Consider the following 576,716-nt stretch of genomic DNA (forward strand, 5'->3'; position numbering starts at 1 on the left):
TGCTGTCGTTGCGCAGGCACTGCAGCATGTAGTCGCTCATGTGTGCCAGGCTGCCCAGAGGTAAGGACAAGCTGTCCTCTGTGGGAGGCGTATCGTCATCGTCCTGTGTTTCCCCCCAGCCACGCACCAGTGATGGGCCCGAGCTGCTTTGGGTGCCACCCCGCTGTGAACATGCTTCATCCTCATCCTCCTCCACCTCCTCCTCCAGTAGTGGGCCCTGTCTGGCCACATTTGTACCTGGCCTCTGCTGTTGCACAAAACCTCCCTCTGAGTCACTTCGAAGAGACTGGCCTGAAAGTGCTAAAAATGACCCCTCTTCCTCCTCGGCCACCTCCTCTTCCATCATCGCCCTAAGTGTTTTCTCAAGGAGACATAGAAGTGGTATAGTAATGCTGATAACGGCGTCATCGCCACTGGCCATGTTGGTGGAGTACTCGAAACAGCGCAACAGGGCACACAGGTCTCGCATGGAGGCCCAGTCATTGGTGGTGAAGTGGGGCTGATCCGCAGTGCGACTGACCCGTGCGTGCTGCAGCTGAAACTCCACTATGGCCTGCTGCTGCTCGCACAGTCTGTCCAGCATGTGCAAGGTGGAGTTCCACCTGGTGGGCACGTCGCATATGAGGCGGTGAGCGGGAAGGCCGAAGTTACGCTGTAGCGCAGACAGGCGAGCAGCTGCAGGGTGTGAACGCCGGAAGCGCGAACAGACGGCCCGCACTTTATGCAGCAGCTCTGACATGTCGGGGTAGTTGAGCCAGGCAAGGAATGTGCGTCAAACCGGCTAGTCCCAGAGCTGCAACGAGATTTCGCCCATTATCGCACACCACTAGGCCGGGCTTGAGGCTCACCGGCAGCAACCACTCGTCGGTCTGTTGTTCTATACCCCGCCACAACTCCTGTGCGGTGTGGGGCCTGTCCCCCAAACACATGAGTTTCAGAACGGCCTGCTGACGTTTACCCCGGGCTGTGCTGCAGTTGGTGGTGAAGGTGTGTGGCTGACTGGATGAGCAGGTGGAAGAAGAGGAGGAGGAAGCTGAGTAGGAGGAGGAGGAGGCAGGAGGCAAAGAATGTTGCCCTGCGATCCTTGGCGGCGGAAGGACGTGCGCCAAACAGCTCTCCGCCTGGGGCCCAGCCGCCACTACATTTACCCAGTGTGCAGTTAGGGAGATATAGCGTCCCTGGCCGTGCTTACTGGTCCACGTATCTGTGGTTAGGTGGACCTTGCCACAGATGGCGTTGCGCAGTGCACACTTGATTTTATCGGACACTTGGTTGTGCAGGGAAGGAACGGCTCTCTTGGAGAAGTAGTGCCGGCTGGGAACAACATACTGTGGGACAGCAAGCGACATGAGCTGTTTGAAGCTGTGTGTGTCCACCAGCCTAAATGACAGCATTTCATAGGCCAGTAGTTTAGAAATGCTGGCATTCAGGGCCAGGGATAGAGGGTGGCTAGGTGGGAATTTACGCTTTCTCTCAAATGTTTGTGAGATGGAGAGCTGAACGCTGCCGTGTGACATGGTTGAGATGCTTGGTGACGCAGGTGGTGGTGTTGGTGGTACATCCCATGTTTGCTGGGCGGCAGGTGCCAACGTTCCTCCAGAGGCGGAGGAAGAGGCCGAGGCGGCGGCAGCAGCAGAAGAGGCAAAGGCGGCAGCAGCAGAAGAGGTAGCAGGGGGAGCCTGAGTGACTTCCTTGTTTTTAAGGTGTTTACTCCACTGCAGTTCATGCTTTGCATGCAGGTGCCTGGTCATGCAGGTTGTGCTAAGGTTCAGAACGTTAATGCCTCGCTTCAGGCTCTGATGGCACAGCGTGCAAACCACTCGGGTCTTGTCGTCAGCACATTGTTTGAAGAAGTGCCATGCCAGGGAACTCCTTGAAGCTGCCTTTGGGGTGCTCGGTCCCAGATGGCGGCGGTCAGTAGCAGGCGGAGTCTCTTGGCGGCGGGTGTTCTGATTTTGCCCACTGCTCCCTCTTTTGCTACGCTGTTGGCTCGGTCTCACCACTGCCTCTTCCTCTGAAAGTCAGTGGCACGACCTTCATTCCATGTGGGGTCTAGGACCTCATCGTCCCCTGCATCGTCTTCCACCCAGTCTTGATCCCTGACCTCCTGTTCAGTCTGCACACTGCAGAAAGACGCAGTAGTTGGCACCTGTGTTTCGTCATCATCAGAGACGTGCTGAGGTGGTATTCCCATGTCCTCATCATCAGGAAACATAAGTGGTTGTGTGTTAGTGCATTCTATCTCTTCCACCCCTGGGGAAGGGCTAGGTGGATGCCCTTGGGAAACCCTGGCAGCAGAGTCTTCAAACAGCATAAGAGACTGCTGCATAACTTGAGGCTCAGACAGTTTCCCTGATATGCATGGGGGTGATGTGACAGACTGATGGGCTTAGTTTTCAGGCGCCATCTGTGCGCTTTCTGCAGAAGACTGGGTGGGAGATAATGTGAACGTGCTGGATCCACTGTCGGCCACCTAATTGACTAATGCCTGTACCTGCTCAGGCCTTACCATCCTTAGAACGGCATTGGGCCCCACCAAATATCGCTGTAAATTCTGCTGGCTACTGGGACCTGAGGTAGTTGGTTCACTAGGACGTGTGGCTGTGGCAGAACGGCCACGTCCTCTCCCAGCACCAGAGGGTCCACTAACACCACCACGACCATGTCCACGTCCGCGTCCCTTATTAGATGTTTTCCTCATTGTTCCCGTTCACCACAATTTTGAGAATGGCAAATTTGGGAATAGTTTTTGAACCCAGAACAAAAACTGTGCTTTTACGGTCACTACAAATAACTTGACCAGCTAAAACAGTACAGATTTGGTTGAATAGAAATGTGAGGCCTATTTTTTTTTGCGCTGTGTGACAGGTATACGTTTAATCAGAGAATTAGACTTGTATCTGCATGGTAGCGTGTGTGTTAAGTTTTTCTGAATGACACTATCAGCACCTTGAATCTAAGATATCCTTTTTGGGATAGATTTCAAGTAGGCCTGATATAGCATAAACTACTTATTTTGAGAATGGCAAATTTGGGAATAGTTTTTCAACCCAGAACAAAAACTGTGCTTTTACGGTCACTACAAATAACTTGACCAGCTAAAACAGTACAGATTTGGTTGAATAGAAATGTCAGGTCTATTTTTTAGGCGCTGGGTGACAGGCTCAACTTGCCCCTGATGTAGTATATGGCCAAAAAATAACCACACTTTTGATGGTTAAATGCACTTGGGTGACACAGGCTCAGCCTGCACCTGATGTAGTATATGGCCAAAAATTAACCACACTGTTGATGGTTAAATGCACTTGGGTGACACAGGCTCAGCCTGCACCTGATGTAGTATATGGCCAAAAATTAACCACACTGTTGATGGTTAAATGCACTTGGGTGACACAGGCTCAGCCTGCACCTGATGTAGTATATTGGCAAAAATTAACCACACTGTTGATGGTTAAATGCACTTGGGTGACACAGGCTCAGCCTGCACCTGATGTAGTATATGGCCAAAAAATAACCAGACTGTTGATGGTTAAATGCACTTCGGTGACACAGGCTCAGCCTGCAGCCGTTGTAGGATATAGCAAAAAATAACCACACTATTATTGATGGTTAAAAGCACTTGGTGGTAGCTTGTGCTGGCGCACCACAAGCCACAAAATGGCCGCCGATCACCCCAGAAAAAAGTGATATAAAAACGCTCTGGGCAGACTAAAAAAAGTGAGCAAGTCGATATTAGCACTTCAATGATCCACAGCTGGAGATCGATCACAGAATGAAGTCTTTTGGAGGAGTTAATCTGCCTAATCTCGCCCTAACGTCGCAGCAGCAACCTCTCCCTATGCTTGAATCAGCAGAGTGACGTGCAGCGCTACGTGACCCAAGCTTATGTAGAGGCTGGGTCACATGCTGCACTGGCCAATCACAGCCATTCCAATAGTAGGCAAGGCTGTGATGGCCTCTTGGGGCAAGTAGTATGACGCTTGTTGATTGGCTGCTTTGCAGCCTTTCAAAAAGCGCCAAGAAGGTGCCCAACACCAAACCCGAACCCAGACTTTTATGAAAATGTTCGGGTTCGGGTCTGTGTCACGGACACCCCAAAATTCGGTACGAACCCGAACTATACAGTTCGGGTTCGCTCATCCCTACTTCTGACCCTTTGCAATGGTTCTTAACCCCATGGCTTAACATCTTAGTGCCTGCTAAAACCAACTCCTCAATACTTCAACCAGAAGCTGAAGTTATTACAACTCAGGAAACCTCAAGTTCCCCGGAAGGAAGGTCTGAAGAGTCACAGCAACTTCGTAGATCTGAAAGGAGTACCAGAGGACAACCACCAGTCCGTTATGGAGATTTCCTGCTCCAGCAGCCAAGAAGTTAATATCCAGCCATGTTAATTCAGAAAAAGGACTAATACTCTGTCGTGTTTCATTTGCCTTAAAGGACTTTTTAAGGGACTGTTTGTCTGTTTTGCAACGTTCAAGTCCGCACCTGGAGATAGACTTTCACGTACCTGAGCCTCCGTGCTATTCCATTTTTATATTTATTGTGCCCAGGGAACGGACTCATACCCTGTGAGCCTCCTGAGATATTTATTTTTGTTTTCCTCATCATTATGAACTATTTAAGTTGCCGGTATATTAGCAGTATTCAGAGAAAATAATGTGTTACCCCATTTGATACATTTCGTTGTTGCCTGAGATATGTTTGCCTAACCTGTTTTATTCATAGGTACAAGAAGTACAGGAATGTGAGTTATGGCATTATTTCCCTATGCATGCATGCTTCTCTTTTTTTATAGGATGATACATCGGGTCAAGAATATGTCGAGGTCCACTAACATTTTACCATGGGGGTATGCAGCGTCCTACTACGTGTGTGTGGGCACTGCTTAAAAGCACTTTTTACATTATTAAAAGCACTAGGTTGTAATGTATGATTTTGTATGTATGTATCTGCAAAATCCCTGTTAACAGGCCTATTAGGTGCAATTAATACATCCCACCACTAGATGGGGATAAAGTTCAGGTCCTATATATACCCAGGTCAGGCCTAGTGAGACAGGACAAAAAGGACAAATTCAAATTCATCCAAAGGATAAAAGCCGTAAACCAGGCATAAAGGACCTTTGTGATATTTAGGTGAAGGATACCCTAGCCTCCGGCAACCTCATCAAAAGTTTCACTGACATTGAAGTAACCCACTGCTCAAAAACCACGAAACCTAAACAGCCTAAAACTGTGGATTTGCAGAATTAACTCTGTACCATCTAAAGACTGAATATTTGTACTGCTGCAACCAAGAGACATCCAAAGTAAAAGTTGTGAGTTGCATCTTACCACTGTCTACCTCATTATTACTACCTATGGTTGTACCACCATTAACGGTACTGGCGTCACAACAAAAACCATCAAGGGACTCAGCGCAACAAGCACCCCTAACATCAAGGGCACCTCAACCACCATCTTGGCTGATGCTTCCTACCACAGAGCGTGCCCCGGAAGATTTTGTGCTGTCCACCTCAACACTGTGCTGCCAGCCCAGGGAGGCTATCTGCTAACCGTGAGTAAACTGATGAACTGTGTGTTATATCATTTGGCCCCTCATCGGTCCACCGTGCACCTCACATGTTGCCCCTGCGACTGGCTGGCTGCATGGGGGATAGGTGTGGGATGGGGGATAGGTGTGGGATGGGGGATAGGGCAGGGGCAGAGGATAGGTCTGGGGCGGGGGAAGGGGTGTGGGGCGGTGTTGCACTTGCCACAAGACGCAGTCCACTTGTCTTCTGGCCTCAAACAGCTGGTCAGGCATGAACTGTTCCATCACGGGGAGTAACGATCTCAAATAGTGATGCACCAGACTCATTTGCGACGTCAACACCGCCCCCTCCTGCAGACGTCTCAAATTATCCTCCAAAGCGGCAACTCTATTTGTGAATCCCATCAAGGACTCGTAAACGAGTCTTGTGAGATCCTCGTAGTCCGCCTGACGGTTCCTACTGGTCCTCTGGTGACGCATGACGGTCTCAAAAAGTGGGGCTAATGTCGCCATCGTTGCGTCGCCAGAGGGCAAAGGTAGGGGAACATTGAGGTCCTGACCAGTTGCTTGAGCTGGACGTGAGGGACCCGCGGTGGCTGGCTCCTCAGGGACCACTTCCGGAGGAACGTCAGGCGCTCAAGTACTGCTTGCTGTTCTGTAAAGCAAAGAAAAGAAAAACACAATTACCAATTGTACTTTGGTAGAGAACCTCTGGAATAGAGTTGAGCAAAGCGACTTGGGATGCTACATAGGAAGTTGTATTACAAAAAAATGTCATACAATACTGTACATAGATAGAGACCATACATTCTATTGGTGTACAGAGAAGTGTCTATGTACAGTATGATTTTTCTTTGGGAAAGCAACTTCAGATGTATAATCTGAAGCACCCTTCGCTCATCTCTACTCCATAAAATACTATGTGGATGTCCAAGACAGAGTGCCAAATGACAGTCTGCCTGGGCCATACACATACATTGTAGAACATAATTCATAGTCTGTATAAACATAATATCTTACCTTCGCAGCTCTAGGGTTATTCGTAGGAATCCCAAGGCGGCGTAGCGATATGGCCGCTTGCGGGTTGCTCCAGAACCGGGTTGCTCGGGCACTGAACTTCTTCGTTGAAGTCCTTTTTGTAGAGGTCCCTGATTGACCGCCACCGAACAATAATTGTCTCGCCTGGGACAAAATTTAAAAAAAGCAGAAAAATTGATTAGTCTTCCGAATACATAATTTTTTTACATCAAAATTTATTTACTTATTAATTGCACCTGCCACAACAACCATAAAACAAAAAAAAAGGTGTTAAACTATCGGTGGCAGTGACCCACATCAAATAGATGGTAAACCAATTTTGAGCAATAAAACATACGTGTATGCCATCTACAAATGAAATACTGTATACTTACGGCACTCATCTCATTGACTGTCTCCGAGGTCGTCCCAATTTGGTACAAGGGCTGCACATATCTTGAGCCAGAGGAGCCGTGTTGCATGATGGTCTGCGTGGCGGTGGTCGGTGTGGTCCCACAATGGTGGTCATTCCTCCACCATCTGGATGAGGAAGTCATTGTCAATAAAAAAAACGTTGACGTCCTCCTCATCCGTTCTGGTGGAGACTTGGGAACCCTAAAAAAAAAAAGAAGAAAATAACCATGTTATAACTATAAAAATTAAAAACACTTTGATAATACTTGCATGACCCTAACCGCCACGTGCTCCACGACGCCCTCTGGCAGAGGCTTGACTACCTCTCTGAGAGGCAACGGGATAAGATGGCTGTAAAAAACAAAAAAAATAATTAAGTTAATAACATACAATAACATATCTCATTGAGAAAAAAAAACAAAAAACTACCGTTTGCTGTCCTCCACCCCCGACTTCCTCGTCTCTTGGACTTTCATGGCCGGGAGGCATCTCCTCCAGAGATGATGAATGAGAACAAAATAATTAAATAAATTTAAATAATTACAGAAAATTACAGTTGGGAATGCTACCCAACTTGACATACCGTGTCATGTCGGCGACGTCACCTAGAATGAGAGCTCCCGGCCTCACTTGAAGATGTGACTATAGAAAAAAAATAAGTAAATTAATATTTGATCTTTACTGAAGACCACAGACCCACAAAAATATTACTTGTCATTTTTGCACAAAAAAATAAGGTGGACGGCCTAAAGAAAATCTGTATGGCAAGCTGGCTGGAAGGCAGGCGCGCTGGCAGGCGGGCGGGCTTGCAGGCGGGTGGGTGACCGTCTGTTGGGCTGTCTGGCCTGTTTTTAGTAATTTGTTTTCTAAAAAATGTATAAAAGAAGTGGTAGTCATAATCTTGTATGCAAGATTACTACTCCTTGCATCCACTTTGTACTTATACTACCTGCAGTTCCTATGCAAAAGTACATAGGGACTGCAGGTAGTATAAGTACATAGTGGATGCTAGGAGTAGCAGTACCTAGGACTACTACTCCTAGCATCCAATATGTAATTATACCACCTGCAGTCCCTGCGAAAAAGTACATAGGGACTGCAGGTGGTATAAATACATAGTGGATGCTAGAAGTAGGAGTACCTAGGACTACTACTCCTAGCATCCACAATGTACTTATACCACCTGCAGTGCCTATGCAAAAGTACACAGGGACTGCAGGTGGTATAAGTACATAACGGATGCCAGGAGTAGCAGTACCTAGGACTACTACTCCTAAAATCCACTATATACTAATAACATACAGCTCCTATGTATAAGTACATAGGAGCTGCTTATACTTTATTTTTCTATTGTTGAATAAAAAATAAATAAAAATTATACTCACCTTTAATGACGTTCTTCCTTCTCCCTCGCAGGCTGGAGCAAAAAGACAAACAGGAAGCTGCGCCACCAGCTCCTCCTATATCCCGGCGCAGGCTGGAAATCCGGATCCGTCAATGCGGCAATTTACGGAACACTTTGGAATGGATCAGGCATTAATACATTTCAATGAAAATTAATGCCGGATACGGCATTCCGGAAAGTGTTCCGGAATTTTGAACGGAGAAAAAACTGCAGCATGCTGCAGTATTTTCTCCGTCCAGAAAATGTTCAGTGACTGAACTGAAGACATCCTGGGGCATACTGAACGGATTACTCTCCATTCAGAATGCATTAGGATAAAACTTTTTTTCCGGTATTGAGCCCCTATGACGTAACTCAATACCGGAAAACGTTGACGCAAGTGTGAAAGTACCCTTATTTAATAAAATGTATCTGTATAGCGCTCATCATTTAAATTATCTGTCCTGCTCACTGAGACCATCCTTCAAATGCCACCAGCTGTAGCAGAACTAGTAACTAGAAATGACTGGGCCACACAGAAAATTATTGAATGGGGCCCCCCTTCCCCAGTAACTTCTTCGCAACCCCTCCTTTCATGCAACCTCCACTCCTGTGGCTAGTAAAGATCGCTCTCTGAAACTATGCCCGGCAGCCACTCTGTCTGTTTCCTACATGGTACACACCGTCCCTGTATATAATGTCATTATATAATACTGTTGATGGGGCCCTGACAAAAAAATATTTTGGTCCTCCTCCTGGGTGGGCTCCTTCTGAGTCTTCCCCTATAGCTACGCCCCAGTGTACAAGACAGGAAAGACTCCTGAGAAAGAACACATCCAATAAGCTGACAACTTAAAATAAATCTAGCAGAACAACTGGAACAATGGATGTGGAGATCTCTGGATCCATGTGAGGCACAGAGCTGGTTCTAGCTTGGTTAGAAAGAGGTTTTCATGTACTAGATTATCTATGATTTTCATTTTTTACATAATTGAGGGATAACTCCTCCAAGTAGTAAACCAAGAAACAAGGACAAATTTCAGTGCAACAAAGACAATTCTGAGTAGTGCTGGACTGTGGATTGTCTTTAAATCATAAGGTATTTTTTCTAATAAGAAATATATTTTGGACACCATGCCATTACTAAAAGAACACGCAGCGGATTCTTCCACCAACAGACCATTGAGATATTACCTGTGTGGAATTCAGATAATCCCCCCAGGATTAAATACTAAAAGGTTGTACTTATCAGTCAAATGCTTTAAAGACAATGACAACAAGACATGGAATACATTTAAATTAGAAAAGTTCAGACTGGGATAAGACTGACATTTGGTAAGCAGCTGCCTCAACAATTACTATGCATCAAGAGAAAAGATCAAAAAGCTTACATAATACATAGGTCTAGTCACCAGACTTAGCTCACTTAACAAGCAGGCCAAAAGATTTCCTGTAGTAGATAAAGTGGAGCGAAGCAGCCATATTCCATGGCAACACCCACTTATTATGCCAGTGCAAGCAAAGCACTGTAGTATATGCAGACCCCATACATATTAGAAGTGTTGAGTGAACCCTAACTGTAAAGTTCGGGTCCGTACGGAACTTTGCAAGTTCGGGTACCGGGGCCTGAACTTTGCCGGAAAAGTTCGGGTTCGGTATTCGGCATTTAATAAAGCTTTTAAAAGGCTGAAGGGCAGCCAATCAACAAGCTTTTAAGTTGTAGGCACTTAGAAGCCATCACAGCCATGCCTACTAATGGCATGGCTGTGATTGGCCAGTGCAGCATGTGTCCCAGCCTCTATACAAGCTGGATCACGTGTAGCACTGTCCATCACTCTGAGTACTGCAAGGACAGGAAGCAGGCAGCTGGAACGAGGGAGAGTGTTAGGAATCTGGCTATTTGTTTTGTGGGTGACCTATAATGATTTTTTGTGGGTGCTATACATCAGCTTTGCACCCCTGACACAGAAATATAATAATAAGACTGTCTGTTAATTCTGTGGGTGACCTATAGTGATTTTTTTGTGGGTGCAATACACCATTTTTGTACACCCGACACAAAAATATAATAGTTGATCCGTCTGTTAATTCGATGGGTGACATACTCATTTTTGGTGTGAGGTACACCTGCACTGCTTATAGGACAGGAAAATTAATATAGTTAATCTGTCTGTTAGTTCAGTGGGTGACCTCAAAGAATGAGGAAAGCATCAAATAAGCAACATGTCCCTGGTCGTGGTGCTGCTGGTGGAGCTCCTGTTGCAGGGAGAGGACGTGGTCGATCTGTGCCAGCTATACGCCCAACATTCCTGAGGTGCACGTAGGTGACAGTACGTTTAGCGTCATTTTGTAGGCCCGAATATCGGTGTACGAATGGTGAAGCTAGAACAAGTAGAGGAGGTAGTAGATTGGATGGCTGACAGTGCCTCCAGTTCCTTCACATTGTCTCCAACCCGGTCCCCTGCTGAAACCGCAGAGTTGGCACCTGCAGCTCATGGGCATCTGTCTTTCCCCTCACCCCCTTGCAAATCAGCCAAGCAGTCTGAGCCCAAAGTCATGCAGCAGTCTCTTATGCTTTTTGATGACTGTGCTGGCGGAGTTTCCGTGGGCCATCCACCTAGCCCTGCCACAGAAGTTGAAGAGATTGAGTGCACTGATGCCCAACCACTTATGTTTCAGGATGTGAACATGGGAGGACCACCGCAGCAGGTCTCTGATGATGACGACAAAACACAGGTGCCAACTGCTATGGCTTTCTGCCGTGTGCCATCCGGCAAGGAAGGCAGCGGTGGGTGGAAGATGATGAGTTCCTAGACCCCACATAGAATCAAGGTCATATGAGTGACGTGTGCAGGAAGAGGTGGTGGTCACACAGCACCAGCCGCACAGCAAAAGAGGGAGCAGGGTGCAAAAGCAGAGTGGTAGTCCCCTAGCCAGTATACCTGCTACTGCCCACCACACCCAGGGACTGAGCACAACAAGCTAGCTCCAAGGAGTTCCCTGGCGTGGCAGTTCTTCAGACAATGTGCTGACGACAAGACGCGAGTGGTTTTCACGCTGTGCAATAAGAACCTGAAGCGAGGCATAAATGTTCTAAACCTGAGCTCCACCTGCATGACCAGGCATCTAAATGCAAAGCACAAGCTGCAGTTGAGTATACACCTGAAAAACCACAAAATATCTCAGGCTCCTCCTGCCCCCTCTTCTGCTGCGGTCTCGGCCTCTTCCTCCCCCTCTGGAGGGACAGAGGCACCTGCCACTCCGCAAACAGAGGATGTGTGAAAATCGCAGCATGCTCTATATTCTGCGTTTTTCACGCAACGCAGGCCCCATAGAAGTGAATGGGGTTGCGTGAAAATCGCAAGCATCCACAAGCAAGTGCGGATGGGGTGCGATTTTCACGCATGGTTGCTAGGTGACAGTCTATTCACTGTATTATTTTCCCTTATAACATGGTTATAAGGGAAAATAATAGCATTCTGAATACAGTAGTAAAATAGCGCTGGAGGGGTTAAAAAAAATAAACAAATTAACTCACCTTCTCCTCTTGATCGCGAAGTTCCCGGTCTCTTCTTTACTTCTTTAATGATGACTTCTGGGCTAAAGGACCTTTGGTGACGTCAGATCACATGCTCCAAACACATGGTCCATCACCGTGGTGATGTACCATGTGATTGGAGCATGTGATCTGACGTCAGCAAAGGTCCTTTAGCCCACAACTCATCATACCGGGAACTTCGCGAACAAGAGGAGAAGGTGAGTTAATTTTTTTTAACCCCTCCAGCGCTATTTTACTAAGCATTCTGTATTCAGAATGCTATTATTTTCCCTTATAACCATGTTATAAGGGAAAATAATACAATCTACACTACAACTAACCCAAACCTGATCTTCCTGGAAGAAGTTCGGGTCTGGGTACCACAGTCGGTTTTTTATCACGCGCGTGCAGAACACATTGCACCCGCGCGATAAAAACTGAACATCGGAACGCAATCGCAGTCAAAACTGACTGCAATTGCATTCCTACTCGCGCGGGTTTGCCGCAACACACCGGGACACATCCGGACCTAATCCGGACATGCTCGTGTGAACCCAGCCTTACTCCTCCATCGCCTCCTCATCCGGTCAGCGTAACACCTGCACCACCAACTTCATCACAGCCAGGGGAAAACGACAGCAGGCATGGAACAACAGACCGATGAGTGGTTAGTGCAGCTGAGCCTCAAGCCTGGCCTGGTTGTGTGCGATAACGGGCAAAATCTCGCAGCAGCTCTGGGGCTAGCCGGTTTGACACACAGCCCTTGCCTGGCGCATGTGCTGAATTTGGTGGTGCAGAGGTTCCTGATTACCCCGATATGTCAGAGCTGCTGCAGAAAGTGTGGGCCGTCTGTGCAAGCTTTCGGCGTTCTCACCCTGCTGCTGCTCGCCTGTGTTAGCTGCAGCGTAACTTCACCGCGTCATATGTGACATACCCACAAGGTGGATCTCCACCTTGCACATGATGGACTGTACAAGCAGCAGCAGGCGATAGTAGAGTTTTAGCTGCAGCACACACGGATGAGTCGCTCTGTGAAACAGCACCAATTCACCACCGAGTGGGCCTCCATGCAGGACGTGAGTGCTGTTTCGAGTACTCTGCCAACATGGCCAGTGCCGATGACGCAGTCCTCAGCATTACCATCCCACTTCCGGTCTCCTTGAAAAATACTTCGGGCAATGATGGAAGAGGATGTGGCACAGGAGGAAGAGGAGGGATCATTTCCACGGTTATCAGGCCAGTCATTCACAAGTGACTCAGACGGTGCGTTCCTGCACCAACAGAGGCCAGGTACACAACTGTCCAGCCAGGGCACAGTTCTGCAGGATGAGGAGGAGGATGATGATGATGAGGAACCGTTTTCACAGCAGTGTGGCACCCAAAGCAGCTTATGGGCATCAATTGAGCGTGGCTGGGGGGATACAGAGGACACAGACGATACACCTCCCACAGAGGACAGCTTGTCGTTGCCTCTGGGCAGCCTGGCACACATGAGCGACTACATGCTGCAGTGCCTGCCCACATTCTAACTTGTGCTGATTACTGGGTGGCCACCTTGCTGGATCCCCACTACAAGGACAACGTGATGTCTTTAATCCCATCACTTGAGCGTGATCGGAAGATGCGCGAGTACAAGTACACGCTGGTAAACGCGCTGCTGATGGCATTGACACCTGACAGCGGGGGCTCAGTGAAAGCACAAGGCAGAGGAGGAGGAAGAAGTCACCAACACAGCTGGGGCACCGCCAGAACCTCAGAAGGGATGGTTAGCATGGCGGAAAGCTTTGTCAGCACGCCACAACAACCAGCACCACCAGCTGATACGAAGCGTCTTAGCAGGAGGCAGCATGTCAGCAACATGGTGGGGCAGTATGTGTGCACACGCCTACACGAACTGACTGATGGGTCTGCCCCCTGCAACTTCTGGGTCTCCAAATTGGGCACATGGTCTGAGCTTGCCCTTTACGCCTTGGAGGTGCTGGCCTGCCCTGCAGCAAGTGTGTTGTCCGAACGTGTGTTTAGCACGGCGGGGGGGGGGATTTCGGGTAATCACAGACAAGCGCAGCCTGACAAGTTCACGTTCATTAAAATGAACCAAGCATGGATCCCACACGACTTGTCTGTACCTTGTGCTGAGTAGACAAGTATACCGGCCGCACCCAGCCATTGTTATTCCACCGCACTCTCTCTTTGCATTCTCTTTTCTATTTCCCAATGTTTTGGGGTCTTCCCAAATAAAAAATAAATAAATAAGTAAACAAATTAAAAGGATTTTTTTTTAAAACAACAAAAACAGTGTTGGCTACCTCCTCCTCCTCAGCTTCCACCTACACCTCCACGTCCACCGCCTACTCAACCTCCTACTACACTTTGACCTCCTATTTCAAAATTATTTTATTTTTTTCTATTCAATTATTTTCTATTCTATGTTATTTTAAGTTATTAATTTCCCTATCCATATTTGTTATCAGGGCAACTGTCCTGCTCTTACGCCCATTTTGCTTCCTTTTGCAGCCCTCTAGCCCTTACTACGACTATTTTATAGCCACTTTAGTGCACCAAAGTTCAGGTCCCCATTGACTTCAATGGGGTTCAGGATCGAGTTCAGGTCCCCATTGACCCGAAGTTCGGCCGAACGTCCACTCATCCCTGCATATTAGCTATTATACCCTGAACTTCAGGAATAGTAAGCTACTAAGCTGATGATTAACAGCACCCAGATGTTCTGCCTCATCTGTTTGGAAATCAACATTGGCCCCTTCTGCAATATGTGCACATAAAAGGTCATGATCTTGGAGCTTCACATACTATAGCACTACCTAATCACACTGCATGGGATCTTACAAGGTATGGAAACTTTTACCAGCAGATTATTAGCAGCCGACTAATAAACAATGCAGTCCTTTCACATTAAAAGCTTGTAATCAAGGCTCAGTCTTTACTCAGAAGGAACACATAACCTCAGTGTTGACCTCCCTTGCATATCACTCCTTTGTACATCCATGAGGAAATTTTAAATAATAAAGAAGCGAGTGCTCATCATTTAGTTATAAAATACCAAGGCTGTGAAACAATCAAAATCAGAAAGATTAAAGATGTGCACAGCGAGGATCCTGGCCATTATGGAATCGCTAAAACAAATTTGAATGGATAGGTAAGCACTCAACCACCATAGAGCAGGCACAATATTTAATATAAGATATGGGATATAGGTACAATAAAAATGGAGTAAAATACACTCTGAAATGACTAAAATAGTGTAAAACTAAATTTAAAACTAAGGGACACTGTATAGAAATAAGGTACAGGTTAAAGAGAACCTGTCACCAGGATTTTGTGTATAGAGCTGGGGACATGGGTTGCTAGATGGCCACTAGCACATCTGCAATACCCAGTCCCCATAGCTCTCTGCGCTTTTATTGTGTTAAAAAACAGTTTTGATCCATATGCAAATGACCTGATATGAGTCCTGTATCCGGAGATGAGTCAAGCGGAAAGGAGCCCAGCACCGCCCCGCGTCCTCCGAATCTCCTCCTTGCTGGCTGACGTCACAGAGCTGGAGCGCCGAAATCTCGCGATGCGTGAGCTAGTGCATGCGCAGTGTCGGCATCATGTTCATTCCCTGTACTGGCATCAGCACAGGGAACGAACTACGCATGCGCTAGCTCACGCATCGCGAGATTTCGGCGCTCCAGCTCTGTGACGTCAGCCAGCAAGGAGGAGATTCGGAGGACGCGGGGCGGTGCTGGACTCCTTTCCGCTGGACTCATCTCAGGACACATATCAGGTCATTTGCATATGGATCAAAACAGTTTTTTTTAACACAATAAAAGCGCAGAGAGCTATGGGGACTGGGTATTGCAGATGTGCTAGTGGCCATCTAGCAGCCCATGTCCCCAGCTCTATGCACAAAATCCAGATGACAGGTTCCCTTTAAATACACGTTCCAGCAGATAATGTCCTTTTCATGTACCTATATCCCATATCTTATATTAAATATTGTGCCTGCTCTATGGTGGTTGAGTGCTTACCTATCCATTCAAATTTGTTTTAGAGTTTTTGTATTGAATAGGGTGATTCAATTTTAGGTTTAAGCACCTATCCATAGCTATAGGGGGGTGAGCCACTTTATCGACTCCCTTTTAAAATCATTATGGAATCACATCAGATACAACAGAGTCCTTTAGGAGTTATTATTAAAGGGGTTTTCAGGGAGTTTAAAGTTGATGGAATATCCTCAGGATAGAACATCGATCTCTGATTGATGGGGGTCCAACTCCCAGAACTGTGCATCGCCTATATTGACCTTATGAACAATGAATGTGATATCACAAGCGTAGCAAGAGTCCGTAGCACTCACCAGAACACTGTGGCCTCTTCAAACCACTGATCATGCTGGTGCGGGAGTTGGAACCTCACCGATCAGATATTGATGACCTATGCTGAGGACAGGTCATCGATATTAAAGGATTTTCTGAGATTCAGATACTGATGACCTATCCTCTGGATAGGTTAATATCAGATTGGCAGGGATCCCAGATATCGGACCCAATCAGCAGTTTGAGGAGGTGCCATGCAGCTAGCTACTTGCACCAGAACTCCACAGCCTCTTTGCAGCTTACCAAGTACAGCAACATGCTTTTGATAGCAGCTGTGCTTCGTCAGCTGTGGGGAGGCTTCACTAGAACGGGACAGAGCTGTGCTTGGGTCACATGACCAATGAACGTGATGTCAACAGCTGATCGGCAAGGGTGCCAGGAGTCTGACCCACCCATCTGATATTGATGACCTATCCTGAGGATAGATGATAAATATCAAAGTCTTGGACAATCTCTTTAAACTCTTGTAAAATCTCTTTATAGGTTGCTCAGATCAGGGTTGTTGTTAGAAAGTAAAGGAACCCATGTCTATGAACACACTAAGTAAACCAATTTTATATTTTTCCACCTTGAATGGAAATATGCTACACTCTGTCTGGTGATAAGGGATCAGAAAATGAACTACTTTCAGATATGAGCTAAAGATCACCAGCTTGGACCAAAGACAACCATTCTTAATTAGAGAAGGTTAAGTGTTTGACCTACTGTAAATGCTAAATGAAGACACAAGACCAGTAGAACATTTCTCAGTTACAAGGCAACACCAGTAATACATGACACTTTTACACACAATTTAAAAAGAAAGAAAGAAAATTAACTTTAAAATTGACTGCAAATGCAAATCTGTATTGTGAGAAAAAGTGATTGACAAAACCCCTAGGCAGGATGTAATCAGGGCGGCTGAAGACTTTACTATGAAGTAAAGAAATGTAATCGCTTGACAAGACCTCATGGATTTACACTATTTCCCACTGATAAAAGATTGAGGTTCCTCTTTGATTTACATATCTTTGAGTGAGGGCTAGTTAAACAACTATATCATGCTTGCTTGATTTTTTCTGCTACCTTAGCGCAAATTCTGAATGATAAAAAGCAAAAGGTGATTTATAAGTTATGGAAGTAATGAACTATTTTTAACAAAAATCCGCAAGTTAGCATTCTCTTCATCAAATCTGCTGTCACATTACATCAATCAGACCTTTAGAAAATGAATGCTTAGCAGATTACTCTGATCAGTATAAGAACAGTTACATAATATATACTGTAAAGTCACAGCTGCAACAAATGAGGATAGAATGAGCAAAGAGAAATGGATCTGTAAATGGGACATATCTCAACGTTCCAGCGTCAAGTACCCCCTACTCCATCTACATCAAAGTAACCACAGGGTGAAGATGGCATACTGGGCTTAGCTTATGAACAGCGCAGCATGAAGATATTGCGAATACTACCTAGAGACAAGGTATGTCCCCTTTGGAGTAGACAAACCACTGATTGAGATCATATGGTCTAGTTACATTATTTTAATAATGATCTGAAAAAAATATCTGAGCACCAACTTTAAGGACTATTGCAACTACTGATCTAGTATAGGCTCTATCCACCCTACCTAGAGAAGTGATCCATGGGGACTAACATCGCTGTGCCCACTATCCTCCTGCCATCACTGCATGCATTATTTCTGAATTGTAACATCACTATTTAGTTTCCGTGGTGTATATGGTGACATTTTGTATGCATTATTCCTTTCCTGCAATATCACCATGAGCATTAACTGGGCGACATCACTTTGTGCGTCACACTACTGAGATCATACTGTGTGCATTACTGTCATAGCATTCCAAGCTTTCAAACAATACCAGAATCACAGCATTATATCCACTACATTGGATATAACTGTTAGAACTCGGGATGGCAGTGAATGCACTTGAAAGTGAAAGTAAAAACAGGTTTCACTGATTTCACTCCCGACTCGATTTCATACCAGCTTTCAAACAAGGCCAGGCCCATATCTTTAGCTGCTACCAATCCCGAGCAGCTAAAGCAGCCCTCCCCTTTTCTTAAAGGGGTTCTACACTTCTACAGAAACTAGCCGCCTGGTTCCTACTTGTATATTAGACCTCAAGTATTTTTTTCATTATTTGGAGCAACAGAAGCTGCAGAACAGAGACTGCTTTAAATAACCAATTGAAAAAAATTTCTTTTTTGCCAGAAATGAGTAAAATGCAATGATAAAACAAAATTATTAAATTGCCCCTGTAGCCTTTAAGGTGAACTGTTATACATAACAGAAAAAGCACTGGGATAAAAACTAGTAATTCACATTCCAGGCAATGGATATAACACAAACTGACTTGCTCCAAATAATACACATAAAGCATTATAGCTTTTATGCAAAGAGGCTAAAACAACAGGAAATAAAGCATAGAATACAATCTCTCCATACAGTCTCTAATCAGTTGATAAAAGCATCAGATAATCCCCTTTTTTAGACAGTGTCCACATTTTAATTCAAAGCTTAATATTTGGAAATAACAGAGAACAAATAAATACGTCTACAATTTTTAATGAAAATTACAGGCTCTGTGCTGATGCTCGACACAAAAGACAATTTAGTTCCTCACATATAAAATAACAAGTCTCAGTAGCTATAGGTGACAGCTAATTTCCGCTAGCCTCGCTGTGCCCCGAAGCTACTAATGGATGCCCGTTTTCAAGTACTATTGGAAAATATTAAACAAAAACAAAAAGAAAGCTGTCATTTTCTTGCGTAATTGCAATCCAAACTGAGTGCGAGGCTAAAGTACTTCACATAAATTACATAAATATATCAGTGTTTTATTTAAATAGATCTGGTTATTCGTACAAAACTGTACAACTATTGCAACAAAGAAATAAAATGATTTATAAAAGGTATAGTGCAGCCGGAGCTATCCCTCATCACATTAGAGAATACATCTGCGTTCACATCCCCATCTATGGGCTCATGCACACAGCCATTGCCGTTTTTCAAAGTCCGCAAATGGCGGATCCGCAAAGCAAGGATACCGGCCATGTGCGTTCCGCATTTTGCGGAGAGGAACGTCCTGCCCTCTGTAGAGCAGTCCTCGTCTGTAAAAAGGACAAGAATAGGACATGTTCTATTTTTTTGCGGGTGTCGCGGAATGGATATGGACAGCACACTGTGTACTGTCCGCATCTTTTGCAGCCTCATTGAAGTGAATGGGTCTGCATCCGACCTGCAAAAAAAATGCGTATCAGATGTGCACGAAAACTACGGCTGTGTGCATCAGCCCTCAGACTGGATGTCCATTTTTTCAGAAAGTGGAAGGACCCTGAAACGCGTCATTTTTTTCTCCTTTTACATCTTAGACTTTGTCAGGAGCCCCTGTAGCGGATTCCTTCACATTCGGTGGAAAAACAGCACTGCAAGCTGATCCATTTTTTCCAGCAAAGTGAGAGACATCTCAGCGGAATCGGACGAACCCCATTATAAGGTCTTATGCACACGACCATATTTTTGGTCTATGGGTCTGCAAAAAAAAAAGCATCTGTGTGCAGTCCGCATTCGTGCGGCTGGGCCGCAAATTATGGAACCTGCCCTATTCTTATCCTTTCGGGGACAAGAATAGGCTTTTTTTTTTTACACGAAAATTGCGGGATGCCCACGGACCACATCTGTATTTTGCAGACAGCAAATGGATACAGTTGTGTGCAGGAGGCCTAAGTCAGTGTGGTTTGTCAGGTGCGCTTATAGATGTAAACCACATTTCTAAGGCAACCCTGGTGCATGATGTTTCAGAAATAAACATTCTTAAAGTTCAGAGGTACGCTTAGTCAAAAATACAGTCAAACCATTATTTTAGTTTATTCCAAGAGGTAAAAAATATTTGTATGTATTAAGAACAATCCACATTCAGTTCCAATTCATGTCATTAAAGTCTTAATCCAGCCACACAAATAATTCTTTACTCAACACAATTTCTCGCTAGACCCCCATATACATGCATTCCAGACCTGGTCGAGTATGAATATATATATAATCTATTTATTATTTTTTTTCAATAGGGAGAGGAAATTCACACCTCTAGCAGCACCCTGTCTACAATAGGAATAAAGGGATGGGACAAGTTGAAATTCCCTCTTTCCCATGTCATTTTTTATAGAAGTCAAAAGGCACGCATATACTGTACTTAAAGGGGTTGTTCACTCCTTTACGAGTGATGGCCTATCCTTAAAGGGACACTGACAGGCCAAATCAGCATATATAGTTAGATATATGACATTACAGGTCTTATACAGTCTTTTAAAAGCATATAAGTATCCCCCCTGTCCACCTTATAAAGAGCGAAATATAAAGTTTTATAACCTGCTTGTCCGGTCACCAATCTGCCCAAGGGGTGGCGTTTCATGTGAAAATGCGCCCAGCCAGCCTTCCCAACTGCCGTTCTGAAGCCCCGCCCAGCTCATCAATATTCACTTCGCTGGGCGGCGGCTAAAACTCTCCCCAGTCCCGATCCTGCGCATGGGCAATTCAATTGTCCGGGGATCGTTCATGCCCAATCTTCTGCACCTGCGCCCCGCCGTGGTTAGATCGCGCCTGTGTACACACACAGCCTGCCTGCGTCTTCGAGGCAGCCGCAGCCATGCACTGTTCAGAGCAGCGCTTCAGAGCGCTGCTCACTCACATCGTCAAATGGGTTATAGACAATTGAATTGCCCATGCGCAGGATCGGGACTGGGGAGAGTTCTAGCCGCCGCCCAGCGAAGTGAATATTGATGAGCTGGGCGGGGCTTCAGAACGGCAGTTGGGAAGGCTGGCTGGGCGCATTTTCACATGAAACGCCGCCCCTTGGGCAGATTGGTGACCGGACAAGCAGGTTATAAAACTTTATATTTCGCTCTTTACAAGGTGGACAGGGGGGATACTTATATGCTTTTAAAAGACTGTATAAGACCTGTAATGTCATATATCTAACTATATATGCTGATTTGGCCTGTCGGTGTCCCTTTAAGAAAGGCCATCAATATCTAATCTGCAGGGATCTAACATCCCAGACCGTGGCAAATCAGCTGTTTTGCAGTAGTTAGGGCAGCGGAAATCGGCACCACAACTACACAGCTCCGTCCATTTAGCAATGGAAGCATATGGTAACGCTGCCCCATTCGCTTCCATGGGAGCAGTGCTGCACACACAATTGACGGAGCTGTAGTTACTATATACTGTATGTATCCACTGCAAAACAGCTGATTGGCGAGGATGCGGGGTATCAGATACTTGTCTTGTAGGACTAGCTCATGTGAATGTAATAATACCTTTCATTTAGCTTTTTAATTTATGTGTAAATGAGAAGGTAAGTGTACCGAGGGTGGGCCCAAGCCACTCGGTGCACCCTTGCCTTTCCTGCCAGACACTCCCTGTCTTTGACTGGCAGATTCCTGCATAGCTATCTTGCCTGGCCCTGTCAATCAAGGAGAAGTAGGGGTTGGCAGAGGAAGGAGGAACAAGTGTGCACTGAGTGACTTGGGCCCTCCCTCAGTGCACTTAACTGCTGATCTGCATATAGATTATAAGTACTTTTTCTTCAGAACAATACAACAGATCACTAAGTGAAAGGCATCATTACATTAAGCTGAGGTAGCTCTACAAGACATTGTGCCTGGTTTAAATACTTTAATAAAAAGATATGAAATAAAAATGTTATTTACACATACCATGAAACCTCTAACCAGGGCCTAAGCAATATAGATTATGACATATAATGTCTACTTCCTGGTGAAAACTAACCACCATCTAAACATGGACAATCAGCCAGTAAAGTATGCAGTACTTTTATATAAAAGAATCCAGAAATCCAGAGCAGCACATGATAAAAAATGTTTGGGTCAGAACCAATGATTAAATAAATGCATGATATCATTTCTGTCCATTCATCAGCTTTTATTTGTCTTGCAGAAGAGCAGAAAGCTCTGCAATATGTTGGTTCCAGCAGGATTTCTCTTCTGAATCTTTTCCGACTAATTGTTCCACGGACCTTTTTAAATTGTCCTTTGTCTCCCGGCATTGGGAAAGAATCTGCAGTGGTTTATCACAACGTGGCTGGTTCTTGTGGTTGCAGCATAAAATATTGTTAGGGGTTTGCTCCTTGTGAAGAACATCCTTTTGTCCTTCAGCTTTCAGATGAGTGAAAAGATTAGACAGAGTCTGATTGCAGGTTTCCAACTGGAGATCCAGCTGGTGGTTTCTAATAGGGGTGCACCGAAATTTCGGCAGCCGAAAATATCGGCCGAAAATGCACCTAATCCACTTCGGCCGATATTGTTACATATCGGCCGAAAATATGGGGTGTGGGATTTGTCACCCACCATCTGCGGGCGGGCGCCGGGCGGGCGGTTTACTTTGTCACTGCATCTTTATTTTACCTTACAATCGTGAGGCTCCAGTAACTAACAACTCTGCAGGCAGAGCGGAGGCCGGCGTAACGTCACTTACTCACGTGACGCGCCTGCTCCGCCTCCTTCATTCATAAAGTGGGCGGAGCAGGTGCGTCACGTGAGTAAGTGACGTTACGCCGCCCTCTGCTCTGCCTGCGGAGTTGTTAGTTACTGGAGCCTCACGATTGTAAGGTAAAATAAAGATGCTGTGAGCAGCAGGGCCGGGGCTGTTATGGGTAGGGGGATCGGTCTATGGAACTGCTATGGGGAGGGGGGATCTGTGCACTGCTATGGGGAGGGGGGATCTGTGCACTGCTATGGGGAGGGGGGATCTGTGCACTGTTATGGGGAAAGGGATCTGTGCACTGTTATGGGGAAAGGGATCTGTGCACTGTTATGGGGAAAGGGATCTGTGCACTGTTATGGGGAAAGGGATCTGTGCACTGTTATGCCCATAACAGTGCACAGATCCCCCTCTCCATAACAGCGCCACCCACAGATCCCCCTCTCCATAACAGCGCCACCCACAGATCCCTCTCTCCATAACGGCGCCACCCACAGATCCCCCTCTCCATAACGGCGCCACCCACAGATCCCCCTCTCCATAACGGCGCCACCCACAGATCCCCCTCTCCATAACGGCGCCACCCACAGATCCCCCTCTCCATAACGGCGCCACCCACAGATCCCCCTCTCCATAACAGAGCCACCCACAGATGAATTTCATTCATGAAAAAGAATTATTAATAAAATCATTAAAAAAAAAGTATTTTAAAAGTATTTGGGCAAAAAGGCAGTTTCGGTTTCGGTTTTCGGTCAAGGGCATCCTGAATTTTCGGTTTCGGTTTCGGACCAGAATTTTCATTTCGGTGCACCCCTAGTTTCTAAGCCTCTCCTCGTCCAGCTTCTGCTGCAGATGCCCATTCTCTTGATTTAGTGCAGCCAGCTAGATAAGAAAAGGGAAAAAAATTAACATGAGTGTAAATTTTATTTATTTATTAGATTTTATATAAAAACTGGTTCGGACAGATTTGGTTGAAAAATAAAAACAAGGCTCATCTACAACTGCTAAATAATATATAACTGGACAGCTTACATTTTTATAATTCTATATCATAAAGAAAAAAATATTTTCTTCTCTTGTACTGTCCCATGGAGGGTCATTTGATTTCAGCTGGAATCACACGTGCAGTTTTTTTAAGGCAAGCACAGGAGTGGATACAAACGCATCCACTCCTATCTTTGGTAAAAAAAAAAAACTGCATCAAAAGCCGCACGTGTGATTTCAGCCTTTGGGTATGGTTGCACAACTTCAGTTTTCGTTCACATTTCCGTGTCCGTTTGACGTCCATGAAAAGAAATCAGTCTGTGCTTCAACCATGAAGGATTAGTGTTTGGTCTGGGTGTCCGTTTTTTGCCCTCCGTGTGTCAACCATATTCCATGGACACTGCTCAGCTGAAAATGTATTTCCAAAGCATGTCCTACTGGAGGTCAGTGAAAAACAGACCAAAGCATTGCATGTCTCCATGATTTTTTTCACTGATCCACAGTCAGTAAAAAAAACACTGATATGTGAACAGACACAGTAAAATCAATGAGTATGTGTGCTGTCAATGGAAAATGTCAACAGCACACGTCAGTGAAAAACGGATATCTGAACGAGACCTCAAAGACAAAAAAATCTGCACAAAAGATGCATGAAAGCAAGGAAAGGAATCCATATTGCTGTTCACATGGCCACAGAATTTTCCCTGCGGATCTGAAATCTGTTTCAAGAGGTGACATGTCCCTTCTTGACATATAATCCGTGTGGAAAACGTAGCAGGGTAAGTGAATGGAGATTAGCTAATTTGTAGCCCGATGCACGGCGTGATAAAGTACATGTCATGGATTTAGTATCCAAATATATGTCGTTTTTTATTTTTTTGTAGCCCGATGCACGACGTGATAAAGTACGTGTCATGGATTTAGTATCCAAATATATGTCGATTTTTATTTTTTACCTAACTGCAGAGGTCTGTTTTAGCATGATAATGCAGCTGCCACACTGCAAATATTGTTGAGTAATGGTTTGCGGAACATGAAAAAAGAGAGAAGAGGCAACATGCGGGCACAAACAGATCCCAGACGGAGTGGTCAGCAGAACAGGCAACCAGCCACAAAAAAGGGAAAACATTGTGGCACTCATCAATCCTTAAAAATATTCCTCCATTCCATCAATTTAAAATACACTGCTCAAAAAAATAAAGGGAACACTTAAACAACACAATGTAACTCCAAGTCAATCACACTTCTGTGAAATCAAACTGTCCACTTAGGAAGCAACACTGAGTGACAATCAATTTCACATGCTGTTGTGCAAATGGGATAGACAACAGGTGGAAATTATAGGCAATTAGCAAGACACCCCCAATAAAGGAGTGGTTCTGCAGGTGGTGACCACAGGACCACTTCTCAGTTCCTATGCTTCCTGGCTGATGTTTTGGTCACTTTTGAATGCTGGCGGTGCTTTCACTCTAGTGGTAGCATGAGACGGAGTCTACAACCCACACAAGTGGCTCAGGTAGTGCAGCTTATCCAGGATGGCACATCAATGCGAGCTGTGGCAAGAAGGTTTGCTGTGTCTGTCAGCGTAGTGTCCAGAGCATGGAGGTGCTACCAGGAGACAGGCCAGTACATCAGGAGACGTGGAGGAGGCCGTAGGAGGGCAACAAACCAGCAGCAGGACCGCTACATCCGCCTTTGTGCAAGGAGGAACAGGAGGAGCACTGCCAGAGCACTGCAAAATGACCTCCAGCAGGCCACAAATGTGCATGTGTCTGCTCAAACGGTCAGAAACAGACTCCATGAGGGTGATATGAGGGCCCGACGTCCACAGGTGGGGGTTGTGCTTACAGCCCAACACCGTGCAGGACGTTTGGCATTTGCCAGAGAACACCAAGATTGGCAACGGCCACTGGCGCCCTGTGCTCTTCACAGATGAAAGCAGGTTCACACTGAGCACATGTGACAGACGTGACAGAGTCTGGAGATGCCAAGGAGAACGTTCTGCTGCCTGCAACATCCTCCAGCATGACCGGTTTGGCATTGGGTCAGTAATGGTGTGGGGTGGTATTTCTTTGGAGGGCCGCACAGCCCTCCATGTGCTCGCCAGAGGTAGCCTGACTGCCATTAGGTACAGAGATGAGATCCTCAGATCCCTTGTGAGACCATATGCTGGTGCGGTTGGCCCTGGGTTCCTCCTAATGCAAGACAATGCTAGACCTCATGTGGCTGGAGTGTGTCAGCAGTTCCTGCAAGACAAAGGCATTGATGCTATGGACTTGCCCGCCTGTTCCCCAGACCTGAATCCAATTGAGCACATCTGGGACATCATGTCTCGCTCTATCCACCAACGTCACGTTGCACCACAGACTGTCCAGGAGTTGGCAGATGCTTTAGTCCAGGTCTGGGAGGAGATCCCTCAGGAGACCGTCCGCCACCTCATCAGGAGCATGCACAGGCGTTGTAGGGAGGTCATACAGGCACGTGGAGGCCACACACACTACTGAGCCTCATTTTGACTTGTTTTAAGGACATTACATCAAAGTTGGATCAGCCTGTAGTGTGTTTTTCCACTTTAATTTTGAGGGTGACTCCAAATCCAGACCTCCATCGGTTGAAAAATTTGATTTCCATTTTTTTATTTTTGTGTGATTTTGTTGTCAGCACATTCAACTATGTAAAGAACAAAGTATTTCAGAAGAATATTTAATTAATTCAGATCTAGGAGGTGTTATTATTGTGTTCCCTTTATTTTTTTGAGCAGTGTATATAGTGTGGTAGATACTGCTCAGCAACATGGGCAACAGATGTTTCATGGTAGAATTACTCCTTCCTGGCCCTAACAGATCCAGAAACAGAATACATTTACCCGAAGCGCCAGCCGGCAAGACAAAGCACATTGGGGGTCATTTATTAAAACTGGTGTTTTAGACGTCGGTCTTAATACCTCTTTGCGCTGGCTGTGCCTGCACCTTAGTTATGCAGAGACGAGGGCCTCTACATAACTTCTGTTTATCCACCACCTGTCTAAATCTACGCCAGCTCCCTAGCTGCCGTAGATTTTGACCATTTGTAGGCATAGAAAATGCAAAATGAGACTGGCCGCCCCCTTCCCCACCACGTCCCTTTTTTAGTGGAAAAGGAGAGGTTCCGCTTGGGCGCGAAATCACCGGAGGAGACGGTCTTAATAGATGGATTCTTCTTATTTAATAGAAACAACGCGTTTCGGGGATTAAAATTTCCCCTTCATCAGGTTTCACAATGATACCTGATGAAGGGGAAATTTTAATCCCCGAAACGCGTTGTTTCTATTAAATAAGAAGAATCCATCTATTAAGACCGTCTCCACCGGTGATTTCGCGCCGAAGCAGAACCTCTCCTTTTCCACTACAATTATCTTTTGGGGGACTGGACATCCTATCCAAAAGAACACACAGTCTGCGGCTGCAGTCCCGGTACAAAGGTCTTATCTATACGAAGTCTACAATAGAGTTGTGCCTATATTAGCGCAACCCTACAAGGTGAGCCTTGATATTTCTCACTACATTATTCTAATATTTGAACATACTACCCTATTGTTCGCCCCCCCCATATTATTATTATTTTTTTTCTGTTTTCCCTCATCCTTGGAGGGTAATACACATTTGTCCACGCAATAAAACGTCCCTTTTTTAGACCTGGTGTGAGCAGGGAAAGTCGGAGATTCAGGCGCAATTAACCTTTGCACCGCAATCTGCACAAGATATATGCCAAAAATTGGCACATATCTGATAATAAATTACCCCCATAGAGGTTAAAAATGGTTGGTAAGGGATAAGTACATGCAGCTCAGGCCTGGAAGAAGTGCAAAACTATGTTGATGAAAGGTATCCACCACGACATACACTCACCTAAAGAATTATTAGGAACACTATACTAATACGGTGTTGGACCCCCTTTTGCCTTCAGAACTGCCTTAATTCTACGTGGCATTGATTCAACAAGGTGCTGATAGCATTCTTTAGAAATGTTGGCCCATATTGATAGGATAGCATCTTGCAGTTGATGGAGATTTGAGGGGGCCATTTTAGTACAGTGAACTCATTGTCATGTTCAAGAAACCAATTTGAAATGATTCGAGCTTTGTAACTTGGTGCATTATCCTGCTGGAAGTAGCCATCAGAGGATGGATACATGTTCTCATTCTGTTTACACCAAATTCGGACTCTACCATTTGAATGTCTCAACAGAAATCGAGACTCATCAGACCAGGCAACATTTTTCCAGTCTTCAACAGTCCAATTTTGGTGAGCTCGTGCAAACTGTACCCTCTTTTTCCTATTTGTAGTGGAGATGAGTGGTACCCGGTGGGGTCTTCTGCTGTTGTAGCCCATCCGCATCAAGGTTGTGCGTGTTGTGGCTTCACAAATGCTTTGCTGCATACCTCGGTTGTAACGAGTGGTTATTTCAGTCAACGTTGCTCTTCTATCAGCTTGAATCAGTCGGCCCATTCTCCTCTGACCAGTCGGCCCATTCTCCTTTTTGCCCACAGGACTGCCGCATACTGGATGTTTTTCCCTTTTCACACCATTCTTTGTAAACCCTAGAAATGGTTGTGCGTGAAAATCCCAGTAACTGAGCAGATTGTGAAATACTCAGACCGGCCCGTCTGTGTCACGGGGTTCCGAAGGTGCACTCGGTCCCCCATTGCCCGCAGAACTGTTGCTTAGCTTTTGGAGTGAGGTTCTGTGTTTGACCTCATTCCCAGGGCCGCTTTACTAGCTGGGTGGCTCCCTGCTCCTAGTCTGCCTTGAGCGCCGAGCTGATCACTCGGTGCTCGACTGGTTGGTCTGTCGGTCATGTGACGCTGGCCACGTCACATGACCCTCACTCCCCACTATAAATACAGGCAGCCTGCTGGCTACAGGTTGCCTGTTAATTTCTAGGTTCCTGGCTATTTGTTGGACTACTATTTACCTGATCCTGTTCCATGACGATCCTCTGCCTGCTCCTCCTGTACTGTGCATACATCCTGGTATTGTGACCTCGGCTCCCACCTGACCACTCTCTTAGGACTCCTCTTGTACTTCGCTACTCTCCTGGTATTTGACCCCGGCTTCTCCTGACCATTCTTTGCTTAATCCGTTGTACTGCGTAGCTCTCTTGGTTCTGACCCGGTCCGTTCATGTTCCGTATTTTGTCTTGTCTGTCTTCCCTGCACATATCCTAAGTTAGGGACTGCCGTCCAGTTGTCCCCTGTCATCAGGACTCGTGAGGCAAGTAGGCAGGGCCAGGGGTGAGGGTGGAGCGCAGTGGTCACTACCCTTCCCCCTGTGTGTGTGTGGACGTGACCGTTACAGATTAACAGGCCTAATAACCACTGTATCATGAATCCTCTTACTACCCTGACTGACCATGTCTCTAACTTGACACAGAGGGTGCAGGAGCTAGGAGAGAAACTCCGTTCTTGTGAGTTAGGGCAAGGTTCTTCCACTCCTCTGTCCTCCAGTCCATATTTTGAACCCCAGATCAAGCTCCCAGAACCCTTTTCTGGAGACCGGAAGAGGTTTCTCTCCTTTAAGGAGAATTGCAAACTCTACTTCCATTTGCGCCCCGTGTCCTCCGGTCCCGAGAGCCAACGCGTGGGGATTATCATTTCTCTACTACAGGGTGATCCCCAGGACTGGGCATTTTCGTTACCCCCTGGGGCCAGTTGTCTAACTTCTGTGGAGGGGTTTTTTCAGGCCCTGGGTACCCTCTATGACGAACCAGACAGGGCCCTGGTAGCCGAGACAGCTCTTAGGGCACTGGTTCAGGGCCATCTCCCTGCGGAGGAGTATTGCACCCAATTCAGACGGTGGTGTGTCCCCTCAGGATGGAATGAACCAGCCCTGAAGAGTCAGTTTAGGTCTGGTCTGTCTGATAATTTAAAAGATCTATTGGTCAATTACCAAATTCCTGAGACCTTAGAGGAGATGATGACCCTAGTTGTCCGACTTGACAGACGAGTTAGAGAGAGATGACAAGAATGACAGTTCTGTTCTCAGATGGTGGTCCAGCCAGAGGCCTTTTCCAGGGACAACACTGAGGTCTCCACCGAGGAACCCATGCAGGTTGGCATGACCCGCGGAAATCTTTGTCGCAGACGCGGAGAGTGCTTGTACTGTGGAGATCCTGGCCATTGGATCAACAAGTGTCCTAAGAGGGACCTCTCTGACAAGTCTTCTAAGGCAAGACAACCTAAAGACCAGGTACACCCTGATTTTTCTAAAGGTAAGCTTTTGGTACCCATAACAATTTCTCTGGGGGTTAATAAGTGGCCGGGTAAGGCCTTTATTGACTCCGGTTCAGCGGCCAGCTTTATTGACTTTGAGTTTGCTTGTAAATTGGGTATTCCAATGTTTGCTTTACCTACACCTATCCATGTCATGGCTATTGATGCTACTCCCCTGATTGGTGGTACGGTGAGGTCATGTACCTCTGAAATTTCTCTGTCCGTGGGTGTGTGCCACTCTGAGAGATGTTCTCTTCTAGTCCTGGAGAACCTACCGGTTGAGGTGGTACTAGGGTTGCCTTGGCTCCGTTTACATAACCCCACAATTGATTGGTCCAAAGGAGAGTTGGTGAAATGGGGACCTAAGTGTGACTCATGCTTGTCCGTGGTCCAGGCTGGGGTTTCAGTAAGGTCTAATACATTACCCTCTGTTATTAAGGAATATTCTGATGTGTTCTCGTCCCTTACTCCAGAGGTTCTACCCCCCCATAGACCTTATAATTGCGCCATAGAGCTAATTGAGGGTGCAGAATTTCCTAAAGGTCGAATTTATAATCTTTCAGGGCCCGAACGCAAGGCTATGGAAGATTAAATTAAGGAGAGCCTTGCTAAAGGGCATATTAGACCTTCAGTCTCTCCTATGGGAGCAGGGTTTTTCTTTGTTAAAAAGAAGGATGGTGGTCTTAGGCCTTGTATTGATTACCGGAGATTAAATAAAATCACTGTCCAAAATAGATACTCTCTCCCATTGATTCCGGATTTATTTAACCAGGTTTTGGGGGCAACCTGGTTTTCCAAGATTGACCTGAAAGGGGCATACAATCTAATCCGAATCAAGGAGGGAGACGAATGGAAGACAGCGTTCAATACTCCGATAGGACACTTTGAATATCAGGTGATGCCTTTTGGACTCAGCAATGCCCCAGCTGTGTTCCAAAACTTAATGAACGATATTCTTAGGGAGTTCTTAGGTAAATTTATTATTGTCTATCTTGACGACATTTTGATATTCTCTCCTGATTTCGAATCTCATGTGTCCCATGTCAAACAAGTATTAGAGGTGTTGAGGGAGAACCAGCTATCCGCTAAGCAAGAGAAATGTGTCTTTGGTGTACAGGAGATACTGTTTCTAGGGCATGTTTTGACTCCTCACGCCTTTAAGATGGATCCTTGTAAGGTTTTAGCAATTAAGGAATGGGTAAGGCCTTCATCCGTAAAAGGCTTTACAACGGTTTCTGGGTTTCGCTAATTACTACCGTAAATTTATCATGAATTTTTCTGTAATTGCTAAGCCATTGACCGACCTTAATAAGAAAGGGGCGGATTTGGAGAATTGGTCTACCAAGGCCATTTCTTCATTTGAAACATTAAAAAAGGCATTTAGTAGCGCTCCCATTCTGATCCAGCCTGATCAGGAGAGACCCTTTATTGTGGAGGTGGATGCGTCCGAGGACGGCGCAGGAGCAGTCCTTTCACAAGGTCCTGCTAGCCTCACTAACCTGAGACCGTGTGCCTTCTTCTCTAGGAAATTCTCTCCCACGGAGAGAAACTACGACATAGGGAATAGGGAGCTGTTGGCCATTAAATGGGCATTTGAGGAGTGGAGACATTTTTTGGAGGGGGCAAGGCATCGAGTAACTGTTGTCACTGACCATAAAAACCTAATGTTTCTCGAGTCCGCTAAGAGGTTGAATCCCCGACAAGCCCGATGGGCTCTGTTTTTTACCCGTTTTGATTTCTCCATTACGTTCAGGCCGGGAAGTAAAAATGTGAAGGCAGATGCATTATCTCGGAGCTTCCATGCTTTTCAACCCACTGAGACGCCGCCTGAATCCATCCAACCAGCAAACATCTTCTTAGCGGCTCTAACCCAGGATATCTCGGCTCGCATTAAGGCTGAACAACATCTGGCACCGGCATCCACCCCAACAGATAAGTTGTTTGTTCCCGTACAATTTCGTCTGCAGCTGTTGGGTGAGTGTCACGATTCTGCCTTTTGTGGACATCCAGGTATTGAGGGCACTAAGGATCTGGTTTCTAGATCTTATTGGTGGCCCACTCTGACCAGGGATGTCAAGTCCTACGTGTCAGCCTGTGAGGTTTGTGCCAGGTCTAAGACACCTAGGACTCGCCCTGCTGGTAACCTACGACCCCTACCCATTCCCAGTAGACCCTGGTCCCATATCTCGATGGACTTTATAACTGACCTACCGCTGGCGGAGGGTAAGACTGTGGTTTGGGTAGTGGTCGATAGGTTTAGCAAGATGGTTCATTTCATTCCCCTGTCTAAACTTCAGAATGCTAAAACCCTGGCGTCTATTTTTGTGAGAGAGATTGTTCGTTTACATGGCATCCCGGAAAATATTGTTTCGGACAGGGGTGTGCAGTTTGTGTCCAAATTCTGGAGGGCCTTCTGTCAAAGATGTAAAATTTCGTTGTCTTTTTCTTCCGCCTACCATCCTGAGAGTAATGAGCAGACTGAACGCCTTAATCAGTCTGTGGAACAATTCCTGAGGTTGTATGTTGCTGATGACCAGCAATTATGGGTCAAATTCCTTCCGTTGGCTGAATTTGCTCTGAATAACCGTGTCAATTCTTCTGCTGGGGTCTCTCCTTTCTTTTGTAACCATGGTTTTCATCCCCGTTTTCATTCTGGGTCGTCCGTCTCCTCCTCTAACCCTGAAGCTGATAAACTCTCCTCCGAACTGTGCACAGTTTGGGCCCGGGTTCAATCGAACCTAGAAAAGGCTCAAAGTTCTCAAAAACTCAAGGCCGATAGGAGACGTTCAAGGGGGGTGAACTTTCAGGTTGGGGATAAAGTATGGTTGTCCTCCAAGAATCTATCTCTCAAGGTAGCTTCTAGAAAATTTGCTCCTCGTTTTATTGGACCATATAGGATCACGGAGGTGATTAACCCGGTATCATTTAGGTTGGAGCTGCCCGAGTCATTCCACATTCATAATGTGTTTCATAAATCTCTACTTAAAAAATATTTTGAACCGGTAGTACCATCGAAAGCCTCGCCTCCGCCGGTTCTTTTTAATGATGCTGTCGAGTATGTCGTGTCTAAAATAGTGGATGTCAGGAAGGTGCGTAACTCCTTGCAGTATGAGATTCACTGGAAGTGGTATGGACCTGAAGAGAGATCTTGGGTACCTGCCAGGGAGGTTCATGCTCCTAGACTTGTTCGTAAATTTCATTTAGAACACCCTGAAAAGCCATCACCTGAAGTCTTGGGTCCGGTGGCCCCTCGTAAAAGGGGGGGTACTGTCACGGGGTTCCGAAGGTGCACTCGGTCCCCCATCTTCGCAGAACTGTTGCTTAGCTTTTGGAGTGAGGTTCTGTGTTTGACCTCATTCCCAGGGCGGCTTTACTAGCTGGGTGGCTCCCTGCTCCTAGTCTGCCTTGAGCGCCGAGCTGATCACTCGGTGCTCGACTGGTTGGTCTGTCGGTCATGTGACGCTGGCCACGTCACATGACCCTCACTCCCCACTATAAATACAGGCAGCCTGCTGGCTACAGGTTGCCTGTTAATTTCTAGGTTCCTGGCTATTTGTTGGACTACTGAATATTTACCTGATCCTGTTCCCTGACGATCCTCTGCCTGCTCCTCCTGTACTGCGCATACATCCTGGTATTGTGACCTCGGCTCCCACCTGACTACTCTCTTAGGACTCCTCTTGTACTTCGCTACTCTCCTGGTATTTGACCCCGGCTTCTCCTGACCATTCTTTGCTTAATCCGTTGTACTGTGTAGCTCTCTTGGTTCTGACCCGGTCCGTTCATGTTCCGTATTTTGTCTTGTCGGTCTTCCCTGCACATATCCTAAGTTAGGGACTGCCGTCCAGTTGTCCCCTGTCATCAGGACTTGTGAGGCAAGTAGGCAGGGACAGGGGTGAGGGTGGAGCGCAGTGGTCACTACCCTTCCCCCTGTGTGTGTGTGGACGTGACCGTTACAGTCTGGCACCAACAACCATGCCACGCTCAAAATTGCTTAAATCACCTTTCTTTCCCATTCTGACATTCAGTTTGGAGTTCAGGAGATTGTCTTGACCAGGACCACACCCCTAAATGCACTGAAGCAACTGCCATGTGATTGGTTGACTAGATAATTGCATTAATGAGAAATAGAACAGGTGTTCCTAATAATTCTTTAGGTGAGTGTATATTTTAACTTGATGGAACACGTTGATAGAATATTTTTAAACGGTATCTGTCAGCATGAAACTGGCTGACCTGTTACATGTGCACTTGGCAGCTGAAGGCATCTGTGTTGGTCCCATGTTCAGAGGTGCCCGCATTGCTGAGAAGAATGATGTTTAAATACATGCAAATGAGCCTTTAGGAGCAATGGGGGTGTTGTCATTACACCTAGAGGCTCTGCTCTCCTGCGCCCTCTGCACTCTGATTGACAGTGCTAGGAGTTATAACGGTTACACGATGTTCTTTAAGGATCAGTTAGTGCCACAGCTGCTTTCTTCTATGTGAACAAGAAAAAGAGCTCAAGGTGTTGACCTGACCACTAAATTCTCCACATCCCAATCTGATAAAACAGCTGAGCAACCCCAACAGCTGAGCAACCCCAAACAACCCCAATCTATCAAGGTCCCAACTCACAACATTACTTAACCCCTCCAGAACCCTGCCATTTTTCACCTTAAGGACCAGGCAATTTTTTGCATGTGTAATTTTATGAGGTAATAACTTTGGAACGCTTCAACTTATCCAAGCCATTCAGAGACTGTTTTCTTGTGACACATTGTACTTCATGATAGTGGTAAATTCCAGTCAATATTTTTCATTTAAAAAAAATCTTTTTTTATTTTTTTATTTCCAAAACCCACTTTCTAAGGACCAGTTCAGGTCTGAAGTCACTTTGTGAAGCTTACATAATAGAAACCACCCAAAAATTACCCCATTTTAGAAACTACACCCCTCAAGGTATTCATAACAGATTTTACAAACTTTGTTAACCCTTTAGGTGTTCCACAAGAATTAATGGAAAATGGAGATTACATTTCAGATTTTTTTTGGGCAGATTTTCCATGTTAATCCATTTTTTTCAGTAAAAAAGCAAGGGTTAACAGCCAAACAAAACTCAATATGTATTACCCTGATTCCGCAGTTTACAGAAACATCCCATATGTGGTTGTAAGCTGCTGTATGGGCACACGGCAGGGCGCAGAAGGAAAGGAACGCCATATGGTTTTTGGAGGGCAGATTTCACTAGGATAATTTTAAGTTGCAATGTCACATTTGAAGACCCCCTGGTGCACCCCTAGAGTAGAAACTCCCAAAAAAATGACCCCATTTTGGAAACTACAGGATAAGGAGGCAGTTTTGTTGGTACTATTTTAGGGTGCATATGATTTTTGGTTGCTCTATATTACACTTTTTGTAAAATGCAAGATAAAAAAAAAATTGCTGTTTTGGCACTGTTTTTATTTTTTGGTATTTACAACGTTCATCTGACAGGTTAGATCAGTGTTTCCCAACCAGTGTGCCTCCAGCTGTTGCAAAACTACAACTCCCAGCATGCCCGGACAGCCTTTGGCTGTGCGGGCAAGCTGGGAGTTGTAGTTTTGCAACAGCTGGAGGCACACTGGTTGGGAAACACTGGGCTAGATCATGTGCTATTTTTATAGAGCAGGTTGTTACGGACGCGACAATACCAAATATGACTTATTTTGGTTATTTGTTTACATTTTACATAATAAAGCATTTTTGAAAAAAAAGTGGTTTTTTTTGTGTCTCCAGATTCTGAAAGCCATAGTTCATTTTTATTTTTTGGGGTCTCATTTTTTGCGGGATGAGATGACTGTTTGATGGGTACTTTTTTGGGGTGCATATGACTTTTTGCTCGCTTGCTATTACACTTTTTATGATGTAAGGTGACAAAAAAATTGCTTTTTTGACAGTTTTTATTTTAAAAAATTACCGTGTTCACCTGTGGGGTTAGGTCATGTGATATTTTTATAGAGCAGGTCGTTATGGATGTGGCAATACCTAATATGTATACTTTTCTCATTTATTTAAGTTTTACACAATAATATTTTTGAAACAAAAAAATAATAATCATGTGTCTCCATAGTCTTAGAGCCATATTTTTTTTTATTTTTTTTTGGGCGATTGTCTTGGGTAGGGTATTTAATTTTTACACAATAATATCATTTTTGGCACTATTATGGGGTGCATATGACTTTTTGATCGCTTGCTATTACACTTTTTGTGATGTAAGGTGACACAAAAAGGGCTTTTTTGACACAGTTTTTATTATTATTATTTTTTTTACCGTGTTCACCTGTCGGGTTAGGTCATGTGATATTTTTATAGAGCAGGTCGTTAAGGACGTGGCAATACCTAATATGTATATTTTTTTTTTTTACATTTAACACAATAACAGCATTTTGGAAACCCAAAAAATCATGTTTTAGCATTTCCATAGTGTGAGAGCAATGGTTTTTATTTTTCATGCGATTGTCTTAGGTAGGGGCTAATTTTTTGCGGGATGAGGGACGGATAGATTGGTACTATTTTGGGGGGCATACGGCTTTTTGATCGCTGCGTGTTGCACTTTTAGTGCTATAAGTTGAGAAAAAAATGTTTTTTTTTAGAACAGTTTTTATTTTATTTTTTTGACAGTGTGCACCTGAGGGGTTAGTTCATGTGATATTTTTATAGAGCCGGTAGTTACAGATGCGGCGATACAAAATATGTCTGTTTTTCTATATTTTTTCCAATTTTATGTGTTTTATTTTGGGAAAGGGGCGTTTTTATTTTTACTTGAAACTTAATTTTTTTTATTATGGAAAACTCTGCAATGCATTACAATACATTGTATGCTGACAGCCTGCCTGTGAGACCAAGCCTAAGGGCTGGATCTCACAGACTCTGTAGAAGGCAAGCCCCGATGCCTATGGAAGGCATCGGGTTGCCATCTCTGCCATCGGGTCCCTGTCACTGCAGCGAGGGGGCCCGATGGGAAAGCGGAGGGCATGTGTACCCTTCTCAAACCCTGTGCATGCTGCGGTAAGCTTAATACGCCGGCATCAGTGTTTTCACTGATGCCGGCGTATGCAGCAGGGGTCCGGCTGTCAGTGACTGCACTCGCCCGATCAGCCTGCTGTACATGTACATCACTGGTCCTTAAGTCACGTCCAGCTGTGACGTATATGTACGGCAAGGGTCATTAAGGGGTTAAAGCAGTGTTCCTCAACTCCATCATACTTTGAGAATATCCCACAGAATGAATACCTGTGGTAATTCCTGATGCATTGACACCAATTATATCACCTGCTCAATACCAAGGAAATCCTGAAAACATGACCAGCAGGTGGGCCCTGAGGACTGGAGGTGAGGAACACTGACTTAAAGGGAACCTGTCACCTGGATTTTGGGTATAGAGCTGAGGACATGGGTTGCTAGATGGCCGCTAGCACATCCGCAATACCCAGTCCCCATAGCTCTGTGTGCTTTTATTGTGTAAGAAAAACGATTTGATACATATGCAAATTAACCTGAGATAAGTCCTGTATGCGAGATGAGTCAGAGACAGGACTCATCTCAGGTTAATTTGCATATGTATCAAATCGTTTTTTTGACACAATAAAAGCACACAGAGCTATGGGGACTGGGTATTGCGGAAGTGCTAGCGGCCATCTAGCAGCCCATGTCCTCAGCTCTATACACAAAATCCCGGTGACGGGTTCCCTTTAACTGATCTACAGGAAACCTTCAAAGGTCTTGTGAAGTTCGTACCTTGATGGGTGAGAGCTGCTTTGGCGGCACGGGAAGGGGACCTACTCAATATCAGAATGGTGTTTTTTGTTTTTTTTATTTCAGATTGGCATATATTTTATATATTATGCCCTGAATTGCTGTGCAGTGACCCGCATCTAGCATGTTTTTACTCAAATAAAGCTACTACCAATACAACAAATGGTGAGTGCCGCTTTTCCTTCATCTCTTCATGTTCGTGATCAACACTTTTTATAGCAGAGCACCACCATAGTATTACAGGAGTAGCCATGGCAAGTGTGAATCCAGTCATACATCATCAGGAACCGCATGGTGCAGTGCCGACTGTGTTTCTCTCTCTTTTATATATACCCGTATATACTCGAGTATAAGACGAGTTTTTTTGGACATATTTTTGTGCTCAAAAAGCCCCCTCATCTTATACTCGAGTCTAGGTCTGTATTATGGCAACTTACATTGCCATAATACAGACCATGACATGTTGGGGGCCGGAGAAGCTGTTACTTACCTTTACAGCTGCTCCGGTCAGCTCCCAGCACGTCCGCGCGGCACCTCTGTTAAGCTCCCAGTGTAAATCTTGCGAGACACGCGGGCCGCGAGATTTACACTGGGAGCAGACCGCGAGATTTACACCGGCAGTAAGTACCGGCCCCTGCACAGCCTCCCCTCCCCCTGGACAGCCTCCCCTCCCCCTGGACAGCCCCCCCTCCCCCTGGACATCCCCCCCTCCCTGGCCAAGTATGAAGTAGGGAGGGGGGGAACAAAAAATAAAAAATAAACAAGTCACCCTCTTGCAGATGTGTGTATATAATGTAGAGTGTGTGCATTATATACACATATATATGCACACACTCTGCATTTAGGTGGTATCTATTTTTATTTTTGAAAATTTACCAGTAGCTGCTGCATTTCCCACCCTAGTCTTATACTCGAGTCAATAATTTTTCCCATTTTTTGGGGGTAAAATTAGGGGCCTCGGCTTATATTCGGGTCGGCTTATACTCGAGTATATACGGTAAATGCCCACCGCCGGCCTACTTCGTTAGAACCAGACTAGAATTGCTTTATGCAAAAATGTCAAAGATAATTAACCATTCCAACAATTGTACAGCGATTATCACTACATTGCTCATAAAGAGACAGGCTCCACCTGTACTCTGTGCATAAATGTCATTCCAATTTAAAAATGGGATACAGAATTTGTAATATAGAGAAAATACATAGAATAGAGAGTTATTTTATAGTTTTTGATAAAGCTCGTACACATAAATGAACTTCAAACGTTGGTGTGTGATGTGAGGTTACAGTTTGAACATGGTTGTAATAATCCTAGGGAGAGGTAAAGACTAGTCATTAGCTGTAACTCAAATGCTGTATTTTGCAATTTGGGCGTTAATTAAAAGATCGTTCCCCGGCTTTAAAATGATAAAATGCGAGCAATTGAATCTGAGGCTCGAAATAATGGACAATAATGTGTAGTCCATAAAGCTTTCTAGGTATTTGACATGATTAGTGTGCTGGGTTTTTATGCTTTTCTTTCCCTTTTAAGAAACTTTAAAATCGAAATAATTGGAATCAAGTTTTGTGTCACTTATCTTTATCTGGAATTAATATAAAATCTATTCATCTTTGCAAGGCAATTTCCACTTTCATTTGTCACTTTCCAAGAGCCATTCTGGGCAAGATGAAGCACTAAGTGTAAATTCACAAATCAATCGTTCAGACGTTATACAGGAGTCCCATGAAGCGCAGGGTAATGAAGGCAAGTGTGAATCAGAGGATTCGTTTTATATAAAATGACAGTATAAACGTAAAATGTATGTAAAATGTAAAAAAAAAAAAAAAAAAAAAAAAAAAAAAAAAGCATTTTGTAGATTTAACCAAGTCTCAAATTTACCTAGGAAGATAATGGGTCCTAAACGTCCACAGAAGAAATCGGCTTTCTTTGAAATCATAGCTACTACACACATTTTCTTAGGAAAACACTATAGGTACTGTAAAACTGATACACCGTGTAATATTTAAAGAGATTGTCCGGTTTCCGATATTGATGACCTATCCTCAGCGAGCAGAGGGAGTGTAACTGCTCCTTCTCATTGAAGGGAATGGGTATGGAAAAGCTGCAATTACACCTGCTCATCTGTGTAATGTAGACGGGAAGCAGGTAAAAAGTGAAGAGAACGCAGCGCTTGTATGAGCTCTGCTTTCTCTTCAAACAGATGATTGGCAGGTGTGCCGGGAGTCAGCTCTCCATTTATTTTCAAGGAGAAAAGCTGCAATACCATGAACTGAAAGACAGAATCCTTGAATTCTGCACTGCCCCACAGACTATGCATAACACAGTGTACCCGTTTTGCCTGGAGAGTTCCTTTAAAAATAAGAGAACATTTCAAGAATATGAGGGTCATACTGTACATGAAAGTGCAAACAAGGTCAGTGGTTTTGGCTGTGGCATCCAGTACAGTAGTTTCTCAAGACAGACCAAAAAAAAAAACCCCAGAAGGAATGAACTCATGAATATGGTTATAAGAGGTACTACCAAAACCCATGCTATTCTAGCAACAGTTAAAAGGAATCTGTCAGCTCCAAAACACCCCCAAACTAGAGTTAATGGTGTATAGCAGGGGTGCACAACCTTTCCTGGTTGGGGACCACATTGCCAGACTGAACCAATGACGAGGGCCGAAATTAAAATTTAAAGGTGTATTAAAAACTGAAATATTGTACTTATGGAATATTGAATACACATTATATACCATTAATGTCTAGTTACACTTCCAGGACTCCCATCTAATGGGAGAAATACATGAAAAATACATGTGAGCAGCCACAAGACATAGGAATACATGTCTGTTACCAGATGGTTGGAGGCCGCACAGAATGGTATCAAGGGCCGCAGGTTGTGCACCCCTGGTGTATAGTGTAGGTGATGTTGAGTTCGGTTATGTAATCTTTATCCTCCTTTCGTTCCGACACTGTGTTCCAACAACTCAGCAGTGAAATGCATTGAGAGGACTCCTGTTTCAGTCCTCTCTATTAGGCCGTTGTGTGCATCCGTGGCCGTTGTGCCGTTTTCCGTTTTTTTTCGCGGACCCATTGACTTTCAATGGGTCCGTGGAAAAATCGGAAAATGCACCGTTTTGCAGCCGCATCCGTGATCCGTGGTTCCTGTCCGTCAAAAAAAATGACCTGTTCTATTTTTTTGACGGACAACGGTTCACGGACCCATTCAAGTCAATGGGTCCGTGAAAGAACACGGATGCACACAAGATTGGCATCCGCGTCCGTGATCCGTGGCCGTAGGTTACTTTCATACAGACGGATCCGAAGATCCGTCTGCATAAAAGCTTTTTCAGAGATGAGTTTTCACTTCGTGAAAACTCATATCCGACAGTATATTCTAACACAGAGGCGTTCCCATAGTGATGGGGACGCTTCTAGTTAGAATATACTACGAACTGTGTACATGACTGCCCCCTGCTGCCTGGCAGCACCCGATCTCTTACAGGGGGCTGTGATCCGCACAATTAACCCCTCAGGTACTGCACCTGAGGGGTTAATTGTGCATATCATAGCCCCCTATAAGAGATCAGGGGCTGCCAGGCAGCAGGGGGCAGACCCCCCCTCCCTCCCCAGTTTGAATATCATTGGTGGCCAGTGTGCGGGCCCCCCCCTCCCTCTATTGTAATATCATTGTTGGCCAGTGTGCGGCCTCCCCCGGCCCCCCCCTTCCTCCCTCTATTGTAATATCATTGGTGGCCAGCGTGCGGCCTCCGTCGCCCCCCCCCCTCCCTTTATTGTAATATCATTGGTGGCCAGCGTGCGCCCCCCCCCTCCCTCTATTGTAAAATCATTGGTGGCCAGTGTGCGGCCCCCCCCGGACCACCCTCTATTGTATTAATATAATTGGTGTCCAGTGTGCAGCCTCCCCCCCACCCCCCCCGATCATTGGTGGCAGCGGAGAGTTCCGATCGGAGTCCGAGGTTAATCGCTGGGGCTCCGATTGGTAACCATGGCAACCAGGACGCTACTGCAGGCCTGGTTGCCATGGTTACTTAGCAATATTACAATATTAGAAGCATCATACTTACCTGCTGCGCTGTCTGTGACCGGCCGGGAGCTCCTCCTACTGGTAAGTGACAGATCATTAAGCAATGCGCCGCACAGACCTGTCACTTACCAGTAGGAGGAGCTCCCGGCCGGTCACAGACAGCGCAGCAGGTAAGTATGATGCTTCTAATATTGTAATATTGCTAAGTAACCATGGCAACCAGGCCTGCAGTAGCGTCCTGGTTGCCATGGTTACCGATCGGAGCCCCAGCGATTAAACTGGGACTCCGATCGGAACTCTCCGCTGCCACCAATGATCGGGCAGGGGGGGAAGGGAGAGGGGAGGCCACACACTGGCCACCAATGATATTACAATAGAGGGGGGGGTAGCGCACGCTGGCCACCAATGATATTACAATAAAGGGAGGGAGGGGGGGCCGACGGAGGCCGCACACTGGCCACCAATGATATTACAATAAAGGGAGGGAGGGCCGGGGGGGGCGCACACTGGCCACCAAAGATATTCAAACTGGGGAGGGAGGGGGGTCTGCCCCCTGCTGCCTGGCAGCCCCTGATCTCTTACAGGGGGCTATGATACGCACAATTAACCCCTTCAGGTGCGGCACCTGAAGGGTTAATTGTGCTGATCACAGCCCCCTGTAAAAGATCGGGTGCTGCCAGGCAGCAGTCATGTACACAGTTCGTAGTATATTCTAACTAGAAACGTCCCCATCACTATGGGAACGCCTCTGTGTTAGAATATACTGTCGGATCTGAGTTTCACGATGTAACTCAAATCCGATGGTATATTCTAACATAGAGGCGTTCCCATGGTGATGGGGACGCTTCAAGTTAAAATATACCATCGGATTGGAGAAAACTCTGATCCTATGGTATATTAACTCCTGACTTTACATTGAAAGTCAATGGGGGACGGATCCGTTTGCAATTGCACCATATTGTGTCAACGTCAAACGGATCCGTCCACATTGACTTGCATTGTAAGTCAGGACGGATCTGTTTGGCTCTGCACGGCCAGGTGGACACCAAAACAACTTTTTTTTCATGTCCGTGGATCCTCCAAAAATCAAGGAAGACCCACGGATGAAAAAACGGTCACGGATCACGGAAAAACGGAACCCGTTTTTGCGGACCGCAAAAAAAAAAACGGTCGTGTGCATGAGGCCTTATGTGTAAGAGCTCAGGAGTCCTCTTAATGCCTTTTACTGCTGGTTTGTTGGAGCACAGCATCAGAACGATAGTGAGTATGAAGATATAAATTCCATAACCAGACTCAGTGTCACTTACACTATACGCCGATTACTCGGGGGGTGTTTCAGAGCTGACAGATTCCCTTTAAGCTAAGCATCTGCAACCGTTCAGAAATGAGTCATGAACACCAACATGTTCAATGTACTGATAATAGATAAACCTGCCCTGCTTGATTCCCTGGTCCAAGCAGAAAGTGCTGCTACTTAATGTACAGTACAGACCAAAAGTTTGGACACACCTTCTCATTCAAAGAGTTTTCTTTATTTTCATGACTATGAAGGCATCAAAACTATGAATTAACACATGTGGAATTATATACATAACAAACAAGTGTGAAACAACTGAAAATATGTCATGTTCTAGGTTCTTCAAAGTAGCCACCTTTTGCTTTGATTACTGCTTTGCACACTCTTGGCATTCAAGAGGTAGTCACCTGGAATGGTTTTCAATTTACAGGTGTTCCCTGTCAGGTTTAATAAGTGGGATTTCTTGCCTTATAAATGGGGTTGGGACCATCAGTTGCGTTGAGGAGAAGTCAGGTGGATACACAGCTGATAGTCCTACTGAATAGACTGTTAGAATTTGTATTATGGCAAGAAAAAAGCAGCTAAGTAAAGAAAAACGAGTGGCCATCATTACTTTAAAGGGAACCTGTCATGTGGATATTTGATTATAATCTAATTATATACAATCATTAACTACTAAAAAGTGCCTTAGATGTATTCACTTACTGGTGTGACAGATGGTTACCTCATAATATACACACAAAGATGCCGCATGCTAATGAGCTGAATCGAGTCCGGCGTGATGTCATTGAGTCCAGCGTATATTTAATTCAGAGCTATAGCCACTCCCCTGCCCATCTGCTGCTGGTTCATATGGAAACAAACTGTCATTCAGCAGCAGGTGGGCGGGGAGAGTCAGGAGCTGATGAATATTCATGACTCATCATTATCAGCTGGAGCTTTTCAATACAAGATGTTGGCAGATTGACTGGGTCAATTAAAGAAAGTGACCCAGCATTGTGCTAAGAGAATCAATCACTTATTTATGTTGCCCTTAGTTAGGACACCATAAAACTGGTGACAGGTTCCCTTTAAGAAATTAAGGTCAGTCAGTCAGCCGAAAAATTGGGAAAACTTTGAAAGTAAGGGCTATTTGACCATGAAGGAGAGTGATGGGGTGCTGCGCCAGATGACCTGACCTCCACAGTCACCGGACCTGAACCCAATCGAGATGGTTTGGGGTGAGCTGGACCGCAGAGTGAAGGCAAAAGGGCCAACAAGTGCTAAGCATCTCTGGGAACTCCTTCAAGACTGTTGGAAGACCATTTCAGGGGACTCCCTCTTGAAGCTCATCAAGAGAATGCCAAGAGTGTGCAAAGCAGTAATCAAAGCAAAAGGTGGCTACTTTGAAGAACCTAGAATATGACATATTTTCAGTTGTTTCACACTTGTTTGTTATGTATATAATTCCACATGTGTTAATTCATAGTTTTGATGCCTTCATAGTCATGAAAATAAAGAAAACTCTTTGAATGAGAAGGTGTGTCCAAACTTTTGGTTCTGTACTGTATGTCACAAGCATTGAGCTGACAGGAGCGTGCCTTTGATGGTATCATAGTCTAAAAGTCCTTTTACATGGACCAATGTTTCAGGCAATTATCGGGAATGAACCAAAAGTTCCTGATCGTGAGTGGAGATGAGGGCTGCAATCACCTGTGCTGCATGGGGATGAGAGATTGCTACAGCAAACGCTCGTCCCCATAGAAAATCATTGCTTCTGGGAGTCAGATCACTGTTTACACCACACAATCTGCTGCACAGAAACAAAGATGTTAGGTGCTGGATGAAAGAAACCATCACCAGATGAATGAGTGCTTTCTCGTTCATTGGGGGATTGCTACCACCTTTTACACAGGCCAATTATCAGGAACGGGCATTTATACAAACGCTCAACCCCTATAATTGGCCTTATTATCAGGTTATGTAAAAGGATCTTTAAATATATCAACACCTGGTTTTACATTTAGTTTTGCATTATTACTCAGTGCCATCTTTTTTTTATTTTATAGAATTTAACACCATTTAAAAGGGAAGTAATCACACTTTTACAAGCCTGGATTTTACACGGTCTGCTTCATTTATGAGGTCATGGGACAGGGCCTGGAGCTTGGGGTAAGCTTAGAAATAATTTTGGCTAAAGTCAAGACTGAAGTACATTTTAATAGTAAAGCTCTGAGTAGCATAATGACAGCAACAATTTGCTTTGAAAAAGCCTTAAATGGGGTTGTTCAGCAGGAAAACACGGTTGTCCACATCTGAAAAGAGCTCCAATCTATGGCTTGCGTCTGGTACTGCAGCTCTGCTCCACTGAAGTGAAAGAGGATGAGCGGTAATACCACGCACAACATGTACACAGGTGTAGTACTGTTTCCAGAAGAAAGCAAACGTTTTTCAAATCCTGGACAACCCATTTAAAGGAGTTGTCAGGGTTCACAATACTGATGACCTATCCTTAGGATAGGTGATCAATATCCGTTTTGTTGGGGCCCAACTCCCGCCACTCCCACGATCAGCTATTTGAATGGGCCATGCAGAGTAATAACAGCTTTTCGTCCCATTCACTTGAATGGGAGTGGAAGCTGTGATTATACTGTACAATGTACACGGCGTGCAGGTACACATTGAAGAGGATGCAGCGCTCGCACAAGTTCTGCAGTTCCTTCAGATGACTGGCAGAGGTGCTAGGAGTTAGACCACCACTGACCCGATATTAATTACTTATCCCGAGTATAGGTCATGAATATCATGACACCTGAAGAATCCTTTAAAGGGGTTGTCCAAGATCTATAATGCCCCCCCCACCATATTCCCGGGCCCCTCACAGAGGTTGTACTCCCCTCGCTCCCCGGCACCCGCAACGCTATACCCCCTCTCTCCCCGGATGTGGGGGGCATATGCGGTGGGGGGCATTATAGATCTTAGACAACTCCTTTAATAAAGAAGGTACAATGCAGGAAGGGAAATAACTTTACTGCTGGGATCTTTCTCAAGACAAACTTTGATGACTTCCAGGTCTAATCTGGGGAACCTGTGACAAATATGATATCAAAAAGGTACTGTACATATAAACAGGTGCTCATTTCCCCTGCAGTGGCACCATAGGGAAAATGGAGCATTACAGGATTTGCATCTGACCATGCGCGTAACATCCAAACTCTCCGTTGTGAGGGACGTTCTTTGTACTCACTCTACTCTCTGACTAGTATATGGAGGATAGGAGACCTCACCCCCTAAACAACTAAAATACGTCCTAATAGTGTAAATGCCTTTTCTAACCCAGGCCCCTTTAATATCCTGTATTTTTTGATGGATCAGTGTATTTACATGTATTCAGGTTGACACAACCTCAGAGACGTTCTCCATTTGCGCTATGTTCTCTTCTTTTACGGTTGTAATTACAAACCCAGTAATTGAAGCCGAGTGAATGTAGCTGAAATAATGCACCCATTACACCTTGGATCCACATATTTTGTGGCCATCAGTAATAAAGCTTAATGCCGTTGTTTAATGCAGCAATTACTGCCTCATTAGGCCACTGAAATTGACATTGTAAAGCTATCATTTCAGTTATTTAAAAAAAACAAAAAAATAATACGGAACCCCTCTACCCCCCATAAACTAAATCCTTGATGCAAAGCGTAAAAAAAACAAAACAAAAGAAAAACATCTGAGCTATTGCTCATGTCTTCACATGGAAGAATGACAGGTGTTTCTTAATGACTGCTTCCAAGCCGCGGGTCCTCCTGATGTAAAAGCTCCTTGTTGCTTACATTAAGTTCATAATGATCACATCAACTGTTTTATGGTTAAAAACAATAATGTTCACTATTAAGTACTGCAAAGCGAGGCCTGCAAGCAGCTGGGGTAATTATAGCGCGGCATCAATGAGACAGTAAACATTAGCGACCTTCCTCCAGCTAGGATTGAACATGCCGATTATGCAGGGACAATTTAGTTTGCAGTGGCATGGCCATTTTCTGACTATTAGCAGGAAATGAAATGAGATATTTCATTATTATTTAGTATGAAAATTCGGTGGAGAAGTTGCTGAAAATTACCGCTGAATTTATACTTGAGTTACTACACTCATTATTTCAAACATCTTGGTCTGAATCAATATCAGTAATGATTCATTCTTTTGATTAAGAAGTGACTCCATCTGTAGATGTCAGATAATTACCAAGATGACCCATAATGAGAACATTTCACAACTCTCTGACTTAACTTTCTTATTCCCTCAACAGCATAATGACTTCCTGAAAGAGCTTTTTATAGTGTGCCTATGCTCCTGGGGTTTCTTTTCATGATCAGCCACTATCAATGTAACTTGCTCATTTTTCCCCCCCAATCTTTAGTTAAAAAATATACATCTTATGCGGGAAAACCACATAAACAGTGCATTGCAATGGACAGATTGAGGTTCTGAGTGTTACCTTCTATCGGTTTTAGGTAGAAACAAAGTGATACAGTAAATGAAAAAAAAAAAGGGGGTCTTTGAAAGCAGACGGCATGCAGCATTAAATTATGACACAGAGTGTGCTTTGTTATTCAGTTAAGGGCTCAAAGGGGAATTAATTTCTGTTTTATTATATCAAATATTGAAATAAGAAATGTAGGAAATTCTTTTGATCCATCCACCAGGGGATACGGAATGTAAAAAGTTTGCAAAAAGAAATCTAGACTTTCAGCGACAGGTTAGCATAAAGCGTGAAATTTATTGAGGGAGCAGTACACAGACGAGGCTTTGTCGCTGTCACATGCTACTGTCTCCTGATATTTGTGCACTCTCTCAGGTGAGTAATGACAGTGGACACGGCTGTAGGTTTTCTTGACTATACTTTACAGTTAAAGACCTCTCTCTGAAAGTAGTTCAGAATCCCGATCATTTACTACGGAGCTAGACAACTTGCTGATTTCTAGCTCTTTGTAACTGCAAACTCTCTTGTCATTGCAAGCAGGTTCTCAGACTACTATATAAGAAATGAAAACAGCCATAACAAATGCCTGACACTGACAGTGAAGATTCAGAAAGCTGAACGGGTAAAAAAACAAAACAAATGAATAGCCCACTGAATACAAAAAGTAATAAAATATTATACCGTAGAACTGCCTAGAATAATCTAAAAAAGTGGAATATTTTGCCTTATTTGTTCCTTAAAGGAGTTGTCCCAGTAAAAATATTCTACAGGTTTAAAACTGGATCTGAATACTTTTGTAATTGCATGTTATTAAATACTAGCTGAAGGACCCGGCTTCGCTCGGGTATATTTAATCTATTTCATTTAATGCTTGTGTGTGTCATTAAAAGATATCAACACTATCCACTATAACAGTGACATCTACAGCAACCCGCCGCCAAAACAGTGACCGCCACAGTCCCCCACCCCTTAACACTTACCCCCCCACAGTGCCCCGTCCCTTAAAATTGGACCTCCACAGCAGCCCACCCCCTTAACTTTGACCTTTACAGCAGCCTTCCCCTTTAACAGTGAGTTTCACAGCACACCACCCCTTTGACAGTGACCTTTACAGCAATCTGCCCCTTAACACCAACCTCCATAGTGGACCATCCCCTTAACTGTGACCTCCACAGCAGCCTGCCCCTAGGGTGGCCAGAGGACTAGTTTTAGGCTGGACAGTCCGGCTTTTAGACTCCCTGTCCTCTGTCTGACGCAGGGCCTGGAGTGTTAGCTGCAGGGAGAAAGTCACCCTCCCTCCCACCCCTGCAGCTGACAGAAGTTGATTTTTAACTTCATTTTTTCAATCCCTGTTGGCTGAGGAGTGGACGTGGCCTAACCAGATCGGGGCGTGACTTAATGGGACCTAGAAGCTGATTTTTACCTTCATTTTTTCAATCCCTATCGACTGAGGAGTGGGAGGGGGCGTGGCCTAACTGGCTTAACGGTTTTAAATTTGTATTTTGAGGGTGGACACATTGTGGCACGGGGTGTGTCTGGGCCCCTTCCTGCAAGAGTGACGCCCCAAAAGGCACCTTACTAGCTCATTTGCATAACAAATAAACTGGATTTTCAGAGGATAAAAACATCTATTGCTGGAACAAAGGCACATCTTGAAATAAGGTACTAAGTGCTATTAGGCCATGGCTTTACTTCAATAGCAATTATCCTGGTGACAGATTTTCTTTAAAGCTCTCCTACAGCAGTGAAGAAAAATGGCTGGGTTGTTATGGAAACCTGGAGTAAAACTGTGTGTATGTGAAGAGTAAGGGCCTACGAGCTTCTATTGGCTGATAAGGGTCATGTGACCAAGCTTCTATTGTCTATTGCATTTTTTGGGAATATCTCAGGAATGGTACGTCCTAGAGAGCAGAGACCTGTTCTAAAACCTTCCCGGACACCTGATGTACCTCTGTGCCAAATTTCGTGATAGTAAATGCGACTGTGCGAATTCCTTTAGCGGACATACATACATACACACACACACACACACATACACTCAGCTTTATATATTAGATTTAGTACAGCTACAAAATTATTCAATGAAATCAATCTGTATAGCGCCACCTGCTGTTTGCTCTTTTTTTTTTTATATCTGTGTCCTCACTGACATGAAGCTCATGCTCAGTTCCATCCTTCAACTGCCACCAGCCACAGTAGAAGGAACACCCCCTGAGCTACCAGCTTGAAATAAATCTTGCAGATCAATTGGAGCAATGAATGTCGAGATCTCTGGATCCATGTGTGGTACAGGGCTGGTTTTAGGTTTGTTAGAAAGATACTGTCATGAACTATATCAGGGATCAGCAACATGCCGCACTCCAAGTGTCCTGAAACTACAACTCCCAGAATGCTACATTCACTTTGATAGGAGTTATAAGAATAGCCAAGCATGTTTGCACGCTGGGAGTTGTAGTTTCACAACTGGGGTGCTGGAGGTTGCTGATCGCTGAACTAGATAATGTCAGATTTAGATTTTTTACATTAATCATGGGATAACCCATATAAAAGGGGTTCTCTGCTTGAGAAAATTCAACAATAAATACACTGGCCACAGGGCGTCCCACTGCTGTGGTCTGAAGAATTCATGGGCAATCTGTAGAGTAACCTGCCAGTACATTTTCAATCTCCATGGAGCACCACAACATGCGAAATGACAAAACATTAGTAATCCCCCCAAAAAAACAAAACTGATAAGTAGGTAAAAATAAATTAAAAATTAATCTCCATTTATGCAGTATTTGCATGTAAACATTGCAGGTGCAGCTCAGATCATACTTGGCTACACCTCTCCCTCCTGCCACTGTATTAATCTGGTGCTTTATTTGAATAGTCCTTTACTATTAGCTAGGCACCATACAATGGACATGTGAGAGAGAGGGAGGCCATTTTATCAACTGAGCTCTGTAGGAGAAGTTCCCACTGAATAAAGACTTGACTGCTTAATAAAAAGTCAGGGGCACTCTCAATATGGCGGTGGTGGGAAGAATAAGTAATTTCTGCTGTGGTCTAGAGGTTGTGCATTATAACACCTAACCATTTACATTTTCACAATACTGAGCTCAAGTGTTTTGACCACACCTGCGCAGCTATCATACACAGGGCTTTGATACGGTGCCCATGGCGGTACCTTCTCTTCATTTAAAAGAGCAAATTTGAATAGAAAACAAATCTGCTTAAAATGTAATATTATTAATGACATAATATTATTGATTGAGTTTGCACATTTTAACACTATGATAAAAGGTGATAATTTTATGCTTTGATTTTCTTCCTTTCTGCAGCCTCTTGCATCCTTGGGGATATAACACATTTAGTACCATGGGTACATGGTTTGTTCCGTTGCAGTTCTAGGTTTTTGAGCAGGAAAATGATATATGTAGCTCACCTTCTGGCTTAAAAAATGAATGGACGTTATATTGTTCTTTAACCGAACTTGCATGTCTTCGGTGGCTTCTAGATTCTTCTCCAGTAGGTTTGTGTGCTCCAACCTAATATAAAATAGGAATACAAGGCTTATTTACATCAGGCACCACGACTTTACTTTTCTATGTATACTCTTAGATACAGCGTCTTTCACAAAGACCTAAAGTATGGAATAAAGGGGTTGTACACAATTAGAAAAAAAAAAAATAATGATATGATATAAAAAATATTTTTTTCCCTCCAGAAGCAGTGCCACGCTTGTCCATGGACTGTGTCTGGTATCCCAACACCGTCAAGGTTTTCGCCACTGCTGCAGCATGCAGCACTATTCTTGTCGTCAAAATGACAAAGATCTCAAAAGAACCCTTTATAAGTCGACGCGGCATCAAGTCATAACACCAGTTTGAACAGAGTCTAACTAAACACATTTATTTATTTTATTATCACAAACGTTCAACAAAAATGGCATCTTTGCAGATTTCGCTTCATCTCTGCAATAAAAATATTGTCGTAATCATATTGGGTCTACGTGTTAACACAGAGACCTGGGAAAGCAAACAAACACAGACTTTATAGGAAAAGTGAAGTTTTCTAAAAACAAAAATAAATTTAAGCAGCAAAGTAACTGGGAAGAGCATCCAATGAAATATTATGTATATTATTCACAAATAGGTTGACGTACAGTCATTACTGGGTATCAAAGAGCAGTCAGGGAGGCAGATCGCACACAGACATGCAGATCTGACAGCCTGTCCTTGTGATAGACGGAGACTGCTTCAAAGTTCCTTGTAACTTGCCTGTGGAGTCTGTCAAGAGAGACGCTGGAACAGAATAACTATAAGGAAGATTCAAGGGTAGCGCTAATGGCAGGATGTGTAGTACTTAACACATCCTTGTTTGTAATAGTATGAACAAGGGCAAACATATTTGTGATTAAATATGCATTAGGTACGAAGGGCTGTGATGAATGCTGCAGACTTCTGCATATGAGTGTGTCTAACCTACTATCAATGCATCCCATTATGTTCTTCACTACTTCTACAGAGAGAAAATGACTTCCATGGAATTACTGTAAGTAAAGGCTTGAGTCACTAAAACCTGAGTGATCTGTAGTTTTCTAATTCCAGGGACTCAATACATTAATACTGAAGTCAGTTCTTGTTCTAAACATAATGCATTGAACGGAGAGATGCTTATGCCATCTGCCAGATACTATATCAAAGGGCTCTTTACACAGGCCGAGAATCGCACAGATTATCGCTAAAGAGCGTTCAAAGTAATGCTCGTTAGCGATGTTCAGGCAGTGTAAATGCATTGCCGATTACCCGATGAACGAGCTTTTCGGTAATCCAATCATTTGTGCACACGCAAACATGATTGTTTACTGGCAGCAGATTGTGCCATGTAAGCACGATCTCCTGCCGGAAAACGAGTCCTTATGGGAAAGAGCGATGGCATTAGGTAAATGCAGCGGTCTCCTCCATTAGTGATCAGCAGATTGTCTGGATTGTCGGTATTGAGATCCGTCATAGGGTCTGAATACCGGAAAAAAATGCTTCTGTTTTGTCCCCATTGTCAATGAACAGAACAGAGTGCTCCAAAATGCATCCCGTTCCATTTGGTTGCATTCTCATACCGGAGAGCAAACCGCAGCGTGCTGCGGTTTTCTTTCCGTCATGGGATGCGGAGCAAAAGGGATCGGTTTTCTTTGACAAAATAGAAAACGGATCCGTCCCCCATTGACTTTCAATGGAATTCATAGGGTTGTCACGATACCAAAATTTTGATTCGAATACCATAATAAAAGTATTGCGATACTCAATACCACGCAAAAAAAATTTAACACAAAAAAAGCCATGTGCATTCCGCATTTTATGAAATGTCCGGCCCATAATTGAACAGACTGAACCTATTTTTTGGGGGGACAAGGTGACAAAAAAATGGCGAATCATGTGGTTTTTATTCATTTTTTTCTGTTACGGCGTTCAGATTTTTTTATATTTTAATAGTTTGGACTTTTTCGGATGTGGCAATATGTAATATGTTTATTTATTGTTTATAGATTTTATATGTAAAATTGGGAAAGGGGGTTATTTAAACTTAATATTTAGCAGTTTTTTTTAAAACTTTTTATTTAATAACTATTAGCCCCCTTAGGGGCTAGAACCTGAGATCTTTTAATCCCTTGTCCTATTCAGCCTAATAGAGCTCTATTAGGGTGAATATGACTTCACATTCTCCCTGCTGCTTTGGGCTTTGTGCACACAGCAACAGGGAGCTTACCATGGCAGCCAGAGCTTCAGTAACGTCCTGGCTGCCATGGTAACCGATCGGAGCCCCAGGATTCATGGCAACCGATCGGAGCCCCAGGATTACACTACTGGGGCTCTAATCGGAACTGCCACTGCACCACTAATGAGGAGGAAGGGGACCCTGTGGCCACTGCCACCAATGACTTTAATACTAGGGGGGTTGGGGGGGCACTGCGACACCAATTAAGATAACTAACGTTTAATACAAATACAGGAGGTGGGTGCCGGCGGTGGAATCACATAGCTGGCACCCGACCTCTATGACAAGGCGCTGCAATCCGCGGCCTTTAACCCATCAGGTGTGGTGCTTTATTCATGAGGAAAGCACTCTCCCCGCCTCTACCACCTATGAGTGAAGGCCAACATGTATCTATATGTATACATGGCAGCTGTCACATGTGAGAGGGGCAGGGAGCACTCCTATCAGTGAATTCATAATTTTGAGTTCACTGCTTTCTTAGACTCCACCTATTAGTCAAATGGCACAGATTTACTAATGTGTCTGTGCCAAAAATGTCTTAAAAAGAGGCACAAACTGACATATCTAGGTTTCTACACTTTTTTCCAACATGCTCGACAAGGGGTGGGGCTTAGTGGAAAGAGGTGGGACTTCACAATAAAGGGGGCTGGGCCTGTGATGCGCCATTTCACGACAAAATTGTGGCATAAAAATCTCTCTCACAGTAAGCCAACCGTTACTACAGAGTCAGAGAAAAGTGTCGATCCCTGCATCAGATTTATTATAAAGCCTGAATGCCTGTGATAAGTCAACCTGTCTGAGTTTAAGCCATTTTCAGGATTAGTAAATCTGGGCCAATAAGTTTTGTGCATTTTGAAGTAATACTAGAGCAGACCAGTCAAAGTAATATGCTCCTCCTAAATAAGCTAGCATATGCAGGCGGCAGATCTGCTTTATGTAAATAATTCTGAAGCATCTTCTCTTAGAATTCTGCATTGTGTCCATCCTCTGTTATTACGCCAGAAAATGTATGAATAAACTGACAACTGGGCTTCAGCATTCCACCTGTCCATAGGGGATTTTGGGTATAGAGCTGAGGACATGGGTTTCTAGATGGCCGCTAGCACATCCACAATACCCAGTCCCCATAGCTCTGTGTGCTTTTATTGTGAAAAAAAAAATATTTGATACATATGCAAATTAACCTGAGATGAGTCCTGTCCCTGAGATGAGACCCAAAATCCAGGTTACAGGTTCCCTTAGGATTTGTTATGACAACAACCTATCTCCTATCCACAAAATAGGGGATAAGTGACTGACTGGCAGGGTTCCAACCATTGGGGTCCCGCCAGTCACTGGAATGGATGCCCATGTTCCCATGCTTTTCCAGAGCTCCATTCAACTCTTTGGAGCTGAGCACTTGTAATTAACTATCTCTGGTAGTCCCATAGAACAGCAGACAAAAGCCATTCAAACAGGGGACATGGGCCCCTGTTCTAGTGATTACCAGGGGCCCCAGAGGTCAAACCCCAGATGATCAGACACTTACAGCCTAACCTATAAAGGGGTTGACCCAAAAAGACAATTAGGATAGTCAATAAGTCTCTGATTGATAGAAGTTAAACCGCTGGGACACCCTACTGATCATGAGAACGGAGTCCCAAAGTCCCACTTCCTCTGTCTGAATGGAGTGACAGTCGGGTCTGTGCACTGCTGGTCCATTCAAGCTCTATGAGACTGCCAAAGCTCTGTACTCGGCTATCTTTGGCAGTCTCACAGAATGTGAATGGAGCAGCATTGGGCATGATTGATTGCTGCTCCATTCAAAGGAGAACAGTGCATGGCTTCTTTGTTCTTGTGGTCCCAGCGGTTGAACCCCCACCGGACAGACACTTATGACTTATCTCATGAATAGGTGATACTTTTTTTAAATTCTGGGATGACCTCTAGAGTTTCTCATTATAGTAGTCATCACTCCAGCTTCCATACCCCCAAAGAGGTGACCTGATCTTGGGGGACATATTTGCAGAAGGACACTGTAAACTTGCCAGGGTTCAATGTGTGCGTCTGTATGGATCTGCACAAGAACAGTCCCGGAGATCCAGTTATAGCCTGTTTAACTCTTTCAGCCTTTTTATGCGTTACTAATATGATACAATACAATTGCTGTTCCCTGTTGTAAGTCAAAAAATGAAGCTGTAAAAAAATGACAAATACATTTCTTCTTAGAAGAAACTGACATGAAACCCTGCGCATCGGTGAACATCTGCTGCAATTTGATGTTTAAGAGCTGAATATTAGCTGCATCATGGTTGAGGAGATGCATCGGTAAATAACTCTCCTTGCTGGAGATGTAATTATGGGTTTCTAAAAGCTGATCCTTTTTGAATGCATTTTTTCTTCATTGTGACTGGCACTAATCAATAGCACGAACAGGTTTTTTTTTCAGCTACAGGAAATGACATATGACAATGGCTTGTTCTCGTGCACGCTTTATAAAAATCCCTTTGTTCAGAAATATATATTGATGTATTACACAGAGCCGTTTCTCTTCCCGGTGAAACAAAGGCTGCCTTCTCAATCTAATGTCTGCCTGAATTTCTGCGCCAAATGAGGGAATCTCTGCGGGTCGTTCCCGTAAGGGGCACTGTAAACGCTGATCCTTATAGGGCCATCCAATCTATTACTAATATGCAAAGCAAAGCAACACGGGCTGATCGAGGGCTTATCTTGGCCCAACATACCGCAGCTGTACCTTCATGGTGGGCTTTTCCTATATATATATATATATATATATATAAAAGTTCACTACACTCGAGTGATCTCTTCCTCAGTATCCATAACACTCGGAGACAGTGGAGTTTAGGAGATGTGAACCCCCTATATAACAGTGAGTGCTGCTGTCAACTAATATTGTATATGGCGTTTTAATGCTATTATAATGATCAGAGAGGAACATCCATTAAATTCGCATTAAAGAAATAACTATTCAATGACATTTTTTGCAGCATTTACAAAAAAATCCAAATAATTTATCATGTTTGAAAGTGTGAACTGGACTATAAAAGATACTGATTTCTCTGTGCTCGCTATTCACATGCTGATACTTAATGTGTGTAAGCTGGATGCTGAATTAAATATCAATGTTAATATTGATGATACTGCATACCTTGTAACTGTGCTTTCTCATCAAGTACAGTACATGCTAGTTGACCGCCATCATTGTACACCAGAATACTGGCAGGTATTAGGGCCATCCAGGTATTTGATAACAGGGCAGATATGTTGCATACGTTTCTGCAACTGTCCAATATAGTACATTTGAATGGGGCTTGGCAAAATCCATACCATGCAATACAATACATCTCTGATTTGCTGGTTTAGAGTATCCCTCTGCTGCAGCAGCATCACATAAGCTCCACAGGACACTTAGATGCTGCTGCTCCAGCAGGGGACAGACGTTGACCAAAGCCATCAATGGAAAAGCAGGGGGAAATAGTCCGGAAAGAGGGAGAAAGGGATAGTACAGACAAAAAACAACAGCAGGTGCACTACCACAGGGTGAATTGTACATTCCTGAATTGTGGGTGCCTGTCTCTCTGAGTACTATACTGCACTGTAATATATATATAAATATATTTTTATATATATATATATATAAAAAATATAAAAAATCCAGGGCAGCACACCTAGCAAACATTGAAATAAAGGGGGAGCCAGCGATACTCCACTTGACCAAAGTGTTCAATCAATAAAAAAAGAAACACACCGCAGCACTTCCAATAAGTGAAAAATTGTAGGATCCTTTATTCACCCGTGCGACGTTTCGGTCCACTTGCTGGGACCATTTTCAAGCCTGAAAAATGGTCCCAGCAAGTGGACCGAAACGTCGCACGGGTGAATAAAGGATCCCACAATTTTTCACCTATTGGAAGTGCTGTGGTGTGTTTCTTAGATATATATATATATATATATATATATATATATATATATCAACAGATTACCATTGTAAATTGGCAGCGAACACATGATTGGCTATCCCGGGGCTGTCTCCACTTCTTCGCAGGTGCTAAACATGTCAAGCACAGGTACGGGAGATATTGCGGCCTGTATTTGTGCAAGTGTTTAAGGCATTTAGCTACTGTTCAGAATCTCTTCTTATTGCATCTTGCTCATAACTCAATGTGCCTTTCACAATCTCATTTTACATTGCCTAATTTCCATAATAAGATGGCACTTAACCTGACGGAAGACCCGAATCAGTGGAGCGTCAAAAGTAGTGGAGTACCCCTCCATCGATGTGTCACTTAATGTGTTTCTTGCTGATGTTTTCAGAAAAACACTGCTATCTATAAGCGTTACATGGATCAGGCAACATAAACCCTGTGAAATATCCCCTTTAAGGTCATGGTTCTTTGAATACCCAAAGCTGCATTTTCCTAAAGGACATGCTGGCAAAGCTCATGCAGTCCTGAACGTCCTCCTCAATGTTAGCATTCTGGGATAGGTGACTGCCAAGGTAGGGGATGTGGTCAACAACTTCTGTTTCTCCAGCAATGGTGATTACAGGGGGCTCAGTTACCTGACCAGGAACATCTTCGTACAGGATCTTGGTTTTCCAGATAAGGACAGTCCTAAGGTCTTGTAAAGAGAATCAAAGTGGCTTGAAATTTTTATGCAGAGTTGGCACAAATGTCATCTGCATACTGAAGGTCAGTGACTATTGACATTGTCACTTTTGTCCTAACCTTAAAGTGTTGTAGGTTGAATAACCTCTCAAACCAGAATGTAATAACACCACAAGGAGAGCGGTTGGACATCACTAAGGGTATGACCACATGGCACAGTTGTATGGAAATTGCAACGCAGCCGTGCTGCATTCAAGTACCGAGAGGCTATAAGAGCCACAGCAGGCACTAATTAAACTAATTATGATTGTTGTATTTAGTCTGTATTGTTAATGGTCATGTGGTATCGGAACCTCGACGCACGTTTCGTGTTCACGCTTTGTCAGGAGGATCAAGGGACTGCCCTTCATTTCAGGCTCACTTGTAGTCCATGTCGTACTTGCACTTTCATAGGAAGCCTATAATTGATTTAGTGGCAACCCCACTGAGGGTAGACCTTTGTAACACATTATTTCTGTGAACTATCAGGTGCCACTACATAGTCTTGGCTGTTCGTGTGTTACTTTTTAACCTTGTATCTTGTGCTGGTCTGCCCTCTTGTTGTATCTTGTCTCCAAATTAGTAGGGGTGTCTTGGATTTTAATGTAATTATGTATTAAAAGATTGATTTTATAGGTACATTGTTGTAGCTCGGACGCCTCTTTCTTTTTTGGTTCAATTAGCATGCTGAGCAGAGCCATATTATGGCTCCCTACTTGTGTTGCCCCACCTGTTGTTAATTTGGACTTGCCTTCAACTTGGGGATACTTTCAGTTTTTTTTCTCCCTAGGGCCACTTAAAGGTCCAGGGCTATTTCCGTCAGGCCCATAGAAGTGAATGGGAGCGGTAGCCGGTCATGCGTGGTGTGCCCCCATTCACTTCTATGGGGAAAGCGCTTGGTGGTGGCCGGACCGGAAGTGCTCCAGCCACCACTTTGCGGGGCTCCATTCCCGATAAGACAATGGGGGCATATCTTTGTCTGTGATGAGACAACCCTTTTAAAGTTCCCAGTCTGCCCCTGCTCCCAATTGAGAGAGGTCAAAGGCCCTTGCCAGATCAATGAAGGCAGGCTCGGACTGGCCCACAAGGGTACAGGGGAATCCCCCGGTGGGCCCCTGAGCAAGGTGGGCCCCTAGTCTCCCACCCCCTGCACGAGTGGCTCATAACATAGTAGACTTACTGCACTATATATATATATATATATATTCAATTTTCCGCACCTCAACCAGCCTATGTTCATATAAAAAACTTGTTAGATTATTTATTATATTTGAATGTATCCATATGGTGGGCCCCCAAAATAAATTTTACCGGTGGGCCCTAGGTACCCCAGTCCGACACTGAATGAAGGGCACATACAGATTTTGATGTTACTCACAGATTTATCTTGGATTTGCCTTGCTACAAATAACAAGTTCGTTGTACCATAATATTGTCTGAAGCCACAATGAGACTCAGCAATGGATCTCTTCAGCAAGTGGGAGCAGACAATTTAAAAGGACACATTTGAGGATTTAACTTGTCGGGAGAGCAGGGCAATGGCCCACAGTTAGTACACTGCAATTTGTCACCCTTGTTAAAGATAGAGATAATGCTGCCATTTCTGAGGTTTGGTGGGATCGTTCAAGATATTGCTGATGATCTCATGAAGCTTGTATGCAGTACCTCATCCAGTCTTGAATATCTGGGCCAAAGGCCACAAGCCTTATTTTTCTTTGTTTATTTGATAACTTGAAGTGTCTCTTCTAGGCTTGGTAGTAGGCTACCATACACTGAACTTAACACAGTATGCAGTATTCTCCCTCGCGATTGGTTGTTTTGAGTAGCAAGAATGTTATCTTGTATATCTGTCGATATGTGGGCGATTTCGAGCTCTGTATCAAATAACGGATGCTCGGATTGCAGTGAAGTTATATTGAGAAATTCATCAGAACAGAATTTAAAAACAACAAGCGGAAATTGACTTTCATGTCAGTTGAGCAATGGCCTCATATGAGGGCCAAGATCTCTTTGTTAAAAGCAGGTCTTTGGAGCAATGTGACTTTTGATGTGTCTAAATAAAACGGAAAATCTGTTAACCTTCAATATGTAGAAGTAGTCGCAGTGCTGGCTGTTTAGGCAGATGTCATTTTCTACAGCATGTTGTCAGGGAAGGTGACTGAGACTGGCTATATTGTGATATATTATGTACTGTATGAATGTGTTAGACCAAGATAAACAGTTATATTATTTTTCACCCACATATTGTAGACTGCTGCTTATACCTAATGCAACAGTCAGATCTGTGGAGCATAGTGTCAGGCTGATTTAATTTCTATGAGACCCGGCAGACTGAATGATTAGTGACAACAAATATGAATAATTGCTGCATGATTCTTCCTGCAGCCTGCCTTATTACCGTAACTGTAAGGGGAGAAAGGGCAAATACAATGCGGTATGTGACGTGGCCCAGAAGCCTTTATCTGACTCTACCAGAGACTTTCCGACCTTTGCACACACAGCACTGGTTATAATTGCTAGCTCTCCCCTTTGCCTCTGTCTCTGTACCCTATGCAACTGTGGTACACAAAGAGACAACATTTATGTCTTGTTTTATCTCTAGCGGCAAATATTTCTGAATAAATAAATATTAACAAGACATCTTATCAGCAGTGACATTAATCCCTTAATGTCTCACACCAGCAAATAATCGCTAAGTGCCATCTGCAAGTCTCCACCATCTTGTCACAGTCATGTTAGGAAGGATATCAAAAGCAGCCTTTATGATATAATTCTGAAGAGGAAAGCAGGAAATTATAATGAAAAGTTTGATAAGTCAAAGTTTGTGCAGTCAATTTCTGAAATTCTGTTGTTGGTACTGGTTATTGTTGAGCGAATCAAAGTATCCAATGTGGACTTCGATCCGAATTTCAAAAAAAATTGATTTGTCATAAAGCCGAATTTCCTCGCGCTTCGTGTTAATTAATAAATTTTTCCTAAAATGGTGGCTTAAAATTCAAATTATACTCGTCTCATCCACTTGCTCACGGAGAGGCCATCCGTCCCGATCTTGATTGAAGAAAACCCACCAAAGGACCTGCGGTGAGTACGATGACCTCACCGTGCACGCCCGGCGTGCTCATGTGGTGACGTTATCACCCCGCAGGTCCTTTGGCGGGTTTTCTTCAATCAAGATGGATGGCTTCTCTGTGAGCAATTGAATGAGGTGAGTATTATAATTTTTTTTAACCCCTGAACGGCTCAATGTGAGTCACAGATGCTGCGATCAGCATTGAACACGGCATCTGAGGGGTTAAATGACGGCATTGCACCCGCTCCATACAATGGAAAGCGATTTGTGACAAAGTAATTCATAACGAATCAAATTTCTTGTCGAACTTAGGCGAAGGCAGAATTTTTCAAAACTTCGCTCATCTCTAGTACTGGTGTCAATGCAAATCAATGGAAAATCCATAATACTGCCCTAAAAACTTAAAACATTTTTTCAAGATAACCCCCAGACCAGTGGAGGTCTACATGATGATGTGGATAACTATTTAAATGCAATTTAATTGCACGTCAAATACAGTTCAATGGTTTTATTCTAGTTCCTCAATATGGAGCAAGTTCAGAGGCACAGACCACATATTTGCACAAAAGGAACGTGCTCTGCTTACTAATTAAAGAGAACCTGTCACCCCCAAAATGCAGTGCAATCTGCAGGCAGCATGTTACAGAGCAGGAGAAGATGAGCAGATTTATATATCTTGTTTTCTGGGAAAAGATTCAGTAAAACTTGTCATTTATACATTTACATCTCTGCCTTTTCTTACGACCAGTACCATGAACAGTTCACAGTACACAGGGGAGGTACTATCAGTGACTGACAGCTATCTCTGTATACACACTTACACAGATAATACTATCACTGATAACACCTCCCCCGTGTACAGCTATCAGTGACTGATGCCTACTTCTGTATACACACTTAAACAGAGAATACTATCACTGATAACACCTCCCCCGTGTACAGCTATCAGTGACTGATGCCTACTTCTGTATACACACTTACACAGAGAATACTATCAATCACTGATAACACCTCCCCGTGTACAGCTATCAGTGACTGACAGCTATCTCTGCATATACACTTACACAGAGATTGATATCAATCACTGATAACACCTCCCCCGTGTACAACTATCAGTGACTGACAGCTATCCCTGTATACACACTTACACAGGGAATGATATTAATCACTGTTATCAACTGCCCTGAGAGCTGTTAAAAGAGGTGGTCTTCGGGTATGCCTATGGCTACACAGCGATTTTGGGAGCAACACTGCTGGATTTTTTGTAATACTGGGGTCGGGATTGCAGCAAACATGTGTGTTGCGCTGCGACCCTATACTACTGTGAGCGCTGCTGCCTTCTCAAACAGCTGATCGGCAGGGGTCCTGGGTGTCGGACCCCTACCAATCAGATACTGATGACCTGGATAGGTTATCACTATAAAAGTCTCAGAAAACCCCTTTAAGTTAGAAAAAAGCAGAGATACTTACAAGTTTTACTGAATCTTTCCCTACAAAACTATATATCAATCTGCTCAGCCCCTCCTGCTCTATACCATGATGCCTGTTGATTGCACTGCATTTTAAAGTGAAAGGTTCTCTTTAAATATATTAATTCATATTTTCCAGTGATGCCAGTGTCCGCATCGCTATAGACATAAAACTACCTAGGAGCCGTTCTTACATGTTTGCAGAAGCTTGTCTATTCAGCAGGTGCCCTCCAAACGCTGCAATCCTTCATGTTTCAACAAACACAGTGTCTGCCCAAAATGTGCCTATAGACAACTTCCTTGAAAAATGCAGCCCTCTTATTGCAATCTGGATTCACCGTCCCTGTGTGTCATGGTTTTGTTGTTCCTAGTAACATTATTAAACTATCAGTCATAGAAACAGACAATGATAGATATATCAGAAGTACTCCACAGAGAGACAGCGTACAGTACACTGGCTACCGCTAAATTACAACTCCCTTACTATTTCCTTTGGGTTTCATCAAGGTGCCAAAAAACATAAGTTTAATAAACAAATGCATTTTACATGAGAACAGGACTTAAATATACAGTATCTACATATCTTATTCTTCTTTGTTAACTTATCACATCTAAATAGAAACCATACGTAAAACAAGACTGATCCAGAGCCTTTCTATTATAACAATGGAGTTTCAGCAGCAGTAAAATCCTCATATAAAACTGCATGTTAATACATGCAGATTTACGTAAAAGTTTTCCCCTTGTTCTACTGATTAACCCTCACAGACATGCCATTATTCACCTTTCTGACCCGGCCTAATATTGCAAATCTGACATCACTGAACATGCCGCAGATTTGTGCGTAGAAAATCCGCACAAAAAAAAGCAGATCTCATACTTCATTGAATAGCGTAAAATCCTTCACCAGAAAAACGTCGCAACAACTGACATGATGTAGATTTTAGTGCCGGTGACTAGTGTTGAGCGAACTTCTGTTTTAAGTTCGGCGTCTAAAGTTCGGCTTCCGGTTAACGGAGAATCCCGATATGGATTCCAAATTCCGTTGTGGTCCGTGGTAGCGGAATCAATAATCGGCCATTATTGATTCCGCTACCACGGACCACAACGGAATTCGGAATCCATATCGGGATTCTCCGCTAACCGGAAGTCGAACTTTAGACGCCGAACTTAAAACAGAAGTTCGCTCAACACTACCGGTGACGTCACCGGGCTTGCTGTTGGGCGGAGCCAGGGTATGTCACCGCATCTCAAGAAAATTCCCTTGCCCTGCGCAATTCAGCGAAAGACAAGGAGGGGCATCGGACTGTAAAAAGCTCTAATGCTCCACTCATTCATGGTAAATGAGTGCAGATCGGGTTGTTTCCGGGTTCAGCTCTGAAGCCAGACAACCCCTTTAAGACAGATAGTGATACCTCACAAAATAGTTACTAATTCATATTCATCATATGCCTACTTTAGGTTGGCATCATTTTGTAAATGTATTTTTATTTTTTTAAGACGTAAGAACATTTAGAATTTTAGAAACTAAGCGAAATTTGCAATTTTTCCACAAATATGCCATTTCAGTGCTGTTTTTTACTTTATGGATTGTGCACATTGTATGCCAGGGTGAAAAGTAAGCCCTCTTACTATGATGCGGTTTCCTTTGCGGCCCAATGTGGTGATTTATACCGCTTGTGCTGACAACTGTAGAGGTTCGGCGGTGAAATAATAAATTGAACCCTGGAGAAGTGACCCCATTTTGGAAAATTCGGCTGCTCAGAGCAGGGTGAGTATTTTGACGCCAAATACATTTTGCAGAAATAAGTCAACAGCGGACCGTGCAAAAAGAAAGTTTTAAGTTTTCCTTGAGATATGACATTACAGTGCCCAATATGTTGAGCCCACCTTGTGCCATCTAAGACTCACACCGCACCCTTTAAATTGTTAGGAGGGTTCTACTAGGTACAGAAATGCTATAAATGTGGACGTAAACTGGTATTTGGGTACACTGCAGGGTTCAGAAGGGGAATACCACCATTTGGCTTTTGCAGATTATAATGGATTGGTTTACAGGCACCATGTTGCTTTTGAACAGCCTCCGGGGTACCAGTACAGCCATTTTCTGAGAAGTACCGTATATGATTTTTTTTATTTTACTCGACTGAGCTGTGTGAGGGCTTATTTTTTGCTTGATGAGTCACCATTATCGTTGGTTCTATTTTTCAGTAGATACAAGTTTTTGAGGACTTTTTATTTAGCTTTTTGGGAAGCAGGAGAAAGAAAAGGGGGCAATGCTGCTATTGCTTTGTGGGTTTTGTTACTGCATCGTACACCAGGAGAAATGAAATATTAACTTTATTCTGCTGGTCAGTACAATTACGGAGATCCCAATTTTATAGAGTTTTATTTTAAAGTATTACTATGTTTACACATAGCATTTTTGTGTTGTCATTTTCTGAGAGCCATATTTTTTTAGGCTGATTGTCTTCTCTGGAGGCTTGTTTTTTGCAGGATGAAGTGATGTTTTCATTGGTACCATTTTGGGGTACGTAAAGCTTTCTTGATTGCTTGATATTATGCTTTTTGTGAGACTAGGTCACCAAAAAATAGATGTTCTGGCATCGTTTTAATCATGTGATATTTTTACAATACCGAATTTGCATATTTTTTATTTGCTTTAAGTTGTCATTTTTGTAAGGGAAAACTTGAAACTTTTTTCTTTCTGTGTCCACTCGATCAGAACGAAGTACATGTATGTGCTCTTACCAGAAACAGTGTAGCTCCTATTCACTGCTATGGGAGTTATGGAAACAGCGGGGCACAGCCCACTCTGGCCGCTTCTTACTGACGTTATCCCATCTCAGCCATGGGGAAAAAACATTTTAAAGGCATCTGTCAGCAGATTTGTACCTATGACACTGGCTGACCTGTTACATGTGCGCTTGGCAGCTGATTGCATCTCTGTTGGCCCCATGTTCATATGTGCCCACATTGCTGAGAAAAATGTTTTAATATATGCAAATGAGCCTCTAGGAGCAACGGGGGCGTTGCTGTTACACCTAGAGGCTAAGCTCTCTCTGCAACTGCCACACCCACTCCACTTTGATTGACAGGGCCAGACGTGATGACTTTTACACTGTCTGGCAGGCAACAAAGGCAGCAAATATATTAGATCAATGTTCCTGTATCCAGCAATATTTTTGGAGTGCGCTTTCTTCACCTGTGTAATGAATCACCGGTACACATCCAATGTGGTAGCAGTCATCTCACTCTCAATTTGGACCGCCAACTCATTAGAGAAAAGAAAATACCTCTGATGCATATCCATACACATACTTAATCCTATTTACATGGTGATCATAAAACCGCGTATGACCATCCATAGGAGGTATACATTTTCTGGTATTTTTGTCCTTATACATTTATATGGTCGGGTGAACTTGTGCTGTTTTACATGCAATATTAGGGCTGCAAGTAGATAAAAAGCGTTTTAATGTGATTTTGCAGGATTTCACCACGGGAGGTTTTTTATTTATTTAATTTTTTTAGTTGAGAAGCATAAGTGCGTAAGGAAACAAATGCCAGATCCAGAAAATGTACGCTTCATTTGGATGGTCACATGCGGTTTTACAATCACAGTAAATAGGATTACGTTTGTGTCTGGATAGCGGTGTGGGTGGGGAAGTGGGTGTGGTTAGCTATGTTAATGAGTTTCACTCCAGATTTAGCATTGAGACTTTTTAAAAAGAGTCGCAACCTCACTTCAGGAGGAGGGTGGAGTAGAAAAACTGGAGTAGCTTTTCTAGACAAAAGTGTTAGGTCCAAGGATAAGACAAATGTATCAAGTAACATGAGACCTTTGATAAATGTGGCATAAAGTACTCCAACACAGACTTCAAATTTTCCCCTGATGACAAATTCTCCTCAAGGATTTGATTTGTGATCCTTCCATTTACAAATATTATGGGGGTCATTTGTTATACTGAAATACGCCTATATAAGGTGTTTTTCAGGCGCAGATGTCGGTGCAACTGTTAGTTGCGCTGCAATCTGCAACATTTCCCTGCTCATGCCAATTCTAAAAATGTGGGCTTGGCATGGGGGAGGGGGAAGGAAAGGGCCCGTCTCACTCATCATTTTCTATGCCTGGTTTAGGCATATAAAATAGTCTAAATGTAAGCCAGCTCCTGGTGCTGGATACGCTGAAGTTATTGAGAGGTCGGCGCCTCTTCATAACTTCGGCGGTTGCACCGCCAGCTATGGGTCTTAATAAATGATCCCCCAAATTTTTAGGGCTGAGGACGAGTCTTATTCCAGATAGATTATAAAAAATACCCGCTTAGGTCTACAGTATACATGAGTTCTGGAACCTAAATAACCTCATGTTTGAGAATCTAAACCTTTTCATTGTAATGTGATAAGAGAAAGGTAGAGCGAGGGGGTCTGTGTGTGCTGCTCCCTCCCCATCTTGCTACTCTTGGGGGTAAGAGGGTAGCATTCAAAGAGAACAATTATTCTAAAAGGGGTTAAAAAAATAAATAAAAGAAAAATGAAAATCCTGAAATTCGCAAGTCCTCAGAACAGGAGATGAAATTTTCTATTGATGTATATTCCATCTCCCCGTGCTTAACTCAGCCGTGCTGTAATCAGAGCTGCAACATGTCTGCAGCATTTCCTATTGCTACCTGCTGTGCTCTGCCTCACAGCTCTTACCAAAATGTATTTCAGAATCCTTAAAGAACAGCACTGGATAAACATGGCTGCCATCCACACATTCCGTGTTGAGCTGAAGCAAATTTGTCACATAAGGCAGCGTCCGTTTCCGCTTCAAGAAGCAAACCTGCCATTTCGTCTTATCACTGGGCATCTAGGTATGTGCTTATTTCTTCTGAGAACACGCTGTGCCGCTATAGCACACTCAGTTGTGACTCCAGTATATTAATGAAATTGTAATGGAAAAAGGAAATTGCATACAACTGGTAATATCGCCCCGACATATACATCATTTTTGTTATGTTTTGTCACAGAATCTTACATTTTTTCCCCTATCTTAACTTCCACAAACACAAATGACGGATTTCTCTCCATATTCTCAGCAATGACATTTGCCGTAAATTTAATTTATAATAGTGTACCAAGTATCCAGTGCCGCACTGTCATTGAGATTATTGAAATGATAGTTGTGCGAGATGATCTATCAGTCCAAACTGCAGGACTTGGACCAATCTCGTCTATATTAAAATTACCTGCGCTGTGAGAAAGCCATAACTCTTCCTCCTTCTCTTACAAGTTTGCCTTCTGTTTTGAGTTTGGTGAATAATTGCATTCTGCTGATCAAAAACAAATTCTAATGTACTCCGCACACGGTCATTGATCACTGGAAGCGTTAATATCCAATAAAAAATATGTGCACGCTTCCAACTAACACTGACATCTTTATAATAAAATCCCGTGCTCTCGGCCACTGCGTTTTTATGCTAAGATCACAATTTACTAAAGTGCAATGTGAAAACCCTGCAATTAGATTCTATTACATTTCCAGGCCTCAGTTCCTCACTTTTGAAATGATTTATGTGCAGACTGCAACTTTAATGTAATTTTCGTAGAGATGAGTAACTGGAGCGGTGGAATACTGTGCTCTTCCCTAAGAAAAGCAGAATGCTTAATTCTATAATATTATCTATAGACTGTGCATTAAATGAGGTGCCGGACTGGATTTTCTTGGCTATTAGATGCTCTTCATGTCCAATCAAATGCAGGGTTTTATGACCTGTGGGCTCCTCATCTTGCATTCTTAAAGAAGCACTCCGTTTGTTTTTGTTTTGCTTTTTATTTTGCCCCGAGCTTTAGCAGCGTTTATAACTTCGGCATGCCTGACCCGGCGCAAATGCTATCTGTCAGCGGCCAGTTAAAAGCTGCTACATGCAGCAGTATTTTTCTGTCTGAAACCCGGCATTTATGCTCGGTAAGCGGCGGGATCACTGGGAGATCCTATTATAGTCAATAGGGATCAGGTGAACTCAGGTGATCTGTAGAACCCAGCAATGCCGGATCCGGTGAACTCCAGCTGGCAGGTGCAGATTGGGAATTAAAGGGGTTGTCCCACCTCAGACAATGGGGGCATATCGCTAGAATATGCCCCCACTGTCTGATAAATGCGGGTCCCACCCACAATAAGAACGGAACGGGGAAATGAACGGAGGGCGCACTGCGCATGCGCAGCCGCCCTCCATTTATTTCTATGGGGCTGCCGAAAATAGCCGAGCACTGGCTCGGCTATTTCCGTCTGCCCCATAGAAATTAATGGGAGCAGGGGCCGCGCGTGCGCTCCCATTCACTTCTATGGGAGCAGCGCTTGGTGGTGAACGGATCCCGGGAAATCCGGGGTCCTCCAGCCACAGCTTTCCCCTCTCTGTTCTCGTTGTAGGTGCGGGTCCCATCCTAGCGATATGCCCCCGTTGTCTGAGATGGGAATACCCCTTTAAGAGTGGCCCTGGAAGAAAAAACTAAAAGTGGCCCCATGTTGTATGCGGGTGCAAATTGACAGAACGTGGGACAACAGAAGTAGGCAGGGCCAACAATATGTAGTGCAGAACAAAATACCGCCCAATAGAACCAAATACCACAGTGCAGAACAAAATACTGTCTCTGCGAAACCAAATACCACAGTGCAACACAAGATACTGCTGCCCTGCGCCACAGTATTTAACTGTACATCGTCCTGAAGAAATAATACAGTTGAATTCAGGAGGGCACCTGTGGCTGCCAGTCAGGCAGATGATGCTACTACATTAATTAATACTGACAGGATCAGGTTTTGAAGTACCTGGCTGGTGGTAAACAGGGAGGCTTGGGTGGCCCACTGGACATTTGCCCACCGGTATATTTCCCTGTAGGGTCTATGGCCAATCTGCCAATGCCAGCAGGTTGTTCTCTGATGGAAACGTTCACCAGAGACGTGAACTTGGGCTAACTGGCCGCCTTTGCCTTTTGACCTTGACTTCGATGAGCCGATTCATTCCGCATTTTTAGTGTGGACTCAAAGTAAGGCCCTTTTCAGACAAGTAAGTTACACGCATTGGGCTCGCAGCATTTGTCAGTGAGAGACCCGTCCTGACCTCCCAGCACTGATGGGGTCGCACAGCATTATATTGATTTATGTAACCCTCACAGTTCTGGAATGTATTGTATAGCCCTGACATAGTGCTGTCAGTGTTATCCAATACATCCCAGAACTGTAAGGTTTATATAGCATCATAAATCAATATAATTCTATGCAACCCCATCAGTGCTGGGAGGTCAGGACGGGTGCTTTCGCTGACACACGCTGCGAGTCCAACGCGTTGAATTTGCTCAAGTGAAAGGGGCCTAAGGATTACTACTCATTCAATTGAAGCCGACATTGAGGCTCTAGTAGGATTGTTTAGAGAGCCTGGGTTGTGGTTCACTTTAAAGATGTTGTGAGTGAATTGGCCAGACAGAGTGGGGGATCACATGGGGCAATGGAGGCTGGGAATAAAGCTTATAATTCTATAAAATAGTGGCTGGTAAGCTCAATCATTACTACCCTAGGTCTTATGTAGTACTAAAAAACAGAGTGCTTCTTTAACGGAACATTTTAAGCTACTTTATCTAGCTGCTGATGTTTTTCTACTTTACATATATTACTAACTCACCACCGGTGTTCCAGCAGTCTAATTTGTTTCACCATAACTCAGTTGCATCCATATATTTTGAACCTTTTCTTTATAGGAACCTGGTCATGTGACCTCAAGTACGACACCTTGCTCTAATGTGTAAACAGGAACTCAGTCTCTCCCCTGTGGCTGACTTCCTGTGAACTACAGGATGACATCATCACATCCCCCCTGGCAGCTCTCAGGCCCCTCTTCACCGTCCATCTTCCTCTGCATACCCCTGTATTCTGTAGAAGTCTACTCTATGTAAAGCACCAGGAGTGTATGCAGCTCCCAAGAGCTATGAAAAGGCAGCTTTACATTGGTCACTACTTTTTAATTTTTAGGGTGGAGAATCTCCTTACTAACAATACTTATAAAACATTCTGCCTCTCTACAGTCCCCTCTTAAGACAATATTAGCAGCTTCCTTAATCCAGTCCTGCTTGGACTTTCATTATGGCCCAACACAGGCATAATTAGCCCCTTAGTGACCAGCCAGAAAGGGGCTATCCAATAGTATAAATACCCCCACAATGCGTGGCCCCCTCCAGACACGATACTTACCTGGTCCCCGACACCCACGTCCCTCCAGATCCCTGCATGGCCACCGCTGCATCTCCCTGTCGCACAGATCAAAGCATCCGGCGATGGAGGGAGCAGCCAATAGCAGGCATGAAAGGTGAGCGGCCCCTCCTAGCTTCACGCAGCAGCAGCCATGCAGGGATGAAGAGGGATGCAGGGTGCTATACATTATGTGTGTGTGTTTGGGGTGTATTTCGACTATTGGATAACCCCTTTAATGACCAGGAAGTTGTTTCATCGTTGCCTTCTAAGAGCTATAACTTTTTGTCCATCTATGTAGCCGTATGAGGACTTGTTTTTTTTGTGGGACAAGTTGTAGTTTTTAACCCCTTTAGGATCCGCACCGTACATGTACGGCGCTGTATTAACCTCTTGTATGCCGTGGTCAAAACTGACCATGGCATGCAAAGGGTTTGCGGAGGGTACGAGTGCCCTAAGCATCTCCATCGGGTCCCCGCGCTGCAGTGGCGGGGACCCGATGGCAGAGAAGGCAAACCCGATGCCTTCCATAGCCATCGGGGCTTGCCTTCTACGGAAGCCTGTGAGATACAGGATGTAGTATAATACATTGCAGAGGGGATCAGACCCCAGAAGTTGAAGTCCGAGAGCGGGACAAAAAAAAAAAAAAAGGGTTTTTCATAATAAAATAACGTTTCAAGTAAAAAAATAAATAAATAAAATAATTACCCTAAATAAAACACATTAAATTGTAAATAAATAGAAAAAAAAGAAAACCATACATATTGGGTATTGCCGCGTCCGTAACGACCGACTCTATAAAAATATCACATGATCCACCCCCTCACCTGAACGCCGTAGAAAAAATAAAATAAAAACTCTGCTAAAACAATTTTTTTTTTGTCACCTTACATCATAAAAAGTGCAACACCAAGTTATCAAAAAGGTGTATGCCCCCCAAAATAGTACCAATCAAACTGCCAGCTCATCCCGCAAAAAATTAGCCCCTACATAAAGCAATCGGGCCAAAAAAATAAAACTATGGATCTCAGAATATGGAGACAATAAAACGTGATTTTTTTGGTATCAAAAATGCTTTTATTGTATTAAAAGTGAAAAAAATTAAAAGTATACATATTATTATACGTATTGCCACGTCCGTAACAACCTGTTGTATAAAAATATCACATGACCTAACCCCTCAGATGAACACCGTAAAAAAAATTTTTACGGTGTAAGAAAAGGCATTTTTTGTCACCTTACATCACAAAAAGGGTAATACTAAGCGAACAAAAAGTCATACGCACCCCAAAATTGAACCAATCAAACCATCATCTCATACCAAAAAAAATGAGACCCTACCTAAGACAATCGCCCAAAAAATAAAAAAAACTATGTCTCTCAGAATATGGAGACACTAAAACAATTAAAAAAAATAAAAATGATTGTGTAAAACTAAAATGAATAAAAAAAAGTATACATATTGAGTATTGCCGCGTCCGTAACAACCTGCTGTATGAAAATATCACATGATCTAACTCCTCAGATGAACACCGTAAAAAAAAAAAAAAAGGTGTAAAGAAAGCTATTTTTTGTCACCTTACATCACAAAAAGTGTAATACCAAGCAATCAAAAAGTTACATGCACCCTAAAGTACCAGTCATTCTCAAACCGAAAAAAAATGAGCCCCTACATAAGACAGTCGCCCAAAAAAAACTAAAAAAAACTATGGCTTTCAGAATATGGAGACACAAAAAAATCATTTGTTTCAAAAATGCATTATTATGTTAAACTGAAACTAACAACCAAAAAACAGTTGTCATATTTGGTATTATTGTGTCCATAACAACCTGCTCTATAAGAATAGCACATGATCTAACCTGTCAGATGAACACTGTAAAAAAACTAAAAATAAAAACGGTGCCAAAATAGCTATTTTTTGTTACCTTACCTCACAAAAAGTGTAATATAGAGCAACCAAAAATCATATGTACCCTAAAATAGTACCTACAAAACTGACACCTTATCCAGTAGTTTCCAAAATGGTGTTACTTTTTGGGAGTTTCTACTCTATGGGTGCATCAGGGGGTCTTCAAATGTGACATGACAACTTAAAATTATCCCAGTGAAATCTGCCCTCCAAAAAAAATATGGCACTCCTTTCCTTCTGCGCCCTGCCGTGTGCCCGTACAGAAGTTTATGATCACAAATGGGGTGTTTCTATAAACTACAGAATCAGGGCAATAAATATTGAGTTTTGTTTGGCTTTTCACCCTTGCTTTGTTACTGGAAAAAATTTATTAATATGGAAAATCTGCCAAAAAAGTGAAATTCTGAAATTTCACCTACAGGGTTAAAAAAGTTTATAAAATCAGTTTTGAATACCTTGAGGGGTGTAGTTTCTAAAATGGGGCCATTTATGGGTGGATTCTATTATGCAAGCCTCACAAAGTGACTTCAAACCTGAACGGGTCCTTAAAAATTAGGTTTTGGAAATTTTCTTAAAAATTTTAAGATTTGCTTCTAAATTTCTAAGCCTTCTAACGTCCCAAAAATAAATAAAATGTAATTTACAAATTGATCCAAACATGAAGTAGACATATGGGAAATGTAAAGTAATAACTATTTTAGGAGGTATCACTATCTGTTTTAACCCCTTCAGGACACAGCCTTATTTCACCTTAAGGACCAGGCCATTTTTTGCAAATCTGACCAGTGTCACTTTATGTGGTGATAACTTTATAACGCTTTTACTTAGCCAGGCCATTCTGAGATTTTTTTCTTCCGGCACATATTGTACTTCATGACACTGGTAAAATGGAGTAAAAAAAAATATCATTGTTATTTATAAAAAAAATACCAAATTTACCCAAATTTTGGAAAAATTAGCAAATTTCTAACTTTCAATTTCTCTACTTCTACAATACATAGTAATAACTCCAAAAATAGTTATTAATTTACATACCCCATATGTCTACTTCATGTTTGGATCATTTTGGGAATGATATTTTATTTTTTGGGGATGTTACAAGGCTTAGAAGTTTAGAAGCAAATCTTGAAAATTTTCAGAAATTTTCAAAAACCCAATTTTTAGGGACCAGTTCAGGTCTGAAGTCACTTTGCGAGGCTTACATAATAGAAACCACCCAAAAATGACCCCATTCTATAAACTACACCCCTCAAGGTATTCAAAACTGATTTTACAAACTTTGTTAACCCTTTAGGTATTCCACAAGAATTAATGGAAAATAGAGATACAATTTTAAATTTCACTTTTTTGGCAGATTTTCCATTTTAATAATTTTTTTCCAGTTACAAAGCAAGGGTTAACAGCCAAACAAAACTCTACATTTATGGCCCTGATTCTGTAGTTTACAGAAACACCCCATATGTGGTTGTAAACTACTGTACAGGCACACGGCAGAGCGCAGAAGGAAAGGAATGCCATACGGTTTTTGGAAGGCAGATTTTGCTGGACTGTTTTTTTTTTACATCATGTCCCATTTGAAGCCCCCCTGATGCAACCCTAGAGAAGAAACTCCATAAAAGTGACCCAATCTAAGAAACTACACCCCTCAAGGTATTCAAAACAGATTTTACAAGCGTCGTTAACCCTTTAGGTGTTCCACAAGAGTTATTGGCAAATGGAGATGAAATTTCAGAATTTAAATTTTTTGGCAAATTTTCCATTTTAATCCATTTTTCCCAGTAACAAAGCAAGGGTTAACAGCCAAACAAAACTCTACATTTATAGACTGTACAGGCACACGGCAGGGCGCAGAAGGAAAGGAATGCCATACGGTTTTTGGAAGGCAGATTTTGCTGGACTGTTTTTTTTGACACCATGTCCCATTTGAAGCCCCCCTGATGCACCCCTAGAGTAGAAACTCCAAAAAAGTGACCCCATTTTATAAACTACAAAATAGAGTGGCAGTATTGTTGGTACTAGTTTAGGGTACATATGATTTTTGGTTGCTCTATATTACACTTTTTGTGAGGCAAGGTAACAAGAAATAGCTGTTTTGGCAGCGTTTTTATTTTTTGTTATTTACAACATTCATCTGACAGGTTAGATCATGTGATATTTTTATAGACCAGGTTGTCATGGATGCGGCAATACCTAATATGTATACTTTTTTTTTATTTATGTAAGTTTTTGAAACAAAAAAAATCATGTTTTAGTGTTTCCATGGTCTAAGAGCCATAATTTTTTCAGTTTTTGGGCGATTACCTTGGGTAGGGTATAATTTTTGCCGGATGAGATGACGGTTTTATTGGCACTATTTTGGGGTGCATGTGACTTTTTGATCGCTTGCTATTACACTTTTTGTGATGTAAGGGGCCAAAAAATGGTTTTTATTTTTTACGGTGTTCATCTGAGGGGTTAGGTCATGTGATATTTTTATAGAGCCGGTCGATATGGACGCGGCGATACCTAATATGTATACTTTGTTTTTATTTATGTAAGTTTTACACAATAACAGCTTTTTTAAAACAAAAAAAATGATGTTTTAGTGTCTCCATATTCTGAGCCATAGTTTTTTAAATTTTTGGGCAATTGTCTCAGGTAGTCCGGTGTTCATTTGAGGGGTTAGGTCATGTGATATGTTTATAGAGCCGGTCGATACGGACGCGGCGATACCTAATATGTATACTCCCCCCCCCCCCAACCTATTTTTTACCAATTCTTTTTCCCTTTATTTTTTGTCCCACTTTGGGACTTGAACTTTTGGGGGTCTAATCCTTTACAATGCATTCCAATACTTCTGTATTGGAATGCATTGGCAGTATGAGTAATACTGTGTGTATTACTCATACAGCTTCCGGCCTGTGAGATCCAGGGGGCTTGATCTCACAGGCTTGTCACTGGAAGGCAGTGAGATGCCTTCCTTAGGCATCGCGCTGCCTTCCATGCCATCGGGTCCCCCCTACAGCCGCATGGGGACCCGATGGCACCGCCAATCGCCCCCGCAAACTGCAGGTAAAGCCGCAAACCGCAGGTCTGAATTGACCTGCGGTTTGCGGCGATCGACAACACGGGGGGTCAAGGGACCCCCCCGCGCATTTAGCCAAGGTGCCTGCACAACTTGTTCCAATCACCGCCCACCGGGCGGCGGCGATCGGAAATACACAGGACATACCCGTACGCCCTGTGTCCTTAAGTACCGGTACGCCCTGTATCCTGAAGAGGTTAAAAGCAGAGAAATAGAAATTTAGAAAATTGCAAATGTTTAAAAATTTTGGGTAAATTTGCTATTTTTATATAAATAAAAATGAAATATTTTTACTCACATTTACCACTGTCATGAAGTACAATATGTGACGAGAAAACAATCTCAGAATGGCTTGGATAGGTAAAAGCGTTTTAAAATGATCACCACATAAAGTGACATGTCAGATTTGCAAAAAATGGCCTGGTCCTTAAAGAGGACATTTCATTGGTTTGTAGCAAGTGAGATAAATATCTGTACCTGCGGGCTACCCCCGCTGTGCTGCCACCCTGTCTGTTTTTTTTTTAAATAGCGCAGGTACAGATATTCATCTCACTTACTACAAACCAATGAAAGGTCCTCTTTAAGGTGAAAAATGGCAGGGTCCTGAAGGGGTTAATGGTGCCATTTTAGTGTACACATAACTTACCTGATTAACTTTTATTAACTCTTGTGTTTACTACTTTTGCAAAATAAAACCCCTTTAAAAAAAAAAAAAAAAAAAAGTTGAAATGTTTTTGCATCGTCGTATCCCAAGACCCATAACTTTTTTTATTTTTCTTAATACAGAGCTGTTTAAGGGCTTAAACTTTGTGGGATGACTAGTAGTTTTCATTGGCATCCTTTTGGGGTACATAACACTTTTTGATCGGTTTTTAACCTCTTGCGGACACAGGGCTTACAGGTACGCACTGATGTCTGAGTCCTTAAGGACACAGGGCGTACCTGTATGCCCTGTGTATTTCCGATCACCGCCGCGCGGTGATCGGAACAGAGTACCTGCTGAAATCAATCAGCAGGCACCCTGTGACAATCCCGAGGGGGGGTCCTGTGACCCCCCCCCCCCGTATCGGCGATCGCTGCAAACCGCAGGTCAATTCAGACCTGCGGTTTTCAGCGTTTACTGGTCATTCCAGCGGGGATTGTGGAAGCCATCGGGTCCCGGTGCTGCTGTAATGGGGATCCGATGGCTTGGAAGGCAGCGCGATGCCTTCCTTAGGCATCGTGGCTGCCTTCCGGTGGAGAGCCTGTGAGATCCAGCCCCCTGGAGTCTGCTTTTACAGCGCCTACCAGTAGCCATTTGGTTCCAGGAGAAGTATATAGTGGGCTCAGCATGCATGTTGGTACTTGCATCCCTGGATCCGATGAAAGCTGTCACGGCACCGGACGGGGTTAAAAGCAGAGTGTGCCTGGCGTGCATGCTGTACCTGCGCTCCCTGGACTTTGTGTGGCTATCATGGCCCATAACTGGTAGGTACTAGTGTTAGGGACCACTCATAGACCTTGACGTGGTGAGTGGCTTATTACGCTTTGGCCAAAATGTACACCAATGCCTCATCCAACATCCAGCATAGAGGCAGGGCAGAGTGCTGGTTGCCGAGTGCTATTGCATTTGTGTTTTTGCGTTTGTATGTGTATTTCGCCATAGCGATGTGCATCTGCATACAGGGTTGTGCTGACTGAACCCCCCACATTATATGATTATTGTGAAGTATGGGTCATTATGGATGCAGTGATACCAAATATGAGGAGCTTTTATTTTTGCTGTTTTTTTTTCATTGAAAAGTGTTTTTTCAATGGAAAAAAGGTGTATTTTTTAAGGGTACTTTCACACTTGCGTTGTTTGATTACGGCAGGCAGCTCCGTTGAACTGTATGTAAATGCATGTCATTTTTTCTGACTGATCAGGCATTTTTCAGACTTATCAGGATTCTGATCGGTCTGAAAAATGCCTGATCAGTCCGAAAAATGCATTGTAATACCGGCTCTGTTTTTCCGGTGTCATCCGGCAAAAAAAATCCGGTATTGTTTTTTTTAACAATTTTAAAGGTCTGCGCATGCACAGATCGGAATACCGGATCCATCAATGCGGCAATTTGAATGCCGGATCCGGCACTAATACATTCCTATGGAAAAAAAAACGGATTTAGGCAAGTGTTCAGTTTTTTGGGCCGGAAATAAAACCGCAGCATGCTGCGGTATTATCTCCGTCCTGAACAGTCAAAAAGACTGAACTGAAGACATCCTGATGCATCCTGAACGCACTGCTCTTCATTCAGAATGCATGGGGATAAAACTGATTGAGCCCCTAGGACGGAACTCTATGCCGGAAAAGAAAAACGCTAGTGTGAAAGTACCCTTAGTTGGATTTTTTTATTTTATACCTTTTTTGAACTTTTTTTTAACCATTTAATAGTCCCACAAGGGCACTATAATAGGCGATATTTTGATCACTTCTAAAATATATTGCACTTCTTTAGTAGATTTTGAATAAAAGGAAAGTGAATGGCTGAGTGGCTGCCTGCCTCATGTACAGTATATTACCAGAAGTAACAATAGAATGTATCTGCATTTCTGACTGTATTCTCTGTTATTAGCAATGCTCCGGGATGTTTTTACAATGAAATACAGCAAGGATCAGACTATCAAATGAAATAAAAGCATGCAGGATACTTACTCTAGTGTTTCCAGCTGTTTTTTAAGTTCTGAAAGTAGCGCTCGCTGTTCAACACCATTTTCCTTTACAAACCAAAAAACATGAAATGGCTTTAAGCACTAAGGCGTACAGATTTGACAAGGCTTTCCCTTTTTATTACCCTAATTTTAGATTGAAAATATTACCATGCCTGTATTCGCTGATTTCTGAACAACAAATCATTTCTTCCAATAATAAAAATATATATATATATATATATATATATATATACACAGGTGAAACTCTAAAAATTCGAATATCGTGCAAAGGTTTTTTTATTTCAGTAATGCAACTTAAAATTAGAATATTGTGAAAAGGTTCAATATTCTAGGCTCCACGTGTCACACTCTAATCTGCTAATTAATCCATACCCCGCTGAGCAAAGGGTACCTGACATTGTGACTTTGGGGTTTCATAAGCTGTAAGCCATAATCATCCAAATTATACCAAATAAAGGCTTGAAATATCTCGCTTTGCATGTAATGAGTCTCATATGTTAGTTTCACCTTTTACGTTGCATTACTGAAATAAATGAACTTTGCACAATATTCAAATTTTTCGGGTTTCACCTGTGTGTGTATATATATATATATATATATACACTGCTCAAAAAAATAAAGGGAACACAAAAATAACACATCCTAGATCTGAATCAATTAAATATTCTTCTGAAATACTTTGTTCTTTACATAGTTGAATGTGCTGACAACAAAATCACACAAAAATTAAAAAATGGAAATCAAATTTTTCAACCCATGGAGGTCTGGATTTGGAGTCACCCTCAAAATTAAAGTGGAAAAACACACTACAGGCTGATCCAACTTTGATGTAATGTCCTTAAAACAAGTCAAAATGAGGCTCAGTAGTGTGTGTGGCCTCCACGTGCCTGTATGACCTCCCTACAACGCCTGTGCATGCTCCTGATGAGGTGGCGGACGGTCTCCTGAGGGATCTCCTCCCAGACCTGGACTAAAGCATCTGCCAACTCCTGGACAGTCTGTGGTGCAACGTGATGTTGGTGGATAGAGCAAGACATCATGTCCCAGATGTGCTCAATTGGATTCAGGTCTGGTGAACGGGCGGGCCAGTCCATAGCATCAATGCCTTCGTCTTGCAGGAACTGCTGACACACTCCAGCCACATGAGGTCTAGCATTGTCTTGCATTAGGAGGAACCCAGGGCCAACCGCACCAGCATCTGGTCTCACAAGGGGTCTAAGGATCTCATCTTGGTACCTAATGGCAGTCAGGCTACCTCTGGCAAGCACATGGAGGGCTGTGCGGCCCTCCAAAGAAATGCCACCACACACCATTACTGACCCAATGTCAAACCGGTCATGCTGGAGGATGTTGCAGGCAGCAGAACGTTCTCCACGGCGTCTCAAGACTCTGTCACGTCTGTCACATGTGCTCAGTATGAACCTGCTTTCATCTGTGAAGAGCACAGGGCGCCAGTGGCGAATTTGCCAATATTGGTGTTCTCTGGCAAATGCCAAACGTCCTGCACGGTGTTGGGCTGTAAGCACAACCCCCACCTGTGGACGTCGGGCCCTCATATCACCCTCATGGAGTCTGTTTCTGACCGTTTGAGCAGACACATGCATATTTGTGGCCTGCTGGAGGTCATTTTGCAGGGCTCTGGCAGTGATCCTCCTGTTCCTCCTTGCACAAAGGCGGAGGTAGCGGTCCTGCTGCTGGGTTGTTGCCCTCCTACGGCCTCCTCCACGTCTCCTGATGTACTGGCCTGTCTCCTGGTAGCGCCTCCATGCTCTGGACACTACGCTGACAGACACAGCAAACCTTCTTGCCACAGCTCGCATTGATGTGCCATCCTGGATAAGCTGCACTACCTGAGCCACTTGTGTGGGTTGTAGACTCCGTCTCATGCTACCACTAGAGTGAAAGCACCGCCAGCATTCAAAAGTGACCAAAACATCAGCCAGGAAGCATAGGAACTGAGAAATGGTCTGTGGTCACCACCTGCAGAACCACTCCTTTATTGGGGGTGTCTTGCTAATTGCCTATAATTTCCACCTGTTGTCTATCCCATTTGCACAACAGCATGTGAAATTGATTGTCACTAAGTGTTGCTTCCTAAGTGGACAGTTTGATTTCACAGAAGTGTGATTGACTTGGAGTTACATTGTGTTGTTTAAGTGTTCCCTTTATTTTTTTGAGCAGTGTATATATATATCATTATTATTTTACACAGGACAAAGAGGATAATGCTATGGAGCATTTTTGGTTACAAAGACAAATTGTAAGTGTAAAAAGAATCTCATTTTTCATTTCTAGTTAATGCAACGACACCACTCATGGGAAATAAACTGGTGAGGTGCTTATATTTTTGGAAGTTTGGGTTTTAAATGATAGTTTAAAGGGTATGAAAGCAATATGTGCACAATACATGTGCTGATAGACAAGGAAGGATGGTCTTACCTTTAATTGTTCATTCTCAGCTGTCATCTCCTCCATTTCTGATTTCAGTCTGGTAACCACTGCAGACAACATCTCTTCTCTTTTTTGGAAGATGCTGCAGAAAAAAATCTGCACGTTATTCTTACATATTATCTACATTTTGCACTTTAGTAAATTCTTGCATTTCCCGGAAAATAATTCTGCTGCATCTTTTCTGTCCGTCTATGACGTGACAACTGGGTGTTACCATTTAGCTTTCAGTGGGGAGAGTCCTTACATAATCTGAACCCAAGCGATTGACAAGGGGAACGTGTAAGTTTTGTAGTAAAATGTCAGGTTTGTTCTGTCAAAATTCTGCACCAAAATCGTCTTTTTTTTTTTTTTTACTTAAAGATGACTTGCCACCTTTTCTCACATGTCTGTTTTAGTAAATACTCGTATTCTCCAAAAAACTAATCTGGAGCATCTTTTCTAACTCTGCATTGTGCTGCTACTCTGTTATTCCTCCCAGAAACTTATGAATACATTGCCAACTGGGTATTACCATTTCCATTTGTACGATGGTCTGCCCCTATAGTCTGACACTGAAATAGAAAAAAGAGGAAGCATCCCATAATTTGAAGAAAAATGATGCTTTAGGCTTCATTCACACGTCCGTGTGTGTTTTGCGGATCCACGGATCCGCAAAACACGGACATCGGCGATGTGCGTTCTGCATTTTGCGGACCGCACATCGCCAGCACTTAATAGAAAATGCCTAATCTTGTCCGCAATTGCGGACAAGAATAGGACATGTTCTATTTTTTTCGGGAACGGAATTGCGGACTCGCACTTCCGGATCCGGGCAGCACATTGTGCTGCCTCATAGAAATGAATGGGTCTGCAATTCCGTTCCGCAAAATGCGGAACGAAATTGCGGACGTGTGAATGCACCCTTAATCCAAGAAAAGAGTGCAGAGTGCACCTGTCTTTGCTATTATTATATTGTTTATCACATCCACAAAATTGCTATCTTGTGTAGGATGTCTATTGTGGTACTTGTGGTTCGCTGCGGGCATCCTCCACCGTATGCATTTTTGCTGGAGATTGCCATTAGCAACAGGCCACAAGTGCAGGATTTGCTCTCCTGTATATATATGCACAACTGCATGTGGGTTTGAGCACTTCCTGCCTCTCTAACACCATGCCATTCTTTTCAGTTTGTATATATAGAATCCTGGAGGTGTATAAACTCCAATATAAATGTGCCTGCTTTCCATCTACAGGCCACATTTAGGTGCACCTGTGAGGCCTGGGCCATATCAGCCAGTCTTGAGTGGGACTCGCAGACTCCTCCCTCCTCCCATTGTTAGCATGATTACATGCTGGAGGTAACTGGTGAGGTGTCTGTGAGTCGGACCTCAGCTCCTGTAATTTGCCCACTGGCTCCTGGTATTGCCCATACGGCTCAGGTAGGTGAGTGTTAGGACCCGAGCTACTTGAGAAACCTTGGTGCGGTGCCCGGGCTTAGACATGTCCTCCTAGTAGGACATGTTGACTAATCTCTCAATTTTATCATCAGTTTGAGGGCTTAGTAAGACCGCAGAGTGCACCTGTCTTTGCTATTATTATATTGATTATCACATCCACATAATTGCTATCTTATGTAGGATGTCTATTGTGGTACTTGTGGTCCGCCGCAGGCATCCTCCTCGGTATGTATTTTTGCTGGGGATCGCCATTAGAAACAGGCCACAAGTGCAGGATTTGCTCCCCTATATATATATGCACAACTGCATGTGGTTTTGAGCACTTCCTGCCTGTTTAACACCACACCATTTCTTTCATTTAATCCAAGAAAAGCAGTGCAAGCAACCCAAAAATGCAACGTTTCGGCTATACCATAGCCTTCCTCAAGCATGCTTTTTCTATTTTGGATTCAAGTAAGGAGGTTTTTTTTTTTAGAGACGACTCTGGAGGCGCGCATCCAAATATATCTGGGCACTTTATCTGGGCACTTTTAGTGGGTGCTGTATCAATTTCCTTATATAGTCTGACATTGGCAACACTGATTGGAGTGTGTGCGGTGACACCCACCCACCTGGTAAATCCCAATAGGCAATTTATTTATACATTTTTTGTGGGAATATCAGAGTAATGGAACAACACATAGGGGGAGATTTATCAAACTACTCAGGGCTCCAGATGGCGACCAAAACGGTCGCCAATGCGCCTCAAAATTTGCAGATGGCTACAAGACTTTTTAGTCTTGTCGCCATTTGCGACTGTACCGCTGCGATCCTGCGCAGCCTAAGTTCCCTTCACTAGCACACCGCACAGTGGAGAAGGAAGGAGTCCCTCCCTCTCCACTGTGACGCGGCCGCCACTACCACCAATGGGGATATAGCAGGGAGGAGGAGGGGAGGAGCTGTCGCTACTGCGCCACCAATGGGGATATAGCAGGGGAGGAGGAGGGGAGGAGCTGAGGCCACTGCGCCGCCAATGAATGTAAAACATAAGTGTCGGCAGCGGTATCACAGACCCGGCCTCAATAACAGGGCAGGCGATCCGCGGCCATTAACCCCTCAGGTGCCCCAGATCGCATGCCCTGTTATTGAGGCCGGGTGCCCGGTCTGTGATACCGCTGCCGACAATTGTATAAATGAGTCAAAGAGGACCTTTCATGGGTCCAAAGAATCTGAACTTATCAGCAGGCTGCATAGAGCGGCGCCCAGGGATCTAAGTGCACTTACTATTATTCCTGGGCGCCGCTCCGTTCGTCCTCTGTGGCCCCCGGTATTTTCAGCATTCAGAGGAAGGAGGAGGAGACGCCAGTGTGTCTCCGTCTCCATAACAGCAGCGCTGTCCAATCACAGCACAGAACTCAGAGCCAGGGAGAAAAAAAACCTCCCTGGCTCTGAGCTCTGCGCTGTGATTGGACAGCGCTGCTGTCAGGGAGAAGGAGAGACACTGGCGTCTCCTCCTCCTTCCTCTGAATGCTGAAAATACCAGGGGCCACAGCGGACGAATGGAGCGGCGCCCAGGAATAATAGTAAGTGCACTTAGATCCCTGGGCGCCGCTCTATGCAGCCTGCTGATAAGTACATATTCTTTGGACCCATGAAAGGTCCGCTTTAAACATTCATTGGTGGTGCAGTGCGCTCTCCCAAAGCCTCTCCCCCCCTTCCCCATTATCACTGGCCACAAGTGTCGTCGTCCCCCCATTGTTATATGGTTGCCACAGGGTCCCCATCCCCTTCATTGGTGGCAGTGGCAGATTACACTGCTGGGTCTCAGACCGTTACCATGGCAGCCAGGACGCTACTGAAGCCCTGGCTGCCATGTTCAGCTCCCTGCTGCTGTGTGCACTATGCCCAGGGCAGCAGGGAGATGTGAGCTCCTATTCACCCTGATAGAGCTCTATCAGGGTGAATAGGACAAGGGAAGAAAAGATCCAGGTTCTAGTCCCTAAGGGAAGAAATGGTTATTAAATAAAAAGTAAAAAAAAACACCAAAATACTAAAAGTTTAAATGGCCCCCTTCCCAGTTTTACATATAAAATTTACAAACAATAAACAACATATTACATATCGCCACGTCCCAAAAAGTGTGAGCTATTAAAATATTAAAAAATATTTCCGCTCGGTGAAGGCAATAACAGAAAAAAAAAACTCTAAACCACGCAATTCGCCATTTTTAGTCACCTTGTTCCCCAGAAAATGTCCCTGGATGTGAGAGGCATGTGGTGCTGTTTTCTCCTATATGTAGTGCACCTGCGTCTCATCTTCTCAAAGTCCTTTTTTTTAAAAAATTATATGCATTTTAAATTTGGCGACTAAAAAATGTAATTTGGCTCCTAAATTTTTTAGTTTAGGAGCCAATGGCTCCTGGTCATTTTTTTTTGTCTGGAGCACTGCTACTGTAAAGTAGAACTGGCTTAGTTTCCGAAATCAGATTCCACCTTTTATTATCCAAAGGAGCTGTGAAAAATGAAAGGTGGAATCTGATTGGTTGCTATGGGCAACTAAGCCAATTCTACTTTACACCAGTTTGATAAATCTTCCCCATAGTTCTTAAAAAGGGTGCTGCAGAATTTTTACAATATGGGGAACAGTAATGGTCAGTTTGCAGTGTTCGCCAGCGAACACATGCGGGCTGCCATCTTTAGTAAGGTAGACTCACCCGTCCGGCGATGCACAGGTAAGCCCTTACCTGTGCCGGGAGCCGGTCTGAAATCAAACGCAGTCACTGGGAGCAGGCAGTTTCCGAGAACAGCCCGATGAAGACCCCCGGCGGCTGTTCTCGGAACTGCCTGCTCCCGGTGACTGCATTTGATTTCAGACCGGCTCCCGGCACAGGTAAGGGCTTACCTGTGCATCGCCGGACGGGTGAGTCTACATACCTTACTAAAGATGGCAACCAGCATGTGTTCGCTGGCGAACACTGCCAACTGACCGTCACTGATGGGGAATACAATTACTTACCAAAACAGTCATGTTAGGGGTGGTGACAGGTTTTCTTTAAAGGGGCTGACCCATTCACAAAATGTATCTGGTGGATAGGTGATACATGCTTGATTACTGGGGGTCCAACTGCTGGGATCTGCACTGATTACAAGAACCCTGAGTGGCCTGTATACATACAGAATTAGTGTGTACGCATCGCCAGTGCTCCATACATTCTTATGCTACTGCTGGAGAAGTCAAGCGCTGTACTCTGCATTCCTATAGACAGTGAACTGAGTGTGCACTACCGCTCTATTCACATAGGGGGCTTGAGGCCCCCCTTTTTGTGATCAGTGGGGGTCCCTGCAGTTGGAACCTCATGGATCATCCATTTATCACCTATCCAGCCTTTGAACCACCATTTGGGCCCTGCATATTAAATCCGCAGTACCGCTATGTGCTATGATAGCTCTAATTGTCCACGAGTGCAACAGAATCCATCTTAAAATAATACATTTGGGGTTGTATTAAAACTATGGGAAAAATGGGTACAGGCTAAAACACATTAAAATAATAATAATAATAATAATAATAAAAAATATATATTTTATATAAATGATTACATATATTATCTGAATTATGGGGGTCATTCATTACCATGAAATACGCCTATATTAGGCGTATTTCAGAAGCAGATTGCGGCACAACAGTCAGTGCAGGGGATTTCATACAAGTCTTGATACATCTCCCCCTTTGTACTTAAAATGCTGGAAGCAACAAAAAAATTTAAATTATAGATGTAGCAACAAACTGTGATCTGGTCTGAAGCATGAAATGCAGTGGTCAATAAAGGGTAGAAATATCAGACCACAGGAGAAGTTGTACCCTGTCTGAACAGTGACTGAAGGAGGCGGGCAGCGTGGCACATAGATTGTATATGTCGTCTTCTTTGTATTATTTGTATTTTCTACTTACATCTGAAGCTCCCTATAAATCATGCACAAGGCCAAAGGATTTGTATATTAGAAACACAAAAGCTGGAAGCACTTCTCAGAATGAATAATTTATGACCCTTGTTCCTCCAGTCCTTGGAGCAGTCGTATTATAACAATGGCATCTGTTTCTTTGTGTAAACTTCGGTCGCAGCTTTACATTTCTTCCAAAACAGCGAAAGTTATGTAATAAACTTCCATGCCCTGCGCTTGCATTGTGTGCCCTGCCAGGTCCCAAAACCGATGTGACAGAGGGAGTTTAGCCATAATGAACTTTAATAAAAGCACTTAAGCGCAGGCAAAGCGCCTCCATAAAACCTGATGACATCATAATCTTTCCTGTTGTAAACTGCAGCGGTCCCCTTCTGAAATCCGAAATATGAAACATTTATAGGAGTGGATGAAGTAGGACCTGTAAAATTCATCTTCTGAGTATTAACAGCTTATTCATTATTTGTTTCATGTTTTCCTAACATCCTGTTTCAATAGCCTATTACTTATATATTGTTCTTCAGCCAAACGGACGCGCCCATTCCTGCCAGCTGAGATAGCTTGATTTATAATCATACTATCCCTAAAATCCATATGTCTGGACGCATCCTGTGAAAGCAGTTACGGGATGTTCGCTTCTATACATCACAATGGGCTGAAGCCAGGAGAAAAGTAAATTAAATGTATAGTGTCCTGGTTGTATTCTATAAGGTTAGACGTGCACATGCAGCCATTCATTTACGTGGCACACTTTAACCACGCCACCCCCGACACAAATAGGCTTCAGCTTTACATTATTTGGGCCTCTTACAGATGATTATTTGCACTGAAGAAAAATCCTTAAAGGGGTTTTCCAGGAATTAAATATTGAAGACCTATCCAATTGAAGAACAGAGTTTCGCGGACGCGTGCTGTACGTGTTCCCCACACATCCTCATTCATTTTAATGTGTGTATTCACACATCAGTGTTTTAGCACGGTCCGTTGGTACGTTTTTTTTTTTTGCACGGAAGCATGCTCTATTTTATCCATGATCACAGATACATCACGCCCATTACAGTCTACGGGTCCGTGAAAGCCCTAAGGATGGATCATTAGGAAGAGATACTTTGAAAATTATTTTTCAGCTGTGTGCAGGGTCAGTGAAACACTGATGGCACATTGACCACATACGGGTCCTTCACGGATGCATCATTGACCACGGACACGGACATCTACCTATATAGCACCTCCTGCTTTTTGCTCTTTTTCTAATTTCGCTGTCCTGCTCACTGAGATAGAAGCACATGCTCAGGTCCATCCTTGAACTGCAGTAGAAAGGACATGCCCCGTGAGAAAGAGCACGTCCCCTAAGCTACCATCTTGAAAGAAATCTAGCAGAACAACTGGAGCAATGAATGGGGAGATCACTGAATTCATGTGAGGTATAGGGCCGGTTCTAAGGCTACTTTCACACTGGCGTTTTGGTTTCCGTTTGTGAGATCCATTAAGGGAATTTCATTTTGTACATTATTCATGGGATAACCTCTTATAATCCGCTCATGAATTTGGCTTAGAAAAACTGCATAAAAAATCTGAACATGTGGAAGCACGGATTTGTCGGGTCCGACTCCTGGGACCCCTTACTATAAACTGTTTGAAGGGGCCACAACACTTGAACAAGTGCTGCAGCCTCTTCACTGTATACAAAGCAGAACGGATGCGGACCCAAAATTGCGGAACGGATGCGGACCTATTTGCGGACGTGTGAATGGAGCCTAAGTCATCAATATTTAACTCCTGGAAAACCTTGTTAATGGGATTGTCCCATCAAGACCATGTCTTTCCAAATGCTCTGTTGGGGCATATGAACATCATGAAGGGGGCTCCTCACTAAAAAAACATTTCCCGAACTCAGGTTCGGTTCCAAGTTACCACTTGGAACCAAACCCGAGTTCGGGAAATGGTTTTTTACAGTACAAATTAATTTATGAAATTATTGAGCGAAGTCTCGCGAGACTTAGCAAAGCAATAACTTTGGCTCATCAGAGCCAATACATTCTAATACTGTACGGAGCTCCTGCTCCGTACAGTATTATAACAAAGTTTTATGCGAATCGACTTTGGCTGTTTCATCCGAAGTCGATTCGCTCATCCCTACTCCTCACCTCTTCTGTGGGCCAGAGTGGAGAGCTATTAAAGAGGTTGTCCGAGTTATTTTTTTGTTCTTTGAATGTTTCTGGCAAATGAAAGGACTTTACAATTGATTTACTTTATCTCCAGTTGCTGGTTTCTCAGATTTCACTGAGGGTCACATGACCTGTGATGTCATCCTCTCTCCCTGCTCTGATAATGTTTCGTGCACAAAGCCTGAGAGAGCAGATATGAGTCTGTACATGAGACATCACAGTGCTGGCCACGGTCCCCCCCCTCCCCCCGGCTCTGCCGCCGCTGCTGCTTTCTGACCTGTGTCTCCCTCCCAATGGATACTCCAGGAAAGATTAACCTCTTCAGGAGCACAGACTCAGAGCTGAAGGCTTTACTGAGTAGCTGCAGGCAGTAAGGAGACAATTGCTGGGCACAGGAACTGACAGACTAGAGGAGTTCTGCACAAGAACAGGTAGGGAGAAGATCCTGTGTGTATCAGCAGTGTCATTGTACAGCTGGCACTTGTAGTCCTACACATACAACATGCTGCTGAGTATCCCAGCAGGCAGACATGTCACTCAGAGCAGACTTATTCACTCCTTTGCAGAGGAGAGGCAGAGATTATTGCAGGTAAACAAAGGGCCAGAAGAGAACCAGGGAAATTAGGAAATATATATATTTTTTTAACCACACCAGGACCGCCGTACGCAGGATTGCGTCTTTGCGGCGGCCCTGTTATTCTGAGACGCGAGATTTCCTGTGAACGCGCGCACACAGGTGCCTGCGTTCACAGGAACCGGAGGTAAACTAGCTGATCTACAGCCTGCCAGTGGCGATCGTTCGCTGGCAGGCTGTAGATGCGATTTTTTTAACCCCTAAAAGGTATATTAGACGCTGTTTTGATAACAGCATCTAATATACCTGTACCTGGTCCTCTGGTGGTCCCTTTTGCTTGGATCGACCACCAGAGGACACAGGCAGCTCAGTAATAAGTAGCACCAAACACCACTACACTACACCCCCCCTGTCACTTATTAACCCCTTATTAACCCCTGATCACCCCCTGTCATTGATCACCCCCCTGTAAGGCTCCATTCAGACGTCCGTATGTGTTTTGCGGATCCGATCCATGGATCCGCAAAACACATACGGACGTCTGAATGGAGCCTTAAAGGGGGGTGATCAATGACAGGGGGGTGATCAGGGAGTCTATATGGGGTGATCACCCCCCTGTCATTGATCACCCCCCTGTAAGGCTCCATTCAGACGTCCGTATGTGTTTTGCAGATCCTAACCATGCATTCGTGGATCCGCAAAACACATACGGACCTCTGAATGGAGCCTTACAGGGGGGTGATCAATGACAGGGTGGTGATCACCCCATATAGACTCCCTGATCACCCCCCTGTAAGGCTCCATTCAGACATTTTTTTGGCACAAGTTAGGTTAGTCTCATATTCCACTAACTTGTGACAAAAAATAAAATCTCACATGAACTCACCATACCCCTCACGGAATCCAAATGCGTAAAAATTGTTAGACATTTATATTCCAGACTTCTTCTCACGCTTTAGGGCCCCTAAAATGCCAGGGCAGTATAAATACCCCTCATGTGACCCTCATTTTGGAAAGAAGACACCTCAAGGTATTTTGTGAGGGGCATGGCGAGTTCATGTAAAATTTTATTTTTTGTCACAAGTTAGTGGAAAGGGAGACTTTGTGAGAAAAAACAAAAAAAAATCTATTTCAGCTAACTTGTGCCAAAAAAATAATAATTCTATGAACTCGCCATGCCCCTCACGAAATACCTTGGGGTGTCTTCTTTCCAAAATGGGGTCACATGTGGGGTATTTATACTGCCCTGGCATTTTAGGGGCCCTAAAGCGTGAGAAGAAGTCTGGAATCCAAATGCCCTCCTAAAAGATACTCATTGGAATTTGGGCCCCTTTGCGCACTTAGGCTGCAAAAAAGTGTCACACATGTGGTATCGCTGTACTCAGGAGAAGTTGGGCAATGTGTTTTGGGGTGTCTTTTTACATATACCCATGCTGGGTGAGAGAAATATCTCTCTATAATGACAACTTTGTATAAAAAAAATGGGAAAAGTTGACTTTTAGAGAGATATTTCTCTGATCAGCTGTATTGGGCTGCCATCGTGCTGGGAGCTAGTGGTGTAAAGAGCAGAAGGCCCCATAGACTGTGCAATTTCCGGTCCAGCGTTCTGAAGCTCATTTTCCATTCACTTGAATGCACGCTGAGCTGGTCATTACACAGTGTATGGAGCCATCTGCCCCCAGCTCCGTACACTACACAGACTCCAGCGCCGCGGCAGCCAAAAACCGCTGGTCATGGTCGTGCCAGAACTCCCCCCGATCTGATACTGATGAACTATCTGGATGAGATTTATGGTCTGTATCACATCCTTACCCAGAAAAACCCTAGATATGATTCAGGAACTCTTTAATGTAATGGTACTTTTTTTGTTACCTATTTGAAAGGGACTCTGGGGGAGGGGTGGTAGGCAGTGAGGGCTTGGGTCTGTTATTTTTAAAATAAAATGTTAATAAAAACACACAATAAAAAAAAAAGTGATCAATAATTATCTATAAGCAGGCATCCTGATGTAGCCAGTGCCCGGTTTACCAGCTTTAGACACACGTAAACACGTATCCTGATACACAGCATGGTGTACCCTGAACCGGTGAACTAGGGTTCACGATTACAAAAGGCAAGACAAAGTAAACACGGCATGGATGAAAAAAGAAGAAGAAAAACACAACCATCAAATATTGCACTTTCTGTGTTATCAGAAGGCAGAGGAAGCTAACTATTCTCAGTTTTTATTCTTCTTGGTATAAAGCAATGCACTGGGTACGGGGTAAAATTCCATGACAGAACGACTCTAGAGACATCTTTGATCATTCGTTGTGATGCATAAAATATGTCACAGCTGTACCATAAAAGATATCAGCCATCAGGCATGGCTGTCATTTGCCCTAGCTGGTTTATAGGAGGGATGGGGAAAAAGTCATTTTTTCTGTTTTGTACTTCTGTAGAATTACTACCAAGGATAAACACAAGCTATTTAGACTATGCACATATTATCAGACTCCTGCTTCATCTCAAACGAAGCCTCATCATAAAATACACATGCTAAGGAGGACGGCTCTGGCTGATATTTCCTTACAACATACACCATTTCATATGTTCTTATAAGCCGTGAATATGTTAAGGGCTGCTGGAAAGCTAGGCTCGAAGAAAAAGGATTACACATTTCCCCAGAGACCGGTCCCTTTCATTTGATTTTCTGTGATGCACGCATCTTATTTTTATTCAAAATCTCATCCCATGTAACAAAAGGCTCAGTTATGACTACAAAAGCAAAGTGGCAACTAGAAATTCATGACATTTGTATCAAAAAGACAAAAATATGGGTTCCCCTATACCGTGTGTACATTACATACACAGAATATTTGGGATCTGAATAGGAAAGGGATTTGCCTGCAGTCATTTATTAAACATGTGCTATTGCTGGATTGTATAAACTGGGATTTGCTGTGTGTTATTATCCTGTTCATAGCGTCCTTTACTAAACTGAAAACCGACTATATAAATGTAAAGCTGAACAATTAGATTGAGGCACAATATCCTCAAATGCAGTATCACTAATGCTCACCTTCACATATGGAACCTATTCAGAGACATTAGGGAATCCCTAACATAATGTAATCATCAGAATCTCTGCCAAACATCCATAGAAATGTAAAAGAGACAAAATGGTCTGCGCTTCCAGTCTACAGTGCAGTCATGCATCTTTATTGGCAGAGGATGGAAAATATACAGATTTTCAGATGATAGCTGATCAGCGGGGAGAATAGGTCATCAGATAGTGATGACCTATCCAGAGGTATAATAGTATCAGAAAACCCCTTTAATTGTATATGTTTATAGGGTATCAAAGGTCCCTTTTTCGGAGACAGAGACCTAGATCCCTTGCTTCACTTGTATAGCGATAGATACAGTTACCTTGGACTCAGCTGGGAGCTGTATAAGTCAGTGAGCACCCTCTGAAGATTTGGATAACCAGAATTTTAGCACTTTACTGTATCGGAAAATGTAGAGAAGCAGAGGAAGAAGTTCAGGCCTTGAGCCACCAAATGCCATTATTGCAATGGCATGGTCTCCCCCTGTGTTAGAAATGCCATGAACAGGAGAGTATATTGCGATTGTTACTGGGTAGGCCTGGTTGCCTTGCATCGCTGGGGTCCTGGGTTCGAATCAGACCAAGAACATCTGCGTGGAGTCTGTATGTTTGCGTGGGTTTCCTCCCTCACTCCAAAAACATACTAGTAGGTTAATTGGCTACCTATGAAAACAAAATCATGGATTTTGGGAATTGAGCGCCCAGATGGAAGCCACTGACTCCGTCCCTGGGGTGCAATTACAAATGTTTATTGGAGTTCTTGCCCCGAAAAATCAATGTTATCACAGCCAGAATACACTAATACTGTATAAAACAAATAAAATGCACAATCATTACACAAATTTAGGAGAGAATTTATCAAGCCATGTACACCACTTTTCTGGCCTCAAAAAGTAGCAAGTCGAAGCTTTATGACTTTTTAGGGGTTACTTGCGCAAAAATTTTTAAGACTTTTTAAGCACTGCACCTTCCAGCGCCACCTACAGATGTGGAGTAAGAATAATAGTAAATCACTTTTGTGACACATTTATGAAGCGCGACTATTTTAAAAGTCGCAACTCCACACTAGGAATAGGTTTACTGAAAGCACAACCATATTGTGCGTTCACCAAATGTATTATTACTGTGCGTCATTTTCATAAATTTGGTCCAGGTACGCATAGCAGCTTCAATCTAAAAACTAACCTCAAATACACCTACAATTATACATTTTCCCGTTAGAGATCCTCGTTATGGGAGAAAGAGGGTTGGCAATGCTTTTAGCTTTAATGTAGAAAACTCTAAGTTGTGATGCACAGGTATGTAGGCATGTACAAGTTTTCAGCCTTGAGAAAACTGTGAGAAGTTGAAGCATATGGAATAACTTTTAATGATGATAATAAGCTCCACGTACATAAGGAAGTTGGTTGGTAAGCAATGGTTTGACATGTGCTGTACACCAGCACAGGGAGCATCTTGTTATTTAATGTTATGTATTATGCCCAGCATAGCTGTGTATGGATGACACAGCCAGGGTTAATACTCCTTGTTCAGTCCTCTGCAGGTAGTTGGGTGGGGATCCAAGATTCCCCGCAGCTCAGTTAGTCAGTCTTAAGGGAGAGTTCAGAAAAGAGGAACCTGTTCCCTCATATGTAGGGATGAACTAACTTCAAGTTTTGAAGTTCGAGTTCGGACAACTGCATAACGGAAACCGGAAAGATCCGTTGTGATGGCCATAGACCTCTATTATGATGGAATGCATAACGGAATGCTTCTAAAGACATTCCGCTATGAAATTGCATATGGTTCGTTGTAACGGAATCCATAATGCAATTCAGCATATACCCACACTTCAAAACTTAAAGTTCGCTCATCCTTAGGCTCCTTTCACACCTGCGTTCAGGTGTCCGCTTGTGAGCTCCGTTTGAAGGAGCTCACGAGCGGTCCTGAACGCAGCCGTCTGGCCGCAATGCATTCTCAATGGAGGCGGATCCACTGAGAATGCATCCGCCTGCCAGCGCTCAGCCTCCGCTCCGCTCAGTGAGCGGACACCTGAACGCTGCAAGCAGCGTTCGGGTGTCCGCCTGGCCGTGCGGAGGCGAGCGGATCCGTCCAGACTTACAATGTAAGTCAATGGGGACAGATCCGCTTGAAGATGACACCATATGGCTCAATCTTCAAGCGGATCCGTTCCCCATTGACTTACAATGTAAAGTCTGAACGGATCCGCTCAGGCTACTTTCATACTTAGAAAATTTTCTAAGTTTTAATGCAGACGCATCCGTTCTGAACGGATACGAACGTCTGCATTAAAGGAGCGGATCCGTCTGATGAAACATCAGACGGATCCGCTCCGAACGCTAGTGTGAAAGTAGCCTTACTCATATACCTCCTCTCCTTAGGCCCAGAAAGTTCCAGAGACTAACAGATCTCTTTGTGAATTACTGCAAGATCAACAGAAAGCGGAAGAAAGAGGAGAACTTTGAATCTGCATGGCCAAGCATAGGAGTCAGAAAGGCAACATGCTATTACATCCATTCACACTTTGCTGCTGTGGGGGACATCATTAAGACACTCTTCACACTTGAACATGTTATGGCCAGACGTGCCTACAAAAACCTGTATCCTGCAGGGTACACTACAGCCATTATTTCAAGAGTACTATTAAAGGGAACCTGTCATCTGGATTTTGGGTATAGAGCTGAGGACGTGGGCTGCTAGATGGCCGCTAGCACATCCGGAATACCCAGTCCCCATAGCTCTGTGTGCTTTTATTGTGTATAAAAACCGATTTTATACATATGCAAATTAACCTGAGACGAGTCAGAGCTTTAAAATATGACTCTTCTCTGGTCACACAAGTAAGATATGACTCTTTTATGTTAATTTGCATATGTATCAAATCGGGTTTTTTACACAATAAAAGCACAGAGAGCTATGGGTACTGGGTATTGTGGATGTGCTAGCGGCCATCTAGCAACCCATGTCCTCAGCTCAATACCCAAAATCCCGGTGACAGGTTCCCTTTAAGCACCATAGATTCTACCAAGAGAGACTTCAGCAAGACTGTGTACAAAGAGGGCTATAACTCCCATCCTAAATCCATACATGGCTATCTGGGAAAGAACTGCACTGTGTACAGTTAGAAATGTGACTACTACAGTTGGATGTACCACAACTCCCATTATACACTACAGTGAAGAGAGATGTTTGTTCTTCTAACACTGGCCTGGTTTTCTGATTTCTATGCCATACGCTTGCCATTGCAATGTACACACCCTGCCTTGCACCCATCCAAACACTTAACATCAAGGGCACCCCAGCTGCCATCAGGCAGGAGATCCAGAATCAGGGTGTGCCCGAGGAAATAATGGGTGTGCCCTCCTTTCACTGCATGGCCCAAGGTAGCAATGGTGTGAGGACAGCCGCTGTGATTGACTGTGATCACCAGAGCCACTACCACTCCCATCCTCTGCTCCAGCACCCCCCAGATCGTTCGTTGCACATGCACCTAGATTGTGGAGATTTAAGAAGGGTGGATTCCATGTCACATCTGTTTTCAAAGTAGATTATTTTAATGCAACTAAAGGAACCTTTTCTAAGCCATGGAAAGGATCATCCACAAACGGGCATCCAAAAAAAAAAAAACAATTGACAAATACTCTATACTTTCTGATAGATTTCATCAATGGTACAACTCTTCAACAGTTGAAGGGGTTATCCAGGAAATAATGATAATGATGACCTCTTCTAATAGCTGATCGGTGGGGGTCTCGGGTGTCGAACGCCCACCAATCTGATACTGATGACCTATCCTGAGGATAAGTCATCAATGTTATTTACTCTGGATAGATCATCAGCATCTTATCGGTGAGGGTCCGACACTCAGGACCTCTGCCGATCAGCTGTTTGAGAAGGCAGCGGTGCTGGCAGTAGTGCAACGGCCTTCTCGTTTCCCACAGGCCCAGTGACGTCACGACTAGTATCACTGGCTTGGGGGCAGCTAAGCCCCATTGAAGTGAACGGGGCTAAAGGATAGATCATCAGTAAGAAAAAGCTCCAAAACCCCTTTAAGTCACAATTGTGTACATGCTCCCTTGTCCCTCAGCACATTTTACAGATTAAGGAGTTTAAGCATGACTTAAAGGGAATCTGTCAGCAGAAACTGACTGACCTGCTACATGTACACTTGGTAGCTGAAGTCATCTGTGTTGGTCCCGCATAGCTGAGAAAAATAATGTTTAAATATATGCAAATGAGCCTCTAGGAGCAACAAGGGTGTTGCTATTACTCCTAGAGGCTCAGCTCTCTCTGCAACTGCCATGCGCCTTCCATTTTAATTGACAGGGCTAGCCAGTGAAAACATCATAACACCTGGCCCTGTTAATTAGAGAGGGTGTGGCAGTTGCAGAGAAAGCTAAGCCTGTAGGAGTAATGGCAACGTTGACACTCACTGTCCTCAGCATCCAGTTCATTATATTTCTAAAGGGGTTCTCCAGGCATTATACAACCATTTTGTGGACCTGTGGAAGTAAGACTGTTTGGGTAATACTTACCTGTCCACACCGCCACCGATCTTGCTGCAAGCCCTTCCAATCAGCCCTGACTGGATGTGTGCACTTTTTTCCTGTTCAGCTGCATAGTAGTAAATGCAGTAAACCAGAAAACAAGTGCACACATCCGGTTGGGATCCAAGCAGAAGAATTCACAGCCTGTGCCAGTGCAGCAGTGTACAGGTAAGTATTAACCAAATCTTACCTCCACAGGTCTGTAGAATTCTTGTATTTTTCATAATACAAGGAGAACCCCTTTAAGAATCAAATTTTGATCTACAAGAAGCACAGCCTGGAAGACTGGGCAAGGAGGATTCCAAGGAAAATTTTCCTAGTGATCTACAGTAGAACAGGAATTCCCGAAAGTAGTAAGTAGTAAAGAACTTGCTGTGGTGTGAACAAGTAAAATCAAGCAGTACTTCGATTGTTACTTCTATAATTCATTTCACTTTCCAAGGATGATCGAATCTTCTTGCCAGTTCTTCCATTTCCCCCCTTTCTTTTTGTGCAGCTGCCGCAATAACTGTTTTCTGTTGGAACGTTTTCTCCTATTAACTCGACATACATGGGTCATTACATTATTTGTTAATTTACTACGCAGCGGTGCTTTGAAAGGGAAAGAGTAAACAGCCGCTTACCCGACACAAAGAATCGATTAGTGGCCGCCATCTGGATCAGCTCTTGAGAAACTGGCTGCCATATGTTTCGACCAACACGACAAAACAAACTGTTTTATATTGTCACCACCTCCAGCTCTGTTTTATGTATTGTACTAGCTTTAATAGACTTATGAAATGGATTAGAGGCTGTTTCACTTGTGCCCTACTGCTAGATCGAAGGGAAAAGGAAAGGGAGAAAAAAAAAAAAAAAAGAACCTACAGAAAGGTTTTTAAAACCGTAAACGTCAATCGGAACAGAACGCTCCTGACAGCGGCAAATAAAAGAGGAGCCGTAATTGTTCCAGGTCCTTATTACTGTGTTTATAATCTGTAAAGGCTTTAATTAAAGTCATTCTTATCACAAGTACGAAGGCTGCAATAACCAAGAAAATAATAGGAAATTAATTTACCATGTATGAGATTAACAGCATCTACAATCGGACTCCTCTACTGTACAATTCCATCAATAATGCATACACAAATACATACATATAGCTTGCTGCTGGAAAAATAACATATCAGGTTCAAATGAAATTTAGGAATGTTAATCTCTTCTGCAGCTGCTATTTTTGTTTTATGGTATTTTTACAGCTGTTTTTAATTTCTTTTAAGAAACACTAAACCTTTAGGAGAATTCCCCTGCGAGCCGCCACAGTACAGATAATTGGTTTCATTGCAATTCAGATTATGAACATCATTTTTCAGTTGTTACTTTCAAACTCTATACACAGCTAAATCTGTAAGCCATTTTCTACATTTCAGCTACCTCAAAAAGGCAAAATTACAGGAGCGACACAGTCACATTATTCAATTGTCTCTAAAAGTATTTACCTATATGTGATGCTTAGGAAGAACTTCGAAACTGTGCCTAAGTACAAAAACAGCTATTATTTTGCATAAAGATATATGTGGTGCGGTGCCTAGGCTTAACAATGGCTTCTGCGCCGAGTCTCAAATGTCATGAAACAGAAAAATAAATGCAGAACAACTTAAATGGTTCAATACATTTGCTCAAAATAGCAGAATGTGTTACGTTAAAATGTATGCTACAGCTTCGGTTATAATCACCCTGCCCGCCCTTGTTGGCTTTTATGCTTCTGATTATTTTCTATTTCAAGTTAGGGGGGAAAAAAACACTTTATAAGAATCTGTTAAGTGCTCAAGGTTAGCAAACATCTCATGATTTACTGTGCAAATTAGTGGCGATAAATTATACAGCATATTTATTCCTTATATTTCTAGAACAACAGGAAAAGGATGATGTGCAGAGAATTGTTCTTTGGAAGTTATCATGTTTATGGAGGCAAAGCTGAGAAGACGTTAGTTACATTTCAAGTCAAAGGCATAATAGGAAGCTCCTGGGCCTCAATGCAAAGTCTTTAGTGCTGCATTCATATTGCATTTTTGGTGGGAAAAACACCAACTCCAGTTGTTAGCTGAATATCTAATGGAATTTTAAAATTACACTTTTAGGGGCTTTTTTTTCTTTTCTTTCAATTGAGGTATGTTATTTGTATTAATTAAAAAATCTAAGTTCGCCATTACAGTATACAGTAGGTCAGTGCAGAATGTGTCAAATTTATTAAGCAGCACCTCTTAATAACTTTCGCGCATTTCCAGGCAGTCCAGGCATCAGACTTTCGGGAGCAAATGATAGTAATTCCGCCGAGCCGTTTGGTTAATAACACTGCCCAGTGCCTCCCCTCTCGTTTGGTTAACAGCTTCTGAGATGCCAGAGGTGGCAGCAATGATGCAAGAGAAGCCAGGAACTGGGCAGAATGAATTTTGTCCCTGTTCCCCACCTTACACATTTGATAAAACTGTGCTCATTTCAATAAGAATCCCTAAAGATGTTCAGATATTAAAGTTTAAAGACCCAAATAACTAGCTTCAGACATGACCCAAGCCAGCACCAATGTCTCCATACAGCACAATATCTTCTTTCATGTCACTGTTTTATGAATAATAACTCAAGATGTACTGTATAAGAACTTCTCCATCAAGGACCATTATAGACCATTATAGAGTATGAGACAGCCTCTAATCCACAAGTGAAACAGCCTCTAATCCTTTCAAATTAGGTCATCAATACGAGAATGGCAATCAGCTGTTAGAGGAAGCCACATGTTATGCAAGCGGGTGTGGACCCACTGCTCCACTGAATGGCTGTACCCTGGAAGGGCGTGACTAAGTAACTACCTGGTCTTCACTAGAGCCTCTAATGGCGAGTATAGGCTTGGGTGGTTAGGGTAGTTACCATGTGTCACTCCCAGAGTTACTAAACACTGAGGGAAAAGACGTGGTCAGGAAGTCTAACATCAGGGCAGGCAACGATCAACCAAAGTTCATAAACGAAGTCCAAGGTCAGAGGCAGGCGGCAAACAAGCAAAATCCGTTAAATCAAGAAGCAGGGTCCAGTACACAGAAAAGCAGAAATTTCCAAACACCTTCACACAAGGAAGCTAGTGACCAAGATTGCTCAGGCACCTTCCTGGAGCAGGAAGCTCCTTTAAATATTTTCTGCAATCCAGCCATAGGCTGGAGAGATAGAGGGTGTGTACATCCTGCCTCGCAAGGGAGTTGAGACAAGCAGGAAGTAAGCTCTGGCTTGGAGCGCAAATAGAACAGTTAAGCTACCTGCTGCCCTCATTTGGCAGCAGGAGGAAAGAGGGAGCCCAGCACCAGTGCGTAGGGGCAGCAGTGCCGGCACGCACCACTGGGCTAAAAGCACGGTTCTCACCACAGATCTGGTAAATGCAACGGTCTTCTCGCAGCTTACAAAGCACAGCACCGTACATTGTATAGCGGCTGTGCTTGGTATCGCAGCTCAGCCCCATTCACCTGAATGGAGCTGAGATGCACCTAGGCCATGTGACCAATGAACGTGACATCACATGGCCTAGGAAGAAATCTAAGCTCCCATGGAGTGCCGAGACATTTTCTTACGGCTGATTGGGGAGGAGGGGTGGGGATAGTTGGACCAGATACTGATGACCTATCCTGAGGATAGGCCATCAATATCGAAATCCCAGGGAACCCTGTTAAAGAAAGAGTTTGTCTGTGTTAGCCTACTTTCACATCTGTGCTGTGTATTTCCTTTCTTCGCTCCATTATAGGAGCAGAAAGAGCTTTCGTGGTAAACAGGCGTCAGCATGGGCACCCTAACTGGTCTGTGGCTAGCTTTACGTACTGCACACCTTTCTGTTATAGTCGGCATTTGTCTTCCAAATTTGTGCTACAGCAGCTCTTTTGTGGGATCAAACCAGACAAGACCGCCTTTGCTTCCCCATCCACTGCAGTGATCTTTGACTGCCCATCACCCTGTCACCAGTCCATCCACCTGTCATCTTGTAGATTCTACCACCCAGTCCTCTATCCATCATGATTTCAACTTGCCCATTTTTTCCAATACATCAACTTTAAGACCTGATAGGTGCCGCCTAATATATCCCAGACCTTGTCAGAAGCCAGCGCCAAAAGATAATCCATGTTATTTAATTGATTTGTTATTAATGTTATGGTTGACTGGCATATATATACTGCTGATATCACTCCAGCTGTTGTGAAACTACAATTCCCAGCATGCTCCATTCATGTCTAGGAGGGTTCTGAGAAGGTAAGAGGAAGTATGCATGCTGGGAGTTGTAGTTTTACAACAGCTGGAGTGCCACTGGTTGCCTACCCCTGGAATATACAGTATATAAAGACTATATGGTCTGAAAAATACAACAGAACAATCCCGAAGGGGCTTCTTCATGGTTTAATTGACAGAGGTCTAGTTACTAAAATATTGATGGGGATATTAATGTCTCTATGTACAGCAGATGAAGATGGAAAATCATAATACATGTTTAAGACATAAGTCACACAGAGCCAAGAACTAGTCATGTCAGAGTCATAAGGAACTGACACACACTGCATGTAAAGCCTTAGCATGTCAGAAAATGGGATGTCAACATATATCAAAAGGAAAATGAACAGTTGGCTGCTAGCAGGGTAAAACAAGTGATTAATTCATAAAAGAGAAGGACCCCTACAGAACATGACATGGCCATCCTCATTAGGGTGTCAGGCAGATCACCCCTTTAAACGTGTTCCCCTACCGGTCCTAATCTTGACCTTTTTTTTCAAAATGATGATTTAAAAAAAAAAAAAGAAGAAGAAAAACATGGCAATGTGTGATCCAGCATTGGCTCCGCTTTCTCGCTCTCCCTGGCTGTCACGAGAAGTGCTGGAGGCAAATGTTGATCCTAATGACAAATTCAGTTCTGCTCCAGCAGGATATTCAACCCTAAATCCCTGACATTACTGATACAGCAGGAGCCTGCGCCTTACACTCCTGGAGGTGCAATCCAATAATGGCTACCAATGACAAGGTTCCTGGCCGAATCAGAAATTAAATATTGAGGGGCCAATGTATTTCAGGAAACATGTGTAATAGCAAAATCTTCAGGTGTAAGTAAATTTGTGGTTTATTAGGATTGTATTACATGCGTCTCAATTTTTCATTAACCTGTGCTTTTTTATTTTTTTTGTTCAGTCTAATACTGAAATACAAGAAACGGAATGCACATCTCTAATTGCATTACTAGTACCTGCTTTATGAAAGATGAGGATCATGTATGCGCCCATATAATATTACACACTGCAAAAAGATTGCTATTAAATGAAATCATATTAAAGTAGCATTATGTTACCCACCTCCCAAAAGACAGCAAAGAGCGTAGAAATGAAAGGCGTTCTTATTAATGAAGTACACTCTAAAGCTCATCCAATTCCTGGACATGCTTACAATGTCTGGGGTCTCTTTCTTGCACAACACCTTTAATTACATGAATAAATTCCATATCTCTTTATGTATGTATTTTATTTCCCAGAAATAGCAACCTTTCTGCCCATGGACGGTTTCCAGTATTGCAGCTCCTTGTCTAACCTCCTAGGCCAGAGATTGCAACCCAAAACCCATATATTTACCGCAAAGGGCCAACACGGCAATCTCAGCAGAATACTACAATCCAATATAGTATATCTTCCATGTATTTTTATCAGTTAGCTACGATAGCCTGCCTACATTCAATTGTGCTACGCTGTTTCCGTAGTTTTCATGCACTGTAATGGGAGCTACTGAGCTGTGCTGTTTCCCGGCGGAGACTGTCTCTCATCTCGCCTTAGTAACGGTGAGATGAGATATCCCTTTTAATAGGGCAGGCGAGGAGCCGAAAGGAAAGAAAAGTAGCAGGCTTGGACAATTTGATGAGCAAAGCCTGCCTAGCCTGGGCACTGGAACAGAGAGTTGTAGTCCCTGCTGGAGCTGGAGCGCCGGAGGTTGCGGATCACTGCTTTAGGGTAAGCTGGCTCATGCAAGCTTACATGTACTTTACCATATGTACCTCATTCAGGAGATAGGGGGAGCTTTATCCAAACTGGTGTAAAGGCAACTGGTTTAGCAACCAATCAGATTCTTCAGAGCTCCTTTGGAAAATGAAAGGTGGAATCTGATTGGTTGCTATGGGCAACTAAGCCAGTTTTCCTTTACACCAGATTTGAGAAATCTCCCCCATTGCCTCTTTGCAGTTCCTAATTTAAAGAACATATTTCCCAGAATGCATATCATTATAATCAACTGGATGCACTGAGCCTCAATGAAGTGCTGGGACATTTTAGCTCTGAAGCCTGTAGAATCATGAATGTAGATGAGAAAGGCCTACATACAATCTGGATAGGACTGACGCTCTGCCAGCAGATGGCTGAACTGGATTCTTTAACTAATTGTCCCCTAGAGTAGTAGGGGGCAATTGCACAAACCTTAATCTGGCCACACACATGATATAGCTGTAAACCAAACAAGCATGTTTACTACAATAACAATAGATTAATAAGTATTAGATTAATAAGTATTAAGTATTAATAAGTAGCTGCTAGAAACTTCTAGATATTGGTGTGATGTATTGTTGAGGCAGACTTGATTGCTCAGGCCTGTGATTGGCTGCAGCAGTCAGGGGACTAAGCCACTTCCTGGTGCTGCGGGAATCAGGAATCACCTGGAACAAGGAAGTAGTGCAGGAGCGGCAGGATGGTGGACAGGTGAGTGTGTTTTTTTTGTTATGGGGCAGACATTGGGACCACAGGAGTTGTCAGCTCCTAGGCTTTACATCGCCTATATGGTGTATAATGAACTGTGCCCCAATAAAAGCATATTATACAGGCAGTTGTCATCTCAGACACTTTTAGCATATTACTAGGATACTGCATCAATGTCAGATAGGTACCTGCTTCTATCTCCACAACGGAGTCCTTGAAGTGAAGGAGAGCACATTAAGCATGCACGGTATGCTCTCTATTCATCGCTATGGGAGTTCCCCAGAGGTGGGACCCACACCTATCTGGCATTGATGGCATATCTTAGCGATACCCCATCAATGTCTGAAGTGAGACAACCCCTTTTAAAGAAACATTAAAGGAATCCTAAAACAAATCCTTTTGATGTGCAGGTGGAAACTGAAAATGAATACGTACTCTCTTTCCTCTGTCAAGTGTGCCAAAAGTTGGTTTTGCTCACAAATTTTCTCCCCTAGGTTTTCATTGGCAAACCTGTCCAAAAGTAAGAAGAAGAATTCAGCATGCTAAAAATATATCTATTAGGAATTTAACTGCCTTGGAATATAAAGCAGCATAGCGATTATTACAACCATAAAGTATAAATATCAGTAACAGTAAATCACATGTGAAAAAAAAAGACTTCAGCTAAGACAGCATTTGTGTTATGGCGCCAATGTGCTGGTGACACAATCCAACGAACATAAAGAATTCTGCCTACAAAGCTACTGCATGTACATGCAAATGGTGCAGATGTCAACCTGTGCTCCCAGCACTGACTGTTACAGTACATACAGTGCACCAGTGTCAGGGGCGGATTGGCTATAAACCCTACAGGGAAACTTCCCGGTGGGGCCGAAGCCCATGGGGCCACCTAAGCCCTACTTTTGGCCAGCAAGGGCCAGTTTTTAGAGACGTATTTTGTGCTGCTGGGGCAGTAGATTAAGATGCACGGTGGTATTTGGCTCTGCTGGGTTGTTATAAAGTGTCGCAATATGGTATTGCTGGCCCTGCCTTCTGTCAATTTGGACCCGACTACAAAATGAGGGCACTTTTAGTTTTTTTCCAGGGCCAAGTTCCCAGTCCGCCCCTGACCAGTGTAACCAAAAGACTGCTGGCCAGCATGGTGCAACACAGATAACACCTTATAGGAGCCTTATCTGTGTGCAAATACAGTGCAAGGCTGAATTAGTTGTAGCGGCCATGGTTTTCTGCAATTTTGGAAAACCACAGCACAGATGCAAAGTGTAAAACTCGCCTAAGCGTGTGTCCATCAGTATTTTGCATGTATGACCTCCCTCTTATAACATTGCATTCTGCTGGATATCAACATGTTAACCTGACCTTGCTACTTTCACACTAGCGTTTTTGCTGGATCCGGCAGGGTTCATCAAAAACGCTTCCGTTACTGATAATACAACCATCTGCATCCGTTCAGAACGGATCCGGTTGTATTAGTTTTAACATACCCAAAACGGATCAGTCATGAACTCCATTGAAAGTCAATGGGGGATGGATCCATTTTCTATTGACTTGCATTGTGGGTCATGACGGATCCGTTTTGCTCTGCATCCCATGCTGTGGTTTGCTCTCCAGGACGAGAACAGAACGGAGTGCATTTTGGAGCATTCTGTTCTGTTCAGTTACGTTTTGTCCCCATAAACAATGCATGGGGACAAAACAAAATTGTTTTTTTCCCCAGTATTGAGACCCTATGACGGATCTCAATACCGGAAAATATTAACGCTAGTGTGAAAGTAGCCTAAGTCAGCTCATTTTCACTGATACGCGTTATACCAGTTAACACCAGCTACATCACAGCTGGTATTAATTTGGCTATACTATAGCTATACCACTGGCGGTTTAATTGAAATAGGACTTACAGGTACTTCTTTCAGTATCTAAGTGCTGAAACCTTCTAATATAGAATAGTCCCTATGTCCATAGTTTGCTTGAAAGAACAGACCCTATGTTGAGTCTATTGAAGCGTATGCAGCATAAATTCCTGGCATGGATGTAAGTGTGCCACAGCAGCACTCGCCCCAGGAACTAGACCAACACAGACTGACCGTTTCAAAAATGTAGGCACATAACCAAAAGGCTCTTCTATTATATATAGAATCTGAATAGGAAATATTTTTTCCCCTTATTAAAGGGGTTGTCCGGGATTTACTTAAATTCTCTCCATCAGCTAACTTCTGGAAATGCAGGAACAAAAAAAAAAAAGTAAAAAATGGCCGACGCTGCCAAGGAAATTGTATAATAAATGCTTTTTCTTTATTATAAAAAGGATATCACATGAAGGCAATGCGTTTCGATGTGGACATCACATCTTCATCTTTTTTTTTTTTTTAATACAACTTTCTGGGCAGCACAGGCCATTTAGTTTTTTTGGTCCTGTTTTTTAACATCAGGGATTGTCCTTCATCACCCGCATTGTGCTCAGCTGCACTCAAGGACTACCACTATGCCCAAACACCATGGTGCCACACGGACTCCCTCTACCTTCAGGTGCTTTATCTGGTCGTGTGCTATTTTGGAACTGTATTTTTTATTTATAGACTTTATTTATAGCCAATTTGTGGAAGGAAGAGACGTTCCTCAATACTTACCCTTCCATTACGCTGCCGATTCTGCAATCTCCACTGTGATCATGTGACAAGACTAACTGCGGGCTATTCCAAAGTCCTGACCAGGACCTCTGTGAAAGAGGCATATCCAGTCAGGACATGAGCTGAGTAGCCCTCAGCCGGAGTTCGAGGAATCAATAGTGCGACAAAAGAGTAAGTACTGATGAAGAACTCTTCCTTTCACAGATTAGTTGACATAGAGAACTTAGGTAACCTATTGACGACCCTTTTACAGTGTACTGAAATCTATCCACATAAACATCCAAAGTGCAATGGAACGGTAAAAGGGAATCGAGGAAATCTTCAAACAGTTAAGCAGCAGTTACAGCTGAGGCAATTTCTGATAATATTCGAAACGTGTCCTTTATGTATGCAGAGCTAAATTTACTTACAATCTACCCTGAGGCAAGAACTGCAGTGAAGTGAAAGTTACTGAGGGTTATGGAGCAACACAATTTCAATCCCTTCAAATAAAAAAGCTGCTGATGTCAGCCCACATAGAAACTATGTGATCAACAATCCAAACTTTGCACAGTGAGTGAGAACTTCCATGGAACATGTATGGGCGACATAAGACGACATATCATCCACATACTATGACCCGCTCATAGAAAGGAGGAAAGACATTGTTTTCATGGATATATGAGGGTTTTTTTTTGTCAGAGAGGAGTGTTCTCCTCCAAATGGTATTAATCGCAAAGTGAATAGCAGAATCAATATCATACCTTTGGCTTCAATGACCAAACACAAAACATCTGCAATATTTAGATGAGCTTTTGCTTACTCCCCATGAATCCACCTTTTCAGACCCATCATAGAGGCGATATTATTTCAAAATGACTGAAGAAGGGGCACGATGGGCAGTAGACAAAGGATGCTCCTAATTTCCAGAAACTTCAGCAGTCAATTGTGTTTGCTATAGGAATTTTAGCACCCACTTCTTTCTTCATGCACCTGATCTACAGCAAAGCTTGCATCAAAGACCTGTCCCCTCACCTCTGTGTTCAAAATGTATACACCCTATGTATGGAGTAAGGCAGAAGCTAATACCGGGAACATGGAGATTTTATTATAGTAAAATCCTGGGAAGATGTCAGAATAAGGTCTTGTAATATATTCCAAACTTGCCTAGACCGATGTGAAGGAACAGCAATAAAGTACCGTACTAGAGTGATAGGTGCACTTTTTAAATAATTAGACATTTAAGTCTGCAGACACAGAGTCAGACCTCATGTACATGGCTATACTACAGATTCGCACAACCTCTGAGTTGCACGGAGGGGTAACACAGCTTCCATCGGCTCATTTGTCAGTGTACAGTATTTGTTCCCTTTTCTGGTAGATTTTACTCTAAAATTGTATCTCATCTGCTCTGGGACACATTTATTAAAGGGAACCTGTCACCGGGATTTTGTGTATAGAGATGAGGACATGGGTTGCTAGATGGCGGCTAGCACATCCGCAATACCCGGTCCCCATAGCTCTGTGTGCTTTTATTGTGTAAAAAAAAACTATTTGATACATATGCAAATTAACCTGAGATGAGTCCTGTATGTGAGATGAGTCAGGGACAGGACTCATCTCAGGTTAATTTGCATATGTATCAAATCTTTTTTTTTTACACAATAAAAGCACACAGAGCTATGGGGACTGGGTATTGCGGATGTGCTAGCGCCCATCTAGCAACCCAGGTCCTCAGCTCGATACCCAAAATCCCGGTGACAGGTTCCCTTTAACCACTTGCACCACCCATATCAAAATTTAACCCCTTAAGCCCTCAGCCCTATTTCACCTTAAGGACTTGGCCATTTTTTGCAAATCTGACCAGTGTCACTTTAAGTGCTGATAACTTTAAAACGTTTTGACTTATCCAGGCCGTTCTGAGATAGTTTTTTCGTCACATATTGTACTTCATGACACTGCTAAAATTGGGTCAAAAAGTAAATTTTTTTGCATAAAAAAAGACCATATTTACCCAAAATTTTGAAAAATTAGCAAATTTCAAAGTTTCAGTTTCTCTACTTCTGTAATACATAGTAATACCCCCAAAAATTGTGATGACTTTACATTTCCCATATGTCTACTTCATGTTTGTAGCATTTTGGGAATGATATTTTATTTTTTGGGGATGTTACAAGGCTTAGAAGTTTAGAAGCAAATCTTGAAATTTTTCAGAAATTTACAAAAACCCAATTTTTAGGGACCACTACAGGTCTGAAGTCACTTTGCGAGGCTTACATAATAGAAACCGCCCAAAAATGACCCCATTCTATAAACTACACCCCTCAAGGTATTCAAAACTGATTTTACAAACTTCATTAACCCTTTAGGTGTTGCACAAGAGTTATTGGCAAATGGGGATGAAATTAGAGAATTTAATTTTTTTGCCTAATTTTCCATTTTAACCCATTTTTTCCACTAACAAAGCAAGGGTTAACAGCCAAACAAGACTGTATCTTTATTGCCCTGACTCTGCCGTTTACAGAAACACCCCATATGTGGCCGTAAACTACTGTACGGGCACACAGTAGGGCGTAGAGGGAAAGGTGCGCCGTATGGTTTTTGGAAGCCAGATTTTGCTGGACTGGTTTTTTGACACCATGTCCCATTTGAAGCCCCCCTGATGCACCCCTAGAGTAGAAACTCCATAAAAGTGACCCCATCTAAGAAACTACACCCCTCAAGGTATTTAAAAGTGATTTTACTAACTTTGTTAACCCTTTAGGTGTTGCACAAGATTTAATGGAAAATAGAGATACAATTTCAAAATTTCACTTTTTTGGCAGATTTTCCATTTTAATAATTTTTTTCCAGTTACAAAGCAAGGGTTAACAGCCAAACAAAACTCATAATTTATGGCCCTGATTCTGTAGTTTACAGAAACACCCCACATGTGGTCATAAACCGCTGTACGGGCACACGGCAGGGCGCAGAAGGAAAGGAATGCCATACGGTTTTTGGAAGGCAGATTTTGCTGGACTGGTTTTTTGACACCATGTCCCATTTGAAGCCCCCATGATGCACCCCTAGAGTAGAAACTCCAAAAAAGTGACCCCATTTTGGAAACTACGGGATAGGGTGGCAGTTTTGTTGGTACTCATTTAGGGTACATATGATTTTTGGTTGCTCTATATTACACTTTTTTGTGCGGCAAGGTAACAAGAAATAGATTTTTTAGCACGTTTTTTTTTTTTTGTTATTTACAACATTCATCTGACAGGTTAGATCATGTGGTAATTTTATAGAGCAGGTTGTCACGGAGATGGCGATACCTAATATGTATACAATTTTTTTTTATATATGTAAGTTTTACACAATGATTTCATTTTTAAAACAAAAAAAATGTTTTAGTGTCTCCATAGTCTAAGAGCCATAGTTTTTTCAGTTTTTGGGCGATTATCTTAAGTAGGGTCTCATTTTTTGCGGGATGAGATGACTGTTTGATTATCACTATTTTGGGGTGCATATGACTTTTTGATCGCTTGCTATTACACTTTTTGTGACGTAAGATGACAAAAAATGCCTTTTTTTACATCGTTTTTTATTTATTTATTTTTTTACGGTGGTCACCTGAGGGGTTAGGTCATGTGATATTTTTATAGAGCCGGTCGATACGGACGCGTCGATACCTAATATGTATACTTTATTTTTTTTTATTTAAGTTTTACACAATGATTTCATTTTTGAAACAAAAAAAATCATGTTTTAGTGTTTCCATAGTCTAAGAGCCATAGTTTTTTCAGTTTTTGGGCGATTATCTTGGGTAGGGTATGATTTTTGCGGGATGAGATGACGGTTTGATTGGTACTATTTTGGCGTATATGCGACTTTTTTGATCACTTTTATTACCTTTTTTGGGAAGTAAGGTGGGCAAAATTTCAATTTTCTCAGTTTTTATTTTTATGGCGTTCACCGTGCAGGGAAAGTAACATGACCGTTTTATAGATCAGGTCGTTACGGACGCGGCGATACCTAATATGTGTATTTTTTTATTTTTTTATTCAGTGATAAATGTGTTTTTTTTAATCTTAACTTTTTTCACTTTTTTTTACATTTTTTTGGCCCAGACCCACTTGGTTCTTGAAGATCCAGTGGGTCCGATGTCTGTATAATACAGTACAGTACAATATATATTGTACTGTACTGTATTTTACTTACACTTTTTCTGAACAGATCTCTGCCTTTAGCACAGATCTGCTCAGCACCATGGACAGCAGGATGCCTGAGACGGCGTCCTGTTGCCATGGGAACCTTCCCCGTCTGCTCAGTACTGGTCAGAACTTCGCAGACGGGGAAGGGTAAGGACGGGGCTGTCGGGGGGCTCTCTCCCTCTCCCATCGGGGGGCTGCAAAGGCACAGCAGCCCCCTGATGGGAGAGGGAGGGAGCTCCCTGAGCTGTTAACCTTTTCCATACAGCGGTCCGTACGGACCGCTGTATGGAAAGGGTTAAACGGCTGACATCGCATCAACGATGTCAGCCGTTTATACCAGGGTGTCAGCAATGTGCTGGCACCCTGGTATACCCACTAGACGCCAACGATTATTCAAGGGGAGGCGGGCGGTGGATCGAGATCCAGCCTGCCGCACCGCCCGCCTCCCGCACCGCCTGCGACACCCCCCCTGCACCACCCGCCCACATAATATCATTCAGGGGTGCAGGGGGGGTTAATAAAACTTTATTTGGGGCATTTTAAAGTTTGATCCCCGCGGTCTCCGACAGAATCGGCTAAAAGCGGAGCAAACCGCAGGTCTGAATTAACCTGCGGTTTTCTGCGATCGTCAATACGGGGGGGTCAAATGACCCTCCCCTGCGTTGTTACGGGATGCCGGCTGAATGATTTCAGCCGGCATCCCGTTCCGATTAACCCCCGCCACGCCGGAATCGTAAATTAAAGCCATGACGTATCGGTACGTCATGGGTCCTTAAGGATTCGGGACCCATGCTGTACTGATACATCCTAAGTCCTTAAGGGGTTAAAAATGGAATGAAGAGTGAGCAAGTCTTGCTGCTTGGGGAGGATTTAAGAACATTTAGGAACAGCAATCTGTTACAATTTTGCAACATTTAGCCCAGTAGGTAGGGTTGGGCTATATACTGTTATCTACAATATACTGCAGTATTGAAAAAAATGGCGACATCGCAGTTTCTTAATTAACGCTGTATTTTAGAGATGTAATTTGGGCAGTCACACTTGACAGTGCGGACAGTGCGGACCTCCTATAAATTGGGCGCCATGTAGGCGCGTACTGATATGTTATGTGCACCGACGTACAACACGTCCCGTTCGCGGCGTCCAGCGCATAATACATGTCAGTAGGTGTCTCAGCGCATGTTGCACAAGCGGACACGGGAGATCAGGTTAAGAGCAGGGATGCTAGTGAGTGACAGGCCTGTTCCCCTCTCACTTCCCAGCTTTCAAGGGACAGTGGGGCCACAAGGAGATATTACTTTAATATATGGGGGCAACAAAGAGACATTATACTGTGTAAGCCCCAAACAGTATAATGTCTCCTTGTTGCCCCCTTACAGTTTAACCCCTTCTACCGCGGGCCAGTTTTCGCCCTCCTGCCCAGGCCATGTTTTGCAAATCTGACGTGTCACTTTATGTGGTAATAACTCTGCAACACTTTTACTTATCCAAGCCATTCTGAGAATGTTTTCTCGTGACACATTGTACTTCATGACAGTGGTAAATTTGAGTCAATATATTTTTCCTTTATTTGTAAAAAAAAAATCCCAAATTTACCAAAAATTTTGAAAAATTCACAATTTTATAAATTTGGATTTCTCTACATTTAAGACATAGTATGTCTATGGCATCATTTTGTAAATGTCATTTTATTTTTTTTGGACGTTAGAAGGCTTAGAAGTTTAGAAGATAATTTTTAAAATTTTCAAGAAAATTTCAGAAACCATTTTTTTATGCACCAGTTCAGATATAAAGTGATTTTGAGGGGCTCACATAATGGAAACGACCCATAAATGACCCAATTTTTGAAGCTAAACCCCTCAAATTATTCAAAACTGAGGTTCCAAATTTTGTTCACCCTTTTGGTGTTCCACAAGAATTAAAAGAAAATGTAGGCGAAATTAAAATTTCATTTTAATTTATTTGCTGATTTTTCATGTAAATCAAATTTTTCTTGCAACACAGCAAGGGTTAACCGCAAAATAAACCTAAACATACATTACTCTGATTCTGTAGCTTACAGAAAAAACCCATAGGTGGTGGTAAAATGCTCTATGGGCACATGGCAGTGGTCAGAAGGAAAGGAGTGCCATATCGATTTTGGAGACAGATTTTGCTACAATGGTTTTTAGGCACGATTTTGTATTTGAAGAGACCCTACGTACCCCTACAGTGGAAACCCTCAAAAGTGACCCCATTTTGGAAACTACACCCCTCAAAGAATTTATTAAGGGGTGTACTGAGCACTTTGACCCCATAAGCGTTTTACGGAATTCGGAAACACTTGGCTGTGAAAATGAAAAGTTTCATTTCTTCCAATAAAATGCTGCTTCAGCCCCAAATGTTTCATTTTCACAAGGAGCAACAGGAGAGCAGCAGCCCATACCCCATTTTCTCCTGAATACGGCAACACCCCATATGTGGTGGTAAACTGCTGTGGGGGCACGTGGCAGGTTTCAGAACAAAAGGAGCGCCACAAGGCTTTTGCAATGCAGATTTTGATAGATTGGTTTACGGGCGCCAAGTGATTGTCTAATGTCAGGGTTAATTTTTTGCGGGATGAGGTGAGGTTTTAATTTAAACCGTTTTGGGGTACATGTGACTTTTGATCACTCGATATTACGCAATTTGTAAGGCGAGGTGACAAAAAAAATGGCTGTTCTGGCACAGTTTTTATTTATTTATTTTTACAGCATTCACCTGACCGGGTAGGTAATGTGATATTTTTATAGGGCAGGTTGTTTTGGATGCGACAATACCTAATATGCCTATAATTTTTATTTTTGTTAAGTTTTACACAGTAAAAAGCATTTTTGACAAGAAAAATATCTTTTTTTTTTGTTGCCATTTTCTTAGAGCCATATATTCCTCCCTGAGGACCAGACAGGACGGCGGAAGTGGACGCAATCTGTCACCAAATTTGCTGCATGTTTTGACTGTTTGGCAGGACAGTAGCTCAGTGGTTAGCACTGGTACCTTGCAGCACTAGAGTCCTGGGTTCGAATGCGACCAAGGACAACATCTGCATGGAGTTTGTATGTTTTCCCCATGTTTGCGTAGGTTTCCTCCCACACTCCAAAAAGACATACTGATAGGGAACTTAGAATGTGAGCGTCATTAGGGACAGCTGTAAAGCGCTGCAGAATATAGTAGCACAATATAAAAAATGCGTAAAATAAAAAGTCTAAATGGGTATATATTGTGATATATATAGCGATAAATTTCTTAATATCGTTATCCTTTGAACATTTTTGATATTGCCTAGTAGCTGGGTAGAGTACCAAATCGAAGAAATATCTCTACATGTATTTATTTCTGGGATTATTATGGTCTTTAACAGATATGCTCATGTAGTTGCTTACTTCATGTACATCTTCTACATGCTTTTTCTTTTTCCAATTTAGACTGGTTTCTTTACATCCTGTATGTAGCACTTCCTGTTGCCGTGTCCAACCAAACCCATGATGCACTTCTCCTTTTTCTGCCACAGCTCCTAACAACGCCCAGCTAGTTTATAGCTTCTCCCACCCAACTGATTACATAGAAACTTATCACTTACCCTGTTGTTCCTTTGACACGCCCATCACAGGAAATAAGAAAGAGCTGCATGAACATGGTCATGTGACCACAGACCAAAACGGAAGAAAAAAATAAAAAAGTAAAAACTACAGCTACCATCATAAATGATTATTTTAAAGGATATTGATGCAAACCGGAAAACCCGTTTAAAGATGCAACAAATTTATCAACATCGTGCAACATTTTGATAAATTTGTTGCAAATAAATGGCAAGATTATTGCCCCCTGCTGATCAGATATTGATGACCTATCCTGAGGATAGATCAACATATACAGTCTGCAAAACCCGTTTAAGTTTGTCTTCATTCAGTTCAATAGAAAAACATGCAAGCCCAAAAAAAAATGGCATGCATTTTTTTATTTTTTCATTTGGTTCAATTTTCATCAAACAAAAACTACCACATTTTTGTCTGTCTTTTCAATTGTTAACTAATGTGCTAACCCTATCTGTGAAGCTGGCCATACGGACAAAAGCGAGGGAGGTCAGGTCACCCGCTACCTGGGTGCTCAAAAATGTGCATGAGTCCAGGTATAATTTGACAGAATCAGTGACAACATCTATAAAGAATCCTAAAAACTGTACGAATAGACAAGTGCTAATAAAGACACTCACTAGTCAGCCAACTTCAGCTTTTTATATGGTATGTATATCAGGAATGGAGATGAGAACAAGACTTAACCCAGTCTTTGTGTTCCACTTTCCAATACCTCGTGCGCAGCCTGAATCATATGTCCAGAAGTATATTCAGCTATCAGTGGTTAATTATAAAGGGTTTTGTGTAATGTGAGACGATTTTCCTGCTAAACGATACCCCATTAAAGACTCAATAAAATAACAGTATCGAGTTCAATCGCTCACAAAAAATACCCACTCATTATATCTGCCGCTCGCTGTATGTTTTTACTTAATGCTTTTGCCTCTGTGGACATATGAACTTCTCCCTTTTTTCAGATAAAAAACATATTTTCTCAATGACTTGCACATGGAATCGGAATAATATGAAAAAATTAACAAAGAAATGGCCAAATGTCTTTAAAAGCCTTTGATTATTTGATGTTTTCCACTTAGGCATTAAAAAAAAAGATAATAATGCCCGTCTGAAAGAAACGGCGGAGCAAGGCCGCCACCCCTAACAGTATATCACATAATGCCATCATGAGATACTCTTGTCATCTTGACGTATGGGATGAACTGCAAACAGCTGTCCTGTGTGTTTTGAGAGGCAGGAAAAACCTGCAGCTGATTAGACTTCCTGTCATAGCTCTGACTGCTCCAGCTCTAATTTGACTCCGAACTGAAATATCAACAAAGAAGAATGAGAAAATTAAAAATTCAGCCCGTTTTGACACTGTTTTCTTGACAACAGTTTGACGTTAATAGACAATTGAGGGCGGATAAAATGAAAAGAAAAGAGCTGTCTCAAACCAAAAGAAAAAAAAAAAAAAAGAAAAGAAAAAATTCTCTTCAGTGCGAAAAAGGATGATGGAACTGCAAGACAGGGCTCATCTTCATGAAATTAGGAGTCCTCGAATGGCAGCCATCAATGAAGAAAACAGAACCTGTGGTAATACCTTACTTATCCTAACGTGAAAAATCTGAATTTCCCTTCACATTTCAAGAAATCTGAGGACTAAAAAAAAAAAAAAAAAGAGCCAAGGAACACAGAAGCCTGGTAAATATTTTACTTTCTTCTGCTCTGTTCACACTATTTGATGATTTTTGTCCATGATGGTCCCATGATAGCTGTGATGGACCTGTTTGAAACAGATCCCAATCCCTACAGATTTTGTTCACTTAATATGCGGTCCATTAGGTTTCCTTTAGGTTTGAGGGCAATCTGTATCAATTTATGATGAGGATATCCAATGCATAGGGTGAAATCTACAGTAAGTCCGACCAGTGTGGCTGTCCCCTAATAGTTTATTCCAGAGAGCTGCATGGTGGCTAAATGATTAGAAAAGATGCCTTACAACACTATTACCCTCTGAATCTGACAAGAGGCAGAAAAACATACAATTGCAGTAGGTGAATTCACTACAGTACGAGCACAATAGAAACATTGTCATAATCCCAAATCTGTTACTGGTATATATAGCATAACAATGTCTGAGCAGTGGACATAACAGAAAGTAATGTTTTTATATTTTAATATTCCAACCACCTACAAATAACGCTTTTTGGGTATCTAAATCATTAAATATAGGTAGGGCATATTATTTATTTATATAGGTCCAGGTCGTGTACTGTATATTAAGTATATGTCACGAACCAGCGGGTATGAATCTAGATCTTCACAGTACCCCTGATGGTCGGGATAGACTTTCTCGAGGGGAACACCAGGTCGTTACTTCTTGAGCAGGAAAGGCACACGAGGCAGCTGGTCCAGGCAGACCAGGAGCTACCTGAGAATAGTACCAGAGGCACAGGCGTTGTCATCAGGCTGAGTCGTAACCAGGAGCAACAGTGCAGGATTGAAGGATGAGGCAGAGGCGAAGTCAGACAGGCAATAGGTCAGGGCAGGTGGCACAGGTACAGGTCAGGCAATCCAGATCGGCAACAGGAGAGTCAAGACAAGCAGGCAGGGAATCAAATAGGTAGCAGAGTCCAGGAATACAAGTAGGAGTCAGAAAGACAGGAACACAAGCAGAAAGCAGATATCAGAAACCTTAGCAGGACACAAGGAACTTGACACTGAGGCATCTGGGAAGGGGGCTGAGCCACCTTTATATGTGTAGGAGGGCTAGGATTGGTCAGCGAGTTCACATGACCTAACCCATAAAGCACAGGAAGTGACGCGTGCTGGTCCTTAAGGAAGTGCTGCAGGAAACAAGCAGCAATCATGCTGTGGCCAGGGCTGAAAGGAAACTGTGGAGCGGATCCCAGAACAACAGTACCTATACAGGACTGTACCTGCACTGGCAGCAGATCACTGCGGCGGTAAGCAGGGGAACAGCAGCGTACAGCAGCCGCTGTTACAGTATAACTCCAATCAAAGTCAAACTATCACACTACATACTGTCCTAAGACTCCCATTATAAAAACAAAAAGCTAATACACCTTTTTTGTTTTTTTACTGTATACTGTTGCGTGGAATAGCATAGCCTACTACTCCATTCCTTCCCTATTGCCAAGGTATAATGGCTTGAGGGATGCCTACAGGATACTCTTGTGGCATTCAGCAGATGTCTGGAGTTCTACGGATACACTTAGTGCGTGCACTGGGAGCTTTTTCCAGCATACATGCTAAGTGTACATGACTAATTTGATGTGAACAAAAATAGTCTCAAAGTAATACGGTAATCAGAAAGGGTACATGATGCTAAATTTGTCATGGTTAATTTTGTAAAAATGCTTTCAACTTACAAAGAACTTTAAAGGGAATCTGTCACCACATACCTGTAAAAACCATCAGCCTCTGTAGATGGGGGCTTGTCAGGAGGTTCCAATGCTCTTGGTACTTTTTTCCTATGTGCCTTTATTTTTATGCAAATTATACCCTAGGAGGGTGGCATTACACCTGAAGCTCTGTTTACTTTCTTTACTGGCTGCACCCCCACCACTTTGGCTGACAGGACCAGGCAGAATAGAGATTATTGTGACCGGCCCGGAAGTCTTATGGCTACGCAGTACTGGGCTGGAGGTCGCAGGGCAAACTGAAGTGGTATTAAGTAGCTGCAAAACTTTAGGGCCAGGCTTGATTACCTCTATGCTGCCTTGTCCTTGGTGGTGTGTCTGGCAAAGAAAATGAGCTGAGCCTCAGGTGCAACGGCAACACCCTCCTTGCACGTAGTGGTTAATTTGCATAAAATTACAAAACTTATTTATCAAAATTGAGGGCACGTATGAAGATGGGATCAAGAGCATTAGAACCTCCTGACAATTGCACACCTACAGAGGCTGATGGTTTTATTTTGTGATGATAGATTTCCTTTAATTACAGGTTGGAGTAACCAGAGATAAGGTTATGAAGTACATTAAAAATAATTAACATTGTGTCTGTTACTCAAAACAAGGTTTATTACAAGTTCACTTTTCTTTCAGTATACTGCTAGGTAGAGCTTATAGATGTTCTATTTGGGTGTTGTACTGTATGTAGAACAAAAAAATCCTGGGCACAGTCTTGAAAATGGATGTGATTTTATTGGTTGTTCTGGATAACAATGACCGTTTTGTATAAAGAAAATGTTTTACTACATGCGACATGATATATACCAATATTACTATTTACTACCTAATACCAAACTAAGCCTTTATAAAAAAGAAAATATCCAAGTTAAAACTAAACAAAACTAAACTTTTCCATGACAAAATGGTTTTCAATGTAAAACTTAAAAAATAAAAACTTCTCCACACATATCACCACATCTGTAATGACCTATACTATATAATGATCACATACTTTAATCACATAAAAAAAGAAAAAGCACTAAAATAAATGCAATGTGTCCCAAAATGGAACCAATGAAAACTACAAATCGTCCTTGAAAAATCAGGGCCTCACACAGTTATGTATATAAAAAAAAGGAATATTTTAGTAAATGATAATTAAAAAAAAAATTAAAAAATGTTTTTTATTTTTTAAAAGTGTCTTTATTGAGCAAACACAGTAAAACTTTAAAAAAAAGTATATATATATATATTTTTTTTTTTCATTCATCAAAAAGAGTTAATAAAAGTTAATCAATTAGTTATGTGTTCACCAAAATGGCGCCATTAAAAACTACTTGACCTGCAAAACAAGCTAATCGGCCACTTAGGGGTTAAGATCAACACTTGTACATCAAAACTCAACATCAAGCATGCTACAAATTAAATGGTAAAGAATCCCTTTAAGCGCCTTAATTTTTGTAAACTTTAGCAGTTTCATTTTGTTCCCTATATGTTAAACTTCCTCTCAACAAGTGTCATGAAACAGAGGCAATCAGCTCTATTAACCATAGACTATAATAATTCTGTTCAGTAAAATATAACCCATCAATGGTTACGAGCACCATATGTCTGTGCAGCACTAATAAGCACAAAATTATCTACAAATTTAAGAGATCCTGCTTCTCACTTAGAAAATTATATATAATTTTGCAGTTACAGTGGCAACCCGTAATGCTAGAAATCAAGTGATGAGAGAGATGTAATTGCACATCTGCCAATCAGCAGCAGAAGATACCAGGGTTTAATTAATTGTGCACGTCACGAAAAGCAACAGTGATTCTTTAAAGCGAGACTGGTTCTTCTAAAGTCTTGCAAATAATGAATCACAGTCATGTGTTGCAAAACCAATATGTAAAAGGAAAACTATTCTGATGACAGTGGGCCAAGATTGACGTATTGCTGCTAATGGTTGCATTTTATTTATCTGTTTCATCAACGAAAGTGATGAGTTGTGAAAATGGCCTCAACTGAGATGCAAATAGCGATTAAAAATCCAGAGAGGCAAAAGCAGGAGATTAAATCAATTCAAATAGTCACTGATGATACATGAAGTTAATATGATTTTACAAGAAAGTGGTTATTTTTTGTGGAAAAATAATACATACAGTGTTAGCTAGTGACAGTATGAATGGTTGCTGTGCCCTACCACAATGATAGGGACAGCAAGATCGCTGTTCACACCATGTTTCAGAAGGACTTGTTTGGTTAGGGAAAATAAATTATCCAAATGTATCCTGTGATGTACCTCTAGGCTTCTACTGGCCAAACGCACACCAACTAGAGTCCTTGTCCTTTTGGCATATAGTAAGTCAAGTTACAGTACGACAAGTTATCGTCTGCACGGTACTTTTTAACAGTACTAAAGAGTATAGTTGATCAGGATATTTAATGTACAAAAAAAAAGATAGGGCTTCGTGAGGACATATGCAGTAAAATGGTTACTTCAAAAAGTTGCAAAGAAAGCACCATGTCAGATTTTCTGTGCTTTTTACAAGGTCACCAGAAACTGTTTGTCCCATAAGTTTAAAAAATCTTTTTTATGTCATAGTAGTTCATTCATTTTTCTACTATTCACAAGGTCACAAGCCTAAAGGTAATAAAACCTGTTTTTCTTTAGTCAAATATTAATAAAATAAAAAAAAGTTTATTCCCAAGGAATACTGCCTAAATGCCCAGTTGCTATATGAATAGTAAGAGTTGCACAGCATCACAGTGACTACTAAATGACAAATCCAGTACATTAAACAGTATTTTTTAATTAAAAGAGCAGACCAGTCTCCAAAGAAAATTACAAATATATATCATTTGTGTACTGTAAAAACTATAGTATGTTATTTATCAAGTATTTTAAATGGACTTGTAATGTATTACACAATACCCTACTGAGGCAGAAGACACTCAAGAGTGAGGACCAGAGAAGAAGAATATGGACTCATAAATTGGCATTTTTCTCTTGTAGATTGGCCGTCTCTCCTGGTTCGTATCATACATTACCAACCCACTCGCACACTACTTCCTTTTCTGACTCATTCTGTTGGAGTCCCACTGTTGGGACTGGGTTGCAATAATTCTCCTCTAACAATACATGTATGTAAAGTTATTTATACAGTCCTGATCAAAAGTTTAAGACCACTTGAAAAATGGCAGAAAATCATATTTAGCATGGCTGGATCTTAACAAGGTCCAAGTAGAGCTTCAACATGCAACAATAAGAAATGGGAGTGAGACAAAACATTTTTTGAGCATAAAATTTAATGAAAACAACGAATAAACCGAAACAGGCTGTTTTTCAACTGATCAAAAGTTTAGGAACACACCTCCAAAAAAAAACGAAACCCCCCCCAAAACAGAAATCCAACTTCCAAACATGAACTCAGTGATGAGTAGCTCCGCCGTTATTGTTTATCACTTCCAAAATTCGTTTCGGCATGCTTGATGCAAGCGTTTCCATGAGGTGAGTGGGAACATTTCTCCAAGTGGTGAAGACGGCCACACGAAGGCCATCTACTGTCTGGAACTGTTGTCCATTTTTGTAAACTTCCCTTGCCATCCATTCCCAAAGGTTCTCAATTGGATTTAGATCAGGGGAACACGCAGAATGGGCCAAAAGAGTGATGTTATTCTCCTGGAAGAAGTCCCTTGTCCTGCGGGCATTGTGTACTGCAGCGGTGTCCTGTTGAAAAACGCAGTCGTTATCACACAGACGAGGGCTCTCAGTCATGAGGAATGCTCTCTGCAACATCTGGACATAGCCAGCGGCCGTTTGACGCCCCTGCACTTCCTGAAGCTCCATTGTTCCACTGAAGGAAAAAGCACCCCAGACCATTATGGCACCCCCTCCACTGTGGCGCGTAGAAAACATCTCAGGTGGGATCTGCTTGTCATGCCAGTAACGTTGGAAACCATCAGGACCATCAAGGTTAAATTTTTTCTCATCAGAGAATAAAACTTTCTTCCACCTTTGAATGTCCCATGTTTGGTGCTCTCTTGCAAAGTCCAAACGAGCAGTTCTGTGGTGTTCAAGGAGACGAGGTCTTTGAAGACGTTTTTTGTTTTTGAAGCTCTTCGGTCTCAGATGCCGTCTGATGGTTATGGGGCTGCAGCCAGCACCAGTAAGGGCCTTAATTTGGGTCGAGGATCGTCCAGTGTCTTGACGGACAGCAAATTGGATACTACGGCTCAGTGCTGATGACTTTTTTTTTGAGTCTTCCACTTAACTTTTTTGTTCCATAACCCTCAGGATCATTTAAGAAATTCTAAATGACTGTCTTACTGCGTCCCACCTCAGCAGCGATGGTGCGCTGTGAGAGACCCTGCTTATGCAGTTCAACAACACGACCACGTTCAAAAACGTGTGACTACCTGACAGAAAATGACAATGAATCCACATCTTTGCACAGATTTGGCCTTTTAAAAGGCATGTGGTCCTAAAATTTGGATCAGCTGAAAAACAGCCTGTTTCAGTTTAATCGTTATTTTCAATTAATTGAATGCTCAAAAAATGTTTTGTCTCACTCTCATTTCTTCTTGTTGCATGTTGAAGCTCTACTTGGAACCTTGTTAAGATCCAACAATGTAAAATAAGATTTTTTGCCATTTTGCAAGTGGTCTTAAACTTTTGATCATGACTGTATATATACATATGCTTTGCCTTAGGACAGCTCATAAAATGCAACTAGTTTCAAAGTCACTTTTACACTTCCTAAAATGTGTACAATTTGTAAAAAAAATTATTTCAGTGCAAGAATTCATGATTGCTCCCCCAAAGTCATTCCAGCCCCAACCAGAACCTTCAATCACAGCTATTGGTTCTACATTCTACTTCAGCTCACAAGTATACTTTCCCTGGATATCCTTTAAATCGGACCTATCCTTCAGACAAAATTTTAACCATCTCCCTCAGCTTCCAGTTTATGAAGCTACTCTTTCTACAACATTGAGTCAAAAACATTGCTCATACATTCCAATTACTCCAACATCCTATTCTGTAGGCTCCTCTAACATTCTTGCACCCTTCCAATTCATCTTCAACTCCTGCTCCCTGGTTAATCTATATCTATCTATCCCCTTGTTCCTCTACTGCCTTTTTATTTCTGCCAAGTCTTTCACTGGCAAAAACTGCCAAGTAAATTTATTACAAAATAAAAACAAAGACAACTAAAGTTGCACACAACTAGTCCCTTCCTATGAATCTCTTCCTTGTGTTCCCCACGTGTAATCTCCACTGCTCACAAGATGCTCTTTTCAAATCTCTTCTACTCCTTACATCATCTCAAAAATGTATCCTGTGCATCCTTCATACATGAAACTCACCTTATAAAAAACTAAATGCTGATCATGTTATTAATCTTCATATTTGCATCTTCTATTGTGTCATCTTGTTTCACGATGTGGGAAATATTCTTCAGACGTTTGCTGGAGTCTTGAAAACAGCTAAACCAAGTCTAAACATCACAGCTCTTAAGCTGGTCATACACGTTAGTCTTTTGTCGGCCAAATCTGCTGAGAACGGCAGGTTTGGCCAACACACTAATGTGTGTGGGGAGCTCCTGGCCCTCCCCTGACAGATGATGTCAGGAGAGAAATTCATTTTGCCCGATCCTTTTATTCTTTCGGGACATAATCTGCCGCCAGAAGTGTCTGGCAGAGGCTTTCTCCGCTTTCCTTATAAAATACACGTACATACATGTTTGGCTCAGCCAAAAGTGTATGTGCATGGGGAAGTCAGGAAGTAGTCACTAGAGATAGCTGTCAGCCAAGCAATCTGTATGGGCAGCTTTAACACTGTAAAGGACTCCGTTCATGGATAAAATGGTAAAATGTATCAAGAAATGGGTCACATTACATTATGACAATGATCAGATAATTTTCTGTCCAGAACGAAACTATACTGTAACCACCTGCATAATTCCATTAGTACCTATAAATTAAAGAGGACATGTCACCTCTCCTGATATGCCTCTTTTAATAGCTTTTTGCATTCCCCATGTAACAACAATTCTGGAGCACCTATCCTTATGGCTCTATGTTGTGCCATTCCTTTATTATTTCTACTAGAAGTTCTGAATGAATTGCTAGCAGTCTGCAGTAAGGGTACAGAGAGGGGGTAACCAGTTGGGGGGGGGGGGGGTGTATCTGCACAGTCTGAAAATGACAGCACTGATTGGATAGAGTGAGTCTATGCAAGTATACCCCCCCAACTGGTTACCTCCCCTCTGTACCCTTACTGCAGACTGCTAGGAATTTATTAATAACTTCTAGCAGGAATAATAAAAAAAAATGGCACAACATAGAGCCATAAGAATAGATGCTCCAGAATTGTTATTACATGGAGAATGCATAAACTATTAAAACAGGAGTGGAGAAAGGTCCTCTTTAAAATTTATTTGGGGCAGATTTACTTAGCCAAATGTGGGACAATTCTGTTGTAACAGCACCAATCTACCTGAACAGTCGAGAAAAATTTAGCAACATTTATGTAAATTTCTAAATGCAAGTATCATTCTATGCCACAGAGTATGAGTGCAAATACTGTACGTGACAGACTTGAGGTGGTGTAAGGAAAGGAAAAGAAGAGTGTAACAGTACGGCCACACACTCAGACTTCTTGATGCAGTTTTGGAATTTAAAACCAGGAGTGAATTTGAAAAAGATGAAAAATAATATCTGTTCTTAATATTTTCTCTCCTTTTATGTTTCCCTCCTGATTTTAGCTTCCAAAACTGCATCAAGAAACCTGAACACGTACCCTAAAATACCAAGAGTTGCATAATTTTGATAAATTTAACACAATTTGCACCATTTTTGTTGTTTGTTCATGCATCATATACATACATACATATGCTGTATATACAAACACATATAGAATTTGTTAACTTCATGTGCTTTTATGAGATAAATGGGAGAATATATAAAAAAAAAAAAAAACTGTCAGCTCCGATAGATTTGAAAAAGGTTTGCAGCACATTTGGTTTCTATATTATAAGTAAATTAACAATTCCTTCTCATGGAGTAAAGGAAAACTCGTGGCTTTGCCAAGTAACTTTCAAAGCTCATGGAAATAAAAAAAAGTGAATTAATGTAATGATAAATTCAGTAGACTAATTAATAAAATAAGACAATCTGTTCTTATATCACTATTAACTAGATAAATGCCAGGAAATACTTAATGTTAAAAGCATGATTTTTAATATATTAGACATATAGCATTCTAATAGGAGAGAAAAACTGAAAAACAAGATTTTCAGCCATTATCACCAGTGTATCAAAAAGCATATTAATTGCACAGCCATTAATACTTACTGATCAAAAATATCCTTACTGCCCACAGCAACCAATGAGAGCTCAGCTCTAATTCTCATAGAGTGGTATTCCCATTAATAGGACAATAGGTACGGGACCCACCTCTGGGACCTGCTCCTATCTCAAAAATGGAGGCCCACTGTAAGCAGAGAGTGTGCTGTGCATGCTCAGCTTTCTCCATTTAATTCTATAAAGCTTCTAAAATGATCTTAAGTCCCAAAGCAGTGAACAGAAAAGTGGCCGTGCATTTTCAGCATCCCCTCCATTCACTGCTATGGGAGTTCGAAAAATAGCCGAGCAGTCAACAGAGAACACCTCAGGCATGTGCTATGTGATCTCCATTCATAGCAAGGCCCCATTCTTAAGAAAATAGCAAATCTCAGCTTTCCCACTTTAAGCCATTTAAAAATAAAATAAAGCTTTACTGTGATTGATTGCTATGGAAAGGCCAGGGCATCTGACCGTTGTGATGTCAGACTCCATGATTAATAATTCTATTGATCTGTGCCAAATTTACCAAACCATTTCACCAGGTTTGAATAAAGCAGAGAAGAGACTTATCAATACTGGGACACTATGCGAGCATTGCGTCAGTCTCTCCTTCAGTACAGCATACTTTGTTGATGAATCTGGCATGATCTAACAATGCCGGGTCAAAATGTTGACAAACGAGTCACGACTCTTAGCCCCGCCAATTTTTCCTGTCATGGTTGTATTTGTTGAAAGACGTGTTTTTAGGGCCTCCTAAATCTGGCATTCAGATTAAAGAGGACCTTTCACCGGTTCAGAGATTACACTATTAATACTTGGCACTGTAGGGAATGTCATATCGCAATTTTTTTCCCCCCAGATCCGTTGCTCCAATTGCACCCACTGTGCCCCTGTTCTGTTTTGGCGTCCTGTATGTTAATCAATAGCATCGGTACAGGGAGAAAGAGATGGCCGTGTGGAGCTGTCCAATCAAAGCAAACTGCGTCAGAGCCATTGAGAAAAAAAGCTCACCTTCTCCTTGGCTATGACACGGTCCACTGCGATTTGACAGCTAACAGCCAGGGAGAAGGTGATGCCCCTTGAGATATGCGGCAGTCTCATCCTCCTCCAGCGCCGCAAATGGAGCAGCAGATCTGAAAAAAATATATATATTGCAATATGAAATCTCCTAAACCCTACAGTGTCAGGTAGTAATATTGTAATCTCAGTAAAAGGTCCTCTTTAAACTTCATATCTGTCAATGTATTACACCAGAAAACTCTTACCACTTAAAAAGAGGAGAGGCCTGTAATTTTCATCATATGTATACCTCAACTATAAGAGACATAATGAGAAAAAAAAATCCAGAAAATCACATTGTCTGATATTTAAAGAATTTATTTGCAAATTATGGCGGAAAATAGGTATTTGGTTAATAACAAAAGTTCATCTCAATACTTTGTTATATACCCTTTGTTGGCAATGACAGAGGTCAAACGTCATCTGTAAGTCTTTACAAGGTTTTGACACACTGTTGCTGGTATTTTGGCCCATTCCTCCATGCAGATCTCCTCTAGAGCAGTGATGTTTTGGGGCTGTCGCTGGGCAACACGGACTCCCTCCAAAGGTTTTCTATGGGGTTGAGATCTGGAGATTGGCTAGGCCACACCAGGACCTTGAAATGCTTCTTACGAAGCCACTCTTTCGTTGCCCGGGCAGTGTGTTTGGGATCATTGTCATGCTGAAAGACATAGCCACGTTTCATCTTAAATGCCCTTTCTGATGGAAGGAGGTTTTCACTCAAAATCTCACGATACATGGCCCCATTCATTCTTTCCTTTACACGTATCAATCAACCTGGTCCCTTTGCAGAAACAGCCCCAAAGCATGATGTTTCCACCCCCATGCTTCACAATAGGTATCGTGTTCTTTGGATGCAACTCAGCATTCTTTCTCCTCCAAACACGATGAGTTGAGTTTTTACCAAAAAGTTCTACTTTGGTTTAATCTGACCATATGAAATTCTCCCAACCCTCTTCTGGATCATCCAATTGCTCTCTAGAAAACTTCAGACGAGCCCGGACATGTACTGGCTTAAGCAGGGGGACACGTCTGGCACTGCAGGATTTGAGTCCCTGGCGGCGTAGTGTGTTACTGATGGTAGCCTTTGTTACTCTCTGCAGGTCATTCACTAGGTCCCCCCGTGTGGTTCTGGGATTTTTGCTCACTGTTCTTGTAATCATTTTGACACCAGGGAGTAAGATTTTGCATGGAGCCCCAGATTGAGGGAGATCAGTGGTCTTGTATGTCTTCCATTTTCTAATAATTGCTCCCACAGTTGATTTCTTCACACCAAGCTTCTTGCCTATTGCAGATTCAGTCTTCCCAGCCTGGTGCAAGTCTACAATTTTGTTTCTGGTGTCCTTCGACAGCTCTTTGGTCTTGGCCATAGTTGAGTTTGGAGTGCGACTGTTTGAGGTTGTAGACAGGTGTCTTTTATACTGATAACAAGTTCAAACAGGTGCCATTGATACAGGTAACGAGTGGAGGACAGAGTAGCCTCTTAAAGAAGAAGTTACAGGTTTGTGAGAGCCAGAAATCTTGCTTGTTATTTGGTCACCTACAAACTTATTTTACCAATGAATTTACAAATTAATTCATTAGAAATCCTACAATGCGATTTCCTGTATTCTTTCCCCCCCCCTTCTGTATCTCATAGTTGAAGTGTACCTATGATGAAAATTACAGGCCTCTCTCACCTTTTTAAGTGGGAGAACTTGCACAATTGGTGGCTGACTAAATACTTTTTTGCCCCACTGTATTTATCTAAAAATTGTACTACAGGGAGTGCAGAATTATTAGGCAAGTTGTATTTTTGAGGATTATTTTTATTATTGAACAACAACCATGTTCTCAATGAACCCAAAAAACTCATTAATATCAAAGCTGAATATTTTTGGAAGTAGTTTTTAGTTTGTTTTTAGTTTTAGCTATTTTAGGGGGATATCTGTGTGTGCAGGTGACTATTACTGTGCATAATTATTAGGCAACTTAACAAAAAACAAATATATACCCATTTCAATTATTTATTTTTACCAGTGAAACCAATATAACATCTCAACATTCACAAATATACATTTCTGACATTCAAAAACAAAAAACAAAAACTAATCAGTGACCAATATAGCCACCTTTCTTTGCAAGGACACTCAAAAGCCTGCCATCCATGGATTCTGTCAGTGTTTTGATCTGTTCACCATCAACATTGCGTGCAGCAGCAACCACAGCCTCCCAGACACTGTTCAGAGAGGTGTACTGTTTTCCCTCCTTGTAAATCTCACATTTGATGATGGACCACAGGTTCTCAATGGGGTTCAGATCAGGTGAACAAGGAGGCCATGTCATTAGATTTTCTTCTTTTATACCCTTTCTTGCCAGCCACGCTGTGGAGTACTTGGACGCGTGTGATGGAGCATTGTCCTGCATGAAAATCATGTTTTTCTTGAAGGATGCAGACTTCTTCCTGTACCACTGCTTGAAGAAGGTGTCTTCCAGAAACTGGCAGTAGGACTGGGAGTTGAGCTTGACTCCATCCTCAACCCGAAAAGGCCCCACAAGCTCATCTTTGATTATACCAGCCCAAACCAGTACTCCACCTCCACCTTGCTGGCGTCTGAGTCGGACTGGAGCTCTCTACCCTTTACCAATCCAGCCACGGGCCCATCCATCTGGCCCATCAAGACTCACTCTCATTTCATCAGTCCATAAAACCTTAGAAAAATCAGTCTTGAGATATTTCTTGGCCCAGTCTTGACGTTTCAGCTTGTGTGTCTTGTTCAGTGGTGGTCGTCTTTCAGCCTTTCTTACCTTGGCCATGTCTCTGAGTATTGCACACCTTGTGCTTTTGGGCACTCCAGTGATGTTGCAGCTCTGAAATATGGCCAAACTGGTGGCAAGTGGCATCTTGGCAGCTGCACGCTTGACTTTTCTCAGTTCATGGGCAGTTATTTTGCGCCTTGGTTTTTCCACACGCTTCTTGCGACCCTGTTGACTATTTTGAATGAAACGCTTGATTGTTCGATGATCACGCTTCAGAAGCTTTTCAATTTTAAGAGTGCTGCATCCCTCTGCAAGATATCTCACTATTTTTGACTTTTCTGAGCCTGTCAAGTCCTTCTTTTGACCCATTTTGCCAAAGGAAAGGAAGTTGCCTAATAATTATGCACACCTAATATAGGGTGTTGATGTCATTAGACCACACCCCTTCTCATTACAGAGATGCACATCACCTAATATGCTTAATTGGTAGTTGGCTTTCGAGCCTATACAGCTTGGAGTAAGACAACATGCATGAAGAGGATGATGTGGTCAAAATACTCATTTGCCTAATAATTCTGCACGCAGTGTAAAGTCACACAATGTTGTGCAACATGTTGTTAAATTTGTTTTCGTTATACTAAAATGTGTCTTTCCTATAACACCAGTGATACATGTGCAGCATCTGTCTAGGGAGTGAACTGCTTACTTTCTAATTAAAGTGAACTCCAACTCCCGGAATATACTATATTTAATGCACCAACCTACAGTATTGCAATCTCCTACTGTATGGTGGGCGACTCAATGGTGTCTTGAAGCCTGAGTTCAAATTCATCCTGTGCATGCTCCTGATGAGGTGGCGGACGGTCTCCTGAGGGATCTCTTTCCAGACCTGGACTAAAGCATCTGCCAACTCCTGGACAGTCTGTGGTGCAACGTGACGTTGGTGGATAGAGCGAGACATGATGTCCCAGATGCGCTCAATTGAATTCAGGTCTGGGGAACGGGCGGGCCAGTCCATAGCATCAATGCCTTCGTCTTGCAGTAACTGCTGACACACTCCAGCCACATGAGGTCTAGCATTGTCTTGCATTAGGAGGAACCCAGGGCCAACCGCACCAGCATATGGTATCACAAGGGGTCTGAGGATCTCATCTCGGTACCTAATGGCAGTCAGGCTACCTCTGGCGAGCACATGGAGTGCTGTGCGGCCCTCCAAAGAAATGCCACCCCACACCATTACTGACCCAATGCCAAACCGGTCATGCTGGAGGATGTTGCAGGCAGCAGAACGTTCTCCACGGCGTCTCCAGACTATGTCACGTCTGTCACATGTGCTCAGTGTGAACCTGCTTTCATCTGTGAAGAGCACAGGGCACCAGTGGCGAATTTGCCAATCTTGGTGTTCTCTGGCAAATGCCAAACGTCCTGCACGGTGTTGGGCTGTAAGCACAACCCCCACCTGTGGACGTCGGGCCCTCATATCACCCTCATGGAGTCTGTTTCTGACCGTTTGAGCAGACATGCACATTTGTGGCCTGCCGGAGGTCATTTTGCAGGGCTCTGGCAGTGCTCCTCCTGTTCCTCCTTGCACAAAGGCGGAGGTAGCGGTCCTGCTGCTGGGTTGTTGCCCTCCTACGGCCTCCTCCACGTCTCCTGATGTACTGGCCTGTCTCCTGGTAGCGCCTCCATGCTCTGGACACTACGCTGACAGACACAGCAAACCTTCTTGCCACAGCTCGCATTGATGTGCCATCCTGGATAAGCTGCACTACCTGAGCCACTTGTGTGGGTTGTAGACTCCGTCTCAGGCTACCACTAGAGTGAAAGCACCGCCAGCATTCAAAAGTGACCAAAACATCAGCCAGGAAGCATAGGAACTGAGAAGTGATCTGTGGTCACCACCTGCAGAACCACTCCTTTATTGGGGGTGTCTTGCTAATTGCCTATAATTTCAACCTGTTGTCTATCCCATTTGCACAACAGCATGTGAAATTGATTGTCACTCAGTGTTGCTTCCTAAGTGGACAGTTTGATTTCACAGAAGTGTGATTGACTTGGAGTTACATTGTGTTGTTTAAGTGTTCCCTTTATTTTTTTGAGCAGTGTATTTTGTGTTGTGCAAACTGCGGATCTGTAAAATATAGATACCGACCGCGTGCATCCCGCAATTTCCACAGGCCCCCCCTCTCAAAATGCCTATTCTTGTCCTTTTTACGGACATGTACTATTTTTTTGTGGGACAGACAGGCAGACATACATATACACACAGTGTGCTGCCTGCTTTTTATAATGGCCCCACTGAAATGAATGGATCCGAATCAAAACCGCAAAAAAATGCGGATCAGATGCAGGAAAAAATATTGTCATGTGTATGAGGCCTAACAGTGAATAACCTTTGTTTGCTGAACACTATGCCATTAGGAAGTCTCCTCCATACAGGCCAGAAGATTTCTTATCAAAAAGTCCTCATGTCCAATAAATCTTATGCAAATTATTTATAAAATGAGGCAAAAACCTCCCACAAAAACACAAAAAAAAGTAGCATTTCTTTAAACGTGGACGTAGTAAAGCCAGCTGCTTTCTTGTTCTGAGGCTGGCAAGTTTGAACAATAAGAATTTGTTTGTGCGGTAAAGGAGTGCAGCAAACATTTCAGTGGTTAATTAATTACGCGAGGCTCTTTTGTACATCTGATTGACCCTGCAGTCACAAGGCTCTGGAAACATTTAACGCGTGTCACTGCACTAAAGTAAAAATGCCGTCCCTCTGTAGGTTGATAATCAAAGCTTTGGGGGGATTGGAAAAGAGCGGTTTTTGATTATAATGTGGCTAAGTTTCAAGACGGGACTTTTACCTGGTGCAGCCCTCTAATTTTATAAATAGGCCCACGCACTTCGCTGGCTTCTGCTGCTTGCATTCAAATAAAAAAAATAAAAAAAGACAGCTTAAAACATGTTCACAATTTTACCCATGCTGAATTAATGGCACTTCAGATTTAACTTTGAAACGTCTCCCACCTCTTCAGGGAGCCATCGCCTTGCAGTCTCTAGTTTCCCAGTGGGTGGGGGGGAAGCCTCCCAATTAAGGAGGCATTTCAAAACTGCTGACAAAACGCAATATTGAGATATGTATAAATATTTCATATGATGCCTGAAAGTTTTCTAGAGCTGTCTGGCAGTCTCTCTTTAAAATGGAAAAGAAAGTCCCGATGCCAAACACATAATATAATAAAAACACAGACTAAACTTGGATTCATATACATAGGATATGTGACATGTGTGGTATTTAAAGGTTTTCCCTTTTGCCGTTTCGTTGAACATTTGATACCAAGCTAAATAATACATTAAAAAAAAAAAAAAAATCAGAGCTTAAGAAAATAAAATCGAATAACCGTGTTTCGATGATTTAAAACTAAACATTACATTTATATACACCATGGTGAGCTCTTACACAAGTCTAATGTCGTGCAATGTAGCATAAAATATGAGACCTGCTGAACAAACTAATCTGCATGAGAAGGCAAACTGTACAGCAGCAATACTGCCAAGTGCAAGACAATGATAAAAGTTTGATCTGGCCTAAAAGTTTCTTAGAGACTTTAACATGGGCCAAGATCAGTACAATTATCTGGGACTAATGTTCATACAGATGCTTGTTCCTAATCACTGTCCGTGGTGAAGGTGCTGCTGATCAATCAACAAACGGGTGACCATTGACTTGAGTTAGCACATCTTTCATGCAACATCTGAAATCATTGTTTACAGGCAGCGCGTCACTCTTTGGTGATGATCGATCACAGTAGCAATTGTTCATCCCCTTACAGAGGGGATGGCTGCCGCACAAACAGTTCATTTCCAAACATTGCCCTAAATATTGGTCTGTGTAAAAGGGCCCTTATTTGGGACAACAGGTGGCAGCCAAAGTGCATTACTAATGTAGCTATGAGATCAATTTTACACAAGCCAATACTGAAGGCAAAAAAAAACCACTGTTCATTCCGAATCATTGCCAGATCGTTCAGCTGCCTTCACAGGTAGCAATCATCCTCTTTGTATGGGGATGAATTATCACTTCTGAGATCGATCACCCTCACAGAGATTCACTGTTTGTCAGCAGCACATTCCTGTTTGCACAGGATGATGTGCAGCCCACAAAGGTATGCTCTTTTGTTGGGTGATAGATAACACCTTTACCCTGGGCAATTTGATCCTGATAACTGACCCAATACTTGAACCTGGGTAAAATGAACCTTACTAACAGAGTGGTAGAAATTAAGAGGACGTATCATCAAGACAATCCCTTTTCTAATAAAAACCATCCAAGTGATAAACTGATTGTTTCAAGGACTGGCTCCTAGAATCTCTTGTATTCACTGGCAAAGTTTTTTCTGGACGTTTATTTTTCATGCAGTTGCTGGAAAATGTGGTATTATACAGTTTCTGAATTATTTAAATGAAAGGGCAACCATGTACTATATGGCTGGACCACATCTTCAAAAGTGGGAGTTGCTCTTTATTAGGAGCTCTCTGTCCTGGCTTATAGAAGGGGAAGCAAACGGGGTTCTGACAGCCATATGCCTTAAAGGGAATATGTTACCAAGTTCATGTTGCCATCTTGTCTGAGGGCAGCATAAAGTAATGGCAGAGATTATGACTCCAATATTGGGTCACCTTAACATGGCATGCAATATGTTTCCAGAAAAACAAGGATGAGCATTGAGTCCTCCTTTTCATGAGCTGCCGGATCCCTCTCACTGCTAACTTGCAGCTGTCTCTGTATACCTCATACTGTAGTCCAGGTTCAGGAGATGTGATCCTGCTATTTTTTTTAATGATCCGCTTGTCTGTTGCACTGATTTGTCCCCTGTTCGGTTGTAGCACCTAATATGCTAAATACTAACATCAGTACAGGGAGAAGAAGATCTCTGCTCGTCTCAGTGGGCGTCTCCTTCTCCCTGGTTGTGACACTGTCCAATTGCTGTGGACCGCTTTACAGCCAAGGAGAAGACAAGCTGTTCGCATGAGATTTGGTAAATCTCGTGAGAATAGGCAATGTAAGAGGGCATAGTACTTGCTGTACTCACTTATATAGCCTCTCACGAGATTTACCAAATCCCACTAGGTCTTGCCTGAGCAGCAGCTTCCCTGACAATATAACTCTCCTAGGAGGACCTAGGAGTGATGACAGATAGAAATATAGGATCTCTGCTTGGCCAGTTGACAGAAATGTTTGCTGGATGATAGCTAATATGGCTGGCAAGATGTAGATTCTTATAGTGTAATAAACTGAAAGCAATAGATAAAAATAGCAGATCATGCAGTTAAATGACTGTACAAATTTACTATACATGAAGATTCAGAATCACTATTAAGTTTTCATTTTGGGATGGAGGTATGCTTTAACTGTACATTTAATGTAGGACACATTTCTTTTGACTAGAGTCTCCTAATTGATAAATGTGGGATTTAGCTGTCAGCAAAGCTATTCCCCAGCACCATCCTATTGCATAATGAAATGATTAGGGAAATGTAGACAATGAAAAAAACTCTAAGTTGCTTGACTGTTGAATCATTTTTACTTCTCACTTGTACAAGGGTAAAATAAACTAAAAGCAAGTGTATTTCAAAAAGAAAAGATGTCGAATAAAACTGCAAATTAATTGCAATGCCCACCTTCACAACCAAACTGATCATTTCACCTGAATGCATCTAAAATGAAAAATGCAACTTTGGTAGTAGACTTTCTTAAAATGTTGTAGATGGAAATAAAAATGACACGGCTGTCTACAGAAGTAGCATATGCCAAACATTTTTAAAGTAATTGTCAGATGTATTTAATTCCGATTCAATTACATTTTAAAACATACATATACTCAGATATGTTATAACATTAACATAATATGTCTACTATTGTGTAGAGCTGTTATTTAATATTTGGTACCAAGATGTTGGCAGCAGATCCTTTATGGAAAAGTCTTATTTTTCCAGCACATCTCATGGATGCTCAATTGGACCAAAATGTAGTGAATCAGAAGGCCACATCAACAGGTTGAACTCATAACATACAGATGTAGCAGGGTTAACACACAAACTCTTAACTCATATTTCTTAACTCATCACATTATCTTGAAACAAAAGCCATTGAAAAGCAATTGAAGGTGTTTGCTTAATGCATTTACTTTAGAAAACACGTCTCATAAAGCATGTGTGTTAACTCTACTACATCTGTAGTAACATAGTTTATAAGGCTAAAAAAAAGACATCTGTCCACCCAGTTATCCTGCAAGTTGATCCAGAAGAAGGCAAAAAAAAACTAAAAAAACTGTGAGGTAGAAGCTAATTAACCCCACTCCCTGGATAACAACCCATTCTAGTAGCTATAGATTGTAAATTTATTACATTTCAGAAATACATCCAGGCCCCTCTAGAACTCTTTTCGTGAACTCAACATCACCACCTACTCAGGCAGAGAGTTCCATAGTATCACTGCTCTTACCGTAAAGAATCCTCTTCTATGTTTGTGTACAAACCATCTTTCCTCCAGACGCAGAGGATGTCCCCTCGTCACAGTCACAGTCCTGGGGATAAATAGATGTTGGGAGAGATCTCTGTACTGATGTCACTGACGTACCGAGACATACAGACGACCCCGTGACAGTGAGTGGCTGGAGATCTTTGAGACTGGCAACACGTGGCTTGGTTTGACATGTTTACCTTGTGGATCATTAGGCGTCTGTGTTGTTTCTAGTACTGGCCACACCCTTAACCTCCAGGTGTTGCTATTGTGGTCATTTAACTTTCCCTATTTATAGCTCTCTCCCCCAAAATGCTGTGCAGTTTATAGCTTCAGTTGGACCTGTGGAAAGCTGGTGTTTGGATCTCGGCTGAGTTCCTGGTGCTGTCATAGCTTCTTGTAAGTTAAATGTTACCTTTCCCTTTGTATTTTCTGTGTGTTGCATTTCCTTGTTGTTTTGTATTAGGCCTTAGGGAGACTCCCGTTCATCCTTTGTTTTGGAGGAACAGGATGTCTCATTCCTGTCATTAGTACCAGGGTCCTTTAGGGTTAGATAGGACTTTATGTATTCCTGTGTATGAACTCACCTACCTCTAGGGTAAGTTCATACTGGTAGTCAGTCAGGGCTTTGATTAGGTTTCTCACTAAGAGGTGTCCATCTTCCTTCCCTAGTTCTCAGGCCTCATTTCCTTTTCCCTTTCCCTCCTATGTTTGGCGTGACAACTGACCCGATATATTTATACATATCTCCCTCGAGTTGTCTTTTTTCTAAAGTGAATAACCCTAATTTTTATATTCTTTGAGGGTACTGTAGGCCACCCATTCCAGTTATTACTTTAGTTGCCCTCCTCTGAACCCCCTCCAGCTCTACTATATCTACCTTGTTGTCTGCCTTGTTCACAGGAGCCCAGAACTGTACACAGTACTCCATATGTGGTCTGACTAGTGATTTGTAAAGTGGCAGGACTATGTTCTCATCACAGGCATCTATGCCGCTTTTGATGCAATCCATTATCTTATTGGCCTTGGCAGCAGCTGCCTGACTCTGGTTTCTACAGCTTAGTTTGCTGTTCACTAAAATTCCTAGGTCCTTTTCCATGTCAGTGCTACCCAGTGTTTTACCATTTAGTATGTACTGGTGACTTGCATTATTCCTTTCCATGTGCATAACCTTACATTTGTCAGTGTTAAACATCATCTGCTACTTCTCTCCAATCTATCCAGATCCCTCTGAAGAAGTATAATGTTCTCTTCCGTGTTAATTACTTTACACAGTTTAGTGTCATCTACAAAAATTTATATTTTACTGTGCGAGCCATCATTAATAAATATATTGAAAAGAATAGGGCCCAATACTGACCCCTGTGGTACCGCACTAGTGACAGTGACCCAATCTGAGTGTGTACCATTAATATCCACCCTTTGTTTCTATCACTGAGTCAGTTACTTACCCACATACAGACATTTTTCCCCCAGTCCAAGAATTCTTATTTTATATACTAACCTTTTATGTTATACAGTGTCAAATGCTTTGGAAAAGTCCAGATATACGACATCCATTGATTCGCCGTGGTCAAGTCTAGAACTTACCTCCTCATAGAAACTGATTAACTTAGTTTGACATGACTGATCCCTCATGAAGCCATGCTGATATGGCGTTATTTGCTTATTTTCATTGAGGTATTCCAAGATAGCTACTCTTAGAAAACTTTTAAACAGTTTATCCACAACAGATGTTAAACTTACTGACCTATAGTTTCCGGGCTCTGCTATTGGAACCCTTTTTGAATATTGGCACCACATTTGCTATGCACCAATCCTGTGGAACACGCCCTGTCAGTATAGAGTCCTTAAAACTCAGAAAAATGGGTCTGGCTATGACATTACTTAATTCTCTTAGGATACGGTGGGGTGTATTCCATCTGATCCCGGCGATTTGTCTATTAAAATCTTTTTAAGTCACCTCTGTACTTCTTACTGGGTCAGACAGGGCACTTTTAATGGGGAATTTACTTTTACATTCTGCATTTCCTCTGACAGTTTATTTTCTTCAGTGAATACAATGGAGAAAAAATATTTAATAGCTTTGCTTTCTCCTCATCGCTCTCTGCAACTCCTCCCTCATCACTCTGTAAAGGGCCGACACCTTCAGATTTATACTTTTTACCAACTCAAATCACAAATAATATTTTCAGTGTGGCAGGGCAAATTATCCTGCTGAATTAGGCCACTGCCATTAGGGAATAACATTGTCATGAAGTGGCAATGGTCTGTAAGAATGTACAGGTAGGTGGTATGTGTCACCCACATGAATGCCAATGTACACTACAGGTAGGTGGTAAGTAACACCTACATGAATGCCATGCTCCAAGGTTTCAGAGCAGAACATTGGCCAAAGAAGTGCATTGCCTCTGTTGGATTGCCTTCTATTCATAGTGCATCCTAGTGATACTGTCTCTTTGCCAGGTAAGTGTTAAACATACACCTGACCCATACAGCGGTCTGGCACCTCTCTATGAGTAATTTTTCATTAATTTGTGCTACAGTTAGCTCTTCTGTCGAAAGTCATATTGAGAATACCCTATCTACACCACGATCTGCTGTTTTGGAGAGGCTCTGACCCAGTTATCTAGCCATAACAATTTAACCTTTGTTAACTTTGCTCAGCACCACAACCAGGACTTAACTGTTCGCTTTCTTACTATATGTTTACTAAATAATTTTACCTAGCTAATTAGTGTTTAATGTGTTTAGTCTTGTTCCAGCTTTATTTTTGTCTCTTTGACACCCACATTGTATAGTCAAGTAGAGCAGGAAGTGTGTAAGAGAGTGATATGAAAGTTAAAATGAACGTGAGTCCTACCTCCTCTAAGGGCGTTGTCTAAGTGAACCCCTTGTTCTTAACAGTACCCCTGGTGGTGGGCAAAGGCTTTCCAGAGAGGAACACCAGGTCGGTACCTCTTGAGGAGGATTGTCAAACAAGGCAGCTGGTCCAGGCGGACCAGGAGGTACCTGAGCAAGGTACGAGAGGTACAGACGTTGTCAGCACGCCAAGTTGTAATCACCTTACCATCCCTTCCGGAGAGGAGCAACACGTGGTGACACCTCGACGGTGTCTGCGGGACCCAGCGTAGCCTTGGGACCACCCCAAACCCGGCCACTGCAAAAACACTAAGACGGTCCCCAAAGAGTCAGGAAAACTTCCCTCAAAAGTTTCTTCTTCTGTTGTGGAAGTTCTATTTATAAGGAAACAGCGGCTGTTATGGACACAGCTAAGTTTTCACCACAGTCTGAGTCAAACATTGAAGAGAGGTCTTATCAGAGCACAATGGCACCTCCGTAAGGGTTTCATGAAAAGGTATATAGAGAAATATTTGACCAAATAAGTGTGAGCTTTGTACCACATTCTAGCAGACACCACAAGGAGACATTTACCTCACACTGAACACATGGTTTGAACATTGTTTCCAGGAGACTCAGTCTGGGACTTGTATTTGTATTGCACCTGTGGCATCCTTGGAAAGAGCAAAATGGAGCAAGCTGAAAATTCTGAAGGTTGGTTTAGCACAGGGGTGCACAACCTGCGGCCCCCAGAGCCATGGTTTGCGGCCCCTGTACTGCTGAAGAGAAACACAGCTGATCATGCGATCAGATGTGTTTCTGCCTAGAGCGCTGCACAATTGCAGGGTTACAGCTTCTGCTCCCGCACTGTATCAGGAGCAGGACAGGTCCCCGGCTGTCAGAGACGGCGGGGGAGCTGAGAAGGCAGAAGCTGTGCATCAGCGCTTCTGCCTTCTCCTCACACAGGTAAGCGGCGCGCTTTGCAGTTTAGACCCGCCATGAGGCTGTTTTTCCCTGTAACTAGGGCTCCTTTGGATGCTTCAGTTAGAGTGGAAATGCTGCAAAAAAGTCAGTGTCCCCAAAGGTCTTTTATGGACCCATTGAGGACAAATTATGTGGCAAATATATATATTAAAAGTAAAAAAAATACTATAAAATATAATAGTAAATAAAATACAAATAAAAGGAAATAAAGTGCAAGATTAAAAAAAAAACAAGTCAGTGTCCCCCAGAGGTCTTTTAAAGACCTCTTGGGGGATATACAGTGCTTCAAAAATACATAAAAAAAAAATAAAAAAAAAATTGTAGCAAAAAGATGTAAAATAAAAAAAAAGGAATATGTGAAAAAAAAAAAAAAAAAAAAGCTGTGTCCCCCAAAGGTCATTTTGTAGCTGAAATATATATATAAAAAAAGAATAAATAGTAAAATACATAAAAGAAAAAAAATGCCCACACCCCATTCATGTGAAACTATACATATTGTATAATAAAACGATCCAACACATATAGGGAACTAATTATAATAATTTGCATATTTAAATAATGTAATTTATGTAATAAAAAGCTGCAAAAGTTATTTTGGTTGTCCAAAAAATAAAAAAGTGTTTGAACCACGTGTACTAAATCAAAAAGTGACTGGTCATTAAGGCCTTTTCAGGCCTGGTCATTAAAGGGTTAACAAATAAGTGCTTTCCCGGCTAGTAAGGCCTCGTACACATGACTGTACCTTTTATTTTGGTCCACAGGACACCAGCCATGTGTGTTCTGCATTTATCAGAACGGAGTAACGGATGCGGACAGCACATGGAGTGCTGTTCGCCACATAAAAAAATGCAGCTCGGATGCGGACTAAAACAATGGCCGTGCGCGTGAGCCCTCAGGGAAAGTGCTTACCGGTTATTTCAGGGCACCTACAGTATATCTGGGAGTGCAGAAGGTGGTAATAACCAGTGAGTGATGCCCTCTGCAGTGAAGTAAAGCACTCATTTGGGAATAGGAGGCAGGAAGGAAACGTTGCCACTTAAAGGGGTTGTCCGGGTTCAGAGCTGAACCCGGACATACCTCCATTTTCACCCAGGCAGCCCCCCTGACTTGAGCATCAGAGCAATTCAAAGGCTGATGGAAGCCCGGTGATGTCACCGGGACTGTTGGGCGGGTTTTAATGCTGCCCTAGCCAGTAAAACCGCTAGGGCAGCGCTAAAGCTCGCCCATCAGAGCCGGTGACGTCACCAAACTTTTGCCCGGCAGTGTGTGATTGTAAACAAAAGAGCCCTTGCCCTGTGCGATTTAGCTGTTCCGATGCTCAAGTCAGGGGGGCTGCCGGGGTGAAATTATGGGTATATCGGGGTTCAGCTCTGAACCCGGAAAACCCCTTTAAAGGAGTTTTCTAGTTAAAATTATTTTTAACCAGTTCCTGCAGCATGGCCCCTGACACAGAAGATTCCTACTTTCCTGCTCCATGCTGCTCTCGCTGTCTCAATCTTCCGGTCCCGGAGCACCTCTCCAGCAAATGACTGGCTTCAGCACTGAAACGCTGCTTGTGGCCACATCACCACTGAAGCCAGTCATTAGTTGGAGAGGTACAAGTGACTATGCCCACAGCCAGCCGGATGTAAACAGCGCCGGAAACAGAAGATGGAGACAGCAGGGGCGGCAGGGAGCAGGAAAGTATGAATCTTATGTTTCAGGCCCTTGCTGCAGGAACGTGTTAAAAATATTTTTTTACCAGGACATCTCTAAGCCCCTGTTACAATATTCAGGACAATTACTAGGAACAAGTGTTCATAGGAACGCTCATTCCTGATATCTGGCGGTATAACTGTGCCGCTGATCAACTGATAAATAAGGAATCACTCGTTTGTCGGCTGATTTGCATATTTTATCAGGATGAAAGATGTATAATTATCATCAGCACATCTACCGCTGTAATCAGGGATCGGCTACCGATAATCAATAGAAGTGAATGAGGGAGGAACGACTGTGGTAGTGATCATTCCCCAGTCACTGTGCATTAGCCTGTCTAATAGGCTGATGCAAACAAGCGCTGATTAACCTTTCTTTTGCAGCCCCTTGAAATATTGTGATGTGACAATGCGGCCCCTAGACCAAAAAAGGTTGTGCACCCCTGGTCTAGCAGGAAGAAACCCTTCCTCAACATTATTTTCTCTCTTCAGAAGTGAGGGAGTTTGTCCAGCTCGTCTTCTGTTCCACTTTGGTTAAACAGGATGACTTAGCTCTCAGGTGCAGGTCCCCAATAAAATAAAAGTGACCAGACCCTTAAAGGGGTATTGCAGCTTTTAGATAATGATGCCCTATCCTCTGGAGGAAAGTCATCAATATTCAAAAGAGGGTCCACTATTTTTTACACTAATTAAAGAAGAACAGGAAAACGAGGTCTCATTGTCACAGATAATAGGACAATCCTTTAATGACATTACAAATATCAGAAGAGACTTCTAATTTAAATCTAAAATGTCAGATTTAGCAGCAAAATCCCATGAATTTCCTATCCTGGAAAACAGTGATTTACCATTTGGTCCAGATTTTATTCATAAAGTAAAAGGCAGACACAGAGCACGCAAGTCCATTGCAGAATTGAAAAAAAAAAATCCTCATACTTTGGAGGCGATCCCTGTCGGCCGACCTGCTGCTGCTCAGCGCATGTAAATGCACCTTTAGTGTCACTCAGATGTCTTGGGACAGACCTGAGACACACTGGAATAGGACTGCCAACTATCCTCAAGAGAAGACTGTCCACTACAGAATGAGGGCCCTCAACCAAACTAAGCCCTTCCAAGATATCCCATTAAGAAGTTATCAATTCCTTCCCATTTTCCTATAGACTTATGGGAATTAATCTAAACTCCTCAGACTATGGCCTCTTCCACTATAAAAGTTACCATTTCTGAAAAATCAACAAAATGACAGACAAAAAGATAAAGGCTGGATAAGTCATATTTTCTCAATTCAAATATTGGGCCAGGGAGACCAGTCTTAAAAGGGAATCTGTCATCAAAGTTTCACCTTTTTAACCCTTCCCATAGCTTTCTAGCAGCCTTACAGTTAATAAAAACGTTACCTTTATGAGCAATCCTGGACTTATAAAACCGGCAACAAACAACTTAGTAGCATATGCAAATGAGGGCTCGCAAGTGCCCAGGGGCGGCGTTACCCTCGTAGGTGCCCAGCTAGCTCAGCCTTATTGTCGCTTCCCCCCGCCCATCCTTTCCCTCTGACCGCCCATCTACTTACTTCTTGTTTCGCCGAGATCCCGCGCCTGCACACTCAGTCCGTCGGCCGGCGCATGCACACTGCGATGCCCATTCCTTGTACGGCATTACAGTATTTAATGCGCATGCGCCAGCTTCGCGCCGTTAGCTGGCGCATGCGCATTAAATACTGTGATGCCGTACAAGGAATGGGCATCGCAGTGTGCATGCGCCGGCCGACGGACTGAGTGCGCAGGCGCGGGATCTCGGCGAAACAAGAAGTAAGTAGATGGGCGGTCAGAGGGAATGGATGGGCGGGCAGAGGGAAAGAATGGGCGGGGGGAAGAGACGATAAGGCTGAGCTAGCTGGGCACCTACGAGAGTAACGCCGCCCCTGGGCACTTGCGAGCCCTCATTTGCATATGCTACTAAGTTGTTTTTTGCCGGTTTTATAAGTCCAGGATTGCTCATAAAGGTACTGTTTTTATTAACTGTAATGCTGCTAGAAAACTATGGGAAGGGTTAAAAAGGTGAAATTTATGTTATTGCAGGTAAACAAACGGCCAGAAGAGAACCAGGGAAATTTTTTATTTTTTTTTTGCCTAAAACTTGCTTAGCTTAGTTATATATTGTTGCTCATCAGATTTACAGTGCTATATATATTTTTTTCATAACTCAGACAACCCCTTTAATATAGGTGTTAAAGGCCATGTACACCTTAGGGGACAATTTTTGTAATGATTGCATTTTACTCATTTGGGGCTAAAATGAATTTCTTCCATTGGTATATTGAGCTGTTCTGTCAAAAATGCTGGTCATCTAATAACCCTTATATCTAAATTACTAAGAGGACATAAACACTTATGTAAGCCACATGTCTATCAGTAAAATAAGGATTGAGCTTTAATTCGTGTTTAAAAGGTCAGAGAGCAGAGATAAGGAGCCCATCAGCTACCTGCCTGACAGAGCAGAAAGAAAATTCAGATCCTGCTAGTAGAGCAACTCAGCTCTGTATAGAGAAAAGGACTCCATATTTGTAATTAAGACCAACTTAAAAAAAAAAAATTCAGCTCATAATAAGTACAATGCACGAAGGTGTACATTATCTTTAAAGGGTTTTTCTGAGATTTTCATATTGCTGGCCTATCCTCACGTTCATCGATTACATGGCCTAGGTGCAGCTCAGTCCCATTCAAATAAATGGAGCTGAGCTGCAATACTAAGCACAGCTGCTTTACAATGGATGGTGCTGTGCTTGGCAAGTTGCAAGGAGGCCAGAGAACTCCCTGGAGCACTGAGGCTTCCTCAAACCGTTGAACAGCAGGGTGTGCATGAGTCATACCCCCACCAATCACATATTGATGGCCAATTCTGATGGTTATCACCAATCTTGTGGCCAGTGGATAGGTAATAAATGATGGTAGGTGGAATATGACTTCAATTAAAGATGTGAGGATATAATGACATATATATATATATATATATATATATATATATATATATATATATATACAGGGTGGGTCATTTATATGGATACACCTTAATAAAATGGGAATGGTTGTGATATTAACTTCCTGTTTGTGGCACATTAGTATATGTGGGGGGGGGAAACTTTTCAAGATGGGTGGTGACCATGGCGGCCATTTTGAAGTCGGCCATTTTGAATCCAACTTTTGTTTTTTCAATAGGAAGAGGGTCATGTGACACATCAAACTTATTGGGAATTTCACAAGAAAAACAATGGTGTGCTTGGTTTTAACGTAACTTTATTCTTTCGAGAGTTATTTACAAGTTTCTGACCACTTATAAAATGTGTTCAATGTGCTGCCCATTGTGTTGGATTGTCAATGCAACCCTGGTTGCCATGGTCACCACCCATCTAGAAAAGTTTCCCCCTCACATATACTAATGTGCCACAAACAGGAAGTTAATATCACCAACCATTCCCATTTTATTAAGGTGTATCCATATAAATGGCCCACCCTGTATATATATATATATATATAAAACACACACACACACCCCTTTACACTTATTACCATACTATAAAGAGTGGAATGAACAAGATCTAAATGTTGGCATTGACGATGATGCAGAATTGAAAGTTTGCTTTTATAAATAAAGTCATCAGTAAGGGAACACATTTGAACAATAAATAATACAATGCTTCTATGGTCTGAAGTGTCATGTTCTTTTCTAGATATGTATCCATAGAAAAAGGTCCCATCACTCAGTGCCACCACCATGGACAGGAATGCCGACCATAAATGCTCCTGCTAAACTTTTAACTAGCATTGTCACAGATTATGTCCCTAGCAACCATTAAAGGGAACCTATCACATGCTTTTTGCCCCCAAGAAGGGGTGTGGATTTGGTAAGGCAAAGTTCTGACTTCTGTGTTTTATGACAACTCTGGCTCAGACACCAGCTACAACTCTGACTCCCTCAATAAATGGCCAATAATGTAGTAATAACAAATGTATTGTGGTAAAATTGTAACCATATTAGAGAATATACATTCAATATACGTGGTGACGACTGTGATTACTATATATTACATATCAGGTTATGGAAGGGCTGTATGCCATTTGATGTTATCATTAATGTAACAACCTTTATGAATATGGGTTCCTCTTGTTTTATGTGATTTGCTGCCTTTTATAATATATTTTTTTTATGATATATTAAATACTGTGTGGTTACATTTATAGGCGTTATTATGCCTTCCTGCCAAAGTTATTTAACAATATTCTCTTTGTTACAGACACAGATATTGCTGTGAGATTAACATGCCGGTAGAGGACAAAGATTGTGCTGATCTCCGGGGAGGGTAATACCCGAGTCACATGGTCTGTCACAGGAGAGTGAGTCGAACCACTATCAGGCAAATATTGGCTAAACACAAATGGCACCTGTACAAGATCCAGTTGCTGTATCATCTCAATGAGGAAGATCCTGATTGCAATGTTGAATTTGTGGAATGGGTGCCAAGGCAATTGCAACGGGACCCACATTTCACAAAGACAATGCTGTTCAGTGATAAAGCAAACATCTACATGAACGGAGAGGTGCACAAACAAAATGTTCAATACTGGTCTGACACAAATCTGCACTGGACACATCTCTTCAAGATGGTTGGCGCACAAAAAGTCATGGGCTGGTGTATGGGGGGACAAAGAAAGTGGGCCCATTCTTCAACTGTACCCTTACTGCTGCCCGGCATCTGCCATTGTTACATCGAAAGGTGTTTCCAAAGATGGCACATTCCCAGTGTTCTTCCAAGAACAACACCTCAAATAACACCTCAAAGTTGGGATATTCTGGCAATTTGAAGACATCCTCAGTGGATAGGGGATAACTATCAGATCAAGGGGTCCTAACTCAGGGATCCACACCGATCACGAGAACAGGAGACCTGTACCCTGTAGGATCACCATAAAATTTTCAACCAGACAACCATTTTTATCTATAACCTTCCACATAATACTATTGCCACAGATGGGACCCGCGCTTTTCACGAGAATGGGCCCCTGTCTCATGGACTATGGTAAAGTAGAGGTGAGCAAGAAAGGATGGATTTCTCCACGAGTTCCAAAAAAACAATTGCGTTAGTGTGCCCAACTATTTTCTCAACTCCCATAGACAGAGAGGACTGCATGTGTCACAAGACGGGAGTCTCGTTCTCAAGATAGGTGTGGGTCATGTGATTCTGTCAGAACTGCATTGCTTACACATGGCTGCAAGATTTATGCTGGAGACATACAAAGGTAAGACATTTCATTTTAATCAACACAAATACATACACATAAAAAGTTAATTATTCACAGAAGAAACTGATATGGGCCTACTCGCAAGGAAATATACTCCACCTCTGTAATGCACTTTGCTTCAAACCAACATAACACAATAATGTGGTCTATTATATAATTTTTAAATTAACATTCCTTCCAATATTCGAAGAACTCACAGAAAGTTCTTAGAAAAGTTATAAGGTTTTTGCTTAGCCTCTCTGACAAAAAAAAAATGAAGCAACAAACAAAAAAAAAATTGTTAAAATAAACCAGACGCTGGAGTCATAAAAAAAGAGTACTGTAATACAACACCCTACCTAGAACTGTTTAACGGCTCTGAAAAAAAGATGCTTTAAACAATGCAGAAAATGATGTGCAGCGTTTATCAAATTTACTTACTTTTGGTCTTTGATCCACTGATTAACATTTGCAGCCACAAATTCACTTTCCTTATGGAGGCGACTGTTGTCAGTTTGTGTTGCTTCTAGAGCTTGGCGCAGGATTTCCAGCTGTGGAAGCAGACAGATCAAAGACTATGATGGACTCCCTAGAACAAGGGCTATCTGGAATACTAATAATAGTCTGTAATACTTGTAAAGAATCAAGTCATTTTTCTCCACTCCTTCAAATAATCATGGTTTCCTTGTACATGCTATTAATTGATTCAATATGCGAGATGGAATGTCTGAACCTTTCCCACGCTTTACATTTACCAGTTTACTATATTATGCATTACTCTACCTCCAGAGGTTGTTTAATTCAAATCAGCCTTATATTATAAAAAAAAAAATATATGAAAAGAGCCGCTACAACTTGTAATGTTTTAAGCCGTTGTTTTAGGTTAATGTGCATCATGATATGATTCCCATGAAGAAGCGATTTGCCATTGAGGTGTATCTTCAAAAACCGATTGCAAAATCAGAGGAGATTAGAGTTCATCGTTAAACAATGTGTATTTTCTTTTGGATCAGATATTAGAGGGATGATTACAAGAAAAACTATACAAAATGATTTGCTTTTGACTAGCAAATGCTTTTAAGCTCTATATTGTCCAGGTGTGTTGCAGCTAAAATTCACTGCTAGGAACCTGTGACAACACATCGCAGATGAGTGCTAAACCATCTCTTAACGAAGCACTCCTGCAAACTTTTTGATTCTCTGACCTATTATACAGTAAACTGTACTGAAGGTAATCTTCTTACCAGTGACTGCATTTGTGAGTGATAACCTCACTTCTGACACTCAGCTGTGTCATGTAACCAAAACTCTGACTCTCCAAATAAACACAGCATCTTATGTGTGGACAGGAAGCCAGTTTCTCTATGTATTCTTATGGGAGGCTCAATGTCAGTCTCATAGGAATGAATAGAGAAGTAACTGACTTCCAGTCCTGTGTCAATTGGAGAGGCAGAGTGTTGGTCAAATGACACAGCTAAGGATCAGAAGTGAGGTTATAACTCAGAAAGGCAGTCACTGGTAAGAAGATTACCTTCAGTACAATTGACATCATGTACTTTTCTAATGACCCAGAGGATAAATATTTTTGTGGGAGTGCCTCTTTAAGACTTCAAAGAGGTTAAGAATTAGAAAAAAAACAATAACAGCCCATAGAAAAAAACTGCAGTATTTCTAGAAAAGTGTAAAAAACACACCACACTGGCACTAATGTGCAATAAAACTCTGCTGCGGTTAAACTAGTCAGTACCATACCTGACTAATGGATAAAATACAAAAGGATAAATGTTGTATCCGTGCTATCCATGCAAACCAATTCCACAATGAGACCCCAGATCCAAGCACTACCGCATCTGTCCTCATGGTAGGTGACATTGTATATTAATTAAATAGATCAATGCAAACCTACCAGGGCTGTATTGCTGTCTATATCCTGGATGATTCTGTCGGTGGTGTCTGTACTGATGTTTGCTTGAAGTTCTGAAGTCCTTCGACTAGTTGTGGATGATGCTCCAGCCAGCAGCACATCTCCCTTCTAAAAGCTTGCACTACGTACAGAACATACTGTGATGGCACTCGAGCTAGAGCAGGAAACAAATACAACTCGTTTCGAAAAGTGTTCGCTTTGCTTCATTAGGGAGACGTGCTGCCGGCCCATGCTCCCAACATGATCCACAACTAATCCCAGGACTTCAAGCAAACATCAGTACAGACACCACCGACGGAATCATCCAGGATATAGACAGCAATACAGCCCTGGTAGGTTTGGATTGATCTATGTGATTGATATACGGTACAGTGTCATCTACCATGCGGGCAGAGTTGCTGAGGTGGTAATGCTGGGATCTGACATCTTATTGTGGAGTTAGTTTGCATAGATAGCGTGAATAAAACATATTTATACTTCTAGAAAAATGTAAGAGTTTTTGAATATCTTACAACCCATTCAACAAATCAATCACTTCATAAATAATTCTGAAATATATGGTACCTTATAATGGCCCCTGTGACTTATTTGTATTAATTTTAGACAGATGACTTAGAACCTCTTCCTCTGTAAAGACACATGCATCAAAAGATTCATTAGTCTTCTTTCCTAACTGAGGTCCTTTTCCTTTATAAAAACTGAACAGAAGTATTCATTGAGGCAGTCAGCTAGTTCTTTAACTTCTTCCATATACCTTCCTCCTTTTGTTTTTAATTTGGTAATTCCTTGTTTTAATGTAGAAAGGATAGGCACTCTTATAACTGGACCACAAGGTTAGCAAAGCGACACTAATTTATTAGTAGCAGTATATAGATATATACAAACAGTGGTCACCATACATAAGTAAAATTGTATATCCTAAACAGAGCTTAACCCTTAAAATAAGAATTTAAAATATAGACAATAAAAATATAAGATAAAATGTCAGATAAAATATCAGTCCACTGATATAGCTGATAGATGAAAAAGCTGGAAGGCCTGGTATTCCGGCCAAAAAAGGTGATATATAAATGTGGAACAAGGTCTATCCAGGCTGCATATAAACTAGCAGACTGACTGTACTCAGTTAGTTACAGCAGTGGCTGATACTGAGTGAATCTCCGCAAATAAAATACAGTTGATAGAATAAATACAATCCGAAAGTGCATAGGTGTAGATAACAAACGATAGATCAATACTATCAGTAGATTAGTGATAGAAAAACATTAACATATAATAGTGCGAATACGTGTAAATACCTGTGAAGTAAATACAATTACAATTACAATTGTCTTTTTTGGTGATCGGGGTACGACATCTGTTTGGTGCACCTTGCCATCTTGAGCCAGAGCTGAGCCGTCCTTTCTCTTATCCAATTCCTTGTTTTAGTTTCCTTTTTTCATTTATGTATCTGAAGAATGTCTTATTGCCTTTTTTCACTGACTGAGCTAATTTCTCTTCTGCCTGTGCTTTAGAAGCTCTTATAACTTGTTTGGCCTCTCTCTGTCTAATGTTATAAATTTGCCTGTCATCCTCGTTTTGTTTTTATAATTACTAAATGCTATCTTTTTGTTTTTAATGATTTTGGCCACTTCTGCTGAGTACCACAGTGGTCTCTTCCTTTTTTTGCTTTTACTGACAAGCCTATACTGACAAGAGCGTCAAGTGCGCGCACAAACAGGGCGGAGGGCAGCCAAGATGGCGCTAGAATAGAAGAAGAGGAAGGAAGACAGGAGGCGGTGAGTCGGAGCGCGGCCCGCCTTAGAAAATATGCCAGGGTAGCAGAAGCGGCAAATAACTGGGCACAGACCGATGGTGCTGGAGACAACTCCTCCTCTGAGCAAGAGGAGCACTCCACAGATGAAGAAGGGGAGAACAACAAGGACTGCCAAGTCCCTATGTCCCAAATAAAAGTTCAGGGTAAAACAATCCCTCACAAACACTCTGAAAAGGAACCTACCCCTTAAGGATATCATGAAAGCAGTAGCTGTACCCTAGAAGCCCTCAACCTCCAAGTTGGTAGCCAAAGAGAAGATATATCCCTGATCAGGCATGACATGCATAAAATCAATGAAAGAACCTCAGTGCTTGAAAAAATAGTGTCAGAGATGGAAGATGAAGCTAGGCCTCTTAAGATGGAGGCCAAAACGTCAGCAAGAGATGTGGCGGCATTGTTTGCCAAGACAGACGATCTGGAAAATAGATCACGCCGTAATAACATCAGAATAGTGGGGGTCCTGGAATCCCGGAAAAAACTGAGGGGACAAATGCCACAGAATATATTGAAAAATGGTTGCACCAGCTATTTCAGGACAAAGGACTGTCTCCACTATATGCTTTAGAAAGAGCTCATCGGGTGCCCACAAGACCACTGCCTCCTGGTAGACCACCGAGACCCATCCTGGCCAAAATATTGTACTTTAAAGGGAACCTGTCACCTGGATTTTGGGTATAGAGTTGGGGACATGGGTTGCTAGATGGCTGCTAGCACATCCGCAATACCCAGTCCCCATAGCTCTGTGTGCTTTTATTGTGTAAAAAAATCTATTTGATGCATATGCAAATTAACCTGAGATGAGTCCTGTATGTGAGATGAGTCAGGGACAGGACTCATCTCAGGTTAATTTGCATATGTATCAAATCGGTTTTTTTTTACACAATAAAAGCACACAGAGCTATGGGGACTGGGTATTGCGGATGTGCTAGCAGCCATCTAGCAACCCATGTCCCCAACTCTATACCCAAAATCCAGGTGACAGGTTCCCTTTATGGACAGGGATACCATTTTGAGAAAGTCACATGATAACGTGGACATGGTCATCAATGGAGCAAAAATTTCAATCTTTCCGGACTATTCCACAGAGGTCCAGAAGAAGAGGACAAGGTTCCTAGACATCAAGAGAAGAATTAGGAATCTACAAATTCCATACTCCATGTTATTCCCGGCCAAGTTGCGTGTGGTGGCGCTAGGATCTACCAAGTTCTTTGAGGATCCAGAAGAGGCGGTGCATTGGCTGGACTGCCATGAAAACCAACAGAGCACATGACAAAAATGCCTGAAAAGAAGATCTCTGGGATTCTTATTTTTTAATGTGTAGTGTGATGTCTTTATATCTGTTCTCTGGTTTTTAGGATTGTAATATGCACAGGGACATTGCACCAGAAGATGCTTCTACTGTTGGGACTTTGCGAACAACAACAAGTTATCAATTCCTCTGATGCATGAGAGTGAGTAGTGCACAGAAAGTGCAGCTCATGGAACGTTTTTAGTTTATATCTGGCTCCTAAGAGCGGTTAAGAGTTATAAGGTTAAATATGTTGTTTCAAAAGGTGGGCATTTGTGTTAAAGAGAGCCCTAGGAAAGAGTTAGTTCGGAATGATTTCTGTGGGAACAGATCTGTTACTCAGGGAGGGGGATTGGGGGGAGGGGGTACTTACTCTGGAATGACTATAGGGGCAGCATCTACCCTTAATGCTGGGTAAACATGTTAAGGTTCTCCCCATGACTATACAATATGGTTTAGATAAAAAAAATCGGGGAAGATCACTTTTATGTTTCATATCAAAAGTATGACGCACATGACTAGGATACTTAGTTGGAATGTGAGGGGCATGGCTGATACACGAAAGCGTCATGGCATCTTCAAATACCTATCACGCTTTCAGCCAGCTATTTGCTGTCTACAAGAAATGCACTTAACCAAAGAAACATTGCATTGGCTGAGAAAGTCTTGGGTGGGCTATGGTGCTCATGCGGTGCTATCCTCACATTCCAGGGGAGTAAGCATACTGGTACATAAAAATATCAGATTTGAATGCATTAAAGGGAACCTGTCACCGGGATTTTGTGCATAGAGCTGAGGACATGGGTTGCTAGATGGCCGCTAGCACATCCGCAATACCCAGTCCCCATAGCTCTGTGTGCTTTTATTGTGTAAAAAAAAACTATTTGATACATATGCAAATTAACCTGAGATGAGTCCTGTCCCTGACTCATCTCAGGTACAGGACTCAACTCAGGTTAATTTGCATATGTATCAAATCGATTTTTTTACACAATAAAAGCACACAGAGCTATAATGACTGGATATTGCAGATGTGCTAGTGGCTGTCTAGCAACCGATGTCCTCGGCTCTATGCACAAAATCCCGGTGACAGGTTCCCTTTAAAGAACATTTATATGAGGACGGAAGATTCGTTTGTGTACTTTGCACTATTGAGGGCATTTAAATGTTACTGGTAGCATTATATATTACTCCGCCATTTGCGTCGACCCTGCTGAGAGTGATCCTTGAGATTGTGGCAGAATACCGTGGAATTCCGTGGATGCTGGCAGGAGACTACAACTGCACACCGGATAGATAGATGTAGGGTGGAGGGAAATGGAAGATCCCAGGGAAGTTCGGCATTGTGTAATATCATGACAGAAGTGGGATTAATGGATATATGGAGACTGAGACACCGACAGAACGTAAATATTCTTGTAGCCCGTCCACATATGGCTCTTTATCCCGGATAGATTTATCATGGGTAAACGATGGAATGCTTCCGTTTGTTTATTCCTCTGATTACCTTCCCAGATAGCTATCGGATCATTCTGTACTAAAGGTGGAGCTGGACCTTAGGAGGGCTAAAGTGGGGCCGAAATTATGGAAGTGTAATGCAAATTGGTTACAAATTTTGGGAGACCTGACACATATAACTGAATTCCTTAAAGAATATTTTACTTTTAATACAGGTACGGCGTCCCCTCATGCTGTCTGGGATGCTATGAAAGTGAATTTGAGGGGGTTACTAATTAAATCTATTAGTGCACATAAAACTAGATCTAAAGTAGCGGATGACAGGGTCCACAAGGAAATTGAGGAGGCGGAGAGGGCATTTGGGATAGCACTCTCCCAGGACACCAGTAGGATTTTTAAAGAAGCACAACAGCTGAGATGTCACCTATTGGAGGTCTTGAGCAAGTACAGAGGATATACTAGGTGTATTACAGAGATTCTATTCCTTGGTGTATACCTCCAAGAATGTGAATTCTGAGGAGGAGGTATTACAATTCCTTAGGGGGGTGGAATTACCCACACTTTCGGAAGAGGTAAGGGACCAATTAGAGGCGCCCATTATTATCGATGAATTGGTCGATGCCTTGAAAGACGTGGCTAATGACAAAGCCCCGGGTACAGATGGCATTCCGGTGGAGACATATAAGAGATTTCAGGATATACTGTTACCAGAATTACTGAAGGTCTTTATTTATGGGAGGTGGGCTGTTTTCCAGCAGCTATGCAGGAGGCACTTATTGTAGTGATACCAAAACCAGGGAAGGATCCAAGATTACCCGACTCGTATAGGCCCATATCCCTACTCACGTCAGATGTTAAGTTGCTAGCAAAGTTCTGGCAAAAAGATTGTCGAAGGTTATACTGAGCATAATTCATCCAGACCAAACAGGCTTTATGCCCCAGAAATCTACAGCTATTAACATCTGCAGAGTATATACTAGCTTACAAATCCCAGCAGACAACAGCAGACAACTACATCCAACTGGCAAGGGGAACTAGGCAGGGGTGCCCACTATCCCCCCTTCTCTTTGCCATAGCAATTGAGCCCTTGGTGGCGGCAGTGCGTAAGTCTCCAGACATTAAAGGTTTCCAGTATGGACAGAAAAATAACAAAATTGCATCATACGCTGATGACACTCTCTTATTCCTGGGGGATACGACGTCTTCCCTCTCAGCAGCTATGTCACTGTTGAACAAGTTTGGTTGTCTGTCAGGCCTAACTATTAACTGGCAAAAATCAGCATTGATGCCTATAGATGATCAGACGATGTCTGAGATGGCCATAGCCTATAATATCCCCTGTGTAAATAATATTAAGTATCTAGGAATCCAGATTTCACCCAAGAAGAATTGAACCTATACCCCTGCTTGTACAGTTTAGAAAAAAATCCAAAGCATGAAGTAAGCTTTTTCTGTCCATAGTGGGCAGAGTAAATCTCCTGAAGATGGTAATGATGCCACAACTTTTATACGTGCTCCACAACGCCCTGATCTGGCTACCTCTGGAAAATTCCATAAAATTAACTCTATCTTTAGGGAACTTATATGGAGAGGAGGTCGGCCAAACTTGAAGCATTACAATAGTCTAAAACTATGGGGGGGGGGGTACCCAATCCATGGATTTACTACTTATCAGCTGTCACGAACCGGCAGACAGGTAGTGAATCCTCTGGACCAGAGAGGCGATGGCGCGGGTTGTACTAGAGGACCGGTTCTAAGCAGTTACTGGTCTTCACCAGAGCCCGCCGCAAAGCGGGATGGATTTGCCGCGGCGGTAACTACCAGGTCGTGTCCCCTAGTAACAACTCGACCTCTCTGGCAGCTGATAAGGCGTGGTACACAGGGAGAAGGCAAGAGCATAGTCGGACAAAGCAGCGGTCAGGGCAGGCGGCAAAGGTTCAAAGGCGAGTGGACGGTAGCAACAGGTACGGCAACAGGTAAGGCAAACAAACAACGTAGGGAATGCTTTCTCTGAGGCACAAGGCACAAAGATCCGGCAGAACGCTGTGGGAGGAGAAGGTATAAATGGGCAGTGCACAGGTGCAGCCTAATTAAGTCAGCACTGCCTCTCACAACCTTAACCCTTAATAGCCCCTTTGGACCAGGCACCAATCACTGGTGCACTGGTCCTTTGAATCTAAGAGTCCCGGCGAGCGCGCGCCCTAGAGAGCGAGGACGCACACGCCGAGACGCTGGAGTGCTGCCTGGGGGCATACGCTGTGAGCGCTCCGAGGCCAGCAGGGGACCCGGAGCGCTCAGCGTAACAGCAGCACAGTGTCAGCATTTTAAGGGATGGAAAGATTATTTACTGACAGACATGACTAGCCGGATTTTACAGCAGACAATGGGGAAGAAGGACTTAATGTGGATACTGGAAGGAGAGGGAAAACATATGTTGGCAGTTATTATCCCTCCGATAGGCCTTAGGCTACTTTCACACTTGCATTTTGGCTTTCCGTTTGTGAGATGCGTTGGGGGCTCTCACAAGCGGTCCAAAACGGATTAGTTTTGCCCTAATGCATTCTGAATGGAAAAGGATCCGCTCAAAATGCATCAGTTTGCCTCCGTTCAGTCTCCATTCCGCTTCGGAGATGGACACCAAAGCGCTGCCTTCAGATTCCCTGAACAAGGTTTTATCAATACCTACAGTTACACCATGCGTATGACACTATGAAGAAAAAAGATACCCTCATTGTTAAATTAGACACGGCCCAAAAACGAATCCTTATAGGAATTGAAAAGAGGTTTTATATCTATGCTCTATACATTGTTACTGGATAAGTTTTTGATCTTTCATCCGTTAACTCGAATGAAAAAGTGGGAGAAAGATGTGGGAGAGATAGAGCAGGGACAAAGGGAGGATATTTTAGAGGCGATACCGTTGACTTCATTGAGTGAACAGGTAAAGCTACCCCCAACTCTTCATCATTCATAGAGTACATAAAATGCCAATATTTCTAAAACACATTGGGGTCAGAACTGATGAGTGTTGCCCGAGGTGTTCTATGGAACCAGGGGATTTGATCCACATGATATGGAGGTGTCAATGTCTGGATAGGTTCTGGTTGGGTGTAATAGAGACCATACACCAAAACATGGCAGTTAGGGTAGACAGAGACCCCAAAATATGTATTCTGGGCTATGTTTCTGAAATAGGGACAGATGAGTATAGTAAGATCGCAGTAGGTAAATTGCTGTATGTAGCCAGGAAACTGATTGCATCACATTGGATACAGACTAGCCCCCGCCCTTAGTAGAATTTATGGGCAAAGTCAATAATATGCTGATCTTTGAGAAAGCTTTATTCCTGAAAAGAGGGTGCCCGCAAAAGTTTTATCAACTATGGAGTAAATGTCTGTCCAATAGTTACATTAGATTCTAGGAGAGGGAGAGAGTACAAAGGGTGTGGGGGGGGGGGGGGGGAGTTTGGGGTAGGGTGGTATTTCATGTATGTTATATGCTATATTATATACAAAATGACAATACGCAATGTATATCTTGTACAGGTTTATTTCTCTGTTTTAAGACATAACAATATATTTACTGTACACAGTTTTGTAATCTTGTCAAATAAAAAAGATTTGATTCAAAAAAAGAATACTCTTCCACCTCCTGAAATGCATGTATGTGCCATTTCTTGCATGACTGATGACATCATACATATTCACTAGGTACATCAAAGAAATTGCAGTCTAGGAAAAATGATGATGCTGGCAGTGGTCTTTGTCCCCTGCAGATACATTTCTATGAGAGGATTCAGGCAGTGGCTGAGCAAAAAGAGAATGTATCCCTGCGTAGTACGATACAAATTAAAAATATGACTTTGGCAGCAATATAACACCAGTTTCAAAAAATTATCTAGGAGTGGGACGGTGATATTCCTTATTGTTCTGCTTCTGTCCTAACCGATGAAAGGGGAAAACTCAGTAATCAATTTGTTTCCATGGATGGCGTGGAGAATATGCTGGTGGATGGGATAAAATGATTAGTCATTCTGAGAGTTTGACAAGCTGTTGATGGATCTTCAAAGTATCAAGGAACGGGATTATTGGATCATAATTTATTGATAAAACCCATGTTGTAGCCAGAGTTGTCCCTTCTAGGCAAGGGTTTTCAATGAAGATATCAATCTCCTTTTTAAATTTCAAAGCTCCAGCATTATCTCATTTAGTGAGTATGTTCAAAAGCAAATTATAATCTTTGTATCTAAAGGGACTTGGTGATGAATTCTCAGACTCCAAAGTTGAGTTTCCTTTTGACATACAATTATCGCATGCAAACTGAATGGCCGGACCCCAAATTGCTTTTGTATACACATACATCCTATTATGATGTTTCATTAGATTATAGCAAGGTGAAATGACTTAATATGTTTATCCAACTACAAATTCATCAAAGTTCAATATATTTTTAAATCATTTTTCTGCTGTAAAATTAGCTTTTTCACCACATTGCAATAAATCGCTGAAAGCACCTTTAAAGAAAACGAGATAAGAAAATGAGATCGATATTATTTGTGTTTGGACGCAATAAATTAATACACAAGGCTTATGGAAGATTCATGTGCGTGCTTTGTGGTGGTTCACATGCATCTTCCTGGTCCGGCTGTGTAGGGAACAATGGCACTCTGAGTTCTGAATCCAGAATGATGTGGCAAAAGTTGTAGGCACACTTGGGAAAAAATGCTGCAAACTAAAAATGCTTTCAAACAGGGGCAGACTGGGAAGTTAAAGTGGCCCTGGAAAAAATACTAAAAGTGGCCCCAAAAGTTGGGCCAAAATTAATGGAAATATGATTGAAATGGACTGATTCTGTTCTTTCTGTCTTTCTCATGATGTTACTAAAGAATGCTAACCTTAAGATAAGATGTTGCACATGCTTTTTATCTACTAAAATTCTGTTAGTATGGTCCGAAATTATTGACTAACATGAATAACTAATAAAATTACTAGTTTTGATTTCAATCCCCTTGGCGTGTGCCTTCTTTGTCTTCGTTACCTATAGGACTGTTTGTTTTGATAATAAAGTTGGGAAATTGCTTGAGACCATAGCAGGGTCTTGTGTGTTTCTCCCGAGCTCGTATATTCTTTTATTTAATCAGGAGCTTTACTGGGAGGGCCGAACGTGCAGATTACGCACACAGAAGGCAGGGCCAGCAATACAATATTGTGGCACATTATATCACTCCAACAGAGCAGAATGCCACAGTCTATCACAAAATACTCTGAGCAGCACAAAATAAATTCCCAAAAACTTCCAGTTGCCGACCGTGAGGAGGGCCCAGGCGGCCCCCTGGGCACCGGCCGACTGGAAAATTTCCCTGTAAGGTCTATGGCTAATCCGCCCCTGCTTCCACAAATCTAAGTGATAATAGTTAATTTATTCAGAAGCAGGACAACGACCCCGAATATACAGTAAAAGTCATTAAGATCTATCTTCAGCCTAAGGTGAACAAGGAGTCCTGGAAGTGAGGATATGGTCTCCACAAAGCGCTGATCTCAACACCATCGAGTCTGTCTGGGATTATATAAAGAGACAGAAGGATTTGAGAAAGCCTACATCCTCAGAAGAACTGTGGTTAGTTCTCTAAGATGTCTGTATCAACCTCTCTGCTGAATTCCTTCACAAACTGTGTGCAAGTGTACTTGGAAGAACTGATGCTGTTTTGAAGGGAAAGGGCAGTCACTTACAAAGAAAAAATTGTGCACTACAATAGAAAATGCAATTGACAATGTATGGCTAAACCCTCACACTGATATTAAAATTAGACTCCCAGTTACCTCCAGTGCGAAATCACACATACAATGGGAGGAGGGAGTTCCACCTATCACTGACTCATGTGATGCAGGTCGCACAGTTGCACCTGAATTTTACAATTAGATCAAAATCAAGGCACATTCAAACCTGAGGTTGCCACACCTCCAGGCATGCATGTACAGACTAAAATATTGCACTGATATAAGTATTCACACTCTTTTTTCAGACCACTAAGCTAAAGCACCTTTGGCAGCCACCAGTCTTCTTGTGTATGATGTCACAAGGTTTGCACACCTAGATTTGGAAATTTTCTGCCATTCTCCTCTGCAGATCTCTGTCAGGCTGAACGGGGACTGTCCGTGGACAGGCATTTTCAGGTCTCAAAAGAGATGTTTAATGGGGTCGAAGTCAGGGCTCTGGCTGGGCCACTCAAGAACATTGACAAAATTATCCCTAAGCCACTCTTATGTTGTCTTGGCTGTATGCTTGGGGTCATTGCCTTGTTGGAAAGGTGAACCCTCAAACCCAGTATGAGGTCTAAAGCACTCTGCATCAAGTTTTCATTAAGGATATCTCTGTACTTTGCTCCATTCAGCTTTCCATCAACCCTGACCCGTCTCCCTGTCCCAGCCACTGAAAACACTCTCACAACAAGATGCTACCACCACCATGCTTTACGGTAGTGATGGTATTGGGTTGGTGATGAGCATGTTATCTCCAGACATGATACTGAACTAGATCGCGCAGGGCAAGGGCTCTTTTGTTTACAATAACACACTGCCGGGCGGAAGCTTCCGCCCGGCAGTGTGTCCGGTGACGTCCCCAGCTCTGATGGGCATGCTTTAGCGCTGCCCTAGCTGTTTTACTGGCTAGTGCAGCGCTAAAGCCTGCCCATCAGTGCCGGTGACTACCCCTGGCTTCCTGGCAGCCCCATGGAAAGCCCGGTTCGTCACCGGAAGTCCTGAAAATGCCTTTGCCCTGTGCAATTTAGCGCAGAGCAAAGGAGAGCATTGGAGCATGAACTGCTCCGATGCTCAAGTCAGGGGAGCTGCCTGGGTAAAAATGGAAGTATGTCCGGGTTCAACCCCTTTAAGGTGGCCATACACATAGAAGTTGGTTGATGGTTAAACAGCAACTGAACAAACAAACATCTTGGGAATGATGGTTTGACAAACACGGCCAGACACATTTTAGTCCATGTTGGCCGTTACACTTGTACAAATTGGCAATGCATGCTGAAGGCAACCGGGCGAAGGACAAATGATCTTTCTAGGAACGTTCTTTCAAAGAAAGTTCTTTTGTTTACAAATTTATTTTTTTAAATTAAATCTCTTTTGTTTGACTGTTGGATGAAAATATTAAACACAGATGATAATGGTCTGTCACTGATTGGCTAAGTGATCATTCGTTGCTATATTTCACCCGACGAATGTTAGTTTTGGTTAAATTTGTCTGTTATGATAAACTTTAGACTTGTATGCAGAGTTTGCGCTACATTTTTTCCAGAAAAGCTGAGGAGGAGTACGAAAGTTGCAGGCTACGTATTATGTATTTAAAATGACTTCACTTGTTCACATCTGCGCTGGAGACTGCGTTTGGAGCCTCCGTCACAGATTTTGTTAAAAAGACTGGACAAAAAATCCTTACTTGCAGGATTTTTTTTGTCATAGTCATTGGAGTCTGTTCAGCTCCTCTTCCTGTCAGTTTAGCTGGGTTCACATGATATTTCGGTCATAAGTTTAACATACATGAAAAAAACTTATACTATAACGGACGCCTTAGACAGATGCCATACTGTGGCATCTGTCACCATAGAGTTCCATTGTACAAAAAATATTTTTTTTTTTTTCTGGACTGGGATGGGAAGACGTGGTACACTACGATTTCCCATGCTGCAAAAAAAAAAACTAAAAACATATACATTAGCATATATGTTTTTTTTTGTTTTTTTTTTACAATGGATCTCTATGGTGATGGATGCCACAGTATGGCATCTGTTAACATACAGTTTTTTTTGTATATGTTAAACATATGACAAAAATCCAACACTTACATTATTTTCAATGTTCTTCTCATCTAACGGAGCAGAAAAACTGAAATAAATAGTGGTGGTGTAAACAGGGCCTAAGCTGTGGGTATTAAGGAAACCATTACTGGTCTAAATAACATGAAGCAATTATGGAGAAGTGAAAAAGTCCAGTCCAATATGGCATATCTTCCCTGTACTTTATCACTTGGGTATAATAGCCTGCTGTGTATTTACTACACACTGCAGCACATACATCACACACCCTGCACTACATACATTACACATCGATACATTGCTGCCCTTTCACCTTGTGGTGCAGGTCCGAATGGATGTCCGGGCTCCCCTGCAGTTGTCCAACACTCTCCACATTCCTCTTCAGCTCCACGCCATGTTTGCCAGCGCAGCACTGCCCCTGCTCTCCTCATACTTTGGGACTCGGGAGCCGACCCTCCTCCTTTCAGCTCCCGCCGGCTTTCCCTGTTACGCCTTAGACTTTTTCCAGAGTAAAAGCGTCTATGCCGCTTGTACAGGTGTTATTGCAACCTCTGCTTGTATGTATGGCCACCATCAGAATTGAGGCCAAAAAGTTCAATCTTTTTATCATCAGACGGTCTCTTTTTAAACTATTTTTAGGTGATTTTTGCAAACTCCAGGTGGTTTTCATGTGTCATTTACTAAGGAAAGACTTGTTTCTGGCCACCCTGCAATTAAGCCCAGATTGGTGGAGTTCTGCAATGATGGTTGACCTACTGGAAGTTCCCCAATCTGCACATAGGATTTTTAGAACTCAGCCAGTGTGACCTCCCTTACAAAGGCCTTTCACCCACAACTGCTTAGTTTGATGGAAATGCCAGCTCTAGGAAGAGCCTGGTTGTTCCAAAAGTCTTCCATTTAAGAATTATAGAGCCCACTGTGCTCTTGGGAACTTTCGGTGCAGCAGAAATTTTGGGACCCTTCTACAGATCTGTGCCTCCACTAAATCCTGTCTCTGAGGTCTACGGGCAATTCTTTTTTCTTCGTGGCTTGGTTTTTGCTCTGATGTGCATTGTAAGGCTACTTTCACATTAGCGTTTTTTTGCTGATACGTCATGGATCTGCAAAAAACACTTCTGTTACAATAACACAACCGCATGCATCCGTTATGAACGGATCTGGTTGTAATATTTCTTCTATAGCTGACGGATCTGTCTTGAACACCACTGAAAATCAATGGGGGACGGATTTGTCATGTATTGTCAGAGAAAACTGATCCGTCCCCATTGACTTACATTGTGTGTCAGGACGGATACGTCTTGCTCCGCACCACATGGCGGACAGAAAAACGCTGCAGGCAGCGTTTTGGTGTCTGCCTCTAGAGCGGAATGGTGACTGAACGGAGGCAAACTGATGCATTCTGAGCGGATCCTTTTCCATTCAGAATGCAATAGGGCAAAACTGATCCATTTTGGACCGCTTCTGAGAGCCCATGACGGATCTCAGAAACGGAAAGCCAAAATGCTAGTGTGAAAGTAGCCTAAGCTGTAAGACCTTTTATAGATGGGGTGTGTCTATCCAAATCATGTTAAATCAACCAAATTGGTGGTAATCAATGTGTAAATAACATCTCAAGGATGATCAAGAAAAATGGGAGGCACCCAGAGCAAAATTTCTAGTGTCATAGCAAAGAGTCTGACTACTTAGGTTCATGCAAAATTTGTAAAAAAAAAATAATTTTTAAGTTTAGCACAAGACCGTAACGTACAGTGTGAAAAAAAAAATTAAAGGTTCTTAACTTTTACACACACACACCATATTTTCCGGACTGGACTATAAGACGCACCCCACCAAAAAATGGGGGGAAAGTGGCAGTGCATCTTATAGTCTGAATTCCATTATGGAAGAGGTCATTAGCATGCGGGAGGCAAGGGCAGCGCTGCGGTGGCTGTACTCACTTCCCATGGTCTGTTTCCGGGTCCCGGAAGAAGTGATACTGCGAGTCCTGGATAAGCGTCGGTAAGTTTTTTTATTTTATAAATATTTTACAAATTATTTTTTCAATGTCTGTTCTGAGGTCTGATGGGGGCTGGGAGTGCGATCTGAGGCTGAGTGGGGATGTGGGTCCAATCAGAGGCTGATAGGATTTGATTGGGTGTCTGATCTGGTGAGTCTAATGGGGGCTCATATCTGAGGCTGAGTGAGACTGGTGGGGTCTGATCTGAGGCTGATGGGGAACCATCTGAGGCGGATTGGGGCTGGGGCTCCGGGCGGAGTTCGATTGCGGGTCTGATCTGAATCTAATGAGGGGGTCTGATCTGAGGCCGATGGGAGGCTGATCTGACGTTAATGGAGGCTTGGAGCTCTGATGGAAAGTTGTTAAGGGGTCTGACCGAGCCTGGTGGAGCTTGGGGGTCTGATGAAGAATGGGGATTTGATTTGGGGATCTTCTCAGAGGTCTGATGGAAAAAATATTTTTTTCTTATTTTTTCTCCTCGAAATGCTCCTCTTATAGTCCGGTGCGTTATATATTTTTTTTAAAATATGGCATGTGTGTGCACATGTATATAAAATTTTATACATTAACTTGGCCATTGAGTCCCACTACTGATAAAGATCAGCTGGCACCAGGTTCTAGGTGGAGAAGCCCCAGCATAAAACATTTTAATGCATCAGAGTACCACAGATGTGCAGCATAGATGTGTATGTAAAGTTCTAATTACTAAACAAGTATTTCATAATTCAGTACGTTTAAGGGTACTTTCACACTTGCGCTGTTGGATTCCGTCGCCGGAACTGCTTGCCGGATCTGGCAATCTGTATGCAAATGGATACCATTTGTAGACTGATCTGGTTGCGGATGCGTCTCACAAATGCATTGCAATACCCGATCCGTCTCTCTGGTTGTCATCCAGAAAAACAGATCCGGTATTTATTTTTTTCAAATTTTTTATGCTGCAGTATTTTCTCCGTCCAAAAAACGTATAGTGACTGAACTGAAGACATCCTGATGCACACTGAATGGATTGCTCTCCATTCAGAATGCATTAGGATAAAACTGATCAGTTTTTTTCCCGGTATTGAGCCCCTAGGACGGAACTCAATACCGGAAAAGTTTAACGCAAGTGTGAAAATACCCTAATAAGAATATAACTAGCAAGGATATGTATTACCAGATCACATCATTGTCTCTTGTGAAAATGTTTGCATTGATGATGATTGTTACACATGTAATGTACTGTACTTCATTTTGAAATACACAGAAAATAGACCATTTAGATTATAGAAAACCATTACAAATAGCAAAGTTTTGTTTCTTTGAACTTACCTCCCTCTGTGCAGTAATGTATTTCTTTTCTGTGGTTTTCAGTTCATTTTGCAAGTTTGCCACCTGAAAGACAGAGAGATCAATTAGCACAGAAGGCAAGCGAATATTACAAGTATACAAACACATTAAAACACACATTGTGACATGCACATAAAGGCACCAGGGTACACAAACTAAAATGATCTGTACCCCACTGAGACATGAAGCACTTTTGCCATTTAATACAAAGAATAGGTATAGGAATAAGTCATATTTGCAGAATTGAGCAATAATTAATATGGTTGACCATGCAGAAAATGGTTTAATTTTAAAACGGGTTTGATGATAAAAGTTATATGTATTTTAGTTTCTCATCCAAAGATTTTTTCAACTTTGAATTTTTTGGGGTCTGTTTCAAATCATAATAGGAAATAAAACTTAAAATTATGCAATACAACATGGAGCTTTATTTTCTATTACAGTCGCTGCTTTTGGGGGCATGGATGACACTTCAAATGCTTTAATGGTTTTACGGTGTGGCCACGCGGGGTGTTTTTAAAGGGACATAACCATAACTTTTTAATATGTGAATGTTCTATGTATTTATTTTTTTAGACAAAAAACAAAAACAAAAAAACGACAGGTGAAGTATTCTTCTGGATAGTTTTTTTATTTTTTATAATTTCAAGCATTCTACTTCCTGTCCTGGCTTTTTAGCTCCCTCCTTTGTTTGGACGTTTATCATGGCAAACAGCCTCACTTGCCTTTCTCAGTCAGACCATTCACTCTGACCATAGAGGGAATTAGATAAGTGACTTAATTAGCACATCACACTGATAAGTAAAATGCTCTTCTGTGGACATCTTTTCTAGGTCTATCACGAGAACAATAGACTCTTATACTGTTATCTCTATTCTACTCAGCTACTATTTTACTAGCAAATAACATTTTCTTTACAGCAGTAGGAAACTAAGCCATGGGAACCCTTTCTACATAGGAGTTTTATCTCTGTGCTGAAGGACCACATTTTGCATTTAATTTTCAATCGTATAGTACTGCCCAAATGAAAAACAAAAAACAGCCAAAAATTCTTGAATTAATTTTTTTTGCATGAATATTGAGCTTTCTGATGGAAGTGTCCCTTCCATCCCCACCGCAGGTCAATTTACAATGTGGATTATTTTTTGCAGTGTGGGGGATGAGATTTTGTAAAAAATGGCCCCAGCTTTGCTGATACTGTAAAACACTGTGGATTTGCCGCAGACGCAGCCCATGGACTAGATTATTGTTGTTTTTGGCCAGTCCCTGTTGCTAATCGAGGACAATTCCTGTGATAATAACATGCCTCATATGTCCTCCTTCAGTCATCTGAAGCATAACAACCTCATGTCAATTGACCGCTTTGTCTGACCACTGCAGACTGATGTGAATTTGTCCATAGTGATGTAATAATGTTCTGCAGCAACAAATGGACATGCCTGAGACCTAGTGCATACACAGGCCCAGTGGGAAACCGCAGCATGGGACCGCCGCACGCTAGATCTAGATACAAAGTGTAATTAGCCCTTTCAATCAAGATCACGGAATTCCATAGATCTGGACTACAATGTATCCCTGCATACTATATAATATCATTCGGCATGTTTATATGTCCCGAGAAGTGCTAATTTATATTTTACTTTCCATTCACATTTTATTTGCCTACATTAAAAAATCAAAATCGAGACCACGGCGTAAATCTAAAGCACACAAAGAGATCCATCATTCATATCCACTGTGCAGAACTTGCCACTCAAAGCCCCTTTTCTTCAAATACGAGCCCAATTGTATAATTACTGATTTACCAAAATCTGGCCAAATTACAGACATGGCAGCATCTTTCTGCTCTGTCTATGAACCGCTCGGCTTTATGTCTTGCTGTTTATAACTCATACAAAATGCTGTGTATCATTACGGCCTCATTACTGTTGGCTGGAAGTACATTATAGCTTATATAAATATTATGTGCAGGCTGCAATTTGAGTAATCAGTCGCTGGTTGATTGACAGAAATCCACACTGTCATTTACACTGCTCTGTATGAGCTTCGCCGGAGCAGGCTTATAAGCTCTAATAAGTATATGCTATCTGCAAATGCTTTAGCAATCCTGAGATCTTTACAAATGTACAGAGAGTAGAATAGGGGAAGTATTTTTCATCTACCTAATAATCAGCTTTCATCTCTTGGCGCCTGGTAGAAGAGACTAAACTTGTGCTGTGCGCCTTGAACATAAAATATTTATTAACTGTAGCTTTTCTGATTTGTAGCGGAAAAGTATTTCAATATTACATCAAGGTGTTTCCAACGTATTTCTTTCTTTGGTTGTTGGGTGGTGATTACTAATGGCAGCCATTACAGTGTCGCTCCAGTTTCCACAGCCATATAAATCTGGAGAGATACATAACCCCTACTGATCTGCCAGTGGGCGCCTTTCAGTTACTGCACCTCTAATACTCTTACTCATGAACCAGAGAGACCAGGCTGATCAATGCTAAAGCATAGGCTAGTTGAAACTGGACTGCTTTGCCCAAAAATCTCCCAGGATGCATTGCAATTAGCTCTCGATAACCCCTTCCTCCCCTGCATAGAAAACAGTCCCTCACATATAGTATCAGAGATACATATAGTATGTAATGCTCCCACATCAGGGTTGACAACCACAATTTTTGATTTTTTCTGAACAACTTATCCCAAAATCATGGACGGGCAAAGAAAAAATTACGGACAAATTGGAAAACCCTAATGAAAGACTATCAGTAATACAGGCCTATAGCTCAATACACTGCACACTTTTTCACAGACGCAGAAAAAAGTGGTCTGTTTTTTCTGGATGGCTGGCAACCGTGCCCCATATCCATAACTTTTTTGTCTCCACTGTCTAGACAGAGATATAGACACAGTATATATTTCAATGGGTTTCGAAGTAGGAGCGGATGATTGAAAGGTGTCACTTCACTATGAGATTACTACACCAGCATGGAGGAGAGGTGGAAGGGAGCAGGAAAGCTACTGAGCATGTTAGACCACCACTGAATGCAGGGTGGACCAGAAGGATAAACAGCAGGGGGCGCTACCCAAGAGAAAAATGCAATGTACAGAAAAAAAACAATATTTGTATTGCATGTAAACTCCAATAATTCTTCATTTTAAATGCACCATTCACTGCATAGGAACGCTGTTCGGAGGATAACCCCTTTAATAAGACTAAAAAACAGTAAATAGTCTTCTCTCCATATGCAGGCCTGCTATTCTGTGAAACCAATGAAAGAAATTAAAGTGTATGAATCCAATAAAAAAAAAAGTTTTAGATTTGTACAGAGTCTGTTGAGAGAGATTCAAGCTTCACTCTGCTGCTAGCTGATATGTGAATTGCTGCTTCTGTTCTGAAGACTTCCTTTCTTGGACAGGTCTGCTCGTGGAGCTTCTAGTTCAGAGCTCAGGGGCATTTCCCATGGTGCAGCCTTCTCCACTCCTTTCTACTCTCAATACTGTATTCTGCGTCTTATCTCCATTTCCTCTGACACTGATGTAACTGTGTGGGCTGTGATTTCTGGGAGAAAGCTCAGAAGTGTGTGTGAATAACATTAATCTTCTCAGGAACATACAAAAACACCACAAGGGAGATTTATTAAGCTTCTATACCCATGTTGGGTGGCAAATGTTGATGCAAGTCCCGTTTGTGAAAAAATTACGCAATTTTTTCTGACACCCTCAGCACATTTCTAAAAAGAGGCAGGAGGAGGCAGGACCTTCATGCACCAGAAAAGTGGCTCACATTACACCATAAATAACAGAAAAGATAGCGGATGGTAGTATATCTTCTTATTGCCCTTTTACCACCTCACAAAAGTGTAGAGGACCTCTAAGCAATACCACGGGTCACCTATTCTGTTTGCTACCTTGGTGCATGGGGGATGTTCTGTGTCCAGAAGTCTTTTCTGGCAAGTAAACTCTTGTCCTGTCATTGTTTTCTAGGCAGCATCTCTAAGAAGTCACTTTATTGCACTTCAGTAGGTGATATTGCACTACATTTCCAGGTCTGGTCAAAATCAAAACTCACGTATGGTCATGGGCATGGCACTTGTGTGCCAAAAGGGATCACGGTCTCGACATAGTCAATCAGGACCAGAGTCACTGTAATTGTCATTAGCACCAGCTGAAGCATAATACCATCAATGTCTTCTAGATACCCTTTATTGAAGAGGTCTGTCTAGTGACAGATGCTTAAGTGTCAAGGTCTTAAGTGGAGCTTCTCTTGTGTGTGGAACCCATGCATGCCTATTATCCACATATGAAGTATTCTTGGGTACTGACTGCTCCCACAGACCAGTGGAGAAAACAGACCATCACCATTTTTTAAAGGGGCTGGGCATTTTTGTGAACCCCCCCCCCCCCCCCAACCCTTTCCATGAGGCCAGACCTGCAGAGGGAAGCACACTTAGCTGTTCCCTGCCACTGGGTTCCAGCTCCTTTACTCTCCTGCCCCTCTCCATGTGTTAAAATCCTGTTTGATGCGCGTAATGTGGCTATGGCAGCCAATGATTATCCACAGCAGTGACGTATCCCCCATGCATCACTGGACTCGTCTGCTGAAGCAACCAAGTGACCTGTGTTAAACAGGATGTTAACACATGGGGCTGAAGCAAGGCAGCGACATTTTGGCGAACAAACGAGCTGGAACCCAGCAGCAGGGAGCAATTAAGTATGCTTCCATCCACAGATCCGGCCATGTGATGGGGTCTGCCTGAAAGACCCCCGAAGGTGAACAACCCCTTTATAGATAGTTATGTTGTACTTATATGTCATAAAACATGAAATCAGTAGCACATTTATGGAGCTGCAGCCTATAGAAGCTATAGTAGTAATAACTGTATACAGTTTCGACAAAACAACTGTTCTATAATACAGAAGGAAAACTGCTCCCAATTCTCCTTTGAAGTCCCACTTGGTATAGCTTGGTAAAATCATGTCTAGGGCTTACTGCTATGAAACATGTCTATGCTCACTCACTCTTGAGGTTGCCCACCGCTAACAATTACGTAAAGACAGAATATCTATTGTCAGGTATTGTCACTTCACCTCCCTGGTAATCAACAGGCAACCAATGTCAACCTTCAGGTACTAAAAATACATGGAGAACAGTGCCTTGTCTGAAATAGATCAAAAAAGAGGGAAAAAAAATACGCCATCAACTTTTATTAAGGCTGTGACAAGTCATTCTCAATGAGCAGTTATTAAACAGCCTAGTGAATACATAGTGCAGGTGTTGCGTGACAGGAGACTAATTAAAGCTGTAGAACAAGCCTCTGTATAAGGGTTGCAAGGAAAAGAAATACTACAGATTGTTATTTAATTGCAAATCAAGTAGCCAAAAAATGAGGCGGCATTCTTCCATGTACAGGACCGTATTAGGAAGAGGTTTATATAGTGCCCTCTCCATGCGAAAAAGGAAGAAACGGCTAAAAGTCATAGTGGTATAGTACAGGAAAAGCAGAGGATGCCTGCTCTGCAAGACTATTCAAAAGATCTTTGAATCTCTGTTGCAAATGAATGAAAGGCTACAGTAGGTAAATCAGCCACTAAACTCAATGTTAAAGGTATAAAAAAAAAGTGAAAAAAGCTAAATGTTGTGATAAAACAATATTAAAACACAAAATAAAAAAATAATTGATACATTTCTGGCAGGACAGATCATGCTCTGCTAAGAACCAGGAGCTCTTCCTTGAGCGTCAAGTCAAATAGAGGAATCGGTATTGCTGCTTCCTAAATAGCACTCATCTCATATTAGGCTTAAAGGGTTTCTACCACTTAATTTTCACATAATTAGCTTTCAGACACTAGCGATCCGCTAGTGTCTGCTCTCCCAAACAATCCTAATATAACTGTTTATTGTCCTGCCGTTTCACAAAAAATCTAACTTATATAGATATGCTAATGAGCCTCTAGGTGCTATGGGGGCGTCATTAGCACCTAGAGGCTCGGTCTACCTTCACAAAATGCCGCCGCCCAGCCCGTCCCTCCAGCCCGCCCATCTCCTCCGGAATGCGATCAAGCGGACGAATTCTCGCGCATGCGCCGTGCGCGTCTGTATTCGGCGCATGCGCAGTGAATGTCTGACCGCTTCCCTGCTCAGACATCTCCACTGCGCCTGCGCCGATGACGTCATAGCGCTCCGAGGAACAGGCGCAGTGGAGATGTCTGTGCAGGGAAGCGGTCAGACATTCACTGCGCATGCGCCGAATACAGACGCGCACGGCGCATGCCCGAGAATTCGTCCGCTTGATCGCATTCCGGAGGAGATGGGCGGGCTGGAGGGACGCGCTGGGCGGCGGCAGTTTGTGAAGGTACGAAAAAAATTAATTGTCCAGCTTCACCTCGCAGTGCGTGTTTTATTAGGAAACGTGCTTAAAAACCAAACATCAGGCTCATTTCATCAACATGTTTCGGATCAACATATATTACAGATCCTTCCTCATGATACAGAGAATAAGACTGACAAATCTTATATACAGAGTAAAAGCAGTGATTCAGCTGTGGATTATTGATTGGCAATTAGACTGCTTTCACCCCACCCACAGCATATACCACTGAGACACAGGAACAGAACTGCATGATTTATTTTTTATTTTTTTCCTCTATCTTCTTCTCATGCAGTTCTGTTCCTGTGTCTCAGTGGTATATGCTGTGGGTGGGGTGAAAGCAGTCTAATTGCCAATCAATAATGCACAGCTGAATCACTGCTTTTACTCTGTATATAAGATTTGTCAGTCTTATTCTCTGTATCATGAGGAAGGATCTGTAATATATGTTGATCCGAAACATGTTGATGAAATGAGCCTGATGTTTGGTTTTTAAGCACGTTTCCTAATAAAACACGCACTGCGAGGTAAAGCTGGACAATCTATTTTTTTCGCTACTTTTCAGCCTTGGTTCCGGTTCTGTGTCCGTGCTCCTCGGTGGTGTATGGTGAGGTGAGCTCCAACTTGGTGTTTTTACATTTTGTGAAGGTAGACCAAGCCTCTAGGTGCTAATGACGCCCCCATAGCACCTAGAGGCTCATTAGCATATCGATATAAGTTCGATTTTTAGCGAAACGGCAGGACAATAAACAGTTATATTAGGATTGTTTGGGAGAGCAGACACTAGCGGATCGCTAGTGTCTGAAAGCTAATTATGTGAAAATGAAGTGGTAGAAACCCTTTAAGATTAAAGGGGTTGGCCCATCCTCAGGATAGGTCATCAATATTAGATTGGTTGGATCCTACTCCCGGCTCCTCGCTGATCAGCTTTTTGAAGAGACAGCAGTGCTCGTACGAGTGTTGCATTCTCTTCACTATTTACAGTACCTGCTTGCTGTCAACATTGCAGCAGCAAGTGGGTGTAATTACATCTCCTCCGTCCCCATTTACTTCAATGGGAAGAAGCAAAGTTATGTTTTATCGCCACTGAAGGAGAAGACACTGATTTGTTTTTACTTCCTGTATTATGTGTATAAATAAGACACTATGAGGGTCATTTATTATACTGAATATGCCTAGTTAGTTGTGCTGCTATCTGCGACTTAGCCCAGCTCACGGCAGGTCTAAAATTGGGGGCATGACGTGGGCAGGGATGGGCATGTTTCAGGCATAGAAAAAGGTCTAAATGTAAGACAGCTTGAAAGCCGTCTTACATTTAGAACTGGTGCTGGATGCGCCAAAGTTATGGAGAGGCATGGGCCTCTTCATAACTTCAGCGGATTCACCTCCAGCTTAGCGCCTTATTAAGACGAAGACTAAGACACTGGTCTTAATTAGTGTTGAGCGAACTTCTGTTTTAAGTTCGGCGTCTAAAGTTCGGCTTTCGGTCAGCGGAGAATCCCGATATGGATTCCGAATTCCGTTGTGGTCCGTGGTAGCGGAATCAATAATGGCAGATTATTGATTCCGCTACCACGGACCACAACGGAATTCGGAATCCATATCGGGATCCTCCGCTAACCGGAAGCCGAACTTTAGACGCCGAACTTAAAACAGAAGTTCGCTCAACACTAGTCTTAATAAATGTGCACCTATGTGTGCTCTCTCCATAGGTCTGATGAAGAAGATGAAATGCATTGGCTTTTTATGCCTTTAGTCTACTTTTAATAAATTATTTTCCTGCTAGTAGCGCCCCATAATCCCCTTTTTTCTACTTGGAGTCTTTGTTCTGGTCTCCGTTATCAGAAGATTCATTGGCCACTAAAGCGGGACCTCGGATTGTTTGGTGAGGTACCCTCCCAGTGATATGTCTTCTACCAAGTGTGGAGCTGGTGAGCTTGATTCATTGGGACTAGGGGTATTGTCACTTACTGATTGCACACAATGTTGTGCTCTTCACTAGTTTCTGTTTCTTCAGATCCACAGGGTATATTTTAGAAAGGGATACATTTTCATTAAACAACAATTGATAGGAGATTATACACTACCCACTGGCGGCTGACCCTTACCCAGCACAGTTGCATGTAAGGACACCTTTCATTGTCCTGATCAGTCAGGTACCCAGGGATTGGGAACACACACTGATGACCTACACTATGCTAGGTACAAGCCATTAACATAAAATTACAGAAAACCCTTTGAAGCTTCATTCATGTGAAATTATGAAAGTCAACTGTTATTGCGGGGAATTATCAAGATTGTGGAGTGTGAATTTGCTAAATTAGAATTGTAGAAAATAACTTATTCCAGTCATCACTTACTTCCAGAATACTAAGCTTCAGCTTCTCTCTAAGGTCCAAACTTTCCCTTTCAAGCAGAGTGAGCCTTTCTCGGTTCAGTTCAGCATAATTTGGTAATTTATCTGCAAGTGCCATATTGGTTTCTTCTTTGATAGAAACCTGTTAAAACAAGAGATAAGATCATGTTTGTATTTTTTTTTTTTTTAAGAAAACAATGCCATCAAATGTGCCTTTGTATTCTCAACCAGATCTACTACTGATGCAGCCTTAATGCTCACATGGTTCCTCATAAGTCTTTGGGGGAGAAATTTATCATGTTATGTACCCCAGAATTCTGGCTTCAAGGACTTGCAATATAGGGCTTTGAAACTTTTTGGGGTCACTTGTGCAACAATTTTGTAGTGTGAATATGGAGTCTCTGATCATTCAGAATTAACTGTGCTCGATTAAACTAACCTGAACTATATACCGTATTTTTCGCCGTATTTCCCCCCCCCCCCCCAAAGTGGGGGTCTTATGGAGTGAATACTAATGAGTGCTTCCATTATGGAAGCGCTCATTAGCACCGGAGGACCAGGAAGCGGTGAAGGCTCTGTACTCACCGCTTCCTGGTCCTCGGCTGTCGGCTGTGCAGTGGCTGCGCACAGCGTGAGGGCGCTCTGTGACCTCACGCTGTGCGCGCCAGTTCACAGCAGAGCCGACAGCAGGAGGAAGAAGAGCGCGGGCAGTGAGGAGCGGCGGTGGCCAGGAGCAGGGGACGTAAGTGGATTTTTTTTTTTTTTATCTGATCTGATTTTATCCCTATTGTCCTCCTCTAAAACCTAGGTGCGTCTTATAGGGCGAAAAATACGGTATATGTGTCTTAACTGTTTGTGTGAGGCCTTGACAATTTCTGTCTGATGAAATGAACAAAGAAACTGGTCTGGAGTATTTGTGGAATATCCTACTTATTTGACCTGAAAAAGATCTGTTTTGGAAATGTGTGTGCAAGAGAGTTAACTATTGTGTGCCAAAATTATCTTAGAATTCAGATTTATTGCAGATTTGGGAACTGGCCACTCTAAGGTCTGAAATAATAACAGATAAACAAGATATACACAGTGACCATCTTGCACTGCATAAGCTGTTTACATTCCAATAGGGGGTGAAGCTTTTTATTCAACTGGTAAAGTTGGGACTCTCTCCAAAATCAATTGGACTTCACCTACGAGGGAGACATTCCCTGCATAGGAAAATTGGTGTCTTCCCATTCGAGTCTCTGACTGCTTTCAATGAAACAGCCTCACCAGCTGATGTGTGTTGCTGTCATCAATTGGTGATGTACCTTCATTCTGGATGTAGTCAGGACTCAAGATGAAGTGTGGTTGTAATTAGTACAGTAATTATGTGTTGTGTTTTATCTAACCCTTATTCATTGTAAGTTTTCTTTTATTTGTATTTACCTAATTTGCTAAAAAAAAAGACATACATTTGCCTGATTATGATTATTACCTAAATAAATGCACTATTATTCTAAAGGGGTTATCCAAAAGTCTAAAAGATCCCCCCCCCCCCCAATGTCCGGGCCCCTCGTATACATTATACTTACCTGCTCCCTGGCAGCTAGGGAGGCTCGTCCCCGTCACGGCCTGCTATTGGCTGCACCACCCTGTCGCTGGATGTTTTGATCCGAGTAACGGGGAGATACAGCGGCGGCCGTGCAGGGATTCAAAGAGGTGTGGGTGTCGAGGAGAAGGTAAGTATAATGTATATAAGGGGCCTGGGCATTGGGGGGATGATTTAGACTTTGGATAACCCCTTTAAAGTGGTGAGAGTAGTCTCACTTTAAAGAGTATCTGAACCTGAAATGGTGCATTTGTAGAGCAATACAGTAGCATCTTGAATTTTTACACCACTCAATTTTCAACAAAGAAAATGAAGAAAAAAAAAACATGCAGCCATAAAATTTCTGAACGAGCTACAAGACAACAACTCAAAATAAGATTAATAAAGAACAATATGTAGACAATTAACAGTCAAAGGAGCAGCTGAAAGATGGTGAATATCATGTCTATGTTGTGGGTCGAACTTGTTCAGGGCTCTTTACAGAAAATAAGTTTCAGATTTAATATAAAACTGAAAAATTGCCTGGTGTACAAAATACAGCAGCTCCTACAGGGAGAGAACAATGCAATACATGCTGCACATTCATTGAGCAATACAGTGCATGCATTACAGGTAGATAGCAGCACATGACACGTACTGTAATACAGCAATACATGCAGTAAAGGTACAGAGCAATGCATGCAGTACTGGTGGGCAGACGCACAGGACAAAGAAATGAATGCAGCGGAGGTACGCTTTTCCGACCAATCGCTCCGTCCATTTCAAGGCCGGATTATAGGGGGCCGGCCTGTCCGCTTTTTAAATGTGAGGAACGGTAACGCGAGTTGTCATAGGTAGGCCTCAGTCCTGTATACGGACACCATATTATAGAGGCTGTAGAGGGAAGTGCATATATTGGGTATATATATGCTCTAGCCTAGTTATTATGCTCTCCCCCACTTTCTGTTTAGGGATTGTTTATGTGTGTGTGGTGCCATGGTGTATCTGGGGGGATGCTTTCATTTACACCTTGGGCAGGAATTCCTTTGATCTCTTTGTCTCTACAGATCCTGAGCTAGCCTCGGGGGGGCCAATTGGCAGTTATCTGTTACAGTCAGAGTACATGCATTGCGTCACACACGCAACATGATGTCATATCCCTGAGCCTTAGGTGGGGGAGGTGGGCTGCTATGGGATTATATTAGCCCAAGCCAGGACAAAGGCTCTCGGGGTCTCATCTCCACAAACAGAGGAAGGACACACATGGAAGAGTGGACCTGAGATGAGATGAGCAGTCCCTCCTGAAACAGAGACTATGAACATTGGCTGAGTGTTAATTAACCCCTGAATTTACCCCTACCTTGCCATAACCCTTTATTATTAACCCTTTCTCACTGCCACCAATCCATCTCCAATAACCCTTTCATCCCCTGCATTGCCCTGCAATCTATAACCCCTGCTATACTTCTGCCTTAACCCCTGCCCTGATTACAATATTCCCTACCCTGCATTAACCCCTGAAATACTCCTCTCCAACATTGATATCCATGGCCTGCATATTAACCCTTGCAGTGTAACCCTTTATACCCTGTAGAGACAGTATAGAGCCAGGTGGATGGGTGGTACGTTTAAGTGTTGAAGTCTAGATAGATTGTGGGGTGGGATATTAGATTGTGTTGCGTTAGCGTAGTCAGGTTTTATAGTGTTGTTAATCTATTGTGGTGCGTATCTTTATTTATGTGTATGTGTATATATATATATATATATATATATATATATATATATATATATACAACCATTTATTAAAATTATATAGATATAGTAGTATTAATAGACTGTAGACTTGTATTGTTTTAATAAATTCCCAGTTTATAGTCCTTTTGGTCGCCGCCGTAATAATCCATCGCACATAGTTCACAGAAAGGTAGAGCAACAGGTAGTCTGTATTTATAGTATAAATAGGTGGAGACATCAGTAGACGACTCACACCTATTTATGATTAATTATTGATACTAACCCAAAATATTAATAATTAATATTTCCTACAGAGGTCCTCCATTGGAGGATGTTGTAAGGAGGTGATGAGTTATGCAATATACTGTCTTGTATATGGAGGATGTATGTAAGGAGACTATGACCTACGGTATGTATCATACTGCCCTGTACATGGAATCCATATACAGGGCAATATAATACATAGTTCATTATCGCAGCCCAAATTGCTGTGTAGCCATTTTATATTTGTGGGCTGGTGACGTTTGTGTGCCAGGGCTGCTTTTAAGTCCCGGTCTGATTCTGTCCCATGTTAATGTATAAGTTGTTTTTGCAAAACTAAAACCTCAGTATTTCAGGTTAAATTGCCGTGTTGGCACTTTGCGATAAATAAGTGGGTTTTAGGTTGCAGTTTGGGCAATCGGTCTCTAAAAAGGTTTGCCATCACTGTCCTAGGACAACGACTGTGGCCCAGCAGCCAAAGTTAAAGCATACAGTGATCACAAGTAGATCTGCTGAACGTTTGTAGATCCTTTCAATAATAAACTGAAAAGGTAAGCAAAATAAATAGACAATGCATTAAAGGGGTTCTCCGGCCTTTTAATATTGATGACCTATCCTCAGGAAAAGAGAAGGGAGACTGCACGTGCGCGTTCCGATCTGATATTGATGACCTATCCTGAGGATAGGTCTTCATTATTAAGAGCCCGGACAACCCCTTTTAGGACAATCACTGCAGCAATATTTGAGAGAACAGATCATATTTCTGTATAGTTTCAGTCTAACGTACAGATGCACGATGCTTAATTCATTCCATATAAGGCTTCAGGATTGATATGATAGCGCAGGCAGCCATACATTACATATGTTTTACATTTAAGGCATATATGTGACTGATTGGAACAAACACCAATTTCATTTTTTTTCCCCGAGCACAAAGCGTAAAGAATTCAACAGTTTGTAATGAAAACATTGCCTCTGTGGTAAAAAAAATAAAAATAATAATAATCTTGGAGATCTATAGAAAGAAGGGATAGTTTTTTAAATGCTCTCAGAGAACAATTTTCTGCCAAGAAAATGAAAAAAACAAAACAAAAAAAAAACATGCAGCCATAAAATTTGTGAGCAGCTACAAGGAAACCAGTGATTTCCATTGTTTATTCCCTTCCATTAAAATGTACCCTCTATATGTTCAAAATCATAGATTTGTATGGATACTTCACACTTGGTACACATGCGCCTTACACAATGTGATGTTTAGGCTGGTTTTACATAGGACTGCAAGTTAACAGTCTGTAAACAGTACAGCCCCAAAGACATGACAGCTTTAAAGGGGTTATTCAAGACTAAACTTTTTTTTTTTTTTTTTTTAACAGATCTCTTCAAATTGACTGACATTGAGGTGGAGTTTATACTTACCTGGTCCCTGCCACTGTAATCGCTCCACAGCCACCTCCACTGTTCCCAGTTCTCTGGGAATCAACATCCTGTAGTTGGGCATTACATGACCACTCTAGCCAACCACTGGTCGCAATGGTGACCTGTCATCCAGGCAGTACGTCACTGGGCCACGTGCCACATATGGGACAGGTCACCTCTGTGGCCAGGGATTGCCTGCAGCGATCACATGACACTCAGCAACAGGATGGTAATTACCAGACACCTGGGACCTGCCGAGGTGGACGTGGAACAATACAGCTGGAATCCTGCGGCAGAGACCAGGTAAGTATGAACCCTAGCATGGGTCCAGAGGTCTATTAAAAAAGTTTAGTCTTGGATCACTTCTGTCAGTAAAGCGTATTTTTCTAAACTCAATAATCATGAAAACATTATTTTTTATATTTGGCTATTTTTGGCAGCATTGCAAAATTAAATATTAAATGTAAAATACTATGCTTTTTAGCCGTCAGCACAAAGTCTTAAAGACGCCCTTTCACCATTTCTTTTTGTGTTTAACCAAGTACCTTTACAAGTCTGGTACACTCCGTTGATGCTGCTATAACTTCAATCTGGTGCCTGCTGCATATAAGAAGTGACAGAGGGAGCAGACTCCCTCTGTCTCCCATCGGCACTGCGCAAGTGCGTTTGCAGAGTGCCGATGTGTGATGTGTGTATATGCAGGCTGGGACCTGGTGTAGGCCCCAATCCTGTCTTGAGTGTTCTCCAGCAGGCTGCACAGATCTTTCCCTTATACCTTTGGAGGCTCCAATCCTGGTTTTGGCTCACAATCACTGATGGGAATCACTGACCAAAACACTGATGTGTGAATGAGGCTTAAAGGGAGTCTTTCACCTAATCTGAGCGTTATAGACCACTCAGATCAGGTTATAGACTCTTTGACCCTCATTACAATAGCACCTTTCTTTTCTGTGTCCCTCGTCCAGATCATGAAAAAACCCGTTTTTTAAACGTATGCAAATGAGCTTCTCAAGGTGCCCAGGGGCGGCGTTACTGGGCGATGTGCCCAGAAAAACACACCTCTTTCAGCCCTCTGGTCCGCCCTTCTGTCCTCTTACCTCCTCCGCCTCCAGCCGGCGAAAGTCACAAGCGGCACCAGAGGACGGCGGGCCGGCTGTCTTTAGTTGGCCGATGCATGCGCAATATGAAAAGCTGGTCCAGAGCAGTGCGCAGGTGCGGGCCAGTTCCCAGCCTGACTTCTTCTCTTGCCGCTCGTGACGTCCGCCGGCTGGAGACAGAGGAGGAGGTAATAATAGGACAGAAGGGCGGGCCAGAGGGCTGAAAGAAGGTGTGTTTTTCTGGGCACATCGCCCAGTAACGCCGCCCCTGGGCACCTTCAAAAGCTCATTTGCATACATTTTTTTTTTTTTAATGATCTGGACGAGGGACACAGAAAAGAAAGGTACCATTGTAATGAGGGTCAGAGAGTCTATAACCTGATCTAAGCGATCTAAAACGCTCAGATTAGGTGAAAGACTCCCTTTAAGGATAGTGCATTGTATTTTAGAAGCAATCAAAACGGCTATCAGTCACAGCGAAGGGGCAGGGAAGGGGGCGTGGTTACCATGACTTGAAGCAAGGAGGCCGCTGCCCCCTTGATTTCAAGCATGTCTAGAGAAGCGCGCCGGCAGGGGATAAAGAAACGTTTTTAGAGCTTTTGCTGCATCTGCCTTCAGGAACAAAACAATCGTCAGAAACACACTGCTGGCTACTCTCAGGTACTGATGGCGGCTTCAGATGGTTTTTGGAGGTGACAGGTTGCCTTTAATAAGCAAGATGGTGGCCAAAAATGCAAACTACTGGGTACATTTTTAATTGTTCATAGGCTCTGCTTCCTAAAACATGTTGCTTTTACTTGTAAAGAAGAAAAAAGAAAAGAAAACTATATTAAAAAAGGTATTCCACTTCTGCAGTTTTGATGGATATGTGAGTGCAGAAATGTATGGTATTCTACAACTTCCACTTTTTTTTTTTTAAGTGGAAAGAATTTACTAGGGTCAGACTTATAGTGGAAACTTTTCATTTGTATACTAGTCGAAACAAAGTGAAACAAATTACTTATTTCTATACACAGCAAGTTATGTGCTTTGTGTATGGATGTTCATGATGTGAAATTCCAGCAGATACCCTGTGAAAGATCCACAGCGGACCCACCAGAAGTGGCCACACCCTTACACTTCCGGGAACAAAGAAGCCTAAGGCCGAATGCACACAGCCGTGTTCGGTCCGTGTTAACACGGTCTGGATACCTGCTGAGAGCAGGAGCGCACGGCGTCATTGGTTGCTATTACGCAGCGGCGGCATGAAGCACACGGCGTCATAGCAACCAATGACGCCGTGCGCTCCTGCTCTCAGCAGGAATCCAGACCGTGTTACCACGGACTGCTCACGGCCGTGTGTATTCGGCCTAAGAGAAAAAGTTAATTTCCAAGGGGCGAGTATAGGAACAACATATACAAGTCGGACTGACGGGAAGGCCCCTTTACACAACTAACTATGCAGGCAATTATTGGGAAAGAACAAATCTCCATCACTGCCTTATCATCCGAGGAGGTCAACATTTACATGCAGCAATCGCCTCTGCTGTACGGGGATCAGCAGTCACTGCTTCTTAGGCTTCTGGGAGTAAAGAAACCTAGAATACAAATTTACCCTCACATACTGTAGGTCAATGGTCAGCTGCTGTGAAACTACAACTCCTAGCATACACCCTTGCTTTGCTGCTTTTGTAATTCCCATATAAGTGAACTGAGCATTCTGGGAGCTGTAGTTTCAGAATAACTGGAGTGCCGGAGGTTGCTGACCCCAGATGTAGGTTATTGTAGACGTGCAGCAGATGTGCCGGGAGCCTTGCATTGTGAGTACTATCCCATACTACATAGTAGTTATAACTGGAAGAACACTATAATGATACAAAAGTAACGTTATCATTAGCGGCGGAAAACTAGTGAAAGAAACAGAGGCGCTGTTATAGGTATTTCGTGTTATGCCTTGAAAGTTAATTCAGCTACAACCCCCATCCTCTAGGTTGGGCTATCCAGTTAAGTTCTGCATTCTCTGAACACTTAGTGATGGATATTTGGACTATGTTTGTATAATGAATCAGTTCTCAGTGTATGTGAATCCATTAACTCCTCCTGCCGCACCAATGGAGAGTGTGATGTGGTTTCTTTGCGTGCTGGGTATTATGTTGCTGTTGTTTGAAATGAAAATAAACACAAAACTATCGAATTATATCGAAAACTAAGAATCTTTTTTAGGTGTTGCCAGCAAAAAAAAGCTTTAACCCTTTCAGGACCCTGCCATATTTCACCTTAAGGACCAGGCCGTTTTTTTGGAAATTTGACATGTGTCACTTTATGTGGTAATATCTTTGGAACGCTTTTACTTAACCAAGATATTATGAGATTGTTTTCTCATGACACATTGTACTTCATCATAGTGGTAAATTTCAGTCAATATTTTTCATTTTTATTTAAAAATAAAATCCTAAATTGACAAAAAAAATTGAAAAATTTTCAACTTTCCAAATTTATATATCTCCGCCTTTAAGACATATAGTGATACCTCATATAATAGTTACTACTTTACATTTCTCATATGTCTACTTTATGTTTTGATCATTTTGTGAAAGCCATTTTATTTTTTTGGGACATTAGAAGACTTAGAAGCAAATCTTGAAATTTTTGACAAAAGTTTCCAAAGCCCACTTTTTTAAGGACCAGTTCAGTTATGAAGTCACTGTTGAGCTTGCATAATAGAAAACACCCATAAATGGCACTATTTTAGAAACTACACCCCTCAAGGTATTCAAAACTGATTTCCCAAATGTTAACCCTTTAGGTGTTCCACAAGAATTAAAGGAAAATGTAGATGAAATTTCACTTTTTTGGCAGATTTTCCAATTTAATCCATTTTTTTCCCACTAACAAAGCAAGGGTTAACAGCCAAACAAAACTCAATATTTATAACCCCGATTCTGTAGCTTACAGAAACACCCCAGTTGTGATGGTAAACCGCTGTATGGGGACACGGCAGAGCGCAGAAGAAAAGGAGTGCCATATGGTTTTTGGAGGGCAGATTTCACTGAGATAATTTAAGTTGCCATATCACATTTGAAGGCCCCCTGATGCTCCCCTAGAGTAGAAGCACCAAAAAAGTGACCCCATTTTGGAAACTACAGGATAAGGTGGCATTTTTTTTTGTACTATTTTAGGGTACATATGATTTTTTTGTTGCTCTATATTACACTTTTTGTGAGGCAAGGTAACAAAAAGCTGTTTTGGCATCGGTTTTATTTTTTGTTTTTTACAATGTTCATCTGACAGGTTAGATCATGTGCTATTTTTATAGAGTAGGTTGTTACGGATGCAACAATACCAACTATGACAACTTTTTTTGGTTGGTTGTTTCAGTTTTACATAATAAAGGACTTTTGAAAAAAAAAAAAGATTTCTTATCTCCATATTCTGAAAGGCATTTTTTTTTTTTGGGGCAACTGTCTTATGTAGGGGCTAATTTTTTTCAGAATGAGAGGACTATTGGATTGGTACTATTTCAGGGTGCATATGACTTTTTGATCGCTTAGTATTACACTTTTTGTGATGTAAGCTGACAAAAAATTGCTTTTTTGACAGTTTTTATTTTTTTATTTTTTATTTCATCTGAGGAGTTAGGTCATGTGATATTTTTATACAGTAGGTTGATACGGACACGGAGATACCCAATATGTATACTGTACTTTTTTATTTAAGTTTTACCCAATAAAAGCTTTTTTGAAACAAAAAAATATCATGTTTTACTGTCTCCATATTCTGACTGATTGGATTTTGGGGTGTGTATGACTTTTTGATCGCTTGGTATTACACTTTTTGTGATGTAAGATGACAAAAAATTGCGTTATTGACAGTTTTTTATTTTTTTTTCAGTGTTCACCTGAGGGGTTAGGTCATTAGATATTTTAATTGACCTGGTTGTTACGGATGCGGATATACCCAATATCTCAACTTTTTTTTTTTTTTTTTTACTTTAAAACGCAATAAAAGCATTTTTGAAACAAAAATACGGTAATCATGTTTTAGTGACTCTATATTCTGAGAGCCATAGATTTTTTTATTCTTTGCCTGATTGTTTTATGTAGGGGCTAATTTTTTGAGGGATGAGGTGACGGTTAGATTGGTACTATTTTGGGGGGCATACCCTTTCGCTTGGTGTTGCACTTTTTGTGATGCAAGGTGACAAAAAAATAGTTGTTTTAGCACAGGCTACAGTGTTGAGGTGATGGGGGGATCATGTGATATTTTTATAGAGCCAGTCGTTATGGACGCGGCAATACCTAATATGTCTGTTTTTATTTTTTTTACAATTTCAGGTGTTTTATTTTGGGAAAGGGGCTTTTTTTTAATTATAAAAAGCATTTGTTTTTGAGGTGATAGTTAGATTGGCATTATTTTGGGGGCATTAACGCATTTTTGATCGCTTGGTGTTGCACTTTTAGTGATGCAAGTTGACAAATTATAATTTTTTTTTTAGCACAGTTTATATTTTATTTTTTTGACAGTGTCCACCTGAGGGGTTAGGGTATGTGATATTTTTAGAGAGCCGGTCGTTACAGATGTGGCGATACCAAATATGTCTGTTTTTCAATTTATTTATTTTTTACAATTTTATGCGTTTTATTTTGGGAAAGAGGCGTTTGTTTTTTTACTTGAAACTTTATTTTTTTATTATGGAAAAAACGTTTTTTTTTTTACTTTTTATTTTTGTCCCATTCTGGGACTTCAACTTCTGGGGGTCTGATCCCCTCTGCAATGCATTACAATACATTGTATTGTAAAGCGTTGACTGTCAGCTTTTATGCTGACAGCCTGCCTGTGAGACCCAGCCTAAGAGGCTGGATCTCATAGCCTTCCATAGAAGGCAAGCCCCAATGCCTATGGAAGACATCGGGCTGCCTTCTCTGCTATCAAGTCCCCGTCACTGCAGCGAGGGGACCCAATGGAGATGCGGAGGGCACCCGTACCCTCCGCAAACCCTCTGCATGCCGCAGTCAGCATTGAACGCAGCATACAATATGCCGGTATCTGTGTTTTCAACTATGCCGGTGTATGCAGCAGGGGCCCAGCTGTCAGTGACAGCACTATTCAACACCGTATGTCTCATACAGAGATAACGCAACTGTACATAAAAGCAAGCCTGAAACACTGCAAACAGTGTCTATAATAAATCCAGCCTGCAATATAGCACCTGCCGCAGTGCCACGAACAAAATCAGAAAACTGAAGGCATTAAATATTACGGCCCTGACTTATCATAGCCCCGTGACTTACACCAGGCACGCTGCCTGATGCTGCTCCTGATTTATGATGAAGCGTACGCTTCGTCATAAATTAGGCACAGCATCCTGCAGTCCATACGCCTGAACAGAGATCTATGTCAGTCCCTGACTGGCATAGATTTCAGTATTTTCCTATGCTAGAAAACTGCCATAGAAGACAATGTGGCAAGACCACCAGCTCCGCTCCCTTCCTGCCCTCTTTCTCGGAAAGTTGCGAGGCTGGCAGAGTAATGCCACACATATTTTTTTTTTTGCGCAAATGCTCTTGAAAAAGTTTCCAACGTGCAGTTTACGACTTTTCCATGCCACTAAAATTAGAGTACTTTAATGACAAATGTGGCCATATATTTTTTGGTTCTACCTCATCTGCTTTAGATACATATACTTTGGCTGCAACTGTTTGGATTGTTTCCTAAGGTCTGCTAAGTGTTCGCAGCATTACTTCAATGAGGCATTGTTTTTAGAAACCATTTTAGGTACATGCTTCTCCATTGAATTCTGGGGGCATAAAGATGTCTAAAAAAAAACTACATCAAAGCAATAATTTCCAAAACGTTAAGTATATATCATTAGGTTTTTGCTATACTTTGATACTGCCCATAGAAAATGCATTTTAGCGCACACAAGAAATAAATGTATCCTGCATATTTCTTTGTCTGCTAAAACCAGGTGCACACTCCTTTACTATATTGCACAAAAGAAAATGTTTTATGGATGTATTAGGAAGGAAATAAAAAGATTTACACACATTTAAGCATGTTTTTATTAGACAGGTATCAAAAGCCATGTACATTCAAATATCGTTCTTCAAGGGGTACTGGCACAACCAGGAAAATGCATCTACTTCCACTTGATTTAAAACACTCCAATTTATTTTTAGTGCACACATGGATATACTTTTTACCTATTTGTGGCACAAGGCCCAAAAATATGGATTTTTTTTTCAGCTTCCCCTTGAGAGAAGTGAAATTCATAGTGTGACGACTTGGGACCATTTCGGCAAATTCTTCCTCCTATTTATTATCAGTAAAAGAGGAGCTGATTTATGGATCTTGCTGTGCCTTAAGGCGCACGCTATAGGCATAGACAGAACTTAAAATCTGCAAATAATTTAACTATTAAAGAATGTGCGGAGCAGTATTTTATGGTACAAAGTATTTTAAAGGGTTTTCCAGAAATATGAAGTGTTAGTAAATGAACACAAAATGCAAAAATAATAAAATTATGTACAATATAAAGCACAGACATTTAGAATTTCCCACTGTCACCTCTAAATAACCAAAACTAAATAATAATAATAATAATAATAATAATAATAATAATAATGCTGGCTATTGTTGAATGATAAATTTGTTGCATACCTAGACACTAGTCTCCATACCAACTATTGGTTGGCTTAGTTTAAGAAAAACATTTACGCCATAATTGTTAAACAAATATTAGGCCATGTCCCTTTCAGGCAAAGCATTACCCCTTTTCTGGTAAAGTGCACCCCCCCTGGGAAGTAGGTGCAGAAGATTTCTCAAGAAATAGATGAGCCACATTGAGGAGCAGGTTTTGACCGTGTCTAAGTGCACTGACATCAATAAATATGGGCCAATGTATTGTTAAAGTGGGTCTTCTGCCTAATCGGAGGACAGCATAGGATAGGCCATAATCCATGCCAACATTTTAGAAAAGATACCTCAGCCTTGGTCTCCTGAACCCAGTAGAACATAAAAAACACAAAGGGATAAAAGTGTAATTAGAGAAAGGACTATGGCGCATACAGTATATTCACTACTGTCAAAACTACAACAGCTGCATGTCACAGTTTGAGAAGCACTGGTATGAAGGATCCTGGTGTGGACCCCCCTCCAATTAGAAACTGATGTCATATCCTGAGGAAAAACTTTCAGGAAAACCCCTTTAACTTTTGTGTAAACTGAGCCTTACAATCAAAACCAGGAACCCCCTGTGTAAATGGAGTAGTCTCTGTGCACTGTCTATCGGACTACCGATAATAGCACTCAGCTATCCCAGTCAGTCCAAAAATTTTAATGGTGTTGAACTTATGAATGTGCAATCGGGTTCCCAGTAATAAGACCCCTGTGAAGTTATCAAACACTATTCCATGATAATGTAATTATTTTTTTTTATTTTTTTTTAGGGGGGAGGGTTGTAAACCGATTTAGAGCACCCAATCCGATTCCAATGTCTGTGATGGCCCACCTATTTGATCTACATACAATACAAAATGTAAAAGTGAGATTGCTCAGTCTAACCAGTATGCATAGATGCTCATCATCACTACCCTCTTACAGCACGGTTCTATAGAACACCACTGAAACTAGAACTATAGTGCATTAAACTACTTATTAACTATAAAGAACATTATTTAACATAAACTTATATGATGTAATAATTATATTTCAAAATTCATTCAAAAAATGAAAGAATATAAATGGATCTGGAGGCAATTAACCAATCCCCCTTATGGTTGCATTTCATATTTTCCAGCAGGTACCAAATAAAAATTTCATGGAATACCTGGAAACCTTTTTTGTGTACGGCGTCCTCACCAGCTTTATTAGATGATGTTAAAAGTAACGCGCTCATGGGACCAACTCATTTTTTATTAGTCTTTATGAAATGCTATACTTCTTGGTAACATAAAAACAGAAAATGTGACACAGTGTAAAGTAACAGATGTTCTAAGTATCGCAAGACATCAAAAGATCCTTCTCGGTGTTGGGCATAATAATTATGGGTGTATGACCCAAAATTTTCCATAAAGATTAGATTTCATGAAGAAATCCTTTATTGACAAGAATATTAAATCTGCTATTTTTGTGAAATACAAACAAAAATATGAGGTGCTTGTGGAATCAATCACAACATAAATTGAAAATAAAAATTTGGCATCAACAGCCCAGTAGAGTTTTACCCATTATACATGTCCAAAATTAGGGTAGCACTGTCGGCGTAGAGATGAGCAGAGTGCCTGCAGTTTAGATGAGACTAAAGGGATGTAAATGAGCTCTTAAAGGGAACCTGTCATCAACTTTATGCTAACCTCACTGAGGGCAGCATAAATTAGCGACAAAATGCTGATTTCAGCGGGGTGTCACTCATGAGCTAAAAGTAAGTGGTTGCCGAGAACTAGCATCATAATCATTGCAGCCGAGGCCTTGAAAAGAGTCAAATCTACCTGAGAAGAGTCATGGTTATTCCTAATCTCCTGCTCTCTCACCCATCTGCTGATGATTGGCAGTTCTCTCCTAGAGAGAAAGGGAGAAAACTAGGTAGAGGACGTCAGTCATCAGCAGGTAGGCAGGAGAGCAGGAAGTCATGAATAACCAGGACTCTTCTCAGGTGGCTGTGACTTTTCCAGGCCCAATCTGCAATGATTGTGATGTTGGTTCTCTGCAACCACTTACTTTTAACTTATAAACGACAGACCACTGAAATCAACTCACCTGTTAGAGAGTTCGTATAGGCAGCATAAAGTTGATATTAAGCTCTGCCTCTTATGCCACAAGATGTAAGGCAGCTATACTTAGGGAGAGATAGTACCCCCCACAAATTCTGACTTCGGCCTCTCATCCAGTTAAGGCAGTACTCTCTGCTCTGCACTGATGAGGGGCAATCACTCAGAAACAGCTGTCTGCAGATGAGTTCCTGGCTTATTTAATATCCGACTCATGTCTTAATATCTAAAGGATTGAACATTGACTTATAGGATAGCTGGGCCAGAGAATAAATATTTCTGTGGGAGTACTTTTTTAATTCTGTGTTCACCCTATATCGGTGTTCTGTATTTTTCTTTAGTTTTATCTACATGAGAGGTGACAGGACTTCTTTGGTGACAGCCAAATGGTGAACATGATGTGAGCTATAGAATTTGGCTTTACTAAATTAAATAGGTTTACCACGATTTAGATACTGATGACCCATCTTCGGGATAGGTCATCAATATCAGATTGTGGGGATCTGACACCCAGCACCCTCACCGAAGTGGTTCAGGGAGGCGCTGTAAACTATACAGCATATAGAGCTGAAAGCAGAAAGTTCCGTACAATGTTTATTGGCCGTGTTGGGTACTGCTGCTCAGCCCCCATTTCAAGTGAATAGGATCTGAGCTTCAGTTTCACTAGAAGATAAACAGTTTACAGTGCCCTCTGCTTCCAGCACCAAACACTTAAGTTTTTGGCACCAATGGATGCACAAAACAGCTAATCAGTATGGGTGCTGGGTCAGACACCCACTGATCTGATAACTAATCTTGCGGAAAAGATGCGAAAAATGTACACATATGCTCCTAGTATCACAAATATGAAAAGGTTAACTGGATTACAAAAGAACATTAATAGGAAGTGAGATTGTCTCAGACACTAGGAATGACTGTTATAGGCCATAGGACTATTCACCTTCTGGAAATATATTGATCTTTGTGAAGCTTGACGCCACTACAGCAGGATCCTGCTGGTTTACTACTTGGATGTGCTGGTTTAGGAGGACAATGCTAACTTATTACCAAAAAAGCTGATATAATGCCTTGAAGGAAGCCTTAAGACAGTTGTCAAAAGAGAAAGGGGAGAAAGTGAATATTATTAATTTAAGAAGCAGACCAAACACAGATGTTTGAATATGCAATGTAGGAGCACGCAGCAATCTGTTAAGTTCAGATAACAGACCTTATATAGCTAACAAAAGTACAAAGACTGAAAGGGCGTTGTAAAATCACCATATGAGACCATGCACCACAAAATGAACATTTTGCATACCTACTAAACAGGTGATTAGCTTGTAAATGACATCTTATAATGAGAAATAATGATGGGATACACTAAACCAACATTATGGTAGTTCAGATTTCACCTTGAGATCGTGTGACCACTTGTCATACAAATGTGAAAAACCTTGCCATATATTCTCCAGATATGACGGAAGTGAAGGTTATAATTCATGGTTAGGTAGTGAACAGCAAAAAAGTTTGATTTGGATTCCAATCGATTCTATCCACCTAAAGTGCTCCAATTAGCCTAAAAATGTGTGTGTAACACTATGAGGTCTCATGGTATTCAGGTTTTTTTCTCATCCTCTCACCAAAATTTGCCAAAATCATATCATCAAAAACATCACATTTGAATCCAACAGATTTTTATTTCTTTTTTACAAAATTTGGATTAGTTCCAATTGTTAAGTGAACCTTTCAAGATTTGTTTCACCTCAGGTGCACCAAGCTTAAGAAAGCTTAAAGGGAACCATTAACTTTATGTTAACCTCACTGGGGGCAGCATAAAATAGTGACAGAAATGCTGATTTCAGTGGTGTGTCACTCATGAGCTAAAAGTAAGTGGTTGCTAAGAACCAGCATCTTAATCATTGCAGCCCAGGCCTTGAAAAGAGTCAAATCTACCTGAGAAGAGTCATGGTTATTAATAATCTCCTGCTCTCTCACCCATCTGCTGATGATTCTCCTAGAGAGAAAGGGATAAAACTAGGTAGAAGACTGTCAGTCATCAGCAGGAATTCATGAATAACCATGACTCTTCTCAGGTGGCCGGGACTCTTTTCCAGGCCTAGTCTGCAATGATTGTGATGTTGGTTCTCTGCAACAACTTACTTTTAACTTATAAATGAAATCAAGTCACCTGTCTCTACTTTATTCTGCTTTTAGAATGGACAGCATAAAGTTGATGACAGGTTCTCTTTAATTTGAGTATTTTTCCCAGAAACCCAGAGGGGCATTGCCTGGCCTACAATACTGCGCACACGTACTCTGCATACTAAAGGCTGTTTATAATGAGAAATAGTACCCCTTAGACAACACATATATATATATAGTCGAGAAACACATTACTATACAGGGCCCTCTCCCTCTCGTTTGCCCGAAACTAGAATGTGAATTCCAAACTAGTACAACCAATTCGCTCATCCTAGGTTCTCTGTTTTGGGCAATCCCTAAATGTTAGAAGAAATCATTGACAAGTAGCTCATAGTCGCTGGGACCTTCAGTGATCAGCTGTAATCTGGGGAATCCTGGCAGTAATTGTTTAATTTCCCTGCAGTGCCACCACAGGAAAAATTGAACATCACACAGTGCCCCCTCACATCAGTGGGCTGGCTGTGTAATGCAGAACAAGTGCTCAAGAGCAAGAAAGAAAACAGCTGCATGGGGAACTTGCAGTGAGGATTTTAGTAAAGTAGTACAAGTGGGTAAGTAGTCAAAAGCTTTATTAGATAACATGTTTCTTCACCAGAATGGGTCTGACGAAGTCACCACTCCAGTGACAAATCTCGTTGCATAATAAAGCTTTCGACTTACCCAATTGTACTACTTTACTAAGATTCACACACTAATCGCCCCTCCAGCTGTCTTCTTCCTTGCTCTGGAGGACCTGTCCTGTATTACAAAGACAGCCCATTGATACGAATGGGCACTGTTTGAGGTTTCATTTTAGGTGACCCGTTCCCGTTTTCCTTCCCGTTCCACACAAAAACGGCGCCCAACACCACACCAGTCCTGGAGCTGGCTACTGCTGCTATTTCTCACTGACATATTCTCCTCCAGAGTTGTGCCCGACTAGCACAACAGACTGTGCTGTTAACAAAAGGGATCCTCCTCTATTGGTGCACCCAGTTATCTTTTTGTAATCGCTCTCCCCTCTAGCTAGGAAATAAGGATCCTTGACAGAGGACCATTCCTCCCCCTTATTAACTCCGAATTTCTTAATAGGGTATATAAAAAAAAATTCTACAATGAAGAACTGAGGCAAGAAGGGACTAAGTGGTGGCCAGGAAACAGTGGAGCGGGCTGACGTCCTGCTGTTTCAGTGTCTCTCACTGCAGTGCATGAGAGCTATGGAAACAGCGTAGCACAGCAAAGGTATGCGGTTACTGAATTAGGGAAAAAAAGCATAGCCTGCTGTGCTATGCTGTTCCCGTATCTCCTATACACTACAATGGGAACTACTGGAGCAGCGGAGCACTGACTTGCTCTGCTGTTTCTCAGCCACATGGTGGTTGGGGTTTAGTCCCATCTCGCCTTATTAACGACAAGATGAGACAACCGCTTGAAAGGTCAGTTATAAAATTGGGGCTTGCCCAACACAGTATGGGCAATAGGTGATTAGGTTTATGGTGATTAGATCTAATGAAGGGCCAGGAAAGTAGTCCCTCAGATGAAAGTAGTCGCACAGATAACTATGGAGTAAGTAAAGCTTGGTTAGGCTACGTCCAAACTGTTGGTTTATTGTAAATGGTTATGACTCCTTTTCTTTAAAGATTCCATGATGTTACAGTATGGAAAACTGTTACAATGCATCTGTTAATATAATTAGTAAACCGTAAAACAACACAGCCAAGACTTTTAAAGGGGTTATCCAAGGCCTATAATGCCCCCCCCCCCCCCCCCATATGCCCGTGGGCCCCTGACACAGGTTATACTTACCTCGCTCTCCGGCATCCGCGCCGCTTCTGATGCTGGCATGGCCGCCGCTGCATCTCCCCGTCGAGCGGATCAAAACGACCGGCGCCAAGTGGGCTGCCAATAGCAGGCCGCAATGGGAACGAGCCTCCCTAGCGTCACCCATGATGCTAGGGAGACTCATTCCTGTTGCGGCCTGCTAATGGCTGCCCCCCCCACCCCGTATGTTTTCATCTGCGCAACGGGTAGATGCAGCGGAAGCCTCGCCGGCATCAGAAGTGGGCGGGTGCCGGGGAGCAAGGTAAGTACTATCTCTGTGACGGGCCCAGGCATATGGGGTGGAAGGGGGCATTATAGACCTTGAATAACCCCTTTAATGTGTAGCAAAAATAAATTTGTGCTATACAGAGGGTGAGAAAAGCCATATTAACTTTACCATGGTTTTGATTTTCAACTCCACAGTTATTTGTACCAATGAAAATATAGAAGTTGAATTTAGACAAGGCTTTATACTCTGTGTCTAGTGATGCTGTAATAAATTACCACCCTGAAAATCATAAACTAGTAACTTAAACAGTTTTAAAATATCTTTGCCAGTTATTTTGACGTCTTAGATAAAAAGTAATTCCAGAAAAACGTATAGTATAAGTATTCTAAAAAAGCGTAGCAGCCGGCATAAACATGTCACATTATATCAAAAACACAAACCAGCACAACTGATTATTAACGTATTTATCCTCTAATACAAACATGTGCAGGAATTCTGTCTGCAGTCGTCACACAGGAATCTACAGGGCACTGTCTCTGTTTATGAAATTGCTGTGTTAATAATTTTTAATACTTTGCTGTTGTCTTAGGCAAGGAATATGAAATACAATTTTTACTTTGTCTCCAATGCAGATAGCTAATGTGATTTTGGAGGGAAAAAAATTAAACAGAGAAAAGGCCAGTAATCAAAAATATGAATTATGCATTTGAGACTGCAGATACAATCAGTCCTGGAACAGTCTTCTTTTAACTCATACTTATATCTGATGTGCAGGGGAAGGAGGTCACATGGAGAAAAAATTGGTAACCAGATTGGATATGCTACTTTCCAGTGAATTAACCAAAGTACCTCTTCTGCACACTCAGACAATACGCAAAAGAATTCCATTATCTAAACATGCCAGGAATTAGTACCGATGCTGATCTCTGGTTGTGTGTATGTACACATACATATATTAAATAGTTACATATACACACACACACACACCATGAAAGTGTACATGAGTTAAAAAAAAAAAAAAAAAAGTTTGTATAAAGGCTGTGCTTCATAACTGTGTAGGAACAGTTATGTTTGGGCTTTCCTAAAGTCTGCTTCATCCATATTATTTCCTGCTTCAGCTGCACAGCTAGATGCATTTCTCTCAGAAGCAAGAGGTGTCTCTCTGCTGCCAGTACTGTATACAGTGACCTCACTTCTTACTATTTTTTTTTTTTCTAGCAGGCTCAGAAAGCTGATCAGGAGGGATAAATCGCACAGAAAGGCTGGAGGTCCCTGTGATGTTCAAAATCAGTGTAGAAGAGGTTGTGTCACGGAGGTACCGAGACATACAGACGTCCCAGCGACTGAGTGGCAGGAGAACTGTGAGACTAGTAACACGTGGCTTGATCTGACAGATTTTCCTTGTGGATCAATAGGTGTCTGTGTTGTTTCTGGTAATGGCCACACCCCTTGCCTCCAGGTGTTGCTTATGTGGTCATTTAACCTTTCTTATTTATAGTTGCTTCTCCCACCATGCTGTGCGGTTTATAGCTTCTGTGCCTGTGGATTGCTTGTGGTTGGATCTCGTTTGAGTTCCTGATGCTTCCATAGACTCTTTGAAGTTAGGTCTTTCCTTTCCCTTTTTGTATTTTGTTTGGGTTCTTGTGTGTTGCATTTCCCTATTGTTTGTATTAGGCCTGAAGTAGACTCCTGCTCGTCCTTCCTTTTGGAGGAACAGGTAGTCTCGTCCCTTCCATTAGTACCAGGGTCCTATAGGGTTAGATAGGACTCTAGGTATTCCTGCGCATGAACTCACCTACCTTTGGGGTCTGTTCATACTGGAAGTCAGTCAGGATATCGGTTAGGGTTTTCACTAGGGGGTGTCCATCTTCCTTCCCTAGTTCTCAGGCGTGATTCTCTGTTTCGCCTTCCCTCCTATGCTCAGTGTGGTGTTTTTCTCCCACACCGAAGCGTGACATTATAAACCGCCAAAACAGTCAATTTTGTTTGTTTGTGTGCAGCCATGGATCTTAATGCTGCACTGGCAGGTCAGCTGCAAGGGCTGTCTTTGGAGGTAGCTGACCTCCGCACGACCATCTTGCAGATGCAGAGATCACAGGCTGTTGGTCTCGGAGGTAGTGGTGGAGACCAGGCCTATCTGAAGCTTAAAGTTGCCCTCCCAGACAGATTTTCTGGGGGACGTGATGGGTCTTGGACTTTTTCTTATCTATGATGATCCGGCTTGGACCTCTCTAGCTGAAACCAAGTTGTGGGGCTTTTGTCAGGGTGATCGGTCCACTGAGATTTATTGCTCTGAATTTAGGAGGTGGGCTACGGATACAGAGTGGAATGATCCTGCCCTCTGTAGCCAGTTTTGTCAAGGGTTATCAGAGAGGCTGAAGGACGCTTTGGCCTTTCATGGAACCAGATCAATAGGCATGTTAATATCAAGATTGCTCCGCTGTCTACTGATGTGGAACTGATGTGGAACTGATGCACCAATCACTTGTGACTCACCCGATCACTATTGGGTTAAATAGAATTATACAGTAAATGATGGGCACTAGCTGCCTGGAATCACCTCAAGCTCGCAGTATTTATTTAAAAAACAACATGTATGTTAAAAGGCCATCACAAATACAAATACAAAAGATAAAAATAGATTAAATGAAAATAGTAAATAAAAATAGTAAGTGATCTCCAAATAGATTAGGCGGTGCTTATATAGTTCTGATGGTGACCGAATACCTATTGGAGAATTACCAACATAAAATTGTACAGTGTCATGGCGCATATATTCACATCGCATATATTATGGCGTTCGACTGGCTTATAATAGTTCATTAGGTGCAGTCTATTTTGTGCAATTTATTGTAATATTCGTACGGTCCTTGATATTCAAATTGACGACTGCTTACTGTCCATAATGCTGTAAATGATGTACAGAGTATTGAGATTGAATCGCAATCTTAATGCAGGATAATTGGATATATATCAAGCAGTGTCAAAGCATAACAGGTTGGTTATTGAAACTGTTCCGTTAGCTTTGCATAATTATCTGTCACTTTACTGTTTGTCACGTCCCAGAGTTTCAGACCCCACTGTTCTTGAATATACAGTTAAATGTCCTTGATGGACCACACTGTTGTGCAATGTAACTGTTACTCACAGTTTTATGCAGGAGCAGAGTCGAGTGGCGTCCCACGTGGTGTTCGGCACAAACTGATCTTACCTCCGTGTCTTCTGCTAGCAACAAATGTTACAATTGCGCTGCTTCCCTGTATGAACCAGGGGATCGATCAGCGTCTCACGTGCTTAATGGGTCCGGAGCTGAACAGCCAGCTGCATGCGTATGTTCTTGGTAGTTGATCCTTCAAATCCTGAACATTATTTACACATCATATATGTCCTTATGAGGGTACTTGCATTGGGGGTATTCGCGACCAGACACGTTTCAGAGCTTTGAACTTGCTCCTTCTATCACTCTTGCATAAAACAGTTAGTAACAGTTACATTGCACAACAGTGTGGTCCATCAAGGACATTCAACTGTATATTCAAGAACAGTGGGGTCTGAAACTATGGTACGTGACAAACAGTAAAGTGACAGATAATTATGTAAAGCTAACGGAACAGTCGCAATAACCAACCTGTTATGCTTTGACACTGCTTGATATATATCCAATTACCCTGCATTAAGATTGCGATTCAATCTCAATACTCTGTACATCATTTACAGCATTATGGACAGTAAGCAGTCGTCCATTTGAATATCAAGGACCGTACGAATATTACAATCAATTGCACAAAATAGATTGCACCTAATAAACTATTATAAGCCAGTCCAACACCATAATATATGCGATGTGAATATATGCGCTATGACACTGTACAATTTATGGTGGTAATTCTCCAATAGGTATTCGGTCCCCATCAGAGAACTACATAAGCACTGCCTAATCTATTTGGAGATCGCATACTATTTTTATTTACGATTTTCATTTTATCTATCTTTTGCATTTGTTTTTGTGATGGCCTTTTAACATGCATGTAGTTTTTTAAAATAAATACTGCGAGCTTGAGGTGATTCCAGAAAGTGAGTGCCCATCATTTACTGTATAATTCTATTTAACCTTTCATGAAACCCCAGTGTCTCTGGAGGCTGCTATGTCTCTGGCTACACGCATTGATAGACGCCTAAGAGAGAGATCTAAGGGCCCACACTCTCAGGAAGTACTATCACATGATGTATTGTCCTCCTCTGACACTTTGGGTGAAGCTACTCCTGGGTTTATGTCTGGGGACGAACCCATGCAATTAGGGGGAGCTACTCCTGGATCCGCTTTTAAGCATATTCGTAAAAGGAAGGGAGTGTGTTTTTTCTCCGGAGAGAAGGGACATTTTATGAGAGTATGTCCACACAACATTTAATTCCAATTTGATTCTTGGAGGGGTGAGAGGAGAGTCAAAAAATGTGCACTTGTCTTTGACTGGTAGTACCCGATTTCTTCTGACTGCTAAGGTGGCGCTAGAGTCAAAAACTGTAGGGAATGAGGTGTTTATCGACAGCGGGGCCGGGGTGAACTTGATGGATGCTCAGTTCGTCCAGATGCACGGGTTGTCACCGAGTGCAATAGAAAAAAACATTTCCATTTTTGCTATCGATTAAGCACAATGGATGAGCTAACTCTGTGAAATTTGGGTTCGCCCAAACTTCAGGTCAAAGTTCAGGGTCGGTACCCGAACACCAAACACGATTAAAGTCAATGGGGACCCGAACTTCACTTTATTATTTTCCTTTATATCATTAAAAAGTCCGGGTTCGGGTCCGGGTACACGAACTAGCAAAGGTCGGTATAAGAAATATGTAATAAGTGGTCGAAATTAAAACTTAACATTTAATTAAATTAAAACAATTAAATGTTAAGTTTTAATTTCGACCACTTATTACATATTTCTTCTGTCTGACTCAGGTGGTCATCCATTATTATCTAATTTGTCAAAGGTCGGTATAAACCTCGCTCAACCCTATTCAGCACCCCTAACTCTGAAGCGTTCATCTCAAGTGGTGCATTATATCAGATTAAGAGTGGGTGACTTTCATCAAGAATTTATCTTGTGTTTTGTGTTGGAGGGTCTCCCTGCTTCGGTGGTTCTGGGTTTACCGTGGTTAAGCAAGCACAATCCAACCATCGATTGGCAAGCTAGACAGATTCTGGATTGGGTTGATTATTGCATTGACAATTGTCTGAATACATATTTTTCTGTTTTAACTACTAAGACATTACCCTCTTTTATATCAGATTTTACTGATGTATTTTCTGAGAGTGGATGCCAAGATTTATCGCCGCATTGGGAATATGATTGTCCTATGAACCTTATTCCCGAAGCTAAGTTGCCAGAATCTAGATTGTATAACCTTCCTGGACCTGAAAGACTGGCCATGAGAGAGTATATTGCCGAGAGTTTGGCTAATGGACATATAAGACCTTCCAAGTGTCCAGTGGCAGCAGGGTTCTTTTTTGTTAAAAAAAAGGACGGAGGTCTTCGTCCATGTCTGGATTTCCGTGAACTCAATCGGATTTCTGTCCGTGATCCTTACCCTCTTCCTTTGATTCCCGATTTGTTTAACCAGATTGTTGGTGCCAAGGTGTTCTCCAAGTTGTACTTAAGGGGGCCATATAACCTGATTAGGATCAAGAAAGGGGATGAATGGAAGACTGCTTTTAATACTCCTGAGGTGCACTTTGAGAACCTGGTCAAGCCTTTTGGGTTGACCAATGCTTCTGCGGTTTTCCAGCATTTTGTGAATGACATTTTTTACCTTGTGGGGAGGTTTGTAGTTGTGTATTTGGATGACATTTTAATTTATTCTCGAGACGTGGAGATACATCAGGATCACGTTAGACAGGTGTTACAGATCGTAAGAGATATTAAATTGCACGCAAAATTAGAGAAGTGTGTTTTTGCTGTCCACGAGGTGTAGTTTTTGGGCTACCTGCTGTCATCTTCGGGTTTTCGAATGGATCCAAAGAAAGTCCTTGCTGTATTTCACTGGGATCGACCCGAAAATCTAAAGGCTCTTATGCGTTTTTTGGGGTTTATCAACTATAAACCGAAAATTTATTCAGAACTATTCAACAATAGTAAAACCCTTAACTGACATGACTAAGAAAAAGACAGATGTTTTAGTCTGGTCTGATTCGGCGTTGCGAGAGTTTTTTGCGATTAAGGACTGCTTCTCTTCTGCCCCTATATTGGTGCAGCCGGATGTATCACAACCGTTCATTGTAAAAGCAGATGCATCTGAGGTTGGGGTAGGAGCTGTTTTATCGCAGGGCCCGTCACCAGGTAAATGGTGTCCATGTGCCTTTTTCTCAAAAAAAAAACCTCTCTTCCGCAGAGAGAAATTATGATGTGGGTAACAGAGTTACTGGCCTTTAAATTGGCTTTTGAGGAATGGCATCATTGGTTGGAAGGGGCGAGCCATCTGATCACGGTGTTTACTGATCACAAAAACCTGGCTTACCTGGAGTCGGCTAAACTACTGAACCCAAGGCAGGCCAGATTGTCTTCGTTTTCACCAGATTCAATTTCACTGTCACCTATTGCCCTGGGGTTAAGAACATCAAAGCAGATGCCTTGTCACATAGTTTTCCTGGAGGTGGTGATTTAGAAAATCCGAATCCTATCCTGTCGGAAGGGGTGGTGATAGCTGCTCTTTACCCTGACCTTAAGGTGAAGGTGTTAGAGGCCCAGGGAGACGCACCGCATTCTTATCCCTCTGGGAAACTGTTTGTGCCATTGGAATTGCGTCACAAGTGTTTGAGGAACATCACTGTACGGTTCTTACGGGACACCCAGGGAGCAGATCCACTGCCAACCTCATCTCTCATAGATTCTGATGGCCAGAGTGGCGTAAGTGTGTTGAGGATTAGTGATGAGCGGCAGGGGTCATATTCGAATTTGTGATATTTCGTGAATATTTTGTAGAATATTCGTCATATATTCGCGAATTTGTATATTCGTTATATTCTTTTTTTTTTTACGTGAAAATCGCCACGGTAATGATCGCGTAATATGTAAATATTGCACGCTCAATACAGGCGTGGGTCAAAAATAAATATATAGCACTATAGAATATAATGCTATATATTCATTTTTTAGATATTTGTCATTTTTTTCCATGTGAAGTCATGATTCCTTCCTGCTTAAGTTGCTTGTGGGCCTATGAGTCATTGGCCCACAAGCAACTTAACCTCTTAAGGACACAGGGCGTACAGGTACGCCCTGATGTCCTGGTACTTAAGGACCCTGTGTATTTCCGATCACCGCAGCGCGGCAGGCGGTGATCCTAACACGGTGCCTGCTCAAATCATTGAGCAGGCACCTTGGTACAATGCCCAGGGGGTCCCCTTGTGTCGGCTATCGCATCAAACCGCAGGTCAATTCAGACCTGCGGTTTGCTGCGTTTCCGGGTTATTCGGGTCTCTGGTGACCCGATAACCCGGAATAGGACGGTGATCGGTGGTGTAATAATACACCACCAATCACCGTCCTGCGATCCTGAGAGGTGGCAGTCACGCCACCTCTCAGGATCGTTTCTGATTGGCCGGCTGGGCAGGTGGGCGGGCGCAGCGGCAATTTTGAATTGCCGGAGCTCCTCTCCCCGCTCATACAAGTCCGTGGATGGGGAGAGAAAGGAGTTCAGCTGTACTGCAAGTTATTTTTTTGCGCCATCAGGCACAAATCAGTGTTTTTGGAAGAGGTAGGGAGAGGTAGATTAGGCAGGGATAGTGAGGGAGAGTTATTTATTTTATTTTTTTTATTGCGGTCTAGCACCCGGATCGGGTGTCTGGGGTCCACAGCACTCAGCTATGTGACCCTAGACCCCCCCAGGGGTGCTGCAGCTTGCGCCCCTCCCCCGCCCACACACACATTTTTTTGGGGCGCAAGTGTCTTTTATTTTTTGCATGCGCTGACTGTGCCCGGCACTCTTAGCGTCCGGCCACTGTTAGCGCATCGCCCGCCCCACCGCTGATCAGCGCGTTTGAATCACTAGGGTACTGTCACCGACGTACCGAGACATACGGACGTCCCGGTGACAGTGAGTGGCAGGAGATCTGTGAGACGAGAAACACGTGATTTGATCTAACAGGTTTTCCTTGTGGATCAATAGGTGTGTGTTGTTTCTGGTTATGGCCACACCTCTTGACTCCAGGTGTTGCTTATGTGGTCATTTAACCTTCCTTATTTATAGTTGCTTCTCCCACCATGCTGTGCGGTTTATAGCTTTTGTGCCTATGGATTGCTTGTGGTTGGATCTCATTTGAGTTCCTGGTGCTTCCATAGCCTCTTTGAAGTTAGGTCTTTCGTTTCCCTTTTTGTATTTTGTTTGGGTTCTGTTCGTACTTCCTTTTGGAGAAACAGGTAGTCTCGTCCCTGCCATTAGTACCAGGGTCCTATAGGGCTAGATAGGACCCTAGGTATTCCTGCGTATGAACTCACCTACCTTTGGGGTCTGTTCATACTGGTAGTCAGTCAGGATTTTGGTTAGGGTTTTCACGAGGTGTTCATCTTCCTTCCCTAGTTCTCAGGCCTGATTCCCTGTTTCCCCCTTCCCTCCTATGCTCAGTGTGGTTTTCCCTCCCACACCGAAGCGTGACAGGTTGTTACATCAGGCTCACCGTCTCAGCTAGTTCTAAAATGCCCTCACTTCCTCTTAGTCATCTTCTGAGTCTGTTACCAGGGATGGATATTGCCTGACAACAGGCAGTGGACTGCAACTTAGGTGGAAGTGAGACCCCTAGTTGGCCATGACTTTACAGCCTTTTTTCCGATGAATGCAGTGATATTTTTAAAATGAAGTGATTTAGAAATGTAATTTTTACGTCATTCTCTACTAAATGAAATGGAATTGTGTGAAAGTACAGTGACTATATAAATTTACTGACAGGTGAAGTGAATAACATTGATAGTTTCTCAACAATATTCCCCTGTAAAGGGGTAGGCTATATTAGGCAGCAAGCAAACAGTCACCTCTTGAAGTTGATGTGCTGGAAGCAAGTGTAAGGATTTGAGCAACTTTAACAACAGACAATTTGTAATGGCTAGACCACTGGGTCAAAGTATCTCCAGAATAGCAGGTCTTTTCAGGATAGCATCCAGGGAATTGCAGGGTTAGTAAATAAAGTGCAATAATAAAGTGCAACTTCAACTTGCTTAGTTCAAAATCCATGTGGATATAGCAGGAAGTGCATAAAGAGTGTGACAACACAAAACAGCTGCGCCTTGGGGGAGCACCACCTCAGATAATTATGTTGTGCGGTTTCTCGATGATTCTTTTTATGAATTAATTGACAACTGGGTGTTACCAGTTGAGGGTGTGTCCCTACACAGTCTGGCACTATCCAATCAGTGCACACAGTATCTGAGTCTGTAAGGAAACACCCCTTTGACAAGCTAAATAGTAACAACCACTTATCAATGTGTTCATACATTTAAGGAACAAGAACACAGGGGGAGATTTATCAAACTGGTGTAAAGTAGAACTGTGAAAAATGAAACATGGAATCTGATTGGTTGCTATGGGCAACTAAGCCAGTTCTACTTTACACCAGTTTGATAAATCTCCCCCACAAAGTTTTAAGGAAAGATGCTCCAGAATTCTCTCTTTATTAATACTGAATACAAGTGGTTACTAAAATAAACATCACAGGAGAGCTGACGGGTCCGCCTTAAATTTTGAACAGATGAGTGTGCACTCCTTACTCTGTTATACCAGTACCTATTGATAAGCGCAATATTAGGAGAACCCTTCTTAAATGATACTTATAAGATGACTGCAAATAAATGTTGAAGTCAAGAAAAAATAAAAATTCTTTTTTTTTTTTTATCCACAAAAAGAAACTACCTAAAAAAAGGCATTTTCCCTTCAAGATCTGCCACAATTAAGGAAAGAAGAAGTTGGCAGAACAAACTGCCAGGACAAAGAACACTGCCTTACTTCTCTGTGATACTCTGACAGCACTCAGGTTTTAGTCTCAGTCTGTAAGATTACATTTTCCCTCATTTTGGAAGGATAAAAGAGCATCTAAGGCAAGACAATGCATTAACCTTTCTTATTTCATTTACTTTCAAACAGTCAACCTTCAGCTTCTGCCACATGTAACTTCCACAATTAAAAGTTACCATGTCATAAAGTTCCTGCATTTTAGAGGCGATACATGAAGCTTTCACCGGAGACATCTTGGCGTTCTGCTCTGAGCCTTCAGAAAGAATCATGTTTTTGTATGTAAGAAAAATAAAACTTTTTTTTTTCCTGTGGAACATACTACGGTATGTTAATTCAGCATTAATTATAGAACATGCCAAACTGTATTTCAGTCAAAGCTCCCTGTAAGTCTCCTGAGCTTTGTTAATGACAGTAATTATAGGTCATAAAAAGAGTCGTCTGAAATTAACATTTCTCTCATGTCTTGATGGGAAGATGTAAATGGCCACGCGATGCAGATGTTTTGATTAGTAAAATTTTCACTTCCTTTTTTGTTTCAATGCTTGTCAAATTTCACAGTGCTAAACCTCTGGGTGCTTTTTATCAGCTGCCAGAAAATCAAAGTGGAGGTGTATCCAAATACAAGGGGAAAAAAAATGTGAAAAAAAAGATCTTTTAAAGTTTTGTCTGCCTTGTATTTAGAAATGTCCTATTTTCCTCCTGACTGTTTCATTTCCCCCGACACATCATCCATTCTCTGGGCTTCTGACAGACAACACTTTTTGGATCACAGGACAAATTTACAGAGAAAATACACTTACATAAACTTTGAGGATAAACAGAGTGTTATGAGCGCACTATTGTACTCTGTTAACACTCTACTGTATACTGGGTTTCCTGCTTGAAAAGTAAAGACATCTGCAGGACCTGGAGACCTTTTTTGGTAGAGGCTAAGACTTTGGAGGCCACCAAGGCATGATGCCTACAGTTGCATGGCATTCGTTTCGACCGAAATACATAATAAGGAAATTGCAGCCAATGCATGCAGACGGTAATCACGGCATGATAAATCGGGCATGACTTACTAGGTACTTTAGACATGTTCGTTACACTACCTCATAGTTGTCACATAAGTACAGCAGTATTTTAGGGAGGGAGGGGGGGAATAATAAACTTTGCAAATTCACTAAGGTGTTTTCTCACTTCAGAAAATGGCAGAAGGCTGGTGTTTTTTCCTATAGTGTGCAAGCACGTCCACCTCTGCTGGACTGCAGGGTGGTCGTAACTCCTGGATACGAGACAACCCCTATAAATGGGTTGTGCCAATGTTCCGCAGCGCTGAACTTCACGATTTCTATAAGGGAAGTTATTTGCATCTTGACTGACAGTATGAGCAAGCAGCATGTCCCTGAGGCTGCTAGTGAAGCACTTTCATTAGCTACAGTATAGCACGGAGAGACACTGGTGCGAGCAGCTGCAAGGTGACTGGGATGGGAGCTGGTTCACATATTTGCCTATGCAGGCTCCCGCGATCCTGGCCACCACAGAACTATTACCTGCACTGTGCAAGTGCAGTAACCACTGCTCAAGTGCAGCAATGGCCAGTGATAATGAGCAGTGTAAAAAGGAGTAGAAGGAAGAAAAAGCATGGAAGGAGGCACTTTTGCTAAAACATCCTAATCGGTAGGTACTTTTGTTTTATAAATGCTAGGACCCATTTATGAGATGTGATATCCCTTCTCTTAGTCATTAACCCCTTCAGTACCGAGCTACTTTTCACCTTAAATCCCAGGCCGATTTTTCAAATCTGACATGTGTCACTATATGTGGTAATAACTTTGGAACGCTTTTACTTATCCAAGCCATTCTGAGATTGTTTTTTAGTGACAGATTGCACTTCTTGACAGTCATAAATTTGAGTAAATTAATTTCACCTTTATTTTATGAAAAAATCCCAAATTTACAAAAAATTATGAAAAAAAATGCAATTTTCAAAATTTTAATTTCTCTGCTTTTAAAACAGAAAGTGATACCTTATAAAATATTTATTACTTAACATTACACATATGTCTACTTTATTTTGGCTTCATTTTGTATATGTCATTTTATTTTTTTAGAACGTTAGAAGGCTTAGAAGCAAGTTTTCAAATTTTCGCCAAAATTTCCAAAACCATTTTTTTTAAGCTCCAATTCAGTTATAAAGAGTGTTTTTAGAGGGGCTTACATAATGGAAACCACCCATAAATTACCCCATTTTAGAAACTACACCCCTCAAATTATTCAAAACTGATGTTACAAATTTTGTTAACCCTTGAGGTTTTCCACATAATGTGGTGAAAATAACCTTGCCCTGGGTTTTGGAGGGGCCTGGTTGCCAGCCTTTTGCCTCAGGATTATGGCCCATATACTAAAACTTTGTTTTCTCTCATTGAAAAGGCTTGCTCGTGTCTTTTTACTATGTGGTTCGGGAAATGGGATCTACCGAACAAAACGCTTTTAACGAAAGTATGCACGAACGGATCCGTTCGTGTAATTTGTACATTATTTGAAGGAGAAGACACACCGGCCGCACAGCATAAATCTGTGGAACTGTTTTGGGCAGGAAAGCCATGCTTGCGGTCGGCCAAATGTGACTTCCATGGAATTTGGAAACCCCTGTTCGGATCTGGGTGAATTTTGGATATGTTGTTCGCCCAGATCAGAGCTATCCAGGGATGTATAATTTATGGGGATATGTGGGGCTTTGCGGTGTTTTCTCTGTTTTGGGGAAAAATTTGTGTTTTCTGCCTGTGAGTGATTAAGTTAGCCCATTGTGTTTGTTAATTGTATGACAGGCAGAGCCCATTGTGTTTGGTAATTGTATCACAGGCGGGGGTGGGTGGGGGGGGGGGGGTTGTGTACAATTGCTGGAAGTGTTTCCATACTGTAAATGGATGTGATTGGCTAATGTAAAAACTGTCTCAGTCTTCCACAAGGTCCCCAGGGGGAGTGTCACTTGCTGGAAAACCTGCATAAAAGACTGATATGTAGCCCCAATAAAGAGTTCCTGTTTTACCCTCAACATAGAGCCTTGTCTCATGTGTGTGAGGAAAAGGCTGCATCTACACTGGGGAATGCTATACGCTGTATACTCCCCTGGCTATAATCCCCCAAAAAAATATATATATATATATTTTTTTTACTTTATTTTGGGAAAAGGACACTTTTTTGGTAAAACGTTTTAACTTCTTTTTCCACTTTATTTCTTGTCCCACTCTGGGACCTCAACTTTTGGGGGTCTGACCCCCTTTATAATGCATTACAATACTTCCGCATTCTAATGCATTGGCTGCAAGTGTATTACACAGTGTAATAAACTTACAGCTTCCTGCCTGTGAGATCCAGGGGGCTGGATCTCACATGCTCTCACGGAAGGCAGCCACGATGCCTAAGGAAGGCATCGGGCTGCTTTCCCTGCCATCGACTCCCAGTCACAGCAGCGTGGGGACCTGATGGGCACCCGCACCCGGCAGTGGAAGGGTTAATGCCCTGGCATCTGTGTTTTTACAGATGCCAGCGCATACAGCAGGGGTCCAGCTATCAGTGACTACCGGATCCCTGCAGCTGATTGGGAGGGCGCAGCTCCAGCACCCACCCAATCAGAGCGTTGTAGCTGTAAGGTGCTGGGATTTCAGCGCTGTACATGTACGGCGCTGGTATCCTACGGGTTAAAAACTGTAGTAATAGGGGAAAAACAGCTTAAGTAAATAATTTTCTGTGTAATGTTTCTTAGTACAACATGTAGCAAAACTAAGCTCATACTGCTCACTAAAATGAGTTTCCCAGGACTACAGCATTGATGGTCTATGCTCAAGGTGCTCATACACATAACCGCAAAGTAGGCCAAACTGATGACTATCTTATGTGTATGGGGATGTGCCAATTTCAACATGCCTATTCCTTTGACTTCAACCAGCAGATAAGCCACAGCAAGAGATGCCTTGCCTCCAACCAATCTGATTAATGTCCTGTCTAAAGGGGTTTTCCGTAATATACAGTATTTAGTAATCACCTATCCTTAGGACAGGTCATCAATATGAGATCAGATCAGCTTGGGTTTGGGTTACCCCCACGGTTCAGCTGTTTTCACAAGCCCTGGCACTGAAATTAAACGGTTCACTTCACTGTGTAGAGCTAATGCCGCACTGCTCCCATTCACTTGAATACATTGCATGGTTCAAAAAATATTTAAAGTTTATAGAAAAATATATTCCAAGGCAAAAAACCATCTTTTCCAAATCACATTTTATGTAAAGTATTAAAAAAAATAAAGAAAGAATTTATTCCACGATCTAATGCCCGCCCCCAGTCTTCTCAGTGACAGCCCAACAGCCAGATTCATCAGACCGCAGGCTGTGGGGGCAGCAAGAAGTGTCGCAGCAAGCAAGGAGGACCTGCTTCCAGCTCCATAGTACATTTTAATGAATGTTAATGGTGGACAGCAGGGCAGGGGGCACTCAATCAGAGCAGCAGTGGCAGAGACTCACTGAGGCCAGCAACAGCCATTTTAGTCCGATTACAGCCACTCTGCAGCTTTGGCCCTAATCTGACTGAACTGGCTGCTGCTGGCCTCAGTCTCTCTGCCACTGCTGCTCTGCCTTTTTTTCCCACAGGTGCCACTGCCCAGCACACCAAGTGTGTTTGAGGATATGGGCGGTCATCTGAGCATGGGGCGGTCATCTGAGCATGGGGCGGTCCTCTGAGAAATATTAAAAGACAAAGATTACCAGAAGTCTCACTAAAGCCGTCTACACTACAGGTAGGAAAGGTGGTTTAAATATACTTTTAAATGTTTGAAAACTGCAGTAATACTATTGCGTGCACGCATATATTTGTGTAAATGTATAGCTTGTGGCTCCTGGCAGTCATACGTTTTTTTTGGGCTCTTTGTGTCTGTAAGGTTGGCCACCCCTGGCCTAGCCCAAGGTACAGAATAAGGCCCCATGCACAAGACCATATCTGTTTTGTGGTCTGCAAATTGCGGACTTGCAGAATATGCATGCTGCCAGTATGGTATCCCCATTTTTTGAGGACCTGACAATGGGTCTGTGGTCCGCATTTTGCGTGTGCTTTCCGTGTCCATATGTCTGTTCCACTAAACGCCCCAAAGAAATAGGGGGATAATTTATGAAACTGGTGTAAAGTAGAACTGGCTTAGTTGACCATAGTAACCAATCAGATTCCACCTTTCATTTTGGACAGCTCCTTTGGAAAATTAAAAGTGGAATCTGATTGGTTGCTATGGGCAACTAAGCCAGTTGTACTTTACACCAGTTTGATAAATGAACCCCTAGGTCCGCAAAACAAGGACCCATTGAAAACAATAGGTCCGCATATATAACACAGACGGGACACGGACTGCATCCGAATTTTTCAAATCAGCAATTTGCGGACCACAAAACGGACACGGTTGTGTGCTTGGGGCCTAATTCACTAAATTTCATCCCAGTCACTATCCATAATGTGTTCCTCCTCACCTCCACTCGGACAGCAGACTTGCCTAGCAGCAAAGGTTCTGCAAAATTTTACAAGTCTTACCAGTGCTGAACCCCGGAAATGGACAGAAATGGTTAAACTGAACCAAAAAAGTAACATTGATCTCTTTGCCAGTACTTACAACTGGTCATTAAGTCTGAGCATCACTCAATGGCAAATAAAACCACAAACCCTAGAAAATTAGACAAATTGCAGTGTTAATATCATCAGCCCCCCGGGGAATGAGCAGAAATTAAAAGCAAAACACTTGGAATAATAAAAGGCCTGCACCTTAAGTAATAATGAATCTAATACTTGACATTCATCTCCCTAGAAAATAATAATAAGATAAACTTTTGCAAGGGCATCCCGAGCAGCCAATCCGCTTTTATTAATAATTTCCTGCTCCTATATTGGAAGCTCACATTATCTGGTCACAGTCACAGTAGACCTGCACAGATATTTAATAAAGCTGCCATTGGTAATCCTCTCTGATTACCTATAAGCTTCCAGCAGTAATACACACTGTGCTACAGCTCCGTAGAAGGACATCACACTGTCACCTGGTATGATGTTTGACAGCTTTTTCTGCAATATCAAGCTAGCACAAAATTGCTTTTTCCAAATCCATCCCTAGTTAATAACTGAAGGCAATAATGGTATTCAGCATGCGTAATATACTGAGAAGGCGAAATGAGGCGACGGAGAGAAAATGATTAAAGACTCACTATTATGAGGAGGAGATCAAACGCTGAATTTTCAAACCGACAACAATGGTTCAATTACAACATCATGCGGCGAGCGCTGCAAGTCTGCGCTGCAATTCTGAGGGACGCATGCACGCACACACAAGACGCGGGGAGAATGAGGGATGCAGTCTCATTTCAATGGAAACAAAGCAATATTTCAGATATTTAGGTGACAACCGCATGCACAGTAATTCTCCATTGATGAGCTGTACAGCGTGTACATTATCATGCTCCTCCATGCGGACAACCCAGTACAAGAGGGTGCAAGAATTAATACATGGTTAATCGCTGTATGCAGAGAAGCTTGCTGCACACAGTACACAGCATTGCTTTCACCACTCCTGACATGCCTGTTTTAATAGCTTCATGCATTCTCCGTGTAATAACAGTTCTGGATCATCTATTCCTATGTCTGTATGTTGTGCCGTTCCTTTATTATTTCTAATAGAAGTTATGAATGAATTGCTAGCAGTCTGCAGTAAGGGTATAGAGGGGAGGTAACCAGTTGAGGGTGTTTACCTTCACGGTCTCACTCTATCCAATCAGTGCTGCCATTTTCAGACTGTGCAGGTACACACCCCCAACTGGTTACCACCCCTCTGTACCCTTACTGCAGACTGCTAGCAATACATTCATAACTTCTAGTAGAAATAATAAAGGAATCGCACAACATACAGACATAAGACTAGATGCTCGAGAACTGTTATTACATGGGGAATGCATGAAGCTATTAAAACAGGCATGTCAGGAGCGGTGAAAGATCCTCTTTAAACTGCTGTGGAAGTGGCTGCAGTTTAAAGGGATATCACTTATACAGTACGTAAGGTATTAAAGGGATATCACATACAGTATGTAAGGTATTAGAGGGATATCACTATACAGTATGTAAGGTATTAGAGGGATATCACTATACAGTATGTAAGGTATTAAAGGGATATCACTATACAGTATGTAAGGTATTAGAGGGATATCACTATACAGTATGTAAGGTATTAAAGGGATATCACTTATACAGTACGTAAGCTATTAAAGTGATATCACTTATACAATACATTATTAAAGGGATATCACATACAGTATGTAAGGTATAGCTGAAGTACAACAAAGCTGATCTAGTCTGTTTTACTGATCTACATTGACTTAACATCAATGCTGCGAATGGTCTTTATGTATGGGATCTGATCATGCCAGGACAATGGGAATCTCTCCACACAAACATATGACTCCTGGAGAATATTGTGGATTCCCAGTTTGTTTTCTGAATTATGAAATACAGAATGGGATCCTCTGGATCAACTTGCAGGATAACAGGCTGAACTGGATGGACAGATATCCTTTTTTCAGCCTTACAATCTACATGTATAATACTATGTTTTACTATGTTAAAAATGAACAGAAGATGTCAGGTTTTTTATTTTTTAAGAGCTTAATACCTATCCTATATTCAGTTTCAGTATAAACTTGAATTTCCACTAAAAAGAGACCTTTCCCTAGAACATTACAATGTTCCATTCCTTATGTAAATCTATAAATAAATTGAGTGTTACCATTCTCCTTTAGATCATATATGCTGGACATGGTGCTGACCACATAAGACTGTGTTGGGACACATCATTATGACAATGGGAATGTTAAGGGTAGTCTTTCACCTGGAATGCCTTGTAGGGATAGCTAAACTGAGTGTAATGATGCTTCTCACTAAGGCCTCATGCCCGTTGCCCGTATTGCGGCCCGCAATATATGGGCCCCGGCCGAGTGCACACCGCATCACAGATGCAGACCCATCCACTTGCTTTCATGAGGTTTCTCTCCATGCCTCTGCATCACAAAAAATAGAACTTGTTCTACAGGGTGGGCCATTTATATGGATACACCTTAATAAAATGGGAATGGTTGGTGATATTAACTTCCTGTTTGTGGCACATTAGTATATGTGAGGGGGGAAACTTTTCAAGATGGGTGGTGACCATGGCGGCCATTTTGAAGTCGGCCATTTTGAATCCAACTTTTGTTTTTTCAATAGGAAGAGGGTCATGTGACACATCAAACTTATTGGGAATTTCACAAGAAAAACAATGGTGTGCTTGGTTGTAACTTTATTATTTCATGAGTTATTTACAAGTTTCTGACCACTTATAAAATGTGTTCAATGTGCTGCCCATTGTGCTGGATTGTCAATGCAACCCTCTTCTCCCACTCTTCACACACTGATAGCAACACCGCAGGAGAAATGCTAGCACAGGCTTCCAGTATCCGTAGTTTCAGGTGCTGCACATCTCGTATCTTCACAGCATAGACGATTGCCTTCAGATGATACGAAATGTGCAGCACCTGAAACTACGGATACTGGAAGCCTATGCTAGCATTTCTCCTGCGGTGTTGCTATCAGTGTGTGAAGAGTGGGAGAAGAGGGTTGCATTGACAATCCAGCACAATGGGCAGCACATTGAACACATTTTATAAGTGGTCAGAAACTTGTAAATAACTCATGAAAGAATAAAGTTACGTTAAAACCAAGCACACCATTGTTTTCCGTGTGAAATTCCCAATAAGTTTGATGTGTCACATGACCCTCTTCCTATTGAAAAAACAAAAGTTGGATTCAAAATGGCCGACTTCAAAATGGCCGTCATGGTCACCACCCATCTTGAAAAGTTTCCCCCCTCACATATACTAATGTGCCACAAACAGGAAGTTAATATCACCAACCATTCCCATTTTATTAAGGTGTATCCATATAAATTGCCCACCCTGTATTTTTTTTCAGTACAGACGGATCACGGACCCATTCAAATTGAATGGGTCTGGATCCATCTGCCGCAGCCACACAACGGCCGTGTGCATGAGGCCTAAAGGTCTTTACACGGATCGATTATCTGGCAAATTATCATTTGTATAAACTCTGTCTCAATTTGCCTGTGTGAAAGGCAACAGCGATCACCGAATGAAATGCTTGTTCATCGGGTGATTGTGTCGTGCTGCTGGCACCTAAAATCATTGTTCCTGTGCAGCAGATGAAGGTGTGCACGCAACTATGTGTTGCTTCTGAACAATGATTTCCTATGGGGACAAGAGACGGATGTCTGGACCGCTTGTCCCCATACAGCAGAGGTAATCACCCGCCCTCATACCCACTGATAATCTGACAGTTATCGGGAGCGTCTGCTTCGTTCCCCATGATCTGCCAGATCATCTGCAGGTGTTAAAGCACGCTTAGTAATCCATCGATTCATTCTGTAGAAAAAGTACTTTTAATCCATATGCAAACGAGCAATTACCTGCAGCTAGGGTGAACGCAAGACACTCTGTGAACCCTTCATCTTCCTCTGCTGGCCCCTCCATCTCCTTCTTGAGGGACAGCACTAAACTGCTCATTTGCACATGGACAAAAAAATGGATTAGTAAAGCAAAGGATGGCTAAGGCCTTTTTCACACAAGCAATATGGATTGTGTCAGGATTTTTTGTTTTTGTTTAATCAGTTTATTAGAGAAATGCAGAATCAGTACAATACAACTGACATCTTAAAAGGTCAATATATAGATGATGTACATACAATATTCTGAAATAACAAAAAGTATGAAAAGTACAAACTGGGAGGATGGTTTGAGGGAAGGAAAGAAAGGAGGGGGGGGGGGGGGGGAGAGAGAGGTCCATTGAAAATATATAGTATTATGTCTCTTAAGAAAAAGAGGAATCATTGGGAGAAGTTTCTGAATGTCTTCCAAGATGTCCATACTGCTTGGAACCATTTTGTCCTTCTCGATTCCCATCCTGCAATCTGTTCCATTATATATATATATATATATATATTATCACACCATATCAGCCACTGCGAGTATGTCGGAGCATCCATAGATTTCCATTTGGTAGCTACCAAGATGCTGGCAGCGGCTAGCAGGAGAGAGAACAGTGTCCTCATTTGTCTGGTACATTTAACGTCTCCCAGGAGACCTAGTAGACAACATTTTGCAGAAGGTGTTATTTTAACCTTGCTTATGTTAGCGAGTGTTGCACATATCTGTCGCCAGTAGGCTATTATATCAGGGCATTGCCACCATATAGGTAGGAACATGCCTGTTGCATTTTGGCATCTCCAACACACAGGGTCACACTGGGAAGAGAATATAAAGATTTTGTGGTGTGTAATACCATCTAGTAATTATCTTATAAGAATTCTCCTGCAGCTTTACGCAGCGTGACACTTTTGGCACGAATGAGAGACGGTGTGCTATGTCTTTGGCTGAAAATTGGATGCCTAGGTCTTTCTCCCATTGCTGAACAAAATCATATGTCTTGGGTCTGATCTGGGAAACCAAGCTGGTGTATATCACAGTAATTTTCTTTTTCGGTATTGTGCTAGATAGAGCCATTGTTTCAAACTGCGTTTTAGAAGTATGGGGCAAGGGTTTCCCCTTTCCTACATGACATTTAAGATGCATTTTATGTAGAAAGATAAGTGGATGTAGTCTGGGGTGAGATTCCCAGTGGTCCCGAAGGGACCCTGTTGTTTCTAGTAGATCTACCAATGGCAATGATATCCGTGAGCTTCCCTCAGACAATGTAGAGCTAAAGGCTGGAGTAGAGTTCCATAAGACATCTCCCACCTGTAGCACTGGAGGCATTGCTGTTGAGGAAAGCAATATTTTGGACAGGTTGGTATGCCAAATCTTAATGGTATATTGTTTAGCGTGTTGGTGGGGAGAACAGATAAGCTCGCAGGGGTGGTTTCACATCTCCCGTCTCAGACTGTATGTCGAACCTATCCTCCGTGGACCTGAGCCATTCCAAACATCTCATCCCATGGAACGCCCTGTAATAAAGTGATCTGGGAGGCCCAGGTTGCCTAATCTGTTTGGCTGTATCAGTGTGGACTGAGGAAGACGTGGACGAGACTTACTCCAAAGGAATTTAGAAAAAGTAGTGTTTTAGCTGTGTAAAAAAAAAATCTTGGTAGGGGGATAGACAGAGTTTGCGTGTAATATAGTATTTTAGGTACTAAGATGGATTTAATTAGCGTGTGTCGCCCAAACCAGGACGTGAAAGGGATTTCCTAGGCATCTATAGTATTTTTGATGATCTGCGGGAGGGTTTGGAAGTTTTCTTTATATAGATTCAGAGAATCTGAGGTAAGGTTCACTCCTTCAAAAATGTTATGGACCTAGAGCAGGGGTACTCAACTGGCGGACCGCGGTCCAAATACGGACCGCGGCCGCCAGTTGTCCGGACACCGGCCATCCTTCAGAGCGCTCCTCCTCTCCTGCACACTGTGTGTCACTGTCCCGCCGCGATCCTGCGCAGCCTAAGTTCCCTTCAGTAGCACAGCACAGTGGAGAAGGAAGGAGTCCCTCCCTCTCCACTGTGACGCGGCCGCCACTACCACCAATGGGGAGATAGCAGGGGAGGAGGAGGAGGGGAGGAGCTGTCGCCACTGCGCCACCAATGAATGTAAAACATAAGTATGGGCAGCGGTATTACAGACCCAGCACGCAGGGCATGCGATACGCGGCAATTAACCCCTCAGGTGCCACAGATCGCATGCCCTGTTATTGAGGCCGGGTGCCGGGTCTGTTATACCGCTGCAGACAATTGTATGAAGGAGTTAAAGAGGACCTTTGGTGGGTCCAAAGAATATGAACTTAATAGCAGGCTGCATAGAGCGGCGCCCAGGGATCTAAGTGCACTTACTATTATTCCTGGGCGCCGCTCCGTTCGTCCTCTGTGGCCCCCGGTATTTTCAGCATTCAGAGGAAGGAGGAGGAGACGCCAGTGTCTCTCCTTCTCCCTGACAGCAGCGCTGTCCAATCACAGCGCGGAGCTCAGAGCCAGGGAGTTTTTTTTCTCCCTGGCTCTGAGCTCTGCGCTGTGATTGGACAGCGCTGCTGTCAGGGAGAAGGAGAGACACTGGCGTCTCCTCCTCCTTCCTCTGAATGCTGAAAATACCGGGGGCCACAGAGGACGAACGGAGCGGCGCCCAGGAATAATAGTAAGTGCACTTAAATCCCTGGGCGCCGCTCTATGCAGCCTGCTATTAAGTTCATATTCTTTGGACCCACGAAAGGTCCTCTTTTTAATTACATTCATTGGTGGCGCAGTGCTCCCCCCCCCCCAAAGCCCCCCCCCCCCCCCCATTATCACTGGCCACAAGTCGTCACCCCCCCCCCTTCATTGTTATATGGTGGGCACAGGGTCCCATCCCCTCCAGTGGTGGCAGTGGCAGATTACACTGCTGGGGCTCAGATCGTTACCATGGCAGCCAGGACGCTCCTGAAGCCCTGGCTGCCATGTTCAGCTCCCTGCTGCTGTGTGCACAGAGCACAGGGCAGCAGGGAGAGTGTGAGCTCCTATTCACCCTGATAGAGCTCTATCAGGGTGAATAGCACAAGGGATGAAAAGATCCAGGTTCTAGTCCCTAAGGGAAGAAATGGTTATTAAATAAAAAGTAAAAAAAAAACACCAAAATACTAAAAGTTTATATGGCCCCCTTCCCAGTTTTGCATATAAAATGTACAAACAATAAAGAATAAACCTATTACATATCGCCATGTCCCAAAAAGTGTGAGCTATTAAAATATTAAAAAATATTCCCACTCGGTGAAGGCCGTAACAGAAAAAAAACCTCTAAACCACGCAATTCGCCATTTTTAGTCACCTTGTCCCCCAGAAGATGTCCCTGGATGTGAGAGGTATGTGGTGCTGTTTTTTCCTATATGTAGTGCTGGCTCACTACTGGGACCTGCGTCTCATCTTCTCAAAGTCCTTTTTTTAAAAATTATATACATTTTAAATTTGGCGACTAATAAATGTAATTTGGCTCCTAAACTTTTTAGTTTAGGAGCCAATGGCTCCTGGTCAATTTTTTTTTGTCTGGAGCACTGCACATGTAGCGCTCCTCCTCTCCTGCACACTCTGGTACGTGCAGGAGGAGGAGCTTACCGGCGGACTTCTTCCTGCCCCAGGGGCGCAGTGAGAGACGGCTCCCTCCACATGCAGGCACTAGCGCTTTCTCCCTCAGTGCGCTCACAGGTCCCTCCTCCCCTGCAGCAGCGGCAGCAGGTAAGGGAGCTTCAAGCTCCAAAGGACACTTACCTGCTGCTGGAGAGGGAGGGACATCACCACTGCCACCAATGAAATAAATGTCCCATTTGGGAAGGAAGGGGGGCGTGGAGAGGGCTACAGAGAGGCGGGAACACGTCACTGACTGCAGGAAAGGACTCCAGTCAGTGTCGTGTTCCCATCTCTCCTGGGCCATCTTCTTTAAAATTAAAGGTAATCTGATTAAATAAAGTGATAAAGCCCCATCAAACCATGATAGTTTTGTTCCGCATCCAATTCCCATTATTGGGGCATTGGATGCGGACCCCTTAGTTTCAATGGAGCGGAAAAAGATGCAGACAGCACACAGTGTGCTGTCTGCATCTCTTGTGGCCCCATTGTAATTAAGGGGCCGCATCCAATCCCCCAATAATGGGAATTGGATGCGGAACAAAACTATCATATGTCTGTTCTGTGGCTTGGGTTGCCACCCGGCCAGTAGTTCACCAGCAAGGCTGGTATTTTAGTTCCCTTGCCGGTGCCAGAATTTTCCTGTAAGGACTGTTAGGCTCCTTTCACACTTGCAGCAGGACGGATCCGACAGGCTGTTCACCCTGTCAGATCCGTCCTGCCGCTATTTCGCCGGACTGCCACTCCCCATTGACTATAGCGGGAGTGGAGCTACGGCGCAGCATGGCAGTGCACGGCGTGAGGCCGCCAGACGAAAAAGTCGGACATGTAGTACTTTTAGTCTGGCGGCCTCTCACCGTGCTGCGCCGTAGCTCTGCCCTCATCCCCATTATAGTCGATGGGCACAGAGCAGCGACACGGCGAAGTAGTGGCAAGATGGATCTGACGGGGTGAGCAGCCTGTCGGATCCGTCCTGCTGCAAGTGTGAAAGTACCCTTACTAATGAGCGCTTCCATCATGGAACGCCCATTAGTACAGCCTTTACCTCCACCGCTACTTGTGCTAGTAAAAAAATTAATAAAATTACGGTACCTCCACCTCCATTTGCTGACACTGTGGAGAACACTCCCTGCTGACTAGAAGCTCAGGACAGGACCTACAAGACGTCATCACGTTGGAGCACCGGTCCTGAGCTTGCAGTCAGCAGTGAATGTTCACCTCAGCCAGGTGAATGCTAATTTTTTTATTTTTTTTTGCAAAAGCAGAGAAGGGGGGCACTAATGGGGGCATTACTCTTACTGGGGGCACTAATGGGGGCATTACTCTTACTGGGGGCACTAATGGGGACATTATTCTTACTGGGGGCATTATTCTTACTGGGGCACTAATGTGGCCATTACTAATTCTGGGACTTACCCGGGGCGCTCCACTATAACGTCAGAGCGCCCCACACGCATGGATCACATGATCGCATGGCATCTTTACTGTTGGCGTTCAGCTCGGATCTTCACCTGACTGCAGACCCAGGTATGTGGACCTTTAATAAAACTAGTTGAGTACCCCTGCTCTATTGTCTTCTCCCTCTCCTCAGTCTCCCGGGGGCCAATGAGATCTCTGAGGTTATATAATGAGTGCTAATATTCACTTAACCGCATAGCTATTTGTTCTGTAGACAGTACAGCCTGGGAGGAAGCACTTTTAATGGAGTGGATATATGAATGTATTTTGCATTTTTTGGTCATCATAAATTTTAAAGCCTTGTCCCAATGGGCGTAATATCTGTATTGAGCAGACAGGTAAACTTTAGCCGTGCGAAAGTTTAATATGTTTTTGAATTCTGATCTCAACTGATTGAGGCATTCCAGCACCTCATGGGAAGTATGCCTTTTATGGAGCAGCTCCAGTTCCTGTATCTGTCTCTGTAAGGTTATCACTGTGGGAACTTAGAGAAATAAGGTGGCCCCCCAGACCAACCCGGAGACATGGAAGCACTCTCGTTGTAAAGGAAGTATTCTTCCAGGTGCTTCTGTATTACTTTTACATGTTCTGGACTGCTTAGCAGAGTCTCATCCAGCCTCCAAGTAAAGTGAGGCCTAGGAAGGGATGCCACCTCAATTGTCACAAACACTGGGGCTTGATCAGATAGCAGTATGTTGTCTATTGAAGTCTGAGAGCATTTGGATAGCAAATGTGGAGGGACAAACAATTAGTCTAACCTCTGGTAGGATATATTGGCTACCAAATAGAACATGTAGTCTTTAGCTGTTGGATGTAGTGCTCTCCAGGCATCAACAAGGCCTGCATTGCTAGTTGCATCCAGGGCCGGCCTTAGGTGTTCAGGCGCCCTGTGCGAGCTAACCTTGTGGCGCCCCCCCCCCCCAAAAAACAAAACAAAAACACTGCTTGTTGCTGGCATCATGGCATAGGCTGGCTGACTATCCAACCAAGTAGTTACCAGCCCACACACCCCAAAGGCCGGTGTAATGTTATACTTCCCTACTTCGTGAGATTTCCCTACCCTCGTCACTTCCAGTCGCACCGGACATGACGTGAGGAGGTGTGCAGCGCCGCGCAGGCGCACAACGACAGGTTAGGGAAGTTTCACAGCAGAGTGCGCATGCGCCAGGAGCCTCACCAGCGGTTAGGGAAGGGAAAAATTACGTACGGGCCAGTGCTTTTTCCCTACCCTAACCGCTGGTGAGGCTCCCAGCGCATGCGCAGTGTCGGCCGGTGTCCAGCTGAGAACATCCATCCGATCACCGCACCTGTGCACTGGCCCATAATTTTTCCCTACCCTAACCGCCGGCGAGGCTCCCAGCGCATGCGCACTCTGCTGTGAAATTTCCCTAACCCATCGTTGTGCGCAGTGCGCCCCCCCAATATAATAAACATTGGTGGCGCAGTGCGCCCCCCCAATATAATAAACATTGGTGGCGCAGTGCGCCCCCCAATATAATAAACATTGGTGGCGCAGTGCGCCCCCCCAATATAATAAACATTGGTGGTGCAGTGCGCCCCCCCTCAATATAATAAACATTGGTGGCGCAGTGGGCAGTGCCAATGAGGGTTAAAAAATAATGAACTCACCTCCTCCAATTGATCGTCTTCTGTTCTTTCTTCATGACCTGTCAAAGGACCTGTGGTGACATCACTGTGCTCATCACATGATCCATCACCATGGTAATGGGTCATGTGATGAGCTCAGTGACGTCACCACAGGTCCTGAAGAAAACAGGAGACCGGCAGCTATGCGATCAACTGGAGGAGGTGAGTTAATTTTTTTAAATTATTTTTTAACCCTCACTGGCACTTCCCACTGTGCCACCAATGTTTCTTATACTGGGGTGTTGGGGGGGGGGAGGCGCACTGTGCCACCAACGTTTCTTATACAAATACAGGAGGCGGGTGCCGGAATCAAATAGCCGGCACCCGACCTCTGTGACAGGGAGCTGCGATCAGCGGCAGTTAACCCCTCAGGTACCGCACCTGAAGGGTTAACTCAACTGCAGCTGATCGCAGCTCCCTGTCACAGAGGTCGGGTGCCGGCTATTTGATTCCGGCACCCGCCTCCTGTATTTGTATTTCAGGTCAGTTTTTTTCATTGGTGGCGCAGTGGCCACAGCCCCTCCCCTCCTCCTCCTGTCTCTTCTTATTGGCAGCGGCGGGGGCAGCAGGCAGGTCAGACAGGGGAGAGGGAGATGGAGGGGGCGCCCCGAGGGAGAACACAAGTGCAGCCTCGCCTGCCGCAGATTACATTGCGAGCTGTCGGCTGCCCAGCGCCCCTGTTACTATGGCGCCCTGTGCGGCCGCACAGCCCGCACACCCCAAAGGCCGGCCCTGGTTGCATCTTAATCTTTCGCAGAGCTGTCTGGGATACAAAGAAGGACCTTACTGACGTGTCTAGTGTAGGGTTTAAAGCAACATTAATGTCCCCTCCTAGGATTACTACTCCCTTAGTGTATCCAACAGGGGTTTTAATATCCTGCGCTTTTGTAGGGAAATGGGCGACAGATTTTGATGTTCTTTAGCTTGGAAACTAGCGAGGCAGCATATCACATCTCTCGGTGGGTCTCCTTGCTTTGGGGTGGCCATAAAGCTCTCTGTCCATAGTTAAGTCCGCCTCAGAGTCGGGGCCTAAAAGCATGGTGAAAAGTTCCCCAACTGATCCGCCCAAGGCGTCCATCCCAATAGATTCAGGCAGGTCTTTTAACCTCAGATTATTTCAGCGGCCACGGTTATCCTGGTCCTCTACCAGATTATATAGCAGGTTGATATGAGCCTGCATTCTATCAAGACTGTGTGAGACCGCCGCGTTATAGTTTACTATAGTGTCCTGGTGGCCCTCTAGTGAACTATAGTGTCCGGGTGGCCATCAACTCTTTCTTTATCTTGCCTTAGATCTCGCTTGATTTCGAGCAGGTCCTTGCGCAGAGGTGCTATGGTTTCAGAAAGAAGAAGATCTTTCATAAATCCTCGAGAGACTGGTAGCTCATCTCTTGCTTGGTCTTCTTTCTGCTCACTCCAGAGGATAGATCATCAGTTAAATGAAAGTGCAGAACCCCTTTAATCTGCACACTGCTCTGAGGCAGGAAACGCTTCTGCTATCGGCGCCATCTTGGCTCTCTGTTTTCCAGCAGGTATGTTCTGTTTTTGGACAAATTTGTCCATATCTCCGTGGCTGGACCCAGTTTTCAGTGGCCCAGGGGTGTCTCTGGATCTATCCCATGTGGATTTGTAATGCTTTTTCTGCTCGTTCCCACTCAGCCCTGAGCAGAGCTCACAGCGCCATGTGCGTCTCACTCTGTTGCCAGGCTCCTCCATCCTAAACTGATGGTTTTGCAGGCAAGTTGAATCAGTATTTTCTAAGATTGTGTTCAGTGTGCATTTTTTCTGTCTGGATTGTATCCGGTTACATAGTTAATACGGTTGAAAAAAAGACATAAGTTCATCAAGTTCAACCAAGGGACAGGTGGTGACGTGAATCCCAATCCCGTTTTGCATGCGTTTTTCAGCCCCGTGAAGAAAAACTGAAGAACAATCTACATCTCCCAGCAACCATCAGTGAAAAATGCATTGTATCTCGATGCCATCCGTTTTTCACAGAAGCCCATTCACTTCAATAGAGCCAGGGCTACGTGAAAAACACACAATATAGAACACGCTGCGTTTTCTCCTGAACGCAGAGATGATGCATAAAAAAGGATGCTCATGTAATGAATGGGTCAGGATTCAGTCCGGATGCTATTCGCTCACTACACGCATCGCATTCAGATGGAAAGCTCTCTTGTGTGAAAGAGCCCTAAGAGGTACCATTATATTCAGCTGAGCTAGTTCTATAAAGCATTGTGCCTGGTTTACGGGTGAAGGATTCCCTTTTTTCATACATTTGTAGGAGGAATAAAAGAGGAATGTCACAATATAAAGCTCTGTGCTGTTATTTCATGAGGAATTCTAAATCATGAATTAATATATTTTTCTGCATTGAACACCATTGATTGTGCTTTATAATGCATTTCATAGCTAACAATTGAGAGTTAAAGGGGTTTTCCAAGACTTTTATACTGATCACGGGGGTCCTGCCAATCTACTGTTTCAGAAGGCAGCGGTACTCGCAGTTGCACCGCTCCTTCTCACTGCTTTCCCTAGGCCAATGATGACACGTTCATCTGTCACGTGGCCTAGGCGCAGCTCAACCCCATTGAAGTGAATAGGACTGAGCTATTATACCAAGCACAAGCGCTATACAATGTACGGTGCTGTGTTTGGTGAGCTGAGAGAAGGCCTTGGCGCTACTGCGAACGCCGGTGCATTCTCAAACAGCTGATCGGCAGGGGTCGTGGGTGTCCAACGCCCACTGATCAGATACTGACGACCTATCTAGATAATAAGTCATCAGCATAAAAGTCTCGGAACACCCCTTTGAGAAATAGAGATGATTTATTACTTATGAGTTGCTGTTGGATTTTGTTAGTTTCTGTACAAATATTGGCGTGTGTGGTTCTGATATAAGCCTCGGGGCTTTACCAGCAGACCCTGACCTAATAACCATACAAGTTCATTAAAAGATTATAATAATGGTACTGTATGGAGACCAAAATTAGCTTCAGCTTCATACAAAATAAGTAGCAGCAAATAGGACTTCATTATGTTTTCCAGATAACACAGGGTGGATAGTATCCCTAATGTGATCATTCCAAATTAGAGATCCTTTATATCACATAATAAACATTTTAATTTCATTTGTGAAAATGTCATAAAACTTTCATTAACTGTGAATTTTAAACACATTTCTATTTAATCACATAATAAACAAGTGTTTTGGCGTGCTGCTTCTGACAAGTCCAGATGCGAGTTCACTGTCAGTTGTGTATCTCTAAAAATGTAGAAGATAATTTCTGTATTACCGGGTTGTATTATCTAGTGACGTGCAGTATTTGTGGTCAAAAGGCAATCTGTACCAAAAAAACATACCATAATGTCCCAAAATCAAGACTTGATAGGACCTAAGGTGCCACAGGAGGTGTATAATTTATAAAAAGGTGCAGGCCTCGTCAAAAAAGACATGCCTCCTCTGTCAGTCCGTGTGCCAGAATAAAGGCTCATGCCCACAAACGTAAGGGCTCCGTGCCCGTATTGTGGCCTCCGTGCTGCCGTTGCGCACCCAGTAACTTGAATGGATCCACAATCTGCAAAATATAGCCAAAGAAAGACATGTCCTATCTTTTGCCGTATCTTGCGGATCGCGGACCCACTCAAATCGATGGATCCGCATTGGCAGCACGGAGTGCAAACAGTCGGTGCCCATGCATTGCAGACCGCTATTTGTGGTCTGCAGCACAGACATGGAGACTTAACGTTTGTAGGCATGAGCCCTAAGATTTTTGGCAACTTGGAGCTGCTGTAAATTTCAGTCGTTATTTACGCTAGTTTTGGAGAAAACAATGATGAATGAGCTGAGGCTTATGGCCCTGCCCTCGTCATGACCCCTTTTCATAAACGTGGCGAGGACGGGGTCAAATGGCAAATAAAGTCGCAATGGCATTGAAAAAGTTGCAAAACCAAGGTTTTGTGACTTTTTTTAAGCCAAAGAGTCACGTAGGGGAAATAATGAATTATCCCCTAGATGCGCCAAACTTTCATGCACACGACCGTACGTATTTTTTTCAGTCCGCATTTCACATTTTCACTGGCCCAATAGTAGAAATGCCTTTTCTTATCCGTGAACTGGACAAGAATAGGACATGTTCTATAATTTGAGGGATGGACATGCAGATGACAAGAAGCAATGAATGGGTCCGCGTCCGAACTGCAAGAAAATTTGGACTGAAGGCGGACCAAGAATACAGTCATGTGCACGAGGCCTAATCTGCCTTTAGTGATTAAAATTTCTTGTCCCTCTGAGCTTGGGAGTGCAGTGAGAGGTCCTATTCAGTACTGCCCACTGGACTCCTAAACCCAAAATCAGCTGACAAGTTATACCGAATCTTTTCCCACAAAACTAAAAGTTCAAACTCTTTTTGCTCTATAGCATGCTGCCTGCAGATCCAACTGAATATGTGAAGGGATTATCCAAGACAATCCTGTGGGGTCAGCACCTCTGGGATCACGTGCTGGACATTCGGCACGTGGTCCCAGCCTGGAATTAGAACTGGCAGCGTGTGTAAGTCTGAATATCTCGCTAGCGCTTTAGCAAGAGATTCAGACTCATGCATGCGCTGCAGGTTGGGGCCATGTGGCTGGTACCCTGGTGTTAGCTGCCAGATACATGCTTTTACCTCTTATTTCATGTTCTAATGATATTGTACTAAGATACTGTTGTGGCCACCAAGGCACATCTGCATTTAGAGTTGCTACCACCTGGGACGTTGCATGAAATGCGCCTCAGGAGCCACATATGGCTCCCAAGCCGCTGGGTATGAAAGACTGTTCGGGAAAGTTCTAATAAATAAGCATAGAAACAGAATAAAAGCATAATGGCAGGAGCTGAACAGGAGCCAGGTAAGGATAAGGGGCTGGGGAGGGGGTTAGAAAATCTCTTAAATAAACAACTGTCACATACTGAGAAGCAGTGGATGGGGAGGAATTCCAAGAGTTCCTCCACATTTCTTGCATCGATATTAAGATAAAATAATATACTTTCTGTGGTTTGTCAAGGGAAACGTTTACCTCGCTCCATAGGAAAACACACAAATCAATAAAGAAATGATTAATATGCTATAATGTAGCTTAATGTTGGCGTCTCCACCAGAACTCTTCAGATGCTCAGAACAGAGCCATAAAACATTTCTTCAAATAACAGTATTCACAATCTGGAAAATATCCTTCTGGGGGAGTTTATACATCTGATGGACGACATAAGCGCTAGCGCTTTCTGTATGCAAGAAATACCGTATCATTACGTACAGCGTCTAATAATCCACTTGCTACCCTCAGGTTTCAGAGGGCTGAGAGGGGCCTCGGCGCTATCTCCATGGGAAGATAAAGAACACCGAAATCCATGATTTACACAAAACCAGAGCACAACTCATCATGAAATCGCAATGTGTTCTTTGCAGTTTTACACAGGACAGCAGGTAATCCCCGAGTTTTGTACATGGTGCACAAACAGCAAATCCCCCAGGAAGGCTATGTACACACATTTTCGTCGGAGGCTCCATAATGGTTTCCGTCAGATTTGATGGCAGCAATGATGTCCTTTTACACTGACTGATTAGCAGGCCAATTATTGTGGGTGAGTATTTGTAGAAATGCTAGTTCCAGATACCTGCCCTGTATAAAGAGGTCTCTGGTCATCGGGTGATTGTATATTGCGGCCGGCACCAAACATCACTGTTTATGGGCAGCAGATCTTCCTGTGTAACAGGGGATCTGCTGCCCAGAAACAATGAACCACTGATAGCAATGGCTTATAGTGCAAGCCTGAGGAAGGCACTTTGCTGTGAGGTACAGAACCCAAATAATACTATTGCTAAGTTATAAAATATAATTTATTCTGAAGCAGTAATTAGGTTATTAGTTAACTATGAGCTAGTGTATCACTGAGATATAAGGTACAAAGTATTACAAGTAGCGATCTCTTGGCTTTCTGAGGAACTAATAGGCGGCATCCTCATGATCACGGTGCAAAACGCCTGATAACTTCGAGAACTCAAAAGCTGTTTTTAATTAGTTGACATATGATGGCCTTTCTCTCTTTCCATCATGTTTTCATCAAACCTGAATCACCATGGTACAGGCTGCAATTTCAAGGACTGTACTGTAATTCCACTATAATGTCAGTCAATCTGCTTCTGTCTATTCCATCTGCCTGTCCCTATAATATACTGTACCAACAAAACATAGCATGAATTGAATAAAGAAAATTGCTACCATACCTTAAGGGGACAGTAGGCAAGCGTGAAGAGTATTGGGAATGAGTGACATGAAGCTTCTGTTAAAGTGTTACAAGAAGGGAAAAAAACTGGGCCAAGAAGTAAAAGAAAGTATCTGCAAGATTCTAAGATAAAAACAATACTCATGGTCAACATACACTATAATGTAAAGCAAAAGTTCACCATGGAAATGTTTTATTAATGTTAGCAAGTGTTTTTTTGTTATTGCAGGCCTACCCAGGATATGGCCATCACTATATTATTGGTGGGGGTTCGACAACCTGCACTCCCACCAATCAGCTGTTTTAGGATAGCTCGGGTATTGGAGGTTGGCAGGATGGAGGTGGCTACAGCTATCTCTGTATACACACTTACAAAGAGAATGCTATCAATCACTTATAACACCTATCCCCAAGTAGAACTATCAGTGACTGACAACTATCTCTGTATACACACGTACGCAGAGAATGCTATTAATCACTGATAACACCTCCCCTGTGTATCACTGATAACACCTCCCCTGTGTACAACTAATAACACCTCCCCTGTGTACAACTATCAGTAACTGACAGCTATCTCTGTATACACACTTACATAGAGAATGCTATCAATTATTGATAACACCTTCCCTCTGTACAACTATCAGTGACTGACAGCTACCTCTGTATACACACTTACACAGAGAATACTATGAATCAATAATAACACTTCTCACATAGACAGCTATCAGTGACAAACAGCTATCTCTGCATACAAACTTACACAGAGAATACTATCACTCACTGATATCACCTCCCACAATGTACAACTATCAGTCACTGACAGCTATAACTGTATACACACTTACACAAAGAAAACTATCTATTGCTGATAAAACCTCCCCTGTGTACAACTATCAGTGATTGACAGATATCTATGTATACACACTTACACAGGAAATGCTATCAATCACTGTTAATACCACCCCCCTGTACAATTGAAGTTAGAAAATGCAGAGCTATAAATGAATAAGGTACAAGTTTTAATGAATCTTTCCCACAAAACTACACTGCTCAAAAAAATAAAGGGAACACTTAAACAACACAATGTAACTCCAAGTCAATCACACTTCTGTGAAATCAAACTGTCCAGTTAGGAAGCAACACTGAGTGACAATCAATTTCACATGCTGTTGTGCAAATGGGATAGACAACAGGTGGAAATTATAGGCAATTAGCAAGACACCCCCAATAAAGGAGTGGTTCTGCAGGTGGTGACCTGACCACTTCTCAGTTCCTATGCTTCTTGGCTGATGTTTTGGTCACTTTTGAATGCTGCCGGTGCTTTCACTTTAGTGGTAGCATGAGACGGAGTCTACAACCCACACAAGTGGCTCAGGTAGTACAACTTATCCAGGATGGCACATCAATGCGAGCTGTGGCAAGAAGGTTTGCTGTGTCTGTCAGCGTAGTGTCCAGAGCATGGAGGCGCTACCAGGAGACAGGCCAGTACATCAGGAGACGTGGAGGAGGCCGTAGGAGGGCAACAACCCAGCAGCAGGACCGCTACCTCCACCTTTGTGCAAGGAGGAACAGGAGGAGCACTGCCAGAGCCCTGCAAAATGACCTCCAGCAGGCCACAAATGTGCATGTGTCTGCTCAAATGGTCAGAAACAGACTCCATGAAGGTGATATGAGGGCCCGACGTCCACAGGTGGGGGTTGTGCTTACAGCCCAACACCGTGCAGGACGTTTGGCATTTGCCAGAAAACACCAAGATTGGCAAATTTGCCACTGGCGCCCTGTGCTCTTCACAGATGAAAGCAGGTTCACACTGAGCACATGTGACAGACGTGACAGAGTCTGGAGACGCCGTGGAGAACGTTCTGCTGCCTGCAACATCCTCCAGCATGACCGGTTTGGCATTGGGTCAGTAATGGTGTGGGGTGGCATTTCTTTGGAGGGCCGCACAGCCCTCCATGTGCTCGCCAGAGGTAGCCTGACTGCCATTAGGTACCGAGATGAGATCCTCAGACCCCTTGTGAGACCATATGCTGGTGCGGTTGGCCCTGGGTTCCTCCTAATGCAAGACAATGCTAGACCTCATGTGGCTGGAGTGTGTCAGCAGTTCCTGCAAGACGAAGGCATTGATGCTATGGACTGGCCCGCCCGTTCCCCAGACCTGAATCCAATTGAGCACATCTGGGACATCACGTCTCGCTCTATCCACCAACGTCACGTTGCACAACAGACTGTCCAGGAGTTGGCAGATGCTTTAGTCCAGGTCTGGGAGGAGATCCCTCAGGAGACCGTCCGCCACCTCATCAGGAGCATGCACATGCGTTGTAGGGAGGTCATACAGGCACGTGGAGGCCACACACACTACTGAGCCTCATTTTGACTTGTTTTAAGGACATTACATCAAAGTTGGATCAGTCTGTAGTGTGTTTTTCCACTTTAATTTTGAGGGTGACTCCAAATCCAGACCTCCATGGGTTAAAAAATTTGATTTCCATTTTTTTTTTTGTGTAATTTTGTTGTCAGCACATTCAACTATGTAAAGAACAAAGTATTTCAGAAGAATATTTAATTAATTCAGATCTAGGATGTGTTATTTTTGTGTTCCCTTTATTTTTTTGAGCAGTGTATATATCAATCTGTTCATTCATCCTGCTCTATAGCCCGCTGCCTGCATATTGCACTGCATTTTGTGGCGACAGGTCTTTGTAAGGATTCAATGCTTTTTATACAATAAAATGGTTCAAGGGGTAAAAACTTTTTATAGGCATTCTATGACTCTTATGATGTTATTCTGGAATTTCTTATCTCACGAAAAATCTTGTGGTGCCCAAAAAGTATGCAACAGAGGTATCTTAAATCAAGTGAAAATGTAAAAGTTTGTCCACGATTAGAAAAAATTGTCTGTGTCTGGTTGGTTGTGTCTAGGGTTGCAATTCAACCCTATCATCTTGAAAGGAGATGAACTGCAATACCAGACACAGGACATAGACTAGACGAGGGCTGCTACTGGGGGTGGGGATAAAATACCAGCCAGTGGGGTACCTCACTGTCACTAGTGGGGTACCTCAGGGGTCAGTATTGGGCCCTATTCTCTTCAATATATTTATTAATGATTTTGTAGAAGGCTTGCATAGTAAAGTATCAATTTTTGCAGATGACACTAAACTGTGTAAAGTAATTTACACTGAAGAGGACAGTGTACTACTACAGAGGGATCTGGATAGATTGGAGGCTTGGGCAGATAAGTGGCAGATGAGGTTTAACACTGACAAATGTAAAGTTATGCACATGGGAAGGAATAATGCAAGTCACCCGTACATACTAAATGGTAAAACACTCGGTAACACTGACATGGAAAAGGATCTAGGAATTTTAATAAACAGCAAACTAAGCTGCAAAAACCAGTGTCAGGCAGCTGCAGCCAAGGCCAATAAGATAATGGGTTGCATCAGAAGGGGCATAGATGCCTGTGATAAGAACATAGTCTTACCACTTTACAAATCGCTAGTCAGACCACACATGGAGTACTGTGTACAGTTCTGGGCTCCTGTAAACAAGGCAGACATAGCAGAGCTGGAGAAGGTCCAGAGGAGGGCAACTAAAGTAATAACTGGAATGGGGTAACTACAGTACCCTGAAAGATTATCAAAATTAGGGTTATTCACTTTAGAAAAAAGACGACTGAGGGGAGATCTAATTACTATGTATAAATATATCAGGGGTCAGTACAGAGATTTATCCCATCATCTATTTATCCCCAGGACTGTGACTGTGACGAGGGGACATCCTCTGCGTCTGGAGGAAAGAAGGTTTGTACACAAATATAGCAAAGGATTCTTTACGGTAAGAGCAGTGAGACTATGGAACTCTCTGCCTGAGGAGGTGGTGATGGTGAGTACAATAAAGGAATTCAAGAGGGGCTTGGATGTATTTCTGGAGTGTAATATTATTACAGGCTATAGCTACTAGAGAGGTGTCGTTGATCCAGGGAGCTATTCTGATTGGAGTCGGGAAGGAATTTTTTATTACCCTAAAGTGGGGAAAATTGGCTTCTACCTCACAGGGTTTTTTTTTTGCCTTCCTCTGGATCAACTTGCAGGATGACAGGCCGAACTGGATGGACAAATGTCTTTTTTAGGCCTTATGTACTATATGTACTAAATAGTTGACTAAGGCCTTTTTAACACGGCCGTATGGCTTTTTCAGTGTTTTGCAGTCCGTTTTTCACGGATCTGATGTTCCGTTTTTTTTTTTTGTTTACGCTGTGTTTACGTTTCTGTTCTGTTTTTCCGAATGGCATATACAGTAATTACATAGAAAAAAATTGGGCTGGACATAAAATTTTCAATAGATAGTTCCGCAAAAACGGAACGGATACGAAGGACATACGGATGCATTTCTGTATGTGTTCAGTTTTTTTTGCGGACCCATTTACTTGATTGGAGCCTGATTTGCGGGCAATAATAGGACATGTTCTATCTTTCAACGAAACGGAAAAACGAAAACGGAATGCATACGGAGTACATTCCGTTTTTTTTGCGGAACCATTGAAATTAATGGTTCCGTATACGGACCGTATAAGGAATGCAAAAGTACAGCCTCCGGAGTTCTTTGGATCAGACATTGTCAGGTGATACAGTGCCCAACCCCCCCATTAACTATAATGGAGTCCGATGGAGTTCTGGCAGCTACCTGGCAAATATACTGAGAATCGGGCGGATAAAAACTGCTGATGTTTTCACTGCCTGGCCTATGTCAATCTCAGTGCAGAGGGCACGGTAGTTGCAGAGAGAGCTGAGCCTCTATGTGTAATAGCAACGCTGCTCCCAGAGGCTCATTTGCATATATTAACATAATTTTTATCAGCAATGTGGGCACATAAGAACATGGGACCAACACAGATGTCTTCAGCTGCCAAGCACATATGTAACAGGTCAGCCAGTGTCATAGGTACAAAACTGCTGACAGATGCCCTTTAAGGTAAATTTCTTAATTGAACCAGAGAGTTGCTTTAATTTTAAGAGCATCACAAATTCCCCAGTTTTAACGCTAGGCTTCTTCCGGGTATTTATAGAAGACAAAGTAAGACACAGCTCCGCTCCTTACTTTTAGTAAAAGTAAAAATAAGATCTGTCAACAGTACCTACAGCATTCTTGTTCGCAATATCTAAGGCTACTTTCACACTAGTAGGCGAGTGTCGAAGATCATGCCCAGAAAGAGTATCCTCCAGCATGGGATGAGGGAGGACTTAGAGTGGTTGATGAGCCACCCGAACTGGGCAAGAGCTGAGAGGGTGATGCGCAGGCTTGACAGGTCTGAGTCTGGGGGTAAGGCACAGACAAGCTGTTTTGCCTGTTTAGCGCAGGCCTTAGCCACCCAGGAGGCGGCAAACGCAGAGCAGATGGCGGCACCCGCTGCCACGAAAACAGACTTGGCCAGGGAGTCGACCCGTTTGTCAGCGGGATCCGACAAGGAAGCCGCGTCAGCAAGGGGAAGGGTAGTAGCTTTCGCCAGGCGAGCAACCTGAGGGTCTACCTGAGGAGGAACCGTCCAGAGATTGACAGATTCCTCAGAAAAAGGATAAGGGACATCAGAGGCTTTGGTAAGATGAAGGCGCCGATCAGGGTGACGCCACTCCTTGGCCAGAAGTGCGTCAAGATCCTCGTGATTCGGGAAGACCACAGTGGACCGTCTAGAACGGCGGAAGGACACCGACTCCAGGGAGGAGGAAGAAGGGACGTCCTGCACATGGAGCGCGTCCCGGATGGCTTTGATGAGATCCTGTATGGCCGCAGACATCGCCGAGCACCGCTCTGATTCAGAATCAGAAGCGGAGGAGTCCCCAGGAGCGGCGGAAGCGGCTGAAGAAGAAATCTCGCCCGACTCAGACCTAACCGGGGAGTGATCCGGGGTAGCTGAGGAGGAGTGGGACCCAGCCGAGACCATACGAGGTCGCTTGCGGGACCACGTGCCAGAGCGAGAACGGACATCCCCAGCGGGAGGGTCCCTGCCAGAGGCGGCCGCAATCTGAGCAGGCAGACGGTCCAAGGACTGCGCCAGGGATTCAGGGGGGGGAGGGAAGGGAATACAGGATACTGAGCAAAGATCCTCCATACTCGCCTTCCGACGTCTTCAGACGCAGCAAGGACCACCCCCTCGGCGGACTCAACACGGAAGCCGTGGGTCCGCCGGAATTCCACTGCGGAAGTAAATCAAGCGGGGACTGGGTGGCTGCCGGGTACCTGAGTATGCGCCCGCAGGGGGGGCAACTAAAGTGGAACACGATGGAGCCACCCCTGCAGCAGGCCGAAACCTGCAGAGAAAAAAAATAAAAATAAAAAATAAAATTAGCAGGATGACCTGCGAAAAAAAGATAGCAGGTCATGTCTGCCTCCTACGGACACTAGAACTAGACTAATTTCTCTCGGCTCTGGCAGAGGGGTATAGCCCACCTGGGTGGAGCCAACACTTTTTTTTGTTTCTAGTGTCAGCCTCCTAGTGGCAGCTGGGCATATACCCATGGTGCTGTGTCCCCCAATGCCATGCACGAGAAAGATGCATTTTTACCATGTCTTGTATTGAAAAACTGCGCTAACAATGACATGATGGCTTTATTATGCAGCTCAATATGATTACTACGATACCAAACTTGTATAGTTTTTATTTTGTTTTATTACTTTTTATTTTTTTAAACGTTGAAAAATAAAATAATCTTCATTTTCTTTGCATCGCCATTTTCTGACAGCCATACGTTTTTTTTATATTTTTGTCCACAGAACTGTATGATGGCTTTTTTGTTTTTTTGTTTAAGAATGAACTGTAGTAATTATTGATACCTTTTATGTGGTATGTACCGTATGACTTTTTTGATTACTGTTAACTTTTTTGCAGGGGACAAGGTGACTAAAAAATGTAGTCTTTTGTTTCGTTTTTTTTCCCGTTATGGTAATCACCGCGCAGTTAAATATTCTAGATTTGCTGACTACATAAGCAAATGACTAGAAAAACACGAGTACAAAATAGCAATAAATAGCACTAAAATGCGTGCTATGGTACATTAAAAGAAAAAAAATTCCGTTTAAAAAATGTATTTGTTGATGCATTTTAAAATGCCAGAAAATCAGACCGTGAGCAGATGACCAGTGGTCATTATGCTCCTGACAGATCCCTTGCTCTATTCTTTCGTTTTACTCAATATTTTAACATTCACTCTGTCAGGTTAAAATAGAAGGGGCCCACATGACAACATATTTATAAAGTGGTGCAGAGGCTCATGCCATTTTATGACCCACGTATTTCAACAATGGCAACCCAAATCAGATACCTTGAGCAACAACTAAACATTTAGCATTTATTTTGAAGGCACAAATTACTTTCTACTTTCCAAGAGGGAAATCAGAAAAGCAAAATACGAAAAAAAAGAAGAAAAAAAAAGAGATAAATCAGGGAATAATTTCTACGTTATGTGATATTTTTTTTTCCCCCAAATAATATCCCAGGAGGGTATCCTGGACCTAAATACTAGGCAAGCTTTTTAGCTAGCTATGACAAGTATGTGCAGAAGGTACATCTTAAGAAATGACTGCAAGTCAGCTCTCATTTTTCATACAATTAGAAGTGTTGCTCTGTGTCTCATTACAATATTACGATTCTCTGAGGCCTGAAAACTTTTCTTATTAAGTAATGAAAACACTGCATGGTCTAAAATCACAAGAGGTCAGGAGTTAAAAGCAAATTGTCTTGACTTTGCAGAAAAAAAAGTTATAATTACGAGTCATTAAGGTCCCAGAATCAGCTCAAAAAGTAATGATGAAACACGCTTGCTACCTTGAACATCTTGTATTACTTAACCCCTTCAAGACCATGAGTTGTAACTCTAGAAGGGAACAATAAATCTTTGAAGCCACGGGAGAGAAATTTTATCTTAATGGTTTCAATCACAAGGAACATTCAAGCAAGCTCCCAAACTTTTATGCAACCTTTGTAGCTCCTAATTAGATAACAGATGGAGGATCTCCTAACCATCTATGCAGAAAAGTCCACTAGGTTCAAAAACAAAAAACAAGAAAGTGTTTTTCATTTTTGGAAACTTTGATAGAATGATTGCAAACATTTGCCTATGGAAAGTTACCTCCTCTTTGGTACTTCTGTGCTGAAGCTTCAACAATTCGGCTTTGGATTCTTGCTTTAACCCCGAAAGTGCTTCCTTCAGCCTTTTGACTTCAGCACTGAGAACGGAGTTCTCCTCTGTCTTCACATTTAGCTAGAAATAGGATAAAGCGCCATTAATTGTCCCATAAAACAAAAAAACCTTCTCTGTGCTACTGTCCTTCATACTGATTTCATGTAACCAATCGTTCTGTAATAAAAAAAATTATGTGCCTGTTCAAAAAAATAAGGTGACAGATTGGCTGTTTTTGTGCACCAGTTTCACAGAAAGGTCACGTGGATGTATCTAACTAGAATTGTTCCAGTTACAGGGTATTTCGGTAAGAACACATTATCCACTGGATTATTACCCCTACTCACTGACTGTTAGGTCAGATTTCTGGGAACCCCAATAATGACAGGAATGATGGATTCCCTGTCCCCTATCCACAGGACAGGTGATAACTATCAGATCGTGGGAGTTCTACCGCTGGAACAAAGGGTACGGGGCCCCTGTTCTTGTGATTGGTGGGGGTCCCAGCGGTAGGACCCCACCAATCTGATGGTTACCCCTTTAACCATTTGCTGTTTCTCTCAATTCTTTTGCTTTTAACTTCAGGGGATATTTCCCCTAATCCTCATCCACCTGCTTCAGCTGCTTCAGCTGCTTGCAAACCTTTACCCACCACACATACAAACCCTGTCAATCTCCCATCTCCTCATAGATAGTAAGCTCTTATGAGCAGGGGCCTCATTCCTCTTGTTTTAATTGTTGACTTGTTTCGTTGCTATATAATGTATGCTTTATACATCTTTGTACATGAACCCTTTGATTGTAAAGCGCTGCAGAATATATTGGCACTATATATTATTATTATTATTGTTCTACCGTCAAACAGGGCTCTTAAAGAGGGCCTGTCAAGTTCCTTACAGAAGTGCATACCTCTGCAGCTGCCTAAACTCGGACTCCTGCGCTGTTGTTCTTTCTCATCTAACCTCTCCTGTTGATCCACTAAGTCCACAGTGTCGTTGGCTTTGGTTCCTGATAGCAGTAAATTGTTTGGTGGGCGGTCAGCGATCAGTATCAAGAGCTGAGGTGATGCTCCATTGACACCAAGCGCTGGGGGATGCTCAGCTGACAATTCACTGCTATCAGGTACCAAAACTCATGTGAGAGGTTAGAAGGAAATAATAAACCACCACCAGAGATGCAGTTACAAAGGTAGCAGTGGACTTCATGGGCATACAGCCTTCTGAACATGGTCCTGCCATCAAACAGGGCTCTTAAAGAGGACATTCACCACTCCTGACATGCCTGTTTTAATAACTACACGCATTCTCCATGTAATAACAATTCTGGAACATCTATTCTTATAGCTCCATGTTATGCCATTCTTTTATTATTTCTACTAGAAGTTATTAATTACTTTCTAGCAGTCTGCAGTAAGGGTACCGAGGGGTGGTAACCAGTTGGAGGGGGTACCTGCACAGACTCACTCTATCCAATCAGTGCTGCAAATTTGACACTGTGCAGGTACACACCCCCAACTTGTTACCTCCCCTCTGTACCCTTACTGCAGACTGCTAGAAAGTCATTCATAACTTCTAGTAGAAATAATAAAGGAATGATACAACATAGCCATAAGAATAGATGCTCCAGAATGGTTATTACACGCGGAATGCATGTAACTATTAAAACAGGAATGTCAGGAGCGGTGACATGTCCTCTTTAAAGAGGACCTGTCCAGTTCCTCAAAGAAGTGCAACTTTAAACATCTCCCGATTGGCCACTATCAGTGCCCATTACCAGTGGATTGTCTGGTGGGTGGCCAGCTCTCAGTATCAAAGGCTGAGATGATGCTCCGTTGACACTGTGCTGGGGACCACTCAGCTGACAATTCACTGCTGTCAGGCACCAAAACTCATGGGAGAGGTTAGAAGGAAAGAAAACATATTGCCAATGTCACAGAAGATAGAGTTGAAAAGGTAAGCAGCCAGTTGAACTTCTGTGAGGATGATGTTATTATTATTATTATTATTATTATTGGCATACCTTTCTTAAAAAAATTAAATAAATTTGATTACAAGTAGAGATGAGCGAATTTCATATTTTGAAATTCATTCACACTTCATTTGTTGGTAAAAGGTGAATTGCGTTATGGATTCCATTACCACGGACCATAACGCAGTTCTATGACGGAATGCATAACAGAATGCCTTTAGAAGTGTATGGGCTGCAAAACGGATCAGTCCCGTTTCCGTTATGCAGGGGAGACATAAGCGGAAATTCGCTCATCTCTAATTACAAGCAAAGTCTGGGATTCTACAAAAATGTAATTAGTTATTTATTTTTTTATTCTGGGGGAGGTGGGCAGTGGTCGTCATAAAAAGGTCAAAAATCTGATTCATTGGATGGATAGATGCAAATTACATAAAAGCTGAAGATAGAATTGAGAAACCTTCAGAGAGAAATTCAAGAGGTCAGAGTCCAAATCAGCTTGCTCCTGTGAGAAGCAGATGTGCGACTGCCATTGTTACCTGTGCCTTTTCTATGTTGTCTCACGGTCAAGGCATGTGTAGACGACCATGAGATAGAAAAGAGTTGGACAAGACATGAAGGACTCCGGTGTAGAAGAGCTGCCCTCCCCATGCTTGTGTGTTGTAACACTTGTTTTAAATTGAAGCACATTCTCACAACACGTAACTTTCATTGTTCTCTACCCAAACATAAGACAAAAATGAAGCCCATTGTGCCAAAATTATGCCCGGCATTGTAACATCAAAACCTAGTCAGACGAAAGAGGACTCCAGCAGTGTTACCTGTTCGACTGTCTGTTTGTAATTTGCTTGTATTAAAGTTATTTCCAGTCTCAAATCACACAGGTTCTGCTCAGCAGACTCCAGATTTTTTGTGCTTTTTCTGCAGTGTCTCTTTGAATGTTCCAAATCTTCTTGCAGCTTTGCTATCGTTTCCTCATAAAATTCGGCCTTGAACATAAAAAATATGCAGTTTGATGAAGACCTTTTAAGAAAGCCTTTTTTATAGCATTTAGGAGATTATTTAAAGATCACCATGTGATTGCGGTGGAAAGCAAAAGCAACCGCTCGCTACTTTGAGCCCTTTTTTTTTTTTACAGCCCAGAGCTGCTTTTTAACTGTGATCGAGATCTTTAAACAATTCTCTTTAAGTTTTCCTATTCTGATGACGGGGGCACACATAAAGTAGCAGCCAATGCCTGACCTGCATGTGAAGATACAGTTGTAAGGAGTTCCTCGCCAAATGTGTGAATGCAATTTTTCTTCGTTCCTTTTATCAGAGAATCGAGCCTGTACAAATAATAAAAGACAGGGTTTTTGTAATCCTCCAGTCATCTAACCTCCCCACAGGGGCAAACAGAAGCAATGTGCAGTGCCATGGTGTCAGAAGCCACAACCAGAGGATTAAAACAAGCCTTATTACTGTACAAGCTCCAATACTCTGTTAAATTACTTATGTGAACAATTCAGATTGCAATACCAATTTTACCTACTGCTCAATGTGCCTACAACAAGGGGGGATTTAATAAAGCTGGGACACAGATTACTTTTAGGAAAACTGTTCATATTCCTGCTCTGCGTTGCATACATAATAATTTCCACTGAGATATTTCACACTGAATTATAATAAAATTGCGTCCAAAGTACAACCTGCTACAATGTGAAGGATTATTCTGTCACCTGAATATATCATTGCTCCCCAAAGATCACGTTTAGAAATGTAAAATTTCTTGGATTTTGAATAAAAAACTATAAGCTCTCACTATCAAAGCAAAAAGACTTACCCTTTACTTACCTTTGCGTATGTTTAGTTTTCAGTTGTTTTAATCAATATTACTAACCTCAGACTGGTCTACAATGACCCCTGATATTTGTCTGTCTATTGCTTCTCATTTGCAAGAATGGAAATGCCAAGTAGAAGGGGCCATGAAATTGCTAGAGCAATGGCTGCGGGTGTGCACTGGAAAAGGACAGCATTTGTGCATTACACTGAGTGACCTAGCAGGGTGATGGAGAAGGCCTGTGACAGCAAAACATTGGTCTACTGCAATAATTCAACCAAGATGGTGATGGATGTTTATGAGGTGTCATAGGTCTAGAAAAATTCTATGCATGAAAAGCGTCAGCCTTATTCTGATATTTACAGTTAAATGGAGACCTATGGATATGCTTGGCTTATATACAGTCATGTGAAAAAATTAGGACACCCTTTGAAAGCATGTGGTTTTTTGTAACATTTTTAATAAATGGTTATTTCATCTCCGTTTCAACAATACAGAGAGATTAAAGTAATCCGACTAAACAAAGAAAACTGAAGAAAAGTCTTTTCAAGATCTTCTGTAAATGTCATTCTACAAAAATGCCTATTCTAACTGAGGAAAAAGATAGGACACCCTTGCCCCTAATAGCGAGTGTTACCTCCTTTGGCTGAAATAACTGCAGTGAGACGGTTCTTGTAGCCATCTACCAGTCTTCGACATCGGTCTGAGGAAATTTTACCCCACTCCTCAATGCAGAACTTTTTCAGCTGTGAGATGTTTGAGGGGTTTCTTGCACGTACAGCCCTTTTCAAGTCACCCCACAGCATCTCAATGGGATTCAAATCTGGACTTTGACTTGGCCATTCCAGGACTCTCCATTTCTTCTTTTTCAGCCAATCTTTGGTTGATTTACTAGTATGTTTTGGGTCATTGTCATGTTGCATGGTCCAGTTCCGCTTCAGCTTTAATTTTCTAACTGATGGTCTCACATGTTCTTCAAGCACCTTCTGATACACAGTAGAATTCATCGTGGATTCTATGATGGTGAGCTGACCAGGTCCTGCTGCAGCAAAGCAGCCCCAAACCATGACACTTCCACCTCCATGCTTCACAGTTGGTATGAGGTTCTTTTCTTGGAATGCTGTGTTTGGTTTACGCCAAACATGTCCTCTGCTGTTGTGTCCAAATAATTCAATTTTGGACTCATCTGTCCAAAGAACATTATTCCAGAAGTCCTGGTCTTTGTCAACTTTATCGCTGGCAAATGTCAGTCTGGCCTCGATGTTTCTCTTGGAAAGCAAAGGTTTCCTCCTTGCACACCTCCCATGCAAGTTAAACTTGTACAGTCTCTTTCGGATTGTAGAGGCATGTACTTCTACATCAACAGTAGCCAGAGCCTGCTGTAGTTCTCGAGATGACACTTTAGGGTTTTTGGATACCTTTTTTAGCATCTTGCGGTCTGCTCTTGGGGTGAACTTGCTGGGGCGACCAGTCCTGGGCATGTTGGCAGTTGTTTTGAAAGCCCTCCACTTGTAGACTATCTTCCGGACAGTGGAATGGCTGATTTCAAAATCTTTTGAGATCTTTTTAAATCCCTTCCCAGACTCATAGGCTGCTACAATCTTTTTTCTGAAGTCCTCTGACAGCTCTTTTGCTCTCACCATGGTGCTCACTCTCACTTCAACAGTCAGGAGCACACCAAACTCAATGTCTGAGGTTTAAATAGGGCAAGCCTCATTCAACATGCAGAGTAACGATCTACTAATTATGTGCACCTGGTGTGATATACCTGTGTGAGATCTGAGCCAATTTAAGAGGGAATACATGTGAGGGTGTCCTATCTTTTTCCTCAGTTAGAATAGGCATTTTTGTAGAATGACATTTACAGAAGATCTTGAAAAGACTTTTCTTCAGTTTTCTTTGTTTAGTTGGATTACTTTAATCTCTCTGTATTGTTGAAACGGAGATGAAATAACCATTTATTAAAAATGTTACAAAAAACCACATGCTTTCAAAGGGTGTCCTAATTTTTTCACATGACTGTACATGTTCAGCAGACTTTCCCAGTATACACACAAACTGTTGATTCTAAAGGTGATGTAAATTCAGCGTTAGGGTACTTTCACACTAGCGTTAAAGTACTGAGTTCTGTCAAATGCTATCCGTTTGCATACGGATTTCCGGCAATGGAACTGCCTGCCTGATTCTTCTAACACTAGTGAGAAAGTACCCTAATAGTGGTTTTCTCCATGGCTGTGAAACAGAGTGAAATGAATGGAATTTAATGGGGTTGTGTCACGAAGCATAGTCTACATTTTACAAACCACCACCTGCATTTGAGTACTTTTGTAATTGCATGTAATTAAAAATGTTGTATAGCCAGTGAACTATTCAATAAAATGTATCTGTATGGCACCCCCTGCTGTTTGTTCTTTTCCTTATTTTTTTTTTGTCCATCTCACTGAGCTGGTCGCACATGCTCAGTTTAAATCTTCAACTGAGAGAGAGGGAGAGAGCTGCAGCAGAAAGACATGCCCCCTGAGCTTTCAGGCCGAAGATAATCTAGCAGGGCAATTGGAACAGTGATTGTGGAGATCTTTGGACCCATGTGAGGTACAAGACTGGTTCTAGCTTTGTAGCTTCTAGTAAAGACAATAATATGAAATTTACTAATATAGCCTTTTTTGAAATTATGTATTTTTTTTATTTCAGAAGGTATGCCCCATTGTTTGCCAGATATTTTGTGCTCTCCACAGGGAGGTTCTGTCTATAAAATGGCTGCTGATGGAGGGTCATGTGACCAGCCTCCTCTATTCAAACATACTCCCCCTGCACTAAACGCCCACAGAAGGTTGATTCTGTATTTTTACAGGCCGAGCACAGAGAAAAAAGCACCTATCAGGGTAAAGAAAATTCAAAAAGGCTGGTAAATTGAGCCAAATTGAAATTGTATAGATGCCTATTGTATGATTGTACATATCCGTTAGAAATGGACTAGATTTCCATTTGTTCCTTGGCTTAGATTACCCACATGGAAGATCTGGGGAGCAGACGGTACATCATCGATATATCTATGTAGGCAGCATATCTATGCTTACACAATACAAGTGACACCAGATGGAAAATATTACCTGTGTTGTGTAATATTTCATCTGTTTCTTTGCCGTAGAAACATTTAGGAGGAGCATTTTCATCTGGGCTTGGGCTTCTAGTAGATCACTTTGAGAAGAACTACTTTTCTCCTGTAACTGACGGATTTCATCTTCCAATCGTATTAGTCGATTTTCTTGCTCTTTAATCTTAAACATATAATGCAATAGGTCAACTTTTTATGCTATACACACAGGTGAATCCTTCTAGTTAGCACCATGGATCACGGCTGACAATGACACTTAGAAGCCATACAGCCAAATTAGTGGAAACAGATACAACAAAAACTTTATTAAAGGGGTTCCCAGGCTCCACATATTGAAGATGCATCTTCAGGATGGATCATCAATATCAGATCTCTGGGAACTAAGCCAAAGTAGCCAAGCATGGCCACTACAATTGGAATGGCACTGAGCTTCCCGTTTCAGAAAGCTGAACAGAGAGATGTGCCAAACTAGTCTGTAGCCGGCCATCTAATGTGTATAGTGTCCTCCTGACTTTTCCCTGCTGCTAATGTCGGTGGAGATAAAGATCGGACATGTTGCATGCTTTCTCTCTTCTCTCCATTCACTACATATGCATGCTCTGTTAAAGGAAGGATCAGCAGGAGAGATAGTTAAAAAGTGTCAGCCAAACAAGTGTTCGTCTGACGGTTAACTCATGTGTAAGGTCAGCTTAAACTGGTTGTCCCACAAAAAATATTCAAACCAGCGCCTGGATCTGAATACTTTTGTAACTAAATGTAATTAAAAATGTAGCATAGCCACTGAGTTATTCAATAAAATGTATCTGTATAGCGCCACCTGCTTTTTTTTCTTTTCTTATTTCTTTGTCCTTCTCACTGAAGTGGTCACACATGCTCAGTTTCATCCTTCAACTGCCTCCTGAGATGTGATAGGGAGAGAGCTAGAAAAGAAAGGACACTCCCCTGAGCTGCAGAAGAAAGGACACTAACCTTGATCTTGGTATAAATCTAGCAGAGCAGATGGATCAATCCATGTGAGGTACAGGGCTGGTTCTAGCTTTGTTAGAGATTGTGTCATGTACAATATATTTTCATTTTTTACATTGATCATGACATAACCCTTTCAACTAAGGAAAGGCACTAATTTAATTAGTGCCTTTTGTCCCTACTCAAGTCAACCCTACTAAAATCAATGAGGAACGATCACTTCAGAACATCACTGGCAGGTTTTGGTACATTATAGGACTCTGTAGAGTCTTCATTTTATCTTTCCTCACATCACTTTATTATCTCAGAACTAAAAGTGGAAAACCCCTGAAACAGGTCCATTTCGATGGATTCCATGTTGTAAGAAGGTTCACAATGCTGTTGGTGCCTTGCGGAAAGCTTGGTGTACAGAACGGTGGCGCAGTTGTGTTTCCTCAACTACGTGCCCTTATAAAGCAGTGAGAGAATGTAGGAAGTAATCACACAACGTTTCAATTTGACCAAACACTGCAATATCAAGGGAGATGACATGTTTTATTTTCGCACTGCCTTTAAATGTAATGAAATTAGGAGACTTTACTCAAACACACCTGAAGAAAATAACTCTCCTCTCCTGACATGGTGAGCAATATTAGCCACATAAAACGACTTACTCCGGTCAGCTGGCGAGAGGAGTGAGTTCACAGCTGCAGTTCTAAGGCTGCGATTATTAAAAAATAATTGTGTATTAAGCCAGGATTAAAAGTGCCCCAGAAACACACGTTCTGATTTACAGCAAAGGAAGCCATGAAATTCTATTTGCGATTCTAAAAAGCTTGCTGAGGCACATTACTCAATGGTCATTAACAGCCCTGGATTTTACCGTCTATGTGCGCAACGTAACACTATATTTTTACTTGGGAAAAAAAGTAAAAGTGTTTGAGAATTCATGGTAAAATATAGCAGCTGCTCTGTATACCCCATGGACCCTGGAGACCACTGAACGATGTCATGTAAGCATCAGTATTTCTAGTGCTGGCTTTCTGGTTTGGCATACAGACGATGTGTAAGATGTTGCAGGCAATCGTGGGTTTAGACAACCATGGTGTGAGGATTATCTAATGTGGTAACACAGGAGGTACTTGAGATTTTACCAATGGGACACCTATCTGTCAGGAGCACAGGGGTCCATGACACCCCCATCTGCCAACACAAATCACCAGCTGCACTGGCTTCAATGAAGAGGTGGGTGCACTGTTTGGGCATCTCTTTCCATAGTGAAGATGCACAAGCACAGCCACTTCTTCACTGACTGAAGCCAACCACATTTTTCCAGTTGGTTGAGATACCAAATTGTGCGGATCACATGAAACTACCCCATTTATAATGATATTTCCAAGTAATTTCTCTAATGTACGTACAAAACATACAAGGCCCTATGCTTGGTCAGTACACAAAGAAAAGGCCTTAAAGAGGTTGTCCTACAAAAAATATTTAGGTTTTCAAAAAAGTACCTGGATCTCAATACTTTTGTAACTGCATGTCATTAAAGTTTAGCATAGCCACTGAGTTATTCAATAAACTGTATCTGCATAGTGCCACCTGCTTTGTTTTTTCTTATTGCTATGTATTTTTCGCTGAGGTGGACGCACATGCTCAGTTCCAAACTTCAACTGCTTCCTTAGCTGTGCTAGGGAGAGATCTGCAGCAAAGAATACGCCCCCTGAGCTACCAGCTTGATATAAATCTAGCAGAGCAATGAATGGGGAGATCTCTGGGTCCATGTGAGGTACAGGGCTGGTTCTAGCTTTGTTAGAAAGAGCTTGTCATGTACTGTGATGTATGATTTTTATTTTTTACATTAATCATGAGATAACCCATTGAACCTACAGTATATGTCAAAGGTAGTCATAAGGTTCTGCTCCCCAAACAGAGACCAAGAGAGTCCACTGGTATAATTTTTTTCTAAATGACTAGAAAAGACTATACATGGGAACCTATAGATCAGGGATGATCAAACTGCAGCCCTCCAGCTGTTGTAAAACTACCAGTCCCACGATGCCCTTCTGTAGGATGAAAGCTGTAGGCTGTCAGGGAATGATGGGAGTTGTAGTTTTGAAACAGCTGGAGGGCCGCAGGTTGAGCATGCCTGCTATAGATGATATCCCACTGTATGTCTACATACACTGCGTGCAGAATTATTAGGCAAATGAGTATTTTGACTACATCCTCTTTATGCATGTTGTCTTACTCCAAGCTGTATAGGCTCGAAAGCCTACTACCAATTAAGCATATTAGGTGATGTGCATCTCTGTAATGAGAAGGGGTGTGGTCTAATGACATCAACACCCTATATTAGGTGTGCATAATTATTAGGCAACTTCCTTTCCTTTGGCAAAATGGGTCAAAAGAAGGACTTGACAGGCTCAGAAAAGTCAAAAATAGTGAGATATCTTGCAGAGGGATGCAGCACTCTTAAAATTGCAAAGCTTCTGAAGCGTGATCATCGAACAATCAAGCGTTTCATTCAAAATAGTCAACAGGGTCGCAAGAAGCGTGTGGAAAAACTAAGGCGCAAAATAACTGCCCATGAACTGAGAAAAGTCAAGCATGCAGCTGCCAAGATGCCACTTGCCACCAGTTTGGCCATATTTCAGAGCTGCAACATCACTGGAGTGCCCAAAAGCACAAGGTGTGCAATACTCAGAGACATGGCCAAGGTAAGAAAGGCTGAAAGACGACCACCACTGAACAAGACACACAAGCTGAAACGTCAAGACTGGGCCAAGAAATATCTCAAGACTGATTTTTCTAAGGTTTTATGGACTGATGAAATGAGAGTGAGTCTTGATGGGCCAGATGGATGGGCCCGTGGCTGGATTGGTAAAGGGCAGAGAGCTCCAGTCCGACTCAGACGCCAGCAAGGTGGAGGTGGAGTACTGGTTTGGGCTGGTATCATCAAAGATGAGCTTGTGGGGCCTTTTCGGGTTGAGGATGGAGTCAAGCTCAACTCCCAGTCCTACTGCCAGTTTCTGGAAGACACCTTCTTCAAGCAGTGGTACAGGAAGAAGTCTGCATCCTTCAAGAAAAACATGATTTTCATGCAGGACAATGCTCCATCACACGCGTCCAAGTACTCCACAGCGTGGCTGGCAAGAAAGGGTATAAAAGAAGAAAATCTAATGACATGGCCTCCTTGTTCACCTGATCTGAACCCCATTGAGAACCTGTGGTCCATCATCAAATGTGAGATTTACACGGAGGGAAAACAGTACACCTCTCTGAACAGTGTCTGGGAGGCTGTGGTTGCTGCTGCACGCAATGTTGATGGTGAACAGATCAAAACACTGACAGAATCCATGGATGGCAGGCTTTTGAGTGTCCTTGCAAAGAAAGGTGGCTATATTGGTCACTGATTTGTTTTTGTTTTGTTTTTGAATGTCAGAAATGTATATTTGTGAATGTTGAGATGTTATATTGGTTTCACTGGTAAAAATAAATAATTGAAATGGGTATATATTTGTTTTTTGTTAAGTTGCCTAATAATTATGCACAGTAATAGTCACCTGCACACACCGATATCCCCCTAAAATAGCTGAAACTAAAAACAAACTAAAAACTACTTCCAAAAATATTCAGCTTTGATATTAATGAGTTTTTTGGGTTCATTGAGAACATGGTTGTTGTTCAAAAATAAAATTAATCCTCAAAAATACAACTTGCCTAATAATTCTGCACTCCCTGTAGTGGGATATTTCAGAGACATAAGTCAGCGCTTCCTGTAAAAGGCTGAAAATGTAATGTGAACATTCTCCTAAAGGAAACATCTGGTATATAGGATACATATTAACAATTTTTTCCAAAGTCGTAACTATACTCTCTGTAGTATGACCGTTAACCCCTTAAGGACACAGCCTTTTTACACCTTAGGACCAGGCCATTTTTTGAAAATCTGACCAGAGTCCCTTTAAGTGCTGATAACTTTAAAACGCTTTGACTTATCCAGGCCGTTCTGAGATTGTTTTTTCGTCACATATTGTACTTCATGACACTGGTAAAATGAAGTCAAAAAAATTATTTTTTTTGCACCAAAAAATACCTAATTTAACAAAAAATTTTGAAAAATTTGCAAATTTCAAAGTTTCAGTTTCTCTACTTCTGTAATACATAGTAATACCCCAAAAAATTGTGATGACTTTACATTCCCCATATGTCTACTTCTTGTTAGAATTGATTTGGGAATGATATTTTATTTTTTGGGGATGTTATAAGGCTTAGAAGTTTAGAAGCAAATCTTGAAATTTTTCAGAAATTTACAAAAACTCAATTTTTAGGGACCAGTTCAGGTCTCAAGTCACTTTGCGAGGCTTACATTATAGAAACCACCCAAAAATGACCCCATCTAAGAAACTACACCCCTCAAGGTATTCAAAACTGATTTTGCATACGTTGTTAACCCTTTAGGTGTTGCACAAGAGTTATTGGCAAATGGGGAGGAAATTTGAGAATTTCATTTTTTTGTCTAATTTTTCATTTTAACCCATTTTTTCCACTAACAAATCAAGGGTTAACAGCCAAACAAGACTGTATCTTTATTGCCCTGACTCTGCCGTTTACAGAAACACCCAATATGTGGCCGTAGACTACTGTACGGCCACACAGCGGGGCGTAGAGTGAAAGGTGCGCCGTATGGTTTTTGGAGGGCTGATTTTTATGGACTGGTTTATTTACACCATGTCCCATTTGAAGCCCCCTGATGCACCCCTAGAGGAGAAACTCCCTAAAAGTGACCCCATCTAAGAAACTACACCCCTCAAGCTATTCAAAACTGATTTTACATACATCGTTAACCCTTTAGGTGTTGCACAGGAGTTATTGGCAAATGGCGATGAAATTTGAGAATTTCATTTTTTTGCCTAATTTTCCATTTTAACCCATTTTTTCCACTAACAAAGCAAGGGTTAACAGCCAAACAAGACTGTATCTTTATTGCCCTGACTCTGCTGTTTACAGAAACACCCCATATGTGGCCGTAAACTACTGTACGGGCACACAGCGGGGCGTAGAGTGAAAGGTGCGCCGTTTGGTTTTTGGAGGGCTGATTTTGCTGGACTGTTTTTTTGGCACCATGTCCCATTTGAAGCCCCCCTGGAGTAGAAACTCCATAAAAGTGACCCCATCTAAGAAACTACACCCCTCAAGGTATTCAAAACTGATTTTACAAACTTTGTTAACCCTTTAGGTGTTGCACAAGATTTAATGGAAAATAGAGATACAATTTAAAAATTTCACTTTTTTGGCAGATTTTCCATTTTAATATTTTTTTTCCAGTTACAAAGCAAGGGTTAACAGCCAAACAAAACTCATTATTTATGGCCCTGATTCTGTAGTTTACAGAAACACCCCATATGTGGTCGTAAACTGCTGTACGGGCACACGGCAGGGCGCAGAAGGAAAGGAACGCCATACGGTTTTTGGAAGGCAGATTTTGCTGGACAGTTTTTTTTTACACCATGTCCCATTTGAAGCCCCCCTGATGCACCCCTAGAGTAGAAACTCCATAAAAGTGACCCCATTTTAGAAACTACGGGATAGGGTGGCAGTTTTGTTGGTACTAGTTTAGGGTACATATGATTTTTGGTTGCTCTATATTACACTTTTTGTGCGGCAAGGTAACAAGAAATAGATTTTTTGGCACGTTTTTATTTTTTGTTATTGACAACATTCATCTGACAGGTTAGATCATGTGGTAATTTTATAGAGCAGGTTGTCACGGACGCAGCGATACCTAATATGTATACTATTTTTTTTATTTATGTAAGTTTTACACAATGATTTCATTTTTAAAACAAAAAAAATGTTTTAGTGTCTCCATAGTCTAAGAGCCATAGTTTTTTCAGTTTTTGGGCGATTATCTTAAGTAGGGTCTCATTTTTTGCGGGATGAAATGACGGTTTGATTGGCATCTATTTTGGGGTGCATATGACTTTTTGATTGCTTGCTATTACACTTTTTGTGACGTAAGATGACAAAAAATGGCTTTTTTTACACCGTTTTTATTTTAATTTTTTTACGGTGGTCATCTGAGGGGTTAGATCATGTGATATTTTTATAGAGCCGGTCGATACGGACGCGGCGATACCTAATATGTATACTTTTTTTTTATTTATGTAAGTTTTACACAATGATTTCATTTTTGAAACAAAAAAAATCATGTTTTAGTGTTTCCATAGTCTAAGAGCCATAGTTTTTTCAGTTTTTGGGCGATTATCTTGGGTAGGGAATGATTTTTGCGGGATGAGATGACGGTTTGATTGGTACTATTTTGGCGTACATGCGACTTTTTTGATCACTTTTATTACCTTTTTTGGGAAGTAAGGTGGGCAAAATTTCAATTTCATCCTAGTTTTTTATTTTTTATTTTTATGGCGTTCACCGTTCGGGTAAAGTAACATAACCGTTTTATAGATCAGGTCGTTACGGACGCGGCGATACCAAACATGTGTAGGGAATTTTATTTTTTTCATTTTTAATCAGTGATAAATGTGTTTTTTGATTTTTACTTTTTTTTCACTTTTTTTTACTTTTTTTTTGACCCAGACCCACTTGGTTCTTGAAGATCCAGTGGGTCTGATGTCTGTATAATACAGTACAGTACAATATATATTGTTCTGTACTGTATTTTACTTACTCTGAACAGATCTATGCTTTTAGCACAGATCTGTTCAGCACCATGGACAGCAGGACGCCTGAGAGGCGTCCTGTTGCCATGGGAACCTTCCCCGTCTGCTCAGAACTGCGCAGACGGGGAAGGGTAAGCACAGGGCTGAGGGGGGCTCTCTGGGGGCTCTCTCCCTCTCCCATCGGGGGGCTGCAAAGGCACAGCAGCCCCCCGATGGGAGAGGGAGGGAGCTCCCTGCGCTGTTAACCTTTTCCATACAGCGGTCCGTACGGACCGCTGTATGGAAAGGGTTAACGGCTGACATCGCATCGCAGATGTCAGCCGTTTATACCAGGGTGCCAGCAATGTGCTGGCACCCTGGTATCCCCACTAGAAACCAACGATTATACAAGGGGAGGCGGGCGGGGGATCGCGATCCCGCCTGCCGCACCGCCCACACTGCCCGCAACCCTCCCCCTGCACCTCCCACCGGGCTAAAATCACTCGGGGGGTGCAGGGGGAGGGATACAGATCTATTTTAGGAATACTAAAGTTTCTGATCCCCGCGGTCAGGGACCGCAGGGATCAGAAACTGCAGAAATCGCAGCAAACCGCAGGTCTGAATTGACCTGCGGTTTGCCGCGATCGCCGACATGGGGGGGTCACGGGACCCCCCCGCGCATTTAGCCTAGGTGCCTGCTCGATGATTTGAGCAGGCACCGGGTTCCGATCACTGCCGGCCGGGCGGCAGTGATCGGAACAACACATGACGTACCGGTACGTCATGTGTCCTTAAGTACCAGGACATCATGACGTACCGGTACGTCATGTGTCCTTAAGAGGTTAAACTTTGAGGGAAAGAAGCGTGTGCTGTAATGCACGTAAAGTACGCAAAAAATATACATTCAAAGAAAGTCATGGATTGCCCTAAGTAGCAGTATATGCAGATAAATGATGATTAAAATAGCATAATGGGAAAGAAATCTCTGGGTCATACCTTTCTTATCTGCAGTCCAGTTTTATCATACACAGCATGTGCATAAACACTGCAATCATACTGTACATATGACCAAAACCATGGGGCTGTGTAAGCACAAGTAAGATCATAAGTCAATCAGATGAAAAAGTCTCTCATGGCTTTCTGCATTATATCCACTACTGCAGGCGCCCTGACATGTGTGGAAGCTAGTGTAAACTGGGTGCCGTCTATTCTCATTGTATATACTAAGCAACAAATATATGTCACGGATAGTTTGACATAATGATGAAGCAATTGAGCACAACGTGCAGCGCTTTCCATTTCCATTATATACTGCTTAAAAAAATTCTAAGAAGTTCTTGGGGAAGGGATCACCAGGAGACAACATCACTTACATCTGCTTGTACATATGGATGGGATACTGGTATAGATCACTTAGGATTAGCATAATATATATATATTACATGGCTTGACAAAGGCTCCATAGAGAGCTGAAACGTTGCTGTCTCACATGGGGGAATAAACACCCTGTTTTTCACCGATTATTGTGTGCTGCCTTGGATTTTTTCTATACATATTTGAATTGGATCCAGTCCGTGGTCTACTCTAAGGAAATTGCACCTCCATAGTGTGTTATATATATATATATATATATATATATATTATTTTTTTAATATTATTATTTTTTATATCCCCTCATTATTTTCTTCCTTATGTCCAATACCCAAAGTGGAATAAGCAATCAGAAATTCCGTACTTGTGGCTTCTTTAACACATTCAGCGCCTTGCAATTTTCAGTTTCTTCCCAAAGCCACAAATTTTTTATTTTTCCGTTCTCATAGCCCGTATAAGGCTTGATTTTTTGGCTGGACAAGTTGTACTTTCTAACGACAACATTTAATATTGCATACGATGTAGTGGGCAGTGGAAAGCTGGAGAAAAAAATTCCACAAGAGCGAAATAGGAAAAACATGCAATTCCACCAGTTTTATGGGTTTTGTTTTTACCACGTTACCTGTGCAGTAAAACTGACCCTTCATTGTCTGGGTCAGTAAAATGACGACAATGTCACATTTATATAGTTTCTTGTAATTTAATACAAAACAAAAAACTCTTAATTTTTTTTTTCAATCGCTATATTCTGATCCCTCTAATTTTTTTTATAGTTATAACTACGGAGCTGTGTGGGGGCTAATTTTTTTGCAGGATGATCTGTAGTTGGTATTTATACCATTTTGGAGTATGCATGACTTTTTGATCACTTTTTATTACATTTTTGGGGGAGGTGAAGCGACAAAAAACAGTGAATCTGTCATTTTGCCTTTTTTCTGTTATGCTGTTCACCATATGGAATAATTTTTTTATTTTATTTTAATAGTACGGACATTTTGGCCCCAGGAATAGATAATAAAATACTAGCTAAGATTTTGGCAAACAGACTTAGGTGTGTGATCTCGGAGCTTGTTCATGAGGATCAATCGGGATTCATGTTGGGCAAAACTACCACAGAGAATATTATGAGATACTTTGTGAATACCCAGTTTGAACCCACAAATTGCGGAGAACGGTTGATTGTGACTATAGATGCCTCAAAGGCTTTTGATACGATAGAATGGCCCTTCTTGTTCAATACAGTGAAGAAAATGGGATTCGGGGACCGCTTTGTTACATGGGTAAAACTATTGTATACGGAAATCACTGCAAGGGTGATGGTAAATGGAGAACATTCAAGTTGCATACCAATTGGCAGAGGGGTCAGACAGGGATGTCCTCTCTCACCGCTGCTCTTTGCTATAGCTATCGAACCGCTTGCAGATATGATCAGACAGGATCCGGAAATTGTGGGGTTTAGATATCACACCCATGAGGAAAAAATTGCTTTATACGCAGATGATATCATGTTATTTGTGGGTTCACACGGATCACTAAATAGGATATTTCAGGTATTCAAGCAATTTGGTAGACACGCGGGACTTAGGATAAACTGGTCCAAATCGGCGTGTATCCCGATTGACCCTCTGAATGAGTTTAGACCGGGAGAGCTGGAAATTAAGAGGATTGATGAACCAGTTAAATATTTGGGAATTCAGATCACTCCGGATCCCAATGATTATGTTAAACTAAATGTGATCCCGAAAATCCAGGAAATGAAGAAAATAGAGGCATGGAAAAAACTGTAGATGTCGATGGCAGGACGTATTTCATTGGTCAAGATGTGCGTATTACCCGCTCTGAACTACATTCTGTGGAATACACCAGTGATAATCCCCAAAAGATACTTTAAAAAAAATAGCTAGCCTACTAACTGATTTATTATGGCGAGGGAAAAAACGAGGATTAAGGCACAGATACTGAGTATCCAGGAGAAGGAGGGTGGATTATCTGTACCAGATTTGAAACTCTATTTTAGTGCAGGGATTATAAAAAACATTATAACATGGAGTAACACACAAAGTTACAAAAATTTAATAGCAGGGATAAATAAAAAACTGGAGAAATGTAATATCTTTCAAGTTATGGAAACGGGTATTCTGGCCCAACAGGGAGGAAAATATAGACCTTTGATTCTGCTGATGGCCAAGAGTTGGAAGACGGTAAAAGAATTATGGTCCCAAACTGGGTTCTATGCAGATACCATACTATGGGATAATACTGGCCTCACAGAATTAAAGTAAGGCTACATTCACACGTCAGTATTTTTCTATATCCTGATTTTCGGTCCGTTTTTTGCGGATCCGTTGTTCCTGAAAATGTTTCCGTATGTCATCCGTTTTTTGCGGATCCGCAAAAAAACGGAAACATGTATAAATTTCAATAAGCAAATGAAGTTGTTTGATTTCTTTGAAAAAAAAAAAAAATATTTTTTTTTTTAAATGTCATTTCCAGGAACGGAATCCGCATAAAACGGATGACATACGTAATGACATCCGAATGTCTTCCGTTTTTTGCGGATCCATTGACTTTGTATTGTACCAGGATCCGAATTTTGCGGAAAAGAATAGGTCATGTTTTATATTTAAACGGACATGCGGAACGGAACAACGGAAACGGACAGCACACATTGTGCTGTCCGATTTTTTCCAGGACCCATTGAAAATTAATGGGTCCAGATCTGGTCCAGATCTGTTCCGCAAAAAACGGAACAGATCAGGAAAGAAAAAACGGACGTGTGAATGGACCCTTAATCGACCAGAAGATCTGGTGGAAATACGGAATATACAAACTAGGACAGGTATGGGAGGTGGGGGATATAATACCTTATGAAGAGCTAAAAACGAAATACCAACTGAAAAATGTAGGGACTAGGTTCCATTACTTACAACTAAAACATGCATTGTATAAGATGATAGGGAAAGGCATACAAATAACCACTTTGCCACAGCCCTTGGAGAATATTATTAAGTTAACACCTGGCAAGAAATTGATTTCAAGAATATACCAATGGCTGTCGCATCAAAAGAATAACAGAAGAGCAGTGGATAAGGCTACTTTCACACTAGCGTTCGGGGCCGCTCGTGCGCACCGTTTGAAGGGGCTCACGAGCGGCCCCGAACGCAGCCGTCTGGCCCCAATGCATTCTCAGTGGAGGCGGATCCACTGAGAATGCATCCGCCTGCCAGCGTTCAGCCTCCGCTCCGCTCAGTGAGCGGACACCTGAAAGCTGCTTGCAGCGTTCGGGTGTCCGCCTGGCCGTGCGGAGGCGAGCGGATCCGTCCAGACTTACAATGTAAGTCAATGGGGACGGATCCGCTTGAAGATGACACAATATGGCTCAATCTTCAAGCGGATCCGTTCCCCATTGACTTTCAATGTAAAGTCTGAACGGATCCGCTCAGACAACTTTCACACTTAGAAAATTTTCTAAGTTTTAATGCAGACGCATCCGTTCTGAACGGATGCGAACGTCTGCATTATAGGAGCGGATCCGTCTGATGAAACATCAGACGGATCCGCTCCGAACGCTAGTGTGAAAGTAGCCTAACCTGATTCATAAATGGCAGGGCATTCTGGAACCTGTGCGGGAAGGTTTTTAGGATTCAGCTATACAGGCAAAGCCCAGGGTTTCAAGGAATTTCTCTTATAGAATAATCCAATTTAATATACTGTATCGTCTCTACTACTCTCCAAAAGAGTTAATGAAGTACTATAGAACTAAAGTCTTTACTTGCCAGAAGTGTGGAGAGATAGGAGTGGACGATATACATCAGGGCTCGACAAATCCCAGGCGCCAGGTCGCCATGGCGACCAGGAATTTAGTCCTGGCGCTTGGGTATTTGTCAGCCCGTTTTCAAAGGTGCCCGGGCGATGGGTGCGGAGCTGCCGTTCTGTCCGGAGGCAGCACCGTGTGAGTCAGCTCCGTCACAGCACACAATAGCAGAGACGCTGGCAGCAGGGAGGGGAGGGGCTCGGGAGGAGTGTAATCTGATCCTAGAGTGGAAGCTGCTTCTGCTAGCCCCTCCCCTCCCCGCCCACCAACCAATCAGAGCTGAGGCAAGGCAAGCACTAGCAGCTCTGAGTCACTGACACAAGTACAGGGAGTCTAAGTAAGAAAGAATCGAATGAGTCTCAGGTTAAAAGAATCTGAAGATCCGATTAGTTAGAGACTCATTCGATTCTTTGAGTTAAAAGAACAGTCAGTCAGACTCTAGAACAGTTTACACTGAGGCTCTCGGCTGATGCTTTGCAGCAGTGATAAGATTAAGGGACCTGAGCAGAGATAAGAGAAGTGACAGGACACAGTTTAGATTACAGTTTGAATTAACCCTTTAGGATCAAATTGGCTTCTCAAGGAGATCTATATGTTAAAGGCATCCCTTCTTCTGTCTCATTCAGTAGCTATAGAACTAAGACTACTTTCACACTTGCGGCAGGATGGATCTGGCAGGCGGTTCACCCTGTCGGATCCGTCCTTCCGCTGTTTCGCCGGACCACCGCTCCGTCCCCATTGACTATAATGGGGGCAGAGCTCTGGCGCAGCACGGCAGTGCATGGTAAAAGTACTGCATGTCCAACTTTTTAGTCCGGCGGCCTCTCACCGCGAACTGCCATGCTGCGCCGGAGCTCCACCCCCGTCCCCATTATAGTCAATAGGGTCCGGGGACGGAGCGGCGGTATATGTAACATGGTATACAGCATTATTGGGGGGGCTCTATGGAGAAGTGGGGGGCACCTACTAGGGGCTTTATGACGCGGCTCCGCCTGGCTCCTAACTTTTTTAGCTGGCTCCTAGATTCCAAGGAAATTTGTCAAGCCCTGATATACATATATTATGGACATGCATAAAAATCCCAAATTACTGGGCAAAGATAACTGAAAAAATAGAGGAATATCACCAGTTTATAGTACCCAGACATTTTGAGGAATGCATCTTAGGGGTGATGGACGGTGTGGAAGTGCACCAACATAGGGAAATTGCAACTAAGTTACTGTTCTAAGCCAGAAAATCCATAGGATGATGCTAGCCAGTGAGGAGTTCCATCTGATCGGGTTTAAGAAAAAACACAGATTAGCCAGGATTTGGCAGAAATGGCTTAATAAAAACTGAGGGCTGGCAGGGGGGAGGGGCAATGGAGTGAAGATGGTATTATTATTTTTTATTTTTTTTTCTTCCAGCAACCGACATACTAAGGGCGGGGGGCGGGGAAATAAATATATGTATTTAATTAATATAATCATGTAAGAATAAGATGATTTGTGAGAAACTATGTAAGAATTGGAAAAATTGTAATAAAGATTTATTTATAAAAATAAAAAAAAAAGAGAAAAAAAAAATTGCACGGACATTTTGAGACGGACATTTTAAGTCACCCTAGATAATGAGCAATCATTAGACTGTTATTGCAATTCATTGCAGATTTGCTATGTTCTTATGGAGCCCTTCCACCTGCAGGACTCCATAGGAACTACGGCTTTAAAATCCCTGGCTTTTTCAGAGAGGCCAGAGGTTTCGCAATCAGGTTCTGGGAGCACAGAGCTTCCGGAAAAGCCGCATCAGATGCCATGGTCACAACTGACCACAGAATCTTAAAGGGATTTTAGTGACAGAGCTTTTAACATCATCACATCAGTCTGCTCGTTTTGTATTAAAACATACTAGTATTACTACCCTAAGTGTTGTCCTTTGTCTAGAAAATAGCTTTTATTAATATGGTAATTACTTGAGTAAGATGCCCAAGGGGCTGTCCCTCCGGCCGTTGGTGCCCAGCCGCGCCCCTTCTCCTGGAGCCCAGCACCGCCCCACTGCTAATTTATTCACTCCTCATTGCCGGCTGACGCATGTGCAGTGCGTCCTGTGAGGCCGATTCCAGGCGCTGACACGTGTATCCACGGAATGCGTTCACTGAGCCATACACTCACGCATGTGCCGTGGATATGCGCCAGCCGGCAATGAGGATTGAATAAATTAGCAGTGAGGCGGTGCTGGGCTCCAGGAGAAGGGGGGCAGCTGGGCACCAACGGCCGGAGGGACAGCCCCTTGGGCACCTTACTCAGGTAATTACCATATTAATAAAAGCGATTTTCTAGACAAAGGACAACACTTAGGTTAGTAATACTAGTATATTTTAATACAAAACAAGCAGACTGATGTGATGATGTTAAAAGCTCTGTCACTAAAATCCAGGTGACAGAATCCCTTTAAGGGTTAAATGTCTGCAATCTGCATTACTGCCTCTCGCAGACATTATTCCCAGGTGTTTGCTGTTTAGAACAGCAAAAACCAGGTGGCTATTGCGCCCGCTGCACTTGTGAGCAGGCGGGCACCATATGTAAAGACAAAACTCCCATCGTACATGTACTGAACGGGTTAATGGTGGGTTCAGACAAGACATCATGGATACTGCCACAAATTTATTATTACGTGCAGATTTTGTGTCAGTTTTTTGCTGCACATTTCAACCTGCAGCAATTCCACAACATCACTGGTCTGCTGCATATATGAAAATCTGCATAGATTTATACTTTTCAGTGTCAATGGGGTTTAGGACTGTACGGTCAACTGTTCGAACAAATCCATCATATCTGAATGTGGTCTAATGGTGACAACTTCAATTTCAGATTGAATCAGTACCCCATTGATCAATTATCCTCAGCAGCTGCTGCCACCGGAGAAGGAGGCAGAGGCACAGTGGACGGAGGCAGAGGCAGACAGCTCCATCAACTGTGTGGGGTTACTGGAGCTCAGCTCCCAACGTGTTATTTCCTGTGCCGTCACTGCGGAGAACAGCTGATCGGTGGGGCTGCTAATCTGATATGATGACGTATCGTAAAGAAATATCAATATCTAGAGTCTGGACTATCCCTTTAATACTCCAGTTTTGTGGGCACCTAAGTATAGTCTCCCCTCTTTGGGGGCAGAATTTTTTTTTTATACATTAATATTTAATCAGACACAATAATAAGTGTACAGCTTTGAATACATTCGGCCATAATGACAACTTTAGTATTACATAATCTGGATCTGCCTGTATGTGTGCTCGATTATTGGGCTCCCATTCTACCCTAGTGGGACAACTTGTTTATGAGCTCAGCCTAGTCCCCGTTTCACTCTGCAAGTAATGAAAGCTGCAGAGGCAACTTTTCTAGCGTTACACAAAGGGGAGAATTTTTCATGTTTTTATTTTAAGATTTATGGTGTAAAAAGTTGCATATTTTGGTGCACATTATTTTTGTGCAATGATTTATGACTTTTGTGATTTTCACCAGTCTCAACACTTTTGAAAACTGGGAAGGATAATGGGTGTGATTAGCAAGGCCAATAGGTTCATGTCAGATTTATCAAATGACTCTTTAGAAAAAAAATAAAAAAAATGCCAAAAAGGGGCAATCTCATACCAGTAGAGGAGTCTATAGACAGTGTAATTGTCTTGGCAAAGCAGACAAAAGCAAAAAGGACTTAAAAAACATTTCCTCCCTATATGAGAAATCATGGTAAGCTGGCTGTGGCACTTGTGGGTTTGCAGGGAGGGCAGGTCAACTCAGTGTGGGACAATGTATCTGCAGGATTTGTGAATTTGAGATGTGCAGCCACCATAAAACACAGTTCAGAGAGGAGGAGGCTATGGGCAAGTACATAGTTTGGTCTATGGTCTAAATCATTTTCTTTTGTCTGATCCAGGGTCCGAAATAAGTTGTCTTGTCTGGGATCTGATTTTAATATACGAGGACTGGTCTAGGGTTTTCCATTAATATAAGGGGGCTGGTCTGATATCTAACATTAATGTAAAGGCACTGGTCTGTGGTCTGATATTAATATATAAATCTGGTCTGTAATATATCAGACACACCTCTTAGAAAGGGCACTCCCAATTTTTCCACAATCCGCTGCTCAAGCATAACCCTTTGATGGGCTCTTCGAGGTTGGCATCTCTCAAGTTTTTGGACTTTGATGCCCAGGGCAAAAGAAATCCACAATCCTATTGTACCCTTTTCTAGAAAACTCGATATGATTTCTTATTATTTCATATTACAACTCATAATATATACAATTTTTTGGGTTTTACTAAGTGGAAAATGGCATGAAAAATAAGTAAGCATAGCGAGACAAAAATGTTTGTGTCACTCAGAACGTCTATTTATGTTTAGTTTTACGATTTAGGCTACTTTCACACTGGCGTTTCTTGGTCCACTTGTGAGATCCGTTTCAAGGCTCTCACAAGCGTCCCAAAACGGATCAGTTTAGCCCCAATGCATTCTGAATGGATAAGGATCAGTTTGGCTGCGTTTGGTCTCCGTTGCGTTTTTTAGGCGGTCACTAAAACGTTTTGGTGTCCGCCTGACTATGCATAGCCTAACGGATTAGTCTAGACTTACAATGTAAGTCAATGGGGACGGATCCGTTTTTCACTGACACAATATGGTGCAATTGAAAACTGATCCGTCCTCTATTGACTTTTAATGTAAGTCAAGACTGATCCGTTTTAACTTAGACTTTTTTTTAATGAATAATGCAAATGGATCCGTTATGAATGGATACAAACGTTTGCATTATCGGTGCGGATCCGTCTGTGCAGATACAAGACGGATCCGCACCGAACGCCAGTGTGAAAGTAGCCTTACCATATGTATTCATAACCTTTTTTTTTTTTTTTTTACCATAGTGGCACAGGTTAGCAGGAAGACATGTATGGTCTTTGTGTTCCCTGGTGTCGACATGTACAGATCACTGATAAGAGTGATGTAACAGTAACAGTCCGACTTCTACAAATTATCTAGATACAGTACAGAGATAGAGTACAGAGAAAAGATCTAGATTGTGTCTTCTCTGCATACCCCTGTCCCCTCTGTATAGAATGTTTTTACAGCATCATTAATGACCTCAAAGTGTTCCTTAGTGACTGTTTGAATGCAGAAAAATACTAAACACAAAGATATAACTTAATACCAGTTGAGAGTCGCTCTTCTTCTTGGACTTCAAATTTTCAACTTCACATTCCAGGTCTGAAGCCTGTTTCTTTAACTTGTCTACCAGAGTTTGCCCGTCCTGGTGATGAAGCTGGCCCTGGATGAGCTCTTCACGTAAACCTTTCACTAAGGTCTCAAAATTTTCAACCTACAAGATAATAATGCACGGATTCAGTAAAGATGGATTCTTAGTCTAGACTATAGACCATACATGTTTTTATTCACCGCTAAACAAAATAAAAACAAAAACTAAAAACAAAGCTACAGGCTGCCTAAGCCCACCTCCTGAGCCAGGTAGATAAAGATCAGATTCTCCCAGCGTTAAATAAGGCCAGATACCCATGTATCAGGCTGGTGGTCACAGGTGCCCTCCTGAATTGCTGTCCTCAGAAGTTGCCATGGCAGTCAGGGCTGAATGGAGAAGAGAAGTAATGAGAATTTCTACATCAGAGGAGACGTGGCAGGATTCCCCTATATGGCCCAGGCCACCACAGAAGGGTAGCTCCCGGACAGTGTTTTGTGCTGTATTGTGGCATTACGTTCTGTTGGGGCGATGTTTTGTGCTCTAAGGCTTTTTTTTCCAGGGCCACTTTAAGTTCCCAGTCCGTCCCTACCGATGAATCAAACTCAAAAGTATGAGGAAGTCACGCAATACCAGAAACTGACCATGTTTCCAAAAGACCCTTTTTTGTTCTACTTTTATTCTTCAATGTGACGTTATAAAATATTTAACATAAGGGTACTTTCACACTAGCGTTATTTTTTTTTCCGGCATTGAGTTCCGTCCTAGGGGCTCAATACCGGAAAAGAACTGATCAGTTTTACCCTAATGCATTCAGACGGAACTGCCTGCCGGACTCCTCTGCCGCAAGTGTGAAAGTACCCTAATTTGGGCTAAGTACCCTTAATAAAAGAAGCTGCAGGTAGAATGCAGCGATGCGAACCGGAGACATAAGAATGTAGATTGTAGAAGCGCTTATTAGATGAACTGTGACAATTTGGTAGCCCTGGAGCTTTGGTACCTTACAGCCAGAAACACTCGATTTTGGAGTGTTAGCTTTTGTTTTGTTTAGAGGCGATGATTTCCCTGCTCTCTGGTCCATAAAACTACATTAGCACGGCAAACCACTGCATATGTAGTCAGTGCTGTATCAGATTTACCAGAAGAGCAGCTGTCCGGAAAAGACGCTTAGATGCACGGCAGCTCTATGCCTGTGTAGTTATAGGCAAATTATTCCTAATTGTATCACCTATAAGTGAAGTATACTTCTAATTATCTTCTTCCTACAGCTGTATGAAAATCAATAACCATAAGGCTTTCAATGAAACACACACTGCACGCTTCTGCAGGTTCCTAATGAATGCAAATAGTTTGACCTTTCCTTGACAAGCCTGAATATTGTTTCATACTTTTGCCATTAAACTTGCTGTTATCAGCAATTCACATTACAAACAGGGGGTGGGGGCAAGAAAAGCCAAACGGTAGAGAGGAAAAAAAAAAAGAAGAAAAAATAAAAAAAAGAAAATAGAAGAAATCAAAGAAAAAAAATCTTGACAATAGCAAGAGGAAATCAAAATTGTACAAAACAAGTGCGTGAACTTTTTGCATCTGAAAGCATATATCTGGATGATGAGCTTCTCGGTTGCATAATGAATTTCTTTTATTCACGAAGCTTTTTGTCTGAAGAGGCTCTCAAATCATCATGTGGATGCAGTTCTGCATAATTTTTATATAAATATTAGAGAAACACTTTGGTAATTGGTTTCCATCGAAATTCACAGTCATTTTTTCTCAAGAGCGGCGTTCTTTAATAACAAAGGTTAATTGAAGATTGCCTTTAGTTAAACCCCTCTGCTGGTGATGCACAGAGCTTTTGTTAAGGGATAAATAGGTTGATGATGCAGGTATAAACTTTTACTCAAGGGACATGAAGGATGAACCGCTGCTGTAGCCCTGGGGTGCTTCAGCTAGCTTCTTAGCGAGCTTTAAAGTGCTCTTTCCTTAAAGGGTGACTGATACAGTGACTCCATGAACTCCCTTAAAGGGGTTCAAATTATATTAATAAATATAAAGCAGTAGCTGGGTAATCTTATATCTACGTATTGTATGTTGTTTTTTTCCAGTCTACATGATTGCTTCATAAGAACACAATGGCGGTTTTACTTCTGGCTACATCCACTGACATATACGTATGTCTCTCCACTTCTTGCTTACTTAACCTATCAAACCTAACATCACTAATGAAATTTCAAATACCTGTCCATGAACACACCTACTGTTTATTTGGCTGGCTATATAGTGAGAGAGGCAGGGAAAGTGCACAAAAAAAAGGATCCTCCCAGTAGAGAAACATGGCTTGTACTGTGTAACCCCTTAGTGACCAGCTTGTTTTGGGCCAAAAAGACCAAACAATTGTGTTTTCATTTTTTTTGCCTTCCAAAACCTATAACTTTTCCATCGATGTAGCCATATGAGAGCTTGTTTTTACGGTATAAGTTGTAGTTTTCAATGGTGCCATTTTGGGGGTACTTCTTAACTTACTGATTAACTTTTATTAAGGCCCCTTTCAAAAGAGTGAGTTTTCTGCGCGGGTGCAATGCGTGACGTGAACGCATAGCACCCGCACTGAATCCTGACCCATTCATTTCAATGGGTCTGAGTACATGAGTTCTGCGTTGCGTGAAAAACGCAGCATGTTCTATATTATGCTTTTTTTTACACAGCCCTGGCCCCATAGCCAAAAGCAGCAATTTTGACTTTTTGTTTTTACTGTGTTCACCCTGTAAACTACATGATAATTGTGTACTGCAGGTCATTACAGATGCAGCAATACAAAATGTGTAAAAGGTGTATTTTTTTAAATAAACCTTTTATTTTATTTTTTTAAGCATTTAACAGACTTTAATAGGTGATCTTTTGATCGCTTCTATAATTCTCTTGTACCGCATAACCATAAACAGTCATTATACAATAGTGCTATACTGACAGTTACCAGCAGGCTGCGCCAGAGAGGCACGCCCTGCTAGGATACACTGCAAGCAGGGCAGGGGCCTTGATTAGACTTCAGAATGCCGTGCACAGGCATCGTCATCCCACAATGTCATTTGTGGTGTGCTGATGGGACACAGAGGAAGTCCGTTCCCTCTGTATACCACTTAGAACATGGCATTTAAGGGGTTAGGCGGGCCAGATCAGCACTTCTTCCAGTCCAGGCCATTACAGAAAGAGGCAGGCTCCCAAGGTGTGCTGTCCGCATCTTTTGCAGCCCCATTGAAACTAATGGGTTTGCGGAACAGATGCAGACCCACTCATAAGGTCGTGTGAATGAGCCCTAAGTGGCACTATTACCGGTATGTTATGTACTGTTCTAACTTAGGGCTAATGTAAGTAGTACATGATGAGGTTACTTATTAATAATGTGAGGCTCATAGAGGTTCAAAATTGATAACATGTACCTCCTATTAATAAGTGACCCCCATCAAATACCTCCTCCCATAATGGACAACATTTGGGTTACTGTCAGTCCCTCCCTCCTGCTGTGATGGAGCATGCATCGAAGCATTAAAGAGCATGATAAGAGCATGGCATGAGCCGGGCAGTGAGCATGACATGCTCTCTGCAGAAAGTAAACATGGCGAGGGCCAGTGCGTGCCATGTTCTCTGTAGAGCAGGACATGCTAATAGGCTGCACAACTGCACAGCTTAGTATTGAAATACTGACTATGTCAGCACTGAAACTTTAGACAGATCGAAGTATCAAAACAGAAACAATATTTCGATGAATCCTACAACCCTAATTCAGGGTACATAGGATGTGGAAAGAGTATGGTGACAGGTTTGGTTTATTGGAGTCTGCGTTGCTGTACTGTGTTCCAAATTTATCAAATGTTGCATGACGTTTGATAAATTTCGTGCAGGGAAGACAATCAGAATGTATGAGTGTATGTGATCTGCAAGTATGGATTCATAACCAATTTGGTTGAGAATGCCTTCCACATGGATAAGTGCGCCCAGAGAATGCCACAAAAACATTCCCCTGGCCATAACGCTGCCACTAGCAGCTTGTGTTCTTACTGTAATGGTTGTAGGGTGTTTGCTCTCTGATGTTCCTTGCCTGACACGCCAACATCCATCTGTTCGATGAAGCAGAAAACATGACGTATTGGTGAAGGCAAAAGTTTGACATTCAGCTGAGGTCCAATTCTGCCAAGAAAATTGAAGCCCTTTCTGCTGATGTAACTTCATCAGTAGAGGTGCTGTGGCTGTCTGTCTAGTCTGAAGCCCAATACGCAGAAAGGGTCGTTGAACTGTTGTTTTAGACACAAATCTAATAGCCCCCTGGTCCATTTTAGTGGTGAGCTGCTCCGCTGTGGTGTTGGTTCGCCCTCCCACACCTTCGTAGCCAACGTTCACCTTTTACATGAATGGCACATGGTGCTCCTCAGTTTCCACATCGCTCATTCACAATGGTGCTATCTGTCCACTCATGATACACTTTCACCAAAGCAGCATGTGAGCAGTTCACAAACTGTGCAGGTTCAGAAGTACTGCCATCCTTGGCCTAAAAGCCAATAATTACCCCTTTTTGCAACTCTGATAAATCGCCCCTTTTATCCATGACAGCGACGAAAGATATGTGTGCTGAAAGCATATCACACACCTTATATACTCACCAAGCTAAGCTCATGACACGTAACCTTCTTCATGAGCTACAGTATATTTCCAACATTGAAAATAGGAAGTGTTCTTAGAAGCATGTAATTCAAGTTAAAGATGGGCAACGTTTTGAAAATTCGACTGGGCAACTTCACCGAAGTTAGCCAAGAAAATGTTCCAAATAAATTTGTTCCAAATTAATTCATCAAGAATCGCTATAAATCAGGTATACCCAGGACACTCTGCCTTAGGGTATGGCCCCACTGCACTCTTTAAAAAGGCCAATCATTTAAGAGAGGCGCCACTGTAACCAGTCACCAAATGAGCAGGCATCAGCGCTCTCCATACATCCCCCACCTCTACACAGAGCGCTCTCCATACATCCCCCCCTCTACACAGAGCGCTCTCCATACATCCCCCCTCTACACAGAGAGCTCTCCATACATCCCCCCCTCTACACAGAGAGCTCTCCATACATCCCCCCTCTACACAGAGCGCTCTCCATACATCCCCCCCCTCTACACAGAGCGCTCTCCATACATCCCCCCCTCTACACAGAGCGCTCTCCATACACCCCCCCCCCTCTACACAGAGCGCTCTCCATACATCCCCCCTCTACACAGAGCGCTCTCCATACATCCCCCCTCTACACAGAGCGCTCTCCAAACATCCCCCCCTCTACACAGAGAGCTCTCCATACATCCCCCCCTCTACACAGAGAGCTCTCCATACATCCCCCCTCTACACAGACCGCTCTCCATACATCCCCCCCTCTACACAGAGCGCTCTCCATACATCCCCCCTCTACACAGACTGCTCTCCATACATCCCCCCTCTACACAGACCGCTCTCCGTGCATCCCCCTCTCTACACAGAGTGATCTCCATACATTCCCCCCCTACACAGAGCACTCTCCATACATCCCCCCTCTACACAGAGCACTCTCCATACATCCCCCCTTTACACAGACCGCTCTCCATACATCCCCCCCTCTACACAGAGAGCTCTCCATACATCCCCCCTCTACACAGAGAGCTCTCCATACATCCCCCCTCTACACAGACCGCTCTCCATACATCCCCCCTCTACACAGAGCGCCTTCCATACATCCCCCCCTCTACACAGACCGCTCTCCATACATACCCCCTTTACACAGAGCTATCTCCATACATCCCCCCTCTACACAGACCGCTCTCCGTGCATCCCCCTCTCTACACAGAGTGATCTCCATACATTCCCCCCCTACACAGAGCACTCTCCATACATCCCCCCTCTACACAGAGCACTCTCCATACATCCCCCCTCTACACAGAACACTCTCCATACATAACCCCTTTACACAGACCGCTCTCCATACATCCCCCCCTCTACACAGAGAGCTCTCCATACATCCCCCCTCTACACAGACCGCTCTCCATACATCCCCCCTCTACACAGAGCGCCTTCCATACATCTCCCCCTCTACACAGACCGCTCTCCATACATACCCCCTTTACACAGAGCTATCTCCATACATCCCCCCTCTACACAGACCGCTCTCCGTGCATCCCCCTCTCTACACAGAGTGATCTCCATACATTCCCCCCCTACACAGAGCACTCTCCATACATCCCCCCTCTACACAGAACACTCTCCATACATACCCCCTCTACACAAACGGCTCTCAATAAACCCCCCCCCCCCCCCCTGTACACAGACCGCTCTCCGTGCATCCCCTATCTACACAGACCGCTCTCAGTGAACCACCCCTCACAATCTGCTTCCTGGGATCTTTTAATCCCTTATCCTATTCACCCTAATAGAGCTCTATTAGGGTGAATAGGACTTCACACTCTCCCTGCTGCCCTGTGCATAGTACACACAGCAGCAGGGAGATTACCATGGCAGCCAGAGCTTCAGTAGCATGGTAACCGATCGGAGCCCCAGGATTACACTGCCGGGGCTCCGATCAGAAGCTACCACTGCACCACCAATGAGGAGGAGGGGAGAGGACCCTGTGGCCACTGCCACGATGAATATAACAATGGGAAGGGGGGGGCATGTTCTCCTCAGCGATCGCAGCGCCATGTCAGAGGGTGGGTTCCGGGTATGTGATAATGCTGCCGGCACCTGCTACCTACACTTATATTAATGTGTTAATTATATTCATTGGTGGCGCTGTGGCCACAGCCCCTCCCCTCCTCCTCTCTGCTATCAGTCCATTGGTGGCAGCAGCACAGGGGGAGGGGAACATGGTGCGCGCTGAGAGCAGCGCTTGCCATGTTCTAAAACAGATACTAGGCTGCGCAGCCTAGTATCGAAGACCCGATATGCTCTTCAGCTGCAGCGCTGAGTGTGGTCCACTCGTAAATAGCGACAAGACTAAAAAGTTTTGTCACCATCTGCAAATTTTAAGGCGCATTGGCGACCGTTTTGGTCGCCATCTGGAGCACTGTGTCCCTAGCCCATGAGCGCTTGCCACGTCTCTCCCTATGTTCACCTCACCTCACAATGGCGGAGACTGCGCGGGATGAGGGTTTTATAGGGCTGTGACATCACAGGGGATGGCTTTCTGCGGACTGGTTGGTTGCTCAGCATTACAGGTGATCTGGCATACCTGGGCTTCTTACTTTCACTTTGTAACACATTCAGCCGTCATTATTTAGGAAAAACTAATTTGTTACCATGAAGCACAAGGAAATTCGGATTTGTTGCGAATCGGTGTCTTCCTAAACTTTGGACCCAATTCCGCTTTGATAGCTAATATAAATGTGATATATGAAATATAGTCCACTCAGTAAAATCCTTTCATGTATTCACAATCTTTCTTACATTTGGTTGTACTATGTACATATTGTGACACCAGTGCAGGACTGGTTGTAGAGGGGAGGTTTATTTCTTCAAGATTCCTCTCCTATGTGAAGTAGCAGGTCAGAGATGCTCACCTGTGGGGGTAGATATTTAACAGAGGCGAGAAGGCAGGGGATGCAGAAAGCCTGTCTGTGTGAGAAACAAGTGTTAGTAAAAAGGTTGCTGAAGGTGTTGCTTTGTAAGCTGGCAGGAACAAGCTCTGCAGCTATTAGTCGGGGATGGTATTTGTACAGTCAGTGCTGGATAGGCCAGGATTTCTTTAGCTGTTTTTGTTTTATTTTTATATGTGCAACCTTCTCAATAAAACCTGACCACGGGTCAGCTTACACCGATCGATTGCTGTTGGCTTACTTTGGATGGAACAGACATGTGAGCTTTGACCCCAGCAAAGGCCGACCCCAAACAAAAACTATCTACTGTATCTGTTGATCTATCTGTTTATCCATCTATCTAATCTATTACAATCAAATGTAAGAAAATAATGTGAATACCTGAAAGGATTCTACTCAGAGGAACATATTTCATATAGCACAGTTATATTACATACTACTAAGCAATGAAGTACGGTAGAGTAGTTAGCTATGGATGGTGTTCTGCTATATAAATAACTGATTTACGCCAATCATGATCACGGTAATCCCTTACTAACTTCAGGATAACTTAAGTGTGATTAATGCACAAATGCAAAATGATAGGATTAAAATACACATTGTTTTTGTACAAGTTAAAGCTAAATTCTGGCAAATTGCTTTCTTGACCACTTTCGCATAGCACTAATGAATTTGTGGCTATACGGTCAGACTAAATACTGCTGTTTGACACAATTTAACGGCATGTGCTAATGAAACTTTTAAAATGAGTTTTACACTTTGAAACTGTGTGAATAAAACAACACAGGGAAATCATATTATATGCTAAAATTGAATTCCTGCATTTAATTACTGCCACTTTCTTACCTATTCTACAATTTCAGCAAGACCGTAATTTTATCATTACTGTACCTAAAGCCTATGTTCAGTGACTTTCCTGTGTGATATCTGTTTCTGCTCCATATGATGTACTTCTGTATCTGCATCTGTAAATCAAATGACATCATGTCCTATATAAGTGACCACAGAGTCCGGTCTGCAAACAAACTTCACTGTGGTGGTCACAGCGGCTTGGGGGAAAAGAGCAGGGAGGCTATACCTGTGAAGTCAAAAGTAGTAATGTAAGACAGTCTCTAGTCCTGGGCTAAATTGGGTGTATGTGTGCTTGAACTAGAAGATCAAATTCAGATTTGTTCAGAAGAGGTGTTAGGCTACTTTCACACTAGCGTCAACGGAACTGCCCGCCGGATCCGGAAAAACGTGTGAAAACTGATTACATTTGAATCCTGATCAGGATTTTGATCATAATGAAAAAATGCATTGGAAAAAACAGATCCGCCATTTATGGACTTTAACTTTTTTTTCACATTTTTCGGGTTTAACATGCAAAAGCTGGATCCGTTTTGACGGAACACACAGCGCCGGATCCGGCGTTAATGCAAGTCAATGGGAAAAAGGCCAGATCCAGCGTTCAGTCAAAGTGTTCCGGATTTTTGGCCGGAGGTAAAAATACAACATGCTACGGTTTTCGGAAAAGCCTGATCAGTCAAAAAGACTGAACTGAAAACATCCTGATGCATCCTGAACGGACTGCTCTCCATTCAGAATACATGGGGATAAAACTGATCAGTTCTTTTCCGGATTTGAGCCCCTAGGACGGAACTCAGCGCCGGAAAAGAAAAACGCTAGTGTGAAAGTACCCTTAAGCAGCTAAAAAAAAGGTTTGCAGGGATATTCCAGTTATAACAAGTTATAGCCTATCCACAGAATAGGGGATAATTGTTAGATAGGTGGTGGTCCTGCCACTGCATCGGTAATGGGCGTGCTTGACTTGCCACTCTGTTCATTTCATGGGGACCAAGGGGTATGGGCAGGGGTTGACTGGGAACCTAAAGTAGCCCCAATGTTGTAGGTGGGTCCAAATTGACAGAAGGTGGAGCAACACAAGTAGGAGGCGTCAAAATACTCTCCCATTAGAACCGTATACAGTATTGTAGCACAATATATTACCCCAAAAGTGGTCCCTCTGTGGTGGCCATCAATAGATGCCACTTTCTGTCCTTCTCCAGTTGACTCTGATTAGGATACGGAGCAGGGGGCTTAGAAGATGACATACAGGCAAGAAGTGCGGCATACTGATTCAACCGCAGACTGAAACCCTTCAAAGCAAGTCAGTTTTTGTTGCAGGTTTTCTCTCTGTAAATTTAATTTCTAAACTCTCATCCACTTTGCTTATATTGAAAGGCCTTATTCACATCATTGTCATTTTTCGGTCAGTGATTGCGAGCTAAAACCAGGTGCGGATCTAAACACAGAACAGCTGATAATCTTTCCATTATACCTTATCTCTGGTTCGGTTCCACTTCTGGTTTTGGCTGACAATCACTGATGGAAATCACTAACTGAATAAGTCCTAAATGCTACATATTTTCTAGATGCAATTCCACTGCACAGAATCTGCAGCATGTGGCCGTACCCTAAACTTGTATTGTGTTCACAAGGAAATAATTCTGATCCCTGTCCATACCTGTTCCACTATTCTGACAAGGACATGTATATCACACTACTTTATGTTATGGTTCTTTATATTTTTTGCTGTTATCCATTTTATCAGAAATAAAATATGAACACAGTGAGAGACCACCTCTTTGAGAAGACCACCTCCTTATCCAGACCATTTTCCTGTGACAGATTAATAAGCACCCTGGCCGTTTCTGAGAAGATGATTCCTTTAGACTCAATTTTAGATGGTCGTCTTAAAGAGGTTTCATGTTCGTTTTTTTCACTTTGACAAAGCTTTTGTCTGATCTTCCAAAGTGACTAAAGAGTGTCAGAAAATTTGCAAAATGCTTGTTAAAGGGGATGTATCATGAAATTTATTTTAACTGAATTCATTCAATGTAAGTAGAAATAAGAAGGCAGTTTTACGAATTCTCTTTAGAATGAAGACAGTGTAAACTTAAGGTGGATTTAGACCAACCAGTAATCATCCAGATTATTGGGAACGACTGTTCCTGTAAACGCTTGTTTCCAATAATCAAGCCATTTATTTGTACCGCTGATCACCTGATGAACAAGCAAAACGCACGTTCATCGGATGATCCTGTCGTTCGTGTAGGCACCACCGATCATGGCTTCTGGGCAGCAGATAAACAGCAATCTGCTGCCCAGAAACAATTAATCTCTATGGGGATGAGGGATCGCAATAGTGACCACACTCGTCCTCATACTGAGAAGGAGATCGCTGCATGTAAATGCAGCCGCCTCCTTCACTAAGCTAGTAGACGGCTGTCGGGAAGGAATGCTTCCTTCCCGACAATCGACCCTTCTAAACCCGCCTTTAGACAGGCAATCTAAAGATGGAATTGAAGATAAATTTAGTGCATGGCTAGAGATTTTTGTTTAAAGGGGTTTTCCGTTAATAATTACATTACATGTAACGCCTTACCCCCCCTTGACTCCTGAAAAAGAATATTCATACTTACCTGCTCCCTGCCGCTCCGTTTCTCTGCGCTGCCTCCGCTGTTGCCATCTTCTGTTCCCCGCACTGTTTACATCAGGCTGGCCACGGGCACATCCACCGCTCCAGATGTGATGTGGTCATAATCAGCACGTCACCATTGAAGCCAGACATAGGCTGGAGGGGTGCATGTGACCATGCCAATGACCAGCAGGATGTAAACATTGCAGGGACCAGATGATAAAGATAGCAGAATACCGAAACAGCGTGGAGAAGGTAAGTATGAATCTTCCTTTTCAGAAGGCAGGTTGCAGGTAGTACTTAAACTATAATTATTACCAGAAAACTCCTTTAAGTTTACACTACCTACTGGTTGGCTTACTTTGTGCCTAAATATTGGTGCTCATTGTTGCATCTTACGTCACACCCTTCTTTGAAACCATGCTCCCTTGTCAAGATGGATCATATAAACAGGTGAGCTGTGCACAGTGGATTATTTTCCACATTTTCTCAATAAGTATAAAACTTGCACCAATATGCACCAGAAATTATCCAACTTTGGCACAAAATAAAAACATTTACTAGCATAAAAATGACCAACATAAATCCACATGTATCACCAAAATAAGAAGCACAAATCATTAAAATAAAACATACCAAAATAAAATTATTGCTTTCAAATCTGTGTGTATTGAAAAAAAAAAAAGTGTCTGGTCATGAATGAAGGCAAACAGCCCGGTCTTGATCACCTGCGTGCAGGTTCATCTTTATGGCAGGTAAGAAATAAACCACAGCCAGACACTTCTTAAACAATGGTCATGTTGAAATCCAGTTTGACCGATGCTTCTATCCCCACAATAACAGATCTGCTGTCGGGTGGGAGCTAAACAGGTCCTAATACACATGATATCATCAACTCATTTATTTCTCATCTCTCTTCCATAGGATTGGTACAAACAAAATCAAAAAGAAAAATGGTAAGTCCTGTTTAGTTTTATAATGCTTTTTAACAATATTAGTTCATCTAAGAGCTGAATAATGAAGCTCAGTTTTACTGATACAGGGCTTCAAATAGCCGGCATCCCTCCTAGCAGTGTGAAGTCTCCACTAGGGGGAGCTTACTGCATACAGATTTATACAGCACCCACTGCAGTCCCATAGAGATAAATGGAGAGACTGCACATGCTCAACCTGCCACTCCATTCATTTTGGGAAGGCCCTGTGTTATAGAAAATGGATATCATTCAATCAAGATGGCTGCCATATCCTGCTTTACCTATGGGACAGCGACCTGCTGCATGGCATTTTAGAACAAAGAAACTAAGGCTTATGCCCATACATGGATATGTTTTAAGGTTGCTTCCATTGTATGAGAGTATGCAGACATACACCCTTTTATGATTGTCCAATTGGAGGGGTCCATGTATGACCCTCCGCTCAACTAAGGGTATAGAATGCTTGTCACTTCATAATAAAGTTAAGTTCTGCTTTGACCTGATACAGTGTCAGTGTAATACTTCCGTGCACGTATTACATATTACCTAATTTGGAGCAGGTGAATAAAACTAAGCTCTGCTTGTGAGCATCGATATCAGGTGGCGCCCAATGTAGGGCTCGAGAGAAAGTAACGTCGATAGCCGAAGATTTGGATTCCCGGAGCACAGTGGATGACACTTGAGGACAGGAACTGCAGCCCCAAGGAGAAGATAAGAAAACTGGTTATCTTACCTACCTCTTGTTGTACTCCACCGTGCCATGGTAGTCTTTACGGCCAGGTTGATCGTTACGTTGTAAGTAGCAGCCCTCGGCTGATGTTGAAATCTCAAGTCCTTAGACCCCTAGTCACAAAGGAAGTTTTGTTCACTCTGTGAGATGAGTATTTGTCCTCTCTGAGAAAGGGCGGGAGGGAGATAAGGAGCAACCTGACAGTGGGACGAGTGAGAGGATTATAAGTTATCGTACTGGCTTCCCAAGGTGTGAAGGTCAGGGACAGATGGTATAATACTGTGCTAGCAGACCAGACGAGGGAGCTAGTGGTCAAACCTGCACAGTCAAAGGTTGAGTCCGGTTGTAACTGGCCCTTTTCATCAGAGAACAATGTGTGTGTTTCCACATTATGGGAAGTACCATGTCTTTGCTGCCTGGTGAATATACTGCTCTGCAGTTAGTGGCAGAGGGGGAAGGGAAAAAGCATTTGAAAAATTGTAAGAAACTGATGGAGCTAGCAAGTTGTAATAAAGGCGGCAAGTTGGAACCGGAACCTGGAAGAAAGTTGTGAGAGATAAAAGAGGCATTTTGAGTGATGAAGGATTGTTAGGAGCCGCACAAGCTTGGTACCATACAGCATGCCGATGGTCGGCAGATGGTGGATCAGAAAGAGATGATGAGAAGTTCAAAATATACATGTATAAGAAAGGAGAAGGGCGACCACTGCCCTACAATGGCGCTGGCCCTGCCGCATGGATTTGTAGACAATGTGGGCAACAAAACCCTGACGTAAGAGAGACTTGTTTTGCATGTGGGGCTCCATGCCCATCAGTGGGGGTAGCAACATTAACGCCGACACCGCCCCCTGAAGAGACAAAAAACACTCCTCCTGCCCCTGAGTATGCTGTCCCTATCCCACTCCCAGTGCCACCTTCTGTGATGCTTACGGTATGTCCGGTTCAGCCCCCGACCGCACCTGAGGAGGCTGGGCCACTGATCTCATTTGCGGAGGAACTCGTACAAAGAGACCCTCCTCATCCGCCCCTGGTGATTCCACCCACCCAGTTATACCCGGTTCTGAATCCGGATGGTTCCTATTATGTCAGGTCCATGGTGTCACACACCCCCCTCCGGAACCCGTGGCTGCGGCCCCAAAACCAATAACCCTGGAACTCATTCCCTTATTTATGGCTTGGAAAAGACAGGGAGGAGAACTAAGGAGACAGGAGGGGAACAACAGGAAGAGGAGGAAGACCAGGAGCCAGATCAGGGGGTAGAAGGAGGAGCGGAGAAAGATACTGCACGGATTAGAGAAGGCAGGGATGAAGTATGGGAATCTTAACCCTAGGAGTACTAGTACAGTGGCACCCTGATTTAGGGAGGAAGTTCCGAGGAAGCTAGTCTGGGAAAAATTCAGAAGAACACATTGTGGTTGGATAAAGGATCATGGATGTGAAGAAGTGGTTGATAAATGGATAAAAGTAGCTTGTGAGGTTGAAACTGAGGGATGGAGAGGAGAAGTTGTGCGAGGTAGATTGTTGTATACTCAGAAACAGAAGAGGCAGTGAATAATTTTCATACATTAAAGCTCTGCATAACCTTGGCAACAGCCCTGGGTATGACAAAATAAGATGAGGAATTCCAGTTGTTCTGTTCAGAAATGCAGGGTCACATCACAGCTGTACTGACTCAGAAACAATGTGACCGCCAGCGGCGTACTTTTCAGCCAGATTAGATCCTGTGTCAGGGCGGTAGTGGCAGTGCAGGCAATGATAGAAAAAGCCTCTGAAATTGTGTTAGACTACCCGGTGATTGTACAAACACCTCATGACATACAGGGCATATTAACACGGGTTCAACCTAAGCATATTTCTATGGCTAGGCAACTTAGACTCCAGTGTTCACTCCTCATGCCCGCTAACATTTCTTTCAAAAGATGTACTACTCTTAATAATGCTACTTTGTTACCAATCACAGATTCAGAAATGGGGGAAGGGGGCATAGAAGGTACAGGCAGCCTCCTAAATGACATGATGGAACATGACCCCCATGACTGTGTACAATTAATAAGAAAGGTCAGGATTTAATCATGTACATGAAACCCTGATTTTGAGTATTTTGTAGATGGAAGCAAGTTCGTGGGAGAGGACGGCGGGTTCCACACTGGATATGCAGTGGTCACATAGCATGAGATAGGGATAGCTAAAACGCTTCCACCTCACATGTCAGCGCAAGAGGCGGAGCTGAAGGCACTCAATGAGGCATGTAAATTGGCCGGACTCAAGGCATGCTTTTGGTATTGCACATGACTATGGACCCATATGGCAGGCTAGAGACTTTCTAACATCAGCAGGCCAGCCAATTAAAAATAAAGACTCTGTACTTGAACTTATGAACTCTTTGTTATTACCAGAGGAGGTTGCTATTATTAAAGTAAAGGCTCATACAAGATGTACCATAGTGGAAGCAAAAGGCAATGATCGAGCAGACAAGGCAGTAAAACAAGCTGCACTCCAGCCACTAAATGCTGATGCCACCCCGGTGAGAGCCTTGAGACCTGAGGACATTTCAGTAAGTACATTTCAAAGAATGCTCGAACAAGCCCCTCCTGAGGAAAAATAACTTTGGAGAAACAAGGACAAAATTTGTCTACCGCGCCCTCTATACCCAGCTATGGCTCAGGAGGCCCACGAGCCCACTCACCTATCAAAAGGTGCCATGGTAAGTGTGGTTAATGCAGGGTGGATTGCTCCAGGATTTTCTACAGTAGCCGCTGAGTTTGTACAAGGATGTATAGTCTGTTCATTGAACAATTCCGGTCAAGTGGTGAAGACTCCAAGCAAGCACACCCCCAGGCCACTTTACCCGTTCCAGAGACTGCAGATAGACTATATACAACTGCCTAAGGTAGGAGTATATGAATTTGTCCTCGTGTGTGTTGATCTCTTTTTAGGGTGGCCAGGAGCCTAGCCAGTAGCTAAGGCAAATGCAAAGAACACAGCAAAGAAGCTAGTCAGTGAACTGGTGTGCAGGTATGGTGTCCCTGAAGTTAATGAATCAGACAGGATTATCCCCATTTGAGATTCTGTTTGGAAGCGCCCCCAGATTAGAATTGTATTTTCCACAACAGTTGCAATGAACAATGATAGCCTAACAAGCTACATGCGGGCCCTCCCTTCCAGATCCAGAAAAAAATCCCTGGACCCCACAGCCAGGGATGGCAAAGAAGCACCTCAGGAAGGCCCTAGAACCAAGATTTGATGGTCCATTCCAAATCCTATTGACATCTCCAACTTCAGCGAAACTAGAAGGGAAACAGACCTGGATTCAGACTTCACACTGCAAGCAAGTGAAGTTCCTGCCGCCCAAAGAACTGGCTGAAGGATCTGCACAGAAATGATATCCTTTGTACTAATGAGACTATTTAGCCTGGAATTCACTCATGCTGCACCCATACCCAAGGATCCTTACACCTTTTGGGTCAACACCAGCACCCCATACAAACATTTGAGTTTGACTATTGTGATATAGCTGATTGTTCACGCACGCACGGAGGGGCTGTTGTATGGGTAGGGGTGAAATATTACGTCTGTGTAACAAGCACAAACAATGAGTGGTGTTCATCCTGGCTTGAGGTGTTGATAAACACTGGGGATGATTCGGGTTATAAACCAGCAGAAGGCTTATCCCGGAAATATACCAAAGGGAGATCTCTATTGGCTCGAATACTGATAGATAGAGATAAAGGTCCTACACACCCTACTGGTTGTAAGCAAGATAAAGAGAGATGGTGTAGAGGTTGCCACACCATTATACTCACCATTGAAAATACCCAACCAACGGATCTTGGTTTATATGTCCCAGGGAGATATCAAAAGACTAGTCATCCAAATCCACCATTGATTCAGTTCAGATTGAAGGATCTTAAAGATAAAACCTGTAACAGAATCTATCAAGGAGGAGAAAAAAAAACCTTCTTCCTGCAGCTAGAGAAAGTGAAGTCAGAGCCCTTTATACCATGGAAGAGACCCTAGCTGCTGAAATTGGGTTCTGAAGGGTTTTGCTCTGGTAGATAGGGTAAGTGGGCCCAGTACAGATGCAAAATACTAGTTCTTAACTCAAAACGTCAGTGTTTATTCACACTTGAGGCAATTGCACAAAAAAGCACGTAACTTTGCAGTCTTGGTGTTAATTCACACACAATGGAAAGTTTATATAACACAAGTCACCTTGCTGGCAGCTCTGCCTCCAGTAGTCCACAGCAGGCCTTAGGGGGCCTGTTTCCCCAGCATGAGGCTCTCAGCCCTCCAGCACGGCACAAAGCCTCAGATCCCAAAAACAGAGACATCTCTGCTGAGCCCAGCTGCCTATTAAGGACAGCCAGGTGCTGCTAAAACCCGGATCGGCACTTAAACTCCGGTCCAGTATTTGACCTCACCTGGATGAAAACCAGCCCAGCCGCACATGCTGGGAGGAAAATGCCTGCCTTGCCAGACACAACCCCTCACTGTGTCACAGCTGTCAGACCATAACTTTTGGTTGGAATGGGTTAAGTTTAAAGCCTCTCAAGTAAACAGATCTGGGTGTATTACTTGCGCTTCCGCTAGGCCCCATCTTGGCGCTGTACCCCATCACCTCGATCCAGATCATTATTCTTGTTTCTTAAGTATATATGCTAACAAAACCAATAATGCATCAGCCTGTGATATATGGAAGAGGCAGCATCCTCTGATGAGGAAAATCCCAAACCCTGGAGCAGGAATTATTATCTACAAGGGATATTACACATGTTTTGAAGTGGAGGGGGAGGAAGGAAAAATTATGGGCAAATTCCCAGAAGGGTATTGTCAAGACACAGTAAATAAAACCAGCCAAGAGTATCTTACATATCTAATGAACCAGACCCAAGCACTAGGAGATGTAGTGTGGCTGTGTGCAGACATGAAGTTGAGAGCCAAAATAGAGGTTATTTGGTACGGTCAGTGCGCCCTGGCACTCATACTAATGTCCTTCCACATCTTCAACTCTCCGGATTGGGAAAATACCCTAATGCACCTCAGAACACCCACTAATAACTCTGCAGACCAATCTGAATCTCCCAAAGGAAGGACCAACGTGAAGTGGCCCCAGGGGGAAGTCTTGACTCCCATGTGTACATAGAAGCTTCAATCACTATAAGCAAAAACATGAATTGGATTAATTACATCTATTATAATCAACAAAGATTTGTAAACTATACGAGAGACGCCCTACAGGGAATTGTCGAACAGTTAGGCCCCACCAGTGTTATGGCATTCCAAAATTGTTGGCCGAGAAAGGAGGTGTGTGTAAGATGATTGGTGACACCTGTTGCACCATAATCCCTGATAACTTGGGACCTGATGGCCAGGTGATAAATGCTCTGAAGGGTCTCACGTCTCTATCTGAAGAATTAAAAAGGAATTCGGGGATAGAAGATCCCTGGGACTTCTGGTTTAACTGGTTCAAAAACTGGAAGGGATCCCTAGCTCAAGTTGGAATTGTTATTGCAATTGATTGTATTGATAATGCTTGCCTAAATTGTCTGTTGTGTTATTTTCTGCATTAGGAAATTCTTGCAGAAAGCCGTGGAAGAGTCTGTCCCACTACCACCAATCTAATAGTTATCCCCTATCCTGTGATTATAGGATAACTTGAAATAACTAGAATACCCCGCTTAGAGGCCATGTACACCTTTTTTATTGTTGGGTTGTATTTATTTTGAGCTAAAAATAATTTTTTTCAATTGATCTTTATTTAAAAAAAAATTTAACCACTGTCTTTGTGCAGCCTTGAGTTTCTCTATTAGAATTTGAATTTTCACTCTGTTCGGTCAGGTAGCTCAGCTGACGGCACCTTATCTGTGATTTCTGACTTTATAAACACTCATTATAGTTCAATTCTTATGTTACTGATAAGAACGTGGCTTAAATAAGTGTTTATAACCTTTTAGTAAGGCTACTTTCACATCTGTCTTTTCCTTCCCGGTTTTGAGATCTGGCAGAGGAAAACACATTTGTTTAAATAATACAACCAGCTGCATCTGTTCAGAACGAATCCGGTTGTATAATATTGAAACTGAACATGCCGGATACGGCATCAAATGCCATTGCGAGTCAATGGGTGCTGGATCTGTTTTATTCACATGTGGGAAAAAAACGATCCTGCACCATTGACTTACATGATTTTCGCTGCTTGAGATATGGCATATGGCATGTTCAGTTTCATATGCCGCACACAAAAACACTGCTTGCAGAGGGGACATGGGAACGCAACAAAACGGAAAGAAATGCATTCTGGTGCACTCTGTTCCGGTTCGCTCAGTTTTGTCCCCATCGACAATGAATGAGGGACAAAACTGAAGTGTTTTCCTCCAGTTTTGAGATCCTCTGCTGGATCTCAAAACCGGAAAGGAAAACGCAGATGTGAAAATAGCCTAATTTATAAATAAGGTTTATTAGATGACCGCCACAGGCTAGACAAACCGTTACCCCTTTGTGACAGAATGGGTCAATATTTTTAAAAAATTGAAAGAAAAAAATAATTTTTAGCCCAAAATAAGAAAAATTCAGTCTTAAAAAAATATTGCCCCTGAAGGTGTACATAACCTTTAAAGTAAAAAGCAAGTTATGTAGAAATTTCAATGTGTCTGAAGGCATTGGGACATTATTCTACTGTATACATCCTCTAGGTCAGGCATCCTCAAACTGCGGCCCTCCAGCTGTTGCAAAACTACAACTCCCAGCATGCCCGAACAGCCTACAGGTATCAGACTACAGCAGGGCATTGTGGGAGTTATAGTTTTACAACAGCTGGAGGGCCGCAGTTTGAGGATGCCTGCTCTAGGTGTAGACTGAAAGAGCAAAGCATGGAGCGGACGTTCAGTTTCTGTGTTTTAAAAGTATTTTCTAACAATACCTCAGAAGACTGTTCTACACAGCAACTTACAGCTATATTACACTGCCATATGATGTGCCATATGTTCCTACAATAAAGATCCTTTTGGTCCATAGGCACATGGTAAATAATATATGTACTTGAAAATTAAATATTGCACATTTCCCAGTAAATACATTCATATCTGAAGCTGCAAAGAGTCACAAGTGCAGGAAACAAGGTATTTGGTAGATCTTAAACTTACAAAAGTAGGAATGATAGGAGGGATTGTTTTGGGGAGATAATGCTTCTCCCTTTGTGACGTAGGGAGTAGACATCACCGCTCTTCTGCTCCCTTGTAAGCCTTTAATGTTCTGAATGATTCCTTGTTACATCTTACTTAGTATCGATCTTACAGGCATCCTTACCTATCCTTTACCCAGTGTGGTCACTGAACAGTAGAAAGGTTCAATAGGAAGATCAGCTCCTCATCCACTTTTTCTCGAAAGCAATTTGTATTATGGATTTATTTTAATAGTGTACAGTGGCAGTTTCTGTTTTTACTATTAAAAACGGTTTGATTATCTGACCTTGCTTACTTTATCTTTTTAGGTTCTGTGCACAGGCTCTAAAACGAATCAATAGACGGGAATTCCTACACAGCATTATGTTGAAATCAATCTCAATTCAGACTTATTTATACTTTCCGTGCATGGCTCAATCTCTTTTCTTTCCAAATTGTTTCTGCATTTTTTTTTTTTAAATAAAGCATTTCTAGTTAAAAGAATAATGCATGCAGTTTTGCTAGTTCAATCATTTCAGAATTTCTTTGTCGTAATGTCAAAACTAACTTAAATCCTCCTGCAAAGTTGTTCTCGATTTGTATTCCAAAGGAGTGCTAACTGGTAGTGGGTAATGACCTTTTTTTTTTTATTTTTTTGTTCAATCACTATATAGCGCAATAAATATTCATCACTACTGCTCTGAGTCTTCCTATTATTACTGCTCCTTGAGCCTCTGAATGCACAGTGTTAAAAATAGGATATAGGTTAACTGCCAAAATAAAAAGGGAATTCAAGTAATAAATAGATAAATAAAAATTTTCACCTAAAAGAACAAATAAAAAGTAAATCATAATTATCTAAAAGGTAAAAAAATAAATACGTGCCTTATGTAGCCAACGATATGTGTGGACAGATGAAATTCTACAATATCTCATATTGTGCATGATGTGGTGCGAGTACAGCTCATCCAGGGTAATTTATATTCAATAGAAGGCATTTTCACCAGAAAACATGTTAAAATACAGGACACCGCTACAGTAAGATTTCACAAACCTGGCTGCATCCAGAATTCTTATATTAATGACCCAATAATACAAAACAATACAGTGAGTCAATATGGGCAAATTATCAGGCACCTACAACACTAATAAATATAAAAATAAAAAATAAAATAAAAAAAAGACAAACTAACCCCTTAAGGACACAGCCTTATTTCCCCTTAAAGAGGACCTTTCACTACAATAAAAAAATCTAAACTAAGCATACAAAAATTGAAGACGGTCGGCACTCCTCTGGCAGAGTCGTGGTGCCCGTGTCCAGGGTATGAAAGCCCACTCACAATATGAAACAAAGGACCGGCACTTCACTGATGAACAAATCTGTGGCTTTATTGAAGCATGGAGGAAACAGCGCTGATGCGACACGTGTTTCGGCTCAGGTGTGAGCCTTTGTCAAGCATAATGAATTGCTACATGAAACACATTTAAATAGACCGCCCAGTAGGCGTCGAACATGATGAGGCCGTGATGTGACCTCATCACGTTCGACGCCTACTGGGCGGTCTATTTAAATGTGTTTCATGTAGCAATTCATTATGCTTGACAAAGGCTCACACCTGAGCCGAAACACGTGTCGCATCAGCGCTGTTTCCTCCATGCTTCAATAAAGCCACAGATTTGTTCATCAGTGAAGTGCCGGTCCTTTGTTTCATAAACTAAGCATACAGACATGGAGAGCGATCCCAGGGATCTCCCTGCACTTACTATTATCCCTGGGCGCCGCTCCGTTCTCCCGGTATAGGCTCCGGTATCTTCAGATTTTCGGCTCAACTGGGAGGAGCCTGCCGGGGTCTCCTTCTCCCAGGCTGGAGTGCTGGCCAATCGCAGCGCTCAGCTCATAGCCTGAGAGAAAAAAAAAACTCCCAGGCTATGAGCTGAGCGCTGCGATTGGCCAGATCATGCAATATTTTTATAGAGAAGGTTGTCACGGACGCGGCAATACCTAATATGTATACTATTTTTTTTTATGCAAGTTTTACACAATGATTTCATTTTTGAAACAAAAAAAAAATCATGTTTTAGTGTCTCCATAGTCTAAGAGCCATAGTTTTTTCAGTTTTTGGGCAAATATCTTGGGTAGGGTATGATTTTTGCGGGATGAGATAACGGTTTGATTGGCACTATTTTGGGGTGCATATGACTTTTTGATCGCTTGCTATTACACTTTTTGTGATGTAAGGTGACAAAAAATTGCATTTTTTTTTTTTTTTACGGTATTCACCTGAGGGGTTAGGTCATGTGATATTTTTATAGAGCAGTTTATTACAGACGCGGCAATACCTAATATGTATACTTTTTTTTAATGTAAGTTTTACACAATTATTTCATTTTTGAAGCAAAAACAAAAAAAATCATGTTTTAGTGTCTCCATATTCTGAGAGCCATAGTTTTTTCAGTTTTTGGGTGATTATCTTAGGTAGGGTCTCATTTTTTGCGGAATGAGGTGACGGTTTGATTGGTACTATTTTGGCGTACATTCGACTTTTTTGATCACTTTTATTACCTTTTTTGGGAAGTAAGGTGGGCAAAATTTTTATTTCATCATATTTATATATTTTTTTTATGACGTTCACCGTGCGGGTAAAGTAACATGACCGTTTTATAAATAAGGTCGTTAAGGACGCGGTGATATCAAACATGTGTAGGGAATTTAATTTTTTTAATCAGTGATAAATGTGTTTTTTGATTTTAACTTTTTTTTTTTTTTTTTTTTTTTGACCCAGACCCACATGGTTCTTGAAGATCCAGTGGGTCTGATGTCTGTATAATACACTACAGTACACTATATAGTGTACTGTACTGTTTTTTTACTTTACAAAGTCTGATTAGACTTCTGCCTTTAGCAGAAGTCTAATCAGCACCATGGACAGCCGGACGCGTGTGAAGGCGTCAGGTTGCCATGGTACCCATCACTCGCTGCCACAGCAGAGCAGTGGGCGATGGGGAGGGAGGGGGGGCCCCCTCCCTCTCCCATCGGGGGCTGAAAAGGCACAGCAGCCCCCGATGGAAGAGGGAGGGAGCTCCCTCCCTCTTAACCTTTTCCATACAGTGGTCCCTACGGACCGCGGCATGGAAGGGGTTAAACGCATGGCATCTGTGCCAGCACAGATGTCAGGCGTTTCAAGCAGAGTGTCAGCAATGTGCTGACACTCTGCAAACATCATATAGTACATGCCAATCTCTTTCTAAAAAAAAGCTAGAACCAGCCCTGTACCTCACAGGGATCCAAAGATCTCCCCATTCATTGCTCTGCTAGATTTATATTAAAGGGAACCTGTCACCGGGTTTTTGTGTATAGAGCTGAGGACATGGGTTGCTAGATGGCCGCTAGCACATCCGCAATACCCAGTCCCCATAGCTCTGTGTGCTTTTATTGTGTAAAAAAAACCTATTTGATACATACGCAAATTACCCTGAGATGTGTCCTGTACATGAGATGAGTCCAACGTGAAGGAGCCCAGCCCTGCCCCGCTTCCTCAGAATCTCCTCCTTGCTCCCCGACGTCAGAAAGCTAGAGCGCCGTAATTTTGCTATGCGCAAGCTAGCGGCACTCTAGCTTTCTGACATCGGGGAGCAAGGAGGAGATTCTGAGGATGCGGGGCGGTGCTAGGCTCCTTCACACTGGACTCATCTCAGGGACAGGACTCATCTCAGGGGAGTGTCTTTTCTGCTGGAGTTCAGGGGGTGCGTCCTTTCTGCTCTGCCTATCACAACTCAGGAGGCAGTTGAAGGATGAAACTGAGCATGTGCGGCCATCTCAGTGAGTCGGACAAAGAAATAAGGTGGAGCTATACAGATTTTATTGAACAACTCAGTGGCTATGCTAATTTTTTAATTGCATGCAATTACAATATATTGAGATGTATAAGTTTAGAGAAGAATCCAGACAGATCCCCTTCTTCCCCCACTCAGCCCCTCTTACATAAGCATGCTTCAATGCTCTCCCTTGCCCTGGGCTGAAGCGTCCCGGGCTCTCCATGGGTAGGCTAAGCTGAGGCTTCCACCTAGCAGTGAGCCCGGTGATGTCACCAGCACTAATGGGCACGCTTTTTAAACTCCCGATTCCATTTATCACTTTAGATACTATTTATTCTCTATTTGCCCTTTTTTCAGAATAAATAAATAAAAGTGATCGTGAAAACAAAAAACTATGAAATGCATGCATGGCTCTCTGTTCTGGACCCTTATGACATTTGGAAGAAGTGGGAGAGGACTTGCCCCGGGGTGGGACAATTGTCGTTTTGTAGAGTGTATCATCCAGTGTCTGTGGCTGCTGCAGGCGTGTTTTGGTAAATTGGATTGGTCAAACTGTCGCAGAAGCTTTGGCAGTGGGGGTCCTTGAGATTAATAGATTTGGAGGTTGGGAGAGGAGCCAATAATACTCTGATCTCCCAATATAGGGTTAAAAGTGGCATATTTCTTCTTAATGGGTAAGGTACAGGTCAGAGGGCTTCTGCGGTAGCCAAGTCAGAAATCTGATGTCTTTGAGCCGGTGTTGAAGGTGAAATAAGAGTGGTCTTTTAGGGAGGCTGAAGACAAATTTAGTAGCTTCAAGCATCCCTGTGGTCTGGGGTTAAGTACTCTGAAAATGTTCTATACTATGTAACGTTGGAAATGTGTTTTGTTAAGTATAACTTAAAGCTTATATTAGGCCACTAGATAAGAGAGATGTCGATACTAACCCAACAGCTGGCAGCAGAATATTGGTCTTGTGTGTATATCACCTGGTATTCAGTCAATAGCATGTTCATAGATGTCAATGTGCTGAAGTGCTCCTGAATTGCATTACTGCCTCAGCTACAAATATATGTAGCTCAATCCCTGAAAACAGCATGCAGGGAACAAATCTCAGCATTGATAATACTACATCTTTCTGTAAGATGAGGGATCCATTAAGGTACTCAGCAAGATTGTGGTTACTGTTAAACCTCTTATAAAAGATCACATCACCACTCAATGAGCACCGAGTGTGGATTCCTGATCTACTGATTCATATTTAAAAACCTATAGACAAGGTTAGAGAATAACTGTAATTTCTATTGTATCCATAAACTAGCAGAAGGACCCGGCTTCGCACGGGTATATTTCATCCATTTCATGTAATGTTTGGTTGTGTCGTTAAAAGATATCGACAGTATCCCCCATAACAGTGACCTCTACAGCACCCCGTCCCTTTAAAAGTGAACTCCACAGCCCCCCACTCCTTAGCACTGACCCCCCCCCCACAGTGCCCCGCCACTTTAAAATGGGACCTCGACAGCAGCCCATCCCCTTAACTTTGACCTTCACAGCAGCCCGCCCCTTTAAGAGCGAGTTTCACAGCACCCCACTCCTTTGACAGTGACCACATCAGGGGCCCACCCCCTTAACAGTGACCTCCACAGTACCCTGCTGCATTAACAGTGACCACCACAGCAGTTGCCCTTTTAATAGTGGCCCCAGTACCCTTAACAGTGACCTCCACAGCGGCCTGCCCCTTAACAGTAACATCCACAGTAAACGCCTCTTTAACAGTGACCTCCCCAGTGCCTGCCCCTTTAATGGTCACCTCCACAGCGCCTTGCCCCTTTAATGCTAGGGCTACACGATGACATGTGTCGCGTGACATTTTGCCTCAACAATTCTTATAATGATAGTCTATGGTGTTGCACTGCGACATGCTGCGACTGCGACACGACAGTTGCAAAAAATCCATCCAAGATTGATTTTTCTGCGACTGTCACGTCGCAGCATGTCACATGTCGCAGTGCGACACCATAGACTATCATTATAAAAATTGTCACGCGACATTGGAGTGACATCAATGTCGCGCGACACATGTAACAGTGTAGTTGTACCCTATGTGTCGTGCGGCTTATTGTCGTTGTGTAGCCCTAGCCTACTGAGTTGTTATGGAAACCTGGAGTAAAACTGTGTGTATGTGGAGACTAAGGGCATGCGAGCTTCTATTGGCTGATAAAGGTCATGTGAACAGGCTTCTATTGGCTAATGCATTTTTTGAGAATATCTCAGGAACGGTACGTCCTAGAGAGCTGTGACCCCCCACAAGATTTCTTTCCAGGTAGCAAGGGATGTGTATACCAAGTTTCATCGAAATCGATGGTTGCGCTTTTGAGTGATCGCGGAACATACATACATATGTCCTTCTTTATATATACATAAATTAGTTGAACAAGCAAATATAAGAAACTTTGTAATATATCTTATTACAGAAAAATGACTCTTCTCCCCTTAACAGGCTCCCCCTCTTCTCCTTTGCCCCCTGCACTAACCACTCGATCTCAATTAAATGTAAAATTAAATTTTAAGTGGAGACAGTTTAGCTGCTCACTGAGGGATCGGGTCACAGTTGCTGCCAAAAGTCAATAGAGACAGAAGGAGGTGGGAGCTGCTGCAGAGGACAAACACAAACACATAGGCAGTGCATGTTTTGGTAAGTTTTCTATATTCTAGCGCTGGATTCACAGTTACAATGTTCAGCACTGCTGTATAATGTCTGTATCCGTGTTTTTACGGATCGCAAAATGCTACGGCCGTCTGAATGAGCCCAAAAGCTGCAAAAGTGATGTCAGATAGTAAATAGTTTGATATATATATATACTGATATACATTGTAATTTACATTACCTGCTGCTGTAGATTGCGAGCATTCTCTCGGACAGAGGTGTTTTCTATCTCATACTTGTGATTAGTCTGCTGGAGCTGAAGACTTTCTTGAACTGTCAATTGGTGCTGAGCTTTTAATGTTGTTAATTCGGCCTTGATATTTTCAAGCATTTCTCTGTAGGAATAAAAATAAAGACGTGGATTTTAATACACAGTATTAAACTAAACGGTGCGGCCTGATATTGGGTAAGGTGATGTTTTAACGTCATATGTGACACCAGTTCGTATACAGTATGAAGAAAACATCATTTGTACTCATTCCTTATATTTCAGAATAGCCACAGACTGTAAACATATTGAGAAGATTTCCGAATAATTCCATCAGGCATCAGCGATACATAATAGACCTAAGCTTACAAACCGGTCATGAATATATATTGTCTATACATGCAATTTTGAATGGCACAAAAGGACTAATGTTTTTCAAAAGAGAATGTTGCCGGAAGGAGAGAGAGATTACTTTATATAACCTATAAATCACTTCTGCAATCTATTCTTTAGAAGGAAACCTGTTACTATGGCATTAGTAAGACACCAGAATATTCAAAGAATGGATCATCTAAATAAATAGTGTCTTTCAAAATAACACAAATATATATATATATATATATATATATATATATATACACACCGGTATATATATATATATATATATATATATATATATATCACAAATTGCTTTTTGGCGGCCTATATGTGTGAATGCTCGCCAGATGATGTCACCATTGATCAAAAGTAATTATTTTTCATTTTCTTGTCCAGCTTGGTGGTGCACCTTTGTTTTGATGCTGCTAGGGCTTGCAGTGGGTGGGATTACCAAGTAAAGCTATTCATTGCAAATGCGCACAAGTAAAACTTAACTTAATGTTAAAATGGATGAAAGTGTTTAATAAAGTAAAAGAATTGTGTTACAACATTATTCAAGCCATAGTACATATCTTGCTGGGAAGCTGGGACCCGATTAGCAGCACAGCAGCTATCCTTAATAAGTAGGGTTGTCCCGATACCGATACTAGTATCGGTATCGGTACCGATTCCGAGTTTTCTCGGCGGTACTCAGCCGCCGATACCCCGCCCCGATACATAAATAGAATACTATGGGCGTAACTATGGGCGGGGCCCGGTGCAGTCACTGTACTCTTACACCGGGCCCCGCCGCTCACCGAAGTATTTATAAACGTGAATCCTTATCCTGTTGTTAAGTTGAACTAACGCTGCCCTCTCCCATGTTCCCCTGTATCCCCACAGCACATACTTAAGCTTCCATAGCAGGCAGAGCAGACGGCAGCAGTAACGTCACTCACTGACGTAGAGCGCCTGCTCCGCCCACTTTATGAATGAAGCAGGCGGAGCAGGCGCGCGACGTCAGTGAGTGACGTTACTGGTGCCGTCCGCTCTGCCTGCTATGGAAGCTTAAGTAAGTGCTGTGGAGATACAGGGGAACATGGGAGAGGGCAGCGTTAGTTCAACTTAACAACAGGATAAGGATTCACGTTTATAAATACTTCGGTGAGCGGCGGGGCCCGGTGTATTGGGGGACACTGTTATGAGGGGGATCTGTGGATGACATATAGCAGTGTCATCCACAGATCCTCCCCATAACAGTTCCATCCACAGATCCCCTATAACAGCACCATCCACAGATCCCCCACCAAATAACAATGCCATCCTCAGATCCCCCCACCCCATAACAATGCCATCCACAGATATCCCACCCCATAGCAGTACCATCCACAGATCCCCATAACAGTGCCATCCACAGATCCCCCATAACAGTGCCATCCACAGATCCCCCATAACAGTGCCATCCACAGATCCCCATAACAGTGCCATCCACAGATCCCCCATAACAGCACCATCCACAGATCCCCATAACAGTGCCATCCACAGATCCCCCATAACAGTGCCATCCACAGATCCCCCATAACAGCACCATCCACAGATCCCCATAACAGTGCCATCCACAGATCCCCCATAACAGTGCCATCCACAGATCCCCCATAACAGTGCCATCCACAGATCCCCATAACAGTGCCATCCACAGATCCCCATAACAGTGCCATCCACAGATCCCCCATAACAGCACCATCCACAGATCCCCATAACAGCGCCATCCACAGATCCCCCATAACAGCACCATCCACAGATCCCCATAACAGCGCCATCCACAGATCCCCCATAACAGTGCCATCCACAGATCCCCCATAACAGTGCCATCCACAGATCCCCCATAACAGTGCCATCCACAGATCCCCCATAACAGTGCCATCCACAGATCCCCCATAACAGTGCCATCCACAGATCCCCCATAACAGTGCCATCCACAGATCCCCATAACAGTGCCATCCACAGATCCCCATAACAGTGCCATCCACAGATCCCCATAACAGTGCCATCCACAGATCCCCCATAACAGTGCCATCCACAGGTCCCCCATAACAGTGCCATCCACAGATCCCCCACATGACAGTGCGTCATCCACAGATCCACAGATCCCCCAAAACGGTCACATGACATTTAAAAAAAGTATCGGTATTCGGTATCGGTGACTACTTGAAAAAAAGTATCGGTACTTGTACTCGGTCCTAAAAAAGTGGTATCGGGACAACCCTATTAATAAGGTACTGACTATGTGGGTATCGATAGCCTTCCCACCCCATTGTTATTGGGGTACTGCTATTTTTTTCTTTTCTACCCACTTCCCCGAGAGACTAGCTAGCGCTATAAGCAAGACACTAGGCGTTACTAAATGGGTCATTTATCACTTGGATGCTAAAATATTACAGTGAGGAAAAATATAGCGGCACCCCTATACTCCTTCACTTTATTGAACACTTTAATCTATTTAACATTGTTAATAAAACGTAAGACTCTGAAGACGATTTTTAAACTAGTGTGGCCGGCTCTAGGGTTGAACGCTCGTCCCTGCTATGGTCACATGTTCACAGTACCGTGCGGTCACGTGGTGCACTTGCACTGTTTCAACTGCATCCGATTCAAGCAGTAAAAAGTTCCGTACTGTGTGCCAATCAAAACAGTGCAGGAATACCATGTGACCGTAGCAGGGATGAGCGTTCAATGCCAGAGCCGTCCATACTAGTTTAAAAATCATCTTCAGAGTCCTTGGAGACAAAGGTGAAATTCAGTTGGCAACAGGCGGTGGATGACAAGTTTAGGGACTACAAAAGATGATGAAAAAAGGATTTTAGTAAGTCTATTAGTAAGTTAGAACTATGCCCTTCTATCACACAGTCTATCTGATAAAAAGAAAGGATGTACTCTCAGTTTTACTTAGGTGCATTTACAATAATTAGCCTAAGCCTATACGCTATTATCTACAGTAATATTTGCCCACTTAAGATGATTACCATGTAAAGGACTACATTTCTCAGGATTCCTCAGCCATTGCCTCTATTTATATCTACCCATATGACCCTCTATTACAATTTGTCAGGTCACTGATTGACAGCTATCTCTGTCCACACATTCTTACAAGGAAGGCTGCCAATCACTGCTAGGACTGCCCAGATGTCTACTGAGCTCAGAAAGAGCAGAGATTAAAGAGATACATTCAAAGTTATGCTGAATCATTTCCAAGGAAACATCATAACAACCTGCTCAGCTCCCCCCAGCAGAATGCACTTTATTTTCACGGCGTCTGCTCTCTTTAAGATGCATCCATTATTGTCACTATTGCCCACTGACTTTTGTTAATTGACAAAAATGACCCACGGTAACCCAGGTACCATTATCGGCCTAAAGACAACTCCTGTCCATATGCCCTATGACGGTATATGGATCTCACTTTCGTAGTTCCTTTTATACCCGGAGCAGAACACCGCTCTCGCTCTGGCTGACCTGGCCCGTCTATGTGTTACAGTAATGACAGGCTGGGGTTTTGAGAAGTGTGGACCCGCAGCGGTCAGCTTGTCACCAAGTTGCCTTCTGCTTAAAAAGGTGCTGTCTGTCAGAGACAACCCGTGTGACTATAAGTCCAGAAGCCTCCCACAAGCAGAAACCAGAAACTGGCTGTAGGCCTCAGGCATACCACCCAACTTTTTGGATGATCAAAGAGGGACACTTACCCCTCACTGTGTGAAAGCTCCAATCACTGGCGGAGGTGAGTCATGGCTGAGCCACTGATTGGTTGAAAAGCATTCACAGCTATTTCTCACCATGTTACGACAGTAGCAGGAGGTGTGCAATGGTGACCCGGCACTGTCAAAACTGCAGTGGCAAGGGATCAATAAGGTGGGTAGGAGTTCTGTTGGTTTTTTATAGCGTGTGCTGCCATTTAGACTTTCCTTTCTTGTGCTGGAATAACCCTTTAAATATTAGAATACAAATCTGATTACAGACATTTTAAAAGGGAATTGGTCACAAGTTTTATGGTTTCCTAACTAAGGGTAACATAAACTAGTGACAGACCCCCTTAGCAAAATGCTGGGTCACTTTCTGTAAATGTAGCCATTTTGCTACATTCTTGTGCTAAACAAGAGGGACACTTGAGCGGCCTGCCTCAGGTACAACACAAGTTGTGCTTTCATTTACTAAACTGTACCGGCAAAATGAAACCTGGACCCTGATTGGTCTCCATCAAAGCCTTTGTGTCACAGACAGTTTTCATACGTCAGACTGTAAATTCTCTGGCAGTCCTGGTCACGTCCTATAACAAGAAAGTGACGTAAAAACCTACGAGTGTAACTAGTGCCTTAATTGTACCATGAAAAATATACATTTGACACGTGAACCCTCCCGCAACAATTGAGATTATTTCTATTTTATCCTCATCTTGAAATTTACCATATCAATTGGATTTTACCCATAAATTTACTGATTTTAAGTGCCTCTTGAGCACATAAAGCGGCTCTGGACACAAAGTGCCCGTAAAAATAGTCAGATTATAGACGGCTACTTCAAGTAAAGTTAATCCTGTTAAACGCAAGCTCAAAGGCAAAGACTGCCTTATTATAAAATGTAATGTCACAGAAAATATAAACTAAAATAGGTTAAAAATAAAATAAAAAAAGTTGGAATACAGAAAAATTGAAGCTAAAAAATATTGACAAGAGAGAATATGATATAGTTAGAAAGTCAGATGACAGATTAGATAGATATAGAGAGAGATAAACAGACATGGGAGACAGATATATATATATATTAGATATTAACTAGATTGATCGATGAGATAGATAGATATGATAGGTAGACATGAAAGATAGAAATATAGACAGACATGATGTAGATAGATTTGAGATAGATAGATATGAAAAAGATAGATAGATATGAAATAGATAGGCATAGATATTAGATAGATAGATAGATAGATAGATAGATAGATAGCCATAGATAGATAGGAGATAGATAGATAGGAGATAGATAGGAGATAGATAGATAGATAGATAGATAGATAGATAGATAGATAGATATGAGATAGATAGGATATGAGATAGATAGATAGATAGATAGATAGATAGATAGATAGATAGATAGATAGATAGATATGAGATAGATAGGATATGAGATAGATAGATAGATAGATAGATAGATAGATAGATAGATAGATAGATAGATATGAGATAGATAGGATATGAGATAGATAGATAGATAGATAGATAGATAGATAGATAGATAGATAGATATGAGATAGATAGGATATGAGATAGATAGATAGATAGATAGATAATAGATAGATAGATAGATAGATAGATAGATAGATAGATATGAGATAGATAGGATATGAGATAGATAGATAGATAGATAATAGATAGATAGATAATAGATAGATAGATAATAGATAGATACTGCAATTTGGACTAAACAGTAGTCCTTTACACAAGCAGTTTACATCATTTCCACATACAAAAAACAATATATTCAAGTGACACCTGCAAAGGGATTTTACCTTTATTTAGTTATAAGATTAGGCAGAAAAATCACATTTTCATAATGTCTTGGTTCAGAGTTTAAAAGTCTAAATTATTTTGCGATGGAGCCTTGCAAATATAACTATGAAAAGCAAATCAATAAAATGTCTATTCCTATCTATTCACTGGGGACCTCAGCTGCACAGCCGCACAGAAATCGATGCAACAAATTATTACGATTTCCAGCCACCCACTAGAAGCTTTGGACAAGTATTACACGTGGAGCAGGTCTGGGCTGTGTACAGGCTGGACTGCTCATTAAGACGTGGGGCACATTGGGAAAAAATGATGATGTGGAAGAATACATTTGAAAATGTCAGTTTCGAGCAGTAACACAATCTAATCAGTATAAAAAGAAAATGAAGGTTTTTACTTCTCATCTTCCATTTAATGTTTTATATATTTACATATATGCTGGGACCTAATAATATTATTATCAGGTCATCATTTTATTATAGATTGTTTGGTAGAGTTAAAAAGATGATGTACCCTTATCCATTGATGGACTGAATATACTGAATACGGGCCCATCTTCAGGGCTAATGAGACTGCCGCAGCATGGATAAGGGTTCACCGCCATGCACACGGCACGAGGGGGCATTCATATACTTTGCAGACACTTTAAGGAACTGTTGCGCAGCTTAGTTTTAAGTGGTCTGCTAACTCCAGGACCCGAGTTCTATTCTCGCGGCCAGCACTGGCTGTAGGACGACGATCCCCCAACACATGTTATGGCTACAGAAGGAGTCACCCCTTCCCTTCAATTACATTAACTAAATCTAATATATGCACATATTGATCAACTACCAAACCCTCCATCTCAGTTCTCAAGGCTTGGTAAAGCCATCTGAAACTCCTCCAGTACTTTAGCAAGGTATCGGGTTATTTTTGAGAACGCAAAAAAAAAGAAGGGGAAAAAAGTTTATAATATAGGAGTGGTCTTATACAGAAATGACTCCATTAAAGTGGTGGCAGCACGAGGCGTATGAAGCTGACAAATGATAGTGACGGCTTTTACATCAGGAAACCAAAGCAGAAAAGCCTAGATTCAAACACTGCGTCAGTCGCAACCATTGGCCCACCTGAAACTGCATATGCAGCAGAGCCGAGTGTGTCTTTTGGACCACTCATGGTGATACCACAACATGTCACCTGTGTTTTTTTTCATGGCACTGCATTTCACATGAATCCAAAGGGTTAAATGCTGAAAAATCATTTGACTCCTCTGTAATATACTGAATGCTAATTTAAGGAAATTACTCTTCACACTGCTGCCTCCCCTGCAAGCACCTGTAGACTATTTTCGGATATGACCGCTTATTAATGCTGATAAATATCAAAAAAAAAAAAAAAAAAATACCTAGAACTAGAACGGTCTGTAAGTACCCAACGAACTTCTGCGGCTACTCCGAAGTGAATCAGAGGCCTTTTAGCCGGTACACCCAGCCCTGGCTAATGATACGGACTCAGTGTTCCTTACTTTTAGCAGTCCTCCTTAAGTATGGTAACAGGAAAGCAATGTAATCAGAGCGTTCAAGTACAATTTGGGACCATCTTGCTTCAAGTCAGCTACTTTGACAATGAAGAGGAGACAACAAGAGCCATATGTAACCTTTGTACTCTCCAGATTCGGAAAATTAAGACTTTCGCCCCCCGCCTCTCTGTCATTGTAGACTTCTAAAAGGAATGCCGACACCTTCTTCTGTACAATCCTCCAGCAGCCCGAAATGCAAACCATACAATTCAGAGGAAATCAGCCATATAAGAGAAAGTTACATGCTACACACATGTGACATATATATATATACACACACACACACACACACACAAAGCATACAATAACCTTAAAGTGACATACAGCAGTCATTACACCCCGAGGAGAGATTTCAGGGAAGACTTTCTTGAGGAGGTGATGAGTGCTCACTCACTTGCATTCGCTCTTCTCTCGCTCTGAAGCCGTGAGGTGTTCTTTAAGGGTCTTCAGGTCCGTCTGGGATTTTCTGCCCGTCTGTTCCTGGCGAACGGTTTCAGCTATTTGCTCACTTAGCTGCTCTTCAGTCGCTTTCAAGCTGGATTCTAGCAGAAGAAGTTTTTCTTCTTGACTGGCAAGTTCTTGTGCTGAAGAATACCAAAAAAATAAAATGACAATATGATAATGGCAGCAAAAAAGAAATAAAAAAATTCTCAATAGATCTTATTTTCTCGAAGTTTTATTTTTATCCTTTAGCCTAAACAAACTTTTGAAGACTTGTGCTTCTCAGGTAAAAAAAAAAAACCTGCACTTCTCTATATGTGGCTGCGTTAACTATTTGCTTGCCACTAATTTTGACTTCCCTTTTATTTATTAACATTATAGATTAAATACCTTCTTTGGGGTGGGGGGGGAATAACGTGTGAATCAGAAAATAAAGCATGGCGCACAACGTTTATTTGATTATTCAGTGAAACAAATCACTAAATGCATTACTATGCTGCTCTAAAGTATTGTGATTTCAAGGTCAACCAATAGATGGCGCTCAGCTACCAGATCAAGACTGAATAAAGGAGACACTTTTTTTTTTTTTTTTTGTGCTGAAAAATAAGCGATTTTAAGACAAAGACATTTCCCTTTGTTCTTTGTTGACCGCAGTCCAAAATGATATGTGGAGACCATTTGAATAAAATACTTTCTGCCCATCAAAAACCAATATTGGCTGCCCCTTAAAGAAAGGTTGCTTAATGAAAAAATAATAAAAAATAAATAAAGTAATGAAAATAAAATAGGAAATAGCCTTTTGCATGTGTGATTATATATATATATATATATATATATATATATATATATATATATATATATATATATATATATTCCCATTTTATTTTCATTACTTCATTATTTATTTTTATATATATACACACACAAAAAGCAACATAAAACACATGCTTACAAGAAATAATCTATATTCTACAAAAAAATAAAAAATGAAAAAACTGTTACTGTATTACAGGGTACAATTAATTGTAATTGTAAAAAATGTGGAGGCTGAAGTGTAGCATCTCTGAACTAACATGCAGCAGGAATGTGCTAAACACTTTGATATTGATCCAAAAAGCCCTGCACTTCTTCTTCTCAACTTGCCCGAAGGCGTGAGACAAGCATCTTAACTCAGTGAATTATCATCATCTGTCTTGCAAAGGTGGATATCATATAGCTAGATATCTCCAACATCTGCTGGTGAACAGGAGCACACTCTATGTATCTTCAAGATTTATCATGTGGCATCACCAATCACATTTTAAAGGTTAGATATACAAGACGAGCATCTGCCGTGACGTAAAAACTTTTTCCTTCAACCCTCACGCTGTACACGGTATTCAAAAAGGGATGGATATTTTTTCGGACATATTCTATAGAAGTAAATCTTTATGTTAATGGGAGCGCAAGGGAAGACCATGGAAATCCGAGACTGGCCGATATTCCAATTCTTTAATATTTCTGGTATGGTAAAGACAGTAATGAACACCTGTGAGTACACACGGGCCCATAAGCTACTAACGTTTTTCTGGGAAATATGACAAACTGACTTCATTTCCCACCAATTTATCACCTCGCTTGACAATTATGCGCGGGGCTGTCACCGTTAATTAATCAGCTCAATTAGCTTAATTCCTTAATCATTAAACCTGTTTGTTTTCACAATTAGCGTATGACAATGGTGACATTTAATATATTAACGGCCTACATGCGTATTGGCGTGAACAGGCGCTGCGGCAGGTCCTTTACGTGCAAAAGTGGGCAGTGAAGCAGGGGACGCAAAAAATATATATTTCGAATAATTACACACACATATATATATATATATAAATAAGCAAAACTAGGGCTAATAACATGCAGACGGCACTTGCGAGCGCAGAAAGTCCAGTGCGGACAGCGAAGGGTTACAATCCCAGTACATCTGCATCTCTTTGAGCAAATGAGTGGAACGTTTAATAATTTCAACACGTGTTGAAATACGGACGCAATCTAATGAACAACTTCAAGTGAGACTCCTTTCAAAATCTAAGATAAACCCTCCAGGCTGTAAAACAAAATCTCACTAAGGGGGAAAGGGGAGAGGGGGGTAAGAGTGCTGCCATTACCCAATAAAGGAAATGTAATCACACAGTAAATCAGACTTTTTTTTTTTCGCTCCGTCCACCACTAAAGCAATGTTTTTGGCTTTGTAAGTGTCAAGCCTTGAATGTTTTAGATGAGGCAACATTTTGTTCTTTTTCCAGGTGTGTATCAGCTTATGTAGAAAACATCCAGCTCCAGAGGAGAAAAAAAGAAAAAAGCAATCTCTTTTCCGGAGTTTCCCAGCAGGATATTGTATTCACCTATGTATATAAAGTACAAGTGTGCGTCTGAATTAGGAAAATTAGACTGTACTCTGGCCAAATAAAATTTTTACGGAGGTAGCAATAGAAAGCATCTAGCGGAAAAACCTCATTTATTGTAACACCCGTACTGGCAAAACCTGCAGACTTGGAGCTTTACAATGACCCCGGTTGCTATTTAGACTGCTATATGGAGTAGGAAAGGTGGACAGGATATATATCGGTATAAAACGAGGGGGCCATCTACTACCCTTTAGGAAAGAGACGATGGGGTGATCAAACATATCAATAGCTGCTTCTCAGGGATATACGTACTGTATACGCACCGAGACCGCTCAGACCATCATTCAAGACACAAATTCTAGCATGCGTGAAAAATATCGTGAGATTATACACCAAATCCTAAACCGAAATGTAAAATAGAAAGCTGCAGAAATCCAGAGAGTGAAAGCCAAAGCCGCAGGTTTCTAGAATGACCAAAAATAAAATACTACACAATAAATAAATAAATGAAATGTAAAAAAAGAATAAAATACCATTATGACATTACACATACATACATCATACAGACGCAGCAGAGCTGAATTTGCATTTAACTGTCACTTCCCTATATCTCACACAGCACAAATATCATCCTGATATGACGGTGCCAATACACCAACTCAGCACTGCTACCTCTGTGGTTGAGTGCATGCGTATAGGGGCGTATTACAGACACATATTATAATGAATGAAATCTTGTGTATGACGGTGGAACCTGTCGGACCACAGACTGCAATGGCCGAGCAAAACAGCTCTCTGAAAGTAGAAAAGTGAAAAAAGTAAAAAAAAAAATGAATGAATTTGGTCAATAAATACCGGTAAATGTGTCAGCATCTAGCCATCTCAAATTGACGATACTTATTTAATATCTATCAACTTTATCTATCCATTTCACATCTATCTAATTTCTACCAGATATCTCTCTCTACTATATCTATATATCTATCTGTGTCTCTCTCTCTCTCTATATATATATATATATATATATATAGTATGTATCTATCTAACATATATCTCATATATATCTAAATGTGGAAAAAGAGAAGATTTGATTTAAGTAAAGTAATCCCCACATAGAAGGCATCTGGACAGCGAGCTGCTGGCGAGGAGGGGTTAAACTGGAGCCGGTTACCTCTGCCCCGGTCTTGAGCTCCAGTTGATCCCCGGCCAGAGGCGCAGCAGCTGCATGCTTTATTTACAATCCCTTTGGCAGACTTACAAGTGCCCCGAGCTATAACATAGTGTACCTAATGTTCAAACTGCCAGGTAATCTCATGTCAAACATACTTCTTTGATTTAAAGTGATCAATACATTCTTGTAAAGTGGTCATTTCTCTGATGTTTCCGCCCCAGTACAGGTGTATCGCACCCTGAAGCATGCACACACATAAAGCACTAACAAGAAAGAGCACTCTTCTAATAACTGCACTTCTAGATCTATATACGGACAAACACACGCACTGTACACACAAGCGCAGGTTTTCCGGTGAACGGTGATTTCGGATCAATACCCCGTGTAATACAATTATCTGCAATGATCTGGTTGTATTGAAAAAGAATTTGCAGGAGACCTCTAGGGGTTTTATCTAGAATCAAGTATCTGGCCAGGCTGTGAAAAGGGAAGTGGAAAATGAAGGTGCTGACATTGCCTGTCTATAACATTCCCAATGACTTCATTAATATTTGACTAGGGGACGTCAAAGCCTTTCTCCCTGCGCTTCCCCCCCCCCGTTATATTTACATGAAGACGTCTTCCTCTAGTCTGCAGGTACGGACTATCCAGCATCCAAAAGACTCATCTGTTAAGAAGCAGTTTAAAGAATTATATTTCCAAGGATGATAGATTATAATTGAATAGGGGAAATTTATTCGCTGATGTCATGGTGACATCACACACACATATATAGTGCTATAGGTGCAGTCTACATATGCATCCCTATGTATATGGGGAGGCTCTGAACTTTTCTTTCCCCAAAGTGGCTGAAAATGTATGGTCCGTGTGGAAAGATCACCAGCGTCATCCTTCATACAACGTGTGCGGCAGTATACAAGGTACGTCAGGAGTAACGCTCCTCGTGACGACGGGAAAACGCGTCATTTGAAAACAGACAGGAACACATCAACCACCACAAGAGTGACAAGTGGATGCACAGAAACAAGTTGTGACTTTCTCATATCTTCCAGAAAGGAGGAAAGTCATCAAGAATATAATTATCCAGAAATGAGAGAAATATCCATACTACTTGTCACGTCGCAAGAAGAGTCACGTGTGCAAGTCTACGGCGGATAAGTGGACTTGTCTGTTAATTATTATTAATATTAATATGGATCAAATAACAGCGGCTTTATCTCATAAGAAGAGAGGGGTCACTGTATAGAACATGGGTAGACTTGTAATTATACTATTCGCTTTATTACACATTGTGATGGTGCCGCACAATGCAAAATGTGGTGAAATGGTGCAAAAAGTTAATTTACATTCTTGGTATAAAAAAAAAAAATGACTACACATATAGTATACTATATACATACAGACCATGGAAAGAGTGATCGTACTTCAATATAGGCTGCATTTCTGCATAAGGTAGAGAAGGGGGTTTCACACTGATCTTTTATCAGTTCTATTACAGATTAAAAAGTATTACGGATCCAAAAATATACAGATATACAATGGATATGAGATAGATAGACAGACAGATAGATATTAGATAGATATTAGATAGACAGATAGATATTAGATAGATATGAGATAGATAGACAGACAGACATAGATATTAGATAGATAGATAGATAGATAGATAGATAGATAGATATTAGACAGATAGATATTAGATAGATATAGATATTAGACAGATATTAGATAGATTTGAGATAGATTTGAGATAGACAGACAGACAGACATAGATATTAGACAGATAGATATTAGATAGATATAGATATTAGACAGATAGATATTAGATAGATATAGATATTAGACAGATAGATATTAGATAGATCAGATAGATAGACAGACATAGATATTAGATAGATATACATATGCAATAGGTATGATAGATATATGCAATAGATATAGATCCTTTCTGCTGCAGAAATGACTGACTCTCCTATTCATTTTAAATGGGATTATAAAAGCCCATGTCTGCTGAAGAAACAACTGCATTCAGATGCATAGAATGGATTTTTCACTTTCGGAAACAAATCTGCCGTGTGTGAACATATTCTTGAGATGAAGAAGCCGCTTTAGCTCCGTTTGTATGGAAAACCACAAGTAAAAAACACATTGTGATATCACAGAGAGCTGTGCCAGAGGACAACCTCAGCTCCACTGCACCGGTAAATGGTTGGCTGTAGAAGGCACAGCTTTACAGTATGTGTGTGATACACGGTGAGAAGGAGAACATGGGGAGACACAGGAGAGCTACAGCTGTGTCCATGTGCTTCATGTGCCGCTGCTAATAACAGACCACAACCCCCATCAGCCGCAGCCAGTCCTGCTCATATAGAATGGGAATCACACTTGAGCGACAGCCAGGGCACTGAAATCGGCTAACTCCCACTTTCTGATAAAACAAAGGCAGATCAACTCCGAGGGGCTTGCATGTGTTTTTCCTTTCTTCTTTAGCACCAAACTATTTAGATTTTGCTCAATTGTTTTAGTCACTTCTGGCAAACAGTGAGATAATGATGATAAACCAGTTATGAATGCGGCAGAGATACACAAATACCAGCCATGAATCACTCTGTAATGGGATCTTCGTGTTGAACATTTGTCTAGTGATCTCAAGTCTAAAACCACTAGTCCCAAAAAAAACACTAAATATATGAAAAAAGCGCAAAAAAACAACAAAAACCTTAGTATTGGAAAGGATAAAACTGTTTTACGGATAAAAAGCGTGACTATTTCACGGTTTACTTAATATAACGTGATCTCAGACAGTCTGAAACAGTGAGATGAATCCCAGTTTTCCCAAATTCTATGTAAATGCAGCATCTGGACGAGACAGTGCAAACTGATAAGGACAATGCGATTCTATCCAGGAGGCATCTGAGGTCGCCAGGGCTGGGAGAGGAAGAGGGCACATGTGAACAGTTACACATGTAAGGTTTTTTGTCTTTTTCGGATGTGACCTTGCACGCAGAGCAGTGGCGATTAGCGTGCCCTTCAGCAATGTTACCTGTTTCCCTGTACAGCTTATGCACATCTTGTAGCTCTGCTCCGAGGTCCTTTATCTCGGCTCTCAGCACAACGCTTTCCTTCTCCTTTTGATTCGTTTTTTTCTCCGCGTCCTGGATTCTCTCTTCTAATTTCTTGACCACGCTGTCAAGGTGCTCTGCCTCCGCCGCCTTTTCTTTGATACCTTTCCTTGCCTGCAGGAGATCAGCTTCCGATTTTCGCAGAAGGTCATCTCTTTTGCTTATTGCCTGCAACAATGAAACATACAAAAAAAGAAAATGAACCTGCCGCTACTGACAGCGAAATAATATGCACAAGCCTGCACATGTATGTGCGCCGTCGACAACCCTCGTGTCTTCTACGTGTCTTAGAGGACAGCTCCACAAAACAGACGGAAACCTGTTGCTAGCTTAAAGGGGCTCGTGTGACACAAAACATATCCTACATTTTTGAAACAAGCACCTGGATCTTGCATGTAATCAAACTTTTAGCATAGCCACTAAGTTACTCAATAAAATGTATCTGTATAGCGCCACCTGCTGTTTGCTCTTTTTTGCTTATCTCACTGAGCTGGTCAAACATGCTCAGTTTAGGGCTACATGCACACGACCGTATGTGTTTTGCGGTCCCCCCAAAAAAACGGATGACATCTGTATGCCATCCGTTATTTTTTTGTTTTTTTTTGCGGATCCATTGTAACAATGCCTAAAACGGACACGAATAGGACATGTTCAATTTTTTTTGCCGGGCTACGGAATGGACATACGGACACGGCATTTTTTGCGGACCTATTGAAATGAATGGGTCTGCATCCTATCCGCAAAAAATACGGAACGGACACGGAAACAATTAACGTTCGTGTGCATGTAGCCTAAATCTTAAACCATCACCAGCCATATGTTCAACTGAATTGTAGATACTACGGAACAAACTAAGCGATTTGTGCGAAGCTTAATTTACGAAATACATCATTTTATGCTTCTATAGCCATGTATGTGCAGAATATTAACATAAATACAGAATCTGTGGACTTGTGTGTAGTTGTATTTTGGACAGTAGCTGGAAGCATTGGGGTGAACGCCACATGAAGAACATAGAAATCTGCAGGGAGATGACCCCCAGGCTTGGACAGATCTGGCTCATACATCTGAGCACACAAGGTGTTCCAATACCGGACTGTATTCTGAGCATCACATCCTTCCCCTGGGGCTGCCGGGTTAGACGCGTGTACTCACAGGTGCCCCCCAGTTCCCAAAGTCAAGTCGAGGAGACAAATTCAGAATGTAAAATATATTATACGTTACATCATTAAATGCTGTGGATTTACCTGCCCTATCATTTTTGTCGCCATGTAGAACGTTTTCAGTCCACATTCACACAATTATATCAGCTTTCTTTTATATGTGCAGAAAATGCCTTCAAATTCAAGCATTTTTCAGAGGGTTTTTTTGAAGCATCTTTACGGCATTTTCTGTTCGCTTTCACATTTTTAACACCCGCACTTTTTTCTAGAGAAGTCTATGAGAAAAGCTCCACACCTCTAGCATGCTCCTTTCAAAGGAAACACCACAAATAAAAACATACATAGGCTTTTTAATAATCGCTATGGACTTTTATGTGACATCTGGCTGCACCACGTTTGAAGAAAATGTAATAAAAAATAACAAAAACAGACAAAAAATGCTAGCTTAAAAGGGGCCTGCGTCACAAAACATATCCTACATTTTTCAAACAAGCACCTGGATCTGAATACTTTTGTAATTGCATGTAATCAAACATTTAGCATTGCCACTAAGTTACTCAATAAAATGTATCTTTATAGCGCCACCTGCTGTTTGATCTTTTTTGCTTATTTTTTTGTCCATCTCACTGAGCTGGTCAAACGTGCTCAGTTTAAATCTTAAACCATCACCAGCCATATGTTCTGTAAGAAGCTGCGGCAGTTACAGGGAGAGAGCTGCATCAAAAAGGACACAACCCCTGAGCCGCCAGGCCGAAGGTAATCTAGCAGAGCAGTGAATGTGGAGATCTCTGGATCCATGTGAGGTACAGGGCTGGTTCTAGCTTTGTTATATAGGATGTCTGATTAAATCATGGCATGACCCCTTTAAAAGCTGTGTGACACCCTGTTACACGGCCACTTTTCCTGTTCGTGTAAATGTAGTATTATGCCTCATTCGTGAAAAACGAAAATTTGAATGAGGCCTTAATAAACCATAGGCACACAGGCGCACCATTGTGGTGATGCGGGGTTGTTTGGCGTCCGGTCTCCATGGTTACCGCAGAGTGTGCTCCACGCAGGCGCAGCAAGTAAACACCTTATCACATAGATGGTAGCGCGCATGCGCATTGGACATAGAGGAACGCCGAGCGGAGTACATGTTTTACTGCCGGACTTATGCTAAATGGACGGTCTACTCGGCGAAATGTACCCCAGGTTCCCATCGAACACCGCAGTAAGTAACTGCTTATGTTTTTTGTATCATGAAAATCCCATTTGGAAAAAGGAGTTTTATAAATCCGGATGGTTGGATGGCACAGAGGGGTGTGATACACACCTTTTGAATATGTAATTGTTGATTACCAGACTTAATTGAATCATGTGACCTATCTAGGAAGGTATATGAACTTGACTTTGTTCACATTTTGACCACACAGGTCGAAACGTCGCACTTTTTCTGGTGAATAAACCTTTGCAAATTCAAGGCTGGAGAGTGCTGCGGTTTTCTGTACAAATGCATTAACAAACAGAAGGTCATTTTCTGATGACACATTCTCTTTGAAGGGGTTTATTCCCAGAAACAGCCTCACTGCTGTCACTAAGTTCTAATCACAGGACTTCGCGTGGGTTGTAATGCCAGACGAACCCCACGGACAGGCAAGGAACAGTTTCTGTTAAGGGGGAAAAAAAAAAGAGGTAAACTACACCCAGCAAGGAGACAACACACAGAACTCTCAGTCTAAAAAAGTTTTTGCATGCCCCTGAACAAAACTATTTGGCAAAGGAAGGTGCAGCACTGAAGTTAGCGCTCTGACGGCCGATACTCCCCTACACTTCCGCTAGCAACCAACCTGGAGGGAATATTAGATAGCAGACTGAGCAGTAGTACATATTTCTACTGTAACAGCCTACCTTCCAGTTACAGATTGGCTTTATGTGAGGTCAGGAAGGAGGAAATGGTAGAAATAATCACCTTATTGGCAGTGCTGTTTTATTCTTACCTGTATTTTGCCTTTAAAGGGTTTTTTCAGGCCGTATATGTTCAGTTTTTTTTGCGGACCCATTGACTTTAATGGAGCCACGGAACGTGATTTGCGGCCAAATATAGGACATGTTCTATCTTTCAATGGAACGGAAAAACGGAAATACGGAAACGGAATGCATACGGAACACATTCAGTTTTTTTTGCTGAACCATTGAAATGAATGGTTCCGTATACGGACCGTATACGGAACGCAAAAAACGGACCGCAAAACGGAAAAAAAAACCGGTAGTGTGAAAGAGGCCTAAGCCAGCAAAATCTAATCGGCGGGGTTCTGACATGATCTTGAGGAGTAGCACCTTGACAGGGTGCAGGGTGCTGGAAGATATTGATGGCGTATCTTGAGGATCAATATAAAAAAATTCCAGAAAACTCCTTTAAGAGATCGACTTAAATTTACACTTTCATCGACTCTAGTTACAAAAAAAAATAGTAAGTGTAAAAAAATAAGAAGAAAAAAAATAGTGGTTTAGAAAAAGTCATCAAGAAGGAGATAGAAATCCAGCGCAACTACACGACTCCAGCCTGCTCCAGTAATTACTCAAACACAGTTTTTTTTTCCTACTTGCCATGTTGAATACTGAACAAGTACAATTTCATTTTAGGAATCGCTCAAAATGTTTTCTTTTTAATTCTTTTCTCCGGGCTGTAATTAGTTTAATCTGGTTTGCTTCATTGTAATATTTCATTGGCGTAGGTTTCAAATCAATTAATATTTTGTACTCATCTTGACTGACTGGTATTCATTGGCTTGTTGCCACACCTTGATTCTCTATCACATTCAATCATGGCTCTTTTAATCTGAATATTTAGTACTCTTTCATGTCTTAATTACAGCAAATTGCACACAGTTGGCACCATTTCTTGAAATTAATCCCAGAGTACTTTGTTTCTGTCAAGCAGTCAAAGCCCCGGAGAATAATAGTAAATGTTATTGCAGATCTAAATTTAAACGACTGTCTATGTATTTAACACAAGCCTTTAATTATTCGTGAAATTCGTTTTTTTTATCGGTTCAAATGTTAAACATCCTTCATTGAAGAAGGTAAATTGCTGTAGCCAGCAAATAAGTATATATTATGTTGGGGTATAACGTAATAATACAATTAGCTTTGTCGCTGTCCCTTCTCTGCCATTACTACAATTATCATCATTATCACTGTCGTTTTTGTGGTGGTACTTCAAGGGCTTCTTATGGTTATTTAGGTCAAAGATACAGGAGATTCTACATTTCAACTTACACCATTAATACTAGAATCAAAAGTTGCTATTGTGGAAACCTGAAGATACATATTCGGGATTGCTTTGCTGCGTGTATTGGAGCAGATTTGCTAATACGGTTTTAGGGCTCATACTCATGACCGCGTGCCGCCCCGGTGAACACAGCCCATGTGTCAGCCGCCTCTTACAGACCTTCACCTGAACTCATCGCCTCATAATGATTTATGATGCAGTGCGTTCGGGTCAAAGGAGCCGCCATTGGCCTGGGAGATGCGTCCGACATACGGGATATATTTCCGGGGCAGCACGCAGTGTTGTGCACGAGCTCTTAGACAGTGTAAACTAAGACTACATAGTCTAAAAAAACTGCCAGATTTATCACTATGCCTACTGCTGGATGATGAAGCCGTCACATCTTTAGCCTCCTGGTCTAACTTTACACCACAATCGTGTACCAAAACTTTGCCTTACCCCTTTTATGTCTCCTCATCATAGGAATTGGAAGAATGTCGTAAAAGTGTCTAAAACAACGTAATAAATGTGATGCAAAGCATGAACTGCAGTTTATTGGTGCAAATTCTAGTGCATTTTGATTAGCAAATCTCCCCCTATATACTTAGGTATGTTCACTCATCAGGACTGATCCTCTACCTTTGGTAAACATCCTCTAAGCCCAGAAGTCCGTTACGAGAGTTCACCGTTATTTTTCAGTTCTACACCGTCAGACGGATCCTGTGCATCAGTAATGTACCTTTTGAATTTGAGCCATTTCCGCCAATTTTTTCAATCAGAAAAAAAAAAGTCCTACATGCATTACTAGAAAACCGGATTTGCAGATGCCAAATGTGGATGATTGATGCACAGGATCCGTTTTTTTGTTTTTGTTTTACTGGATCTTTTTTCTTTATTTATCTGCTCTTCAGGTGGATCAGAAGAATGGAATAAAATGGTTAATTAGTTTAGTAAAAAAGGAGGGGGGCAGATTACTGGAGAACAAGGCATTTTTCTCGGATAAGATCTATTACAAAGTTTCTTATATTCACCTATACCACTGACCTAGGGCTCATGCACACAAACGTATTCTCTTTCTGTGTCCATTGTTTTTTTTGCGGACCGTATGCGGAACTATTCATTTCAATTTGTCCGCCAAAAAAACTGAAGTTACTCCGTGTGCATTCCATTTCCGTATGTCTGTTCCGCCAAAAGTTAGAACATGTCCTGTTATTGTCCACATTACGGACAAGGATATGACTGTTCTATTCGGGGCCAGCTGTTCCGATCCGCAAAATATGGAATGCACACGGATGTCATCCTTATTTTTGGTGGATCCGTGTTTTGCGAAATACATACGGTCGTGTGCATGAGCCTTTATGCAAAGGTGTGTGAAACATCGGTGATCATCTGAACACTTTCATAGCATGTCCATTACGTCAGTCTTATCACTCCTAAGAACAAGGAATCCCGGAAACACTCAGAGGACAGGTGACTGCACTTGTATGGTTGGAAATAGCAGGAAAAATAACATTTTCCAGGACCACAGCTGAATCAGCAGTTGGATCCTCAACAATCATAGTTTTATTGCATATCTAACTGGTAAACCCTTTTAAAGAAAAGGTGATCTAATGTATATCGGGGGCTACAAATCACCTTGGAGAAGAGAGGAATAAACAGTCAGGAAGAAATTCGATTGCCCTTGTACCAAATCATTCTCATTTCTTTCTCTCATACAATCAATACCAGATATCTGGAAATTGCAAAACTCCTGCTATGAAAGGGGTTAAAAATCATAACACTATAAATATGCAGGTATGGGCTTATGCACACGACCGTCATTCCCGTTTTTTGCAGCCCCATTGAAGTGAACAGTTCCGCATACAGGCCGCAAAAAAATAACAAAAAACCAATGGGCAAAAAATACGTTTTTGTGCATGAGCCCTAAGGATGGGTTCACATCAATGTTCCATTTTCCGTTCTTCTGATCCATTGACTCCGCGACCTGCAAGATACGGCAAAAGATAGGACTTGTCCTATCTTTAGCGGAGCGGAGGCACTGATAGGAAGTTCACGGAAAACACTCGGAAGCGCTTCCGCTGGCTTTCGGGCCCGTGTCTCCGCACCGCAAAAGATAGTACATGTCCTATCTCTTGCCGTATTTTGCGGATCACGGACCCATTTAAGTCATACGGGATTCACACGGCCGGTGCCTGTGCATTGCAGACCGTTATTTGCAGTCCGCAGCACGGGCACGCCGACCATACGGTAGTGTGAATGAGCCCTTAGCCAATTCCGTCTGAGATACTTTTTATTTTCTTAGATAGAAAAAGGGCTTTTTTTCTGTTTAAATAAAGGATCGAGGCGGAAATGGCTAAAACGGATTCATAATGTGCATAAATGATGCTCGAAATATAGGATCCGTTTTTTTTCTGTTCTTCTGCGGGTCAGAAGAACGGTGATGTGAAACTGGCCCTAACTGGGATGATGATGATGATGATGATGGAAGGGATCTTTTGCCTCCTTAACACATATATAAAAAAAAACGTAGACTTCGACGGGCACACAACAGGTCGTGCCACAGAGCTGGTTTCAAAGTGGCACTTGGGATGAAGTCCAGGGAGTAAGCTATTTTATTTTATTTTTTTACATTTCCTATAACCTATTTTTTTCTGTCTTCATTTTATTATTCTGAGCATGGCGACCAGCAGGCAAAAAAAGGAGACAGGTAGCACTGAGAGAAATTTCATGGAGACCACTTAAAAAAAACAATTCCCTTCTCTAAGTTTTAGCAGTGCAGAGTTGAAGCCAGAGATTCTGGGCAGTGACATACAAATAAGAACTGAGAGGATCACCTTTTGCCTCCATCCACTTTCCCACTATCCCCTGAGCATATGCCGGCAGCTTAAACGTAACTTTTTAAATCCACAGCTTGAGCACCATGTGAACCCTGACTAAATACAATTCCTGTGCAAACTAGCTGTCACAAGCCCAGGCCGCTGCTCTTTTACTGTATATGTAATAGACTATCATGTAAAATGGAGGGAACCATATAAAACTGTACCAGGGAATCGCTCCCTATACCAGCAGTTGTGCTTCGTAATAAAGTAGGGCTGTACAGAACTGCAGATTGCAGGCTGCACTTCCAGGCATCTCAAATGTATGAAATGGTCAACTGCGCCTTAATTGAATATGTCTCAAAATGTATAAAAGGGGGCCATGTTCCACTGGACACCATATCTTGGGGGTATTCTTAGACGTCCTTCTATTATTATAATGCCAAAGTACAGATTTCTTTTATAAATAATATTCCCTGAAAAATCTCATTTTTCCATCCTGAAGATGTAAAGGAATTATCCCATTAGAACAAACCCTGTCCATACTGATATTGCAGGGGCTACCTTTATTAACCACAGCGGACAACTACTGCCACCAGCAGACGGACTCAGTGTGACCATGAAATACCACGATACTACTGCAGTGGTCGCTGCCACCTTTGCCATAGGTACAATCTGTTGATCCTCGGCTACAGGAGAGGGGGTGGATGAGCAGAAATGCTGTTTTCAGTATAACACACGGATATCATAGACCTGTGATGGCTAACCTCCAGCTGTGGCAAAACAACAACTCCCAAGATGTACACTTGCTGGTCTGTTTTCAGAACACCACAGAAATGAATGGAGCATGCTGGGAGTGGTAGTTTCACCACAGCTGGAGTGCTGGAGGCTAGCGATCAGTGTCATAGATAATCTATCAGAATAAATTCATTGACATATACCTGGTCTTTCTGCGCACAAACGTCCTTGCAATCCTTCAGTTCTGCCTCCAACTGCTCTAATCGGTGAAGCTCGGCTTTGTGCTTCTGCTGGCCGGTCAGGATTTCCGTATGTAGGGAACGCAAGGTCTTTTCTAGCTCTTCGGTTTCATGTGCATACTTCCTCTGCTGGTCAAGTGCTTTCACCGCTTCAGCGTTCTGGCGTTCAATGACTTGCTGATACTCTTCTACTTTTGCTGTCTTCTCACAGACTTGCTTTTTTAAGTTCTCCATGTCCTATACAGTGCACAAAAGTCCCAATCACTGATACAGAACAGTATCGACATGTAAATTATTATATCAAAACCATTCTAAACTAATATTTCAGCATCCTTATTACATACACAGACGTAGCAGAGTTAACAGTCACACTAGGTGTTACTAGGTTACGACTGTGACTCTGTATGTAATATAATAGTAATGTAACTCTGCTACATCTGTACAGTGTATATATATATATATATATATATATATATATATATATAATGGGAGAGGCGTCCCTCTGCACACTTCTCTCTCTCTTCCTGCCCGACAGCGATCTGTATGATCAGTGCCGGCAGGAGGGAACACAGCCATCTCCATGTTCAGTGGAAGCTAAAGGATCTTTGATGAGGTCATGAGCGGGAGGTGCCAGAACCAGTAGAAAATACTGGGAGGTAAGTGATAAAGATAATAGTGTGCTTGTGTGTGGGGGGTGCACAGAGTGGCTTTGAGTCTGCCCTCGGTGTACTTAACTCCTTAGATCTTTAAAGGGGTTTTCCAAGATTTTATTACTGATGACCTACCCACTGCATAGGTCATTAATATGTGATCGGTGGGGGTGCACCACCCAGGACACCCCCATCAGCAGTTCAAGAAGGCAGCGCCTCTCGCAGTAGCGCTGCAGTCTTCTCGCTGCTTTCCCTAGGCCAGTGATGACACGTTCCTCGGTCACGTGGCCACAAAGAAGCACAGCATAGAGCACAGAGAAGGCTGCAACGGTGCCTTCTCAAACAGCTGATCGGCAGGGGTCCTGGGTGTCGGACCCCTACTGATCAGATACTGATAGGATAGAGGATAGGTCATCAGTATTAACATTTCAGAAAACCCTTTTAAAGGGAACATTCAGGCGACCATATCCGTTTTTGCGGTCTGTAAACTGCGGATCCACAAAACACGGAAACAGCGATACAGAATGGAACATCCAGTCCTATGATAGAAATGCCTATTCTTGTCCAGGATTGCGGACAAGAATAGGACAAGTTGTATCTTTTTTGCAGGGCCACGAAACAGAAGTAAAGATGCAGACAGCATACGGCATGCAGTCCGAATCTTTTGCGGCCCTGTTGAAATGAATGGACCCTAAAAACATTTTTTTTTTTGTCTGTGTCCATTTACATTACAGACAAGGATAGGACTGTTCTATTGAGGCCGGCCATTTTCTTCCGCAAAATGCAGAATGTACACAGCCAACGGTCGTGTGCATGAGCCCTAAGTGAGGGGCATCATTGCTTTCAGCTGGGCCAGTTATACAAGGCCTTGTGCCTGGTTTACCAGTCAGTTATCTGGTGACAGACTCCCTGTAAACCACATGCACAGCGAGCGTACTGGCCAGACATCGTTTACGCCTCATTTATGAAGCCGTGTAGGGAAAAAAAGATGCAAGACATTGGTGCAAATACACATGCTGCTCGCCGCAGGCGGAAAAAGATTTTCAAAGTTTTCAAAATATTCTCCAACAACTCTCTCTTACTGGGCTGCTGTAATATATGCCATTACTAGTATATAACATTTACACATGTAAATACATGAGATACCAGTGTGTAAGTTCCAATAATACAGGAAATAGTCCAAAAATATAGCCTATATGGTCAGGCATTTGGACACACACAGTTTATAAACCTTCATGCTGCAGTCTGGGGCAGGCCGCCTGGTAAGGAAAATATATAGCAAATTCTAGAGGATTTTGGTCTTCAGCTTTGGGGGAGACATTGCAGAAACCAAATAAAGAAATAATAAAATAATAGTTTGCTGTGTAAGAAATGATGGATGAAATGCAACATGTACAGCAAACCGGGTCTTAGCACTGGTATGTTCTTGTGGTACTGCGGTGGACACACATTCAAAAGAGGAGCGGAGAGATGGCTATAGTAGCAATGAGAGGATGGTGGGCTCCATATTACTACCCACACTTTAGCACTAAGAGGAATAAGAAAACATAGTTGTGAAGTTCTCCAGTCTCATCTGTGCCCAGAACCCTGATCTTTCCAGTAACCAATCTCAGGATGGACTATATGTTGACCGACAAATTGAGGGGGAAGGCTTTGAGGGGTTGTCCGGCCATACATATCTGATCAGCGAGGGTCCGAAACCTGGCACCCTGCCCATCAGCTGTTTGAAGAGGAGGCATTACACTGTTCATTACACTGACTGCCGTCTCGGAAGTGTAGTGTAATACAAGTAATCCCTCCATTTACTTGAATTGAGCGAGTACTCGTAATTACACTACACTGCCTTTACACAGGAGACAATGCGTAGTGTAAAGACAAGGAATCGGCGCTCACATGGAGCGCTACCTCCTCTTGAAACAGCTGGTTGGCGGGGGGTGACAGGTGTCAGACCCCAACCAATCAGATATTGATGACCTACCCTGAGGATAGGTCATCAATAAATACTGCCTGCACAACCCCATCAATTATAATGGATGTGCCAGCCCTTTGTCTAAACATTAGTGGCCACCATGGAACATAGGCACAATGAACATGGACTTCTATGGGACAATGTTCTAGGAATGCCCCGTGACTTGAGCAGAGGTCAGGAAGGAGAAGATGTGCTGTGATATTACTGATTATGAAGGGATGATTCTGTCTTATCTAGCGATCGGTGATGTCTGTCATTGTAATCTTGACTGTAATCATAAGGAGATGATGGCAAAAAGTTGATGTGTACAGACCAAGAACAGGCATCTATTTGTTGGCTGGGTGGCCAGTTAGAGATGAGAAAAATAAAAAATAACATCACCAAATTATTATTTTTTAAACTTAATCTAAGGGCTCATTCAGACGGCCGTATGCTGTCCGCAAAAATGCAGATCCGTTTTTTTGCCGACAGTTCAGCATGTCCGCAAAAGAACGGATTGCATTCCGTTTTTTTTGCTGATCCATAGACTTTAATAGGGCCATGTCCTGATTTTCACTGACAAGTATAGGACGTTTCATTTTTTTTGCTGAGCCGTGCAATGGAAGAAAAGGGCCCCATAGAAATGAATGGGACAGCATCTAATCCGCAAAAAAAAGGATCCGCATACGGCCGTCTGAATGAGCCCTAAAAAATAGCAAATTGTTGAGGACAAATTGACTTTCAGTTAATTTTGATTATAAATTCTTTAAATATAAATCTCACTTCTGATATGATACAGAAATCAGGAAACTGTTAATCTATAGTAATTGTGTCCCCTATAAAAAGCCCACTGTTTTTGCCAGTAACTGCTAAGAAGATGGTCACAAAAAGTTTAGAAAACTCAATAAAAAGACATTTGAAAGAAATCTGGCATGTTACAGTACGTTGTGAGAGGCTTCTTAGTGAGTTAGGGGGTTTCTTTAAGAGCAGAACATAGCAGTAGGTAGATTTACACTCCCTTTGTGCAATGTGCTGGGAATTTATCATTCCGCCATGCCATAAAAAAATTTGCAAACCTCACATTTGCGGCTTTCTGAACACAACTGTGCCTAAATCTAGGCACAAGTGAAGTTTGTATACCATGTGGGCGGGGCCAGCAAATTTATCTTCTTTTACGCTAGTTTTCAGCACAGAACGGTCGTAGATTTTAGTTTAGGCGCATCCTCTGGCAGCGCAGGGCATTTTATAGACTGGCGTAAAACACCAGTCTATAATAAACTTCCCCCTGTGTAGATAAAATATATTGCTTACTTTTTGACACTCCTGTAGGTGTAAAGACTGTGCTTCATAATCGTCATTTGTGTGGCTGTGAGCGGACTTGTAGTCCTCGGATTTAGAAGAAATGTTATTTATGTCATTTTGGCTCTTCAAGATCTGAAAGAAAAAGAGATTCCATTCTATGAAAAAAACAATCACATTATTTTCACCTCTAATATACAGTATATTGGTGTATAGTATTTACATACAGAATAAAGGTGCACCAAAAAGACATTAAAGGGGTTCATACAGGCTTTTAATATTGAAGACCTATCCTCAGGATAGGTCATGAATATCAGATCAGCGGAGGTCTGACACCCGGCACCCCCGCCGATCAGCTGTATGAAGGGAAGGCGCGCGTGCTGTCTCCCTTCTTTCTTGCCATAGACCTAGCAGCAGCAAACAGGAAGAGAAAAGGGACGTACACTGCGCGCACCTTCCCTTCATGCAGCTGATCGGGTACCGGATGTCAGACCCCCGCAGATCTGATATTGAGGACCCATCCTGAGGATAGGTTTTGAAGTATAGTAGTAACATTGATGTTATAAGGTTGCTGTATACTGGGCTGTAGCAAGTTTTATTGCCATCCAGTGAAAAGATTCATTGCGGCACTCCCCATGTACACACACCTAGAATTAACTAAATTCACCTCCTTCCATAAAAAGTAACTTAACCTACATACTGCACAAATACTGTACATAGTACTGTTATATGATATGCACATACATAATCAAACACAAATAAGGGCTTGTTCACATCGCATGGTTATAACGGAAAATAACGGAATCCATAAGGCGGAAGTCAAAACGGAAGCCTTTAAGTGGCATTCCGTTTTAATCCTTCATAATACAAGTCTATGGGCACCCTAACGGATCCGTCCTGGTTTCCATTATGTAGGAGTCCAGTCCTGCATAATGGAAACCAGGACGGATCTGTTTTGCTGCCTATAAGCTTGTATTATGATGGAATGCAAAACGGAAGCCTTTAAAAGGCATTCCGTTTTGCTTTCAGTCATAATAGAAGTCTATGAGCAATCATGACAGAGCCGTCTGGTTTCCGTTATGCAGAACGGAAAAAAAATCCTGCGCCTGCGCCGTCCAGTTTAGTATTCGGCGCAGGCGCAGTGAGTGAAGGACGCTCTCCTGTTGCCGGCTTCACTCACTGCGCCTGTGCCGAATCCTAAACGAGACGGCGCAGGCGCGGGATTTTACGGGCACAGAGGAGAACCAGGACGTCAATCAACTGGACCTGGGCGTGCCAAAGGGTGAGAAGAGGGAGCCTCTAGGTGCTGCAGCAACGCCCCACTAGCTCCTAGAGGCTCATGAGCATATTATAAAAGTCTTTATTTTGAAGGAACGGCGGCAGGCAGGGAGTTAATAATCACACAGTTATGTTCTGCTGACATTCGCACATCGCTAATGTCAGTCAGCTACATAACGATTTTTCTCATGACAGAAACCCTTTAATGCTTTATCATTTTATTTTCATGTTTTTATTTAAACTTCCACAGTATCATAACAGAGGCACTGTACATTTATTAACATTTTGATTAAACCTCAAAGAAAATTACAGGATTAAAGTGTCCTACCTACTTCTTTACGGTCAGGAGAGAAAAATATGTTCTTAAGAATAGCCTGTATTCTGCAAACAAATCCACTTAGCAATGGTGAGTAATAAGAAAACTTCCAACGCAAAGGGAAGAAACAGCTTAGACACAAGGGTAATAACTATGACAGGACATTCTGATGTGACAATGCTCTGTACCTGCTTTTGGAGGAGATCAATCTTTTCGGTCAATGTCTCCACCTGCCGCCCATACTGCTGGCACTGCTCTTTGCTCAATTTAACATCGTCCTTAGAGGAATGCAACTCTCCAGTTAACTGGTCAATCAGGTGCTCAAAGGTTTCTACCTGGTCAGTCTTGTCCTTACACCGATGCTGAAGAATCAATATTTCAGCTTCAAGGCTCTGAATGGTTTCCTTTTTGTTCGTAGTCTAGCAAAAGTTGGGGAAAAATAGACACAAAATTTGTAAAATTTATTTTTTAGCCTCCCATCCCACATAATAAAAAAAAACATTTTCTAATAAAAACAGCAGTAAAAATGAAAAAAGAAAAGTTTTCAGAAAACTCAGATTGAGGCCAAAATCACACGGACTCGTAGGAAACAATAAATGCGCTGTAGTTTTTGACATTTATGTAATTAAGGCTACTTTCATATCTGCGATCCAGTTTGGGATCTCAAAACCACAGCACAGCGCTTCCGTTATAATATCACCGGCTGCATCCGTTCAGAACAGATCCGGTTGTATTATATCGAAGAAACCGGGCGCCGGAACAGTTTTTTTCTGCACTATTGACTTGCATGGTTTTTGGTGCCGTATGCGGCTTCTTCAATTTCCCATGCTGGACACAAAAACAGCGGCGATTTTGTATCGGGTATGGGAATGCAACAAACCGGAACGGAATGTATTCTGGTGCGCTCCGTTCCGGTTTGTTCAGTTTTGTCCCCATTGACAATGAATGTGGACAAAACGTAAGCGTTGTGCTGCGGTTCTGAGACCCTTTGCCAGATCTCAATTGGACGGGTCATAAATAGAAGACTAAATGAATGTAGTAACCAGAGTCCATCAATGATTGCAATATTAAGGGGGTCTATGACCCTCTACTCCAGTTGGTGACTTTAAACACTCAAAACAAAGAAAATCTACAGAAGAGAGCAGTGCCGGACTAGGAACTTTGAGCCTATCAGATGAAACTGCATCTGAAAGCCCATCATGCAGCCATAGTGTCATCAGAGCATGCACACATCATTGGGTTAATAAATTCTAATAGGTTATTATTAGTAGATCAACTGTGTGAGAGGCAACAAAGGTTCCTGTGCTGGACTGTAGAGGCCAATTACTGCACCAGAACTGATGGATCAGAGTTCAATATGGTCCTCACTGAGAGTACGCAAACATATCTGTAACTTCCATTAATATCTAAGAAGAGTGACCCACCAAACTACCATGTGCATTGGGTGGTTGTAGGCTTGTGGGAGATGACTCCATGTCAATATAATTAACAGGAACAATATCAGTAGGGGGTCTCCCGAAGCCAGCAACTACTTTAAAGGGGCTTCCTGGATTTTCAGATTGATGGCCTATCCTTAGGATAGTTCACCAATATGAGATTGGTGGGGGTCCGACCCCAGGCACCTCCGCCAATCAGCTGTACGAAAAGGCAGCAGAGCTCCATGAGCACTTAGGCCTCTTCCTAGGCCATGTGATGTCACGTTCATTGGTCACATGACCTAGGCGCAGCTCAGTCCCATTCAAGTGAATGGGGCTGAGCTGCAATACCAAGCACAGCTGCTCTACAATGTACAGCACTGTGCTCGTTGAGCTGTGAGGAGGCCGCGGCACTCACCGAAGCTCCAATGAGTGCCATGGCTTTCTCAAACACTTGATCAGCGGGGATGCCGGGAGTCATAGCTCCACCGATCTGACATTAATGATCCTGAGGATAGGCCATGAATTGGAAAATTCTAGAAAACCCCTTTAAGCGAGATCTAAACAATAATGGTACAAATGCTAATAATATTTTAATAATTATGCAACAAACACACAAAGGAAAAGTAAGGCTATTTTCACACTTGCGTTCAGAGCGGATCCGTCTGGTGTCTGCACAGACGGATCCGCACCTATAATGCAAACGATGGTATCCGTTCAGAACGGATCCGTCTGCATTATATTTCACAAAAAAATCTAAGTGTGAAAGTTAGTCAGACGGATCCGTCCAGACTTTGCATTGAAAGTCAATGGGGGACGGATCCGTTTGAAAATTGCACCATATTGTGTCAACTTCAAACGGATCCGTCCCCATTGACTTACATTGTAAGTCTGGACGGATCCGTTTGGCTCCGCACGGCCAGGCGGACACCCCAACGCTGCAAGCTGCGTTCGGGTGTCCGCCTGCTGAGCGGAGCGGAGGCTGAACGCTGCCAGACTGATGCATTCTGAGCGGATCCGCATCCACTCAGAATGCATTGGGGCCGTACGGATCCGTTCGGGGCCACTTGTGAGAGCCTTCAAACGGAACTCACAAGCGGAACCCCGAACGCAAGTGTGAAAGTAGCCCAACAAATCCTCCAATTTGGTTATACATAAAATTACAAAATAAGTAATATTTAGGCCTCATGCACACGGCTGTTCTGTGCATTGGGGACCGCAATTTGCGATCCCCAATGCAAGGGTAAAATCCATGCGGCGGACGGGACTGATCGTGACCCATTCAACTTGAATGGGTCCGTGATCCGTCCACACCGTAAAAAAATAGAACAAGTGAATGGGTCCGCATCCCTGATGAGGGGTGCACACAGCCGGTGCCCGTGTACTGCGGACCCAATGTATGCGGGCCGCAATACGGCCACAGCCAGGCAACGGCCGTGTGCATGAGCCCTTATACACATTCTTATTTGAGGGATTTTAAATACAAGTGACTCCATCACTTTGGCTTTTTCCCTTAAGGTGTCTTCTACAAGCTTTTCAAACGTTCAGGACAGAAAATAACTACTGTCACTCTCACATTAAGAGGTTTTTTTTCTTCATATTTTTAAAGGAGGCATTCATAATACTTAATGAAGAAATAAAAAAGATTGTCATCGCCGCGCACTGCCACAGCTTGTTATGAATGGACACCTTGTAACAATCGCGTCAGCGTTGCCCCTGAGCATTGCAAGGCTTATGTTGGGAAATGTGCCCAGATTTTGCTTTGCTGTGGATGTTTCTAATTTCTCCTGTCTTAATCAACTTCTCAAATTAACACAATCATCGGATTGTTCCTTTGCATAAGGTCTGTCTCATAGATGGGAACTTAATGATGCTTGGGCAAGGTAAAGCTAGAATTCCCAGCAGAACCCTAATTGATGAAATGAACTTTGACGACTGGGATTTCCAAGTTTGTTTAAAATTTACCCCTCAGTAACATTGTTAGGCTCATGGCATACATGATTACAGTGTAATGTCTATAGTATGATGAAACATCAGGAATGACATTATACTAATGATGAAATCGAGCTTATATGAACTGCTGCTGCAACTATACAGGAACCTTTACTTAAAGGGAAGGTGGATTCTTTCTGTTAATTAAAACCAGATAGTGATACGCATTATTTTTTTTCTAATCTATGTTGTAGATTTTTTTATTCCACTTCCTGAAGATGATTTTGGGGGCTGCCATCTTGCCTGAGCTGTTAACGGCATTTAGAAATATGATTCATAGCCGCCACCAAGGGCTACAGACATAAAAGACCGGAGGGGACTCGTTGACCTCTATGGGACAGTTTTCTAGGCATGCTCTTTGTCCTATGCAGAGGCCATTGTACTAGGAGGGAGTAGATAAGCTGCAATATCACCTATTGTCAAATGGTGGATCCTGTGTTATCTATATATAGGCGATATTTGCCATTGTAATCCATTCTGCAATGATAATGAGATAACTGACGAATAATTGATCTGTACAGATCGAGAAGTGATGCCTATCATTAGACTTAGTGGCCTGTGTGAAAACTGCACAATTTTAGGATTTTTTTCTTTTATATATAGATGACATAGAAAATTCAAAACAGAATCACCAAAATATTAAAAAATATGTTTAACATAAAAAAAAACTAATGTAAACGCATTCCCTTTAAGAACCTGTCAATGCTAAAATAAAATAAGACATGAAAGGAAAAAAAATCATTAAATGGAAAAATAGCAACTCTGGAATTTGGCCAAGAAAGGCCACCAAAAGGTGGAATCATTAACCCTAGACCCAATTCTTCTGATAGGTGTTGGTTTCAGCATTGAGATTTGGATACACCTAAAGCTTACCTAACTTTTAACCTGTAGGATAACAGCATCATACATGTACAGTGCTGGAAACTGGGACAGAAATCCCAGCACCGTATAGCTACGGTGCTCTGATCGGGCGCAGGAGCTGCGTCCGCCCGATCAGCTGCAAGGGTCCAGCAGCCACTGATAGCCGGACCCCTGCTGTATGAGCCGGCATCAGTGAAAACACTGATGCTGGCGCATAAACCCTTGCACTGCCGCGGTCAGCGCTGGCCGCAGCACGTGCTGTATCCTGCCAGGTGCGGGGTGTCAATCGGGTCCCCGTGTTGCTGTGACTGGGACCCGATGGCAGGGAAGGCAGAGCGATGCCTTCCTTAGGCATTGTGGCTGCCTGCCACGACAGCCTGTGAGATCCAGCCCCCTGAATCTCACAGGCAGGAAGCTGTAAGTGTATACCTACAGCCAATGCATTACAATACAGAAGCATTGTAATGCATTGTAAAGGGGATCAGACCCGAAAAAGTTGAAGTTTCAGAGTGGGACAAAAAAATTAAGTGAAAAAAGAAGTAAAAAATTTAGTTTTCCAAAAAAATTAAAAGTTTCATGTAAAAAAAAGGGCCCTTTTCCCCAAAAAAAGAAAAAAAATTAAAATAGTTTTTAAAATAGGTAAAAAACGGAAAGGAAACATTAGGTATCACCGCGTCCGTATCGACCGGCTTTATAAAAATATCACATGATCCACCCAGTCAGGTGAACGCTGTAAAAAAAAAAAAAAAAAAAAACAACTGTGTCAAAAAAGACATTTTCTGGTCACCTTGCCTCACAAAAAGTGTAATACCAAGTGATCAAAAAGTATTAAGTACCGCAAAATCATACCAATCAAACAGTCATCTAATCCCGCAAAAAATGAGCCCCTACCTAAGACAATCACCTAAAAAAATATATATATATATATTAAAATAGGGCTCTCATAAAATGGCAACACAAAAATAAGATTTTATTCTGTTCAAAAATGATTTCACGGTGTAAAACTTAACAAAAATAAAAACGATAGACATATTAAGAATCGCTGAGTCTGTAACAACCTTCTCTATACAAATATCACATTATAGGTCCCCTCAGATGAAAGCTGTAAAAAAAAAATCATATATATATATATATTTAAACTATGCCAAAACAGCCATTTTTTTTTCACCTTGCCTCACAAAAAGTTTAATACCAAGCGATCAAAAAGTCTTATGTACCTCAAAATTGTACCAGTCACCTCACGCCACAAAAAATTCACCCCCACATAAGGCAATCATTAAAAAAATAAAAACCAATGGCACCCATAAACCTATCTATTAAAATCTGTGCTGCAAAAGCCATATGGCGCTCCTTCCGATTCCGAGTCCTGCCATGTGCCACCCCAGCAGTTTACCACCACATATGGGGTGTTTCCATTATTCAGGAGAAAGTGGGTAACAAATTATGGGGTGATTTTTCTCCTGTTACCCCCTGTGAAAATAAAAATTTAGGACTAAAGCAACATATTATTGGAAGAAACAAAACTTTTCATTTTTACAGCCAAGTGTTTCCAAACTGCGTAAAACGCTTAGGGGGTCAAAGTGCTCAGTACCCCCCTTAATATATTCTTTAAGGGGTGTAGTTTCCAAAATGGGGTCAGTTTTTGAGGGTTTCCACTGTAGGGGTACATCAGCGTCTCTTCAAATACAAAATGGTGCCTAAAAACCATTCTAGCGAAATCTGCCTCCAAAATCCATATAGCGCTCCTTTCCTTCTGACCACTGCTACGTCCCCATAGAGCAGTTTACCACCACATATGGGGTATTTCTGTAAACTTCAGAATCCGAGTAATATACATTGAGGTTTGTATAATTAATTAGATTAACACCATCATCCAGGACTGTATTGAGAACCTACGTTTTAATTAAAGGGGTTGTCAGAGTTATTTTTTTATTCTTTCTATGTTTCTAACTAGGCAAATGTAACATCTTTCCAATTAACTCACTTTATCTCCAGTGGCTGGTTTCTCAGATTTCACTGACGGTCACATGACCTGTGATGTCAGCTTCTCTCCCTGCTCTGATAATGTTGGTGCACAAGCCTGAGAGATCTCTATGGGAGACATCACTGTGCTGGCCACGCCCCCCTGCACTGCCGACTGCTGCTTATTGCTCTCTCCCAGGATCCTTAACCCCTTCAGCTGCACAGACTCAGGGCTCGAGTGTTTACTGTGTAGCTGCAGGCAGTGAGGAGACAAATGCTGGGCACAGGAGCTGAAATTAAGTTCTGCAGAGCATTGCAGGTAGGAGGAAGATCCTGTGTGTATTAGCAGTGTCATTGTACAGCTAGGACTTCCAGTTCTACACATACAATATGCTGCTGAGTCTCCCAGCAGGCAGACATGTCACTCAGGGCAGTACTTGTATTCACTCCCTTAGCATTCCAGGGGGAGGGGCAGATATTGTTTTTATTGCAAGTAAACAAAGGGCTAGAAGAGAACCAGGGAAATAAGGAAATAGATATTTTTTTGCCTAAAACTTGCTTAGCTTAGTTATATATTGCTGACCATCAGATTTACAGTGCTATATCTTTTTTTTCCATAACTCGGACAACCCCTTTAAATATAAAAATGACTAATCAAAAATAATTCATGTAATATTTCATCAATCCTAACATATATAAATCAATAATACATAAAAACTTGATAAAACATATAAGGAAATATATAAAAAATAATAATAATAATAATAGTCCAAATGCGCATGCGCACTAGTGCGCAGGCGCGGGATCTGGCAGAGGGACGGGTAGGATTGCGGAGGCGGCGCTGAGCTGTAGAAGGCGGCACAGAAGACAGCGAAGGCGGCGCTGGGCACCGGACGGTCGAGGGGTGCGGCCGGGCACCCTGTATTAACGGACCTCCACTTGGGCACCTTAAGTTAGTGATTGACAGGTTATAAAAACCAATTTTTTGGGCAAATAGAGCCACAGTGAAGTTTAATAAGGCCATTTTAGGATTATTCTTATTACTCCGTACATGAGCATATGTTTAGGTTATAGGGGTAAAATCTCATGACAGAATTCCTTTAATTATTGATTTCTATATGTTAGGATTGATTAAATATTACATGAATTGTGCTTAATTAGTCCTTTTTATATTTAATTAAAACGTAGGTTCTCAATACAGTCCTGGATGATAGTGTTAATCTAATTAATTATACATATGTCCTTTTGTGAGGTTTTACAAGGTTAGGCCTCATGCACACGACCGTTGTGTGCACCCGTGGCCATGTGCCGTTTTCGGTTTTTTTTTCGCGGACCGATTGACTTTCAATGGGTCTGTGGAAAAATCGGAAAATGCACCGTTTTGCAGCCGCATCCGTGATCCGTGTTTCCTGGCCGTGAAAAAAATATGACCTGTCCTATTTTTTTCACGGCCAACGGTTCATGGACCCATTCAAGTCAATGGGTCCGTGAAAGAACACGGATGCACACAAGATTGGCATCCGTGATCCGTGGCCCGTAGGTTAGTTTTTATACAGACGGATCCGAAGATCCGTCTGCATAAAAGCTTTTTCATAGCTGAGTTTTCACTTTGTGAAAACTCAGAACCGACAGTGTATTCTAACACAGAGGCGTTCCCATGGTGATGCTTCAGGTTAGAATATACTAATAGAACTGTGTACATGACTGCCCCCTGCTGCCTGGAAGGTGCTGCCAGGCAGCAAGGGGCAGCCCCCCCCCCCCCCCTGTAGTTAACACATTGGTGGCCAGGGGGGCCGCCCCCCCCCCCCTCCCTCCCCTGTAGTTAACACATTGGTGGCCAGTGCGGCCGCCCCCCCCCCCCTCCCCTGTAGTTAACTCATTGGTGGCCAGTGGGCCCCCCCCCCCTCCCTCCCCTGTAGTTAACTCGTTGGTGGCCAGTGGGTCCCCCCCTCCCTCCCCTGTAGTTAACTCGTTGGTGGCCAGTGGGCCTTCTCCCCTCCCTCCTAATTAAAATCTCCCCCCTATCATTGGTGGCAGCGGTGTGTACCGATCGGAGTCCCAGTTTAATCGCTGGGGCTCCGATCGGTAACCATGGCAACCAGGACGCTACTGCAGTCCCGGCTGCCATGGTTACTTAGCAATTTGTAGAACCATTATACTTACCTGCGAGCTGCGATGGTCTGCGTCCGGTCGGGAGCTCCTCCTACTGGTAAGTGACAGGTCCGGCCGGGAGCTCCTCCTACTGGTAAGTGACATGACCTGTCACTTACCAGTAGGAGGAGCTCCCGGCCGGACCTGTCACTTACCAGTAGGAGGAGCTCCCGACCGGACGCAGACCATCGCAGCTCGCAGGTAAGTATAATGGTTCTACAAATTGCTAAGTAACCATGGCAACCGGGACTGCAGTAGCGTCCTGGTTGCCATGGTTACCGATCGGAGCCCCAGCGATTAAACTGGGACTCTGATCGGTACACTCCGCTGCCACCAATGATAGGGGGGAGATTTTAATTAGGAGGGAGGGGGGGGCCCACTGGCCACCAACGAGTTAACTACAGGGGAGGGAGGGGGGCCGGCCACACTGGCCACCAATGAGTTAACTACAGGGGAGGGGGGGGCCGGCCGCACTAGCCACCAATGAGTTAACTACAGGGGAGGGGGGGGCCGGCCGCACTAGCCACTAATGAGTTAACTACAGGGGAGGGAGGGGGGCCGGCCACACTGGCCACCAATGAGTTAACTACAGGGGAGGGGGGGGGGCCGGCCGCACTGGCCACCAATGAGTTAACTACAGGGGAGGGGGGGGGCCGGCCGCACTGGCCACCAATGTGTTAACTACAGGGGGCAGTCATGTACACAGTTCTTTTAGTATATTCTAACCTGAAGCGTCCCCATCACCATGGTAACGCCCCTGTGTTAGAATATACTGTCGGATTTGAGTTTCACGATGTAATTCAAATCCGACCGGTATATTCTAACATAGAGGCGTTCCCATGGTGATGGGGACGCTTCAAGTTAAAATATACCATCGGATTGGAGAAAACTCCGATCCGATGGTATATTAACTCCTGACTTTACATTGAAAGTCAATGGGGGACGGATCCGTTTGAAATTGCACCATATTCTGTCAACGTCAAACGGATCCGTCCCCATTGACTTGCATTGTAATTCAGGACGGATCCGTTTGGCTCCGCACGGCCAGGCGGACACCAAAACGACTTTTTTTTCATGTCCGTGGATCCTCCAAAAATCAAGGAAGACCCACGGACGAAAAAACGGTCACGGATCACGGAAAAACAGAACCCCGTTTTGCGGACCGCAAAAAAATACGGTCGTGTGCAGGAGGCCTAAGGCCTCCTGCACACGACCGTTTTTTTCCCCCGTTTACTGGCCGTTTTTTTTGCGTTCCGTATACGGTCCATATACGGAACCATTCATTTCAATGGTTCCGCAAAAAAAAACTGAATGTACTCCGTATGCATTCTGTTTCCGTATTTCCGTTCCGTTTAAAGATAGAACATGTCCTATTATTGCCCGCAAATCATGTTCCGTGGCTCCATTCAAGTAAATGGGTCTGCAAAAAAAAAACGGAACACATACGGAAATGCAGCCGTTTCCGTTCCGTTTTTGCGGAACCATCTATTGAAAATGTTATGCCCAGCCCAATTTTATCTATGTAATTACTGTATACTGTATATGCCATACGGAAAAACGGAACAGAAACACAACGAAAACAAAAAACGGAACAACGGATCCGTGAAAAACGGACTGCAAAACACTGAAAAAGCCATACGGTCGTGTGCAGGAGGCCTAAACCTTTTTTTTAACAGAGCACCTTATTCCATAAATCGAGACAGGTGAGCCATCACATAACTATTTATATATTGAGGTTTATTTTGCTGTTAACCCTTGCTGTGTTGCAAGAAAATATTGATCAAATTTACCAAAAAATTTTCCTTTAATTCTTGTGGAACACCTCAAGGGTTAACAACGTTTGTAACATCAGTTTTGAATAATTTAAGGGGTTTTAGTTTCTAAAATTGGGTCATTTATGGGTGGTTTCCATTACGTAAGCCCCCTCAAAATCACTTAACTGAATTGGTGCTTAAAAAAATGGTTTTGGAAATTTTTTAGAAAATTTTAAAAAGAGCTTCTAAACTTCTAAGCCTTCTAACATCCTAAAAAAATAAAATGACATTAACAAAATTATGCCAACATAAAGCAGACATATGGTGAATGTTGATTGATAACCATTTTAGGATGTATTACAATCTGTCTTAAAAGTAGAGAAATTAAAATTTAGAAAATTGTTAATTTTCCAAATTTGTGGAAAATTTTGGATTATTTTATAAATAAAAGATGAAATATATCGACTCAAATTTACCACTGTCATGAAGTACAATGTGTCACAAGAAAAAATTCTCAGAATGACTTGGATAAGTAAAAGCGTTCCAAAGTTATTACCACATAAAGTGACATGTCAGATTTGCAGAAATCGGCCTGAAATTTAAGGTAAAAAGTGGCCTGGTACTGATAGGGTTAAACAAACTCTAAATTTCTCAATAGTACAGTGTGTGTGTACATGATGAATAACACTATTTCTGGCCACTATATGACTTGTATCTGGCATTTTCTGTGCATTCATACATGGTGTGGGGGGGGGGGGGGGACCAGTTCCAATCCACTGCACACAGAAAATAGAGGAAAATTTGCTTCCTAACCTTCTCTTATGCACTCACAAGCAGCCAAAAGAGCATGGTGAGAATTACAGAGAAGTACTAACCTATATGGTTATGGATACAGTACTTAAGAAGTTTATATTTCAGCCCATGTAGCTCCACCTGTCTGTGTCTTATTTAATTCTTTCTGACTGCTTAAGCCTCACATCTCCATAGCCTTGCATTGACAAGTGCAATATGATTCTCCTGTGGAGCTCCTCCCATTTTGGACTAGATTAAGGCTACTTTCACACTAGCGTTTTGGCTTTCCGTTTGTGAGATCCGTTCAGGGCTCTCACAAGCGGTCCAAAACGGACCAGTTTTGCCCTAATGCATTCTGAATGGAAAAGGATCCGCTCAGAATGCATCAGTTTGCCTCCGTCCAGTCTCCATTCCGTTCTGGAGGCGGACACCAAAACGCTGCCTGCAGCGTTTTGCTGTCCGCCTGACGAAGCGGAGCCAAACGGATCCGTCCTGGCACACAATGTAAGTCAATGGTGACGGATCCGTTTTCCCTGACACAATCTGGCACAATAGAAAATGGATCCGTCCCCCATTGACTTTCAATGGTGTTCATGACAGACCCGTCATAGCTACAGAAGACATAATACAACCAGATCCGTTCATGACGGATGCAGGCGGTTGTATTATTGTAACGGAAGCATTTTTGCAGATCCATGACGGATCTGCAAAAAAAGCTAGTGTGAAAGTAGCCTAAGGCATTTTCAAAGTGAAAAACAATTAGCAAGGAAGGGGGGGTGGGGATTGCTGATAAGACGTATTACAAAGTTTCTTGTGGTTGCCTGTACTATTGATTTAAGGAAAGTTGTTGAAAAGTTAGTGACCATTTAACAGAAGAGATTAGAGCTCATGATAGGTTACAAGAGTTACGGATTTTCAAGAGAATTTCTCAAACCTGAAAGCGTCACAGTAACTGGGGAATGTAAATTCTGGTTTCCCAGCCAGCAGACCTTGAAGCTCCACTGTCATAAAACGGTGGCACTTGAACATCTATAGAATTCCCATGAAGGGTTAAAAGAGCAGGTAGTTGTCCTATTTGCATGCTAGAATGGTTTAAAGAGATATGAGACGTAAGGGCAATTTCTGCTGTACTGGCAGATACCTTCAGACCCCAGCATAATAATCAACTCACATAGTACAATATATTAGGGAATAGCTGTACATGCAATTCACTAATATGTTATGCAAAATCTATCCAAACCACTGAATTGGAAGTTATGCTAGCTTACAGATTTTGCTGATAAGGTAAATTAACCAAATTGGCACACTTTTCAGCAAATAATTATGTGAGGCATATAGTATAGTTTGATGTAGCGCATGAATTACAATGGTAATAAGCCATTGGTGGGCTGGGAATCACAATGTCAGCAGAAACTATCCCTGTTATGTTCTCTTATTTTGTGGTGGTCTCTGGCTGGGCCCGATTTGAAAGACCCCTTCCCCATCCTTGGTTAAAATGGATATCTCTGCATAGTGTATTAATGCCACTAGGTTGGGTGGGTTAGGGATTCATCTAAAAAGAGACATGCCAGTGATTCTGTAATGGCTGTGATGCAGCAGAGAGAGTGTGACTGATGCTGCATATCCCTGGGATAAGGTAGTCCACCAGGAAAGAAAGAGTGAGGTCTGTATATTTGTATGGGATTAAAGTATATTTTTCTCCCCAGAAACAGTGTCACACTTGTCCATGGGCTTCTTGTATTACAGCTCATTCCTGTTTAATGAAATAGCCATGGAGAAGAGTAGAATTTTTTGGTCTAATCAGGGACAACCACTTAAACCTTAAAGGAGATCTGTCAGTAACACTAGGTAGGGTCTAGGAGAGCAGTACAAACATACTCCTTGTGAAGTTTTTATTATCTGGAGTAGTGTGAATATGAACTTTTATTCTGCTATGCTCTACGCCACCAGTACACAGGAGGCAGAGATTTACTGTGAAGTGCTCTTTGAATTGATCTGCATTCTAAAAGGAGACCACTCGAGTTGTCACTCAGAGCAGACGGGAGGGTTTGTGAAGCAGAGCAATGCAGCGAGAACTTCACAATGAAGCCCTGCCCTGGACACTTGGAGGCGCAGAACATGGCAGAATAAAAGTTCATATTCACACTACTCCAGATCATAAAAGCCCCACAAAAGGTACGTTTGTCAGCCAAATAAAGGTCACAAAAAGTACCAGAAAATGACGAGGTTCACGCTGAAAATTGAAAAATAAACTAGACCGGTTTCTATTAAGGGAAAGTTTCTGTATACATCAGTGCAATCATAGAGGGATGCATTGTAAAGAACCTGCAGCTAAATTGCAGGATAATCACCATATCTCAGCTGAACAGACTTCTGTAAAGTAACCATACTTTCCTTGTTTCTTTCATTATAAATGTGTTCGAACACAATTCTTCTGGAGGCATTTAAATGTCAAATACATAGATTTGCTTATAAGATTATACAAATCCATAGAACAAGAAAAGTCTGCTTCGGGTAAACAATACAAGTGCACTTGATATTAGCATGTGCTCTCCTCTGTCTCCAGGCAGCAGAGCCCATATGTTGGACACGCATGATAAGAAGCTATATGGTTGTATTCAAACGTTTGTGGCACATGCACATATCTGTCACTATGGCCTACGATGGGCAGGCTGCTTAATGATGCAAGTGACACCACCTTTGATAAAAGACATGTCTCATAAATGCATTTGTACACTTGAGAGAAACCTTTAAAAGTGAGTTTCTTAACATATATTTTTGAAGAATGCATTGGCTTCAAACATTGTCCACTTTGCAGAAGAGAACATTTCTACAACCTAACATAGAAAAGAAGAGAGAAGAGAGGAGAGGAAGGGGAAGAGAGAAAAGACAAACTTGAGGAAAGACAGGGCACCACCAGACAGTACAAAGCAGAATTTCTATATACCCGTCACGTTCAGCACTTTATTTCCATCATGTATGACGTAGACTTCATTACTTCCTTTTAGAGTGCATGATCTGAACGTAGGTGCAAATATGTGGCAAGGTGGTTAAAGGGGTTTTCACAGAAAAAAATCATGTGTCCACAATCCACAAAAGGATAAGGGGAATAAGTGTCGGATCCGCACAGGTCCAATTGCTGTGGCCCCGGCCAATCATGGCAATGGGGGTCCCGTGTTCCCCTGTTTGAAGACAGCAGCAGGTGCAAATGTGTGCTGCCAATCCATTCAACTCTTTGAGACTGTCAGAGACTTCAAAGACTTGTACCTTTAAACACCATCCCATCCAAGCAGGGGACACAGGTGCCTCTTCTGGAGATTGTGGGGTTTTCAGCATGGATAACACTGACATATTGATAATGTGGATAACACTGACATAATGCTGTCAGTGTTATCCAATACAGTCCAGAACGCTAAGGGGTTACATAGCATCATAAATCAATATAATGCTATGCGACTCCGTCAGTGCTGGGAGGTCAGGATTGGAGCTGCTGGAGTGTGGAACTCGTTTGCCCTTAGTCTGTATTTCTTCAATCACTGAAGTCCCAGTCGATTAGCACTTGCAGATGTATTTTACTTTGCTAGGAGGTGCTGCCTAACTTTGGTTTTTGCATTGTTCTGTTAGCAGGACAAATATACTTTTGGTGTAGCTTTTATTACCAGTAGTGTGAATATAAATGTTATGCAAGCGAGTGTGGACCCACTGTGCCACTGATTGGCTATACCAGTGATGGCGAACCTTTTACAGACCGAGTGCCCAAACTGTAACCCAAAACCCACATATTTATCGTAAAGTGCCAACACCACAATGTAACCAGAATATTACAGTCCAGTATAGTATATCTATCATTTAGCTATAATAGCCTGCCTACATTTAGTGCGCTGCTTGTGCTGTTTATAGCGCGCTGTGCGCTGATAAATGGCAGGAAGAGTCTAAGGAATATTGATACGGCTTAGACATTTTCAAGGGTGTGGGTGCCCACAGAGAGGGCTCTGAGTGCCGCCTCTGGCACCCGTGCCATAGGTTCGCCACCACTGGGCTATACTCTGGAGGGGTGTGACTAAGCAACTACCTGGTCTTCACTAGAGCCTCTGATGGCGAGGATAGGCTTGGACCGTTAGGGTAGTTGGCAAGTGCCACTCCAGAGCAGTCTCCGAGTCAGTGGCAGCTGACCAGGGAGTCAAAGATACTGGTGCAAGCACTGAGGGAAAGTAGGTGGTCAGGAAGTCCGGAGTCAGGGCAGGCAGTGATCAAGCAAAGTCCATAAACGAAGTCCAAGGTCAGAGGCAGGCGGCAAACAAGCAAAATCCGATAAATCCAAAAGCAGGGTCCAGTACACAGAAGAGCAGAACTCCAAAAGAGGCTGGCATTTGTTCTTATATTGTGCTAGCACGAGCACCGCTGCTGGATTGTAGGGTGGTCATAACTATGGAAACAAGCAGTGCATGGTATGGAAAAATGAATCGAGCCAGCAAAGGAAGCAATAAGGATAATAACTAGGGATGAGCGAATCAAATTCATTTCTACTGCTAAAAACCTTTTACCGAACTCTGGTTCGGTTCCAAGTGGTAAATTTTTTTTGCGGCCCCGTAGAAATGAATGGGTCTGCATTTGATCCATAAAAAAATGCAAACCGAAAATACGTTTGTGTGCATGAAGCTTAAGTGTGTATACATATGTACATAGCTCTCAGTCACTGACAGTTGAACGGGAGCGGTCTTAAAAGGGATTGTCTCACTTCAGCAAGTGGCATTTATCATGTAGAGAAAGTTAATACCAGACACTTACTAATGTATTCAGATTGTCCACGTTGCCTCCTTTGCTGGCTTGGTTCCTTTTTCCATAACATGCACTGCTTGCTTCCATAGTTATGACCACCCTACAATCCAGCAGTGGTGCTCGTGCTTGCACAGTATAAGAAAAAATGCCGGCCTCTCTGGTGGCCGGGACCGTGGGAGCTCACGTAGGCTGGTGCTTTTTTCTATAGTGTACAAGCACAGCCATGCCGCTCCATAAAAGGTAGGTTTTGTACTGATCTCCCAGGCCTTACCTATTGCAGTCGACCGTTTAGCATAGTCCCTTTATAAAAAATATTATTATATTTTGCTAACAAGTAAAATGTAGCAAAGAAAAAACAATAAATCGGTAGTGCGTGCTACACTGCTGTCTGTACAGACCATCATTTTAGCTAGAATTTAAGTGACTTTATGTTGTATTAAAAAGCTAATACTTTGTGTTATTTGCGCACTGCCCGCCATCATGTCTGCCATTACTGTTAATTGAAGTTGTATGTCTAATTACGTGCGTAGGAGAATAACTTCGATGACCAAGAGACTGGGAAATCTGATCTATACTAAAATGCTTAGGCAATTATATTTCATGGAAAAGGGAAAACTGAGAGAGTATATGACTGCTATGGTCTTAAGTGCATAAGAAAACTGACACAGAGGATCTATTCACGGGGATCTGGCTAAAGGGGGATTAACTCAAATTAAACAGGGATGGAAAGAACTCAAAATATTTGTGGCTCTTTGAACGGCATTTATTTTAATTCACGAGATAACTGGAGATGTGTCTGCTGCAAACATTGCTGATGTCCCCACTTTTAATTTAAGCTCAATTTGGCAGAACAGAATGAAAGCGAGACACGCTTATAGGCAGCTGCATAGTAGCAAGAGCTTGAGTTTCATAGGCGTACAGCTTTACAGTAAGAATACATCTCAATCATGCTGTTTAGAAATGTGGTTTATAAATGTACATTAAAGGAGTTTTCCGAAATGTACATCCTCTGGATAGGTCATCAGTATCTGATCTGTGGGGGTCCGACACCCGGGACCCCCGCTGATCATCTGTTCAAGTGTCATCTGTGAGCGCTGCAGCCTACTCTCTGCGGTCACATGGCCTAGGCGCAGCTCAGCCCCATTGAAGTGAGCGGATTGACTTCAGGTGAAAGGAGCTTTCTCAAACAGCTGATCGGCGGGGGTCCAGGGTGTCAGACCCCCACCGATCAGATACTGCTGGTCATCAGTGAAAAAAAAATTAAGAAAACCCTTTTAAGGCTTGTCCCTGCAGCCCCCGTTCCACATAGACAACATCCAGATTCACATATACGGTAGGACATCCTTTATTCATCACTGTTGGACATAATGGAGAAGCTAGATGCATTGCTGTCCATGGTCCAGGTGACGGTTTACCTACCGGTGACTTGGGAGTCACATTTGGTTCTCAACCCTCGCTGTGCTGCTCGCCAGAGTAGCCTTCAGTTACTGTGAAGCCACATGCACTTGCTACAATGTAACACTCTTCAAAATATTACAGATTTACCCTATCCCCATAAAGCTCATTTTACATGGAATTTTTAAAGCAGTATGGAGGGCAGATTTTGATGCAGATGTTTGAGACAAGGTCAGAAAAAGATTCTAAAGGACTGGGAAATATATAAATCCTTCCTCCTGGAAGATCCACTTTAGGTTGGACTCAAAAAAGTGCATCAAACCTGAAAGAAAATTTACCTGTGTCCCCAGTCCGACTGCCGGTCTACGAACCCAAAGTCACAGGATCATAGATCCTTATGATGCTGTGAGTTTGGATCAGTAGATCTGCGGTCAAACATCAAGCTGCAAATTAAAATAGCCTAGAAAGGTTCATGCATTACACGGATATCCTATTCATTCATTTCAGCTGGCACCATTTAAAGGGGTTTTCCGGGATTTTGATACTGATGACCTATCCTCAGCATAGTTCATCAGTATCTGATCGGTGGAGGTCTGACACCCGGGACCCTTACCGATCAGCTGTTTGAGAAGGCACCAGCACTCTTGTCATCGCCACGGCCTTCTCTCAACTTACCAAGCACAGTGGCGTACATTATACAGCGGCTGTGCTTGGTATCGTGCTCAACCCTATTCACTTCTATGGGGTTGAGCGCAATACCAAGCACAGCTGCTGTATAATGTACACCGCTGTGCACGGAGAAGGCCACAGCGCTCAAAGGAGCGCCGGTGCCTTCTTCATAAGCAGCTGATCAGCAGGGGTCCCGGGTGTCGGACCTCCACCGATCAGATACTGATGACCTATCCTGAGGATAGAGAAAAAAATACAAACCAAATAAAGTACAACAATGCCATAGTAAAAGAAAATATTTTGTCACCAAAAATGATAAAAGCAGAGTGGACCCAGCATGTGGAACCTGTACTCCCTGAATTTTATGGTGGCCATTATGGAACATAACAGGTAGCATTTAGTGTTAGATTCCCGTCTTACCGAGATCGCCTTGACGTTTGGCAGACGGGCCCAAATAATTTTGTACAAAATGTATTTGCCAAGAATCTCACATTTACAAAATAAGCGTAGCATTAGCACCAGAATACTTTCTAGAACTATGGCATTATTGTACGTTATTTGTGTGTGCAGAGTGCTGCTGCATTGTGTTTTTTCTTTGTGTATTTGCCATGGCAGTGTGCACCTGTGCATTGGGATGTGCTGACTGACCCCCTTTTTCTTTGCACTATCCTGAGAATAGGTCATCAGTATCAAAATCCCGGAAAACCCCTTTAAGGGTAAGCGCATAAGTTCAGGATATTAGCCATCTCAGATCTTGCTGCAAGTTTTGGGCAAGTATGCGGCAAAATGGATTCACTATGAATTTCACTCCGGCTACACTGTAATGAACTTTCATCCAACTGCCCTGAACTGTATTCCGATGCAAAGTTTACCTGCACAAATCCACAGGCAAAATCTGCAGCAAATCTGCCATCTGTCCATTCATCGTCATACTTTATTTCCTTTTGTCTGATGGTGGAGAATGTGTGTTGCAGGGGAAATGAACACTACATCTCCCAACATCCACATATTGCCATTTGCTTTCCTCCAAGCATTTAATCTTGTCTGATTTTACATCAGCAAAGGTCCTCGATAAAACAGAGTATGTCAGAAAACTGACGTAGAAGAGGTCACATAGGAATAGCCTGCAATGCTACAGAAAAAGTTATATATGAGACTGTACAACCACCACCTATTACTAATGTTGATTGCCCCCTGCCCCGACTTATTAAATAACGACAATTTAAAAGAAAATTATTTCAGTTATGAGCAATGAAAAGAAATAAAGTGAGCTGGCTGTGCTTCTAATTACAACTTTTAATCAGAGATACAATGGGGATTTAGTTGAATACAGTAAGATATGTGTCGACAATCATGATTCGAATGCTTTGAAAGAGGGACTATGGGAATAGAAAGCAATTATTTTACATGCACTTAAATATGAAAGTTTATTATTTGTTTGCACTTTAATCGCTCAATATTTTATACCATTTTAATAATAGATCCTATTATGTGACAGAAGTAAATATCTAGGGGAAGGAAAAGAAACTGGTAAAGACTAGCAGCAGAAAAAAACAACAAGACGGCTTAAATACTGTAACACAATGACAGCCAAGTCTTTACTCAGTGCTAACAACCCTCTCTACACAAAGCACATCATAATTACTTAAAAGAACAGAATTAGGAAATAAACCCTTCCACCAGATCTCATATAGTGAATTACAGGAACATCAGGCCGAATCGGTGTCGATAGCGAAGATTCTTAGAAGTTGCCTTTTAGGCCGTGTTCACATGCATCAAATTTGTACAGTACAATGCACGTGCCTTGGCTTTTAACAAAACCTCAACCCCTTCACACGCACAAAAACCACAACGGCAAACTGTTCTGTACTTGCTATGGATTCTGACCATTGTAATGCAACGGCCAACATAAAAACATACAAAATTATAAAATTGGATCTAGAATATGACAGTGCTGAAAATCTGTTTTTAAAAACTGCTGTAGAATACTGATGAGAGAGAAGCCTTCATGTGACACTGACAGTTATAAAACAATGTAATATTAGCATTTGCGTTTAGGCTGTGGAGGCCATAGAAGAAACCACGACCGTATGTATTTTGCGGTCCGCAAAACACAGATCTGCAAAAAATAAGGATTTTGCGGAAGGGAACAGCTGTTCCCTAATAGTACACTACTATCTTTGTCCGTAATGCGGACAATAGGACATGTTCTATTTGTTTGCGTAACGAACATACGGAAACGGAATGCACACGGAGTAACTTTAGGTTTTTTTTTGCCGACCCTTTGAAATGAATGGTTCCGCATACAGTCCTAAAAAAAACAAAAACAAAAAACGGAACGGACTCGGAAAGAAAATATGTTCGTGTGCATGAGCCCTTACTGTGTGGTCAATCACTGCGAGACAAACCCATGCTCCTTGCTGCATAGTCAGTACAGGTGATACACACGTTGGGAGCCCAGCATGACGCGTTATCCTTTGTGTGCGGAAAACAAACCCCACTAAATCCCAACAAACCTCATTATAAGGCTCTGATCACACTAGGGCTGAAACAATTAAATCGAGTAACTCGACACAAAAAAAAACATTTTTTGCATCGAGGATTTGTTTGTGCCATGTGACCATGGTGCATGAGTGAAGCGCTTGCTATTATTCGCTCTCCATGGTCTCCCGCTGGCCCGCACAGCGCTGCACTGTATCCTGACATACACACATCGTCAGGATGTAGTGCACGTAAGCGTACACTATGACTTGACGCTGTGTGATGTCAGGAGGACAGTGCAGTGAGCGAAGAAGAGGCTGGAAGAGCTGTGGAGTGTCGGCGGCGTTCCAACAGGAAAGGCAAGTATTTTATTTCACTGACTCTGGGGACTGATGGCTAGGAGGGGGAGATGATGGCACTCTAGGGGGAACCTGATGGCACTGGAGGGGGAGATGATGGCACTGGAGGGGGAGATGATGGCACTGGAGGGGGAACCTGATGGCATGGGTTGGGGGGGTGCAGCTGATGGCACTTTGGGGGAAACCTGATGGCACTTTGGGGGAAACCTGATGGCACTGGAGGAAGGTGGGGAGGGGGGGGGAGTTTTATAAAGGAAAACATTCTTTTAAATAGTTTTTTTCTTATTAGAGTACTCGATTCATAGTTGGATTAAATCGGTAGAATACTTGATTACAAAAATATTCGATAGCTGCTAAAGCCCTAGTTCACACTTCTATTACAATTTCCGCTCTTCTGTTTCATCGTAGCGGCAGAAAAAATAAAATAACGGACAGCTTGGATCCATCCAACTTTGGACATCAGCAGCACCTGACGGACCCCACTGACTTATAATCTGTCAGTTGAGAGTCATTCATGGTGTCCGTCATTTCGAAAATAAGAATAGCGTGGCATGCTCCACAATTTTTCCAAATTGCGTCTTTTTATTGAAGGTATAAAATTGTTTCACAAACAAATAAAGAACATCTCAAATTCCCCCATCCCCTCCCCAAAACATGCAGGCATTCCAATGATGTTCTTGATCAGTAGCGTTTAACAGAGGATCTTGTTCATCAAGAGTACCTTACTGGCATTAATAACACAAAGGCTCTCTACTAAGGCAGATATGGAGCTGTCAACCACCGTACTGAGCGCCAACCCCACTGATGGCGCTGGAGTAAGATCCAGCCTCAACTACAGAATACACACTAGGCCCAAAGGTTATCTCTGAAGTTCCTGGGAAGCTAGACCAGGGGTATCGATCCAAGCAGCCCACATCTTCTCAAATTTAGAGATCGCACCCCTCTTCCTGTATATCCCTCTTTTAGGGTTACTGAGTTTATGATGAAGCTCCTTGTGGCCGGACATGTGAACAAAATCTGTCACAGCACGACTGATCCAGCACAGTGCTGTACTTTCAATTATAAATGAAAACACCACAAGTGTACACACCCTAAGACGAATATCAATAATAAAGTGGATGTCTATGTAGAAATGCATTTTGACTTTCCACTTTAATGCCTTAGGCAACTTGTGATATAGGTGGGTCTTCAAAGAGCTCTATTTCCTAGAAACTCCTTTTTCTGGCTGCAGAAAGGTCTAATGTATGCTCACTCGGTATGTAAATTGCAAAAACTGAAATCTGCTTTAACCATAGTGTTAGAAACCATAAAGTACAACAAAACAATCTGTAAGGGTCCATTCACATATCAGCAAAATGGGTCCGCATCCGTTCCGCAATTTTGTGGTACAGGTGCGGACCCATTCATTTTCAATGGGGCCGGAATGTACCGTCCGCATCCGCATTTGCGGGTCCGCACTTCTGTTCCGCAATTGCGGACAAGAAAAGGCATTTTCTATGACAGTGGCGGCAATGTGCGGTCCGCAAAATGCAGAACGCACATTGCCGGTGTCCGTGTTTTGCGGATCCGCAAAAAATTGTCATCTGTGCTCCACGGAGAAGTGTGAGGGAGAAGGTGTGCGATAATAGCCACGAGAATAGTAATAGTAGTTCCAGCCACAAACAGGGATTCAGGTGTCCATAGTGTGGGCTAGGGACCCCAATGGAGAATCCAGCCACATGTGAACACTGGGCAACAAATTTATATAAAACAATCTGCACAACCTTACCAATGAGATATCATAGTATTTTCCTGCAACGTAGGCATTTATAGCTATACAAAAGCTATACATTTCACTAAATGCTAGTCACATTAAGGCCCCTTGCAGACGAGCGTTCCTCCTGCAGCGAGTCCGCAACGCAGCTCCTCGGCCTCCCAAAGCTGCCGGGGGTCACGTAGCATTATATTGATTTATGATGCTATGTAACCCTTAAAGTTCGGGAATGTATTGGATAACACTGGCATAATGCTGGCAGTGTTATCCAATACATTCCAGAACTGTAAGGGTTACTTAGCATCATATTGATTTATGATGCCATGTGAATCCAGTCAGTGCTGGGAGGTGCGCTGCGGACTCGCTGCGGGAGGAACGCTCGTCTGCAAGGGGCCCAATAGTTCTCAGACACGCTACCAACAAAAATATTGGTTACTGACAGATTCTGTGATTTTACCCTGTCCAATACAAAGAACTCACTGCATAGACCAGGCATCCTCAAACTGCGGCCCTCCAGCTGTAGCAAAAATACAACTCCCAGCATGCCCGAACAGCCTACAGGTATCAGCCTACAGCAGGGCATTGTGGGAGTTGTAGTTTTACAACAGCTGGAGGACCGCAGTTTGAGGATGCCTGGCATAGACCATTCAAAAGGGAGCCTGCCAGCAACTCTGACCATGGTAAACTGCCGACAGCACTAGGCAGGCGCTGGGGAAAGCAGTTCAAACGTATGTTTTGCAGAGCTTTTCTCATCAGGAGCATCGCGAGTATGAACTTGTATTCTCCCAGTAACTTCTTCACTGTGAAGTGCTTCTTGCATCCCCTGAGTTTCAGCCATAGCATCCAACCAGGAGACTACTAGACTACTACAGCTGTCACATAGAAGCAGATAAATGCAACAAGCACTTCACACTGAAGCTCCGCTTCGTGGGCACTTGCAGGAGATGAAGCTGGCAGAATAAAAGTTCATATCCACACTACCCCAGGTAATAAAAGGTATGGTTGTACTGCTCTTCCCAGCCCCTACTTAGTGCTCTCAGCAATTTTGCATGGTCAAAACTGATGATAGACTCCCTTTAAAGTGTTCCTTACATCCATCACTTCAGTTAAGCCTACGCAGAGCACATAATGGTCTTCATGCAAACTGCTAAGAAACTCTGGTGCCCCTAAACTGCACAGGGAAGTAGGACTCCTCTGCCAACCCCTAGATCACTTGATCTGAACAGCAGGCATACATTGAGTAAATCTAGAATAAATCTTCACCCTGGACAGGAATAGTTCATATCTACTGAAAGAACGGAAAAAAACCTCTAATAGCTTTTTTGCTTGGCCTGGAAAGAAGAGCACTCCAACGCATAGATTGTTTGACTTTCTAATGTAGCCTGTCAACGATGCCCTGGAAACATTCGTTAGCAGCTGATAAAATTAATTACGGTTATAAAAGTAATCTGATTAAATTCATCGCTACAAAAGAACTCAGAAAAAATTATGCGGCGCTCATTTACTATCCAAAAACCTGTTATTCTCTTCAGATGTCTCAATTACATGACAACATGAAACAAAGCCAACTCTCTTGACTCGTTCTAACAGTGCCCAAGTGATTCTTGGCATGTGTCTCCGGTCCCTCGAGTGTTCTAATTAGCCAAGATCTCCTCAATTGTTTTAGCTATAATTAGCAGGCATATAAAAGTAATGACGTATTGCACAATGGCAGAGAACAGTAATTAACTTTTTTGTTCCTATCGATGTTCCAGGCAGAGCTACCCCACAACACACTTCCTCAGGCACTGATGCTTAATTCAGAGCTCATTACACAGAAGGCGCACTAGAAGTTGGCACGTGGCCATGCTCTACAATCTATGTGCGGAATGAGCCGCTTGGACAGCAGCCAGCATTATATCAGAAACAAACAACTGTGCCATGTGCAGGAGACTGGGGGGGAAGCGCTGCCGGGGGATTTGGCATATGTGCAGCCTGTTGGGTCTTTTGGTAGCAAAGTGGTTATTTTACTCAACATAATAATGGAGGAAAGTCATTTACGGTAACAGAAACAAACAATTCAGAGAAATTACAAAATGAGGCATTTTAGATTATGGGTTAGATTTTCTTTTTCACGTATTCATTAAATTAGGAAGTGTATAAAAAATAAAAATAAAACTCAAACTGTATGTTCACATGCAGCAGAATTGTTTCGACAACTGTCCCATATGGAACTCATTCCTGCAACAAATCTGCTGCGTGTGAACATATCTTACATAGCATCATCGTCTCAAAATTGTAGTGGGGAACCGGTCAAAATCAGGACTGTGAATTATTTACAATAATATTAAAAAAATAAATCCACATATATCGCTGGTATAGGCAGTAGTGTAGCTCAGGAAGTTCTCTTTAGAGATGAGAGAAGCGACTTCTGATGCTACATCCGAAGAGAAAATGTGTTATAATACTGTACGGAGTCTCCGTACAGTATTAAAATGTATAGGCTCCGATGAGCCGAAGTAAGTTGGGATTTACCTGTAGGGATTTACCATATGCTGTGGAGCCACTCCACAGGAGGGTCATGCTGGCCGGTCCACCTCCTGGACCGACTGATGTCCCACATTCAGAGTACATCGTCACAAGTCATCTCCAGCAACATCATGTGTAACTGCAGTAAAACAAGGTATACCGTCCTCAGCTTCATCTGTGTACTGGCACGCGCCGGATGTCGCTGGAGGTGGCGTGTGATGACGCACCCAGCCTATGAGAGGTCAATCAAGCCAGGAGGGGGACCAGTCAGCATGGCCTTTCTGAGGAACACCTCCACCCCCCACAACTTCTTACAGATCATTAGATTATGGTACATGCTGATTTCAAAGTTTTTTCTATGATATCCATAATCAGCCAGAATATAGAAGGACGTCTTTGTCAGCCTGCTACTATCCGGTGTAACTGTTTGTGGCAGATTTCAGACCAAAATCCTCAGAAAAAGTTCACACAGTACTTGTATATACACACACCATATTTTCACTTTATAAGACACACCTGATAAGATGTACCTAGGTTTTAGAGGAGAAAAATCTGGAAAAAAATGTTTTCCTCAGACTCAGATCAGATTTCCATATCAGGCCCCGGTATCAGACCTCAGATCAGACAAAAAACAAGTAAATGAACTTACTCTCCGGAGGGTGCGAAACACATCCCACAGCTCTTCCTGCTATTCATAGTGTGCACACTATGTCCTGACGCTGTACACAGTCAGGAGAGTGCAGCGTGGGCCCGGAGAGGAGCAGGGAGCAGTGACAACAGCCAGTATCGGGAGCGCTGTATTCACTGTTCCTAGCACCTACTGAATACTATTGAGCACTTCCATAATGAATGCGCTCACTAGTATTCACTTTATAAGACGCACTGCAATTTCCCCCCCCTGCTTTTTTGCATCTTCTAAAGCAAAATATATATTTTGTTATATATATATATATATATATATATATATATATATATATATATATATAGAAAAAAAACATTTTATTATATTACTGTATTAGGGCACTAAATCAACTGTAGTAACTACAATTGTCTCATTTTTAAGAAACCATAGACAATGATGAAGGCAGGTAGGCACGTGGGAATATAAGAAGGTTGCTCAAGTGCACTCTTTTACCTTGTCATTAGTAGATTATTTTCTTACAAAGTAAAAACGACAAGGCACATTTTCTTGTTACTTCTTTTCCCCTCTAAAAAGTCATCTTTGATCTCGGCCAGTAATTATTTCTCTACCAGGCATCCTGAGAGATAGGTTTTAGTTCTAAATGTGGCTGAACGGGATCAGTATTACTCAGAGCGCTATCATAGTAGAAGTTAAAAAACCTTATTTTAATCTGTTACGGATAAAAATAATTAATTCCAGATTTTGTTTTCTTCAAACATCACTGCCTTTCATCATTCATTTACAGTTGTCCTAAAGCACTTTCTTAAATAAAAAGTTCATATTCTTTTTGTACAAAAGTCCATGTTCAATATAAATATGTTCGTGACACAAATACTTTTAGTTCATTTTTTCATATTTTTTTTGCTGCTGAAATTAAATCCATGAGAGATGAGATTTGAGCAATACTTTGAACATTTCCCATTTAACCACCAGTACAAGAAAGAGTAGTTCTAGGCTACGCAGCTGAATAAAATACCTTGTATATAGTAGGGTTGGGCAATATACCTGTGTCTGCGACATACTACAGTATTAGGAAACACCGATATGGCAATATCATTGTTTCTTAAAAGAAATAGGTCAAGGTTTTAAGAAATAGGTCATCAGTATCTGATCGGTGTCTGACACCTGGGACCCCCCCGCCAATCAGCTGTTTGAGAAGGCATTGATGCTCTTGTGGGCTCTGCAGCCTTCTCCATGCTCAAACACAGCGCCGTACATTGTATAGCGGCTGTGTTTGGTATCGCAGCTCAGCCCCCATTCACTTCAATTACTTCAATGGGTCTGGGTCTCCTAGGTCATGTGAGCAATGAACGTGACATCACATCGCTTAGGAAAAGATGAGAGAAGGCCACGGCGCTACTGCGAGCACCAGTGCCTTCTCAAAGAGCTGATGGGCAGGGGTCCTGGGTGTTGGACCCCCACCATTCAATCGGAAAACCCCTTTAATTGCCGCACTAGTTTAGTGACATCACAGGGGTGGTCGCACTGGACAGTTCTAAAACGGGCGCTGTACAACCTTTTTTAAGATTCCAGCTCCAATACAGCTATGATCTGGCCAGCTTCCGGCAGCTCTTCATCTCTCAGAACCCCAACATCCCCAAGTATGGCCGCAACCAGGTGTACCAAGCTGTCATTACCACCCACCAGCTGTACAACTACAATCGCTGACCACGTCAGCACCTACCACATGAAGCCTCTGAGGATGATGCATCCTTCTGTCCTCGGAAGCAATGGCAAGTAAAGCGGCGGGGGTGAGCAGAACGAGTACGGTCTGTTGTCCATCTGGAACAGGTAGATCCGATAATCTACCACGTTAGGACTGCAGAGGCGCTGGATGACTGCATATTCCAGAACAGCAGATAAAATAAGAGATGTACTGTTGCTCAGGTGGTGCCAGACTACATGACTTCATAACAATCTTCATAAACCATTGCTGTGTCCTTGTCTGTTAATCCAGCATGTTAGGACTGTTGTTAATCTGGTACGACAGGATTATCATGCTGGACTTCCTAATTAAGCTCTCCGCTCCTGCCCACCATTACACCATGACTCTGACTACCCGAATCCTACAACGTCTACAGTGAGGACCGGGATTCAGTCGCTCCATGCATTCCTACGACAGCCTCATGTGACTCTAGCATATAGAGACTGACTCCCCAGCACAGAAGATTCAGGTAGTCAGAGGGGAAAGGAGGATGGGAGGGTCACATGGTGTAACGGCAGACTGGAACGCAGAGCTTAATGCAGCAAAATATTCCCAATTTCCCCAGAATATTCCAATTCTACCAGTAACCCAGAGGTTCAAACACCTGTCTTTTGATCAGTTGACACCAAAAGTGTTCATTTTACCTGCTAAAGAGTATGTTACACAATGCTGTTGTCAGCCAGGAATTTACATTACGCCATATACCAATTAATGTGACAGCCATGTAAATGGTTTCCCTACCTCGCTAGCAGATGCCGTCATGTGCTGTTGTAGAGCACCAAGGTGTTTCTCCAGAGACTTCATGGTGTCCACAGTGGCTCGATATTTTTTCTTATACTGTTCTAGGGCAGACTCTGATGCTCTGGCCTGGTTGTGGCCTTCTAATTTGTTTTTTTCAAGTTTTTGGACCTCTTCTTGTAGTTGTTTCATCTCCAGATTTTGTTTTTTTATTGTTTCTTCTTGCGTCTCCATCTAGCAGTGTAGAAAGCAACATGTACATTTTGTCTGCTCCAGAGTTTTCTTAGTGGTGGGAAAGACACATGTAAAGGTGAAGCTTGTTCCTGCACCATGTCTACTTGATTTTACAATATATGGTTATTTGGGACCAGCCTGGTATAAGCTGTTCATCATTGTTTAGAGTGTAGAATACAATTACAAGCACTTGATAAGCACTTCATAATTCAGGTGCCAGATGCTTCATTCTAAGCCCCAGACTGGAAATAAAGTTTAATGAAAGGGGTTCACAAAAACTGGAAAACCCTTTTTGTATGGCCAGGTAGGGTGCAGGGGTTAAAAAGGCCCACTTGTCACCGGCATTCCATTTCCAGCGCTGAGCTCCCTTATCCTCTGCCACGTACCATTTACATACACCTCACCACTAGCTGCCAATCAATGGCCTCAGAGGTGGCTGCAGTCTTGTGCCCTGTCTGCACATGTCACCACTGAGACCATAGACTGGTATGAAGCAGGGACTGGAAGCAGATTAGAAGGAAAGAAGGGAGTTTAGTTCTGGGACTGGAGTAACGGTGACAATAGAGTTTTTAATTATTTTTTTAACCCCTGCACCCTACGTAGCCATGCAAAAAGGGGTTCCTGGTCTCAGAGAGCCGCTTAAAGGTGAAAATCCCTCTTGTGCAAACCAAGGCTTCCCTTGGCCATACACATCCAATACAAGCATTCAGCAGATAGCTCTCTCTCCCAATCCCCCGATACACATGCCCTCTTGCCTCAGCTGAGCATGTATGCACTCTGACTGTGGAGAGGGGAGAAACCGCCTCCACATTCCTCAAACTGTGGCTTATTTCCAATAACGAAGGATAGGGCATGTTGAAATACAACAGTCTTATCTTTATCTGCCCGAACATCTGCCACAGGAGGAGAGTTGGGAGGCCCCAATACACATTAGATGGCCAGCACTGCATACATCTTTACACTAGCTAATACCATCTTAATATAAAAATTCATGCTTTACTCATTACCTTCGTTTTTGCATTTTGGTACACAAGCTCGGCGCGCTCTAAGTTTTCCTCAAGAGATAATATTTTATCCTTGCACTCTTGTATTTTCAGAAGATCTGCTCGATGTTCTGTAGATTCAGAGATCAGATCTTTCTGCATGAGGGAAGCTTTCTGGTTCCACCTTTCTAAGTCAGCAGTGTGAGAATGCTTGGCTTGATCGAGATCACTCTGAAGTTTCTCTACAATCATCGTATAGTTCTGGATCTGAAATAGAAGACTTTACCCATCAGTTGTTGCCCTTTTGGATCTTTTTATTTGGTCATGGTCATAAATGTAGAAATAATTATTAAAAACTGATCAAAATGTAAAAAATTATAAAAAAAATGATCATTAATGATAATCGTCATGTATGTGGCACTAAAACCTGATGGCATCAGAAGAAGTATTTAAAGAAGTATTGAAAATTTTGCTTTACTTATGGCTAAGAAATGCTGCAACTGTAGTAATTGACACATTGGAATAATGTTCGGAGCGGCTGCAAATCGCCACGTTATTGGTCAGATTTAGCTGCCTTATACAGATCATAACCTATGTCTAGGTGTTTGAATAATCATATGTGAAAAAGAGAATACGTAACCCAATGCTATCAAAAAGGATAAAAATAGGTATACTGCGGTAAAATTAATGCTAACTTTGATAACCATTGTAGCCAGTATTAGCATCAAGCCGGAGAAATGCTGTTTAATATGCAGTAGGGAACGACCTGGATGTGCATGCCATTAAATAAAATGGAAGGATGAAGATCACGGGAGAAGTTATGCTGCATATATTACCACACGGACGCACACAAGTGATCAGACTATAAAGGCGAAGGCGGAAGGACAAGAAAGAGTTGGACTTTCCGTTTCATCAGATTTTAGAAAGGCACATAAAGGCGTATTGTTTAGTTACTAATTTTTATTCTAGAAGTAGCTGATTAAATACCACATCCTGCTTATTCCAAGCAGGTCAGCGCATTTTTTTTCCCCCCATCACTTCCAATTTGACTTGTAAAATCATCTTAATTTGTTATGCAGCATAGATACCGAGAGCCAAAAGCCAACATTTGTCAAGTTTAGTTCCTTGAGTATTTTATGAAATAGGCTGGGGTAATGGTGTTAGGAATATAGATGTGAACATATACTTACAATCTAGTGGTGGTAATTACTGAAACAAAACGGCTCTTTACAATTTTGCAATCAAATTAGAATATCTGATTTTAAAGTGTAACTGCCTGTTTTTGTTAAATGTGTAGGACAAATGTGAAAAAAAAATATGACTGTATTTGACTTTTGGCAGTGAGCTGCCCGTCTTCACTGTTCAGCGCAGTACTGAAGACGTTCCTCACTCCGCACTGTGTCACTCATATATGGCTAAAGCTGGCCATAAATACTTTTTATATAGCTATATACTGCCCTGTCTGACATTGGTACACTGTCAGCGCTGTACAGTGTCAGTTGATCTGTATGCCCAGGGGGTGCTGGCTAACTAACACGCTGGGAGATGTTAAGAGTGCCGGCTGGTGATCTCTTGCATTCTCGGCAGCTACACAGTTAGTTAGTAGCGAGAACGCTGAATCAGAAGATCGCACCTGACACTGTCAGCGCTCACTGATGGACTGTGTACCGATGTCAGACGGGACAGTTATATAGCTATATAAAAAGTATTTATGGTCAGCTTTACCCATACAGTATATGGGTAAGGCAGCAGTGGGAAGTTGTAGGAGAGGAGGAAACTTCTTCATGTATCCCCCGGTTTTTTCAATAACAAAATATAGAGTTGTCCTTTCCTTGCCAGCAAGACTGAAAAGGATAGGGACAATTGTGGGTAATGGGAACAGTGCTGGTAAGGTGTGTATGTCCCCCTCAGGTACCTCAGATGGGTGAGACAGCTAAAATCCAGAGGCGGCCGTCGTCTCAGCAAAAGCATAGTTTGCCGAGACAGTTTTGTTTATTAATTCTGGCTGTATTTTAGTTGATTGGCAGATAGGACTGGAAGTGAGATCTGCCAATCCACACCGTTCCAGGACCAGTATTCTCTTGCACCTCCCAGTATGTCAGTCTGGGGGAGACTGTGATCCTGAACAGAGGCTCTGTGTGGTCTCAGCTAGCAGGACTGAGGGGCCACGAGGCTGTGTAGCAGAATCTCTTCCCAGGGTGGAACTGTGCATGGTGTAGATACAAGCCTGGAGGCTGCTAGACTGTTTGGCTGAAAAGCCGGCCTGATGTCACGTGTGAACTGTGTTCTGTAGGGGAGGTCAGGGATACTATTTTATGTACTAGGTAGTGCCTAGACGGGCAGGGGTTTATTTTGTATAATTTATGTTTGTGCTGGTGCCAAATAAAAGCGTTGTTTGTACCTTAATCCTGGTGTCCTGAAGAGGTATGTGGTTGCGACCCACTGAAAGGAAAGGCGATCCCTTACAACATTTTCTATGTTTTTTGCAGGGCCGCGGAACAGACATGCAGATGTGGAAAGCCCATGGTGTGCTGTTTGCATCTTTTGCAGTCCCATTGAAATGAATGGGTCCACATCCAATCCACAAATAATACGCATCAGATGCAGACCGAAAATATGTAAATGTGCATGAGACCTAATTAGAATGACTGTTTTTGTTTAAGAGATTTCCAATGATAGAATTATCTGAGAGGACAAAGGGGGCTGGGTGCCATTATTATTTAAAAATCAGCAGTCTTCTACTTGTGATTTTCCAGCACACCCTGTCATGGCCGAGCTAGGATTAAAAGCAGCCCTGGCATTAAAATCACAAGAGAATGAAAACAGGGGTGGGTTTTATCTCACACGGAGGCGCCATCCTCTTTACTTAATCGATGGTATTGATAAAATTCACGATTGATTATATTGAAGTATCTTAAAATATTTTTTTAATAAAAGTTTTAAAAGTATTTTACCAGAGTCACTATATCTGACGGGCTGGAAATTGATAGTTCAGCGGATTAAAACCACATAATGATGATGAATCAGTATATTTCCAACACAGTCATATAGAACCACATCAGTGTAGTGAAACTTGGTTTGTACTTACTTCACCCAGGAGGAGAGATGGGGGATAAACTCAATACACCCCCAAACCCTTCCTCCTGCGCCTGGTTCGCTTCTAGAGTGTCAGGAAAGAACAGCAGTCCTACATTTTCACTCAAAAACAGCAGTTTCACTTCACCACACTGCACATAGACACACTACTTACAAAAACACTAGCAAGCAACCCACAGCTACCCATGTGCCTCCAGTGCCCTCCCACATGACTAACAATAAAGACTGCTCCCCGTGCCCCCTCTTTCTTACACAGACTGATTTCCATGGCCTCTCTTTCTCACACTCACCGCTCCCTATGATCCCACAGCCTGCTCCCATGGTTCTCTCACACACTGGACCCCCCTTTTCACATACTGCCCCCAATAGTGACCCCCACACTTTCTCACACAATGTTTCCCATGGTCCCCCCTCCTTATTCACATACTGATTCCCATGGTAACGTCCCCCTTTCTCTCAAATTGCACCCCAGGCTGACCCCCAATTATCACATACTGCTCTCCATGATCCCCAGACTTTCTCACAAACTGCTCCTCAAGGTTCTCCCTTTATCCCATACAGTTCCCCATGACACCCTCTACTTGCTCACATACTGCTTCCCAATGGTGATTCCTTCCACTTTCTTTCTGTCTTTGTCTTCCTCCTCCACCTCCTTCCAGGCTGTGTTCTCTTCCTCCTCAGCTCCTTCTTTGTCCTTCTCCTCTTCCATGGTGCTGGTGCAGCACTTTTGCCAAGTGACTATGATGTTACACCCCATTTTAGTTGTGTTTTTTGCTGCAATGTGTATACAATCTCAGCAAGCTGCTTTGTTTGACAGAGGCAGGCCAGACAGCCACCAGAAATCTGCCTCAGTAAGGCAGACTGCCAGTTTGGGCCTGGTCAGCGGCAACAGCTAAAAAGATGCAGGTCCCAAACGACTGGTCAATATCAGTCAAAAATGAAGACCTTCTAGAATCTGAATGTTCTATCAGTTAGAAGCATAAGTGAAACAGGAAAAAGCAGTAGCTCGCCAAAATGTTATATTTCAAGGCCATATAATCCCAGCCAGAAGTAAACATTTAGCCTTAGCATTAGATCCACAAAAGGGAACAGAATAAATGTAGCTGAAAGCATAACCGTACTATGGTAATGGAGAAGAGTGAAGGAATACTGGCACCATAATAGTATAATAGGGAACCTTCATTACATTTCTTTGTTTAAACACTTCAGTAAGAGGAGCACATGGAGTAACTTTGTTGTAGAGATTATCTCATCACACTGTAAAACGTGCTTGAATGTATATATGGCATTTGATCCCATGTCTACTTTTAAAATCCAGAACATTCAAAGATCTGGGAAGAGTAAAAAAGCTCAAGATGAATTCCTTAAACCATCCTTGCAACCTGTCAACTTCACTCACACGATGTTAGTATTTAGCTTGATGAATGGGAAGTCTGCATAATGGAAAATTGTACAGTTGATGGAACAATTATATTTCTCTCCGTTAAAGGGCATAAACAATGTACATGAGAAGTTTCTGCTTGAGCAACTCAACGTCAAAAGATCTTCCATTACTGATCAATTAGGCATCTCCTTCATCTTTAATCAGAAACACTTTCTGCTTCTGCATGATACAACTTTGAAAATAGTTGAATCTCCTAAGCAGGGAGCTTTATTTAATGGAATAATGGAGAACTCTTTTTTCCTATATCACGAAGCTTAAGACTACAATGACCGATGCCCTTCCCACACTGCTCCGGCCTCTACTGCTCTGCCCTTCCTGTCCCAGCTCAACAAGCCAGAAATACCAGTAAAGGCCATTCAGCTCGCTGACCGCCTCAGCCTGTGACTGGAAGAGCAAGCTCTTCTTGGCATCTACTGCATGTCGAGCAGGCACAGGAAGTGGACAGCAGCGGGGACAAGAGTAACATTGGAATGGCCAGAGCGGGGGATTGGTGGTGGTGAGCAATTGAGCAATGCTGCTTTTTTAACATTGTCAAGGACTTTTTTTTTTTTTACTCTCCTTGGAAAACCTTCTGGCTTATTTTAAGGGGTTGTGCAGCGATTTATATTGATGACCTATCGTCAAGATAGGTCATCAATAGTAGATAGTCCGGGGTCCAACACTTGGCACCCCGCTGATCAGCTGTTTGAAGAGGAGGAGGCGCTCCATGCGAGCGCCACTTCCTGGTCTTCACACTACACGTCGTCTCCTGTGGAGCGGCGGTGTGATGTAATTACAAGTACTCGCTCCATTCCAGTGAATGGAGCATGTACTTGTCATTACACTGCACTTCTGCAACATAGTGCACTGTAATGAAGAGGAAGTGGCGCTCGCATGGAACGCTGCCTCCTCTTCAAACATTTAAGTCAGCGCGGGTTCCGGGGGTTGGACCCCTGCCGATCTTATATTAATGACCTATCCTGACGATATCAATCGCTGCACAACTCCTTTAATATTGATGACCTAACTTCAGATAGGTCATCAATATCAGATCATCTAGAGTCCGATTCTCAGTACCCCGGGCCATCAGCTGTTTGAAAGGGTGGCATGCAAGTGCTACAGTCCTTCCAAAATTACCTGTGTGTTGTCTCCTTTCTAGAGGTGCTGCAGTGTAATTACAACTATTTGTCGAAGTTAAGTGAACTGTGTTGTCTCCCGTCAATCTGATACTGATGATCTATCCTGAAGATAGATCACCAATATTAACCCACTGCACAGCCCCTTTAACCTATTATTTGTTCAGAAACCCGATTGACGAAGCATACCAAAATAAGGTAATTTCTATTCATATTTCCAACAAAAAAAACACCCATCTGCTAATTCACAGTTCTCCAATTACCTGGCCAAGGTGGATCTCTTCTTGATGCAAGAGCTGCTGCTTTGCTTTTTCAGCCTGATTCAATCGATCCTCCTGATCGTTGCATTTTTCCCACAATTCCCGAGATTCACTTTGTAGAGATTTAATCCTTTGCTGGAGTCTTGAAACTTCTGCCTCTTGAAGACTCAACTGTAAAATTAAAACTGTTTAAAAACGGATGTGTCTCCTACCTGGTGGACTGTAATGGGACAAAAAACATTACAGGGTATTATATTAACCTGGACATTATGCTTTATAACTATTCATACAGCACTCCAGCTGAGAGATCTGATCTCATGACAGCACTTCCAGTATAGTTGGCTAATGATAGATACGGTAGAAAGTAGGCTAACACTTTAACAAGTTTTAAACTTTTCTGAAGACCTGCCACCTTTCCTGATTAATAAACTACTTACATTGCCCATAAAAAGAACAAACTCTTAGAACTAAGTATTGTGTCTTTCCTCTGTCATTGCTCCTGGAAACGTATGGATAAATTGAGAAGTGGGCTTTGTCATTTCCCTTGTCAGTGGGGCATATCCCTGCATAGTCTGCAATATTACCTTTGTGTATGTGGTCATTATTAAAGCATAGTACTCAAACTTGTATGGTTCATTAGCCACATTCTTTGCCATATAATTTCATTTTTCTCTGATAAGATATACTACGACATTTCTTCTATTCACCTGTACTACGTATTTATGCAAAATATGTTGAAATGACAGCGACCATGTAAGTACTATTCATTATTGATCTACGCTTGCCTTTCAGGAGCACTATTATGCAGAGCATATGGTTTATGGTTTTTGGACTTAAATGGTGGTTATCATTTCATCAAACCTTGCATAAGTCAATAGTACAGGTGAATATAAGGAACTTTCCAATATATCTCATCAAAGAAAAATTCCTCCTCCCCACCCCAACTAACTTTCTTTGATAAATAGGTTTTGAGAGTCAAGATATACAATACAGCCAACTCACTGAAGGATGAGATTACCTGCTGCCCATAGTCCAAATCTACGGAGAAGGGAAGGGGAGGATGGAAGAAGTGAGAGACACACAGACATTCTGCCCATAGAAGTTTATGGAGAGGGGTGGGGTGAGGAGGAGTGAGCTACTAGAAGGAAACTAAAAAAAAAATTCTCTGATAAGACATATTACAAGGTTTCTTATATTTACCTGTACTATTGATTGATGCAAATTTAGTTGAAAGTAGAATTACCATTTAAGTCCTGTCAAGCCTCCTCGCCCCCAAATTTACTGAGTCCAGCTGCTCCATTCAAACAGGGGACATAGGACCACATTTCTGAGATCAGTGGGGGTTCGATCACTGGGGCCCCCAGAGTTTTTGAGAACAGGGGGTCCCAGAGGCACATTCCAATAGAGTGGTGATCAAGTATGAGCACTGTTGCTCCATTCAAACTATGTGACATTGCTGGAGATAGCCAAGCACTGTACTCAGCAATCCCACAAACTTTAAAAGGCGTAGCATTGCACATATTGAGGATAACAACCCCTTTAATTACCTGCATGAGCGATTTCTAATGTGACCTTGTACCCTTCCATTCTACACAGAGCCAGAGAAGAATTAAATAATACCTAGAGTTATTATTGATTGGTTTCTTATGAGACTGACAGTGAAAAAAAATCTGACGTTTTCTTATGATAAGAACATTTCTTTATTTCATTCTCAGAACGGCAAAAATATAACATTCAAAAGGGGGACAAAAAGGCACTAAAGTGTTCTAAATGTTTTCTGCAGTATACTGTATCTGCTGTAAGAAATTCAGGGCTATGTGGTTACAAACCATAGAAAAAAAATCCAGATTGCAAATTGTCATTAATTTAATAGAAGATTCCAATAATAAGCAGTGCCCGTCCTATTGTGACAGCACATATTCATCATTTAGATTGTTCCATATGCAACAAGGTCAGAGCTTGGCTTGCACTGAATTAAACCAAGTGACTTGTGTATACCCAACTTCCTTCTCCGGAATCTAAAATGGTTTACTGTTGTACACTGTGTGATGGGTAACACAAAGGTCAAAATGACAGACAAGCCTTCTCCCAATTATTAAATCTCGAGGAGTGTACCACATGTAGCGGAAAATGGTAGGAAAGGAGCTGAAGCACTTTCCATCTTACCAACAGCTTTGGCAGAATGGTCTGAAGAATGATCTGTGAACAGACGTTCCAGTCTAAACTCTCATAGTACTTACTTCTTCTTGAGTGCCAAAATATTTCTCCTGTGATGTTTTAAAGTCTGTTTTAAGTTGTAAAATGATTTGATCTCTGTTATTAACCTAAAAAAAAAAAAAAGAAATCTCAAAATTAAATACAGATGGACAATGAGCGAGAGTTAAGACACCGGAATGAATAACTAACTTCATTCAAAACTAACTTGAGCAAGTCAAGGCATTGTGCTCTCAACCTTTTTGTGTCATTTCTTTTCTGGCTGGTTCCTTTTCAGTGTATGATTCCTTAGATATTCCACACAAAGGGCAACACTAAGTTATACAGATACAGACAAACCTTCAACCAAAGTGCCGCTAGACCTGAAACCTGTCCGGTTTAACCCCTTCACTCAGCAACATAATGTGTTATTTTTCAGGTCATAAAGCAAAAAATATCTACAGATATATACTCAGTGTTAGGTATGATAGCATATTAGTAAAGAATAAGGAAGTGATACATGATCGCCAGCATGACCATCACAGACTCCTCCAGATATAGAAACAAAACTCTAGGGCAGGGTGCTTGAGCTTTAGGTCCCTAGTTTGCTAATATAGCAAGTGAAGGTGTGCTATTCAGACTGTCTGCCCGTGAACGAACCTCTACCTGTTAACCTATTCTGCTACTCCTTGCACTGACCTTATCCTGTTTTACTGCTTTAATCCTCAGCTGTCTGCCCTGAGCTTAGACCCGTTTCACATTATATCACAAACTCTGCCTGCCCTGCCCTCGGCCTGTTTCTGGCCATGAGTATTGCCTGTCCCTCTGGTGCTTCGCCCCGGTTTCTCTGACCTCTGTGGGTCCGTTGAAAACTACACCAAGAATATTCCAAGAGGAAGCGGCCTGGTGGGTACCCTGCAGTGGAAACCAGATCCCCGTACAGGAGTTAAAGGGAACCTGTCACCTCCAAAAACCATCTGAAGCCGCCAGCAGTACCTGAGAGTAGCGAGCAGTGTGTTTCTGACGATTGTTTTGTTCCTGAAGGCAGATGCGGCAAAAGCTCAGAAAACGTTCCTTTATCCCCTGCCGGCGCGCTTCTCTAGACATGCTTGAAGTCAAGGGGGCAGCAACCTCCTCGCTTCAAGCCAAGGTAACCACGCCCCCTTCCCTGCCCCTTTGCTGTGACTGACAGCGCTTATGCACGACAGTTCGGCTGGCTTTGCCGAACTGCCGGCTGTCAGTCACAGCAAAGGGGCAGGGAACGGGGCGTGGTCACCTTGACTTCAAGCATGTCTAAGAAGCGCGCCGGCAGGGATAAAGGAACGTTTTCTGAGCTTTTGCCGCACTGCCCTTCAGGATACAAAAACAATCGTCAGAAACACACTGCTGGCTACTCTCAGGTACTGCTGGCGGCTTCAGATGGTTTTTGGAGGGTGACAGGTTCCCTTTAAAGGATGAAAACTTGTCCGTTCCGTTTCACATAAAAAATAGGGAACGGTGTCCTATTATTGTCTGCATTACGGACAAGGATAGGATTGTTCTATTAGTGGCCAGCCATTCCGTTCTGCAAAATTACAAATTCACAGAGCCGGTATCTGTAGCTATGCACACCACAAAGCATCCAATGGTCGTTTGCATGAGCCTTTAGGGATAATCCAAAACCAAAACCACTTAGCTGGCACAGTGGGTCCACACCCACTGCCTGCTACACTTGGCTTGTGCTGACAGTAAGTATGGTACATGACCGCTGAAAGACTGCAATGGTCACATGTAAGTAAGGCTACTTTCACACTAGCGTTAGAAGAATCAGGCAGGCTGTTCCGTTGCCGGAAATCTGTATGCAAACGGATAACACTTGTTTCCGGATCCGGATGACAAATGCATTGAAATATCGGATCCGTCTCTCTGGTGTCATCTGAAAAAATTTCGGATCCGCACATGCACAGACCAGAAAACCAGATCCGTCTATGTGGCAATTTCCTGAACACTTGGTACAGGATCCAGCATTAATATCTTTCAATGGAAATTAATGCCTGATCCTGCAATCCGGCAAGCGTTCCGGAATTTTGGCCAGAGAAAATACTGCAGCATGCATAAAAGGGACGAAAAGGAAGACATCCTGATGCATACCTAACGGATTGCTTTCCATTTATAATGCAATCCGTGGCTTTAATGTCAGCGACCAGAAGATGCCTTTAATGTGCAGCGTATTTATTCAAATAGGAATTAGGCTACTTTCACACTCGCCGGAACTGCCTGCCGGATCCGGCAATCTGCATGCAAACAGACAGCAGAAGGACGGATCCGGCATTGCAGCATTTTTAATACCGGATCTGGCACTAAAACATTCAAATGTAAATTAATGCCGGGTCCGGCAACTGATCCGGAATTTTGGACGGAGATAATACTGCAGCATTCTGTGGTATTTCCTCTGTCCAAAACTCCGTTTAGTGACTGAACTGATGACATCCTGAACGGACTGCTCTCCATTAAGAATGCATGGGGATAAAACTGATCAGTTCTTTTCCGGTATAGAGCTCTTGTGACGAAACTCAATACCGGAAAACAAAAACGCTAGTGTGAAAGTACCCTTAGCCTTACAGTAATTATACTGGATTGTGAATAGGAGAAATGGTTTCCATCTTCCTTGAAAAGGACAATATACAGGGTTACTAATATTAACGTTGAAGCTGGGGAATCTCTCTGAAAGCATGTAAGGGTCAGGAAGGCATTTTACTAGTCTTTTTATAAATTGGTCTCTGCTATTCAGAGGAGCTTTATACCTTCCTCTGGAAAAACTAAGGAAGGTAAACATAAAAGGGTGACTAGGACGTGCAGGTGAAATCCTAAAAGGACCTTGGTCCCTTTAGTCTTTTTTCTTAGGATTGAGGGCGTCCCAGAGGTCAAGCCCTCACTAGTCATAATGTTATGGGATATCCTTGCTGTGACATTACAAGATGGGAATATCCTTTCAATACAGTTTATGGTATCAGACATGTTTTATGCTTCTATAAACTGCAGTAGCTTTTTGAATATTTCTTTTGCAGCCAGTTTAGTGCTGTACATTGCCTGGGCCCTGAAGCCATGTGGCTCTTTTCAAGAACTGTACTAAACTTAGCATCTTTGTCAAATGCAATTTAGGGCTTACGCCTACAAACGTAAGGGCTCTGTGCCCGTGATGCGGACTGCAAATAGCGGTCCGCAATGCACGAGCACTGGCCGTGTGCACTCCATGCTGCGGATGCAGACCCGTTGACTTAAATGGGTCTGCGATATGCAAGATACGGCCGAAGATAGGACATGTCGTATCTTTTGCGGGGCAGAGGCAAGGATCAGAAGCCCACAGAAACACTGCGAACGCTTCCGTGGGCTTTTGGGTCCGTGCCTCCACACTGTAAAGGATAAGACATGTGCTATTTTTTGCCATATTTTGCGGATCTCGGACCCATTCAAGTCAATGGGTCTGCATCCACAGCACAAAGTGCACATAGCCAGTGATTGTATATTGCAGGCCCGCCGTTTGCGATCCGCAATATGGGCATGGAGGCCTTACTTTCTTGGACACGAGCCCTCAGGGTGCATTCACATGACCGTAAGTATTTTGCAGTCCGCAAATAAATATGGATTTGATGTCCGTGTGTTGTCTGTGCTGCATCCATTTTTTTACGGACCCGTTGTAACAATGCCTATCTTTGTCTGCAAAAGGGACAAGAATAGGACATATTCTATCTTTTTTGCGAGGCTACGGAAAGGACATACGGATGCGGACAGCACACGGTGTGCTGTTCACATTTTTTGCGGCCCCATTGAAATGAACGGGTCCCCATCCTATTCGTAAAAAAATGCGGATCGTGTGCGGACCATTAATACGGTTGTGTAATTGGGTTCTTACAGATATGGTGGAGTCTAACTGACACTTTATGTGATAAATAGACTGTTGCAGACAGTACTGAAGATGTACCAGAAGATATTCACAAAGTCTAAGGCCTCTTTCACACGGGCGAGATTTCCGCGCGGGTGCAATGCGTGAGGTGAACGCATTGCACCCGCACTGAATCCTGACCCATTCATTTCTATGGGGCTGTGCACATGAGCGGTGATTTTCACGCATCACTTGTGCGTTGCGTGAAAATCTCAGCATGCTCTATTTTGTGCGTTTTTCACGCAACGCAGGCCCCATAGAAGTGAATGGGGCTGCGTGAAAATCGCAAGCATCCGCAAGCAAGTGCGGATGCAGTGCGATTTTCACGCACGGTTGCTAGGAGACGATCGGGATGGGGACCCGATCATTATTATTTTCCCTTATAACATGGTTATAAGGGAAAATAATAGCATTCTTAAAACAGAATGCATAGTACAATCGGGCTGGAGGGGTTAAAAAAAATAAAAAATAATTTAACTCACCTCATCCACTTGTTCGCGCAGCCCGGCTTCTCTTCTTTCTTTTTCTTTGCTGTGCAATGAGGAAAAGGACCTGTGGTGATGTCACTGCGCTCCTCACATGGTCCGTCACATGATCCATCACCATGTGATGGGCCATGTGATGAGCGCAGTGATGTCATCAAAAGGTTTTTTACCCAGGTCCTGAAGAAAGAAGACAGAAAAGAAGTCGGGCTGCGCGAGCAAGTGGATTAAGGTGAGTTAATTATTTTTTAACCCCTCCAGCCCTATTTTACTAAGCATTCTGTATTAAGAATGCTATTATTTTCCCTTATAACCATGTTATAAGGGAAAATAATACAATCTACACAACACTGATCCCAAACATGTACCAAACATGGCAATTTTTCTTGCGCATCTTCCCGCGACGCACCCGCATCTTATCCGGCCCAAATCCATGACGCCTGTGTGAAAGAGGCCTAATAGTCTTTGCCAATTTAAAGACTTTGACTATTCTGACCTGACTGCTTTGATTGCTATTGTTGTGATATATGTCAACAGTTGCTGTGTATTTAACAGGTAAAGCCCACTTCACATGTATCAGTTGTGTCCGGCCAGCTACTTTAGGCCATGGAGCCAGACACAACTGATATATGTGAACTGCATGTTTTCGAGCCAATAAGCCCCCAAAAATCACAAAGCCATATTTTGGGACGCCAAAATTCTGACGTTCAGGGCATAATAAATTCCCTCCAGATTGCTCCCAGTAATCAATTCACTTTTTATTTATTATTCCTTCAATAAGTTATGAATAAATTGCTAGCAGTTTGCAGTGAAAGTCCAGAAGGGAGCTACCAGTTGGGGGGGTGTCCCTGCACAGTCTGAAACGGTCAGCACTGATTGGATAGTGGCAGGCTGTCACTGCAAACTGCTAGCAATTCATCCATAACTTCTAGAAGAAATAATATATGTATGATACACAGAGTCCTAGTATCATATAGGAATAATACAGGAATGGCACAACATACAATAGATGCTCCAGAACTGCTATTACATGGGGGATGCATGTAGCTATTAAAACAGTCATGTCGAGAGAGGGGACAGCTCCTCTTTAAAATTCACATGGATTGGTTCCCCCAGCAATAAAGCCACTCAACCTCACTATGTGCAATGATGAAGTGCGCGATAGTCCGAGAAGGGCTAAAGGATGCAGATGGTGTCACTGCCAAGTATATGCCTGTGCCATGTCTATGAGTAATACACTGGCTGCACTACTGAAGCACCAGAAGATAGTCACAAAGTCTAAGGGCACTTTCACACTTGCGTCAGAGGATTCTGGCAGGCAGTTCCGTCGCCGGAACTGCCTGCCGGATGCGGCAATCTGGACGCAAACTAATGGCATTTGTCAGACTGATCTAGATGCGGATCCGTCTGACAAATGCATTGAAATACCGGATCCGTTTTTCGGCAGAGAGTATAAATTTTTTTTTTGCATTTTTAAAAGGTCTGCGCATGCCGGAACACTTAATGCCGGATCCGGCACTAATACACTTCAATGGAAAATAATGCCGGCATTCCGGCAAGTGATCAGTAATTTTGGCCGGAGAGAAAACTGCAGCATGCTGCGGTATTTTCTCTGTCCAAAAAACGTAAGAGGGACTGAACTGATGCATCCTGAACGGATTGTTCTCTATTCAGAATGCATTAGGATAGAACTGATCAGTATTTTTTCCGGTATAGAGCTCCTGTGACAGAACTCAATACCGGAAAAAAAAACGCTAGTGTGAAAGTGCCCTCAAAGTCTTTGACTTTTTGCCTTACAAATATTTGTCACAATTTTCCCCCCAACCAAACTGTGCACTAAACAAAGTAAAGACTTGACAGACCCTGGAAACAAACCATGAAAGAAAAATGAGATGCAATACCTTTAAAAGGAATGACGCATATGTTGTTGCTATTTGTGAAGAACACACGTTACAAATGACATGTCTTGTTATATACAATAAATGTGTAATTGACAAGAGGCGCTGGAGGAGGAAGGGGGAGGTAAGTAACACACAGGCACACACCTCCTGTTGTGCAGTTTTATGTCTCTCTGTGACAACTGCCAGCTTCAGCTCCAGTCTCTTCCTTTCTTCGCTCGTCTTGGAAATGTCCTGGGACTGCTGTATGATTTGCTCCGTCAGCCGAATATTTTCTTCCTTAAGTTTATGTAGAAGTTTGTCCCGGTGGAGCAACTGGATGTAAAACAGATAAATGCAAGGTTCATTTCAAATATTGCTGCTGTCCCATCTTCACATTATGTTCCCTAAAGTGGAGCCTAATCCTCTGAAGGAACTGCATCTAATTTGAGCAAAAAGCTGCTCGTCTCGTGAATATTCACGACATGCGAGTACACAGACTCCCGCAGACTTGAAAAGAAATGGCATTTTTGACAGCTGTTTGCTTGGGTCATAGATGTAAGCCGCTAGTACAAAGGAAATACTTGATACGTGTTTCAATAGTTTCTTAATCATACCGAGCAGTCTGCATTGTGTTCTCTGCAGGATCTTATTATTCTCATCCTTCTGTCGTCCCGGAGTTTGACGTATAGCATAACTTATCGATGGGGAAGGATTTGGATTCACAGTTTACTTTTACGAATGAGGTTCATATTAAATTCAAATATTAATGGAATTACCCTTTAAATATGGGAGAACTCAGACATTTTAAAAGGGAAGTCCATTAAAGGGGTATTCCCATCTCAGACATTGGGGACATATCCCTAGGATAGGTGGGGGTTTATCTCATATACTGAGCCGGCAAAGTGAAGGAGGGAGCACCACACATGGGCGGCCACCCTCCACGGCCACGCTGGCTATTTCCATCGGCCCCATAGAAATGAATGGGAACGCACCGCACTTGCGTGGCCACCGCTTCTATTCATTTCAATAGGGACGACGGAAATAGCCCAGCCAGCGCTCGGCTATTTTCGGCAGCCCCTTAGAAATGAATGGAGGGCAGCCGCACACGCGCCCTCCTTCACTCTGCCGGCTCAGTTTACGAGATAGATGGACCTATCAGACAATGGGGGCATTTATTTACAGTCGATTTAAAAGGGGTATTCCTATCTACGACACTGATAGCATATCGTCAGAGTACGGCAACAATGTCAGACAGGTGTGGGTCCCACTCCAGAACGGGGCCCCCAAAATAAATAGACAGCAGCCGTACATGCACGGCCACCCTCCGTTCACCAATACGGGAGTTAAAAAAATAGCAGAGAGGGTTGAACTGAGAGATGGCTGCGCTGGTGTGGTGTGCTCTACATTCCCCGCAATGGGAATTCGGAAAATAGCTGAGCACGCTCGCTCAGCTATTTACCGAACTCTCGTAGGGAAGATTGGAGAGAGTACCAAGCATGGGCCGTGTGCTCTCCTTAACTTCGAGGGCCACATTCTCTAGAGGTGCGACCTGCACATTTCTGACATTGATGGCATATCCTAGTGAGGCCAACCCAGGCACATAAAAAAAAAATCTTTCCAAATAATGGCAAGAGAAACCTAACTCACTGATCCTTCTCCGTCACAGCAAATAGCTTAGACTGCCCGCTCAGCCAATCAGTGGCTAAGACTGGTCACTGCTGCAGCCAGTGATTGGCTGTGAATCAAACCCAAGACCAGGAAGTGGAGGGCAGCTGGGACAGCAGCAGCTGGGAATGGCCGTGGCGGGGACCAGTGAGGGGAGATCTAGCACCAAGTGTTCAATTTCCCTACATAAGAAATGGACTACTGCCTAGTCAATGGGTTGTTCATGTAACATATGGCCCTCCAGAGCAAGACGCACTTTGTGGCCGTTCTCCGCTCTGGCTAATAGTGGAGGATAACGCATGTCATACGTCTTTTTTGTCTTATTGGCAAGCCATGCCAGGCACGACTGTGTAGGTACATAAGTGCATGCGCCAGGCCAAGCCTTTGGTGGAAGCATATGGAACACCCTGTGTTTTTAGCCTTTCCTATACAAAGACGCCGCAGTAATCACTGCAGCCCTTGAACATATAGATTCCGCCAGTGTTCCTGCTCACATTATTACAAACAGAAGACTCTGCATCTTCGGCTGTTTGGAAGCAGAAGGGAAAATGGTTTTTCTACTTGGCACACGTAACTGAGACATTACAAAAGGTAACAGAAACCATAAACAATCACAACAGGATCCCTAATTATAGATGTATATTTTAGGTACGTACACTGCCAAAGGAATAAGGAAATAAAAAGCAAAGGTTAATACAAAACAGGCAATTAAAATTGATTACCTCATCATAACATGCAGAGTACTGGTTTTGAGCTTTTAATAGTTCCTTCTGTAGGGCCTCACGTTTGCTTTCTTTGTCATGTATCTAAGGAAAAAAAAATGGTTATAGAAAACATTTGAATAGAAGCAATGTGAACAGCGCTGGCGACAAGTTCTCTACCCTCCAAATGACTAAAAGGTACGGCAGTAAAATCCATAGCAATGGCAAACCCGCAGACGATATCTAATAACAGCTGCTCGGGGTGCAATTTTACACAGTCATTTTTCACATGATCTTTGAACACACATACTGTTTCCGAGCGAGGGCACTCTGGCCATCGGGCGGCTGAAATATACAGCAAGCGTTAAGCGATTGGCTCCATGTTAATGGGGTAGCGAACGTGAATGCACGTTGGGGTGAATGAGGCGTTCATGAGATTTCAACAGGGCTGCACCTTGCGTGATATGAAGGATTTCAATTTCATCATTTTCCAAACACAGAAAAATGTATCTCTCCAATTCAGAATATTGAATGTCTTATGGAAAGTGAAAGGTCATTTGTAACTGTCCAAACGATTGATGGAGTTAAGATACCTCCTTGACCTTCACCCTGCGCTCATAAAGAACAGTTTCAGATGACGGAGCACGGGACAGGTTTTTTTTCCTCCGCCACAAATGTCTGTTCCCATTCCCTTATTGCAGTGTTGATTTGCTCTCTGATACATTTCATAATTGTGTGTCAACATTTAATTACTTTGTGTCTTCCCTCATTAAAAAGCTCACTGTCACCTAATGCCGCTTAGCAGCGTTCCCGGTTTACACTAATTCATGCAATTCTGTCTGCTCCCTGCCATCTCTCTCCATCACCATCAGCGCCATAATTGCTTCAGATGCGATTACAAACAGCCAAGGTCACTGCCTTCAAAAATATATATTCAAATTATACATTAGTTAGAGGGAACGCCTGGAACAAGTGCCCGGCTTTTGCCCAAAACGCAAAAGAATTTAACACCTTGAAAATAACCGCGCGTCACTAACGTGCACAAGAACAATGGCAGCGAGGATTAAATAAGGCTACTTTCACACTAGCGGCAGAGTGATCCGGCAAACAGTTCCGTCGCCAGAACTGCCTGCCTGATCCGTCAAAACGTATGCCAACTGATGGCATTTGTATGACTGATCAGGATCCTGATCAGTCTTACAAATGCATTGAAATGCCGGATCCGTCTTTCCGGTGTCATCCGGAAAAACGGATCCGGCATTCATTTTTTTCACATTTTTTTTCGGATCCGTCATTCAGGCAAGTGTTCCGTTTTTTGGGCCGGAGATAAAACTGTAGCATGCTGCGGTATTATCTCTGTCCTGAAAACAAAAAAAGACTGAACTGCAGACATCCTGATGCATCCTCAACGGATTACTCTCCATTCAGAATGCATGGGTCAGTTCATGATCAGTCCTTTTCCGGTATTGAGCCCCTAGGATGGAACTCTATGCCGGAAAAGAAAAACGCTAGTGTGAAAGTACCCTAAAACTTAAAACTCTAGTCATAACCTTCTGAAAATAACACCCCTGACACCACGTTACACCAGCGCCTCGGCAGCACGCAGTAAGTGGCTGCTACTCTGTAAAGCCCACTGGCTTATTTTATTAGCCTGCCAAATGTCCTACATTTGTGAGAAAAATAAGCTTTTCTGATCATTTATTGATCTTCTAGAGTCAACTTTTTACATTTTATTCCATAGATCTTATTTAGGAGAACAAAACTATTTAAACTACGAAGCCAAGGCGAGTTGAGTTCTTGGACTCCTTGCACCAGGCTCCCTCAAACATGTCCACAGGTTGGTTATTGTCCGGACCTCAGTTTTTGTTATATTTCTTTGGTGTTTTTTTTTTCTTTTTCCTTTATGTTTCTCCTGGTCCTACATGGGTGGTTAACCCTTTGAGTGGGTATGTTACTTTACCCCCTCTGTAGCAGTATGTTTGCTATGTAGATTTGATATCATTATTTCCTGATATTATTTGGATTGGTACAGGCTTACCTACCTTTGTGGTATGTACATGTATTTCCATCTCTTGTGGGAGCTATGTGGGTGTTTTAGGATCCATACTCAGTACGGCGTTTATGGACATTGCTCCATATCCAGATGTTTAGTCCCCATTTTACATGACTTATGTCTACATATTTATTTATATATGCTGCAATAAAGAATATAAAATGTTTTAGATACAAGAGTCCTGCTTTTTTTCTCCTTCTTATGGGGTTTTTGCGTAAATGTGTTTGTGCCAAGCAGGTCATCTAACGCATGAACATATGGCTCCTGAAATGTTGGGGAATATGGAGCGCTTGCCACATCCAAGCAGACTACACCAAGGTCTTGGCCAATTTTAAACCATCCATCTTTGGGCGTGCGAGAGGGAAACGTCAGCCAGAGTGATTTTGTATTGCAGTATCCCCCATCCTGAGCTCCAGATCAAAGCAGAAAGTAGGGAACGACAGACCGATAGTTAACCAAAATGTCAATGTAGACAGTGCATGCAGTGGCCTACAGCTCCAGAAAAGGGGGAAGGTATGAGCCTCAGAAGTTCCTCTGCTGTAAGTGGACAGGACAACCAATCTGTGGAGAACAGTTACAGTGCCCACACTTCAGGAGTTCTACACCCACCCAAATTAGGCACTGTGCACATCACTTGGACTATCTGGGAAATAATAATCCCATGCTCCACACGCTGCCTATGGATTTCCATTGTGATGCTTCTGAGCAGTTTGTAAGCCTCCAGTTATTAACCATCCACACACAAGAGGATACAAGGATAAGGTAAGGCACCACGGAAATATACTGCATGTGTGAAAATAGCCTAAGGTGGTTTTGGTTAGTGTACCATATTGTGAGTGTTGCCAGATCCCTTTATTGATTGCGGCAAGATCACGTATTTGTTCTGTGGTGTCATCTCTAGACTGCTAACAGATATAACACCAGAGGAGCAGATCCCGGGTTTTTAGGAGGACCTATAACCTCTCCTGTCATGTCTGTTTTAGCCACTACTTGCACCCCTATTATAACAATAATTCTGGAGCATCTGTTCTTATGACTATGTTGTACCTTTCGATTATTGTTCCTGCTAGAAGTTATGAATAAATTGCTAGCGGTCTGCAATGAAGGTCCTGATTAGTGTTACTAATTGGGGGGGGGGGGGGGGGGGGGGTGTCTCTGCACAGTCTGAAACTGACAGCTCTGACTGCATAGTGTCAGACTGTTCAGGGACACACCCAACTGGTAACACCCAGCAGGACCTTCATTGCAAAACTGCTAGTATTTCATTCATAACTTCTAGAAGGAATAATAAATTAATGTTACAACACAAAGTCGTAAGAGAAGATGCTCTAGAATGGTTATTACATGAGGAATGCAATTAGTTGCTAAAGCAGACATGTCAGGAGAGATGACAGCTCCTCTTTAAAGGGGTTGTCCGGCCATATATATTGATGCCCTATTGTCAGGATAGGTCATCAGTATCTGATTGGTGGGTGTCCTGATCAGCTATTTGACAAGGAGGCGGCACTACACTTCTCCTGTGGTGTAGTGTAGTTACAAGTACTCTCTCTATTCACTTGAATGGAGACGAAGTGCAGTGTAATGAAGGCAAAAAAGTGGCGCTCACATGGACTGCCACCTCCTCTTCAAACAGCTGATCGGTGGGGGTACCAGGTGTCAGCCCCCTGCCGATCAGATACTGATGACCTATGCTGATGATAGGTCCTTAATATATCTCACTGGACAACCCCTTTAATATTCATTATTTTGATGCAGTCATATTAAAGGGGTTATGCAATTTCACAAACAGCCCTCCCATGTGCCAGCCCCTCAGAGGTTATTTTCTTACCCAGCTCCGCTCCTGGTCCACACACCGCCACTGCTGCTTCTTCCTGTACACGGATGAAAACATCCGGTGTCGGGGGGGAGCAGCCAATGGCAGGCGGGGATGGGGACGAGCCTCCCTGGCATCGCGGGTGACGCTAGTGAGGCTCGTCCCTGTCTGCCATTGGCTAACCACCTCCGTGTACAGGGAGAAGCAGCAGCGGCAGTGCAGGGACGAGGAGCGGCGCAGGGAGCGATGTAAGTATATTCCCTCTGACGGGGGGCTGTTTGTGAAACTGGATAACACCTTTAATGAATATTAGTAAAAATAAAAACTATTTTTGTGCTTTCTGGTTACTAGAAGTAAGGATTTGTAGGTGTAATATCCTGCCCTTACAAAGAGCAAATAGAGACGCTTAAATGCTTGTTACTTATTTACTAAACTGCCTCAAAATTATGAGCGCCTCTAATAAGCTGTTTGGATTTGGTTTATTTTTATATTGTTACACAACCTCTTTCCTTCCTAACCAATTAATACTATTTCTGGATGGAAGGAACCTCAGATAAATAGGAACAGCTCAGCTAAATATAAGCCTGAAACACAATCATACAAGGATATAATAACTAGTTATACATCATATTAGGAGAACGAAGCTTCAATTAGACAAATAACCCGATTCCAATTTAACTGCAGTTTGGTTTGTGTGTTCAGCTATTCATTTGCTTTTGGGAGAAGTGAACCAATTGGACATCCTTGGAATTAAACTCTCCGTTATAAGCCAAAAATATAAAAAGAGAGAAAAGTATGGAAATCTTCAGCAGTGGATAATATTTAAAGGGTCACTGAGTTTTAGTACAATTTTTGGTATGTCAAAAGTTTTAATCAGTGGAGGTCTAAGCGCTAAGAGCCCCACCGGTTGCTAAAACAAAGAGAAGTGCAAATATCACGCTCCCCTCACTGCAGGAGTCAGGGTCAACAGAAAGTCTATTGGTGCGGTCTTGATTTCTTGCTCTGCAGAGATGAGAGGGCATGATATGGGAGCGCTTCGCTCTCCTCAATCTAGCGACTGGTGGGGGTCTCATCACTCTGACCCCCATGGATCAAAGTTTTTGATATGTCTCTATGACATGGCAAACAATCTACCAAACCTCAGTGACCCTTTTAATGGATAACTACATGATAACTGATGAGGAAAGTTTTGCTTTCTTTTTTTATTAGGTCGCCAATGAAAGGTATTATTATCTCTTCAGTCTACTGGCTGATATAGCCCAAACCATTTCTGCCGTTAAAGGCAACCTGTCCATCAGGTTCATGCTGCCCAAACCACGGGCAGTATGAAATCCCGACAAGGTCTTATGACAGAGCACTATGTTTTACTCTGACATGCTAAGGCATTTCATAGAGAACATAGGGGGGAATTCAATATTCCCTTCACACTTGTTTTTGGCATATAAAAGTCGCAAACCCACCGGATCTGCCACTTCTCTAGTCGCAATTGGCATTTTAGGCCACCCTCGCCAATTTTACATGAAAAGGGCGTGGTGAGGGCGGACTGTGGGCGGTGCAACCGGCCCCGGCTCCTTCATCATTACTCAGTCAAGAAACTGGCATAAAGATTGAAATCTACAGTAGTGTATGGACTGCCAGAGGAGCCATGTAATCTATGACGAGGCCTGTACCTTGCCATAAACTACATGGCAGCTCCAGCAGAGCAGGCACCACCAAGAGCGGTGAGCGGACACCGGTCTTGATGAGTCAGTCAGGGCCATTGTTTATAAATGACTGGGTAAACGGTGAGAAGTGTCCACTGGGTTTGAATTAAAGGTCTCCTATATGCAAACATGCACTTGAGAAAAGAGCAGAGGAGAGAATATAGGCAGGGCCATCAGGCAGAGCGGGTGAGGGCTCACAGAGAGGCTACTCACCTAATGCTGTTGAGATGAGTGCACAACAGCTCTGCAGACATTTAAGATTAGAGGCCATGGTGTCACGGCGCAGTGTGGTAAATACACTCCACACTGAACACAGAAGGGAAGGGAAAAAGTATTAGGCCTGGAACCTAGGGAAAGGGAAAAGGTCACACCTAGTGAGTCCCTACGCCGAGCTCTGACTGCTATCAGTATGAACAGACCTTGATGGTAGGAATGTTCATATGCAGGAACCTAAGCCCTATCTAACCCTAACAGGGCCCTGCAGATAGTGTCAGGACACGGATGGCCTATTCCTTCCCAGATAAAGGAATAGGAGACGCCCTCAGGCCTAATATCAGCAGGTAGGGGAAAACAACAAAGAAGATAAACTTAACTCCCAGAAGTATGCAGATAAGCAGAAACTCAGAGAGAACCAACACAGGACTGTTTGAGAACAGCTGATCGGCGGGGGTCCCGGGTGTCGGACCCCCGCCGATCAGAAGCTGATGATCTATCCAGAGGATAGATCATCAGTTAAATGAAAGTGCAGAACCCCTTTAAGTGGTCATTCCTTCTCCTCTATTTAGTCCGGCCTCATCCATCATGCTATGCGGTTGATAGCTCCTTGTTTGTGGAAGTCCTGTGTTGGTTCTCTCTGAGTTTCTTCTTATCTGCATACTTCTGGAAGTTAAGTTCATCTTCTTTGTTGTTTTCCCCTACCTGCTGATATTAGGCCTGAGGGGGTCTCCTATTCCTTTATCTGGGAAGGAATAGGCCATCCGTGTCCTGACACTATCTGCAGGGCCCTGTTAGGGTTAGATAGGGCCGATCAGCTGCCTTGTCAAACAGCTGATCGGCGGGGGTCCCGGGTGTCGGACCCCCGCCTATCAGAAGCTGATGATCTATCCAGAGGATAGATCATCAGTTAAATGAAAGTGCAGAACCCCTTTAAGCTACACCTGAGACAAGAGGTGTGGTCATCCCCAGCAAAAACACAAAAAGGTGAAACCAAAGGGGCTGTCAATCACATGCAGCCAGTCTCCTCGATCTTCTAGTCCCTGTCACAGGTGGGACCGTGACACTCGGTTGCTGCAAATCTTCCCTCTGGTTTCCGTGATGGCCCAGAAATACACAGAAGAAGGATACTGGCGGTGCTCCAGCGAAAAGAAGATTCCACGTGAGAGTTTCAGATGATGATTTACTGGTGCAAAAAAACACGTTTCGGGATCGCAATGATCCCTTCATCAGGTAAGAATCTTATTTTCCACAGAGAGTGGCCAGTAGATCCTATCTTTTCTTCTTGGTACAGCCTTATTCTATATGCAAACAGAGTCTTGTCAATGAAGCTACACAGGGAGGGAAGAAGCTGCATAGCGGACTCTTCCCACAATGTCTAGGCTCTTCTGCCTGAGCACAGTTCATATTTAATACCATGTAGCTCTCCGTCATAAGGGATCCTGTAAGGATTTCTTGCTGCCTATAGTAAGGGCACCATGAACCAGATGACAAGTTCCCTTTAACTCTGCAGACTTGAGAAGTTGTATCCTTTCGTTTTGAAGAGAAGCAATATCAAACTTGATGGCCCAGTCTGTCCTACAGATTAGATACTTAACTCCAGCCAATTCTGTAGGTCACTAGGTATTTCTCATCGTTATCCCTGACATTTTTGGATTTTATATACCGGTACTAATCACAGCAAATGACAACACAGTCAAAATAAATTCTGGACCAAAATTTCTTAAAGGATCCAACTTTTTGAAATGACAAAATACATGAAATTCTACATTTTATGGTTTAGATGATCACATATGATGAGTCTTGGAGACTGTGGCAGAAACATACTAACGCCAGAGTCTCCCACAGACAAGAAAACTAGCACCACTGTCTTTTTATTAAGCCCCTTATACAAACCACTTTAAGAAGCATTTAAATTAATGACCTTAAGAGGGATTTCCAGCCAGATGAATTACTCCGCCACGCTGTAAAACAGTCATCCCCTTGTCTGAACAGCTTAGAGCCCCCCCAAAAAAGAAGAGACTTCCATTAAACAGAAGCGCCGAAGGAGTGAAAATGGCCGCCCTCAGGATGATTATTATGTCCCTGCCAGCTGCTTTCTGCTTCTTTAAGGCAGAATGAAGAAAAGATCATTGTGTATCATTCCACTAATCCCTATTCTATTTCGGCATTTCGAAACCTGAAAATGTTTATCCAACTGCATGTCATTTAGGACTTCACCACATACTAATACAATGAAATCTCTGCGCTGGTATTTCTGTTGAAATCTGGCAGCGATGACTACCATAAAGCAAAATGAATGTCAGCGATAATTAACATTGACAGAGGAGGAAACACAGGGAAAAAAGTAAACAGTGGTTAAATTGTGCTTTTTTTTTGCACAATACATTAAAGTTGCTAAGTGCTGAGGACACTTTCTACGGCTCGGCTGGAGTCGAAATGATGTATTTCCAAGAAAATGCTACTAAGAGAGTTAAGCATCAGGAAACCATTAGATGGCAGTTTTCGGTAGTTTCAATCCCACAATTTGATTTTTAAATGATGAAACATTCAATAAATGAAATGACTTTGCGCAAACATATACGTGGAATAAATTATTGCAAATGAAAGCATGGAAGTTATTTGTTCAGCTGCTCCAGTGGTTGGAAGGTTAAGAACAAAAGCTATTATTGTTCGGTGTGTTTTTTCGCAGGAAATAGACAGTGGCAAAGATACAGAAGTTCAACACATGAGATCAGAGACACAGTTTTCATAGCAGACTCGAAACAGATGTTGGAGAGACGTGTGATCTTTGCAGAAACTATTAGCTGTGTTTTCTTTAGAAAGCGGAGCACGTTAACGGGATCGTGTACCTGGTTAACCACTTCGCTGCGCGCTCAAGGCCTGGAGGCGTGAAAGGGTTACACAGCCTCATATAGCAAGTACATAAAAAAAAAATGAAAAAGTAAAAAGTAAAAGTTATTTGTACAGCACGCCCTGCTTACTCAACACGAAAAGTACAGGCATTTATGAAACCCTATCATTTAATTACAGCCTGCACATTTCTTTAAACACGTTTTCCATTATACATAATAATTTGCTTGAACCACCAGCCCAGTAATTACAGCGATTCCGTCCAAAATTAAGTTTTGAAACTCTTTTGCAGACTTGATGGCTAAACCAGTGTTTGTAGAAAATGGTGCCTTTCGTTAAATGACCTTTTTGTAGCCTAGGAGGGTAATCAAAGGAAACTCTATTACTTTATTACAAAGACTCCATTGGGTCCGGTTATTAACCCACACTTCTGTTTACCCCTGGTGACTTCTTCTTCAGACTCTCCCAGCGTGGTAATCATACTTACAACTCCATCAGTAGCACTCTGGCTCTGAAGATCCCAGATCTTTGTGCATCAGCCTCCATTTTGATGCGGGTCACGTGGCCGCACCGTTGATGTGTCACCCATGCGGCATGTGACCCAGTGACACATCACCGCTGTGGCCAGTCAGCGGCTGCAGCAGTCATGTGACCATTGTCAAACGGGATGTTGACTTGGGGAGAGCCGGGACTTGCAGAGCCAGCAGGGTAGCAATGGAGCAGGAACCTAGCGGCGGGGATCAGGTAAGTAAGCTGACCATCGTCCCCTTTAAGACAATTTCTCTAAGCTTGTCACACTGAATGTCATTTCTATATCACAAACATGTGACATAGCTGGAGGACCCGCACCAATGGCCTGAAGAAAGGTTCACAGCACTTAGTAACTCAAAGTATGAAGATCCGATAGTACAAGGGCTGCATACTGTGTAATTCACTTCTCAGTAAACAGCTCCGAGCAGCACATTACACTGCAGTGTACGGACATACAGACATATACAGGATGGACGCCAAAAACAAATATAAAAAAAATCACCTGCTTATTCTAGTTCTTTTCTTATTTTTATCTTAGGCTATTCTTTCTGTCAAAATGATGGACAACACAATCAAATCCAATAGACCCCACTATAAAGGCAATGGGGTCACTCAGATATTGTTGGCATCCACCATGTGGCAGATCCTCCAGTACATCATTTTCACTCCAGAGGATAGGTCATCAATAGTAAAAGCCTGGACAATCCTTTTAATATTGTCTTCATTTTAGACAGTTTTAGAGGGTTTCTGGGAATTAAAGGGTATCCAGACGAAATAAGATATTTATGACTTCTCCTCAGGATAGGTCATCAGTATCAGATCTACAGCAGTGCGACACCCGGTAGCCCCACCGATCAGCTGTAAGAAGAGGCCTTGAGTGCTGCACCCTCTTCCTAGGCCAGTGACATCACTGTACATGAGTCACTTGGCCTAGTTGCAGCTCAGCCCCATTCAAGTCAATGGGGCTGAGCTGCAATACCAAGCACTGCCACTATACAATGTACGGCGCTGTGCTTGGAAAGCTGCTGAAAGCCTGCAACTAGTGATGAGCGAAGCAAGCTTTTCTCATCTCTACCTGCAACACTTATCAGAGCTCCGGTGAGCGCAGTAGCTCCCTGAAACATTGCCGGGAGTGTCTGGACTTGGACCCTCGCTGATGTGATATCCTAAGGATCCCCTTTAGACTACTTTCACACTTGCGGCAGGACGGATCCGACAGGCTGTTCACCCTGTCGGATCTGTCCTTCCACTATTTCGCCGTGCCACCGCTCCGTCCCCATTGACTATAATGGGGACGGGGGCGGAGCTCCGGCGCAGCACGGCAGTGCACGGCGAGAGCCGCCGGACTAAAAAGTCGGACATGCAGGACTTTTAGTCCGGCGGCCTTTCGCTGTGCACTGCCGTGCTGCGCCGGAGCTCCGTCCCCGCCCCCATTATAGTCAATGGGGACGGAGCGGCGGCACGGCGAAATAGCGGAAGGACGGATCCGACATGGTGAACAGCCTGTCGGATCCGTCCTGCCACAAGTGTGAAAGTACCCTTAAATATGGATTATCTATGCTAAGGATAGGTCATCATTACCCAATCAGTGGGGTTCCAAGTACAATATAGGGTGCTGTTCTTGGTATACTATGAAGAGTCCCAATCAAACAGCTATACAGCCGGTATACCAGGAGTCGGACTTCCACCAATCTAGCACCGATTACCAATCCTGAGAATAGATAAGCAACACATATTTAACCATTGGTAAGCCACTTTATAACGAGACCAGGCAGAAGATGCACAAAATTTATGACAGTGGTGCAAGCTGTGTGATAGATCTGGTGCATCTCGCTAGACATCTTACACACTTTTCTCTTGCTTACATCATCACTGAGTTGATTAAATGAAATCTATCCCAACGCATGTACTTCAGTCTTTTGGTACAAAATGAGCCAGAATTTTGGTGCACCTAGAATATCGTAACATATAGTCAGCTCAGAACGGAGTTGTCTCGGTACCTTCTCTGACAGAGGTTAGAAGATCGGAGAGACTGACTGCACGTGAGGTTAACTGACAGTCTCTTGATTCTCAGTGTTGGTTTGGTAATGACCACACACTCTTGTCAGGTGCAGCCCGTGGTCATTACTGCATTCCCTACTTAGTTTGGTCTCACACTTCATACCATGCGGTTGATATTCTCTGCTTGGATTTGGAAGAGTTGGTGTGTGGACCTTTTCCTGTGTTCCTGCTCATCCATTTTCTATAAGAGAAGTTGTACTGCTCCTTGTATTTGGTTGTTTCCCCTGTGCTTGCTGTTACTAGGCCTCAGGGAGACGCTGGTTCGTTCCCCTGGGAAGGAACCAGTAGTCTCATTCCCTGCCACTACCAGGGCTCCTACGGTCTAGGTTACGGCGTATGTATTTTCCCACCTTCAAGGAGTCGGGCCAGGTTTAGGGACTTCCTAGGAGGTGAACATTTCCCTCTCACTAGCCTTGAGGCCTAGTTCTGTGTCCCTCCCATCCCCAGAAGTACCAGGATGTTTTACATTTCATGAAAAGCAATCTTGATTGCAGATCATCTACCTTGCCTGTGACCTCCTAAGGAACCCATCTATAGGACTTCATGGAGAGCAAAGAGTCTGTTTGGAAATCTATACTACATGAGAGTAAATTCTCCTACAAAGAATTGGGACTTCCACGTTTCTAAACTGGTTGAGTAATATCAACTCCCTCCTTCAATTACCTCTCCCCCAGCCACTTTAGTTCACACGTATAATCTAGCTGTCACTATTATGCTCTGACCAGTCTTATTAATGGATATCTTACAAAAAGGAAAGAGAAGTAGTTGCTACTACGCGTGCTGGAGGACACCTTGTTCACCACAGTCTGGTCTACTTCCCACAGAAATGATATCCTGCGGCAAATGTTACCTGGTAATTATGAAAGGTATATACACTACCAGTAATACCTACCTATCATTCAAACCCATAAAAGGTTGTAAGAAACAAAGACAAAAAAATATTCTAATGGTCCCAAAGGAGGCTGGAAGGACAAAAACGTGGAAAAGTAATGTTACATGTCAGGTTCTGTTCACTATTCTAAAAACAAAATCAGATGACAAACCCTATGACATGGCTACTGACAATATTAGCCCACCAATTATACAAAAAATTGTTTGTTTTACATTTTGGAAAACACATCAACTAAATGGGTTGTTCCATAAAAAATATGTCTATGGTTTTTAAACCAGAATCTGAATACTTCTGTAAATGCATGGAATTCAAAATTTAGCATGGCCACTGAGTCATTCAATGAAATCTACCTGTATAGCGCCACCTGCTGTTTGCTCTTTTTCTAGTATCTGTCTACCGCACGGAGGTGGACGTAGTTGCTCAGTACCATATTTTACCTGCCACCAGCTGCAGCAGACAGGACATATCCTCTGAGAAAGGGAGCGCCCCTTGAGATGCCAGCTTGATATAAATCTAGCAGAGCAATGAATGGGGAGACCTGGGCTGGTTCTAGCTTTGTTAGAAAGAGATTGTCATGTGCTATATGATGTCTGATTTTCAAATTTGACATTAATTATGGTATAACCCCTTTACCAAGAGGAATGGTGACACCCAGTTTATTCAAACCTTCCCAGGATAAATAATTAAAGGGGTTGTCCATGGACTTTAGTATCTAATACATTAAAGGGATTTTCTGGCCATTTTATATTGATGGCCTATCCTCAGCATAGGCCATCAATATGCGATTGGCAGGGACGGCAGACCCTGACCCCCCACTGATCAGTTGTTCTGCAGTAGTTCTGACGTTGGAGCTACTCTAAAACAGCTCATCTGCAGGGGTGCAGGATGTGGGGTGCCCGCTGATCAGACATTGATAGCCGATCCTGAGAATAATCCAGCAACAGTAAAAAAAAAAAAATTTAAAGAGTAGACAACCCTTTTAAGCAACAGATCAACCCTATTAAACCAGCCATAACGCCTGGCAGGGCTGACCCTGTTGATTAAAAGCATACCTCTCTTCTTACAATCTGTTGCTGCATTTAGGAGAAATATGCGTTTCTAAAAATATGCCAATGAGATTAAATGCACTGAGGATGGGTAGTAGCAACCCAATGTTTTCAATCAGTAGGGTCAGCCACACTAAGCTTCACGGTGGCTTTTTAATGGGGTTGATCCTGCTGACAGAACAGTCAATGATATAAACTAAAGGTTAAAAAAAATTACCTTTCAGTGTAAAGGTAGGTTTGATTATGACAGCGGTTTTTCATGACAAATATGGACCGGTGATTGTATTCAGTAGAAATGTAGAATATTAGATAACAAATGAATAGTAAAATGTGAGTTTCCACACTAATATAGAAGCAAGTGTCTAAGCGGAAAACTGCTGTTCCCTACAAAACATTACAAAATGTATGCCCCTTATGCCCTCTCTTGGTATACGGCTATAAGAAATGTTAAATTACGGCTTTTTATGGAGCCCGAGTATTTCTAGGAGAATCAGAAAAGATTTACAAGCTTCACAGACAATTTACTGCATAATTTCAGTGTTCAAACAGCCTCTGTAATTTTGCTCTCCATCCACAAGTAAATGAACTGCTTACACAACGATGGAACCACTCTGCCCCTTGTGCTCTTCAGATGACTGAACGGCAAATACTCAAGGCTGGGTTCACACCTGAGCATATCCGATAAGCACTGTTTACAGGCGTTTTTATCGGGCATATTTTGGGGCGTCTTTGTATTTGGAAACGCGCGTCGTACGCGCGTTCTTGCTATTGACAACAGAGGCGTACGCGCGACAATACGCCCCAAAGAAGCTCCTGTACTTCTTGGGGCGTAGGGCGTTTTACAGCACGTTCGTACGCCTGTAAAACGCTCAGGTGAGAACCATGCCCATAGGGAATCATTGGTTTTTGCATGTTGAGCGTTTTACAGCGCGTAGGAACGCGCTGTAAAACGCTCAGGTGTGAACCAAGCCTAAGTGTTAGGCTACTTTCACACTCACGTTTGGTGCGGATCCGTCATGGATCTGCACAGACGGATCAGTTCAGATAAAACCACCGTCTGCATCCGTTCAGAACGGATCCGTTTGTATTATCTTTAACATAGCCAAGACGGATCAGTTATGAACACCATTGAAAGTCAATAGAGGACGGATCCGTTTTCTAATGTGCCAGATTGTGTCATAGAAAACGGATCCGTCCCCATGGACTTACATTGTGTGCCAGGACGGATCAGTTTGGCTCAGTTTCGTCAGTCAGACACCAAAACGCTGCAGGCAGCGTTTTGGTGTCCGCCTCCAAAGCGGAATATGGATTGAACGGAGGCAAACTGATGCATTCTGAGCGGATCCTTTTCCATTCAGAACGCATTAAAGGCAAAACTGATCCGTTTTGGACCGCTTGTGAGAGCCATATACGGATCTCACAAACGGAAAGCCAAAACGCCAGTGTGAAAGTAGCCATATTCCTACCGCTTACAGAACAGGATCACTGCTGTAAAATCACCTGGCATAAACACAGACACTGTTCAAGGGGTCCTTCAGGATTTAAAAGGGTTGTCTAAGATTTTAATACTGCTGACCTATCCTCTGGATAGGTCACCAGTATCTGATCGGTGAGGGACCTCCGCCGATCAGCTGTTTTGAGAAGGAACTGGCGGCACTCCTGTGATCACCACGGCCTTCTCCAGCTCACCAAGCACAGTGCCATACATTGTATAGCGGCTGTGCTTGGTATCACGCTCAGCCCCATTCACTTCTATGGGGCTGAGCTGAGCCTAGACCAAATGACCATTTAACTTGTTCTCACTGGCCTAGGAAAAGCTGTAAAGCAGGCCGCACCACTACCGGGAGTGCCAGTGCCTTCTCAAACTGTTGATCGGTGGGGTCCTGGGTGTCCGAACCCCACCAATCAGATTCTGATAACCTATTCTGAGGATAGATTATCAGCAGTAACATCTCGGAAAACCCCATTAAACATTAAAGGTCTATCCTTACAGGGTCCAGCTTTTAGGACTTTTTAAATCTTTCAATCCCATCCTGCGGTACCTGATGAAAAATAATCACCTGCTCCCCATCCACTGGGCCATCTGTCCCACTGCATCCAACAAACGGCCTTACAGGTATCCTGTCCTCAAGTGCACATGATCCAACAGTGAAGGCAGGGGTAGACAGTGCAGTCATGTCCCCACCAAGGCCAGTGGCTGCAGCATCACACATGAACATGTCCTGGAAGTTTAAAGAACAGGGACTGGAAGACCGCTGAAGAGAGCCAGGGACCTAAAATTGCATTTTTCAACAGGTAAGGTGGGGTTGACAGTTAAAATAGTCCAAAAAGCTGGACAGTCCCTATAAGATAGGTCAGGCCTCCATCACTCCACTTATGACCTATGAGAACCCAATGGAAGGACCGTGGTTTGTACACACGGGCCGCTGCGTCTGGCACTGCAGCTAGTCCCATTCACATGAGTGAGGTCCAATCAAACATTGAGGATAGGTTAACAATGTTAAAATCCCAGGGAACCCCTTTAAAGGCTATGTACACCTTCGGAGGCAATTTTTGCATTTTACTCATTTTTGGCTAAAAATAATTTTTTTAATTGGCCTTTATTAAAAAAAAATATTGAGTTGTTCTGTTACAAAGGGTTAAATGTTTTTCTAGATATGTGACTGGTACTTTCAGTTTCACTTTCTGCCAGTCATCTAATAAACCTCATCTCTAAACTACTGAGAGGTCATAAACACTTATTTAAGCCACATTCTTATTAGTAAGATAAGGATTGAGCTATAATAAGTGTTTAAGAGGTCAGAGAGTAGAGATAAGGAGCCCATCAGCTCCTGGTCTGACAAACGACAGAAAATCCAGCTGCAACTAGAGAATCTCAGCTCTGTACTGAAAAAAGGGCGCCATATTTTTAATAAAGACCAATTTAAAAAATTATTTTTAGCTCAAAATGAGTACAATGCAATAATAAAATACAATGGGGGCATATCGCTAGGATATGCTCCCATTGTCTGATAGGTGTGGGTCCCACCTCTGGGACCGGCACCTATGACGAGAATGGAGCTGGGAAATTAATGGAGGGCGCACTGCGCATGTGCAGCCGCCCTCCATTTATTTCAATGGGGCAGCCAAAAATAACCAAGCGCTGGTTCGGCTATTTCCGTCTGCCCTATAGAAATAAATAGGAGCAGGGGCCGCGCGTGCGCTCCCATTCACTTGTGTGGGAGCAGTGGGGAGTAGCGCTTGGTGGTGGACCATAAGGAACCTTATTATATAGGACATAATGTGGATGGGCAGAACTTATCAGTGTCTGTTTGCAAATGGATCTGGAATAGAGCTCCGATACAGAACAGCAATGACGCTAGTGTGAATACAGCCTTAGACGGATGTTTAAAGGACATACAGTACAGAAGAGTATAAATAAGTGACTGCATTTTATTTTAAGTTTAGGGAAAGTGTTCTTCTCCAGGGACATAAATTGTTACCTGCTCCCCGGCCCCGCGCGCTCTGCGGAAGAGGAGCACAGAAGATCAATGAACAGCTCTGATAATGCATCTGTAGACTAACATGATTGAAAAGTGATTAAGGGACAGTATGCCCGGAATGTAAAGATGCATGTATACATGTTAATTTTCTAGAGAAACCTAGATTGGTCTCTGTCCTTGAGGTCTGCGCAGAAGATGTGTTACTGTCCCATGTATAGGAAGGTAATGTCAGACTTGTAAACCACAAGACAATTACTTGTATTGCTTACAACCACAAGCCACAAACCCTCATATTCCAGCTCTCTCCTTTGTCAGACTTAGCATTCTTTTCCCAATGGGTTATTTTCATCCAGAAAAGGGATTTACAACACAAACTCCCATATCCGATTCTCAGATCAGACTCTCAGATAAGACCCCCATATCAAACCTGAGATCTGACCCTCATAATATCAAACCTCACATGAGACCCCATCAGACCTCCATGTTAAACTACCATTTTAGACCCCTTTTAGACCTCCATGTCAGACCCTAATCACAGCTAAAATAAATAAATAAACGTAGCTCTCCTGCTCTGCCGCTATTCTGCAGGTCTGGCGTTCTCTCCTGCAGTCATACTCCCTGGTCTTCTCCAGGACCGCAGTGCCACCTGACTGCGTGCATCGCTGTACACAGTCAGGACAGTGCAAACTAGCGAACTCTTCCATAATGAAAACACTCACTAGTATTCGCTTTATAAGACGCCAGAGGTCGCTCTACATTTTTTCAGGAACAGTATTTTTACTCCTCTTACCAATTATGAGGAATATTTTTAATTTTAGCAGAGTAGGAGTACGACATTTGCAGTAATTCGAATACGTAATATGTAGGCCTGCACTTGTTCACATCTGCATTGGAGATTCTGTTTAGGGCCTCTGTTGCAGATTCTGTCAAAAAGACCAGACAAAAAAACCTTGAGTGTAGGACTTTGTCTGATAAAAAGACAGGGTTCCAAACAGAAACTGAACGGACTCCATCATAGTCTGTGGAGTCTGTTCAGCTGCTTCCTGTTAGTTAGGTGCCCGATCCAGCACTTCCGTTATTTCCGTTACAAAAATAAATAGTGGCAGAGTGAACATGCCCTCCAGTCAGCTTCTCCACCATACAGTCCCATGTAAATAACACTGCTCCCCTCATTCCAGGATAGGGTTAATAAGCCCCTGGGAGGGGGTCTGAAGTGAATGCACTCCAGAGCTGGGAAAGCCCACTGCCTACCAAGATTGCTTAGCCCGCCAGGCGCCACCCAGAGGATCTTGCACCGCTGCAAGACCCCTAACTTCAGAGTGGTGCACCGAATGGTCCGGCAGCCCGCTCAAACCGACCAATAACAAAGATCCTTGTTGCAAGAACCTTTGTTATTGGTTATTTAAGGCACAGGCAGTATCGCTGCGCTGCCTGTACCGTTCACAGCGTGCCCTGCACTGATAAATGGCAGGGAAAGGCTAAGGCACATTGGTACGTCTTAGACTTTTTTCTGTGCGAGTTCTGTAAGATGCACTGCCATTTTCCCCCCACTTTTGGGGGGAAAAAGTGCATCTTATAAAGCAAAAAAATACGGTAAATTTTGATGACCAATCCTCGGGACAGGTCATCACTATCTGACTAATGGTCGAACTCGCCAGCATCCCCACTCATCAACAACTCTTCACAGGATACCAAGCACAGCGTCATATATTGCATAGCCACTGTGCTTGGAACTTCAAACAGCCGACAGTCAGAGCCTCCAGTGATCAGATATAGGGCACAAAGCAAAGCTAGACCAGTACTAGCCAAACAATATAAAATGAATGTACAGGATCACGCTCCCATGGCTGACATGCAAAAACTAATGATTTTTCATTGTACATTTGGAGTGAATGCCTCCATTTAGGCTCTGCATTCCTACCCATCTGTCTAAGGCTTTTTTAGAGCACAGTATGGCTGAATTTCACTGAATTCACCTTGTAGGCCTAGGCCTAGGAGAGACAAGTCAGATAGTGAAGGTTCCCATCTAAAGAGTCCACCTTGTTGATGGTAGATGGACAATTTTGATTAGAAATGTGCGCAAATGTTAAATTTTCCTGTAATGCCACTCAGGACAATCCTTACTTGTTTGCATTTGTGTATAAAGCAGCGTGCCGCTAGGGTACATGTAGTGCTTGTGTGCTATCCTGTAGTTAGGTCATCAATATTTAATTACCATCACACCACTTTGATAATGGCCTTATAGACTGCACACAACTAATCCTATAAAGACGCCTTCACACATTCAGTGTTGGATCAGTGATTTCCATTGGAGATTGAGAGCCAAGACCAGGTGCGGATCAAAAACACATATCTCTGTCGAGGCTCCACTCCTGGTTTTGGCTCACAATCACTGATCAAACACTAACTGTGTGAAAGCGGCCTAATGAGAACAAATAGATTAATAAGCGGTGTTCACACATCTACTGGGAAAGTTCATACACAATCAGATTTGCCATGGTTTTATCACCAAGGGTAGTTGGACTACAAACATGGATTGTGCCTAAATGTTTGGTTGGTGGAGGTCCAAAAGGGTTGATCACATAAGGATTCAAAAGCCTTTAGAAAAGGTTCAATATAAAGTTTGCATTGATCCTTTATTCTGCGTTAAAGCTAGTTTAAATATTACGAAATGCTGGAACAGAATGAGCTTCCGTCATTAAATATACAAGGAAAAACCTGGAAGCCGCAAGACCGGTCCTTCAGAAACCATCCAGTGGCACATCCACCAGCTAATTTTCCGTAGGAGGTCTCCAATGTGCCAGCACATCTTCATTAAAGACCATTCGGGGCGCGTGGGCAATTATTTAGCATGACTGTCTGGACCATCGAGTACCAGTTTACGCACAGCTTATTATAAGTATGGTACAAGCAGTCGTGGTTAAGATCTGGGTCTCTGTCAGGTTTATTCTCCATCTGAACAGAAGCAGTAATCAGCAAAGAGAAATAAGAACATCAAGTTTTTTCCCTTTTTTTTCCGTAAATTACAGTCCGACAAATGAAAATTATTTTATAAGGTAACATCTGTTTTTCTGAAACCAATTTAAGAGCAATTATGGTAACTATCTACTCAAAAGACATAGCAAAGAGCAGATCTAATTTGTCGTAAATGGGAGAAAGTCATCACCCCCCCGGCATCAGTGGAGTGTAAAAAGTTCTTGGTAAGGGGGGGGGGGTCATGGAAAGATCACATGCAACAGAGGTTTTGTATCACATCTCCAAATTACTCAGAGGCACTGTAGTCTTGCAAATTGAACGAAACTTCCCTAATTCCAAGAAATAACACTGCAGTGAAAATTGGTTATATGACTTTGAAAGAAAATATTCTTCACATCTAAAAATGTCCTGTGAGCGGGAAAGAAATGCTCCTTAGCAGTACACAGTGTACTCTTCTTTTTCATTGCTCTCCTAACTCCCTGGAACAGTCAACAAGTAAGGGGGGTGAGGTGACCAGCCATGTCCTCGTGAAAGTGCCGTCTACAGAAAAGCATTCTTTGTGCTCTGGACTCAAGCGCTAACGAAGTAAGGAACAATACCAGAAAACAATTAAAAAACCCACTAATGATCACTGTGTGCATGCCTTGTCCAATCCACTAAAGTTCGACGGTATCTATGTTTAGCTAATCTGACGTTAAAGGGGTTTTCCCATCTCAGACACTAGGATGTGTCCCTATTGTCTGATAGGTGCGGCTCCCACCTCTCGTAAACGCAGCTGGGAAAGTGGTAGCCGGCAGTGCCGGGTCCGGCCACCACCAAGCATTCCTATTGGCCCGCTGAATATAGCAGAGCAGTACGGTTGGCTATTTTCGGAATCCCCATAGAAATGAATGGGAGCGCACTGCTCTTGCGCAGCCACCGCTTCCATTCACTTCTATGGGGCCGACGGAAATAGCTGGTTTCGGCGGCCCCATAGAAATAAATGGAGGGTGGCCGCACATGTGCGGTGCCCCCTCCTTCACTTCCCAGCTGCGTTTACAAGATAGGTGCGGGTCCCAAAAGTGGTACCCGCACCTATCAGACAATGAGGGCATATCCTAGCAATGTGCCCCCACTGTCTGAGATGGGAAAGCTATAGGGCTGCAGCTATCATATATTTTAGTAATCAAGTATTCTATTGATTAGTCCAATGATTAATCAAACACTCGAACAAGAAAAAAATGAATTAAAAAAACATTTTCCTTTATAAAAACTCATCAGCCCCCTCGTGCTATCATCAGCCCCTGTGCTATCAGTCCTCAGCCCCATCAGCCCCGTCCATGCCATCAGCTCCCCCAAGTGCCATCGGTCCTCTGTGCCATCCGCCCCACCATGCCATCATGTCCCCCAGTGCCATCCGCCCCACCAGGCCATCATGTCCCCCAGTGCCATCAGCCCCACCATGCCATCATGTCCCCCAGTGCCCTCAGCCCCACCATGCCATCATGTCCCCCAGTGCCCTCAGCCCCACTATGCCATCATGTCCCCCAGTGCCCTCAGCCCCACCATGCCATCATGTCCCCTAGTGCCCTCAGCCCCACCATGCCATCATGTCCCCCAGTGCCCTCAGCCCCACCATGCCATGTCCCCCAGTGCCCTCAGCCCCACCATGCCATGTCCCCCAGTGCCATCAGCCCCACCATGCCATGTCCCCCAGTGCCCTCAGCCCCACCATGCCATGTCCCCCAGTGCCATCAGCCCCACCATGCCATCATGTCCCCCAGTGCCATCAGCCCCACCATGCCATCATGTCCCCCAGTGCCATCAGCCCCACCATGCCATCATGTCCCCCAGTGCCATCAGCCCCACCATGCCATCATGTCCCCCAGTGCCATCAGCCCCACCATGCCATCATGTCCCCCAGTGCCATCAGCCCCACCATGCCATCATGTCCCCCAGTGCCATCAGCCCCACCATGCCATCATGTCCCCCAGTGCCATCAGCCCCACCATGCCATCATGTCCCCCAGTGCCATCAGCCCCACCATGCCATCATGTCCCCCAGTGCCATCAGCCCCACCATGCCATCATGTCCCCCAGTGCCATCAGCCCCACCATGCCATCATGTCCCCCAGTGCCATCAGCCCCACCATGCCATCATGTCCCCCAGTGCCATCAGCCCCACCATGCCATCATGTCCCCCAGTGCCATCAGCCCCACCATGCCATCATGTCCCCCAGTGCCATCAGCCCCACCATGCCATCATGTCCCCCAGTGCCATCAGCCCCACCATGCCATCATGTCCCCCAGTGCCATCAGCCCCACCATGCCATCATGTCCCCCAGTGCCATCAGCCCCACCATGCCATCATGTCCCCCAGTGCCATCAGCCCCACCATGCCATCATGTCCCCCAGTGCCATCAGCCCCACCATGCCATCATGTCCCCCAGTGCCATCAGCCCCACCATGCCATCATGTCCCCCAGTGCCATCAGCCCTACCATGCCATCATGTCCCCCAGTGCCATCAGCCCCACCATGCCATCATGTCCCCCAGTGCCATCAGCCCCACCATGCCATCATGCCCCCCAGTGCCATCAGCCCCACCATGCCATCATGCCCCCTAGTGCCATCAGCCCCACCATGCCATCATGCCCCCCAGTGCCATCAGCCCCACCATGCCATCATGCCCCACCATGCCATCCATTGCCATGTATGTCCCATCCCCCACTCCCCCAGCACCATCAGCCCCTCCATGCCATTGCCATCAGTATGTCCCCCAGCGCCATCAGCTCCTTCAAATCACGGGTGCCCCACAACCCAGCCCCCCCTTCCACTGCCAGCAGATTCAGGCGGCTGCTAATGAGAATACTTGACATGGAGTCCGCAGGAGAAGGACCACGCATGCACTGGGATGGACCTGATGTCACACACAGCGTCAGGCAGTGCACTGACGATGTGTGCAAGCAAGTCCCTGATTAGTGCAGCGTGGTGCCAACGGGAGGCCACGGAGCGCTGAGTGATAGCCGGTTTCACTTCACTCACGCTCCATGCTCCCAAGATCTAAACGAATCCTCAATGCAGGGAAATTGCATCGAGGATTTTTTTGTATCGATTACATCGAGTAATCGTTGCAGCCCTAGAAAGCCCCTTTAAATTATTAACACAGGGCTCTCAATCTGTCAGTCTTCTATGTATGTCACTGTATAATGATACCGTGCTGTATGTCATCCCTTTGGCTACAATGCAAAAAAAAATAAAAAAAACACACATTATATATATAAAAACTATACATGTATAGTGCATGGTACATGTTCTTCTGCGGAACCTAATGTATAGGAAGGTGCAGTCTGCTACACTCTTCTACACAGTAAAGCGCAGTGTCGTACACTGTATAGTGGCGGTGCTTGACAGTGCAACTGATGAACGTGACGTCACTGGCTTAAGACACCAGAGCACCACAGCCTGTCATACAGAGTAAGGGCTCATGCACAGGACCGTGTGCCAGCCGGGCCCGTATTGGCTCACTTGAATGGGTCCTCAATCCGGGAAGGTCGGTGTGGAACCCCACAGAAGCACTGTGAACTGATTTTCACAAGACAGTATTATTTTAAAGAGTTTGTCCAGGCTTTGAATATTGATGACCTATGCTCAGGGTGTCGGACCCCCGTCGATCTGATATTGATGACCTATCCTGGGGATAGGTCATCAACAGAAAAAGCTTGGACAACCCCTTTAATTGCCAGGATCAGTCCTTCCAGGCAGTATCGTCTTATTTAATAGGGTTGATCCTGCTGACAGTTCCTCTTTAATAGATACATTTATCACAATAAGGCCAATTTCAAACAGCTGTGTTGCTCGGGGTGACCCATCACACTATAGCCGTTATCTTTTTTATTAAAGTAACGTTTAACCCCTTAAGTACTGGGCCCATTTTTGGTTTTTATTTTTTTCTACCCTACGTTGCAATAGTCAGAACTTTTTTAATTTTCTGTTCATGTAGCCATATGAGGACTTATTTTTTTGTGGGATAAGTTGTATTTTTTTAAGGGCATCATTTGATTTAGGATGTCTTATTAGAAAATAGAAAAACTTTCTTTGAGAAGACACCAGCACTCCTGTGAGCGCCCTGGCCTTCTCCACGCTCACCAAGCACAGCACCATACACTGTATATAAAGGAATATGCCCCAAAAAGAAAGGGACTATTCTAGTAAAGCATGTGTGTGCTGGTAAATGCCATCTATTGCCATAACGGTTACTCGTCATCAGGCAGTGAATTGCATGCGATTACCTTGCTTGCAGCCGCCCTCTTGGTGTCCTTCAGTTTGTCGCTCGCCCTGTGCAGACTTTCCTTCTGCTGCTGGACTTGAGCTTCCAGCGCCTCCATCTCTCTGCTCTTTCGATGCAATTCAGATTTCAGGATTCCGACTTCCATGTTTAGCCCGTTCATCTGCTGAAGCTGGAACAGATTGACGGCAGACATATTGAAGTGAAAGACGTTATAGGCAGATGTTTGCGGTATTGGGATTCTAACAAAGCCATGTGTCAGACAGAACATCTGAATACAGCAAATGGAAACGAGCATGTGTGCTAACCCCGGGCACGGACAGACAGATTCTACTGTAATGCACGGGCGTCTGCCTGGTAATGTGCGGTCACAGCTTCTGCCTTACATTAATTACAAACTCAAACCATTCAGTTCATCCTGTCAGAAGGACTCGTTCTCGGTTTACTGGGGAGGATGTCTCTCTCCATGATTGTCATAAACTCGTTGGAAAGGCATATCCGCACGGGCCGTATACGCTGCGGATCTGCATGCAGTACCAGCAGTGTGGGGGAGAAATGTCATCCACACACTGGGGAGGCCGTTTTTTTTCCTCCCAATAATTTTGGTAAATCTGTGCAGACTTTAGGTATGATCTACTCAAGGGTGAAATTGCCCGGTGGGAAGATTCACAGGGGTCAGGCCCAAGCCCTCCTCAAGGCTGCTGGTCGTGTACATAGTGATCTGATGAGCTCAGCATTCATTAAAGGGGTATTCCCATCTTAGACAATGGGGGCATATCGCTGGGACCCGCACCTATATCGAGAGGGGAGCGCTGTGGCTGGAGGACCCCGGGGTCCGTCCACCACCAAGCGCTAATCCCTGCCTCTCCAATAAAAGTGAATAGAAGCGCGCCGCGCATGGGCAGTCCATGCTCCCATTCATTTCTATGGGTCAGACGGCCAGCGTTCAGCTATTTTCGGCGGCCCCATAGAAATGAATGGAGGGCGGCTGCGCATGTGCAGTGTGCTCTCCTTCACTTTCGGGGCTCTGTTCTCGATATAGGTGCGGGTCCCAGCGGTGGGACCTGCACCTATAAGACAATAGGGGCATATCCTAGCGATATGCCCCCATTGTCTGAGATGAGAAAACCCCTTTAATGCTAGGAGCATCTGGTACTTATGCACCTGTGCCTTCCTCAGGACGGTGATACAGCACTCCAGATGGCGACAATGCGCCATTTGCGAGTGGACGGCAGCGCTGCAGCTGAAGATATACTTTTAGACCCGGATCGATACGATACCAGGTCATACTATTTAACTATACTAGGCTGCGCTGCTGCGCAGCCTAGTATCTGTTTGAGAACATGGTAAGCGCTGCCCTCAGCACGCGCCATGTTCTCCTCAGCAGCACAGGGGAGAAGGAGGCAGCCCCTCCCCCCTATGCCGCTGCCATCAATGGAATGATAGTAGGGAGGAGGAGGGGAGGGACTGTGGCCACTGCACCACCAATGAATACAATTAACACATTAATTTAAGTGTAGGCAGTGGTATCACATACCCGCCCTCTATGACATGGCGCTACGATCCCCGGCAATTGACCCCTCAGGTGCCAGGTATGTGATACCGCTGCCGACACCCGCTGTCTACACTTAAATTAATGTGTTCATTTATATTCATTGGTGGTGCAGTGCACCACCCCCCCCCCCCCCCAACCCCTGTGTAGAGGGGAGATGCACGGAGAGCGGTCTGTGTAGAGGGGAGATGCACGGAGAGCGGTCTGTGTAGAGGGGAGATGCACGGAGAGCGGTCTGTGTAGAGGGGAGATGCACAGAGAGCGGTCTGTGTAGAGGGGAGATGCACAGAGAGCGGTCTGTGTAGAGGGGAGATGCACAGAGAGCGGTCTGTGTAGAGGGGAGATGCACAGAGAGCGGTCTGTGTAGAGGGGAGATGCACAGAGAGCGGTCTGTGTAGAGGGGAGATGCACGGAGAGCGGTCTGTGTAGAGGGGAGATGCACGGAGAGCGGTCTGTGTAGAGGGGAGATGCACAGAGAGCGGTCTGTGTAGAGGGGAGATGCACAGAGATCACTCTGTGTAGAGGGGAGATGCACAGAGAGCGGTCTGTGTAGAGGGGAGATGCACAGAGAGCGGTCTGTGTAGAGGGGAGATGCACAGAGAGCGGTCTGTGTAGAGGGGAGATGCACAGAGAGCGGTCTGTGTAGAGGGGAGATGCACAGAGAGCGGTCTGTGTAGAGGGGAGATGCACAGAGAGCGGTCTGTGTAGAGGGGAGATGCACAGAGAGCGGTCTGTGTAGAGGGGAGATGCACGGAGAGCGGTCTGTGTAGAGGGGAGATGCACGAAGAGCGGTCTGTGTAGAGGGGAGATGCACGGAGAGCGGTCTGTGTAGAGGGGAGATGCACGGAGAGCGGTCTGTGTAGAGGGGAGATGCACGGAGAGCGGTCTGTGTAGAGGGGAGATGCACAGAGAGCGGTCTGTGTAGAGGGGAGATGCACGGAGAGCGGTCTGTGTAGAGGGGAGATGCACGGAGAGCGGTCTGTGTAGAGGGGAGATGCACGGAGAGCGGTCTGTGTAGAGGGGAGATGCACAGAGAGCGGTCTGTGTAGAGGGGAGATGCACGGAGAGCGGTCTGTGTAGAGGGGAGATGCACGGAGAGCGGTCTGTGTAGAGGGGAGATGCACGGAGAGCGGTCTGTGTAGAGGGGAGATGCACGGAGAGCGGTCTGTGTAGAGGGGAGATGCACGGAGAGCGGTCTGTGTAGAGGGGAGATGCACGGAGAGCGGTCTGTGTAGAGGGGAGATGCACGGAGAGCGGTCTGTGTAGAGGGGAGATGCACGGAGAGCGGTCTGTGTAGAGGGGGGATGCACGGAGAGCGGTCTGTGTAGAGGGGGGATGTACGGAAAGCGGTCTGTGTAAAAGGGGGATGTACGGAAAGCGGTCAGTGTAGAGGGGGGATGTACGGAAAGCGGTCAGTGTAGAGGGGGGGTGTCCGGAGAGCAGTCTGTGTAGAGGGGGGATGTATGGAGAGCGCTGATGCCTGCTGATGTGATCACTGGTTGCAGTGGCGCCTCTCTTAAGTGATTGGTCTTTTAAGGAGTGCAGTGGGGATAGTTTATTTTAACCGATTCTATGTCACAAATAGAAGAATATCAGTTTAAAACCCCCTTAAAAAAAATTAACTCCTTAAAGAGTTTGTATACACTAATTTCTGAGACCGGCAGGACCTTTGTTGGTGTTCATACTTACCTGATCCCCAGTGCTGGGTCCCGGCTTGTTTGCTTCCCAGCTTCCGTTGCTTGTCTTGAGTTCTTTCTTGAAATCTTCCTGTTTGACGCCGTTACAGCCAATAACTGACCACTGCTCTCTTGCATTATGTAAAATGGTCATGTGATGCAAGAGCAGATCTCCACTGAGGCCAGTGATTGGCTGCAGTGGCATCAAGATAAAAGTTTTCATGGAGAATCCCAAGACAAGCAGCGGAGGCCTGAAAGCGAATGAGCCAAGGCCCAGCACCTGGGGATCAAGGAAGCAGGATCAGCAACGCAAATCTGGCTAGTCTGACTGCTGACTGATATTTTTTTTAGTCTGGAGCACTGTGATATAGTCGAATGCTGCGGCAGGGCATTTGGTGTATACTGCACTGTGTATTTGGTTCTGCTGGGACGGTATTTTGTACTGCACTGTAGGGCTGAAACGATTACTCGATTGAATCGAGTAATTCGACACAAAAAAAAATCATCAATGCAAATTTTTTGCATCGAGGATTCGTTTGTGTCATGTGACCACGGAGCGGGAGTGAAGCGCTTGATATTACTTACCGCTCCGTGGTCACCCGCCGGCCCGTACCGCACTGGATCCTGACACATCATCAGGTCATAGTGGACGTAAGCACGCACTATGACCCGACGCTGTGCGACGTCAGGATCCAGTGCAGCGCGCGAAGAAGAAGAGGAAGGAACTGTGGAGCAGCGCCCCTACAGGAAAGGTAAGTATTTTATTTTGCTGGGGACATGGCACTGAAGGGGGACAGCCGGCAATGGATGGCATGGAGGGGCAGATGGGAGTGGGGGAACATGCTGATGGCACTGGGGGACATGGAGGGGCTGATCAGATGGCACTGGGGGACATGGAGAGGCTGATCAGATGGCACTGGGGGACATGGAGAGGCTGATCAGATGGCACTGGGGGACATGGAGGGGCTGATCAGATGGCACTGGGGGACATGGAGGGGCTGATCAGATGGCACTGGGGGACATGGAGAGGCTGATCAGATGGCACTGGGGGACATGGAGGGGCTGATCAGATGGCACTGGGGGACATGGAGGGGCTGATCAGATGGCACTGGGGGACATGGAGGGGATGATCAGATGGCACTGGGGGACATGGAGGGGCTGATCAGATGGCACTGGGGGACATGGAGGGGCTGATCAGATGGCACTGGGGGACATGGAGGGGCTGATCAGATGGCACTGGGGGACATGGAGGGGCTGATCTGATGGCACTGGGGGACATGGAGGGGCTGATCTGATGGCACTGGGGGACATGGAGGGGCTGATCTGATGGCACTGGGGGACATGGAGGGGCTGATCTGATGGCACTGGGAGAGGGGGGACATGGCAATGGATGGCATGGAGGGGCTGACGGTGGGGGAGTGGAGCTAAAGGTACTGCGGTGGGGGGAGCTGATGGCACTGGGGGAACTAATGCACTTGGGCTGATCGCACCGGGGGGAACGAAGGGTGTTGGGGACTGATGGCAGGGGGTCTGATGAGTTTTTATAAAGGAAAAAAGTCTATTAATTCATATTTTCTTATTAGAGTACTCGATTAATTGTAAAAAATAATCGGTAGAATACTCGATTACTAAAATAATCGTTTACTGCAGCCCTACTGCACTGTGTATTTGGTTCTTCTGGGACAGTATTTTATACTGCACTGTGTATTTGCTTTCTGTCACTTTGGACCCGTCTACAACATTGAGACCACTTAAAGGGGTTGTCCGGGTTCAGAGCTGAACCCGGACATCCCTCCATTTTCACCCCGGCAGCCCCCCTGACATGAGCATCGGAGCAGTTCATGCTCCGATGCTCTCCTTTGCCCTGCGCTAAATTGCGCAGGGCAAAGGCATTTTTAGGAGTTCCGGTGACGTACCGGGGCTCTCCATGGGGCTGACAGGAACCCCGGTGACATCACCGGCACTGATGGGCGGGATTTAGCTCTGCCCTAGCCAGTAAAACCGCTAGGGCAGAGCTAAAGCCCGCCCCTCAGAGCCGGTGGCGTCACCAAACACACTGCCGGGCGGAAGTTGCCCAGGGGCGGCGTCTGGGCTGTAAGTGCCCAGGGGCGGCGTCTGGGCTGTAAGTGCCCAGGGGCGGCGTCTGGGCTGTAAGTGCCCAGGGGCGGCGTCTGGGCTGTAAGTGCCCAGGGGCGGCGTCTGGGCTGTAAGTGCCCAGGGGCGGCGTCTGGGCTGTAAGTGCCCAGGCCGTCTGCCTTCTTCTCACATAACCCCTCCCCAGCTTGTTGTACTGGCCGAGCTTACAGGGCAGGCCAAGCAACAGGCTGGGGAAGAGTTATGTGAGAAGAAGGTAGAGCGGCCAGGGCACTTACAGCCCAGACGCCGCCCCTGGGCACTTACAGCCCAGACGCCGCCCCTGGGCACTTGCGAGCCCTCATTTACATATGAATAAAACTGCGTTTTTGCCTCTGGTGAAGAGCGCTATGTAAACTATTGCTGGAATTATAACATTTAGGAGCAGCCTTTGCTTCGGATGAAGAAAGAGCAGCTGGAAATAAACAGTATCGATGGTAACTTCCCCTATGTGACAATCTCCGGGACTTCTATTGTGTGCCCCTTATCATCACATGTCAATATTCATTTCACAAACAACTGCTGCCACAAACCTATAAAAACCCGCCAACTATACGCGCTCATTACCAGGACGCCTCTCGCAGTACATTACATTACAAATGTCAGCATGTTTATAAGGTAATTACTGCGGCTGAAGAAGAATGCCTAATTTACAGGCTGAAAGGAGCCAAATAACAGGGTTCATCTGCAATAATAAGGCACAGAAATCTGCACTATTGTACTATAGAGCTTCCTAACCAATGCACGATGGGAAGCAAATAGATGACCAAATAGTAGCTAAAAAGCAATGCACTAAAGCAGGCATGCTCAACCTGCGGCCCTCCAGCTGTTGTAAAACTACAACTCCCACAATGCCCTGCTGTAGGCTGTTCAGGCAGGCTGGGAGTTGTAGTTTTGCAACAGCTGGAGGGCGGCAGGTTGAGCATACCTGCACTAAAGAAAACACCTTCCCATTCGATAAGAAACCTCTATAGATGCCAAGTGTCCAGATGTGTCCACCAGACGGGCACTTACTGCGGTCCTAGGGCGGAGGCAGCGGTCATGCTGGTTTCACACGTTTTTTTTTGCAGACATCTGATCAGTTCTTTTCCGGTATTGAGCCCCTAGGACGGAACTCTATGCCGGAAAAGAAAAACGCAAGTGTGAAAGTACCCCAACTAAACTTTTATAATAATTTTTTATATGTTGTCCCTAATCCCCTCTATAACATTTGTCTAATATACTTAATTTATTCATTTTCTATTTTTCGTATATTTTTACATCCCTAAGGCTACTTTCACACTAGCCTTTTTGCTGGATCCGGCAGGGTTCAGCAAAAACGCTTGCGTCACTACATCTGTAATACAACCATCTGCATCCATTATGAACGGAATACAGAATGCATAGTACAATAGGGCTGGAGGGGTTAAAAAAAAAAAAATACATAAAAAAAATGTTTTTTAACTCGCCTTAATCCACTTGTTCACGCAGCCGGCATCTCTTCTTTCTTCATCTTTGCTGTGCACAGGAAAAGGACCTGTGGTGACGTCACTGCGCTCATCACATGGTCCGTCACATGATCTATCACCATGATGTTGATCATGTGATGGATCATGTGATGAGCGCAGTGACGTCATCAAAAGGTCCTATTCCTCAAAGATGAAGACAGAAGAGAAGCCGGGCTGTGCAAACAAGTGGATTAAGGTGAGTTAAATTATTTTTTTATTTTTTTTAACCCCTCCAGCGCTATTGTACTATGCATTCTGTATTCAGAATGCTATTATTTTCCCTTATAACCATGTTATAAGGGAAAATTATACAATATACACAACACCAATCCCAAACTTCTGTGAAGAAGTTCGGGTTTGGGTACAAAACATGGCGATTTTTCTCATGCGCGTGCAAAACGCATTACAATGTTTTGCACTCGTGAGGAAAAATCGCGCATGTTCCCGCAACGCACGCGCATCTTTTTCCGCAACGCCCGTGTGAAACCAGCCTTAAGCACACCATTCAGTGTGTGCCTACTGCCTAAGGGTACTTTCACACTTGTGGCAGAGAATTCCGGCAGGCAGTTCCGTCGTCAGAACTGCCTGCCGGATCCGGTAATCTGGACGCAAACTGATGGCATTCGTCAGACGGATGCGGATCCGTCTGACAAATGCATTGAAAAACCGGATCCATCTGTCCAGTGTCATCCGGAAAAACGGATCCGGTATTCATTTTTTTTGCATTTTTAAAGGCCTGCGGATGAAAGCCGGATCCGGCACTAATACACTTCAATGGAAATTAATGTCGGATCCGGTATTCCGGCAAGTGATCAGTATTTTTGGCCGGAGAGAAAACTGCAGCATGCTGCGGTATTTTATCTATCCAAAAAACCTAAGAAGGACTGAACTGATGCATCCTGAACGAAAGGCTCTCCATTCAGAATGCATTAGGGTAAAACTGATCAGTTTTTTTTCCGGTATTGAGCCCCTAGGACGGATCTCAACACCGGAAAACAAAAACGCTAATGTGAGAGTACCATAAGACTCAGTTCTCCCTCCATCTGACAGCTCAGCGGTGTGCGGAGTACCCTGTACCCATATACTATGCCAGGATTGGCGGAGCGGGGTCCTGCTTCTGCCTGCTCCACTAAGCTAAGACAGCCGACATAAAGTATATTAGACAAATGTTATATAGGGGGTTAGGGACAACATATTAAAAATGACCATATTATAAAAATTTTGTTACTCTTTAATGTTTGTTTGTTTTTTGAAGTGATTTCATGGGGATAAAAACATCACTTCTAGCTTTTAGCTGTAAGGGCTCTTTCACACTTGCGTTCTTGTCTTCCGGCATAGAGTTCCGTCGTCGGGGCTCTATGCCGGAAGAATCCTGATCAGGATTATCCTAATGCATTCTGAATGGAGAGAAATCCGTTCAGGATGCATCAGGATGTCTTCAGTTCCGGAACGGAACGTTTTTTGGCCAGAGAAAATACCGCAGCATGCTGCGCTTTTTGCTCCGGCCAAAAATCCGGAACACTTGCCGCAAGGCCGGATCCGGAATTAATGCCCATTGAAAGGCATTGATCCGGATCCGGCCTTAAGCTAAACGTCGTTTCGGTGCATTGCCGGACCCGACATTTAGCTTTTTCTGAATGGTTACCATGGCTGCAAGGACGCTAAAGTCCTGGCAGCCATGGTAAAGTGTAGTGGGGAGCGGGGGAGCAGTATACTTACCGTCCGTGCGGCTCCCGGGGCGCTCCAGAGTGACGTCAGGGCGCCCCAAGCGCATGGATCATGTGATCACATGGATCACGTCATCCATGCGCATGGGGCGCTCTGACGTCATTCTGGAGCGCCCCGGGAGCCGCACGGACTGTAAGTATACCGCTTCCCCGATCCCCGCTCCTACTATGGCAACCAGGACTTTAATAGCGTCCTGGGTGCCATAGTAACACTGAAAGCATTTGGAAGACGGTTCCGTCTTCAAATGCTTTCAGTACACTTGCGTTTTTCCGGATCCGGCGTGTAATTCCGGCAAGTGGAGTACACGCCGGATCCGGACAACGCAAGTGTGAAAGAGGCCTAAGTCTATGAGAATTACAAATGTAGTACAAACATGCTTTTTTTTTTTTTTACGCTAGAGCTGTTGGGAAACTAAGAAATTACAGTACATTTCTATGGGAGTTATGAGTACAACTGAGCAAGTGTGCATGCTGGGAATTGTAGTTTGATCACAGCTGGAGGTTGCTGACCCCTGATGCTAGAGCACAGCATTATATTGATTTATGAAGCTATGTAACCCTTACAGTTCTGGAATGTAGTGGATAACACTGACATAACCGGACGGGGTTAAAAGCAGAGTGTGCTTGGCGTGCACGCTGACCTGCATTCCCTGGATTTTGTGTGACTGTCATGGCCCATAAACAGGTAGGAACTAGTGTTAGGGACCACTCCATAGAGGCCACCTTGACGTGGTGAGTGGCTTACTACGCTTTGGCCAAAATGTACACCAATGCCTCATCCAGCATGGAGGCAAATTGCTGGTTGTAGAGTGCTATCACATTTGTATATGTATTTCGCCATAGTGATGTGCACCTACATACAGGTTGTGCTGACCCAATTCCCCACATAATGCTGTCAGTGTTATCCTATACATTCCATACCTCTAAGGCAGGGATGGCTAACCTGCGGCTCTCCAGCTGTTGTAAAACTACAACTCCCACCATGCCATAATGTAGGCTGATAGCTGTAGGCAGTCTAGGCATGCTGGGAGTTGTAGTTTTGAAACAGCTGGAGAGCCTCAGGTTGGCCATCCCTGCCTTAGAGGTATGGAATGTATAGGATAACACTGACAGCATTATGTCAGTGTTATCCAGTACATTCCAGAACTGTAAGGGTTACATAGCATCATAAATCAATATAATGCTTTGCGACCCCAGCAGTACTGGGAGCTGCGCTGCGAGTCCACAGCGTGACACCCGCTCGTCCGAAATGATAGGCCTCCATGGTGGATGCCGTCATAGAATTCCGTTATGATCCATAGTAACAGAATCCATTACGAAATTCTTAGGCTAATTTTCCCACTAGCGTTAATATTTTCCGGTATTGAGATCCATCATAAGGTCTCAATACCGGAAAAAAACGCTTCCGTTTTCTCCCCATTGTCAATGAGGACAAAACGGAACTGAAGAGAACGGAATGCTTCAACATGCATTCTGTTCCGTTTGGTTGTGTTCTCATACCGGAGAGAAAACCGCAGCATGCTGCGGTTTGCTTTCCGTCCTGGGATGCGGAGCAAATCAATGCGAGGCAATGGGGACGGATCCGTTTTCTCTGACACAATAGAAAACGGATCCGTCCCCCATTGACTCGTAGGGAGGAGATGCAAAAGGCCAAGTTCACACTTCAATTATTTTGAGCCAAAATCAGGTGGTCAAAAACACAGAACAGGCGCAGATCTTTCCATCGTACCTGATCTCTGAGTCGGCTTCACTACTGCTTGTGGCTCACAATAACTGATGTGTGAACGGGGCCTTATATACAGATCAGTGCAAGGGTATGTCCACACATAGCGGAATCGCTTCAGAAAATTTCCTCAGTGAGGCCAGTGTCACATATGCGTCAGGGCCCGTTCACACAACCGCATTATTAGTCCGCATCCGGATTGGATGCGGACCCATTCATTTCAATGGGGCCGCAAAATATGTGGAGAGCAAACTGTGTGCTGGCGTCGTGCACATGACTCTCTCAGTTTTGCGCTCCGGCCGTGCGCATCCCACATTTTCCCTTCCGCAGGTTCCTCACTATGCAGAACGGACAAGATTAGGACATGCTTTATCTTTTTTGTGGGACTGCGGAACCGACATACGGATACGGACAGCACACGGTTTGCTGTTCACCTGCCGGAGGTCCGTGCCGCTAGTGTGAAAGTAGCCTTATTGTGCAAATTGTGTTTGGTTTTTTGCCATGATTACCAATTCGTTATTTGAATGCAGTGTGAATTGGCCCTGAACCAAATAACTTGTGACCTGTAAATGCCCTAAAGGACTGATGGTGGCGGTTATTTAACGTACGGCGGGATTCATGCAGCATCATGCTCACGGATACCGGAGTGCTGTATGCGCCATATTCCTGAAGGACGCAGCGCACCTTAAAAGCCGCAACCCCTTTTCTGACAACTAAAATAGCTGAAATAAATACGCCGTTCCACGCAAGCGCAATCCTTTACAACACAATTATACCAAAAAAACGGACATAATACTCCCCAGATGTAAGACTACAGCATAAACAGCTAGAATAGGAACGACATGAGAAATCTGCCATAGAAAAGATCCTCTGCTTCTCAGGGAAGACACCCACCCGGGAACAAGCATACACCATAAAGCCTCTGCGCTGCACGCACCAGGACGTTGTAAAATACATGTTTCTACACAATTTCTAGGAATAAGTTAGGACTGTAAAATACGTCCTAAAACTTGTCTTTCTACGGGTCACCTACTACAGTGGAATTGCAAACGTGTCCAGGCAGCTGTATTACAACATACATATCACAGGTTACCTTGCAGGTGCACAGACGCCGTGTAACCGCTGAATGACTACATTACGCCGCTCTAACTCTTCACAACCCGCCCACATACTGTCCCCAGGAGAAAGTGGCCAATGAGAGCGCGGATAACATCTGTTTCGGCGGCTGGTTCCTGTCAGAGGAGCGCTGTGATTGGCCACACGCGGTGCGGGGACGGTTGGAGTTCTATACAGTTGCTGTTTGTGTACATTGTTTGGTACATTGTGCGGGAGGAGAGGGGACGGAGCGGGGCGGGATGGGGTTGCAACTTCTGGGATGAAACCCTAATGGGAAGTAGTCCTCTACAGGTGGCATTGTGGCCCGCTAGATGTCTAGCCCTGGTGTCCTATGAATGCTATGTTATATGGCGTGTATAAGGCTGGCTGAAGAGTCCACTATGGCGCACCATGCCTTGTTGCTATATGCAACTAGTAATTATGATTATTACAAAGTGTAATGAGTGTGCGGTGATCTCTACACATAGGAGGTAGATTTATTAAAACTGCTGTAAAGTAGAACTGGCTTAGTTGCCCCTGGCAACCAATCAGATTCTGCCTTTCATGTTCCACAGGAGCTATGAAAGATGGAATCTGATTGGTTGCTAGGGGCAACTAAGCCAGTTCTACTTTACACCGCTATTGATAAATCTGCCCCAAAATGTCCTAGAAAGGTAACCACTAATGACCCAAAACCTCTTTGAATCTGGAGCAGTTGGTGTTCGGACCAGACTTACATTGCCTGTACACGCTGTGACTTTTGGTACTTCACTCCTTTCCTGCAAATTGTCCTGCATTTTGCGGTCCGTTTTTTGTGTGCGTCACCAGTACTTAGCCAAAAACGGATAAATCGATGTGCTGTAATTGTTGCGCAGTTACATGGCGGGCACTTGTTCCAAAGGTATACCATACACATGTAGAGGCACTTTTAACTCTATTTTCATATAGTGCAATACTACTGGTTGCCTTCTCTTGAAGAAAATCTGTAATAGAAATTGACCAGAAGTGTGGATTTTAAATGCACAGCATTTGAATCTAGGGCTCATGCACGTGACCGTAAGGCCTCTTTCAGACGAGCGAGTTTACCGCACGGGTGCAATACGTGACGTGAACATACACCACCCGCACTGAATCCTGACCGATTCATTTCAATGGGGCTGTGTACATGAGCGATGTTTTTCATGCATCACTACTTGTGCGTTGCGTGAAAATCGCAGCATGTTCTTTATCCTGCGTTTTTCACGCAACGCAAGCCCCATAGAAGTGAATGGGGCTGCGTAAAAATCGCATCCGCAAACAATTGCAGATGTAATGCGATTTTCACGGATGGTTGCTAAGGAGATGATAATAAATAGGGATGAGGTCCATGACATGGTTATAATGGAAAATAATAGCATTCTTTAATACAGAATGCTTAGTAAAATGTCCCTTGAGGGTTAAAAAGTAATTACCTCATCCACTTGATCGCCCAGCCGTTATTGTCTTCTTTCTTCTTCTTGCAGGACCTGCAAAAGTACCTGCGCTAACGTCATCGCGCTCACCCCGTGGTAAGCGTGGTGACATCGTCGCAGGTCCTGCTGAATGAAGATAGAAGATCCTTGGTGGTTGCAGACTCAGATAGGTACGCAGCTTGGTGGGTACAAATAGTGGCGCACAGCTTAGTGGTTGCAGACTCAAGTACGCAGCTTGGTGGGTACAAATAGTGGCATACAGCTTGGTGGTTGCAGACTCAGATAGGTACGCAGCTTGGTGGGTACAAATAGTGGCACACAGCTTAGTGGTTGCAGACTCAGATAGGTACGCAGCTTGATGGGTACAAATAGTGGCACACTGCTTGGTATTTGCAGTCTCAGGCACACAGCTTAGTGGTTACAGTCTCAGATAGGTACGCAGCTTTATGGGTACAAATAGTGGCGCACAGCTTGATGGTTGCAGACTCAGATAGGTACGCAGCTTGGTGGGTACAAATAGTGGTGCACAGCTTGGTGGTTTCAGACTCAGATAGGTACGCAGCTTGGTGGTTGCAGACTCAGATAGGTACGCAGCTTGATGGGTACAAATAGTGGCACACAGCTTGGTGGTTGCAGTCTCAGATAGGCACTCAGCTTAGTGGTTACAGTCTCAGATAGGTACGCAGCTTGGTGGGTACAAATAGTTGCACACAGCTTGGTGGTTACAGACTCAGATAGGTACGCAGCTTGGTGGGTACAAATAGTGGCACACAGCTTGGTGGTTACAGACTCAGATAGGTACGCAGCTTGGTGGGTACAAATAGTGGCACACAGCTTGGTGGTTACAGACTCAGATAGGTACGCAGCTTGGTGGGTACAAATAGTGGCACACAGCTTGGTGGTTACAGACTCAGATAGGTACGCAGCTTGCCGTTTCTCGTCTCAATTGTGTATACAGTTTATAGGTAACAGTCTCTAATGGGCACATAGGGCAACTCCTGGTGTTTAGTAAATTCAGACTCAAACAATGCAGAAACAAAAGGAAGGTGTCACAGGATCCAAAGATGAAAAAGGTTTTGATTTATTTACATAGATTAAGGCCACGTTTTGACCCACGCAGGGGACTTTATCAGGCATAAAACAACAATGTGTCTTTCAGCTATTCAACTGTGAATGCATAATGACCGCACTAATCATCAGTGTGTAAAAACCTCCCCCCACCGACGGGACCTCATGCACACATAATATCACAATATTCCCGCTTGTGCCACACAATAAGTTCCCGCTTGTGCCACCTTGTCGGGCAACACCCGTAGAGACACTTTTATTAGTTGTACAAGGTATCCATATTCAACAAGTTATCTTGCCAAAGAATGAAAACCGAGTGAAACACCTTTTGAAAATGCTTGTGGTGCTCCTAACACAGGCGCAGGACAGTGCATCGGTCCCCCATACATTTAGCATGGGCCAGCTTCACCAGCTCTGTGCACATGTTACTGTAGCAAATGGGTTTTCTGAGGGCTGCTGGCACAGCACTGAAGTGCAGGCACCTGGGATCTGAATACAAATCAATATACATCCTTGGACTGTGCGCATCGGATAAAATATACCGCACATGCTCTTCACCACTAACGGTGTGATGCAAGAAGGAGTCAAGTACCCAGACAAATGATAAAAAGTTGTAAGTCAATGAAGTTGTAGTGTATTCCACAGTAAAGCAGAACGTCCTGTACAGATCCGTGTACTGGAAATGGTCCACACACATTGGCATAATGCCTAGACACAACATGTATGTCCAGTTAACGTCACTGGTGTATGAACAATGGAAGTACACAGCCATAAGGGGTCAGTTAAAATGCACAAGTGTGTAAGGGGGAAAAATACCCAAATTAACAAGTATGGGAGCACCCCCAATACATACACATGCATATAGGGCTTCTTTACAGTGGAGGAAGGGGGAGTACCGATGGAAAATATGGCTGGGCTGTGTTACAGGGTTTTTTCTAGACCAGGAACCCTTTTACCTATGTGCAGGGGTGAAAAATAAAAGATCGACTTATCACCACTGCTCCAGTTGGACACAAAGTGGGATGTGACATCTGCCTGCCAGTCTATGGCCATTGGCTGGCAGTGGTGACGTGTTAGATGGCACGTTACATTGCCAGTCCAGTGGTGACTATAAGCGAAGAAGAAGGGAGTTCAGGGCTGGAACCGGCCCAGATTGGTTCCTGGTCTAGGAGAATCTCTTTAATAAGCCCTACATGTGCATGTGTGTGTTACCTGTCTGGACCATGGCTGAAAGTGATGTTTGGCGCTTTACTCCATTGAAAGGACATACCGTATGGGCACATTTATTACGACCAGTGTTTTAGACGCTGGTCTTAATAAAGGCCCCGTGCTAGCGGTGGATCTGCCGAAGTTATGAAGAGGCGCAGGCCTCTCCATAACTTAGGCGCACCCAGCGCCAGTTCTAAATGTAAGACAGCTTCCGATCTGTCTTACAGTTAGACCATTTTCTACGCCTAAAACAGACTTAAAAAATGATGAATGAGACGGGCTGACGGCCTGTCCCCTACCCCACCCGCGCCACGCCCATATTCTTAGACCTGGCTTGAGCGGCTATCTGCACCTGAAATACGCCTTATATAGTCGTATTTCAGCATGATAAATGACCCCCATAGTCTAGACCACCATAATTTGAAAAGTCAGGAAAATTGACTGTTACCATGTATGCATCCCCAATGTCAAATGAATGTAAAAGGCAAAAAAAATACGGATTCACTATGAGCACGGCCGGCAATGAAAAGAATGGTTAGGGATTTTGCGCCCATCTCAACATTCCAAGGAATTGTCCCCGATCCTATTAGTAGTTGAACATAACGTTCTTCAGAAACAGTACTATGTAATGCAAGAAATGTCAATGTGCTCTGCTATTTTCAATTTGTCCCTTTTCATTTCCAAATGATTATATGATTAGAAATGAAGACGAGTTATTATTATTCAGAAGCGGAGACTGCGTTGTTACCCAGTTGTACTTCAGTACACAAAAGCTATGACTAAACGAGTTACTCCTGGCCTTGGCTTTATAAAAAAGACTACAATATGCTGTTGAATAATTGCTTGGCCCACGGCCATTAAAAATTAGTTTGCCGTGTATTGAGGGCACTGTCGAAGTAATACAAGGTTGGAAGACTGCAAATATTTTTACTAGTCAGATTGTTTTACTTAACATGCAATGACGCAAGCTTCAAAAGAATTCCAGTGGAACCTCGATGTGCAATACTACAATATAACAAAAGGAAGAGCTGCCTTTCAATCATACAATATTCCACAGAGTCCATTATCACCGGCCTTGCATTTGTTCTTCTGCTCTCTGCTTTACTTAATTAAACATACCTTGAACTGCATTTCCTTAGAAAACACTTAACTTTCTTGCATTCTTCATACAGCTCTGTGTTAATAGGATCTTTAACAATCACTGTTTTCCTTGACAAGTCTCCAGTAGTGTAGGGCGAGCATGCTCGGCCGAACACCAGTTCAGCTCGAGCATCGCGATGCTAGGCCGAATATCGCGTGTGCTCGAGTCAGTGTATTTAAATCTAATTTATCCTCTATTTCTGGTGGGATTTGAACTCATAACCTTCTACGTTACAGCCAGGAATGTTAACCACTACACTATAGAGCTGCATGGCAAGTTACTAAAAAAATATATTTATAAGACTTCTGTTGTATAGGAACACTTACTAGTAGTAAGTATTCCTATACAGCAGAAGTCTCATATTTTTTTTTTATTTTTTTTGTAACTGGCCATGCAGCTCTATAGTGTAGTGGTTTAGATTCTTGGCTGTAATGTAGAAGGTTGTGAGTTCAAATCCCGACAGAAACGTTTCAGAAATAGAGGCTAAATAATTTTTTTTTTAGTAAAAATATATATAGATAAAATCATACTTCTGATATATATAAATGCATAATATGTGGGAAACTACTACTGATGTTTTAGCCATAATATATTTACATATATTATAATATATTATATATTCTAAATATTTAATAATATATGTAAATATATTATGGCTAAAAACTTACCGGTATATGTATTTTTAAATGAAATTTAGCCTCTACTTCTTAAAAGTTTCTGACAGGATTTGAACTCACAGTCTTCTACATTACAGCCCAGAATGTTAACCACTACACTATAGAGCTAGAGATGTCCCGAGCTATTCGCCGGCGAACATCGCTTGATCACGTTCGCCTCGGCGGGCGAACATATGCGATGTTCGGTCCGCCCCCTATACATCATCATTGAGCAAACTTTGACCCTGTGCCTCACAGTCAGCAGACACATTCCAGCCAATCAGCATACCCTCCCTCCCAGACCCTCCCACCTCCTATCAAAAAGCAAGGACGGCAGCCCTCTTAGATTCATTCTGAAGCTGCAGTGTTAGTTAGAGCAGGGAGAGTGCTGCTGCTGCTGAATTAATAGGAAAATCGTTAGCTAGGCCAGGGTTCTGTGTCAACTCCAGTCCTCAAAGACTCATCTGCTGTAAGGACAGCATCCTGACAGCACCCCAAAAAGCCCTTTTAGGGCTGGTACATCAGTCTTCTTTTTTTTTTTATATATATATATATATATATATATATATATACAGTACAGACCAAAAGTTTGGACACACCTCATTCAAAGAGTTTTCTTTATTTTTATGACTATGAAGGCATCAAAACTATGAATTAACACATGTGGAATTATATACATAACAAACAAGTGTGAAACAACTGAAAATATGTCATATTCTAGGTTCTTCAAAGTAGCCACCTTTTGCTTTGATTACTGCTTTGCACACTCTTGGCATTCTCTTGATGAGATTCAAGAGTTAGTCCCCTGAAATGGTTTTCACTTCACAGGTGTGCCCTGTCAGGTTTAATAAGTGGGATTTCTTGCCTTATAAATGGGGTTGGGACCATCAGTTGCGTTGAGGAGAAGTCAGGTGGATACACAGCTGATAGTCCTACTGAATAGACTGTTAGAATTGGTATTATGGCAAGAAAAAAGCAGCTAAGTAAAGAAAAACGAGTGGCCATCATTACTTTAAGAAAAATTGGGAAAACTTTGAAAGTAAGGGCTATTTGACCATGAAGGAGAGTGATGGGGTGCTGCGCCAGATGACCTGGCCTCCACAGTCACCGGACCTGAACCCAATCGAGATGGTTTGGGGTGAGCTGGACCGCAGAGTGAAGGCAAAAGGGCCAACAAGTGCTAAGCATCTCTGGGAACTCCTTCAAGACTGTTGGAAGACCATTTCAGGTGACTACCTCTTGAAGCTCATCAAGAGAATACCAAGAGTGTGCAAAGCAGTAATCAAAGCAAAAGGTGGCTACTTTGAAGAACCTAGAATATGACATATTTTCAGTTGTTTCACACTTGTTTGTTATGTATATAATTCCACATGTGTTAATTCATAGTTTTGATGCCTTCATAGTCATGAAAATAAAGAAAACTCTTTGAATGAGAAGGTGTGTCCAAACTTTTGGTCTGTACTGTATATATATATATATATTGCAGTTGCCTGCCTGTGTGTGAGAGGCCACAGGCCCACACTGTACTGTGTGCACACCACTCATATCGGGTGGCACAGTACCTTGCAGATAAAAAAGTCATACATTTTTTTCTCTGTAATATAATTGCAGTTGCCTGCCAGTGTGTGTCAGGCCCACTGACTGTACTGTGCCCACTGCCAGTGCCCACCACTCATATCGGGTGGCACAGTACCTTGCAGATAAAAAAGTCATTAAATTTTTTCTCTGTAATATAATTGCAGTTGCCTGCCAGTGAGTGTCAGGCCCACAGACTGTACTGTGCCCACTGCCCACCACTCACACTGGGTGGTACAGTACCTTGCAGATAAAAAAAGTCATTACATTTTTTTTCTGTAATATAATTGCAGTTGCCTGCCAGTGAGTGTCAGGCCCACAGACTGTACTGTGCCCACTGCCCACCACTCATATCGGGTGGCACAGTACCTTGCAGATAAAAAAGTCATTACATTTTTACCCTTTAATATAATTGCAGTTGCCTGCCAGTGTGTGTCAGGCCCACTGACTGTACTGTGCCCACTGCCAGTGCTCACCATTCATATCGGGTGGCACAGTACCTTGCAGATAAAAAAGTCATTTAATTTTTTCTCTGTAATATAATTGCAGTTGCCTGCCAGTGTGTGTCAGGCCCACTGACTGTACTGTGCCCACTGCCAGTGCCCACCACTCATATCGGGTGGCACAGTAAGTTGCAGATAAAAAAGTCATACATTTTTTTTTTCTCTGTAATATAATTGCAGTTGCCTGCCAGTGTGTGTCAGGCCCACTGACTGTACTGTGCCCACTGCCAGTGCCCACCACTCATATTGGGTGGCACGGTACCTTGCAGATAAAAAAGTCATTTAATTTTTTTCTCTGTAATATAATTGCAGTTGCCTGCCAGTGAGTGTCAGGCCCACAGACTGTACTGTGCCCACTGCCCACCACTCATATCGGGTGGCACAGTACCTTGCAGATAAAAAAGTCATTAAATTTCTACCCTTTAATATAATTGCAGTTGCCTGCCAGTGTGTGTCAGGCCCACTGACTGTACTGTGCCCACTGCCGGTGCCCACCACTCATATCGGGTGGCACAGTACCTTGCAGATAAAAAAGTCATTAAATTTTTTCTCTGTAATATAATGGCAGTTGCCTGCCAGTGAGTGTCAGGCCCACTGACTGTACTGTGCCCACTGCCCACCACTCATATCGGGTGGCACAGTACCTTGCACGCATAGTACCACTAATCTAAGAAAAAATGACAGGCAGAGGCATGCCACCCCGCAGGGGCCGTCGTGGTCATGGTGCTGTGATTTCCTTTGGCCCTAGAATAATGCCCAGTGTTCAGAGGCCATGTACCCTGAACTCGAAAAATTCTGAGAACATAGTTGACTGGCTTACACAGGACACCCAATCTTCTACAGCTTCCGTTCGGAACCTTGACGCACCATCCTCCTCCAGCTCAGCTTCGGGCACCTCTCAAGTTACCACTCACCCGCCCGCCGCCACCACCAACACTAGCACCACAGCTGCTTCACTTAATCTGTCAGAGGAGTTATTTACACATCAGTTGGAAGAAATGAGTGATGCGCAACCATTATTGCCAGAGGATGTAGATAACAGGGATATGTCTCAGTCAGGCAGCATTACACACATAGACATACGTTGTGATGATAATGATGTTGTGCCCGCTGCTGCTTCCTTTGCTGAGTTGTCAGATACAAGTGAAGCGGTTGATGATGATGATGTGTCCGTGGATGTCACGTGGGTGCCCGCTCGAAGAGAAGAACAACAGAGGGAAAGTTCAGATGGGGAGACAGAGAGGAGGAGGAGACGAGTTGGAAGCAGGGGGAGGTCATCGCAAGGAGCTAGTGGCACAGTCAGACAGCATGTATCGGCACCCGGGGTCAGCCAGACAGCACGCCAATCAACGCATGCTGTTGCCACCACCAGAATGCCGTCATTGCAAAGCTCAGCAGTGTGGCATTTTTTTTGTGTGTCTGCCTCTGATAACAGCGATGCCCTTTGCAACCTGTGCCAAAAGAAACTGAGTCATGGGAAGTCCAACACCCACCTAGGTACAACTGCTTTGCGAAGGCACATGATCTCACATCACAAACGCCTGAGGGATCAACACATGAGTACAAGCAGCACACAAACTCAAAGCCACCATCCTCCTCCTGGTCCAGCATCTTCAGCCACGTCAACCACTGCTGTCCTCCTTGCCCCCTTTCAACCACCCGCCACTCCGCCTCTCACCTTCAGCAGTTCCTGCTCATCTGCCCACAGTCAGGTGTCTGTCAAGGAAATGTTTGAGTGTAAGAAGCAAATGTCACAGAGTCACCCCCTTGCCCGGCGTCTGACAGCTGGCTTGTCGGAACTCTTAGCCCGCCAGCTTTTACCATACAAGCTGGTGGAGTCTGAGGCCTTCAAAAAATTTGTAGCTATTGGGACACCGCAGTGGAAGGTACCCGGCCGAAATTTGTTTTCACAAAAGGTAATCCCCAACCTGTACTCTATTGTGGAAAAGGAAGTCATGGCCTGTCAAGGAACACAGTGTTGGGGCAAGGGTCCATCTGACCACTGATACCTGGTCTGCAAAGCACGGTCAGGGCAGGTATATCACGTACACTGCGCATTGGGTAAACCTGCTGACGGTTGCCAAGCATGGAATGCGTGGCTCTGCAGAGGAGTTGGTGACACCGCCACAACTTGCAGGCAGGCCTGCTGGCACCTCCTCTACTCCTCCTACTCCATCCTCTTCGCTAACCTCCTCGGCTGAGTCCTCTTCTACTGCTGCGTCTTGCTCCACATCAATTGCACCCCCCCCCCCAGCTCCCCAGGGGCTATTCCACATCCCGGATACGACAGTGTCACGCCGTCTTGGGGTTGACTTGCCTGAAAGCAGAGAGTCACACTGGACCAGCACTCCTGTCCGTCCCGAACGCACAGGTGGATCAGTGGCTGATCGGCAAAGTGGTGTGTGACAACGGAAGCAATTTGTTGGCGGTATTGAATTTGGGCAAGATGACACATGTGCTGTGCATGGCACATGTGTTGAATCTGATCGTACAACGCTTTGTGCATATGTACCCAGGCTTACAGGATGTCCTCAAGCAGGCCAGGAAGGTGTGTGGCCATTTCAGGCGTTCCTACACGGCCATGGTGCACTTTTCCGATATTCAGCGGCGAAACAACATGCCAGTGAGGCGCTTGATTTGCGACAGCCCGACACATTGGAATTCAACACTCCTAATGTTCGACCGCCTGCTCCAACAAGAAAAAGCCGTCAACGAGTATTTGTATGATCGGGGTGCTAGGACAGCCTATGCAGAGCTGGGTATTTTTTTGCCACGTTACTGGACGCTCATGTGCAATGCCTGTAGGCTCATGCGTCCTTTTGAGGAGGTGGAAAACCTAGTCAGTCGCACCGAAGGCACCATCAGCGATATCATCCCATTTGTTTTCTTCCTGGAGCGTGCCCTGCGAAGAGTGCTGGATCAGGCCGTAGATGAGCGTGAAGAGAAAGAGTTGTGGTCACCATCACCACCAGAAACAGCCTTATCATCGCTTGCTGGACCTGCGGCAACGCTGGAAGAGGAGTCAGAGGAGGAATGTGGCTTTGAGGAGGAGGAAGACCAACCACAGCATGCATCCCAGGGTGCTCGTTGTCACCTATCTGGTACCCATGGTGTTGAACGTGGCTGGGGGGAAAAACAGACCTTCAATTAGATCAGTGAGGATGAGGAATGGAACATGAGTAGCTTGGCATCCAGCCTTGTGCAAATGGGGTCTTTCATGCTGTCATGCCTGTTGAGGGACCCTCGTATAAAAAGGCTGAAGGAGAACGACCTGTACTGGGTGGCCACGCTACTAGACCCCCGGTATAAGCAGAAAGTGGCTGAAATGTTACCGAATTACCGGAAGTCGGAAAGGATGTAGCAGTTCCAAAACAAGTTAAAAAGTATGCTTTACACAGCGCATAAGGGTGATGTCACAGCACAATGGGAATCTAACAGGGGAAGAGGTGAAAGTAATCCTCCTCCTGCCATGACCACGCCGGCAAGGACAGGACGCTTTAGGGCTCTTTCACACCTGCGTTCTTGTCTTCCGGCATAGAGTTCCGTCGTCGGGGCTCTATGCCGGAAGAATCCTGATCAGGATTATCCTAATGCATTCTGAATGGAGAGTAATCCGTTCAGGATGCATCAGGATGTCTTCAGTTCCGGAACGGAACGTTTTTTGGCCGGAGAAAATACCGCAGCATGCTGCGCTTTTTGCTCCGGCCAAAAATCCCGAAGACTTGCCGCAAGGCCGGATCCGGGATCAATGCCCATTGAAAAGCATTGATCCGGATCCGGCCTTAAGCTAAACGTCGTTTCGGCGCATTGCCGGATCCGACGTTTAGCTTTTTCTGAATGGTTACCATGGCTGCCGGGACGCTAAAGTCCTGACAGCCATGGTAAGTGTAGCGGGGAGCGGGGGAGCAGTGTACTTACCGTCCGTGCGGCTCCCCGGGCGCTCCAGAGTGACGTCAGGGCGCCCCAAGCGCATGGATCACGTGATCACATGGATCACGTCATCCATGCGCATGGGGCGCTCTGACGTCATTCTGGAGCGCCCGGGGAGCCGCACGGACTGTAAGTATACCGCTCCCCCGCTCCCCACTACTACTATGGCAACCAGGACTTTAATAGCGTCCTGGGTGCCATAGTAACACTGAAAGCATTTGGAAGACGGTTCCGTCTTCAAATGCTTTCAGTACACTTGCGTTGTTACGGATCCGGCAGGCACCTCCGGCAACGGAAGTGCATGCCGGATCCCAACAACGCAAGTGTGAAAGAGGCCTTACAGACATGTTGTTGATGGAGGACATGCAGAGCTTTTTAAGTCCTACGCATCGCCACAGCCCTTCGGGGTCCACCCTCAGAGAACGATAGACAGGTAGCAGACTACCTCGCCTTAACTGCAGATATCGACACTCTGAGGAGCGATGAACCCCTTGACTACTGGGTGTGCAGGCTTGACCTGTGGCCTGAGCTATCCCAATTTGCGATAGAACTTCTGGCCTGCCCCGCTTTAAGTGTCCTGTCAGAAAGGACCTTCAGCGCAGCAGGAGGTATTGTCACTGAGAAGAGAAGTCGCCTAGGTCAAAAAAGTCTAGATTATCTCACCTTTATTAAGATGAATGAGGCATGGATCCCGAAGGGACTGACAGTGGGGGATGCATTTCACTAAAAAGGCCTGATGAGATGCCTTGGGCTAAAAATGGTCCACACGCTGCTGTATTTAATCTCTGCATGCCGGATGACTTGCGTGACTTCTCCGCCATCAACTAGGGTTCAAGCCGCAATGTTTTAGTGCACTTTCTGCCTGGAAAACATAAATTTTTCCGGCCACTGCTACAGCAGCGGCTGCAACAATGCCTAATTTTTCAGGCATGTGTACTTGCCTAATTTTTCTGGCCTCTGGTGCTGCACTGTGGCTGCAAAAACAAAACAAAAAAAAAGGCACATACATGTGTCAATTCCCCTTCGTGATCGTTACCTTGTTGTGGTGAAGGGATCACCTCTATGAGTGTGTTGGCAATGTTGGCACACCCCAGATGATAAGGTCGTTGCTTCCTTGTGAACAGACCAAAAGCGATCGGCTGGATAATTTTGCATAGAAAAAACATAAATTTTCTTTATGATCATCTAAGGTGATCATTAAAGCCTACTAGGCCAACAATGGGCCCACACTGCAGAATCATTGTTTTCTGGGTCACTTAACTGTCACTGAACTACCTCAGCACGACCATAGGCTTTGAAAAACCCCCATCGCCTGCAATCTCCCAAACGTGCGCACGAGCACAGTCATCACTACACCAAGATTGACGCATAGAGGAATAAAATTTATGTCATGAGTGTGTCAACTATTGACAACTCTTTGCGGTTGTCTAAAATCTATTCGATACACGTCCCCTGATAGGGGATGTAACAGGGATTAAACTGATAAGAATAGTACTACTTAACACACCACTCATAGAGGGTGGCACAGTATATTGCACGGCGCACGCGCAGTGCCCCAAATTGGAAGTAAGAGGACCAACTAACCATCTTTTTCCATCTCCCGGTTCCTAAAATCTATTCCATACACCGGCCCCTGATAGGGGACGTAACAGGGATTAAACTGATAGGAATAGTACTACTTAACACACCACTCATATAGGGTGGCACAGTACATTGCACGGCGCACGCGCAGTGCCCCAAGTTGGAAGTAAGAGGACCGACCAACCATCTTTTTCCATCTCCCGGTTCCTAAAATATATTCCATACACCGACCCCTGATAGGGGACAAAACAGAGATTAAACTGGTAAGAACAGATTTTTTTTATATAAAAAAAAGAGGACAGCCTCTGCGGAGTTGGGTATTTTTTGGCCGCGTTACTGAACGCTCATGCACAATGGCTGTAGGCTCATGCGTCCTTTTGCGGAGGTGACAAACCTGGTCAGTCAAACCCAAGACAACATCGACCTCATCCCATATGCGTATTTTCTGGAGCGTGCCCTGCGAAGAGTGCTGGATCAGGCCGTAGATGAGCATGAAGAGGAAGAGTTGTGGTCACCATCACCACCAGAAGCATCCTTGTCGTCGTCGATTGCTGGACCTGCGGCAACGCAGAGAGAGGAGTCTGAAGAAGAGGAGTCAGAGGAGGAAGGTGGCTTTGAGGAGGTGGAAGACCAACCACAGCAGGCGTCCCAGGGGGCTTGTTGTCACCTTTCGGGGACCCTTGGTGTTGTACGTGGCTGGGTGGAGGAAGAGACCTTCAATGACGTCAGTGAGGACAAGGAACGGGACATGGCTAGCTTGGTATCCAACCTTGTGCAAATGGGGAGTTTGCGGTTGTGCAAATGGACTGTTTGTGGTGCGTTAAATGGGGAGTTTGGTCTGTCACTGTGAAGCGGGCGTAACCCTTACACTACCTGATCGATACAACATCATACCTGATTGTATACACACTGGATGTTTTAAAGCACGTTATTCCAAACAATTTAGGAATGTTAGGTGATTTATGCCCTTTATGGATTAAAACCCGACTCTGCGTCAACTACGTAATTTTCCATGGGAGTTTTGCCATGGATACCCCTCCGGCATGCCACAGTCCAGGTGTTAGTCCCCTTGAAACAACTTTTCCATCACTATTGTGGCCAGAAAGAGTCCCTGTGGGTTTTAAAATTCGCCTGCCTATTGAAGTCTATGGCAGTTTGCAAATGGGGTCTTTCATGCTGTCATGCCTGTTGAGGGACCCTCGTATAAAAAGGCTGAAGGAGAACGACCTGTACTGGGTGGCCACGATACTAGACCCCCGGTATAAGCAGAAAGTGGCTGAAATGTTACCGAATTACCGGAAGTCGGAAAGGATGCAGCAGTTCCAAAACAAGTTAAAAAGTATGCTTTACACAGCGCATAAGGGTGATGTCACAGCACAATGGGAATCTAACAGGGGAAGAGGTGAAAGTAATCCTCCTCCTGCCATGACCTCGGGACAAGGAACGGGACATGGCTAGCTTGGTATCCAACCTTGTGCAAATGGGGAGTTTGCGGTTGTGCAAATGGACTGTTTGCGGTGCGTTAAATGGGGAGTTTGGTCTGTCACTGTGAAGCGGGCGTAACCCTTACGCTACCTGATCGATACAACATCATACCTGATCGTATACACACACTGGATGTTTTAAAGCACGTTATTCCAAACTATTTAGGAATGTTAGGTGATTTATGCCCTTTATGGATTAAAACCCGACTCTGCGTCAACTACGTAATTTTCCATGGGAGTTTTGCCATGGATACCCCTCTGGCATGCCACAGTCCAGGTGTTAGTCCCCTTGAAACAACTTTTCCATCACTATTGTAGCAAGAAAGAGTCCCTGTGGGTTTTAAAATTCGCCTGCCTATTGAAGTCTATGGCGGTTTGCCCGTTCGCGAACATTTGTGGAAATTCGCATTCGCCATTCGCGAACTGAATATTTTATGTTCGCGACATCTCTATATAGAGCTTCAATGTGTGGGTCAGTGTGAACAGTACAGTATTTGTTCCCGCAGGAAAAGAGAAATATTTGCGAGGCAATGGAAGAATTGGATTGGGTGATTGGCGTTGTAGAGGGGTGGGGTTGCGGGATGGGGGTTGGCCGGGTGGGATGAGGAGGAGAGGAGGATACCACGATACCAAGAGAACAAAGGAGAGGGCCAAGAGTAGTTGGTCAAAATATATATAATTTTTTATTTTATTTTTTCTCGAGGTTGCCCTCTCTCTATATTTTCCCTCTATTTTCCTTTGATGGGGTCAATGGGAGGTTGGGTGGGGTAGGGAAAATAAAATGAATGTTTGAAAATTATTGTAAAATGGATAACTGAAATGTAAAGACTAATTTATATGGAAAATAATAAAGAATATTTATAAAAAAACAAAAAAAACAACACTATAGAGCTTCATGAATAGTTACTAAAAAAATAATAATTTGGAGACTTATGCTGTATAGGAATACTTACTACTAGTAAGTATTCCTATACAGCATAAGTCTCCAAATTATTATGAATAGTTACTAAAAAAATAATAATTTGGAGACTTATGCTGTATAGGAATACTTACTAGTAGTAAGTATTCCTATACAGCAGAAGTCTCATTTTATTTTTATTAAAGTATTAAAGTAACTGGCCATGCAGCTCTATAGTGTCGTACATTTCAGAAATAGAGGTTAAATTTGATTTAAATACACTGGGTGTCCCGAAGCACTGACTCCATATATGGACATAGCTATATATGGAATCAGAGCAAGGATTCCTAAGCCGAACTAGAGTCCCGACACCCTCACCTCTTCAGAGCAGGGGGTGCCTGGTTTAATGCTCGGGTTCTCCCATTGACTTCCTTTGTGCTCAGAAGCTCTGTAGAGCACCCGAACATCGGGAAGTGTTCTACTCGAGCACCAGAGCACACAAGCACTTTGGTGCTTGACCAACACTAGTCTCCAGTACTTAGCAGAAGGACCCATAGTAAATGTAAATTAATGATATAGTTGGTGACCCCACCATCATTCACCTTGAAAGATAATATAAAAAAAATATTTCTATAATGTGTCCGTCTCTACCTGTCCTGTTACACAGTTTTCTCATAGAATTAGACAAAAAGACCTTGAAAAACACGAAGCAACCTCTGTGTCAAGTGGCACTCTTCAGCAATCAAAAGCATGCTTCACCATGTTACACGGCGATTGCAAAAGCAAAGTCAGCCTGTTGGAGATACTAACAAGTGTTACAAAAGTTTGGAGACCATTAAATGTATCTCATGCCAGCGGCCCGTGCCTGCCACTGTCCTGTGCAGTCGCAGGTGTCTTTCCCTTTGTGTATTGGTACCTGTGCTCAGTGAACTTTCTTTCAGCACTGTAAGAGTTAATCCTTTTCTTTTACTCCCTGTCCACCTTCTGACTAAGGTGCTAATCAGCCACCCTATTTAGCTGGTCTGCGGATCTACCTTCTTGTCTGAGTTTTGGGTTTTCTAGTCTCTAGTAACCAGCGAAGGTGGGACTTGTTTGACTACCCATGTACTGTACCTTGCCTGACTACCGATTCTGCACCTTTCTGCCTCCCTCCGACCTTGGAATTGCCATCTGAAATACGCACAAACTCCGTCTGCCGTGTCCTTGGATTGTATTCAGACTGCGCCTATTGAATGTTCGCACAGTGCTTCGCACAGGTGTCTCTGACCCCTGTGGGTCAGCTACGATCTTTACCAGGGCTACTCCAGGAGGTAGTGACCTGGTTGGTTTCCTGCACCAAAGTCTAGATCCATTTAAAGGGTGTATACCACGGAATTGCCAAACCCAATGCACAGTGAACATCACACCATAAAAAAACCTTGTCTCTCGAAATTTTAATAAAAATTATCAAAAATCATATATACACCAAAAAGGCACAAATAAAAACTACAGTTCAGCCCACAGAAGAAAAAAAAATCCTCCACACAGCTCCATTAATGAAAACATAAAAATCTTAAATTTTAAAAATCTTATTAATTTTTGAAAAGAGGAAAAGCTTAATAAAAAGAATAAAAAATTGGTATATGCATAATTGTACACAGAATATGGTTTATCACATATTTACTGCACAGTGTACACCATAAAAACCAAACCCAAAAAACAATGACTGAATTGGATTTTTTTCCTACCCCACCCCACAAATAATTATTTTTGCATTAGATAGATGATGCCACTACAAACATAAAAAATAAGCCTTTATATGGCTATGTTGTCATACAAATAAAAAAAAAGATATCTCTTGGAACAAAAGGTCATCGACAAAATTAGCTTGGTTCTAATCTAAACGCGTTGTATCCCACCTTGTACCATGAAACCAAATTTTAAAAATCCATTGGTATTTTTGAATATGAAATATTGTAATAAGTGAACTGTAAGGTGCCTAATTACTGTCAAGGTGTTTCACTTTTATAAGATGAGGTTTAACTAAATAATAGTTTTCCATTTCTTTCAGCATTTCTTTGTCTATCTCAGTTCTGAACCTTTACTTCATGGATGTTTTTTTTGTATAAGATCTGCAAGGCCACAACATCTTAAAGCATTAGAACAAATTTCTGTTATATTTCCAACCTATGAATTTCACAAAAGGACAAAAAGCAATCAATCACGATTCAAGACATGTCACTAACAGAATAAAGTATTCACCTCGTTTAAAAGTACATCTTGTTCACTCTGAGCTGTTATCATGTAGGTTTCAATTTTTGCCTGTAATCGGCCATTTTTTTTCCAGTGTCTCGGTAAAGATGTTGGAGTTGTTTCATTTCCTTTCTCTGTTCAATTATTGCCTGCTCCAGTTTCAAAATCTTTCAACAAAAGAATATAGAATTCGAGATTTGCTGCACCCAGCCTGCCTAGATAACATGAAAAGCACAGCAGAGCCATCATGAAACAAACTAAATCAATAGAATATAATTCATCGGTTGGATGGAAATAATCATATAGATTCAGAAAAGTGGGAAAAAGTACGGAGCTATTTCCCTGTTGTTTTACTTAAGCTTGTTATTGTGATTAACAATAAACTTGAAGAATACATATTTTTATTTTGTCTGTAGTGTTAAGAAATATCGATCACACTTGTCATTGTATAAGGTAGATTTTTTTTTCCCCGTAAAATGCCACCGTACATTGGGGTTAGGTAGATCAGTGTTTCCCAACCAGTGTGCCTCCAGCTGTTGCAAAACTACAACTCCCAGCATGCCCGCACAGCCAAAGGCTGTCCGGGCATGCTGGGAGTTGTAGTTTTGCAACAGCTGGAGGCACACTGGTTGGGAAACACTGAGGTAGATAACAGATTGCATTCACTGTGCAGAACGTTTCCTGCCTGTACAGATTGTATTCACTGTGCAGAACATTTCCTGACTGTACTGTGTGTTATGTCCAAATTTGCTTGAGGTTACAACTATCACAGCCACAGTCAGGCCACTTTCAGGCGGCAGCATAATGTTAAGGCCAGGTGTTGCAGCAACAGCCACATGGCCCTGCAAAATTCATGTAACTTATTAAAAAACAATTGATTTTTTACAGATGTGTTACGGCATACGAGGAAATGCTCTAAACTCCGAACGGAACCTCGCGAATAGCTGCTAGCAGTCGAATTGGAAACGCTTACACTCCTAGCAATCAGTCTCTAACAGCATACAGTGAATCCCCCCAAGAACGATACCAAGCTCCGTGTTGAGGGTAAAGCAGTGGACAGCCAGAGCTGTGTGTTTATTGTTCTTATACACATTCTTACACATTAGTACCACCCACAGGGTTTTGTAAAAACAACCAATAAACACGTACAATACACTCAGACACTCCCACACAAAATCCTCCCCTCTGCCTGTGATACAATTACCTTACACAATGGGTTAATGTAATTATCACAGGCAGGAGAATACACAGTGTTACACAATGTCTTCTGTCCTGGAGACAATTGGGAAGTAATCCAATTTATATCCAAGGGCAGAGGCAAAACTTCATTAGCCACATGGTAGCAAAAGACAATGAAAGACAGAAGAATATTTAACTGTGCAGCTGTTGCATAAAACATAGACATTTAAACAAATCCAAAAATGCCATAAATTAGACCAGGGGTTCAAAAGTTAGTAAAAGTCCTTTGTGAACAAATGAAGCATGGCTTTTCTGCCCAAAACCAGTTTTTACAGAGTTAGGCTGTGTGAGATAATTGGCTTAACTGGTAAGCCAACTAGGTACAGAAAATACCTCTATTCACAACAGCAAAACTACACAAAAATACATAACTCCTATCAAACGGAACAGAACCCCCACATTCAACTTATCCCCAGATGGCTTGGATCTGAGCGCTCAATATATCCGAACAGTGCTCAGATGCCACAAACACAGTCAAATCGCCATGGGGTTGCCAAAATTCCCTCAAAGGGTGGTTGTCACGGCTGAGGATGGGGGAAATCCTCAGCCGTGCGGTGAGGGAAGATGTTCAGTCGCTACTCGACAGGAACGCAGAATTAGGGAGCAGGTCACCTCCTGTTGCGTCCCACACAAACCTGTCTCAGCCTTGCTGACTGGAACTCGTGCTAAGGAAAGGCTGTCCACACAGACAAAGGTAAACAGCACACACATGAAGACACACAGGGACCAGGACATCCATAGCTGCACAAAAACCAAAGACACAAGACATCAACAACACATCACGGTATTAGAACTTATGACCGGAAGGGTGGCCCTTACAAGAAGATGGAAATCACAGGAGGCTGCTACAGCAAAGCATGACTGAAGCAACCTACTGAGCCATGCCAAAGTGAGAGGCTTTATAGGCCTAAGAGGCCACACCCAACGGTCAGACACACCCAGTGACATCACACACACTGGGAAGGGAGTTAACCCTTCCAGCACCACAGGAAAGGGAAAACACCAACTTAAAGGGGAAGTGTCCAACACGACAAACACACTGTGGTTGTTGCCGCAGGCAACGACATGGGTGGCAACCGTGTCCTGGGAGTCAGCCCCAAGGCCGGGACACTGCCACCACATGTACACAACGACAAACGTTGCCACGGGCAACCACAGTGCAGGAAAGGTGTCCGTGCACACTACACAGAGTGCACACAGACAAACGACAGTGCATACATACACGCACACAAACTCCAAAGGGACCGCACACATACCTGTTGTCCGCGGCAACCGCACTTGAGGCAAACAACATCAAGCCTCAAGCTGCGGTTGAAACAACAACCCAAACCGCGGGCAACTGTATGCGGCTCCCAAGGAGTCACGGCCAAAACCGTGGCCGTGACAGTGGTCAACTCCTTTAAAAGGGAATTTGTCAGCTCCAAAACACCCTCTAAACTAGAGTAAGTGGTGTATAGTGTAAGTGACGCTGAGTTCAAGTTATGTAATTTTTATCTTTACACTCTCTTCCATTCCAATACTGTGCTCCTACAAACCAGATAAATGCATTGAGAGGACTCCTCTTTGGGTCCTCTTCATTATGTTCCTGAGCAGCTAATGTGAAACAAGTCAGGGAAACTAAAGCCAAAATCCCCAAAAAAGAACAGCCAACAAAATGTAACATAATCTTATGTGTCTTTGTTATTTACTTTTGTTATTTGAGATATCACAATTGCAGATTATGAAAAATAAACTAGAAAGGAAGGCATTGTTCTCACAGGCTGCAGCCATGTCTACTACCCCCTCCATCCCCCCCCCCCATTACATGCTAGTGCACATAAGCCAGGGAGTGTTGGAGGAGGGGGCTGGATTTAGTGTCTACTTTTGTCCACACAGCAAATGTGGCCATTTTGTTGGAAGAAATCTCCTAGTCACTAATAGTACGAATAGATTTGGTTACAACCACATAGCCACATAGTTGTTATAGACTGCTGAATTGGGCCAGGACGATGGGTAGAGGAGGATAGGCACTCGCCTAGGATGCCACCACGCTAACAATAATGGGGGGAGCAATCATTGCCTCATGTGCGGTCGTTCAATCTCATACGCCTCAGGCCACTAGGGCTGAAGTCAGTGAAGAAGCAGAATGGCGCAAGAGGTCACTATTACATCACAACAACCTTCTGCGCGGGGTCTCACATGATCATATCATCGTGCGAGACCTGCCGCAGGACCAGTGATAACATCGGGACTGACTGCATCGGGACATGGCAACACAAGCCACACATCAGTCTGTACTCTGCATCGCAAATGGCGACGGGAAATGGGAGTGAGTTAAAAAAATAAATAAAAAAATGTCATCACTATTGGGGGCACCAAAGAGGGGAAGCATTATATATACTTGACCCTACAGAGGGGGCATTATCTACCGGGTGCACCAAGAAAGAGGAGGAGCATTATATATACCTGGCACTACAGTGAGGGGGCATTATCTACTGGGGGTACCAAGGAAGAGGGAGAGGGGGAATTATATATACCTGGCACTACAGAGGGGGACATTATCTACTGGGTACACTAAGGAAGGGAGAGGAACATTATATATACCTGGCACTACAGAAGGGGGCATTATATATTCTTACTAGGGATGTCACTACAGGGGGAGCATTATCTACTGGCACTACAATATATATATATATATATATATATATATATATATACACTGCTCAAAAAAATAAAGGGAACACAAAAATAACACATCCTAGATCTGAGTTAATTAAATATTCTTCTGAAATACTTTGTTCTTTACATAGTTGAATGTGCTGACAACAAAATCACACAAAAATAAAAAAATGGAAATCAAATTTTTCAACCCATGGAGGTCTGGTCTGAATTAAAGTGGAAAAACACACTACAGGCTGATCCAACTTTGATGTAATATCCTTAAAACAAGTCAAAATGAGGCTCAGTAGTGTGTGTGGCCTCCACGTGCCTGTATGACCTCCCTACAACGCATGTGCATGCTCCTGATGAGGTGGCGGACGGTCTCCTGAGGGATCTCCTCCCAGACCTGGACTAAAGCATCTGCCAAATCCTGGACAGTCTGTGGTGCAACGTGACGTTGGTGGATAGAGCGAAACATGATGTCCCAGATGTGCTCAATTGGATTCAGGTCTGGGGAACAGGCGGGCCAGTCCATAGCATCAATGCCTTCGTCTTGCAGGAACTGCTGACACACTCCAGCCACATGAGGTCTAGCATTGTCTTGCATTAGGAGGTACCCAGGGCCAACCGCACCAGCATATGGTCTCACAAGGGGTCTGAGGATCTCATCTCGGTACCTAATGGCAGTCAGGCTACCTCTGGCGAGCACATGGAGGGCTGTGCGGCCCTCCAAAGAAATGCCACCCCACACCATTACTGACCCAGTGCCAAACCGGTCATGCTGGAGGATGTTGCAGGCAGCAGAACGTTCTCCACGGCGTCTCCAGACTCGGTCATGTCTGTCACATGTGCTCAGTGTGAACCTGCTTTCATCTGTGAAGAGCACAGGGCGCCAGTGGCGAATTTGCCAATCTTGGTGTTCTCTGGCAAATGCCAAACGTCCTGCACGGTGTTGGGCTGTAAGCACAACCCCCACCTGTGGACGTTGGGCCCTCATATCACCCTCATGGAGTCTGTTTCTGACCGTTTGAGCAGACACATGCACATTTGTGGCCTGCTGGAGGTCATTTTGCAGGGCTCTGGCAGTGCTCCTCCTGTTCCTCCTTGCACAAAGGCAGAGGTAGCGGTCCTGCTGCTGGGTTGTTGCCCTCCTACGGCCTCCTCCACGTCTCCTGATGTACTGGCCTGTCTCCTGGTAGCGCCTCTATGCTCTGTACACTACGCTGACAGACACAGCAAACATTCTTGCCACAGCTCGCATTGATGTGCCATCCTGGATAAGCTGCACTACCTGAGCCACTTTTGTGGGTTGTAGACTCCGTCTCATGCTACCACTAGAGTGAAAGCACCGCCAGCATTGAAAAGTGACCAAAACATCAGCCAGGAAGCATAGGAACTGAGAAGTGGTCTGTGGTCACTACCTGCAGAACCACTCCTTTATTGGGGGTGTCTTGCTAATTGCCTATAATTTCCATCTGTTGTTTATCCCATTTGCACAACAGCATGTGAAATTGATTGTCACTCAGTGTTGCTTCCTAAGTGGACAGTTTGATTTCACAGAAGTGTGATTGACTTGGAGTTACATTGTGTTGTTTAAGTGTTCCCTTTATTTTTTTGAGCAGTGTATATATATATATATATATATATATATTGTACGAAGGTTCAAGGGATGATCGTGGATGATAAATATGTGTCACCGAGGTTCCTGGCATTGGTGAACTAAGAGCCGGTTTCATGTGTTAGCAGCAGTTGCTGTTTGACACGTTGCTGTTTGGTATGGCTGTAATAAGTGATTCAGGATGGCTCTTACTGGGAGTAGTCAAAGTGCTGGGTGGGTGACTTCTCCCCACATTCCAGGCCGGGTCTTGGTTTTGGGCTATAAAACACAGGCAGCACTGTCCGGTTGTGTGGATTACTCCTTTCTGACAGTGGAGCATTGTCAGACTCTGTGTTGGGACCTGGGAGTTTGGGCCTGGATTAAGGCCTTCTACCTTGTTGGTGTGAAAACAGGTGGATTCTGCTTTTTCCAAGGACTTCTTCTTTGCTGCATGGTGTGAATGAACACCAGAATCACAAGGTGACTGTTTTCCTTGAAACTTGTTTTGACATTTACTTAGGCCTCATGCACACGACCATGCCGTTTTTTGCGGTCCGCAAACTGCAATTAACGGAACAGGCAGCCCATTGTAGACATGCCTATTCTTGTCCGCAAAACGGACAAGAATAGAACATGCTATATTTTTTTTGCAGGGCGTCAGAACGAAGCAACGGATGCGGACAGCACACTGAGTGCTGTCCGCATCTTTTGCGGCCCCATTGAAGTGAATGGGTCATCATCCAAGCCTCAAAAACTGCGGCTTTGATGCGGACCATAACTACGGTCGTGTGCATGAGGCCTTAATGTGCGAATAAAGACTGAACTGATTAATTCAAAGACTTTGTTGTTGCCGTTATATACTGCGTCTGCTAACCTGCCTACCAGAGCGAATCCCCACAAGATATATATAGATATTGTGGGGTTTCGCTCTGGTAGATAGGGTAAGCGGGTGCAGTACAGAGGCAAAATACAAGTTCTTAACTCAAAACGTCAGTGTTTATTCACACTTGAGGCAATTGCACAAAACAGCACGTAACCTTGCTGGCAGTTCTGCCTCCAGTAGTCCACAGCAGGCTTTAGGGGGCCTGTTTCCCCAGCGTGCGGCTCTCAGCCCTCCAGCACGGCACAAAGCCTCAGATCCCAAAAACAGAGACATCTCTGCTGAGCCTAGCTGCCTATTTAAGGACAGCCAGGTGCTGCCAAAACCCGGACCGGCACTAAAACTTTGGTCCGGTATTTGACCTCACCTGGCTGGAAACCAGCCCAGCCGCACATGCTGGGAGGAAAATACAAGCCTAGCCAGACACAACCCCTCACTGTGTCACAATATATATATATACTGTCACCATAGGGAGGCATGAAGTAGCTATACCGTATTTTTCGCCCCATAAGACGCATTTCCCCCCCAAAAGTGGGGGGAAAATGTCCCTGCGTCTTATGGGGTGAATACTAATGAGCGGTTCCATTATGGAAGCGCTCATTAGTACTGGAGGACCTGGAAGCGGTGAAGGCTCTGTACTCACTGCTTCCTGGGTCTCAGTTGTCGGCTGTGCACTGGCTGCGCACAGCGTGGAGGCACTCTGTGACCTCACACTGTGCGTGCTAGTTCACAGCACAACCGGAGGATGAAGAGGATGGCGCTGGAGCAGAGGAGTGGTGGCGTCCGTAGCAGGAGAGGTAAGTGTTTTTTTTGGTTTTGTGTTCTGTGACTGATGAGAGGCATGGGGACTGACATATGGCAATGGAGGCTGAAACATGGCAATAAGGTCTGATATGGGGGCTGAAATATGGCAATGGAGGCTTAAAGGGCTTCTGTCACCCCACTAAACTCTTTTTTTTTTTTTTTTGTGTACTTATAATCCCTATCCTGCCATATTGCCATACATTATGTTATTAATAATTTTCGTTCAGTAGATTTAGCAAAAAACTTACTTTTATGATACGCTAATTACCTTTCTACCAGCAAGTAGGGCGTCTACTTGCTGGTAGCAGCCGCAGAAAACCGCCCCTTCCTTCTGTTGATTGACAGGGCCAGCCGATATCTCCTCCTCCGGCCAGCCCTATCAGCATTTCAAAAATCGCCTGTGTTGATTCGGTGCAGGCGCTCTGAGATAAGGAGGCTCGCCTCCTCAGCACTCCCTCAGTGCGCCTGCGCCGATGACGTCTTCTCTTTCGGGGACGTCATCGGCGCCGGCGCACTGAGGGAGTGCTAAGGAGGCGAGCCTCCTTATCTCAGAGCGCCTGCGCTGAATCAACACGCGATTTTTGAAATGCTGACAGGGCCACCGGAGGAGGAGATCGCGGCTGGCCCTGTCAATCAACAGAAGGAGGGGGCGGTTTTCTGCGGCTGCTACCAGCAAGTAGACGCCCTACTTGCTGGTAGAAAGGTAATTAGCATATCATAAAAGTAAGTTTTTTGCTAAATCTACTGAACGAAAATTATTAATAACATAATGTATGGCAGGATAGGGATTATAAGTACACAAAAAAAAAAAAATTTGTTTAGAGGGGTGACAGAAGCCCTTTAAACTCTGGTCCGGAATTTGACCTCACCTGACTGGAATCCAGCCCAGCCGCACATGCTGGAAGGAAAATACCTGCCTTGGCAGACACAACCCCTCACTGTGTCAACCCCCCCCCCTTTTGTACAACCCTGAGGGGGTGGACACACACCAGACAATGCACCCGGGACAGGGCATCCGCGTTTCCCTGCAACCGGCCTGCTCTGTGTTCTACTGAGAGCCTAAAGTTCTGCAGAGACAAAAACCATCTGGTGACCTGGGCATTCCTGTCTTTGGCCTGGCTCATCCACTTGGGAAGGGAGTGGTCGGTCACCAGGCGGAACTTTCTCCCCAGCAAATAGTAGTGGAGAGACTCGAGTACCCACTTGATAACCAGGCACTCTCTCTCCACTATACTGTACCGGGTTTCGGCTGGGATGAGCTTGCGGCTTAGGAAGACAACGGAATGCTCCTCCCCGTTGACTTCCTGAGACAGTACAGCACCGAGACCTAATTTGGAGGCATCTTGTTGTACCACAAACTCCCTCTTGAAGTCGGGCGTCACCAAAACCGGTGACCCACACAGGGCCAACTTCAAAGCGGCAAAAGCCTCTTCCGCCCGATCATCCCAGCGAACCATCACTCATTTTCGTCCCTTCAAGAGCCCTGTCAAGGGCGTGGCTAGAGTAGCAAAGTGGGGAACAAACCTCATGTAATAGCCCACCATTGCCAGGAATGACTTTATTTGTCTAGTGGTAACAGGTCGGGGCCAATTCCTTATCTCCTCTATTTTGTTCACTTGGGGTTTGATGACTCCGCGCCCAATGACATACACCAGGTACTTAGTCTCTTCTAAGCCTATTGCACATTTTTTTGGGTTAGCAGTTAGGCCAGCTTTCCCAAGGGAGTCCACTACAGCCTGCATTTTGGATAGGTGACTTTCCCAGTCGGTACTGTGGATGACAATATCGTCCAGGTAAGACGAAGCGTTCCGACGATGTGGACGAAGCACAATGTCCATTAGTCGCTGAAAAGTGGCGAGGGCGCCATGCAGACCAAAGGGTAAGACCTTAAATTGATACAGCCACTCAGGCGTGATGAAGGCAGTTTTCTCTTTGGCAGCCTCCGTTAAGGGCATCTGCCACTACCCTTTCATGAGGTCCAAAACATAAAAATACCAGGCTTGTCTTAAACTCTCGATGAGCTCATCCACCCTGGGCATGGGATACGCATTGAATTTGGAAACCTCGTTATGTTTTCCAAAGTCGTTGCAAAACCGCAACGTTACGTCAGGCTTGGGTATCAATACCATAGGACTGGCCCACTCACTTTTTGACTCCTCATTGACGTCTAGCTGCAACATTAGCTGCACCTCCTCCGATATGGCTTGTCGCCAAGCCTCGGGTACCCGGTGTGGTTTTAATCAGACTTTTGCCTGAGGCTCAGTGACAATGTCATGCTGGATTATGGAGTGCGTCCAGGGAGGTCCGAGAACACATCCGTGTTCCGACTAACAAACTCCCTGGCCTCCTGAGTCTGTTTAGAGGAGAGGTGGTCAGCAATTTTTATTTTGGCAGCCTCCGTCATGGGTACCTGCCAGTACCTTTTGGTGAGGTCCAACACAGAAAAATACCGGGCTTGGCCTAAATTCTCAATAAGCTCATCCACTCGGGGCATGGGATATGCGTCAAACTTAGAAACCTCATTAAATTTGCGGAAGTCGTTACAGAATCGTAATGTCCCGTCCGGCTTGGGTATTTTAGACTATCGGACTGGCCCATTCACTTTTTGACCCCTCGATGACACCTATCTCTAACATCAGCTGCACTTCTTCCGAGATGGCTTGTCGCCGTGATTCAGGTACCCGGTATGGTTTCAACCGGATTCTGGCCTGAGGCTCAGTGACAATATCATGTCGGATGATAGAAGTGCGTCCAGGGAGGTCCGAAAACACATCCATGTTTCTGCTGACAAACTCCCTGGCCTCCTGAGTCTGTTTAGAGGAGAGGCTGTCAGCGCTTTTTACTGTGGCAGCCGCCTCTCTTGCATCAGACAGAGGGGCCAGTACCTCTTCTCCTAGAAAACCCAGCCACGGGTTGTTTTTTTGTACAAGTTTCCTTATCTTTCCATGGTTTGAGTAAACTCACATGGTAAACCTGCTTCGGCTTTCACCTCCCTGGCTGGTGTACGTACCTTGTAGTCTACATAATTTTCTCGAGTACCTCGTAGGGCCCCTGCCACCTAGCCAGGAACTTACTGTCCACGGTCGGCACCCGAACCAAAACCTGATCACCCAAACCCGATCACCCGGGTTAAAGATCCGGACCCGAGCCTGCCGATTATAGACCTGACTCTGGGCTCGCTGAGCTGCCGCCATATGCTCCCTAACAAGAGGCAACACTGTCTCTATCCGATCTTGCATCTGGGTAACGTACTCCATGACACTTTTATGTGGAGTGGGTTGTTGTTTCCACGCCTCTTTGGCTACGTCCAAGAGACCGCGAGGGTGTCTGCCATATAGCAGTTCGATGGGCGAGAACCCAGTAGAGGCCTGGGAAACCTCTAGCACTGAGAACATGAGATAGGGCAGAAGAAAGTCCCAGTCCTTCCCATCTTTAGACACTACCTTTTTCAACATATTTTTTAATGTTTGGTTAAACCGTTCTACCAGACCATCCATTTGCAGATGGCAAACTGACGTCCGTAGTTGTTTTATGTGCAGCAACTTACTGTCACGGCTGTATGTGAGCAACAAGAGCATACACAGTTAATAGAGCTACTGACCGGACCCAAACTAGGGAGGATAAAGGGTGACCCCTGTCAGACCCTCAAAGCTCTCCCTATGCTGCTAAAGCACATGCCCGGATCCAAATGGTGGAACGGGGCATGCCCACGTACCTAAGACTGATGACCACTGTAACCCCTACAATAGTGGAAGGGGCACGGCCACCGATGCCCTGCTCAGAATATGGAGGGAACCGTGGCCGCCTCAGATCCAGTCAGAAAATAAACAGGTACACAACAATGTCTGCACACTTAGCTGAAGGTGCTGCAGCCGCAGAGAAGACGGATCCAAGGACAGCTGGCAATATCCGGAGTGCTTGCTGCAGCAGAACACAGGTCCAGTGAAATGATAGCTAACAAGTGAAGATGCTCAAGCAAGAGCTACAACTCAAATGAGAACTATAATCCACAACCTAGAAAGGAGGAGGGGTGATTTAAGGGCAGGGAAATCAAACGCAGGAGGAACAGCTGGGAGGACTCCTCCAAGCTCTAGTAGTGACATCATCACAGGGATGGAGAAACAGAGCTGTGAGAACGTCTCAAAACTCTGGTAGTGTGAGTACCCCCCCCCCCTCTACGGGTGGACTCCGGACACCCAGGACCCACCTTCTCAGGATGAGCCCTATGAAATGCCCTGATGAGACGAGTGGCTTTAATGTCTGACACCGGAACCCACATCCTCTCCTCAGGACCATAACCCTTCCAATGAACGAGGTACTGAAGAGAACCGCGGACAATGCGAGAGTCCACAATTCTGGAAACCTCAAACTCCAGATTGCCATCAACCAAAATCGGAGGAGGAGGCAAAGAGGAGGGTACCGTGGGCTGGACATATGGTTTTAAGAGAGATCTGTGAAATACATTATGTATCTTCCAAACCCGTGGAAGATCAAGACGGAAGGCAACAGGATTGATGACTGACAAGAATTTATAAGGCCCAATAAACTTGGGACCCAATTTCCAGGAGGGAACCTTCAGTTTAATATTTCTTGTAGACAACCACACCAGATCACCCACATTCAGGTCCGGACCAGGCACACATCTCTTATCAGCCACACGCTTATACTTCTCACTCATCTTTCTAAGATTACTCAGAATCTTTTGCCAAATGGTAGACAAGGACGAGGAAAATCTCTCCTCCTCAGGTAAACCAGAAAGAGCCCCTCCCGAGAATGTCCCAAACTGCGGATGGAACCCATATGCACCAAAGAATGGTGACTTATCAGAAGATTCCTGACGACGGTTGTTCAGAGCAAACTCAGCAAGAGGGAGAAATGAACACCAATCCTCCTGGTTCTCTGCCACAAAACAGCGCAAATATATCTCCAGATTCTGATTGAGGCGCTCAGTCTGACCATTCGACTGCGGGTGAAAAGCAGAAGAGAAGGACAGCCGAACCCCCAGGCGAGAACAGAAAGCCTTCCAGAACCTGGACACAAACTGCGTGCCTCTATCGGAAACAATATCAGAGGGAATGCAGTGCAATTTAACAATATGGTCGACAAAAGCTTGCGCCAACGTTTTAGCATTGGGTAAAGCAGGGAAAGGTACGAAATGAGCCATCTTGCTAAAAAGGTCCACCACCACCAGGATCACCGACTTCCCTGAGGAACGAGGAAGATCCGTGATAAAGTCCATGGACAGGTGTGTCCAAGGACGGGAAGGTATGGGTAACGGGAGAAGGGAACCTGAAGGCCGTGAACGAGGGACCTTAGCGCGAGCGCACGTCTCACAAGCAGCCACAAAACCCTCCACCGACTTACGAAGAGCCGGCCACCAAAATCTCCGAGCAATGAGATCTACCGTGGCTCTACTCCCGGGGTGACCAGCAAGAACAGTATCATGATGCTCCTTGAAGAGTTTGTGACGTAGCTCAGGAGGCACAAACAACTTCCCAGAAGGACAACGGGCAGGTGCCTCAGTCTGGGCAGCCTGGACCTCGGCCTCCAAATCGGAATATAGAGCAGAAACAACTACCCCCTCCGCCAAAATGGGACCCGGGTCCTCGGAGTTTCCTCCTCCCGGAAAACAGCGAGAGAGAGCATCAGCCTTCACATTTTTGATCCCAGGGCGGAATGTAACGACAAAATTGAATCTGGAGAAGAACAGAGACCATCTGGCCTGTCTCGGATTCATACGCCTGGCCGACTCCAAGTATGCCAGATTCTTATGGTCGGTAAAAACGGTGATAGGGTGCCTGGCCCCCTCCAACCAATGGCGCCATTCCTCGAAAGCCAACTTGATGGCCAACAACTCCCTATCTCCCACATCATAGTTTCTCTCTGCCGGGGAGAGTTTTTTAGAGAAAAAGGCACAGGGTTGCCATTTGGCAGGAGAAGGGCCCTGGGACAAAACCGCACCCACACCCACCTCGGAGGCATCCACCTCAACAATAAAAGGTAAGGAAACATCGGGATGCACCAAGATGGGAGCAGACGCAAAACTCTCTTTAATGTTAGAAAAAGCTGCAAGCGCCTCCTCCGACCAAGAGGAAAGATCCGCCCCCTTTTTTGTCATGTCAGTAAGGGGTTTGACAACAGAGGAATAATTCAAAATGAACTTTCTGTAATAGTTCGCAAAACCCAGAAAGCGCATCAATGCCTTCTGATTCTCAGGAAGCTCCCACTCAAGTACAGCACGGACCTTCTCCGGATCCATGCGAAAACCAGAAGCAGAGAGGAGAAAACCCAGAAATTGAATCTCCGATACCATAAAAAGACATTTCTCCAGCTTGGCGTACAATTTATTTTCCCGCAGAATCTGCAGAACCTGAAAAAGATGATCCTGATGGGTCTGAACATCAGGGGAAAAAATCAAAATATCATCAAGATACACCAATACAAATTTCCCCATTAAATGGTAGAAAATACTATTAACAAAATGCTGAAAGACGGCCGGAGCATTCATCAGGCCGAAAGGCATAACGAGATTCTCGAAATGCCCGTTAGGAGTATTAAAGGCCGTTTTCCATTCATCCCCCTCTCTGACCCTGACCAGGTTGTACGCGCCTCTCAAATCCAATTTGGAAAAAACCTTGGCCCCAACAATTTGGTTGAAGAGGTCCGGGATCAGAGGAAGGGGATAGGGATCGCGAATCGTGATACGGTTCAGCTCCCTAAAATCTAGGCAAGGTCTCAGAGAGCCATCTTTTTTTTTAACAAAAAAAAAAAACGCGGCAACAGGTGATTTTGAGGGATGAATATGCCCCTTATCGAGACTCTCGGAGATATAGGTTCGCATTGCGATTCTTTCCGGTTGTGAGAGATTGTAGAGGCGTGCTTTTGGCAGCTTGGCGCCGGGAATGAGGTTAATGGGACAGTCAAACTCCCAGTGAGGAGGTAGCTCCTGAACACCGCTCTCGGAACGAGAGAGAAATGATGGCACAGTTTTAGTAGACACCTCTGCAAAAGTCGCTGTGAGACAATTCTCTCTACAAAAGTCACTCCACTCATTTATTTGCCTTCCTTGCCAATCAATAGTGGGGTTATGTCTAGTGAGCCAGGGTAACCCCAAAACTAGAGGAGAAGGCAATCCGTTGAGGACAAAACAAGATATATCCTCCACATGAGTGTCACCTACAGCTAGCCGGATATTGTGAACAATGCCCTTCAGGGATCTCTGTGAGAGTGGAGCAGAGTCAATAGCAAAAACAGGTATATCCTTTTCTAATGTGCAAACCTGAAAACCATGCATAGCTACAAATTGAGTGTCAATAAGATTGACGGCCGCTCCACTATCGACAAAAATCTCACAAGAAATGACTTTGCTCTCTAGCAGACAGGAGAAAACGGGAACTGCAGGTCAGAGGAAAAGCATCAATTCCTACATCAACTTTGCCCAAAGTAGCAGATGAAGCAGAATATGATGATTTACCTTTTGAGGTATTTCTCTTATTATTGCTCTTAGTACAGTTCAAGAATCTCCTAGACGGACAAACATTTGCCAAATGAGCTATGCCCCCACAACAAAAACACACCATACTCTGAGGACTAAATCCTCTTTTATCAGGGGCAAGTCGACCTAGCTGCATGGGCTCCTCCTCAGAGGGGAGCGAGACAGGATGAGGCCCCTGCACACCGAATGAGTCCGCACCACTGCCCCTAGACTGACAATGGCTGAACAGAGAGGTCTCGTCTCTTTCTCTTAGACGCCTGTCAAGGCGTACCGCCAATGACATGGCAGACTCTAAGGACGTTGGTCTCTCATGGAAAGCAAACGCATCTTTCAATCTCTCTGAGAGACCATGACAAAACTGACTCTGGAGTGCAGCATCATTCCAACATGAATCAGCTGCCCATCTCCGAAATTCAGAACAATAAAGCTCCGCAGACAGTTTGTTCTAGCATAAAACACGTAAGTTAGATTCGGCCAGAGCAACACGATCCGGGTCATCATATATCTGCCCCAGGGCCACAAAAAATCTTTCCACGGATCGAAGGGAGGGATCCCCTGATGGCAGCGAAAAAGCCCAAGTCTGAGCATTACCCCTGAGCAGGGAGATGACAATCCTCACCCTCTGCTCCTCCTTACCAGAGGAGTGGGGACACAAGCAAAAATGGAGTTTGCATGCCTCTCTGAAGCGAACAAAATTCTCACTGCCCCCGGAGAACGTTTCCGGAAGTGAGACCTTTGGCTCGCAACAGACTCCATGAGCCGGAGCAGAGCCCAATGCTTGAAGCTGAGACATAGATTGACGGATCCAAGGACAGCTGGCAATATCCGGAGTGCTTGCTGCAGCAGAACATAGGTCCAGTGAAATGATAGCTAACAAGTGAAGATACTCAAGCAAGAGCTACAACTCAAATGAGAACTATAATTAACAACCTAGAAAGGAGGAGGGGTGATTTAAGGGCAGGGAAATCAAACGCAGGAGGAACAGCTGGGTGGACTCCTCCAAGCTCTAGTAGTGACATCATCACAGGGGTGGAGAAACAGAGCTGTGAGAACGTCTCAAAACTCTGGTAGTGACACTTACAGAGTTCACCTTGGACATAAAAGGTGTTCCTTGGTCGGGCAGAACCTCTTTAGGTAGTCCTATTTAAGAAAACATCTCCCTTAACTCCTTAGCTATGAGTTTGGCCGAGGTATGTCGCAGTGGCACTGCCTCCGGGTACCGAGTGGCATAGTCTAGAATGACTAAGATGTGTTGATGCCTTCTGGCGGACTTTGGTACTGGGCCTATGAGGTCCACAGCTATTTGGTCAAACGGTACTTTGATAATCGGGAGAGGTACTAGGGGACTACGGAAATGTGGCTGGGGCTAGTTATCTGGCAGGTTGGGCAAGACTTACAAAACTCTTCCACTTCTTTGAATATGCTGGGCCAGTAAAACCGCTGTAGAATACGATCCTGAGTTTTCTGCAGCCCCAGGTGACCCCCGAGAATGTGTTGGTGGGCTACATCTAACACAAGCTTGCGATAAGCCTTGGGGACCACCATCTGTTCAATAGGCTCACCCCATAGTTGGTTTACCCGATGCAACATATCCTGATGAACCACAAAACAGGGAAACAATGACTCTTGCCCAGGTTGTTGTTCGCCGTCTACTATTAACACATTTTCACAGGCGCGGGATAGGGTTGGGTCCCGACGTTGGTAGTACCAAAATTTGCCCCGGAGACATTGTGGTCTGCCAATTCTGGACCGGGCGGCAAGTACTCCACATCTCCCACCATCACACTTAGCGAGGTTGTCTTCCCCTCTTCCACCGAAGTGGCAGTTACCCCTACCGCTGGCCCTTCGGTCTCAGGTTCCCAGGGTTCTGGTCTCCCCCTGAGCCGGGCCACTCTGCAAGGGTTACCCCTGTCTCATGGGTATCAGTCACTCTCATAGCAGGCCACAGTGCCTGGAAGTCTCTCCCTATTATAAGTTTGTAGTGTAAATTTGGGGCAACTGCCACTTCGTGAGTCCTTCTTCCAGCCCCTGTGGTTAGAGACACCAGGGCAGTGGGATAGTTTTTTAAATCTCCATGGATGCAGATAACCTCAAATTTCCAGCCAGTATACTCCGCTGACCGTACAGGGGAGCCCTTACTAGGGACACCAGACTCCCTGAGTCCAGCAGAGCCTCCGCTGGAGTGTCTCCTACCTCCACCTGGCACAGGTGGTTTAGAGTTTTTGGGTTACCTGCTGCACACAGCTTCCTGGCATATAGCGACTGATGGTAGCCATAGTTATTATCCATGGGTTCCACCTGATGGGGACAGTTAGCTCTTACATGGCCCGGCTCCTGACACCGCCAGCAGACTTTCGGAGACAGGTCCGTAGAGGATACACCCCGGGTGGGTTTGGTTGGTAAAAGTCACCGGGTCTGGGTTGGAGATTTACAGGGTTTGACTGCCCCCCTCCCAAAAGAACCCCCTGTAACAGTCTTAGTAGCCTCGTAGTGCTCCACCAGGTCCACCATTTTTAGGGCGTTGCCAGGAGACACCTGGCCGATCCAGTGCTGGAGAGGGGGTGGCAGAGCCCTCCAGAACATATCAGCCAATAGTCTATCCAGCATAGCTGTGGGACTCATCACATCAGGCTGTAGCCACTTTTGCAAGAGGTGGAGTAAGTCATAATACTGGGTCCTCGCAGGCTCAGCCGGCTTAAACCCCCACTGATGTACCCGCTGGGCTCGGACTAACCCATTCACCCGTCTTGCCAAAATCTCACCCTTTACTTTTTGGTAGTCGGCAAGTCGAAATATACCCGCTGGGAATTGGATGCCAAGAATGGAGCGACGAACTCAGCCCACTGATCATGGGGAAGCTTTTCCCTGATGGCCACTTTCTCGTACATCGCCAGGTAAATTTCGATGTTGTTTGCGGGGGTCATCTTAGGAATCGCGGCACGGACTGCATTCCGGGCATCGTGGACGCTCGGGGTTGCTCCTGCTGTCTACTAAACCATCACGTGTTGTAGCAGCAACTGGTTAGTCTCCAGCTGCTGCTTATTAGCCTCACGTTGCTGCAGGTTTGTCTCTCGCTGCTGCAGATTAGCCCCCATGAGGGCCTTCACAACAGCCTCCATTTTGTTGTGGGGCACTGGTTGTAAAACAGCTGGTTTAATGTACGACATACAACCGTGCCTGAGAAATGCAGAAACCAAAAATATCGGCGTTCACGACCAGCCTCACTGCTCTTGCCCACATCCTCCACCAATTGTGGGGTTTTGCTCTGGTAGATAGGGTAAGTGGGCGCAGTACAGAAACAAAATACAAGTTTTTAACTCAAAACGTCAGTGTTTATTCACACTTGAGGCAATTGCACAAAACAGCACGTAACTTTGCAGTCTTGCTGTTAATTCACACACAATGTAAAGTTCATATAACACATGTCATCTTTCTGGCAGTTCTGCCTCCAGTAGTCCACAGCAGGCTTTAGGGGGCCTGTTTCCCCAGCATGCAGCTCTCAGCCCTCCAGCACAGCACAAAGCCTCAGATCCCAAAAACAGAGACATCTCTGCTGAGCTCAGCAGCCTATTTAAGGACAACCAGGTGCTGCCAAAACCCGGATAGGCACTTAAACTCCGGTCCGGTATTTGACCTCACCTGGCTGGAATCCAGCCCAGCCGCACATGCTGGGAGGAAAATGCAAGCCTTGCCCTCACTGTGTCACAATATATATATACTCAAGTAGATAACAGGTCGGCACTGCTTCTGAAGTTGTGGCGCACGTGTCAGTAGACTGGCGTCCAAGGAAACAATGTTGCAATAAGACCGGCACTTCGCATAGATGACGATATATAAGTGAATATTTTGGTCACATATTATATCATAGTGACGCGTTTCAGCATCAATGTGCTTTCATCAGACTATATAACTGATGAAAGCAAATTGATGCTGAAACGCATCACTATGATATAATATGTGACCAATAAATTCACTTATATATCGTCATCTATGCGAAGTGCCAGTCTTTTTGCAACAATATATATATACTATCACCATAGGGAGGCATGAAGTATCTATGCCGTATTTTTCGCCCCATAAGACGCATTCGCCCCCCCCCCCCCCAAAAGTGGGGGGAAAATGTCCCTGCATCTTATGGAGTAAATACTAATGAGTGCTTCTATAATGTACATAATTAGTACCGGAGGACCTGGAAGCGGTGAAGGCTCTGTACTCATCGCTTCCTGGGTCTCAGCTGTCGGCTGTGCACTGGCAGCGCACAGAGTAAAGGCGCTCTGTGACCTCACGCTGTGTGCACCAGTTCACAGCATAGCCAGAGGCAGGATGAAGAGGATCGCCCTAGAGGAGAGGAGCGGCATGCGTCCGTAGCAGGAGAGGTAAGTGTTTTTTTTTGTTTTGTGTTCTGTGGCTGATGAGAGGCATGGGGGCTAAAATATGGCAATGGAAGCTGAAACATGGCAGTGGAGGCTGATATGGAGGCTGAAATATGGCAATGGAGGCTGATATGGGGGGTGAAATATGGCAATGGGGGCTTATATAAGTGCTGAAATATGGCAATGGGGGCTAAAATATGGTAATGGCGCTGAAATATGGCAATGGGGCTGAACTGTGGCCATAGAGGCTGAAATATTGCAATGGGGCTATTATGGGGGCTGAAATATGTCAATGGTGGCTCATATGGGGGCTCATGAGAGGCATGGGGTTCTTATCTGAGCTCTGATTGGGGATCATTCACATTGGGGTCTGAGCTGAGGTCTGATTGGGGGTCTAATCTGAGCTCTTTTTGGGGTCTTAATAACATTGGGGGTCTGATTGGGGCTGTCATCTGAGGTCTGATTAGCATTGGGGGTCTGACTGGTGGTCTGACCTGAGAGCTAATCAAAAAAATTTTTTTTTCTTATTGTTCTCCTCTAAAACCTATATATATCAGCCTGGGCATGCTGTGAGTGGTAGTTCTCTCCTCTTATGCCCCTCTCCCTATAATGTCTATATATGATGCCCCTCCTGTAGTGCCAGTATATATATATTGTTGCGATGTGAACTGTAAAATGCATGTGAAAGTCCCGGAAGAGGGGTATATCTCTCCCAGGTTCCTCAACTGGCTGAGGTGGGTGAAATCCAGAATGACACTGGCTTCACTGAATATATTTGATGGAGCTTTTTTCTTTCTTTATTCCGGGCTTGATTTTACTTGGATTGGAATGGTAGGTTTTGGCAGTGGGACCTGCACCGGGGCAGGTGTTTCCCTAGCAGGAAGGTGATCGCAGGTTAAGCCTACCCTAATCAGGCTGGCATAAAGCACCTCCCAGGGTGTCAGTTTGGGGGAGTGTCTGTAATACCGGAGCAGAGGCTCTGTGTGTGGTCTCAGGAGGACTGAGGGGCCACAGGGCTATGCAAAGCCTGATCTCTCCCCTGTGTGGACTGATGCTTGATGAGTGGGACCTGCTAAGGCTTGGAGCCTGAGACCTTGACCCTAAGCGGTACTTAGAGGTGAGTCAGGGAAACCTATGTGTTTAGGTAGAGCCCAGATGGGCAAGGTGTTTTATTGTGGCTTTGTATGTTTTTCTTTATGCCGTGTGCCACAATAAAGCACAGTTTGGCCCCTAAATCCTGGTGTCTGTGAAGAAGTGTGTGGTTGTGACCCCCTGAAAAGAGACGATCCCTTACTATATATATACACTCACCTAAAGAATTATTAGGAACACCATACTAATACGGTGTTGGACCCCCTTTTGCCTTCAGAACTGCCTTAATTCTACGTGGCATTGATTCAACAAGGTGCTGATAGCATTCTTTAGAAATGTTGGCCCATATTGATAGGATAGCATCTTGCAGTTGATGGAGATTTAAGGGATGCGCATCCAGGGCACGAAGCTCCCGTTCCACCACATCCCAAAGATGCTCTATTGGGTTGAGATCTGGTGACTGTGGGGGCCATTTTAGTACAGTGAACTCATTGTCATGTTCAAGAAACCAATTTGAAATGATTCGAGCTTTGTGACATGGTGCATTATCCTGCTGGAAGTAGCCATCAGAGGATGGATACATGTTCTCATTCTGTTTACGCCAAATTCGGACTCTACCATTTGAATGTCTCAACAGAAATCGAGACTCATCAGACCAGGCAACATTTTTCCAGTCTTCAACAGTCCAATTTTGGTGAGCTCATGCAAATTGTAGCCTCTTTTTCCTATTTGTAGTGGAGATGAGTGGTACCCGGTGGGGTCTTCTGCTGTTGTAGCCCATCCGCCTCAAGGTTGTGCGTGTTGTGGCTTCACAAATGCTTTGCTGCATACCTCGGTTGTAACGAGTGGTTATTCCAGTCAACGTTGCTCTTCTATCAGCTTGAATCAGTCGGCCCATTCTCCTCTGTCCTCTAGCATCCACAAGGCATTTTCGCCCACAGGACTGCCGCATACTGGATGTTTTTCCCTTTTCACACCATTCTTTGTAAACCCTAGAAATGGTTGTGCGTGAAAATCCCAGTAACTGAGCAGATTGTGAAATACTCAGACCGGCCCGTCTGGTACCAACAACCATGCCACGCTCAAAATTGCTTAAATCACCTTTCTTTCCCATTCTGACATTCATGTATATATATATATATACACTCACCTAAAGAATTATTAGGAACACCGGTTCTATTTCTCATTAATGCAATTATCTAGTCAACCAATCACATGGCAGTTGCTTCAATGCATTTAGGGGTGTGGTCCTGGTCAAGACAATCTCCTGAACTCCAAACAGGAGTCACAAAGCTCGAATTATTTCAAATTGGTTTCTTGAACATGACAATGAGTTCACTGTACAAAAATGGCCCCCACAGTCACCAGATCTCAACCCAATAGAGCATCTTTGGGATGTGGTGGAACGGGAGCTTCGTGCCCTGGATGTGCATCCCTCAAATCTCCATCAACTGCAAGATGCTATCCTATCAATATGGGCCAACATTTCTAAATAATGCTATCAGCACCTTGTTGAATCAATGCCACGTAGAATTAAGGCAGTTCTGAACGCAAAAGGGGGTCCAACACCGTATTAGTATGGTGTTCCTAATAATTCTTTAGGTGAGTGTAGTGTATATATATATACTTGCACTACTGGAGGGGCATTATATGTAGACATTATAGGGAGACAGGTATAAGAGGAGAGAACTACCACTCACAACATGCCCAGATTATGTTATTATGGGGTATCAGTGACCATTACATGGAGAGGGATATAACTACAACTTCCAGCATATCCAGACTGTTATTAGGGGGCATCAGGGGAGCGGGATATAATTGGAGTGGACTACAACTCCCAGCATTTCTAGAATGTTATCATGGGCTACAGGGAGTGAGTATAAGGAAACAACTACAACTCATAGTATTTGACAACTTATAGAGGGAAACACTAACCTTTCACAGATAAACAGAGATCCTCCCACATGGTGACATCACTCAGGTCCTTCACCACTTCTCTGAACTTCTGAGCTCTGTCTCAATGGGTAAATGGGGTAAAATGAAATTGGCTGAAGTGGAATGAGCAAGGCTGGGAGTAAGATGTTAGATCTAAGGGGAGTGGGAGAAAAAGTGGCTTTGGGGACCAAGGACAGGGACTGTAGGACTGCAGGCACATCATTCTGTCAGGATCTGAGTCAGTGTGCTTAATCCCCATCTCTCTCCTGTTTAGTATGTGTGACGCTAGGAACATTTATCCAGCATTTCTGTAGGTAAAGATGGGGAAAGACAAAGTGCTTTGTCTGCAAAATCTCTCCAAAACTGCTTATAACATAGCTGTGTCTGCACTATGGATATGCAATATGCATTTGTGTAATCTATGTTTTTTTCAGGGTTTAGTTCCCCTTTAACGGAAACAAAAAAAGATGTTAAAGGGCCCTATCTCACACAATTGCACCATTTTTCTAACGTCACATTGAATTTGAGAAAGGATTTTTTTTTCTCCATAAAACCTGACATTAAAAAGACATTAGACAATGTGTAAACATATGTTACGGACAGTGAGTGTGGAACCACTGCATTTGACTTTGGGCTAAACCTAAGGGCGTCATACCGCCAGTCCCCTGGTTTTCAATCTTTAACCCCTATACAGGGATCTGGAGTTTGCTGCAGGGTAGCCACCAGGCCGCTACCTCTTGGAGTACTCCCTGTGTGTTTGAAAGCTGACCCACAGGGGTTAGAGAAATGGGTGTGGATAACTCTGCGTTCACAGCAGGCAGAGTATATGTGAATATGTAAAACAAGCCTGAGGTCAGGGCAGGCAGAAAAGTAATCAGGCACAGATCTGGCAGATGAACTTCGGAATCTATAAACCGGCAGAGGTCAGTACACGGGCAGACAAATGGAATAAAACACCATTGCAAGTATTAGCAAGCTAGAGAACCTATTGTTCAGGCCCCCCTCCATAGGAAAAGGTGCTTTAAGTACACCAGGTGTCTAGACATTGGTTAGTAAAGATTGGTGGGAAGAGCTCACACCCTGCGGGAGAAAGTAAAATCCTTGTAGCCATGCGACAGCTGCGGCCTTCAGAGGGGAACACAGAGCTTGACCGTTGGACCACAAGAGCAGGGTGAGGGATGTGGTGCCCGTGCCTGGGAGGATGGCTGCGGGAGCAGAGCACCGCCATAACAACATTACATCAAAACGTCTCATAGTCGTTGCATATGAATAATAATGATAATGCATGCTATCTTGGTAAAATATACTGTATATAAAGTTATCACGTTACTGGTTATTTACCTTCACAAATAATGGCATCAACCTTGTGTGCCAATATGTCATTTATAAATGTTATGTAATGGATGCTGTATTGGTTACTTACATTATAAACTGTTCCATGTAAATAGGGCTTTCTAGTGTGCAATTAACAAATACACACTATCAATATGGTGCTTCCGTGATGTTTCATGCCTCCATTCCACACCAACCTTCTGGATTGCGGACCCATTCAAGTGAATGGGTCCGCATCCGTGATGCAAAGTGCACACGGCCAGTGCCCATGTATTGCAGACCACAATACGGACACGGTCGGGCAACGGCCATGTGGATGAGGCCTTATACTTGCTCTCCCTTTTTAATCCACAATGGGTTTTGCCTTCATAAACTGCATTAGAAAACCTGGCCCTGTAAACCAAGCTTCAAACCACTGATGGGTGAAGTAAAGGGTAGGATATATTAGACAAAAGATGAATAGTTCATGTGTTGGAATCAGGAAAAGGGGGTATTAAAGTCTCTGTACATCTTTGGGGGCATTTTTATTATTGCATTGTACTCATTTTGAGCTAAATATATTTTGTTTTAAATTGGTCTTTATTAAAAATATAGAGTCCCTTTTTTTTCTTCTGTACTAGGCTGAGATGTCACTGACAACCATCTCCCTGCTCCTGCAGCTGCAAAGTATGCAAGGCATTCAGAAACGCCCTTGTAGTGTTAAATGTGTACCTCCCGGACATGTATGGTGGTCCAGAAGTGGTTCATCTTGTAAGTTTAACACAGTATCTCATGCAACCTTTTGTACAGAAAGGTTATTTATTATCTGTGTAACAATTATTGCAAAAATAATTATTTTAGGAGCCAAAACAAGGCGGTTGATTGAAAGCCCTTTGTCTTGAAACCGGATCAAGTAGAACTCTTTCATTTTTATAATTTGCAAGAGGTGCTATTCACCTATTTATATAATACGGTGACAATTTAATCTACCTCTGAAACTGGACAAGTCTGTCAGAATGATTGATGGAACTGCTATTTGTAAAACATTGAAGCAGTGAACATAAAGTTACGATATATGTGTGCCAAAGCTCCGGTTTGACCTTGCATCGAAAACTTCCTATTATGGAGCCAAGAAATAACACTTACAGCCTGACAACAATTTCTTCTCTCTTGCATCGATTAATGTAAATTTACAGCTGATGAAACAGCTTATAGTTAGTTGAACTGTGAATAGTTCAGGATAAACTAGTGGTCCTCAGATTTGACTGGGGTAAAAAAAATATATAATTTAAATGCTATATGACAATATTCCAGACATATCATATGAATCCTGCCCATATTGGGTCTTATAGTAGTTGCACACAAATTAATTAAGACATGTCGAACGAATTGACAGTTTTTCTGTTGTCCCACAGTATGGATATGTCCTGAAAGCAAAGCACTGATCCACATAGAGTTTGAGCTCAAGATTATCTCCAGTGCTGAGATTACCATAAAGCAAGAGTGCGACCAAGGTTCCTTGAGCCTTCCAGAGGAAACTATTCGGAGGGCCCGTCCTCCATCTATACAGAATATAAACATGTCTGTTTTTAACTTTATTGTACCCTTTGTAGTTATCATGAGGCACAAAAGACATATCATCAGTAAAATCTAATAGGTTCTTTGTGAACCAACCTTCAAGAAATTGACTCTAATGGCATGTTAGAGTTCGGGCCTACCAAAATGCTGTGGTTGCCTACTTTAACCACGAGTAACTGCTTTTAAGGCCTCATGCACACGGACGTTGTTTTGGTCCGCATCCAAGCCTCATGGGGCCGCAAAAGATGCGTACAGCACTCCGTGTGCTGTCCACATCTGTTGCTCCGTTCCGTGGACCGCAAAAAATATATAACATGTCCTTTCTTGTCCGCGCTTTGCGGACAAAAATCTGCAGTTATGTTAAAGGCTGTCCGTGCCGTTCCGCAAATTGCAGAACGCACACGGACGCCATCTGTGTTTTGCGGATCCGTGATTTGCAGACCGCAAAACACACAACGGTCGTGTGCATGTAGCCTAAGAATAATACCTTCTTTAGGGTGCTTTTATATGGGAATATTTTTTGCCCAAAACGAGTGCCGATCAATAATATAGCAAGTTGATTGGCACTGGTTTAGCATTATTTACATGGAGCCATCAGGTCTATATGTTCCCACGCAATCATTCATGTGATTGTTCGACACACAATTTTATTATTGTTGGCACATCTCAGTTTTTTTATCATAAAAGATGTGATCACTCAAAGAAGTAACTTGTTGGGTCATTAGTGGCATGTTTACATGGGACTTGATCAAGAACAAGTGTTGTGCACTCCCATTCATCCGCCCATGTAAAGGCCCTCATTCATCCTTTACAGATAGATTTTCTGATGTACACTTCAGAAATGGTCAATCTTTGAATTTATATTGCTGCCCATATGTATGTGCCATATTTAGCGGCCAAGCATCTGAAGAGACCATCTCCAGTCCAACATGACCAAAAGTATATCAAACTGACTCCATACAACATATATTGACCAAAGCCATAAGTAGAAGAGTAGCAGGCATAATAGCTGTTAGGTGGTCCAGCAGAGTCCCCATCCAGGTACAGTTTGAACCTAGGCTCTTCTACTGTTATAAAAAAAAGAAATAGGGAGATTTTGGGTCACACTGCCCTTGATGAAAGGTGGCCAACACAAAGCAGGTCCATCTGGGTTTCATTGTGTGAAGGGCTGTTGATAACTGGTACCATGAAATAAGCTATGAACCATCCTCGACTATCTGTGCCTCCATGTAGTATTCTATGGACATGGTTGGCAAAAATAATTTTTGCATATTTACAATTGTAATAAAAATGAAGGTTTTCTGTTCCTTAAGTTTTGCTATCCCTAAAATCCCAGAAGAATAAACCAGTCCTTTTCTCCTGCAACTGATCTCTATAGCACAATATTTTTAGGTAGAGCCACATCCTAAGAATGAAATCTGGAAGAGAAATGGTCTTTGCAGCTAATATTGTCTCAGGTGAGTAATAATGGATTCTTCCTGTAAAATATGTGAAGAAAAGTAGCCCGAACTATTCTTTAGCAAAACAATGATACATCTACGATACTTCAGGCAAGGCCAGGGTAAGAAGCCCACAAAATATGTTACTATCCTTATGACATTCATTCTTATTTTTTTCCAGGGTGATCTAGGAATACATTGCACCTTAGTTTTTATTTACAGTTGGCAAGTGGGTACTAAAGTGCCAGTTTGGTACAATATGATGCCAACATATGTGTAATCTATGGCTATAACAAAAGTGCAATGCAGTGAAAAAATGTATAATGCAGAAGTATCATTCTCACTTCTAGAGCATTGCTTCTCAAAAAATAAGGGCTTTTAGTGGACATTTTAAATTGATGTTTTGGGAGCTCAGCTGTACCTTACCTCCCTCCTAGATATTACTGCTATTTTCAAGACCACAGACTACTGTATCTGGATATTATATATCAGTGGTGCATTTAGTATCATCATATAAGTAATATGGAATACTCGGGGCATCTAATGAAATTCTTTTTTTTTTTTGCATTTACATATTTTTGCATTTGGTGACACCTGTGTTATATTTGCAAATGACTTGCAGTTGACTTTTGAAGCGATCGAAACTAATTATAGTCAGTTTTGCTTGAATCTGCGCTGAAATACTTTGCTCCAAATTTATCAAATGTTGCACATTGTTTGTTAAAGGGGTTTTCTGGATAGGCCATCAATATCTGATCAGCGGGGGTCCAACACCCTGCAACCCTGCTGATCATCTGTTTGAAGAGGCTGTGGCGATCCAGTGAGCTCTGTGGCCTCCTCTTAACCACTTAGTGACTACCCATACTCTTTTGTACGGCAGTCACTAAGGGGCCTTAGGCTGGGCCGCCGCTTTTTTACAGTGGCCCAGTCTAAGCGCTGCACGGGTCCCCCGTGCAGTGAGGAGCGGGGGCCCAGCTCTCACATGAGAGTCGCAGCCCTGCTCTAACAGCCCGGACTGGCAGGAGTGCCGATCCGGGCTGTTCAACACTTTACATGCCGCGGGCAATGGTGACCACAGCATGTAAAGTGCTGCTGATCGCGGGGTACCGATGTGTGTGAAGGCTAGCTGGGGTCTCATTTAGGCCCCAGACCAGCCTTGAGTAATTTCCAGCAGAATGCGCCTCTCTGACGCAGCCTGCTGGTCAATGTCAGAATAGCACTGACCATAAAATGCAATGCACTATAGGGATAATGCATTGCATTTTAAAATCAATAAAAAAAACTGTCTGTTATAGTCCCCTTGTGGGACTATTAAGTGGTAAAAAAAGTTTAAAAAACACATTTATTCATTTAAAAAATACGCTTTTCAATGAAAAAAAATTGCAAAAAAACCTCTCCTACATATGTTTGGTATTGCCGCGTCTGTAATGACCTGGACTACATAAATATCACATAAATTATCCCCTACGGTGAACGTAGTAAAAAAAAAAAATACCCCCCCTTGTGCCAAAATCCACTACTTTTCGACACCAGAAAACTGGCATAGAACAATGACAAATTCCCCCATATGTGAAACCACTCGAAACCATTTTATGAAATCAGAAGCAAGGCACCTAAAGTCACTCGGGCAGGTTTTCTAATCTTTTCTAATATTTAGACATTGTAAAGAAGCAACAAATGTATCACAGCGGCTCAAGCTGGATGATAATAAGCTTGGTGCATCTTTAGATGCTTGCCTAACTTTGCAGAACGTTTTGGCTGACTTTGTGGCAAAATTTTGCTGCAAAGCTTTGGTGCAGTTTTAGCACATGTTGGCACTCAGAGGTCTTCTAGGACTCATACTTTCTCTCTTTTTTTTTTTTTTCCTCTTTCATCTGTTTGCAGCTACTGATCTGCCGCTGGTTTTTCTGCTGTGGCTTTTGCCATGTGAACCTTGCCTTAAAATGTGTAGGGTCTGGGGAGAGCAGGACAAACATAGCTATTGTGGAGCTTTTATTTTCAGGAATAGCAAATTTTTTCCTGCAAGTGCTGCTAGCTACCTTTGTAAGATCCAACCAGGAGACCAGTACAGCTGTCACTCAGAGCACAGGGGAGGGGTTGTGAAGCAGCTCCATGCACAGAGCCTTTCACAGTGAAGCTCCACCTCCGGGGCTCTTGCAGAAGTAGAACCTGGCAGAATAAAAGTCTGTATTCACCCTACTCCTGATAACGAAATCTCCAAAAAAGTTATGTTTGTCCTGCTTTCCCAGACCCTACCTAGCATGGTGATAACTCCTGCCAGACTCCTTTTAAGGGCCAGTTCACTTGACTGATTTTTAAAACACTCTTATAAAATCATTGCGGAATACGTTCCTTTTTTTTCAGCTTGCAATAACTCACACTTTTTCGTTTCTGCTTTTATTCGGTTTTTTTCATGCATCTTTCAAACCAATGGATGTTCACTGCATTACAGAGCTAAATTTTCTGCTTCAGCTTTTTGAAGCAGATCTGCACCAAAAAAAAAACTGAAAATGTACAAAAAGTACATGGAGTTATTTGGAGCTGTTTATTTCAGCTTCCTATTCTTTTCAATGGGAAATTTAGCACTGATTCTGCCCCAAGATGGGGCATGCTGCTTAATTTTTCAACGCTTTTTTACATGTGTGGAAAAAAAGCAACTGCTGCCACCTATTGAAATGAATGGGACGCGTTTTTGGAGCTGATTTTGAGGCAGAAACGCTCCAAAATCAGCGGCAAAAACTATGTGTGAACTGGCCCTAAGTTTGTATTCTCACAGGGGGTTTTCATTTTCGTTTTGTCACTGCAGACTTTAGCATAGCGTCCACCTCCTAGTCACAAATGAAGATTTTTAACAAGCTATTCTAGTTATAGATATTTTAAATACTAGAACTCTTTCTGTAAAAAAAAAAAAGCAACCCCATTGCAGTAAATAACATACCGTATATGCTTTTTTTTTTGTGTGTATCCATAATATCGTAGGATGAAAATTACAGTAAAACCAAAATGGTAAAATAAAGGGTCAGAAAGTGTAGACTTCCATTAACTTTGTCTGCTTCTCTCCTTGCTGGTTGAAATACCGCTGGATTACTGGATGATTTGTAGAACATGTAAGGTATTTTATTTAGTTTACAGCACTACACCCATCTCTGGATTATTGTTCCTAAGTAGTGTATACATTTCCCTCACTGAAATGTCTTCAGACAGCTGATCAATAAGTGGGTAAAGCCAGAATTCATCACATTCCGCACTGTCCTCCTGGGAGAAGCTCAGAAGTGTCATTGTAATGGACCAACAAGAAGAGCACTAGATATCTGTCGTTACTCATTAAAGAGAAAAAAGGTGCAAAAGAAAAGCTGAGCAGCGTAGACTATATATTGTGCACTTCACTGCACTGAAACATTAATGGTCTAAGGCATGGAGCAATGTCCATCCTACTAACACATTAACTGCTCCACTAAATACTGTTATTTACCCCTTTATTCAACTAACACAAGAAACCTGACTCAGCCACAATATTTCCAGATGAAACAAAGCAGAGCTTCATTGGCGTTCCGTCCCCAGAGGTAACGGTCTGTATTATATGTATGTTTAAAGCAGGTAGAAGGTAAAATTGCTTTGTTCTTCCATGATACATAGCTATATGTATTTCACATCACAAAAATATGTTGGAGTAGAAACAGTATCGATAACTATTATCTATATTCTTGAACATATACTCTGTGGAAGAGGCGAATTGCCCTGAAACGCGTTAGTGACTTCATTGTTGGAGAAGACTTCTCCAACACTGATACCGTATTTCAACTACAAGATATTGTAACTCCCATACATTCTCAAGGCATATGTCCAGTATGCAGATGTGGGTTCTCATATATCTGCTATATCATATCTCTAGTGTAGTTTCCCTCCGACGTAGTACAGAAACACCAATAGGAAACTGATTCCAGAACTGATCCCATGGATTTCTTTTGGATCTGTGACAGTTTTGATGCTAGGTGTCTATTGTTGCGGACAATTTTTTTTTGTGTTTTTAGTATCAATGCACAAAGGCACACAATTGCAGTGTACACACACACACCAGTTCTGTCAGGTCCTGGTATTAAACTGTCAGGAGACAACAGATGCATATGCACCCACCCTTACTCCATTTTTTTATACTCCACCACCTCTCAAAGCTGCAGTTCATAAATTTAGTATATACCTAATTAACATGGCTAGCCATTTTCAGCCACTTTTCCACAGTGCAGAGAGTAGCATGATATCAGTTACAAAAGTATTGTGGTCCTATAAATCTGTGTCCTCAAAAATGGATATAGAGAAGCCAGCAAAATAATAATATCTCACTGACATACCAGTAATAATGGACTTTCAAGCTACTGTAAAGAGACACTTCCATCAAACCTATAGGGGGACAGTTTTCTAGATATTTTTTTAGGTCAATCTATGTATTCTACTTTCTCTCCCAGCTCTTTAACTTCCTCTTTTTTTGGACTTTTAACATGGCACAGAAGCTTCTTCAGTCAGACTATCACTGTGACCACCAGAGAGAGCAACAGTATACTTACAATGGATTACCTATATACAGTATATATATATATATATATATATATATATATATATATATATATAGGCGGTCTTATGATTTGTGCCGACTACTACCGAAGGAAAATATTTTTTACCACCCCGATTCCAAAAAAGTTGGGACGTTGTGTAAGTGCACTGAAAACCAGCTGAATTGCCCCTTTCCTCTTGAGACTATGGCGTCCATGGTTTCAAAAAAGAATTTTACATTTTCATTGATCCAACCACAGAACACCTTTTCATTTTAAAGAAAACAGAGATTTTGAGCAGCTCTCACCTGCCAGGGATTCCACAGTTATAGCACGGAACAACTCCTTCACCTGAATCAGGAGAAATACGGAAGTATAGAGAAAAAAAAGAGGTTTTGTCCAGCTTGTAGTTGTGGTAATCCAAAGGCTTCTTTATTGAATATTCAGTATAAAATCCAGGTACAGGAAGCAGAGTCTACATGTTTCGGGCACAATGCAATCTTAGCCCTTACTCATGGTCATGAGTAAGGGCTAAGATTGCATTGTGCCCGAAACATGTAGACTCTGTTTTCTGTACCTGGATTTTATACTGAATATTCAATAAAGAAGCCTTTGGATTACCACAACTACAAGCTGGACAAAACCTCTTTTTTTTCTCTATACCTTTTCATTTTGTATCAGTCCATTTTAAATGAGCTCTGGCACAGAGAAGACGGTAGTGTTTCTGGATCGTGCAGACATGTGGCTTTTTCTTTGCATGATACAGATTTAACTTGCATTTGTGGACTTCTTGGAAAACTCACTCATAAGAGGCCATTTTGAAATGGTGAATAGACTTATGCATTTTGATAAAAACGTATGCTGAAAGCCTCAGTTGAGGTGTTTATAAGTTGTGCTGAGAAGCAATAGATCAGTGCATGGCATGTGAGACCCATGTCTTTTTTCTTAACAGACTGGCCTATTGCATCCTGTCCCCGTTCTCTTTTTTTCATTATTTTTTTTTTCATGGTATCAGCATTCCTCCCAGACTGCATACGGGTTAATAAGCTCCTACTGTGTCTCAGTTTAGGTTTCTAAGATCACATGTAAGGTGAGCTTTTGAGATCTGTTCACATTGTGCAGTGCTGCATGATGGCTGTTGTGATGCTGTGTCTTTGGGTTGGTGGGGTCCATTGCCATGGGGGCTTAGCCTGATAGCAGGGATGTTGTTGGGCTGCTGGGTCTTGCCGCAGCTGTCTTTGCTATGTGGCACTGTGACAAATTAGAGTAGGGACCCAATTTTAAGAGGCCACCTTGATGTGGTGAGTGGGCCTATTTTATTTATTTTACTAACTTATACTGTGCTAACATTTTATCACACTGTCCCCAGTGGGGCTCACAATCTAAGTTCCCTATCAGTATATCTTTGATGTGTGGGAGAAAACCAGAGTACCCAGAGGAAACCCACTAAAACAGATCAATGCATGGCATGTGGAGGTCTTTTCTTTTCTTTTTTTTCTTAACAGATGGCATGGCGAACTGTGTTCACAGACATTGATTCCTGGAAGTGTCTCTGAGCCCATGCAGTAATTTCCAGTACAGAATCCTGCCTGTTTTTAATGCAGTGCCGCCTGAGGGCCCGTAGATCACTAGCATCCAATATTGACCATCAGCCTTCTCCCTAGTGCATATTAAATTCTTCAGATTCTCCGAAACCTTTTGATGATGGTATGTACTATAGATTGTTGTTCAGGATTCACAATTTTACATTGAGGAACATTTTTCTGAAATTGCTCCACAATTTTTAGACGCAGTGCTCTTTTTATATCCAGTCATGTGACTTGGGGTACTTTCACACTTGCGGCGTGATCCGGCAGGCAGTTCCGGGATCCGTCTTACAAATGCATTGAAATGCCTGATCCGTCTTACAAATGCATTGAAATGCCTGATCCATCTTACAAATGCATTGAAATGCCGGATCCATCTTTCCGGTGTCATCCGGAAAGACAGATCCGGCATTTATTTCTTTCACATTTTTTTCGGTCTGCGCATTCGCAGACCGGAAGAATGGTTCCGGTATTTTGAAGGCCGGATCCGGCACTAATACATTCTTATGGAAAAAATTGCATTCAGGCAAGTGTTCAGTTTTTTGGGCCGGAGATAAAACCATTGCATGCTGCGGTATTATCTCTGTCCTGTCAGTCAAAAAGACTGAACTGAAGACATCCTGATGCATCCTGAACGGATTGCTCTCCATTCAGAATGCATGGGGATAAAACTGATCAGTTCTTTTCCGGTATTGAGCCCCTAGGATGGAACTCTATATCGGAAAAGAAAAACGCTAGTGTGTAAGTACCCTTTGTTGCAAATTGCTCCTCTATCAGTTTTTTTTTATATTTAAACCCACTTACTTTTCCAGTCTTTTTTTTTTTTTTTATAGGAAATGGTAAAATTTCTCACTTTCAGCACCTGATATGTGTTCTATGTTCTAGGAGATTTGCAAATCATTGAATTCAGTTTTTATTTACATTTTACACACCATCCCAACTTTTTTGGAAATGGGATTGTATTTAAAGCACCTGAATCTGAATAGTTTTGCAATTGCACATAATTAAACATTTATTCAATAAAGTCTAATTGTATAGCGCTCTTTGTGCTTTTCCTTATTTCTCTGTCCACCTCGGTGAAGTGGATCCAAATGCTCGGTTTCAACCTTCCAATGCCACTGGCCCTATTTACTGTTAAAGGCTGTGACAGATACAGGCAGAGAGCTGCAGCAGAAAGGACATGCCCCACTGAGCTGTGATAGAAAGAGAGCTGCACCAGAAAGAGTAGGGCAATTGGAGCGATGAATGAATCCATTAAAGTTACAGGGCTTTGTTGGTAAGAAATTGTCATGTACCATATGATGTCTGATTTTAAATTTTTTTCCACAATAATCATGGGATAATTCCTTAAATTTTAAATGGCATAATACTGCCAAAATAACAAAGAAGAAGAAAAAGAACTGCCAAATATTTGAAACTAATTTGTTTTCTATGCAAAATGAGTAAAAAAAATCAAAAATAAAAGTACAGTACATAGATACTAATACCGTCATGTAATTTCCATAAACTGCTTACTAATTACGGCTTGTAGAATTGCATAGCAAATTATTTTCATGGATTCTTGTGCATTTTAACTTTTAGGATTTTTACTGAAATTTAAAATTGAACTTTTTTCCTAAAAAAAGACTACATTGTTGATGATCAAGGCCGTTTGATGTATCATCAAAGTGTTACTGGTAAACAGTCGCTTACTTCTTGTTTCACTAATGAGACAAGGAATTGTACTAAAGCCAGGTACACTACTTCATAGAGAGCAAGCTAAAAGCTGTGTAACAGTGAGGATTTGGTGTAGTAGGACATGAACGGCAAGTCCCAGAATTAACAAAGGCTCTCAATAGAGAACACATTGTACAGTAGATCTAGCACGGGTAGTATTACACGAGGCAATAGATGTAACAAAAATCTACTGTTTCTTTTGATTCATCATGAAAGCTGAAAGATAAATGCTGTATGTGTTCAGTATCAGGACCTCTTTATTTTGTAAATGTGTTGGTTTTAGGCCTCTTTCACACTTGCGTTGTCCGGATCCGGCGTGTACTCCACTTGCCGGAATTACACTCCGGATCCGGAAAAACGCAAGTGTACTGAAAGCATTTGAAGACGGAACCGTCTTCCAAATGCGTTCAGTGTTACTATGGCACCCAGGACGCTATTAAAGTCCTGGTTGCCATAGTAGGAGCGGGGAGCGGGGGAGCAGTGTACTTACAGTCCGTGCGGCTCCCGGGGCGCTCCAGAATGATGTCAGAGCGCCCCATGCGCATGGATGACGTGATCCATGCGATCACGTGATCCATGCGCTTGGGGCGCCCTGACGTCACTCTGGAGCGCCCGGGGAGCCGCACGGACGGTAAGTACACTGCTCCCCCGCTCCCCGCTACACTTACCATGGCTGCCAGGACTTTAGCGTCCCGGCAGCCATGGTAACCACTCTGAAAAAGCTAAATGTCGGCTCCGGCAATGCGCCGAAACGACGTTTAGCTTAAGGCCGGATCCGGATCAATGCCTTCCAATGGGCATTAATTCCGGATCCGGCCTTGCGGCAAGTGTTCCGGATTTTTGGCCGGAGCAAAAAGCGCAGCATGCTGCGGTATTTTCTCCGGCCAACAAACGTTCCGTACCGGAACTGAAGACATCCTGATGCATCCTGAACGGATTACTCTCCATTCAGAATGCATTAGGATAATCCTGATCAGGATTCTTCCGGCATAGAGCCCCGACGACGGAACTCTATGCCGGAAGACAATAACGCAGGTGTGAAAGAGCCCTTAGAAACTAAATGGATAATGAATAGGTTTTTACATCCCTTTCCTTTATTTCCACACTGAGCTAATATAAATTGTTTCAATCTAAGGCAACGTCGAGACACTGTATCAACAAAACTATATCAAAAGTTGAATGTTGTGTTCATGCGCATAGCAAAGCAGTATGAAGAAGGCTGTATGGCAAAATTCAGAGTCTCTGCTTCTCCATGCTGGATACACAGAATGGTGCTCTATGATGAAGCAGATGTGGATCCGTTGTGCAACTAGAACAGATTTTACTTGGAGCTACCCCTAAGGGAGCTATCAAAGCCGCTCCACAGGTTTTCCCCCCTTTAACCCCTCTACAGGGATTTGGACCCCACAGCAGAAGAGCCACCAGGCCACTACTTCTTGGAGTAGTCTTATTTCAAGAGACTGCTTACCCAGGGGGGTCATGAAACACCTGTGCAGAGTACCGAGGGATCAGTCAAAACCATAGTCAGGGACAGGCCGAGGTCAAGGCAGGCATAAGACGAGCAATCCAATAAATGGACCAAGGTGAGGGTGGGCAGCTCAGGTTCAGTACAGAGATCAGGCATTCAGGTCAGGCAGCAAAGAGCCAATTCCAGAAGTCAGGCAGAAGTTGGTACATGAAACTAGCAAACAAACACATGGCACATCTCAGCTAGAAACTTACAAACTAGAACCTATGTCTCAGGCCCCCTCCAACAGGGGTAGGTGCCTTAAATACCCTAAGGCGGTCAGCCATAGGCTGTGGAGGAAGATGGTATGTGTGCACTGGCCATTTAACAGCCAGAGGGAGTGCCATGTGTGCACCCTACGGGCAGTAAGAGGCATGGGCAGCTAGATGCAGGCCGCAGCCTGCAGATAGAAGTTCAGTGCTACTTCGCTAGCCAGGACCATTGGGCAGAGAGACATCGGCTTGACTGCACTGCCAGGGCCCTGGGACTTAAGAGCTGGAAAGAAAAGCGATGGCTGTGTCCACAGCAGGTTAGGAGTGGCAGTGGGCACAGACTGCTGCTATAACATGGTCTGTGAGGTGCCTTATGTTTAGAAGCAATGCCTGTAGAAGTTTATACCGTAGCTCCATAATATGGTATATGCTGGAATATGGCACATTTAGGAGGCATACAGAGGTATCATAGAGCCCCGCTGAGATCTATGGGTGCTCAATTACTGCTTTGTATAATCGCTGAGTAATATGATCTACATTAATATAGCCTACATTTCACAAAGCACTTTTGAGTCTGCAAAGATGGATGGTCATCCACAGATACATAGAAGACAACAAATAAAGGTGGAGTCATTTCTGAAACAACAAACGACCTGATGCTGCATTGCATAAGGGTACTTTCCCACTAGCGTTATTCTTTTCCGGTATTGAAATCTGGTAAAGGGTCTCAATACCGGAAAAAAACGCATTAGTTTTGTCCTAATGCATTCTGAATGGAAAGCAATCCGTTCAGTATACATCAGGATGTCTTCTGTTCCGTCCCTTGTACAGTATTTTTCCGGCCAAAATCACGGAACAATAACGCACTTGCCGGATCCGGCATTAATTTTCATAGAGATGTATTAATGCCGGATCCGGTACCAAGTGTTCTGGAAATTGACGCGTCGCCGGATCCGGTTTTCCGGTTTGCGCCTGCGCCAGGATATAGGAAAAGCTAGTTTTGGTTTTGATCTTTGGAATTTTTTTTATTAATTTAAATTTTAATCAGTTATTCCGAATCCGTATGATAACTGATGAGATGGATACGGTATATCACCGGATCCGTCTAACAGATCCAGAAAAAAAGGATATCCGTTTGCATACAGTTTGCCGGATCTGGCAGGCAGTTCTGTTGATTCTAACAACGCTAGTGTGAAAGTAGCCTAAGAGAGGCTGAGAGCCATGGACTGTTCTTTTTGCTGTTCTTTACCTCAATGGCTCTTATACTATGAATCCAACGGATTAAAGGCAAATAATATCATTAAATCCCAAGGGATAAAGTTAAATGGATAATGTTTCGGAAGGAAAATGCTGCAGCCACAAGTCTAGCTTGATCATCTTTTGGTCCTTCCATCAGCCAGTTGCTCCTATATAAGATAAAGGAGTCAAATGCAATATGAATCAAGAATTTAAAGGCGTTTTCTAACCTTAGAGAGTAATGACATATCTACAGAATATGCATTGAAGGTCTCATAGGTGGAGATACCACCTGTGGGACAATTATGTATCGGTGCAATAGGTGACCCCTTACACCTGCTGTTCTACAAGTTGAGGTAACCACCAGTGGCATCATGGTATTGCTGTTGTTTCCATAACTCTCATTATGTAAATTAGATTAAAACTAATTGACCTAATAAAATATCAGTGATGAGCAGCAGGGGCTATATTCGAATTTGCAATATTTCACGAATATTTTGTTAAATATTTGTAATATATTCGAGAAATCGTGATCTCCTTTCATTATTTTTTCATTGCGAAAATCGGCATTGTAATATTCGTGTATTGCGCATGCGCAAAACAGGCGTGGTCTAGTTTAGCAACAGTTTTCAAACTACCCAAAGTTTGATGACATTAGAAAACATGGTTGGCAGCAATTTTCGCGACACTGATGATGAACTCCTGATCACTGTAAGTAATTTGACATTACAGCAGTGTATTTGATTACATTTCACATGAATGTCTGAACAATCGCGTTATATGCAGATAGAGTGTTATAAAATATTTGTGATTGCTAAAATCGGCGCTAATGATGCGAATATTTATTCGCAATACATACAACTTCACATTTTATCAGGTCTCGATAGATATTACTAATTGGTGCCCTAAGTATTGTTGTGACATCACAGCACTATGTCTGTAGCATGTATGTATGGACAGCAGAGAAATCTCTCTCACATGTACATTGCACATCAATTTTCCTGCTGCACACTATATACACACACACACACAGTCTATAGATTAGAGTTTGTGTCCTGTTGGTCAGGACTCAGAAGAAGCTTTCTTTGAGCTTACCGCCAGTATTTGCTGGTTCATTTAGAGTTACCCAGGGTGCACCACGGGGAGGCGAATCAGCTTTACACCCCATACCGTACCGTCACTACACTAGACAGGTACATCTCTGCTCAGCTGGCCAATATCCGATTGCTCAGACCCCACACACATACAATCGCAATACAATCCGATCTTATAACGGTAACATTAAATCTAATATTTCCCCTTCAAATACTTATATACTTTTTGATGTTTTGTTGAGGACATTATTTTCAATACTTGTATTAAACAAATAGGGATTCTATGCTTGTATCTTTATCCTGCAGCCCCTGTTGGAGTGGGGCTATGACACAACCCGGGTCCAGGCTGAGAAACAGAGAATTGTGAGGGAGATCCGGATTGAGCTAAGGAGAAAATTCAATGTCAGGCACCCAAAAATGGCCATACTAAAGAAATGGTCGGATCTGAAGAGGAGGCACTTGGAGCGGATCAGAGATATCCATGACAGAATATGCCCAGGTACAATGCTTACATTACTTTTGTATCTCTCTCCAACATTCTGTAATGTATATATACAGTTATGAAAATATGTATTTTATCTCTTTACAAATGATTACTTAGTACCTGGTGTGACACGTACCAAATTAGTGGTTTACATCATACATCTCTACCTCGCTGTGAGTGTATATATGTATTTATACACACAGCGAGGTAGAGATTTATGAGGCAACCGGGTGATTTCATACATTTCACACACACATAAATATATATATGTGTGTGTATATATACATAAAATGCAATCATTAGTCTGTATTCCAGTAAAAGGCCCCGTCCATCATTACATTAGATACATCCCCCACTTAGCATGCATGGGATTAGAGATCATAAATATACACACCCCAGTAATTTAACCTCATAAACCAATAATAAAATAATAAACATGGACACATAATATAAATGGATAAATTAGGCCACGGCCAACATTATTAAAGAATAGTTTAACAAATGAATAAATTCCATAAGACATATTAACCACTGAATAGACCAGCCGTAAGCTTTGTAAAGCTAGTCCGCTCACCACCTATCGGCAAACGACTTCTAATAAAGTGACCATGACAACAAAATCAACATGGAGGGCTGGCAGGTAGCAGATCTTCAAAGTGCGGCTTGGTAGACAGCATAACGTTGTCAGCCACTGCAATTATATACCCACCATAACACCACCTAATAACCCTTTATCCAATGTACTAATTGTTGCTGGGTTCCCCTAAACTTAAATTACCCAGCAACAGTACACTATAGGACACCTTCCTAACCAATCCCCTGCTACGTCATCCTACCTAGTAACTTAGGCTATTTTTAGCCATCTTTACTACTTGTTTTGGTGGTTAATTTACCGCCAAAATGAGCCTAAGCCCCCATCGGGATAATCCTAATCCCATGCAAATCCCTGCATATTGGAATTTCTTGATATTTAAATTTGTTATGATTTCTGAGTTGTTTGTCCAAATTCTGAACATTGTGTGATTATAGGTGTTCCCGTTCCCTCGGTCCGCAGCAGGCCTGCAACCCAGGATCTTGCAGAGGAGGAGGAGGGAGAGGAGGCCGGACCCTCCCAGCATGTGGATGCGCCACCCCCATCTGATGTTGGTGAAGTGGTGGACGTGGAGGCAGTAAATGCCGGATCCTCCCTGCAGGTGTATTCCACCGCCCCAGCTCATGAGGAGGAGGAGGATCTCTTCAGCCCCCGCCAGAAGGGTAAATATGTGCACACAGCAATATAATTATGTATCCATAACATGTACATAAACATTAAATGGGCCAACAATGAGGGAACAACACAAATTACAGTAATAGAAAACAAGAACACTGGACACTAACTCTGTGATCTACATAAAAAAACATTAACTTACCAACTAAAAAACATACTCTACTGAACTATCAATAACTAACCAACTATATAATCATCATAAATATCAGTAACTAACGAATTGAGATGTAAATTGGCAGTACTTTAAAAAGTACTCCACATAATGCACTAATTGACTCTTAATCTGAAATGCAAGTCATTTTCATATTTTTTTTTTATCCTAACAGTACTCATTAAATTAGAGCAGCTGCAGCAGGAGCATCAGAAAGCCCTGAAGGGATTCCGGGAGCAGCAGCAGCAGAAGATGCGGGAGCAGCGGATAACTTTTGCTCACAAGGTGTAGCAGTTGGAGGAGCAGCACCGTAATGGCATGCAGGAGTTGTTGGACCTGCATGCCCAACTCAAACAGTTGCCTTAGAGGCATTTTAGTTTAGCAAAATTGTAAATAAAGTTTTTTTCAGTTAGATTGTGTGCTTTAGTTTTTTAAATATTGTTATGTTTTTGTGTAATTTTTGCCAATAAGGTTACAGTAAGGCCCCTTTAGTCAAGGGCAAACTCATCAGGACAGACAGCAGCAGCAGGTTATGGTAATGGTGGAGTATAAGGCCTACACATAACTCAGCAGGATCAGGACAACAGCAGAAGGTAAATGGTAATGGTGGAGTATAAGGCCTACAGATAACTCAGATCGATCATGACAGACATCATCATCAGCAGGTACATGGTAACGGTGGAGTATCAGACCTACACATAACAGCAGGATCAGGACAGACAGCAGTAGGTAATGGCAATGGAGTATAAGGCCTACACATAACTCTGCAGGATCAGGACAGACAGCAGGAGCAGGTACATGGTAACGGTGGAGTATCAGACCTACACATAACTCAGCAGGATCAGGACAGACAGCAGCAGGTAATGGTAATGGAGTATAAGGCTTACACATAACTCATCAGGATCAGGAAAGACAGCAGCAGCAGTAGGTACATGGTAACGGTGGAGTATAAGGCCTACACATAACTCTGCAGGATCAGGGCAGACATCATCATCAGCAGGTACATGGTAACGGTGGAGTATCAGACCTACACATAACTCAGCAGGATCAGGACAGACAGCAGCAGGTAATGGTAATGGAGTATAAGGCCTAGACATAACTCTGCAGGATCAGGACAGACAGCAGGTACATGGTAACGGTGGAGTATCAGACCTACACATAACTCAGCAGGATCAGGACAGATAGCAGCAGGTAATGGTAATGGAGTATAAGGCCAACACATAACTCAGCAGGATCAGGACAGACAGCAGCAGATAAAGGTAATGGTGGAGTATAAGGCCTACACATAACTCTGCAGGATGAGGACAGACAGCAGGAGCAGGTACATGGTAACGGTGGAGTATCAGACCTACACATAACTCAGCAGGATCAGGACAGACAGCAGCAGGTAATGGTAATGGAGTATAAGGCCAACACATAACTCAGCAGGATCAGGACAGACAGCAGCAGATAAAGGTAATGGTGGAGTATAAGGCCTACACATAACTCTGCAGGATGAGGACAGACAGCAGGAGCAGGTACATGGTAACGGTGGAGTATCAGACCTACACATAACTCAGCAGGATCAGGACAGACAGCAGCAGGTAATGGTAATGGAGTATAAGGCCTACACATAACTCAGCAGGATCAGGACAGACAGCAGCAGATAAAGGTAATGGTGGAGTATAAGGCCTACACATAACTCTGCAGGATCAGGGCAGACAGCAGCAGCAGGTACATGGTAACAGTGGAGTATCAGACCTACACATAACTCAGCAGGATCAGGACAGACAGTAGCAGCAGCTAAAGGTAACGGAGTATAAGGCCTACACATTACTCGATAAAACTCAGCAGGAACAGACAGCAGCTGGTTCTTTGTTTGCAGCAGGAATGTGTTCCCAGGAATGGTCCACTCCCAGACCGGGCCAACACCTAAAATAAACTTATCCAACTGTAAAAGCAGCAAGTTCTTAAGTTCTTCGCTTACAACAGGAATGTGCTCCCATGGATACAAAATGCAATTTTAATTCAAAGGTTTGTTAATATTGTGAATCCCACAATAAATTTGTAAAAATGTATATATATATATATATATATATATATATATACAGAAAATGGCAGGGCAGCACTCCTTGCTTCAAGTAGTCCCGGCGCCAGCGTTTTCCTCTTGGTCCTGCGGTCCAAACACAATCCAAATAAATGTAATGCAGCACTCCTTGGGTAAAAAGTGAAAAATGTGATATTTATTCAACACATGTTGATACAGGCAACGTTTCAGATCTCTCACAGAGCCATTATCAAGCCAAGTGAAACACACAATAAGGTGACTGTGCATATATAGAAACATTTTAGGGTACTTTCACACTAGCGTTTTTCTTTTCCGGCGCTGAGTTCCGTCCTAGGGGCTCAAATCCGGAAAAGAACTGATCAGTTTTATCCCCATGCATTCTGAATGGAGAGTCAGTCCTTCAGGATGCATCAGGATGTCTTCAGTTCAGTCTTTTTGACTGATCAGGCTTTTCAGAAAAACGTAGCATGCAGTATTTTTACCTCCGGCCAAAAAGCCTGAACACTTTGACTGAACGCCGGATCAGGCCTTTTTCCCATTGACTTGCATTAACGCCGGATCCGGCGCTGTGTGTTCAGTCAAAACGGATCCGGCTTTTGCATGTTAAACCCGAAAAATGTGAAAAAAAAGTTAAAGTCCATAAATGGCGGATCCGTTTTTTCCAATGCATTTTTTCATTGTGATCAAAATCCTGATCAGGATTCAAATGTAATCAGTTTTCACCCGTTTTTCCGGATCCGGCGGGCAGTTCCGGTGTCGGAATTGAACGCCGGATTAAAACAACGCTAGTGTGAAAGTAGCCTTAGGAAGTAATCTGTGCTAATTTCCTGATTAATTACATACTGGTGCATATAAAAACTCCATAAAAAACAATTCATTCTCTTGTGACAATTCATGGTGTAGCAGCCATCCAATACCCTCAGGTATAGTGCATTACATTTCCGTGATTTTCTTCAATTTCATAGTGCTTCATATAATATATACTCGTGTTTCCCCAAATTGTGATAGTGGTTAAAACATCCATGGCTTGCTCAAACACAATTCACACCTGTAAGAAAACCGCAACTCACAGGAATCCATAAATTTCAGTTACCTTATTCTCTCACAGCGCTATATCAAAGATGGATCGTTCCCCCATCCCGGCTTGTCTCTCTGCTTACTGTGCCTGCGCTGCCATCGTACCGTAGTGCATCATCACCCGGCGCTCGAGGCGGGCCAAGATCGCAACATGCTCTCACAGCGCTATGTCAAAGATGGGAACGCTCCATTTTTGACATAGCGCTGTGAGAGCATGTTGCGATATTTGCCCGCCTCGAGCGCCGGGTGATGATGCACTACTGTACGATGGCAGCGCAGTAAGCAGAGAGACAAGCCGGGATAGGGGGAACGATCCCTCTTTGATATAGGGCTGTAAGAGAATAAGGTAACTAAAATTTATGGATTCCTGTGAGTTGCGGTTTTCTTACAGGTGTGAATTGTGTTTGAGCAAGCCATGGATGTTTTAACCACTATCACAATTTGGGGAAACACGAGTAAATATTATATGAAGAACTATGAAATTGAAGAGAATCACGGAAATGTGATGCACTATACCTGAGGGTATTAGATGGCTGCTACACCATGAATTGTCACAAGAGAATGAATTGTTTTTTATGGAGTTTTTATATGCACCAGTATGTAATTAATTAGGAAATTAGCACAGATTACTTCCTGAAATGTTTCTATATATGCACAGTCACTTTATTGTGTGTTTCACTTGGCTTGATAATGGCTCTGTGAGAGAGCTGAAACGTTGCCTGTATCAACATGTGTTGAATAAATATAAAATTTTTCACTTTTTACCCAAGGAGTGCTGCGTTACATTTATTTTGATTATATATATATATATATATATATATATACGCATTCCACGTCACTTCCTCCAGTGCGTTTCTTCGACAAAAGGCAAAGTTTCGGTCCACACAATGGGACCTTTGTCAAGCAGTGAAAAAAGTACAAATCAAAATAGAAAATCAGGTGATTATTTAAAGAACTATTAATAAGTGCATCACAATAAATGTGCCTGATTAGGAATGTGTCTAAAATATTAAAAAATATTACATAATATAAAAGTATCCATACTGATAAGAGATTAATACCTTTAATCAAACTATGTGGATTCATAATATGTACTTAATTCATCATAGTGACATATGAAAATAAATTGTCCTAAACCAATTGTGTCATTAAAAAATATGGTGTACCGATTAACCCCTTCTACCCAGTGGTGTATTTTGGTTTTGTGCTGCCCTAGGCGAGACAAAATTCGGGCACCCCCTAATATAAATATGACCCACCCCTTCCTGTCAAGGCCAAACCCCTTCCTCTCTAAACCCCACCCCTTCCTATGTGCCATCCACAGATCTCCCCCTAAACAGTGCCATCCACAGATCCCCCTAAACAGTGCCATCCACAGAACCCCTTCCCCTAAACAGTGCCATCCACAGATCCCCCTCCCCTAAACAGTGCCATCCACAGATCCCCCTCCCCTAAACAGTGCCATCCACAGATCCCCCTCCCCTAAACAGTGCCATCCAAAGATCCCCATCCCCTAAACAGTGCCATCCACAGATCCCCTCCCCTAAACAGTGCCATCCACAGATCCCCCTAAACAGTGCCATCCACAGATCCCCCTTCCCTAAACAGTGCCATCCACAGATCCCCCTCCCCTAAACAGTGCCATCCACAGATCCCCCTCCCCTAAACAGTGCCATCCACAGATCCCCCTCCCCTAAACAGTGCCATCCAAAGATCCCCCTCCCTAAACAGTGCCATCCACAGATCCCCTCCCCTAAACAGTGCCATCCGCAGATCCCCCCTAAACAGTGCCATCCACAGATCCCCCTCCCCTAAACAGTGCCATCCACAGATCCCTCTCCCCGACGCTCACAGGAGTACATTTATAAACTGTAATCAGTAACTTTAACTTTAATCATCGCTGATCTCTTTACTAGGATACCTTACTCTTAGCTCCGGTAACAGCAGGCAGTGCGGTCGGCGCTCACTCACTGACGTCACGCGCCTGCGCTGCCTAGTGGGAGGAGCAGGCGCGTGACGTCAGTGAGTTAGCACCGCCCGCACTGCCTGCTGTTACCGGAGCTAAGAGTAAGGTATCCAAGTAAAGAGATCAGCGATGATTAAAGTTAAAGTTACTGATTACAGTTTATAAATGTACTCTTGTGAGCGGTGTGGCCCTGTATATTCCAACCCCCATGCAAGCGTCCCTGTCGCCATAGGAACGCCTGGGGGTTAGAATATACCATCGGATCTGAGTATACCAGCGTATAAGACGAATGGGACAAGGGGCAAACAAGGCATTTTGTCGCCCCATTGGCAAGTGCGGCCCTAGGCAAATGCCTTGTTTGCCTCATGATAGATACGCCACTGCTTCTACCCCAGGCCAGTTTTCACCTTTCTGCCAAGGCCATTTTCTGCAAATCTGACATGTGTCACTTTATGTGGTAATAACTTTGGAACGCTTTTACTTATCCAAGCCATTCTGAGATTGTTTCCTCGTGACACATTGTACTTCATGACAGTCATAAATTTGAGTCAATATAGTTCACCTTTAATTATGAAAAAATCCCAAATTTACCCATATTTAGAAAAATTTGCAATTTTCAAAATTTCGATTTCTCTGCCTTTAAAACAAAAAGTGATACCTCATAAAATATTTATTACTTAACATTACCTATATGTCTACTTTATGTTTGCATTATTTTGTAAATGTAATTTTATTTTTTGGGAACGTTAGAAGGCTTCAAATTTTAGAAGCAATTCTAAACATTTTTAAGAAAATTTCCAAAACCCACTTTTTAAGGACCAGTTCAGGTCTGAAGTCAATTTGTGGGGCTTACATAATAGAAACCCCCCATACATGACCCCATTGTATAAACTACACCCCTCAAGTTACTCAAAACTGATTTTACAAACTTTGTTAACCCTTTAGGTGTTCCACAAGAATTAAAGGAAAATGGAGATAAAATGTCTAAATTTCACTTTTTTGGCAGATTTTCCATTTTAATCCATTTTTTTCTTTAACACATCAAGGGTTAACAGCCAAACAAAACTCAACATTTATTACCCTGATTCTTAGATGTACAGAAACACCCCACATGTGGTCTTAAACTGATGTAAGGGCACACGGTAGAGCGCAGAAGGAAAGGACTGCCTCATGGTTTTTGGAAGGCAGATTTTGCTGGACTGGTTTTTAGACACCATATCCCATTTGAAGCCCCCCTGATGCACCCCTACAGTAGAAACTCCCAAAAGTGACCCCATTTTGGAAACTAGGGGATAAGGTGACAGTTTTATTAACACTATTTAGGGGTACATATGATTTTTAATCGCTCTATATTACTTTTTTGTAAGGCAAGGTAACCAAAAAATGGCTGTTTTGGCACTGTTTTTATTTTTTTACAACATTCATCTGACAGGTTAGATCATGCACTATTTTTTATAGAGCTGGTTGTTATGGATGCGGTGATATCAAATATGTCTACTTTCTTTGTTTCAGTTTTACATAATAAAGCATTTAAAAAAAATATATATGTTTTTGTGTCTCCATTTTCTGAACGCCATTTTTTATATTTTTTTCTGCCAATCGTCTTGTGCAGGGGCTCATATTTTGCAGGAAGAGTTGACTTTTTTATTGGTACCATTTTTCGGTACATAAGATTTTTTGATCATTCAGTATTACACTTTATGAGGCAAGATGACCAAAAAAATTGGTTGTTTTGGCACAGTTTTTATTTATTTATTCTTACAGCGTTCACCTGAGGGGTCATGTGATATTTTTATAGAGCAGGTCGTTACGGATGTGGCAATACCTAATATGTATACTTTTTCTTATTTATTTAAGTTTTACACAAAAAAAAGTGTATAAATGCATCCTGTGATCCCACCATGTCGGCAATCGCAGCAAACCACAGGTCAATTCAGACCTGCGGTTTGCTGCGGTTTCGGAAGTTTCTGATCAGAAACTTCAAATAAGCTTTATTTTAATGTGTAACCCCCCCTGCTGCCCTCTTTGTTATCTGCCGGCGGGTGCAGCAGGGGAGGGGGGGGGTGCAGGGAGTGCGGCAGGGAGGGCGGGTGGTGCTTGGGGGGGCGGGAAGGCATGCGATCATCCGCCCGCCCCCTCTCTCAGGATAGCCGAGCGGTTTGCAGAGTGTCAGCACATTGCTGACACTCTGGTCGAAAGGCCTGATATCTGTGCTGGCACAGATGCCATACGTTTAACCCCTTCCATGCCGCGGTCCGTAGGGACCGCTGTATGGAAAAGGTTAAGAGGGAGGGAGCTCCCTCCCTCTCCCATCGGGGGCTGCTGTGCCTTTTCAGCCCCCGTTGGGAGAGGGAGGGCCCCCCTCCCTCCCCATCACCCACTGCTCTGCTTTGGCAGTGAGTGATGGTTACCATGTCCTTCACAGGCGTCCGGCTGTCCATGGTACTGATCAGAGGCTGTTCATGGTGCTGATTAGACTTCTGCTAAATGCAGAAGTCTAATCAGACTTTGTAAAGTGAAAATACAGTACAGTACACTATATAGTGTGCTGTACTGTATTATACTGACATCAGACCCACACGATCTTCAAGAACCAAGTGGGTCTGGGTAAAAAAAAAAGTGAAAAAAAGTAAAAAATCAAAAAACACATTTATCACTGATGAAAAATGAAAAAAATAAAATTCCCTACACATGTTTGATATCACCGCGTCCGTAACGACCTGATATATAAAACGGTCATGTTACTTTACCCGAACGGTGAACACCATAAAAATAAAAAATAACTATGATGAAATTGAAATTTTGCCCACCTTACTTCCCAAAAAAGGTAATAAAAGTGATCAAAAAAGTCGTATGTACGCCAAAATAGTACCAATCAAACCGTCACCTCATCCCGCAAAAATCGCCCAAAAAAATGAAAAAACTATTGCTCTCGGACTATGGAGACACTAAAACATGATTTTTTTTGTTTCATAAATGAAATCATTGTGTAAAACTTACATAAATAAAAAAAATAGTATACATATTAGGTATCGACGTGTCCGTGACAACCTGTTCTATAAAAATATTACATGATCTAACCCCTCAGGTGAATACCGTAAAAAAAAAAAAAAAAAACGGTGTAAAAAAAGCCATATTTTGTCACCTTACATCACAAAAAGTGTAATAGCAAGCGATCAAAAAGTCATACGCACCCCAAAATAGTGCCAATCAAACCGTCATCTCATCCCGCAAAAATCCTACCCTACCCAAGAGATTTTCCCAAAAACTGAAAGAACTATGGCTCTCAGACTATGGAGACACTAAAACATGATTTTATTTGTTTAAAAAATGAAATCATTGTGTAAAACTTACATAAATAAAAAAAATAGTATACATATTAGGTATCGCGCGTCCGTGACAACCTGCTCTATAAAAATATTACATGATCTAACCTGTCAGATGAATGTATAAAATAACAAAAAATAAAAACGGTGCCAAAACAGCTATTTCTAGTTACCTTGCCTCACAAAAAGTGTAATATAGAGCAACCAATAATCATATGTACCCTAAACTAGTACCAACAATACTGCCACCCTATCCCGTAGTTTCTAAAATGGGGTCACTTTTTTGGAGTTTCTACTCTAGGGGTGCATCAGGGGGGCTTCAAATGGGACATGGTGTAAAAAAAAACGGTCCAGCAAAAACTGCCTTCCAATACCGTATGGCATTCCTTTCCTTCTGCACCCTACCGTGTGCCCGTACATATGGGGTGTTTCTGTAAACTACAGAATCAGAGCCATAAATATTGAGTTTTGTTTGACTGTTAACTCTTGCTTTGTAACTGGAAAAAAATTATTAAAATGGAAAATCTGCCAAAAAAGTGAAATTTTGAAATTGTATCTCTATTTTCCATTAAATCTTGTGGAACACCTAAAGGGTTAACAAAGTTTGTAAAATCAGTTTTGAATACCTTGAGGGGTGTAGTTTCTTAGATGGGGTCACTTTTATGGAGTTTCTACTCTAGGGATGCATCAGGGGGGCTTCAAATGGGACATGGTGTCAAAAAAACCAGTCCAGCAAAATCTGCCTTCCAAAAACCATATGGCGCACCTTTCCCTCTACGCCCTACTGTGTGCCCGTACAGTAGTTTACGGCCACATATGGGGTGTTTCTGCAAACTACAGAATCGGGGCAATAAATATAGCATTTTGTTTGGCTGATAACCCTCGCTTTGTTACTGGAAAAAATGGATTAAAATAGAAAATTTGCCAAAAAATTGAAATTCTCAAATTTCATCTCCATTTGCCAATAACTCTTGTGCAACACCTAAAGGGTTAACAAAGTTTGTAAAATCAGTTTTGAATACCTTGAGGGTGTAGTTTCTTATATTGGGTCACTTTTATGGAGTTTCTACTCTAGGGGTGCATCAGGGGGGCTTCAAATGGGACATGGTGTCAAAAAAACCAGCCCAGCAAAATCTGCCTTCCAAAAACCATACGGCGCACCTTTCCCTCTACGCCCTACTGTGTGCCCGTACAGTAGTTTACGGCCACATATGGGGTGTTTCTGCAAACTACAGAATCGGGGCAATAAATATAGCATTTTGTTTGGCTTTTAACCCTTGCTTTGTTACTGGAAAAAATGGATTAAAATCGAAAATTTGCCCAAAAATCTAAATTCTGAAATTTTATCACCATTTGCCATTAACTCTTGTGGAACACCTAAAGGGTTAACAACATTTGTAAAATCAGTTTTGAAGACCTTGAGGGTGTAGTTTCTAAAATGGGGACATTTTTGGGTGGTTTCTATTATGTAAGCCTCACAAAGTGACTTCAGACCTGAACTGGTCCCTAAAAAGTGAGTTTTTGATAATTTCTGAAAAATTTCAAGATTTGCTTCTAAACTTCTAAGCCTTGTAACATCCCCAAAAATAAAATATCAATCCCAAATCTATCCAAATATGAAGTAGACATATGGGGAATGTAAAGTAATAACTATTTTTGTAGATATTACTATGTATTATTGAAGTAGAGAAATTAAAACTTGGAAATTTGCAATTTTGTACACACTTTTGGTAAATTTGGTATTTTTTTATAAATAAAAATGATTCTTTTTAAACTTAATTTTACCAGTGTCATGAAGTACTATATGTGATGAAAAAACAATCTCAGAATGGCCTGGATAAGTCAAAGTGTTTTAAAGTTATCACCACTTAAAGTGACACTGGTCAGATTTGCTAAAAAAATGGCCTGGTCCTTAAGGTGAAATATGGCCTAAACGGGTTAAAGAGTAATGAGGGGGGAGTCACAAAGAGCGACGAGGAGAAAGCAAAGCTGTTAAATATTTTTCTCTCCAATGTATTCATGGAGTAAAATAAACTGTCAGATGACATGCAGAATGTAAAAATAAATTCCCCATTAAAAGTGTCCTGTCTGACCCAGGAAGAAGTACATCAGCGACTTAAAAAGATTAAAATAGACAAATCGCCAGGACCAGATGGCATACACCCCCGTATCCTAAGGGAATTAAGTAATGTCATAGCCAGACCGTTATTTCTGATATTTGCGGACTATTTACTGACAGGGAATGTCCCACAGGATTGGCGCACAGCAAATGTGGTGCCAATATTCAAAAAGGGTCCAAAAACAGAGCCTGGTAACTATAGGCCGGTAAGTTTAACATCTGTTGTGGGTAAACTGTTTGAAGGTTTTCTAAGAGATGCTATCTTAGAGCATCTCAATGGAAATAAGCAAATAACGCCATATCAGCATGGCTTCATGAGAGATCGGTCATGCCAAACTAATTTAATCAGTTTCTATGAGGAGGTAAGTTCTAGACTTGACAGCGGCGAATGAATGGATGTCGTATATCTGGACTTCTCCAAAGCATTTGACACTGTACCACATAAAAGGTTAGTATATAAAATGCTCGGACTGGGAGAAAACGTCTCTATGTGGGTAAGTAACTGGCTTACTGGTGATAGAAAACAGAGGGTGGTTATAAACGGTACACACTCAGATTGGGTCACTGTCACTAGTGGGGTACCTCAGGGGTCAGTATTGGGCCCTATTCTCTTCAATATATTTATTAATGATCTTGTAGAAGGCTTGCATAGCCTGCTTGAGGGTATACTTAGGTCAGCCAGTCCAGGTTCGAGGACAGGGAGCCCCCACCATCAGGGGACGTCCCTGGGCTGAGGCTTTATACAGGGCGAGTAAAGGGACAGGATAGATTTTCCGATACTCCCCAGTACTGCCCTGGGCACAACTACCTTTATGACTATATCAATGGTTGGATACCCTATATAAATGTCTATTTGTATTGATATCATTTGTTTCACTGATTTTCACTGGTGAACCACGGAGGTGGTTTCATTATATTAATTATATATTAGTAAAAGTTATGTTTTAATAGGGTCAATTTTGCTGGAACACTTTTAGATGTCGTATATCTGGACTTCTCCAAAGCATTTGACACTGTACCACATAAAAGGTTAGTATATAAAATGCTCGGACTGGGAGAAAACGTCTGTATGTGGGTAAGTAACTGGCTTACTGGTGATAGAAAACAGAGGGTGGTTATAAATGGTACACACTCAGATTGGATCACTATCACTAGTGGGGTACTTCAGGGGTCAGTATTGGGCCCTATTCTCTTCAATATATTTATTAATGATCTTGTAGAAGGCTTGCATAAAAAAGTATCAATTTTCGCAGATGACACTAATCTGTGTAAAAGTAATTAACACTGAAGAGGACAGTATACTACTACAGAGGGATCTCGATAGATTGGAGGCTTGGGCAGATAAGTGGCAGATGAGGTTTAACACTGACAAATGTAAAGTTATGCACATGGGAAGGAATAATGCAAGTCACCCGCACATACTAAATGGTAAAACACTCGGTAACACTGACATGGAAAAGGATCTAGGAATTTTAATAAACAGCAAACTAAGCTGCAAAAACCAAGGCCAATAAGATAATGGGTTGCATCAAAAGGGACATAAATGCCCGTGATAACAACATAGTCCTACCACTTTACAAATCGCTAGTCAGACCACACAGGGAGTACTGTGTACAGTTCTGGGCTCCTGTAAACAAGGCAGACATAGCAGAGCTGGAGAGGGTCCAGAGGAGGGCAACTAAAGTAATAACTGGAATGGGGCAACTACAGTACCCTGAAAGATTATCAAAATTAGGGTTATTCACTTTAGAAAAAAGTCCTCTGCGTCTGGAGGAAAGAAGGTTTGTACACAAACATAGAAGAGGATTCTTTACGGTAAGAGCAGTGAGACTATGGAACTCTCTGCCTGAGTACAATAAAGGAATTCAAGAGGGGCCTGGATGTATTTCTGGAGTGTAATAATATTACAGGCTATAGCTACTAGAGAGGGGTCGTTGATCCAGGGAGTTATTCTGATTGACTGATTGGAGTCGGGAAAGAATTTTTTATTCCCCTAAAGTGGGGAAAATTGGCTTCTACCTCACAGTTTTTTTGGCCTTATATTATGTTATGTATGCAGACAACACCATGTTCGAACCTAAATCCTGAAAAAAAAATATATATATGTCAACTGCACAAGACCTTTTGACAAGGAAAGCCCACATGCGGTCCCCATCTAGTTTTAGTAAGAACCACACCAGGGCTGCCCAAAACCCAAGTAAAGCAAAATTATAACATATAATGAAGCGTAACACCACATGATTGTATTTTAATCAAACAATTCTTTATATATATATATATATATAAATATTGATAATATATGATGAACACAGCACATGCGCAAAAATGGCACCAGTTGAGGAGAATTCAAATACTCGATAGTTGACAAAGTCCTAGGGCAAATAAGTGGTCCATGCTGGATGTCTTCAGCAGGATCAGGACAGACAGCAGCAGGTAAATGGGAACGCTGTAGTATAAGGCATACACATAGCTGGCCCTACCTCAGCAGGATCAGGACAGACAGTAGCAGATAAATGGGAACGCTGTAGTATAAGGCATACACATAGCTGGCCCTAACTCAGCAGGATCAGGACAGACAGCATCAGGTAAATGGGAACGCTGTAGTATAAGGCATACACATAGCTGGCCCTACCTCAGCAGGATCAGGACAGACAGTAGCAGATAAATGGGAACGCTGTAGTATAAGGCATACACATAGCTGGCCCTAACTCAGCAGGATCAGGACAGACAGCATCAGGTAAATGGGAACGCTGTAGTATAAGGCATACACAGAGCTGGGCCGAACTCAGCAGGATCAGGACAGACAGCAGCAACAGGTAAAAGTAACGGTGGAGTATAGGGCCTACACATAACTCAGCATGATCAGGACAGACAGCAGCAGCAGGTACATGGTAACAGTAGAGTATAAGGCACATTGCTCAGCCTAACTCAGCAGTGTCGGATGACAGTGTCGGTGCTCCCCGGTGCCTGACAGCCCCTTCCTAGTGATATCTGGCCTGGCCTGTGTGACACTACCCCCCGTGTGTAACCAGGTATCGCAGCTAAAGGCTTATTCAGCAGCCTGACCTGCGATAGATGATCCAGACTGCGCACTGGAGGCAGCCGACGAGCACCCCAACAGCAGCCCATGACTGAGTCATCACCCAGGGGAGGGGAACTGATCCCGATGGCAGAGCCGGGGACACTTCCAGACCAAGGCAAGCTGGCTCATCTCTGGCTTCTGTGCTCACACGGGCAGAGGACGGCTGGGTGCTGACATTGGCCAAACCCCGGGGTGTGTGCGGCACTGATCATGTATGGGTGGGGAGAGCGGCGGTACCCATGCCTCCACACATACAAAAGGAGGATGAGGGAGCTGCTGCTAAACCCCGCCAGTCCTGCTGCCCTCTGGCTTGGAGGAATCAGCACACGGAGCGGCAGGCAGCGTTACAGCAGTGTTCTGCTCCAGACTCGATGTGGCCGATATGGAAACTGAGAGCAGATTGGTGCTGGCAGCGTGTGGAGCGCTGTGTGCCATATGGTATCTGAGAAGTCTATTTTCCAGTATGGTTTATGTATGGAGCGCAGTGTCCATAGATCTGTCACGATCAGTGTGGGGAGGAAACTCCACACTGAACACAGGAGGGAAAGGGAACAGTAACTGGGCCTGGAAACTAGGGAAGAAACAGGTCACCTCCTAGACAACCCTAATTCGGGCCCTGACTACCTATAAATATGAATAGACCTTGAAGGTAGGAATATTCATAAGCAGTATACCTAGGCCCTGATTTCCCTATAAGGCCCTGGAATAAGTATATGACCAGAGACAACCCATTCCTCCCCAGATGGACGAATGTAAGTCTCTGTCTCAGGCCCAGATACAACAACAGGGAATATAACAAATACAACCAAACGCAACACTTCTATAGAGATGGAAGAACATGAACACCAGAGAGGATCTCACACCAGCTCAGCCAAACCCAAATTAAGCTATCAACCACATAGTCAGAAGGGTGGGGTGAGACTATAAAGGGTAGAAGTGATGACCACTGAGCAACCGCTGAGAAAAGGGAAGTGGTCATTAACCCTATCAACACTGAATCAAGAGAAATCAAGGAAGCTGTTAGATTCCTCCACGCTCAGCCTCTCTCCTTGATTTCCTGACATCAGTCACCTAAGGGACCGTGACAAGATCACAGTGAGGACTATAGGGTACACTATACTAGGCCTGAAACGATTAATCAATTGAATCGAGTACTTCGACACAAAAAAGCCAATGTGGTCAAGTTTCCTTGCCATTTAATATAGAATGTTCCTACTAATGTTTATGCACATGTATATATATATTTCAATAATATGTAAATTGAATGAAAAAAATAAATGAGAGGTTCCATAAATTAATAAAAAAATATAAATAAATTCATCCATTGTTAAAAATAAATTCATAGTTAAATAAATGCATAAATAAATTCATTCATAAATAATTTTAAAAAATAATCAATAAATACATGATTAAAAAAATCATAAATATAGCAATAAATTAATAAATAAATACATAAAAAATTCATCCATAAATAACTAAATTAATTAATCTTTAAATACATGATTAAAAAAATTCATCAATATAGAAATATATAAATTAATAAATACTTTAAGAAATGTTATCCATAAATAAATGAATCTATAAATACTTCAATCTATATCTATATCAATATAGAAAGATATCAATAAATTTATTAAAAATACATAAAAAAAATTCACCCATAAATAAAATAATACATTAATCAATAAATACATACAAATATAAAAAAAACAACGCAGTTTTGGAGGGAGAGACAACGAGATGGATGGACAAGGGACCCTTTAGCGCCCTGAACCGACGACGGGGGCCAAGAAGTCACTGCCGATCCAACACTTATTCCTTTTAATGAAGGTCAGTCTATCCACGGAGTCTGAGGACAGACGGGTCCGCTTGTCGGTGACCACCCCACCTGCCGCGCTGAATGTCCGCTCAGATAGTACGCTGGAGGGGGGGCAAGACAGTACCTCCAGCGCATACTGACCGAGCTCACGGCAGGTGTCCAGCCTGGCAACCCAGTACTCTATGGGGTTGTCGGTGCTCATGCTGTTGGAAGCACCGACGGACCCCATGTAGTCTGCCACCATGCAGGCCAGCCGCTGGTGGTGACTGCTGCTGCTGCTACTGGGTCGCGCAATCTGGTAGAACTGCCTCATCTCAGCTATAAAATCACCTACTCGGCTGTAGCTCCTGGGTGAGATGAGCGGGGAGAACTGGAGTGTGAGGCAGAGGGTCGGTTATTCATACAGGCATCCCGAACTGAACTGCTCCAGTTTCCCCTTTCAGCAAGGGTCTAAAAGGGTGGCCAACCAAAGCTCATCCCTCTCCTTAGTTTTCCTGATCCAGGGGTCCCTCCAAAGGCAGTGCAGCATGTGGGCAGCCATGGGGAAGAGGACAGCCCGCTGTGACTCTTCTTGGCTGCCCGCGACCGACCATGACCTCTTGGTCCCCCTGCTGCTGCTGCCTCTGGGAGTCGCCCCACCCCTGGACTAACAGTGCCCCCAGCACTGGCTCTCCCTCCTTTTTTTTTATTTAAACTTTTTTATTGGTTTTCAATAAAGAACAAAGGGTAACAGGGTTACAGGTACAGGCACGCAGGCCATGTGAGTAATTACAAAATTACAAAAAGTATGCAAATACAGTAATTACAAAAAGTATGCAAATACAGTTCAGTACAGTTCAGTACACGGCATTTTAGGCATAAGTATTGGTGATAGCCAGATAAACCAGCATTTCATGAGTGCGTGTGGCATCCTCTGAGATACGTTAGCGAGTGGGGGATATTGAGTATGGTCTCAACATTAGGCTACAAATTACCAAGCACAGCATAATGATCGGTTGATGTGGGGAGTGGTGAGTAATAGATTTAATGTTGAGGTGAAGAGGTGGCAAATGGACGGGGTAGTAATCTCTGTGAAAGGGCCAGGACGAGTATAACTAGTAGCAGGATAAGACTTGCCCAGAAATTTAGGAAGATGGACATGAGGGGATAACCCTACTGGGGGACCTATAGATCGACCATGGGAGCCACTTTTTGAGAAATGTAGTATGGGTACGTGTTTCCCATGAAGACATTTCCTCAAACCTATGTAGTTGATCTACTTTTAGTATCCATTTTTCTATAGAAGGAATTTGGGTTTGCAGCCAGTAGCAGGGAAGTAAGAGGCGAGCAGCCAGTAACATTTGGGTGAAAACAAAAGGAAGTCGTGGGGGGGTCATTCCCAGATATATTGACAGTAGGGCCAGTTGGGGCGAAGGTTGAATCGAGGTACTACATATGTTGTTTGCTATAGAAAATATTTCAGACCACCATTTGGATATGGAGGGGCATGACCACCAAATATGAATGAAGTCTCCCTTTCCCTGTAAGCACCTCCAACAAATATTTGAGGCGGTGGGAGAATAGAGAGCCGTCTTGTCAGGAGTACGGTACCATCTTGTGAGGATCTTATATCCATTCTCTTGAATACGGACACAGCGGGAAGTCTTGTGGGGAGATTCAAGAAATTTGGGGAGGGATGTGAAAGGGATGGTAATGTTGAGATCTGTTTCCCATTGTTTCAAGAAAGCTGGTTTAGCCAGCATAGGTGCTGAACGTAGCCTACTGTAAATTTGTGATATTGGTTTCTTAGGGGTAGAGGGGAGGGAGATCACAGACTCGAACCAGACAATGGGACGATGGAGGGCGCCTAGATGAATGTGTTGGTTTAAGTAAGCTCTAAGGTAAATTACTGAGAACATATCACATGGACTTGGGTTGAGGAGACTTTTCAAGTCGTCTAAGCCAAGGGGTTTGCCAGTGGGGTCCAACAGCGATGAAATAGTTAAAGTTGAGGATGATAGTCTTACAGAAGTAGTCGATCTCAGGCCTGGGGGGGCTGTAGCAAGTATGTCCCTTGTTGTAAGAAGTGGTGAGGGAAAGGGTATTGAGCAGTGGGATGAAGAAAACCACTTCCAAGCTTCTAGGGTAGCTTTAACTATAGGGTAGTGGGAAAGAGATTCAGTTATAATGTTTTGGCTTCCTAGCAAGAGGGCTCTAGCTGGTTTCCCAAGTATCTCCAATTCCATTTCTACCACCGAAGAATGCGTGGTTGGGCGCAACCATGCTATTGCTCGGGCTAGGAGAATCGCTTTACCATATAGCTCTGGGTCAGGCAAACCTATCCCCCCCTCCTCCCTAGACCTAGTGAGGAGGGAGGAGGCAAGCCTGGCTCTCCTCCCATTCCAGACAAAGGATCTAAACTTTTTATGAAAAGCTACATAATATTGTTTAGGTACAGGGATTGGGAGAACCTGTTGTAGGTAAGTTAGGCGAGGGAGGTATAAAGAAGAAAGCAAATTTTTCCGGCCAAACCAGGACAAAGTGGGGTTGGATTGAGCTAAACTGTCGATGGAGTTGAAGATTGAGGATTTAAGGGGGACATAATTGAGAGAAAATAAGTCTTTTATGTTGGAGCTAATTGTTACACCTAGATAGGAGATGGTGGGAGAGGACCAATTAAAAGGTGAGTTTTCCTCGAGACGACGTTTAGTGGCGGGGTTGATGCCTGAACAAAGCACTAAGGATTTATTAGCGTTTATCTTGAAGTCAGAGACCTCACTATAAAGGTTGAGGTGGGACTGGATGCAAGGGAGAGCGACTGAAGGATTAACCGTCATCACCAAGACGTCGTCCGCAAATGCTGCTAGTTTTTGCTCTCTGCCTCCCAAACATAGACCCTCAATTCTCCTGTCCAACCTGATAATGGACAAAAGTGGTTCTAAGGCCAGTATAAACAAAAGTGGAGACAGAGGGCATCCCTGCCTTGTCCCGTTCTTTATGGCAAATGAAGAGGAGAGGTTCCCATTGACCATGACCCGAGCAGACGCTTGATCATACATGGTAAAGGTAGCTTGGACAAAGGGATCAGGGAGGCCAAATCTGAGCAAGGCATGTCTTAAGTATGACAAATTCACCCTGTCAAATGCCTTCTCAGCATCTGTGCTGAGAAGAAGCAAGGGAGAGGATTTGCGGTTAGCGTAACAGGGAGCATTAATTACTCTGGAAGTGTTGTCCTTAGCCTCCCTGTTGCAGATAAAGCCCACCTGATCCCCGTGAACAATAGAGGGAAGAAGAACTGCAAGTCTGTTGGCCAGCATTTTGGCCAGGAGTTTGAGGTCTATGTTCAGGAGGGAGATGGGCCTGTAATTAGAGCACTGCTTGGGGTCTTTCCCTTCTTTAGGTATAAGTGAAATATGGGCTGTTGTCATATCTCTAGATAAAGGTACCCCTTTAAGGGATAGATTACAGACCTCAAGGAGGTGTGGCAAAAGAATCTCCTTACAGGTCTTGTAGTACTGCACAGGTAAGCCATCTGGGCCAGGGCTCTTACCTTTTGGCATTTGATTCAGTGCTTTGTTGAGTTCCAATAGGGTAAAAGGAGCCTCTAAAAGCGTTTTTTGTGTAGGCGTTATGGTGGGGATATTAGAGGAGTTGAGGAAAGAAGATATAAGTGTGGTTTGTGTTTCCGGGGTAACATTAGGGGGGAGATGCTTGAAAACCAGCTAAATTGATTGAGGTTAGGGGCATATAGGTTTATGAAAGTATAAGTGTGCTGGCCTATGGTGCCTTTCACCAGAATGTATCTCCCATCTGGATCCTGTAAATGACATGAATATGAGAAGGGGGTCTGACACTAATCACTACCCACACGAAACCGTAAAACACTAACCCTAAAACACAGAAAAATACTTTTTTTTGTTAGTTTTTTTTCACAGACAAAAGACGCTGACACTAATCACTATCCACACAAAACCCTAAAACACTAACCCTAAAACACACTAAAATACTTTTTTTTTTTCACAGACAAAAGACGCTGACACTGATCACTACCCACACAAAACACTAAAACACAGAAAAAAACTTTTTTTTTGTATTTTTTTTCACAGACGAAACAGACAGCAAAAGCCTACACTATATTATATCTCTATCTAACCTACACTAGACCCTGTACTGGACCCTATCAGCTACACTATTCACTAACCACTAACTATCTGGATTATATATATGAGCTAACTAACTAATGTACCTAACACCCTACACTGGAACCTATCAGCTACACTATTCACTCACTAACCTACACTAACTATCTGGATTATATATATGAGGTATCAGATGTAATATGACACAGGAATTCAGCACAGCACACATATCACACTCCTCTCTGTCACAACTGCATGAAACAGCACAAAAGGGCTGCTGGGGAGGTTCTTATATAGTAAGGGGTAGGCAACTTTCCTATTGGTTGCTAGGGATGTTGCTAAGCTCTGACAAAGATATTGCAGCCGTCTCATTGGCTAACAAGCTAGAAGCAGGGAGGGATCAGGTGTACTGTGTAAAAAAAAAAGAATATTCGTGATTACAAATATATAGCGCCATATTCTCATTATTCACGAATCCTCGAAGTTGCAATATTTGCGATTAATATTCGCAATACGAATATTCAAGAGCAACACTATAAAATATGTGCCCAGTGGTTAATCTAGTTATTTTATGGCACTATGATTATTACACTGACCAACTCATATCCTCATGTTTAGTTAGTATCATACACTATAAATCAAGGGTTGCATAGTTTCTCTTTATAGCATTTATACTTGCTACAGATAATGCAGAATATAATGTTTGACAAATGTAGGACGCTTCAACGGAACAGAGTACACCTGCAAACAATCCTTTAATGGTTCCTACATCTTTGAGTATGATCAATCTGAGATAAGAGATCTGCAGTTTGTACAAACATGCATTAGTGTGTGATTGGATACATCAATTAGCTTAAGTGGATATTAGAATGTCTGCATATTGCACAATGACAGGTGTTGTAACAAGCCTAAGTGAGTTGGAGGAAGCCATGATGAAGCCATTGCTAAAAGTGTTTGGGAATAGCAAGCAAAAGAAGATTCATCGTCCAGTGAAATAATACCTTGACATAAATAATGCCATTATTAAAGGGGTTATCTCAACTGGTCACCGGTTAACTGGTGCAGGTCTGGCTCCTGTGACCTACCCTGATTAGTTCCTATTGTTGGGGAAAGTTGCTGATGGCTACACATTATTTTAGGGAAATGTAATGTATTACAGTGTGACCATGTAATACAGTTTTCAGTGACCCTGTGCTCTGAGTAACAGGAAATATCAGGTCATATCAATGTCATAGAGGTTCTAGACTCCCCCCTCCATGGTGTCCATATGCTCTAATGAGGTATATAGATAGGTCGCTGGAACACCCTATTTGAATTCCATGTAGGTGATATCAAGCTTATGGTATGAATAGTACTATTGTGGAATGCCCTGTTCATCTGTCCTTTAGGGTTAAATAGCTTTCATAGGTGACCATAAAAAACAGAACATAAAGAGAACTTATATAAATTTGGTGCATTACAATACACACGAAACAAACCCTTTGAGACCCAGTGCTAAAAAGATAGATAAATAGACAGACAGACATGTTAGGGGATGATTGACACCAGTTTTTTCTTCTCCTAGGATCATCTCTCCTGGTATCTTCACCTTCTCCTCCCGGCAGCTTGAGTACTTGGGTAGAAGCCAGCAGGTACTGTAATTCCAAGGGGAACTTCAATTTGACATCATGCATTTCTACGGATGCCTTCAGAGACCCAACTTCCTTCCAATACTTCCAGTTTGCCCAGACCTAGTACCCTGCAGTGGCACCATAATACGATTGTGGGATCACTAGTGTTTGGGTCAATAAGGACATATATACTTGTATAGTCATATCTAGCAAACAGTGCTTCAAACATTCAGCAGTCCAGAAAATCCAAAAATACGATAATCGCTTAACTCATGCATGGTTAGTATGTGTAATTGTTAGAGGTGTACTCCAAATTTTTCAACTCCAGTCCAGCATTGATGCAATTATACCATTTATGTACCAAAATAGTGTACAGCAGGTATAATATATATATATATATATATATATATGTACTGTTGAAGAACCCTCTCCACTTTTACTGACACAAATGATATAGTGATTAATGTGTGGTAAGATCTGGAGATGTTCAGTATTGAGGGCTACATCCCTCCATAGTGATGGACGAACATCGGCCGGGACGATTTCCGAACGTAAACACGCGTTTGTGATCAAATGTTCGCGGCTGGCCCCATTCTCTTTAATGGTAGGCGAACCTTAAAAACCTTCAGGTCATATTTGCAGTCAGCAAACACTTATTAGAAGTACACAAATAGTCCCACAACATGGACAGTGATATACCAGAGGGGGATCATTGGCAAAAATTTCCACAAAAAATATGTATTTTAATCAGGGGCCATTTGTATGCGTCTTAAAGGGAAAATCTCAAAAATGTGCCCTGCTGGAGCCTAGAAATTTTTTATTTCCTATCGGTTTGATGTATACAAATGTGCAGTACTCTACGTTTTTGTATCCTGCAGAGTCCATTAAAAAAATGCATAATTTTTTTTTCTACCATGGAACTGTATGGTGAACGGACACCTCTGTATGGTATCAGTCTGAGGCATCTGTTAACGCATACATTTTTGGTATGCATTAAATGGATGGCAAAAATAGGATGTGAACACAGCCCTAGTGTCAGAATAAAAACCAGTACACAGTGGAGCAGCGTGGCGGAGAGGGGAGGCCGCCATATACTGACTGAGCGCTACCTGGTCCTGGTGGTCAGGGATGAGGACTGTGTTTCCCAAGGATCATTTTCTACTGGGAAATACAGGGCACAGTATAATACACTAGAATCTATATATTATAAAGATATTAGCCCTACCCCCGAATAATAATACAATTAGGTGGTCATTTATTACATATAAATACATCTATGTTAGGCGTATTTATGACACAGATTGTGGAGCAGAGGTCCTTAGCACCACAATCTGCATATTTTTCCCGCTCATGCCAGGTCTAAAAAAGGATGGCGTGGGCAGGGAAAGGGATACAGTTATGGCCATCCAGTTATTGGATACCACCGCCATACATTGACTGGATAACACATTACAGGGTGGGGAGCACAGTCACATGATCCTGTAACGTTAGAATGTCCTTATGGTGAATGCAGTTCATACGCTACCATAATGAGAGCCAGAGGAGTGAGACAAGGGTGTGATTATGTGGCTAGAGATAAAAAAATTTAACTGTCGGCCAGTACAGGCCCCAAAAATTTGGCAATAGGCATTCACCTGACAGCAAAGAACTTTGGATTCTGTGTCTGGAGGTACATTAGGCAGTCACAGGATAAAAATGTAACTGTCGGCCAGTACAGGCCCCAAAAATTAGGCATTCACCTGACAGCAAAGAACTTTGGATTCTGTGGCTGGAGGTACATTAGATGGTCACAGGATAAATATGTAACTGTCGGCCAGTACAGGCCACAAAAATTAGCCAATAGGCATTCACCTGACAGCAAAGAACTTTGGATTCTGTGGCTGAAGGTACATTAGGCGGTCACAGGATAAATATGTAACTGTCGGCCAGTACAGGCCCAAAAAATTAGGCATTCACCTGACATAAAAGGCCTTTTATGCCGCTGTATATACATAAGGCAAGGACCATTCTTTGTTCTGTGTGGTGGCGGATATGTGTCGGCTGGCATGAGGAAATTAAATTACATGTGGTCATCACAGGTGTTGAATTCCTCCGAGATCCATGCCTCATTTATTTTTAAAAATGTGAGGTAGTCCACACTCTTGTGAGCTAGGCGAGTGCGCTTATCGGTCACGATCCCCCCTGCTGCGCTGAATGTCCTTTCGGACAGGACACTCGACGAGGGGCAAGTCAAGAGTTCCATGGCAAATTGTGGGAGCTCTGGCAACAGGTCAAACCTGCACACCCAGTAGTCAAGGGGTTACTCGCTTCTCAGAGCATCCACATTGGCCATTAACCTGATGTAGTCGGACACCTGTCGGTCTAGGCGTTCCCTGAGGCTGGATCCGGAGGGCGGCTGTCGATGGTTGGCTGCAAGAATGATCTCATATCCAAAGTGACCAACACATCTTCAAACCGCCCTCTTTTTGCAGGCGCGGTAGGATTGGTACTGTTTCGCTGTGGGTGTAAATTCCTCTGCCAGTGCCCGCAACAGCAGAATGCAGTATCTCTCGCAGAAAGGCCTGGAAATGCTGCATTCTGACAGCCCTCTGTGATGCTGGTAACATGTCCGCCATTTTGTGTTTGTACCGGGGGTCTAAGTACATTGCCACCGAGTACAGGTCCTTGACCTTTATGCTTTTTTATAGTGGAGTCCCTCTTTAAACACTGGAGCATGAAGGCCCCCATTTGCACTAAATTGGAAGCGGTGGAGCACCCTGGCTCCTGCTCATCGCCCAGGAGAATGTCTTTCTCGGTCTCCTCCCCCCAGCCACGGGCAACACCAGGGATCCAAGAAAATTTTAAAGACTGCTCTTCTTGCTCCTCCTCCTCCCCCAGCCACCATCCTCCTCTGACTCCTCTTCAGACTCCTGCTGACTTGTCTCAGATGGAGTAGCCCCCCTGGGAATTCATTCAGTATTGCTCCTGCTCCTCGACTGCTTGATCAATGACACAACGCAATGCACGCTCCAGAAAGAAGGCGTATGGTATGATGTCACTGATGGCGCCCTGGCTGCGACTGATCAGTTTGGTGATCTCATCAAATGGCTGCAGGAGTCTGAATACGTCCCGCATGAGCAGCCACTGGCGTGGTGAAAAGAAACCAAGCTCCCCAGAACCTGTCCTGCCGCAGAGTTTGTACAGGTAATTGTTAACAGCACGTTTCTGCTGGAGCAGCCTATCAAGCATATACAAGGTGGAGTTCCAGCGCGTCGGGCAGTCACAAATCAGATGTCTGACGGGCAAGTGGTGTCGCCGCTGAACATCAGCAAGGCGAGCCATGGCCATGGAAGATCTTCTAAAATGGCCAGAGATTTTCCTGGCCTGCAGCAAGATGTCCTGGACCCTAGGGTATTTGGCAATGAATCGCTGCATGACTAAGTTCAGGACGTGTGCCATGCACGGCACGTGTGCCATTTTGCCCTGTTTCAGCGCACTCAGCAGACTGTCAAATTGAGCGGGGTTAGTGTCACGGCGGACAGGATATAAGATACACAGATAACCAAACAAACAAGTTTCTAGGCGAGAAGCTGGGGATAAGGTCACCTCCTAGTAAACCCTAACAGCTCTCCCTACACTGCTAAGCCCACATTCAGACCCTGAAGGTGGGAATAATGTTTCCTCGTGCCTGGGCTGAAAACACCCTAGAATCCCTGAGATGGTGAAAGGGGAAAAGGGGCAGCCTGCTCCCTCAGAACCTGGAGGGGAGAGACGTCACTCAAACAGCCTAGACAGCAAACCAAAGAAACCAGAAACCAACTTATCTTATCTGAGCAGGAAAAGATAATCCTTCCTTCCTTGCTTCCACAGCCTGACAGAAGCTATAACCCGCCACGGCACACTGGGAGTTAGAGTAATTTAAACCAACGACCCCACCCAGTGCACCTGAAGGGAGGCGGATCCAGCACGACTCCAAAACAAAACAAACAACTAGACACGTGCTGCTAATCTGTCAGACCTCCGCACAGAGTCTGAGCAGGGCATGACAGTACCCCCCCTTCTACGGGTCACCTCCGGACACCCCGGACCAACCTTATCCGGCTGGGATCTGTGAAAAGCCCTAACCAGTCGGCTGGCACTGACATCCAGCGCCGGAACCCACATCCTTTCCTCAGGGCCGTATCCCCTCCAGTGTACCAGGTACTGAAGGGAACCCCGAAGAACTCTAGAGTCAAGAACCCTGGAGATCTCGAACTCTAAATTTCCATCGACCAGAACAGGAGGAGGGGGCAATGGCGATGGTTCCACTGGTCTCACATATTTTTTCAATAAAGACCTGTCGAACACATCATGGATCCTCCAAGTCTGCGGAAGATCCAGCCGAAACGCTACTGGATTGATCACCGCAGATATTTTGTACGGACCAATAAATCTTGGACCCAGTTTCCAAGATGGCACTCTCAGTTTAATATTTTTAGTGGACAACCACACCAGATCACCCACACACAGGTCCGGACCAGTCACACGTCTCTTGTCAGCCATTCGCTTATACCTCTCACCCATCTTCTCCAAATTCACTTGGATCCTCCGCCAGATAGAAGACAAGGCAGAAGAAAATCTCTCCTCCTCTGGCATCCCAGAGGAACTAGTCCCAGAAAAGGTACCAAACTGAGGATGAAAACCGTATGCGCCAAAATATGGCTACTTACCCGTGGACTCCTGCCTACGGTTATTCAAAGCAAACTCTGCTAGGGACAAGAATGAGGACCAGTCCTCCTGATTCTCAGCCACAAAACACCTCAAGTAGGTCTCCAGGTTTTGATTAGTACGCTCTGTCTGTCCATTCGACTGCGGATGAAAAGCCGAAGAGAACGAAAGTTGAATGTCAAGCCGAGAGCAGAATGCCCTTCAAAACCAGGAGACAAACTGCGTGCCCCTATCAGAAACCACATCCGAAGGAATACCATGCAATTTCACGATATTATCAACAAAAATCTGCGCAAGAGTCTTGGCATTAGGCAGACTAGTTAACGATATAAAGTGAGCCATTTTACTAAAACGGTCAACTACCACCAAAATTACTGTTTTCCTGGAGGAACTCGGCAGATCCGTAACAAAGTCCATAGACAAGTGCGTCCAAGGACGAGACGGAATAGACAAAGGAAGAAGTGAACCAGCCGGTCGAGTATGAGCAACCTTTGACCGTGCACAGGTTTCACAAGCTGCCACGTAATCCTCAATGCTCTTACGTAACCCGGGCCACCAGAACCTCCGGGACACAAGGTCACAGGTGGAATTACCACCAGGATGTCCAGCAAGGACAGTATCGTGATGCTTCTTGAATACCTTGTATCGCAGTCCTTCAGGAACAAACAACCTCCCTGGGGGACAAGAACCAGGAGCCCCCTCCTGGGCTCCCAACACCTCCATCTCCAATTCGGGGTACAGAGCGGAGACCACCACCCCATCAGCCAAAATCGGAGCAGGATCCTCTGAATCACATCCCCCAGGAAAACTGCGAGACAATGCATCTGCCTTGACGTTTTTAAGCCCCGGGCGAAAGGCAACCACAAAATTAAACCTGGTAAAAAACAGTGACCATCTGGCCTGTCTAGGGTTCAGACGCTTGGCAGATTGTAGGTAAGCCAAGTTCTTATGATCCGTATATACTGTAACGGGGTAAGACGCCCCCTCCAATCAGTGACGCCATTCCTCAAAGGCCAACTTGATGGCCAGCAACTCTCTATCTCCCACATCATAATTCTTCTCGGCGACCGAGAGCTTCTTGGAAAAAAAAGAACAAGGGAACCACTTGCCAGGAGATGAACCCTGCAACAGCACCGCTCCAACCCCCACTTCTGATGCATCAACCTCCACTACAAATGGCTGAGACACATCGGGCTGCACCAGAATGGGAGCAGACGCAAAACACTCCTTAATAGTCGAAAAGGCCTGCAATGCCTCATCCGACCAGACAGAGACGTCGGCGCCCTTCTTAGTCATATCAGTCAGAGGTCTTACAATGGTAGAATAGTTCAAAAAAAAATTTCTATAATAATTAGTAAACCCCAAAAACCGCATCAAAGCGATTCTGAATGGTCGGTCCCATTCCAGAATCGCCCGGACCTTTTTGGGGTCCATACGAAAACCAGAGTCAGAAAGCAGATATCCCAAAATCGGAAGCTCCTGCACAGAAAACACACATTTCTCCAATTTGGCATATAATTTATTCTCCCAAAGGATCGTCAAAACCTGTCTCACATGATCCTGATAGGTCTTCAGATCAGGAGAGTAAATTAAAATGTCATCCAAGTAAACCACCACGAACCTCCCCACCAAATGATGGAAAATGTCATTGACGAATCGCTGAAATACCGCTGGCGCGTTCGTCAACCCAAAAGGCATAACCAGATTCTCAAAATGACCCTTGTGCGTATTGAAGGCCGATTTCCACTCATCCCCTTCCTTGATTCTGATCAGATTGTAGGCCCCTCTCAAATACAACTTGGAGAACACCTTGGCTCCAACAATCTGATCAAAAAGGTCAGAGATCAAAGGAAGGGGATACGGATCCCGGACCGTAATACGGTTCAATTCCTGGAAATCCAAACACGGTCTCAGCGATCCATCCTTTTTCTCTACAAAGAATAAACCTACTGCCACCGGAGACTTAGATGGCCTGATATGACCTTTTGCCAAACTCTCGGCGATATACTTCTGCATGACCTCTCTTTCGGGTTGAGAAAGATTGTAAAGCCGAGACTTTGGCAACTTAGCCCCTGGGATGAGATTAACTGGACAATCATAGTCATGATGAGGGGGCAATTCCTGAGCCCCACCCTCCGAAAAGACATCCGCAAAATCTGAGAGCTACTGAGGTAGAGCCGTAGTGGACACACCTGAGATAGACGTGCCAAGACAATTATCCGAACAAAATTCACTCCAACCATTGATTTGTCTTGCTTGCCAATCTATAATTGGGTTATGTTTTGTCAACCACGGTAAGGGATCCCTTGCGCGGAGGGAGTCTTACACCTCTCCCTAATACGTCTATCTAACCGTACTGCCAAAGACATTGCATTCTCTAATGTATTCGGGTACTCATGAAAAGCAAGGGCATCTTTCAATCTCTCAGATAACCCCTGACAAAACTGACTACGTAACGCAGGGGTCATTCCACTCTGACTCGGTAGCCCATCTCCTAAACTCAACGCAGTAAACCTCTGCAGTATGTTCACCCTGTAATAAATTACGCAATAGTAGATTCCGCCATCGAGACCCGATCTGGGTCATCGTAAATTAATCCCAGGACTTTGAAAAATTCTTCCACCGACCGGAGGGCCAGAGAACCGGGCGGCAGAGAAAAGGCCCAGGATTGCGCGTCCCCTTTAAGCAGAGAAATGATTATACCACCCCTCTGACTTTCGTCACCTGACGAAGATGGACGCAGCCGAAAATACAACTTGCATGACTCTTTAAAGCGGATAAAGTCATCCGCACCCCCTGCAAATCTATCAGGAAGAGCTCCCACACAAATTTGACCGGCACCTGATGCCAGAGCATTCTGACACCGTGTGACCGAACTACGCAGATCCGCAACCTCTAGAGATAATCCCTGCATGCGGTCAACTAGCGCATCAATTGACGCCATTACAAAACCGCTGAACAATGGCAGTCACATTTTAGGCAGGTTATAATGTCACGGCAGACAGGATATAAGATACACAGATAACCAAACAAACAAGTTTCTAGGCGAGAAGCTGGGGATAAGGTCACCTCCTAGCAAACCCTAGCAGCTCTCTCTACACTGCTAATCCCACATTTAGACCCTGAAGGTGGGAATAATGTGTCCTTGTGCCTGGGCTGAAAACACCCTAGAATCCCTGAGATGGTAAAAGGGGAAAAGGGGAAGCCTGCTCCCTGAGAAACTGGAGGGGACAGACGTCACTCAAACAGCCTAGACAGCAAACCAAAGAAACCAGAAACCACCTTATCTTATCTGAGCAGGAACAGATAATCCTTCCTTCCTTGCTTCCACAGCTTGACAGAAGCTATAACCCGCACGGCACACTGGGAGTGAGAGTAATCTAAACCAACGCTCCCACCCAGTACACCTGAAGGGAGGCGGATCCAGGACGACTCCAAAACAAAACAAACAACTAGACACGTGCTGCTAATCTGTCAGACCTCCGCACAGAGTCTGAGCAGGGCATGACAGTTAGCTACTGATCGGCCTGTGACCGCAGAGCTGAAAGCAGTGCAGGACCGGTGTGGATCTTGGCTTTCAGGCACAACAGCCACAGCACAGCATGGCAACGTCTCACCTGGCACGTCAAATAGGTTCTGGGGAGCTTAGGGGGTGCAAAGTAAGAGGCGGTAGCAGTGGAAAAGGAGGAATCAGTTGAGGAGGAGATGGAGGATGGAGTAGGAGGAGGAGAAGAAGAGGCCGGCCTGCATGCAATCCGTGGTGGTAACACCAAATCCACATGGGTGCCACGGGTTACATGTTTGATGGCCGTCAGAAGGTTCACCCAGTGGGCAGTAAAAGTTAGGTACCTTCCCTGTGTTTGCTAGACCACATTCCATTGCGATGTGCTAATGGCCACAAATTTTCTAAAGGCCTCCGGGTCCACCAATTTATATGGCAGTAGTTGGCAGGCTAGCAGTTCTGACAAGCCAGTGGTCAGCCATTGGGCAAGAAGATTATATGGCGTCATTTTTTTATTCTCGAACATTTGGGCCACGGAAGCCTGCCTTGTGCCAGATGAACGCGACGATGGCACGGTGGAAGGTGGAGTGGAGGACAAATAGGAGGAGAGAGGAGAAGGAGAAGAGGCAGGACGTGGAGCGCCGGGAGTGTGGCTTTGTGGGTTCTGACGGCGTTGCTCCCACTGGGCTTGGTGATGGGAAACCAGGTGCGTTCTTAAGACGGTTGTCACTAGGTGAGTGTTGGGCTTACCGCGATTTATGCTTTGACAGCACAGGCTGCTGATGGCAATACTATTGTCAGCAGCTGACACGTTAAAAAAAGCCCACACTGCGGAGCCAGATGTGACCGTACATGGTGGATGGCTTGCTCCAGATACATTTACGGTCTGCTTTTTGCATCCTGTGCACTGCGAGTTCTGTCTGCTTCTCCTCCTTCTCCTTCCTATCTGCTGCTCCGTCTCTCCTTCTGAACTCCCCTCCTCTTCCTCTCTTGTGGGCACTCACGTGACATCACACGTCATCATCGTCACGTTCACCACTACTGACATTAGAGATCTCGGAGTAGGCAGCAACAGAGGGGGAAAACCCTTCTTGGGCTGATCTGGGTACTATCGTCAGACCGCTGGGTGGCGGCCGTTCCTACCTCCTCTTCCTCATCCGATGCCAAGAATGGCTGCGCATTGGTAAGGTCTGGGAATGGATGGGAAAATAATTCCTCTGACTCGAGTGGAGGGCTATGGTGGTGGTGTCGTCGTCTTTCGGGGTGCACACTGCACACAGCAGAGAGTGAGGAGGGTGCAGTTACAGATGATGAGGAGAGTGCAGAAGCGGAAGGCTGAGTGAGCCACTCAACCAACTCTGGTGTGTCCTTTGAAATAATCACACGCACCTTCTCCAACTTCCCACTTAGGCTCCTGCCTGGTGCACCTGCCTAACCCCTACCCTGTGCCAAAGTCCCTAGAGAAGAGCAGTATTTGTGGAAGCTGATATATGGCAGGCCTCAATCAGTTGTTAGTTGAAGCTGGTATATCACCCTCAAGCAGCAATTTTGTGGACGCAGGTATATGGAAAACCTCTATCACTATTTTGTGGAAGCTGATATATGGCAGGCTTCAATCAGTTGTTAGTTGAAGCAGGTATATCAAAACCCGCAATCTGTATTTTGTGGACGCAGGCATATGAAAAACCTCTATCACTATTTTGCGAAAGCTGATATATGGCAGGCCTCAATCAGTTGTTAGTTGAAGCTGGTATATCACCCTCAAGCAGTAATTTTGTGGACGCAGGTATATGGAAAACCTCTATCACTATTTTATGGAAGCTGATATATGGCAGGCCTCAATCAGTTGTTAGTTGACGCTGGTATATCACCCTCAAGCAGTAATTTTGTGGACGCAGGTATATGGAAAACCTCTATCACTATTTTGTGGAAGCTGATATATGGAAGGCCTCAATCAGTTGTTAGTTGAAGCTGGTATATCACCCTCAAGCAGTAATTTTGTGGACGCAGGTATATGGAAAACCTCTATCACTATTTTGTGGAATCTGATATATGGAAGGCCTCAATCAGTTGTTAGTTGAAGCTGGTATATCACCCTCAAGCAGTAATTTTGTGGACGCAGGTATATGGAAAACCTCTATCACTATTTTGTGGAAGCTGATATATGGAAGGCCTCAATCAGATGTTAGTTAAAGCAGGTATATCAAAACCCGCAATCTGTATTTTGCGGACGCAGGTATATGGAAAACCTCTAGCACAATTTTGTCGAAGCTGATATATGGCAGGCCTTAATCAGTTAGTTGAAGCTGGTATATCACCCTCAAGCAGTAATTCTGTGGATGCAGGTATATGGAAAACCTCTATCACTATTTTGTGGAAGCTGATATATGGCAGGTCTCAATCAGTTGTTAGTTGAATCTGGTATATCACCCTCAAGCAGTAATTTTGTGGATGCAGGTATATGGAAAACCTCTATCACTATTTTGTGGAAGCTGATATATGGCAGGCCTCAATCAGTTGTTAGTTGAAGCAGGTATATCACCCTCAAGAAGTAATTTTATGGACACAGGTATATGGAAAACTTCTATCACTATTTTGTGGAAGCTGATATATGGCAGGCCTCAATCAGTTGTTAGTTAAAGCTGGTATATCACCCTCAAGCAGTAATTTTGTGGATGCAGGTATATGGAAAACCTCTATCACTATTTTGTGGAAGCTGATATATGGCAGGCCTCAATCAGTTGTTAGTTGAAGCTGTTATAAAACCCTCAAGCAGTAATTTTGAGGATGCAGGTATATGGAAAACCTCTATCACTATTTTGTGGAAGCTGATATATGGCAGACCTTAATCAGTTGTTAGTTGAAGCTCGTATATCACTCTCAAGCAGTAATTTTGTGGACACAGGTATATGGAAAACCTCTATCACTATTTTGTGGAAGCTGATATATGGCAGGCCTAAATCAGTTATTAGTTGAAGCTGGTAAATCACCCTGAAGCAGTAATTTTGTGGACGCAGGTATATGGAAAACCTCTATCACTATTTTGTTGAAGTACCACACATGTCCTTGAGCTGTGTGTGGTATTGCAGCTCAGCTCCATTCAAGTGAATACAGTTGAGCTGCAATACCACACACAACCCACGGACAGGTGTGGCAGTTTTTGAAAGAAAGCAGTTTTGTTTTACTAATCCTGGACACCCGTTTAATGACTAAGATACCCCATTAACCTAATTTATTTTTCAAAATACATCAAATCTTACCAAGGAAAATATCTGAATGCAGTTTGTATATTCTCCTTGTGTTTGTGTTGGTTTTCTCCAGGTACTGTGGTTTCCTCTCATACTCCAAAAACATACTTATAGGTTAGGCTATTTTCACACTAGCGTTAGTGTGATCCGGCAGTTCCGTCGTCGGAGCTGCCTGCCGGATCCGCTGATCAGTGTGACAACTGACAGCATTTGTAGAGGGTTCCGGCTGAGGATCCGTCTACAAATGCATTGCAAGCACGGATCCGTCTCTCCACTTGTCATGCGAATGGACGGATCCATCTTGCAGTCTTTTTCACAGTTTTTCCGGTCTGTGCATGCGCAGACCGGAAGGACGGATCCGTCCTTCAGTTGTTTTGCAATGCCGGATCCAGCACTAATGCAAGTCAATGGGAATTAATGCCGGATCCGGCATTCCGGCGACTGATCAGGCATTTTGGACGGACATAATACCGCAGCATGCTGCGGTATTATGTCCGGCCAAAACTCCTGACAGTGACTTAACAGAAGGCATACTGATGCAAGCTTAATGGATTTCTATCCATTCAGAATGCATTGGGATATGCCTGATCAGTTATTTTCCGGCATAGAGCCCTTTTGACGAAACTCTATGCCGGAAAAGAATAACGCTAGTGTGAAAGTACCCTTACTTGGCTTTTTAAGACAATAGTTTTTTATTGGGTTTTCGAAGTAATCAAAACATTACACAAAGTCCATAAGTCCAAAACATCTCAGTAGTATATCGCTTAGTATACATCCAGTACATGTGCAAGAGTTTTTCTACATTAATGATATACCAATAATAGCCGTTCTATTTAAGATTTATAAACTACAACAGACTTGTTTCATGGAAGAGAAACGTAAAAGAATACAACATTTAAACTAGGAATTCTCAGCAATCTCGATTTATTGGAAAATACCAAGAGCTTTATTGGCTAGGTATTACTGCATGAGTAGATGTTAGCAAAAATCTCCAAGAGGTCTCAAAGCATGAATAAGTATGGTTCATATAGGCAATCATTTTCTCGTATGCACAAGAGGTGTTTACCAAGTCAACCACCTCTTCTAAACGGGGGACTGTTGAGGATTTCCAATACCTCGTTATGACTAGCTTGGTGGACAACAGAATGTGAGCCATAACTATGGGTGCTTTAATTGGGAAGTTTGTAATGTCATGAAATAATAAAGCCAATTCTGGGGATGGACTGACCCGGACTCCAGTGATAGAGGAAAGGAGAGTAAACCTAGCTTTCCAGATATTTTGGAGATTGGGGCATGACTAGAGGATGTGTAGGAGGGATCCTCTATCCCTGCAGCCTCTCCAACATAGGTTGGAAGTGCCCAGGTAAATATGTCTCAATCTATCCGGGGTGAAATACCATCTGAGCATCGTCTTGATAGCTGCTTCATAATGGGAGACACAGGTAAATGATGCGGAAATGAAAGAGAGTGAGGATGTCCAGCTAAGATCTGAGAATTTTTTGCCTAACTCCTTTTCCCATGACAGGAAGGGGTCTGACTTGGCAAATTTGTGTTTGGGGTCAAGCATATCATAAATATGTTTTAAGCTGTTTAGCGAGGAGCCTTTAGTATTCCAAAGATCTAGAATCTCTTTGCATGCCACCACCATAAGGGAGTCGCTGTTTTGAAAGAAATTTCTCGTTCTAAGATACATGTAAAAATCCTTGTGAGGTACAGAATATGGTATGGTTCATGTATAGAAGAGAATTGCTTAAGTTGGGAGGAATCAAAGAGTTGTGATACCTGAGCTAGACCCCTATTTACCCAGTTAGTAACCTCTAAGCCAGGAATAAAGAGAGTCAGTGTCTCCAATGGAGCATATGGGTGGAGGGAAAGCTTTGATTTCGAAGTTTTGGAGTGGAAGATTCTCCACAGTGATGTCGAAGTATGGAGAAAGCTTGGGAGGGCTCCAATGGGAGTGTAGGATCAAGAGCGGCAATGAGCAGAGCCTTTAAATTACGGCCTGGAGAAACAGCTGATTCTATGTGGAGCCAGTGTTGTTGCAAGTCTCCTTTCCACCATTCTCTTATAAAGCTCATGTGGGTGGCAAGGTAATAATCATATATGTTAGGGAGCCCTAGACCGCCCACCTTTCTATGCTTCGCCAGTAGTTTAAGTGCAATCTGAGGTCTCTTGGGAGTCCAGATGAACTTATTTAATAATCTGTTAATGCGATTAAAAAAGGCCTGCGGTATCAGGGTAGGAACTGTTCTGAACATGTATAATATCTTAGGGAGAGTTAACATCTAGAAGGTGGCTATGCAGCCCACCCAGGATATTTCTTGTTTCCTGTATTGGGCGAGATCTGTTTCCACCTCTTTTAGTAGTGGAAGGTAATTGGCACAATATCGTTGTTTGGTTGTTTTGGTGACCCTTGTGTTTTGGACCTGTTCAATTTGCCAGTCTTGGTTGAAACTAGATTGTAATTTAAGCAGGGAAGAGGTCTTTATATTAATGTGGAGGGCTTGGGATTTCTGTTCATTAACTTTGTGATAGGAGAGTTCTCCAAATTGGCGAATAATCTCCATTACTGTAGGTAATGATTGATCTGGGGAGCTGAGAGTGAATATGACATCGTCTGCATATAGAGAGAGTTTGTGGGTTCTTCCTCCTATGTCTATCCCATTTATTTGGTCAGAGAGGCAAATAGCTTGTGCTAAAGGTTCCATGGACATGATAAATATGAGGGGGGAAAGGGGGCAACCCTGTCGGATGCCATTAGTAATTGTAAATGAGGAGGACAAGGTATCGTTGACATATACATGGGCCGAGGGGTTGCTAAATAAGGCTTTCACTGCCCCCAGGAAAAAGCGACAGAGTCCCATGATCTGGAGCACAGAGAATATGAAAGACCAGTTAATGCGGTCAAATGCCTTCTCGACATCAAGGGTCACCAAGACCGCTTCCAGACCTGACCTCTCAATGTAGTCTACAATATTCATGACTTTTCTAGTGTTCCCTATAATTTTAAAAAAACTACAAGCTGAGTGGCTCACCTATCCAGCCAGAGGTGGAGACGGTGCACACTCCACTGGCTCACCCTATGCCAAATCAGCAGTCAAAATGAAATATGTACGGAGGGCACTTAATATCTGGCCATATGGATGTATATAACCATATTAATATGAACACTAACAATAAAATGTCAACAACATACTGTAAAATCAAATTAGCGCAAATACAATAAAATCCAGTGTTAACCAGCTTACAACGTGCAAGCAATCGCAATGTGTATCTAAAAACCATAGAAGGCAAAAAACATATATAAATGTCCCCTCGATGAGCGATAATTGATCCAATATCCACCAACTGTTGGTACTCCACTATGTCAAAAATCCTTTGACTGCAGGCTCAATGTTCATATAGTCGCCATATATATCATAGACTGCACCAAATATTCACTCAATGTACACTCACCTAAAGAATTATTAGGAACACCATACTAATACGGTGTTAGACCCCCTTTTGCCTTCAGAACTGCCTTAATTTTACGTGGCATTGATTCAACAAGGTGCTGATAGCATTCTTTAGAAATGTTGGCCCATATTGATAGGATAGCATCTTGCAGTTGATGGAGATTTGAGGGATGCACATCCAGGGCACGAAGCTCCCGTTCCACCACATCCCAAAGATGCTCTATTGGGTTGAGATCTGGTGACTGTGGGGGCCATTTTAGTACAGTGAACTCATTGTCATGTTCAAGAAACCAATTTGAAATGATTCGAGCTTTGTGACATGGTGCATTATCCTGCTGAAAGTAGCCATCAGAGGATGGATACATGTTCTCATTCTGTTTACGCCAAATTCGGACTCTACCATTTGAATGTCTCAACAGAAATCGAGACTCATCAGACCAGGCAACATTTTTCCAGTGTTCAACAGTCCAATTTTGGTGAGCTCGTGCAAATTCTAGCCTCTTTTTCCTATTTGTAGTGGAGATGAGTGGTACCCGGTGGGGTCTTCTGCTGTTGTAGCCCATCCGCCTCAAGGTTGTGCGTGTTGTGGCTTCACAAATGCTTTGTTGCATACCTCGGTTGTAACGCGAGTGGTTATTTCAGTCAACGTTGCTCTTCTATCAGCTTGAATCAGTCAGCCCATTCTCCTCAGACCTCTAGCATCCACAAGGCATTTTTTCCCACAGGACTGCCGCATACTGGATGTTTTTCCCTTTTTAAACCATTCTTTGTAAACCCTAGAAATGGTTGTGCATGAAAATCCCAGTAACTAAGCAGTTTGTGAAATACTCAGACCGGCCCGTCTGGCACCAACAACCATGCCACGCTCAAAATTGCTTAAATCACCTTTCTTTCCCATTCTGACATTCAATTTGGAGTTCAGGAGATTGTCTTGACCAGGACCACACCCCTAAATGCATTGAAGCAACTGCCATGTGATTGGTTGACTAGATCATTGCATTAATGAGAAATAGAACAGGTGTTCCTAATAATTCTTTAGGTGAGTGCATGTGATCAACTGTGGTCAATAATTGCATAAGACAATTTAAATGTTGGTACTTTACCACTCTTGTATCAATGAAACTATTAGCTATGTCTTGTGGATCCATGATTTTAGAGCCCTCTAAAGGTGACTTTATATAAGGGATTCTGGATTTGGTTCTTTGGGATTTTACTTGTTGAGCCAATAGTTTACCAGCTTTGTTATTTTGCGAGTAATATCTAGCTTTGACTTTTTGTAAATTCTGCTCATATCTATATAGAAGGCAGTCTTTAAGTTGGAGCCTGAGGTCTCTCAGGTTGTCTGAGTATAGGGGGGGGGGGGGTAATCTTATTTCTCCTCTTCAGAACTTCTATTTTGGTCAACAGCTCAGATATCTTTTTATCCCTGGCTTTTTTAGCCGCAGAACTCAGATCAATAAAAAAATCCTCTAATAGATGCTTTATGGGCCGACCATAACGAAAAGGGGGATGACACTGACCCAACATTGTGTCGGAAATACTCCTGTTAAGCAGATTCTATATCCGCTCTGTATAATAAGTGTGCCATTAGAAAGGTGTTGTTACACCAGAGAGAGTGGTGGGTGGAGGAATAGGTTTCTTGCAGTGATAGAGTAATTGCTGTGTGGTCTGACCATTTTATCACTCCTATGAAGGTTTCTAAAACTTCCGGAAGTAATGATCTGGAGAGCAGAAACAGATCTATGTGGGAGTAGGTCCGATGGCCAGCAGAGAAGAAGGTGAAGTCCCTCTCCTGTGGGTGACGTATGCGTCAAATATCATAGAATTCCTCCGAAGAAATCCATTGTTGGAGGGATAACGGTTGGTCTGGATCGGGAGTTAAATTAAAATCTCCACAGAGAAGACATTGATCCTGTTTGACTTTATCAATTTTCCTGAGGAGCTTGTTCAGAAAGCTAATTTGATGGGAATTAGGGACATATAACGCACCAACAGTGTAATGGACGTAATTAATGAGACATACCTGTATGATGTATCTGCCCACCTCATCTGCAATTTTCGAGATAGGGGTGAATGCGAGTATATCTCTGAAAGCTAAAAGAACTCTACTCTGTTTTTTGGTAAAGTGTGATTGAATAATTATCGGAAATTTGGGGTGGCGATTTCTGTAACTATCTTGCGCTACTATATGAGTTTCTTGGGCACAAAGTATGTCACATTTGAGGTCTAGGGCCTCCTTCCACATAAATGATCTCTTCAGAGGGCTATTAAGGCCCTTTACATTTAGTGATACAATCTTAATAACCATTGTACATACAAGAGAAGCTAAACATTACATTAACCCGGTTGTCCAAGGTAGGAGACTTGACTCTAGTGAAGTCGGGAGCAACTGTTTGGTATCTTTGGAGAACATCCAGTAGCTGAGAAAAGGTGGGAGAAGACTGAAAAACATAAAACAATAGAACCGAAAACAGAGTAATCTGAGCAGTATAAAAAACTGCCACATTTTGGTAGGGTAAAGTCAACTCTGTGTAGTCAGGAACAACAAACTTCTTGACTTCTGGATGTAGCAGCTATATACACCCAAGTAGAACTGATAGGCAGGCTTCAATGTTTGGTGCCTCTCCCAGACTCTACCAGGCGCCATTCCTCGGAAAGATGGTGGGAATCTGGAGGTTTCTATTTCTGGCAATCAGCAACATCAATGTTCCAAGAAGATAGGAGAGATCTGCCCGCATTCACTGAACTGATGGTATGCCAGGAGCCATCTTTGTTTATTAATAGCTTGACTGGGAACCCCCAGCGATATGCGATTTTATGATCTCTTAATGCCAGAGTGACAGGGGCCAGTTGCCGACGTTGTTTCAATGTGGTAGCTGAAAGATCAGCGAATAGCTTGATGGTATGATAAGGGGCCTGCAGGGTACCCTTTTTTCTGGACGCCTCTAGTAGCTGTTCCTTTATGTGAAAATAAGGAATCCTCGCCAGCATGTCTCTTGGGATAGAGGCTGGAAGATGGCTGGGTCTTGAAACCCTGTGGGCCCTGTCAATAATCAGGTCTTGAGCAGTGAGAGTCGGTATGACGGCCTGAAATAACAAGCAGAGATATTGTTTGAGGTCTCAATTATGGATATCCTCAGGGATTCCTCTAAACTTTATATTGTTTCTGCGAGATCTGTCTTCCAAGTCATTGAGCTTAGCCTTTATTTTCTCTAGCTCTTCTGACATTTTTGTATGTGCATCCACTAGATTGTTATGGGAGGACGCAAACTCTTCCATTTTGTTTTCAATATGGGACACCCTGAGAAGAAGGCCTTAGATGGTGGCCTGAATAGGGGAGATCAAAGCTTGTAGATCAGTGTGTAGGGATTTGCTGACTTCAATTAGCATCTCTTTAAGCAACATACCCGAGGCGGGTTGACTTGATGTTTGGAATTGGGCCAGTTTAAGGGCCACCGAAGAGAGGCTTTGGGAGTCAGCATATTCACTCACCACCCTGGAGGCACCGGAGAGACATGGCCTCTGCTTCTCTGGACTGCTGGTAGAGGACAAATACGGAGCCTGCTACATAAGGGATTCAGCCGTACCGCTTCCTTCCCAGACATAAGGGTGAGGTTGAGGGTGCTTCAGAGATCTGCGCTGCTTCTCCCCGGTATGCGCGACGGTAAGCAGATCTCTAGCATCGTCTTTATTCCCGGTGTCTGGGGAAGGAGGAGATGTCTCCGGCGCATGCTGCAGCGAGGAAGTTGATCCCTGAGAGACTGTTAGGGACGCGGGAGATGATGGGCCTGACTTCTCTTTTTGCCCCTTTCGGTCAAAATAGAAATCTAATTTGCCCTACTGTTGCCGGGTCCTCTTCCCTCTGGTCATCATGTGGGAGTATGAGTATTTCTGCTGTCTTGATTGTGCAGATGAAGCCTGTAGCTGGGTTTTTCTGTCGCTGGGTGCAGGAGCTCTGAATTCAAGCAACCATCAGCCCCGGCTGCCGAGCCACGCCCCAGTTACTTGGCTTTTCATGACATTGGAATTTAGATTGTGTTCTCTGTCATGAACAGAGATTGATGTGACTGCTGACATCTTTGTACCACGCTGTGAAACACGGTGATACATATTGTTACGGTGCTACATAAGCAGTAGGAAATAATTATAATACTTATTAATTCCAGCATTAGCAGAGCTGTTCATTTGCTAAGTACTTTCAAGTACTTTGATTTCTGTTCACAGAAGTTTTGGGCCCTTTTGTATACAATGGAAGAAACTTTATTTTATACGTCCCTAAAAACAGTTCTTTAATAAAACAACACCTATGACGTCCATGCATGTTATACTCTGTTTAAAGAAAAAGTCTGACAGATTGCAAAGATCTCAGAAATGGTTTACATAAAATTAAGTATTTAAAAAAATATTAGCTAAATAGTTCACAGAAATAAAATGAGTATTTCATACAAAGAAAAAGAACATCAAGAATCTTTCTAGTCCAGATGCAATAAATTGTGTTATATTCACATCACATTTCACACGTAACAAAGTGCTACGTGTTCTATAAAGAATACACATTCCCTAACAAACTTGTACATGGAAAACCAGATTTGCTTTTAAATGCCTGAGTTGTAAACATTGTTTTCTTCATTTTACAACATTTACAGTGTAGCTTTACACTTGGACTTAAAAACTGTAATTCAGGGAAAATGGAACCCAGGCAAAAATCAATTCTCTGCCAGTTTGTCAATACTGTAAGAAGCAGTAATTGTGACAGGACTTAAAAATCACAGAAATCACTGGGTAGTCCAGTTCTCAAAGTTCATTGTCTTATAACAGAGCACCCTGCATAATGGCCCTTATTTTTGGGCATCATATTTTGTTGTCTGAGTTAGAAAGTAATTTGTTGCACAGCAGATATGGATCCGCTGTGTCACTGAACAGATTTGGCTTGGGGCTACTTCTAAGTGCCGCCACCCCTCGTTTTTATACTTTCCCCCCTGTGCCGGGATCTCTGCTACAGAGGAACCACCAAGCCATTGTCTTTTTAAGTAGTCTTTGCTCAGTACCACTGACCCAGCTGGGTCCAGAGATACCAGTGCATTGGACCGAGGGGATAAATAAAATTGTGAATGAGTGGGCAAGGCAAGTTCAGGGTAGGAAGAGTTCAATCTATCCAGTAAACAATTCAAATGTCAGGGCAGGCAGCATAGGGTCAATAAAGTCAAGTAAAAGTCAGTTCTAGTAGCAGAGGGTGAAATCCAGTGAGCAGGCAAATGTTGAGTACAGGAAATCTAAATGGAATAACAACACACATTTGCAGGGATTGCAAACTAGAGAACCTATTGCTCAGTTACCCTCCCACAGGAAAAGGTGCCTTAAATTCCCTGGCAATGTTTGCCATTGACTGAGAAATATTAGAAAGGGTGGGCATTGGCCCATTAAAAACAAGGGAGAATGCACTATGGGCCGAGAGGACTGCAGGCAAAATCAAGGCTGCAGCCACAGCATGGAGTGGACAGGCCAAATGTTCTTCTGGCAGTTTTGCCTGGTGGGAAGGAGAAGAAAGATGCCAGTGAAACAGGGAGGACAGGTAAGTGGGAAGCAGGGAGATGCCGGTGGGCATGAACTGCTAGTGTTAGATCCTAGTACAGCCAAAGAGCAATGTCATTCATTATATTTACACTCTACCAACTGCACAGTTCATTAAAGGGAATTTGTCACCCCAAAAGTCAGTTTCAAAGAATGCAGGTAGAGTAGGAGCCCCAAAGCATAACCATACATTTTCTTGTGAAAATCCACTCCTCTAATACTGAGAAATGCTCTTTTTATTACTTTGCAAATAAAAAGTTCAGTGCAACAAGTGCGGAAGACTCTGGTGCACCATGTTTCTCCTGTGTCATTGCTACGAGCTCTGAAATCTTAGGGACTGTCAATCAAACAACAGGAGGAGGCCTGGGTGGCATTACTGTCAAAACAACGTTGCACCAAAGGGAGAAATCATTCCCACAGTGCACCAAAACCTTATTTGCATAAACATAAAAAGAAGCATGACTCAGGGGACTGAATTTTCATAAGGAATGTACCCTACCCTACATGGCAGAATGCTTACTTTGTAACCAGTTTTAGAGGTGACAGATTCCTTTAAGACATTTTTGCACCACAGGTAAATATCTGATAAAAAAAATATTTAGAAAAGGCTCACATTGCGGTAAAAGAATAATAATTAAAAAGTCATACTCACCTCACCAATGTCCCGACACTCCTGTTTCAATGCTTTCGTGCCCCTGCTGGTCACTACTTCTTTGTGCCTCTAAATACACAAAAAATGACTGCTCAGCTTAACATTGGTCAAGGAGGGTCACCGTTTTCAGGGGCTACAAAAGTGAGAATTGATCTGGGTGTATAGAAGAGTTGTTACTACCTCAATACAAGAATAAGGATGAAAGGAGGGTTTGCACAAATAGGTAACGGTCCTAAATCACCCCAATGATGTATCTAAAGTATACAGTTGCAAGAAAAAGTATGTGAACCCTTTGGAATGATATGGATTTCTGCACAAATTGGTCATAAAATGTGATCTGATCTTCATCTAAGGCCTCTTTCACACTTGCGTTGTCCGGATCCGGCGTGTACTCCACTTGCCGGAATTACACGCCGGATCCGGAAAAACGCAAGTGTACTGAAAGCATTTGAAGACGGATCCGTCTTCAAAATGCTTTCAGTGTTACTATGGCAGCCAGGACGCTATTAAAGTCCTGGTTGCCATAGTAGGAGCGGGGAGCGGGGGAGCGGTATACTTACAGTCCGCGCGGCTCCCGGGGCGCTCCAGAATGACGTCAGAGCGCCCCATGCGCATGGATGACGTGCCATGCGATCACGTGATCCATGCGCTTGGGGCGCCCTGACGTCACTCTGGAGCGCCCCAGGAGCCGCGCGGACGGTAAGTATACTGCTCCCCCGCTCCCCACTACACTTTACCATGGCTGACAGGACTTTAGCGTCCCGGCAGCCATGGTAACCATTCAGAAAATGCTAAACGTCGGATCCGGCAATGCGCCGAAACGACGTTTAGCTTAAGGCCGGATCCAGATCAATGCCTTTCAATGGGCATTAATTCCGGATCCGGCCTTGCGGCAAGCCTTCAGGATTTTTGGCCAAAGCAAAAAGCGCAGCATGCTGCGGTATTTTCTCCGGCCAAAAAACGTTCCGTTCCGGAACTGAAGACATCCTGATGCATCCTGAACGGATTTCACTCCATTCAGAATGCATTAGGATAAAACTGATCAGGATTCTTCCGGCATAGAGCCCCGACGACGGAACTCTATGCCGGAAGAAAAGAACGCAGGTGTGAAAGAGCCCTAAGTCACAACAATAGACAGTCACAGTCTGCTTAAACTAATAACACGCAAAGAATTAAATGTTACCATGTTTTTATTGAACACATTCACAGTGCAGGTGGAAAAAGTATGTGAACCCTTGGATTTAATAACTGGTTGAATCTCCTTTGGCAGCAATAGCTTCAACCAAACGTTTCCTGTAGTTGCAGATCAGACGTGCACAACGGTCAGGAGTAATTCTTGACCATTCCTCTTTACAGAACTGTTTCAGTTCAGCAATATTCTTGGGATGTCTGGTGTGAATCGCTTTCTTGAGGTCATGCCACAGCATCTTAATCGGGTTGAGGTCAGGAGTCTGACTGGGCCACTCCAGAAGGCGTATTTTCTTCTGTTTAAGCCATTCTATTGTTGATTTACTTCTATGCTTTGGGTCATTGTCCTGTCGCAACACCCATCTTCTGTTGAGCTTCAGCTGGTGGACAGATGGCCTTAAGTTCTCCTGCAAAATGTCTTGATAAACTTGGGAATTCATTTTTATTTCGATGATAGCAATCCGTCCAGGCCCTGACGCAGCAAAGCAGCCCCAAACCATGATGCCCCCACCACCATACTTCACAGTTGGGATGAGGTTTTGATGTTGGTGTGCTGTGCCTCTTTTTCTCCACACATAGTGTTGTGTGTTTCTTCCAAACAACTCAACTTTGGTTTCATCTGTCCACAGAATATTTGGCCAGTACTGCTGTGGAACATCCAGGTGCTCTTGTGCAAACTGTAAACGTGCAGCAATGTTTTTTTCGGACAGCAGTGGCTTCCTCTGTGGTATCCTCCCATTAAATACATTCTTGTTCAGTGTTTTACATATCGTAGATTCGCTAACAGGGATGTTACCACATGCCAGAAACTTTTGTAAGTCTTTAGCTGACACTCTAGGATTCTTCTTCACCTCATTGAGCAGTCTGCGCTGTGCTCTTTCAGTCTTCTTTACAGGACAGCCACTCCTAGGGAGAGTAGCAGCAGTGCTGAACTTTCTCCATTTATAGACAATTTGTCTTACCGTGGACTGATGTACAGCAAGGCTTTTGGAGATACTTTTATAACCCTTTCCAGCTTTATGCAAGTCAACAATTCTTAATCGTAGGTCTTCTGAGAGCTCTTTTGTGTGAGGCATCGTTCACATCAGGCAATGCTTCTTGTGAAAAGCAAACCCAGAACTGGTGTGTGTTTTTTATAGGGCATGGCTGCTGCAACCAACACCTCCAATCTCATCCAGTTGGCTGACACCTCACTCCAATTCGCTCTCAGAGATGTCATTATTCTAGGGGTTCACATACTTTTTCCACCTGCACTGTGAATGTTTACATGGTGTGTTCAATAAAAACATGGTAACATTTAATTCTTTGTGTGTTAGTAGTTTAAGCAGACTGTGATTGTCTATTGTTGTGACTTAGATGAAGATCAGATCACATTTTATGACCAATTTGTGCAGAAATCCATATAATTTCAAAGGGTTCACATACTTTTTCTTGCAACTGTTCTTGATTAATTCAAGACTCTAATTGTTTAAAATTGTATCTGATATATCCAGTGATCAGGGGATAATTAATTTCATTATGAATCTTCTTAATGCTTTTTAAGACAACTGTTCTGATACAAATCTTCAAATTCCTTGCTTCCATTTACACAGCCATAGTTTTAAATGTTAAAATTCAGACTGCCTGCACCTGCCATTCCTGGGGCTTACTGAGAAAGGACTTGTATAACTACACCTGTTGTCGGTGTGGTGTGGTGTTCCTTCACATACCTCACCCGTGACATTATCAACCACCGAAAACCACAGTTTTTGTTCGGATCAGTGCAGCTATGGATCCTAAGTCTGCACTGGTCGAACAGCTGCAGGGTCTGTCTTTGGAGGTAGGTGACCTCCGCGTGACCGTCTTGCAGATCCAGAGACCACAGGTGTCTGGTTCCGGTGGTGGGTACCAGGCCTGCCCTGAACCTAAGGTTGCCCTCCCGGACAGATTTTCCGGGGATAGCGACATTTTTGTTCGGTTCAGGGAGTCATGTTAATTATACTTTAAGCTGTGCCCATACTCTTCTGGGGATGAGAGCCAACGTGTAGGTATGATCATTTCATTGCTTAAAGGTGTCGCCCAGTCTTGGGCTTTTTCTCTGCCGACCGGATAACCGTCCCTCAGTCGGTAGAGGAATTTTTATTTTATTTACAATGACCCGGATCGGATCTCTCAGGCTGAGACCAAGTTACGTGGTTTACGGCAGGGAGAATGCTCCGCGGAGACCTATTGCTCTGAATTTAGGAGATGGTCTAAAGATACAGAGTGGAATGATTCTCCTCTCCGTAGCCAATCCTGTCAGGGTCTATCTGAGAGGCTGAAGGACGTGTTGGCCGTTCATTAGAGTCCTGAGTCATTGGAAGCAGCTATGTCTCTTGCCTTATGTCTTGATAGATGCCTGAGGGAGAGATCTAGGGTTCCACACCCTCAGGACGTACTGTCTAATAATGTGGCGGCTTCCTTTGACACTTATTATGGAGAGTCACCTGTGGTTACGCCTTGCGACGAGCCTATAAAAATAGGGGGAGCTACTGCTGGAACTGGTCATATTAAGAGAGTCTGTTTTTGTTGTGGAAAGAAGGGACATTTTGTGAATATTTGTCCGTCCATTCAGCGTCAAGGTGAAAACAAGAAAAAAAAATTGAATCCCCAAATTACTATTGGGGGTGTGGGTGGGGAGCCACTGGTAGTACCTGATTTCTCCTGTCTGTCGAGGTGGGGCTAGAATCCAAAACTGTGGAAATCGAGGTATTTATCGACAGTGGGCAGGGGTTAACCTGATTAATAGACAGTTTGTTCATATTCATGGGTTGACTACTAGTGCATTAGAGAAAAGTATTTCTGTCTTTGCAATTGATTAAGCACCTCTTACCCAGAAATGCTTGTCACAGGTGGTGAATGACATCTATTTAAGAGTGGGTGATTTTCATCAGGAAGCCATTTCATGTATTGTCTTGGAGGGTCTGCCTGCTCCGGTGGTTTTGGGCTTACCATGGTTAAGCAAACATAACTAGTGTTGAGCGCGAATATTCGAATAGCGAATTTTAATCGCGAATATCGGCACTTCGAGAATTTGCGAATATTTAGAATATAGCGCTATATATTTGTAAAATCAAATTTTCTTATATATATATTTTTTTTAACACAGTACACATCAGGTGATCATCCCTCCCTTCTTCTAGCTTGTGGGCCAATGAGAAGGTTTTGTCACAGCTTAGCAACATTCCTAGCAACCAAAAGAAAAGTTGCCTACCCCTTACTATAGCCGAAAATTCGCGAGCACAAATATATTGGAGCACTATCTGCATATAAAGCTATTCTAATGTTCTGCCATGCCAACCATTTTCTCCAGTCTCAGGAAACTTATACCAGCTTGAAAACTGTAGCATAGGTGACCCACTCCTGTATTTCGCACGCATTACGGGAATATTACTTTGCCGATTTTCGCAATCAAGAATATAGTCTCGAATTCTCAAATTTGTGAATATGTGACGAATATTCTACCAAATATTCGCGAAATATCGCGATTTCGAATATTGCCCCTGCCGCTCATCACTAAACATAACCCTACCATCGGCTGGCAAGCGAGACAAATTCTAGATTGGAGTGAATTTTGCATAGACAACTGTCTTAATACATCGTTCTCTGTGGTTGCTACTAAAAAGATACCCTTGTTCATTTCCGAATTTTCTGATGTTTTTCTGAGCGTGGTAGCCAGGAGTTACCTCCGCATCGGGAGTATGATTGTCCTGTCAATCTTATTCCCGGAACTAAACTGCCCAAATCTTGGTTGTATAATCTTTCAGAACCTGAAAGAAAGGCCGTGCGAGAGTATATCACCAAGAGTTTTGCGAAGGGACATATCAGACCATCCAAATCCCCAGTGGCTGCTGGGTTTTCTTTGTAAAAAAAAAAAGGATGGTACTCTTAGACCATGTCTGGACTTCCATGAGCTGAACCGTATTACAGTCTGTGATCCTTACCCCCTTCCTTTGATTCCGGATTTGTTTAATCAGATTGTCGGTGCCAAGGTGTTCTCTAAATTGGATCTGAGGGGGGCATATAATCTGGTAAGGATCAAGGAGGGGGACGAATGGAAGATGGCTTTTAATACCCCTGAGGGTCATTTTGAGAATCTGGTAATGCCTTTTGGGTTAACCAATGCACCTGCGGTTTTTCAACACTTTGTCAATGACATATTTCATCATCTGGCGGGGAGGTTTGTTGTTGTATATCTGGACGACATACTAATTTATTCTCCTGACATGGAGACTCATTGGGATCACGTGAGACGGGTGTTACAGATCCTAAGAGAGAATAAGTTGTATGCTAAAATGGAGAAGTGTGTATTAGCTGTTCAGGAGGTGCAATTCCTAGGTTACTTACTCTCATCTTAAGGTTTTCATATGGAACCCGAGAAGGTCAATGCTGAGTTGGACTGGGATCGACCCTAAAATCTGAAAGCGCTTATGCGTTTTTTGGGGTTCACCAACTACTACAGTAAATTCATCTCGAATTTCAACTGTGGTTAAACCTTTAACTGACATGACTAGAAAGGGTTCTGATATCTCTGTCTGGTCTGATGCGGCATTACAAGCCTTTTCAGCGGTAAAGGAATGTTTTGCTTCGGCCCCTATATTGGTGCAACTGGACGTGTCACAGACATTTATTGTAGAAGTTGACGCATCTGAGGAGGGGGTAGGAGCAGTTTTGTCACAGGGTCTTTCACCTAGTAAATGGCGCCCATGTTCTTTCTTCTCTAAAAAACTCTCGGCTGCTGAAAGAAATTATGAGGTGGGTAATAGAGAGTTGCCGACCATTAAGTTGGCTTTTGAGAAATGGCGTCATTGGTTGGAAGGAGCAATTCATGCTATCACGGTGATTACTGATCACAAAAAATCTGGCTTACCTGGAGTCGGCTAAACATCTGAACCCGAGGCAGGCCAGATGGTCATTGTTTTTCACCGGATTTAACTTCATCGTCACCTACCACCCTGGGGTTAAGGACGTCAAAGTGGATGGTTTGTCACGCAGATTTCCTGGGTAGTGTGGGGGGGGGGAATTCTAAAGCTCCTAATCCTATTTTGTCTGAAGGGATAGTTATATTTCCCCTATATCCTGACCTTGAGGCAAAGGTGTTAGAAGCCCAGGAAGATGATTGGACACGTGCCCTCCGGGGAAGTTGTTCGTTTCTTCTGAATTACGTCACAAGGTATTCGAGGAACATCACTGTACGGTGCTTGCTGGACACCCTGGGAGTAGATCCACTGTCGATCTCATCTCTCGTAGATTTTGGTGGCCAGGGTTTGATTAAATGTGTTGAAGACTATGTGTCAGCCTGTAGTACCTGTGCACATGCTAAGGTTACACATACTCGGCCTTCCGGATCTCTTCTTCCGTTGCCCATCCTGTCCAGACCTTGGACTCATTTGTCCATGGATTTTATCACAGAATTCTTCTGGGAAAAAACATGATTCTGGTGGTAGTTGATCATTTTAGTAAAATGGCGCACTTTATAGCATTATCACCTCTACCTAATGCCAAAAATCTTGTACAGGTGTTTGTCGATAACATTGTGAAACTACATGGCATTCCCTCTGATAGGGGGACTCAGTTTGTTTCCAGATTCTGGAAGGCGCTCTGTGTTCAACTGGGGGTACAGTTGTCCTTCTCTTCAGCTTTTCATCCGCAGTTGAACGGACAGACTGAGCGCACTAATCAGAATCTGGAGACTTACTTGAGATGTTTTGTTTCAGAGAACCAGGAGGAGTGGTCTTCATTTTTGTCGTTAGTCGAATTTGCCATTAATAACCGCAGACAGGAGTGCACTGATAAGTCGCAGTTTTTTGGGGCATAGGGGTTACATCCACGGTTTGGCACATTTTACAGTTCACAGTCTTCCGGTATTCCTGAGGAGGAAAGATTTTCCTCTTCTTTGTCTTCTATTTGGCAGAAAATTCAAAATAACCTGAAAAAGATGGGCAGCAGGTATAAACGTGTGGCTGACAGGAGACGTATGAATGGTCCGGACCTGAGAGTGGGTGATTCTGTGTGGCTGTCCATAAAAAACATTAAGCTTAAGGTACCTTATTGGAATATTTATTGGCCAATATAAAATCACTGCCATTATTAACCTTGTAGCCTTCCGTCTTGAACTTCCTCAGGCTTTGAAAATTCATAATGTATTTCATAAGTCTTCATTGAAGAAATGTGTCGAACCTGTTTAGCCGTCCTCCTTACCTCCCGCTCCTGTCATGGTGGAAGGTAATTTAGAATTTCAGATCAGCAGGATTGTGGACTCCAGAGTTCTCTGAAGATCCCTCCAGTATCTCGTTCACTGGAGAGGTTAGGGACTGGAAGAAGGGATGTGGGTTCCAGCGGCTGATGTGAATGCTAATCGTCTTGTGAAAGCCTTTCACAGAGCTCATCCTGATAAGGTCGGTCCTGTGTGCCCGGAGGTCACTCGTAGAAGGGGGGGTACTGTCACGGTCCCTCCTGTGACAGATGTCAGGAGATCAAAGAGACTGGCTATACGTGAGGGAATCTAACAGCCTCTTTGGTTACTTGCTTCAGTTGTTGTTGCTCATGACCACACCTCTTGTTTCAGGTGTAGCTTAGTGGTCATCACACCTCACCTTTATAGTCTGATGTCACCCTTCTGGCTGTGCGGTTTATAGCTTCATTTGGGTTTTGGAATAGCTGGTGTGTTGTCCTCTCTGGAGTCTGTGCTCGTCCATCTCTTCAGAAGTTAAGTGTCTTTCTCCTTTTTGTTTTGTTGTCTCTCCCTGTGTCTGTTGCTAATAGGCCTCAGGGAGACGCTAGTTCCTTCAACTAGGATGGAGCGGGTCGCCTCAAGCCCAGCCTTAATCTATATGGATCCTTAGGATCTCAGGTTACGGTGTATGGGCATTCCTACCTTCAGGGTATGCCCATACGGATAGGAGACAGGACAAGGAGTAGGGTTATTTAGGAGGTGCCCCTTCCCCTTTTCCCTAGCATTGAGGCCTTGTGGTGTTCCCTCCCATACCTCACCCGTGACATGGTTATTTTATAGCATTGAAAGCTCCTGAGTCAGGCAGAAGTCAGTTCAGGAGGCAGAGAGTCAAATCCAGTGAGCAGGCAGAGGTCAAGTACAGGAAATAAAAAATCTGGTGGCTGCAGGCAGGAAGATTTTAATCATTTTGTGGCCGTGTAAAGGAAAGCAGGAGATCTGGAACTCTGAAACAGAAAAACAGCTCTTTTATATTATCAAATTATTCTGCCCTACATCATAAATAGAAACAACAGATACACTTTAGGGAACACAGCTGGCACAGTTTTGGTGGCTGTCCGTTCTGCAGGGAATGGCTAACACCCTATGCTAGGTCGTAAACCCCAAAGGCCAATCCTGGTGGCAACCAATATAAAGCAAATCTGCCCAGCTTTAAAGGGTGCAGCATATGTACAGATTCATAAAATGGAAGAACTTATAATTGTTGACACTTTGTTTTACTCTTGGAAAAATAATCTTGGAGTGAGAGCCTTCCTAACAAGAAAATAAAAATGTGAAATAAAGGAGACATAGTATTTGCAGATCTTATTTTCAATTCTTACTTAACCATCACTGAGAAGCACTAATTGATTTATTTTCACTGGAAGACTTTCAAAGTTGTGCAGATCATATCATTTTCCTACCTTGAGTGAGCTATGAATTATTTCAGGAAACTTTCATCAGTGAAATGAACAAAAAGCTCTGTACATCACTAAGAATTAACATTATTCCATAGCATAGAAGTTGCCACTATATTATGCATGCATTTCCCCAGAATAACTGACTTTGTTATATATTCTTCATCTTTTATCTGTCTCATGACTTTTCTGAGGAAATTGGCTCCAGGATGCAAATAGGTGGGAAAAGACACATTCAGCTGCATTCTTCTACTTCAGAAGACTTTGCTAATATGGCAAGTGAGGTAATAGGAAAAGATAATGTAAAGTATAAATCCTATATTGCTGTGTGAGGAGACAGGGGCCCTGGGTCCAGGTGGTAATAGTATGGGGGCATGTTAAAGACCTAGTACAGTACTGAAGGTCTTCACACCATTGTAGCTTCTAAGGCTCCTTCTCTGTAAAATATTGTGACTTACACTAGAAAATTGCAAAACTGATTTTCCTAAAAATTGGATTGTTTATCCAGAAGTCCCTGCAGATTAAAATATTACATTTTGGTAGGACCATTGGGCATGTTTAGCTTGATCGTCCTGGTTTATGAATACAAATAACTAAAGTAGAGACTGAAATTTATAGCAGCAAAGTGGTATACAAGTTTAATTTGGAAATGTATTTCACATTCATGACTATTTGGGATCAATACACAGTGTCTGTTACCTGTCTAAAAAACTAAGGTATAGCTTTATTCACATGACCATACTGTATATGTTGACATCACAGTGCTTATTACCCCTGTACTGTGACATCACATTCTTTTTCTCCCTGTAGTGTGACATCACATTCCTGTGCTGTGACATTATTGTGTTTAATATCCCTGTAGTGTAATATCACAATCTTTATCATCTCTGTAGTGTGACATAAGTCTTTATTATCTCCATGTAGTGTGACATCACAATCAGTATTATCATGTAGTGTGACATCACACTCTTTATTATCCTTGTAGTGTGATATCACATTCCTGTGCTGTGACATTACTGTGTTTAATATCCCTGTAGTGTGACATCACAATCTTTATCATCCCTGTAGTGTGACATAAGTCTTTATTATCCATGTAGTGTGACATCACAATCTTTATTATCCCTGTAATGTGACATAACAGTATTTATTATTATCGCTTTACTGTGACATCTCAGTGTTTCGTATTTCTGTACTGAGATATGGATGCATTTTATTATACTTGTATTTTCCCGTTCAGTGGAATAGCTGTAGGGATGCAGAGGTAGCACGTGCGCCCAGGCCTTGGTGCCTGAAAGAGCCTATTGGCTGATCTGCTACAGGATGAGACACCAGTATTTTAAATAATACCTGGTAGGTTGAGGACCAATTTGCTTTCTTGCATTGAGGCTCAAGAGCTTCTGAATTTCATCCCCAGTGTCTCTACAAACTGTACAATTCAGTGTCCTCCACAATGGGGCAGCCAGAGATTGCCCCTGAATAGTGTCAGTAATCATATTATATGTATTTTTGCATTATACTGTATCATGTCTAGCACTCGCCATGATTTGTATACATTTATTGGACCTTTTTTTTAATCCTTGCTGTAAAACTTGAAGTTAGTTGTTTATCAATAATCTTTGTGTTGAAATTCAACGTAACATTTATTCAGGTATATGTGTTTGCCTTAGTGTGGCAGTCAACAATAAAAAATGCTATTCTTTGTTCAATTACGTATCTTCTATTCAGGCCATGTCAGAAATGGTTCATATGCATAGACTATAAACCTGCATATGTCTAGTGAGTGTATAAGCATATCAAGTGTATGATTATTTAGAGACATATATCTATGATGTAGTAAGATGACCTTGGGATTTTGTGCTGAGGTCATTTGTTATCATTTTACTATCCCTAACTACTCCTCGGAGGACAAATGTTTATGTAACCATATATGATTAAATTAGGGTAACGGAGCAAAATTACATGGTAAAAACTCAAACTCTGATAACTTGTAATTAACATCTCTTTCAAGGTAAAACACATAATTCTTTCAGATTGTTTTATCCTTCTATACAAAAACAAACAAACAAAAAGATAAAAAATGTGAAAATCTGTCTTTTTTCCAATCGAAGTAATGCTAAATGTGTGTAGTTTGCATCAGAGATCTTGCATAGTCTAAACCTTAAATTTATTTTAACATGGACATAACAAAATATACTAGGTAGTTGTTTAACTCCCCCTCCCCCTTATTAGTCAAATTAGAATTGGAGAAACTCTCACAAAAATGTCACTTTTATATTGTAGATTTTGACTTTATGTCTTGAGAAGGTCGGTAATATTTCTCCCCTTCTGTGTAACGTCATAACTATTTTTATCTTTGGTTAAAGGGAACCTGTCATCAACTTTATACTGTCCATACTTACGGCAGCATAAAGTAGAGACAGGTGAGTTGAAAAGTTAAAAGTAAGTGGTTGCCGAGAACCAACATTACAATCATTGCAGACTGGGCCTGGAAAAGAGTCCCGGCCACCTGAGAAGAGTCATGGTTATTCATAAATTCCTGCTCTCCCTGCCCACCTGCTGATGACTGACAGTCTTCTACCTAGTTTTCTCCCTTTCTCTCTAGGAGAGAACTGCCAGTCATCAGCAGATGGATGAGAGTGCAGGAGATTTTGAATAACCATGACTCTTTCAGGTAGATTTGACTCTTTTCAAGGCCTCGGCTGCAATGATTATGATGATGGTTCTCGGCAACCACTTACTTTTAGCTCATGAGTGACACACCGCTGAAATCAGCATTTCTGTCACTATTCTATGCCGCCCCCTCAGTGAGGTCAGCAGAAAGTTGATGACAGATTTTGCTGTATGAGACCTTAAATTTTGTAGGACAAGTTGTAGTTTTTATAAGATCCATTTTGGGGTATATACAATGTTACATGACTTTAATTTATTAATTGTTTTGTGGTCGAAAGGAGAGATAAAAAAATAATAATTCCTACACCTATTTTGGTGCTGCCATGAACTGTGAAGCCCTGTGCCGGAGCCCAGTTTGCCCTGATTTGTCATACTGGTTCATTTTGTAAAACAAATTGAAAACAATTGTTTATGGCGACAATCAATGAGAGAAAATGCATTTTCTGATGAAAAACCTTCTTGTCTGTCAGAAATATATTAGATATATCTCTCTAGTCATGGTTGCTATTACTGCAGCATAGGAGGGACAGTGTAAAATGAGAACATTATTGATGTTTGTGTGGGAGGGGTACAAATGTTTGGAGTGACTTTGTTGATGCTGTGAACTGGACGCTGTCAAATGTCTGGGTCATGGCATCAATGAACGGTCTAATTAGGCACCCAAGGGGATTTAATGAACAAGCAATCATCTTTTCACTCCTTTTCTGAAAAAAAGACACCCATATTTGATAATCAGAGAGAAAACATGCTCTCTGACTGATGGGGTAGGGGGGATTGATATGTACAGAAGTCCATGTTACTGTGGGCCTTGCGGACATGTACAGTTACACAGGGAGACAGAATATGTGTTTCTTCTTCTGCAGCCTGTCATCACGTCCCCCACTGGCCATCCTATCCTTCTCCACACTGTTTGATATCTCTGCTGGCTGAAGGAGGGGGGGGGTTGCTTAAACCTTTAATATCGCAGGCTTGGTTTCTACAAATGTAAGCCTGGTCTTGTTTAAAAGCTGACAATCTAAGCTTTTAGACAAGAACAAGATCACAGTGCTAGGATAGATACAGCTTTTAGAAATTGGATCAGGGATGAAAACTGTAGGTCCAGTGTCTTCAAAAAGGTATTCATAGCCCTTGAACTTTTCCGCATATTTTCACGTTACATCCACAAACTTAAATGTGTTTTATTGGGATTTTATGTGATGCACCAACACAAAGTATGCATGGTGTTCAACTGAACTTCTTATGGCTTGCTTTAAAAAATTTATTTTTCCTGTCACTCTTCTATAAAGGTCAGATTTGTGGAGTACACCGATCTCTGAATCTACTCCAGAGCGACTATGGGTCTCTTGGCTGCTTCTCTAATTAGTGCTCTCCTTTGCTGGGCTGTCAGTTTAGGTGGACAGCCATGTCTTTGTAGGTTTGCAGCTGTGCCATACCCCTTCTATTTTTGGATGATAGATTGAACAGTGCCCCAAGAGATGTTTAGAGCATGGGATATTTTTTTATAACCTAACCCTGCTTTATTCTTCTCCACAACTTGACCTGTCTGGTGTGTTCCTTGGTTTTCTTGACCTTGTTTGATTACTAATTTTCACAAAAAAACTTCTGAGGCCTTAACAAAACAGCTATAGTTATATTGAGAACAAATTAGAAACAGGTGTACTCCATTTACTAATTAGGTGACTTCTGAAGGCAATTGGTCACACTGGATTTTATTTAGGGGTATTAAAGTACAGGTAGCTGAATATAAAGGCACACAAATCTATTCCGATTTTTATTTATTCCAAATTTTAAAAAACATGTATCATTTTCTTTTCTCTTCACACATATCTGCTACTTTGTGTTTGTCTATCACAAAAATACCAATATAACACACTTAAAGGGATTATCCAAGTTATGTGAAAAAATACAGCACTTTAAATCTGATGGTTTTAAATCTGATGGTTTTAAGCAAAACAATAAATAAATAAATAAATAACTATATTTACTAAGTTCCCTTCTCCTCTTATGGCCCTTTGTTTACATGCAGTAACAACAATCTGTGAGGTTTTCCTCATGAATATTTGTGGGTGTCAAGAAAGACTGCTTTTCCCCTTCCCCCTGCTCTGCAAATGTAGTGAATAAAATTGCTGCCCTGAGTGAAATGTCTGACTGCTGGGATACTCATGTTGTATGTGTAGGACTACAAGTCCCTGCTGTACAGTAAAATGACATTGCTGATACCACAGGATCTTCTCCTACCTGTTATTGTGCATTGCTCTTCAGAATTCTTCCAGTCTGTCAGTTCTGTGTTTGCATGGTAAGGAGGGAAGATCATGTGCCAAGCATTTGTATCTTCACTGCCTGTAGAAGAGGAAGCCCTGCAGCTGCTCAGCAAAGTCTCAAACCCTGAGTCTGTGCTACTGATGGTAGAAGGAGTTAAACTTTGCTAAGGAATTCAGTGGGAGGGAAGACACAGAGCAGACTACAGTAGATGGCAATGAAGGAGGGTATGGCCAGCATAGTGATGTATCATGCACAGACACAGACCTGTTCCTCATCAGAGCAGGGAGAGATGCTGACATCACAGGTCATGAGACACTCGGTAAAATATGAGAAAGGGGCCAGATGAAGTAAGCAAATTGTAAATCACTTACATCTGGTTAGTTAGAAACATACAAAGAACAAAAAAAATAACTTGGACAACCCCTTTAAGTTTGTGGTTGTAACATGAAATTTTTTTGAAAAGTTCAAGGGGTGTGAATACTTTTTTTAAGGCACTGTATATGCAGCTTTCACTGGGCAGCTCCATCATAACCTGAAAAATAGTCCTCACAATTGGTCCACTTTCTGCAGCTTCTAAGCCCAAAACGTTTTTGTTTTTTTGTGTATGTTAGCCTTGTGTGTCCTGAAAAACACACACTTTTTAATACAATTGTATATAAAACAAGTATATTGCACAATATACTGTACATATTTTTTGGCAGTTGATGGCAGACATATGCAAAATGTATAGACTTATAAAAGGGAATTTAAGGTGACCATTCGTCCGAAGTATGTTGGAGTAAGTTGAATCTGTGCTTCTCATGCACCAGAAAAAAATCATAGCCGGTGCAGATATGTGCTATAATCTATAATCAGTTTCTGGTATAAATTATAGTAAATCTATTGGCCCATGGGAGGCCACACAGCTCCCCATAAGTCCCACCTACTTTAAAAAAAGTGGCTCGGGCAGTGTAAAATCCTGAAAATTCTAAATATCTACAGAAAAATGGTGCTTGTGCAAAAATGCAACATTTTAACACCAGAAATATATGGTTAGGCAGACAGGTTAAAATAGTCCCTAATTATATGTTAGGCAGACAGCTTCAAAGAGTCCCTAATTATATGTGTGGGGTTTCACTCTGGTAGTTAGGATTAGCGGGTGCAGCACAGAGGTACAAGTTCTTGGTTCAAAACATCAGTGTTTATTCACACGTGAAAGCAAAACAAAAACACAAGTTGCTTGGTGATCGCTCCCACACATGAAAAGTTCATATATAAAACAGTCACCTTTTCTCCTGGGTGTTACTTCACACCCTGTTGGAAGTTCTGCCTTGTCAAGTCCACAGACAGGCATTAGGCGGCATGTTTGCCCTTACGGTGGTCTGAGCCCTCCAGCCCAGCTTAAGCTGTGGATCCCAACACATCCCTCAGATCACAGCACACAGATCTCCTGAGCTCCACTGTCAGACGGAGGTAATCCTCCTCACCTGGCAATGCTGACTGGTTTTTATGCCTGGCAAAACCCGACCTGGAAGATGGGGAGTAGTCACCCACCCAGCACTTTGACTACTCCCATTAAGAGCCGTCCTGGATCAGCTATACAGCCATACTAAGTATTAAGGTGTCAAACAGCAACTGCTGCTGACACATAAAAACCGGCTCTTACTTCACCGAGGCCAGGAACCTCGGTGACACGTACCTACAGTATCATCCACGATGATTCCTTGTGCCTTCTTACATATGCCTGAATATACAGTCAGGTCCATAAATATTGGGACATTGACACAATTCTAATTTTTTTGGCTCTATACACCACCACAATGCATTTGAAATGAAACAAACAAGATGTGCTGTAACTGCAGACTGTCAGCTTTAATTTGAGGGTATTTACATCCAAATCAGGTGAACGGTGTAGGAATTACAACAGTTTGCATATGTGCCTCCCACTTGTTAAGGGGCCAAAAGTAATGGGACAATTGGCTTCTCAGCTGTTCCATGGCCAGGTGTGTGTTATTCCTTCATTATCCCAAATACAATGAGCAGATAAAAGGTCCAGAGTTCATTTCAAGTGTGCTATTTGCATTTGGAATATGTGGCTGTCAACTCTCAAGATGAGATCCAAAGAGCTGTCACTATCAGTGAAGCAAGCCATCATTAAGCTGAAAAAACAAAACAAACCCATCAGAGAGATAGCAAAAACATTAGGCGTGGCCAAAACTACTGTTTGGAACATTCTTAAAAAGAAAGAACACACCGGTGAGCTCAGCAACACCAAAAGACCCGGAAGACCACGGAAAACAACTGTGGTGGATGACCGAAGAATTCTTTCCCTGGTGAAGAAAACACCCTTCACAACAGTTGGCCAGATCAAGAACACTCTCCAGGAGGTAGGTATGTGTGTGTCAAAGTCAACAATCAAGAGAAGACTTCACCAGAGTAAATACAGAGGGTTCACCAAAAGATGTAAACCATTGGCGAGCCTCAAAAACAGGAAGGCCAGATTAGAGTTTGCCAAATGACATCTAAAAAAGCCTTCACAGTTCTGGAACAACATCCTATGGACAGATGAGACCAAGATCAACTTGTACCAGAGTGATGGGAAGAGAAGAGTATGGAGAAGGAAAGGAACTGCTCATGATCCTAAGCATACCACCTCATCAGCGAAGCATGGTGGTGGTAGTGTCATGGCGTGGGCATGTATGGCTACCAATGGAACTGGTTCTCTTGTATTTATTAATGATGTGACTGCTGACAAAAGCAGCAGGATGAATTCTGAAGTGTTTCGGGCAATATTATCTGCTCATATTCAGCCAAATGCTTCAGAACTCATTGGACGGCGCTTCACAGTGCAGATGGACAATGACCCAAAGCATAATGCAAAAGCAACCAAAGAGTTTTTTAAGGGAAAGAAGTGGAATGTTATGCAATGGCCAAGTCAATCACCTGACCTGAATCCGATTGAGCATGCATTTCACTTGCTGAAGACAAAACTGAAGGGAAAATGCCCAAAGAACAAGCAGGAACTGAAGACAGTTGCAGTAGAGTCCTGGCAGAGCATCACCTAGTGTCTGGTGATGTCTATGCGTTCCAGACTTCAGGCTGTAATTGACTGCAAAGGATTTGCAACCAAGTATTAAAAAGTGAAAGTTTGATTTATGATTATTATTCTGTCCCATTACTTTTGGTTCCTTAACAACTCGGAAGCACATATGCAAACTGTGGTAATTCCTACACCGTTCACCTGATTTGGATATAAATAACCTCAAATTAAAGCTGACAGTCTTCAGTTAAAGCACATCTTGTTCGTTTAATTTCAAATCCATTGTGGTGGTGTATAGCGCCAAAAATGTTAGAATTGTGTCGATGTCCCAATATTTATGGACCTGACTGTACATGTGTGAACATTGCCTTTGCTAGAATCATTGATCATGCCTGTACCTTAAGCAGTTAATATTAAAGAAAATGGCAGGCATATGATACAAGGTAGTGACTTTCATCAGCATTTGGTTTTCACTAAGGCTACTTTCACGCTAGTGTTTTGACTTTCTGTTTGTGAGATCTGTTCAGGGCTCTCAAAAGCGGTCCAAATGGATCAGTTTTGCCCTAATGCATTCTGAATGGAAAAGGATCTGCTCAGAATGCATCAGTTTGCCTCGGTTCAGTCACCATTCCGCTCTGGAAGCGGACACCAAAACGCTGCCTGCAGCTTTTTGGTGTCCGTCTGACGAAGCGGAGCCAAACGGATGGCACACAATGTAAGTCTATGGAGACGGATCTGTTTTCTCTGGCACAATAGAAAACTGATCCGTTCCCCATTGACTTTAAATGGTGTTCAAGACGGATCCGTCATGGCTATGGAAGACATAATACAACTGGATCCATTCATGATGGATGCATGCGGTTGTATTATTATAACGGAAGCGTTTTTGCAGATCCATGACAGATCCTCAAAGGACGCTGGTGTGAAAGTAGCCTTAATTAAAAAAAATCTCAAAAAACTTAAATTGACCCTCCTGTTCAAGAATAAAAAAATCACATTACATTTACCTGGTGACCTCCTTTTCATAATTTCAGCTGCAAATCCTCCAATTCTCTTGCTCCTCTGCTGTCACCCAAGATGGCCGCACAACTTTTCAGACTACCTGATGCACACTGTGCATGTGTTAACAAAAGACAGTTCCTGCTTGTCTAGTCCTGCCCTTGGATGAGCCAGCACTGCTGACATGAGATTTCTAACACAAATATACAAAATTTGTATATAAAATTTGTCCCAAACCACAAAGTCCCTTGGAGCGCAGCAGGTCTGTAGTGAAATAGGTTCCAATTCACACTCAGTCCTTTGTACAAAAAAAAAAAGCAGCCCCTGACGAAACAAGCGAAGGCGAAACCCGGGTCGGGCATGCGAATCTGAGGATCATTTTATACTTTTATATGCATGAGACTTTTTATCTATGTGAGTATATTAAAACCAATTGTTTAATGAGTTGTTGCGGTACCTCACTATGTTCAGTCCTCTAATTTAACATCCAGGAGGTGAGAAATCTGAATGCGAAGGGAACCTTAAATCCAGTGATCGAGTGCATCTAAAGATACCATCCACCTACCTTATTCATCCACGCTCCTATGGAAAGAGTTTGAACTGTTGACATAAGAAATGCTTGCTAATCTGAGGGCAGCAGGAAGTGTCGTAAACTACTGATGCACAGTATACATCAGTCAGTCTGACAAGCGTTGCGGAAGAGAAATCCCAGAATAGGTGAATCTGCAGCTGAAACATTGAAAAGGAGATTACCAAGTAGGTGTTCCGTTTGTTCCCAATCAATGTAAATTTTTGTTCGTGAACCAGAGGGTCACTTTTATCGCGTACTGAAAAGTTACACTAGTTTATAATATACATTGGCCCACATTTACTTGTGTGATTGTTCCTAGAGTCTGACATAAAATGCACAATGTGCTCCAAATGACACAAAATTTTGCTTCAAAGTACACCAACCAACAGATTGTGTCAAGTTAAAGAAAATTGCCTAAGCATATGCCAAATTTATCAACAGCTACTTTGATTACTGTGATAAATTAGTGCATATTTAGCCTGCCTAATTTAAGTTTACGCTATCTACGTTTTATACTGTACATGATTAGTAAATCTGTCTCATTGGGTTTCTATACTATATTATTCTATACTCACAAATGCATTTTTTTCCTAAGCTTCCAAACACATAAAAAGTCATGTTCTGTGCTGAGAGGTAAGTGGAAAATGCTTCTTAGTGAGTATGGGTACCTTGGATATAGATCACCTACTCTGTCACCTGCTGGGACATATTTGCAAGTTATTACTGCTGTGCTGCATGTCTCTGGTGGGGATTAATGCAAAGAGGATGCTTTCTTAGTGATCCTCCAAAAAAGATTTTATGCTGTTGTTCCTTACATTAGTGTCCAGTACAAAATCTTGACAACTCATTCAACTCCTTTCACGTTCCATGAAGCGTTTGATGGTTTGGTATGAATAAGCCAGATTTAATTTGCATAATATTTCAGCAAAATATGTTTTGTATGTGAGACAGAATCTACACATCATTTGTTTTTTCATGCCTGATCTGAGGAACCAACATATTTATAGTTAGAGTTACTAAAAAAAAATATTGCAGACACTGTTAATAAATTATTATTATATCATACTCCATTTTAAATTTTTATGAATGTTACAAAAACGGAGTGACTATCAAAACTTGAATACAACAGATGCAAAGTATTTAGCATGAATATTTTAGAATTACTTTCCTGAAAAAAAAACCCATTTCAATTCCATTTACAGATTAGTTGCAGATTGTTTGGTAACAAGGGCAGCAATAGGGGGTACAGAGTTAGCAGTTGCGTTATCGTCCTGGTTAATGATGAGCGAGCATGCTCGGCCGAATACCTGTTCGGCTTGAGCATCACTATGTTCAGCAGGTCAGAGTGCTTGGCCGAATAATTCGGGTGCTTGAGTACAATTTAATATAATGGAAGTCAATGAGAGAACCCCAGGCACCCCTTGCTCGGAAGAGAAGAGGATGTCTGGTTCATAAAAAAAAAAGTTTGAAATTGATGGAAACCCCATCAAAAAGGTTTGGCAACAGCATTAAGAGGATAGCTGGATGCATCTTAGACTATTATTATATATGACATACAATAGACAACCACACAAAGGCTATATGCCAAAAGCCAGGTATGTGCAAGCCAGCCAGCCTTGTGCACTATGAGATATTCCAAACCAGCTCTCATCTGACTGAGAACCAGTAAACCTCAAAGTTATTTTGCATCTGTTGGATGGCTTGGGTGGACCTGCACACTTAGATCAATATCATTAGGGCGACAAAAAGTTTTTAGATTGTCCTAACATAATATTCAATAACCTTTCTATACAGTTTTGTCATGTAAAAACTCATTTGCATAAATATGGGCATATGGGAAAGACATGCAAATGAGCAGAATCTACCTTGTTTTTCAGCTGTCATAAGACTATGAATACCAATAGATGGCGCTATTGAGTTATGAATAGTGCCCTCTATTGGTTTTACAGGCTTATGACAAGACAAATATTCTTGTCAGAAGACTATAAAACCAATAGAGGGTGCTATTGAGTTATGAACAGCGCTCCCTCTATTGGTTTCACAGTCTTATGACGAGATAAATATTCTTGTCAGAAGACTATGAAACCAATAGAGGGTGCTGTTCATAACTCAATAGCGCCCTCTAATGGTTTCATAGTCTTCTGACAAGAATATTAGACTAAGTCTTATGACAAGCTTATTAGTTTAGCCTTTTGCATGGAAAATTCGCGATTAGAATATTCGCAATTAGAATATTTGCGATCTACACTAGGATGATATCTGACACTTTGAAATCTGGTTATTACCCAGCTTTTTCAGTGTCAGATGATATCACTGACTTACTACATAATTATTACATAATATTCGCTATATTGCTATATATTCTTTTTTAGAATATTATGAATATTCTAAAAAATGAATATATAGCAGAAGACTATGAAACCAATAGAGGCCTCTATTGAGTTATGAACAGCGCCCTCTATTGGTTTTATAGTCTTCTGACAAGAATATTTGTCCCGTCATAAGACTGTAAAACCAATAGAGGGCACTATTCATAACTCAATAGCACCATCTATTGGTTTTCATAGTCTTATGACAGCTGAAAAACAAGGCAGATTCTGCTCATTTGCATGTCTTTCCCATATTCCCATGTTTATGCAAATGAGATTTAACATGACAAAACTGTATAGAAAGGTTATTGAATATTATGTTAGGACAATCGGAAAACTTTTTTTTCGCCCTAATGATATTGATCTAGGTGTGCAGGTCCACCTAAGCCTTCCAACAAATGCAAAATAACTTTGCCATTTACTGGTTCTCAGTCAGATGAGAGCTGGTTTGGAATGTCTCATAGTGCGCAAGGCTGCCATCTGTCTCATTGATAGATTGATGGCTTGTACATACCTGGCTTTTGGTGTACAGCCTTTGTGTGGTTGTCTATTGTATGTTGTACATAATAAGAGTGTAAGATGCATCCAGCTATCCTCTAAATGCTATTTCCAAACCATTTTGATGGGGTTTCCATTCATTTTTAACCTTTGTTTATGAACCAGACACCCTCTTCTCTTCCGAGCAGGGGGTCCCTGGTTGTCTCCCATTGACTTTCATTATACTCGGGTGCTCGGCCGAGCACACGAATATAGCAATGTGTTCGGGCTGAACACCCGAATACTTTGGTGCTCGCTCATCACTATTCCTGGTGCCTGAGCGGTGCTTCTGCCATTTAGAAAGATACTAAAATTATAACCTGCACATTGTAGGTATTACAGTGCTTATTTTGTATGTGGGGACAGTTATAACTCTGACTTGGTTGTCTACTGATGTAGTAGTACAATTGTAGATTAAATGGGTTTGCCAGAACTCACCATAAATATACATCACCACTGTAGGAGAAAATGTATAGTATACTTACCATTACGAACTTGCATGAAATGACTTCTAGCAAAATTATGCTCCTTTTCTGAAAATCCAGCTTTCACTGATGTTATGTTCTTTACCAGGTTTCTGGCCTGGGCTGTGGACAGGATATCACTTCCACTATGAACAAGACAAGAGGTATTCTCCTTGGCCCATATGAAAACTTCTGAATCTACCTTATCTATGCATGCATCAGGAAGAGTAATACAGTCCTGATCAAAAGTTTAAGACCACTTAAAAAATGGCAAAAAATCATATTTAGCATGGCTGGATCTTAACAAGGTTCCAAGTAGAGCTTCAATATGCAACAAGAAGAAATGGGAGTGAGACAAAACATTTTTTGAGCATTCAATTTAATGAAAACAACAAATAAACTGAAACAGGCTGTTTTTCAGCTGATCAAAAGTTTAGGACCACACCTCCCAAAAAAAACTAAACCCCCCCAAAACAGAAATCCAACTTCCAAACATGAACTCTTTAATGAGTAGCTCCACCGTTATTGTTTATCCCTTCAAAAATTCCTTTCGGCATGCTTGATGCAAGTGTTTCCATGAGGTGAGTGGAAACATTTCTCCAAGTAGTGAACACGGCCGCACGAAGGCCATCTACTGTCTGGAACTGTTGTCTATTTTTGTAAACTTCCCTTGCCATCCATCCCCAAAGGTTCTCAATTGGATTTAGATCAGGGGAACACGCAGGATGGGCCAAAAGAGTGATGTTATTCTCCTGGAAGAAGTCCCTTGTCCTGCGGGCATTGCGTACTGTAGCCTTGTCCTGTTGAAAAACCCAGTCGTTACCACACAGACGAGGGCCCTCAGTCATGAGGAATGCTCTCTGCAACATCTGGACATAGCCAGCGGCCGTTTGACGCCCCTGCACTTCCTGAAGCTCCATTGTTCCACTGAAGGATAAAGCACCCCAGACCATTATGGCGCTCCCTCCACTGTGGCGCGTAGAAAACATCTCAGGTGGGATCTGCTTGTCATGCCAGTAACGTTAGAAACCATCAGGACCATCAAGGTTACATTTTTTCTTATCAGAGAATAAAACTTTCTTCCACCTTTGCATGTCCCATGTTTGGTGCTCTCTTGAAAAGTCCAAACGAGCAGTTCTGTGGCGTTCAAGGAGACGAGGTCTTTGAAGACGTTTTTTGAAGCCCTTCAGTCTCAGATGCCGTCTGATGGTTATGGGGCTGCAGTCAGCACCAGTAAGGGCCTTCATTTGGGTCGAGGATCGTCCAGTGTCTTGACGGACAGCCAATTGGATCCTCCGGCTCAGTGCTGATGAAATTTTTTTGGGTCTTCCACTTGACTTTTTTGTTCCATAACCCTCAGGATCATTTAAGAATTTAAGAAATTCCAAATGACTGTCTTACTGCGTCCCACCTTAGCAGCGATGGCCCGCTGTGAGAGGCCCTGCTTATGCAGTTCAACAACCCGACCACGTTCAAAAAGGGAGAGTTTTTTTGCCTTTGCCATCACAACGTGTCACTACCTGACAGAAAATGACAATGAATCCACATCTTTGCACAGATTTGGCCTTTTAAAGGCATGTGGTCCTAAACTTTTGATGAGCTGAAAAACAGCCTGTTTCAGTTTATTCGTTGTTTTCATTAAATTGAATGCTTAAAAAATGTTTTGTCTCACTCTCATTTCTTCTTGTTGCATGTTGAAGCTCTACTTGGAACCTTGTTAAGATCCAGCCATGCTAAATAAGATTTTTTGCCATTTTTCAAGTGGTCTTAAACTTTTGATCAGGACTGTAGTTCTGATCCCATCCACAGCAGAAGTGACTCTCCATCCATAGTCCAGGCCAAAAACCAGGATGTGACATCAGCGAAAACAGGTTTTTCAGAACAGAAGAATCACATGACCAGGTCACTTTGGTACAGTAAGTAAATTACAAAATTCTCATACAGGGCTGATATGTGTACAGTAATTAAGATGGGTTTGAGTCCCGGAAACCCCTTTCATTTTTAAACTGAATAATGTCCTTGGATTATTTTTTGAAGAATCAAAAGTACGTACAATGTTGCTGTATGACACTCACTCATCAACCAAGAGATGATTTTCAGAGCCACCTAATTCAAATTGGTCGAAATAGGAATTTCATGGCACCATCTTATTGAGAGATGACATCATCTGTGATTCATGAAGGCAAGATTAATTTTGCTATCTCAAAATGTCTGATAAAAAGATCCAGGAATAAAAGTTCTTTGAAAACTTTATTTCTTTAAGCCAAGTTCCATTTGAAATTTTTTACGACTCTCCAAATGTGTAAAGATAATTCCAGCTTATGGCAAAAGCTCTAAAATGGCATAAACCTGTCTTCCTTGCATTTTTAACACCCTATGAGTGCATAAACATTGCCAAGTCAATAAACATCCAAAGAAGATGGTAAACAAAACTGTTACTTGATATTAAAAGAAAAACTTTAAGGGGAGCCTTATACGTTAAAAATTATAAAAATATGTTTCAGATTTTATTAAAATGTGAATAGCATTAATATCTAAATAAAACAGCCCATATGAAATATGCTAACATAATTGCTTTAGGTCTTTTAGGCACGTTTATATTAAGTGTACTTTTCAGTTAGTGTGGCATTGTGCCACATAAAAATGATTTATACAGAAAATGGAGTAACATGATTCGAATGTCTGCCTCAGCAATATATTGTAAGGCAGACTGCCATGATCTACACACATTAGTTAAAAGGCACAACCATAGAGGCATTACTTCTGACAAGTAAATTGGAGTACAACCACAAAGGGTGATTAATAAGCCAGGTCTCTATGGCGTGCCAAATATATTTCAAAGCGTTGTTTCAAGGTTTTGTTCCTACATTAGCTATTGTTTTAATTCCCTGTGTATTCCATATGTAAATTGTATTGTGAATTAATCATTTAAGAGACTGAAGACTTACTCAAATGAGAACTACAAGACATGCTGATAAACATGATATGCCCAATGTTATATCGGTGACCCACTCTTCCAGACGGGTACAGGTGCAGCTCCATTCACCCTTCTCTCACAGCCTGGACCCACTGGTCTTCCTCTACTCTCTTGCGGCAGGTTTGGCTGACGGATTAGTATATGTCTTCTGCGTAGCAAGCCCCAGCTTGTTTCTTACCAGCTAGGCCTCTCCTTGCAGTGTGCTGTATTTATGTGTCTGTCCGTGTACCGGATTTTGTCTGTCTCTTGTATGCTGACTCTCTGCTGCTTGACCTATGCCTGACATCCGTGTTTATATGATTGCTTTACTCTACTTGGCCTGACCTCAGCCTGTCCCTGACTATGATTTTGCTTGTCCCCTCTCTGTCCTCAACCAGTGTCTCTGACCCCTGTGAGTCAGTTGTCAATCACACATAGACTAATTCAGGAGGTAGTTGTTTGATGTTTCCCTGCAGCAAAGTTTAGATCCATGTACAGGGGTTTAAGGGTGAAACCAGGAGACTGCCAGGGTAACACCCTTAGTATTAGCCCAAAGTCAAATCTGTTGGTTGACACAGTGGCTCCACATTCCGTAATACCTAACACTTACCGTATGCTGAGAAAGTTACCATCAAAATCTAGCAGCACAATTATAAATAAAATTAATTTTTACTTTGTTGTTTAAATTGGTTGGACTATTACATTTTATTTAAGGAGACCAATTAAAATCAAATGTAAGACCAGTTACATGCATAAGCTAGTTGTTGGCTGAATCACTGTCAATCCTGTAACGGGCAGTAGGTGTGGCTGCACTTTAACTGGTTTCACTTTGGGATAGTCCTCAGGGCATTATCCTGGTAATCTCCTGGTTTTCACCAGGCCACTATCTTTTGGAATAGTCCTGATGTAGTTGGCACCTGATCCGTGGGGGTCAGGGCCATTTATCCAGCACCAAGGGGTCAACCAATACTTGTAGTCAGTAAACAGGCAGAGGTCATACAATTCCGTGAAGCTATCTGAGGTTAGGGCAGACAGCAAAGAGTACGGTAGACAGGCAAAGCTCAGGGCAGATAGCAAAGTATTAGAGTCAGTAAACAGAGAGAAGTTTGGTACATGTGCAGACAATCATAATAGTACACTTTCACTGGTTAACTAGTAAACTAGGAACCTAAGCCCAGGCAAGGACAAGGAATAGGAGGGCAGGCCAGCAGAAGCAAAGAGAGAAGGGAAGTGTTGATGATGGCAAAAATGGGAGTATTAGTAGTTAAATAAATATTGTTCCTAATAAAAGTAGTGGGGCAGCAACGGGCATGGGCCACCAATGTAAGAGATCCCCCTCAGCTGAGCAAGCATGTGTTCTTAATAGAAAGAAGGAGAGGAAGCCACTGCCAGACTCCTCTGGCAGTGGTTTATCTCCCTGGAAATAAAGAGATTGGGCAGTTAAAATCCAATAGCCTGATCCTTATCTTTCCTGACATCTGTTGCTGAGGGAAAGTCAGTACACCTTGTACACTAACATTTCACGTTCTCTAGAACAAGAGAAAGAAGCCCAGCTAATACATCTTCTTCTGTGGTTCAAGCAATGATTATTCCCATCATATTGCTCCATATCATTGGTACTATGAAGATTTAAAGGGGTTTTCCAAGATATTATTACTGAGGACCTAGCCTCTGTATAGGTCATCAGTATCTAATTGGTGGGGGTCTGACAACTGGGACCCCCACTAGAGTTGAGCGAACACCTGGATGTTCGGGTTCGAGAAGTTCGGCCTAACTTCGCGGAAATGTTCAGGTTCGGGATCCGAACCCGATCCGAACTTCGTCCCGAACCCGAACCCCATTGAAGTCAATGGGGACCCGAACTTTTGGGCACTAAAAAGGCTGTAAAACAGCCCAGGAAAGAGCTAGAGGGCTGCAAAAGGCAGCAACATGTAGGTAAATCCCCTGCAAACAAATGTGGATAGGGAAATGAATTAAAATTAAAATTAAAAAAATAAAAATGAACCGATATCAATTGGACAGAGGTCCCATAGCAGAGAATCTGGCTTCACGTCAGCAGAGAATCAGTCTCTTCATGCCATAGCAAAGAATCTGGCTTCATGTCAGCAGAGAATCAGTCTCTTCATGCCATAGCAGAGAATCTGGCTTCATGTCAGCGCAGAATCAGTCTTCATGTCATAGCAGAGAATCAGGCTTCACGTCACCCACCACTGGAACAGGCCACTGTCACACATTTAGGCCCCGGCACCCAGACAGAGGAGAGCGGTCCCGTAACAGAGAATCTGGCCTTATGTCAGCGCAGAATCTGTCTTCATGTCATAGCAGAGAATCAGGCTTCACGTCACCCACCACTGGAACAGGCCACTGTCACACATTTAGGCCCAGGCACCCAGGCAGAGGAGAGAGGTCCCGTAACAGAGAATCTGGCCTTATGTCAGCGCAGAATCTGTCTTCATGTCATAGCAGAGAATCAGGCTTCACGTCACCCACCACTGGAACAGGCCACTGTCACACATTTAGGCCCAGGCACCCAGGCAGAGGAGAGAGGTCCCGTAACAGAGAATCTGGCCTTATGTCAGCGCAGAATCTGTCTTCATGTCATAGCAGAGAATCAGGCTTCACGTCACCCACCACTGGAACAGGCCACTGTCACACATTTAGGCCCCGGCACCCAGACAGAGGAGAGCGGTCCCGTAACAGAGAATCTGGCCTTATGTCAGCGCAGAATCTGTCTTCATGTCACAGCAGAGAATCAGGCTTCATGTCACCCACCACTAGAACAGGCCACTGTCACACATTTAGGCCCAGGCACCCAGGCAGAGGAGAGAGGTCCCGTAACAGAGAATCTGGCCATATGTCAGCGCAGAATCTGTATTCATGTCATAGCAGAGAATCAGGCTTCACGTCACCCACCACTGGAACAGGCCACTGTCACACATTTAGGCCCCGGCACCCAGACAGAGGAGAGCGGTCATGTAACAGAGAATCTGGCCTTATGTCAGCGCAGAATCTGTCTTCATGTCATAGCAGAGAATCAGGCTTCACGTCACCCACCACTGGAACAGGCCACTGTCACACATTTAAGCCCAGGCACCCAGGCAGAGGAGAGAGGTCCCGTAACAGAGAATCTGGCCTTATGTCAGCGCAGAATCTGTCTTCATGTCATAGCAGAGAATCAGGCTTCACGTCACCCACCACTGGAACAGGCCACTGTCACACATTTAGGCCCCGGCACCCAGACAGAGGAGAGCGGTCCCGTAACAGAGAATCTGGCCTTATGTCAGCGCAGAATCTGTCTTCATGTCATAGCAGAGAATCAGGCTTCACGTCACCCACCACTGGAACAGGCCACTGTCACACATTTAGGCCCAGGCAACCAGGCAGAGGAGAGAGGTCCCGTAACAGAGAATCTGGCCTTATGTCAGCGCAGAATCTGTATTCATGTCATAGCAGAGAATCAGGCTTCACGTCACCCACCACTGGAACAGGCCACTGTCACACATTTAGGCCCCGGCACCCAGACAGAGGAGAGCGGTCCCGTAACAGAGAATCTGGCCTTATGTCAGCGTAGAATCTGTATTCATGTCATAGCAGAGAATCAGGCTTCACGTCACCCACCACTGGAACAGGCCACTGTCACACATTTAGGCCCCGGCACCCAGACAGAGGAGAGGTTCATTCAACTTTGGGTTGCCCCGCAATATAATGGTAAAATGAAATTAAAAATAGTATTGAATGAGGAAGTGCCCTGGAGTAGAATAATATATTGTTAAGGGGAGGTAGTTAATATCTAATCTGCACAAGGGATGGACAGGTCCTGTGGGATCCATGCCTGGTTCATTTTTATGAACGTCAGCTTGTCCACATTGGCTGTAGACAGGCGGCTGCGTTTGTCTGTAATGACGCCCCCTGCCGTGCTGAATACACGTTCAGACAAAACGCTGGCCGCCGGGCAGACCAGCACCTCCAAGGCATAAAAGGCTAGCTCTGGCCACGTGGACAATTTGGAGACCCAGAAGTTGAATGGGGCCGAACCATCAGTCAGTACGTGGAGGGGTGTGCACAGGTACTGTTCCACCATGTTAGTGAAATGTTGCCTCCTGCTATCACGTTCCGTATCAGGTGGTGGTGCACTTAGCTGTGGCGTGTTGACAAAACTTTTCCACATCTCTGCCATGCTAACCCTGCCCTCAGAGGAGCTGGGCGTGACACAGCTGCGTTGGCGACCTCTTGCTCCTCCTCTGCCTTCGCCTTGGGCTTCCACTGGTTCCCCTGTGACATTTGGGAATACTCTGAGTAGCGCGTCTACCAACGTGCGCTTGTACTCGCGCATCTTCCTATCACGCTCCAGTGTAGGAAGTAAGGTGGGCACATTGTCTTTGTACCGGGGATCCAGCAGGGTGGCAACCCAGTAGTCCGCACACGTTAAAATGTGGGCAACTCTGCTGTCGTTGCGCAGGCACTGCAGCATGTAGTCGCTCATGTGTGCCAGGCTGCCCAGAGGTAAGGACAAGCTGTCCTCTGTGGGAGGCGTATCGTCATCGTCCTGTGTTTCCCCCCAGCCACGCACCAGTGATGGGCCCGAGCTGCTTTGGGTGCCACCCCGCTGTGAATATGCTTCATCCTCATCCTCCTCCACCTCCTCCTCATCCTCGTCCTCCTCGTCCTCCAGTAGTGGGCCCTGTCTGGCCACATTTATACCTGGCCTCTGGTGTTGTAAAAAACCTCCCTCTGAGTCACTTCGAAGAGACTGGCCTGAAAGTGCTAAAAATGACCCCTCTTCCTCCTGGGCCACCTCCTCTTCCATCATCGCCCTAAGTGTTTTCTCAAGGAGACATAGAAGTGGTATTGTAACGCTGATAATGGCGTCATCGCCACTGGCCATGTTGGTGGAGTACTCGAAACAGCGCAACAGGGCACACAGGTCTCGCATGGAGGCCCAGTCATTGGTGGTGAAGTTTGTCTGATCCACAGTGCGACTGACCCGTGCGTGCTGCAGCTGAAACTCCACTATGGCCTGCTGCTGCTTGCACAGTCTGTCCAGCATATGCAAGGTGGAGTTCCACCTGGTGGGCACGTCGCATATGAGGCGGTGAGCGGGAAGGCCGAAGTTACGCTGTAGCGCAGACAGGCGAGCAGCGGCAGGGTGTGAACGCCGGAAGCGCGAACAGACGGCCCGCAATTTATGCAGCAGCTCTGACATGTCGGGGTAGTTGCGAATGAAGTTCTGCACCACCAAATTCAGCACATGCGCCAGGCAAGGGATGTGCGTCAAACCGGCTAGTCCCAGAGTTGCAACGAGATTTCGCCCATTATCGCACACCACCAGGCCGGGCTTGAGGCTCACCGGCAGCAACCACTCGTCTTTCTGTTGTTCTATACCCCGCCACAACTCCTGTGCGGTGTGGGGCCTGTCCCCCAAACATATGAGTTTCAGAATGGCCTGCTGACGTTTACCCCGTGCTGTGCTGAAGTTGGTGGTGAAGGTGTGTGGCTGACTGGATGAGCAGGTGGAAGAAGAGGAGGAGGAAGCTGAGTAGGAGGAGGAGGAGACAGGAGGCAAAGAATGTTGCCCTGCGATCCTTGGCGGCGGAAGGACGTGCGCCAAACAGCTCTCCGCCTGGGGCCCAGCCGCCACTACATTTACCCAGTGTGCAGTTAGGGAGATATAGCGTCCCTGGCCGTGCTTACTGGTCCACGTATCTGTGGTTAGGTGGACATTGCCACAGATGGCGTTGCGCAGTGCACACTTGATTTTATCGGACACTTGTTTGTGCAGGGAAGGCACGGCTCTCTTGGAGAAGTAGTGGCGGCTGGGAACAACATACTGTGGGACAGCAAGTGACATGAGCTGTTTGAAGCTGTGTGTGTCCACCAGCCTAAATGACAGCATTTCATAGGCCAGTAGTTTAGAAATGCTGGCATTCAGGGCCAGGGATCGAGGGTGGCTAGGTGCGAATTTACGCTTTCTCTCAAATGTTTGTGAGATGGAGAGCTGAACGCTGCCGTGTGACATGGTTGAGATGCTTGGTGACGCAGGTGGTGGTGTTGGTGGCACATCCCATGTTTGCTGGGCGGCAGGTGCCAACGTTCCTCCAGAGGCGGAGGAAGAGGCTGATGCGGCGGCAGCAGCAGCAGAAGAGGCCGAGGCGGCGGCAGCAGCAGAAGAGGCCGAGGCGGCAGCAGCAGAAGAGGTAGCAGGGGGAGCCTGAGTGACTTCCTTGTTTTTAAGGTGTTTACTCCACTGCAGTTCATGCTTTGCATGCAGGTGCCTGGTCATGCAGGTTGTGCTAAGGTTCAGAACGTTAATGCCTCGCTTTAGGCTCTGATGGCACAGCGTGCAAACCCCTCGGGTCTTGTCCTCAGCACATTGTTTGAAGAAGTGCCATGCCAGGGAACTCCTTGAAGCTGCCTTTGGGGTGCTCGGTCCCAGATGGCGGCGGTCAGTAGCAGGCGGAGTCTCTTGGCGGCGGGTGTTCTGATTTTGCCCACTGCTCCCTCTTTTGCTACGCTGTTGGCTCGGTCTCACCACTGCCTCTACCTCCGAACTGTGAAAGTCAGTGGCACGACCTTCATTCCATGTGGGGTCTAGGACCTCATCGTCCCCTGCATCGTCTTCCACCCAGTCTTGATCCCTGACCTCCTGTTCAGTCTGCACACTGCAGAAAGACGCAGCAGTTGGCACCTGTGTTTCGTCATCATCAGAGACGTGCTGAGGTGGTATTCCCATGTCCTCATCATCAGGAAAAATAAGTGGTTGTGCGTTAGTGCATTCTATATCTTCCACCCCTGGGGAAGGGCTAGGTGGATGCCCTTGGGAAACCCTGTCAGCAGAGTCTTCAAACAGCATAAGAGACTGCTGCATAACTTGAGGCTCAGACAGTTTCCCTGATATGCATGGGGGTGATATGACAGACCGATGGGCTTGGTTTTCATGCGCCATCTGTGCGCTTTCTGCAGAAGACTGGGTGGGAGATAATGTGAACGTGCTGGATCCACTGTCGGCCACCCAATTGACTAATGCCTGTACCTGCTCAGGCCTTACCATCCTTAGAACGGCATTGGGCCCCACCAAATATCGCTGTAAATTCTGCTGGCTACTGGGACCTGAGGTAGTTGGTTCACTAGGACGTGTGGCTGTGGCAGAACGGCCACGTCCTCTCCCAGCACCAGAGGGTCCACTAACACCACCACGACCATGTCCACGTCCGCGTCCCTTATTAGATGTTTTCCTCATTGTTCCCGTTCACCACAATTTTGAGAATGGCAAATTTGGGAATGCTTTTTCAACCCAGAAAAAAAAGTGTGCTTTTCCGGTCACTACAAATAACTTGACCAGCTAAAACAGTGCAGATTTGGTTGAATAGAGATGTGAGACCTGTTTTTTTTGCGCTGTGTGACAGGTATAGGTTTAATCACAGAATCACACTTCTATCAGCACTCTAGCGTGTGTCTTAGGTTTTTCTGAATGACACTATCAATACCTTCAATGTAAGATTTTCTTTTTGGGATAGATTTCAAGTAGGCCTCAAATACCAGAAACTAGTTATTTTGAGAATGGCAAATTTGGGAATGCTTTTTCAACCCAGAACAAAAAGTCTGCTTTTACAGTCACTACAAATAACTTGACCAGCTAAAACAGTGCAGATTTGGTTGAATAGAGATGTGAGACCTGTTTTTTTGTTGCGCTGTGTGACAGGTATAGGTTTAATCACAGAATCACACTTCTATCAGCACGCTAGTGTATGTCTTAGGTTTTTCTGAATGACACTATCAATACCTTCAATGTAAGATTTTCTTTTTGGGATAGATTTCAAGTAGGCCTCAAATACCAGAAACTAGTTATTTTGAGAATGGCAAATTTGGGAATGCTTTTTCAACCCAGAACAAAAAGTGTGCTTTTACGCTCACTACAAATAACTTGACCAGCTAAAACAGTGCAGATTTGGTTGAATAGAGATGTGAGACCTGTTTTTTTTTGCGCTGTGTGACAGGTATAGGTTTAATCACAGAATCACACTTCTATCAGCACGCTAGCGTGTGTCTTAGGTTTTTCTGAATGACACTATCAATACCTTCAATGTAAGATTTTCTTTTTGGGATAGATTTCAAGTAGGCCTCAAATACCAGAAACTAGTTATTTTGAGAATGGCAAATTTGGGAATGCTTTTTCAACCCAGAAAAAAAAAGTGTGCTTTTACGGTCAATACAAATAACTTGACCAGCTAAAACAGTACAGATTTGGTTGAATAGAAATGTCAGGTCTATTTTTTAGGCGCTGGGTGACAGGCTCAACTTGCCCCTGATGTAATATATGGCCAAAAAATAACCACACTGTTGATGGTTAAATGCACTTGGGTGACACAGGCTCAGCCTGCACCAGATGTAGTATATGGCCAAAAAATAATCTGACTGTTGATGGTTAAATGCACTTGGGTGACACAGGCTCAGCCTGCACCAGATGTAGTATATGGCCAAAAAATAATCAGACTGTTGATGGTTAAATGCACTTGGGTGACACAGGCTCAGCCTGCAGCTGATGTAGGATATAGCACAAAATAACCACACTATCGATGGTTAAATACACTTGGGTGACACAGGCTCAGCCTGCAGCTGATGTAGTATATGGCCAAAAAATAACCAGACTGTTGATGGTTAAATGCACTTCGGTGACACAGGCTCAGCCTGCAGCTGATGTAGGATATAGCACAAAATAACCACACTATCGATGGTTAAATACACTTGTTGATAGCTCGTGCTGGCGCACCACAAGTCACAAAATGGCCGCCGATCACCCCAGAAAAAAAGTGATCTAAAAACGCTCTGGGCAGCCTCAAAAAAGTGAGCAAGTCAATAATAGCACTTCAATGATCCACAGCTGCAGATCGATCACAGAATAAAGTCTTTTGGAGGAGTTAATCTGCCTAATCTCGCCCTAACGTCGCAGCTGCAACCTCTCCCTATACTGATCATAGCAGAGTGACGTGCGGCGCTACGTGACTCCAGCTTAAATAGAGGCTGGGTCACATGCTGCACTGGCCAATCACAGCCATGCCAATAGTAGGCATGGCTGTGATGGCCTCTTGGGGCAAGTAGTATGACGCTTGTTGATTGGCTGCTTTGCAGCCTTTCAAAAAGCGCCAAGAAAGAGCCGAACACCGAACTTGAACCTGGACTTTTACGAAAATGTTCGGGTTCGGGTCCGTGTCACGGACACCCCAAAATTCGGTACGAACCCGAACTATACAGTTCGGGTTCGCTCATCCCTAACCCCCACCGATCAGCTATTTGAGAAGGCATCGGCACTCACAGTAGCACCATGGCCTTCTCTAGATTTCCCTAGGCTGCGTGACATCACGTTCATTGGCTCCATGATCTAGGCTCAGCTCAGCCCAATTGAAGTGAATAGGGCTGAGCTGCTATACAAAGCACAGGCGCTATCAAATGGACGATGCTGTAATTGATGAGCAGAGAGAAGGCTGTGGTGCAACTGTGAGCGCAGATGCCTTCTCAAACAGCTGATCGGCAGGGGTCCTAGGTATCAGACCCCCACGATCAGATACTGATGAGCTATCTCTAGAGGATAGGTCATCACAGTAAAAATATCTCAGAAGACTCTTTAATGTATAAAGTCAGCATAAAAAAAGATTCCTGTTGTTCATATGCTACCTCCTCATGCCTTGATCTACTTGTCAGACACAATAATCATGGACATTTTAAGGTTTGACTATACAAAATTCTTTCGAAAGCTATGATTATGCAATGTATCTTGCATGCAGAGTCCAGGAGTAAGAGAATTTCTGATTTTCAGATACAAGTATGGAATGTGAAGCTGTGTGCACCTCTGTAAACAGGGTTATCAGACTTGTCATATCCACAATTGTTCAAAATGAAGTAACGATATGCGTATATGTCCCACATATTTCAGATCTTATATATAATACAACGTGTCCATACAAACTGTAATATTTTCTTTGATGGAGTGGACAGTTCTGTAGTGTTCATAGAGGTATAGTTCCCTTGCTAGTAATCAGATCACATGCTTTTAGTGAAACTATCATACAGCTTTATTAGAACTTGTAGAAGCAGGAGCACTTTGCAAGTGTGGTAGTCATTGGAAGTCTACTTATTGCCATAATCACAAAATGCCATCAAAACCCTTCAATAAAACCTAATCCAAAGCACATTTTAAAAAGTGCGTGAATTAGGCTACTTTCACACTAGCGTTTTGGCTTTCCGTTTCTGAGATCCGTCATGAGTAGGGATGAGCGAACCGGAACTGTATAGTTCGGGTTCGTACCGAATTTTGGGGTGTCCGTGACACGGACCCGAACCCGAACATTTTCGTAAAAGTCCGGGTTCGGTGTTCGGCGCTTTCTTGGCGCTTTTTGAAAGGCTGCAAAGCAGCCAATCAACAAGCGTCATACTACTTGCCCCAAGAGGCCATCACAGCCTTGCCTACTATTCGCATGGCTGTGATTGGCCAGTGCAGCATGTGACCCAGCCTCTATATAAGCTTGGGTCACGTAGCGCTGCACGTCACTCTGCTGATTCAAGCATAGGGAGAGGTTGCTGCTGCGACGTTAGGGCGAGATTAGGCAGATTAACTCCTCCAAAAGACTTAATTCAGTGATCGATCTCCAGCTGTGGATCATTGAAGTGCTGATATTGAATTGCTCACTTTTTTTAGGCTGCCCAGAGCGTTTTTATATCACTTTTTTCTGGGGTGATCGGCGGCCATTTTGTGGCTTGTGGTGCGCCAGCACAAGCTACCACCAAGTGCATTTAACCATCAATAGTGTGGTTATTTTTTGCTATATCCTACATCAGCTGCAGGCTGAGCCTGTGTCACCCAAGTGCATTTAACCATCAACAGTGTGGTTATTTTTTGGCCATATACTACATCAGGTGCAGGCTGAGCCTGTGTCACCCAAGTGCATTTAACTATCAACAGTGTGGTTATTTTTTGGCCATATACTACATCAGGTGCAGGCTGAGCCTGTGTCACCCAAGTGCATTTAACCATCAACAGTGTGGTTATTTTTTGGCCATATACTACATCAGGTGCAGGCTGAGCCTGTGTCACCCAAGTGCATTTAACCATCAACAGTGTGGTTATTTTTTTGGCCATATACTACATCAGGTGCAGGCTGAGCCTGTGTCACCCAAGTGCATTTAACCATCAACAGTGTGGTTATTTTTTTGGCCATATACTACATCAGGTGCAGGCTGAGCCTGTGTCACCCAAGTGCATTTAACCATCAACAGTGTGGTTATTTTTTTGGCCATATACTACATCAGGTGCAGGCTGAGCCTGTGTCACCCAAGTGCATTTAACCATCAATAGTGTGGTTATTTTTTGGCCATATACTACATCAAGGGCAAGTTGAGCCTGTCACCCAGCACCTAAAAAATAGCCCTGACATTTATATTCCTCCAAATCAGTACTCTTTTAGCTGGTCAAGTTATTTGTAGTGACCGTAAAAGCACAGTTTTTGTTCTGGGTTGAAAAACTATTCCCAAATTTGCCATTCTCAAAATTAGTAGTTTCTGCTATATCAGGACTACTTTAAATCTATCCCAAAAAGGGTATATTAGATTCAAGGTGCTGATAGTGTCATTCTGAAAAACTTAACACACACGCTACAGTGCAGATACAAGTCTAATTCTGTGATTAAAGGTATACCTGTCACCCAGCACCTAAAAAATAGCCCTGACATTTATATTCCTCTAAATCAGTACTGTTTTAGCTGGTCAAATTATTTGTAGTGACCGTAAAAGCACAGTTTTTGTTCTGGGTAGAAAAAGTATTCCCAAATTTGCCATTTTCTAAATTGGTAGTTTCTGCTATATCAGGCCTACTTTAAATCTATCCCAAAAAGGGTATATTAGATTCAAGGTGCTGATAGTGTCATTCTGAAAAACTTAACACACACGCTACAGTGCAGATACAAGTCTAATTCTGCGATTAAAGGCATACCTGTCACACAGCGCCTAAAAAATAGCCCTGACATTTATATTCCTCCAAATCAGTACTGTTTTAGCTGGTCAAATTATTTGTAGTGACCGTAAAAGTACAGTTTTAGTTCTGGGTTGAAAAACTATTCCCAAATTTGCCATTTTCAAAATTGTGGTGAACGGGAACAATTAGGAAAACATCTAGTAAGGGACGCGGATGTGGACATGGTCGTGGTGGTGTTAGTGGACCCTCTGGTGCTGGGAGAGGACGTGGCCGTTCTGCCACAGCCACACGTCCTAGTGTACCAACTACCTCAGGTCCCAGTAGCCGCCAGAATTTACAGACATATTTGGTGGGGCCCAATGCTGTTCTAAGGATGGTAAGGCCTGAGCAGGTACAGGCATTAGTCAATTGGGTGGCCGACAGTGCATCCAGCACGTTCACATTATCTCCCACCCAGTCTTCTGCAGAAAGCGCACAGATGGCGCATGAAAACCAAGCCCATCAGTCTGTCACATCACCCCCATGCATATCAGGGAAACTGTCTGAGCCTCAAGTTATGCAGCAGTCTCTTATGCTGTTTGAAGACTCTGCTGCCAGGGTTTCCCAAGGGCATCCACCTAGCCCTTCCCCAGGGGTGGAAGAGATAGAATGCACTAACGCACAACCACTTATGTTTCCTGATGATGAGGACATGGGAATACCACCTCAGCACGTCTCTGATGATGACGAAACACAGGTGCCAACTGCTGCGTCTTTCTGCAGTGTGCAGACTGAACAGGAGGTCAGGGATCAAGACTGGGTGGAAGACGATGCAGGGGACGATGAGGTCCTAGACCCCACATGGAATGAAGGTCGTGCCACTGACTTTCAGAGTTCGGAGGAAGAGGCAGTGGTGAGACCGAGCCAACAGCGTAGCAAAAGAGGGAGCAGTGGGCAAAATCAGAACACCCGCCGCCAAGAAACTCCGCCTGCTACTGACCGCCGCCATCTGGGACCGAGCACCCCAAAGGCAGCTTCAAGGAGTTCCCTGGCATGGCACTTCTTCAAACAATGTGCTGAGGACAAGACCCGAGTGGTTTGCACGCTGTGCCATCAGAGCCTGAAGCGAGGCATTAACGTTCTGAACCTTAGCACAACCTGCATGACCAGGCACCTGCATGCAAAGCATGAACTGCAGTGGAGTAAACACCTTAAAAACAAGGAACTCACTCAAGCTCCCCCTGCTACCTCTTCTGCTGCTGCCGCCGCCGCCTCGGCCTCTTCTGCTGCTGCAGCCTCGGCCTCTTCCTCCGCCTCTGGAGGAACGTTGGCACCTGCCGCCCAGCAAACATGGGATGTACCATCAACACCACCACCTGCATCACCAAGCATCTCAACCATGTCACACGGCAGCGATCAGCTCTCCATCTCACAAACATTTGAGAGAAAGCGTAAATTCCCACCTAGCCACCCTCGATCCCTGGCCCTGAATGCCAGCATTTCTAAACTACTGGCCTATGAAATGCTGTCATTTAGGCTGGTGGACACAGACAGCTTCAAACAGCTCATGTCGCTTGCTGTCCCACAGTATGTTGTTCCCAGGCGCCACTACTTCTCCAAGAGAGTCGTGCCTTCCCTGCACAACCAAGTGTCCGATAAAATCAAGTGTGCACTGCGCAACGCCATCTGTGGCAAGGTCCACCTAACCACAGATACGTGGACCAGTAAGCACGGCCAGGGACGCTATATCTCCCTAACTGCACACTGGGTAAATGTAGTGGCGGCTGGGCCCCAGGCGGAGAGCTGTTTGGCGCACGTCCTTCCGCCGCCAAGGATCGCAGGGCAACATTCTTTGCCTCCTGTCTCCTCCTCCTCCTACTCAGCTTCCTCCTCCTCTTCTTCCACCTGCTCATCCAGTCAGCCACACAACTTCACCACCAACTTCAGCACAGCCCAGGGTAAACGTCAGCAGGCCGTTCTGAAACTCATATGTTTGGGGGACAGGCCCCACACCGCACAGGAGTTGTGGCGGGGTATAGAACAACAGACCGACGAGTGGTTGCTGCCGGTGAGCCTCAAGCCCGGCCTGGTGGTGTGCGATAATGGGCGAAATCTTGTTGGGACTAGCCGGTTTGACACACATCCCTTGCCTGGCGCATGTGCTGAATTTGGTGGTGCAGAACTTCATTCGCAACTACCCCGACATGTCAGAGCTGCTGCATAAAGTGCGGGCCGTCTGTTCGCGCTTCCGGCGTTCACACCCTGCCGCTGCTCGCCTGTCAGCGTACCCTACAGCGTAACTTCGGTCTTCCCGGTCACCGCCTCATATGCGACGTGCCCACCAGGTGGAACTCCACCTTGCACATGCTGGACAGACTGTGCGAGCAGAAGCAGGCCATAGTGGAGTTTCAGCTGCAGCACGCACGGGTCAGTCACACTGCGGAACAGCACCACTTCACCACCAATGACTGGGCCTCCATGCGAGACCTGTGTGCCCTGTTGCACTGTTTCGAGTACTCCACCAACATGGCCAGTGGCGATGACGCCGTTATCAGCGTTACAATACCACTTCTATGTCTCCTTGAGAAAACACTTAGGGCGATGATGGAAGAGGAGGTGGCCCAGGAGGAAGAGGAGGAAGAGGGGTCATTTTTAGCACTTTCAGGCCAGTCTCTTCGAAGTGACTCAGAGGGAGGTTTTTTGCAACAGCAGAGGCCAGGTACAAATGTGGCCAGACAGGGCCCACTACTGGAGGACGAGGAGGACGAGGATGAGGTGGAGGAGGAGGAGGATGAAGCATGTTCACAGCGGGGTGGCACCCAAAGCAGCTCGGGCCCATCACTGGTGCGTGGCTGGGGGGAAACACAGGACGATGACGATACGCCTCCCACAGAGGACAGCTTGTCCTTACCTCTGGGCAGCCTGGCACACATGAGCGACTACATGCTGCAGTGCCTGCGCAACGACAGCAGAGTTGCCCACATTTTAACGTGTGCGGACTACTGGGTTGCCACCCTGCTGGATCCCCGGTACAAAGACAATGTGCCCACCTTACTTCCTACACTGGAGCGTGATAGGAAGATGCGCGAGTACAAGCGCACGTTGGTAGATGCGCTACTGAGAGCATTCCCAAATGTCACAGGGGAACCAGTGGAAGCCCAAGGCGAAGGCAGAGGAGGAGCAAGAGGTCGCCAACGCAGCTGTGTCACGGCCAGCTCCTCTGAGGGCAGGGTTAGCATGGTAGAGATGTGGAAAAGTTTTGTCACCACGCCACAGCTAACTGCACCACCACCTGATATGGAACGTGTTAGCAGGAGGCAACATTTCACTAACATGGTGGAACAGTACCTGTGCACACCCCTCCACGTACTGACTGATGGTTCGGCACCATTTAACTTCTGGGTCTCCAAATTGTCCACGTGGCCAGAGCTAGCCTTTTATGCCTTGGAGGTGCTGACCTGCCCGGCGGCCAGCGTTTTGTCTGAACGTGTATTCAGCACGGCAGGGGGCGTCATTACAGACAAACGCAGCCGCCTGTCTACAGCCAATGTGGACAAGCTGACGTTCATAAAAATGAACCAGGCATGGATCCCACAGGACCTGTCCATCCCTTGTGCAGATTAGACATTAACTACCTCCCCTTAACAATATATTATTGTACTCCAGGGCACTTCCTCATTCAATCCTATTTTTATTTTCATTTTACCATTATATTGCGGGGCAACCCAAAGTTGAATGAACCTCTCCTCTGTCTGGGTGCCGGGGCCTAAATATGTGACAGTGGCCTGTTCCAGTGGTGGGTGACGTGAAGCCTGATTCTCTGCTCTAACATGAAGACTGATTCTGTGCTGAAATGAAGCCAGATTCTCTGTTACGGGACCTCTCTCCTCTCCCTGGGTGCCTGGGCCTAAATATGTGACAGTGGCCTGTTCCAGTGGTGGGTGACGTGAATCCTGATTCTCTGCTATGACATGAAGACTGATTCTCTGCTGACATGAAGCCAGATTCTCTGTTACGGGACCTCTCTCCTCTGCCTGGGTGCCTGGGCCTAAATATGTGACAGTGGCCTGTTCCAGTGGTGGGTGACGTGAAGCCTGATTCTCTGCTATGACATGAAGACAGATTCTGTGCTGACATGAAGCCAGATTCTCTGTTACGGGACCTCTCTCCTCTGTCTGGGTGCCAGGGCCTAAATGTGTGACAGTGGCCTCTTCCAGTGGTGGGTGACGTGAAGCCTGATTCTCTGCTATGACATGAAGACTGATTCTGTGCTGACATGAAGCCAGATTCTCTGTTACGGGACCTCTATCCTCTGTCTGGGTGCCGGGGCCTAAATATGTGACAGTGGCCTGTTCCAGTGGTGGGTGACGTGAAGCCTGATTCTCTGCTATGACATGAAGACTGATTCTGTGCTGACATGAAGCCAGATTCTCTGTTACGGGACCTCTCTCCTCTGTCTGGGTGCCGGGGCCTAAATATGTGACAGTGGCCTGTTCCAGTGGTGGGTGACGTGAAGCCTGATTCTCTGCTCTAACATGAAGACTGATTCTGTGCTGACATGAAGCCAGATTCTCTGTTACGGGACCTCTCTCCTCTGCCTGGGTGCCTGGGCCTAAATATGTGACAGTGGCCTGTTCCAGTGGTGGGTGACGTGAAGGCTGATTCTCTGCTATAACATGAAGACTGATTCTGTGCTGACATGAAGCCAGATTCTCTGTTACGGGACCTCTCTCCTCTGCCTGGGTGCCTGGGCCTAAATGTGTGACAGTGGCCTGTTCCAGTGGTGGGTGACGTGAAGCCTGATTCTCTGCTATGACATGAAGACTGATTCTCTGCTGACATGAAGCCTGAATCTCTGTTACGGGACCTCTCTCCTCTGTCTGGGTGCCAGGGCCTAAATGTGTGACAGTGGCCTCTTCCGAGTCGTGGGTGACGTGAAGCCTGATTCTCTGCTATGGCATGAAGAGACTGATTCTCTGGTGACATGAAGCCAGATTCTCTGCTATGGCATGAAGAGACTGATTCTCTGCTGACGTGAAGCCAGATTCTCTGCTATGGGACCTCTGTCCAATTGATATTGGTTAATTTTTTTTTTATTTTTTTTTATTTTAATTCATTTCCCTATCCACATTTGTTTGCAGGGGATTTACCTACATGTTGCTGCCTTTTGCAGCCCTCTAGCTCTTTCCTGGGCTGTTTTACAGCCTTTTTAGTGCCGAAAAGTTCGGGTCCCCATTGACTTTAATGGGGTTCGGGACGAAGTTCGGGTCGGGTTCGGATCCCGAACCCGAACATTTCCGGGAAGTTCGGCCGAACTTCTCGAACCCGAACATCCAGGTGTTCGCTCAACTCTAGTCATGAGCTCTCAGAAGCGGTCCAAAATGGATCAGTTTTGCCCTATTGCATTCTGGATGGAAAAGGATCCACTCAGAATGCATCAGTTTGCCTCCGTTCAGTCACCATTCCGCTCTGGAGGCGGACACCAAAACGCTGCACACAATGTAAGTCAATAGGGACGGATCCGTTTTCTTTGACACAATAGAAAACGGATCCTTCCCGCATTGACTTTCAATGGTGTTCATGATGGATCCGTCGTGGCTATAGAAGACATAATAATACCGGATCCGTTCATGATGAATGCATGCGGTTGTATTATTGTAATGGAAGCGTTTTTGCAGATCCATTAAGGATCTTCAAAAAACGCTAATGTGAAAGTAGCCTTATCTGTTATTTTTATGTGAAAATATGCACAAGGAAATTAATATATTTTCTTTTACAGCAGTTGTTTTTAGAGTTTTATAATACACAACAATAAAAAATGTTTCATTGACATGTAGAAAAATAAAAAATAAATGTCATATTCATTAATTGAACTTTGACTGTACAAAAATGAGAGAATGCGCAGGAGCACGTCACCATGTGAGCGCTGTGCTATTTTCGGTTCATAGAAATGTTTCAGTTCCATAGAAATGAATGGAGAGCACACCACGCAAGCGTGGCCACGGCTCCATTCACATTTATGGGCCTCCTTGAGATTGTCGAGCTAGAGTTCATCTATTTTTGCCAGTCCCATAGAAATGGAACCCCCAAAATGGGACACTTAGCGAGCCCCATTCTGAAGATAGGTGTCACACTTTAGCGATATGCCGCCAATGTCTCAGATGAGACAGTCCCTTTAAGGAGCCAAAGAATAAAGTCATTTATTTCAATGTGAACAATCGTGAAAGAAAGATCTTTCCCAAGAATGAAACGACTTTTGTCCAACTATTGGATTATTCCTTCCAGATGATGGTGTGGTGTGTCATTGGTCGGCTAAATTCCAGCTGGCATATGTTCGATCTGGTTGAAATTGCCCAAATTTATCAACTTTAGTCTAATGTGTATGGGCACATCAAGGCAAGTAGGTCTTAATGGAACACAAAGCCCTTTAGCTCTAGCACTAGAAAGTTCTTCATAAATTTGAAGTATTTATATAGCTCCTACCTGTTACAAATACAGAAATAAGGAGGTTCGTTTTCTTTCTGAGAAAAAGAGTAGAGAGCTGCAAACTGTTCCTTCATACCGCTGTGGCTAGCTATGCATCCATGACCCATGGTTTATAGCCTAGCCACTAATGCCCTGTAACTGCCAGTGTTATTCTAATATTCTCAAACATATTAATACGCATATGGCTATTTGACCAAGCGTTTCACTTAAGGAAAGTAAAATGACAAAATGACGACCGGAGACAAACAACAGAATTCCCACCTGTATACAGATGGAAAATATATTCCAGAATGCTATTGATTAATTTATACATCTTTATTGCACTAATTCCTTCTCTCTGCACCTGAATGTCTCGCTCATACAATACTGGCTAGTTCAGTTATTACCTTGTCATCTCAATGCTATGCAATTAAGTCATTTTTATTGATTCACGGACATTGTGGAGCTGAAATTTGTTTTAATCAAATCAGTTTGTTTTCTCACTGAACATCAAGAAATTAGTGCTTTGACAACTCATTTTCTTCTCCAAGGTCTTAGAAAACACATTACTGCTTTCAGGATTGTGCAAGTTTTATATCATCCATTTTAATTTTATTTTTAAAACACATTATAAGAAATAAACTGAAAACGTACACTACACACTGTGCCAACTAACTGGTTTGGCTTTGGGTTATTCCTGAGGGTGTCATCCTGGCTCCTTGGTGTTCACCCTTTACCTCTGCACAAGGATCTGGTCTTCACTGCAGGGGAGCCATCAGGACACTACCTCTCAAAATAGTCCCGGTGTAATTGGCAGCTGACCCACAAGAGTCAGAGACACTGGTGCATAACACCAAGGGATCAGGCTATACTTGTAGTCAGGAGATAGGCCAAGGTCAGGACAGGCAGAGTACGTGCAAATTCAAATACAACCCAGAGCTTAGGGCAAGCAGCTCAGGGTAGGGTCTGCATGGTGAACAGACACAGGTCAGGTCAGACATCAGAGAATCACAGTCCAGGAGACATGCAGATGTTTGTACACAGATAAACAAACAAATATAACGCTTTTACAGGGTCAAGATTAACCCTTGCAGTGTTGCAGACTGGGGTTCAAAAAATACAAGTCCTAATACACTCAGAGCACTGATGCTCTGGCTTGCTGCTAGAGTGCTGGAACTATGACAGACTAAGGGTGAGTGGAGCGGCAACCATACCCACTCGGGAGAGTGGGACAGGAGCGCGTGGTTCAGCAGTGCATCTCTCTAGACATGGCCATGCCAAGACTGAGGATAGCACAGCTGGAGCATGGATAGGTGAGTTTATTCCAATATTGCTGCAACCTTACTCCAGTAAAGGGGTGGTATATAAAGTGGAATATCATCTTAAGACAATGGGGGCATATCGCTAGGACCTGCACCTACGCCAACGCCAAGAATGGAGCAGGGAGAGTGGTGGCTGGAGGATCCCGGGTTTCCCGGGGTCCGCCACCGCCAAGCACTTTCCCCATACAAGTGAATGGGATAGTACCACTCTTGCATGGCCACCGCTCCCATTAATTTCTATGGGGCCGACGGAAATAGCCGAACCAGCTCGGCAATTTTTGACAGCCTCATAGAAATGAATGGAGGGCGGCTGCGCTGCTTCGTTCTCGGTGTAAAGTATAAAACATCTCTAAAACAAGAGTTAATTATATATAACATAGATGCTGAAGTCAATTTTTAGCAAAGAAATGTCCCCATTAAAGATTAGTGAATTGATTCTATAGAACCAAAAATTGAATCAGAATATTTGGTGATTCAATTTTGGGAGATTTTTTTCATAGAGAGAGATAGACCCAAATCAAATTTTAAGAAATTTGCTTATCTAATTTTTTATCCAAGACAAGACAACTAGGGGTTGGCCAATTTGGTAAATTTTTTTAAATCTTTTTAGGTGATGGTATAATTAATTATAATTATTTATTCTAAAGCACCATTATTTCCAGGACATTGTACATATGAGATAGGGTGTACATGCATAATAAAATGCAAAACCAAGTACAATAAACTAGAACTAATTGTGACTGATGAATACAGAGATGGAGAGAGAACCTGTCCATGAGGACTTACGATCTACAAGGGGGAAGGAAACCATAAATGACGGTAGAAACTACTCGAATACTAACATAGTTTCAGCTGAGTTTATTGTAGGTTGTAGACTTTCACAAAGAGTTGAGTTTTAAGGTTGCTTTTAAAGGTTTGGATGTTGGGAAGAGTCTGATGTGCTGGGGTAGTCAGTTCCAGAGTATGGGGAATGCAGGTGAGAATTATTGAAGACGATTATGTGAAGATATGAGAGAGCAGCAAAAGTGAAGGTCCTGGGAGAAGATATAGTGGGGTATGGCAAGGCCAGTTCGAAGACATAAGAAGGCGATAGACTTGTTTGTTATTAGCATTTTGTACTGAATATGCTGGTAAATGAGGTAGTAAAGGAATTGACAGAGGTGCATTAATTGGGCCGCAGAGTTAAGGATGGATTGGAGAGGCACAAGAGTGTTAGGGGGCCACTTTGGACAATGTTGCAGTAGTCTAGACGGGAGATAATGAGGGCACGCACTGGCATTTTTGTAAACTCAGGGTTGAGAAAAGGTCAGATACAATAAAGGTTTTTGAGTTGTAGAGCGGCAGGAGATGTTACGGGCTTGAATGTTTAGTTTGAAGGACAGGGCGGAATCAAATGTTATTCCAATGCAGCAAACATTTAAGACTGGAGAAAATGTGGAGCCATTAACTGTGATTGATAAGTCGGGTGGGAGGGTCTGAGTGACATGGAGGAACGATGATGAAGTCAGTTTTCGCCATGTTTTAGAATGTGAGAGATGAAGGAAGCTGTTAGACATGTTGGGAGATAACATTGGGTGATACAATACAGCTTATACAATCCTGTGTCTGCACCATATGCAGTATGAGCCCATAGATGGTGTAGTCACGTGACCGCACACTGTGTGACATGGTATAGATAAGGTTACTGCTAGCCACACTGATTTTATGTGGCCACATGTATTATATGTAACTTAGCAAGATGAGTTTTATTAGTGACCAGCAGCCTGCTGGTCAATGTAAGAATAGCACTGACATTGAAATGCAATGCACTATAGGGATAAGGCATTGCATTTTAAAATCGATCAAAAAATTGTCTGTTATAGTCCCCTTGCGGGACTATTAAGTGGTAAAAAAAAGTTTAAAAAAAACACATTTATTCAATAAATAAAATCCCATTAAAAAATGTTGCTTTTTTTCCATTGAAAATATGCTTTTTAATTAAAAAAATTGCAAAAAAAAAATCTTCCCCATATGTTTGGTATTGCCGCATCCATAACGACCCGGACTACATAAATATCATTTAAATTATCCCCTACGGTAAACGCCGTAAAAAAAAAGAAATAAAAAAGGCTGAATTGCTAATTTTTTCTTAGTGGCCACCAAAGAAACTTAATAACAAGCGATCAAAAAGTGAAATTCACTCCAAAATGATACCAATGTAAAATACAAGTCGTCCCACAAAAATCAAGCCCTCACACAACTCCATAGAAAGAAAAATGAAAAAGTTATGGGTCTTGGGAAGTAGTAAAACGTAAAAAAAACTCTATGTATTTGGTATCACTGTAAACGTACTGACCCCGAGAAAAAAGATATTATGTTATTTATACCAAAAAATGAATGCCATAAAATTTATAACGTAAAAACGCAGTGGCAGTATTGCTGTTTTTCCCATCTCCCTCCCAGAAAGAGATAAAAGTTATGTGTACCCCAAAATGTCACCAATAAAAACTACAATTTGTCCTGCAAAAAACAAGCCCTCATAAAGCTATATAGACGGAAAAATAAAAAAGGAACGCAACGATGAAAAAAGGAAGAAAAACGCTTGGTCAGTAAGGCCCAAAACAGGCTGGTCACTAAGGGGTTAAAGGGGTTGCCTTATCATGGACAATGGGAGCATATCGCTAGGATATGCCCCCATCGTCTTATAGGTGGTGGGAGCAGCACCTATATCGAGAATGGAGCCCTGCAAGGTGGTGGCTGGAGGACTCCGGTCCGGCCACCACCAAGCTGGCTCCCCATAGAAGGGAATGAAAGCGTACCGAGCATGTGCGGCCCCCGCTCCCATTCATTTCTATCGGGCCGAAGGAAATAGCCGAGCCAGCGCTCGGCTATTTTTGCCAGCCCAATAGAAAATTAATGGAGGGCGGCTGCTCATGCGCAGTGTGCCCTCCTTCACTTGCGGGGCCCCGTTCTCGATATAGGTGCGGGTCCCAGCAGTGGAACCCGCACCTATAAGACAATGGGGGCATATCATAGCGATATGCCCCCATTGTCCATGATGAGACAACCCCTTTAAGTGTTTTCCTGGCTTGGAAGTTAGTTTTTTTTGCCAAAATGCCCGTCATAGTTAAATTTTTTGAGAATATTTTGCATGTCAAATATTTTGAATGTCAAATTCTTACTACTTATGATATAATCCACAAGATTAGAACTGACTGCTGCAATCACAGCTATTACTTACCTCTTGCAAGCTCCTCATATAAGGATCTAGCTTCCAAAGTGAACAGAATTAAAGGGATTGTTATAGATTTTAACAATCTCTGTCCTTAGGATAGGTCATCAATATCAGATGAGTGGGGGTCCGACACCCCACCAATCAGCTGTTTTTGACAGCTGTGGCACCAGGAAAATGCATGGATCAGAAGCAGAAATATCTATATGTTGCGTAGTTTCCAGTGCCAACATACTGTACTGCAGCCCAGCTCCCACTGAATTAGACCTGAGCTAAAGTACTCTCAGACAATATATTTTGATCAAAACACATCTGTGCCCACCTACTCGTACCAAGGTGGTCTCAGTCAGCCAGGTCCTACTCTAAACCTATCTATGCCTTTGGGCATTTATAGTAATGTAGATGCTCAATGGCATAGATAGGTTTAGAGTAGGACCTGCTTGACTGAGACCATCTTGGCGCGGGTAGGCGGGCACAGATGTGTTTTGATCAAAATATATTGGCTGAGAGTCTCAGATTTTATCATACCAGAATAAGGGCTTAGTCCATATATAATTTTTGCATCTATTGTGTGCATTATTTTACATGATTTTTTCCTTCTAAATGTTGCCATGTGCATCCACATATTCAGCTATTATATTGTGCAGGATGTTTTGTATCTTTTTCTGTGATTTCTGAGCTGAAGTACCCCAGCATGCCCACTACACAGTGTACGGAGCCTTCTGTTTTCAGCTCCATACACTGTATAGTCTCTGGCATCCAGGGGATGATGGACCTTCATTCATCTGATATTGATAACCTATCTTGAAAATAGATCATCAATATCTAAGTCCTGAAAAACCACTTTATTGCTGTAGTCAATGGGAACAGTCATTATGTAATAGTCTACAGAAGGGTATTGTCACGCTTTGGTGTGGGAAGGAAACACCACACCAAGCATAGGAGGGAAGGGGGGACAGGGAATCAGGCTTGAGAACTAGGGAAGGAAGATGGACACCTCCTAGTGAAAACCCTAACCAAAATCCTGACTACCAGTATGAACAGACCCCAAAGGTAGGTGGGTTCATACGCAGGAATACCTAGTCCTATCTAGCCCTATAGTACCCTGGTACTAATGGCAGGGACGAGACTACCTGTTCCTCCAAAAAGAAGGACGAACAGGAGTCTCCCTGAGGCCTAATTCAAACTATAGGGAAATGCAACACACAGATAACCAAAACAAAATACAAAAGGGAAAGGAAAGACTTAACTTCAAAGGGGCTATGGAAGCACCAGGAACTCAGCAGAGATCCAACCTCCAACTATCCACAGGTCCAACAGAAGCTATAAACTGCACAGCATTGTGGGAGAAGCAACAATAAATAGGGAATGTAAAATGACTACAATAGCAACACCTGGAGGCAAGAGGTGTGGCCATTACCAGAAACAACACAGACGCCTATTGATCCACAAGGAAATATTTCAGATCAAACCATGTGTTGCCAGTCTCACAGATCTCCTGCCACGCACTGTCACCGGGACATCTGTGACAAGTATGGTCAATCTGCCCCATTTGTTGCTAACTAGTTTATTAATATATACACTGCGTGCAGAATTATTAGGCAAATGAGTATTTTGACCACATCATCCTCTTTATGCATGTTGTCTTACTCCAAGCTGTATAGGCTCGAAAGCCTACTACCAATTAAGCATATTAGGTGATGTGCATCTCTGTAATAAAAAGGGGTGTGGTCTATTGACATCAACACCCTATATTAGGTGTGCATAATTATTAGGCAACTTCCTTTCCTTTGGCAAAATGGGTCAAAAGAAGGACTTGACAGGCTCAGAGAAGTCAAAAATAGTGAGATATCTTGCAGAGGGATGCAGCACTCTTAAAATTGCAAAGCTTCTGAAGCGTGATCATCGAACAATCAAGCGTTTCATTCAAAATAGTCAACAGGGTTGCAAGAAGCGTGTGGAAAAACCAAGGCACAAAATAACTGCCCATGAACTGAGAAAAGTCAAGCGTGCAGCTGCCAAGATGCCACTTGCCACCAGTTTGGCCATATTTCAGAGCTGCAACATCACTGGAGTGCCCAAAAGCACAAGGTGTGCAATACTCAAAGACATGGCCAAGGTAAGAAAGGCTGAAAGACGACCACCACTGAACAAGACACACAAGCTGAAACGTCAAGACTGGGCCAAGAAATATCTCAAGACTGATTTTTCTAAGGTTTTATGGACTGATGGAATGAGAGTGAGTCTTGATGGGCCAGATGGATGGGCCCGTGGCTGGATTGGTAAAGGGCAGAGAGCTCCAGTCCGACTCAGACACCAGCAAGGTGGAGGTGGAGTACTGGTTTGGGCTGGTATCATCAAAGATGAGCTTGTGGGGCCTTTTCGGGTTGAGGATGGAGTCAAGCTCAACTCCCAGTCCTACTGCCAGTTTCTGAAAGACACCTTCTTCAAGCAGTGGTACAGGAAAAAGTCTGCATCCTTCAAGAAAAACATGATTTTCATGCAGGACAATGCTCCATCACACGCGTCCAAGTACTCCACAGCGTGGCTGGCAAGAAAGGGTATAAAAGAAGAAAATCTAATGACATGGCCTCCTTGTTCACCTGATTTGAACCCCATTGAGAACCTGTGGTCCATGATCAAATGTGAGATTTACAAGGAGGGAAAACAGTACACCTCTCTGAACAGTGTCTGGGAGGCTGTGGTTGCTGCTGCATGCAATGTTGATGGTGAACAGATCAAAACACTGACAGAATCCATGGATGGCAGGCTTTTGAGTGTCCTTGCAAAGAAAGGTGGCTATATTGGTCACTGATTTGTTTTTGTTTTGTTTTTGAATGTCAGAAATGTATATTTGTGAATGTTGAGATGTTATATTGGTTTCACTGGTAAAAATAAATAATTGAAATGGGTATATATTTGTTTTTTGTTAAGTTGCCTAATAATTATGCACAGTAATAGTCACCTGCACACACAGATATCCCCCTAAAATAGCTAAAACTAAAAACAAACTAAAAACTACTTCCAAAAATATTCAGCTTTGATATTAATGAGTTTTTTGGGTTCATTGAGAACATGGTTGTTGTTCAATAATAAAATTAATCCTCAAAAATACAACTTGCCTAATAATTCTGCACTCCCTGTATTTCCATGAGTCACAGTTTCTGATAGAGAGCTCCAAATCGCCTGTATAGCTACATATAGTTAGGTAAAACTCAGTCTGTCTTCAGCTACCACTAGGGGGAGCTTTATAGCTTATTGCATGCAATTTATAAATTGAACTAAATATTAAAACATTGTGCACTAAACTCCTCTACTTGTATAATTTACATTTATGACTATGCTGGGAGTTTGGAGCTGGGTATCTGAAAAATTAAGCTCAGATGCTTATAAGCGCTCATACATACGGCCATAGTTTCAGTCTGCATCCGATACACAATGCGGACAACGATAAGACTTTTCTACAGAAAAAATAAATAAAGTGGCCTGCACTTAGCCAGGATCTGTGTTTTGCAGATCCGCGATTTGCAGACCACCAAACAGGCTAGTTTCTCATAAGCGTTTTTCCTTTCCGGTATTGAGATCCATCATAGAATCTCAATTCCAGAGGTAAACGCTTCAGTTTTGTCCCCATTTATTGTCAATGGGGACAAAACTCAACTGAAGGGAACGGAATGCACCAGAATTCATTCCGTTCTGTTTGGTTGCATTCCCATGCCGGACAGAATAACGCTGCAAGCTGCGTTTTTGAGTGTGTCATGGGATGTGGTCAATTGAGCCGGATCTGTTTTCTTAGACATAAAAGAAAATGGATCCGATGCCCATTAACTTACAGTGGTTTCAGTGTCAGATCCGTCATGACTATTTTATAGATAATACAATCGATTCGTTCATAACAGATGCAACCGGTTGTATTATCCTAACGGAATCGTTTTTGCTGATCCATGACGAATCCATGCAGATGTGAAAGAAGCCTTATGGCTGTGTACCTGAGCCCTAAAGATATATTAAGAAATTAATAAATGAATAATGGTGTTCAGTGGTGGACATGATGGGGATATATCAAGCCAAATTTCTGCCTTAAAAAAGTCACAACTTTTGGTGAACATTATTTTTGCACAAAAATATTTGGGACTATTTTTATTTTACACTGCTGGGAAACTGGGTGTAGGGGAGGTAAGGGGATGATAAAAACTGGAGTAACGTCTCTAGACAAACGTGTTATTTAAAAAAAAAAATGTGCATCATTTGATAAAATTGACACAAGCTCAAGCAAAATTTACTTAAAAAAATTAGCAAAAATGCAGCTATTGATAAATCTTCTTTGATGTATTTTAACTAATGAAAATGCTTAATGTTTCCATTTCTAACATTGGTGGAAGATATAATAACTTCCATACAGCATCTCAACTTCTACCACAAAAAACAGATTGCAATAAAGATAATGTAAAACATGGCAGCTGTGCTGTGAATTGTCTTGGTGTCACTTATCTCCAGAATTAAATTAATCCACAGTAATACATTGCATTAAACCACTTATTAGCATGCAACAATATTTTTTTTAGAATTGATTTTTGTAAGATCTGTTGCCTTTTAACACTTGCTTTAGAACAATTATATTAGTAAGGGATCCAAGTCAGAATTAAATTTCTCACAGATGCAGATGGTTCGGTGTTAAAAAAAAAACGGAAGAAAAAATCTAAAATAAAAAGTTTTAAACCCTCTCATCCTGGATTTTATTTCCGTTAATCTAATGTATATATTATACACACCATATAAACATAACAGGGGGATTATACCTACGCCAGTTTTCTGGCATACAGAGAAGTAGTCGGCACTCGATCCTTTTTGCATGCCGGCATGGGAAGGAACAAAATCCCAAAACGTAATATAAATAAATCCCAGCTGGCGCTTGAAGTCTTCTATTATGTACTCTTTATTATGTCGCATCAATATCTCGAAACAATGAACGCGTTTCGGCTAATCCAGCCTTTATCAACAAAGGCTGGATTAGCCGAAACGCGTCCATTGTTTCGAGATATTCATGTGACATAATAAATAGTACATAATAGAAGAATATAAGCGCCAGCTGGGATTTCTTTATATTACGTTTTCTGGCATAAACCTGGTGCAGGGAGGGGCTGGGCCAGTAGGTCTATCACATTTATCTGTATTTAAGGCAGTTTTCTGCCATAGATTTCAGTTTAGGCATCTTCCGAAGGTTGCGCCTACTATATGAAGAGGCCTGTGCCTCACCATAAATTATGCATATCCTGCGGCCGTGCAGGGGATAGAAAGCACTGGTCTTCACAAATCTCCCCCAAAGTATCTATGGCTATGACTGGTATGGGGCCCGCAGTGGCAGGGGGAGTCAGGGCATCAGGCCTTGTCCTTACCTGCCAGAACACAGACTGTACCGGCAGGCTATGCCCAGGCTGTAATGAGTGGCAGACAAATCAACCATCTATGAGGCCCATGCATCATTCCCTGGGCGTGCTCTCCCCAGCAGGTGTGATGCAATCAGATGATCGCGCTTCCTGGGCTGAATAGAAGTGTAAAGATCATCCCCCAGCCTATGCAAGCATCAATTCAGCTCAGCAGGTGCAATGCATCACACCTGCTGGAAAGAGCGAAATGTTCTCCATTCATCAGAGGAATGGGGCTAGGTGAGTATTACTGTTTTTATTTTATTTTAAGGGGGACACTAAAGGGCCAACATTACCATAAAGGGGCACTAGGGGGGCTGCACTACTGTAAAAGGGGCACTAAGGGGCCAGCACTATTTTGAAGGGGCATAACTACTATGTGGGGGAATTATATTTGTCACATTTAGATTTAGCCTTATGGGATTATACACTTATAATAATCAAAAATATCCAAAAGGCCCTCCTTTTGCATATGTTTTGCCATATATATCAGGATTCTTTTGGGTTCCAACTGTATGTAAGTGTAACAGACTAAGCGTAAAGTGTACCTAACCTTTCAAAAAACTCTGCATTAATCAATAGTATAATGAGTGCGTATGAGGAATAACACGATTTCTGACCATTATATTACTTGTATCTGGCATTTTGTTTTCCTTTGTACATGCTGAACATCTAGTTTTCAGTTCACCTAGACATAGCAGGTGGAGACCAGCGACCATCCACTGCACACAGAATGTAGAGAAGAATCTGCTTACTAACTTTCTCTTACTCACTGAGAAGCAGCCCCAGGATCATAGAGGACATTACAGAGAAGTACTGACATGTTTGTGAATTGAGCACTTGTGGTAAGATGTAAATCTCCGAAGCAGCTGTGCAGCCTTTTTAGTGTCTCTCATGCTGCTGCTAACTCCTCCCCTTCCCCTCTCGGTAGACTTGTACTGACATATGTAATATGATCCTCCTGTGGAGCTGCTTCGTCTGGAGACAGAATTCAAAGAATTGATCAAAGTGATTAGCAATTAGCAAGGGGAAGGAGAGGAGGTAAACAGCTGATAACATGAGGACTAGACATTTCTTAATGATAAAACTTATTACAAAGTTTCTTGTGGTCACTTATAATATTGATTAATGTAAAGTTTTCTTAAAGTAAAGTGACTCTTTCCTTACCAACTGTACCTAGATTTCCAACAGACCAGCATGGAAAATCTTCCTATTGATACAACAGAATGGAAATGACTAAAAGCAGCTAAATTGCATGTTAGCAATTTGACAAGAACAAGATCCATTTAATTTAATAATTAATTGTATCTATAATTACAGATTTAGATTTTATACAGACTGAAAATCTCAGATTGAAATTTACAATATATATATATACACTGCTCAAAAAAATTAAGGGAACACAAAAATAACACATCCTAGATCAGAGTTAATTAAATATTCTTCTGAAATACTTTGTTCTTTACATAGTTGAATGTGCTGACAACAAAATCACACAAAAATAAAAAAATGGAAATCAAATTTTTCAACCCTTGGAGGTCTGGATTTGGAGTCACCCTCAAAATTAAAGTGGAAAAACACACTACAGGCTGATCCAACTTTGATGTAATGTCCTTAAAACAAGTCAAAATGAGGCTCAGTAGTGTGTGTGGCCTCCAAGTGCCTGTATGACCTCCCTACAACACCTGTGCATGCTCCTGATGAGGTGGCGGACGGTCTCCTGAGGGATCTCCTCCCAGACCTGGACTAAAGCATCTGCCAACTCCTGGACAGTCTGTGGTGCAACGTGATGTTGGTGGATAGAGCGAGACATGATGTCCCAGATGTGCTCAATTGGATTCAGGTCTGGGGAACGGGCGGGCCAGTCCATAGCATCAATGCCTTCGTCTTGCAGGAACTGCTGACACACTCCAGCCACATGAGGTCTAGCATTGTCTTGCATTAGGAGGAACCCAGGGCCAACCGCACCAGCATATGGTCTCACAAGGGGTCTGAGGATCTCATCTCGGTACCTAATGGCAGTCAGGCTACCTCTGGCGAGCACATGGAGGGCTGTGCGGCCCTCCAAAGAAATGCCACCCCACACCATTACTGACCCAATGCCAAACCGGTCATGCTGGAGGATATTGCAGGCAGCAGAACGTTCTCCACAGTGTCTCCAGACTCTGTCACGTCTGTCACATGTGCTCAGTGTGAACCTGCTTTCATCTGTGAAGAGCACAGGGCGCCAGTGGCGAATTTGCCAATCTTGGTGTTCTCTGGCAAATGCCAAACGTCCTGCACGGTGTTGGGCTGTAAGCACAACCCCCACCTGTGGACGTCGGGCCCTCATATCACCTTCATGGAGTCTGTTTCTGACCGTTTGAGCAGACACATGCACATTTGTGGCCTGCTGGAGGTCATTTTGCAGGGCTCTGGCAGTGCTCCTTCTGTTCTTCCTTGCACAAAGGCGGAGGTAGCGGTCCTTCTGCTGGGTTGTTGCCCTCCTACGGCCTCCTCCACGTCTCCTGATGTACTGGCCTTCCTCCTGGTAGCGCCTCCATGCTCTGGACACTACGCTGACAGACACAGCAAACCTTCTTGCCACAGCTCGCATTGATGTGCCATCCTGGATAAGCTGCACTACCTGAGCCACTTGTGTGGGTTGTAGACTCCATCTCATGCTACCACTAGAGTGAAAGCACCGCCAGCATTCAAAAGTGACCAAAACATCAGCCAGGAAGCATAGGAACTGAGAAGTGGTCTGTGGTTACCACCTGCAGAACCACTCCTTTATTGGGGGTGTTTTGCTAATTGCCTATAATTTGCACCTGTTGTCTATCCCATTTGCACAACAGCATGTGAAATTGATTGTCACTCAGTGTTGCTTCCTAAGTGGACAGTTTGATTTCACAGAAGTGTGATTGACTTGGAGTTACCTTGTGTTGTTTAAGTGTTCCCTTTATTTTTTTGAGCAGTATATATATATATATATATATATATATATATAATATTATTTTTTTCTTTTATTATTATTTTTTTTTTCAAAACCTAGTCCTTATACTATAAATTACGTTCTTCATATTAATATGCAGTTTTGAATATTATGGAGACAGTTGCATAACCCACTAGTTTACAGTGTATATTAAAAATGTACATTGCTTCCATAAGTCTGTGCATGACATAGGATTTTATATTGGCCTTTCTCTGTATATATTTTTTTAGAATGCACCACGTTTTATAGACTGGATTTTATTTTTAAAATATCACAGTTGCATTTGAACTATGAAAAATGAATTGACATTATTTTTCAGCAGTCAAAATGGAAAATTCCTGAAAAACTCTGGATAAATCTTTAGACCATGGAACGAAAAGGACTTTGTGGGGTCAATTTTGTGATAATGGCTCTTTTTTGTCTATGCAAGCAGCACATCTAAGTATTTCAAATCCTAATTCTGTCTCGATAAAGGCACAGCTACTGGCAGCCATATTATGACACAGCCATGCAGAAAATGATTCATCCTCCATATGAACACACTATACATTTAGAAATATGAGGGCTGAGCATACCATTCTTCAATGTCCCAGAAGAAAATGAAAGCCTGTGTGTTTCCAACTGTATATTCTTCCACCAGAATGATTTATTTTCCTTTTAACTTCCACATTACTTTACCAGACTAATTTTGTCTAAATACACATACAGAGACTCTGTATATTAATATATACCGTACACTCCCTGTCTTGCTCATGAAAAATAAGCTGGTGAAAATCTGGACAAGATACATATTGTCTGGAATATTGTACTTTAGCATAACTGTTGCTTCAGCACACCATAATGCATACCATATAGCAAGTCTAAGATAGATAATAACGGTAGATTGATATGGGGTAGACAGATAGATATTAGATAGATATGGACTAGGTAGATGGATGTAGATAGATAGTTATAGATTAGATAGATAAATAGATAAATAGATAGATAGATAGATAGATAGATAGATATAGATTAGGTAGGTAGCTTAATGTAGATAGATAGATAGATAGATAGATAGATAGATAGATAGATAGATAGACTGACCTTGACTGGACAATGACCCCTGTTTTACACAGTAAAAATTATGCTGCCCTCTACTGGCAATAAACAGCTATGAAAACCTGTAGTTCTTTTTTTTCTCTGTTGGAAGAAGGGAGGGGATCACTAGTGGCTGTATAATAATTAGAAGGAAAAAAAACCTCTAATGCTAGAGTATTAGGTAATATTAGCTATAGGACTATTTGGCAGATTAGTTGACATTTTGTAAAATTTAATTGTACATATATAAATAGACATCCACATGTGTGACTACATACATCTATGTGTCACAGTAAATCTGGTGTGTGTAAAGGGGTGGTCTTCTTAAAGAAGTGGTCTTCTGGAGGTTTCAATGAATGCTCTTTATAATACATATATACAGATGTGAATAATGACAATAAAATTAGATAGATAGATAATACTGTTAACTGGTTTTAGATATTCACCAATATAATTATGCAAAAATAAATAAAATATATGCTAGTAAATATTAAGAAAGCAACAACCACAAATGAGTATTGCATCCATTTAACAGGGCACATAAAAGTCAAAAGGTCAGTATGTTTCTGTTTTACATATTCCTATGCAAAATGTGATAGCCCTTATTGATGGACAACGTCATAAAGCCATCACTATGTTTATAGACATTTAATTGAAGACAGCATAAAACGATAAACTAAGAAACATGCATGGTTGACTTCTACAATTCAACCCATAAATCATACTGATGTTCAGACAAGTCGCCCAGACACAAATTCAGATGATAGATGAACCATTTAACTTTGATTTTTGAAAGCAACGAGCTTGCTAGCAATACCTCACACTGACTAATACCACATATGGTCATACAAGAACTCATCTAAAATCCATTTTTCCCTTGTGTGGATGCTAAAATTATCTTCTAAATGATCATTATTAAAAGTATGCTGTGTGTAACATCTTCCTAATGTGCATAGCTAGATTCATAGACTATCTGCCTCAGTAAGCAATGATTTTATCACTATTTCTAATCTGAAATGAAGGGCTCTTAAAATCTAGATGAAAAGAATGAGGTAATCTTGAAAATTAATTTATGGAATGCATTATGCTGTAGCAAAGTTAATCGAATAATTCAAAAAGGAAAACGCTGAGCATATTTTCTCTAAATATGGTATGAAATATTTAGTCAGCCCTTGTTAACAGCTTCTGTAGACAGCCTAATAGAGATGGCATGGGGTCTACAAAAACATCTGAGAAGGAAATCCTATCTTTATACAGGAATATAATGAAAAATTCTTATTTTCAAAGAATAATGATATGTGTGGAAAGCATTTTTGGATAAAGTTTAGAATAAAAAATTATTATTTTTTAAACCAGGCTTTCATTATATTTTTAAACCATTTTGGTCTCTTTTAGGAAACAAATATGAAAAAGAGACCTGAAAATAATCCAGTTTTTGTTGTTGTGTGGCTAATTTGTAGATTGGGCTGGAAAAAGTAGAGTCATCACATTATTATTAGATGGGAGTGAACTAATAACAGCTATACTGCCGGAGGCCTAGCTAGTTTCATATTAGTGCTAAAATCTTTTGTCAGGCTGTTCCAGCAGAGGAGCAACCCGCCAGTGTTCATTGTAGCCGGCATAGCATGAAAAGGCCGAAATACCGCCAGGCACCATTGACTGTAATGTAATTGACCCAGCAGAGATCCGGCCTGTTTCCGGCATTAGTGCCTGGATTCAGTATGACAAATACCTTTTTGTCCGGGTGAATCCCAGTAGTAATTCCACAAACAGGCCGGATCTCCACCCGGTGCCATTATTAGTTAATGGCTGTGGTGGTGAAAGTTAGTATCTGGCTATGCCAGATAGAATGGACTCCAACAGGCTATACCTCTGCCGGAAGATTTTAGAGCTAGTGTGAAACTAGCCTAAGACAGAATAGCATTAGAATACATTGAATATACAGTTGCAAACAATTTTCTTTAATTTGTTTTACTCCCTGCCTTCGAAAATCCATTACTTTTTCATTTTTTTTGTTTACATAGGTGTATGAATTATTATTATTTTTTTTGGAAGAACTTTCTAATGGCACCATTTAATATTCTGTCTTCTAAATATTCTAATATTCTATACAATGTATTAGGAAGCTGGAAAAATATTAATAGTGCTAGAGTTCGACACATTGCGGATCGGGTTGACAGGTTACTGGGAGGGGCTGGAGAAGACCCAGCAGTCATGGTCCATATCGGAACCAATTGAGTATCCAAACAGGCGAGTTTCAACACTGAGAGGCGTTAACAATTTGGAAAAGAGTTTGCTGCTCACAGAGCAAGCACTCTATGGGGTAGTTGAGGGGAGGGTGAAAGCAAGGAGGCTAAGGAAAGTGAGGTAGCTAGCTGGGTAACAGTTAGAAAGCGGGGTAGAGGGAAGAGTGCAAGGGAGGCTAGCCCTAATCTGTCACACTCCAACAAGTTTGCACGGTTGACAGATGAGGGGGATGTCGGTTCAGGGACAGCACTGCTGCAGCCGGAAACTTCCTCTGCCAGTCAGGGGAATGTCAGCTCCAGTAAGCAGAGGACCAGGAGAGCAGGGCAGGCCAGACAGGTGCTGGTAATGGGAGACTCTATTATTAGGGGGACAGAAAGGGCAATCTGTCACAAAGACAGTGTGTGACGAGTTGGAGGTCCCAGGAGAGACCACCGCGTCGTCAAGCAATAAACGGAAATCAGGTACAGACACATAAGAGTTTATTGCACAAACAAAAACATGAAAGGCAGCACAGAGAAAACATGAGCTCTATGTACCGTCAGCACAGTGGGAGAAAACCCCCACTGCGCCACTGTCTAGTAATACTCCAGAGGGGCATGACTAAGCAACTCCTGGTGTTCACTAGAGCCCTAGATGGTAGGGTATACTTTGCCGCAGGAAGTTGCCAGGGTCCACTCTGGAGCGTGAACTAGACAGTGACAGCAGGAGCGAATGGACAACAGGTACCAGAAGGTACCGACGGCACATAGGCAAACATAACAGACAGGTAAATACAAAACAGGGCAAATAATAACACAAGCAGGAGTTCATGCAAGGGAGCAGGAGTGGCAATGAGCAGAGAAGGACTTGCTCCACCAGTAGTAAACTGCATGGCCTTGTCATGCCACTCTGCTGCAAAGACTTGCTGAAGACAGACATATGAATACAAAACAGGGGAACTAATAATACGAGCAGGAGTTCACGCAAGGGAGCAGGAGTGGCAATGAGCAGAGAAGGACTTGCTCCACCAATAGTAAACTGCATGGCCTTGTCATGCCACTCTGCTGCAAAGGCTTGCTGAACACAGACATAAGAATAAACACAAAGTAACTAAAACATAACAGGCAGAACAGATAACAGACAGACGACGTTAAGAAACAAGTAGGGAAACCCACAGAGCACAGACAGACACGGATCCCATGGGTCAGCAGCATGGGAGAGAGAGTACAAACCAGGAGCAGGACAAGACAACACACACCAGGAGAGCTGACCCAGAACTGAGGAAACCTCAGCCTTATATACAGGTTCCATGGGTGCAGCAGAGAGACCACACCCATGGAGCAGACAGAGGATTAACTCCTAATAGGAATACAGGGGAGTTAACCCATACAGAACCACAAAAGACACACAGGAACAGATCTTCAGTGAGGAGCGCCGAATGAGCAAGAACGGAAGGTCACAGTCAAAGGTAACGACTGTGACACCGTGATCATCGAACAGTGTGTTGTCTTCCTGGCGCTAGAGTTCGACACATCGGGTTGAAAGATTACTGGGAGGGGCTGGAAAAGACCCAGCAGTCATGGTCCACAGTGATGGCCAGTTCGCATTGCTCGCCCGGGAACACATGCGGGCTTCCATCTTAACTCACAAGTCCGGCGAGGCACAGGTAAGCCCTTACCTGTGCCTGTGCCGTAATCCGGTCAAAACAAATGCGGTCACTGGGAGCAGGCAGTTCCGAGAATAGCCGTCGGGGGCCTTTATCGGGCTGTCCTCGGAACTGCCTGCTCCCGGTGACCGCATTTGTTTCAGACTGGATCGCGGCACAGGTAAGGGCTTACCTGTGCTTCGCCGGACTTGTGAGTTAAGATGGCAGCCCGCATGTGTTCGCGGGTGAACAATGCGAACTGGCCATCACTGATGGTCCATATCGGAACAAATGACAAAGTTAGAGGAAGGTGGAGAGTCCTTAAAAATGATTTTAGGGATTTTTTGCAGATGACACTAAACTGTGTAAAGTAATTAACACATAAAAAGACAATATACAGCTACAGATGGATCTGGATAGATTAGAGGCTTGGGCAGAGAAGTGGCAGATGAGGTTTAACACTGACAAATTTAAGGTTATGGACATGGGAAGGAATAATGAAAATCACCCGTACATACTAAATGGTAAAACACTCAATAACACTGACTAGGAATTTTAATAAACAGCAAACTAAGCAGTAAAAACCAGTGTCAGGCAGCTGCTGCCAAGGCCAATAAGATAATGGGTTGCATCAAAAGGGGCAAAGATGCCGGTGATGAGAACATAGTCCTACCACTTTACAAATCACTAGTGAGACCACACATGGAGTACTGTGTACAGTTCTGGGCTCCTGTGAACAAGGCAGACATAGCAGAGCTGGAGAGGGTTCAGAGGAGGGCAACTAAAGTAATGACTGGAATGGAGCAACTACAATACCCTGAAAGATTATCAACATTAGGGTTATTCACTTTAGAAAAAAGACGACTGAGGGGAGATTTAATTACTATGTATAAATATATCAGGGGACAGTACAGAGATCTCTCCCATCATCTATTTATCCCCAGGACTGTGACTGTGACGAGGGGACACCCTCTGCGTCTGGAGAAAAGAAGGTTTGTACACAAACATAGAAAAGGATTCTTTACGGTAAGAGCAGTCAGACTATGGAACTCTCTGCCTGAGGAGGTGGTGATGGTGAGTTCAATAAAATAATTCAAGAGGGGCTTGGATGAATTTCTGGAGTGTAATAATATTACAGGCTATAGCTACTAGAGAGTTATTCTGATTGCCTTATTGGAGTCGGGAAGGAATTTTTCCCCCCTTAAGTGCCGAAAATTGGCTTGTACCTCACAGTGTATTTTTTGCCTTCCTCTGGATCAACTTGCAGGATAACAGGCCGAACTGGATGGACAAATGTCTTTTTTCGGCCTTATATACTATGTTACCATGTTTCTATGTTACATTTGAAGACCTCCTGATGCACCCCTAGAGTAGAAACGCCAAAAAAGTAACCCCATTTTGGAAAATACCCCCTTAAGGTATTAAAAACTGATTTTACAAACTTTGGTAAAACTTTAGGTGTTCCACAAGAATTAAACAATAATGTAGATGAAATTCCAGAATTTCATTTTTTGGGCAGATTTTCAATTTTAATCCATTTTTTTCCAGTAACAAAGCAAGTTTAACAGCCAAACAAAACTCAATATTTATTACCCTGATTCTGTAGTTTACAGAAACACCCCATATTTGGTCGTAAACTGCTGTACGGGCACGCAGCAGGGCGCCGAAGGAAAGGAACGCCATATGGTTTTTAGAAGGCAGATTTCACTGGGATAATTTTAAGTTGCCATGTCACATTTGAAGACCCCCTGATGCACCCCTAGAGTAGAAACTCCAAAAAAGTACGGGATAAGTTGGCAGTTTTGTTGGTACTATTTTAGGGTACATATGATTTTTGGTTGCTCTATATTACACTTTTTGTGAGGCAAGGTAACAATAATAGCTGTTTTGACACTCTTAATTTTTTGTTATTTACAATGTTCATCTGACAGGTTGTTACAGACGCGACAATACCAAATACAATTGTTTCAGTTTTGCATAATAAAGCATTTTTGAAAAAAAAAATTAAATTTTGTGTCTCCATATTCTGAAAGCCATATTATTTTTTCATTTTTTGGGCGATTGTCTTATGTAGGGGCTAATTTTTTGGGTATGAGATGACGGTTTGATTGGTACTATTTTAGGTTGCATATGACTTTTTGATCGCTTGGTATCACACTTTTTGTGATGTAAGGTGACAAAAAATTGCATTTTTGACACACTTTTTATTTTTTATTTTTTTTACGGTGTTCATCTGAGGGGTTAGGTCGTGTGATATTTTTATACAGCAGGTTCTTATGGACGCGGCGATACCTTATATGTATACTTTTTTAATTTTTTAAGTTTTACACAATAACAGCATTTTTGAAACAAAAAAATCATGTTTTAGTGTCTCCATATTCTGAGAGCCATAGCTATATTTTTTTTTTTTGGTCGATCGTCTTAGGTAGTGTCTAATGTTTTGTGGGATGAGATGACGGTTTGATTGGTATGATTTTGGGGTGCGTATGACTTTTTGATCACTTGTTATTACACTTTTTGTGATTTAATATTACGAAAAAATTGCTTTTTTGACACTGTTTTTATTTAGTTTTTTCTATGGTGTTCATCTGAGGGGTTAGGTCATGTGATATTTTTATAGAGCAGGTCGGTATGAACATGGCAATACCTAATATGTATACTTTTATTATTTATTTAAGTTTTACACAATCATATTTTTTAAACAAAAAAAAAATCATATTTTAGTGTCTCCATAGACTTAGAGCCATAATTTATTTTTATTTTTTGAGCTATTGTCTCAGATAGGGTATCATTTTTATAGGATGAGATGACGGTTTTATTGGCACTATTTTGGGGTGCATATGACTTTTTGATTGCTTGCTATTACACTTTTTGTGATGTAAGGTGACAAAAAATGGCTTTTTTGACAGTTTTTACGGTGTTCACCTGAGGGGTTAGGTCATGTGATATTTTTATAGAGCAGGTCGTTACGGACGTGGCAATACCTAATATGTATACTTTTTTATTTATTCAAGTTTTACACAATAATATCAATTTTGAAACAAAAAAAACATGTTTTATTGTCTTCATAGCCATATATTTTTTTTTTTTGGGAGATTGTCTTAGGTAGGGGCTCATTTTTTGCGGGATGAGGTGATGGTTAGATTTTTACTATTTTGGGGGGCATATACCTTTTTGATCTCATGGTGTTGCACTTTTAGTGATGTAAGGTGACAAAAAATTTTTTTTTAGTACAGTTTTTATTTTTGTATTTTGACGGTGTTTACCTGTGATATTTTTATAGAGCCAGTCATTACGGACGCGGCGAGACCAAATATGTAAGTTTTTTTTTACAATTTTATGTGTTTTATTTTGTTTTCTTGAAACTTTTTTTATTATGAAAAACAATGTTTGTTTTTTTTTACTTTTTATTTTTGTCCCACTCTGCGGGTCTGATCCCCTTTACAATGCATTACAATACTTCTGTATTGTAATGTATTGGCTGTAAGTGTATTACACAGTGTAATACACTTACAGCTTCCTGACTGTGAGATCCAGGGGGGTGGATCTCACAGGCTCTCACAGAAGGCAGCCACTATGCCTAAGGAAGGCATTGGGCTGCCTTCTCTGCCATCAGGTCCCCGTCACAGCAGCGCGGGGACCTGATGGCCACCCTGGACCCGGCAGGATAACGCACGTGCCGCAGTCAGTGTTAATGTGCATACAGCAGGGGTCCGGCTATCAGTGACTGCTGGACCCCTGCCACTGATTGGGCAGGCGCAGTACCTGCACCCGCCTGATCAGCCCGCCGTATATGTACGGCGCTGGTGCTTAAGTAACGTACACCAGCGCCGTACATGTATGGCGCAGGTCCTTAAGGGGTTAAAAAAGAAATTTTTTTAAATCTGTACATCACCATATCCTGACATGCATAATTTTTTAATACGTCACTTCTTTCTGGTCTGTAGCTTTTATTGGTGTCATTTTGGAGTATGTATGAATTTTTGATCACTACTAATTCAATTTTTGGGTGGAGGTGAAGGGACGAAAAGTTGCAATTTCATCTTTTTATTTTTCTGTTTCGATTGTAAATCTGCAGGATAAATACTTATATTTTAATAGTACAGCATTTTCTGTAATTTTAATGATTTTTTTTTATTGTTTACTAGCAGAAGGACCTTGCTTCGCACGGGTATATTTCATCTATTTCATTTAATGTTTGTGTCTGTTCTCAGTGTTGCTTGGTAGTGATGAACGGCAGGGGCTATATTCAATTTTGCAATATTTCACGAATATTTGGTTGAATATTCGTCATATATTCGAGGATTCGCGAATTCGAGATTATTTTCTTGATTGCGAAAAATCGGCAATGTAATATTCGCGTAATGCACGCAAAATACACGCGTGATTCACTTTTGTTACATTTTCCAAGCTGCTAGAAGTTTCCTGAGACTGGAGAAAATGGTTGGCACGGCAGAACATTAAAAATGGCTTTATATGCAGTTAAAGTACTTTAAATATATTCGCGATTGCTCTAATCGACACTAATGATGCGAATATTTTGGCGCAATACGTGAAACTTCACATTTTAGCAGGTCTGCATGTATGTATGGACAGCAGAACCTATCACACTACCTAACACACCCACTGCAACAGCTACACTATATCAGGATATAACCTACACTGACTATCTCCCACTCTGTATTATATACACTGAACAAAAATATGAACACAACACTTTCGATTTTGCTCCCATTTTGCATGAGCTGAACTTAAAGATCTGAAACATTTTCTACATACACAAAAGACCCATTACTCTCAAATATTGTTCACAAATCTGTCTAAATCTGTGTTAGTGATCCCTACTCCTTTGCCGAGATAACCCATCCCACCTCACAGGTGTGGCATATCAAGGTGCTGATTAAACAGCATGAATATTGCACAGGTGTGCCTTAGACTGCCCACAATAAAAGACCACTCTGAAATGTGCACAGAAGGGAGGTTACTGATGAAAAAAAATCTAGAATATTCAAAATTACGAATATGTATCACTATATTCTAAATATTCTCGAATTCTCGAAGTGCCGATATTCACGATTCGAATATTCGCATCCAACACTATTGCTTGGTTAACACATGCCATACATTGATATGTTAATCACCAGATTACATACCCTTTTAATCCATTACCATGACAAAAGTGCAGATGTTGTAATTATTTACGTAGCACACTTCTTTTTATGATGCAAATCACTGGTAGGCTGATATTGGTCACAATTGGACCATGTTGATAAATAGCATTTCTGTCATTGCCAGGAGCTGATAGTTGTAATCTAGTCACTGAATATTTAGTTTGAGTCTCAAACAGGACTTGTCTACATGTAATAATATATGTTAATGAACAGAACAGCAACCATAGCTTATACTCAAAATTTTTGATTTTGCAGAAAACCTGGTCATACAGTATTTTTATTTATAGACAATTTGGGATACTTCCCACTGAGCCTATGTAATATTTTAAAATACATAGCCAAAGACATTCATGAATAGTGATGAGCGGCATAGGCAATATTTGTTTTCACGATATTTCGCAAATTTTTCGCATATTATACACAATAAATTAACGAATTCTAGAATTCGCAATCTCCAGTCATTATTTTCGCGATTGCACAAATCAGCCTTAATGATGCACATATTTTTTGCGCAATACATGCAACTTTAAATTTTTTCAGGTCTGAGTAGATATTATGATTGGTGCACTAAGTATTGATGTGACATCACAGCACTATGTCTGTAGCATGTATGTATGGACAGCAGAGAAACAGTAATTCCTATCACACTACCTAATACCCTGCACTGGAACCTATCAGCTATACTATATCACTATCTAACCTCCCACTAACTATCTGTACTATATATATGAGCTAACTATCTAATGTAATTGGATATGAGCTTATGCACACGACCGTATGCCCTCCGAGACATACGGTCCGTGAGCGGGCCATATGTCTCGGAGCGGCATACATCGTGCGAACAGGAGCGCACAGCATCATAGGTTACAATGATACTGTGCGCATCGGGCCGTCCGCAGGACTATTGTCCTGCACTCATATGATCATATTCCATGCCAAAAAATTGGAGAACAATGCCTTATATGTTGCAGAATTTTGCTGCAGTTCTGGTCTTACATTTTACCCTTGCAAACAGTAAAATTTATGGTCACATTTGGAGAAAGCTCCATTGCAAAACCCAAGGTAGAACATTTGGATTTGAGACTTGTCCTTAACAAAAAAAACTTTGACCATGTGTACTACTCTTTTGTGGTTAATGTTCGTCAAGAGATTAAGAATGTATAGAAATGAATGAGTCAGGTACGTGGTGTTCGGTGGTTACTTACCTCCTCAGGGTCCAGCACTGTCTGCTGCTCCAATCACTGGTCAGAAGCTAGGCTGGTAGGGCTCTTGCCATATAGACAGTCAGGAATAGGAGTGTGGTCACCAACACTCAAAGAGACAGTCAGAGACAGACTTAACTTTGTAAAAGTATACACAAACAGCATATACACACACAGCTTATACACATGCATATATAAAGCATATACACACACATATATACAACACATACACAGTGTATGCAAACACAAATAAAAAGCATTTACACATACATACAGTACAGACCAAAAGTTTGGACACACCTTCTCATTCAAAGAGTTTTCTTTATTTTCATGACTATGAAAGCATCAAAACTATGAATTAACACATGTGGAATTATATACATAACAAACAAGTGTGAAACAACTGAAAACATGTCATATTCTAGCTTCTTCAAAGTAGCCACCTTTTGCTTTGATTACTGCTTTGCACACTTTTGGCATTCTCTTGATGAGCTTCAAGAGGTAGTCCCCTGAAATGGTCTTCCAACAGTCTTGAAGGAGTTCCCAGAGATGCTTAGCACTTGTTGGCCCTTTTGCCTTCACTCTGCGGTCCAGCTCACCCCAAACCATCTCGATTGGGTTCAGGTCCGGTGACTGTGGAGGCCAGGTCATCTGGCGCAGCACCCCATCACTCTCATTCATGGTCAAATAGCCCTTACTTTCAAAGTTTTCCCAATTTTTCGGCTGACTGACTGACCTTCATTTCTTAAAGTAATGATGGCCACTCGTTTTTCTTTACTTAGCTGCTTTTTTCTTGCCATAATACAAATTCTAACAGTCTATTCAGTAGGACTATCAGCTGTGTATCCACCTGACTTCTCCTCAACGCAACTGATGGTCCCAACCCCATTTATAAGGCAAGAAATCCCACTTATTAAACCTGATAGGGCACACCTATGAAGTGAAAACCATTTCAGGGAACTACCACTTGAAGCTCATCAAGAGAATGCCAAGAGTGTGCAAAGCAGTAATCAAAGCAAAAGGTGGCTACTTGGAAGAACCTAGAATATGACATATTTTCAGTTGTTTCACACTTGTTTGTTATGTATATAATTCCACATGTGTTAATTAATAGTTTTGATGCCTTCAGTGTGAATCTACAATTTTCATAGTCATGAAAATAAAGAAAACTCTTTGAATGAGAAGGTGTGTCCAAACTTTTGGTCTGTACTGTATATGCCGCATATAAACACATACAAACAGAATATACTATATATACACATATATATGTGTACACAGTATATGCGCACACAAATATACAACATTGACACCTATATATACAGCATATACACACACATACATAGCAAATAAATGCAGATTAGCTCTTTCCAAAACAATAAAAAAAAGAAAGAAAAGAAAGCTGTGCAACCAGTTAGAAGGTAACTATCCTTTAGTTAAATTTTCGACCTTTTAAACAGACGGCCTTGAAATGTAATTTAGGATTATAGCCAAGATTATATGTCATCTGCAGACAGCTGTTGGGGTTGCTGCCTCACATCAATGCAGAGCAGAGAGAACTGGTTGAGAGGCCTTTGTTGGGGATCCAGGGGTGGCACTATTTAAAAAAAAGAAAAGAAAGCTGTGTCTCTGGTGCTACCACTTGGAAGACAGTTATCTTATAAGTTAATGCTGGACGTTTAAACAGGCCTTGAGGCATAATTCTTGATTCAAATGAAGCCAGTACTTCATCTGCAGACAGCTGTTTCAGGGGGTGATTACCCCTAAACAGTGCAAAGCATAGAGTATTGACTTAGCTGGCTGAGAGGCCTTTGCCAGGGTCAGGGGGTTACAATTTCTCCTTGTGAAGAGCACCTAGTAGACATAAGGAGTTGTGTAGGCTATGCAATGCTCCTCTGGAAAAAGGTATGCAAATTAGCTCTTTAAAAAATAAAGAAAAGACACCTGTGCCTCTGGTGCCAACACACACACATAACGGCATATACAAAATTCACTATTTTTCACTAGTTAGATCAAATTGATTCTGCAGCACAGAATGCATGTTAGGTGATGCACAGACATTTTTAATATATGCCACTCATTAATGTATGTCCCCCACACATCACTAACTTAATCACAGTTAGTGCATAAGACTCCTTTATCACAATCCACAATGACTATAGATCCCAAAGTGTGTTCAGACACAAACCCCCAAATAAATACAGATTGCAGACCCCAAAATAACTACAGTTACCAAAATGAATAGAGACCCCCAGACCGCAGTCCAGGGTTGACAAATTACTAATTTTTGTCTGGACAAAAGGACTAAAAATCATGGACTGCCGAAAAGTTTTACAGGCATAAACCCTGTCCCTTTTGTGGAGATTACAGCCCCACATCTTGACATTAACATAATACTCTTGAACCACAAAGATCCCAAAATTAAAAAGTTAATGTCCAGTAAAAAAGAGAATCTGGCAGCAACATATCAAAACAACTCCTGGACGGTTCTTTTCCTTCAGATACCTTCCCCGGATCCCCGCTGGCAGAAAATGTAGTGCAGGCCATCTGCACTGTGCATTCCATGTATTGGCTCATGCACAATGCAAGCTAACGCTACTTTCACACTCGCGTTTTGTGCGGATCCGTCATGGACGAATCCGTTCAGATAATGCAACCGTCTGCATCCGTTCAGAACAGATCCGTTTGTATTATCTTTAACATAGCCAAAACGGATCTTGAACACCATTAAAGTCCATGGAGAACGGATCCGTTTTCTATTGTGCCAGATTGTGTCAGTGAAAACGCAAGCAGCGTTTTGGTGTCCGTCTCCAAAACGGAATGGAGATGGAACTGATACAAACTGATGCATTCTGGGCGGATCCTTTTTCATTCAGAATGCAAACTGATCCCTTTTGGACCACTTGTGAGAGCCCTGAACGGATCTCACAAATGGAAAGCCAAAACGCGAGTGTGATAGTAGACTAAGGGAAAAGCTCAAGGAAAACCGTGAAGAAACTAAAGATTGCTTTATGCATAATGCTGCAGCAGCAGTAAGATATGCTAAAATAGTTTTTGTTTATGAACACGTGGTAATTACACTTTAAAGGGGACCTGTCACCTCTCCTGGCCTGTCTGTTTATATAATTACTTGCATTTCACATGAAATAACAATTGTGGATCATTGTTGTTTATATACCTATACAGTGTCATTCGTCTATTACTCCTACCAGAGGTTCATAAAATAAATTTCCATATACAGTATTTGCAATAAAGGTCCAACTGGGTGCTACAAGGTAGGGACGGGTGTCAGACAGCAGGAGCACACCCCTAACTGGTAACACCAAGTTGGGCCTATTGCTGATTGTTAGCAATTTATTCATCATAGATGAATGGCACAACATAGAGAAAAGATAAAATACTGCCGGTCTTGTTCTGCTTGTCATCACAGACATGGATATGTGAACAACGCCTAAGGCATCTTGCACATGAACGTGTGCGCCCCATTGCCGTGCTGCGGGCCGCAAATTACGGGCCACAATGCGCGAACACCAACCGTGGGGCAGCCGCAACGGATCGTGTACCCATTCACTTTAATGGGTCCGCAATCCGCCCGTTCCGCAAAAAGATAGGACATGTTCTATCTTTTTGCGGAACGGAAGTATGGGACGAAACCCCACGGAAGCACTCCGTAGTGCTTCCGTAGGGTTCTGTTCCGTGCTTCCGTTCCGAACCATTCCGCATCTCCAGATTTGCGGACCTATTGAAGTGAATGGGTCCACATCCGTGATGCGGAATGCCCACAGAACGGCGCCCGTGTATTGCGGATCTGCAAATGCGGTCCGCTATACGGCCATGGAGCGCACACGTTCGTGTGAAAGAGGTGAAAGAGGCCTAAGACAGGGTGAGACTAAAGAAAAGCCTTGGTGGTACTGTGATTAGAGCCTAAGACATACAAATAAGAATAGATGCTCCAGAATTGTTATTTGATTAGGGATGCAAGTAGTTATTAAAACAGACATGTCAGGCGAGGTGAGAGCTCCTCTTTAAAAAAATCAAGGGCAGTGTTTTTTTTTGTCAGACACTGGGGATAGCAGAAAAAAAGCACCAGTTTTTTGTGTCAGTTTACAGATGGTTGATAAGACTTAGGGCTCTTTCACACCTGCGTTATTGTCTTCCGGCATAGAGTTCCGTCGTCGGGGCTCTATGCCGGAAGAATCCTGATCAGGATTATCCTAATGCATTCTGAATGGAGAGAAATCCGTTCAGGATGCATCAGGATGTCTTCAGTTCCGGAACGGAACGTTTTTTGGCCGGAGAAAATACCGCAGCATGCTGCGCTTTTTGCTCCGGCCAAAAATCCGGAACACTTGCCGCAAGGCCGGATCCGGAATTAATTCCCATTGGAAGGCATTGATCCGGATCCGGCCTTAAGCTAAACGTCGTTTCGGCGCATTGCCGGAGCCGACATTTAGCTTTTTCTGAATGGTTACCATGGCTGCCGGGACGCTAAAGTCCTGGCAGCCATGGTAAAGTGTAGTGGGGAGCGGGGGAGCAGTGTACTTACCGTCCGTGCGGCTCCCCGGGCGCTCCAGAGTGACGTCAGGGCGCCCCAAGCGCATGGATCACGTGATCGCATGGATCACGTCATCCATGTGTATGGGGCGCTCTGACGTCATTCTGGAGCGCCCCGGGAGCCGCACGGACTGTAAGTATACCGCTCCCCGCTCCTACTACGGCAACCAGGACTTTAATAGCGTCCTGGGTGCCATAGTAACACTGAACGCATTTGGAAGACGGTTCCGTCTTCAAATGCTTTCAGTACACTTGCGTTTTTCCGGATCCGGCGGGCACCTCCGGCAACGGAAGTGCATGCCGGATCCCAACAACGCAAGTGTGAAAGAGGCCTTAGAGCAGATAATTTGAATTGCACCCAGGTCCACACCGCCATTTAGGTTAGGTGAGGGGATCCCCTCAGGCGGCGCAACCCTAGAGATGGGAGGGGGGGGGGGGGGGCAGCAGGGCTGAGGAAAATGAGCCCTCATCTCTCTATATTCAACTGTATCGCCTAGTGCCTGTAGCCTATCAGAGGCCGGCGCAGGCAGTACGATGATGTCATCATCATCCTGTCGCCTGACCTGGACAGCGTACAGCACGAGACACACCAGAAGAGGACTGCACCTCATCTCTGACAGCCACATGGAGGTAAGTATTTGATTTTTGATTTTTTTTTCATTTGGTACCATGCTGTTGGGCCACTATGGGCTGATGGGAGCACTATGAGGGCTTCTACTGAGGGCACTAAATAGGCGCATTTTGTACTGGAACGCATTATGGGGGGCACTATGAGGACATTAGCTCAACTGGGGGGACTAAAAGGGGGTATTTTTTGTGCTGGCACACAGAAGGAGGCATTGGCACACATTATGGAGGCACTATGGGGACATTGGCTCTACTGGGAACGCTAAGGCTGGTTTCACACGGGCGTTGCGGGAAAATGTGCGGGTGCGTTGCGGGAACACCCGCGGTTTTTCCGCGCGAGTGAAAAACATTGTAATACGTTTTGCACGCGCGTGAGAAAAATAGCGCATGTTTGGTCCCCAAACCTGAACTTCTTCACAGAAGTTCGGGCTTGGGATCGGTGTTCTGTAGATTGTATTATTTTCCCTTATAACATGGTTATAAGGGAAAATAATAGCATTCTGAATACAGAATGCAAAGTAAAACAGCGCTGGAGGGGTTAAAAAAAAATAATAATAATTTAACTCACCTTAGTCCACTTGATCGCGGCCCGGCATCTACTTCTGTCTCCTTTGTTGAATAGGACCTGTGGTGAGCATTAAATACAGTTACAGGACGAAGATCATGTGACGTACCATGTGATGACCGGAGTGACGTCATCAAAGGTCCTGTAACTGTATTTAATGCTCACCACAGGTCCTATTCAACAAAGGAGACACAAGGAGATGCCGGGCTACGCGAGCAAGTGGACTAAGGTGAGTTAAATTTTAATTTTTATTTTTTAACCCCTCCAGCCCTATTTTACTTTGCATTCTGTATTCAGAATGCTATTATTTTCCCTTATAACCATGTTATAAGGGCAAATAATAATGATCGGGTCTCCATCCCGATCGTCTCCTAGCAACCGTGCGTGAAAATCGCACCGCATCCGCACTTGCTTGCGGATGCTTGCGATTTTCACGCAACCCCATTCACTTCTATGGGGCCTGCGTTTCGTGAAAAACGCAGAATATAGAGCATGCTGCGATTTTCACGCAACGCATAAGTGATGCGTGAAAATCACCGCTCGTGTGCACAGCCCCATAGAAATTAATGGGTCGGTATTCAGTGCGGGTGCAATGCGTTCAACTCACGCATCGCATCCGTGCGGAATACTCGCTCGTGTGAAAGGGGCCTAAGAGGAGGTATTTTTTATGCCGGCACATAGAAGGGGAGCATTTTTGTACTGGCGCACACTATAAGGGCTCTTTTTGTACTGGCACACATAAGGGGGCATTTTTTGTACCAGTGCACATTAAAATGGGGTGTTTTTTGTACTGGTGCACATTACAAGGGAGCATTTTTTTGTACTAGCGCACATTATAAGGGGGTATTTTTTGTATTGGCATACATTATAAGGGTGTATTCAATTTCCACCTCCGACAGCAGAAACACTAGGTGCACCCCTGATTACACCCAGTGTATAGGACAAGTAAAGTGGTACTGTGCAGTGTCCATTTATAATTTAATAAGAGCAGACACTGAGAATTACACTCAGTACACATGACAAGAGAAGTGGTATTGCTCAGTGTCTATATATACAGAATAAGAGGATAAACTAAGAATTACTGTACATCCAGTATACAGAACAAGGGAAGTGGTACTGTACAGTGCCCATATATACAGACATATATACAGAACAAGAGCAGATACTGAAGATTACACCCAGTGTAAAGGACAGGAGAAGTGGTACTGTGCAGTGTCCATATATACAGAATAAGAGCAGATACTGAGAATTACACCCAGTATACAGGAATAAATAAGTGGTACTGTGCAGTGTCTATATATACATAATACGAGTAGACACTGAGAATTACACCCAGTACAGAGGGAAACAAACCAGGCTGGAGTAGTGAGCTGCATTTATATTTATATAAGGAGATATATAGCGCGAGTTTGACCGCGACGCGTGGTTGATTAAGTGTGGTTGCGTAAGTGTGTGACTTAAGATTAAGTGACTTTAGATTCAGGGACTTCAGTGGGGGACTGCAATTAGCCTGTTTCTTATTACTACATTGTATTGTATTTTTTGCTTTTGTGGTGTAATCCCCATTTAGTATGTGTTGGACAATTGACAACGCAGTCCAGTGCACATCTTGCATGATGTATGCAGTCCTGGAACAGCCGTTCCAGGGTGTATTTCTTTGTTCAAGATGTGAGCAAATTACCCGTTTGGAATCGCTAATCGAGTCTCTAAACGGGCAAGTTGCAACACTGAGAGGCATTGACAATTTGCAAAAGAGTTTTCTTCTCACCGAGCAAGCACTCTTTGGGGTAGATGAGGGGGAGGGTGACAGAGAGGAGGCTGAGGAAAGTGAGGTAGCTAGCTGGGTAACAGTTAGAAAGCGGGGTAGAGGGAAGAGTGCCAGGGAGGCTAGCCCTGATCTGACACACCCCAACAAGTTTGCACGTTTGGCAGATGAGGGGCATATCAGTCCAGGGACGGCACTGCCGCGGCCGGACACTTCCTCTGCCAGTCAGGGGAATGTCAGCTCCGGTAAGCAGGGGACCAGGAGAGCAGGGCAGGCCAGACAGGTGCTGGTAGTGGGAGACTTAATTATTAGGGGGACAGATAGGGAAATCTGTCACAAAGACCGTGATCGCCAAACAGTGTGCTGTCTTCCTGGCGCTAGAGTTCGACACATCGCAGATCGGGTTGACAGATTACTGGGAGGGGCTGGAGAAGATCCAGCGGTCATGGTCCATATCGGAACCAATGACAAAGTTAGGGGTAGGTGGAGAGTCCTTAAAAATGATTTCAGGGATTTAGGTCAAAAGCTTAGGGCAAGGACCTCAAAGGTAGTATTTTCCGAAATACTACCTGTACCACGGGCCACACAAGAAAGGCAGCGGGAGATTAGGGAAATTAACAAGTGGCTCAAGAACTGGTGTAGGATGGAGGGGTTTGGGTTCCTGGAGAACTGGGCCGACTTCTCTGTCGGCTGCAGGCTCTATCGTAGGGACGGGCTGCACCTCAATGGGGAAGGGGCAGCTGTGTTGGGGAAGAAGATGGCTAGAAGGTTGGAGGAGTGTTTAAACTAGGGACTGGGGGGGAGGGTAATTACACTATAGAAGGGGAAGATAGTGCAGATAGAGACCGGGGGCAAGGTAGTGGGACTGGGGGAGGAATGGAAGGAGGGACTAGAACAGTTCAGAAGGAAAGGTGTAGGGTAAAAAATATACATAAACCTCTCAAATGTATGTATACTAATGCCAGAAGCCTGACTAATAAAACTGGTGAACTGGAATTAGTGATGTGTGAGGAGGACTATGACATAGTGGGAATAACTGAGACATGGCTGGATGATAGCTATGACTGTGCGGTTAATGTACAAGGTTACAGTCTGTTTAGAAAGGATCGTCAAAACTGGAGAGGGGGAGGGGTTTGTCTTTATGTAAAGTCCTGTCTAAAACCCACATTCCGTGAAGATATAAGTGAGGGACATGAACATGTGGAGTCACTGTGGGTAGAGATACATGGAGCTAAAAACAACAATAAATTACTAATAGGAGTTTACTATAAACCACCTATTATACCAGAGTCCACAGAAAATCTACTACTAAATGAGATAGACAAGGCGGCAAATCATAATGAGGTGCTTATTATGGGGGACTTCAACTACCCAGATATAGACTGGGAAAATGAAACTTGTATATCTCATAAAGGAAACAGATTCTTGGCAATAACTAAAGACAATTACCTCTCCCAACTGGTTCAGGACCCGACTAGAGGGACGGCCATACTGGACTTAGTATTAACCAATAGACCTGACAGAACAACAGACGTGCAGATTGGGGGACACCTGGGAAATAGTGACCATAAAGTAATAACCTTCCAATTATCATTCAAAAGAGCGTTTCTATAGGGAGGAACAAAAATACCAAACTTCAAAAAAGCTAAATTTAGCCAACTAAGAGAGGCCATAGGCCAAACTAACTGGGACAAAGTCCTCAAAAATAAAAATACAGCCACAAAATGGGATATCTTTAAAAACATTCTAAAATCTCATTGTGAGAGGTACATACCGTATGGGAATAAAAGGTTAAGGAACAAAAAGAAACCAATGTGGATAAACAGAACTGTAAAGAAAGCAATAGATGACAAAAAGAAAGCATATAAAACACTAAAACAGGAGGGTGGCACGGAAGCACTGAAAAACTATAAGGAAAAAAACAGAACATGTGAAAAACAAATAAAAGCGGCCAAACTAGAGACCGAGAGATTAATTGCCAAAGAGAGTAAAACTAACCCTAAAATGTTCTTCAATTATATAAATGTTAAAAAGTATAAATCTGAAGGTGTCGGCCCTTTAAAGAGTAATGAGAGGGGATTCGCAGAGAGCGACGAGGAGAAAGCAAAGCTGTTAAATATTTTTTTCTCCAGTGTATTCACTGAGTAATATAAACTGTCAGATAAAATGCTAAATGTTGAAATAAATAATAAAGGGGCATAATAATATTACAGGCTATAGCTACTAGAGAGGGGTCGTTGATCCAGGGAGTTATTCTGATTGCCTGATTGGAGTCGGGAAGGAATTTTTAATCCCCTAAAGTGAGGAAAATTGGCTTCTACCTCACAGGTTTTTTTTGCCTTCCTCTGGATCAACTTGCAGGATAACAGGCTGAACTAGATGGACAAATGTCTTTTTTCGGCCTTATGTACTATGTTACTATGTTACACAGGACAAGAGAAGTGGTACTGTGCAGTGTCCATATATACAGAAAAAGAGAAGATACTGAGAATTACACCCAGTATACAGGAATAAAGAAGTGGTACTGTGCAGTATCCATATATTCAGAATAAGAGCCAATACTGAGAATTACACCCAGTTTACAGAAATATAGAAGTGGTACTGTGCAGTGTTCATATATACAGAATAAGAGCAGATACTGAGAATTACACCCAGTATACAGGAATAAAGAAGTGGTACTGTGCAGTGTCCATATATACAGAATAAGAGTAGACACTGAGAATTACACCCAGTACACAGGACAAGAGAAGTGGTGGGAGGAGCTGCTGTTCCTTTCCTGTTCCTGTTGTGTGTGTGTGTGAGGTCTGAGAGGCTTACCAGCGCTTTGTTTGCCGGGGGAATCGCTACCCTTTCCCCAGGGGGTGGCGGTTTCTCCCGGTATGTATCCCTGGGCCTCTGGCTGCCGGCGTTCATCATCACGTCCCGGCAGCCACGGCGGAGATGCGCGAGTGGAGAGAAGGTCCTCCAGGACTGGAGTCCTGGGCTTAGATACCTCAGCGCTACTGGAGGTGGACGACGATGCGCTGATGAAGACACCGCAGCAAGCGGCCGCAAGGTCGCAAGGAATGGAGGGCAGGAGGGGCCCCGCTCCTAGGAGCGTCCGCGATCCCTGCAGTGAGCCCAATGGAGTACCAGGTGAGGTCCGGAGGGGTCCCAAGAGAGAAACCAGCCTGGGATCCTCTCTGGACAATTTGAGTTGGCACCCGAGAAAGCAGTGAAAAAATGTAAAGTGCAGTGGTTGGACAAGCTGCCGGACAGACCATGGGACGGGATACAGGGAAGGCCGTGGAGAAGGTGACGAGGCCAGAGGCTGAGGTAGGTGATTCAGCATGTGGTATGTCAGTGTAGGTGCCTCAGCTCGGCGACAAAGATATTATAAAGAAGCCTGATGTCGGGGGTTCTACCTGCCCAGCGGCTGAGAGACTGCTTAATTGGGGTATTTTGGGCCCTAAAAAATCTTCAGAAACCTTTTCCTCCCAAATAGCATATTTTCTGAACACGCATGAGGAGGTCAAGAGGGAATTAAAAAGACTTAATGCTGAGTATAAAAATGTACAAATGCAAGAGAAAATGGGGCCTAAGACAAAGAAGGCAATCCTCTCCTCCAGACTGGTGAAGTTGGAGGAGGTAATGGCGGTTTTGGAGGAGAAGAGGGCAGCCATTGAGGAAAATGGCGGCCCATTCTTGGAAAAATTCAGGAATGACTGCAGATTTGAGGGTATGTCTGGACTATGCAGTACGCCTGGCCCCAGTCTGTCAGGGCAGCAGTCTGGGAGCCAGGGGAAGGTGGTACCTGGAACACAAGATTAGGAGGCGGACTCTCTGCCTTGTGGCCAGAGGGACCCCTCAGACTTGATTGCGGCTGTCTCCGGGGATGAAAGCGGGTCTGGGGGAAGGCTAATGCTGGAAGTCAGGCAGCTGGAGTCCCCGGTGGGCAGACTGTATTTTGGGGATGAGGAGGTCCCTGAGGATGAGTTGGTTAAAATCAGAAAGGAGAAAAATAAAACTGTGAAAGAAGAAGTGCTTCGATTTGTGCCTTTTGAATCCGCTGCTGTGCCCAGCCCGGTTCCTGTAGTAGAATCGGGTCAAACAGTACGGGAGATTGATTCTAAGATGGTGACGGGAGGTGCCCCCCCTTCCTGTAGTGGTAGGGTGGTCACAAGAAGCGCAGGGGGTAAAACCCCAAACAGTGTGGCGGACAAGGAGGTGAGGAGGGCAGACAAGGATGCGATGATTGCGGACAAGGTTCAAGGTGGTGGTGCTGAGATAGAGGAAAAGAAAACATTAGAAACTGATAAAACTGTCAAAATTGTGAAAAGACCATTAAAATCAGTAGAAGGTGTAAAGACTTTGGAACCTGGGGAGAACACTATGGTCGACTATCCCAGGATTGTGCGGGCCATGGAGGCGGGCCTGCAGGTTTTGCGGGGGCTCCTCAGGGCTCGCCCCCAGTGATACTGTGGTTTCTTTAGGGAACCTGACCAGTCCAGGGGGAGTGAAAGGTGATACAGTTGGAAAAATAAAGGTTGATGCAAATACAAATGTGGATGCAAATGTGGTTGTAAATGGGATTGTGGGTAATGATGTGCAGGTGACTGCGGGGGTAAATGAGAACGTAAACGAGGTTATAAATGAGGATACAAATAAACAGGTGAATGGGATTGTGGATGAGGAAGAAATTGAGATGGTGGATGAGGAAACTTTGATTGACGAGTATATTGCGGATATGGAAGTGGATGAAGAGGAGGAAGTTATGCGGAAGGAAGCAATGAGGAAGGATGTGAGAGAGAGGATGGCAAAAACAAAGATGTATGCGGCTGTTGTTTCGGGTGACTCTTTGCCCAAGGTTTCGGGCGGGGGTGACTTGCATCGGCGCCTTCTGGAGGCCCTAAAAAATGGACTGGGGACTTCCATACAGGTAGAGGGAGGGTCGCTTGACCTGGCTTTTTGGACAGAAAGGCATGGTTTTAGGGCCTTCCGAGAACAAAGGAGGGGTGAGATCGTATGGACTCACCCCACAACGGGGAGGGACCGTAGGAATGTGGCCCGTCTCTATTGGAGGAGTAAAGAAGCAGAAGCTCCTTCTAGGAAGACTGTTGTGGAACTTCTCCTGGGGGCGGGGTTTGTCGCGAATGACATCTTTGCGCTCATACATCCGTACGGCACCGCTATGTTCGATGTCAGCTTTGTTAGGCCGGAGGGTTTGGAGCTTTTTGGTCTAAATATGGGCTGATGAAGAACACCCCGGAGTGGCGCGGTTTTGCCGTCGAGGCCATCACCCGCCAATCGACTATGAAGACAGTGACCGTTTTGACCTGTAATGAATCACTGTCTAGTGTAGACATCATAACTTGGCTTAGTTGATATGGTACGGTTGGGCAGTTCCCCGCCAAGGTGCTCGATGGGCATGGCATCTGGTCAGGTGCCTGGATTTTCAGCATTGAGCTGTTTGATCGGGGCAATTCTGTTGCTCATATTCCCTCCTCTGCCTTCATAGGAAGGGATAGGATTATGGTGTTCTATAGAGTCCAGCCAAAGGTCTGTCACAAGTTTGTCAGTCCCACCCACTTCAACGCACAATGTGATGTTCGCATGTGTGCGAAGTGTGGGGACACTGGTCATCTTGCCACATCTTGTAGGCGGATCCACTGCAACCTCTGTGGGGACCTAGGTCACCCGTTTAGTTGCTATCCGCTTGCCTTCGTCAACAGGGTTCAGGGCCGGGCTCAAGATCAGGCAGGCACTAGTCGTGAGGCTAGGTCTGTGGTTGGGGAGGAGCCTGCTGCCAGGACTGAATCAGTTGGTGAGGGGACGAGCGCTGGAAGAAGCAGACAGGATCCGAAGAAGCAAAGGCCATCCAGGATCAGGCGGCAAGAACAACGCCGCAAAGATAGGGAACAGGTGGCAGCTGACCCTTCAGCTGGTCTTTCGGCTGGTCTGGCTGAGGATCCCGGTTGTAGTGACCCGGGGTACAGCGACGATGGGGAACCAGAGGCCCAACCTGTGGAGGCTAACCCATCCGCCAACCCTGTCTCCTCGTACAGCGAAAGCCTAGACGAGGGTGGCAGAGCGTGGTTGGAGGGTAGGAGGAACAAGCGGAGTAAGAAGAAGAAGAAAGGAGAGGGTCGTGAGCCCATCTGTCCCATAGGAAAAAATGCGTAAAGCAGCACAACGAAAAATTAAAGTCTTATCTTGTGGTGGTGCCAGCCGTGTTGGGAGCCAGTCAGAAGTTCCCCCTTGGATGCGTCATATAGAAGAAACTGCAGCACTCTCCTGTCTTCAATTCAGTGGAATTTATTTCACCAGCAAAAAAAAAAATACGACGTTTCGACCGTAAAGGTCTTTCTCAAGCTTGAGAAAGACCTTTACGGTCGAAACGTCACATTTTTTTTGCTGGTGAAATTAATTCCACTGAATTGAAGACAGGAGAGTGCTGCGGTTTCTTCTATATGACCCATCTGTCCCACTCATCCTTGACCAGAGGCCTAAGGAAGGATCAACTGGGTCCCCTCTGGTGGAAGTCTCTAATTGGTACCAGGCCCTTGACGAGGATCCACCAACTGCTTCAGCTGGGGGGGAGGAGGGTGTGGTGCCAGAGGGCGCGGGGGCCTCCTCGCAGGCTGCCAGGCCCTGTTCTTCGGGGGGTAAATTACCTTCTGGAGGGGGGGCCAAGCCTGGAACCTTGGGCAAAAAGTATGGTATGGATGTCTCTGTATGTTTGAAAAGACAGAAGGAGTGTGATGGTTCAGATGAAAATGCTGATGGTGGTGGGGTGGGTAAAAAGAAGGCTATCTAACTCGATCATCAATGATGGCGGAACTCACCCTGTTGACACTGACAAGCATTAACGTTGCCAGTATTAAGTCAAACGCAGCTCGTTTCCTGGCCTTTGATTTTTTCAGCCGTATTGAAGCTGACATTTTGTTTTTGCAGGAGACCTGGTTAACAAGTATGACTCTGCTGGCAAAAGGTCCATCTTTCTGGTCTCTTGCGGCCGAGCCATGTAGCGGGGTGGCGGTACTTTTTAAGACCGCCGAAAGAGTAGAATGCAGGAGGATAATCAAGTTAGAAATAGGAAGGTGCCTTGATTTTAGAATTGAGATTAATAAACATCTACGGCCCACAGAGTAAGTGGGACCGCAAGTGTCTCCTCATGAGGATTAAGCCTTTTCTTTTTACCAGCCGGCAAGTGATCTTTGGAGGGGACTTCAACAATGTGACGAGGGCCTGTAATAGGGGAGGCTCCAAAGGTGGGCTGGATGCTGATAGCGTTGTGTTGTCTAGGATAGTTGAGGATACTCGTCTGGTGGATGCCCATTTAGGGCATAAGCCAGACCACGTGGATTTCACCTTTCATCAGGGAAATCGTAGGTCTAGAATAGATATTTTTTATTTAAAGGAGGAGGCCGTTTTCTCGGCTTTAGAAGCCGTGGAAGTTGAATTCTCAGACCACTGTTTGATTATTTTATCTTTGAATGTTGCAGAGACTCCATGTATGGGCAGAGGAATGTGGAACCTGAATTTCTCTCTCCTGGAAGAAGTGACAATAAGACAGTCCTTTGAGGATTTCCTTCAGAGCCAGGAACCTTTGGTGGACCTCTGCAACAGTAAGTCGGAGTGGTGGGAGATATTAAAAAAAAGGATGGCAAGGTTTTTCCGTGAGCTTTCTAACCTCAGGATCTGGGACAGATACTGTCTGTACCAGGAACTGAGGAAGAAACTTGAAAGACTGGTTTCGACGGGGGGTAGCCATGAGGATATCTCTCGTGTGAAATCCTTGCTCAAGAGGTCTCAGTACGATAGATAAGCCTCTTTGGTTGCTGAAAGGGACTTCGGGAAGTACCGCTCACCCGACCCCTTTGGAAACTGTAAGATGGCAGTAAAAAGTAAATTTGTGGTAGGCCTGGTCGACAGTACGGGTTCCCTGAATAGGTCCAAATCAGGGATCCTGGAGGTCATCAGATCTTTCTACTCTCACCTCTTCGGTAGGAAAGAACTAAATCGGGACAGTTTTTCAGCTTTCTTGGCTGAAGCTATTCCCAAGGCAGGAATAGACCCCTCTCTTGATGTTTTGGCAGAACCTATCAGGCAAGAGGAAGGGGGACTGGCCATTGATGGGCTTAGGCCCTAGAAATCGCCAGGTCTGGATGGCTTAACATCCCAGTGGTACAAGGCTTTCAAGGAACAATTAGTTCCTCTCTTGACCGAGGTGTTTAACGAGTGTCTTTCCTCGGGCACTCTGCCAAAGTCAATGGGTAAGTCAGCCCTGATTATTCTGTCAAAGGGTAAAGATCCATCCTGCATTTAGAACTGGAGACCCATATCGCTTCTCAATGTGGACAGGAAGATTCTGGCAAAAATACTTTTCTGCAGATTAGGAAAGTTTGCACCGAGACTTCTTTCTGCTCGGTTCTTGCCCGGAGCGCTTTTAGCGCCGTTCTCAGTGTCCGAGAAGCCGTGGAGTGGGGCAGGGCGGGCCTTTGGAAAGGGTTCCTGTTATCTTTGGACCAGGCGAAGGCTTTTGACCGGGTGAACCATGAGTACCTGTGGTCCGTTCTCTTGTGGTATGGTCTACCCGGGAGGTTTCTAGACCGGTTAAAAACTTTGTACAAAGGGGCGGAGAGTTTCCCGTTTATTAATGGTTGGTCAGGTCGACCTTTTGAGGTGGCTTCTGGTGTCCGCCAGGGATGTCCTTTAAGCCTTTAGCTGTATGTGTTTGCGATTGATCCCTTCATTAGAAGGGTAGATCGTGGACTGTTGACGGGGGTGGGGATGGAACTGGCGGTGCGGGGGTCATCTCTGAAGGTGGTGGCGTATGCCGATGATGTCTCCATTCTTGCCTCTTTGGAAGAGGAGGTGAGCTGGGTGATGTCGGAGGTGGACCGCTATTCAGAAGTTTCTGGGTCTCAGATCAACCAGGACA

At 43.3% G+C, this 576,716-nt stretch overlaps 1 protein-coding gene across 2 annotated transcripts; it reads right to left on the bottom strand.

Annotated features, from left to right (window-relative positions):
• Positions 1-21,944: 21,944 nt before the first annotated feature.
• Positions 21,945-392,816, bottom strand: LOC121001736 (polyamine-modulated factor 1-binding protein 1-like). Of its 2 annotated transcripts, XM_040432926.1 has the most exons (27): positions 392,753-392,816; positions 381,366-381,533; positions 357,496-357,579; positions 355,274-355,441; positions 348,872-348,955; positions 346,635-346,802; positions 340,741-340,983; positions 339,503-339,733; positions 311,692-311,922; positions 309,922-310,044; positions 305,977-306,249; positions 297,725-297,971; positions 291,080-291,269; positions 283,186-283,339; positions 256,540-256,707; positions 238,568-238,735; positions 234,460-234,627; positions 231,623-231,754; positions 171,915-172,052; positions 163,178-163,240; positions 146,007-146,116; positions 103,757-103,831; positions 80,834-80,927; positions 78,378-78,439; positions 50,991-51,093; positions 23,591-23,648; positions 21,945-22,516 (listed from the first exon to the last, which is right to left on the bottom strand). In XM_040432926.1, exons 2-27 carry the CDS (start codon positions 381,522-381,524, stop codon positions 22,209-22,211), a joined length of 4,002 nt encoding a protein of 1,333 aa, XP_040288860.1. In that variant the 5' UTR covers positions 381,525-381,533; positions 392,753-392,816; the 3' UTR covers positions 21,945-22,208. The 2 variants fall into 2 exon arrangements, with proteins under 2 accessions (XP_040288860.1, XP_040288861.1); XM_040432927.1 differs by lacking the exon at positions 171,915-172,052.
• Positions 392,817-576,716: the final 183,900 nt, after the last annotated feature.

The sequence above is a fragment of the Bufo bufo genome, chromosome 5, assembly GCF_905171765.1.
Source record: "Bufo bufo chromosome 5, aBufBuf1.1, whole genome shotgun sequence".
NCBI lineage: Eukaryota > Metazoa > Chordata > Amphibia > Anura > Bufonidae > Bufo > Bufo bufo.

What these genes read in the sequence shown, in the direction of transcription:
- LOC121001736 (XM_040432926.1), bottom strand. Translation starts at nt 381,524, where the DNA reads ATGAACGGGCTAAACATGGAAGTCGGAATCCTGAAATCTGAATTGCAT. An exon ending in ACATTACTGCACAGAGGGAG is followed by an intron (nt 146,117 to 163,177) that starts GTAAGTTCAAAG and finishes CTGCTTCCACAG; the next exon opens with CTGGAAATCCTGCGCCAAGC. An exon ending in CAGTGGATCAAAGACCAAAA is followed by an intron (nt 103,832 to 146,006) that starts GTAAGTAAATTT and finishes ACTTTTGGACAG; the next exon opens with GTTTGCCAATGAAAACCTAG.